This window comes from Lampris incognitus, chromosome 3 (assembly GCF_029633865.1).
Source record: "Lampris incognitus isolate fLamInc1 chromosome 3, fLamInc1.hap2, whole genome shotgun sequence".
Taxonomy (NCBI): domain Eukaryota; kingdom Metazoa; phylum Chordata; class Actinopteri; order Lampriformes; family Lampridae; genus Lampris; species Lampris incognitus.
In genome coordinates this window covers 26,241,304-26,646,303 of record NC_079213.1, presented here as the reverse complement: position 1 = coordinate 26,646,303, position 405,000 = coordinate 26,241,304, and the positions used below count along the sequence as shown (strand labels likewise).

General features: G+C 47.2%; 17 protein-coding genes and 2 long non-coding RNA genes across 23 annotated transcripts in view; 11 read left to right on the top strand and 8 right to left on the bottom strand.

The window, feature by feature from the left end:
* Nucleotides 1-48,393, top strand: part of magi2a (membrane associated guanylate kinase, WW and PDZ domain containing 2a) — a 333,028-nt gene extending 284,635 nt beyond the window's left edge. Inside the window, exons 9-22 of the mRNA XM_056275592.1 lie at nt 1-161; nt 7,375-8,055; nt 21,415-21,446; nt 26,458-26,665; nt 30,532-30,573; nt 31,061-31,176; nt 31,890-32,082; nt 34,642-34,899; nt 35,429-35,614; nt 35,971-36,232; nt 38,356-38,557; nt 39,315-39,467; nt 42,708-42,846; nt 47,211-48,393. The exon at nt 1-161 is cut by the window's left edge and continues 22 nt beyond it. Of these exons, the coding sequence (XP_056131567.1) occupies nt 1-161; nt 7,375-8,055; nt 21,415-21,446; nt 26,458-26,665; nt 30,532-30,573; nt 31,061-31,176; nt 31,890-32,082; nt 34,642-34,899; nt 35,429-35,614; nt 35,971-36,232; nt 38,356-38,557; nt 39,315-39,467; nt 42,708-42,846; nt 47,211-47,962 (3,385 nt within the window). The 3' untranslated portion in view covers nt 47,963-48,393. The remainder of the gene's footprint in view (nt 162-7,374; nt 8,056-21,414; nt 21,447-26,457; nt 26,666-30,531; nt 30,574-31,060; nt 31,177-31,889; nt 32,083-34,641; nt 34,900-35,428; nt 35,615-35,970; nt 36,233-38,355; nt 38,558-39,314; nt 39,468-42,707; nt 42,847-47,210) is intronic.
* Nucleotides 48,394-68,359: 19,966 nt separating this feature from the next.
* On the top strand, nt 68,360-132,850 carry si:dkey-97m3.1 (fatty acyl-CoA reductase 1). The gene is made up of 12 exons (XM_056276952.1): nt 68,360-68,914; nt 94,755-95,039; nt 115,746-115,921; nt 120,542-120,721; nt 121,086-121,263; nt 123,969-124,013; nt 124,108-124,226; nt 126,353-126,420; nt 128,544-128,715; nt 128,843-128,972; nt 129,797-129,924; nt 131,003-132,850. Exons 2-12 carry the CDS (start codon nt 94,851-94,853, stop codon nt 131,163-131,165), a joined length of 1,548 nt encoding a protein of 515 aa, XP_056132927.1. The 5' UTR covers nt 68,360-68,914; nt 94,755-94,850; the 3' UTR covers nt 131,166-132,850.
* A 1,307-nt stretch (nt 132,851-134,157) lies between these two features.
* Nucleotides 134,158-142,317, bottom strand: LOC130110303 (endoplasmic reticulum-Golgi intermediate compartment protein 2-like). 3 transcript variants are annotated; one of them, XM_056277364.1, is made up of 15 exons: nt 142,019-142,317; nt 140,906-141,040; nt 140,708-140,816; nt 140,525-140,571; nt 140,298-140,365; nt 140,010-140,050; nt 139,661-139,762; nt 138,129-138,224; nt 137,876-137,931; nt 136,934-137,002; nt 136,590-136,688; nt 136,007-136,104; nt 135,737-135,899; nt 135,470-135,552; nt 134,158-134,761 (listed from the first exon to the last, which is right to left on the bottom strand). In XM_056277364.1, exons 2-15 carry the CDS (start codon nt 141,015-141,017, stop codon nt 134,690-134,692), a joined length of 1,215 nt encoding a protein of 404 aa, XP_056133339.1. In that variant the 5' UTR covers nt 141,018-141,040; nt 142,019-142,317; the 3' UTR covers nt 134,158-134,689. The 3 variants fall into 3 exon arrangements, with proteins under 3 accessions (XP_056133339.1, XP_056133340.1, XP_056133341.1); XM_056277365.1 differs by lacking the exon at nt 136,934-137,002; XM_056277366.1 differs by lacking the exons at nt 140,010-140,050; nt 140,298-140,365; nt 140,525-140,571.
* An 8,482-nt stretch (nt 142,318-150,799) lies between these two features.
* On the top strand, nt 150,800-177,786 carry kdm7aa (lysine (K)-specific demethylase 7Aa). Its single transcript, XM_056275710.1, has 18 exons — nt 150,800-150,928; nt 162,020-162,105; nt 162,672-162,789; nt 163,529-163,689; nt 165,834-165,975; nt 166,997-167,183; nt 167,699-167,861; nt 169,930-170,017; nt 170,125-170,231; nt 170,635-170,726; nt 170,938-171,024; nt 171,646-171,897; nt 172,121-172,245; nt 173,223-173,380; nt 174,509-174,603; nt 174,750-174,916; nt 175,245-175,642; nt 175,797-177,786. Exons 1-18 carry the CDS (start codon nt 150,831-150,833, stop codon nt 175,883-175,885), a joined length of 2,613 nt encoding a protein of 870 aa, XP_056131685.1. The 5' UTR covers nt 150,800-150,830; the 3' UTR covers nt 175,886-177,786.
* A 1,546-nt stretch (nt 177,787-179,332) lies between these two features.
* ndufb2 (NADH:ubiquinone oxidoreductase subunit B2) lies at nt 179,333-190,783 on the bottom strand. Its single transcript, XM_056277103.1, has 4 exons — nt 190,606-190,783; nt 190,266-190,410; nt 182,344-182,419; nt 179,333-179,451 (listed from the first exon to the last, which is right to left on the bottom strand). The coding sequence occupies exons 1-3, from the start codon at nt 190,689-190,691 to the stop codon at nt 182,345-182,347; spliced, it is 306 nt and encodes a 101-aa protein (XP_056133078.1). The 5' UTR covers nt 190,692-190,783; the 3' UTR covers nt 179,333-179,451; nt 182,344.
* A 3,170-nt stretch (nt 190,784-193,953) lies between these two features.
* Nucleotides 193,954-225,053, top strand: kmt2e (lysine (K)-specific methyltransferase 2E). 2 transcript variants are annotated; one of them, XM_056276477.1, is made up of 24 exons: nt 193,954-194,235; nt 204,304-204,488; nt 208,495-208,606; nt 209,106-209,335; nt 209,784-209,923; nt 210,659-210,840; nt 210,960-210,998; nt 211,111-211,311; nt 211,536-211,666; nt 211,788-211,905; nt 212,039-212,148; nt 212,289-212,541; nt 213,850-213,948; nt 216,524-216,709; nt 217,031-217,357; nt 217,494-217,796; nt 218,011-218,161; nt 218,451-218,671; nt 218,773-218,829; nt 219,229-219,792; nt 220,095-220,357; nt 220,836-220,915; nt 221,019-221,098; nt 221,207-225,053. In XM_056276477.1, exons 2-24 carry the CDS (start codon nt 204,418-204,420, stop codon nt 222,269-222,271), a joined length of 4,983 nt encoding a protein of 1,660 aa, XP_056132452.1. In that variant the 5' UTR covers nt 193,954-194,235; nt 204,304-204,417; the 3' UTR covers nt 222,272-225,053. The 2 variants fall into 2 exon arrangements, 1 of the variants encoding a protein (XP_056132452.1); XR_008810011.1 differs by lacking the exon at nt 220,836-220,915 and having other exon boundaries at nt 221,207-221,258.
* Nucleotides 225,054-229,548: 4,495 nt separating this feature from the next.
* Nucleotides 229,549-273,148, bottom strand: lhfpl3 (LHFPL tetraspan subfamily member 3). Its single transcript, XM_056276702.1, has 3 exons — nt 272,722-273,148; nt 229,724-229,954; nt 229,549-229,559 (listed from the first exon to the last, which is right to left on the bottom strand). Exons 1-3 carry the CDS (start codon nt 273,146-273,148, stop codon nt 229,549-229,551), a joined length of 669 nt encoding a protein of 222 aa, XP_056132677.1.
* A 2,162-nt stretch (nt 273,149-275,310) lies between these two features.
* Nucleotides 275,311-286,415, top strand: orc5 (origin recognition complex, subunit 5). The gene is made up of 14 exons (XM_056277767.1): nt 275,311-275,577; nt 275,821-275,913; nt 276,411-276,596; nt 277,019-277,093; nt 277,663-277,774; nt 278,184-278,314; nt 278,444-278,492; nt 278,730-278,820; nt 279,048-279,103; nt 280,037-280,149; nt 280,269-280,316; nt 280,438-280,548; nt 285,518-285,630; nt 285,870-286,415. Exons 1-14 carry the CDS (start codon nt 275,464-275,466, stop codon nt 285,913-285,915), a joined length of 1,338 nt encoding a protein of 445 aa, XP_056133742.1. The 5' UTR covers nt 275,311-275,463; the 3' UTR covers nt 285,916-286,415.
* Nucleotides 286,416-289,017: 2,602 nt separating this feature from the next.
* Nucleotides 289,018-292,188, bottom strand: guca1a (guanylate cyclase activator 1A). Its single transcript, XM_056277170.1, has 4 exons — nt 291,991-292,188; nt 290,157-290,306; nt 289,958-290,051; nt 289,018-289,145 (listed from the first exon to the last, which is right to left on the bottom strand). The coding sequence occupies exons 1-4, from the start codon at nt 292,186-292,188 to the stop codon at nt 289,018-289,020; spliced, it is 570 nt and encodes a 189-aa protein (XP_056133145.1).
* A 605-nt stretch (nt 292,189-292,793) lies between these two features.
* On the bottom strand, nt 292,794-294,226 carry LOC130110743 (uncharacterized). Its single transcript, XR_008810058.1, has 2 exons — nt 293,515-294,226; nt 292,794-293,377 (listed from the first exon to the last, which is right to left on the bottom strand). It is a non-coding gene; the product is annotated as an uncharacterized LOC130110743 (long non-coding RNA).
* A 45-nt stretch (nt 294,227-294,271) lies between these two features.
* Nucleotides 294,272-312,322, top strand: golgb1 (golgin B1). The gene is made up of 20 exons (XM_056276299.1): nt 294,272-295,657; nt 296,943-297,021; nt 297,289-297,480; nt 297,633-297,746; nt 297,979-298,143; nt 298,261-298,383; nt 298,599-298,712; nt 298,991-299,714; nt 299,866-299,942; nt 300,819-300,876; nt 301,735-306,799; nt 306,932-307,343; nt 307,455-307,688; nt 307,801-308,643; nt 308,789-308,982; nt 309,083-309,242; nt 309,458-309,558; nt 309,650-309,721; nt 310,211-310,301; nt 310,845-312,322. The coding sequence occupies exons 2-20, from the start codon at nt 296,953-296,955 to the stop codon at nt 310,980-310,982; spliced, it is 8,946 nt and encodes a 2,981-aa protein (XP_056132274.1). The 5' UTR covers nt 294,272-295,657; nt 296,943-296,952; the 3' UTR covers nt 310,983-312,322.
* A 2,351-nt stretch (nt 312,323-314,673) lies between these two features.
* Nucleotides 314,674-323,487, top strand: hcls1 (hematopoietic cell-specific Lyn substrate 1). Its single transcript, XM_056276192.1, has 15 exons — nt 314,674-314,796; nt 315,605-315,688; nt 315,821-315,894; nt 316,710-316,839; nt 320,275-320,385; nt 320,490-320,544; nt 320,649-320,759; nt 320,851-320,961; nt 321,273-321,328; nt 321,427-321,496; nt 321,664-321,809; nt 321,896-322,024; nt 322,201-322,378; nt 322,455-322,514; nt 322,640-323,487. Exons 2-15 carry the CDS (start codon nt 315,605-315,607, stop codon nt 322,774-322,776), a joined length of 1,452 nt encoding a protein of 483 aa, XP_056132167.1. The 5' UTR covers nt 314,674-314,796; the 3' UTR covers nt 322,777-323,487.
* Nucleotides 323,488-323,527: 40 nt separating this feature from the next.
* On the bottom strand, nt 323,528-326,192 carry llph (LLP homolog, long-term synaptic facilitation factor). Its single transcript, XM_056276193.1, has 3 exons — nt 326,117-326,192; nt 325,535-325,766; nt 323,528-323,831 (listed from the first exon to the last, which is right to left on the bottom strand). Exons 2-3 carry the CDS (start codon nt 325,752-325,754, stop codon nt 323,671-323,673), a joined length of 381 nt encoding a protein of 126 aa, XP_056132168.1. The 5' UTR covers nt 325,755-325,766; nt 326,117-326,192; the 3' UTR covers nt 323,528-323,670.
* A 125-nt stretch (nt 326,193-326,317) lies between these two features.
* pex26 (peroxisomal biogenesis factor 26) lies at nt 326,318-328,751 on the top strand. Its single transcript, XM_056277450.1, has 5 exons — nt 326,318-326,688; nt 326,991-327,131; nt 327,269-327,594; nt 327,711-327,851; nt 328,048-328,751. Exons 1-5 carry the CDS (start codon nt 326,477-326,479, stop codon nt 328,098-328,100), a joined length of 873 nt encoding a protein of 290 aa, XP_056133425.1. The 5' UTR covers nt 326,318-326,476; the 3' UTR covers nt 328,101-328,751.
* A 31-nt stretch (nt 328,752-328,782) lies between these two features.
* Nucleotides 328,783-337,250, bottom strand: LOC130110368 (uncharacterized). Of its 2 annotated transcripts, none has more exons than XR_008810040.1 (4): nt 337,088-337,250; nt 336,931-337,005; nt 329,322-329,381; nt 328,783-329,231 (listed from the first exon to the last, which is right to left on the bottom strand). It is a non-coding gene; the product is annotated as an uncharacterized LOC130110368 (long non-coding RNA). The 2 variants fall into 2 exon arrangements; XR_008810041.1 differs by having other exon boundaries at nt 337,098-337,250.
* Nucleotides 337,251-337,650: 400 nt separating this feature from the next.
* On the top strand, nt 337,651-369,485 carry usp18 (ubiquitin specific peptidase 18). The gene is made up of 11 exons (XM_056277760.1): nt 337,651-337,772; nt 337,881-337,977; nt 338,124-338,266; nt 338,371-338,450; nt 341,008-341,142; nt 341,242-341,337; nt 341,429-341,593; nt 341,716-341,841; nt 348,507-348,550; nt 348,634-348,748; nt 369,405-369,485. Exons 1-10 carry the CDS (start codon nt 337,718-337,720, stop codon nt 348,701-348,703), a joined length of 1,011 nt encoding a protein of 336 aa, XP_056133735.1. The 5' UTR covers nt 337,651-337,717; the 3' UTR covers nt 348,704-348,748; nt 369,405-369,485.
* A 7,665-nt stretch (nt 369,486-377,150) lies between these two features.
* Nucleotides 377,151-390,204, top strand: ccnd2b (cyclin D2, b). Its single transcript, XM_056276301.1, has 5 exons — nt 377,151-377,700; nt 378,788-379,003; nt 384,078-384,237; nt 387,052-387,200; nt 388,826-390,204. Exons 1-5 carry the CDS (start codon nt 377,506-377,508, stop codon nt 388,988-388,990), a joined length of 885 nt encoding a protein of 294 aa, XP_056132276.1. The 5' UTR covers nt 377,151-377,505; the 3' UTR covers nt 388,991-390,204.
* Nucleotides 390,205-393,999: 3,795 nt separating this feature from the next.
* Nucleotides 394,000-397,838, top strand: tigarb (TP53 induced glycolysis regulatory phosphatase b). Its single transcript, XM_056276302.1, has 6 exons — nt 394,000-394,031; nt 394,313-394,350; nt 394,701-394,822; nt 396,385-396,462; nt 396,567-396,677; nt 396,914-397,838. Exons 1-6 carry the CDS (start codon nt 394,000-394,002, stop codon nt 397,334-397,336), a joined length of 804 nt encoding a protein of 267 aa, XP_056132277.1. The 3' UTR covers nt 397,337-397,838.
* A 3,880-nt stretch (nt 397,839-401,718) lies between these two features.
* fgf23 (fibroblast growth factor 23) lies at nt 401,719-404,943 on the bottom strand. Its single transcript, XM_056277746.1, has 3 exons — nt 404,333-404,943; nt 404,055-404,158; nt 401,719-403,702 (listed from the first exon to the last, which is right to left on the bottom strand). The coding sequence occupies exons 1-3, from the start codon at nt 404,691-404,693 to the stop codon at nt 403,265-403,267; spliced, it is 903 nt and encodes a 300-aa protein (XP_056133721.1). The 5' UTR covers nt 404,694-404,943; the 3' UTR covers nt 401,719-403,264.
* Nucleotides 404,944-405,000: the final 57 nt, after the last annotated feature.

Below are 405,000 nucleotides of genomic sequence, written 5' to 3'. Positions count from 1 at the left end.
CCCCACCCAGCTCAAGGGCAGCTTCCTGTCTACTGCCCTGCAGAAGAGTAACATGGGCTTTGGCTTCACTATCATCGGAGGGGACGAGCCTGATGAATTTCTGCAGGTCAAGAGCGTCATCCCAGATGGGCCTGCTGCAGCAGATGGGAAGATGGCCACAGGTGAGCCTCGTACACGGCACGCACACGTCCCGACTCCAAGACGAACTACCCAGGCATTCAACACACATTTGTGCACAGAGTGAACTTCAGATGAGGCGTACATCTGCTTCAGGCACTGAAACCAACACAGGGATGTAGACTTTTACAGTTCATACCCCGTATCAATTTTAAAATGTGCAATCATGCTGTCAAATACAGTAACACATTTTATGCGTACCTGCACTAGGCATGCACAGATCTGTTTAGATGTGTGCATGCATCTGCAGGTGCAACTTGCCAAGGTTACAATGAGCAGAGTGATATGTGTGTTTGTGATTGTGTGTGAGTGTCTGTCTGTGTGTGTGTGTGTGTGTGTGTGTGTGTGTGTGTGTGTGTGTGTGTGTGTGTGTGTGTGTGTGTGTGTGTGTGTGCATCCCCATCTGCAGGACTTTGTTCTTCCATTAATCATGATGGGGAATTTATGAGCACCATAACTCCTGGCTGGAGCCACAAGGGAGGGGCACTGCGGCGCATCTTGCACACAGACAAACACTCACACAAACACACTCACACTCACACACACACACAGGTGCTGATAGTATGCACACAAATCCAGACCAGCTGTAGTAAAGGTCAGCACTGGGGAGTAGGACTAGCAGGTGTGTCAGTGCTCTCAGCGTGCACTGACATATCTATCTACTTCTGTATACTGGAACAAATACACAGCCTACACAGCCCATTCATCATACATACAGATGCTACTGAGAGGCTAGTCCTTTAATTTAGTCCAGCCCTCTCCCTGAGCACAGTACACATGTTTAAGACTGTGTTGCCAGTTCATGCAAGAAGTTGTAATCACTGACTTTCTTTGGTATTGTGTGGAGGCTGCAGTGCTCGTATGTCCAACACAAAGTTCCTATAACTCTGTGTTACCTCCGGCTTGGTCGGGCGTCCCTACAGACACAATTGGCCGTGTCTACGGGTGGGAAGCCGAATGTGGATGTATGTCCTGGTCGCTGCACTAGCGCCTCCTCTGGTCAGTTGGGGCACCTGTTCAGGGGGGAGGGGGAACTGGGGAAAATAGCGTGATCCTCCCATGCACTATGTCCCCCTGGTGAAACTCCTCACTGTCAGGTGAAAAGAAGTGGCTGGCAACTCCACATGTATCGGAGGAGGCATGTGGTAGTCTGCAGCCCTCTTGAATTGGCAGAGGGGGGGAGCAGCAACCAGGACAGCTCGAAAGGGTGGGGTAATTGGCCAGGTACAACTGGGGATAAGAAAGGGGGAAAAAAATGTTAAAAAAATCGCTATAACTGACCAGAAAAGTAATAAAGCTTATATTGTGTCAGCCATACAGTATAGGTTTTATTTGCTTTACCCTCATCCCCTCCTCTTACTCTCTCCATTCTATCGTTTTCCCTCTGTCGTCTCCCCCAAACAACCAGGAGATCCCTCCCACCTCTCTTATTTCTACCCCTCCCATTTGCCTCTCCTCTCCTCCTCCCTCATCCCATTTACCAACTCGTCAACTCTCTCTCTCTTGCTCTCTCTGCTCACCCCCCCCCCCTCCTCTTCGTCTGTCAGTGTCCTACTTCTTCGGGGCTGGAGTTAGCTCCATCAGACCTCAGAAATCGTAGGCCATGCAGACCCGCAGAGGTGTGAAATTCTCAATCCCGGGGCAGATGAATTGCGGCACTTTCTGGTCCCTCTATGACACGAATACCAAAGACAGGGCGGACATGTTCAGACAGGGGACATGAATCTGTCCGCTCAACAGCCGCTCGATATTGCAGCATTCACTTATTTCCGAGACAGAGATGTCAGCGGTGAGATGTTTCCAGAGCAAAGCAAAAACATGTTGCCGTTCAGTTTATTTTTGCTGATGTAAATTAGACTATAAATTTGAGAATTGAGCAGCTGCGGAGATTTTCCGGGGAGGGGGGGGTGTGCTATGAAATAAGGTAGGTGTCGGAGAAGCGGCTTATTTTGGATGCCGATTTTAGTCAGAATGCTGTTTAATGCAAAACCTAGGGGGATGTTGTTGTGTTATAAAAATGGAGAGGCTAATCGCTGCGCCACACATTCATCACTGAGGGGAGTTCTTCAGGGCTGTGTCAATATACGATATAGTCCATTTACATAAATTCATACTCAGTTAGCCGTAGAATAGAAACCAAGTTTAGCATTTCAGCACAGATCTGAGACTGCATTTCTCAAGATACGGCTGTCTTAGAGTCACCACACAAAAAGATAGCAGCTTGTCTTCTCAGTATCTTCATGATTAAGATTTTGGTTTAATGGAGAGCAACAGAGAGTTGTTCTCCATTAAGAGGGTATAGAGGGTTTTTTCCCCCCACTTTTTCTCCCCAATGGTACCTGGCCAATCACCCCGCTCACTGAGTTGTCCTGGTCGCTGCTCCACCCTCTCTGCCGATCCGGGGAGGGCTCCTCCGATACATGTGGAGTCGCCAGCCGCTTCCTTTCACCTGACAGTGAGGAGTTTCGCCAGGGGGACGTAGCACGTGGGAGGATCATGATGTTCCCCCCAGTCCCCCCCCCCCGAACAGGTGCCCCGACTGACCAGAGGAGGCGCTAGTGCAGCGACCAGGACACATAGCCACATCCGGCTTCCCACCCGCAGACACGGCCGATCGTGTCTGTAGGGACACCCAACCAAGTCGGAGGTAACATGGGGATTGGAACCGCCGATCCCTGTGTTGGTAGGCAACGGAATAGACCGCCGCGCCCCCGGAATATTGATTTTTACAGGACAGAGTTATTTTATTAACATCAGTATTCAGCTTGGTAAGAAACTACTTCTTCGATCTGCTGAGTGACCTAAATTCATGTAACGTAATTATTAGCTTGCTAGCTATCCTGCTAACACTAGCTAGCTCACAGGCACTAACATGCATGCGCGGCCAGACCGGCTTCCAAAAAAAGGAAACAGAGAAACTCGGATTACAACACACACACACAGGGAGTATGACGTCGTTCTGTGTTCAGGACGCCATGACGCCACCATTTTTTTACATAGCAAACAGTTGTCTGCTGCTTTATTAATGTTCTAAACCTCATAGATATCACATCTAAGGACAGGAGACACTGACTGACTAATGTAGGGAAGGCCTTTTATTCATTTCAGGGTCAAAGCTACTTGTTCTGTCGTGAGAAATGGTGTGTGTGTTTGTGTGTAAGTGAACGTGCGTGCCGCTGTGTCTGCATGTCCATCTGTAACTTTGTAGGAATGATTTAACGTCGTATTTCCGCCTGAACTTCCTCCCTGGTCATAAAGAATGAGATCACTGGGCACGGTGAGGTCATGGCTCCGTCATTTGTTTTCTGCCAGTGTGCAAAATGATCGATTCTGACACACGGGCTCAAGGCAAATGTCATTTGCGTTTACCCAGGTTAATTAGAAAGTCCCTCACATCAAACCACCCCGAGGTGTGCACTAGCTCGGTCAATACTGGCAGTGGAGCACCAGAAAGCGTTCTTTGGAGCGGAGGAAAAAAAAAAGGAAAAACAGTTTACAAGGAGAGAGAGAGAGAGAGAAAATTGCTTTGATATCTTAACTTAGTTCAAAAAACTTCCATCCATCCACCATTATTTAGACCAGTCAGTCATGTGGTCACTAGCTGGACTGCGGGTTCGATCTCACTCGGAATGGTCAATCCAGGCAAATCAATATGAATTGCCAAGTTGACTCAGTAGGAGTGACATTGAGCCAAGCATTAGTGCTCCTGCTTGTATTAACAGCAATAAGAGAATTGGACAGGATTGAGCTCACAGTTAGCAAGGTGAGGGGCAATCACTTAACACCTGACTCACTTTGAAATCATGATTCTCTCTCTCTCTCTCTCTCTCTCTCTCTCTCTCTCTCTCTCTCTCTCTCTCTCTCTCTCTCTCTCTCTCTCTGTCTGACTGTCTGTCTCGCTCTCTGTCTGTCTGACTGTCTCTCTGTCTGTCTCTCGCTCTCTCTCTCTCTCTGTCTGTTTGTCTGTTTCTCGCTCTGTCTGTCTGATTGTCTCTCTGTCTGTGTGTGTGTGTGTGTGTCTCTTTCTCTGTCTGACTGTCTCTGTCTGTCTGTCTCTCGCTCTCTCTCTCTCTGTCTGTCTGTTTCTCTCTCTCGGTCTGTCTGTCGCTCGCTCACTCTGTCTGTCTGTCTGACTGACTATCTCTCTGTCTCTCTCTTGCTCACTGTCTGTCTGTCTGTCTATCTAAGTCTGTCTGTCTGAGTGACTGCCTGTCTCTCTCTCGCTCTGTCTGTCTATCTATTGCTCTCTCTGTCTGTCTGTCTGTCTGTCTGTCTGTCTGTCTGTCTGTCTGTCTGTCTGTCTGTCTGTCTGTCTGTCTGTCTGTCTGTCTATCTCTCTGTCTGTCTGTCTCTGTCTGTCTATCTGTTTGTCTCTCTCTCTAGGTTGGTCTGTGTCTATCTGTCTCTCTATCTGTCTCTCTAGGCCAGTCTGTCTGTCTGTCTATCTTTGTCTGTTTGTCTCTCTAGGTCGGTCTGTCTCTCTGTCTGTCTCTGTCTGTCTGTCTGTCTGTCTAGGTCTGTCTGTCTCTCTCTCTCTCTCTCTCTCTCTCTCTCTATAAGTCTGTGTCTGTCTCTCTCAAATTTCAAATTTTAAAGTGCTTTATTGGCATGACAAATAGGCACTCGTATTGCCAATTACTCTGTCTGTCTGTCTGTCTGTCTGTCTGTCTGTCTGTCTGTCTGTCTGTCTGTCTGTCTGTCTGTCTGTCTGTCTCTCCTCTCTCTCTCTCTCTCTCTCTCTCTCTCTCTCTCTCTCTCTCTCTCTCTCTCTCTCTCTCTCTCTCTCTCTCTCTCTCTGTGTTTCACATATACCCTCCACCAGCCAACCCCGACCCCCATCTCAGCCCAGCCTTCTTTGTATAATTGGCATAACAATTGTGGAAGAATTTTCCTACAGCAACATAAATTTTCAAAGTCGGCGCTCGTAGAGCGAAAAGTTCACTTCACTTTAATCTTGCAGTTGCAGGCGAGGGAGACCAGCGGCGTACAGTAGTTCTGATGGAGTGGCTCCTTGAATGTTAAAGAGCTTTTTTTTTCTTTTTTTTTAATACAGTGAATAGCAATATACACAGGATGTGGTTTAAATTCACAGAGTTGTATCAGTTTCATTCACAATAGCATGATGGACTTACTGGCTCCAACAGCAAGGTTAAAACAATGTAAGTGAATTACCACTGAACACCACTGGGTTTGGCCTGGGATGTGGACGAGTGTTCTTTACATAAACGCGAGTAATTAGGATGTAGAAAGGGCGATCGTCTCACAGGGTGAGGGGTGGGCAGTGTTATCTAGAAAGGCCCAGTGTGGGTGTAGGCCTTTGCATCAACCAAGCACTTATACACCGGAGTTTACTAACCAGCCAGTAGAGTCACAGAAGGTTGAATCAGTTCATCTGGGCACAACGTTTATTGACAGATATGTTTCATCACTCATCTAAGTGACCTCTTCAGTCTAAACTGACTGCAGGTATCCCCACCCTTATAAACAATACAGTGACCTAATGACCGAAACCAACGATCAGTTTCATATGCAAATTGCTGTGAACATTAACTACAGTTACAATGGTCATGTGTACTATTCAGAGAGAATTTGGGAATAGTTGCAATCACAGCAATGTAAGATGGATACAGATGTACTCTTAGACATCCCCCCCCCCCCCGTTTCAGAGATGGTCGTTCCCTCTTCACATAGGTGGCCTCTTTGACTCCCCATTCAACCCAACGTTAGGAGGAACCAGTAGAGTCATACTAGGGACTTTGATGAGTAGAATCAGGTGCGTAACTGCTTGGTTGGAGGAAAAAACCTGCACCCATACTGGGCCTTTCTGGATAAGACCCCCCCACATACACACACACACACACTCAAGTGTCGGTTAACTCAATAAAGGCTCAAATTAAGTAAGCATCTATGTAAAGAGGTACTCAGAACTTGGTTGCTTCCTGTCTGAAGGAAAGTCCTTGATTATAACAAAGGTGAAAAAAATTTACTTCCACACAATCTTTTATAGACAATCCTCTTTAAGAATAGGTACGTTTCAGCCCATATATATGAAGAATATTCTTTTATGGGCACCCGGGTAGCATAGCGGTCTATTCCGTAGCCTATCAGCACAGGCATTGTCAGTTCGAATCCCCATGTTACCTCCGGCTTGGTCAGGCATCCCTACAGACACAACTGCCCGTGTCTGCAGGTGGGTAGCTGGATGTGGGTATGTATCCTGGTCGGTCTGGGTGCCTGTTCGGGGGGGAGGGGGAACTGGGGAGAATGGTCTGATCCTCCCACACGCTACACCCCCCTGTCGAAACTCCTCTGTCAGGTGAAAAGAAGCGGCTGGCAACTCCACATGTATCAGAGGAGGCATGTGGTAGTCTGCAGCCCTCCCTGGATCGACAGAGGGGGTGGAGCAGCGACCAGGACAGCTCGGAAGAGTGGGGTAATTGGCCGGATACAATTGAGAAGAAAAAGGAGGAAAAATTCCAAAACATTTTTTTCTCTTATAACTTGTTAAATTTTATTAGCTGTCTGTATTGTTTTATATTTTTATTGCGTTTGTCCTCACTGTGGGATCGCAGGAAACCTGCTGGAAATCAGGTTTTAAACTGAGTCGGGCCCATGGCTGGTAATGGTTCTACATTGCTCCGCTGTTTTTTTCCTACTAAAAATAAAATGAAAATGAAATTAATCCGGGCATTAATTCACAATAATTGTTGACATTATCAAACTGGATACTGCTGCTTTTACACATCCTGTTTTGCCACTCGGCCCATTTTATTTATTTTTTCTAAACCAGAGCACGATATCTTACCTGGCGGTACACAATAAAAACTGTTCAGTCTTCTGGTAGAGGAAGATAAGACACAAACCATGCAGCCTTTGTGTCCCAGTGCACCTTTGTTTTTATCAGTGCAGCAGGGAGCCAATAATGGCCTCCACCTTGATAAGTGACGATCAGCTGCAATATTTTACACCAAAAAACCAGCTAATGACATTGTATCTTGATGTTATCTGTAGTGTGGGAAATGTTCTGTGGCTCGGTAGGAGCTCCGGGAGAGACCGGTGCTGATGCACGGTAAAGTTGAATCAGTGCAGGAAAAACTATCGCCCATTGTAAGACATCATTTTTACCTTCACTCTTGCCATTTCACCTCATCATGCATCCTTCTTGTGATTTCATCTTGTGAACCCTTTCCCCTCCAGGTGATGTCATCGTCTACATCAATGACGTTTGCGTCTTGGGCACCACCCACGCTGACGTAGTCAAACTTTTCCAATCGGTGCCCATTGGCCAGAGTGTGACCCTGGTGTTGTGTCGCGGTTACCCTCTGCCCTACGACCCAGAGGACCCTGCCAGCGCCAACAACACTGCCACTACCATCATCTCCCCGCTGGGCATCATGGAGCAGCGGCCCATCATGGTCAACGGCAGGACCGGCTACGATAATTACCTGGACTACATCTCGCGCACGGCGCGCTACGTCACCGACCACAGCCAGGACCAGGCCGGCGGCCAGCAGCAGCTGCTCACCCCTCACCCGGGCGACACCCATCTAGATGGCTCGCTCCCACCCACTACAGGCACGACACCCCCCGACAGCGTATCCATGGCGTCATCAGGGGCAACGCAGGGGGAGTTACTGAACCTGACCATGGTAAAGGGCATGGATGGCTTCGGCTTTACTATCGCCGACAGCACCACGGGCCAGAGGGTCAAGCAGGTGCTGGAGCCCCAAGGCTGCCCAGGCCTGTGTGAGGGGGACCTGATCGTGGAGATCAACCAGCAGCCTGTCCAGGGCTTCACACACACCCAGGTGGTAGAGCTGCTGAAGGAATGTGCCGTGGGAGCTGAGACCAACCTGGTGGTCCAGAGGGGCGGCACAGGTGAGAGCGATACATGGCTGCACAGCTATCTGTATAGATAGCCATCTATTTAAACTTTCGTTTTGCCAGGTGTGTGTGTGTGTGTGTGTGTGTGTGTGTGTGTGTGTGTGTGTGTGTGTGTGTGTGTGTGTGTGTGTGTGTGTGTGTGCATTTCTAGTCCAAAGAAACCCACCATACAACGCTACAGTCATCAAAGTTTCAACGGAGCTAAAAATACAATCAGCTGATAAAGTCTCACTCACATGCCTTCCTCAGGCCTGGTTCGTGATGTCTGTGATGTGTTATGACTCAGTTTCCTTGTACTTTCACACCCACTAGTAGTGACCATCTGTGCCAGTTATGGTCAATGACAGAACAAAGAGGCCTTGCTTACTAAGCTGCAGTCCTCAGATAAGCAGGAGTGTCCGCTTTGTGACATTGCAAGGAGCTTATATGACTTCACAATGAGCCATATAATCAACACACACAATCACCAACGTCAGGGCATCCCTTTCAGCCAACGCAATCGCAGATCTTACATTTTGTCCATCTCCACTCTTTTAGGTGGTGTGCAGCACCCTAAAGTGCAGCCTGTGCAGCCAGTCGTTTTCACTGTGAGCCCTACACCCTGTCTGTTTCCACGAGGAGCACGTGCTCGTCTCTGTTCACCTTCAGACGAGGAGCAATGCTCTCTATACACACACTTCTTGTAGCAGTAGAAAAACAAGCTCGACTTCACATGCCACGTCTCAGCAATGCTGTCGCTCTTCTCAACAGTTAACCACCGATTGAATTCCTGCTTTGTGTGGTGCTGTCAAGGCTTTTTTTTTGTCAATTTTATTTTATATTTGGGATAACATGATGTCACACTCAATGTGTTTTTTGGGAAAAAAAGAAATGGTAGGAGATTGCAAATGCTCTCAAGCTTCTTTACGTGTGCCCCTATGACAACTGTGGTTGTGCACGCCGCTATGACTCATATGCCAAGATATTTCTGGAAATAACAGATTGTGGGATATTTCGCGGTGTGTATGTCTGTAGATAAGGCAGAGGGGTTTCAGGAGCTTTGTGTTCTCTACCTCAAAGGGGGGGGGGTCCAGAAAACAAAGCCCCTTCAGTCACTTTAGCACTGGCAATATTAAGAACAGAAGGAAAACTCAGGTCTTACTCCTCCCCGAGTGTGTTGTAAAGCTGCGAGAAACAGAACATAAGTCATGTTTAAGCCTGCTGTGATCTGGCCTTAAGACTAAGCTTGCCTCCTTATTGAATTGTAAAGCTAGTACATCACTGCCAGCGATCACTCAGCCGGTAGATCAAACTGGCAGATTTTTTAATTAAACCTCAAAACAGGCAATACTTCTTCATTGACTCAGAGTTCACAATCCATGGTTCGATGCTTGCGGACCATTAATTAAATAATTTTTCACTTGCAGTTATAGCGCCCTGCATTATTCGGACGCGTTGTGTAAGCGATGGCGTGTCAGCATCATTACTTCATGTGTAATAGCTGGGCTGTTTGTGTTGGAAGCTGGACCAGCGAGAGTGGAGGAGCAGTCCTCTCTCCGCCCTTGTGTGGAACCAATTTATGATTCTGAATACGGCCTTTTGGTGTAGTGGAATGTCAGACCCATCGTATCGCTAGCTGCCCGGTGGCTCGCACACACACACACACACACACACACACACACACACACACACACTGTAAAGAATCACTTACAAAGGTCAGGGGCGTCCTCTGAATTGGTTTATTGCAATTTATTTCTTTATCAATCTGCCCATCCAGCTGGGAACTCACACACACAGGAAAAGAAAAGGAAAAAAGAGAGAGGGATGGAAGGCAGAGAGGAAAAAATACCTCCCACTAGTTCAAAAAAAGGATATCTTGCTTTCCAAATTCAAGCACACACACAGACAGACTCACACACGCACACACTCACAAAAGGGGTGCCAGTGTGGGCATACAGGCACTCACATATGCACACACACACACACACACACACACACACACACACACACACACACACACACACACACACACACACACACTGTATCCCATCTGTGCAGCAAGCTAACTGTGAAGCGGCCCTGCCATCTGTCTGGGTTCTTCACTTGTAGCGGAACATTAGAAGGTCGAAACGAGTGCTGCCGTCGAAAAGTTGTCTGTTGGCCCGCAATAAAAGAGCCAAACTTACTTAAACGCCATATTTCATCTCACAACCTGAACGCCGCTCAGCTCTTCTGTGCAGAAATATGCAACGGTGCAATGTCACATCTGTTTTTACTGATGTCTGGTGACATGACAAGCTGCAAGAGCTACAGCAGCTATTAGCAGCTGGTGTGTGTGTGTGTGTTTGTGTGAGTGTGTGTGTGTGTGAGAGTTGTTACCTGGACATTTTTTAGGGGGCCTTACACTCATTCATCTGCAACAGTTTACTGTTCATCTGTTGTACTGTTAGCCATATGAAGTTAAACCTTTGTGCGTAGTCTGCTGTCTGCACATTCTAGCATGGTGAAAACTAGAAACTTTGTGAACATTAACAGCAACACAAAGAGAATGGTAGCGTTGCTAAGCAAGATCTGAGCACCGTTCAAATGCCCTAATGCTCCTTGGGGACTTGTGCACATTATGGTGACACCTCTTGGACTTCATCAGCTCGGATCCCCGCACCAACCGTCACGCAGCTGAAAAGACCCTACCCTCCTTCACAGCAACATAGAGACGAGCTCCTGCCATGAAGCTAACCTACTACCCATTAGACGAGCTCCCACCATGAATTTAAGCTACTACCCATTAGACTAGCTCCCGCCATGAAGCTATCCTACTACCCATTAGACTAGCTCCCGCCATGAAGCTATCCTACTACCCATTAGACTAGCTCCTGCCATGAAACTGTCCTACTACCCATTAGACTAGCTCCTGCCATGAAGCTAACCTACTATCCATTAGACTAGCTCCCGCCATTAAGCTAACCTACTACCTATTAGACGAGCTCCCACCATGAAGCTAACCTACTACCCATTAGACTAGCTCCTGCCATGAAGCTATCCTACTACCCATTAGATTAGCTCCTGCCATGAAACTGTCCTACTACCCATTAGACTAGCTCCTGCCATGAAGCTAACCTACTATCCATTAGACTAGCTCCCGCCATGAAGCTAACCTACTACCCATTAGACTAGCTCCCGCCATGAAGCTAACCTACTACCCATTAGACTGACTCCTGCCATGAAGCTAACCTACTACCCATTAGACTAGCTCCTGCCATGAAGCTAACCTACTACCCATTAGACTAGCTCCTGCCATGAAGCTAACCTACTACCCATTAGACAAGCTCCCACCATGAAGGTAACCTACTACCCATTAGACTAGCTCCTGCCATGAAGCTAACCTACCACCCATTAGACTAGCTCCCACCATGAAGCTAACCTACTACCCGTTGTGAAAATACGGTCTTCGTTTCATCGACATGATGTTTCAGCTCTCAATTTGGCCGGTTGTTTCAGATCACTGGCTGCTAGCTGCACATGCTAATTGAGCCTGGCTAGCTCTCTCGTTCTAAGGCTGTGCGCCAGTAGCGAGTGCAGTGAAGATCGAGGCAACCACTGTCATCTGTCGCCACACAACTGTGGTGCTTGTTCACATATTTGCCTATTCCACACATGCACACAAGTCATTGCTTTTCTGGACACTCTTGGCAGAGGATCGAATGAGCGATGGGGGTTGACCGAGTTTATAACCCGTACGTGTGTGTGTGCGTGCATGCCTTTTAATAAGCATCCAAGCCTTCCAGACATGTCTACTATTTCTTAGGATCTCTTCTCAGAGGGAGAAAACCGTCTGGCCACGTAGATCGTAGACGCTCACTTGCTTGCTTGCTGGTTGTCCATCGTGCCCGATGATGACCATCTTCTTCTATTTGTGGGTCCTTTGAGGACTCAGATAGCAGAAGATACCTGCGCAGAGATGGTTTTTAAAGTGGCATGGGGGGTGCGCTTCTCCCAACGCCACATGACTTGATTGTAGAGGAGATGGTTCCGATGGCAAGGGGGATCCCTAGACGACCGGCACCTCCACACAACTGCAGGGGGCTGCCGGAAATCCAGTTTTTCGGAAACCGCCTCGAAGCGTGCCGCCACAGCTTGCTTTTCTGTTGGGGTAAGCTCCCTTAGCCTTATGTCTTCCAGACTCACCCACAAGGCAGCGGGGCAGTGGTTGATAGGTGCCAGGGCGTGTCCACCAGGGTGGGCCTGCACACCATATCTCTGGGGCCCACTGCTGCTCCGAGATCCCCTGCCAAGTTAGCCTGGGGCCGCAAGACCCCAGTTACCATGTGTGGCCACGGGGAGGCCTGGCAGGAGTCTTGGTGAAGGAGAGGCTATGTACTGGCAAGGGAAGGCTTACACGCTAGGATGCTTCCCTATTCGCCACAAAGGCTAGCCAGCGGCAGCAAGCTAAGGGCAGGAAGGACACAAGCGGGTTGGAAGAACACATGCACCTTCCCTCCAACTACACACTGCTGCACTAGACGCATCACAACACCCTGTGTGTATGTACACACACACTCACACACACACATGCTGAGAAAGTTTGAAAGCTCCTTTAAACCATGTTTACTGCAAAGCTCCACCACATTCTCGACCCACCATACCATACTCCCCCCCCCACACACACACATGCACACACGCACACACACACACCACCTACACATACCCTGACCCTGTGGCACAGCTGTGGTTGTGTCATGGCAGCGGTGCTATGACAACACACCTCTAATCGTCCTGCATCAGAGATCATAAATGACATTAATGGCAAAGAGCGTCCACAGACATAAACCTTCCCCAGCAGCGAAGGACACAATTGAAGTCTCCCTCTCTCTCAGTCTGTCTAGCTCACATCCACCCAAACACACGCTCCTTATCTCCACCTCTGCTGCTGAGCTGATACACAGAGAGCAAGGGCCAAGGAGGAACGGACAAACTACGTAGAGAATGAAATGTTGAGTGAGGTCGAAACGGAGGGGGTGGCGGGGTGGCGAGTGATGGAGCCGAAATGTAAAAGGCGGCAAGGTCTGCCGCCCTGAGGAATTCCAGTTTAAAGCGCCACACACTGTTTGCTGGAGCGCCGTTTGGCGTTGTCAAGGACACCGATCCTCAAACACAGAACCGTGCAGTGATGTGCTGCAGAGAGGACTACCTCAACTTTAAGGACGGCGTGTATGATTCTGTCTAAATGAAGGTTACCCGCGCTTCCTGGATAGTGCCAAGTCCATTATGTTTTCAAACTCATTGTGCATTGTATTCATTTGTGTGTGTGTGTGTGTGTTGGAGAAGAAGAGAAAGCGTTTGCCTGTGTTTACATGTGCTCAGGCATATCTGTGAGCGTGTGCTTGTATTACACCGTGTAATGTGCCGACACTCCTTTTCCACATGCCATCAGGAGCGGGACAGCTGTAGTCACCATGCAGTAATGGAGCCACTTATGATCAAAACATCCAGCCAATTAAGCTCCATCACCTCCAAACAGCCCAGACCCATCATACAGTTATGATATTTAGCCATTCCTTAAATGGGAGTTTGACTGCTGAGTCGTTTTGCCAGACAAATGGGCACACTCCGTCTCATCAGTAGTAATTATGGTGACGTTGTGCGTGCATGTGTGTGGCAGACAGCCTTATTAGCGGCTATCCAGACCATTAACATTCTGCGTCCTCCTCGCTGCACCAGCAGACATGCGGGGCTTTAATTAGTCGTGGAGAATCTCAGCACATTCACCTATACATGTGGCCATTTAACATTCCCTAACATGCTGCACCCTCCCAAACTGCTGCACAGGTCTCACACACACACACACACACACACACACACACACACACACATCCATATACACACCCACACACACACACACACACACACACACACATCCATATATACACACACACACCCATATATATATATATACACACACACATACACACCCATATACACACACAACACACACACACATACACACACACACAACACCACACATACACACACACACACAACAACACACACACAACAACACACACACCAGCACAAACACACACACACATACACACCCAAATATACACACACACAACACGCTCACCCATATACACAGACACACAACACACACATACATACACACATATATACACACACATATACACATACACATATATATGCACACACAACACCACACATACACACAACACCACACACAGACACACACACACATACGGCCTCCAATTCTCTCCTGTCATTCAATTTTTTTTTTGTGCAAATTTTTAGTTTTCACACATTTTAGATATTTAGATAGCTGCTTTTTTCAGTGAAGTGTGGACTGTGTGTGTGTGTGTGTCTGTGTGTGTGTGTGTGTGTGTGTGTGTGTTGGCCCTGTGATGGCCTGGCAGCCTGTCCAGGGTGTCTCCTCGCCTGCCCCCCAATGACTGCTAGGATAGGCTCCAGCATCCCCGCGACCCTGAAAACAGGATAAGCGGTTAAGATAATGGATGGATGGATGGATGGACTCTATCATCAAGTGTGCCGTCTCATCCGGCTTTGGTTGTCTAAACCGGCAAGGCCAGAAGAACGCTACGAGAAGACTGAAGATCTGATCCAACAAGCGGACGAGCACATTGTCTCGCCACACGGTGACTCACCCCCCCCCCTTACGTGAAAGCACATGTGCACGTTTGGCTGTGCACACAGGACAGACGACAGGGATAGTGGGAAGAAAGAGAGCGAAGAGTGAAGAATGAGGAAGATGAGTCACTCACGTGCTCGCTCACAGCTCTGTTACCGCCGCACACCTTTCCCGGTCCGGCTGAGCTATCTGCCAGGGACCAGTGCCCAAAGCAACAAGATTCGATAACTGCACAGAGCCGGTCAGATCATGCAAGGAACACAGGAGATGAAAGAAGGCTGCAGCTGCTTGGACTGTAAGAATTACACCACAACAGCCAAAGTGCAGGGCTCCACATCACTGAATATTATGTTAAGTTGCCAGCTCCCCCACCGCCACCCCTGGGACCGGGATACATATTCATAAAGAGCTGATTGATTTACACACCGTGCTGTTAAACCCACAGTTATCAGAATCCCATTTGAATAATTGAAAGGACAGCTGTTAGCCCTTCCCTGGGTTATCATAGAGCTCTTAGTGTGCGAGTTTGGTTGTGCATGTCCGTTTGCATATGTACAAGACCCTTATAGGCCACATAAATTAGTGTGTGTTTGTGCGTGTTGTCTACCACACCAGCATATTTGCTGTGTTTGTTGTCTTCTGCGTGAAAGGCTGCACATACAATATGACAACGAAACCTGTCCAGGAGTCCATTTCTTTAGATATACTGGATTATTTTGTGAAACATCCCACCCCGTGTGATGTGTGTGTGTGTGTGTGTGTGCGTGCGTGCATGCGTGCGTGCGTGCATGTACGCGTGCATGAATCTGTCTCACTGTTTTTTTTCTGTGTGATTTTGTTTGTTTTGTTTTTTTATTGCATTTCCTGTGTTTTCTATTTTCTTGCTCCCGCACAATGGATGGTCTCAATCAAATCAACAAAATCATGGTGGCTGTAGAAAGTATTTTCCAGTGCTCCTGTAATCATTTTGATGATGATTGTGGACATTTTCTTTTTCGACTAATCAGAGCCTTGCACGGAAATTTGAAAGTCTAACTCTGATGGCAGGTTGTACGCACTCGGCATCCAAATGTACCCTCTTCAACTTTCAAACACACACGTTTGTCCTCTGCGGAGTAGCATATGTCCCTTTTCAGACGTGCTTGCATGATTAATGCCTTCCATTTGTGTGTAGTGTGTCGTATTGGCTAGCTCTGATGCACTGCAGTAGTGCGGTCGAGACCTACACTGGGCTCCCTTCGTGTTCCGTACATTAGATGGAGATCTTGCACCAACTTTGCGGCTTTCACTTCCGGGCTTAAACTGTCCCACATGCCTCTGATCCAATTCGAACCACTTATTAGTTCTCACTTTGCTATGGTTTAGTGGATTGTTGGCAGTGGGTCTGGATGGTGTGTCTGTTGCCAGGAGGACCGGGCACAGCCCAGCACCCTTTAGAGCAGGGAGGTTCACAGAACAGCACTCCCCGGTTCACAACTCCTCTGATAGGTCGTGCAGGAGTACTGGCAGCACGGCTCCACTCCATCCGCATGTGCCATTACCTAGAGCTGTCTCTGGGCTTACACAAGAGCAATCACACACGCACACTCACACACACACACACACGCACATATATAGATATATAGATATATAGATATATAGATATATATAGATATATATGAGCGAGAGAGAGAGAGAGACACTCGCATGCGCACTTAAACAAAAGACTTCTCGTCAGTGTGGAACTTGGTCAGAGGTGAGATATAGTCTTCCCTTGTTAATGGTGTTATACTGTTCTGATGTTGGGAAGGGCAAAATGACACCTAAGATGGAGTAGCACAAAGGCCAGACACTGCATTATAAGGCGTAGTGCAAGCCAGGCACAGAAGTGTGCCTGTAGCTTCAGTGTTGCAGAGCCGGCCGGTCTGATTAGCATGCAATTTGAGCGCTTTCAGCACCGTGGACAGTTCCTTTCACCTATCCCTGCATGAACGATAAGTGCTGCTCTGTTTTCTCTCTCTGTCTCGCTCGCTCGCTTTCTCTCTCTCTCTCTGTCTAGCCCATCTCGTCTTTTTCTGAGCATTTGGCCACTGGGCACTAGTGACACTCATATTCAACTAAATCTCTGGCACGTCTGAGCTGACAAACGCTCTACCCTGAGGAGCTTGATCAGTAATGCTAAGTAGTGCCCTCTCTTGGTCGGTCATGGTTTTCTCACCGACTCAAACTACTCCTGCATGTGTCTTTGTCTGGTCCCTATATGTCCTTGAGACCAGGATAGATGAAGGTATTCTGGAGAGGGCGAGATAGAGAGACTCTTGCTATTGATTGTACTTTCTTTGGGGAGAAAAGTGTGCCGTCACTGGAAAATGAATTTTCTGTCTATCCCTGGGCATTGGTTATATACTTGGCAATAAATATGTTTTTGTCTTTGAATGATGGAACAGACTATATGCAGTGAAAATGAAATTGATATTGAATTCAAGATAACCAATTATAATCACCTTTCCTTTGCGATGCTTCATGCCATTGAATGATCTTTCTGCCATAGCTCGGTGTAAATGGTGCTGTAAAAACATCTTCTGCTCGGCAGTTTCATATTGGTTTGCTGTATTTATTTGTTTTCTGTGTTGTCACCGGTGGCTCGACGAGAGGGAGGTTTTTACAGTGTAACTGGAACTTCGCCACGGCAAGGCCGACGAGGCTGGCACATAATTCGAGCAGTCACCCCTTAATTCAATCCTTTCTATTTGCATATGCTTTCATGTTCCCAGAGAGCAATCTGTGGCAGCACTTGAGAGACAGGAGGGAGGGAGAAATTGAATCAGGATGATGTAGCATGCCTCTTTTTTTTTATGATCCTCTGAATTTCACTGTGGAGGTAGTTGTGGGGCACATGTTTGGTTTCTCTGTGCGTGCATGTGCGTGTTTGCATGTGTGTTTGTGTGCACATGTGTGCGCACGTACGTGCTTTCAGCCATGTGCACGTGTGCAGGTTTGATACCAGCCTTCGTTACGCTCTTCGCTGTGCCTGGAGAGATACTGTTGCATTCCACCACTTTATATGGATTTCTGTCTGCTGTGCTTGAAGAATGTTGTTGTAAACATGCAAAATATGGTGGTGGTTGGGGCGTCCGGGTAGCATAGCGGTCTGTTCCGTTGCCTGCCAGCATGGGGATCGCCGGTTCAAATCCCTGTGTTACCTCCAGCTTGGTCGGGTGTCCCTACAGACACAATTGGCCGTGTCTGCTGGTGGGAAGCCGGGTGTGGGTATGTGTCCTGGTCACTGCATGAATGCCTCCTCTGGTCGGTCGGGACGCATGTTCAGGGGGGAGGGGGAACTGGGGGAGAATAGCGTGATCCTCCCACATGCTACATCCCTCTGGCGAAACTCCTCACTGTCAGGTGAAAAGAAGCGGCTGGCAACTCCACATGTATCGGAGGAGGCATGTGGTAGTCTGCAGCCCTCCCCGGATCGGCAGAGGGGGTGGAGCAGCAACCAGTATGGCTCGGAAGAGTGGGGTAATTGGACGGGTACAACTGGAGAGAAAGGGGGGGGGGTTGAAAAATGGTGGTGGTCTACCATGTTAAAGGTCAACTCTGGATGAGGGGTTGGGTCGAAAGCAAAACCTACGGTTCTTGGTTTACTGAATCTGTCCATTTGCAGCTAGCGTTCCTCTGTAGGGAATCACAGCGTTCTTTGAATACGACTGCCTAGTCATTACCCCTGCTGCGCACAACGGATTCACAAATCACCTCCAGTAATGCGGGGTCATTAAAATCAGTCACGATGGGTGTTGGCATTTGAAAATTGGAAAGCCAACCGAATGAAATGTTCACTGAAGACAGATGTTATTCTCTTAAGGTGCGTGTCTGTGGTTAGAGATTGTAATAACCAGCGGTAGCTCGTAAGTAAGAGACAAGATAAAAAAAAGTTAGAGAATAATTGAGAACCAAATAGTCATTTCACTGTCAATAAACAGGGAAAGATAAACCGTTACAGATCTATAAATAGATAGAAGAGCCAGGAGATAACGTATCAGAAATAAAGATTCACCATCTTCAAATTTATGAGAGAAGTTTCCAGAGATGTGAAGATACGCTTGTAGTTTCTCTTTGCAAGAGTGTGGTCATGAATACAAGTACAGATATTTCTGGCATATAGTATAGTATATATAGCATAGTATCTATCTATATATAGATATATGTGTGTGTGTGTTTTGTTTTTTTTTAGCTGTTGCCACTAGAATAGTAGCTATTTGCCTATGTCTGATAATGGGAGGACAAATGTGCAGTCAGTTTTCCTCTGGAAATGTGCATTGCAGCTATTCCCATTGCTAGGTTTAAGCACATATGCACTCTGATGTACCAATGAATCCATCTCATATGAAACGTGGGGTAGGAAGACGGCAGTATAAGGAAGAGCAGGTCATCAGCATTTTTCTTGTCAGCTTGGTGAGCCACTGTGTGAAGCTGTACGGCTGTTGGCAGACTGGTAATGAGCCTCGGGTTGGAAAAATCTCTGTTGCTGCGTTAGCTGAGTGTGGAGAGGTTGAGCGAAATTGTCTATGATGGAGTTTAATTTGGACTGGGGCGCCTCCGTGGCCGAATGGTTAGCGTGTATATCACATGGCCACATTTTCGCAGCTGTCACCGGTTCGAATCCACCGGTGACCTTTGTTTTTGTTGCATGTCTTACTGCTCACTCTCTCCCCATTTCCTGTCTGCCTCCACTAGAACTATCTAATAAAGGTATAAAAATACCAAAAAAAGAGCATCTGGGTAGCGTAGCGGTCTGTTCTGTTGCCTACCAACATGGGAATCCCGGTTTGAATCACCATTTTGATTCCTGCTTGGTCGGGCGTTCCTACAGACAAAATTGGCCATGTCTGTGGGTGGGAAGCTGGATGTGGGTATGTGTCCTGGTCGTTGCACTAGCGCCTCCTCTGGTCGATCAGGGCGCCTGTTTGGGGGGAGGGGGAACTAGGGGAATAGCGTGATCCTCCCACGTGCTACGACCCCCTGGTGAAACTCCTCACTGTCAGGTGAAAAGAAGCAGCTGGTGACTCCACCTGTATCGGAGGAGGCATGTGGTAGTCTGCAGCCCTCCCTGGATCGGCAGAGAGGGTGGAGCAACGACCGGGGAGGCTGGGAAGGGTGGGGTAATCGGCTGGATACAATTGAGGGGGGGGAAAGGGGGAAACACCCCCCCCCCAAAAAAATTTTTTTTTTATTGATTTAGGCCTCTTCCTCTGTTGCCTGTCTCCTGATCAACAACCAGTTGTCCCAGTTTGTCCATCCACCTCCCCGCCATGCAACAGCAAACAGGGTTGCTGCGGCCATTACCGACTGGTAGAAGCCGTAAAGTTGTCTGTTGTGTCCTCTGAATGAGTTTCCTCAGAAGGAGCTGTCTATGCAGTCCTCTCCATTAGAGCGACGGTATTTGCTGTTTGTCGATATGTGCCCTCACCTGCTCTCCATAGGTGGAGAATGTCGCCATACTTTGCTCCGTCTTAAGTATACCTCCAACTTCTTCACCACGCCGCTATGGCTCCTCCACTTTCCTCTTTCTGCACAAGTGAGTAATTCATCCATGAACTCTTTGGAGGTGGCCTGTCGCGGAGCTGAATGTGAACTCAGAGGTATACAAGGTTGACGGGAACGGTGATATCGAAGTTCCCTTCAGTTCCCTTGTGTAACTCTCTGCTATGTCAGATGCGCATCATCCAGGAGGTTGGCATACTGCGACCTTGCTGGTGAGGGAATCAGTAACCCATTCCAGTACACGATGGTGTGATGTATACCTCCACACCAACCAGAGCTTTGCCCTGAGCGTGAAGGGCTGGAACGGGTTGGAAGCGTTGCAGGATATTTTTGCTTCGCCTCGTGGCCCCTTCAGTTTAGCATTAAGCGCTGCTAAGTGGATATATGACGGCGTGATCGATGCCGGTGTTGGCTTGGTAAGCTAACTGAAGGGGGTCCGTCTGTTGTTTTATGATATCCTCTGTCTAACCTATCCTGTCTAACCTAGCTAGCTGCTGGTTGGTAGCTTTTTTTTTTCAGAAATCAATTACTTTTATCCGCTATCTACGTTTATCTGTTAAATCAGTGGATAAAGACTGTAGGTTGAGGGCGTCAAGGTAGCGTAGCGGTCTATTGCATTGCCTACCAACACGGGGACCGCCGGTTTGAATCCCCGTGTCCAACACAAAGTTCCTATAACCCCATGTTACCTCCGGCTTGGTCGGGCGTCCCTACAGACACAATTGGCTGTGTCTGCGAGTGGCAAGCCGGATGTGGGTATATGTCCTGGTTGCTGCACTAGCGCCTCCTCTGGTTGGTCGGGGCGCCTGTTCGGGGGGGGGACTCGGGGTAATAGCATGATCCTCCCACGCGCTATATGTCCCCCTGGTGAAACTCCTCACTGTCAGGTGAAAAGAAGCAGCTGGCGACTCCACATGTATCGGGGGGAAGCATACGGTAGTCTGCAGCCCTCCCCGGATCAGCAGAGGAGGTGGAGCAGCGACCGGGACGGCTCGGAAGAGTGGGGTAATCGGACGGGTACCATTGGGGGGGGGGGATTCCAAAAAATATATATATATTGTAGGTTGATCATTCTTCCTGATTTTCATGTCATAGAAATGCTTTTCATTGCAAAAAAAAAATTAAACAGAAACAGCAGAAAAACTGAACCGCCTTTTCGGCTAAATCGTCTTTTTGTTCTCTTAACGTTGCAGGTCACTATTCACCCTGGAAGACCTCTAAGCAGGTAACATGCACCGGCTCCCAAAACCTAGACTGACCCCATTTCTGCTTTCTAATCTCTAATCTAAATTTTCATTCACATACCAATGGCTGCTGCGTGCTTATGTGTTTATCCGAATGACCAAAAAAAACAAAAAACAAAAAACCTGCTTTTAATCCAGCGCTCCTGTTGGAATTCTGCAATGGCTACTTTACATCCCAACCCCCCTCGCCCTTCCTTGCACTAACTCAACCGGCCGGTTTAACATCTGTTCCCCTCAGTCGCTTTTACAATAACCGCACTGTGAGATTTCCCCTCTCGTCATCGTCATGCGATGGCGGAGAGGTTGGGCGGTCCGCTCGCGGATATAGCATCACTAGACTGTTTACCGCCGTCGGTCTGACCTGACACATAGCCGGGCGGGTGCGGCCTGAGTCATCGCCATCAGGGCTGCCCACACTCCTGGCTGGCGTCTTTTCTAAATTGCACCGCTGCTCTGGTGATACTATGTCTGTGATCCAGCCGGGCTTTCGGCGCGGTACAGATGCATTTCCGTCCTGCAGACTTTTCACACAACTGGTTTTCCATAAACAAACATCTGCACTGATTGGTGTGGTGTTACATTACTCGCTGAAGTGCCCGTTGTGTTAAAAAGTAGCCCCCATTCATCCCTTCTTTGATCTTCTCTCAAGGCTTTTTGTGATCTTGTGCTAACACACATGCCGGCTGATTATTCTCTTTTATCTTCCTTCTTCTTTTTTCACTTTCTAGTCAAATATCTTGGCCCCTCAGATTAGGTCTCTCTACATGCAGAGCTTCAGAGCAGATCCTCGGCGTGTTCGCCGTGCCCCCCCCCCCCCGCCACGAAAAGAGTCGAAAACGCCGCAGTTGTGTCCCAAAAACCATATCCGCCCCCGACGTCATCCGCCAAACCTTAAGGAAGTACAGTTCCGCTTTTTAGAGTGGAGAGAAAATTATTCGGTCAATTTCTGTAGACATCCCAATCACGTGCTGGCACACGTTTGACACCTGTGCTTTTGTGAGTCATGTCTTGGTGTGTGCGTGCGTGTGTGTGACACATCCCACATCATAACATCCTCTCGGTCCTGCTCCGACCAGCTCCTAAGCCTGGCTCATTCGCGCAGCAGATGCCTCCAAGCCAGATCACGCCAACAATACGCACAACAATAACTAGTGACTCAGAGGGAGCCTCCGTTGTGGTTCGTTTACATAACGGCCACTTGCAAGTCCCTCCTCCCCTGCAAGCCACCCATTGTTCATCATCTCTAGTCCCTTTCAGTGCAAGAGTCTCTTTAGTCTGCCCCAGATTAATTGTAATTCCCAGAAAAATGCTTTGAAAGTGACGGAGTGACAGTCGGCACGCAGAACCTCTCTCGCTCTCTCTCTCTCTGTCTCACTCTCTCATTCTCTGTCTCATGCTCTCTCTCTGTCTCACTCTCTCGCTCTGTGTCTTGCTCTGTCTCTGTCTCTCTCTCTTTCTGTCTCATTCTCTGTCACTCTCTCTCTCGCTGTGTCTGTCTCACTCTCACTCTGTCTTTCTCTGTCTCTCTCTGTCTCGCTCTCTCTCTCTGTCTCTCTCGCTCTCTGTCTCTCTGTCTGTCTGTCTCTCTCGCTCTCTATCTGCCTCTCTCTCTGTCTCACTCTCTCTGTCTCTGTCTCACTCTCTCTGTCTCTGTCTCACTCTCTCTGTCTCTCTGTCTTGCTCTCTCACTCTCATTCACTCTCGTTCTCTCCCTCAATTCAAGCATGAATTGAGGGAGAGAACTAGTATGACGTAAATGTGCACATATTTCCAAAGCATAGCTTTGTACAAAAGGTGAAGGTGAAATAAAATAAATTGCATTGACAAGAGATTAACTGTCAGCTGTCATGAACTGTGATCAACAGATTAACTGTTGTACCAGAAAAGTCTGATACATGTACGGTTAGGTTATTATGGAAACAGAGGTTACAGATTATGGCATGATGTTACACATTGTGTGCAGAGTTCTTGTGTTTTAGGATTTTCTGCAGGAAGATATGAGTTTTCAGAGTGAAGTATGTGTTTCTGATGAGTTAGTATTTATTACACAGTGTACAAATACTCTCTACCTCCCCCTAGAGTCAGCCTATGTACCATCGCTCTCTCTCGCTCTCTTTTTACCTCCTAGTGCTCATTTGTTCATGGCGCTTCCTCCTCCTCCCCACCGCCAACAGCTGCCAGACCCCCTGAACACCAGAGTTCGGTCTAGGTTTAATTAGATATAATTTGTTAGAGGAGGATTTCTGCAGCCAAGACAATGAAATATGCAGAAATATGACTAATAAGGGAAGGGAAACGGGGACTAGCCTAATTGTCAGGTTGACCTGAAGTCTAATGATGCCTCAGCATAAAGTTCCTGAGAATTTAGTCTGTGATTGAGTAAACAGAGAGCAGGCTGTCACAATCCAGCCAGTAATAAAGGTAACGGCTACATAATGTGTGTTCCCTCAAAAAAAATGTTTGCATTCTTCACCGCTCATCTGCTCATTTAGCCCATAGCCTTAACGTGTTTGCTTGAGCGGTCTTAATCATAGCTGACAGAGCAAAAGAGAACGAGAGAGAGAGAAATAACGGAGCAATAATCTAGTCCTGTCCTTAAAAAGGTCCCACTGTGCTGATGTGACTCAGAGGAATAGCAGACTTGACTGACATTTTGGCCTCGTGGCTGAAATGACGAATAAAGGAAGCACTTTGATAGTGGCCCCGATGCTCTTATGAAGCTAACATTTCTTTTCAGCACAGTTTGACCCAGGTGCCCCAGGGATTCTCAATCCAAAAGCGAGCCGTAATGCAGCCGGTCCCATGGCACCTCTCCAAAGCATATCGTTCCATCTGGATCTCGTCTCTCACTCTTTCCCCATACAGCTTAGCTATCTGCTTGGCATCACGCCGTGACTCGAGCACCACAGATATCTCACACATCAAGGTTGATGTTCTGGCTGGCTGGTGTTGTCAAAACTGCCTGTGTCACCCCAAACAAATGACAGCAGACTTAACGACTCTGTAAGCATCTTTAATACATCAACGTATGCAAACTTAGCATCCAATACAATATGCTCCCTCTGCAAGGAATGTCGCCCATGTGCAGGCCACGTCACAAGTTACATATGTGATCAAATTTTACTTTGAATACTTTTTTAATACACTAATTTAATATGCAAAAGTAGGGCGATTGTCTATACAATGGAGGACCTTGTGTTGGAGACAACCAGGTTCAGCATTGATCAAATATGACAACGTCCAAAGAGCGCTAAGAGAGTTAAACACACAAGTCAGTACATGAAGTTAGTGTCGTTCTCTAGCCTTCAAGTCAAGACCACCCAGTCCAATTTTTTATGAGTTAAGTCCAAGACATGTATTTCATCAGTCCAACTCAAGACCAGTGGGGTCAAAACTTCTGTAAAGACTGCCACCAGAACAGTGCAAGTCCATTTAAACACCATGATGGTAGTAGTCTACCACTGTGGTGAAAGTCAAAAATGTCCCTACACAGTAATACATTAGATACAGTACGGCTTCTTTCTCCTCTTCCAAGAAAGGAATGTTCCAGATTCCAATATCCAATGTGTCAGAGACATGAATTAAGCGTAATAAATAAGGAAATAAATGAGATAACATGCATGTTATTGATAGCCTCAGGGGAAATTTGATATTCATTTCAGAAATTAAGAATGTAATGTCCTATGCTTGACCGGTCGTGGAAATTATCACAAATCCACACTGTTGTTATGTTGTGCAGTCCGACATGAGACTGAGACCTTCAAAACGTGGACTCGTGGGTGTCCGGGTGGCGTAGCGGTCTATTCCGTTGCCTACCAACACAGGGATCTCTGGTTTGAATCCCCGTGTTATCTCTGGCTTGGTGAGGCATCCCTACATAAACAATTGGCCGTGTCTGTGGATGAGAAGTCAGATGTGGGTATGTGTCCTGGTTGCTGCACTAGCGCCTCCTCTGGTTGGTCGGTGCACCTGTTCAGGTGGGGGTGGGGAGCTGTTCAGGTGGGGGTGGGGAGCTGTTCAGGTGCACCTGTTCAGGTGGGGGAGATCCTCCCACACGCTACATCCCCCTGGCGAAACTCCTCTCTGTCAGGTGAAAAGAAGCAGCTGGTGACTCCACATGTATCGGAGGAGGCGTGTGGTAGTCTGCAGCCCTCCCTGGATCGGCAGAGGGGGTGGAGCAGCGACCGGGATGGCTCGGAAGAGTGGATAATTGGCTGGATACGACTGGGGAGAAAAAGCGGGGGGAAATTAAAATTTTAAAAATGTAATGTTGTGTACTTGACCGGTCGTGGAAATGATCACAAATCCACACTGTTATGATGTTGTGGAGTCCGAGATGAGACTGAGACCTTCAAAACGTGGACTCGAGACAGAGTCCATACTCCGAGCGCTACAACCCTAGCAATCACATTTAGAGCATGATCACCGAGCGTCCTTCACCGATTAAGTCCGCATGTGGTCCCCATCCCCAGCGTTTTCCCAGTTCCTCCACCGTGGATGATGTTATGGTCGTATAGTAGGGTGGGGATTCAGTGACACCCGTAGCCCACTCCCAGTGTTATTTTTTTCCTTGTTTTACTAGCAGCACTAGGGTGTTGATTCTGTGTGTATCTTTAATAATTAACATCCATGCTTTTGCATTCACTGGTCTCCTTCATCTGTGCTCTGAGTTAACCCCCTCCAGCGCTCAGAAACAGCCCTTCACAATATGATGTCATTACACAAAGACTGATTTTTTTGTTTGTTTGTTTCTTTGGCTTTTTGTTTTTTCGCCTTCCGCTTGTGTTTACTGCTAACTATACTGCTAATTCCCTAATCGCCCACCCGCATGCTGAGCTCTCATTCACATGAATCTTCCAGACGTCAAAACAAACCCCCAGCTCCTGCCTGCATGGGTTCCCATCTCGGCTAGTGGGCTGGGTGTTAAGGTCGGTGTGCGGGCTAGGTGGGTGGGAGGGGGAGTACTGACCCCGATGCCGCTGTGCTTTACAGGTGCTGGAGCAGTGGGAGTCCCAGCAGGGTCAGGGCAGCCCCGCTCAGACCAGCCTATCAGCCCCCATTGTCCCCCACAGCGCCCCCTTCCCTAGCCACCACCTTCACAGGGCCTCGGTTCCAGAGTCGGCCACCGAAGCCCTGGCCCTGGCCAAGCCCGACCCCATTGACCTGTATGAAAAGTCCAGGGCGATCTATGAGAATAGGCGTAAGTACACTGCAGGAGCAGCACCATGCAAACACTCCTCTCGCCTTCTGCATTTCTGTGTAGCTACGCATACAAAGGACGACTGTGCTTCTCTTCACAAGCAGAGATTTGGGGATTCAGATACCGCCACATACACAAACAGTCACAGATTCACGCTCACAGATCACCCTCTATTCTTGTTTGCACTACATGAAATTAACAAAGCTCACTATTAAACCAACAGAGCAAGAATTCAAGAATGATCACCTCCGTGTTAAAACAATTCTCGTACTCCCACACACATAGTGAGCAATCACATGTGAATTTGTAGCTCCTTAGCCTGCTGTTATCTTGTCGGATAATAGTGCCTCCCCCACCTCAAGTGCCAAGAGATGAATCCAAGTCAATACATGTGTACTTGGCCCTGACTCCCGCGCCCGTCATCCGACAGTCTTTTGAGGGCCCGGGGGATCTTTGCATCCCGACAGTTGAGTTTGTCAGCTCATGTTGTGAGATCAGATTTGTTGATGAATAAACACTCCAAATAGCAGTCAGCCATCTTACTCCTGTCACAATGCTTTGGCACCAGTAATATCACAGGCCACTGTAAGTCGTCAATGTCGGAATCTCCTCTTTTTATTTTTTTCATTTTCATTTGTCAGTAAGTTCCTTCACTGATTTACCCAAAATAAGCTTCAGACAAGTAAATACTTGAACTGCATGCACACACACAATATACACACATGTATGTATGTGTGTGTGTGTGTGTGTGTGTGTGTGTTTGTGTGTGTGTGTATGTATATATATATATATATATATATATATATATATATATATATATATATATATATATATATATACGGGACGACGGCAGAGTGGTTAGCGCGGTCGCCTCACAGCAAGAAGGTCCTGGGTTCGAGCCCCAGGTTAGTCCAACCTTGGGGGTCGTCCCAGGTCGTCCTCTGTGTGGAGTTTGCACGTTCTCCTCGTGTCTGCGTGGGTTTCTTCCGGGTGCTCCAGTGTCCTCCCACAGTCCAAAGACTTGCAGGTCAGCTGAATCAGCCATGCTAAATTGTCCCTAGGTGTGAATATGTGTGTGTGTGTGTGGGGGCGTGGGCCCTGTGGTGGCCTGGCAGCCTGTCCAGGGTGTCTCCCCGCCTGCCGCCCAGTGACTGCTGGGATAGGCTCCACCATCCCGCGACCCTCATTGGGATAAGCGGCTTGGATAATGGATGGATGTATGGATTTCCCGGACTACAAGTCGCACCAGAGTACAAGTCCCTCTCAGCAAAAAATGTGTTGTTGCAAGTTAAAAAAAACCATAGCTTCAGTGTACAACTCGTATTCATATGGTGGTACAGTAGTGATGCACAGGTCATGGTTTTTCAGTACCCGCACCCACCCAACCCGTTATGAGAGTCAATCCGCACCACCCGACCCACTAAAGTATGTGTTAATTAACCACGCAAACCTGACCTGCAAACCTCCAGATGTAGCCCAGGCTACAGCAAAGTGAGCACTGTTTCGTGTTTGGGCTGTTTGCCCAGCATAACACACTGTCTGCAAAGCACAGCCTGTTGTGTATTAGCCCAACAGCGTCTTGGTCTAGGCTGCTAAATAAACAGACGAATGGTTCTGAATGCTGTTCTTTATTGTTGAACAGCAGCAAAACAAGTAACCCTTCATTAAACACATGAACTCTGTCTCTCTGTCTCTCTTGCTCACACACACACACACAAGCCTCTTCTTTCTGAGCAAAAAAAAAAGAGTTTTGGTGGTGTAAACAAAACCCACGGATGCCACTTAGGGAAAAAACTCGTAGATGAAGCCTCAACACTCTGAAACATGTGCACTGACCAAAACCACGATTGTAAAGTGATGATGAAGCTGCTCGCATGCATGCGTGTGTGTTTGAGAGAGAGAGGGGAAGAGAAGGCGGACTAGTAACGCACAGCCCAGCCTATTGCACGCAATGTTTCTGTCAGTTATTTATAACTGACTCGGAGTGCTGCTTTGTCAATTTTTGACCCGTCCTCCCGAACCCGTGATATTTTCTAGTGTGCTTACCCGAACCTGCCCGACCCACTAATCACTATGGTACAGTATTTTCAATTGAGTCACAACATTAAACACTGCCATCTAGTGGCCGTAGTCGAAATGCAGCGTATTCGTCCTACAAAATTACATTGTATAAGTTGCTTTGTAATATAAGTCGCAGGACCGGCCAGACGAGTACAAAAACAGCGACTTATAGTCCGAGAAATACGGTATACACAAATGTGTGTGTGTATGTCTGATGCTGTGCAAGTCAAAGGTGCTTCACTCACTCTGCACCAGTAGCTTAGCAGCTGGCATCCATACAGTGATAGAAAACGATGTAGCCGTGTTATTCATGTGGGGGTGCAGGTCTCTGCTGGGTTGTCTCAGGCCTCCTAGCTGTGTCTGATGAGGTGGTCATGATAGGGGAGTAAAGTTTGTGCAGACCTCCGCTGAAGCAGAGAGGAGTGCTGTACGAGGAGGCATCCTGTATTCAAGAGGACGTGGGTGCCACAACGGTTCCTTATCAAACCTTCCAACGTCTCTTTCTTGTTATCTCTCCATCTCCCTCTCCGCCTTTCTCTCCCTTCCTCCTTCCCTCTTCCTACCATCTTCGGCATTGGATATCAAGATCATTGTAGCATTCAGCCTCTCCGTCCCCTCGTGAAAGGTCAGGAGTTGGGTTGGGCGAGATTCGGCGCGGGCAACTTTTCTAAACGCTCCATTTGCCTGCCTCGGTGTCATGGGTGAATTAGACCATGAAGCTTTTTTGCAGAATAACAACCCCAGGCCACATGCAATGGGACCACGGAGAGAGACTGTGAGCAGACACCTCAAATTTTGGTTCATGTTAAATTCTCGTTGACCCTTAGATCCTTTTTCTTTTTCTTTTTGAGTCAGCGTTGATGTAAATAATAAGTGTCAGCCCTGGTTGAAGTAAAGGCATGTGAGAGAGATTCCCGTATCAATAATTCACTTTATTCTCAGAGTACCCGACTTGCATAGTCATTCAAATGATAATGTTGCTTACGCCTCTCTGGAGTCCACATTGGCTTTTTATTTTTTTCCATAGAGTTCCCTTTTCCTCTCCCGCTCCACCCAAAAAAAACAACAAAAAAATCGTCGAACTGATCAAAATGACTTCTTATGCTACATGACCATATGATAGTCTATTATAAATATTATTATAATGATCTAAAATATACGATAATATGTTAATACTCTTGTGGAATGGATGAATTATTCAAGGCTGTGTGGGGTTTCTTTGGTTCTGTGGGAAGAGCTGAGTCAGTCGTTTTGCATACAGACACGTATAGTTGTCGTTGTCAACCATTTAAACCAACGGGGCCCACCTATGTGCGATTAAAATGCTCGCAGAGGGTATCTATTCTTCATCCCCGGTCACTTCTCCCGCCAGCGAGTTCATTTTTGCCAGAGGATTGGTGAAACCTCTTGTCGCAGATCAGTGGGTGCACGCCACGCTTCACTGTAAATGAAGGGATGGGCGTATTACATGCTGTAAGCACTTCCTGACCATTATGGATGGCGCTGGGGTTCTGCAGCAGTTTTAATGCTGAGGCAGGGGCTTTTATCTTGCCCCGCTCTGTGTGTGCGCCTGCGTGCGGGCGCTGGTAATACTCGGCTGTGTATGCAAGTACATTCATAAACGCTTTACAGGTATTTGTGTGCGCCTGAGCGTGCAGATGCACATTTATTTCTGTTTGTGGGTGGATGTGGGTGGGTGGGTGATTGTGTTGGGGGGGGGGGTTTCAGGGGGAGGTGGCCTGTATACATGTGTTTTTAATGTGTATTATTGTTCATGGCTGCTTCCTACATCTACCTCCATCTAGAGCCCGGCCAGCCACGAACAGCGTTTCCTGCAGAGCCCTCAGGTAAATATGGAGTCTCCGAAGGGGCACTATCAGAGCACACCAACAGTTACCAACTGAATTTCATTATGTTGAGCAAAGTCAAACCGCAGGACAGAACTGACGGATTCCTCAAGATGCAGCCCGATGGCAGTTATCATATTCAGTGTCAGTGTATTTTTTGACGCGTTTGTTCGTGTAAAATTACCCCAAAATGTTAGAACTGCTGTTACTGTCAAAATGTGACTAAAGCCCCCTTGGGAAACTGTCCTCCTGGTTGTCAACATAATTTAACAAGTTTCAGAAAACCAATCAGCTTCTGGTAATTTATTACATCATTTCCAACCTGATTTAATTGGACAGTCAATTAATTATCTTCATCAGCATCGTTTGTCAGTTGGTCTGCCGCAGTAAAACTTGGCTGACTGGATTGAAATTGGACTGGATCTTTAAAACAAAGTCCATTATCTTGTCGTGATGTTCACTTTGAGGCGTGCCCGTGTTGTCTCAGGAGCAGAGTACCAGGACATCGAGGTCCACCTCCGCCGACAGAAGTCCGGCTTCGGGTTCCGGATCCTCGGCGGGGACGAAGCGGGGCAGCCCGTGAGTCTGGAGACGCGTGAGAAGGCTCGTATGGTGATGGGCGTGAAACCCCGTCATTTTTCTCCTCTCTAACACAATACATACGCACACACACACACCTTTGACCCCCCTGAGAAAGTAACTGTTTGTTAAAGTAACAATAAATGCAGTAACATTTACATCATATAATCTTGTCGTTGGGGTTAACAATCGCTTAAAGACCCCATCCAGGGTGTCCAGGTGGCGTAGCAGTCTATTCTGTTGCCTACCAACATGGGGATCGTCAGTTCGAATCCCCGTGTTACCTCCAGCTTGGTCGGGCATCAGACACAATTTGCTGTGTCTGCGGGCAGGAAGTCGGATGTGAGTATGTGTCCTGGTCGCTCCATTAGCGCCTCCTCTGGTCGGTCGGGGCGCCTGTTCGGGGGGACGGGGAGCTGGGGGGGAATCATGTGATCCTCCCACTCGCTATGTCTCCTTGGCGAAACTTCTCACTGTCAGGTGAAAAGAAGCGGCTGGCAACTGCACATGTATCGGAGGAGGCATGTGGTAGTCTGCAGCCCTCCCCGGATCAGCAGAGGGGGTGGAGTAGTGACCGGGATGGCTCAGAAGAGTGGGGTAATTGGCTGGGTACAATTGGCGAGAAAAGGGGGGGGTCAAAAAAAAGGTTCTGCTCACTTCAAGTCACTGTCTCCCAGACAAAACATCCAGTACATCCACTTTCCCAACACGTAATGACAGCGATTGTCCAACCACAGATCTTGATCGGGGCCATCATCGAGAAGAGTCCAGCAGACAGAGACGGGCGCCTGCGGCCGGGCGATGAGCTGCTGTTCGTGGATGGCATCCCGGTGATGGGGAAGCCTCATCGATACGTCATCGACTTGATGCACGGGGCAGCGCGTAACGGCCAAGTCAACCTGGTCATCAGGAGGAGGTCACCGGCTGCAGGTGAGAAAACACGGACCGACTTTAGCCATGGTCTGTTCCTCATTGTGCCTCCATCCTGCCAAGTCTGGCTCCACCCAGCTCTGTTCTGCTCTGCTCACAAAACCATTGTTTTCCTCAAAATGGCTGTACAGTTTTAGGTCCAAACCCTGTCAAATGGGAAGGGACACATCCCGTTGAGACTTGTGGGTCAGCGGACTGACCGTCTGTTACTGATGATGAATCAAGGTTTGGTGGACTCTAATTACAGCAGGTTATAATAAGGGCTCTGTTAACCCGGGAACAAATGGGTTTCAGATTCTTGATTATGACGCGCATTAATCTCCAAATCCTACCTCTCCTCGTGTCTTTGTCCTCTAATTTGTGTCATATTTCAGTCGTGCTTGTCAACCTCCGTCTCCCTCCACATCTGCCTCCTCTCCACTTCAGTCTTTTAATGAATCAGGCAACAGGATTTAGTCAAGCCAGGAAACTGAAGCGCTAATCTCCTTGAGAAAATTGTTGAAGCCTCAATTTCAAACACAAGTGCACACACCACACACACACACACACACACACACTTGTACACATTGCTTTCTTAGCCCCGACTCCCCTCTGCACGCATGACCCTTGCCTTTTTACCTTTGAGCCAATATAATAGGGCACAGCCTCAGGTGGACTGAAGACTCCACAGTTCTCATTATCACCCCCAAAGTACAGAGACACACACACACACACACGCACTAATCATGTGCTTCCCACTCACTTCTTCCCCTCTGTCAAGCCCCTCTTACCAAAGGCTAGTTAGTGTGTGACTCATGCCTGGCCTCATCTGCAGCCCTTACTTACATCCTAATTGTCTGACTCCCACCAGCACTTTCCACAGTCTCGGACTCTGTGCACAGAGCTCTCAGTTCCTTCTGAACCGTCTGCTCCACTTCAGGATTCTCACAACCTGGTCTTTTTCGCTACAGGTACATACATGTATAATAATAATCATCATCATCATTACATTTATATAGCGCTTTTTTACACGCCCAAAGCACTTCACATTGAAGGGGGTAACTCACTTCAACAACCACCAATGTGTAGCACCCACATGGGTGATCCACGGCAGCCATTTTGCTCCAGAACGCTCACCACACATCAGCTTGAGGTGGAGAGGGAGGAACCATTGAGCCAGTTACACGGGGGGGGGGGGTTAGGTGGCCAGATGGAGAGAGCCAGTTTGGGAACTTTGCCAAGACATGGGGGGACCACCTACTCGTTGTGATAAGTGCCATGAGATCTTTCATGACCACAGTGAGTCAGGACCTCGGTTTAATGTCTCATCTGAAGGACAGCATCTCCTACAGCAGTGTCCCCGTCACTGCACTGAGGCACTGGGATTTGATATTTTTGTTGTTTTTATTTTATTAGGACCAGAGGGAAGACTGCCCTCTACTGGCCCACCAACACTACTTCCGGCAGCAACTCAGTTTTTCCGGGCGGTCTCCCATCCAAGTATTAGTCAAGCCCACACCTGCTGAGCTTTTGTCATTTGGCAGAGCCAGATATGTCTGTTGTGTGTAAGTTTAGTCATAAATTCGCGTGCCAGCAAAGTGTGTAGCGTTGTGTTAATGCATAGTTGGTGTAGAGATGCATTCTCACCCAATATGGAAAGAACGTGCCATAAGGTTAAACCACTGAAGGGCTGACAAACAGTAGTGTTGAATTTTAATGTGGTGTGTTCCCACGTTGGGGTGATTGTTTCTCATTTCTCTCTTCACTTGCTCTTTTTGTTGTTAATTATTAATCCTTCAAATGAATGTGTGTGATTGGGTTTTTGCAAATTTATTTTGGTAATGTTGATGCGCCGCCCGTATAATTTTTTTTCACAGTGTCATTTTTGGATTCTTCAAAGGAATAATGTATTTCATGGTTATTTTTGAATGCAAAAAAAAAACAAAAACCAGTGATTTGACTTTGACTTTCAGCAGTAAATTTATCCTGCACTTTAAAGAACCAAACAGCTCTGTGTCGTGATCAGACTGCTTGGCTGTTCTCTGAAACACAGCACCGACATTTGTCCATCAATCAGCGTTGTATGGCACATGGGCGTCCGGGTGGCATGGCGGTCTATTCCGTTGCCTACCAACACAGGGATCGCCGGTTCGAATCCCCGTGTTATCTCCGGCTTGGTTGGGCGTCCCTACAGACACAATTGGCCGTGTCTGCGGGTGGGAAGCCGGATGTGGGTATGTGTCCCAGTCGATGCACTAGCGCCTCCTCTGGTCAGTCGGGGAGCCTGTTTGGGAGGGAACTCGGAGGAATAGTGTGACCCTCCCACGCGCTACGTCCCCCTGGTGAAACTCCTCACTGTGAGGTGAAAAGAAGCGGCTGGCGACCCCACATGTATCTGAGGAGGCATGTGGTAGTCTGCAGCCCTCCCCGGCTCAGCAGACGAGGTGGAGTAGGGACCGGGGCGTCTTGGAAGAGTGGGGTAATTGGCTGAGTGCAATTGGGGAGAAAAGGGGGGGGTAAAAAAGCGTTGTATGGCACATGACTGCAGCAGCCGGCTCAGCTCTCTACCTTCCTATGCAGGTGAGGCCTGTCCGGAGAACGGCCGCAGCCCGGGGTCAGTGTCCACCCAGCACAGCTCCCCGCGCAGCGACTTCACCTATGCCAACAACACCGACGCCACCCCGCCACCCGGCGCTGCCAGCGGGAGCAACAATGCCACTTCTGATGGGACCCCAAGCGTGCCGCCCAGCGATGTCGTTATCAACCGAAAGGAGAGCGAGGGCTTCGGCTTCGTCATCATCAGCTCGCTTAACCGGCCCGAGACAGCCACCGCCATCCGTGAGTCTCGTTCAGTGGTCCCCAAGAGAGCCATTTATATTCTAAAGCATTAAGGGGTCGTATTTCATTTCTGTAGAACAGCCACTTGAAAAGAAAAAAACCAGCCCTGTGTGAATGCTGTGAGATCGTTGTAAAGCCTAACGGATAGTCTTTATATAGCGCCGTGATGAGGGTAATGCTTCAAACTAAAGTTAGCTGGTTGAAGAGGTAAGGGCTCAATGAAAAATGAAAAAGCTCTTCTTTGAACTTGTAGCCCTCCAGCTCAATTATATATGTCCTCCTGCGCTAACTCTGCAACACATACTCTGGTGGGCCGAGGTGTGCTCGGGCGCTGCGCCCACACACATGCAAAAACTCGGCCGGCTTACATAAGACCGGAGTGAGGAGGAGAGTGAGAGAGGGAGAGTCAGTCAGTCAGTGTTGTCAGTGCACAGAAAAGCACAATCCTTCAGCTGCCCCGTGTACTTGTGTGTGCGCGCGTGCATGTTTTTTGACGTACACGGTGTTTCCGTTTTAAATCCTTTGCCAGCCGTGCCCCATAAAATCGGGCGCATCATCGAGGGCAGCCCAGCGGACCGCTGCGGGAAGCTGAAGGTGGGAGACAGGATACTGGCGGTCAACAGTCAGTCCATCGTCAGCATGCCGCACGCAGACATCGTCAAGCTCATCAAGGATGCGGGCCTCAGTGTCACCCTGAGAGTCATACCGCAAGAAGGTGAGAGAGCAGCGTGTAACACACACACACACACACACACACACACACACACACACACACACACACAGATACAGATAAGGCTTATGAAAGCAGTACTTAAGCAGTCTTAGAGCAGTAATTGAATTGTGTCAGAGAAGTAAAAGCTTAATGTAATCTTGTAAAATGTTTTTGTGTTTGGATAGCATCCCACTTGTATGAGCTGCTGCTCACCACCCCTCTCTAATGTACAACACTGTGCAGTCATAATGAAATTCAACAGTAATTGTCTACTTTGTATAATTTGCATGTTCTGGCAGCTCTTTCAGCTTCTTGTGACTGCAGCTCTCTGATGCTCTCCTGTTCTCCTCGTAACCCAGAGCTGAGCAACCCCCCGTCTGCGCCCAGCTCTGAGAAACAGAGCCCGATGGCCCACCAGCACAGCCCCAAGACCCAGCCAGGCCCGGCGCCCTCCCAGCCCAGCCCCGGAGCCTCTCAGCCCAGCCTGGCAGCGACAGAGCCCAGCCTCCCCATTAGCCATGCCAGCCCCGTTGTGGCCCAGCCGGGCCCCGTGCCTCACCAGAGCCCTGTGGCCCAGCCACCGGCCCCACCGCCCACCCAGAATTACGCCCATGAAAGCAGGTAAACCAAACATATCGTGACCCTCTCCCTCCCCTTCCTCTCTAATGCGTGCCCGTAACACACTGGGTCTGTTGTTGTAAACTGGAATATCAAAATTAGATTCGAATTTGCATGTCGACGCATTTCAGAGATGAATGGAAGAATGTGATATTTTAAATACATCAGAAATAAACATGGGGCACCCTGGTGGCTCACCTGTTAGAGCATGTACCACATCAGGCTTAGTCCTTACCACAGCGGCCTGGGTTCGAATCAGGCCCGGGCCCTTAGCTGCATGTCATCCCCTCTCTCTCCCCTGCCTTTCCTGTCTTTCTCTACTGTCACTATTAAAAAAATAAAGCCAAAAATGCCCAAAAAAATCTTTAAAAAAAGAAAAGAAATAAACACACACATAAAAAAATTAGTGAATTTCGTCAAGAAACGGAAATAGAGTTTGAAACATTTTCATTCTCTGTTAAAAAGAGCAAAGGGGGGGGGGCATCTGGGTAGCGTAGCAGTCTCTTCCTTTGCCTACCAACATGGGACTCGCCGGTTGGAATCCCCGTGTTACCTCCAGCTTGGTCGGGCGTCCCTACAGACACAATTGGCCATGTCTGCAGGTGGGAAGCCAGATGTGGGTATGTGTCCTGGTCACTGTACTAGCGCCTCCTCTGGTCGGTCAGGGTGCCTGTTCGGGGGTGGGGACTGGGGGGAATAGCATGATCCTTCCATGTGCTACGTCCCCCTGGTGAAACTCCTCACTGTCAGGAGAAAAGAAGCGGCTGGCGACTCCACATGTATCGGAGGAGGTATGTGGTAGTCTGCAGCCCTCCCTGGATCGGCAGAGGGGGTGGAGCAGTGGCCGGGACAGCTCGGGAGAGTGGGGCAATTGGCCGAGTACAACTGGGGAGAAAAGGCGGGGAATCTGGAGAAAAAAAAGAGTGAGAAGGGGATACTTAGAAATGGAGCCCAGCAACAACAAACCCCATTGTCCAGAGAGAGAGAGCATCTTAGGAGTGAGATGTGTTAATATCAACAGCCTTTTCAGTTGCCACCTCTCCACTAAGTTTTTTTTGTAAATGTTGCATGATTTTTTATTTATATTTTGCACCTTTCGCTAACAAATACGTCTGAAAGATTGTCATTCGGTTCCCAAACGGTTCCTCAAACAGGTGGTTTTCTTCTTGTCAAAGTGACAGCCATATCTAACACACTCGGCCTTTATAGTGCGACTTGTCAGCACGTAGTGGGATGATGGCGTGCCATTTGAGAGCCGTGTGCCTTTCCCTCCACAGCTTTAGCGGAGGTGATAAACGGGGCACATTTTAGTTTGAATACAGGGGCTTTCATTGTTACACTGCTTTATGGGCTCAGATCTGCGGTTGTGTTGAGTCTGTGATGCACCTTAGCGTTTTTTTATAGACTGGCTGGCCCCTCTATCAGTCTGTCTGTGAGATGCCCGACCGTCCCCCCAAGCACAGGAACAGGTGGGAGTGAATCACACTCCCCCCCCCACTCCTCTTCTTCTCCTTCCTTTGACCTTTGGTTATGGCTTCCTCTGCTCCCCCTCTTTTCGCTCTCCTTCTGTCTCTCACATTGTAGTTTTCCGCCTTCTCTCGCTCCGCTGTCCATTCACTCCTCTCGATACTCCTCTCGCCCCTCTCGAGCTTCTCCCCCGGTTTGTTGTATAACATCACTTAACTCTTATGGACCGTTAATTATTAACGCAGATTGCGTTTTTATGGAGGTCTGTTGAATTTTTCAACACAGTCTGGGGGGGGGGGTCGTCTGCGGTGTCATTTCCTTTTCCCCTCTGCTCCACAAAATTTCCAAATCTCTCTCTTCATATTTGAATATGTTGTCACTCTCTGCAAACGCTTGTTTTTATGGTAAACATTTAATGTAATGGATGGGGGGGGGGTTTCATTTCCCACTCGAGTCTTGTTTAGAGGTTGTCAGAACAATACACAACAAGCCGTCGCTGCTACTGCAGTGACCTAACACTTTGTCAGAGGACATCTCTGTCACGACGCGCTAAGTGCTCTCCAACATAAATGCGATGTTCCCTATCCGTGTGCAGCGGCGACGCCAATCGAATTCAGTCGCCTCTTTGACGTGTCCCTTCGATCTGATTGGTCGGTTAGTTACAGGTCAGAGGTGAAGGCGCGGCAGGACGTCAAGCCAGACATCCGACAGCCACCGTTCACAGACTACCGGCAGCCCCCGGTAGACTACCGCCAGCCACCCACGTTGGACTACAGACATCCACCTCTGCTGGACTACAGACAGCTAGCTACCGACGCCAGGCAGTTCGCCATCCCAGATTACCGAATGCCGCCAGTCCAAGTAAGGATGTTCTCTATAGCTAAAGATAACTTTTGAGTGCTTGCACCATTTGTTCCCATCAAAAACACAAGGCAGTGGGGGGCATCTGGGTAGCATCGCAGTCTGTTCTGTTGCTTAGCAACATGAGGATCACCGGTTCGAATCCCTGTGTTACCTCCGGCTTGGTCGGGCATCCCTACAGACAAAATTGGCCGTGTCTGCGGGTGGGAAGCCGGATGTGGGTATGTGTCCTGGTCACTGCACTTGTGCCTCCTCTGGTTGGTTGGGGCGCCTGTTCAGGGTGGAGGGGGAACTGGGGGGAATAGCGTGATCCTCCCACGCACTACGCCCCCCTGGTGAAACTCCTCACTGTCAGGTGAAAAGAAGCGGCTGGCGACTCCACATGTATCGGAGGAGGCATGTGGTAGTCTGTAGCCCTCCCCGGCTCAGCAGAGGGGGGTAGAGCAGCGACCGGGATGGCTCAGAAGAGTGGGGTAATTGGTCAAATTCAATTGGGGAGAAAAGGGGGGGGGGCATCGGCAGTGGAAGTTTGGTGTCCTCATCAATCAGGATTTCTGGTGGTTAAACTAGAGATTGTGATGTTCATTACTTCTCGTAGGACATTTGAATTCTAAACCAGAAGAAGTGTCAGTTTTCAGATCTGATGCCAAATGCCGTCATGTTATGAGTTTACATTCTGTGAGCTATTTTGGTGAAATATTTGATTTTTAATAACATTTGAATATTTGATTTTTGTGTGCCCCCCGACTTGGCTCAGCTTACCCAGGACTTCGACTTCTTCACAGTGGAGCTGGAGAAAAGCGTGAAAGGTTTCGGCTTCAGCATCCGCGGAGGACGGGAGTACAAGATGGACCTATTTGTCCTGCGCTTGGCAGAGGACGGACCAGCGATCCGCAATGGGAGGATGAGGGTGGGTTTCATGATGTCACTTCCTGTACAGAGACTTTTCCATTTCCCCAAGAGCTAAGCTTCTGTTGGTTGTCAGGTGTTACGGGGAGAACGCTCCCTGTACAGTAACCACCTGCTGTTTACCAAATCAGCGACTATCACTTGAGACCCAACTCTGAAATAATCTGTCAAAATAACTCCAAAAATGTTGAGTTGCCGAGAATTTTTGAAGAAATTTTACTCTCCCCCAAAGAGTTGTTCTCTCCAAATTATTTCTGCTCTTTATTTGGTAATATGGTTCAGTTGAATACGATATAGATAGGAGAGATTAAATATTTTGGTGTACCAATCTAGATTGTTATTTTGAATTTTATTTTAGACTCTGTTACTCTTCGCATCACTTCCTCTGTTGCCTTCAAAAAAGTAAGGAGGCGATTATCTTCTCATCAACAGTCGATTTCAACCATCATGGCAGCTTTTCCGTACTTGCTGACGTGGACTATCTTTCGTCCCACACCCAGTTTTCTCTCCATCTCTCCCTCTTTCTCTTTTCCTCCATGTCGTCCCCTCCCTGGCATATTCTCCAGTGTCTGCGTCTGAGGCTGAAAGCTGCCGCTGCTCCATATTACTTATCTGTAATGAACCTGTCAAAGGAAATGTGCACAAAATGCCCCCCCCCTTTCTGTGTGTGTGTGTGGGGGGGGTGTATTACTCTCCCTTCTCAGTGGGGAGGTCGATGCAGTCTGATGGGCTTGGACCTGGAGGACAGATGGTCACAAAGCGGTCTCTCCGCTGTACCCTGACACCCTGATTTACAGCACTGTCCATCATGCGTTCCAAGCCCAGCTCTGAGTTAGGACGCACAGGCTGGTTTGAACCCTGCTCATACCCACGTCATGGCCTGACGGCAACCATGCAACAGATGATCAGATTCCTCAGCAAAGCAATCTGGACAGTGGAACTTAAGCAAGAAAGACGCAATTGTAGGGGCATCCAGGTGGTGTGGTGGTCTATTCCATTGCCTACCAACATGGGGATCGCCGGTTCGAATCTCCGTGTTACGTCCGGCATGGTCGGGCATCCCTACAGACACGATTGGCCGCGTCTGCGGGTAGGAAGCTGGATGTGGGTATGTGTCCTGGTTGCTGCACTAGCGCCTCCTCTGGTCGGTCAGGGGCGCCTGTTCGGGGGAGGGGGAACTGGGGGCAGGGGGATAACATGATCTTCCCATGCACCATGACCCCTGGCGAAGCTCCTCACTGTCAGGTGGGGTGGGGTGGGGTGGGGGTGGGGAGGCTGGCAACTCCACATATGTCAGAGGAGACGTGGTGGTCTGCGGCCCTCCCCGGCTTGGTGGAGGGGGTGGTGCGGCGACCGGGGCAGCTCAGAGGAGTGGGGTAGTTGGCCAAGTGCAATTTGGAGAAAGGGGGGGTCAAAAAAAAAAAGAGACTCAGTTGTAGATGAATAAGGAAACCATGTCATAGATCCAAAGCACAACTGCAGTGGGACTTGTTTGGTAACACAACAGCACGGGACAATCCTTGTCCAAGTTTGTGGACACCTCAGACATGCCAGGACGCAGAAGGCCCGAGCTGCAGTTTTACTCTCTGCAACTTCCAAAGAGTAAATGGATATTCAGTTTGACATGCGTTGAGTTTTTAGACTAACATCTTGCTCTTTCGCCAGGTACTTGTCATTATAAAAGAAGGGAAGTCGACGCATGAATCTTCTACCTCCCTCAGAAGGTAAAAGTGGTGTGATCCTTCTCATTCCTGTCACTGTGGACAGCCAGCCTCAGACCACCACACAATGAGCTTTGGACAAGGACTGGAAATTGCTGTTTTTTTTTTTTATTGAACTCGAGAGCCAACATGCAAGCTTTGCCCTTGCCCAGTACCCTGGGCCAGGGCCAGCCTGGAATTTACCGCCACACCCGACTGCACACGAGCGTTCAAACCCGCCAAAGCATCTCTATAATATTTAAGATCTCTATAAAGATCTGAGTTGTTCTCGGCATCGGTGGCAAGAGTCGTGTCAAGGCCAAACCCATTTCCTCCATAGACTCCACCAGCACGGTATTCACATGCCCTTCGTTCCACTCCCCTTCCCTCTCTCTCTCTCTCTCTCTCTCTCTCTCTCTCTCTCTCTCTCTCTCTCTCTCTCTCTCTCTCTCTCTCTCTCTCTCTCTCTCTCCTCTCTCCCTCCTTTATGAAAGATGAAGACTGAGATTGCTCTCCTCTGCTGTCGGGAAGTGACGATTAATGAGCACACCATCCAGCCCTCCACCTCTCTCCAGACCGGTGTAATGACACCTAATGACTCCCCAATCTCTTGGTCTGCAGTCCACTCCTGACTTTCAAATTACCCCGGCCATTACCGCGGGACTTCTCCATTTGTTAGTGTAATTGGTCAGTGACGTTCGGCGCTGCTCTCGGTGAAACCGGGTCCGCCGTTTGAAGGGGCCGAGAGTGTTGTGGGAGGCCGATTAACCCTTGACCTCTCCTTCTCCCCTGTGTGCAGCCTCAACGTGGTGCCTTAAATAGGAGAGGTCGTCCTGTTCGCCTGTACTTAAGCTATGTAAATGGAGTTGCAGTGGCCATGTTCGGGGCCAGACTGAGTGTAGGCCGGCGGGACGTTGGTATTCAGCCAGCTACTGTACAAATCCACACCCCGCCCCTCCAACAGTAAAGCATCATAATGCCCTTGGAGCGACACGGCGAAATAACTCCTGAAATTAATTACGACTGACACCCGTTCATGTCTGGCAATGCTTATTAACGCTTACCCAAGCTTATGGGAAGGCCGGAGAATTATAGGTCCACATTGATTCTTACGAATCACCGTCGTCCACAATTAATGAAGCTTGTAAATTTCCTATTTAATATGCGCCGCGCATGTCTCCAAACCAGCCGAGAGATAATTGCCTCGGTTTTCAGGTGTGGAAACGCCGTCCGTAATTTGCTCATCTATTTCCACATTTGTGAACTTGTCCTGCAGGTTTATGTAACACGGCCACATCCAATGTATTTTTAATTTAGTGGCTCTGGCTTTCATCTGGTGTTCATTGTTATCTACATAATGCACTTAGCAGCACAATGCCCCCCGGGATGGGCAAACGCATATAAACACCCCGCTGCATATTCTCACAGATATGTCTGTCCTTTTTTTTTTTCCTTGCTTCCTTTTCGTTTTTCTCCTCTTTCTCCATATCTCCCGCTCACCCCGTGAACGAACGCTCGCTTCACCCGCACCGGCGTCACAGGTCGGAGATCAAATCATCGAGATCAACGGAGAGACTACCAGGGACATGACCCACGCCAGGGCCATCGAACTGATCAAGTCTGGGGGCAGGCGAGTTCGACTCCTCCTGAAAAGGGGCACGGGGCAGGTCCCAGAGTATGGTAAGTGTCCACCCGCTTCGCCCCCGCCTCCTTTCTCTTCTCTGATAGAGCCGTTCCTGGTTTAACTCTGACAGCGTAGCCCGCTCACTGTCCAACCTAATATCACTACAGCTGTCAATAGCGGTTTGAGTTATTAATACTCCAGCATGCATTTTAATTCATGGATATCAGTTCACCTCCTCTGTCTTGATACTGTGACTGTATTTTTCTCTTACAACCATACTGTGAGAAACTAATGTTTTTTCTCTTCTCTGTCTTGACTAACAGTAGTGTCACTTCTGTCCATTTCAACGGTCTAACCCTAATGATTGGTCTAGGTTGTTACTTCCCCTTCTATAGGAATGGTATCTTCCAGTCTCTCCATGTGCATGAAAAGTGACAAGTATGGCTCCCCCTATTTCTTCCTTATGGGCCAACCTAAAGACACGGTTTGTGACCATCAGAGTGTTGTTTTTGTTTTTGTTTTTTTTGGGGTTTTTTTGGTTTACCATTTAACCCTTGGTTGTGTTGTGGTGTGCTGTGGTGTGTGTTGAAGTGTAGTGTGGTCATTTACAGTAACTACCAGGTCCCCGTGTTATCTCCAGCTTGGTCGGGCGTCCCTACAGACACAATTGGCCATGTCTGTGGATGGGAAGCCGGATGTGGGTATGTTTCCTGGTCTCTGCACTAGCGCCTCCTCTGGTCGGTCGGGGCGCCTGTTTGGGGGGGGGGCTGGGGGGAATAGCGTGAACCTTCCACGCGCTACGTCCCCCTGGTGAAACTCCTCACTGTCAGGTGAAAAGAAGCGGCTGGTGACTCCACATGTATCGGAGGAGGCATGTGGTAGTCTGCAGCCCTCCCCGGATCGGCAGAGGGGGTGGAGCAGTGACTTGGACGGTTTGGAAAATAGGGTAATTGGCCAGGTACAATTGGGGAGTAAAAAAAAAGGGGGGGGACTACCAGGTCCTGTCAAGATAGACAGCATTCATATGAATAAATTAAAAAGAACTTGTTTCCTGACTTCAGCTAGTGCTACTGAGGGGAGCTCTGACCCTTTTGATTTATGGAGTAAATTTTGGGGCGTAGGGTTCCCCTTTTTCCTCCTCAATCATCCATCCATTATCCAAACCGCTTATGCTGCTCTCAGAGTCGTGGGGATGTTGGAGCCTATCCCAGCAGTCATTGGGCGGCAGGCGGGGAGACACCCTGGACAGGCCGCCAGTCCATCACAGCTCCCCAATCATACCCGACCAATTACCCCACTCTTCCGAGCCGTCCCGGTCACTGCTCAACCCCCTCTGCTGATCCGGGGAGCGCTGCAGACTACCACACGCCTCCTCCGACACATGTGGAGTCGCTCTGCTTCTTTTCACCTGAAAGTGAGGGGACGTAGCACGTGGGAGGATCACGCTATTCCCCCAAGTTCCCCCTCCCCCCGAACAGGTGCCCCGACCGACCAGACGAGGCGCTAGTGCAGTGACCAGGACACATACCCACATCCGGCTTGCCTGCAGACACGGCCAGTTGTGTCTGTGCTGACGCTCGACCAAGCCGTAGATAACATGAGGATTTGAACTGGCGATCCCCGTGTTGGTAGGTAACAGAATAGACCGCTGCACCACCTGAGCGCCCTTTAAATCTTCAGTACTAACAAGCTGCATGAGGTTATAATAGAAGTGAGTCTGCATTTCCAGATTTGTTTCTGCACCGATGAGGGCAGATGAGATAAGTGGGCAACTTGTGGCCATGCCAAAGTTTTAAGAAAGAAGAAAACCCGATATGAACATGTGCCCTGAGTGAGCCTGAGAAGATGGATCTGAAATATCGCTGCAGATTATTTACTGAGTGTAGTCCCAGCGCAGCACATTGTGCTGTGGTAGAGGCGGGGGGCAGGGGGGACATTTATTCGTGTGACACCTCGGGTTGTAAAACTCCAGTGAGTCACTCTCCCAATGCCCCTTGCACCAGCGCCGACGCTAGCCATGACATGTGTTTTTATTTTTCTCAAAGGGGGATTCACATGACAGAATGGCATCTTTTAAAAAAAAACCTCCACCCTCCCACCCCCATCGAGGCCTGTAACGCAGGAAATAGCGTTCGATGAAGGTTCCTGTGTCTGTCCCCCAGCCCTCCTCTGTCTTCACCGGCCCCTTTATGACAGGAGTGTGAGCTCTCTGCGTCAAAGGGAATCCGTATTACCTGCCTCGGGGGGGACATAAACATTTGAAATATGCACTCCGGACTATTACAGTGGTCAGTCAGTGGCTGTGCTCCGTCACCGGAGTCAGTGCTGCTGTGTTGTATGTGCTAGGCAGCACACTGGCATCCAGACTGACTAAGTGGCTTAACAATTGTGTTTTGCATGGCTCTCGAGGCGACGTTTTACAGCCATGGGTTTGTAAGACTGCTTATTTACCAGCCGGGAGCCATGGTGACCGTCTTGGCTGTGCCCTACATGAGCACGCTAACAATCACAGAGGCAAGATGTTTTATTTGTTTTAAGTCGTGTGTGCGTGTGTGTCAGTATTTTTTATTGTGTGCCTCGGGGTGTATGGTGATGCATGCACTATTACAATCGATAATGTTTTTTTGTTATGTTTGTACCCCAACAGTTAGAACTGTTGATCATGGGCGTCTGGGTGGCATGGCGGTCTATTCCATTGCCTACCAACACGAGGATCGCCGCTTCGAATCCCCGTGTTACCTCCGGCTCTGTCGGGCGTCCCTACAGACACAATTGGCTGTGTCTGTGGGTGGGAAGCTAGGTGTGGCTATGTGTCCTGGTCGCTGCACTAGCGCCTCCTCTGGTCGGTCGGGGTGCCTTTTCAAGGGGGTGGGGGAACTGGGGGGAATAGTGTGATCCTCCCACGTGCTACGTCCCCCTGGTGAAACTCCTCACTGTCAGGTGAAAAGAAGTGGCTGGTGACTCCACATGTATCGGAGGAGACGCGGTAGTTTCTGCAGCCCTCCCCGGATTGGCAGAGGGGGTGGCGCAGCGACCAGGGCGGATTAGAGAGCGATGTGATTGGCCAGCCAGGTACAACTGGGGAGAAAAGGGGGGGGGGGACTGTTGATCATACATGTGCAGTTTGGACTATGTTAGGGTCAGTCAGCAGAAATCTGCAGACCAGAGGCCTCATGTATCAATCGTTACTATGGGCAAATTTGTTCTTACACACCCATGGGATTTTTTAGCCCTGAAGTTTGTCTCAGAGACCAGTGTAGAACCTGGGTAACCCCTGAATTTAGACACCAGTGGGCTAACACTGATGTCTTTGCAGGCCTGGGTGATTGCTCGTTGCAAGAGGTAGACAACAGATGTTAGGAGGAAGGAATTACAAATAACCATCATGCTTTGCGACTGTCTGTCAGACGATCTAAAGGGCTAAAAAATTCCATGGGTGTGTAAGAACAAATACGCCCATAGTAACAATTGATCCATGAGGCCCCAGAGCCGTATGTGAGCTGACATTAGTGCAGCGTGTGACCATCACAGGTTTCCAGTCCCACACATACACACACACTCGCACAGACATTGCACACTTTCAAGATCGCATCAGGCCACACAGGGGTCACGCAAAAAAATGGGTGTCACTTAGCGTGTGCCAGGCAGCAGGAGAAAGTGGACCAGAATGAGCTAATGTGAAATTCCAGGGTACCTGAAAACCGTCAGCAACTTTTCCCCAGCCGAGATCCAAAAACACCTCAGACCTGGCGTGAGAGTCTTTCTCTTAATTGGGCCTCATGGCGCTAGTGTGACTAGCCCAGCCTCTGCCCCCTTGCCCCCACCCATTGAAAATGACTGATGGCCCAGGGACCGAGGCTCATCGGCGCAGAAACAGAAACTAACAGTCCGTGAGAGTAGAGGGGTCCCAGGGAAACAGCCCTAGATTCACTGCAGGGGCTGCTGAGCTCTCAGAGCTTGACAGAGAAGTACTCGGCGCCCCGTAGGTTTTCCTTCTCACTCAAGCACCACCCTATTGGGCACATCATCCATTTCATTAAATCCGATTTCGATTTTCCGCCAAGGTTTCAGATTGGCCCGGGCTTTAAAAGCAGCTAGAGGAGGCAGATTGGTGTTGTCTAAAAGCGGAGTTGCCCCTCTGACACGTTAGGAAGTCTGTCGTAACACTTTGATTTTTTACTTCCCTGCTTTTAACTTGTAGTGTAACAGCAATGGCAGTGTTCTTTTTTTTAATTTTTATTTTTTTACTGGGTTTTAATTCTTCGTTTCTGAGTTGTGTGAGATGACGGGAACATGCTTGCATGTTTATGTGGCTGTGTTGTTTTTTGTCATTAATTCTGTGTGGTGTGTGTATGTGTGTGTGTGTGTGTGTGTGCATGGGTTCACACTCACGTGTACTTGTATCTGTCTATTCCTCCAGACAATGCTGCCCCATGGGATGCTCGCCCTTCAGCCTCCCCAAGTCTGTCGGAAGTAGCCCCTCCCGTCGACAGCCTGTCCATATCATCGCCTTCATCTCACCTGGCCCCGACCCCAGACCTGGCTCACCTGCTGCCCCTGGATGTCCCGCGAGACCCGGCGGTGCGAGAGAGCTGGGTAGAGCACTCCCAGAATCCCCAGCAAGCTGATCCAATAAGCATTGATCAGGTCGGCCAGGGGAGGAGGGCAACCACGCCTGGTGGCAGCAGCAGACAGAAGAAAGAGGGTGGCAGGTCCACCCGCAAGGGCAGCGGGCACCAGGGGCAGCCCACCACTACTGAGGGGGAAGGGGGCAAGGAGGAGCTGATCGGGGACCCCAAACTTCCACATAGCTCCAGGGGGAGGTCCAAGGAGAGAAAATCCGCCGAGAGCGGCCAGCCCAGCAGGAAAAGAGAGCCCGGCCAGTCCCCGAGAGGCCCCGGGCCCTCACAGACAAACTCAAATGGGAACAGCGGGGACGGCGAGGCCCGGTGCAGCGGGGGAAAACAGCTGGAGCCAGAGCAGAGCAGGACCCGGCCCCGGGAGCTGGAAAGGGGCCAGGCAGAGATCGGCGCCGGCCACCCCAACAAGAACACCAGCAGCGGCAGCACAGCAGGGAGGAAGGCCACGGTCTCTCCCGGGCCCTGGAAGATCCCCGGCTCAGACAAGCTGCCCAGCACGCTGCGCTCCAGCACGTCCACCCTGAGCAGATAACACCCCGGCCCCCCACCCCCACCGTGGCGGTCCGGGCCAGGGCCAGCCCGGAATACACCACCACACCCATATGGACTACAGTGCACCCCCCCATCCCATCTGAACCCGCAGCCAGCGCCCCCACCTGGCCCCTTTTCCCCCCTCTTCCCTCTCCCACTGCCCTCAGAAGCAAGACCGGGGGCGGTTTGAATCTGGATCGTGTTGTTTTTAGAGGACCTTTCTTCGTTTTTATTTATAAAGCTGTACTCTAAATTATTTTGAGAAATATTTTACACCCACCACCTTAAAAACTGGAGGATCATCCACTTCTGAAAATCAAAAAGAAAGAAGGAACCAAGCAATGTGTGTGTGTGTATGTGTGTGAGTGAGTGAGTGTGCACGTGCGCATGTGTGTGTGTGTGTGTTTATGTTTGTGTGATGAGTGGCGGGGGAATTCTCTGGGGTGCAAACTTTAAAGAACTCCTTTTGGAGGTATGTTTGAAACAATCCCTAATCCCCACTTGCCCCCCGGGCACTTGAACCTTGGGACGTACATGCAAATTAAAACCACTGACAGGAAGCCACAGACGGCTGCCATTGACGTTTTGTTTTTCTGTTTTTTTTTTTTGTTTTTTTTTTTTTTGTGATTTTTTGTCTTCTTTTTTTCATATGGAAAGGATGGGGGTCTATTTTCTGAGATGGGACGTTAATGGAGGTTTGGCTTGTGTCGAGAACAAGGCGGCAAGAGACGGCGGGCAGAGACTGAACCTACTCATCCTTTGAACTTTGCCTTAACAGAGACGGTATGGGCCTGAGTCTATTTTGAATAACCCATCAGGTGATGATAGACATAGCTATATTATGGTGAAAATGAATATGTGGGATCATTCTGTAAATAAGATCATCTCTATAAGCGTTACCTTGTTAAGCCCACGGGAGAAGAAGAAAAAAACAAACCCCTGCTCCTACGACGCGGCGAAGGCTGGACGAGCGAACAAACAGTGACTTTGTTGAACGCCCCCCTCCCCCCCCCCCATCTCTCGCAACCCCCTCCTGCGATCAGTTTCCGGGGTCGTGGCGGACTGCGCGGTCTGGTTTGTGCTCAAATCGTCCCCGGAAATCAGCACGTATGTCAGAGTTGCAGTCCACCTTCCTCACTAACGGTAAAAACGAAGCAATGTGTGGAGCTGCTGTCCACCGGATGTCTCGTGTGTGTGTGTGTGTGTGTGTGTGTGTGTGTGTGTGTGTGTGTGTGTGTGTGTGTGTGTGTGCGCGAGGGGCTCACGTGGTACCAGGGCAGAGTGCCTTAGACTGACAGGTCGGCTTTAAGTCAGAGTATCATCATAGGCTGCTATAAAACAGATTTCACCAACACCTTCTTTTTTCCTCATCACTATATAAATTGTTCGTACTGACAGCGTGGAGCGGGTGGCGTGGAAATATGAGTCTGATGATGGCAGCGTGGAGCGGGTGGCGTGGAATATGAGTCTGATGGGCGTCATTGTGTCTCGGTGAGGTGTAATGGCCTTCATCAGACTATGTATGAGAAGTTTAGCCCTCTTAACGGAGACGACGCCGGTCATTATCTGAGCGAGTAGTTCATCTTTGGCCGGAATAATTATCATTACCCAGTTTTGATGCAGTCCTGTAACAGCGGTTTCCATGATGACGCCTTTTTTTCTCTCTAAATGAGTTGGCTTAATCTAATTTTGGTACAGATTAGAGCTTTTCACCCAAACGAAGCTAAATTAATGACTCGGATGTTGAGTCTTAAGTGAACCGTAATCATTTGTCAAAACGCTCGGTCTCCAGTTGCCAAACAACACAGACAGTCTTTGCACGTGTAATTTGAAAATGAAACACTTCCTGACAAGAGATTACTCTGGGGACATGTTGAGAGCTTGGCGCCATCCCGGGCGGTTTTCCTGAAGATACCTGCCCATTACAGCTGGGAAACCTCCAGCGGAGCCGGAGCCCCTTTACGCTGTTTGCTCTGCTCATCCTGCAGTGCTGACAGCAAGGCCAAAGTATCGTCTGCCTTTACGCTCTCCTGCGTGACTCCACGGCACCGTGTTGTGGGCACGGGGAGGTCTGCCAACGGCTTCACCGCGGAGAAACCCCGCACGCCGCCGCCGTCTTCTGCTCTCCCAGTGTCAGCTGTGTGGGGTCATTCTCCTCAAGTTGAGCCGACATGAACAGGAGCAAGCGACAATAGCAGAACAAAGGCTCTTTCTCTCTCTCTCTCTCCCACACACACACACTCTTTCTCTCTCTCTCTCCCACACACACTCTCTCTCTCACACACACACACTCTCTCCTCTCTCCCACACACACACGCTCTCTCTCTCCTCTCCCACACACACACACACACACACTCTCCTCTCTCACACACACACTCTCTCCTCTCTCCCACACACACACACACACACACACTCTCTCTCTCTCACACACACACACACTCTCTCTTCTCTCCGACATACGCACTCTCTCTCTCCTCTCCCACACACTATCTCGTCTCTCTCTCTCCCACTCTCTCTCTCTCCTCTCTCCCACACACTCTCTCCTCTTCCACACATGCTCTCTCTCCTCTCTCTTCCACACACACACTCTGTCTCCTCTCTTCCACACACACACTCTCTCTGTCTCTCTCGCTCTCCTCCCACAGGCAAGAGGAGTGTGCAAACAGTGTTTAGAGGAAAGTAAGGCGGTGGAGTCTTGATTTTACCCACTGTATCCATAATCATAAGATGAATAAGATGAACGACGTCAAAGCACAAGCTCCGTATTGAGGTTTCCGAATGCAGATCCCAGTGACTGGGGGGAGACGTGAGCAGCAATAGACACGTTGGCCCGGGCCTGCAGACATGCACTGTGCAGGATGGTTGGCAGGGCTGATATCATGAACGTCTCGAACCTTCACCTTCCCCTGCCGGTTGCTAGTGCCGCCTACACATTTCCAAGTACACTAAACTGGACTGCTATTTTTTTTTCCGTAACCTGTGTTTGAAGAAGAGGCAACAACGGAAGAAAAAAACGTGCACTCTCGCTCAGTCTTTGCACAGTTCGCCGCTTCTCACATCTGAGGTGTCTCGGTGGAGCCTAAATGTAAGTAGTTTTCTATGGAAAGTTTAAAAAAAAAGAGAAATAGATGAATAAATAAAAGAAGATTCAAGATCTATACTGTATCTGAATTGTGGGTGTGTTGAAGGGATGGCGACCCACCCCAGATAACGCACCCCGGGCTCAGTTATCACTGTGTAGTGTCATAGCAGCGTGTAGACCCCCCCCCTCCCAACAGATATCTCTATTAATACGACTCAATGTACGGTTGATGGTCACAAAGACTGTAAGCGAGCAACTATTTTTATGAAATGCAACACTACGGATATATTAACTTTTGCAAAAAATCTTGTTTACTTGTATGATATTCTGAAACGCTGTCAAAATAAAAAGGAAACCTTGACACGACATGAAACAATCATCCGGCGTATTCTGCTTTGTGTTTATTTATGGGTGAATGTTTTTTTCTATGGTGATGTCCCACAGCAACTTGGGCGGGGGAGAGGCTGGGGGGGTTGTATTTGTAAAATCAGTGCATGAAAAGCAAACTGGGAATGAATGGATGTTATGTTAGTTTGTGTGTATTACGAGCCGAGGCTGAATACATGTGCCACAGACTATAACGCATTTACATAATACTAAATGCCGCTGGGTGCAGGCAACAACAAAAAAAAGATAACCGTTCCTTTCAGGGAGACCAACTGCTGTAATGGTATGATGTAGCTTCATTAAGGAGGTTTCACTGCAAGACCTGGAAGTGACAGCCGAGGCAGCATTGTGCTTCTCAAAGCACTTTGATTGAGCAGCTCGATAACTGCTAGAAGGAAGCACCCACACTGTTCACTTGCATTTCTTTTCTGCTGAGACTCTTCAAACAGCATACTGCTCTTTCTGCTTGTGTGTGTGTGTGTGCATGTGTGTGTGTGTGTGTGTGTGCGTGCATGTGTGTGTGTGCGTGTGTGTGGGTGAGTGCGTGCGTGCGTGTGTGTGTGTGTCCAGCTATAGTTGTAAGGATCAATTTGTGTTTTAAACCATCAGAGTGAGGACATGTTGGCCAGTCCTCGTGTCTTCAAGGGTCTATTTTAGGGTTAAGGTGTGGGTTTAGGGTTAAAATTGGGATTATGTTAAAGTTAGGGTAGGGGTTAAGGTTAGGGCTAGGAGCTAGGGAGTGTTCAGGAACAACGAGGGTCCCCACAAGTATAGAAAAAACAAACAAACGTGTGTGTGTGTGTATGATGCACTAGATTTTGTTTTTTGTTTTTTATCCTGATGGGGACATCAGAGGACATGTCCCCATCCCCATCAGGGGACATGTCCCCATCAGGATAAAAGACCCTGAAACCACCTACCTTGTGGGGGGACATTTTATGGGTCCCCCATGAGGAAAAGGGTCTATTTTAGGGTTAGGACTTGGGTTTGTTAAAGCTTTAATAAAACGTTTTAAGACGAGATTTAAAAGAAGCAAGAGACTTGGTTTGTCTTACTTCAACAGGAAGAGAGGTCCATAGTGCGGGGACTCTTAACAGCAAAAGCCCCATCACCCTCTGTAACACACCGAGACCTGGGAGGGCATATACCAGGTCAATAAATCACAAATGTATGTAGGAGCAAGACCGTTTAAAGCCTTAAAAGTGAGCAATGAAATTTTAAAATCAATTGGAAATATAGCGGAGCCAGTGCACAGGGGTGATACGGTCATGCCTCTTTGTACCGGCGATGAGCCGAGCAGCGGCGTGTTGTACCAACTGCAGACGGTGGAGGGCGCCCTTGCCGATACCAGAATAAAGCGCATTACAATAGTCAGGCCGAGAATAGATAAAGGCATGTACAACTTTTTGCAGATCGTCAATATATATATATATATATATATATATATATATATATATATATATATATATATATTATAATATAAGCCTCAAGGGCTTTCAGGCAAGGTGACAACGGCACCGCTGCGCTCTGAAACCCATTATTTCCAATGGCTCGCCCCGCCCCTTTTCTCATTGACCTTTCGCAAAGTCCCGCCCCCCTTAGTTACTGTTGCTATGCCCATCAAGCGTTTCAGAACTATCCAGGAAGTAGCCGGAAAACACCAAAACAAGAAGGAAGAAATCGGCGCATTGTGTGGGTAAAAGTAACAGTAATAATACGTTAGCTGTATTAGCTATCAATAATAGCTAGTAGCAAGCTTAGCTTGGAGCAGACAGGTATTTTTGTTGATTTTGGATGGATTAAGCTGGCCATGTGGTCTGCTATACTGCTAAATCTATTGCCGACATTGCGCTTCTTGCGTTCTGGGTTTCGGGAAGGGAAAGAAAATTACACCCCCTTCCAAACTTTCCAGATATCTCGTATCCGATTTGCAGATCCCATAGGCACGCCGTTTCAGCATTTTGTTGTGTGTTTGAAAGCTTGACGGACCGTTGCTAATGTAGGATTGGACAAGCACCGTTCTGGGGCGGTACTTTGCGAAAGGTCAAATGTACTTGGCCAATTACCCTACTCTTCACGTCCGGCTTCACATCCGCAGACACGGCCACGTATGTCTGTAGAGACGCCCGACCAAGCCGGAGGTAACACGAAGATTCGAACCACCGGCCCCCGTGTTGGTAGGCAATGGAATAGCCCGCCATGCTATCCGGGCGCCCCCGCCGCAACACTACAGCCAGGCACGGAAGGCAAAATGGAGAAAGAGTTAATATTGTGTGTCAGAATTTCCTGAGTTGTACAGCACAAGTTTATGATTGTATAGAGACCTCGTAAAGAAAGTCCTCGCTTGGCAACACGTTTCCAACCAAGCAGGCATATCGGGTGTGTTTTAATAGTCGAGTAGTTTGTAGGTAGGCAATATGTGTAGCCTAAACATAGTTTAGCTTTGTTATATAGTTTAGTGTTCCCCCCTCAATAGCGCTACAGACCTATTAAAGTTTTTTAAAGAGGTATTAAACACTTATAAACATGTTTGTTGAGCTATAAACTGAATGATATGACACCACGGTGATAAAACACGTTAACGCTGGTGATAATACAGTGTAACGTGCATCGATAACAAGACACGCTGGTCGCAGGCTGGCGGGTCTGACTCTTTAGCCGAGCGGTTAGCGATGTCTCCTGTGGTACGGGCGATACGGGTTCGCTTCCCGGCCGCGGCAGTTCCTGTGGTTGTGTTGTCCCCCAAATTCGTTACAACACATTTCTTACCATTTTGCTTCCGCTTCCGGTGTGGGAAGGTGGCGGCGCGAATTCGTTTGCGGTGGCCTCACCCAGTACCATCCGTGCAGTGCCTTTGTCCACGTCTACGTTTAAGTGCTGCCTTCGTTTGGTGGCTGGGAGAGCTGGCGTTGGATCGGCTGGGAGGACTTGGTCTTCTGACTCTGCAGGGACCACGGCCCTGCCTGGAGCTGCGACGGAGGAGATAACACCGAGGGCGGGCTGACAGGACGCGGAAGAGGGGCAGGCTAAGCTAACTGCTAGACCGACAATTCCGACAGTCATCCTGGCTGGGGTTCGTTCCCTTGGACAGTTTATTTACTTGTTTGTTTGTTTGTTTGTTTGGATGTTTGGATGTGTTGGTGTTAGTATGTGTGTTCTTGATGTACGTGTAGTTTTTGGATATGTGTTTGTTTTTGTTTTGGTCTTTGTGTTGCACTGCTGGGGGAAAGCTATTTCGTTTCATGTCATGTGACAAGTGTTCCTGATTCCTGAAAAAGGCTCAACACGCCACCTACTGTTCTAAATCAGCCCTGAACCTTGCAAAGCCAGTGCTGACGTAGAGTCGACCGCCTGGGATTTATCCACGCAATGAAATTTAGGGGAAAAAATTATGTCAACACCCTCTAATCAGAGGGGGGGTGACCCACCTCCCCCAGCCCTCGCCTTTGAGTGTTAGTTTGTGAAACATCGCTCATTTTCAAATAAATCAAGACTCGTCATTCACAGGAGTTTACTCACTACCCTTGCGCCTTTATTACATTCTCTACCAACCTTTTGAAATTCTCTCAGTCCACGGTTATATTATTTAATCGTTTTCAATTTTGGCTCAGTGGTTCAGCCGGTGGAGAGGACTGGGTAAGACGGCGGCGAGTCGACGACTTGCGCCGAGCCCTTCTCGTGGTTCCCCCCAGCTACTGCCCATGATCCTCCATCCATCCATCCATCCATTATCTGAACCACTTATCCTGCTCTCAGGGTTGCGGGGATGCTGGAGCCTATTCCAGCAGTCACTGGGTGGCAGGCGGGGAGACACCCTGGACAGGCCGCCAGGCCATAACAGGGCCCACACACACACACACACACACACATATTCATACCTAGGGACAATTTAGTATGGCCAGTTCACCTGACCTACATGTCTTTGGACTGTGGGAGGAAATCGAAGCCCCCGGAGGAAACCCACGCAGACACGGGGAGAACATGCCAAACTCCACACAGAGGACCACCCAGGACGGACCACCAAGGTTAGACTACCCCGGGGCACGAACCCAGGACCCTCTTGCTGCCCATGATCCTGCATCACATATTCACGCCCCCCCCCCCCATGGGTAAGAATTGATGGAGCTGCTGAAAATGAGTTCATTTGCAGGAAGACTACAATGCATTGCCTTTTATGATGGCAACACACTGACTACACCCACGCCCAGTGATTGATGACACATTTTTCTCCAGTAATGTCCCAGATGGCAAGCCTGCCAAGTTAACTGTTTTTTAACAATTTCAGAATAAATAAGGTTTTGTCTTTTCTTAATACAGCCGGGTAACTAGTAACTGACACTATTCATAAACGATTAGTGTTGTAGATGTTGATGGCACAAGCACAGTGAAGTCCAAGAACTCATATAGGTTTGTTATTTTCCCCTTTTTGAAAGTTTTCCATCCCCACATTGGTAAGAAATAATATAGAGGGATGCAATGAAAGGAGTAAATAAACTTTTTTTCAGTTCTATTTTGTTAGTATAATCAGCACTGCCACAAGAATGAATCTGTGTGATTTAAAATATGCCAGGTTTTTTTTAATAACATATTTCTACTCTACAGTGCATACACAGAACTGTGCTCCAGTCGTGATTGACGATGACGATGACAATGACGAGATTGAAGATTTCGATGTCGCTGATATACGTGATGAATCAGCAAAGGATGCAAACAAGGTGACGTATTGACTGGTTGTACTTTGTTCACAGGTTTAGCTCATTTGATTACACTGGTATCGAATTAACACTGATTTGTGGCTGTCATAACAGACATACTGGCATATCTGCAGCAGAGAACGTTTTAAGAGCTGGGAGCTCGCGCAGATCACAAAAGTGTCAGCAGATTCAACATAGCACACTCAAATATATGAGATGGAGCCATGAGAGGATTCAAACATGCAGGTTCTTCTGAAAACTCTGGTTTGCAGGTGAAACTGACTGATAATGCTGGCACAGCTGGAGAACTGGATGCAGGCGGACCAAAGAGAGAATTCCTCGCCCTTCTGAGGAGCGGTCTGCAACGTCGCCCCATATTTGGCGGACCCCCAGACAGCCTATACGTGGTGTTTAACTTTACAGGTCAGTGTGGAGGTACGGCCTCTGGAAATCGAACAAAACAATATTGTGTTTTGTTGTTGTTGTGACGTTTCTGTCTCTGAGGTCATAATTTATTTGTTTGCACAAGTCGATGTTCCACTCCTTGCTTTCAGAGTCCGTCTTACTCAAAAACTGAAATGAAATAATGCATTCAGTGATTGCATCCGTTAAGAGGAACTAAACCAATAATTTAGTTTATCTGGAATCTTAACGTTGGAAGTACAAAAAAAAAGAAAGAAAAAAGACGCGTTGTCTTTCTAGGAACCTGGTGAATCACATAGTGGGACAGCAGGATTTCTGTGCAACAGTGAAGGGTGTTACAGATGAAGAACTAGGGAGAGCTCTCTTTGAGGTATGGAAGACAGTTTGCTGGTAGATGCAAGAAACAGATTTTCTCGAGAAAACGTTTCAGCCTGAAGAAGCATTGTTAAGCTGCATTTATAGTCACCTCACATGCCCGGTATGGTAGCTAACGAGCCCTTCAAATGTTCACTATGTCATCTTCCGGTCCTACTTGGCAATTGCTTATTGTATGCATTTCTTTTTTTGGGGGGGAGGGGCTTTTTTCTCCCCAATTGTACTTGGCCAATTACCCCATTCATCCGAGCTGTCCCGGTCATTGCTCCACCCCCTCTACCGATCCGGGGAGGGCTGCAGACTACCACATGCCTCCTCCGATACATGTGGAGTCACCAGCCGCTTCTTTTCACCTGACAGTGAAGAGTTTCACCAAGGGGACATAGAACGTGGGAGGATCACGCTATTCCCCCTCCCCCCCCTGAACAGGTTCCCCGACCGACCAGAGGAGGCGCTAGTGAAGCGACCAGGACACATACCCACGTCCGACTTCCCACCCGCAAACAAGGGCCAATTATGTCTGTAGGGACGCCCAACCAAGCTGGAGGTAACACGGGGATTCGAACTGGCGATCCCCGTGTTGGTAGGCAACGGAATAGACTCCTATGCTACCCGGACACCCCTATCATATGTATTTCTATGACTAAAATGTCATGTTTACTTTCCTCCCTTCAGATTGAGGAGGCTCAGTCTGAAATCCCTGCAAGATGTGTTACTGAAACACAGCAGCATACCTCAGACTGCTGCTGCTCCAGGCATGTTATCTCTGAACAGAAACATGCTGTCGTGGCGGAATACCTGAAATGGTTCCTCACAGATAGAAATGGTAATACTAAAGCATGAAGATTGAAATAACAGGGGCATTGCTTGACATTACTCTCTTCTGGGATACTTGACTATGACCGATAAGAGCAATGATGTAGAGGAAATAACCCATACCATGAAGGGTGCAAAGATATTCCCTTCTTCAGCTCTGGGTAGGTCCAGTACTCTGTGTGTCAGAGCTTTTCATAGTCTTGCATTTAAGTTCCTGAGTCTTTGGGGTCTGTAGAGTACATAACAAATTAAACTAATTAAATTAAATTAAGTGTCCTTTATTAATCCGCTTGGGGAAATTCAGTTAGTGCAAATTAACCCAGCCTAGCTGTGATCTGTGTAGCTAGGAGCAGTGGGCTGCTGCCTTCATGCTGCACCCGGGGACCAACTCCAGTTCTTTTCCCATTGCCTTGGTCAGGGGCACCGACAGGAGTATAAACCCTAACATGCATGTTTCTTTTGATGGTGGGGGAAACCAGAGCACCCGGGGAAAACCCACTGCAGACACGGGGAGAACATGCAAACTCCACACAAAGGATGACCCCCCCCCAAGGTTGGACAACCCTGGGGTTCGAACCCAAGACCCTCTTGCTGTGAGGCAACAGCGCTAACCACTTGGCTACCGTGCATCCCAAATTGAATTTCACAACTGATTTTCCTAGACTGCAAAGCAATAAGTTTTTTGAATTCCAGAAATGGGAATGATAGTGAGGGCAATAAATGTATGGTCTATTTGAATTTTGGGGCATAGCCAAATGTGCCCCCATTAAGTCTAATAACCCAGTTGAAAATGATTGCAAATTCAAACCGCTTGGTCTTTGTGTAACACCACAATATTTAGTACAATCTCATATCGCCGTATTGGTGTTGTTTCCACAACATCATAATCAGTGTTGCTCCAGCACCATCACTGCAACCAACCGATCACGTTTGTGATGTCGTGCCTTTGCAATACAGGGAAAAAGACTGGAAAATACCAAAGCTAGCCTAGCCTAACCTGAACCTAACCCTTACCCTAACCGATGGCTGACCCACAACCTAATCCCACAGCTGTCTTTTTCCCCCGGAGTTGCAAAGGCCCAACATCAGAACATGACTGGTCAGTTGCGGTGATGGTTCTGGAGCAACATTAATTATGATGTCGTAGGAGCAACAACAACATGGCAATGTCAGATAGACACAGTATTTATCCTCATCAGGTTCAAAGATGGACTGGCCAGCTTGCAGTTTCGAAAAGCTCTTTGCCAACATCTTCATGTGCTCGGCCCAATCTTGTGGCATACAGAGAAGCTGACTAGCTGAGATGGAACAACGCTTCATACCTCAACTCAGCCCAACAGGCAATACCCAGAGGGCTACAGAAGGCCTGGCGCTAAGCTTCTGGGCAGACTACCTCATGGATTGTGAAGGTCTGTAGTAAGAGGCGCATACTGTACTCAGATGTGAAAAACAAACTTTGTCTATAATGTACACGTTTATTGTACATCTGTTGTGTTGCAGAGCACCATGCGGCTGTGTCAGTAGAGGAAGTGGTTGTGTTTGCCACAGGACTGCAGACCATCCCACCAGCAGGCGTGTCACCTTGGCCATCCATCAACTTCTCACATGACTCCTTGTATCCCATGGCAAACACGTGCAAACACCATTCACCTTCCACTCCTGCTCACATGAGATGTTTCCACATCCAACATGGATTCTGGAATTCAAAGCTCCCCAGGATTTGGAGGTCACTAAAACTACGGGTTTGCTACTAAAAGGAATTGAATAGAATACCAAAATTATTAGAATAATTAGACTAATTAGAGAAATTCTTAGGTATACAGCTGTTTCTGGAACATTAAAGAAATGAGTTGTTAGGCATGTGTGTGTTATTTGGATTTTTTTCATGTAATTCTTGCAGCATAACTTGTTATACTGGGGCAGAAACTGCATTTAGCAGTTCTCTGATTTGTATAAGGATACTGCGGCCCATTTCTTACAGCAGAATTTAAAAGTAATCTGGATAACTGAAAGCTTATACTTAATCTTGGTGATACTAATGAGTCCATGACACAAAGATAGAATAATTTCTATCAGGCATGGAGTGACAAGATATTTCGTAACTTTTTGAAGCCAACTTTCTAATCCTACTTTGAGAAATTTCTCAGTTGTGATGGTTTTCGAGAACTATGGAGACTGCAGTATTGTCGAGCTGAGGTTTTGGGGATGACTGAGCTGTGCACTCTGTTTAGCATTACTGTTTGATTTGCTGCAGCAGTTTTCATTCGTAAAGGCTCGTGCACTTATGGCTGTTTTTGGACCAATTCCACTCGGATTCAGGGACATCCATAAATCTGTGTGGAGCAGGGCTTTGCTGAAAAAGAATGTTTGTGCTCATGTCAACCCTGAGTAAATGAAGGTTTAACGAAGAAAAAAAATATATATAGTTACCCAACCTGTACCACTGGACTCATTACAGTGGTAATTTTTTTGCCGTTGTAGTGAGATAGCCATTATCTAATTTCTGGTTGACCAAAGATTAATATGTCTTTCCAATTATTTTCACCATCTCTATATACTCGTAGGTGTGGAGTGGATTGATATCACCTTTTAATGCTGCTTCATAGTATTTGTGGTACACATTAACAGTCTGCATTCACGTCCCACAATCACATCTTAATACCTAAAATCACAAGGTTTATGAAAATGGCCATACAACATCATATACTACAGTCCAAGTGTATTGCTACAGAGACATTGCTAGCCTCCAAACCCTCAGTAATGCCAGTTTTGAGACTCTAAACATGTGTCATAGCCCAGCTACTTCCTTGAGTGTCATGAAGAGCTCTAAAGCTGCCTCCCAGCTGTCTGGAGGTTGCAGTCGTTCTTGTTGCATCACATGCTGAGGATACTCATCCACATCTGCATCGCCATGTGAGATTTGTCAGGTGTGCCTGCGGAAGAATGTTCATGGATGCTTGATCCACTGCAAAACCAGTCTTGTGATCCAAACCTACAAAACATTTATTTCAGTCCACTCATCTATACAAAATAACTTCCAGGACAATCTGACCTCTTAAAGATATAGCCTACTTTTGTATTCAACAGTATACAGTGGCACGGTGGTGCAGTGGTTAGCACGGTCTCCTCACAGCAAGAAGGTCCTGGGTTCGAACCCCGGGGTAGTCCAACCTTGGGGTTCATCCTGGGGCGTCCTCTGTGCGGAGTTTGCATGTTGTCTACGTGGGTTTCCTCCGGGTATTCCAGTTTCCTCCCACAGTCCAAAGACATGTAGGTCAGGTAAATCAGCCATACTAAATTGTGCCTAGGTGTGAATGTGTGTGTGTGTGTGTGTGTGTGTGTGTGTGTGTGTGTGTGTGTGTGTGTGTGTGTGTGTGAGCACTGTGATGGACTGGCAGCCTGTCCAGGGTGTCTCCCTGCCTGCTGCCCAGTGACTGCTGAGATAGGCTCCAGCATCCCCGTGACCCTGATTGGGATAAGCGGTTTGGATAATGGATGGATGGATGTATTCAACAGTATAGCAAGAAAATATACCAATATAGTTTACCTGTGAGGCAGATGGCAGAGGTCATGTGGAATCTCTCCTGGACAAGTGGAGAGTCTAGATCCCGTTTACACATTCATCAAGGTCTGCCTGCAGCACACTCGTGAAGCAGAATCGTAGATGGCACTGAGAATAATGGCTGCCATTGAAGTGAGCATGGTGTCTGAGGTCAGCGGACAGATCCATCCAGAACTGACACCTTGAGATAAATAGAACATTTTGCGAGGGTTGAATAAATCAATCCCCTCATTCACAGCAAACGCAGGATCAGGTCACATCCTTTCACAATATAGTAAAGGATGTTGACTGTGCAGATAAGTAAGGTCACACCATCCTTATGGGAAATGGGTCAACAAGTACCCTCGATTAACTACTGACACCCACAGCACGCCTTTCCAGTGTTATTTTGCACTTTATCGGCCCACGAGACCCTGGTTCGCCTTGGGGTATTTGGCCCTCAAGATATGATCAGTTTACTGCAACTGAAAAGGTAAGAACAGAGTACAGAGTGCTTTCTTACTGTCCCTTCCTCATGATGGACCACCAGGATTCATGCTGGTTACATGTGGATGAGCCATCCATATGGCTTATGACACTGCCATGCTTGTCTGATGATGGCGACTGTGCACTGAACAGCTGCCATTGTACCATTCTCCCAACCACGAATCAGCACACAAGTGGTTCGCGATCACTCCGGGGGTTTTTGTTTGTAGGCCCACACCTAAACCACACGATTCTTCTCGAAAACCCGTCGATACACCCCGATACAGAAATGCCTAATGAGTTTTAATTTGTCCCACCCGTCAGCATGCCACAGGTAATTTGGACCCATGGAAAGGCGGGTGCGTCTCCCAAACCTTGGACGCGTCCGTGACGGGGTCCCCCGTGGGTTCAGTTCACCGAGTGAAGCGCGTGGTTTTGCTGTAATGCTTGCCACGTGGTCCACGTAGGGCCGCGCAGCTCCGTCAGAATAGCACGTCTACCGGTGTTCCGTCGATACGTGCCACCTGTCGATACGTGCTACCTGTCGAGATGTGCTACTTAGCCGTTCTGCGCAGGGTGGCGGGGTTCGGCCGCGGCGTCTTGTAGGTTCTGCTTCGTTCACGCGTGTGTTCGGGCTTCAAGGGGACATTTTAATGTCGTGGTAAGTTGAAAGCGTGTCGGCGATACCGTGTTATGAATGCCCTTGTTTAAATTAAACCTTAATCATGTCGATCTCTTCTGCCATGCCGGTTTTATCGCATCTCCTTCCAAAGTTCGCGCTGTTTGAGGCTTATAGCAGGAAATGACGTCATTATAAAATAAACTGACACACACTCACCAATAACAAATAAAAAAAGATTTACGTCCCTACCTTTTCCGTTTTCCGAAATGTCGGTGTGTTTTTGGTTTGGTACGTTTGTTTTCTGAAATGTCGGGTTTTTTTCTTCTTGTTAATTCGTTTTCGTAAATTTTTTTGCGGTTTTTTAATTTGTTTTCTGAAAGGTTGTGGTTTGCGCTTCAGAGCCACTGTAAAACTATGAACACCTTCGGACACTTGGGACGCTCCTCTACTACTACTACTACTTTCGGCTGCTCCCGTTACGGGTCGCCACAGCGGATCATCCGTTTCCATTTCTCAACTTGGGACGCTCCTCTAAATAATGATTTTGATGATGACGTTCCTCCGTTTGGCCACACGGAGGCATCGTTGTTCAGAGAAGAGGCTAATCCACAAACGATGGTCTTTTTAAAACGACTGAGTGAATGGGACCATAGAGCAAATTCCGATTTTTCTGAAATCATATTGCCATGACCTGTAAATGCATTACGTTTTTGACTGGTCTCCTGCCTTTGGTTGAGCCAAAATACTCGTATGAATAGAAAATAGAGGGTTTTGCATCCTGTGTGCGCAGTCTTCAAATGTCCACTAGAGGTCAGTGTAGACCAGAGAGCTGCCATCGTATGCTGCTTAGTTTCATAACAGTCAAACTTACACAAATAATTTGATTCGGTTATTGGATATGAAAGACCAGGGGTCACTGTTTAATAAACTACATTTTAATTTATAGTTCAATTTATAGTTGTATACAGTTAAATGGGACTAGCAATGTAAATATTTTCAGCCTCCTTACCTCAGTTTACCTTTATCCTCAACCTGTAAATGTAAAACCTGTCTGATGGACAAATAAAAATGCCATATAAGTGTTTGCTACAGTTGCTGCCATACCTGATTTCAACTTCAAGGTTACATTGGATTCTTTTTGCAAACCTGAAGCTGTTGCAGTCCTGCTTCGATTGCAGAAGGGAGAACAAGCCAATGTTGACTTTGCTTCTTCAGACACTGTTTTCCCCTCATGCATCAAAAATCTAACGGAATTTCACTGCAGATTCAATTTGTCACCATTTCAGAATTGGCATGGTTGTCCAACACGTAAGTGTGAATGGTGTCTTCGTCCATGGGTTCAAAGAATAAACAAGAGTTTAGCCTCACATCCTTACATTGACACGTGTTGTTTATCACCTAAACCATATTATACGGTAAATCTTGTTACTTTTTCATTGCCTGTACTCCTAACCATGAATCAGCACAGGTTCCTTATGCAATGCAGCCTGTTCGAGATCTTAATGAGGTATTTAGCTGCAGAGAAGCCTTTACATCATGCAGAGGAGCTAGCTCGCCTGCGGTGGCTGCACTGGGTGGGGCTACTTGGCTGCAGGCTGGTTCCTGTATTCCCTACAGGAGAATATCCATCTAAAGCTTTTGCTTGTGTCAATATGGGGAGGCTTACAAGCTTTGACAGGAGGAATGCACTTTCCAAAGAGTAATGATAAGGTCATTGTAAGTGAGCAGTGAGATTGCTGAAGTGCATTTTTCCCCCACTTTTCTTTTCTGTTTACGGTTTCAAATAACCACCATAAATGATTGTTTACCGGTAGTTTTACATCATCTGCTCTCGGCTCTGCTTGGTGATAATTTTCCGATGTAGTCTCGCGCAATTTCCAATGGCTGACAGTGCAATATCTCTGAAATTCATAGTTCCGAGTTCTAGTATGGGCCCAAAGAAAACAATTTTATTGCACAAATAAAGTCACAAGTAATTGCAAGATGTCATGAAAATTACATGGTAGATTTCCTTTCACAATAATTTTTGTGAGGTGGAGTATGTCTCCTTCCTTTTACACTTAAAAGCAGTATCTCAAAACGGGCTTCAGTGTCTTGGTCTGCTAGTGCATCAATGAAGTGCAGTAACTGAGGGTGTTATCTACCCTGTGGACATGTGTTTTTTGTGCTCCATAGTAGCTGGTGAGCATTGTCCAGTCTGGCCTGACATCCCTGTCACTTTGTTTGCTTTGACCCATATTGGAACTCAGAGCTGGTCCACTTGAGGATCGGCTCACCCGAGACGCGTGCCAGGTGTAAACGGCCTCAGAGACAAGGCACAAGCTTGCAAATTGGGGCCTCATCGGACAGCAGATTTCTGATTTCCACATCACATCTGCCCTACTTTTCACACAACAAGCAAGCCTAGCGTTGCCTGTTTGGAAGTATATATCAGTCTGTTGGTGACGAATTAATTAGTGCTGTTTTGGTTGCATAGAGCGATGGTGACAGCTCCAATAGTGGGTACATCCTAAATGATTTATGTCTAGACATTTATCACACGGCTGGATTACTTCACATGTGAAACCTGGCGTATGTATGTGTCCACTTCTTATGGATAAGCTTGTGTGTACCAATGATCCCAAGAGCTATGCCGTCCGGAGCTTGGCTCCTGGTAGGGTCACCCAAGGCGGAAAGGTCAAGGGGGAGGTTCCAGACAAAGCACCATTAACAAAGACATCAACAGCGAAACTGGCGGAAGATGTCTCCAGGTCACAACGGCAGTGAAGGCGGATGAAGGCTGCAACAGAGGGTGGTCCCCAATCGTCTTGGTTCTCCATGCCATTGGACTCTGGCCACCCCCCTGCCAAGGACCGTATGGTAGCTGCAGGCGCATCAGCCACTTCAGGTAAAAGCTGTCATGCACAGGCGTCCTCCCATTATGCGGCTCCAGGATCGGTCTCCACACCCACCTGAGGGCCCAGAGGGAGGAGGGTCATACTCGACCCCAAGTGACCGCCGATGACGTACATGTGTATACTATTTTAGCAGCAGCACTCTGGGTGGGTCCCTGGTACCAAACTATCAAATACACTTAATGTTTTTGCCGCCACCTACGTTTAACATTCTGGCAGGTAGGCGATATAATTACACTCTGCATGCTGGTGGTGTAGCTGAACTGTGCTGCACGAGGATTAGCTGCAGAAGAAATAGAGGAGATTAGAGGTGGAGGTATGTGGTTTGTTTTGAAAAAGATATGGCAGTCTGGCAGATGAGGAGACAGTGGCCTGACCCTTTCTTGTTTTCAGTAAGTAAACACACTGTGCTGGTCCTGGTATTTCTCAGTCGATAGTGATGGTGACAGTTACCACACAATATCTCGACAGTAGTGACTAAGGACACAACAACAGAAGACCCTATCAGTGTGACAAAATCATTTTGAGAAACAGGGGCATGAAGTTTGTAGAGTTCTCTCGTTTTCCTTCCTGTCGAACGAATTAGTCCAGTTTCGAAGCCGTGTTTCCTTGAATGGTGGATACAACTCGTTAGAAACGCGATGCTCACAAAGCCACTGGACTCCACCAGATATTCATCCACGTGCAAAGACAAAGACTCACATTCTCACACACATACCATTACCTTTTATACCTCCTACCCTTTGTTAAACCCGTCCTGCTGCATGCTCTATGAGCTACCTTTAGCTGCATGGAGATGAACCCCGAGCCTTTTGACGGATGATTTTGTGTCAGTTAGATCATACATAATTGCTGCATGGCAGCAAAGACTGTGGCCTTCGGGTAACCCCTTTGTTATTGTCAGTGTGGTTACGCACATAAAAGTTGACGTCATGCAGCCTGTGAGTCATACCGTCAAATTTGTTACACATGGAGATGACAGGTGTTTGAGATGCCGCTCCATGGAATATATTCCCATTTTTAAACCACTCATACTGTAACTCGGTCAGCAGGCAGGTAATTTAAATACGGTAACCCACGCAATAGGGTGTACTAATGCATTATGTCTAATACAAGTATGCACAGGTCAGTGTTTAGTAACCAGTGATGTAAACAAAGGTCTAGGAATCCAAAAGAGTTGAATCAAGTGCAACTGGACTTGGTATGAGAACATTCACAGACAAAGGTCTGGGAACCGGTCCAGTATGAATTGCTGAATATTGTATTTAGGAAGAATTGACAAGAATATTTTACAAACACGACGTATGAGAAATCTCATCGCTCCAGTTACATCCAAAACACTGACCCTGATGAGTCTATGGATAACAGGGTTGAGCCATGATGTGATATCGTTGTTTACTGTCTGTCGATGTTGGATGACATTTCACAGATCATGCGTCATACGGTGATACAGGTTTGTTGTCTGAATTCGTGACAATGAGAATCTTATCACATCGAAGTTCTCAAAGAAAGATGTCTGAAATATGTGCGGGGTATTATCTGAAAAATAGTTTTGGTTTGATAAGATTCGAAGTTTTATTCGTCGTATACTGAACGGACAAGTACACACGTGCTGGTTTGACTCGGCTTGTCAGCCTAGAGTGGCTGGGCTTTGCAGATCCATTACAACAGGACTACATGCTTTTTTCCCCAATAAGGACAATGAGCCCCCCCCCCCCCGTTTTTCTCCCCAGTTGTACTTGGCCAATTATCCCCCTCTTCCGAGCCGTCCCGGTCGCTGCTCCACCCCCTCTGCTGATCCGGGGAGGATTGCACACTACCACATGCCTCCTCCGATACACGTGGAGTCGCGAACCGATTCTTTTCACCTGACAGTGAGGAGTTTCACCAGGGGAACGTGGCGCGTGGGAGGATCACGCTAAACCCCCCCCCCCCCCCCGACCAGACGCCCTCGACCGACCAGAGGAGGTGCAAGTGCAGCAACAAGGACACGTACGTGCCCACATCCGGCTTCCCACCCGCAGATACAGCCAATTATGTGTCTGCCCGACCAAGTCGGAGGTAACACCGAACTGGCGATCCCTCTGTTGGTAGGCAACGGAATAGACCGCTACGCCACCCGGGCGCCCGAAAATTAGTTTTTGTTTTTTTTGTTTTCTAGACAAAAAAAGTTTCTTTTATAATGTGGTATTTGTAATCAGCCTTCGCCTTTGGCAAGGCTGGCTTTGCCAAAACCATGATGGTGTTGAAGAAACGTTGACTCTGAGATCCTATAAACTGTAATCCATTACTCCTCAAACCTATGAGAGAATATTGTTACCCTTATCTCCTTTCTCTCCTCTTCCTAGCATTTCTGCTCCTCCCAAACCTCGAACATAAACATCCAAGTCTTTCCAGGGTGTCTCCCCGCCTGCCGCCCAATGACCGCTGGGATAGGCTCCAGCATCCCCGCGCCCCTGAGAGCAGGATGGGCGGTTCGGATACTGGATGGATGGATGGATGGAGGCCTACACGCTTGAAGGCTTGTCTTTAACTGATGACGCACCTGTCTTGAGTCGATGACGTTCAAAAGCAGCGCCCTCTTTAGCGCTGTTTACTATTGCCCTGTGTGACGTAGTGGCTAGCCAGCTACTTGCCATCATGGAATTTCAGGCTGTTGGTACGATTTTGCTTGGCACCTGCCGCTTATTGCTTGAAAAACGGAGACGGAACGACACCTTGACAGGAGCCTGAACTCGTCGCTGAAAGGTGACGTCGACGTCACCGTAACCCGATTGGAGGCGGGGCTGGCGCGCTTTGGTCGCACATGCCAGAGGGGGTCTGTCTCGGGTGCGATTCGGCGTGTTTATTAAATTGGTGATGGAAACGAAAAACAACGAGGCATGGTTCGCCAGAAGTGCCGATGGAAAAACGCTACAAGGCGAACTTAGTGGGAGGGGGGACTGGGAGGCCGTGGTCAGATCAAATTCTGCCCTGCCCCCCCCCAAAAAAGGCTTGGGCCGGCCCTGACTGTGACAACGCGACTGAACGAAGATTCTGCTCAAATCCATTTGCATCCGAACCCGAATCAGTTTCAACTGATCCATGTTTTTTTAACGTCATCTCTTAAACACGAGCTTTGAACTCCGAGTCGCCGAACTGTGGAGGTGTTTTGTCGTTCCGTAAAGACAACTTTGCTTTGTAAGCACACATGGTGAAAGTAGCCTATGATGTAGATCTTGCGTATCAGATGGATCAGGGTGGGGAACCCCGCCAAATCTGTGACGTGAAACACGTTTTGTCTCTGAAAGCCTCCGGTTTTTAGAAACGAACGCAGACAAAGCGACGGCGGCGGGAGAGGAAAATAACGCGTGTATTAAACACACCCGTCCCCGGCGTGTGTGTGTGTGCGTGTTGGACAGCGTCGGCAGCTCGGTGCCTGGTCTCCGTGTCTGGTGGAGACGCGCCAGCCGCGGAGCGGCCGGTGGGAGGGGACAGACAGCCCGCTGCTGCTGCACAGCTTCCAACAACCAGACACGCTTCTTTTTTTCTTCTTTCTTTTTTAAGGGGGGGGGGGTTGTTCCGCCGCTCCCGACCGCCACAGTCCACGGAGCCAGGGACGAGGAGTTCATCCGACCTACCCATGAGACAAAGGTAAGGAGAAAGAGCCGTGGCTTGGAGAACCGTATTTGGGGAGAGGCGCTCGTATCCGCGGAACGGAGGAGCGGAGTCAGGCATGCGCCGCCGGAGCATCTTTGGTTTTTGTGCGGTCAGACGCAGCAGGAGTAAACGGGCGGGCGGTCGGACGAATGACTGCGGAGCTTCGAAGCCGAGTTGTTTGCGAGCAGTTTATTTAGATCACATCTGTCGGTTCGTCCGGTTGGTGGTAGTTACTGAAACGCGGTAGCCATGTCGAAACCGGAGCTAACGGGGAGCTAACCGACGTGAAGGGGCGCCCGACCGAGCGGGGCAGAACAAGCTGCAGTCGGTCAGTCCGCATGGTCCCTGCTGGACTCGGGTTTAAAAAAAACAAAACATCAACAACAACAACGTGTATTCCCACTACATTATAGGTGGGAATATGGTAAATTTTGGTAAATTATAACACACGGGGAGCACGGCGTGTTTGTGCAGGAGAAGGCGGCGGCGGGGAGAAACTCAGAAGCGCCGTCGCAGAGTGGGATCGCTCTCATGTTGGAAGCGTCTCGTGTCCCCGGGATCAGGTCGCGGTAAACGTGGTGAGTTAGACTCGGCGTGACGGAGCTCTCCGCTCTGCGCGTCCGCCATGTGAATGCGCATTCAGCGGCAGCATCAGTTTCAGGCCCCTGCCGTTATTTTTTTTTTTTTATTTTTTACCCGACTCTGTATCCGTCTGTATGAGTATCTACTTGTCTGAGTGATGGGTGTCTGAACTATCACTGACAATATTCTGAAACGCTGAAGATATCATTGAAAATGTTAATTTTTCCTCTTATAGAAAGAACTCCCCTTGTGCCAGAGCTCTCGCTTAATCCCCGATCTACACACATGTGATGAGCAACCTTACTCTGACGTAGCTACTGTGATGCTCTGGCGAGACAGGCTGTGTCCTAACTTCTGTAGTAGTACACGAGGTATGTCAAGTGGAAGTAGAGGAGTACGTCATCTTGAAAGCTGTGGCACACCGTAACCTCAGAAGTGTGTATATCTCTTCATCACCCGCTCGTCTACTTTTTTCTTTTTTTTTTTTTGTTTTGTGTGGACATGTCAGTATATCACATGATGATGCAGGCCGAGCTCTTTTTCTTCTCTGAAGGTGTTTTGATGTGACGTTGACTTACCACAATGGTGCCTATTATTATCGTTTTTTGATAAGCCTGAGTGGAAAAGTAGTTGATGTCTTGCAGGGATTTCAAAAGGACTGGAAAAAAACGGCCCTCCTTCATAATTACAAGGTGACCCATATTTTGTTTTTAGATAAGTGTTTGAATGTGTGCGCGAGATAACGAACTCACGCTCGTTTTACCCTGAGTATACGTCACTGGCTGCTCGAGCCCGCTCTACCTCCCTCTTCAAGACAAAATCACATTTATTGCCAGTGTTTGGGGATTTTTTTTATTATTATTTTCTAGCTCGAGTTTCATCGTAGGCCATCACAGATAAAACAATTCGCTTTTCTGTTCTTAACTAAGATTTGGTAAAGGCTAATTGGAGCCACCGTTTGCTGTTTTTGATTTCCCAGGGTGAGCACCTTTACCCAGGACGGTAAACCTAAATCTCATGAGCTCAGCTCAGTTTGCTACGAGATATTAGTCTGGAAAGGATCCATTGAGCATCGACTGGGCCTGGCAGCTGGATGCCGGACCAGTCCGTGAACTATGTGGAGCGGTTTAGATGAGGACCACATCAAGCAGTGCCGTATTTTGAAAATGGCAACAATGGCTCTGCGAACAGACGTTGGCGCCAGTGCTGCTGTAGAATTAGTTTTTATCAAAGACTGCAAGAATCGTGTACATGCATAACTAGAAACGCTGCCTGGCCTGCTAGCACTAGTGGTGTGTTCGCTGGGAGACCAGTGTGTTTGAAAATGTAGTGCTCTGGTCCTACATCTCACTGATTAAAGGCCGATCCATTCGCCTGAGTGGTAATTTTGGTCTACATCCAATGGCGACATACCTAACACAAACGCATGTCCATTGAGCCTTGTGCGAAGTGCAATTTGTGGGCTGGTTATGTGAGACTAGAGCACTTTGTCTTTCTTTTGTTGGGCAAAAATGTCTGAGCTCTCTGCTTCTCTTTGTAACTGGCTGTGTTGCCCATCAGTGTTTGTTGCCATGCGTCTCCTCCTCCCTCTCCTCTTTACACTGCAGTGGCTGAGCTTCTTTGGCTTTTGGCACTGTGAGCCCACCAGCCCCCCTCCCTCTTTCCCCCTCTTTTGCCTCTTAAGGCCAACCATTATCTTTGCCACAACTTTGGGTGAACGCTGTCTTTCCTCTCTGACTCTGTCTGGTTCTCTCTCTGTGTGTCTGCAGTACCGGGGCATCATAAATGTTTTAGTGCTTAGAAAATGTGTTCTTGTTCCTCCCTGTCTTCCTCTCCTCCACACACTTATATACTACTGACTGAGCGTGGCATAGGGAAGACGGAGGGATGGTCTACTCTGCACTGTGCATCAGTATGTAGTTCAGACAGCTCCCCCTATCTTTGACCTGTTCTTTCAACCATCCTTATCCTTTACACTAAAGGTATGCACTTGCTGTTGCAGGTGCTTGAGAAGCCTGTATTATAAGGAAAGGTTCTAAAGGAGAGGTGATGGCAGCACTTCCTAGAGCCCCTGCCAATGGGCCAGCCATTGCAAAATATGAAGCTTTCAAAAGACAGTGTTATTAATCACTTTGAGCATGGGGTGAGTGGGTAACTAAAAACAGTTCACAATGCATGTTTTGTGGCTTCTTTAGGTAAACAATAGCCTGCATTCATGGCATGTGAAGAAGCTATAACCCGTCCAATGGGTGTAATGTTAAATAGTCGGCAAACTGGTTGACGCACCTCAGTTCAGGGGTTTTAATGCATAAATGAGCGCTTTGATTTGCTGTGCCCCCTTGAGGAATCTCGTCTGGGGATTTGACACTGGTGACATAAGGAAGCTGGGTTGTCTAACCTGCTGGCAGTCCAAGAAGTGATGTTCCCTCTAAACAAAGCTGTCAGTTTCTGGGACAAAGAAGCCATAAAGGTCACCTCAGGGGAATACCTGCAAACCATTTATTTGTCTTGGTGAAAAGTAAAGTGATGGGCGGGAAATTGTATCAAGAGATGCATCTAGTAGAATAGATGTACCAACTCTCAGGCCGCAGGCTAAATTCAGCGCAGTATCAGGAACAGTGTATAGTTAAAATGTTAATTAAGAGGATGTATGCAAAGGTAAGGAAGGAGGAAATGATGGGGTTCTCATGTGTGCCGGGGGGTGAAATGTATGATGTAAATTCTTACATATGGTGAATTTTCTCTACTGGTGCTCTTTTCTAGCACCCATAGTTTTTATGGTCCATGGTTACAGCTTCAACTCCCTTCTTGATTGTTTATACTGGAGTCTTACCTTCGGAACCATTCTGCTATATGGGATTTTTAGGTTCCTTGTACTCATGCCAGCTTTGCCCGTAAATTAAGAGTCGGCGTGAGCTAAAGGCTTTCAAATACGAACCTGTTCCTGCTTAGCATAATGAGAAATTTGAAGATGAAAAACAGAGTAATGATGCAAATTAGGAACAAATCTCTGTTACATAGCGCTATGTACATGGTGAGCAGAGATAAATGTAAAAGGAATCATGCTCCTTTTTAAAAAGGGGGAATAGCTAATTGAGCTAAATAAGCTGAAGCTAGCATAAGCTGCAAGATGACAAAGTTGGCTGTTCCACTTTCTAGCACCAGTGAGAAGAGTAATGGTCTCCTTGCACCTGAAGCTGACCATTTCTCACGAGAGACCCCAAATATGTCTCGATCAACACTTAGTACTACAGCATTGGTAAGAATTAATGGAGGAGAAGGGAGGCAGAGTACTGTGAGGTAGGGGAACCTGTAGTTTCAAAGCTACCTGATTATCTCTCAACAAGTAAGAGGCATCATTTGTGAAGACTTTGCTAGATTTAACAAGATATCATTTATGCTGCCAGGTAGTTGATTAAATTCATCTGTTGTGCCAGATCTACAAACTCTGTAGCTGTGTCCGCATTGTTCATAGTACATGCTAATATTAGTAAAGTTTCGGATATGTCATGTTAATGTGCAAATTTAGTATGTGAAATGTTTGCGTATGCATACTACATCGACAGAATTTTTTTTATATAGCGCTATATTATTTATAATGTGGTCACTAGAGATCAACACTGTCCCGTATTCTTTGCACTTTTGTTTCATAGGAAAGGATCAGTCGGGGGAAATGTTCTATGCAGTGAATAATATGCAGTTTACTCAACATACTTTAGCTACGTAAGTAGAATGTATTGATACACTACTGATTAGATATAACCTGACAGAATGGAAAACCAACAGTTCTGGTCAACGCCGAGAACCAGAGCCACTGTCTCGCGACACTTCTCCATCTAGTTCCTAAAGGCCTCTTGGTTTAGTTTAGTAGGTTGTAATGTAGAATAGGGTGCGTCTGCTTTCGTTTCATTGCATGAACCTTGTAAGGACATGGCTAGTCAGTGAGAAGCATGTCATCTGAGGGTAGCTGGGAAGATTTAGATGTACTTCTGGTTGCTCCCCAGCATGGCTTGATGGAGCTAATGAGCGGCATACGCTGGCTGTCTACCAGCACATGCCAAGCTATGTTATACAGTGTACATATTATAGTCAATTGAATCCAACTTGAATCCACTGGCTTTCAAATCTTGATCCTTTTGTGTGGAGACAATGAAGGTTTCTTATTGACACTGACTTTGGGTCTAGAAAAGTCAATATTGGTTCACCGTTATCGATGCTAGATTACAGTACATTTCTCTATTTCTACCAACATACACACCAGCCTTTTTGACCTTGTTTTGCTGATTGCTTGGGCGGAAGGAGAAAGGGGCACCTTGTCTCTCTTTTCTCCATATTGATTAATGAGAATCAGACATGATGTTGACTGACAAGGATCGTTGTCTTGACAACAGTGACTTGATGTTGATGGTTTGGTTTTGCAAGGCGTCTTTAACATTCCTTCGATGGTTACTCCCCCCTTAGTTTTCTGAGCCTAAGTGAGTGACGTCTGTTCAGAACCAAGAAGTGTTTTTTAAAAAAGTAACCTGGTTGCTAATGTTATCCACTTCACTATTATGATTTCAGCTGTGTTTTTTTTTTCTTCTATCCTACGCATTTGAATACAGTTTGAGAACTATTTTAGCAGTGAAAGGCCTCTTTTCTCTCTTAGCCCTTAAACGGTAACGTGAAATCTGGTCGTTCTGTATTGAGTTCTCGGCTTGAGGTTTTCAAAGTTGGATTTGGACTGACTTTGTTTATTATTGATTCTGCTAGCCCGGCAAGTCTCTCCACATCTGTTTCTTCTCGCCATCACACTATATCCAGGACTAGCTTGACCTGCTGAACACTGTTGAATGACTGACTCCTCATGCCTGAAGCTATGTGCCTTGTAGTTCCTTGTCTATATGACTGAAAAGGAAGCACTTTATTGTCAACATTGTAGTCCATAACATTTTTTTTGGGGGGGGGGGTTTCTCCCCCTTTTTCTCCCCAATTGTACCCAGCCAACCACCCCACCTTCCAAGCCATCCCAATCGTTGCTCCACTCCCTCTGCCGACCAGAGGAGGCGCTAGTGCAGCGACCAGGACACATACCTACACCCAGCCCCCCACCCACAGGCACTGCCAACCGTGTCTGTAGGGATGCCCGACCAAGCTGGAGGCAACAGGGGGATTTGAACCGGCAGTCCCCATGTTGGCAGGCAACGGAATAGACGCCACACCACCCGGACGCCCACCTGTAGTTCATAACCTTGACAGTGTATGCTTTTCCACATAAGGATCTCCCAACTTTAGATAGTTATTGCTACTCAGTTACACTACCGTTCAAAAGTTTGGGATCACCCAAACAATTTTGTGTTTTCCATGAAAAGTCACACTTATTCACCACCATATGTTGTGAAATGAATAGAAAATAGAGTCAAGACATTGACAAGGTTAGAAATAATGATTTGTATTTGAAATAAGATTTTTTTTACATCAAACTTTGCTTTCGTCAAAGAATCCTCCATTTGCAGCAATTACAGCATTGCAGACCTTTGGCATTCTAGCTGTTAATTTGTTGAGGTAATCTGGAGAAATTGCACCCCACGCTTCCAGAAGCAGCTCCCACAAGTTGGATTGGTTGGATGGGCACTTCTTGCGTACCATACGGTCAAGCTGCTCCCACAACGGCTCAATGGGGTTCAGATCTGGTGACTGCGCTGGCCACTCCATTACCGATAGAATACCAGCTGCCTGCTTCTGCTCTAAATAGTTCTTGCACAATTTGGAGGTGTGTTTAGGGTCATTGTCCTGTTGTAGGATGAAATTGGCTCCAATCAAGCGCTGTCCACTGGGTATGGCATGGCGTTGCAAAATGGAGTGATAGCCTTCCTTATTCAGAATCCCTTTTACCCTGTACAAATCTCCCACCTTACCAGCACCAAAGCAACCCCAGACCATCACATTACCTCCACCATGCTTAACAGATGGCGTCAGGCATTCTTCCAGCATCTTTTCATTTGTTCTGCGTCTCACAAACGTTCTTCTTTGTGATCCAAACACCTCAAACTTGGATTCATCCGTCCACAACACTTTTTTCCAGTCTTCCTCTGTCCAATGTCTGTGTTCTTTTGCCCATCTTAATCTTTTTCTTTTATTGGTCAGTCTCAGATATGGCTTTTTCTTTGCCACTCTGCCCTGAAGCCCAGAATCCCGCAGCCGCCTCTTCACTGTAGATGTTGACACTGGTGTTTTGCGGCTACTATTTAATGAAGATGCCAGTTGGGGACCTGTGAGGCGTCTGTTTCTCAAACTAGAGACTCTAATGTACTTATCTTCTTGCTCAGTTGTGCAACGCGGCCTCCCACTTCTTTTTCTACTCTGGTTAGAGCCTGTTTGTGCTGTCCTCTGAAGGGAGTAGTACACACCGGTGTAGGAAATCTTCAATTTCTTAGCAATTTCTCGCATGGAATAGCCTTCATTTCTAAGAACAAGAATAGACTGTCGAGTTTCAGATGAAAGTTCTCTTTTTCTGGCCATTTTGAGCGTTTAATTGACCCCACAAATGTGATGCTCCAGAAACCCAATCTGCTCAAAGGAAGGTCCGTTTTGTAGCTTCTGTAACGAGCTAAACTGTTTTCGGATGTGTGAACATGATTGCACAAGGGTTTTCTAATCATCAATTAGCCTTCTGAGCCAATGAGCAAACACATTGTACCATTAGAATACTGGAGTGATAGTTGCTTGAAATGGGCCTCTATACACCTATGTAGATATTGCACCAAAAACCAGACATTTGCAGCTAGAATAGTCATTTACCACATTAGCAATGTATAGAGTGTATTTCTTTAAAGTTAAGACTAGTTTAAAGTTATCTTCATTGAACAGTACAGTGCTTTTCCTTCAAAAATATGGACATTTCAATGTGATCCCAAACTTTTGAACGGTAGTGTATGTCTTCCCAAGGGGAAGCAAATTGAATAAGCCACAAGGGCTAATTTCTTGCAATGCTTGTCCCATACCCTATCGGGGATGTCAGTGGCAGGGTGGCCAAACCTAGTTTGCTCTGTCTGGGTCTTTTGGATGACTGCCCAGGATCCTATGCATAGACATTATGGCTGGAGTCCAAGGCCATGCATAGCTTCCTCTTTTTCTCCCACACATTCTTTCGTTCCTTGAAACCTGACCACTGTCTACACAATGCACCGTTTCCTGTTTCTCTTTTGATTGGTCAAAGAGATAAACATAAAGGCAGAGCTTTGGTTAATATCTTCCATATAAGGGCTTCAGGGCTACAAAGTACTGTCTTTGCAAGATGGGTAAATGCAAGTTGCTATTGTTTGTCTGGAGGATGGGGTCTATGGCTGCATTGAATTCAATCCCTTGTGTGGGATGTTAACATTCATATCCATTCGGATCAAAGATTGGAAATAATCCCATTATCGTGCATTAAGTAAATCTGATTTACCAGTTTGTTTGTTTTTTTTAGCATTTTTTTTTTACATGCTATAGCAAGTACTTTTTTGTGGGGGGCTTAATTTATGGGCTCTGATAGGCGAAGATGGTTGGGGTAATTGGCTAAATTCACAAGTTTCAGATAGTGATGGAAATTGCTGTTTGTCACAGCTGTCTGTTAACCATCCAAATCTTCTCAGTAAATGCCCGATCTGTTCAGCCATCTGGCCTTACTTACAAACTGATTTTTGTATATCTTATAGCACCCAGAACCCAGACAGAACCAATGGAAAAACTGAAATACAACCAAGTACACCGTCGCCTCTGAGACTTTTTTATGTAGATTGCTTCCCAGGGAGAGAGTGGCATCTCCTCTAATCTCTCCGCCTAGCCTTGTATTCAGCAGACAGTCAAAGCCGGCTGCATCCTCTTTTTTTTCCAGGAAAAACAAGCCGCCAACCCCACCACAACCATGTAAAAAACTGAATCCCTTTTGCCTGGATTAATTTCTTTGATTCAGTCTTAAGCCAAGAGAGAGGACCACTCCTAAAGCCTACAAGTGTGTAAAGAGGAACACCGGTCCCCAGAGTTAGTGTGCTCCACCCCACTCTCATCTTTGAAAGATGCTCAGAAATAGGACTTTTTTTTTGGATGAGAGGTTGTTGGAGATGAGGAGGGATTGGTTGGGATCAGCTCGATTCTGTGGTCAGTGGGGGCAGTAACTTTTATTTTAACTGTACGTGATGCATCTGGCTGAAAGTACTTGGCCACACAGACATACAGCCATGAATGCCTAGCTCAACTAGCAGGGGGCGCAACAGCGTTGGCAGATTTATTACAAAAATTTGGGCATTATTTGCACAAAAATGTTGCATCTCATGGAAAAGAAACCACATATTCCTTTTTTTTCCCCCCACTCAAAAAGTCTTCAAGGCATCCGAGTAGCATAGCGGTCTATTCTGTTGCCTATCAACACGGGGATCGCCAGTTCAAATCCCCATGTTACCTCCGGCTTGGTCGGCCGTCCCTACGGACACAATTGACCGTGTCTGCGGGTGGGAAGCCGGATGTGGGTATGTGTCCTGGTTGCTGCACTTGCACCGCCTCTGGTCGGTTAGGGCACCTGTTCGGGGGGGAGGGGGAACCGGGGGGAATGGCATGATCCTCCAACACGCTAAGACTCCCTGGCGAAAAGCCTCACTGTTGAAAAGAAGTGGCTGGCGACTCCACATGTATTGGAGGTAGTCTGCAGTCCTCCCTGGATCGGCAGAGGGTCTGGAGCAGTGACCAAGAGTGGGGTGAGTGGCCAGGTACAATTGGGGAGAAAAGGGGGGGGGATTAAGTCTTCACCTACTCGACAATGGTCACTCTTTCTAGATTACGGAAAAGTAATGAGACTTTTATTGCCATCTTGATGGATTTTTGGAAGCTGTTGTAGAAGGGGATTTTAAATTTTCTATTAATTTTCTCTGTTATACGGAAAGATTGACAGCATTGTGCTGACATGCAGTCATTTAAAGCTTCATGTCCATATAGCTATTGGCAGTGTAAGGCTGAAGTAATCTGTCCATGCCCAACCCAACTGGTGTTAATGTTCTCCGCCAGAGGTCTAATCAACATATGGGTTGGCTAGATAGACGAGACCTAGGCAGCTCACCAGTGACACCATGCTCCCTACTGGCAGCAAAACAAGGCGCAAAGGGTGTGTGTGTGTGTGTGTGTCTCAGTCATTGTGAAGTAGTACATGACTCATGAGTTGTGCGCGTGTTGCCTCCTCCTCGATCTCATTCACTGATAGTTGATCCATTTAACGCCTTAAAGATGCAAAATTTCTCATCATTCAAAAGCATAATCAGGCTATTAAACACAGGCTTTAGCTCGTCATGTTATGGCCTGGGGGCTGCAATTCACTGTCATTCATGTGAATACAGTTCTCATGCAGATATGTCCTCCCACAGAAGTTGATAAGTCTCTGCCAGGTAGCAGCCTGGGGATTATGAGTTTGGTCTTGTGTGTGGGGGTGTGTGCATGTGCGTGTGTGTGCGTGTGTGTCCGCAGCTAATTTTGCAAACTAGTGGACCTGTCAGGCTAAAAATTTTTGTGCACATTTATGAAGAATCTCTTATGGTTGCGGTAGTTCAAAACCTTCGAAAAAGTTTGTTCTCGCTATCGCTGCTCCCTCTCCTCATTCACTCTCTAGCTCACTCTACCAGCGCTGCCAGCTCTGAGTCAACCATCTGCATGCAAGACTCGCATCGGCAGTTGAGTCAGATCGGGCGGTGACAGTGTCAAAACCAAAACATTATGGGCGTTCGGGTAGCATAGCAGTCTGTTCAGTTGCCTACCAACACGGGGGATCGCCTGTTCGAATCCCTATGTTACCTCTGGCTTGGTCAGGTGTCCCTACAGACACAATTGGCCGTGTCTGTGGGTGGGAAGCCGGATGTGGGTATGTGTCCTGGTTGCTGCACTAGCGCCTCCTCTTGTCGGTCGGGGCGCCTGTTCAGGGGAGAGGGAATAGCATGATCTTATCAGGCGCTTACATCCCTCTGGTGAAACTCCTCACTGTCAGGTGAAAAGAAACGGCTGGCGACTCCACATGTATCAGAGGAGGCATGTGGTAGTCTGCAGCCTTGGGGTGGAGCAGCGACCGGGACGGCTTGGAGAGAGGGGTGATTGGCCAGGTACAATTGGGGAGAAAAAGGGGGGGAGGGAATATTATGTTTTTGGGTATGAGTCTTGAAAATAAACGATAAGCTGATAGTATTTCACAAGCCAGCAAATCATTCATTGCTGATCTCAGCACAGGAGAACTGGAGGAACACTGAAGGAAGCAAAAATAATTCACCTTATTCACCACGCAGAAATGGCATGGTCTCCACTGTTAAAACGCCGCTATAAAAATAAAGTTTCTAGAGTAGGGTTATCAGTCACCGCTGGAAATCATCTCGGTAGCTACAACAAAATATTTTCCATGGCTGAGCTATGTTTTCTTACCGCAGTTTTAGGAATTAAGGTCAACCAGCAGAGCAGCCGTTCGCCTCGATTCATGTTCTATCATGATAACCACGGTGGTTAAACACGTTTGAAGTCTAACGAGGGCTTTCAAATTATGATAGCCTGATCTGTCATTTCATGGCAATCTTGGTCGCTTTCATGCAAGGGCAACTAGGAGGCTGCACATCCACAGACTGACAGGCAAAACGTTTTTATTAGGTACACTACCGTTCAAAAGTTTGGGATCACATTGAAATGTCCATATTTTTGAAGGAAAAGCACTGTACTTTTCAATGAAGACAACTTTAAACTAGTCTTAACTTTAAAGAAATACACTCTATACATTGCTAATGTGGTAAATGACTATTCTAGCTGCAAATGTCTGGTTTTTGGTGCAATATCTACATAGGTGTATAGAGGCCCATTTCAAGCAACTATCACTCCAGTGTTCTAATGGTACAATGTGTTTGCTCATTGGCTCAGAAGGCTAATTGATGATTAGAAAACCCTTGTGCAATCATGTTCACACATCTGAAAACAGTTTAGCTCGTTACAGAAGCTACAAAACTGACCTTCCTTTGAGCAGATTGAGTTTCTGGAGCATCACATTTGTGGGGTCAATTAAACGCTCAAAATGGCCAGAAAAAGAGAACTTTCATCTGAAACTCGACAGTCTATTCTTGTTCTTAGAAATGAAGGCTATTCCATGCGAGAAATTGCTAAGAAATTGAAGATTTCCTACACCGGTGTGTACTACTCCCTTCAGAGGACAGCACAAACAGGCTCTAACCAGAGTAGAAAAAGAAGTGGGAGGCCGCGTTGCACAACTGAGCAAGAAGATAAGTACATTAGAGTCTCTAGTTTGAGAAACAGACGCCTCACAGGTCCCCAACTGGCATCTTCATTAAATAGTAGCCGCAAAACACCAGTGTCAACATCTACAGTGAAGAGGCGGCTGCGGGATTCTGGGCTTCAGGGCAGAGTGGCAAAGAAAAAGCCATATCTGAGACTGACCAATAAAAGAAAAAGATTAAGATGGGCAAAAGAACACAGACATTGGACAGAGGAAGACTGGAAAAAAGTGTTGTGGACGGATGAATCCAAGTTTGAGGTGTTTGGATCACAAAGAAGAACGTTTGTGAGACGCAGAACAAATGAAAAGATGCTGGAAGAATGCCTGACGCCATCTGTTAAGCATGGTGGAGGTAATGTGATGGTCTGGGGTTGCTTTGGTGCTGGTAAGGTGGGAGATTTGTACAGGGTAAAAGGGATTCTGAATAAGGAAGGCTATCACTCCATTTTGCAACGCCATGCCATACCCAGTGGACAGCGCTTGATTGGAGCCAATTTCATCCTACAACAGGACAATGACCCTAAACACACCTCCAAATTGTGCAAGAACTATTTAGAGCAGAAGCAGGCAGCTGGTATTCTATCGGTAATGGAGTGGCCAGCGCAGTCACCAGATCTGAACCCCATTGAGCTGTTGTGGGAGCAGCTTGACTGTATGGTACGCAAGAAGTGCCCATCCAACCAATCCAACTTGTGGGAGCTGCTTCTGGAAGCGTGGGGTGCAATTTCTCCAGATTACCTCAACAAATTAACAGCTAGAATGCCAAAGGTCTGCAATGCTGTAATTGCTGCAAATGGAGGATTCTTTGACGAAAGCAAAGTTTGATGTAAAAAAAATCTTATTTCAAATACAAATCATTATTTCTAACCTTGTCAATGTCTTGACTCTATTTTCTATTCATTTCACAACATATGGTGGTGAATAAGTGTGACTTTTCATGGAAAACACAAAATTGTTTGGGTAATCCCAAACTTTTGAACGGTAGTGTAGATTTTTTTTTCTTTTTTAGCTCAAGCGCCACATATTATAAACTTTTTTTTGTCCGTATTTCCCGTTCAGTCGACTAGGGCACCGCTCATAAGTTTTATAATGGTGGGGAAAACACCGGTTTTTCACTTCTGTCCGTGTGTGTGTAATTCCCTTCTCTCGATGGGCGAAAAAAGGGGTGGTTTGTCGACCAGGTGCGAGCACTGGAGAAGGGGGGATACGCACGCCTGGCGTAGCTCTGCACTCTACTGAGTTCACTCCTCGAGCGGAGTAATTAATCTCCCCAGGTTGAACAGGGAGAATGTAATGCAGGCAGCATCTAAGAGTCAGTTGCTCAGCCCTGCAAGTGATATCCCTGTCCCATCCCTCTTTCCACATTAGGAAAATGAGCCTGCGGGGTAAATAACAGAGCTGCTGTGTCCCAGTGCCCCAACCTGTGTTTTTGTTTTTCGTGATAAGTGGGTTGCAATGGAACCATCAATTTAAGCCTGTTCCAGTGTGTGTGTGTGTGTGTCCACCAGCTGCTAAAAAGGGTGGTGTTGCCCATTCATTGTGATAATAACCATCTCAAAATGGTCATTAGCAAGTCCTGTGCTCTCCACAGCTGAAAGTGCCCCTTCTTGATTCAGTTTGATGGACACATGTCAGAAATAAATAAAACAGTGAAATTACTACTGATTTTAAACTTGTTGCCATTGTTAAAAAAAACCATGGTTAATTGTTTTGTTTCTATTTGGGCAACTTTTCATGTCATCTCCCTTTTTAAAATGCAATTTTTGTATTTACTTATTTAAAGCTAGTTGCAAAGCTCATGGTTTGACTTAGTGGTACAACTTAATGTGGTAATTGTATCTATGTACCCCCCCCTTTTCTCCCCAATTGTACTTGGTCAATTACTCCACTCTTCCGAGCTGTCCTGGTCACTGCTCCACCCCCTCTGCCGATCCGGGGAGGGCTGCAGACTACCAAATGCCTCCTCCGATACATGTGGAGTCGCCAGCTACTTCTTGTCACCTGACAGTGAGGAGTTTCACCAGGGGGATGTAGCACGTGGGAGGATCATACCACCCCCCCCCCCGAACAGGTGCCCCTGACTGACCAGAGGAGGCGCTAGTGCAGCGACCAGGACACATACCCACATCCGGCTTCTCCCCCACAGACATGGCCAAATGTATCTGTAGGGATACCCGACCAAGCCAGAGGTAACACAGTGACTCAAACCGGCGATCCCCATGGTGGTAGGCAACAGAATAGACAGCCACGCCACCCAGACACCCCTATCTGTGTACCATTTCAAATACCAGATATCCATTTAAAATGAAACGGTCGCCAGTACCGTCTATGAGCTTTTTCTGTCATATCTGCTCATTGGTCACAAAAAAAACCCTTCTTAAAACTCACTCGTGTCTTATTCGTCTGTATTTGACTGTTGTGGTAAAGACATAAAACACTGTGCGCAATATAATTTTTCACTGGGAGAGTTGTACCAGACAGTAACATTACAATGAGACTTAGATATTTGTGAATTAGCCGTTGTGTGAAGATACACCAATGATGAAAATAAATGATTCAGTTTTCAGGATTATGCCTTTAATATGTAGACCCAAGTTAGTGTTGCATTGTAAATTGGGTTACACTGCAGAAGATTTACAGTAGAGCAAAATATATCTCTGCATATCTGTTTTACACATGAGTTTCAAGTTTATTTCGTTTGTATAGCTCTTTTAAAACAAAAACAGGTTTTGCACCAAAGTGCTTCACAAACAGAATAAATAAACAGAATAAATATCCATCCATCCATCATCCAAACCGCCTATCCTGCTGTCAGGGTCGCAGGGATGCTGGAGCCTATCCCAGCAGTCATTGGGCAGCAGGTGGGGAGACAGAATAAATAAGGACAATAAAATGGGTGCCAATGGCACCTAATTCTAGTACACACAAGCAGTGGAAACAGAACAGAAACGCACCATTGCGTTATTTCTCCCTCGCTGTTTTGTATTGTGATGGTTTTTATAATCTTTGCAGTTTCATGTCACATGTCTTTATAAGAACAGAGGTGTATTACAGTTCACTGTGTTTATTAAGTGTATGTTAGGACATGTTGGAAAATGAGCCTCGGCTGTTTGAGATGTTGTGCGTCTTGTTAGAGTGTTACTATAGATTATTGTTTAAATTCTCTGCCTGCAACTTAATCATTACAATCAAAGTGAGAAGCCACTGAAATTTGTTACTTGGCAGAGGCGGCTGGTAGTCGGACCGGAACCATGGTGTTGGTTGCTGACCTACTGGCCCTGCCACAGAACTTTGAGCACAGCAGTGGTCTGAGGTGAGCCAGGTGTAAAGTGACACCACAGCAAGAGGCCCTGTCACTCGGTGGTAGCTGGTGTAATTACAGAATCCTTTCACTATCAGACGTGGTGCAGACCATGCACACCTGCAAACAAACGTGCACACAAACTCTCTCACGGTGCGAAATGCTCAAAATTCACCGAATCAGATATCCAGAGCTGACCAGCGACCATAGGCAACTTTCATTTTAAACCCCAGCTAATGCTAAAATGGAGCCAAACAAGACACTTTCCTTTGATGAAGATACAGAAATGAAAGCTTGGCAGCTCATTAGCTCATTTTAATTCTAATTGGGTTTGACAGTAGCCACTAGCCACTAATTTCGTGTACTGTGTCCAGCCTTGACCTACATATGTACTGTAGTGCAGTGTCTGGGTATGAAGGCTGTGTGATACAACTTGTAATGATGCTGCATCAATTTGTGTGTGTACCATCTGTTTTTAGTTCAAAACTCAATCAAAAGTGAGCTCTTTTCCGGGTGGCGTGGCAGTCTATTCCGTTGCCTACCAACGCGGGGATCGCCGGTTCGAATCCCCGTTGTTACCTCCGGCTTGGTCGGGCGTCCCTACAGACACAATTGGCCGTGTCTGCGGGTGGGAAGCCAGATGTGGGTATGTGTCCTGGTTGCTGCACTAGCACCTCCTCTGGTCGGTCAGGGCACCTGTTCGGGGGACTGGGGGGAGTAGCGTGATCCTCCCACGTGCTATGTCCCCCTGGTGAAACTCCACTGTCAGGTGAAAAGAAGCGGCTGGTGACTCAACGTGTATCGGAGGAGGCATGTGGTAGTCTGCAGCCCTCCCGGGATCGGCAGAGGGGGTGGAGCAGCGACCGGGATGACTCGGAAGAGTGGGGTAATTGGCTGGATACAGTTGGGGGGTGGTGGGGAAATCCGGAAAAAAAGAGCTCTTTTAACCAACTCCCCTATACAAACTCCCCCATCACGGGACACAGAATGAAATGACGGTCTGCTGTGATTTGGATGCACCAGTTTTGCTGACCCAGACACCATATATTCTTTAACTAGTCACCGGCCACTAAGTCACTGTTACTGATCCCAAATTAACAGGGACTTGACTCTGGTACTGTACATTCTGCGTTGTTGCTCTTGGCTCCAGTGTGTGCAGTATAAGTCAGGTACCAGTCTTTCCAGAGAGAATATATTACTGCAGGTGTGCTGCCGATGGGTTGGAGCCACTCCAAGGTCTCCACCCATGGTCGACGCACAAACCACACCCCACCGCCACACCTTACTTAACTACCTACTCTTTACGTTATGAAAAAATAAAAATTAAAAAGCCTCTCCAGGCTATGGATAGTTTTTCCAGGCGGAAAGCCAATAAAAATCATTTGACGGTAACGTTTACAGCAGTAAACGGTAGACACAACACCTCTCCCATACTCACAGCCTGTACTTGATATTTTCTACAGAAACATGGACCACGGCATTGCGTCGTGTTCAGCGTGACACATTATTTAGCTCATTCCGCCTTGGCAACTGAATCCTCTTAATTACGATGAACATTTGTCCTTCCTGATAAGCATCGTTCTCAGTGATGGAAATAAGAGGAGCATACTGGCTCCTGCTGCTGGACCTGTTCTTGGTTGCCAAAATAGATGGGACTCATTTGGTAGCTGGTAGCCACTGCCCCTCAATACTTGGTGGTTTTAAATTTTATTTATTTATATATGAGAGAGAGAGGAGTCTGGGTTGCCGTGGGCATGTTGGAATGACTAGCAGTAGTGGTAGCAGAGTCCCTGTGCCTTCCAGGTTTTCGTTTTCACTGCTGGCGCTGATGTCATTCGGTGAAAGGGACCGGCTTCTCTTTTGTGTTGCCTGGCGGTGACGTTCAAGTTGACTAATGTTTCCTTAATCATTGTTTGTCTCTGTCAAATCTTTCCCTCTGTCTCCACAATATACAATCCCCCACATTCTGTTGCTTCCCCGCGGCTCGGATGCCTTTTGTCTGTTTTTTATGTTAACCAGACTGCAGCCGTAGAGCTCGACTCTGCCCGCATCTCCGACAGAACTGACTCACTAATGGAGGGGTTGATAAGAGAAAAGGCCTAAAGCGGCAGAAGGGCTGCAGAGCTGCGGCTTAAAACCACCCGCCGCCAACAAACCGAACAGACCTCCCAGGGAGAAAAGCTGTAAGGGAAAAGCAATGGGAAAAAAAAAAAAAAACCTCGAAGGAAAGTGGGAGAAAGGCCTGGTTGCGTGAACAGTAGCTGAGCACAGCAGTAAACCTCTGCAGCTGAGGTGTGTTCTTATAACCTCAGCATCTCCCTGCTCAACTTTTGGAAAGACCCCCGGGTGACTTTGGACAGGACGCAGTACTTTGTCAAGATGTCGCCATAACCCAAATAACAAGTCCTACCCTTTACAAGTCATAATTCATGGTCCGAAGAGGGCGTTCCCTTACGTGTCAGTGACAGGACAACACATCGAGAGTAATGACAACACAGGATGAGCTTTATATTGGTTTTTTTTTTTTTTTTTTTTGCAATCTACAATGATTATCATTTGAGGAATTTATACAAGGCCTGATGTTTTCCACAAAATAAGAAAAAAAATATAAAAGAACTGATCTATATGAGCAAGCCAAATTGTTATTCTGTTATATAAGATGTAAGTGTACCAACAGTGAGAGTCCAGCAACTCGGGAGCCATTATTAAGCCCCCACAGGCCTTGAGTACATCCTCTCAGAACTTGCTGTCTTTTGTATCTCCCACCACTTTCTCCTCTCTAACTTTTCATGCAGTCTCAATAAATCAATAAAAATTCTAAAGTTGGGTGTCCGGGTCGCGTAGCGGTCTATTCCGTTGCCTGCCAACATGGGGATCGCCGGTTCGAATCCCCATGTTACCTAAGGCTTGGTCGGGCGTCCCGACAGACACAATTGGCCGTGTCTGTGGGTGGGAAGCCAGATGTAGGTATGTGTCCTGGTCGCTGCACCGCCGCCTCCTCTGGTCGGTCGGGGTGCCTGTTTGGGGGGGAGGGGGAACTGGGGGGGGGGGGGGGATAGCGTGATCCTCCCACACGCTACATCCCCCTGGCAAAACTCCTCACTGTCAGGTGAAAAGAAGCGGCTGGCGACTCCACATGTATTGGAGGAGGCGTGTGGTAGTCTGCAGCCCTCCCCAGATTGGCAGAGGGGGTGGAGCAACGACCCGGTAGCTCGGAAAATAGGGTAATTGGCCAAGTATAATGTGGGAGAAAAACGGGGGGGGGGCACACACACACACACACACAAAAAAAAAATCTAAAGTTGCGTGGCTGCCCCTCTCCTGAAGGGGGTGGGATGCAGAAATAATAATTCAACGCATTTGTAGCCTAAGGAAAGCAGGGCTGTTAGAGAAAACACAAATGGAAGCCTGGGCTTCTTGCTAATTGTTTTCTCCCACATCTCGAACATCTGACCTGGGTTTGAGTTCGACCAAGTTCAAGGTTCAGTTAGGTACACAGTCCTGAAATCCTTTTTCCCCTACCTGCAGCTGGTTTCCTCCGTTGTGATAGAAGGCAAGGCAGTCTCTCAGACATGACCAGCTCGTTCTTAGTGTCCACATTGGCTCACATCTGAACGTCGCTGGAACGTGCGGCGCTGTGACCTTGGAAGAATGGTCTGACTTGCATGTGTGTAATAAGGATCAAGAAGGAGGGTTTTTTTTTTCTTATCTGCTCTGACACTTTCCTAGTTACAGGAACATATCCAATGTCGGATGTTAATCCATTGTGACATTCAGACCCCCTGCCCTTGTCCTTGTGTCCCCAGAGAACCACTCCAATGTGCTCTGGAGCATGGCAGTGGAATGCCAGGGGGCCTCGGTAGAGGAACTCGGAACGTGACCTCCATTTTGGTATGCATACAGACCAGCAAATGTGTGGATGTTGTAGCCAATGTGGGTCATAGAGCTTGGAAAAAGATGCAAATGATGGGGAAATCAGTCCAACTTTTGTGTAATGTTCGGTAGATGAATTGTGCTATCACGAGTGGGTGACTGTGCAGAATTTATTGGTTCATCCCCGAGCTTTAGTTTCACCTGTGACACCAAATGGTCTAATGCAGAATGCCAGCCCGACCAGTGGAAGTCATCAGATGTTACTCAGTAATGGCCTCGGAAGTTCCAGCTGTCAGAATGCTTTACTCGAGACGGATGCATATGAGCGAGTGTGTATGCTTGTCTGTGCAGAGGGAGAAAGTGAAAATAAGTAAAACACAAAAAAGGGAGGGAGCATGATTTTGTTATCTGGGTCAGGTGTGGCTTTGGGGGGGGACTTGGTTGCGGTCTTCCGTCCTTTGACAGTCACTACTGGGAATATTTGGACTAGAAGAGGGGATGGGAAAGGCACAGCAGAAAATAATCGCGCGTGGTCTGACTCGTATCGATCTTAGTTCCACCTGACCAGTAAAAGCACCGATCAAAAGGCGATTGTGGCTTAATGTTATGCTATTGTTGCCAAGTGGCAACGCTCACAAGAATGCAATCCATTAACCCACCATTTCAGCAGGTTAGCGGACAAATGACCGACAACTCTGAAACAGGTTTGACACCCAGCTGGCTTCGCCCAACTGGCTACAAATGCAAATGATGCTAAACGGATGTAGGAAGCAGCCATCCACGGCTTAAGGGGCCTGCGATATAGTGGTGCATTGTTGTCCCAGTGACAAAGAAAGACACAGAAACATTGGCAGTGTGATTTTTGCACTTTAATGCCGTACATCTAACACAATACGTTGTTTAGAGAAAGTGAATACCACTGCCAGCCAAGCCCCGAGTCTCTGGTAGACCACTGCGAAGCTAATGCCTGTTGTAAATGAGGAGAAAGAGTAACACAATCAAAATTTGGCCATACAGTATACCTTGGCCTGAACAACAAAAAACAGTCAGTCCTATGTTAACAAGACTGGCTCTAGTTTGTCTCACTTCTTGTCTTTAAAGTGTGGTCCCAGTGTCTGTGAATGTTCTCATTCATCCAGGTCATGGTTATCCAAAGGAGTTGAATCAAGTGCAACTGGACTTGGTATATATCCGCGAAGACGTTTCGCCTCTCATCCAAGAGGCTTCCTCAGTTCGTGCTTTTCTGACTAGACCAAGCTAGTCTGACTGGCTGGTGATTAGACTCAGAATTTATCCTCTTGGAGTCGTTGTCAGAACTATTGATATGCGTGACTCTTTGTGATCCAATGTTTACCAACGCCCGTCGCTAACAGAGCCATAGATATGAGCGGCTCTTTTGTGTACCGATGTTATGGCCGCGCCCGTCGCCATCGGAGCTATTGATTTGCATTTGTTTAGCAGCGACGTCGTTGGGGGGGGTTAGTTTCGACTTCATTGTTCAGTGGTCATGAGAGTCGTTGGAGCCGTTAGTGACCGACTGTTGTTCTTGGAGGCTAGGCTTCTTGAGTCTCCTGGGTAGAGATGAAAGGACGGCAAGACGTAAAGAACAACAGTTTGCCCTTCTTGGACTGTGACGTCCACATTGGGGAAGACAGGAGCCTCCACATTGGGGTTTACAGGAAACCTACACACACAGACCAATATCTACTTTTCGACTCCCACCACCCGCTGGAACACAAACTGAGCGTCATCAGAACTTTGCAACACAGAGCTGACAATGTGCCCAGTAGCACTCAGGCCCAACGAGAAGAACACAAACACCCGAGGGGAGCATTAAAAACCTGCGGCTACCCCCGTTGGACCTTTGTGAAAACTGCAACACGTTCCAAAAAGACCAACCAGCTGAGCGACGAGGAGAAAAGGAACAGAAGGAATAGCACAGTCATCCCGTATGTTTCTGGGATCTCCGAGAAACTCAGGAGAATTTTCAACAAACACCGCATCCCGGTATACTTCAAACCCAACAACACACTCTGACAAAGACTGGTTCATCCCAAAGACCTTGTACCACACACCTGGAAAAGCAATCTGGTGTATGCCGTACAATGCAATGAGGATTGCACTGACCTACACATAGGAGAAACCGAACAACCACTACACAAACGGATGGCTCAACACAGAAGGTCAAACTCCTCAGGACAAGACTCAGCAGTCTTTCGACACCTAAAGGAGAAGACTCACTCCTTCGAGGACACCAACGTACACATTTTGGACAGAGAAGATAGATGGTTTGAAAGAGGGGTGAAGAAAGCCATCTATGCGAAACTGGAAAAACCATCCCTCAACAGAGGAGGAGGTCTACGACACCACCTATCTCCCACTTACAATGCCGTCCTTTCATCTCTACCCAGGAGACTCAAGAAGCCTAGCCTCCAAGAACAAGAGTCGGCCACTAACGGCTCCAACGACTCTCATGACCACTGAACAATGAAGTCGAAACTAGCCCCCCCCCCCCCCCCCAACGACCGTCGCTGCTAAACAAATGCAAATCAATAGCTCCGATGGCGACGGGCGCGGCTGGACATCGGAGCACAGGAGAGCCACGCATATCTATGGCTCTTAGCGACGGGCGTTGGTAAACATCGGATCACAAAGAGCCACGCATATCAATAGCTCTGACAACGACTCCTAGAGGATAAATTCTGAGTCTCATCACCAGCCAGTCAAATTAGCTTGGTCTAGTCAGAAAGGCACGAACTGAGGAAGCTTCTTGGATGAGAGGCGAAACGTCTTCACGGATATATACTAAGTCCAGCTGCACTTGATTCAACTCCTTTGGATGTGGTCCAAATCCGTTTAAGATGCATGTCCAGACAAAATTACTTTTGATTGAAAAGTACCAAGCCCACCTTAGAAGTACATCCAACTAAGTTCATAAACTTGTCACTTAGAAAAGGGTAACCTGTCCGGGCAGCGTAGCGGTCTATTCCGTTGCCTGCTAACACGAGGTTTGCTGGTTCAAATCCCCGTGTTACCTCCAGCTTGGTCGGGCGTCCCTAAAGACACAATTGGCCATTTCTGCGGGTGGGAACCCGGATGTGGGTATGTGTCCTGGTCGCTTCACTAGCGCCTCCTCTGGTCGGTCGGGACGCCTGTTTGGGGGCGAGGGGGAGCTGGCGGGAATAGCGTGATCCTCCCACGCGCTATGCCCCCCTGGCGAAACTCGTCACCGTCAGGTGAAAAGAAGCAGCTGGTGACTCCACGTGTATCGGAGGAGGCACGTGGTAGTCTGCAGCTCTCCCCGACTTGACGGGGTGGAGAAGCAACCGGGACGGCTCGTAAAATAGGGTAATTGGCCAAGTACAATTGGGGGGGAAAGGGGGGGGGGGGCAAAAGAAAAGAAAAAGGATAACCCTACCCCAGTCATGGGAGCTCCTGTGGAAAGATATTGTCACCAACCAAATGAAAATATAGGAAGTGCTATCATGGTGGATGAAACCTCTTGGAAAATGACTGAGGTGGAAAATGAGCTCAACACAAAATCACAGCAATGTCTTTTATAAGCAGCTCAGTGCTGGTGTTACGATTACGCCGGTGTGGCTGTGCGTGTTACACACACCCATGTCTAAATCCAGGGATTCATGAACTTCCCGTGCAGTTATTCATTCCCTTAAGTGCCAATAAAGACTGGCATTTGTCTGAGCGGGGTTTTGACGGGTTTCATTTTCACGATGCTCCACTCAGACACTGCAGTGCTCCGCTCCCCTCTAGCCGGCTGGTGACTCTTCTCTGGGATCGTGGCATCCTTCCCGTCAAGGCAACCGCTGTCCACCAAGACCTTGGGAAGTTATAATGAACGTGAGGAGATCGAAATGCCATTTACATTCAACGACATGGAACCAGCAACAAAAACTAGAGCGTCACACAGTGTGTACTTAAGCAAACAAGATTCAGGTGTGCACGCTGAATCTAAGTAGTCCCTAAGTGTCACTTAACCCACGTAAGACTCAAAAGCATTAAAGACAACGTGAAACTGCATTCGTAGTGTATTTTGTTTCCTTAATGGGACGAATTTCCAAGAAAAACAGAATATTAGATTGGGACGATAGGAATAGGTACATAATATGACTGGGGAAATTTTCATTTCTGTCTTTTTTTTCCCCCCCTCCCCAATTGTATCCGGCCAATTACCCCCTCTTCCGAGCCGTCCCGGTCGCTGCTCCACCCCCTCTGCCGATCCTGGGAGGGCTACAGACTACCACATGCTTCCTCCAACACATGTGGAGTTGCCAGCCGCTTCTTTTCCCCTGACAGTGAGGAGTTTCACTAGGGGAACGCAGCGCGTGGGAGGATCATGCTATTCCCCCCCGAACAGGTACCCTGACCGACCAGAGGAGGCGCTAGTGAAGCGACCAGGACACACACCCACTTCCGGCTTCCCACCCGCAGACACGGCCAATTGTGTCTGTAGGGGCGCCCGACCAAGCCGGAGGTAACAATGGGGATTCGAACCGTCGATCCCCGTGTTGGTAGGCAACGGAGTAGACCGCTACGCTACCTGGATGCCTCACATTGTCTTTAAGACCAAACTGGTCAAAGCTCCCATCGTAGAGATTTCCAAAATGTGACAGTTGATGGGTGAAATGAAATATTTGCGTAACATGTCTGAATTTCCAGCCCCCTCCCCAGACAGTCGGCCAGTAGTTCACGAACTGCAATAATGATAGTAGTACTAATATAAAATGAACTTTAGGGGCATACCAACACCTAAGCTTTGGATCAGCTGCTGACTAACTGGATGTTGGCATCCACCTCGGCTTCCACCTTGTGGCTTCGTAGCAGTCAACCCCACTCTCTAGCCCCCAAGAGGCCCTGGCTGCCTGCCACCACCAAACAGCAGACACAGGGTTTGATTTATTGTATTGAGTTGACCCAAATAAGGAGACACACTCCATTAGACCAGTACCATTAGAGTAGGAATAGATCCGATTACGTCCCTTGGAAAAGGTGGGGGGGGGGCTGGCTTTATATCTCATAGGAAGAATGAAGCAGTGGGCAACCTTCGGTCATCTTGGGTCATTATATCTTGAGTAAATTTCTGCATTTATCGGCTTAGCCCGGTGCGCCGGTCATTGTGTTGGAGTCGTCGTTCATTTTTTTCTGCGTTCTCAATGGATAAAGACTTTGTTGTGTAAATGCTTTGGCTTCCTAAGGCTGCTAGAGACGTCGGTTTGCGTTGGCCCCCATCCAAATTTCCTCCGATAAAAATAGTCCCCTAGTTGATGTGGCAAGCTATCTTCTTTTCTTGGGGGGTGGGGTGGGGGAGATTCCCCCCCCCCTTTTTTTTTCCTCCCCAGTTGTTTGCGGCCAATTACCCCACTCTTTTGAGCCGTCCCGGTCGCTGCTCCACATGCTTCCTCCGATACATGTGGAGTCGCCAGCCGCTTCTTTTCACCTGACCGTGAGGAGTTTCGCCAGGGGGATGTAGCGCGTGGGAGGATCACGCTATTCCCCCCAGTTCCCCCTCCCCCCGAACAGGCGCCTCGACCGACCAGAGGAGGCGCTACTACAGCGACCAGGACACATACCCACATTCGGCTCCCCACTGGTAAGCACGGCCAATTGTGTCTGTAGGGACGCCCGACCAAGCTGGAGGTAATATGAGGATTCGAACCAGCGATCCCCGTTTTGATAGGCAGTAGAATAGACCGCTATGCTACCGGGACACCGCGAGCCATCTTCTGAGCCTAAGCTATCCCCCTGAAACGACAACGCTGTGGCACATAACGGTAAGGATAACACAAAGCGGAACCCTATGCAACCATGGTCTGTGACAGCGGGCGGTGTCTCCAAAACAAGGATAAAGTTTTGATAATCCTCCTGTTTTATATTGAGAAAAAGCATCACGGAATAAAGGGAGAAGGGATCAGCTTGACATGCTGTGCTGCTGTGGTTTAAGATATATTATTGAGGGGTCAGGACGAGGAGCAGTGAGGTGAGAAAACGGGTAACGATGTCCCCCCCTTATCAGAAAAGACTGTGTCTTCGTGTCTGCGTGTTTGCCCTTGTGTTTTATGTTGACGGCGAGGGTTCAGCGATTAAAACTCCTGTTCTAACTCTTCCTCTCCCACACTTCTTATGTCACGCTCAACCACACACACTTAGTTTAGAGCCCGGGTCATGGTCATTGATCAATGTGAAAGCCTTAATGAGTGGTATGTGTTCTGTCATTGTCGCCTTCTTCCCCCACCTCTTACTAGGTGTGTCACACAACGCCTACAGGCAGCCTGTTCCTGTTTATGCTCGTTCAGATGGCCTTCGCTAAAGAAATATATACCACACACACACACACACACACACAGGGGCTGTGGTGCCCATATCTCAGTGCCCCTGAAAATTGGCCTGTTTTGTATATGAATAGTCATCTAATTCAGAGACACTTGTTTCTGTTTTCCTCCAACAGTTTACTGAAGATCAGAACATATAAACATCAGGAGTGTGTGTGTGGGGGGGTATTAACACGAGGTCTGTCAAGCTATATCATATCGAAGCAGTTAAAGACTGTGTCCTCCAATTACATTCCCTGTTCTCCCTTTCACACTTGTTATTCCTCCAGTGTGATTCACGGCCCAATATGGCTCCCGTCCACCCTGTCGTACCGTTAAGTCGCCATTGAGTCCCACAAGTTACATAAAGCTCAGAAGTACTTTGTCATATAGTCTTTGAAACAGCCTATGTGGCTGCAAGACCTCATATTTATTGTCCCCTTTGTTTTTGTGCCCTTCCCCCCACTTTTTTTTTTCTTTTTAAAGGATCTGTCTGGCGAGGGCTGAGAGCAGACGACATTGAGACAAGCTAACCCAGCAGACGACGAAGGCGGCGGTGGCACAGCGGGCAGCAGCAGCAGCATGGCGTCCATAGCAGACTTCTATGCCGGCAAGTGCGTGCTGATCACGGGAGCCACGGGGTTCATGGGCAAGGTGCTGGTGGAGAAGCTGCTCCGGTCCTGCCCCGAGGTCAAAGCGCTCTACATCCTGGTCAGACCCAAGGCCGGGCAGTCCATGCAGCAGAGAGTCAGTGAGATGATGAAGTGCAAGGTAAGAGCCGAATGTACGCTCCTGGCACGGTGGTTTACTTTTGTTTTGAACTTGACATGATTGCAGAGACATTCTTTTCAAGGCTGTGGTGCCTGCTTGTACGATGGGTTTGACATCACTGATGGCATTTTAACACGAGATGGGTTACTGTCACTAATCTAATCTCTACTTTGTGTATCTTTGTGTGACATTGGCTGTTACTTGTAAGCTGCTATTGACAGTAACGATATGATACGACAGTGGAGAACCAGTTTGTGAGATGGTACCAAACTAGCCTCTGGGAGACTGCCGATGCAAAATACAGCCCAACCAATATGGCATTTCTGAGACCGATACATGTTTTAGAGAGGGAAAATTCACCGATTACCAGTATGTTGGCCAATATGGTGAATTTTTGAGCTGAAATTAAAAAACCTTTTCTATGAGGAATGTGCACCGATTTTGCACCTATATGACTGACTATGCAAAGATACTCAAAAGGCTTCTTTCTTAAGCAAATGACTTTTTACACAATAACACAAAAACAATTTAAAATTGCTGCTGTCCAACGCCTGTAAATACTGCAACGCTGCGGTGGTAGTCATGGTGCATTGGAAACGGCATCTGTAACCAGACATGTTGGAAATAATCAGAAATCAGGTTTAGACTATTTCTTTGCGCTGGAGAACAGTGGTGTGTTTTTAGGACGGAGCGATGAACTTCAAGAAGGAAATGATGTGACCAACACCCATCATAAATAGTGACATGACGCGCACGATCATGCGCAAATTACGAGCAGTCTTTTTGACGGCTCCTGGTCGTTTTAGGTAGATCTTATCATAACTTCTCTTTTTTGCAATTGATCTAAAACTAATTTTAATGCAAATATATGCAGTTTTAGGAGCATTCACTGAGTCACAGGTCTGTGTCTTTTCTTCTTCTTTTTTTTCCCACAAAGTTATTAAACTTTGAAAATCCAAACCCGCCAAAATTATGGTCCAAAGTTCTAGCATTAATGGGTTGACTACCAAATAGTTCATTCGGATTGTTCCAAAAGGGAGTTGTGTACATGGTGTCCAAGTATATTTGGCAGAGCGATAGACATTTTCCTGTGAATTATAACTGCAGCTGTTCGACTTGGTGAAATGAACTTGCTGACCTCATAGAAATCAAGTGCAAATCCATTACCACCTGTCTGTCTCTTCATCACCGGGGAGGTGACAGTGAGCACTCAACGCAGGAAAATGAATGATGTAAGTTTTAATGTACCTGTTTTTCACATCTGGAAAAATTGCATCCCTAAGCAAGAGAACATTTGGCACGCTTGAGAAAGATGGGATAAGCAGAGAGAAATTGAGAAGTGGAGACAGAAGATGGCTAGATGGAGATGAGGGGTGGGAGATTTGGGAGGGCTGGGGAAGAATATAGATTGGGTAGAATTAGCAGAAAGAGATGAGGAAAAGAATCGGGGAAGAAGGAATGAGCTAGAGAAATGAGGCGGAGAGAATTGTGGTACGGAGGGAGAAGGATAAATCAATAGATGGGAGATCAGGCGTTTGGAAGGTGGAGTTGAAAGGAGCTTCACATTTGTGTTTTCATTTGTGTTGTCGGCTATATCGAGCCGAGCAGTAGCATGACTCAATAAAAAACCCCGAACCACATTGGGCTTAATGAGGACTGAAAAACTGATACAGGAAACATGCTCGGAAACAAACGGCACAGTCTTGTGGGTTGGTTGGTTGGTCGTCACTGGCCTCAACCCATCAGCACACATTTCTTTTTTCAAGTGTCTGTTTTTACTAACTACACTCAGTCATTTCACTGGGTTCATTATTTTACTTAACTCGCTTCTACAAAACCAGCAAACTATTTTTGTCAGCACTAGGGCTGTACCCGAATATTCAGCTATCCAGATATTCGTTCGTTGGGTAGGTATTCGACTTTCAATTTTGGGATTCGGATAGTCGTGTTCCCCCCCCTCAAATGTAGGCTATCAATAAAGGCAAACTGCAAAAATACATTTTGTGGGCATACACTGTTTTTTTTTTTTTAATGTTCATAACTTTTATTTAATGTATTTATTCATTCATTAAAATTACCAATTTGTGGGGTGTCCGGGTAACGTAGGGGTTTATTCCGTTGCCTACCAACACGGGGATCCCAGTTCGAATCCCTGTGTTGCCTCTCGCTTGGTCGGGCGTCCCTACAGACACAAATGGCCGTGTCTGCGGGGAGGGGGGAAGCCGGATGTGGGGCTGTGTCCTCATCGCTGCACTAGCGCCTCCTCTGGTCGGTCGGGGCGCCTGTTCGGGGGGGAGGGGGAACTGGGGGGATTAGTGTGATCCTCCCACACACTATGTCCCCCTGGCAAAACTCCTCACTGTCAGGTGAAAAGAAGCGTGATTTTGATAAGGGCAGTCTCCATGCTGTGGTGTGCTCTGAAGCCAGATTGGAGGGGTACATAGAGCTCCTGGTTGGACATGTGCTGATGGAGATGGGCAGCAATGCTCTTTCCAGGATTTTACTGAGAAGTAGAAGGTGGGAGATCAGTCGGTAGGTAGTGAGGTCATCTGGGTGCAGGCCTGGCTTTTTGAGGATGAGGGTGACTGCAGCCATTTTGAAGCTGGAGGGTACCATGCCAGATTCCAAAGAAGAATTGATGCGTTCTACAATTATGGGGCACAGGGTAGGTAAGCGTGCCTTGATCAGGACGTTGGGCATGGGGTTCAGGGAACAGGTGGGAGCCTTCCCTTTGTGGATCACCTCCAGGGGACCAACCAGTTCGAATTTTTTCCTTGTGTCTTGTTCTCTCTTTTCTTTCTCCTTCTTTTCGTTCTTCTCAGCCTTAAGTCATTTTTTTCCTCTTCCTTCTATTCGCTATCTCTCTGCTTAGTTGTTACCCGAACACCCCTCTTTTCGGCACATTCTTGTACGATATTTATACTTTTTAATTCCACTGTTAAAATGTGGAAATTATGTGGTGGCCAGTGATACAGAGAAATTGCAAAAAAAAAAGTCAATGAGACGAGGATCCTTCAAAATAAGACTTTTATTGACGTATCAACCAAGTCTGAGTCAGGTCTGCAGAGTGACTGAAATCAAGATGAAAGCCTCCCTGTCTTTATACCATTTACAAATCTAGTGAACAATCTACTTGTGTCAGTCAATATCCTGCTTTTAATCAGGGACCTTGTTGATCAGGACATGTTGGCGGAGCAAGAGCCTCTCTGTCGATGCAAGGATGACATTAGGATGTCTTCAGTCATCGCCCTTTGACAGTCTAATGGTTGTCTTGATATGCTATTACTACTGCTACTACTCTTTTCTGCATAATAATGGTTACACTTACATGATGGAATGTCACATCATACTTTTGGGCATAAGCAAGTTTATCCTCTACTAACGTTCTGTCCTGGTTATATGGCCTTGTGCTACTTGCCACAATTGCTTGTCACTCTAGTCACATGAAATGACAGATGCCCACATGTGCCCTTACTTACTACCATATACTATATACCGTCTCAGCTTGGGTGTGTGACATCCCTGTCAGTCACACCAGTGATGTCACGCTTCAGTTCACCTTGGCTGTTGAAGGGAAGACAAAATACCGGAAGAGCTCAGCTGTGCTGCTGTTATTATAAATGCGCTACCTTGTTCTATTTATTACAGTTCACACATTTATTTTTCGTTCTTTACGTTGTTGGTAAGTGATAAAAGTAATGTATTTCTGAGTCATTTCTTTGACAGAAAAATTGTGGAGTATTACACTGTTAAGTCTACTGTTACTGTTATCTCATGAAAAGTATTGTTATAACAGAAATATGAGCGTTTTGCATCTCTGTTTGACTCTTTTTGGGTTCAGGTTGTAAAACGTTGTAGACTTAGGCTAATAGTTGACGGAATTGGGGTTGGCCCTGCCCACTGCTCCTGGTGTATAGGAAGGGTTAAATGCAGAGGACAAAATTGGCGAGTACTGAGAAATGACAAAAAAATAAATTATAAAGAAATATCCATCCATCCATTATCCAAATGGCTTATCCTGCTCTCAGGGTCACGGGGGTGCTGGAGCCTATCCCAGCAGTCATTGGGCGGCAGGCGGGGAGACACTTTAAATTTGCTGGAGCTAGTATTCTGTTTCACAGCGCTTTGTCGGGCATTTTCTCTGATTCGGAGCCTATTATTATGAGCATTTATGTAGATCTATAATTTATCCATGATAAGAAAAAAATGTTTAAGTTTTTATTATGTCACAAGAAGTGCATAGATAGGACCTCGTTCAACCAAATCCCTCAGGATTACAAACATGCATCAAATGCACCAAACCTTTTGAATAATGTTTTTTTTATAAACAAATAACACAAACAACAGTACTGTAGAACAACAGAATCCTTAACAATTAATGCCTTTAATTAAATCGAAAGACACGTGTTGCACCGCTGTGCCGTCCATCTCAGCCAAGAATGGAGAAATGTCTGGCTGAGTACGTCCCGAGTCATGGCCCCCCGCCAAAGCTCTTGAGTATTCGCTGTTGATTATGACTGACACTCAAAAATGACATTCGAGACAGCCCTAGTCAGCACCCTGTATGGACGAAATTTGCCCGCTGATTTAGTCATTGTGCTCCTTTGTGTTTTCGCCTCTGTCTGTCAAAGTGAATCTGGTGGAAGAGCCTTCCCCATGTTCACCGAGTGAATCTCTCACCACTTAATTGGCTTGCCCTGACATGAAAATTGAGGTGCCAGTTAATGGCATACTGTAATTTCCACACGGTATAAATGGGGTGGGAGTGGGCGAGAGAGGAATGATCAGGAGCTTTTTTTTTTTTTTTTTCAAATGAAAGCACCGTCCTCTGCGGCTTGTAAAGAACAAAAGCTCTTCTTACAGAGGTAATATAATGCTTCTGTCTGCTCATTTTTGCATCCTACAGCATGACTGCATCTGGCTGGATGATGGTGAGCCCTAACAGGGCCAAAGCGGAGGAGAGAACAGAAGTGGACTAATTAAGTAGAAACAGGTGTTGTTGCAAGTTACTCTGCCAGCAGCACCTTCTCCACAGGGGCAAATGGTTGGAATGAGGGAAACATGGTAAAATCTGAATTGGACTCTCCTTTTGAGCCTCGGCTTTCCTTTTGCCCATCAGCTGGCTGCCTGTCAAGTAATGCACTTTAGCTACTGTACAAATAATTACAGCTCTTCAAAAAGCAACACCCCTGCTAATGTTCACTACAAATATTTTTCACAAAACCCCACTGGGTTGCTCGCACCCAACTGTCCATGATTAGGAAATGTAGTCGAATGCTGCTCCAAGCAAAGACTCGCTCAATGTTGATCTGCAATCAAAAGCAATGCAGTTCAATTTCAATGACCCAGCCTTGAGTGTTAATGGGTAATCATGTCTGTCCTCAGAGTCAGTATTTTACTTTCAGCACCAGGTGGATGTTGTATTCCGTCCTTCTGCCAGTTTCAGCCTTTTTTTCATGCAGCTTGCCCAAATGGCCTCGCCTCGTTTTTGTTGCCATGGTAGTGTCCTTCAGAGCACTTGTTGCTAGGTACTAACAGCCATCAACCTGTCCTTGTCGCATTCAAGAGGATGTTATCAGACAGGGGGGACAAGGACTGGCAGTAAAAGGACAGTCGGATAGGAAACCTTTATTGTTCTCATGAGTATCTTTTGCTCGGACTCTTGACGCCGTCTGTAGCACTGAGCACTCAAAGGCTCGCGGGTTACTTTGATTTTGCTGGAATGTGTAGATGTTGGCAGCTCCATCTGTGGGACCCGGCATGAAATGGCATCTCAGGCACTCTATTGACGGGGGTCTGTGGGTACACAGAGCCTCTCCCCTGCTCTCTAGTATGTTCTTTTTCCCCTCCTACTAGCAAATGATCTGGCCTCTAGCTGTCCTGACTTTGTGCACGTTTAGTGTCTTCCCATTCCGAAGCCGGCTATGTAACTGCCAGGGGAGCGGTGAGGAGAAGAACCCTTTCAGGATGAAGGGGAATATTCAGTTATTTCGCTGACAGCACAGAATCCCCAAGGGGCCGTGTAACTTGATGGCTATTTGAATTGCTGTATAATATTGATTTTTTTTTTCTTAAAGGGCTTTTCCTCCATATCTTGTTCGGTGAGAACCCGGGTGCCTTGTAGCGATCTTGAAGGGTGTGTATTTGCACAAATGGCCTCCTTCAGGATCATATGGGAGCTCACCAGGAAATGCGCCCCTGCCAGAAATTTACCTCAGCCAACAATCTGGCCCCCAACTCCCCACCCTCACCAGCTGCTCTCCCCCATATCCCACTTGATACCACGTCCCCGCCTCTGGTCAAACAACTCATACATGCCCTGCTCCGTTCTACAACCTACTGCCATCATTGCTCACCAATAAGGGTATGTGGCCAACTGTTTGCAGAAAGTATTTGTTCAAACATGTCACCTAATGGGTTGGAGGGGAGGCGGGCGGGCAGATGCTGAACAAGGCGTCCCTTGAACAGATGCTGTGTTGTTCTTGTTTTGGCAAACTTGAGTCATCTCTGCTTTGTTCTCCAGTTCATTCCATTCTTTCTCCCTCTCTTTTTTGTCCTGCACTCTTTTGATTCTTCCCCTGGATGAAAGAAAGGGCGGCTTTGTATCATAACGAAACAGTGGAAATACTGGTGTGGGGCTGGTCATTGTGTGTGTGTGATGAAAAAATGCAGCTCAACGGGATGTGTTGTATTCGGTACACCTGACAGTTGTGAGTCCTAAAGTTCTCGTTATCATTTCCTCTGGGACCCAAGTCTTGTCTCTTCTGACATTTTGGTCAGTAGACCTTTTGGTGACAGTCTGAATCTGTGTTTCTTCAACAGTGTCCATGTTGGGCGTCCAGGTAGCGTAGCGGTCTATTCCGTTGCCTACCAACACGGGGATCGCTGGTTCAAATCCCCGTGTTATCTCCGGCTTGGTCGGGCGTCCCTACAGACACGATTGGCCGTGTCTGCGGGTGGGAAGCCGGATGTGGGTATGTGTCCTGGTTGCTGCACTAGCGCCTCCTCTGGTCGGTCAGGGTGCCTGTTCAGGGGGGAGGGGGAATGGGTTAATAACGTGATCCTCCCATGTACTACGTCCCCCTGGCGAAAGTCCTCACTGTCAGGTGAAAAGAAGCAGCTGGCGACTCCACATGTATCGGAGGAGGCATGTGGTAGTCTGCAGCACCCCCCCCCCCCCTGGATCGGCAGAGGGGGTGGAGCAGTGACCAGGACGGCTCAGAAAATAGGGTAATTGGCTGAGTGCAATTGGGGAGAAAAGGGGGGGGGGTCCAAAAAGAAAGTGTCCATGTTGTACCGTATCCCCACAACGAGGCCATTCCTCAAGTCAGAACACCAGCAGGTGACTCACCATAGTTGAAGGGCCGAGCCATCGTCAACGTGAGAGAACAGAATTCATACTATGTAAAAAGACACGCCTGTTCTTTTAAGTGCAGCTAAACAATTTGTCAACAATTCAAGGTGTCACACCTAATGGCCTTTGAATACCTCAGATTCTAGCCCATATGTCGTCAGCCTTCTGGTGTGACGATGCTGAGATTGGTGTAAAGGAAACTTTTACCTGCGCCTGTTTTTCTCTTTGCTTTATGCTTTAGCACAGGGGATTATGAATGGAGCAAGGAGTATTATGAAGTGTGTTTATATTGTTGATGATGATGATGATTGAAATAGGCCATGAAAAATCCAACAAACTCAATGGCTTGATTTAGATTTATATTGAGATTTTTGTCTTTGGCTGCCGACACCCAACGCAATTTCAGAGAACTCCTAATAACAGTTACTATACTACACAATGACTGACTATGCTATAGCATAACTGATAAATTATATATATATATATATATATATATATGGTGGCACCGTGGTTAGCGCGGTCGCCTCACAGCAAGAAGGTCCTGGGTTCGAGCCCCGGGGTAGTCCAACCTTGGTGGGTCATCCCGGGTCGTCCTCTGTGTGGAGTTTGCATGTTCTCCCCATGTTTGCGTGGGTTTCCTCCGGGGGCTCCAGTTTCCTCCCACAGTTCAAAGACATGCAAGTCAGGTGAATTGGCCATACTAAAATGGTCCCTAGGTATGAATGGGTGTGTGTGTGTGTGTGTGTGTGTGTGTGTGGGCCCTGTGATGGCCTGGCAGCCTGTCCAGGGTGTCTCCCTGCTTGCCGCCCAATGACTGCTGGAATAGGCTCCAGTGACCCTGAGAGCAGGGTAAGTGGTTTAGATAATGGATGGATGGATGGATGGATATATAGTGTATGTTAGTCACGTGAATGGTGGAATGTCTTTTTTTTTTATTTTTATTTTTTACAAAATACATGTTTTTAGCTTCCTTTTCTGGGAGGCTTTATGTTGTGGGCTTAACTTATTAATGCTGATGGTGCATAGTAGAGCCTCCAGGATAAAAGGTAAAGTGAATTGAGTTTTGTGGTTTTGGGCTGTACTATATCTTATTTGCTCCCATACTCTCCATTATATGAGCAGTAAATCATAGCGTTAAAATGGCCCTCTCTGCACTGTTCAGTTGTGTGTTTTCAGAAATGATTTTTTTGTTTTGTTTTTTATGTGAGACGGACATAAATGATGTGTGTGGGGGAGAGGATAATGTATGCTCTGTGTGCAGTGCATTCCAGTGCCCCCAGCTCTTTGCTTTGTGGCTTGCCATCTGCCCATATAACACCTAGTCCTACATGACTTCATTGCTGTATTGATTTTCTCTTGTTTGAATCCAGAGAGAGGTGATCTCTCCGACGATATATTCCAGATTTATTGATTTCCGGCCCCAACAGGCAGCACTGTTTCCACTTGTGGAGCAAGTGATATCCCTGCATGAATTACTAATGTCAGTGCAGGCATACCTGAAGCATCTTCCTCTCCACGATGAGGCAAGAACTGACCATTTAAGACCTGCGCTGCTCCCAACTCACCCAGTTCTCATGATTCATGCCCAGTAACTGAACAGTAGGGTGCGCTTGTGTTTGTGTGCATGGCGGTTCATGTGAGGCTCTATCAAAACAGCAATTTAAACACCTTGGGGGAGAGGTGCCTGACCATTCATGCCAACTACTCACCCAGATATGTATGACACCTGAATTCTACCCAGAGAGGAGGAACTCTAATGGTAAGAGGTTGCGACTGCCAGCCTGGCATGTACCAGTCATTTGCGGATCATCTTCTGGGGCTGGTTGGGATGCAATACAGGGGGCAAGTGGGCACAGAGGCAACCAGTAGACATTTCACACCCACAAGTCCCCATAGAGAGCAGGGTAAGGGGGAAGCCATGGTTTTACGTATAATTGGGCTTCAAATTAACTCCAGTTTGTGGAACAAATTAGCACATTAAACGTCGCTGGGGGAATTATCAAGGCATGGCTGACAGTCTTGTGCATGCGCAGCAAAGAGCCTGTCCTTCAGAGGGCTTTTGTTGTCCTGCCCAAAGTCCCCACAGGGTATGGAGAAGCAGCCAACAACCTTTCTCTCTGTATCCAGATAATTGTTCAACCATCTGTGGGTAAAGCAGATCTAGTATGATGTAGAGTGGTTTCCATATTACCACTACTGTACCACTGTCAGCAGCTGTTGGGACTGACGTGTCATTAGCTGTGTGGACTGATGATTTCTCCATGTGAATCACCTTCACAGAAGCTAGTAAAACTGCTGGACCAGCTATTGACACTAGACAAACTGTCACTAGGTATTCTCATTTTAGTTGTTTGCATGACTTAACTTGAGGGGAGAAGGCAGTGTTGAAGGATCTTTTGTTTTGTTTCCTGGCACTCTTGTATTGACTTTGATAGAAGATAAATATTGCATAAATACCATGAGAGGAAAAGTAAAGCGAAGCAACAAATGTATCTTCGTGAAATATGGAAGCATGGACCCTCAGGGCTCTGGCATGGGGAACTGGATTAACTCATCCTTGTGTGGTGATTAAGTCGGTAGGTAGGTGTGTGTGGGTGTTAATTGATTTCGCCAGTATGATTGAGGCCCTGCTTCGTTTCCGAAACGGCTGCTGGAGGTAGGCAGAGGCCCAGAGATATTGTGACAGGACAGATGAGGAGAGGATGGTATTCATCAAGATTACAACAGCCTCATGTTTACTCTGCCTTCATATAAGCTTTCAGTCTAATCTGACCTACAGACGTGCACATTATGCACCATGCACCAAGCAGCATCAGCCTGGGGTGTTGCCCTTCAGACATGAGCAAGTAAGGATGGTTTTCCTGTTGAGACTTTGAGCATTCTGAAGTTGAGTATGCTTGCATATACATGCTAATTTCTGTCGTACTATACTTCTTCTACCACGCCTCAGGGCTTCGAATGGTGAGCACAGCTACCAAGGAAAACCCATTGTCTCGAATATTACTAAATAACCAAAGCACAGCACTGTTGACCAATTAATTTTTTGACATTTTACACATGGGCTAATCATAAACTCTGCTTTATTTGTTTTATTTTGTTTATTTGTTTTGTTTTTTGGGTGTGTCTGGTGGAGTTCTCTTTGGCTCAGCATGAGGTCAGTGTTGGGATGCGATGCTATTGGCATATGAAATGCAGAGCACAGAAATTCAAGAATCACTGTACTTGCAAACCCTGTTACCCTGTTGATATTGATCTTTTGAGCTGTTTACAGTAATGGCCTAGAGCCTGGCATGGGAGTATCCTCCATTTCCATTTGTTTGCTTTGATGAGCTGCACCCTTGAAGAATCCCCTAAACTCTGTGGAGTTGGAGGTTCAGTGGGTTGGACAATGTCCAAAAGAGTTGGTATCGCCTCTCTAAAGTGGATTATTTGTGGGATGTAACTGGATTCAAAATAAACCATAAGATAAAAACCATTTAAAGATGCTTGAAGCAGATCACTAAGTCCCACCTTCTCCAAATCCTTTTAGCCAAACATTTCAACATTTTACTTTGTCCAGATCAGAGCATTCTGTATCCTCTTGCCAAAGTTGCATTGGCATCCAGATGCATCAAGACAGACGTTTGAAGGTTGTTAAATCTCATTGAATTTAGCAGGTAAAGTGATGACTGTAAAGGTTTCTGGATTGGAGCCTGTAGCTAAAGGAAGGGATTTGGAAATATGCAGTGCCACGGGCTGACTAACGCTGCTGTGAAACAATGAGCAATGAAGGAGACAAAAACAAGGAGAAGTTGAAGACGGGCTGAAAAGAAGAGGCGGTAAATCCTTTTTTCACCTCCGCAAACTTACTGACAGCCCCAGGGGTTAGCCATGTCTGTCCTTCTCTAGAGTTACCCATGGGACTCGTCATATCTCTCTCGCTCTTTCTCTCTATCTCTGTCTCGCTCTGTCTCTGTGTGTGTCTCCCTATGAGCATGTCATCCCTAGCCTGAGCATTGCCTCCAACACCCCTCCCTGGAGCTCAGCCACTGCAGCAGAGGGAAAAATCATACCACCGCCTGGTCAGACTAGGAAAGAGGCAACGATCGTTACTGCTGTCTTGTGCCACGTAGGTTCTCAAGTGCTATTGCTCATTGTTCACAGCGCTGGAGGGGTGTTGGTCACTGCAGTATCCTTAGTAAAACTTTTTTTTTTTGTCTTTGGCAGTAATCCTACCCACATCTTATTGTGCATTAATTTAGATCGTGCACTTCAGGAGATGGAGGTCAGTGCTGAGGGTGCAGCCATTAATTGCTTCTCTCTGACACACTTTAGCAGAACTTGCCTAACTACTGTACATTTTCTGGCCCGCTCGTCCCTGATTGAAGGCGTCTGGCTGATTCAGCGGGGAGAAGACCAACCGTAGCGCAGACCAGGATACCAGTGAGACTTGCACAGATGTCACCCGCAGGAGCGGAGCAAGGCAAAAACATTTTTTAAATCAGTTATTCGCCCCCAAAGCTCCTTCTCCAAATCCCCCCCCCCCCAACACAGGTATCTGAACTAGCCTTGTGACTTGGCCAAATTAATGTGTATAGCTTAGTAAAACAGTATTTTATTTGTCTTTGGCAGTAATCCTACCCACATCTTATTGTTCATCTAATTTAGACCGCGTATGTCAGGAGATGAAGGTCAGTGCTGAGGGTGCAGCCGTTAATTGCTCCTGTCTGACACACTTAAGCAGAACTTGCCTAACTACTATACATTTTCTGGCCTGCTCGTCCCTGATTGGTGGCGTCTGGCTGATTCAGCGGGGAGAGGACCAACCGTAGTGCAGACCAAGATTACCAATCAGACTTGCACAGATGTCAACCGCAGGAGTAGAGCAAGGCAAACATTTTTTAAATCAGTTATTCACCCCTAAAGCTCCTTCTGCAAATACCCCCCCCCAACACAGGTATCTGAACTAGCCTCATGACTTAGCCAAATTAATGTAGCTAGGTACCCCCATGTTTGTGTATGCCCATGTATCCATGCCATGGTGTTCATTGTGCGTGTGGATCTCTGAGGTGCAGTAATGACCACCCTTTATCACGGTTCGTCTTTGTTAGCCAGGAAACTGAACTTGGGTTGTTTTCAGCCGAGCTGCTTGGGCGTGTAGAGCCCAGAGCTGTGGCCGCTCTCTGTGCGATACAATTCATTCACACCTCTGAGAGTGAGAAGACGGTGGTCTCCACTTAGCTTCATTTCACATCACCGTGTCCCACTGGGGCCACGGTATACGAGAACTGCTCCCGGAATACACTGCAATAGAGTGCACTGCATGGTACTTTAAACCTGAGGCTCACTAACAAAGGTAGAGAAAACAAACTTCCCCGTGGCCTTCTCAGGACCATTCCTTGTTGTAAATTTTTTCCTTGGATTTTTTTCCTCGTTTTTCTCCCCAATTGTACCTGGCCAATTACCCCACTCTTCCGAGCCGTTCTGGTCACTGCTCCACCCCCTCTGCTGATCCGTGGAGGGCTGCAGACTACCACATGCCTCCTCCGATACATGTGGAGTTGCCAGCCGCTTCTTTTCACCTGACAGTGAGGCGTTTCGCCAGGGGGACATAACGCGTGGGAGGATCACAACATTCCCCACAGTTCCCCCTCCCTTCTGTAGGGATGCCCAACCAAGCTGGAGGTAACACGGGATTCAAACTGGAGATCCCCATGTTGGAAGGCAACGGAATAGACCACTACGCTACCTGGACGCCCCTCTTGTTGTAATTTTACTACTCCTTCCACTTAGTTTTCCTTGCTCATTCTGTCGTCCCTCTGCTCTAGGGGACAGCACTACCCGAAAGACTAGAGCCCAGTTAAATACTAGTTAGCGAGAAGAGAAGCTGTTTAAATTGCATCTTAGATTGCCAAGCAAAAAGGAAAGTGCCATTAGTGTTGGGTTTCTGTGAAACGGCTGCTTCAAGCGCTTGGGACAGAAGATTTATTGGCCTAAGGGTCTGTACAATGGCCTCTCTCATACTGAGACACGACAAATGGCAACCACACGTACAGGCCAGCACCACCACCGAGACAATGGCATTCAGCAGCATTGATATTTTATGGATGGCCGCAACTGTGGCTTTGAATGGAAAGTCAAATTGCAGGGTGGACACCTGGGATCTGTGGCTAGGGTGGATGTGCTATTGCATTTGAGTGACTGTAAGATATACCAGTAGTGCCCTGTTGTGGTGTAAATATTTGGATTCAGGAATAGCTGTGGTACTTTTTTTCTCTGTCCCCAAGGGCTGAGAATATGTTGAACTGTTGGGTATTGTCCTCCTATACAAGACAGTTGGCTCATTTACACACGTGGGTTGTAGAAGAGCGCAGTGGTAATTGAGAGCAGTGGTAGGCTGGCACAAGACCTTAGGTCATCCCAAACAGCCTCTCATAAAAGAACAACACTATCGCACAATGACTTTCTTTCCTTGTGGCCATAACAAAGAGTGCTCTGAGGGCCCACAGTCTCTGGCATTACTCACCCCTTTGACTCTAATGCCTCCTCTCTTGCTCTCTCTCCCCCGTCTCTCCTCATCTTACTTTGTCTAAAATTGCTTCTAGACTATCAGCAGGGCTAGTAGGATGAATGTTGGTAACCATAGTAATGGCCGTAAACTACATGAAAAGGAGTGAGTATGCTCACAAGATGGTTTCATTTGGTCCTGTGAGTTTACATTACTTATTTGTACATGGTAAATGAGTTCATCCATACATTATCTGAACCGCTTATCCTGCTGTCAGGGTCGTGGGGATGCTGGAGCCTGTTCCAGCAGTCGTTGGGCGGCAGGCGGGGAGACACCCTGGACATGCTGCCAGGCCATCACAGGGCATGGTAAATGAGTTCCACGATTAAATGTATTTTCTGCATGTCAGCAGGAGTGGTTTTCCAGTGACTCATATCTGCTGATGAATGCAGTGAGCAGCCGGGAGAGAAACTGGTGTCTCTCTTTCTTTCTTTTTTTTTGTGGATTTTCCCCCCTTTTTTTTCTCCCCAATTGTATCCAAGCAATTACCCCCACTCTTCCGAGCCGTCCCGGTCATTGCTCCACCCCTTCTGCCGATCCGGGGAGGGCTGCAGACTACCACATGCCTCCTCCAATACATGTGGAGTCGCTAGCTGCTTCTTTTCACCTGACAGTGAGGAGTTTCACCAGGGGGGCGTAGCATGTGGGAGGATCATGCTATTCCACCCTGAACAGGCGCCCCGACCGACCAGAGGAGGCGCTAGTGCAGCGACCAGGGTACATACCCACATCCGGCTTCCCACCCACAGACACGGCCAATTGTGTCTGTAGGGACGCCCGACCAAGCCAAAGGCAACAGCGGGATTCGAACTGGGATCCCTGTGTTGGTAGGCAATGGAATAGACCGCTACGCCCCCAGACGCCCCTATCTGTCTCTTTTTCTCTCTCTATCCCCATTTCTTCTGATCCCTATGCTTCTCCTCCTCCGCTCTAGTATTGGGGAGTATAGCTCCAGCCAGACCTTTTGAGAGAATGACTTATACATTTGCTGACCCATCCCAGCAGCGTCACTCGGTTTTAAAACGGTTTGCACCACCTCTGTGACAACCCTTTTCCAAATCCTTTTCATTTTTCCCCAAGTTTCAAGTAGGACACCGCAAACTGCGGTTCAAGCTCATCTTCAGTCAACCCAAGTCTACATGTGTTCCCAGTGCTGACTTTGTTAACGCCGCTTGTTGTTAGTATAAATGTGCTCTGCCTCCCCACAAGTACTGCATAGGAAAGCAGCGAGGCAGACTATGAAGGTGACGGTTTAGCGGTGATGGTATTTCTGCTTGAAAAAACAGTTTTGGTTTTTCTGGGCAATTCCAAGTCGATGAGCCTTGTTGGCCTGTTTCACACACAAAAGCCTTGTTGCAGCTGTCCCCGATTAGAAATGTAATATCTCTCCTCCCTTTGTTTCCATTAACCTTTGTGTCCTTTTTAGATGTTTGTGTAATTGTTCTCTTGTTCCAGGCTTTAAATCTAACCTGTTAGTTGTACGTATGGAAGGAAAATACGACAGCAATACGTTGGTGGAAGAGGTGAGATTTGTCACCAGGGTAAGTTAACTCTTGAGACTTCCTGGGCAAATTTGAGTTTTGTGGCTAATGGGCCGCTGCCATGTACTGGGTGTGTTGTTGTTTAGTTGCCTTGGTTACACAACCTCAAGAGGAAGTCTCAAATGAGGTAACTGAAATGCCGTCAGAAGCTCTGGAAATGGAGTTGAGCATTTGGAAACCAAACTCACTGCAGTAAAATATAATTCAATCAGCCTTTGAGGAGTCCCCCCCACCCCACCCTTTTCTCCTCATTTGTATCCGGCCAATTACCCCATTCTTCCGAGCCGTCCCGGTCGCTGCTCCACCCCTCTGCCGATCCGGGGAGGGCTGCAGACTACCACATGCCTCCTCCGATACATGTGGCGTCGCCAGCTGCTTCTTTTCACCTGACAGTGAGGAGTTTCACCAGGGGGGATGTAGCGCGTGGGAGGATCACGCTTTTCCCCCGAGTTCCCCCGAACAGGTGTCCCGACTGACCAGAGGAGGCGCTAGTGCAGCGACCAGGACACATGCCCACATCCGGCTTCCCACCTGCAGACACGGCCAGTTGTGTCTGTGGGTGGTAACACGGGGACCAAGCCAGAGGTAACACGGGGATTCGAACCGGCGAGCCCCGTGTTGGTAGGCAACGGAATAGACCACCACGTTACCCGGACGCCCCCAGATCTTAATATCTTGAGCATGGCTCAGCGTCTAACAGGGCTTTGAAATAATTGAACCTTTAAGCTTCCCGGAAGTGATACAGTTAAATTTACGTGAATAAACATTTCCGAAAGAGTGTAAACATTTTATTTAAAATATTTAAACATTAAAAAGATATTTAATAACAACGTCCCCTCTATTCAAACAACAGCTCCCTTTTAAAAGTCTGTGTGTCTGTGCTTGGTGCGACAGTATCACAGCGTCATGCTCCATTTAACATTATTATCTCGAATATCACAATCCAAATCCCATCCATAACATTGACTACACTTCTGGAGCGCAGAGCAGCGTTTTGGCGAGCAGGCATATGGAGAACGGCGCTCGCGGGGGGTTGCCAGATCCACGGACGAGAGACGGCAAGCTGGTTTCGTAATTAAGGATTTGAAATTCACTCGTCACTCGTGCTGATGAACGGGGCTCAGCGGGCGGACGGGCTGCTCCGCCAGAAAACGCCTCTAGGTGCACAGCAGGGGGCAGATTCTCCAGGTTATTTTTACAGCATCTTAGTTCTGATAGTGAGTTAAAGTCGCCTTAATGTTGGCGTAGGTAAAGCCAACCGTCGTCGTCCCTTCAGTCATCGATATACGATCTGATCGCCAGTTGGTCAAAGCCGTGTGTGTGTGTGTGTGTGTGTGTGTGTGTGTGTGTGTGTGTGTGTGTGTGTGTGTGTGTGTGTGTGTGTGTGTTATCGCCTGCTCTGGTCTTAAAGCAGGCGGAGGGAAGCCATTAGAGTCCAGGTGTGCAGAGCTCTGCAGTTCATGCCTTACATAACGGCAGCCTGCAGACGTCGCCTCACTGCTGCAGAGGGGAGCCGCTGAGCTTCAGCAATACACAAGTTTCCTCTCTTTTGAACAGTCACACTATGAACCCTGCGATTTGGTTTTTTTCCTCTTTTTTTTTTTTTTTTTTTTGGCCCCATTTTAGATGTGTTTTGCAGCCATGGTGTGCAGCATCCATCAGAACTGTCCCGTTATATTCTGGACAGCGCTGGTGGGTTGCATATACGGAGAGGATTGGCATGACTGTAAAAAGCTGTTGGCTGCTTTTTAATTCAACATCTGTCCTCCTCAGCCAGCGTGTTCTGCTGACACACATAGGCACATATACATACCCGCACAAAGAAGGCCAATTTCATAACCCAGAGAGCTCGCTTCATGCCAGTCACATCACAATCCCCTCCCTTTATTCCTTTTTTTTCTCCCCCCCCCCCCCCCCCCTCATGCCATCATTCACTCACAATCTGTAAAACGTCTCTGTTGTAACGTGAGCTGCACTGACATAAAGGCAACACCTGAGCTGAGCTGAGCTGCGTGGGAGGGAAGACGTGACATTCCATGACATCTGGCTAACCCCAGCTATTGCCCCCGGTTAGTGTTTTTCCCGGTACTGCCGGAACGAGCCCGAACATTAAAGCCCGAACACAGAGTTTGTTTACAGTTCCCACTGGATGCACATCAGTTCCATTGGGTGGTGCATGGAGCCGGCCGACAGCGAGTAGTAGATCTAGACGAGAGTTCTCTTAATCAGGAATATTCAGGAATATTCATTTGTCATTTCATTCCATGCACCTGCGCACCTGAAATGAAGCGAAATACCGTTTCCCCCAACCTGCAGCAGTGCAACACTAAGACAACAACACATATCCAAACTACAAAACACATATATCCAACATATCCAACAAAACAAAAAAAATCACTGTCCGGGACAGCGAATGCCAGGATGACTGCCGGTCTGCATGGGCTAGCAGTTAGTGTAGCCTGACCTGCTAATTCTCCCCTCATGTAGGAATGCTGTCTGCAGCCCTCTCGGTGCACTCACAGTGGGTGAACAGGTGGAATAATATCACACAGGCTTTGTGCCGGTCATGTGCCGTGCATTGCACGGGCAATTTGGCACACAAGGCCCCCTCACTTGTCATTTTCAGTCACACTCGCTCATGAAGTGATTAGATTTGTGACACAAGGGGACAGGTGCAATCTGCTTGACACACTCGTGCGCACGCAGGGTTTTTCCTTCCCTCAAACTCGTGTGAGAGGAGTTTCGGGTTCATGTGTGTTTTGCCTCGTACATTTTTCAACAAGAAAGACAAATATTGAATCTCACACTGTGCAGTCTAGCCACTGTGTGTACAGTAGAGATCGCAACTGCAACTATGAGTCAGTTTCTACAATGAGCGTATTTGCTTTTTGGGCTGAACCATTTGGCCTGTGTGTCTTTTACAGGGCCGGGAGTCCAATAGAGGACATGCCTTCGTCTTGAGTCATGGGACAAAACGCGTTTTAAAAAAAAATGCTCACTTCATTCACAGCACCACCACATCACCAGTATAAGGCGGCGCCTCGGATAAATGAAAAATGAATGAAGTGAAAATGAATGAAAGCCACTTTATTCGACTTTGTATTCTTACAATGAATGTGTTCTCTGCATTTAAGCCATCCTATTGTATAGGAGCAGTGGGCAGCTGCAGCGCCCGGGGACCAACTCCAGTTCTTCTTTCCACTGCCTTGCTCAGGGGCACAGACATTAACCCTACAATGCATATCTTTTTGATGGTGGGAGGAAACCCACGCAGACATGGGGAGAACATGCAAACGCCACACAGAAAGGACCTGGGACGGCCTGGGGTTCGAACCCAGGACCTTCTTGCTGTGAGGCAACAGTGCTAGCCAATGTGCCGCCTTTTCATATAAATTTTTTTTTACAGCCCATTTTTTTAAGATAGCCCATGCCTTCACCCTCCCAACCACATTTGAAACTATTTTCAGATGATTGCTTCCTGTTACAGATGTCATTTGTCCCTGTTAAAATGTCTTTAAGCAGAACACTGAGTCAGCAGCATGGGCAGTGCTCCTAGTTGCTCTGAGTTGCTTTTCTGCTTCGACCCATCTGGTGGCCTTTATGGCCTTAATACTTTTATATATATATATATAAAAAAACACCTAACAAAATCAAGTCAGACACTTACTAAATCCAAATTTGACAGGTGTGCATTTGTGCCTTAGAGGAATATGCAAACCAACAAATGTATCATCACTGTGCCCTGTTAGGATAATGTTCCCATGCTGACTTTTAAAAAAATTGCGTAACACTTTCTATGAAGCTTGCATCTAAAGTGCCCCATAAGCATCTATTGCATATGTAACGCCCATACTTTCCTATAATGTGTATTACAATGACTAACGGCTATGGCTGAAGACTGAAATAGCACTGAAGTCTCATTATGCATCTATACAAAACTTCAATAAAACAAGTTGGCTATGATGCGTTATGACATTTGACAGATAAACAGGCTAATGATGACATATTTATAATGCATAAATCTGTTTTAAATTGACAATGTATCATAAAGGTGGTTATGAGGTGCTGTGAGGGCGTATACATGGTTATAATGAATCTTACAATGACTTATAGCTACACTTATATAGTAGTTATAGATGTTTATAGGATGTTATAGATGGACGCTTCATAAAAAGTGTTTCCAAAAATTGCATTTTTCAGTGGTGATGCTGTTTATGTATATTGTCTTAGCTTCTGTGTGTCATGTAGAAGAGCAGTCCTACATGGCCATTGCCATGTGGATGTAATTACATGTGACATTTAATGGGACACTGTATTCTGCCTGCCACTGTACGCTGACTTGAATGCTGCTTGATATGGTTGCTAAGCCGCTGGGATGGGCTGGGAGACTGACAATTGGCTTCCCTGATGTGGAAGAAATCCTATCCAGAGATCTTTTTCCATCCATCCATTATCCAAACCGCTTATCCTGCTCTCAGGGTCATGGGGGATGCTAGAGCCTATCCCAGCAGTCATTGGGCGGCAGGCGGGAAGACACCCTGGACGGGCCACCAGTCCATCACAGGGCCGACACACACATTCACACCTAGGAACAATTTAGTACAGCCGAGTCACCTGACCTGCATGTCTTTGGACTGTGGGAGGAAACCGGAGCACCCAGAGGAAACCCACACAGACACGAGGAGAACATGCAAACTCCACACAGAGGACGACCCCCAAGGTTGGACTACCCCAGTGCTCGAACCCAGGACCTTCTTGTTGTGAGGCGACCGCGCTAACCACTGCGTCACCGTGCCGCCCTAGATCTTTTTCTTTTATTTGAATATCCATAAATTTTGAAACTGGAACATTAATATGGGTGGTGATTTAAGGAGGCAGTGTTTCTGCTTCTCTGTTGTGTTGTGTGGCGTTTAGTGTGGCTAGTTGTGTGCAGCAACGAGAGGCTCGCTGATGCTGACTGATCTGCACATGGCTGTAGACTGGAGGCTGTCATGTAAACTGGAATATTGACACTCCAGTAAGTTTACACAGACAGGCTATTCTGTGATGTGTATGCACACACACACACACACACACACACACACACACACACACACACACACACACACACACACACACACACACACTAAGCCCCTTGGATTATGGTCACGCAAAGTTTACCCTAGTTGATGACTAAGTTGGCATGAAATCTACAAATCTAATGGTTCCATTTTTCTGTGTGTGTGTGTGTGTGTGCGCGCATGTTTTTGTGACGTGTCCGGCAGCTATTTGACCGTGTGCGGGAGGACAACCCGGATTTCCACGAGAAGATCATCCCCATCAGCAGCGAGCTGATGCAGCCCGGCCTGGCCATCAGCCCGGAGGACGCGGAGAAGCTCACTGCCTGCATCAACATAGTCTTCCATTGCGCAGCGACCATCCGCTTTGACGAGCCGCTCAAGTGAGGGTCACATTCATGGCTTAACGCAACACGTAGATGCATCCGCTCTTTCTTTTCATATGTAAACACAAATTGCTCTTTTTCTCTCTCCCTCAGCTATTGCCGCATCACTTCCCTGCAGTCTTCGTTTCAGTCTAATCTTTTCATGTTCCAGTGAACATTTTCTAAAGCATGTTTATTAAGAATTGAAGTAATCTCTTTGGTTGAATGAAGAAAGTACCGGAAGCCGGAGTGGCTCAACCAGCTTCATCCATCTTGTTATTGTTTGGTCAGTGTCCTATGAAGCAGGAAACGCCCATTGTGAGGTATTACTCAGCGGATATACTGCAGGCTTATGATGTTTGATTCAGAGCAAAGAGGCTGTTGATGATGTTGGGGGGGCAGGTGTTACAGTTGAATGAGGATGTTGAGAAAGAAACCATTCCACCATAGTGGCTTTTCTACCATTGTCTTTCATAATATCAATCGTTTGTTCTCCACTCTGAGGAAGACATTCTTCATAAATGGTTTTTGTGGTAAACTTGTAGGAAATTGGAGCAGAATAGTCCCACATGGAGGAGACTATAGAAAAAACAAATATGTATACTGGATATTTGGGCGGCGCAGTGGTTCGCACGGTGGCCTCACAGCAAGGAGGTCCTGGGTGAAGAGCCCCGGGGCAGTCCTACCTTGGGGGTCGTCCCGGGTCGTCCTCTGTGTGGAGGTTGCATGTTCTCCCCATGTCGCGTGGGTTTCCTCCGGGGGCTCCGGTTTCCTCCATTAGTCCAAAGACATGCAGGTCAGGTGAATCGTTCATTCATTCATTGGTGTAATTTCATTGAGTTTATTGGGAGTCGCTCTTAGTCTGGCCCCTCCCCTAGGACCAGTTGGGAGACCCTACCTGGGGCTATTGCCCCTAACAACACAGCTCCCAGGATCACCGGGACACACACACCCCTCCACCATGTTAAGGTGGCAATTCTCGGAGGGGTCAGGTGAATCGGCCATACTAAATTGTCCCTGTGTGTGTGTGTGTGTGTGTGTGTGTGTGTGTGTGTGTGTGTGTGTGTGTGTGTGTGTGTGTTGGCCCTGTGATGGCTTGGCGGCCTGTCCAGGGTTTCTCCCCGCCTGCCACCCAATGACTGCTGGGATAGGCTCCAGCATCCCCGCAACGCTGAGGGCACGATAAGCGGTTTGGATAGTGGCTGGATGGATAGATATGCTGCATATTATCACTGCTAGTTTGCGTGCATGTTGTGTAATGCCGCCTCTATGCAACCAGCATTATTTTGTCATGTTGCCAGTGAGGCCAAGCTCATTGATCAAGTCCAGCTCGTTATCAGAGGAAGACAGTAGACACTGGTGTCGTCCCTCTGCCACGGCCTCGGGCTGCTGCTCTGTAATTGAATCTTGCTGGGGATGGTGCCCTGTCGATATTTCATGGCAGCATATTTGATTTCTGCTGCAGATGACAGGCGTTCCCTGGCACGATGCCCGGAGCCTCGGGCTGTTTACAAGTCGCTGGGCTCAGACAAGTTTTGTACTCAGGCAGTGATTTGGATAATTACACCTGTAAGACTATCTGTGTACTTTACGTGAATAAACGGAAAATCTATGTGTCAATGTTTAATCCTGCGTGCACACAGAGCTCTGAAAAAAGAAAGGAAAAGCTCCATGACTTTGTGAATCTTGTTAGAGGTGTGTTTTTTAGAAGCCAGCGTATCCTGAGTCTGTGTGATCTTACTTTAGGTAAATGGTTTAGTAATGAATTAACACGACAAAACATGGATCCTTGAATTCTGTTGAAGAAGACATGGAGAAATTGGCCTGGGCACAAAAATTCACTTGTTTGAATTCCCACGATAACGTCCTCTGGGGGATAAGACTATTATTCCACTCTGAGCAGTGTGTGTGTGTGTGTGTGTGTGTGTGTGTGTGTGTGTGTGTCTGCAGCAGTGCTGAACCGCCATCACAGTTTGGCTCTTTTCAGATGGGTGGGGTGGGGGGTCAAGACACCTACAAGCTATTAGCTAAGTCCAACCTGCCAAAGCCAATGATGGTGCACTTTTACACTGCCATCGTTGAGTCCGTCCCTCGCCTCCTCCATCACTATGTGGTACGCTGCTACCACTGCCAAGTACAGACTGAAGCGTATCATTCGTTCCGCCGGGAGGGTGATTGGCTGCAACCTGCTGGCCCTCCAGGACCTGTATGCCTCCAGGACACTGAGGCGAGCAGGAAAGATCATGGCCAACCCTTCCCACCCAGGCCACGGTCTCTTCAAATCACTCCCTTCTGGCAAGAGGCTAAGGTCTGTAAAAAGAACCTCGCGCCACAGCTTCTTCCCTACAGCAGTAAGCCATTCTAACAAGCCCCCAGACACCCACAGATCCTGACACTGCCACCCTTCCACCCCCCACCCCACTTCTATCTCCCCTACTGTGCTCTCTATATATGGTCACCCTGCATAAAACCTGCACTTCCCTGTAAATAACTCTTATTCTGTACAGAACTTCTTGAAATTTTCCTTTAACGTTTTGTAAATACAGCTCCTGCCACCCAGTGCTGGGTTTCAGGGGCTGCCGTGTGGTCTCTCGTGTTTCAACTCTGAATGGGTGGTGAATGCACCTTATTGCACCTGACTCATATTTTTATTCATCTTGCATATATATTTTATTTCCATCCATTCATCCATCCATTATCCAAACTGCTTATCCTGCTCTCAGGGTCGCGGGGATGTTGGAGCCTATCCCAGCAGTCATTGGGTGGCAGGCGGGGGGACATCCTGGACAGGCCGCCAGGCCATCACAGGGTCCATACACACACCTAGGGACAATTTAGTATGGCCGATTCACCTGACCTGCATGTCTTTGGACTGTGGGAGGAAACCGAAGCACCTGGAAGAAACCCACGCAGACACGGGGAGAACATGCAAACTCCACACAGAGGGTGACCCGGGACGTCCCCCAAGGTTGTACTACCCCAGGGCTCGAACCCAGGACCTTCTTGCTGTGAGGCGACTGCGCTAACCACTGTGCCGCCGACTATATTTCATTTATTCTTTTTCATTTTTATCTTCACTAGTTATTGTTAATCTTTCCCTCTCTTACCAACATACCAAGACAAATTCCTTGTATGTTCTCGTACATGGCAATGATTATGATTCTGATTCTGGTATGAGTGACAGCTCTGTTAGGGTAAAACTGTTAGACTCCTCTCTAAAGTGCTTTAAATTGATCTGCTGCCAGTTTGGCCATCTCTCGCTCCTTCCATCTGTCTCTCCCATCGGCTTCCCTCTCTTCCTCACCCTCCCTTTACCTCTTTTTCCCTCCTCTCATGTCCTTCACAGTGGCCTAAACCTCTCCCCTTTTTATTTCTTCTCTCTCCCTCTTTTCCTCTGTCACCTCTATGAGCTATTACTTTGCACACCAGTCGATGACCTTGTAAAGCGGCACAGCCACATAAATCAGATGACAGTGTCGCTGTGTTCTGGGAGAGCCTTCCAGACTGACACCTCTGGGCAAGTCTCTATCTGCGCTTAAGGCCGCCAGCAAAGATCCCTTGTTGCGGCGCTCCTGGTCATGCTTGCCAGTCTTCACATCCAGATAAAGATATCAGGAAACAGTTGGACCGTGACTCGAGCGCCCGGTGGTTCATGGTGGTGCCTCTGTTGCTCCACGACCGTCTTGCTGCACTCATATCTGCTCCCAGATGGCAACAGGGAGGATGATACCACCCACACAAGTACACTCAAGCTCTCCCCTTGACCCCCCCACCCCCGCACCCCAACTGTCACGACTGCCGGGATTCATTCAAAGCCTGCCACCAATGGGCTGACACTGCCTGACCACATCTGATTTATGCCAGCGGACCCATCGACCACCATGCAACCACCAAGACACACACTGCCTTGCTCTCTCCCATGCTTTGTCTGCGTCTCTCATCCTTGCCATCTCTCTCTCTCTATCTTACACACACACACACACACACACACACACACACACACACACACACACACACACACACACACACAGTGCTGACAAGCACCACTCGCACATTGCTTAACGAGGGCTGCATCTCTGTCTGCTTGAGGTGATCCACAGTCAGTCATGTGGTCCCCGCGGGCAAAATAACCTCGGCGTTTTATTCTGTTCCAGCTGAAGGAGCCATCATAGGTCCTCTAAAGATTAATATTCATTGTGGTTTTGATCAAAAGGCAGATGTATTGGTGTGTGTGGGTGCAGTAGATTTGTCTAGCTAAGCTCCAGAATGTTCTCGTGTGTGCATGTGTGCGCTCGTGTGCTAAGAGGTAGTGAAAGCTGCAGATAGTGGGTGGACTAACGTATTTGTGACAAAATCACACACCTGCTCTTTTTGTCACCCACTCCACCTCCCACAGCAGATTGATGTATCACAATCTGACCACTCTGCTGGGACCATAATCTCGTATTCTCTGAGTAAACACTCAGCATTCACTGACAGTCTTACCAGCCCATGTCTCAGCAGAGATGCAGGCTCTGTTTCTCTATCTGGCACACCTTTTCCTTCCTCACACACAGATACACAACCACAACCACAAACTCTCTCTCTCACCCTTTCCTTTTCGACATAGTGACTGTGTTTCTGTCCTCTCCTCATCAGACACGCCCTGCAGCTCAATGTCATTGCCACCCAGCAGCTCCTCAGCCTGGCCCAGCAGATGCACCACCTCCAGGCCTTCATCCACATCTCCACCGCCTATGCAAACTGCAACCGCAGGCACATCGACGAGGTCATCTATCCGCCACCGGTGGAGCCCAAGAAGCTCATTGAATCCCTGGAGTGAGTACTTATCTATTTATTGATTTTGAAGTCATTAGGACATTGGATCAATATGATTTTTGCTCAATTTGTGCACGATGACACTGATGAATTTGATGTGTAACCCATCTGTTTCCAGTCATATGTTTTGCCCTCAACGTTAGAGACTATCAGACATGGCTGTGACATTTAACGGTCATCAAGACTGACATCATAAATGCTACAGCTATTTAGAGAAGCGATCTGTTGACAGCCATGGACAGAAGCTGTCAGTCTGAGCTATAACAGTCTAAATGGTATAACACTTATAACACTGTGTAGTATTCTGGAAAAAATCACAGTGCTGTCTCTGCGTGATGGACTTAATCTTATTTCCTGACTCCAGGTGGATGGATGATGGCATCATCCGCGACATCACACCACGGCTTATTGGCGACCGTCCCAACACCTACACTTACACCAAAGCCCTGGCTGAGTGCGTGGTTCAGCAGGAGCAAGGCAAGCTCAACATTGGCATCATCAGACCCTCCATAGTGGGAGCCAGCTGGCAGGAACCCTTCCCTGTGAGTCTCCCCTCATCTTACCTTGGCTCTATCCGTCCCTCCCTCCGTCACTCCCTCTCGGAAACACTTTATTCAAGGCCCGGCCCCTGTCACAGAGTGTCTTTCTGACTATTAGCTGTTACTGTGAAGACAATTGTCCTCTGATAGAGGTAAGCGACTTCTGTGCAGTGTGTTCAAATTAGTCATAAACAGCTTAAGTCCTGGTAAAACGCGCATTCATCATCTGTTAGCATTCCCGAAAAACAGTTTCACCGGGTGTCCAGGTAGCGTAGCGGTCTATTCCGTTGCCTACCAACATGGGGATCGTCAGTTCGAATCCCCATGTTACCTCCAGCTTGGTCGGGCGTCCCTACAGACACAAATCGCTGTGTCTGCGGGCGGGAAGCCGGATGTGGGTACATGTCCTGGTCGCTGCACTAGCGCCTCCTCTGATTGGTCGGGGCGCCTGTTCAGGGGAGAGGGGGACTGGGGGGAATAGCGTGATTCTCCCACGCGCTACGTCCCCCTGGCAAAACTCCTCACTGTCGGGTGAAAAAAAGCGGCTGGCAACGCCACATGTATCGGAGGAGGCATGTGGTAGTCTGCAGCTCTCCCCCCAGATCGGCAGAGAGGGTGGAGCAGCGACCAGGACGGCTCGGAAGAGTGGGGTAATTGGCCGGGTACAATTGGGGAGAAAAAGAAATTGAGCGCAGTGTGAATGATGATACTGTTTACGTCTTCCTGTTGCCTGACGTAAATGTTTGCTAACATGTTGGACCGTCATTACTGACAGACCCCACACTCATTATGCCCCTACTGTTATGGCAAAACAAATGGAAACAGGATATTGATTGGTGTAATCCAGCACTGGTCAATACCTCGCCGCTGTGGGCTTTATCTTAACTGGCGCAGGGTTAGAGCAGACTGGCTGGGCCGGCAGTTTCACACTTTGGTTCAGGACGTTCTTGATGTCCTGATTCAATTGGTGCCCTGATAAAACAGCCTTTGCCGAATAGGGGCTAAAACCCAGCAGCTGGGGTTGTCGGTGGGACAGGAGCTTGGTGGGGTAATGTTTATATATAGCGTAGGGTCCTGCTGGAAGTGTGGCTTAGAAGTAAGTTTTACACAAAGCCTGCGTTGAGTCTTCCCTTAATCAGTTCAGCATGTATATCACAGTTAGCATAACAGCCCAGGGGATGGTTTAATACTGAACACCAGCCATTATTCACACTTGAAGGTGGATGAGGGGTCGTATGGAGGCTATAAATGCTTCCATTTATCCCATGATTTGTGTAATTGGTGAGAGTTGTCTTGTCTACCACGTAATCGTTTTTGTTACGGCTTGCTATAACATTAATCTTGTTAACTGTGGAAGTAAGAGCACTGTTTCAGATAGGCTATCCCAAAACATAGCCCAAAACATAGCAAATGAATTTAAAAGAAAACTTGAGAGACGGCTGGGTAGCGTAGCGGTCTATTCCGTTGCCTACCAACACGGAGATTGCCAGTTTGAATCCCCGTGTTACCTCCGGCTTGCTCGGGCGTCCCTACAGACGCAATTGGCCGTGTCTGCGGGGAGGGAAGCCGGATGTGGGCATGTGTCCTGGTCGCTGCACTAGCGCCTCCTCTGGTCAGCCGGGGCGCCTGTTCGGGGGGGGGACTGGGGGGAATAGCGTGATCCTCCCATGCGCTACATCCCCCTGGCGAAACTCCTCACTGTCAGGTGAAAAGAAGCGGCTGGAGACTCCACATGTATCGGAGGAGGCATGTGGTAGTCTGCAGCAGGGGGTGGAGCAGAGACCGGGATGGCTCAGAGGGCAGGGTGATTGGCCAGGTACAATTGAGAAGAAAAAATGGGGGGGAAAATAAAAATTGAAACACTTTTTTTGGAGGGCAGGGGGGTACACAGAAATACACTATAATCATGATCTTTTACATAACTAAAAGCACAGGAACGGTAGGAAAGTCCTGGTGCTAGCTGATGTTAGGAGATGTAGGTCTGGGAATCCACTAGTTACTGGTCTGTGTACAGCCTTGAGCTGTAAGCATGGCCTGGCCCAGCAGCAACACCTCAGTCAGCCTCGCGCACGCTTGGCCGGTCAATTGTCTTGGCAGCTCACACCAGTAAAGCTGTGAAGCAAGGGGGGTATGGGTGTGCGCACACATGTGCGTGTGGGCGCACACAGTGTGTTTACAACCACACATAATGTATTTTATGTGCCATCCGCTACTGTATCCTCAGAGATTTACCATGTGACCAAAATATCAGTGGCAAAGTCTCAGTGGAGGGTCACAGATTTATCTCCCCCTTTGGTTTGGCTTGAAGCCATCAGCAGATTGCTGTGCTAAAAACACACCACTGGCCTGTTCATCATCTTCTCTGCTCATCTGTGTGCTTATCTACCCCAGAGCATATTATTAGACCCAGGATTAGACCCGGGCGCATGATGGGCTCCGGTCCCACACCCGGGGGTAAACTGCAGCAGTCTATAACCAGTGGTTTCATCCATTTTTAATGGGATCTAATTGAAGTTGACAACGACCGCATTACCCTCCCTCAATCTTGAGTGCACACATACATAACCACATCCAGGAGGTGCCATTTGGTTCTGTAACTTGATGACATTGCTGTGATGTTATAACTCTGTTTGACAGACCACTTGAGAAAAAAACTTTTATCGCCAAGAATGATGCCAACGTCTCCCCTCTTTCCTCCCATACCGTAGGGTTGGATTGACAACTTCAACGGGCCGAGTGGGGTCTTCATCGCCGTAAGTAAATTGTTTCCTAATCCTCCATTTTGGGGCTTGTGAAAAGAAGGAAGGCTTATTTTTGCAAACCTTACTTTGTGTCCTCCTGTGTCAGGCTGGCAAGGGCATCCTGCGCACCATGAGGGCCAACAACGATGCTGTGGCTGATCTGATCCCTGTGGACGTGGTCATCAACCTGACCCTGGCTGCTGGCTGGTACACCGCAGTGCACAGGTTAATGCAGGCCATATTTACTTCAATACATAACAGCTGAGACGGTCGCGCGCCAGCATGGACAGTCCAACACTTTTACTTTTCACTGGCTTTTTAGGATATAGTATTTGCTTTGAAGATGATGTGACACTGACTGTCAGAGAAATATGAATGTGAGTTGTGCACCAGGACAGCACGGTGGTGCAGTGGTTGGCGCAGTTGCCTCACAGCAAGGGGGTCCTGGGTTCGAGCCCCGGGGTAGTCCAGCCTTGGTGGGTCGTCCTGGGTCGTCCTCTGTGTGGAGTCTGCATGTGCTCCGGTTTCCTCCCACAGTCCAAAGACATGCAGGTCAGGTGAATCGGCCATGCTAAATTGTCCCTAGGTATGAGTGTGTGTGTGTGTGTGTGTGTGTGTGTGTGTGTGTGTGTGTGTGTGTGTGTGTGTGTGTGTGTGTGTGTGTGTGTGTGTGTGTGTGTGTCAGCCTGGCGGCCTGTCCAGGGTGTCTCCCCGCCTGCCGCCAAATGACCGCTGGAATAGGCTCTAGCATCCCCGTGACCCTGAGAGCAGGCTAAGTGGTTCAGATAATGGATGGATGGATGGAGTTGTGCACTATTTGTTAAATTGAGTTAGCTATGCTAATGTCTCATCAGCACTTTTCCTTTTTTTTTTTAAATACCACAAAGTGTCTCTTTATGCTTTCAGCACTGTTTGCTTACTCAAAAAAATTGAGCAACAGATTACTCAAAGCCTCTCTGGAAAATTTTGAAATCGTTCCATATCACTCACAGGGGCACATCCAGGCCACTCAACTGAACTTCAGTGTGAAAGATGACTCCAACCAAATAGTGTTGAAGCGAATAACAGTATTTTTGTAATTCGTTAACTCACAATCATAGGGGCAAGATAACGTATAACTAATAAAAGTGAAGTAGGGGCGTCCAGGTAGCGTAGCGGTCTATTCCGTTGCCTACCAACACGGGGATCACTGGTTCGAATCCCCGTGTTACCTCCAGCTTGGTCGAGCGTCCCTACAGACACAATTGGTTGTGTCTGCGAGTGCGAAGTCGGATGTAGGTATGTGTCCTGGTCGCTGCACTAGCGCCTCCTCTGGTCAGTCGGGGCACCTGTTTGGGGGGGACTGGGGGGAATAGCGTGATCCTCCCATGCACTGGGTCCTCCTGTCGAAACTCCTCACTGTCAGGTGAAAAGAAGTGGCTGGCGACTCCACGTGTATCGGAGGAGGTGTGTGGTAGTCTGCAGCCCTCCCCAGATTGGCAGAAGGGGGGTGGAGCAGCGACTGGGACGGCTCGGAAGAGTGGGGTAATTGGCTGAATACAATTGGGGAGAAAAGGGGGGGGAACCCCCCCCCAAAAAAAAATGTTGAAGTAATTGTCTGGCGTTTCATGTCGTGGCATTTCATTAATAAAGTTGCCTACCAATCATTTCTGCCCCAAGTTGGCTTAATGTGTGTTACATTTGTAGTGGGAGTCTTTTTGATTTATTATCGTAACTGCTGCACCTTACAGCAAAGCTTTCAAGGATTAACCTTTTGTAGAAGAGTGAAGCTATTTCAAACTGCTGTGCGTTTTCTCCATTTAAGTTGAGGTAATTTGTGCTCATCTCCTTCAAGTGAATGCAGACACTTGGAGACGGTATAATGTTTAGTTATGCATCAGGACAGATACTAATAAAGCTGTGGGGAGGGAGGGGGGTTAGACGTCTGCATCTGCACCAACCATCACAGTTACAATGATTTAATATGTAAACTACACTGGTGGAAACTAAGACACAGTATTTGTTTCATTGCAATACCACTATTACTGTCAGCCGATAAAGACCATGGAAATCTTTGGCTCTCGGATATCGGCAAAAGTCTGAATGTCATGCATCCTTCATACCTAACAATGAAATGGGAAAAGTAACTCATGAGCAGTTACTAAGCAAGAAATCGTATTAGTTTTAACACATTTCTGACTAGCATGCTGCCATTTAAGGCTGACTTAAGTTTCAATCCCTACAGCTTTAGTCATGGATAAAATATATTAACCTCTTTCAGTAGACTTGGTATAACTTCTCTTCATTGCATGCACAAATAGAAATTTATGTTAATATTGACCTTCGACCCTCCATTCCCACATACTTTGCAGGCCCAAGTCGGCACTGGTCTACAACTGCACAACCGGCGGCATCAACCCCTTCCACTGGGGAGAGATCGGTGAGTGCTCGTTTGTTTTGCTTGAGGGCAGTGGAAGCATTGTCCCTGTGCGGACACATTATGGAGCTGTTCTGTCCTCGCCCGCTGGCATCCCTCGATATGGTCATCACAGATTGCTGTAGTCTCACTTCGCTGCCGTCGTCACAAATCAATATTCCAGTGTGGTCACAGTGGTTACGTTGTGGCGTTTGGTCTGGTGAGAGTCTGCCCCCTGGTGGAAGATAGCAGAAGATTAGTCTTAAAAGGGAATTGGTGGGACTTTTTTTGTTAATTATTTGATAATATAGATTTATACTGTACATATAAATTGGTTTGCAAGTTTTAAGTCAAAAATATATTTGTGATGTGTACTAAATTGTTTTGGTACTGCGTTGATCGTAATGGAAGACTTCTTGATTTGTCATTGTAACTCGTTGTTCGAGCTTATGACTGATAGAAAGATGAGGAAGTTATTGGAAGAACGAAATCTGCTTTCCCAGTGGTCAATGGGGACATGGGGATTAGGATGTGCGGGTGTCAAGATGGCAGATTTAAACACAGCAGGGTGACAAGGGACCCTCTCACCTCTGCTCTCGCTCAGATTAGCAAATGTGCTCCCTTCACTGTGGAAATTGCTACCAGATGGCTCCTAGTCGGATTAAGCCCCATACCAGCAATTCACTGTTATGAAAGAGGGATAGCACCCGGTAATCTTAACGTGCGTAATGTACGCTATGGCTGAAGCTAATCAAAAACAAGGGATCAGCTGACACCAAAGTCAATAGATGTACTTGTGAAAATGAAACACTTGCACATTCAAGGTAGAATAACTTCCTATGCGTAATTACACTGGAAGAGATGCCAGCACCTTGTCGCTGGCATCCTCTGGTAAAGCATTGTGGGTACTCCGGCGTAGTGCGGTGCTAGTGGTCCATCGCCATAGCAACAGCCCTAGAGTTTAGAGGGCGCCTAAAGGTTAGCAGTGGATACACGCTGCCAGGCTGCACAGAGCCAGGGCACATCTGGCCGTCGCTTCGGATCGAGTCAACTGAGCCCTACAACCCGACAAATCAGTTTCCATGGAAACCCGCAGAGATTGCCGTGTGGGATATAATGTGTGGAGTCATGTGGCTTATTCCTGTAGCTTGTGGATGGCTACTGTTGAACACTGTGAGGAGGGGCTGTCTGTGATGCCTTGTGGGTAAAGCCATTCTGGCCGCTTGTGCCTGATAATCCATCGAGAACAGGAGCTGAGTGTCACGTTATGAAGTCTGGCCATGGCTCCTCGAGGTCCTATTCACCGCACGACACGAAGTAATCTGTTTGATTTCCCCCTACTTCACGATTAATGGAAACTCGTAAATTTCTGGAAGCTAATCCTAGTTATGAGGAACTGTTGGGCAGGTCATATTCTGCTTCTCATCGGTTGTTAATCTTCATATTTTTTCAATCTTTGTATTCCAGTGTCACATACTAAAGTCGCGGTTTGCAGTCCGATCTACGAGTACCACGGGTACTGCTGGTTTTCTGTCTTTCCAGTAGGGCTCAGCGATGAGGACAAAATCAAATATCACCATATTTTTGACTGAATACCTCTATCGATATTTTGACAATAACGTAGAGACGACTATTGGTACTCTCACAAAATATTTACGCAATGACATCTTTGATAAACACCCATTAGTAATGTGGATATGATGTCCGGACAGGTGGACAAATAATATAACGGCTAGAACAATCTAATAAATTGAGAAAATTGCACCTCTTCACTGTAATGCAGTCTTTAAAACCAAGAAAAAACCCAGAACAACAATGATTGTGATGAACTACCCGGTAGAATAGTCAAATCAGGGGGCGCTACTGTGGTCAAATTGTTAGAGGGCATATCACATGGCCACATGGTCGCAACCGTTGCCGGTTCGAATTGAGCCGGCGAGCCTTGTTGCATGTCTTACCCTCTCTCTCTCTTCCCATTTCCTGTCTGCCTCCACTATCACTATCTAATAAAGGCGTTAAAAAATACCAAAAAAAAGAATAGTAAACCAGCAGTACTGGTGGTACCTGAGGTCTGATTGAGAACCACTGATCCAAACCATGCCCCCCATGAATACAAGCTTCTCATGTGAATGCATCCTTGCACCCAGAGCACCACGTGATGTCGACCTTCAAGAGGAACCCCCTGGAGCAGGCCTTCCGCAGGCCCAATGCCAACATCACCTCCAACTACCTGATCAACCAATACTGGATCCTGGTCAGTCACAAGTTCCCAGCCCTCATCTATGACCTCTACCTGCGTCTCTCCGGACAGAAACCTCAGTAAGACTTAATTACGATCTGCTGTGCCCCAAAGCTGAAAAGTCTTACCTGGCAAGTCTTGCCGTGGACTAATCTCTGATCCTTCCTCTCTCGTCCTTCTCTTTATTCCATTCTCCTGTCTCTCTAGAATGATGCGTATCTTTAACCGTCTGCACAAGGCCATCGGCCTGCTGGAGTACTTCAGCAGTCAGGACTGGGAGTGGGACTCGGAGAATATGAGCATGCTGATGAGCCACCTCACTCCTGAGGACAAGAAGGTAGGCTCATATTTTTAAAGGCCTCTTTAAGTTTTGTTTTAACTTTATTTCCTGGATGGTAGTGGATTATCACATGACACATTTATGTGTACTCAAGAATTTTAAATATTTACAGGAAGAGAGTCAACTAAATGAACTTTGCTGTCTGGCTCTCAAAGCAAATTAAAAGTAACATGTAGAAATATTTGCAGCAACACATGTACCTGGGGCATGTTTGAGAGAGCTCCTGTCTTTAGAGACTCGTCTCGCTTGTTAGAAATGCATTGAACTACATTACTAGCAAGCCTACTTCCCCATTTACAGTTTAAAAGTCGAACCAGTGGCGTCCGGGTAGTGTAGTGGTCTATTCCGTTGCCTACCAACACGGGGATCGCCGGTTCGAATCCCCGGTTATCTCCGGCTTGGTTGGGTGTCCCTACAGACACAATTGGCCGTGTCTGCAAGTGGGAAGCTGGATGTGGGTATGTGTCCTGGTCGCTGCACTAGCGCCTCCTCTGGTCAGTCGGGGTGCCTGTTCGGGGGGGGGGGTAGCGTGATCCTCCCATGCGCTACGTCCCCTTGGCGAAACTCCTCACTGTCAGGTGAAAAGAAGCGGCTGGCAACTCCACATGTATCGGGGGAGGGCTGTGGTAGTCTGCAGCCCTCCCCGGATCGGCAGAGGGGGTGGAGCAGCGACCAGGACGGCTTGGGAGGGTAGGGTGGTTGTCCAGGTACAATTGGGGGGAAGAAGAGGGAAAAAAATCCCCCCCCAAAAAAAAGAAAAAAGTTGACTCATTGGACAAGACAAAACCTCCCCGACAATAACAACCTCCGTTGTCTTGCAGACGTTCAACTTTGATGTGCGCCAGCTGAACTGGCCAGAGTACATCGAGAACTACTGCATCGGCACCAAGAAGTACGTCCTGAATGAAGACATGTCCGACATACCTGCTGCCAGGCAGCATCTGAGGAAGTGAGTAGCAGCGGGAGAAGGGAAATTTCACTTGCACAGTAAAAACCAAGTTTACCTGTACGGGTGGAGGTGTTGGGGGCAAGTCATTTATACGGTGGATGTAAATTCTTTTGCGATGTGAAAAAAATGAAACCAAGATAAATCATATCAGCACCTTTTCCACCCTTAGTGTGAAATTGCAACCTATAAAAATGAAGTGGAAAAACAATCAGAAACATATTAGAGAAAAAAAAATACAAAACTTAACAATAATGTGGTTGCCTAAGTGTGTACACCCTCTTATAGTTGGGGATGTGGCTGTGAGTGACTGTGGACTTTGGAAAGGCCCAGCCAGAGCCTAGACCTGAATCCAATAGAAAGTCTGTGGGGTGACCCGGAGAGGGCTGTGCACAGGAGCTGCCCTCACAGTCTGATGGATCTAGAACATTTTTGCAGGAAGAGTGGGGAAAATATTGCTTAGTCAAGATGTGCCAAGCTGAGACTCTTACCCAAAAAGACTGAGTGCATATTAAATGGGAGTCAGGGCGTCCGGGTAGCATAGCGGTCTATTCCGTTGCCTACCAACACGGGGATCGCCAGTTCGGATCCCTGTGTTACCTCCGGCTTGGTCGGGCATCCCTACAGACACAATTGGCCGTGTCTGTGGGTGGGAAACCGGATTGTGGGCATGTCCTGATCGCTGCACTAGTGCCTCCTCTGGTTGGTTGGGGCGCCTGTTCGGGGGGAGGGGGAACTGGGGGGGGGGGGGGGGTAGCGTGATCCTCCCATGCGCTACATCCCCCTGGCGAAACTTCTCACTGTCAGGTGAAAAGAAATGGCTGTATCGGGAGGAGGCATGTGGTAGCCCGCAGCCCTCCCCGGATCGGCAGAGGGGGGTTGGAGCAGCGACTGGGACGGCTCGGAAGAATGGGGTAATTGGATGGGTACAATTGACATTTGGGGAGAAAAAGGGTGGAAAAATCCCCCCTAAAAAAGGAGGAGGGACTCATTTGAAGACACCGAGGTGTGTTTTATTAATAACCCCGTGTTTTCCAATTTCTCTCCAACCTCACAACATCCTCCACCCTCTCCTTTCCAGACTGAGAAACATCCGCTACACCTTCAACACACTGCTGCTGGTCTTCATCTGGAGAGTATTCATCGCCCGTTCCCAGATGGCCAGAAACATCTGGTACTTTGTGGTCAGCCTCTGTTTTAAGTTCCTCTCCTACTTCCGTGCGTCCAGTACTTTGACCAACTGATTCCGCAACACCTCAAAGCAAAGACGGCCAACCCCACCCCCACCATCACCACCACCACCCGGCCCCTCAGCTTTCAGCCGGACGTGACATCAAAGACGCTGACTGTCCAGGAAGGGGTAACGTCAGATCCTCGTTTACACTGGGCAGGTGGGGGCTCTCTACGAGGTGTGTCGGGGGGGCTGCGATGGGGCAAAACACTTGGAAGGAAGAATGAGGTCTACTAGCCATGAAACCTAATTTGTTCAGTCTTGGAAATGTCTTGTCTGTCTGTGTGTCAGCACTGTTCAGTCACCGACCTTACATGGCAAAATGTGTCCACGTTGAGTGTCATTGATTTTTCTACCTGCCGTGACGGATTATATATGCAACAATAAGCCTCTCGTGATCTCCCTATTCCCAGCTCGGAGTCCAAATCCTCTTGAATCTGGACACATTGCCTTTATTTTAATTTTTTTTTATAGCTATACTTGAAATATGTCAGTGCTTCAATAGAGGACAAATACTCTGTCTGTTTTTTTGTTTTTGGTAATGTCCTTTATAATCAAGTACCCTCTGTAATACGTGGATTGTCTGGACATCTGTGCATCGTCTCTGCGCTATACTGTACGGACCACATATCGAAGCCTACAAACTGTTGGTTCTGTTCTTCGAAAGCCGGTCCGGTGATGCTTGCGAGAAAACTCAAAATATTGTCGGCACTAAAATACTGACCACACAAAACAACCTTCATTACTAGAAATATCTGCCACCTCTCCTACTGTGGATTTCTGTTGAGCTACTGTCTCTCATGATGTACCAGTACGTCTTCAAACACAAACGCCGTTTCTTTTCATGCTCATCCACTTTTTGCCTGTTTGTACAGCAGTTTGTACTGAAACTAAGTTTACTACTTTTACATCTTTATAAATACTTGTGTCAAAGGCTAGTCTGGTGTACTACGTGGTAGACCTTGGCAGTGTATCATATATAAATAGGAATACAACAGAGTTTGGAAGATCTGTAAATAATTGAACTTATATAATATTCTTATAGACTACCAAAAAAAAAAGAATTGTATTTGACTGCTGATTTTGCTTGGTGAGCATCTTCAGGGTTTTACCACAGAGCTTCCCATAAAGTCCACCAAAAGTGTTGTGTTGACAGCAAGTCTGATTTTTACTAAACATGATGAGAAGTCCATGTAACGTGTGTGTTCCAAGACTAGACTCGTAACAGAATATAAATGCATATGATGTAAAGCCTTCATGGGAGAAAAAGGGACAAAACAGAATAAATGTTTATGCAAAGCCCACGTCTTTGGTGTTAACCCATAGTGAGCGTCCTCTGCAGGCGAGGACAGCGAACCGAGTCGCCTCCCACCTCGGTGCGGCCTGCGAGGCCCGAGTGATGAAGGGAAATCACGAGCGGTTTTAACAGAGTGAGATCTTCGTGTTTACAGTGTCCTTGTTACGGCCGTGTGTGGCAGCTTGGTGACCAAGTGCCGCCTCGGTCATAGGGTGCACAGTGAATGCAGTGCACTGTGGGTAAACGCCAGACTTGTGTCTGCAACAAACTGCAACACGTCGTCTGTATATATTTTCATCTCGTTCTACTTTCTAGAGTCATTTGCAAAAACATTTAACCCCCCTCCACGCCCACGCTCTAAAAGTGTTTTTGTTCAAGTCTGCTTGACAAAGTTGAAATAAACTACAAGAGAGCAAACATGTCAGTGTGTTCCTGTAACTTTGTATGTCGACTGACCCCCCCCCCCCCACAGACTGTTTACTCGCTACATGTCGGGTCGGACAGTTGCAGAAATGTCTTCTTCAGCGGCTGTGTAGAAAGGAGAGGCCAGTGACAAGCAGTGTACAAGATCCTACGAGGAAAATGATCAACAATGAGCCCACTGGACTTGGGTCTTTCATGGTCCGGAGGCTTGCACAGCTGAGTTTTTAAACACTTGTCTAGTTGTGATGACCTCTGTGGATGACTGAATATTTTGGGCACCAAATTCTTAATTTTCCAATGTTTTCTGGGGAGGATTTTGTTCCCGCTGCACCAGAGTTATGTGGCGAGTGGTCTTGGCTGTGTCTATGTGATGGCCTCGAGGAGGTAGTATAGCAATGATAATAATGGATTATATTTATGTAGTGCTTTAATCTAGACACCTAAAGCACTTCACATTGAAGAGGGTGACTCACTTCAACCACCACCAATGTGTGGCACCACCTGGGTAATGCACGGCAGCCATTTTGCCAGTTACACAGGGGGATGATTAGGTGGCCAGATGGAGACAGCCAAGTTGGGAATTTTGCCAGGACACCGGGGGACCCCCCTACTCTTTGTGATAAGTGCCATGGGATCTTTAATGACCACAGTGAGTCAGGACCTCGGTAATGTCTCATCCGAAGGACGTCATCTCCTACAGCACAGTGTCCCCGTCACTGCACTGGGGCATTGGGATTTGACATTTGTTTTTTTATTAGGACCAGAAGGAAGACTGCCTCCTACTGGCCCACGAACACCGCCTCCAGCAGCAACTCAGTTTTTCCCAGGAGGTCTCCCATGCAAGTACTAGCCAAACCCACACCTGCTTAGCTTCCGTCATTTGGCAGAGCCAGGGTACATTTATGTATGTATTTGTACATGTATTATGTCTGCAGGTGTATGGCCTCTAAGTTCTGCCAAAATCTCACACATAGCTCCTTTGTGTTGATTAATTTCAGTGTTGGCTTTAACTATAAAGGCTTGGGAAACTTTGAATTAAATATATAAACATTTTGGCTCAATGTGGGTGTGATTCAAACCTGCACTGGCAGGTTACTCATCCATCCTATTCAAAATTCGCTTTACCTGTCAGTTCTACTTGAGCATCATTTGGTGTTACACTGTAGAGATTCATACGTGTTCCTGCAGGAAATGGATATTGTTTTACCTGTTGAAGCCATATGTTTGTGACTTCATTGCCGTTCAAAAAAAGTATTTCACAAGTGTATGCTTTAAAACAGCACTGGCCATGTGGGTATTAAAACTTCATTCAAACTTGTTGCTATGGCAAATTACAATATATTCTGCAAAAACACAGAAATCAAATTATCTAAAGGAAACAAATCCAAAAATACATTGCAGTCACTGGGCACAGGATACATCAATATTTTCTAGAAGTCTTGATGAGATGTACAATAATGCATTCATATCTAAGGAACCAGAGATGGACAGATGTGAATCCCAACATTCGTCAACATCGTGCAAAGCCTCGAGTTTCCAGACTCCCGTTTTAAGCACAGCAGAATATTTTCTACGCTGCTTTACTTTGTGTGGTAGAGGGGAAAGGAAATATCTTGACATGACAGGAGATCATTTTGGCATGAAGGAAACCCGCTCACAATACCTTTGCACTTTTGAGGATCCATAAAATGTATACAGGGTAGTATCAAGGATCGCTTCCCAATTTTTGGGCTGGAATGAAAACCGGTTAACTTGGTCAAGTTGGCAGATCAAGTCTGTTGACGTGGGCGTATGGTAGAGGGCTGGTGGATAAAGGGTTACTCCTGAGGGCCGCTGTCCGTCAGTAGGCTGCTGTGGTGATTGTTCATCTGGTTGTATGGCTGTGCAACCTGAAGACACAGAGTGTAGGAGTACCAGTGGTGTCACTGGATATATTGACGTATTTATCTGGAAACTCGGCAGATTTAAAGTCAGCGGCATTGCTTTATTATTCCTGCTACCGGGCTAGCATGCTTTAACGCACCCTCAAGTTAAATAAGTGATCTGTGCAGGAATAATATCTATCGCTCAAAATAATGAAAGCTTGGTGTCTGGGTGGCGTAGCAGTCTATTCTGTTGCCTACCAACACGGAGATCGCAAGTTCGAATCGCCGGTTCGAATCCCCGTGTTACCTCCAGCTTTGTCCGGCGTCCCTACAGACACAATTGGCCGTGTATGTGGGTGGGAAGCCAGATGTGGGTATGGGTCCTGGTCGCTGCACTAGCGCCTCCTCTGATTAGTCGGGGCGCCTTTTCAGTGGGGAGGGGGAACTGGGGGGAATAGCGCGATCCTCCCGTGTGTTGTGTCCCCCTGGTGAAACTCCTCACTGTCAGGTGAAAAGAACTGGCTGGCGACTCCACATGTATCGGAGGAGGCGTGTGGTAGTCTGCAGCCCTCCCCGGATCAGCAGAGGGGGTGGAGCAGTGACCAGGACGCTCGGAAAATAGGGTAATTGGCCAGGTACAATTGGGGAGGAAAAGGGGGGGGAGGGGATAATGAAAGCTTGAGAAAAGGAACAATGGGGAAGCGATTGTTCTGGAAACAGTTCAGGACTCACCTGTCCGGGCCTGGAAGCTCCCAGTTTGAAGTGACAGCAGCAGACGATATCAAAACAGAAGCCAACAAACCCATGGAGCACGCCTGCGGAAAGAGAGGGCGAAGATGGTCCGAACTAAGTCCCACAGAACTGCCGAACTCTGACAAGTCCACATCGTTCGCTATAAATGTTTTATTTATTTATTTATTTATTTAGTATTTCAAATTCATCAGGGGGACCAACTTGAGTATGTGACAAGTCTGTTGTTAATAGGAAACAAGGACTTGCCTGTTGTGGAGAAAACGCCGCCGATGATGCCGCACAGTCGCACCAGGAACTGCCACAGTGGCATGTGCTGCTCTTTCACCGTCACCATCAGCGAGCTGGTGTCATATTTGACAAAGATGCCCGAGACGCCATGGCTGCCTGCTGCGTGGTTTATCACCCGCTCCTTTAGATCAGCAAAATCCACTGATGAGCATCAGTCTCTCGCTCTCTCTCTCTCATGTATATATGTGTAAGCATGTGTTCAGCCTTGGGCTTCCAGCGACCACTCACCCGCTCAGTCACAGCGAACTGGTGTGTGTCTGCAGTTATTTTGTATGTCTGCAGCCTGGTGGGCACCACTGTGATAAAGTACTGGAACATCTGGTTATCTGAAAGAGCAGCACACCGCAAGGAGTGCAATTGAGGGGGAAAAAAACTGTCAATTTTGCCGTTTTTTTTTTTCTTCCTCAAATCATTTTCAGAGAGGATCATATCCGTGTCAACTAAGACTGCAGTATTACTAAATATAAGTGTACTATAAACTAAATATAACACATGCCTTGAGAGAAACTGATTGGCTACATCCAGAATTTCGTGGTCCAGCTTATAGAAGGTGTTTGTTTATCTTAATATCTGATTTAAAAGCCTTCTATCCGTCAGAATAAAAAAAAGTCAGCAATGTTTAAGAGCAGCTCGGGGCAGTTTGTAAGGGCAGCTAACTGCCAAATCACGTCAAAAAAATACGCAAATGAAAGAATTGACTGAGTAACTCGATGGTCTCGTGGTGAACAAGGCCACAGTGTTCTCTGGTAGAAAACCATCCATCATGTAGGTGGAGTTTGTTTTTTGGTCTCTAGGAGGAGCAGTAACTTACTGTTGTTGGTGATTTTCTCAGTGCCGTCCAGAGGATTGATGATGCCCGGTATCTCGTCTCCGAAAGACAAATGGTCTATCCGATGGGAGAAGTTGTAAGCTGCAATGAAAGGGCAAGACCCAGCTCAGATTCAATCTAGGCAGCGGGGCTCACCGAGACCCGCCATGCCGGAATGGCCTATTAAAATATGACTGCATGAACTCCCCGAGCTTATTCAACATGCCATTTACACAAAACTTCACAACACATACCGATTACACACCTAACACTGGATGTGTGATTCAATCCCGCTGATTTTGACCATTGCTCAAAGTGTCTTTTATGGCTGCTAGCTTTTGACTTACTGCAATATTGAACGCCAAGGAGTAGAGCAGTTTGGCCTTGTGTGATCTCAACAAGATGACCCAGCCTGTCTGTTGGTACAACACAACAGATATGTGAGGTATGTCTGAACATGGCCACTAACTGCACACCTTGCTGTGTTACCCCTTCTGGTCTTGTGTGAGGGTTGATGCCATTCCATGCATTATCCAAGCCGCTTATCCCAGTTGGGGTCACGGGATGCTGGAGCCTATTCTAGCAGTCATTGGGTGGCAGGCGGGGAGACACCCTGGACAGGCCACCAGTCCATCACAGCGCCCACACATTCACACCTAGGGACAACTTAGTACGGCTGATTCACCTGACCTACATGTCTTTGGACTGTGGGAGGAAACCCACGCAGACACGGGAAGAACATGCAAACTCCACACAGAGGACGACCTGGGATGACCCCCAAGGTTGGACTACCCCGGGGCTCGAACCCAGGGCCTTATTGCTGTGAGGTGACCGCACTAACTACTGCACCAACGTGCTGCCCTGAGGGTTGATTCTTGCAGTGTTTTTTTTTTTTTGCTAGCCACAGAGAGGTCGAGGCACAGGGTAAGATACGTTACCCCAAAACTGTTTGGGGTTCAGCATCTCGCTCAAGGACACTTCAGCAGGACGGACACCCCCTTGTAAAGGGGGCTTGAACCCAAGTCCTCCAAATTATTTACCTTTTCTGCTCTAGACTCAAGGTTTACATAATTCAAAAAATATTATTTTGGCAGCTACAAACAGAAAAAAATATTATTTTGGCAGCTACAAACAGCACCGGCAGGTTTTTTTTATTATTATTATACTTTTTACTCCCTGTAGCAGGAGAGCCAAGTTAGATTCATAGGCTAGACTCAAAATGTGGTTTATATTGCATCTGTATCTTCAACAGGGACACATAGGATGTTGCACTTGGTAAATTCACATACTTTCATGGCTTACGAAGGCTGCAATGTGCGCATGGCCCCGGGGATGATGGATCGGCCTGGAAAACAGAAAATACAGGAGTTAGAGGACCGATGTTGACAGAAGCACAGTCTAGTTCTTAAGATTTTACCAACAAAAGTTCCCCGCGTTGGTGAGAGTAAATCATACATGACATCCCCTTGTAGAAAAGAAAAATCCTTTCTGAAGCTCTAGCTATTTCTGGAAGCACAGTGTTGACAATTTAAAGTGTCTTACTTTCCCACAGTGATGTGAAAATTCCCTGCCACCTTGTTGACGTAGACAGGCCCGTGTATCCTGCATGCTTTGAGGGGCTCCAAAGACACATCTTCCCTAAAGGTGAAATGGACACATACACACACTCAGGTCTTTATGCATGCTCAATAACCCAGGTAAGGAAACACCAGAAGGTTGAATCAGTTTATCTGGACACAACGTTAATTGACAGAAACGTTCCGACTATGGCCGGACTCGATGAAGCAGCGATCATTGGCAACGCTGTCTTCGGGGAGGGGGGCGGAGTCGGCTTGTGTTCGTCATATGAATGCGTCTCTGTGTGTGTCGGAAAAACAGTGGTTCGGCTTGGATTCGCCTTGTCACGAAAGTGGGGAGGCGTCTCCTTCGAGACTGCCGGCCGGAGAGATGCAGTTGGCAAACGCACGCAGTACGAGGGTGGGTGTTTGAATTAAAATAGGGATCAATTGGCCACTAAATTGGGAGAAAAAGGGAAAAATCAGAAATAAATTAAAAAAAAAAAAAATTGACAGAAACGTTTCATCACTCATCTAAGTGAGCCCTTCAGTCTAAACTGACTGCAGGTATCCCCACCTTTTCATACATGACATTATAACACAGTGGCATAGCAACCGAAACCAACGATCGGTTTTATATGCAAATGGGCGTGACCATTAACTGGAGTTAGTTACAATGTCCATGTGTACTATTAACAGAGGATTTGGGCGTCTCGGTAGCATCTATTTCATTGCCTACCAACATGGGGATCACTGGTTCGAATTCCTGTTACCTCCGGCTTGGTTGGGCGTCCCTACAGACACAGTTGGCCATATCTGCGGGTAGGAAGCTGGATGTGGGTATGTGTCGTGGTCGCTGCTCTAGCACCGCCTCTGGTCTGTTGAAGTGCCTGTTCAGGGGGGAGGAGGAACTGGAGGGAATAGCGTGATCCTCCCACACGCTACATCGCCCTGGGGAAACTCCTCACTGTCAGGTGAAAAGAAGCGGCTGGCGACTCCACGTGTATCGAAGGAGGCATGTGGTAGTCTGCAGCCCTCCCTGGATCGGCAAATGGGGTGGAGCAGTGACTGGGACGGCTCAGAAAATAGGTTTAACTGGAGAAGTACAATTGGGGCGAAAAAGGGGGAAAACTCCAAAAAAAAAGTGTAGCGGGAACAACCATCCATAACCGAGGGGGGCCTAAGAGTATATCTGTCACCATCCTACAATGCTGTGATTGCAACCATTCCCCAATCCTCTGTCAATAGTACACATGGCCATTGAAACTCTAGTTAATGGTCACACCCATATTTGCATATGAAACCGATCATTGGTTTTGGTCGTTATGCCACTGTATTGTTTATAAAGGTGGGGACACCTGCAGTCAGTGTAGACTGAAGAGGTCACTGAGATGAGTGATGATGAGTATCTGTCAATGAACAGTTCCAGATGAACTGATTCAACCTTCGTTGACAGACTCAACAGGCTACATGTAATCTATGGTAACACTGGTGAAAATGCCATTCTGGCACGCTAACCGTGGGGGCAGAGCGGTGGGAGCTCCCTTTAGGGCGGTTTTGTAGAGGACCTCTTGGAGGGCATGTTCCTCTCTTAGTCTGTTCTGTATGAGAAGCAATGTCCTGTAGAAGAAGCAAGTGCACATTCCCAACTCAGTAAAACAAAACAAAAAACCTGCTGGGTTTCTTCAAAGCTTCAGTTGTATACAGAAACTACGCCTGGAATGCAGTTACACAACGTTCCCCGTCTACTGCCAACACTTCACTGACGTACTGATTTCTCAGGCAACTGTGATGGACCACAAACTGCCTTTCCCACATTCCATTCATTTGGAAACACAAAGCCAAGCATAATGTCATAGAGGCCTACCTTTGCCACAGTTTCTGTTGTGGGGACAGTTCAAACATAACCTGACCAACGATGAAACGGAAAACCCATGTTAAAACAGGAAGCACCTGTGGACGTCTTTCATGTGGATGTTTCAACTATGTTATGGGCAGTGGTAAATAAAATGTCTCTTTTCCCAGTTCTCAGTTTTCTTGCATGCCAAATTCAAGCAAGTTTTAAAACATGGAACTTAGCCTGTTATGCTTCATCAGGATGAAGTGGTTCAGTTGCAAAAGAAGATTGCAGTTTTTCTGGACCAGTTTTACTTACAGGCTCATATTTCAGACCACTGGATGTGATCATCGTCTCTGCCAGATCCAGAATGTCTGCCCCAACATCTACAATGGCAGATATAATGTACCTGTGATTGGCATGTCATTGTACACTTGTGTAAGTGGATACATGCAGGCCCAACTACATGCATATAAACAGACAATGCATACATCGTATCTGCAGTAGGGGCCTTGAGGATTGGATTGAGAAAATTTCACACTTACGCTGGCATTTCATGGCTACGGTAATGTCAATGTTAATTTTCAATTTGCTGTAAGGTGAGAGGGAGGAGAGCAGTGTCATGTTCTGCAATTTTGGCAATAAGCACAATATGGCCAAAAAGGAAAGCACACAGCACACATTAAAAAACAATCTGTGCAATAATTCAACTAGGAATATGGATTTACCTGGAAAAATCTTTGTCCACTTCATATTCATACTTCATCCAAGTATCCCGGTAAACAAAGAACTCTAAGATGGCTAGAATGGCCATGACACTAAACGCCAGCAGTGACACTGTGGATGAAACGGAGGCAAAAAAATAAAGGTAATCAGTCCGGTTATAGCTATTGCTCCATGTGGTCGTCAAGCCGGAGGTAACTCACCTGTCCCTCCTGAGGCTGAGGTCTCCATGTAGCTCTCTGGGACCTTGGAGAAAGCATCCAGTTCTTTCACCAGGCTCAGGGCTTTCTTCTTGGACAGACGCCTCATCTTCATGTTATGAGACAGCTCTCCAGCTCCTGCATCACAAGTCCAACAGTATACTAGCCTTATATGCAACCCCATCTCTTCATAACCTGGTAATCAGATGGGGGTCACATAAGCTCACCATAGACAGACATGAGGAATAAATCAGATGGTCTCTCTGCTACCTGTTTTCAATCAGCTATTCAATCAATCAATCAAGTTGCATTGCATCTTTGAAGGTATACTCATGTTCTCAAAGGTTTCTGCAGTTCCGCCGGTGGGGTGAAGTGTTTGGCTGAAGTGAAACAAATCTTTAAATCACATACTTCAACGGCCTGTGCTGCTGATGGCTCCGTCTACTGCACGCCACCGTAACATCCAGTGAAGAAGTGCGTTTGCGTGATTTAAACATTTGTTTCACCCCGGCTATATATTTTACCTCATCGACGGGACTGCAGACATGTCTTGAATGCATGCTCAAAGACTGCAGAGATGCAAAGAGACCATCTGATTTATTCCTCACGTCTGTCTATGGTGAGCGTATGTGACCCCCCCACCCCACCTCAGAGTAACGGGTTACTAAGAGATGGGGGTCTATGGCAGGCCGTTTTATCATTTATTCATTTTAAAGTGCTGGTCACTAAAAATGAGACACACTAGTCACGACTGTAAATCCGCCAGCTGCTAAGAATTAGACTCTAGCTCTATTAGAATAAGGACTAGTTACTAATTCAATAAACACTAGTCCTTTATAGTTTCTAGTAGCTAATTTAAAGGCACTGTCATATTCTTACTAGGAAAATACCAAGCAGCTGATTAATAGAGCCTCATGAGGCGTCACATATTATATCTAACTTGGTTCAGCAGCGCCAGGCTTCATTCCCTTTACAATCTGCAGACCCCGTTAGACGAAATCCGCGCGTCTTTGTCACTGACGGCACCATTGATCGTGCGCCTGCGTGCGTAAATAAAGCCGCAAATAAAGCCGACGAGCTTTGTGTGTCTGGCGTGGTTTGTGTGCTCTTGTGTACCTGTTTAACTCTCCCTGCACCGACTGTGTGGACCGTGCCTGTATGTCAGCCGTGTGTCCGTTGTTTCACGGCACCGACGACACCGAGAACAGCTCCTCTGCACGCCCGAGCATCTTGTGTCTTACTCTCATCGCTAGCCGTGTGGCTAACGTTAGCGCACCGGGACCGCCGTCCACACACGGGGTGAGGACGGAGAGGTGGAGGATGACGGATGTTCACTTAGCCGGCCGGGCCGGGGGGGGGGGTCTTGCAGGGCCAGACGGATATCCGGTTGTCCCAGACTTGTTTGGGAGACAGGCGAGGCTCCTGGACCGGGCTTAAGGAAACGGGTGGTCCTCGGTGTGTCACAGCCGCAGAGCGGAGCCTGTCTGCGCCGGGTGGAGCGGATGTACTGTCGCTGAGAGTTAGGGACCGTCCAACAATTTACACCTTCAAAAAGTGTAAAACACAACACAATAATAATAATAATAATCATCGTCATCATCATCATCATCATTTTTATAACATCACAGGTTGTATTACCAAACGTAATGTTGTTGGACACCGTGTGTACAAATTGCAGCACCATTCATGTCTTTGATTTTAATGAGTTTAATGTTTTTTGAACCTTTTCATAATTTAATTTCAAGCATTATTTTCCAATAACCCCTGAACTGTAACACCAATAATAATAATCCTCATCATCATCATCATTTTTATAACATCCCAGGTTGTATTACCAAACGTAATGTTGTTGGACAGCGTGTGCACATATTGCAGCACCATTCATTTCTTTGATTTTAATGAGTTTAATGTTATTTAAACCTTTTCATAATTTAATGTCAAGCATTATTTTCCAATAACCCCTGAACTGTACCACCACCAATAATAATAATAATAATAATAAACCCACTTATAGTTTGGGACTGCTCTTAATAACTTATATGAATTTTTATTTGCATAATTTGGGTTCTTGTTTTCAGCTGAACCGTCCCACCTCAGAGAACGAAGCAAATATGCATCTTTTCAGGTATAATTTTTTAATCACTTAATTATAGATGCTGAATAACTCCTGAACATTGTTTTGCTCGATATTCATCTTTATTGTTGTTTAGTTTCTCTTAACCAAACCCTCATCTTGTGTTAGTTTCTTTCTTTAGCGTTAATTATGAGTGACAGGCAAACAAATTCATATCTAAATGACCCAGTCCGGGTTTCCTAGTCTGTGTCCTGGTTCATATTGAGTGGAATTGGCTACGAAAAGTTTTTTTCTCCACTTTTTGTGCATTATTTTACTGTAAAACAAAACAGAGACTGCAATCATTCATAATTATAGTAAAAAAGGTTACATAGGTAATAAGCATGAGAGTAACAGTCCTTTGCTTGACAGCAAGCAAACTAATTTGTGGAAGAAAAGTACACTCAATAAATCCTCTGTGTTTTTAAATCAGATAAACTTTATTTATTCAGCTGATTTGTGCAGCAGCAAACAGGTCAATGCAACAACGCACTTCGAATAATAGTAAAAAAAAAACTTCTAATAAGCATAGAGATAAATAATGTGAATTATGAATCTTACTTATGGCTATTTTAGATACAGATCGTTATGACGCCAACAACAATCATCATCATCAAACCTATGTCTGCATGTTTTATAGCACCAGGGTCCATGAGAGAGAGAATCAGCCAGAGAACCGGCTGTAAAGCTGAGTTTTACAACAGCTCGCCGAAATAAAAACACAACCAAATGCCGAGGGAGGTGTTTAACATCGAGTAGCTTCCCTTTTTACCAACATACAGGCGGAGGAAAAGCTCCCGCGGATGATGTCGTGCTGAGTGTTGGCCTGATGCTCTAATGGGCTTAGTGACTGCATGAAGATCCAGTGGTTACGGGGTCAGCTCCCAGCTGAAGTGTCAGATTCTGAAAGTATCAGGGGAAATAAGGATTAGTGAGACTCAGTGGATTCATTGCATTTTTTTTAAGGCCAACATCCAAAGAAAATACTGAAAACCCCACTAGTTGTGGAGCGTGAAAGAACATGTGGGCGCCGTGGTTGTTGTTTCCTTCGAGATATTGCAAAGGTTCTGGGTTCAAAGTCCGTAATATACTGTTGAGGTTTGAAAGTTAATATCCATAGGAAACATTGCAGTACTCCATGCTGTGAAGCAGGCAAGCAAGGAGACGTGGTTGTGCAGCGGTTGGCGCTCTGCTGAGACCTTGACAAGGTTGTGGCTTCTACACCAGCATCTGTCATTCTACCTGAGGTGGTGGGCAGCCCAGGAGGACGGAAGGGGGCTGAATGATGTCTCTCTTTTCCCACACAGACACCTAATTGCCGGTGTGGTGAAGCTCAGGTCTCCCGCCGCTGTGCTCCTCCGCCTCACCAACATCTGTCATGCCATTAGGTACAGGAGGGCTCCTTCCACTTTTCCTGTTTGGTTGGGATACCCGTCAATCCTCTGTCAGATGATGGCCATCGTGGTGATAATAACTGTTGTCAGTTACATCTCAGTTTCCTACTGACTGAAATAATTATTGCTGAGTTATTTCGTCTACATTCTGACCCACATCTTTATACTATATCAGTACTATATAGTACATACTATACTATATCAGTACAGTATATATCAGTACCATATACACTATATCATATCAGTACAGTATATATAATATACTATATCAGTACAATATATATCAGTACTACGTGTGTCTGTTTAAGGGTATATTACACTACAGAACTAACTAGCAGTATGATAATATGAAATATATAATATATAAACAGGGTTCTACATTCATATAGAAATGGAGACCATTACAACATCAGCATCATTTCCAGACATAAACGAGGTACATAGGGAAAAAAATGGCCAATTAGATATTCTGTCTTGAAAAATAGGTTTAGCCGTTATTTCTACATCTCTGTTGGTGAGTTATGAGCTAATCAATAAATGTAAAACAGCTGATCGAAACCTTTCAAGTGCAGTCTCCATGCAATACCTGACTGTTGGAATCAGTGCAGGCTCGTTGTAAAACCAATGCCACTTCATTTTCATCATGCAGTTCACATTTATAAAGTTCAAAATGAATCGACACATTTGCCTTTATGACTCGTTATTATTTATAGCTCTTTATTTTGTTGCATAGGATGCACTTTTGGATTTATGTGTGGTCTGCAGCATGATTCTTCAATTGGTCCATTGTGTTAAACTGGTAAATAAAACTCGGCGCGAGGGAGTAGCACAGAGGGAGACAAGCTGGATGGGAAATCCTAAAAGCAATGCATTTAACATTCATAGGAAACACATAACCTGCAACATGAATTTCATGGGCTGTTGTTTTAGTTAAGGTAGTATGAACTGATTTCTAGGGCCTATTCATTTCTAGAAATACACCAAAAAATATGATCATCGTCGCTTAAAATCTGCTAAGGCCCCGTTTTCGCTTCTTTTCTTCGGCTCACACCCTCCCCTTTCTTCGACTTCCATGCACCAAGGCAGGAGCCCGCCTGAGTTTGACAGGAGTACCTACACTACCGTTCAAAAGTTTGGGATCACCCAAACAATTTTGTGTTTTCCATGAAAAGTCACACTTATTCACCACCATATGTTGTGAAATGAATAGAAAATAGAGTCAAGACATTGACAAGGTTAGAAATAATGATTTGTATTTGAAATAAGATTTTTTTACATCAAACTTTGCTTTCGTCAAAGAATCCTCCATTTGCAGCAATTACAGCATTGCAGATCTTTGGCATTCTAGCTGTTAATTTGTTGAGGTAATCTGGAGAAATTGCACCCCACGCTTCCAGAAGCAGCTCCCACAAGTTGGATTGGTTGGATGGGCACTTCTTTGAGCAGATTGAGTTTCTGGAGCATCACATTTGTGGGGTCAATTAAACGCTCAAAATGGCCAGAAAAAGAGAACTTTCATCTGAAACTCGACAGTCTATTCTTGTTCATAGAAATGAAGGCTATTCCATGCGAGAAATTGCTAAGAAATTGAAGATTTCCTACCCCGGTGTGTACTACTCCCTTCAGAGGACAGCACAAACAGGCTCTAACCAGAGTAGAAAAAGAAGTGGGAGGCCGCGTTGCACAACTGAGCAAGAAGATAAGTACATTAGAGTCTCTAGTTTGAGAAACAGACGCCTCACAGGTCCCCAACTGGCATCTTCATTAAATAGTACCTGTTAGAGCCTGTTTGTGCTATCCTCTGAAGGGAGTAGTACACACCGGTGTAGGAAATCTTCAATTTCTTAGCAATTTCTCGCATGGAATAGACTTCATTTCTAAGAACAAGAATAGACTGTCGAGTTTCAGATGAAAGTTCTCTTTTTCTGGCCATTTTGAGCGTTTAATTGACCCCACAAATGTGATGCTCCAGAAACTCAATCTGCTCAAAGAAGTGCCCATCCAACCAATCCAACTTGTGGGAGCTGCTTCTGGAAGCGTGGGGTGCAATTTCTCCAGATTACCTCAACAAATTAACAGCTAGAATGCCAAAGGTCTGCAATGCTGTAATTGCTGCAAATGGAGGATTCTTTGACGAAAGCAAAGTTTGATGTAAAAAAAATCTTATTTCAAATACAAATCATTATTTCTAACCTTGTCAATGTCTTGACTCTATTTTCTATTCATTTCACAACATATGGTGGTGAATAAGTGTGACTTTTCATGGAAAACACGAAATTGTTTGGGTGATCCCAAACTTTTGAACGGTAGTGTACATGCTGTTTATGATAACACAGATCTGAAGTACGGAGCCGAGGACGTACCTGTGAACCTACCGAAGGGCCGAAGAAGTATGGAGGACAATCAAGAGGAAGACGCCTGTGGGGAATACTGTGTTTTCAGCCTCTACTTCAGATTGTTGGAGTGTTTCATATCTCAGTCAGGGACATGTGGTGATCTGTGGGACTTTGTGTGAAACTCGCCACTCTCTGAAGTACAGACAGCTTGCCACTGTTACTGCCATAATCTTCAGTGTTGGATAAACCCAGCTGGTGGCTACATTGATAGGTTTGTGCATGCATGTGTGTGTGTGTGTGTGTGTGTGTGTGTGTGTGTGTGTGTGTGTGTGTGTGTGTGTGTGTGTGTGTGTGTGTGTGTGTGTGTGCGTGCGTGCGTGTGTGCGTGCGTGCGTGTGTGTGTGTGTGTGTGTGTGTGTCCGTGTGTGTGTGTGTGTGTGTGTGTTCACATCATATATAAGTGGTACATAAGTGGTGGTGGGGGGGAAGCAGCTCTTCCTGGAAGAAGGATGGATGGAATTTAGATGCAGGACTGACGTGGAAATGAGGACCCGTGATCCAGATGGCACAGATTCTTGTGTGAGCGCTGAGTTCAGTCGCAGGGTTCACCTCCTTTTATGAGAAGGCAAGTTCTGACAAATCTTATTACACGGCGCTGACATTTGCTCCCCTTGACTAAATGTGCTATGAAAAAAACCATGACGGCCCTTTGTTTGGTTTTCTCTGTAAGTCTGCAACAGTAAAAAGTCAAGGGGGGGGGGTTGAAAGTGTCCTTTCACTTTACTTGAATAAAACACAGGTGTGGGTTCGCTTCTCTTCTATTGTGTTCTTTTGTACCTTGATAGTAATTTGTGTCCAACCCAGCAGTTCCCCCTGCTGGCCAAATTTGACCATCACATGTAGAACTTGTGAGTCGAGAAGAAGCGGCTGTGAAGACTTCAGGTAGAGACAGAGAAGGCGCGTGACTTATTTCTCAATCAATTTTACCCCCCCCCCCCCCATTCGATTGATATAAACTGTGAGGGACCACTGCCTCGCTTCTGTTGCTGACTTCGTGTTAGCTTCGCTGACCTGATTCTGAACTGTTTACTCCCCTTGACAGAGTGTTTGTTTACTGACGCACACTCGGACCCGGTTGTGTGAGTGTGTGAATACAATTCATTTATTAGTTGATTTTTGCCATTTTGCACCCGTGTCTCTCTGCGCATATGGGGGAGGAGGTAGGGTTTGTGTATGAGCTACAGGGAACTGTATTGGTTTATCGGAAACAGGAAGAGAGTAAACACGGGATTAGTTTAGTTGTGTTGTGAGTGAAACATAAGGTAGTGTCCCTGATTGGGGGGGGGGGGGCTGCGTGTCAATGGCAGCGGAACCGGCACATTTAAAATATTGCACGTTGAGCACCTGACGTATGCAGGATGAAAGTGGCCCCTTGCCGAATAACTTTGTTTGATTAGGGAAAAGATTTCACTCCGGTTACGTTCCTGCTTTGCACTGAGGGGATGGCGCATGAGACGCACGTCATCCAGACGCCCATCCACGCGCATGGGTTTCTTACGTGACGTTGCTCGGTACGTCTCTGCCAGTCAGTCCCGTTGATCCAGTTCAAAATTTCACACGCGTTTAGGCGAAGGTGGTGGGGTGACACTGGTCCGTGAGAGGGAATCGTAGCATCCTGACCAAAATCACATCTTCCACGTTTTCATCAATAGCGCCCGCCGCCCATTGGCGGAGTCGCTGAGAACCGTGTTGCTATACAGAATCTAGCCGCTAGATAGAGCTTTAACCCTAAAATGTTCCTTTGTCAAACCTCCTTGGCAGAGATCCTCAGTGTGAAATATCATTTGACCTTAAAGGAGATATTGCCTTGGGAGACAGATTTATTTATTTTTTTACGAAGTTGCAAGAATGGAAGAGGTTATGTTGAGGGGAAACAGCGGAGTGGCCCTGGATTTTGTGCAGATTCATGACAGATAGTTGCATCGATTCCATTTCACCTTTAAAAGGTTCAGACAGAGAACACGAATAATGCAGGGAAACAAGTTTTATTGCTTTCTCTATGCATGAATTGTGTAATAATGATAAGCTCTGTGGAAGTGCACAGAATCTATTTACTGCCAACACACCATCAACACATCCAATTCAGATGAAGTAAGAGTCGTCTCATCCTGCAAACTTTTTAACCTCACAGATAAAACACATCAATAGAAATTGGAAAGTGCTGGTTTTCTAAGTAATTTGTGAGTATGCTTGATACATTTAATTCAGCTCTTGTGGCTCATATGACTCTGTGAATCCTTAAGCGGTCTTCAAATTCTGTGAGACAGCGGTAAATCGTAATTTGGTATTACATTGTACATTGTGTAATACACAGCAATATAAATGATGAAATAGACCAGCCCAGCCCTCAAGTTATTGATCGTATACTTAGGACTATGGAATGCGGAGAATCCATTCCCACAGAGGCAGAGAATGTGTTTATCACTCCATCAAACAGCGACAGCAGTTCATCACAAGATGCATTGATGTCCACCTACATGAGGCACGTTACGTCAAAGAAAACTGTTTTTAGACATGCAGCGTTTATTTTGTGTGATAGAGTTCACCTGTTCTGCAAGCCATACATGTAGTTCTACTGCTCTAGGGCACTGGAAATAGGCCATCCTTACATGAACATGATAATGATCTCTTAAAAACCTCTTGCAGGAACCGTGTGGACCTGCTTTTGAGTTGTACAGGCAAAGACCCTTTTCATCATCCAAGGGGACAAAGAATAAATTTTCCGCTGCAGTGCGGTGTAGAGAACATGTGAACAACAACCAAAGAAAAGATCAGAGATCTGCAGATGAACCTATTGAACCACATGTGAATTATATGCAGCGAGTGTGAGTGAGCCCCTGCATGCACCAAGCCTGCTTGACAATGCAGAGCAGCACAGATGGGTGTGTTGGGGGATGGGTGCTGTCAGCATCAAGCTGTAGGTCGGTGTACCCTTTGCTATTCACCACCCAACCACGTAGGGCACGTCAGCTCTGTGGAGACATACCAGGGGTGTATTTTGCTGTGTTTTGGTTTCCATCTCAGTCTAGAGCCATGTGAAAGTTAACCAAAGAACACCCCTTTGACTGAGATGAGCAATAACATTTATGGAAATTGGAATAGTCCACGCAAGCGCTTTTATGATGAGAAAGTAGCTTTATTTAAATGTTTGGCACATTATGCTTCAGTCTGTATCCACTCAGATGTGTCTACAGGTTGGTGGTTAATGTTGAGTCTTCTTCTTTTTCTTTCGGCTGCCCCTGTTAAGGGTCGCCATAGCGGATCATTCATTTCCATCTCTTCCTGCTCTCTGCATCTTCCTCTGTCACGCCAGCCACCTGCATGTCCTCCGTCACCACATCCATAAACCTCTTTTGGCCTTCCTCTTTTCCTCTTGCCTGGTAGCTCCATCTTCAGCATCCTTCTCCCAATATACGCAGCAGCTCTCCTCCGCACATGTCCAAACCATCTCAGTCTTGCCTCTCTTGCTTTGTCTCCAAACTGTCCAATCTGGGCTGTCCCTGTAATACACTCGTTCCTAATCCTGTCCATCTTCGTCTCTCCCAACGACAATCATAATGTTGAGTCCGCATATAACAAAAGATAATCTGAACTCAGTTTACTAAGGATTTTGTTCATGATACATTATTACCAACGTCATTATAAATGTATGTATCCAAGTAATGTTAATCTTAATCAATAAAGGATTTCCTCTTGTTATAGTCCCAGCATGAAGTCAATATTCCAATTCAATTCAATTTATTGTCATCGAAAACAATGTGATAAAATCAATTTGAAGTGGCCTTGGTACCCAAAAGAAGACCACAGCGTCATTACTTTGTCGAGGGGGGAGTCCGGATCTTTTGTTAGTAACAAGTCTGCGTAACCAGATGGAAACATATAATTTGGAAATTGACGTCAGAGGCGGGATTGCCTTTGAATCGTCTGCGTTTCGGACGTGTTCGGGTGTTCCCTCGTCTGTTTCCGGACGGCGAGTTAAATCCCCGCCCCGCTTCATTCCTGCGTTGTTTGGGGATAGTAGGAAGATGGCGGCGGCCCCGCTGTACTGTGTCTGCCGGCAGCCCTACGATGTGAGCCGGTTTATGATCGAGTGCGACATCTGTAAAGACTGGTTTCACGGCAGGTACGTAGATCAAACTCCGCTTTACACAGCTGGCTCGCCCGAACTCACAAACAGCCCATTCTTTGTTTTATTTGAGAAGCGCGACGGCTCCCAGCCCGTGTTGACTGCTAGCTAAGTTAGCATGCTAACGATTTAGCGTCGGGTTTTTTTAAAGCGTCTATTGACTTGCCGGAGAAAGTGCGTCTCATTTTGTCACTTATTCTTAAATTGACTCCAGTGCGCCGTTAATCCGTGTGTCGTGTGAGATGAGCCCGGGCTTGGTGACCGTGTCCATTTGTGTTATTAATATTTGTGGATAAATTTTGAGCCCCGGCAAATCGTTTTTTTTTTAATCGAGAAATATGCGGATTTATCGAGGATTGGCGAGTTGTGTCAGTCGGTCTCGGCGATCAAAGCTCCTCTGAATCCGGTATATTTGGACACTTCCATTGTTGGACAGATGACGATATACACAAATGCCTAGATCGCATTTCAGTCTACTTTTAAATTTGGTTTGGCGGATTAATAGACGATTTAAGCAGCCACCGAACGCCAATTTGTATTCAAGCCTCATTCATTTCGCTTAGATGATGAGCGGTAAGGTCGAGAGGTGAGTCTTCTCAGACATGCAGTTAACTTGTTAAAGTTTACGCATCACGGGACATTTCATCTGTCTCGGCGCCGCTTACGAGGTGTTAAAGTTGAATAAATCCCGGTCATGCTGAGCGATACGTTTTGACGTCGTACCCATTACGCTCTTACGTTGGCAGAGTTGAGACATTTTTCGGTAGACATATGAATTATTCTATAGTGACTCAGTTGGAGGAAACAAGGCTCTTGTTATTGCAGCGCGTTTGATTGACAGCTTGAGAAATTTAAATCCCCTTTCAACCCAGGTCGACGCAAGGCATGGGACGCCTAGTGGAGAACGGGGGAATAGTTTAAAGGTATGAGGCACATGTCCCTGGAAAGCTCACGGGTTTTTGTCCCATTTGTTCTTGCTTTAGTGATTCTGTGTCCTCACAACCAGCTGTGGTTAAACTAGTGATGCAGAATCAATAGTAAGGAAAGTGTATATTTATTTATTTATTTGTGGGGGGGGGTTAGGGTGGGGGGTGTTGTCACTTTTTAAGCATCGCTCTTGTGCACGGGTTTCGTAGCGGTGTGGTGAAATCTGAATGAATGTGTGCGTCAGTGTAGACTGAAGTATCTGTCATCATGTCTGCTCGACACCTCTTATATCTACATAGCTGGCGACTCAGGCTAGGGTTCATGATCACTTTATCTGCTTCTAATTCAGATAACCAACAAGACTTGAAGACGTGGCTGAAATATGTCCAAGGCTGTGTATCATCTCACCCTTGTGTTCACAAGAGCCCAACCCCTGGTCCTCATAATCAGTTTGCACTGTTTTGCATTTCCATGGCAACTGTTTATGAAGACAATAAGCCACTTTTTTTGTTGTTGCTCGTGTTGAAATGATGGAAGCTATTGCATAACCACATATGCCAGAGTGCCAAAAACTCGGCGCCCAGAATTTGCGGAGTCTCTGGGCCAAGAAAGACTGGCTGTGTGTGTGTCATGTGCCAGAAAGAAAAGGAACAAATGTTGGAGCTTCCCCCATTGATGACTAATAAGCACAGTCATACACACACACACACACACACACACACACACACACACACACGCACACATGCACGCACACACTGTGGAGCTCCAAAAACATCCGTGTTTTCAGCCTGTTTCCCACAAGGCTGGCCAGAAGGAAGGGGATATTCTCTGATTGAGGATGATGGCACTCGGGCTAAGTGGAAAGCTGAGGATCTGAAAGACCCTGGTGCCTGCTTGTCAGCATTTCTCAGCTGCTTTGGCTGTTTCTGTTTGTATGAGGGAGAGGGACTTTGTCTTGCTGCCTCATTTTTTGTAAATACCCTTCAGTTTCATTGCCTTTCTCTTTCACCATATCATTACACAGCACAGCATGCCACTAAAAGTAAATGAGAAGCATTCTTCTCGTTCACTTTTAGTCATCTGAATGTCATAAGTTAGGACCCTGGGACCTGGAGCTTGGGGAGAGGAGTGGCTGGGCAGAGAATGTATTTGCTAGGATTGTCTTTATGCATGCTCAATAATCCAGGTAAGAAAATTAAAGAAAATTGAATTAGTTTATCTGGACACAACGTTTATTAACAGAAACGTTTCATCACTCATCTAAGTGACCTCTTCAGTCTACACTGACTGCAGGTATCCTCACCCTTATAAACAACACAGTTGCATAACGACCAAAACCAATGATCAGGTTCATATGTAAACAGGCGTGACCATTAAGTAGAATTTCATTGGCCATGTGTACTATTCAGAGGATTTGGGGAATGTTTGTGATCACAGTATGGTGACAGATGTACTCTTATCCCCCACCCATCCACCCACCCACCACCACCACCACCACCAACTCTCTTTCGAGGATGAGGATGTGCACATCCTTGATAGGGATGAACGCTGGTTTGAACGGGGAGTAGAAGAGGCCAACTATAGATGTGAAGAGGGACCGACCATCGCTGAACTTGGGGGGGGGGGGCTTAGAGTACACCTGTCGCCATCTTACAATGCTGTGATTGCAAACATTCCCAAATCCTCTGTGAATAGTACACATGGCTATTGAAACTCTATGTATGAAAGGTGCTATACAAATAAAGTTTATTATTATTATGCAACTGTATTGTTTATAAGGGTGAGGATACCTGCAGTCAGTTTAGACTGAAGAGGTCACTTAGATGAGTGATGAAAAGTTTCTGTCAATAAACGTTGTGTCCTGATGAACTGATTCAACTTTCTTTGGTATTTGCTATGATTGCGAAACTTTGTATGACCATTGGCCAGGGAGAGTGTTGGCTTCATAGAAGACATATTTAAGTCAAGAGACATATCATCTACGTATAAAGAGCCTTATTTATACCAAGTGGATGTCAGCAAACTAGGAGTCATCAGCGGGTCAGCTCTGATCAGTGTTACCTCAGTTAGGTGGAAGGCACTCACCCCAGCTTGTTGTATGGCTTTGGCAGCTGCGGTGGGGGTGTTGCTAGACCAGTGGCTAGGGGGCAAAAGGGGGGGGGTGATTGATGGGTGCTTCACCGTAGCCAAGTTCAATGCACCATCAGTCATTGTCGTACAGAGGGTAAGCATTCTAAAGAGAGATGGATAGCCTCCACAGAGTACCTCTTTGTGTTTACACCAACTAGGTGGACTTTTTGGCTTTTTTCATTCATGAATGAGACATTTCTGATCATCCTGTTTAGCTTACACATAGATTAATGAGCCCAATTAAAGTGCTTCTTCATAGCTCCTGTTAAGCAATCCATTCTTTAAGTGGCAAGTCTGTCTCTGGGCACCTTGCAAATCACATTAGATCTAGTTTGAACAATGTTGATTTGGCAGTCAACAGCATAGTATTGATTGCTGTCAGTTTGTATCACAATATTGCGGATATATGCCAATAAAAAGGCCCTAAAAATCCTTAACACTACTGTTTCAGGGACAAAGTTGGAACTCAATCAAGGATTGCAAAGAGGACTGGTTGCATTTTTTTTCTTTTGCAGAAGACTGCACCACTGGGATATATAGCACTGTGTTGCCATTCAAATATGGAAAAGTGACCAGAAGAAAATAAATGTCACCTTTTTGTAAGTCTTATTATAAAATGCTTCCTGAAAGGGCGAAAGAAAGAAGAAAAGCAAATGCAGCCGCACGTTTGTTTTGTTAGGGTGTTGTTCCTTATCTGATGCGAGGGTCTATGGACATGATGCTGTATTGCTTAGGCAAATTTGTAACTTGATATTAGGCTATTCAAATAAAATGGACTTAACTAGTATTTCTGTCATTTGTTGGTGGATTTGTTCAGTAACGTATTGGAGTGCACCAGCAAGAGAATGATGGTTTTTGTAAGTTTTTACGGGGGCCTTGAATGTAACGAGATGAACATGTTGAAGGCATGTGTGAAGGCAAAGCCTGATTCCAGGGCCGATGGCCTTGAGGCAGTGCTACCTGCACCGCAGACAATTAAGTAGTTAAAACTCCCTGGCGCTCTGCGACGCACCATAAACTACAAAGTGATCCTCTTTTGTTGTTTTTTCCAGATGACTACAAAGAGGTCCGCTCCTCCTTCACACTGTGGCCGCTGCAATGTTGTCGCTGCTTGTGTCTCATGTGCGGCGTTGTCAACATGATTGATCTTTATCCATCTGTCAGGTCTCAATGACTTGAACTGCTGTCCAGTCCGTTCAGCACTGTTTAAGTAAGCAGTGGCTGAGTGCACCGGGGAGAAGAGCTTGAGGGAGTCGGGTGGCCCCTCTAGGTTAGATGAAGATAGCCAGGTGTGTTTAACTGCCCTCATCTCCTCTCTATCCCCGCCGCCCATCCATTAGGGATCTGCCAGCTCGCTAATGTAGGCGTGTCCGTGCCCCATGCAGGGTGGTTATTTAGACCATAAAATAATGGCAGTACCCGCCTCCGGCTTTTGTGTTTCTTCAGTGATCATGGCAGACAATGAACCTCTCACAGAGCCTGGACTAATGAATAAGCTCTCTCAGTCACACAGGAAGGAGGCCCTTGATTAGAGGAAGTGGAGGCAGAGGGGCCGCGGATGGCGGGGGGTTAGTGAGCAGACAGATCACCGCTCTCATTCAGGAAGGGATGTTTGGCTTAGTGTTTGGCAGGGTTGCAGTCACAGTCTCTATGAAATGATTACGCTGAATTAGACATGGCTTTTTTTTTGTTTGTTTGTTTTTTTAATCTTTCAGGGACGTACTGCTCCTCCTCTCCACCATAATCTGTCATTATCTGCTGTCACTACAGAACAATAAAGCGCTGTTATTGTCTTCCAACTGATAGTGACATCTTACCCAATCGGTGAGATGACGACAGAGGTTGGTTTGTTGTGCGTTGGTAGTCTCCAGTACATAACCGCCCACTCACTTCTCACCAAGTCTACGACAGTCAAGAGGATATGAGAGCCTCATCACGCTTGCGCAAGAGGAAACACTTTACCCCCCCTCCTTTTTTTTTTCCCTTCTGTCTCGCTCAGCCCAGTTTCCTCTCTCCCCCGCATTCAGCATCTTGAGTCCTCACTCTTTTGACCGTCAAGCTAAGCAGTTAATCATTGGCACAGGTGATATGCGTGCTGAGTCAGGCCGGCGCATGTGGCACAGTGCCCTGGTTTCCCCCGCTGTGGCGTTACGTAAGGAAAGAGGGAAGGAAGAGGAGGACAAGAGAGGTCACCTCAAAAACTCCCTTGGCCCGGCCCGGCCCAGCACCCGCTCGCACGTCCCACCAAATGTAACGGCGGCTCGCTTGTGACTCATGCTGTCCCCCAGCCAAAAGCCCCACGTCCCCGGCCAAGATTCCATATACATGAGCTACACCCGATGTGCTGCACAGTACCGTGACTCACCATCCTTCTCACGTGGATGGACGGAGCTGCCGAGATTTTTATTGTTTTTTTTTTTTCACTGTTTTTGGCATTATGCACTGTTGTAGAAAAAGCTTATTCATAATACAAGAAAAATGAGGGACGATATGAGCGGGCCCTCTTCTACTTGTTAAGCGACTTTATTAAGAGCTCTTCTCCGCCCCACAGCGACAGTTTTAATTCTTGCCAGCTTTAGGAAAACCAATGTGGCCAACTATGAGAATGTTTGCTTTCTGTGTGGCTAATAATAGCATCTGGCTGAGTATGGTAAACTAGGTCGGATGAGCTGCTGTCGACTACATGTTAGTACACGAATGCTGATGGAGCTGACACTCACAGGAGCCCACCACTTCCGGAAGAGTTAATGGCTCTCGGCTTTGTTTCCTTTACAGTTTCCTGCAATTTCTCTTAGATCAAAGGCGATAGCGGGCCTCAGTTAGCTCCATCCCTCCTCCAGGCCGGGCTTTTTGTAAGAAGAAAAAAAAAAGACGGGTTGTATCAGTGACTAAATCTGTCGTTCGCAACCCCTGCAGTTACTCTCACTGTCACTTTTTTTTTAAAGATTTTTTTTCGGCATTTTTGCCTTTACCAGATTAGAGGATAGTGAAGTGACAGGAAACAAGGGGAGAGAGAGAGATGGGTGCGACATACAACAAGATCGCTGGCTGGAATCGAACCAGGGACATTTCAGTTATATGGCACGCGCCATAACCATCTGGCTACTGGGGTGCCTACATGCCGTCACCTTGACACTACTAACCTCTCCAGCCTAAGGGAAGGAGTTGTGGCTTGTCTGTCAGGAGCAAGGACCAAATGAGTGACAGCCAAAACAGGTTGTTTACAGGTTTCAGTATGGATATACAGCACAGCATAGCGACTTTTTTTTTTAAACAGCTCCTATTATGACTGATGGAATGATGACTGAATGATTGATGGAAGAAGACAGAAGTGTGATATTTTTAAAGAAAGCCAGGGATAACTTCTGACTTGTACTTTAGTACCCTTAAGTACTCATAACATTTCATGTCTCTTGCTTTAAAACGATTAGTCACAGATGAATGGAGGGCAACAAGAAATTGTCTTCCATTCAGTCAATCTCTTTTTAACTTCCAATCTATTCCTGTCCGATTCAGTTTGTTCCTCATTCGAATCGGGGATTCAAGGATGGAGTCGTCTACTGTTATCTACTGTATCTGCCTGATTTTCATGATGTGAATGTGAAGCCCTCTCGCACTGTAACTGTGATTTAGGGCTTTGCACCTAAATTTGACTTGGGGTGAAGGGATGAAAAATAGGAAGAAAAGGAGGGGAAGGGCTAATAAATGAGTATATAAAGGACAATTTGGGAAATGTTTATGGGTCTAAAGCTCTAGGTAGAGTAGCGCTGGCTAAGAAATGGAACAAGCAGAAGGAGGTACGCTAATAATAAAGAGTCAGATTTCAATTATAGTCTGAAACTTTAATTTTAGTCCACAAATTACATTTGGTGCAGCCACTTTGCTGAAGTGACCTAGATGCATTAAGTGCAATTCTAGACACAGTTATCAGCAATAGTAAAATGAATTTAAACAGAGATTTAGAAGATGGAGGGCTGGGAGGATGACATTAGAGCAAAGAATTAAAAAGAAAATAGATAAAACTGAAGACCCCAGAAGGCAAATATCATGCATTTTTAAAGTGATCACAAAGTCCATTCTCCATTTTAAGAATTGCTGCCATACTAGCACGCACACTTCATTAACACACATAAGCAAGCTGCAAAGTTTTTTTGTCTGGCTCTGAACATCCATTTGTAGCCATTCAGGCAGAATGGCTACCCTCAGTGGCTGCTCAGCCCATGCTGCTCTGAAATGGTGTTCTGGTATGCAACTGTGTGTGTGTGGTGTGTGTGTTCGTTGCTGCCTGTGGTTTGGCTCTTGGGAGGCGGTCGGGGGTAGAGGTTTGAGTGACGCTGACACTGTCGTGGAAGCGTGGGATAATAACACAAGGCTGTGACAACCTTAGCTCCGTGAAGAGCCGGCAGTGGATGTCCACTTCCACCCTAGCCATAAGAGAAACAGCTAGCCTAACTAGTCCCCCCTGCATTGTTGTGGTGCAAAGGCTATAAATTGGACTACGTGTCAAAACTGAAAAGTTCTCTTAGAAAACTTTCTTTCCATCGTCAGGCATACTAAGATTTTTTTGTTTATTTTTTTTTTCCCCCTTAGGGCATTTGTTGAGAAAAGGATTGAGGCCAAAGGTCATGAAAGGTCATCCTGCACACACTGTTACTGTGCAGTTTCTCACCCTCATTCATCTTGAGCCTATACCTCCTTCCTGACGTTTTGTTGGGATGTGACTTTAGGTTGGGTGTGATATACCAGCCTCACCTCGCAGGGGCCAGACAAAGACCCACTGAGAGAGAACTGGCTGACCTCCATTTCCTCAACTGTTTAAACTGGGACAGGGTTTTTTTTTTTTTTTTGGTTTATTTTTGTTGGTGTCTGTGTTGATTAATAGTTTTGACTCAAACTGCCCTGAACTTAACAGGAAGGTTCAACTTTGTTTATATTCTATTTTTAGGAGCCTAGCTTTTCCGTAAGTTCTAATAACAAAAGGTGATCCAAACAACATGTTCTTTTTAGAACTGTTTCACGTGCCTTTCCAATGACGGTCCCATGAAACGGCATTTACAGCACCGCAAACCGCCACGATTTGACGTAGATCTGAATGAAACAGAACAGGCTTGGTCGGCGTCCCTACAGACACAGCTGGCCGTGTCTGCGGGTGGGAAGCCGGATGTGGGTATGTGTCTTGGTCACTGCACTAGCGCCTCCTCTCGTTGGTCGGGGGGGGGGGACTGGGGGGAATAGCGTGATCCTCCCACGTGCTACGTCCCCCTGGCGAAACTCTTCACTGTCAGGTGAAAAGAAGCGGCTGGCGACTCCACATGTATCGGAGGAGGCATGTGGTAGTCTGCAGCCCTCCCCGGACCGGCAGAGGGGATGGAGAACGAACCGGGACAGCTTGGAAGAGTGGGGTAATTGGACGGGTACAATTGAGGAGAAAAAAGGGGAATAATCGAAGAAAAAAAAGAAACAGAACAGGCAGGTGGGATGTAGTGAGGGGTGGGCGTTTGATTTAACTAACAGACAACAATGGCCTGTCATTTTTAGAAGAATGTGGACATCTATGCTATTGACTAGGTCCAGTTTAGTGGTGGAAGATCAATCCAAGATCTTCTCTCAGTCTTGCTCCCATATTCATTGGACATTTTTATTAGTGCACACCAACATATGCCGGATGATGTTAGCTTAAAAAAAAAAATTGCCAAGAAAGAGAAAACGTTACTCTTACAAAAAAATTTAAAAAATTGTGAATTTCTAGAACAGTGTTGGATAGATGTAAATTAATGCGGATAAAGAGGTGACAGGAATGGTTATATAGTTTTAATTTCGTGGGAGCTTTAAAAAATGGCTCCAGACAGTTTTTCCTAAATTAAAGTAATTACGTGAAAAGCTTTTCAAGCCCCAATCTGTGATTTATGTGACCATATGAAATTGAGATATGTTTATATACATAATTAAAGCACTTGAATTATAGACGGAAAATAAGCCTTTTGTACTTTTCAACTGACTGAAACAAAACAGGCCCGTATTTTCTGTTACAAAGTTTACATGCATTGTCGATGTAAACGAATCTTTTACAGCATTCAAAAACATTAAAAACTCAGATTTAGTGTTAGTAGTGTTAGGAGTAGTGTTACTCCTTGTATTAGTAGACCTATCAATCAGTTTCAGACTGATGGCAGGTTCCAATCCTCAGTTTATATTTACAGTGCATCCGGAAAGTATTCAGACCTCTTCACTTTCCCCACATGTTGTTATGTTACAGCCTTATTCCAAAATGGATTAAATTCCTTTTTTTTCCTCATCAATCTACACACAATACCCCATAATGACAAAGCGAAAAAGGTTTTGTAGAAATGTTTGCAAATTTATTAAAAATAAAAAACTGAAATATTGCATGTACATAAGTATTCACACCTTTATTCAGTACTTGGTTGAGGCACCCTTGGCAGCGATTACAGCCTCAAGTCTTCTTGGGTATGAAGCTACAAGCTTGGCACACCTATATTTGGGGTATTTCTCCCATTCTTCTCTGCAGATCCTCTCGAGCTCTGTAAGGTTAGATGGGGAGCGTCGCTGCACAGCTATTTTCAGGTCTTTCCAGAGATGTTCAATAGGGTTCAAGTCTGGGCTCTGGCTGGGCCACTCAAGGACATTCACAGACTTGTCCCGCAGCCACTCCTTCATTGTCTTGGCTGTGTGCTTAGGGTCGTTGTCGTGTTGAAAGGTAAACCTTTGCCCCAGTCTGAGGTCCTGAGTGCTCTGGATCAGGTTTTCATCAAGGATCTCTCTGTACTTTGCTCCATTCATCTTTCCCTTGATCCTGACTAGTCTCACAGTTCCTGCCACTGAAAAACATCCCCACAGCATGATGCTGCCACCACCATGCTTCACTGTAGGGATGGTGTTAGCAAGGTGATGAGAGGTGCCTGGTTTCCTCCAGACGTGACATTTGGCATTCAGGCCAAAGAGTTCAATCTTGGTTTCATCAGACCAGAGAATCTTGTTTCTCATGGTCTCAGAGTCCTTTAGGTGCTTTCTGGCAAACTCCAAGCAGGCTGTCATGTGCCTTTTACTGAGCAGAGGCTTCTGTCTGGCCACTCTACCATAAAGGCCTGATTGGTAGAGTGCTGCAGAGATGGTTGTCCTTCTGGAAGGTTCTCCCATCTCCACAGAGGAACGCTGGAGCTCTGTCAGAGTGACCATTGGGTTCTTGGTCACCTCCCTGACCAAGGCCCTTCTCCTCCGATTGGATTAAACTGGCTGGGCAGCCAGCTCTAGGAAGAGTCCTGGTGGATCCAAACTTCTTCCATTTACGAATGATGGAGACCACTGTGCTCTTCAGGACCTTCAAAGCTGTAGAAATTTTGTTGTACCCTTCCCCAGATCTGTGCCTCGATACAATCCTGTCTTGGAGGTCCACCGACAATTCCTTTGACTTCATGGCTTGGTTTCTGCTCTGACATGCACTGTCAACAGTGGGGCCTTATATAGACAGGTGTGTGCCTTTCCAAATCATGTCCAATCAATTGAATTTACTAGAGGTGGACTCCAATCAAGATGTAGAAACATCTCAAGGATGATCAGTGGAAACAGGATGAACCTGAGCTCAATTTTGAGTGTCATAGCAAAGGGCGTGAATACTTATGTACATGCAATATTTCAGTTTTTTATTTTTAATAAATTTGCAAAAAAATTTTTACAAAACCCTTTTCACTTTGTCATTATGGGGTATTGTGTGTAGATTGATGAGGAAAAAAAAGGAATTTAATCCATTTTGGAGTAAGGCTGTAACATAACATAATGTGGGGAAAGTGAAGGGGTGTGAATACTTTCCGGATGCACTGTATAAATATCTAGGTAGCAGGATAACCCTTTTGTTTACATTCAAATTAAGGATTGTACCCTTGAATGTTTTACACAAGTTGATCAGTTTAGGCTTCAAAGGATGAAACACTGCTGAACCTGCCCTGTAAGTGCAGTCTGTGTTAGCCGAGCGTAAATGAAGCTCAGCTCTAAATCTCCCCGTCTTATCTCCAGCTGTGTCCAGGTGGAGGAGCACCATGCTGTGGACATTGACGTTTACCACTGCCCCAACTGTGATGTCTTACATGGACCCTCCCTGAGTGAGTAACTCTGTCAGTCCGTCGTGCTTCCTTTACCCCCCCCCCCGTCACTGTTTGAACAAGTGTTCCATCCATCCAGTTTTTTCCCTAGCCTCTCTTTACATACATATGATTCTTTCTTCGTTGATCTCTCCATTAATTAACCACACAAATACACCTCTCTTTTTCTCTCTGATGTCTCTGTGTCCTCTCCTCCTCCACCCTGATGTGGGCTGTTGTACTAGCCTCAGGGGAATTGGGGGGGCCATTCATAGCAGCAGCATTCCCATCTGATATAGAAGGCTTTTTTGGGAGGGGGGGGTTAACTAAGAGCCCAGAGGGCAGAGATTAATGTGGCTGATTGAAAATGTGTTGTAAACTCTTCATTCGAACTGGACAGGGTGCCCCTTTTTCATCCTCAGCACAAGTAATGAACAGCGAATTAATACTGCTATCAAGGCCAGCGGTGATATGCATAATTCACTGCTTCCTGGGGCCTCAACACAAGGAAATAAAACTGAACCAACACCATTAAACTTTGATATCATCTTGTGAAATGACCGGCGCTAATCAACTGTCTGTTGCAGTGAAAAAACGCAACAACTGGCACCGGCATGACTATACGGAGCCAGACGATGGAACCAAGCCAGTGCAAGCTGGCACCTCAGTGTTTATCAAGGAGCTGCAGAATAGGAACTTTGCCAGGTATTTGTGACAAGCAGCATGCACGCAAATAAACACACTCAGAGCCACACAGACAACCACCAAGGGTAACGCCGCTTCAGTGCCAGTCTAGGCACGGCTTGTTTTAAACCTGCTTGGCCGGAAAGAGGCTTATGCAGCTCACCCAATGAAACTGTTATCATTAGCCGTGTTTCCATAACGTATTTTTATGTGCATTTTGAAGTACTATATTAGAAAATTGCATTAGAATCATTGCATTTTTTGGCCTCCGGTCCGGACAGCATGAAACATGGCTGATACTAGCTGACGTGAAAAAACAATTGCATCTCGCCCAATTTAAACAAATTCCTGAAGCCGTCTCTCCATTTTCTCTCGTAGATGGCCAAGGCGACTAGTTTTGTTTCTGGTTCGCAACCTCTACTTCTTCTACTCTGTTAATTATCGCCATGTGTAACGTAGCCTATACCACCAGCTTCTGACAAAACTATGCTTTGCGTAGCCTAGTTTATTAGTTCCAAACCAGTTAATGGAAACGTGTCTTTCTCAGTTTTTTTTCTTTTTTTCTGACATTTCAAAGGTTCGCTTAAAATTCACATGACAATAGAAACATGGCTAGTGATACTCAAGAAGTGCACGACCTTCAAAATTTGGATAAAGTGAGACGTGTGAAGCATTGGGGTCTACACCCACCAACTGTGTTCATAACTTAACAACAGACCTTGTTGGTTGACCCTGCTGCGCCGTATGTATGTTTTTTCAGCGGGGACGAGGTTCTGATGCGGATGAGGGGTGAGCAGGTGACCACCAGGTACCTGGAAAGGCATGGTTTCAATTACCCCATAGCCGTCACAGAGATGGAAGGCCTGGGACTTAAACTGCCTCCGCAAACCTTCTCTGTCAGAGATGTGGAGCAGTATGTGGGTAAGGACTCCGAATAGATGACATGGAAAAAGGAAAGAAGGAAAAGCACCATCAGTGTTGTAGCATCAGAATTCACCATCAAGTGTCACAATTAGTTACAACTGACCCTTCTTCTGTACTTTTTTTTGACAGAGATTTGTCTGCTAGTATACAGTGGCTACATTTGGCTTATGAACTTAGACCAATAAAGAACTTACAAAGTCACCGGCAAGCAGGTGCCATCTGTGTGTCAATATAACAGGTTGTCAGGTTCATGGGGGTTTTAACCCATTATCAGGCATCAGGCAATGGCTGAATGAGCTCTAAATGAGGGTTGGCTATGCTTTCACTGCCCTCTCTATGACCGTTAGGCTTCCCCATTGAAACGGCCTGGTACTTCCAGGGTCCTATTACGAGCCCATTACTGAGCCCACTCGTGTTTTTATCATTGAGTTCAGATTACAGACTCCCTCTCACTTTATCTCTCTCCCATGCCCTACTGAGCATTAAGCCGTCTTTCTCCTGACAAGGGGCAGGTGGTGTGAGCAGGGGCCAGGTCTCAAGTTACATTTCTTACAGTTGGAAGACAATGGGACAGTAGGAGCGGACGCTGCCAGTGTCCAAGCCCAGCTCACTGGAAAACGGAGCCATGCTATGGCAATGCAGTGTTCATGCTATGCCAGCTCAAGGCCAAGCCACCCACATAGCAAAGTTGGGCAATCTAATTGACGCCCTAGTTAAATTTAGGCAGACTGCTAGCACATCAGTTAATTTTGTATTGCTACTTATCTAATGCACTTTCAACAAATCAAGGTTGTGTAGGACAGTTTGTGTGACATAGATATTGCGCGCATTGCACTACTCTAGAATGCAGTGAATTTTAAACAATGGCACAGTAGGGCTAAGGAGCAAAGGGAATGTTAAGACTTCTCTGGCTAATCCTCTCCACTATAGGGTTTGTGTTGCTGGTGCGTGGGCCTGTACGTGTGTGGTTTGCAGGTGGGTTTGTGTCGCTCTATGTGACTGACCGCCCTCACTCCAGCTGTTCCCTGTCATCAGACGCTGGCCAGCTGGGCCCATAGTTGTGTGTGTGTGTGTGTCTGTGTGTGTGTGTGTGTGTTTTTTTTTACTTGTGTGAGAGAGCAAAGGGGGTAATAAAAAAAAAAGTGTGTGGGAGGGGTGTGGGGTAAACACAACAGCCAGCTGTCTCTCTACACACTGGCGGCCCCGCTTCCGGGGGCCGTGTCAGCCATGCCTCAGCCCTGCCAAGACTAGTGTGATTTGCAGCCTCCCAACTGTTTTAGTTAGTGTCTCTCCTTGACACCCTCCTCCTTCTCCTCCTCCTCCCTTGTGCATCCGCCCTCTCTTTTTCTCCCATATAACCACAACACATATAATGTACAATTTTATCTTTCTTTCACAGCTATGAGCTCATCTATCTAGCTGTATATACACACACACACACACATTTTTTTTTTTTTTTTGATAGCCGACGATTGCTTATGGCATGAAACAGGCTTGTACTGTCAATTAAAGAATTTACTTGAATCACTGGATTATTTTGCTCCTTATTTTTTAGCACTTTCCCTACCATTGAGTGTTTCATTTAACGAAGTTATATATATATAACTTTGTTACTGTTGTTTGGCAGCTGATGATTGCTTATGGCATGAAACAGGCTTGTACTGTCTCATAAAGAACTTACTTTACTCACTGAGTTTATATATATATATATATATATATATATATATATATATATAAAATGTGTGTGAGTGTGTTTGTACTTTTTTGTTTCCTTTGCACATTCTCTAATACATGCATTCAAAATGGCTACCCTCTCACCTCCACCCACTCCCCCTCCTTCGAGTCTGGTGGTCTGGACAGACTAACAGATTGCTCAGCATACCTCTGTGAAGCCCTTCCCCACAGCGCCATATTAATGCTAGTTTTTCTTGTTCTAAAGACACAAGGAAATGCCAGCAGGCCTCAGACCCAGTAACCCCACCACTCACTCAATAGCTAATTAATACTGAAGATTTTTTCATTAAGTGACTATTCAGTGGTTTTGTTCATCGGCAGCCTGTTACTACTGGTAAATGTTAATGATATAAGGACTGAGTGGGAAAATGTCACAGTTGTCTTACCGCTGATTGTCTCCTATCCAGGTGGTGACAAGGTCATTGACGTGATTGACGTGGCACGGCAGGCAGACAGTAAGATGAAGCTCAGTGAATTTGTCAAGTATTTCTCCAAGCCCCACCGGCCCAAAGTCCTCAACCTCATCAGTCTGGAGTTCTCTGACACCAAGTGAGCTATGCTGTGGTCTCTTCACTGTCCATTTGCTCAGAGAAAGTATCAAGGAGGCCTTACTTGGATGCATAACTGCCACTAGCCGTAAGAGCTGGTGACTGTGCTGAAAATACTTAAGTTGGCATTGGCTTTTTGGTGGCCATAATCAGGGCTACATTCTATGGCATTTAGAGCTAAACCTTTGCATTTCATGCTCATCAGGAAGAATAAAAGATTGTGGGCACTGAAATGTAATGACAATTCAATTTGACAGCTTTCCTGAATCGTTTGTTACAGTCTTGATTTTTTTGACTAAATGCACAGGTTTAGTTAAATGCCAGTTTAGCTGTGTTCACTGAAATAGAATATTTTTATACGCCAAATTTCAGTCAGAATGAGTGACCAGAACAAAAATAAAATAAAATTTAGGGTCATTGGCACATGGTGGCGCAGTGGTTAGCACGGTCACCTTACAGCAAGAAGGTTCTGGGTTCGAGCCCCAGGATAGTCCAACCTTGGGGGTTGTCCGGGGTTGTACTCTGTGTGGCGTTGGCATGTTCTCCCCGTGTCTTCATGGGTGTCCTCCGGGTGCTCCAGTTTCATCCCACAGTCCAAAGACATGGAGGTCAGGTGAATTGGCCATACTAAATTGCTCCTAGGTGTGTGTGTGTGGGCCCTGTGTGATAGCCTGGCAGCCTTTCCAGGGTGTCTCCCCGCCTGCCGTCCAATGACTGCTGGGATGGGCTCCAGCATCCCCACGACCCTGAGAGCAGGAAAAGCGGGTCAGACAATGGATGGATGGATGGTCATACTCAAATGCAGTGTTGCCAGTGCTCACTTGTCCAGAATGACTTGCAATGAATGAGCAGATAGATGTTGACAAACTTGCTCTAGGAATATTTGGCCTAGGCACACATTTGAGACTTGAGGGTTATGGGACAGATTCTCTAACCACTGGGCTATACTGCTGCAAAGATTGTCATTATGAGTATTAAAAACTTTATTCTTCTATCTTGCCTCGTCTCTCCATCACCACCAGGATGTCAGAGTTGGTGGTGGTGCCTGACGTAGCTCAGAAGATGTCCTGGGTGGAGAACTACTGGCCGGATGACTCCTTTTTCCCCAAGCCCTTCGTCCAGAAGTACTGTCTGATGGGGGTCAAAGACAGCTACACAGACTTCCACATAGACTTTGGAGGCACCTCTGTTTGGTACCATGTTCTCTGGGTAAGTCTGTGCGGATGTGTGCACTGCAATGGGCCAAATGTGTTTTGGAAGCCACTGAATAAGGCTAGGTGTGTCACTAGCACAAGTTCCCTCTCATGGCTTGAAGCAGAGCACACTGAGCAGAGCTGTCAAACTGTTTGGTTCCCATGTTGACCAGCATTAATCAAAAATGCAGACAAGTTAAAACTGTATTGTTAGATGTTCAAGCCAAGCCCTGAGGGTCTCTCACCATTCGCCAAGCTCGCCAACTTGTAATTATGCATGCTTGTACACACCGTGCGTTTTTTAGGGCAATAGCAGCTGATCCATGCCTCCCGTTTCCTCATCAGACATCTCCTGTATCCCATATAACCCTATGACTGTTAATACAACCAATTAGACCATGTGGGTGTGTAAGGGTTAATACACAGGTATTTATGTACAGTTACTGCACCCTGGTTCCAATGCTCAGGTACTTAAAACGTGGAAGCTCCATGCAGCTGTTCACCTCTCAATCGCCTCCTTCCACCTTGCAGGGTGAGAAGGTCTTCTACTTGATCAAGCCCACTCTGGCCAACCTTGCACTATATGAGGCATGGAGTTCGTCACCCAATCAGAGCGAGGTGTTCTTCGGGGACAAAGTGGACAAGTGCTACAAGTGTGTCGTACCCCAAGGAACCACCCTGCTCATCCCCACAGGTCTGTCTTTGTTTGTTGAGAGAGAGAGAGAGCGAGAGCGAGAGAATGTATGTTTGTGCTTGTCCCCAAAAGACCTCTACCACTGGATTCTCAGTGTTGGGTGATTGCCCACTTTGTGGCTTCCAAGCACTTCAAATCACACACACTTATCTGTGTCATTAACATTATATGGTCATAGTTGATGCTTGACTGACTGTATTGGAGCAGCTCAGCTGACTTGATGCCCAGAAGCATGAAGCTTTTTTTGTCTTTTCATAGACACTTCATCCCACCAAGAAAACACACACTTACACACTTATAAATAATAATCAGGCTTCCCATGGCTCCTGCCAGGAAAATACAGACTTCTTGGAGAACCTCTCACATTGCAAAGGCAAAAATTGAGGAGAGGGAATTTTTTCACTTTGCAACAAGCTAAGTGTTTAATGATCATATTACATTGGAAAATACAGAGATGGGGAGGCTGTTTTTGTAATATGATGGAAGTAGCAATGCAAGTTTAGCTTACCACTTTCTCTCCTTGTTATATCTTCTACTCAAGTGTATGACCTCAACTTCTCCCATTCAATCCCCTCTGAAAGCATTTATGTTCCTTCTCAGATTTTTTTTGAAATCGCTTCTAGCAAACTCCAGGCATAAATTAACGTTGGCCTTTTCTCAGAGGTGGCTCATTTCAAACTACTCTCCCAGAGTTCGAATCAGTGAAGTGCTGAAGAGATTGTTGATCTCTAGATAGTTTCTCTCATTTCGTCCAATGAGCTCTGCAATTCTGAGCATTGTAGCTGGTCTGTTGGCCACTACTTTTTGTCCTGTGCGCCTACTAAGTTTCAAAGCTTTGCAAGTGTTTTCATTACCTTCTACAGCTTCTTACCTCCCAATAACTTCATCTCAAAGCTCCGTGGGCAGTTCTTTGGCCTTCATGGCAGCACTGATCTGATCTTTTGTTTCAGTTCTGAGACCTCACAAAGTCTGATTTTATTTTGCAGTAATACAAATGAACAAAGGTGGATCCAAAACAAACACAGGCAGACCTTGTGTTCAGTGTGATCTCTCAAGAAAATTGAAGACATCTGATCCAACTTCTGTTGTTAACATAAAAGGGGAGAATATTTATCAGTTAAGGAATGAATTAATTTGGGCTTATTTTCAGTTTGACATTGTAGAGAATTACTTCTTTAGGAGTTAAAAAGAAATTGCATTTAATATTTCATTTTGATTTACCAATATAACAAAACACAAAACAATCAATGAGGGAATGAATTTTCTCAATCCACTGCACCTTGGCAGACATTTGATCAGATGGATTAGTACTGTGAGCAAGTCAACGCAAATATTTGTTTTACATTCAAATGTGGTATCTTGCAGTTTGCAAAAACCATAAAAGTTGGATTTTATAAGATAGTTGGGTTAGCTTTGCTGAAAAGGTTAAGTTAAAACTCACCATTGTGTCAAGTCATTATCGGGATCCATCCGTCACGCTCACGGTGATCTTTTTAAAGCCTGTGGAATACCATCACAAAGCTTGGTTCAGTTTGTCAATGCGAGATGTCCTCCGCCAGCCTTCCAGCAGGGTTTCAGCTCTAGATAAAGAGGGTGATGAGAGGTGGGACTAGCCGGGGTCAGAGTGCACCAAAACGAGTCAGTCATCCACGGCGCCCTCTGTCTCTGGCAGTATTATCGAGCCTTTCTGTCGCAGCAGAATCTGTTTTCTCTCACTTTGGCCCAAATAAAAGTGCTGTTTATCAGAGAGGCCACACATCATTATAATGGCTCTTAATTCCAACAGCTTTATCTCTCATAGGGTCTCAACTCTAGGAAGATAAGATGGGAGTATGTGTTTGTTAATGGGCGCATGTGGGTGGGATGTGACTAGGTGTGTTTTCACATGCACATGGGTCAGCTATTTCAACAGTAAATTTTGTAATGGTAAACGTGCATCTCTCTCACACACTCACACACACACACACACACACACTAATTCACGACTACAGACCTTTTATTTAATTGTTCATGTGGATCATCCTGTGGCTCAACTGTCTAAACCTGTGTACTGTGGTGCCCCCTGCAGGATGGATCCACGCTGTTCTCACCTCTCAGGATTGCATGGCATTTGGAGGGAATTTCCTCCACAACCTCAATATTGGCATGCAGCTCAGGTAAACGGCTAACAGAAATAAAGCACGGTTTGGTTTTGCTTGTGTAGCTTTTACATTTTTTTTATTGTCGCTGAGCTTTTCACCACATTATGATTGCCCATTCACAGGTGTTATGAAATGGAGCGCCGCCTGAAAACCCCAGACCTCTTCAAATTCCCTTACTTTGAGGCCATCTGTTGGTACGTGGCCAAGAACCTCCTAGAAACTCTTAAAGGTTAGTAAATGTGAAGTTTTTTGCAATATCCATTTGTGTTTTTATTCTGGATTTATTTTTCCATATATAAATGCATAAACGGAAAACAATCAAGGTAATACTGCCCACAACCTACTAAATATAGTGCATTAAGAATACACAAAACTTACAGATTAGGTTGCTAATATCGGTCATTATGGCAAAAGAAATTTTTTTGACAAAGATGTTGTTTTCTTGTTAGTTCAACTGTATGGTATTTTTTTGGTGCTAGTAAGTGTAGGAAGTCAAAGTTCATTGTTCTAAGGTAGTAAACACAAAATGCATATGAAACGGAACGTTACGAATTTTTCAGAAATGGCCAGCACATCATTTTCTCTCCTTCTGTTTCCTCTTAACATCAATGGAACACTTTCTTCTCCCTCAGAGCTACGAGAGGACAACTCTCCACCCCCGACCTACCTAGTTGATGGAGTCAAGGCTTTAATCAGTGCACTGAAGACCTGGTTGAAAAGAGAGGTAAGGGGGTCAAAATCCCACGGTGTCCTGGGCACAGTTCCAGGTCACTGCTTTATGCCTGCACCCATCTTCAAGAGCATTTACACTCTATATGATCATTTCCATCGTTGAGCTCCAAGCAAGGACATATGTGGCTGCGTGCCACTGTTTTGATGACAGATCTTTCTGATCCTGAAACTTTGTGTTATTGTGGTCTGTTTTGGCTGTGCAGGTGACTGAGCCCACCAGTGAGGTACCTGACCACATCAGGCCCAACCATCTCATCAAAGAGCTGACCAAGGAAATCCGCTACCTGGAGGTAAGAAAGGAGGATAAGGAAGAATTTTAAAACGAAGAGGAATACTTCACGCAGGCGGTGGAGTGTCAGGGCTTCTTGAACTGAAACTCCTGTCCATTAGCCGATTTCATCTTGTCTCACTCCATTTTCTTGCACAAATGGCTCCCCCCCCCCCCCCATGCTCGGACATTTGCCTTGGAAACTAAATGACCAGTGAAAACTGCCGATTGACATTCACCTGTATTTACGTTCACCCTCAGGCAGGGTGTACCAACAACACATCTTGTAAATGTCGTGCAATGCATATGCAAAAGTCAATTTTTGCGCAGTAGCAGTGGCAATCGCCAACGGTTAAGGTTAGTGAGGCTGCCATACAATGGTTCGGCTGGCTTCATCTAATCATTTGGTCTCTGAGAGAGTGCCTATGGAGCCTCTCTGCTAAGCCTCGGATTGCATTTATGTTTGTATTTTATCATGCCTACAGCAGCAACTTGCCTTAGAATGTGTATTAACTACTTGATTTTCACTGGTTTGGGTCTTTAAAAAGTGATGGAGCATGTCTGGCTTAAGCTAGTTGGTTGGACCAGCGCTTTGTTGACCAGGTGATTGTATGTGCGTGTGTGTGCATGGACGTGTCTGTAGGAGGAACCAGGCAGTGCTGGCAAGCCAGTGAAATCTCAGGGAAGTGGGCCTGGAGTTGGGGCTGGATCAGGGGGCTGTCCAGCAACCCGCTCCACACTGGAAAAGCTGTGCCAAGCACGGCATGCCCGAAGAGCAGCCAGACGACTGCGGGAGCAGCAAAGACATGCTCCGAAGGTGCTCTCCAACCTGGATATCTTGGAGCAGCACACCAGAGAGGTGTTGAAGAGACTGGAGGTGGGGCCTCTGGAGGAGGTGAGCATAGCAAACCATACAAGGCCATCTCAAATAGACCACCATTCAGCAACATATGAAATACTCATAGAATTTTAATGTATGTTTGATACAACCCAGAATGTTGAAATGATGGTGATGTCATTAGGTTACAGTCAGAGAAAACCTAAACAAACTAGTCATAGTAGTTTCAGATGTAATTAATGAACAGATCTAACATGACTTACTGCTCTGTGCCATCTAGGACCCAGCGTTCTGTGCCAAGGTTCATGGGAAGCTCAACAAGGTGTCAACTGCATCGGCAGCTGCTGCTGAATGTCTAGATGACAACCACCTGCGGCTCATGCTTGTCAACGGCAGAATCATCCAGTGAGTGCTCAGCATGCACTTGTTACTTTCTTTATTGTGTTACATCAGTACAGATCCACCGTGGGAGGGGATTAACTAAAGGAGTAAATAAGCCTAACTGAGAGCTAAAGACATAGCTGGATCTGATAGCAGAAATCTAGCTGATGTACAAACAATGCAGTGCACAGTTGAACAACAAGATGCGTAAAATGAATTGGGAAAAGGTCAAGCCAAATTGAGAAAATGATCATAAAGGGGAAGTGGGTGTGTTAATGGTAGAGGGGGTAAAAAGTGTGTAGGCAGAGTTTGTATGACACATCATGAAACATGGCTCATCAGACTGGTCCTTAAAATTCTTAAAGGGAAATTTCACCGATTTTTTTTTTTCTTCCCCAACCTCACTACAACAGGGATAGGACATGAAAAACACCTGCAGATGTTCCCAGTCATTTCTGTATCTCTGGTCTGGCAATGAGTTTTTTTTTCTGGCTGTGAAGTCGTGATATCAGTTGGCGGCCAGAAAAACTACAGCTTTGCAGGGTTTCTAATACTCTACTCTAAACATGCTGCTCAACAAACACATCCTCGTTCTCTTGGCTAAGCTAAGTTTCCAGTGGTGGAAATTACATCCCACAACACTAGCACTGAGGATTTTAATGGACGATAATACAGAGGCTTACGCACAATGCATTCTGGTACATGAGGTGCTGTGAGCAGGAGAACACTGATTTCTCTGTTGATATAGTACGCAGTGAGGACTTTATAACTTCAATCCACTACAGTACTCATCAGTACTGATTGCATATACACAAACCATTGGTGAAATTTCACTGTGGTTACACCCATTGTGAATGAATCTACATCTCATTCTTCCATTGAGATCCTCTGTTTGAAGCAGAACTTCCGATGAGTATTCCAGAATACTAATTAAGATCATTTATTATCTTTCTCTTCACCCTCCCATCCCATGCCGGGTGTGTTCCTCTTTCCACGTGCAGAGATGTGAGGCGGCCAGGCACGGGGAGCAGTCCAGTGAAGGTGGAGGGTGAGAGGTCATCGGCATGTCAAGACCTGCCCAAGGTAGACGTGTTAGTGAACATAGAGCCCAGCCAGGAACGGCACAGCACAGTACAGCAGAGAAGCCCACACTCGTACAGTAAGTCAGCACTGGCTGTAAGAATGGACACCATACGGCAGCATGAAAAATGTGGTCACGCATGCACAAACCTGTGGACTAATGCACATTCATATTGTTTGATAAGTCATTAGGTCAATAATATGGCGTGTTTCAATTGGCAGTGTCTGCGGGTGGGAAGTCGGATGTGGGTATGTGTCCTGGTCGCTGCAGTAGCGCCTCCTCTGGTTGGTTGGGGCGCCTGTTCAGGGGGGAGGGGGAACTGGGTGGAATAGCCTGATCCTCCCATGCGCTATGTCCCCCTGGCGAAACTCCTCACTGTCAGGTGAAAAGAAGCGGCTGGGCGACTCCACATGTATCGGAGGAGCCATGTGGCAGTCTGCAGCCCTCCCCGGATTGGCAGAGGGGGTGGAGCAGCGACCGGGACGGCTCGGAAGAGTGGAGTAATTGGCTGGGCACAATTGGAGAGACCCAAAAAAACCCCAAAAACAAATATGGCATGTTTGGTCAGTATCAACATGCAGTTCCAGGTTCGATGGGCTTTCACAAGTTTAGGGCTGAGCCATGTGGCCTGAAATATACATCATGGTATAATTTTTTATCATGGACAATAATTATTACATATTAATTTTTCTTTTCAATAAAACTGCCTCTAAATGTAAGATGACTTACAAGGACAGCTGTTGGTGTAATGTACTACAGCCGTATTATGAGGATATTTCACATGGTATCATTCTCTTATTAGCATTTATTAACAGAAGAAAAATATGATGAAATATGAACTGAGATATAAAATTAGTTCTGAATTGGTAAATGGCTTGTATGCCAAGGATCTGGCTATAAATTCAAACCGTGTCAAAATAATCATGCTTGCCACCTGTCTTTAACCAATTCCTCCTCTCCTCTGGCAGTCGCCATTTTTGTTTCTAAACCACGCAATAACCAGTTTTACACCAAGCACTGGCCAGACACATTTGAATATCTGTATCTGAAGAGGTTCTACCCATATATGCTGTACAGTCAACCATATCATAAAGCAACATTTTACTTGTGTAGCATTCATACTGTGGTAATACTGACCACCCCTTCAGGGGTATGTGGATAACACTGTCACCATCTCTAGTTTATGGTCTTTCTTACTTTCCTCAGGAGGTCTGGAGAGGGTGAAGACTGAACTCAGGGAAGAAGCCTCAGGACACTTCAGTGTGTCAGACGTGGAGTCAGACAGTGACTCAGCCACAGAGGTAACTGAATTTCAGTGGATTTTCCATTGCGTAATATCAGGCAGTACCATCGGCCATACCAAGCCCTGTTGGATTACAAATATGTAGCTTTGTGCCAACGATTCATACTATGATTACTGATGTATCCACAATCTGTGTCAATGTAGCGGAAAGCATCGTCATCTTCATCTTCGGAGGAGGATTCAGGGAGCTCCCAGGATGAAGAGGAGGAGGAGGAAGACAGGGGCTGGTCTCAAAGGGAGGGCTCAGGGCACACCATAGAGCTGGACCAGACTGGCGAGAAACTCAGGCACAAACACAGACCACTCAAAAGGTAAGGAACACTTTAAAAAAAATTGAACGCAGTCCTATCAGGAGGTTTTCTCCTTGCAGCATGATGGTGTGGTAAAAAAACATTCTGAGCTCAGGAAAGCTTATTCCAATGACATGTTAGTGAAATGTCTGTTAAGTGTTGCAGATTCTTTTTTTTTTTGTCTCTGACATAAAACTATGCCTCAGCAACATCCAGGTCATGGAATTACACAAGTCAATCAGGACCAGAATGGCTCCATCCCCAGCTTTTTCTGTATTTTGTACAAATTTTGCATTGTTACGCATGGAGAGGCAGTAAATCTAAGTGTGATTTTCTGTGGTTCCTGCAGAGAACATCCTACCTCACCCTGCACAGAAGAGGCCATTCAGGGGATGCTGTGTATGGCTGGCCTGCTGTGCCCCTCCAAGCCAGAGAAGGGAGCCACCTCCCAGGAACCCTGGTGGTCCAGCCCCAGCCGGCACTCGCCACCTGAGCAGAGGGAGCAGGCACAGCACCAGAGGCGGCTCCATGGGGACAAGAGCCCAATGGACAGCCAGGGCAACAGCAGTAGTGAGGCCTGGGACAATCAGGGGCTCTGCCTTGGAGCCCCCAGCCCTCTTAGCCAATGCCAAACCACCAGCCCAGAGACGGACTACCAGTACTGTGACCCTTCAATGTCTCCCCCCCTGCACCCCTCAAAGAGACACGCCCCCAACCCCCCTCCTATCAGCAATCAGGCCACAAAAGGTTTGGAGACCACTTTTTTTCCCCCATTCCTGTTCAATTTTGCCTATATATATATCTTGTTCTGTTTGGTTTTCTGTTAATGTGCTCACCATTAACACTGTTTACAACGTGAACCTTGCCTCAGCTGTTGATACGGGTGCTCTGTGTTTTGCAGGTAAGCGGCCCAAGAAAGGGATGGCCACTGCCAAGCAGAGACTGGGAAAGATCCTGAAGCTCAACAGACACAGCCGGGTGTTTGTGTAGTGCTCCAGTTGATAACGGGCAAAGGCTGGGAAGGATCCTAATCCGTCCCACCCCACCCTCAAATCTTCAAACTGGGAAACATGCACGCAACTGGTTTCCAGACACTTCTGTGCTATAGAAATGGAAAAACACACACACGCACTCTCTTGACTGCCTGGGGACGACCCGAAACCGAAAGACTGACGTGTAAACACGCTCACTGTGCATGCTTAGGAGACAGGGTATTGGATTCACACCAAGTGAGTGCATGGCTCCACTACAAGCACACTAAAAGGATAAAAACACGACAAATAAACAAGAAGGGAGGTGGAGAGAAAAAAAACACAAACCTTTGAGGACAAGCATGTTACAGCCTCTACAGCTGCAGGGAAACTCTTATTAAGTGGGCATTGAAATGGGCCAAGGAAACCAGATAATATTTTCTCTGGCTTCCAACGCAGCAAGACATCCACTACTCTCGATGCCAAAACATCCGCATCACACATTCGCTAATATTTCCCCTCTGTGTGTGTGTGTGTCTGTGTGTGCGTGTGTGTATATAGCTTTTCCCTCTCACCACTCTCATCAGTGGCTCTCTGCAGCAAGCTGACATTGGAGGGGTGGAGCAGCAGGTCACACCGAGTAGTAGGCCGGCCTCCAGTTTGGTTGAGACACTGGGTTTTTTTGTTTTGTTTCTAAGAAGCAACTGGCTCTTTAGCCGGTGTCCATCTCTGTCAGACCCTGACAGGGAGGGAGGGGAAAACAGGTGCTAAGGAGGAAGATTTGAACTGAAATTTCAAAATGGTGCTCATTGTTTTGACTTTGTCCACTCATGCCCCCCTTCCCCTTCGACTCCCCTCCCCTGAACTCCCTTTATGTTAATCACACCAGCAATAATGAGGAGAGAACGAGTAGAGGCAGCACTTCGGTGTATTCTCCCCCATTCTTCATTGATATATATATACATATTATAGCCTGGCATTCATGTGGAGGTTACTTTAACATGTACTACCTACCCAAGCATTGTTGCAGACCAAGTACACCCCTTCATGGCAACAGTATTCCCTGATGGCAGTGGCCTCTTGCAGCAGGATAGTGCAACCCTGCCACACTGTAAAAATTGTTCAGGAATGGTTTGAGGAACATGACAACGTGCTCAAGATGTTGCCTTGGCCTCCAAATTCCCTAGACCTCAATCTGAGCAAACGTCTGTGGGATGTGCTGGACAAACAAGCCCAATCCATGGAGGCCCCACCTCACAACTTGCTAGACTTAAAGGATCTGCTGCTGACATCTTGGTGCCAGATACCAGAGGACACCTTCAGAGGTCTTGTGGAGTCCATGCCTCGACGGGTCAGAGCTGATTTGGTGGCCACGAGGGGGACCTACACAATATTAGGCAGGTGGTTTCAATGTTTTGGTTGATCAGTGTGTGTGCGTGTGTCTACATACATACATATATATATGTGTATAATTTATCAATTATTTTGTGCATGAACCAGGTCTAAAACAACTGCAATTTGATCCTCAGTGTTTTTCTAAGTATTACCAAGTTGCTCAGTTGACTGCATTAAAAGGTTCTGGACTTCCCAGTCTGATCAATATTGGTATGTGATCGGAGAAGGGACTCTATCCCTTCACTGACCCTGAGGGGGAAAAAAAAGGGGGGGGGGACTGACGCTGAAAGTGCTGCCTCTCGATGAGCTTATTTAGAATAGGAATTATTAAGAGTCGTTCACTTGGTTGATCACTTTGATGGTAAACGACTGGCAAGATGTCCTGCTTAATTTATTTCTTTTTATCTGTGATGGGGATTTTTTTTGGCGTTTGTTTTGTAATGTTATTTTTAATGGATTCTGAATGATGTATTTATTAACTGAAAGAGATGAATGATTTTATTATATTTTGACCCCTAAACATTGGCTGTTCTTGAGGACTCCTTTTTTTCTTTTCCTTTACTCATTGTAAATGTTTGTTTTAGATTTCACGTGATCATCTATTGTGTAGCAGTTTGCCTACAGATCTTTTCCTACCTTCTATTGTCATAACTCTTGACCCCTGACCCTAGTTGAGTAGATCTCGTTTTGCTTTGTACGTGTTGGGGTTTCCTCTTTAGCCAGGCGTTTCGGGCTGTGTGAATAGAGAATGGGTTACTTTGTACATTTTTGAATTCTGAGAAATATCAACTTCCATTTCCTCACCCGAGCTCGTTCAACTAGTGCCACTTCTGACCCAGCAAAAAAGAAAGAAACGTGTTCTGAGCCACTGTGGTCTATCCAAAGTAGTCGTTGAAATCAAAAAAGCGTTTTGATGAATTTCAATGGAGGGAGATTTTTTTTAAATGATTTTTAATGGATTTTTTCCAACGATGCGGCGCTGACGTGAGATGTGTTTTTGCTCGGGCTGCGTAGTTCTTCAGTCTCAGGGAATGATGCCACGGACATTACCTTGAAGAAAACACCAGCCACATCATGGACGCAGACAGTATGTTCTTCCCAGTAGGTCATTTCTGTTTGACTTTGAATTGGAAAAGAAATAATTTTGTAGTTGTGGTCTTCTGAGCTGACCCAAGACCACGGGATAAGCTGTGCTTGGCTTTTTGCCTGATTTGTATATTTTGGCTGACACTTTTACAACAAACTTTTGTTGACTTGATTTTGGCCTAGTCCCCCCAACCGCTGTTAATTTCTGTGGATGAAAATGAGCCCTTATTTTCCAGACGACCTTGTTGAGGTGAGTCGAAAAGAAAACGTTTCACCCAGGCAAAAGACACCCAAGCGTGCTGTTGTGTAGTAGCTTTAAGACAACTCTAAACAGTGTGGGACTTGTAAAGCTTTGCTCAGGTTGACTTGTAGTGTACATGACCTTCGACTGATCGTGTGATCCATTGCTCAGCCCCAATGAGGTACTTTGCATAATCCTTACACAAAGAACTGAGGTTCACGTTCCCGTTCACAGCAAATGAGACAAATGTTAATCACGTTGCAAGACCCACTCCCCCCCCCCTTGATTTACACTACACTTTCACCTTTAGACTCTTTTGCATGTCAAGTCATTGAAATCACAAGAGTTAGCCCGCAGGCAGGGTTTGTTTTAAGCCGTAGTGTTCATCGTACAGGATCTGTTCCCTGCTGCTTTTTTTTTTTTTTACGCAGGTTTCTTGACGTGTTATGTGCATTGAATCTTAATGTTTCGTTTTTCAGATTTAGGTGGCTTTTGATTTAAAGTATAAAAAACACTGGCTAACTGTGACACTGTTAATGCGTTGCATTTTCTGCATTTCAAATTTGCCTGTAAATAAAACTTAAGAAATAAGTTCCCATTTGTCCACTTCTGCTACTGTCAGGTCCAATCAAACCGCTGTGCTGACACTACCTTGGTACTTGTTCCAATTTCCCCCCTGAACAATAGCAGGTTTTCAGCAGGGTTCAGGTCTGATGTGTAGACAATGTCACACTGAAACAATCACAATTTGAACAATTTACAATTAGTCATTTTATTTTTCTATGTACAACAACACCTTAACGTTTCCTGATGACGAGCACGAAGACTCGCCCAGTGGCCAGGAGGACTGCCAGGTGGGTAATCTGAAAACATAAAAAGCCAATTGGAGCGGAACAATCTCACAGAAGACATAACATTAATATGTGTGATCACACAACCAAATGTTATGCTGTGTGAGCATGCTAATGAAGAAACCCAGCAGCAGTGTTTGAAGGCGGCATGGCACTGGGGACATTATTGTTCAGCTGTAGCTTGGTTCAGCATTAAAGGATAGATTCACTTTTTTATTTTTAAATCTAGACCTCATTGAAACTATCGGCTATCGGGCAACATTTAGAGGTGCACAGACAAAAACATCGCTGACTGCTTCAGCATTGAGAATCTTCTCACTTGGCCTCAACAGTCCGACAGGGCAATCATTTCAGCCCTAAGAAAACATAGCTAGGGAGCATCAGGGTAGTGTAGCGGTCTATTCCACTGCCTACCAACATGAGGATCGCCGGTTCAAATACCCGTGTTACCTCCGGCTTGGACGTGTCCCTACAGACACAACTGGCCGTGTCTACGGGTGGGAAGCTGGATTTGGGTATGTGTCCTGGTCGCTACACTGGTGCCCCCTCTGGCCAGTCAGGGTGCCTGTGCGAGGGGGAGGGGGAACTGGGGGTAATGGCGTGATCCTCCCACACGCTACGTCCCCCTGGTGAAACTCCTCACTGTCAGGTGAAAAGAAGCGGCTTGTGGCTCCACATGTATCGGAGGAGGCATGTGGTAGTCTGCAGCCCTCCCTGGATTGGCAGAGGGGGTGGAGCAACTGGGACAGCTCGGAAGAGTGGGGTAATTGGCCGGGTACAATTGGGGAGAAAAAGGGGGGGGAAAATCCCAAAAAAACCCAAAACATAGCTCTTTTCAAAAATGGAACACCGTACCATCATATTTCTTAATGTTTGACTAAACAAGCAAAGCCTGGTTTAAAACTAAGAATGGCTATTTTGCACAAACAGGTTTTCCTTGATAAATCGGTGCCAGTATCTGGAAGTACACCACAGTAACTTGCACTATCAAACATGCCATAAATGAAGATATGTGACTTACCAGTGAGCTTCCAGCTTTTGAAAAGGACACATATCATGGTTCTGAAGGCTTAACAACTGCCCTTTGGACTGTGTCAGAGCCCAGAAATAAACTTCAGCCAAGTTTCCTAATAGCGAGGCTATCAGTGAAGCTTTTATCTGTACAATCATAAATGATGCCAGAAAACACTTGTTAGCCAAGGATAAAATGATGCTACAGCAGTCCATCGTAGTGAAGCCAAGTGATCATTTTAAAAATCAACATCTGTTTTCATTGTTAAATTCCCTCAGTGTTGGCTTTGCTCTGCCGCGGTGGAGTGACTCCTGCTGGCAATCGCTTGTATGCTGTGTTGCAGGAATTACACGGTAGAAAATTACATAAATTGACCACAAAAAAATGACAGTAACGTTTTGAAATGACCTCATATTTGCTATGATCCAATGCTGTAGCATCATGTTAGCTTTGGTAAAGGAGCTGTGTGTCCTTTATGAAGAAAAGGATGGATGACTGACAATGAAACCTATGCACTACATGAGCAGTGAGTATGAAATAAGGAGAAATTGATCTATTCCTTTAAATGCTGCCCTGCTATAACCACCAGTTTACAGCCCCTGAAAACTTATTTCCGCCATCAGCTTCTTACTATGAGTTTCCCAACCCAGTCCTCAAGGACCCCATATCCTGCAGATTTTAATTGTAACCCTGCATAGGTAGCTCTGCTTGTACTTACTCAACCAATCATCTCATAGCACTTAAAGGTGTGCAACATCTGACATAATTCATTGCTGATTGGTTGAATAATTACAAACAGGTACCTATTCAGGGTTGCAAAGAAAATCTGCAGGATAGGGGGTCCTTGAGGACTGGGTTGGGAAACAATAAAGTGCCTGCATGAACATGGTACTGATGGCAAAAATAAAAAAAATAGTCATTCCAAAGGAGAGATTTCTGTGTATTTTTCTCTGCTCCCCTCTAACTGGTTTGCGTCATATGTGACTGTTTGACATTGCTGATGTCAGGCAATTAAGCTTTATCAATGTAACAGCCATAATTAGGGAGACACCTGCATCAGTACCACACTCCAGTGAGACAGCTAGTTAACAATTATTTTCCAATATACAAAGTAAATTGTGATGTCAATATTTCTTTGATAATCAAAGAAAGTCTGCAATGAACATGAAAACATTACACAAGACATTTTAAGGAATCAAAATTAGATATGGAAAGATGAAAGCTAACATGCAGCTCAGAGTTACCATTAAAGTCTTGAACAGGCGACCCACTTGACTTTTATGAGTGCGTAATTGTAGTTGAGTGTGTTTTTAAAAATGTTCTTTTTTTTAAAAATTTTAGCTTTGGTTCATGCTCACATACATTGTATAGACATTTTTAACATTTGAAACCAAGTCTTCAGGGGCTTTAACATGGATCAGAAATCGAGTCACTTCTACTACCAATTGTTTACATTTAATAATTTAAAGGGACAGTAATTTAAAACGTTTTCCAATAGACATTCATATCACATACATCAGCTAAAGTAAAACTCGAGCTGCATAAAAAAAATGAAAAAAAAATCACAGATGGAATCAAATTCAAGGATTAAGTCTCTGTTATTTAGAAATATCAGTGAGTCCACATAGTCTAGGTAAATTCTTGAATCTTTTTGTTGTTGGCGCCACTGCTTAGAAGACCCATTTGGTAACAATACTGGTTTAATTTGTTCAACTAGGTCGATTGATATGGGGGTACACTTCCATGCAACTACAGATGACAACTTGCCAAATTCCCGTCAAATCTAAGGAAATCTTTTGTGACTGTTAGAATTTGCAACATACCTATCACTATAATTATTAGAGGAGGGCTCTACCTTTTTTTAACTGAGTGAAGTGTTTTAACAGTGGTACCTCATTCCTCATCATCTGGTGGGATCCCAAGCTCCTCGTCTGTCCATGCTGAGGTATCAGGCCATGGGAAGTGACCCTGGTGAAGAGATCAAGATGTTAGGTCTTGCAATGGCTCCTTTTACACCAAGAACTGAAATTCCAGGACACCTTGAAAAGAATAACAAGACTGGGTCAAAACCCAATATGACTGGACCAAATATGGTCAATGTTTGAAATTGTGGCAAATTTGTTACAGGGATGTTTATTCAGCCTTGTCCTGTTGTATACTATGATTTCAGATCAATAGTAAAGCACTGAAGGGTCCTGTGGGTTCTTCATCAAGCCACAGTGGCAATAGACATAATATGGTAGGATTTTGTTATGGCAGCTTTCATTTTGCAAAGGGTATCTTTATCCAACTAAATTCTCAACTCACTGGCTTATGAACATGAACGACCACTAAGTTCACTAGTTAGCGAGCTGAACTGACCACTTGGCCGTGTTTCCGTTCAGTGAGTGGGACTACGCAGTCACCTCCAGCCAAGCACGAAATGATTCAGTGAATGAATCTTTTTAATGAAGTGATTTCAGTACACTGAAAAGAACCGTTTTGCCCATCACTAGAATGAGCTGGAACCACTGCGCTGATTCATTTTGAAAGAGGACCAGCTAACAGGGAAACTACCCCTTCCGTGTTTACCAGTGACGTCGTCGGTCGGCCAACCAATCGTGTAACTTCAGCGACCTCGGTCAGCTGATCGAGCGGCCCAATCATGTAACATGTAACTCAGTCACTTTAAACATGATCAGTCACTCTCTACACATTATCACTAAGGGACATTTGCGTTTGTAGGGAAGGCCCCCTGGTCTGGTCCAGCCTAAAAATTTGTCAGAAGTGGACAAGTCATTAAAAGAAAGTGAAAACACACCTCCAACAAGTGCTGGGTGGTCTACCGGTTCATCAGGTATACACACTTTAATTTCCCGTGCGATATGAATTTTTTGTACTCTGCCATACCGGTGTCGTACGAAATATGTAACGGCATGAAATTTGGAATGGGTCAAGTTGTATCTACAGTTACTATCACCAGTAAACTATCACATTCAGGGGCCACCAAACCCTTAGTTGCTAAGTCACTGCTATTGGGAGGCATTTCACATGCTAATAAAAAAACTAACTCCGATTTGCGGATTTAGAGACACAGGCATTGTAGTGCTCTAAAAAGTGACTTCATAGCCATCCAAATAAGGGGCTGTGCATGTTTGTTTATATCCTCTGAGCATGTTTTTTTGATCCCCCCCCCCTTTTCTCCCCCGTTGTACCCATGCATTACCCCGCTCTTCCGTGCCATCCTGGTCGCTGCTTCACCCCTCTGCTGATCCGGGGAGGGCTGCAGACTACCACATGCCTCCTCCGATACATGTGGAGTCACCAGGCACTTCTTTTCATCTGCCAGTGAGGAGTTTCGCCAGCGGGACGTAGCACATGGGAGGATCACGCTATTCCCCCTCCCCCTCGAACAGGCGCCCTGACCGACCTGAGAAGGCGACCAGGACAGATACCCACATCCAGCTTTCCACCCCCAGACACAGACACCAGTTGTGTCGGGACGACCGACCAAGCCGGAGGTAACACCGGGATTCGAACTGGCGATCCCCGTGTTAGTAGGCAACCGAATAGACCGCTACACTACCAGGATGCCCCTCCTCTGAGCATGTTAACGGTGTTGCAAACACACCGATGTTGGGAGGCATTTCGCATACTTATTCACAAACAAACTCATGGTATCATGTGTTGCTCTGCTCAGGGGTCAAATATTCATTCCAGAGGTCTTTTGTTTAACCTGCAGACTCGTATAATGATTTACCTACCTGAAAATGGGACACATGATGCACCCGTTCCAGATTTCATGCCGTAACTTATTTCATACAACCCCAGGATTCCCTCGCTACTGAGGGAATCCTGGTTAGTTTAATTTCCTCCCCTTAGAATTAAGCTCAAATTCAGCGGGTTGTCTCATGGTCATAGTCACATGGTGTTTCTGTTATAGTGTGATTCCCCGCCCCCCCCCCACTGCCCCGGCCGCCAAAGCGAGAAGGGGTCAGGGGTAGGACGGATGGACGGAAAAGTTAATGTCTGGCTACGGGCCAAAGAAAAAGGCCCAGCAGCTTCTGCTCCAACTGGGATGCCCGAGAAAGGAAACCGCAAGGCGCGGAGACACCGAAAGCCCGCCCTGCTCCCAAGAACCGAGGGAACTGTGACTGATCAACAGCCATTTTGCTTGAATGACGACATAATGCGAATTAATAAGGCTTATTTATTACTTGTGCAATAGAACGTTTGAGAAATATCTCTTTGAATACCAAAATACTTTTGAGTATTTTAGGTCAATTTATAGTGTTTATAAACTATCTTAAAATATTTTGTTCTGAAAAGGAAGCAACGTTAAAATTGTTCGCATATCTTACTTTCAAGTTCTGTTTTTACTACGTTGCAGTTCGCCCAGTAAAAACATGCTTATATTCTGCAACTGTTTCATGCATTCCGATTCCTTCATATTGTATCTTTTGTGGCGCCATGCAAACCCTACAGTAATCAAAGCCTTCAGTATATATACACGCAACGTTAAAATGTTTTTATTTTCTATGCACTCCTGACAGTAGAATCAGTCACTATAAATCTACATAAAAGGTTATGAAAAATATGAAATACTGTGATATACCATGAAACTACCAGAATCTTAAAAAAATACCATGATACAAATTTTTGGTCATACTGCCTAGTACTGCCTAGTCCAGGTCATACTGCCTAGTCCAGCTGTCAGTGTGATACATTTACTACTTATCACTACAGTAACCCACTTTATATGGCATTAAAATTCCACAGCATATAGATTACATTTTTGGGAAAGTAGGGTGAAAGCGAATAAGAATGTAGCTTTATGTACCCATGATTGATTGCAGTTTAGTTTATTTTTTCTGTACCCGGCCAATTACCCCCACTCTTCCCGGTTGCTGCTCCACCCCCTCTGCCAATCCGGGGAGGGCTGCAGACTACCACATATCTCCTCCGATACACGAGCCGCGAGCCGCTTCTTTTCACCTGACAGTGAGGAGTTTCACCAGGGGGACGTAGCATGTGGGAGGATCACGCTATTGCCCCCAGTTCCCCCTGCCCCTGAACAGGCGCTCCGGCCGACCAGAGGAGGCGCTAGTGAAGTGACCAGGACACATACCCACATCCGGCTTCCTTCCCGCAGACACGGCCAACTGTGTCTGTAGAGATGCCCAACCAAGCCAGAGGTAACACGGGGATTTGAACCGGAGATCCCTGTGTTGGTAGGCAACGGAAAAGACTGCTACACTACCCGGACACCCCAGTTTAGTTTCATTTCACAAAACAAAGTCGCATATAAATATCAGTTTAAGTCCCTTTCTGGTAATTAGCACACCTTCAACCATACAAACAAAGAATGATCACTGGAATCCGTTGGTGTAGTGTTGGAATGAAAACCTGCATACACATGAATCATGGCACACAGAGTATCAGTGGGTTAAGGCAGTAGTTCTCAAAGTGTAAGGCGCGTCACATAGGGAGGACCCAGGAAATAAACCGAGAGGAGAAAAAAAAAAGAGCGAAACAGATATTTAACAGGTGCTTATAGTGGAGTGTATCAGAGAAAAGTAAAAGTATGAGTTATATGTACTAAGAAGATGTAGAAGTTTTTGACAGGGCTGAAAAAAAAGCAGGTAAGCTTCACAGACTACCCAGTTAAGCGCCAGTTCACATTCAAAACCTAAGAAAAGTCAATGGGATGAAGCACATCTTGCTCTCGGGTTCATTGTCAATATTGTGGGAGATGAAGAGAGACCCATGTGTCTCTTGTGTCTAAAAACTCCGGCAGCTGACAGCATGAAACCCAACAAATTGAAGACACATTGAGACTTGCATCCCAATAAGTGAATAAGCCAACTGATTTTTTTTTTTTTTTGTGAAATCTTAAGGAACATCGCAGATAGCACACTGGCTTTTTAAAAGCCACATCGGTGACAACCAAAGCCCAAATGGCTTCATATAATGTTGCTTACTGTGTTGCGAAATGCAAAAAACCCACACATGATCGCAGAGGAGTTAATAATCCCCGTTGCATTAGATATGTCAATTATGCTTGATGAAAATAATAGGATGGATCCCGCTGTCCAATGACACAATATAAAGATGCATTGATGAAATTTCATGACTTGGAAGAACAATTCATTAACAAAATAAAAGACCAACGCTATGCTTTGCATGTGGATGAGGCCACAGACAGTGGTAAGGACTGCTTATGTATGGCTTAGGTTTCATATGTCAATTCAGGGTCACTGACTGAAGATTTGTTGCTTTGCCAATACGTCCTGCATAGAGCTACAGCTGATGAGATTTTTAAAATAACAGACTCTTACCTGACAAAGGCTGTGCTTAAATGGGAGGGACTGTGTGGGAATTTGCACTGAAGTGGTAAAAGCTATGGCAGGGAAACTGAGTGGGCTACAGGCACTCATCAAGAGAGTAGCACCGAATGCAGAATGGACACACTGCATTATACATCGAGAAGCCCTGGCATCACGGGTCGGCAGTTGAGTTTTGAACTAAACGAAGTTTTGTCTGATGTAATTACATTAAAACAAGACTGCTGAACACTCTTCACTGCACTGCACTCTGTGAGGAGATGGGTGCTGTTCACATGGCGGTTTTGTTTCACAACGAGGCCAGGTGACTCCTGCGGCAAGGGGCTGTCCAGAATGCTAGAGCATAGAGAAGAAATTCAAACTTTGTTTGGTGGAGGAAGACATAGATGGGCTTGTCAGCGAGTTCAGTGATCAAATGTTTCTAATGAAACTGGCCTCTCTCACTGACATTTTCGCCAAGTTGAATTAAAATTTGCACATGCAGGGTAAAGACAAGCGCCTACCACACTTGGCAGACAAGATCAACTCATTCACTAGGAAGCTGGAGATGTAGGACAGGGGACTTGGCCAAAGGAAAATAGATTCATATGAAAATCTCACTGAATTCACGGAAACCAATGAGCTCACAAAGATTACAGTGACTCCATGTCTCATGGAGCACATCTCTACCCTGAGAGAACATTTTGAAAACATGTCTGTGAATGTTCTCATTCATCCAGGTCATAGTTATCCAAAGGAATTGAATCAACTGGACTTGGTTATATAACCAAGTCCAGTTGATTCAATTCCTTTGGATTTTGAAAAACACTTCCTGAGCAACACCAGTCAATATGACTGGATCAGAGATCCCTTCAGTGCTGCAGCACCTGACGATTTCAGCTCCTCTGAGGAGGAACAGTTCATTGACATGACATCTGGCTCAAATCTTAGGCATAAGTTTGCATCTCAAGACACTAGAGTGGATTCTGGCTTGGTGTGGAGAGGGAGTTCCCTCTCATAGGCCAGAAGGCTGTGGGCATTCTGCTCCCCTTTGCTACATCCCATTTGTGTGAAATAGGGTTCTCTGCTGTTGCCTAACTGAAATTCTGAAATCGAAGTACAGCTCTAAGCTGAAGTTCAACTCAAAAGTGGCTCTATCACAGCTGGAGCCCTGCTTTGAAAAGCTGTGCACTGAAAAACAAGCTCACAGCAGCCACTGAGAACTGATGGTACAACATGCCCTTGCAGAGCAAAGTGATTTTTTTTTATATATCTCAAAAAGCATTTCATCAAGTTCATGTTCAGATCATAAAGTTGAAATGAATTCAAGTTCAGTTAATAAAGTTGAAAGCAGTTCACGTTTTAGCAATTTTTCAATAAAAACTTTATTCAACATCACTGATTACCAATATTTTCCAATATTAATGATTTGCATTGACTGAAAGGGTATCCATTTATGATGGGAGGGGCAACAGTTTTTCTTTATAAATTTATTTCTGATTTTCCCTTTTTTTCTCCCAATTTAGTGGCCAGTTGATCCCTATTTTAGTTCAAACACCCACCCTCGTACTGCACGCGTTCGCCAACTGCATCTCTGTGGCCGGCAGTCTCAAAGGAGACGCCTCCCCACTTTCGCGACAAGGCGAATCCAGGCCGAACCACTGCTTTTTCCGACACACACAGAGACGCATTCATGTGACGAATACAAGCCGACTCCGCCCCCCTCCCAAAGACAGTGTTGCCAATTATTGCTGCTTCATTGTGTCCGGCCATAATCGAATCTGACGAGACCGGTCTCCAGTGGGCAACTGCATTGACACAAAGCCGATGCTTAGACCGCTACACCACCGCAGCCCTAGAAGAAGAATTTTTTTCTGATGTTAAAGGGGGCCTGACATAAAAAGTTTGAGAACCGCTGGGTTAAGGCATTGTCTCACGACACAGATTAGCAGGTTTCCTGGTTGTCTAAATTGGCTACATTGTTCGTGGATGACATTGTGATCTGTAGCAAGAGTATAGGGTGCAGGTTGAGGAGAGCCTGGAGGTGGGGGTATGCACTGGAGAGAAGAGGAATTAAAGTCAGTAGGAGCAAGACAGAATACCTATGTGTGAATGAGAGGGAAGACAGTGGAATGGTCAGGATGCAAGGAGTGGAGGTGACGACGGCATATGAGTTTAAATACTTGGGGTCAACTGTCCAAAGTAACGGGGAGTGCAGGAGAGAGGTGAAGAAGAGAGTGCAGGCAGGGTGGAGTGGGTGGAGAAGAGTGTCAGGAGTGATTTGCAACAGAAGGGTACCAGCAAGAGTTAAAGGGAAGGTTTACAAGATGGATGCGAGACCAGCTATGTTATATGGTTTGGAGACAGTCGCACTGACGAAAAGACAGGAGGCAGAGCTGGAGGTGGCAGAGTTAAAGATGCTAAGATTTTCACTGAGAGTGACAAAGAAGGACAGGATTAGGAACGATTATATTAGAGGGACAGGTCAGGTTGGACAGTTTGGAGACAAAGCAAGAGAGGCAAGATTGAGATGGCTTGGACATGTGTGGAGGAGAGATGCTGGTTATATTGGGAGAAGGATGCTGAATATGGAGCTGCCAGGGAAGAGGAAAAGAGGAAGGCCAAAGAGAAGGTTTATGGATGTGGTGAGGGAAGACATGCAGGTGGCTGGTGTGACAGAGGAAGATGCAGAAGACAGGAAGAAATGGAAACGGATAATCCGTCTCTGGCGACCCCTAACGGGAGCAGCCGAAAGTAGTAGTAGTAGTAGTAGACTGGTTGTCTACATTGGGCTTCTGTGCGAGTCCTTACTCAGTGGTACAGAGATCATTACATCATATCTTGTGTAGCCATAAATCCGAGAGCTATTGTGAAAAAACGCTAACTTTTTTGGAAAGCCTGACATGTCACTACCTATCACGACTGTTACCATGAAATTAGATGTTTGTAAACTGCTTGGGGCGTTTTCACACCTAGTTCAATTACAGCAGTTATTTCAAACCCTGGTGCATTTCCACCCGTGATGCAGTTTGTTGATAAACACATGACCACAACAATTAGAACATGAACATTTAAGGAGGGTGATCCCTGTCCATTTTCAATCAAACTATGAAGCAGTTCCTTTGCAGTGAGAATGCAATGTGACCCAACTCATGAAACCATTATGTATTACATGCATGCATCAAATCACAGTGAAATGGTAGGGTTTGTCACTGTAGGCATTCATTAGAGCACGACGGTGACGCGCTCTGTATCTAATTAAATGCAGCTGCAAAACAAGGTTTTGGAGATGCTGCCTTAATTCACATTCACACTATACAAAACTCGTATGCGAACCAAAGGATCACACAAAAGGCAAAGTTGGTGCTTCATTTTCAGTCTTTCAAGCAGGAAGACTGCTGCTAACTATCGCAAATAACACTGTAGGAGGCGTCCCATTTGAGGCTACATATGACCCCGTGATACAATGCATGGGTTGAAATGATGGTATAACAGTTTACTGGGGCACTCACCAGCACTGCGTCGGGATCATGCCAGAAGTGCCAGAGTATCCAAAACCACATGGCAGCACTAAGGAACTCTGACTCAAACTTCTGTTTCTTCGTTAGTTGGGGATATTGCCTGTATTGTGGCTCTATATGGGGTCCACCGCTGGCCCTGATTAAAAAAAAAAAGACAACCCCCCCTCAAAATGACGTTCGAAACAAAGAAAATTATCAACAACAAAAAAATAACGCATTAAAGCTTAGATAACAGATTCAGAAGTCGTATTTTAAATTGGTAAGCTAGCGTTAGCAACGCAACTGCTGGCAAAATATACCAAGCTAGGCTGGCTAGCTTGAAAATACTCACTTTCTGAATGTAATCTTCTGTGGCCCACGTCGCAAAAGCTGTGCCCCGCCTCGTAAAACCCCCATAACACTCCTTAAAGAAGACATCGTTGTTATAAACGATGTCTTCTTCTCTCATTTGAGTGTGAAACGGTTGTTCTTGGCGTCGAAATGTCACCTTCCCGGATCAGCAATGGACCCTGCAACAACAACAGCTGTGATTGGCTAAACGGAATTCTTCAATCTGTGATTGGTCAACGTGGGCTTCAAGGCAAACTACGACCTCCTCTGGTCAACTAGGGCAAGTATTTGAACTGGACAAATCACCGCTGTTCTGCCAGGCGTTTACAAAGCTTTAGCTGGGATTTTTCTGCGACGTTGGGCTTGGATTAATTTTTTAACCGCTTTTCCAGTACTGGAACAACAAAATCTTGAGTCTAAGCCATTAATAGATTATGTTTCAGACTTGATTGGTAATAATATACATTATCGTATGGTTAGATTAACAGCTCATTTTAATAATGAGCATGTTGGGCTTGTTTACCTGCGGAATCAAAGGATGTAAAAGCACCATCTTCGGTGTTGGAAGAGTATACTCTTGTTGCCAATAGTAAATATTAATGAACACTGCAGATAGTGCTGGATCCACTTGTCATACCAGCTTTCGACCAGTGGATGGGGTAGAAAGGCAAACGATTGTATTGCAGGGGACCTTGGTGTGCATGAGTTACTCGTTTTAGATGCTTATCTATTTTAAGCCTCGTAACACGATGAAAAGCACCTAAGGGGAAATAAAGAGCTGCCGTCACTGGAACGAGCAACGCTTGAAGGCTTGTACTTCTTATTTCAAAGATTTGTGACACTGCGCATAGCTTTTATCGTTTTGTCAAATCTACTGAAGTTGTGGGCAGCTTTGAAATTCTCCTGGCAGAAAGAGCTGGCCAGGTAACGACGCTCAGATATGAACCTGTGTAGAAATTGAGACGCAAAGTCATATTGCGCACGAATTGACTCTCGGCTGGATGCGTAAATGACGCGTCGCCCCACGGGCGATCCAAACAGGAAGCGTATTGTGTAGGGCGTGCGCACGGTGCCGCCGCCCGCGGTGGCGCGCAAGAAAAAAAGTGCACGAAGAGCGAAGCTCGACGCCATCTTCTCTAGCGATTTAACGCTGGGGACTTTAACGGACCAAAAAATGTGTGACCTCCGCAGGATACGACCGAGTGCAAAAACATTTCTCACGGGCAAAAATACTCCTGCAGAACAACCCCGACTTACATCCCCCCCGGTTACTTCTTTTATATGAAATACGCGTTTATCCTCCACGGCGTTACCTAATGGCGTCCGAGCACCATAGCTCTCCGGTTGCGCCCCTCTCCCCTCGCAGCTCAGACCCGCCCACGCATTCTCTCTAAGTGATGTCATGAGAGGGTAACCATTTCCCCCCCCCCAAAAAAAATGACTTATACACGCATCAATAAGTCAAGGACAATGTAGACATCGACGAATAACATTTTCGTCGTGTACACCGTGGTCTCGCTTCTTAACCGCGACCTGAGAAATGAATTCGAACGATCCTACGAAGAAAAAAAAACACGCACTACGCAACAAAAGACGTAGCCATGACAAATGCGTCCTTTCCGGAGAGAAGAAAAAGTAATGACCCTTTGTAGAGGCTGCCTCGTTGCATCTTCTTACTTGCACAGGTTTGAATGATCACTACTGTAGATCAGTTTAACCTCCACCCGTATTACATCAAACAAACCTGCGAGCGGCGGCGTAGCGTAGTGTCGGCAGTGCGCATGTGCGTGGGGATGCGGTTGAGCCGGGTCGATGCTGGAGTGGGGGGAGGGTCGCCACTGACGAGGAAAGGGGAAGCCGTCCTCAGCCGCAGCCGCTCTTGATCTCCAGGCATGTTGAAGTGGTTTCCGATAAACGATGACAGCAGCCAGTTTATACACCGGAATGAATCTGCTTGACGAACGGTGCAAACATTTGGTGTAGATGGATAAAAACGCATTTGGCCAAATCGGTTTGCATGCTTATTTTTTAATGGACCTCTACATTGCGAATATACATATTATGAAGGCAAGCACGACGTTACAGTGTGCGCAAGTAATTCCCTGCGCTGAATACTACCCACTGCTTTCGACCATGTTAAGTTGTTTTGGTGACTTCCAGTTAATCCCAACCAAACGTCAACTCAATAAGGGAAGCGCTGGTCTCGTGTATGGGGGTTACATAAGAATTTAGTTACCTCCTAGCGCGATGGATAACGGATTTAGATGCTCATTTTCAGCCACGGCAGCTGGCTGTGGGTAATTTAAAGGAATATTAAACGTAAAATGCAGAGTATATTATATTCATTGGTGTAATATGCGTGATTATACCTGTGATTGGCCAAATGTATGCTCGATCCATTCACGTCTACTGACAACACCGAATAAAGTGAACGTTTCAATCACATCTTGCCTGTGATTCTACCTTGCTAGCTAGCGCGCGCTGCTAGCTGAGATTAGCTCTACAAGACTGAATAGGACCGACTTTACTGGGGCAACACAAGAGACGTCGCCACAAAGGACAACATGATATTGTATAGTTTGTGCACCTCGAGAGACGTATTTCTCAAATCTAGAATTACCACTTTCACATCTGGTAACCCGAAGACCCCCCGCATTGATTCTGTGATGGCTTTTGTCGACACTTCGCCAGTGAATGAAAAAAAAAACTGGTTTTCCGCCACCAGCGGAACGGAGGAAACACAGGAGGGAAAGGAGCAGCAATTAAACCAAACATCCTGGCGCTAACGTTCCCACAATGCACAACTACACAGTTGCAAAACAGTCTAAACAACATGGCTATATAAACATGACTTCGTATTTGCTAGTCTACTGCACCGTTAAAATGCCGTGAGGCAACTAAAAAGTGAAACTGGATAATTTTTTTGTCAATTACATCAATTTGCATTATGTGGTGAACTCACATGGCCGTTTACCCCAGGCCGGAAAATATCTACGCAACTTTGCTCTTCGAGTACCTAACAGGTGAAATCTACGTCAAACCTCTAATGATGTTTCACCACTACTGCCCTCATCAAACAAATATACATCTGAGGCATTTCGAGAGTCCTGGGCGATGCGGCGTATATCAACCCGTGTGGCGCTGACGGAATTAGCCAGTTTGTACGTGGACGCGCATTGCTGGCGGGCACGGTGCCCCTGTAAACCCGGGCCTGTAGCCCCGCAGGATGTGGAGGGTTGTGGAAGGGGATGGGAGGGGCGGGGGGGGCTAGAGGAGGAGGAGGAGGCGGAGTCTCGACGGTCCTGCCAAGGCCGCCATTTTTACACTGCGAAAAGAGACGGTGAGAGGATCTAATTTCTAACAGGCGGCGCTGGCAGAGTATAGTTTTAACGGTTCGGAGTTTTACCTTAGGTCAAAATTGGACCATCGTTAGCAGCAAAAAGCAAGAGAATTTCATTAGGAGAAGACTCGTTGAGGGACAACTCTGAACCCAAACGTTTTAAAGCGTTACTGGTCATCTGCAGTGTGTGGACATAGTATTGTTTTGGTTGTGGAGGCTGTGTGTAGAGCGACGGGGTCTCACCCGGCTCCCCTTATTCTTTGCTAAGGCTTTCTATAGTGGACATAAACGGTGAGTAAATCTACGTTTCACTTGGACTACACGGCAGAATCGCAATAAAACAGTTTGCTTTAGGTAGGCTACTTGGCCAGGCACATCATGCTGATGCTGGCTAGTTGAGGTACCAGCTAGCGTTAGCCTGGTAGCTAGTTAAGTTGAAGTCGTTGTCTGCGTCTGCACGTAGGTGCGTTTTTGAAATAAGAATGACGCTTAAGTGTATTCTTATCTAAACAACGTAACTCACCGATTTGTCAATTTCGTGTTTTCGAACAATAACAACCTAAGAATCTACTATGCTAGCTAGCGCACGCTGCTAGCTGAGATTAGCTCTACAAGACTGAATAGGACTGACTTTACTGGGGCAATACAAGAGACGTCACTATAAAGGACAACGGGATATTATATAGTTTGTGCAGCTCGACACCTCGATTTTTCAAATCTAGAGAAGCATTTGTCAGAGTTAAAACGTTAGCAGTGGACGAAACTATTGTTTACAGCGAATTTCTCCAAAAGCAGAGGTGTAACTCAAACGCTTCTTTTTAGTGTAGTCAGCCATCAATTAACACGTCTAACATGCCTCCAAAAACCTAGCAAACGTCATCCAAGATCTCGCTTTCCGAGTCAAACAGAACGGGCTTTTTGTCCAAGTGTAAAATTGACCCAACGAATTGACACAGTGGCACCACAGACGTTATGGCGCAGAGTTTTGTAGCGTTTGTTTGGTTTTGAATAGGAAACCTTGATTGTCTCGCATCTCCCAGCTGTTTGTTTGGTTTTGGAGAGGAAACCTTGATTGTCTCGCAGCTGTATTTCTGATAAATCCGATATAAACGTACGATCGTAGCATCTATTCGGCCCAGAAACAACTTGAGCAGCTAACTAAATAGCCCGTTTTTATTTGGTTCGCCTGCGTTACGTTAGTACCATGTTTGTAACACAGTGTCATACTGGCCTGTAAATATTAGATTTTAGTTATACATTTACATCTCCGTCGGCCATGCTGACCCCAAGCAGAGCCTCCTTTCCGTTCATAGGTTTTTCAAACAATGTCACTGTTCAAAGCCAGAAAGACAACAAGTGGCTCTTTATGCGTGGAAACATCAAGATATGTGTTGTATTGGGCATAACGTACAGTGAAGATCGATCTAAGCTGTTCCAATAAGTGGCTGCACTGACAAAGATCTTATGCCAAGACTTATGTCAAATCGTAGTACCGTCAAGACTACATTTGGCTCTGTCTCATGTTTGACGATGAACTGATGCTTTGTGTTACAAAACTCCGTCTATAATTCTATTATGGGATACATTGAGCGTTTCCTGGCCACCCGAGATTCAAGTTGTATGTTGTTGAAATGCAGCAAACGTGGGGGAGGGGATGCTCACTTTGGTCACCGTTACATTATTGCTACAAAGTAAATATATATGTCGGTAACGTTAGCCAACACAAACTATTCCTGTGCACGTTTACTGCCGTGCTTGACCCGATGTGGGTGAAATTAAAGAGGCTTTTGGGTTTTACTGCTCGCCTTGACCTCACTACACCGATGCTGCTCCTGTCTGTGACGAACCAAAGTAATCCACCTCGGTCGTGTCGGTTCTCCCTCGGCTAACGTTAACACACCACGCATTATGTTGTTAGCTGGCTGCTGTTAGCCTCGCAGTTGCACCCGTTAGTCATTACAGGCCAAAACCAACTGCATGCTTTATTTATTTATTTATTTTATCTTTTTCCCAAAACGTCGTAGTTTGACGTGTTTCGCGACTGGCATTGTTTTTTCATAACGAGTGGTGACAAGTTAACCCACAAATGTTAACAGTATGTAATAATTGGCTGGCTAATCTGACAAGACATGGTGTTTTATCCAGCATGCGGCGCATACCCGAAGAGTCATCGTTGCCCATAATTGCTAGCATTTAGCTTTACTGGCTTTGGTCTCGAAGACCTAACTCAAATCTTAATAAAGCAATCCGGAGAATGTACCGACATAATGATACTTAAGGAAGAATATGTTAAAAAAAGATAGGAAAAAAAGACGGCTGAGCATTCTTGGGGGATTTTCTTGCCATGGCGTGGTTCCCTTGGTTTACACGATTGTCTTCTGTCCTTAGAAAAGCGTTCTGAAAATGGCGACTGGACCAGGGTGTTGTGGTAACATAATATCCACACCCCTATCGGTAGATCAGACTGCAGCGCCGACACACTCACTGGAACGCAACTACACAACATTTACATTTTATTTTAGCTAATATCAAGGCATAAAGCCACCGTTATAACCCCTTTCTGACGACGGTTTTTGACTCGGTCGATTGCGATTGTCGCCGGCTATTAGGTCTTTTCTTATCAACGCCAAGAAATGGGGACCGTATAGCATGCGTCACGTCAATAAGATGATTCTCCCGTTTTTATTGTGATTTCAGTTGTTGTGGAGTGTTGTTTAACGTTACCAAAAGTTAAATGCTACTATGTGGTGTCGGGCAACAACAATCCCCTTGTTATTTTGAATCCAACAACTTGCCGCGGCGTCTCTAGTTATACAGGCTCGTTCAAATACTGTGAGAATGCAGTCTTAACGCGGGGTCAGCCCCACTATGTTCCCTCGGCCCCATGTTCCTCCATGAATTGATATAGTTGGGTTAGAGTGAGGGAACAGACACGCTGCCGTCTAACGCTTTAGCAGCTGAATTGTTGACGGGTCTAGTTTTGTAGAGTCCATGTCAGATTTCCCCAGGGGGACAATAAAGTCTATCTATCGATCGATTTATCTAAAATAACTTCACAACATTGTGACTATGTATCCCCAATGCCTTCCCACATCATTTGGTTTGAGTTTATGCCCTTTTTTTTAGCTTGCTTGTGTTCTGCATGGTGAATCAAAACATTGGGTCAGTTATGACAGTTATTTAGTGGCAGTTTTTAAGATCAATCCATCTGATTGGGAAGAGGGTAGATACTCGTCCGGAGTGGTAGAACAAGAATGATTCAGAATACACGAGTCACATCATTTGACTTAGCCCCCATAATGAATAACCACTGTGTTTTTATTGATATTCATCATTCAAAGGTTTTTCTTTTTCATTGAAAAGAGACTTCTCATACTGGCAAGCTGGTTTCTTACCTGGGCCCTGTAATGAATTTTTGGGGGTTGGGTGGACAGGGTCAGTTTTATGAAACAACAGCTGTGACTCTGTTACCCTCCATAGACACTGACAAAGGCCCCCTACTGTCTTTATGCCCCCCCCCCCCGTGTTTCTTACAAGCTCACAGCAAATGTCAATCATGAAAGCAGTCCTCAAACTTGGTGTGAAAATGAATGGTCAGGTTTTGTTTGATATGGTCTTATATCTCTAGGCCAAGGACCACATTTGAAGTGCTTTCACCTTTGACAACATTAACACTTCTGGACTATATTGCATATCTCAAATGAAATCATCCCCGGTTGTTTATGCCTTTTAATGGTTTCTGTGGCTTGGTTTTCTGGTTCTTTTGTTGCATTACCTTGGTTATCCTACAAGGTGACTGTAAGTCAGGACTCATCTGAAAAAGAATGCTAGAAGAATGAAAACATTTTAGGAACCAAATTAGGCTAGGTCCCAGTTCGTCCCTTGGGCTCTTACACTATGCTGCAACACAGTTCTGTCTCTTCATCCCAGTCGACTCAAGTGGCAAGATGGTGACAGACCCATGGTGCAAACTTTGGCACTCTGATGCTCAAATGCCTGTTCGTGACTGTTGCCAGGCATGCCCTTGTTGCGTCTTCCTTTCCTTCCTCACTAAGAAAGACAAGCAAATCAGTAGAGGTTGCTATTAGACATGTATTTGCCTCTTTTAATGTGAGCCGAAACTGCCAAAAGCAAAGAGTTGTGTCCCCCCCCCCACAAGTGACGCTGAAAGCAGAGTTATGCTTTTTCTTCCCCCACAAGTGAAGCTGAAAGCAGAGTTATGCTTTTTTTCCACAATTGAAGCTGTGCAGCTGTTCTGTGAGGAAGTTGTCTCACCAAGCTAACAGATGACTGGCACTCCCAAGATTGATGCCTTTGATTTGCTTTTGGGTCTGTCACACATATGTGACAGACCCAGAAGTCTCTGTCAATAGTGAGGGCATACTATATAGGGTCCATTCTGCTTCATGGCATAGGCCTCCAAGCCTTCTGTATTTTTATCCTCTGTGGAATTGGATAGTGTGAGGCATCTAATCCCAAAGGGCTATATGATTAATTTTTGATATTTTCTCACATCCTCTACATCACTCATCCAAATCAAGGTTACTCTGTGCTTGTGCTCCTTTTAAGAAAGGGGTACAGAATGGGTATAATTTGTTTTTCCATTGTCAGCAAGTACCAACAGGAATTCTGCAATTAGAAAGATTACCTACCTGTTAAGTATAGACCTCGCTCAGGTAGCAGTAGCAGAGTGGACTAGTTCAGCTTTTCTGAATATGGCAAAGGGTCTACATCTTGTGTGGACAGGGTATGAATACTAGATGAGCGAGGGCCCTACTGTGTCTAATCAGAGGCTGCTTCATAATACACAAAATCCCCTGCCACCTAGCCCTCCCTCTTAAAAGGCCAGTTCCTTAGTAGTAACTCACATTTTTAGCTTTTGTTATTAAAAAATAAAATATCGGTCGTTTGTTTTCGAATGAAAACTGGCCATCTTCTGATCACAATACTATGCTTGTATTATTGTGTAAGTGTTTCAATTCCCTAGGTCTATACTGCTCTTTCTTCAGGATCATACAGCTTACAGCTGTAAATACCTGGCTGACTGAGTGTGTGCCCTGTTGCATTGAACAACACTGTCTATTTGTTTGCTTTGTTGACAAAGAAAGGAAAGTGAGATTACCTATCACGTTCTCTCTCCTTCTGCAGATACAGAGCAGTGCAGCAGGTGGTGGACAGACATAAATATTTTTAATAGCACACCTATTCTTTCACCCCAACCTTAAGATATTCACTGGTGCCCACATATCAAGGAAGTCGCAAGGGATTAAAATAACATTTCCATGTATTCAGTAGACAGACAGCCACAATAAAGAAGTAAAGTGAGTGCACATGGCATCTTTTGCTGTACTGTTGAAATAGAAGGCCAGTCTATTGACTTTCTATGTCACTCTCCCCCCTCTTGCTTGGAGTAACACCCTGTTGTTTATACATTCTCCTCTTTCCCCTGACAAGAGTCCATCCTGAAATGGTGGAATCACTGTGCAGGTACACACCTTTCAGAGCAAAACTTTGTGGTTGTAGCTTGGTCTCCAGTGCTCTTGCCTATGTGGAACCCAGACCCTGAGAGACCCACAGGCAAAGCTGCCTGGCTCTGAGGCCCAATGCAGTCACGTGGCCTCCCATCTGGGAGAAGGAGAAATCAGGGCTCAGGTGATCTGTTTTTGTGCTGCTAGCTGGGCTGTAACAGATCCCTCTATAATGGCCCTTTTAGGTACCAAGCTACATCCGTGACAGGTGGCTCAAGGGCCAAGGTTGCTGCAGCTGTAGCCTTGTTGCTGCTCCTCAACCTGTTTCCTGTTACTGTGTTGCTGCTGCTGTGTTACACCAGCACCAAGTGGAGTGGTGCAGAGCAGGCTGGGAGTTTGGGCAGGGAGGGAGGTGGGTTGTGGTATGGATAGTGCTGACGTAACATCATTGTGAGCCAAGCGTGAAATTGATCATGGAACACTGCCGTAATGGGGCCTGAGTGGCTCTTGCTGTTCTGATGCCCTGTGGACTGTAATGGCTAGCCCCTCCCTTGCTTCCTTAGCCACACATATAGATATACAGACAGACGGATTGACATGGCTCACACATTACTTAGATGGACAGTGCATTCTGCAAATGCTGTAATCAGCACTCAAATGCATATGCGTCTGCTCAACCCTCCGATACCCATGGCAACTCTCCAGATCTGAGGGACAATGTCATATTTGACATCGCCATGGCCAATTGCACAGATTGGACAGATAAGCGCCTTGATGTGAATCGAGGAGTTTGTTGTTGTCAGCTAGCCCAGTCTAATTCAAAGTGTTAAGTAGTGCTCCTCCTTCACCACACATAGAATGGTTGTGATATTCCCTGAGTCTCCTAGTGAAATAAAACGGGGGTGGCACCCTCGGGGGAGGGGGGGGCTCTCCTGAACAGTTATTGCTCAGAATACTGGGGGGCTGCTCTAGCTCACTTGCCAGACCCTCTAGCTGACTTAAACTCCCTCACACCCTAAAAGTCTAAGAAAAGATGAGTTACTTTTCCAACCTTGTTTGTTTTATTGGGATTCTATGTCCTATAGCCTTTCACTCAAGCAATTTATTACCACCATCGTACTGCAGGCTGTTGAGCTTTATAAAGCAGGCTCTATATTTACAGTTAAGTAAAACGACTAAGCTTGGTGTCTGTGTCAAGCTACTTGTGAGATTGAAAGCTCTATGCCCCGTCTAAAACGAGCGTGTGTTGAATCTTTGAAGGCAGTATGTCTTCCCTCTTTCCATTTTGTGTCAGCTGGCTTTGTTGTTTTCCTTTGGCCGTTATTGTCTACTTTATATACCTGTTAGGGTATTTTGCAAAACAGGTCTGAGCAGGGCAACATCGCTGTCTCCTAGTCATCTGCTTTTACCTAGATTTCATTCCCTTGAGCTATTGGTCCTCTCCTCCCTCTTAATGACCGCTTGAGTTGCTTGTGCTTACATACACATCCATATCCACTGCGGTATTGATGTATGACTTCACCTTTCGGTGCTGGAGTGCAAGGGGGGGGGGCTGGCAGGTATGGGCACAAAGACTTATGAAAGCCAGAGCTGATACGATGTGTCCCACTGTGGGTACCCTGAAACAGAGGGCTGTGCCTGCATTCCATCTGGGGCACGCTTCCTGTGTACATGACTGCATTTGTGTGTGTGTTTTATGTGTGTGTTCATAGGCTGAGTCATTGCAGCCAGCCATGAGGATAGTATCATGTCACATCAGCTTGGCAGGGGGGCAGTGGGTTTCAGTTGGAATCCCTCTCCCTCGCTGTTCTTGCTGCCGGAAAAAAAAAACTAAACTGCAGATACTTGGCTGCGAAAATGAGAATGAAAACGCAGTTGAGAACGACCGAGGAGGTAGAGGGAGCTCTTGCGTGTGGCTGTATGGGGTGTGAGAGATGGTGTGGGTTTTCCCTCACCGACTTCAGTGCGTTTCTGTCTTAAAAGGAGAGAGTTATTCCCTACACAATGACGTGACTGTGTCTCCTCGCCGAGGAGGAAGGGGCGGGGGGGGGGGGGGAGCGGAGACTGGATTATGCTGTGCTCCACTCTGCCACCCAGAGTCCATCCAGGTCCAAGGCTGTGTAGCGTCACTGTCAGACAGACCCCATGAACACCTCCCCCACCCTGCCGCCTTCCGAACTGCAGAGGCGTTGGATGATTTCTAAAGCACTGGCAAATCTGTCCATAAAGAAGCTGTGAAAGGTGGAGAGAGGATAATGAGATTAAAAAAAAAAGACCACAGAGCAATAGTAAACCTCTACTTCCTCTCCGCGGCTTTGTTCTTTGCCATGGTCGTTTTTTTGCTGTGTGTCTCCCATTCTCTCTCCCTCTTCTCCCTGACCTCGCCTTATGCTGCTTGTCCCCACCTCTCTGTCCTCTTGTTTCTATAACGGCAGTGGATGTGGCTGAAGGTGGCTTTAAATGGTCTCTCCCGGTCTCCTTGTAATTAGGAGCCATGTCTGCGGCACTCCCCTTCCTCTGTGCTGTGCTCCCAGGTTAATTTAGGAAGTGTACAGAGGAGGGAGAGAAATCCGGACGGGTGGGGTGATTGGGAGGGGGGGGGGGAATGTTTTTTTTCTCTCTCTCGCTCCTTTTCTTTTCCTTTTTTTGGCAGCATTTCCCTGGTGTAACGGACAGCTCTGCTAAAGGAACTGGGAGGAGCCAACGGAGGCAGTCACAGCTCAGATTTAGTCAGGAATGCTGCTGTACTGTACTTGTTTTTTTTCCACCCCCCTCTTGTCAGTCTTGACTGTGTCTGGCCACAGTACAGGGTCTGTGTGTGTTTGTACTGTTTGCTTGCTGTTCCTCTGAGAGCCTCTTTAAAGAGGAATGCTTGTAAGGCCGGAGCAAGGGGGTTATCTGTGTGTGTGTGCGCGTGTGTGTCTGAGTTAGTGTGAATTCCTTAGCAGTGACAGCAGGGTTCCCTAGCTGAAGAAGAAACGGACCGATTGGATGGGAAGACAGACAGAGAATCTTATTTATCAGCTCTAAACATACGGAGAAGTCTTTCAGATAATACAATGGGAAAGGTCTCTTATTTCAGTGTTTGTGGAAGACTGCCCGAAGTGTTCTGGTAAAAATTGGTTTCCATCGAAAAGACCACCTTGTGATACAGCTCAAATGCCTAACAAGAACATTTCAAACACCTTTCAATGTGACGGGGTGGCTGGAGCCAGTGGTCCAAACAGTAACCCTGGATGATGCACACACTCATGGGTCTTAACCCTCCTATTTATTAGGCCTGGAGCTGACAGCTGTTTTCTCTTCTGACCAGTCCTGATGGTAATTGTGCTCTACCCTTCACAAAGCCGAACAAGTAGCATGATGTACATCACTGTCGTTTACAAGAATTTATAGTTCTTTCAGCGATTACATGCTCAGCTCGGTTATATTGCAGCGAGCTAATTAGTTGTGCTCCTTTTGAGTCAACGGATATTGCAATGTTAAACGTTTTACCATTTGAGAAATCAAAACCCAGCTTAAATGTTGCCATAGCCTTTCTTTTCTGGGAATTATGAGAGTTCTCTGGATAAAGGCAGTGCAGTGAAGGTTGACAGCTTGCCCCTTTAATGAAATATCTTTCCTAGAGGGAGATGTGTGTGTGTGTGTGTGTGTGGGGGGGGGGGTTCAGAAGACATGCTCAGGCCAAAGGGTTGACACCTCCATGGGCATGTACAGGCAAATCTTTGTCTGATGGTGTGTTATTGCTTGCTGAGGGTGTTGTGCCACTATATATATATAAGATGTATTCCTGCTCTAGAGCCCCTCTCCCATCCATATTCTGAGCTGTGATCTGAGCCTTTGTTTGGCCCCAGAGTGCATGGGCAGGCGGAGGTGTGACCTCCAGCCTATTTTGTCTCGGCATCTGTCCCTCCCACTAATCCTGCTTATCAACAGAGCTCTCTGTATCAGGGGCACCCACACCGCCACATATGCTCCTGTCTGGACGCACATCGGACACAAATGCAATGGTTAATATGCTTGTCACTGCCCTGCATAAGATGTTCTCCAGTTTTAATCTATAGGTTTTGTTTTTGCAAATAAACTTCAAACTACCTCCTACATAGAATGCTTCCATTGCCCTAAACCAAATTTGGTTAATTATTGACGACTTCCATCTTTCAGTTTGTGTTGTCCATCCACATTGCAGGAGAAGGAGACATATGATAGGCAATGCATTTAAATGAACAAACTGTTTGGGGCTCCAGTTGTAATGTAGAAGGATTTTATATGCGCATATCCCAATACCATGAGTGTGTATGTCTCTCAAGTGTCCTGGATAGAATAGTTCTCCTCGGTGGGGTGCGGGTGGCTTCTGTGTGTTTATTGCGTTCCTCTCCTTCCTTTCATGGTGGGCTGTTTTTCCTCTGTTCTCTTGCTCCCCCCTGTGGGAGGACTCTAACAGTTCGACTTCCTGCACCCTTACAGACTGTGCAGAGGTCGCACTTGCGCAGTTCACAACAGCAGTTAAGACTTGACCTTAGAATGTCACATCTCCCTTTGATCAATCAGTACCTGAGCTAGCTAAAGTTGACTGCTTTTGTCAGAGGGAATTTCCTGTCAAATGATAATGTTGCCTGTGTTATCTTGGTTTTGATTTCACTAGTATGAAAGTATGAATCATGAAACAACGTGCACTGGAAATGCCCTGTTTTCAGTATGATTAGTAATTGCAGGTTTGTTCCACTGCTGCCTGACAAGGGTTTTGTTCTTAGTAAAAAAAGAAAAAGAAGACTGAAGCCCTAAAATTTTGATCATATATTCATGCTATTACTTATGTTGGTGCTCAATATTAAATGATTCTTTTTCCTCTCCCTCTCTCTGTCATCTTTTTTCCCTCTTGTGTTTTCAGGCCTTGTGGATGCACTTAGATGTCTGCAATGAGTGCTGTGGCTGGCATGCCTCAGTGTGTTGGACTCCTATGTTCTGGACTCAGTAGGACAAGAACTTATCAGCAGAGAACGTCATGAGCATAGTCATCCCAGTAGGGGTGGACACAGCAGACACCTCATACTTGGACATGGCTGCAGGCTCAGAGTGAGTAATAGAAACACACACATGCTTAGTTAGACTAGTCAAACCAAGACTTCCTCATTCTCACCTTCTACTTCCCCCCTCGCTCCTCTCTTCATTCATTCTTATTTTTAACTTTCACCCCCACGTCTTTAGAGACTGGCATCCACTCTATTTCTCCCAAAGGATTTATTCCAACTTAAACTCATTTCTATGTTATCCTGTCTCATTTCCCCCAATGTGCTTTCCTTTCACATGGCCTCTACTGTCATTCTAAGTCCTTAGATTTGTACTTTTCCACAAGTAGTTATCTAGATCACACTCTCTTGCATTGTAACGTCACTCCTTTCTGCCTCAGCATCTGACCCAACATGCTCTCTATTCTTTCATTCTTCTTTGACTTACCTTAAATGGAAATGAGGAGTCATTTCCATTTCTTTGCATTGCATTGATCTTCCTGCACCTATAGATGAGTTCTGTTAATGGGAAGAGAATTTGTGGTCATTTCATTGAGGCCAGGCCCTATAACACTGATGTCTGCTCTAATGTTCAGTTCCACTTTGACAGCTATTATACACTCCCATTCACACTCTCTCCCCCATAACTCATTGTGTAGGTATTCACAATATATGGCTATTAACTACACTTATCCACACAAATCTGGCAGTGAGACAAACATATTGATTTATTTATAGTTCCTCAGTTCAGAACCATCCCTGTGTGTAGTAAAATAGGAAACTTGTTGTCCTAATCTAATTGTCTGGTAAAGCATGTGTAGTTAATGGCACACATGTTTACTGCATTCTGGTGAATGAAGCCATAGCAACAACCCCCCCACAATTGGTTTCCAAAGTCTTGTCAAGGACTTTGCTGTAGCTTTTTCAAGAGAAATAAATGAAGCGAGAGGTTCTCCTATCACTAAATAGTAACAGAAATACGTCATCGGCTAATAACTGGGCTCGTGTGTCTTTAAAAGGCAGAGAGAAGAGCTGTTGCCGCGATAGCTTGTGTTGCCATGGTAACATTCCCTCACTCCCCGCCTTCCACCCCACGCTGTGCACGGTCTGTTTCCATGGACACAGAGTTGAGTGACAGGTGGCCCTCACATGGTTAAGGCGTCTTAAATGGTCCTGGTGCGCCCCCCCCCCTTACCCCCTCTTCTCCAGTGAGCTCTTTCAGGGCTGTCTGTATCCTGGACCTTGCTGCCACCTTCACTTTTCTCCTGCACTCACCTCTGTTCTCTATTTCTGCCCATGGTCTGAAGTCTGATTCCCTGCTCCAAGTTCATTTAAAAGTATTTATTTACCAAGCTATAAAATGGCCTCCAGCTGCTGTGCAGGTGCCATCCAGACCAAAGCAGAGCTAGACACACCACATACACAGGCACACACTTAACAGACTAGTGTGGAGGTTAGTATTGTTGATGTGCAAGCCTAGTGTAGAGAAACAATGCAGGCTATTGACCAGAAGAACAGCGTCATATTCTTTCCACATCCCCCCTAAAGCCTGTGGCACCCTGACCAGCTGTTGGCTAATGCTATGTGTATGAGATAGTTGGGAGTTGTGCGTCCTGCTCAAGTGGCACGCAGAGCCCAGCGTGCACGCGCACGCTGCCAGAACATGGAGTGTTGCCATGGCAACGATTTAAAGCCCTTTTGGGGAGAAGGCGTTGCCTCTGGCTGTGCAGCACTGCTCTTTTCCTTTCATTCCGTTTCTCTCTCCATCCTCACCACTTGCCCTGTACGCCGCTTCACTAAGTGTGTGTCTGTCCTGAGTGTGTGCGTATCTGAACCCTTGCCTTTCAAATGACATCCGCTCCTTACTGATTGCTCTCTCGAGCTGTCTCGGCTATGATTAGCACGTCTAGCTAGGTGTCAATTAAATCGAAACTCCATACAATTGCTTTGTCTATTCATTCCTACTTCTTTCTTTTCCTCCCTCTCATGCACTCTCTTTGTCTTTACCGTTGCTGTTGCAGCCCTGTAGCTGTTTGGGTTGGGGTTTGGTTATGACTTGCTTGTACCATCTGTAGCCACCCCCCTGTGTAAGGTGTCATGTATAAACCCTGATTCTCTAGTTCTTCCTCTCCACTTCTCAGAAGGGAAGGCAAAATAATGAAATAAATTCCTTCCAGTGGCATACACATGTAGTCAAAGCACACATACTCACTTGCAAACTTGTCATTCAAAAGGTTCTCTTATTCACTCAGTGGGACCAAGGTACAAGAATACAGTTAAATACAGTGGAGACGTTGTCCTGACCCAATTAAGAAATCTTAATTATTAAGGAATTTATTTCCCCCTTAATAACACAATGCATGCCCATACCAGATCTTCCATCCTTTTTAATACGAAGTATAAATGTTATTGTGTTGAATCATTTATGGCTGAAAGTGAAAGAGCTTTCAACATGTGCTGCTGTACATTTGAAAGATTTCCCAATTTCGTTTGAGGGCGTTCTCCGGTCTTGAACGTTTACAGAAGTTTGTGTGGCGGTTAGACTGATGTTCCCACACACGTACACATGCCTTCCCTTGGGCACGCCTCCAAACCTCATGCATGCACCCCATGTGAGTTTTCACTTTGCCAGTGAATACTTGAGCAGGAAGTATTGCACATCACTCTTGGCGCAGGCTACAAGAGCACAAGGGCTGATAGGATAGAGGCTGCGGCAGGTACTGTATCACCACTTTACCTATGGACAACACTTTCAGAGGGGCGAGAGTTTGGGAAGGAGGGAATAGGCTTGTGCTTTGAAAAAGTGTGGTTGTGTTTGTATTTGACAGGCAGACATATTACACCCTCATTAGAACAACGGTTCCATGGGATTATCCTTTGTATTCTTGGGGCTTAGCAGTGCTAACTTTGCTTTTCCCTAAAGTAAACGCTCTTCAAAATATCTGTTATTTTGTCATTCAGTGCCACAGAGAAAGTAAAGGAGAACAGTGTAAGCTTAACTGAAATGCTCCAGAGCCTGTTCACAGTCCCTACAGTCTTTTTTGTTCTCATCGCAGTCAGTGTACCTGAAAGGCTGTCCTCCTGTGTGCTCAGTGAGCTTTTTCTGTTCAAGTAGTTGGCCTTATCCACTAAAGATTGCTGGCAGAGCCTTTCAGCCGCCATGGAGGTTTGAGTTGGTGAGTTAGTTGCTGAGGTATGAGTGAGAGGGGTGTGCAAGCAAGCAAGTCTAACAGTCAAATGCACCCTGAGGGGTTTTCTATCTCTGTGACCTTGAAGCAGTAGTCTGGGCAGGACTCACTGAGAATGGATGGATTTGGTGATATTTTCAAATTACTGAACCATGGACTTGTATGTGTGTACCTAACCAGCACATGGATAACCAACAAGGCTCATCTTGGTATTCGGTTATTTCCTCTGTTTCCCTGCCAAATGCTTCGGCTTGATTCGTGGCCCCCAATCTCTCCTCAGTTCCTCTCTCTCCTTGCTACTTTACTCTTTAATCCATTGATATCTTGTCTGCTGTCATCTCTTTTTGTAAGTCCCACTTCATCTTCCTTTAGAGCTAGCTGCCCCTGCCACTAAAGACTAGATTAATCATGTCACAATAAGGCTGACTTGTTCTCAAACAGCCAAACTGGCTCTCTGCCTTCTGAGGAAAGTGGATTTACCGGTTTGGTATGCTCTTAGTAATGAATGCATTTTTATGAGAGGGGGAGAGAGAGTTAGGCTTCTTCATTCTGCTTTTTGCCTGGCTTTAAGGCTTGTGCTTTCCAGCTAAAGTGATATGACAGCACACAGGGCATAGTTTTATGTGTGAAGGCCTTTGACTGCCTCTGGCCCCAAACAGTCTGACTGTCGTAGCCCTGGCACGCATACACAGTCATGCTCATGCCACTGTCACTCTGTGTCACCAACGCTGGCCTGCTCCCCTCCTAAGCAGTCTCACACAGCTGCTCTTCTCACACAATTGGAAGAGAATAATAGGTGTCCTCAGTTTTGCTGTGATGGGTTTTTAGTGTATGATTTTAGTTCTCTCTGTAACTCTGTTCCTCCATGTGTGTTGCTGCCCACAGACCAGAATCAGTGGAGGCTAGCCCCGTGGTGGTGGAAAAGTCAAACTACCCTCACCAGATCTACAGCAGTAGCTCCCACCATTCCCACAGCTACATCGGCCTGCCTTACGCTGTAAGTACACACAAAAACACACTCAGCCTCCACTCACATTCTTATATTTGACCTACATACATACCATGGGCGCATCCTCCCTTGCATATTATCAGATGAGCGAGCAAGTGGCTAGCTCTCATCCAGACTGAAATGGAACACTGGTCCTCTCAGTCCATGCAGAACATAGTCTCCTTCCTCTCTGCTGTGTTTAAATGCTACCTTTGTGTACAGTCAATTGTCCAGATTGCCTAAAGCACTAATTGATCACCTCATTAGCCATTGAGCTTAGCTAACTTTGAAAATTTTAAATTGTGTGTATGTGTGTCTATGGGGGTTCTCTTAACTATAATAGTTCATTTTGAGTCACTTGGTAGTGACAGTTCATAGAAGCACATGTTGAACTCAACATATATTACCAAACTGTTTAGACTGCTTTGTGATTCAACTGTGAGAGAACCTTGTTTATTTACAGTAGGGGATCCTTAACATCATCTATGTTCTCTCCTTTCTCCATCAGGACCATAACTATGGGGCACGGCCCCCACCTACTCCGCCAGCCTCCCCTCCCCCTTCTATGCTGATCCGGCAGGGTGAGGGGGGGCTGTTTGTGCCAGGGGCCCAGGACGAGGCATCCAGGGGCACCACGCTCAGCACCTCGGAGGACAGCAGCTACGGGGCTGACATCACCCGCTGTATCTGCGGATTCACCCATGACGATGGCTACATGATCTGCTGTGACAAGTGCAGGTAAGATTTCAGCACTGGTCATAAGCCACACCTTCTGCTGTATCAGGCTTTTGGGGAGGTTGGATGGGTTGAGTTTTGAAAAACCATGTGCAGGTATGTCTGTGAATGTTCTCATTCATCCAGGTCATGGTTATCCAAAGGAGTTGAATCAAGTGCAACTGGACTTGGTATATATCCGTGAAGATGTTTCGCCTCTCATCCAAGAGGCTTCCTCAGTTCGTGCCTTTCTGACTAGACCAAGCTAGTCTGACTGGCTGGAGATGAGACTCAGAATTTATCCTCTGTGGAGTCATTGTCAGAGCTAAAGGCGAAACGTCTTCACAGACATATACCAAGTCCACGTGCAGGTACTTTTGTGTTTGGGTTGGGCTATTTCTGAAGGAACCTATTATTTACAGAGAATGATTATTAAAAGCCCTTCTGCTTTGCTTTGTGTTCTGTTGTTCAGTGCATGGCAGCATATAGACTGCATGGGCATCGACAGGCAGAACATCCCTGAGACTTACCTGTGTGAGCGCTGCCAACCACGACACCTGGACAGGGAGAGGGCCATTTTGCTGCAGACCAGGAAACGAGAAAGTCTGTCTGGTAAGTGGAGCATGTAGATGGATGTCAAGGCTCTGGTGCCTTGAAACTCAGGGAGCATGACTTTGCATGTACTCCTGTTCTACTTTGAAAAAAATTACAACAAAAAAGCCGAGATTACGAAAAAGCAAAGATGAGGTTCCTATTGGCAAATATTCCCTTTCCTGAAGTGCCGCATGCTACCCACTTTTAAAATCAATGACCAAGTGAAAGTATCTAGGCGGTGTTTCTGTTACAGAGCATAGATTTCTCAGTTCTGCTTTCGTTGCCTTCCTTACTGCAGTAAATGGTATTCTTATTGGTGAGCAGTGCAGTCAATGGCTTTATCAGGGCCCAGCCTCTACATCCTGCAGGCCAAGTCAGGTCTTGTTCAGTTCCAACCTGAGACACAGTGACACCTGCAGGACCACTGACAAATTGCAGCTTCAAAAATATGAGCATTCGGAAGACTAAACGTAGGTGGGGAATATTGGATTTTTGTCCCTTACATCTGGATCACCCCTTTTATTTTGTACCAGTGCACCAACATGACCAACATTATTTTGATAGCAAAGCCGATAACTCAATAAGACATTGATTTCATCTCATCTTCACTTCTCACAACTTACTAAACTTTGACTTTGTTTAAAGATTTGTTATCAACCTGTCTCTTAAGTTGAATGGAAGACAGTTACCGTTTGAATTGTTAAGTGTCCCTTAATGACAACTGAATACATTATTTGTTTGTTATTTATCCAGATGGGGACACAAGTGCTACAGAGAGTGGAGATGAGGTGCCACTGGAGCTCTATTCAGCCTTTCAGCACACGCCCACCACCATCACCCTGACCACCGGGCGCCTTGGCAACAAGCAGACTGACAAAAAGCGCAAGAGGAGTGGAGAAAAGGAGCCTCCTGCAGCCTCTGCCCGAGCCAAAAAGGTCTATTTTGAGTCTTAATGGCCTTTGATTTAACCAAGCCAAGCAAATTATCCATTATATGCACTGTAATATTGAGTTGGGCACTGGCAAAAACCTAATTTCTTTTAATTTTCTGGTAGGCATTCCGTGAAGGGTCAAGGAAATCTTCCAGAGTCAAGGTAATGTCACTAATGACTAACATGAAATCCTCGTTTATTAAAGTTTCCCAACTGACTGCCATCAAAACTGTAGGCATACCTAACTAACCTGTCTTTTCAACTCCTTCCCCAGGGTGCTGCTCCAGAGCAGGAACCAACAGACCATCCATCTCTGTGGGAGAACAAGATCAAGACGTGGATGGAGCGTTATGAGGAGGCCAGCAGCAATCAGTATAGTGAGGACGTTCAGATCCTTCTGCGCGTCAAAGAGCAAGGCGATGGCAAGAGCCTAGCTTACAACACGCACCCAGCCTCTTTCAAACCACCGGTGGAGGTAAAACTCACACAGATACAGTTGATGGGTATAATTAAATGCACCCAGCCAAAAAATGACCAAGAAGCACACCCTGACACATGCGCTCAAGCACACCTTTCAACACAAACATTCACTTACTCAGACACTTAACGAGACTATAGCTTGTTTTCTTGTATGAGTTCACATCATTTGGTCATTGTCTCTCCAGTGTGTTCACTCATTTCCTGCTGTGTCACCTCCAGAGTCAGGTCCAGAAAAACAAAAGGATCCTGAAGGCAGTGCGGGATCTAGCCCCAGACTCGCTAATCATTGAGTACAGGGGCAAGTTCATGCTCCGACAGCAGTTTGAGGCGAACGGATACTTCTTCAAGAGGTCAGGAGTCATCAGCAGTATTTCCCTATGGATTTTTACTTCAATGATATAATTAGGGGGTTCAGGTGTTTATTCTTTTAACCATTTGCCATGTGTTTTCGCCTTTGTTTTTGTGTCTTAGGCCCTACCCATTTGTGTTGTTTTACTCTAAGTTTGATGGGCTGGAGATGTGTGTTGACGCTCGCAGCTTTGGCAATGAGGCCCGCTTCATCCGGCGCTCATGCACCCCGAATGCTGAGGTAAGGAGTTGGCTCAGGGAATTCAGTTCATTGATGTTGTCGACTGTTTCTGCCAATTAGAAATTCAAAGTTTATCATTCTGCCCACATCCTCTGTTTTCACAAACCATTATTGTTTTTCATGTTTCACTCAGGTGCGGCATGTCATTGAGGATGGTATGCTGCACTTGTACATCTACTCACTGAGGCCAATCACCAAAGGCACAGAGATTACCATTGGCTTTGATTTCGACTATGGCAGCTGGTAATTGGAAGGAGTGTACTTGCAGGCAACACAAAAAAAACATATTGTCACAACAATAAAAATATCACCAAAGATTATTTGGCACAATTTTCTCATTTCTGCCTTTGCTTCTGCTTTGTCCTTTTGTCCTCCTATTTTAGTAAATATAAGGTGGATTGTGCCTGTGTGAAGGGGAACCAAGAATGTCCTGTACTAAAACATAACCTGGAACCCATAGAGAACCTAGGCTCAGGAAGCCGGCGACGAGGGAGCCGCAAGGACAAGGACACGGCCCGAGATGACCAGGGCCAGAACCAAAACGTGGGCTTAGATGGTGAGGGAAAGGGCAAGGGAATGGGTGACAGCAAGCAGAGGAAACTCTCCCCGCTCCGCCTCTCTATCTCAAACAACCAGGTACAGCCACATCTTCCTCATGTATACAAATCACAATAAACAAACAGTTTCATCCCTATTTTCTGCTATACAACCCATGTACCTGAGCAGATTTTGTGTCTTGTACCATACCATATTTTTGCCTATATTTAGGTTTGCTGAAGGTATACAGTATCACGCATGTCTTTTTTTTTTTTTTCAATCTCAGTGTTGTCTTTTCTCTGCATGCATTTTTCCATTGTTAGACATCCTTTGTCACTGTTTTCTTTTCAGTTCCCACCTGTCCCTGGCCAATAGCCCTGTGTATCCACTATCAGTCACTTAACACTCACTACTTTGGTTATTGCTCCAAATTTACTGGCGTTTAGCTTTTCAGTGCAATACATTCGTATGGCATGCATATGGCGAAAGCAAGTTGCACTGTATTCGTATGCCACCGTTGAGTATATTTCAAGTGCACAGAGAAGGGCCTTTCTGTGGAGCGGGTGAGACTTCAGTATCCACTTCCATTCTCTAGCATACCGACTTGAATTCACCAGTGCCAGACCAAATCTTTTTACGTTAAACTTTTATTAATTTTTTTATATAGATATTTTGAGATCAAATGTGGGATTTAACTTTTTGAAACTCTAGCCCAGTTGAGCTATCCTCTGCTGACACCAAGAGGCTAGAATCAGAGAAATGTTGCTTCACTGAAACTTAAAATGACCAAACCTTTGCTGCTCCCGTTTGGCCTTGAAGAAACCATGCCAGTGTATCATAGATGGCGTTGGCCTATGGTAGAAGCTTAAGCAGAAGTATGAAGGAGGGCATGATTTAGTTAGACTGACAATTGTATTTTATGGAGACAGGGCAGATTGGTGGCTACGGTGACAAAATGTGTGGGACATCTTAACAGAGAGGATTAAGTGAATTCTGTTACTGTCACATGCACACTCACACTGCAGGGCATATCGCATGTCGGCTGTACACATGGTTAATAATGCTGTGAGAGGGAGCGGTCTTGGATAGCTCTGGACATCCTAAAATGGGAACAGTTACCTAAGAACTGTAGGAAAAGTCCCCTACACACTCTTGATATAGTGTGAGACCCTGATTTATCACATGTGATGAAAGACCAGCTCTAAGATGTGTTAATGTGCACTGACCGACCACAAGATCACCCACTAGTCCCCAGCAAAGTTACTCTCCCCTGTCCTTCAGACCCCCCCCCCCAACTCTCCCTCTCTCCCCCACCTCCTCCACTCTTACCTATTTCCTCTAGTCTGTAGCCAGACTGATTGAGCAGCCATGATAAAGCGCCACCCCCCCTCTCCCCTCCTCTTACAGGATCCTGAGTTATTTGAGGATCTAGAAGACAAAACGTCCGTTAGCAATGAAGTAGAGATGGAGTCAGAGGAGCAGATTGCAGAGAGGAGGAGGAAGATGGTAAGTTTGCCAAGCTAGGGGCTCCGGCTTTCTTTGCAATGCAGCCACCCAGCTGGAATACCCTAAATAAAACTGAAGCTCTGCCCCTGTCGCTCCTGGTGGGGACTTGCCAGTTGTCTGCTATGGGGCTGTGGTTTGGACAGGGGGCAACTGTCCTCTTTCTCTTTCTCTGTCACCCTCCTATAAAACTTCCCTCTGCTCCATCACTCACCTTTTGCTAGCGCTCCCTCTGCTGACAATGCCCCTGTTGTTTGGCTCAGTCTCACTAATGGGTTTTTTCTTTTCCCCCGCAGTCCCTTTCTCCCTCTCCCTCTCATGGAGGCAATTTATTCCTCTCTTCAGGCCCTCACAGTATTGAGGCCTTGTGTTTGTCTGTGGTCATTTGTTAGCTGTTTTTCTCCCAATTATTTGCCTTCTTTTCTCCCTCCCAAAGATCCTGTGCTACAGGCCCTGTTGCTAGCACCATCTCATCAGTGGGAACGCAATCATCAGTGGGAACACAATCAGTGCACTGGGCCATGTATAGTCAGGCCTGTCCCCAATGTGCATTTTATTCTGAATAAAGCTCTCACCTTCAATACAGCCGGGAGTTTGAAATGGCCAATTACTGGTCCATCCTCCCTTCATTCTACTCTCTGTCCCCTGCCAAAGAGCCCTGTGTCCCTGAGAAATGGGGTCATGCACACACACTCGCTGGTGGGGGACACATTCCCTCACGCACACACACACACACACATATACACACACACTCTCTCTGGAAATTACCCTGCAGTCAGCTCCATTTCACACGATTGAGCCAAGGTGTAAAGTGCTGACTCATCTTTGGCCAACATACAGTTCCGCTCATAAGATGGAATGGATGGAGGGACAGGGCGGGGGCGCTGCAGAGGCACAGCCATGTTGCCAGGGCCATAGTAACTTTGGGAGATCCAATAGGCTGCTTCCTATGAAATGAGAAAGAGAAGAGAGAAACTCTTGCGTTTGAAGCAAAATTTTAGCATTCACACATTGACAGTCACATATTAACATGTCTTGATGGTCCGAATCACACCCATGAAACAACAAGGACAAGGTGCAGGGGAGGCAATGTGGTGATGGTGTGTGTCGGGCATGATGTCTTACCTACTTATACAATAGGGATGCTGCTGTGGTGTGTATTGTCTCCCTAACAGAATGTATTCTTTGCACGTTCTCTGTCTTACACTTTCGTGGTTCACTTGTGGCACAGTGGGCTTTGCCAATTGCTCCTTGGTTAGTGATTTGTCTTAAATTTTAATCAGAGAACTATTAGCTTTAATGAATAAGTTTGACATGTGTAGAGATGGAGGGTTGACCATAGGGATGGTTGTGTTGAAACCCCTCAGAGTGATATTGCAGGGGCAAAAGGCAAAGTCCTTATGGCCATCATTTCCCCATCTGAGAAAATACCCCTTTCCCTTATATGGACAGAATTAGGAATATTTTCAGTATTTAATAATGAGAAAAGTCTTGATGTGTTAGATTTTTGAGTCCCATAGTGCATACCAAAGTTATCACCGTGGAAGCCGGGTTTGTCACACAGACATATTATGATCAAGCATTGCCCAACTCCCAAGGTACCTGACACAGGCATATCTTTCAATCCCAGAAGGCAACCCCAGTTCAGTCCAGTTCTTGTGTATACATGCTCTGGGGGGGACTTAAAGTCTTCTAAATTGGGCTGTCTCTTCGTTGAACCATTCAGGCCAGCCCAGTGGAGCAGTCCCATCTGCCTGTTGGGGGGACCTCCAGCTGGAAGGGATTGAGACACAAGGAGGTAAATTTGATCCACACGTAGCCAACAGCACTCCTTTTACCTACCTCCCTGCCTTTGTGCCTCCCCCCCACCTCCTAGGCCCCTCACTGACTCACAGACATGCTACTTACCACATCTTCAGCCCAACCAACACAGCAATTTGCGTGTTGTGATACAAATCTCATCTATTTCAAGGGAGATATTCTGATTCCTGATGGTGCTCTTATTTTGTGGAGGTAGCTATGGCCTGCTTGGAAGGAACTGAGGAATATGGTCTTTGTAGCACGCACACACACATAAAGACACACACAAACACAGGCAGGCCACACACTGCATCCTCTAGGTTTGCAGGGGTATGTATCCCATTAACTCAAAAAAAAAAAACAAAAAAACAAAAACAAAACTCCTAACAGCTATTTTTCCTTGTAATTTGGCCCACTGTCTTTTTTTTAAATTTTATGCTACTTCTGAAATTGCAGTTCTTTTTCCACTTGTCTTATGTTATTTTTTCTTTCTGTTTTTTTGTTTTGTTTTGTTTGTGGGTTTTTTTGTGTGTTTTTTTTGTTTTTTGTTGTTTTTGTTTTTTGTTGTTTTTGCTTTTTTTTTGTTTTTGTTTTTGTTTTGTTTTTTTTCATTCTGCAAGCTTGGACTGCTTTTTTGCCTTAATTGTATAACATATTTCCTTGTTGATTAGTTACGTCCTTGCCCCTTTGGCTTGTTTGGGATAGTATTGCTTTATGGGCTAATGCTTCTGCCCTCTCTTTCGCTCCACTCTCCTCTTCCTCCTCCCTAACCCTGCAGACACGAGAGGAGAGGAAAATGGAGGCCATCCTGCAAGCCTTTGCCCGTATGGAGAAGAGGGAAAAGCGCAGGGAGCAGGCCCTAGAGAGGATTGGCAGCAACAAATCGGAGGTCGGGGGCCGCAGTGATATCAAGGAGGAACCTCCGGCCACGCCTGAGACAGTCGATTCCCCTGCTGTCATGCAGGTGAGGTGTTGGGGGTTGACAAAAGCAATTTAGAAACAAACGATATCCTACCGTTTTGTGTGTTTTTGCAGAAATATCCAAAGGAGTTGAATCAAGTGCAACTGGACTTGGTATTTATCCGTGAAGACGTTTCGCCTTGCTTCAACTGCTTTGGAAACCATGACCTGGATGAATGAGAACATTCACAGACTTTTGCAGAAATAGTTTTGCAGGGCAACTACCAGTCCAACAATACTGTTTTGCAATCTGATTAATATGCACATAACATTTTGATACGTGCTTAACAAAAACCTTAGTATAACACTGTCTCTTCTCTTACAGCCACTGATAGAGGTAAAAGAGGAGCCAGGACTGAAGCCAGCCAAGGTCAAAGGTTCAAGGAACAGGAAGAGTTTCTCCAGGAACCGCACGCACATCGGCCAACAGCGGCGGCGAGCACGTACCATCAGCACCTGCTCTGACTTGCCCCCTGGCTCTCCAGCAGAGTCTGTGGAGCCTGTGGTCAATGAGGTCCCTGAAGGAGAAACACCAAGTGTTCCTGAGCCCGAGGCCGTCCCCACCGAAGTCCCTGAAGCCAGCCCTCCACACAGCAGCTCACCGGCCCCAGACAGAACTCGCACAGGCCATAAGAACTTCAAAACTAAAAAGGCACATGGCATTTTCTATTTTCATAACTACAGCTTATATGAATCTCACAACAGCTAGGCGTTTTAATGATTAAATGACATGTTGTTAGGTTCAAAACTTAACTAAAGTATCTCCCGTCATCTCTGTCTCACTGCAGCAGCACTTTGTGAGTGAGTGGGTGGGCGAAAAGCAGCAGGAGCGCGGGGTGGTGAGAACCCCAGAGCCGGCCCCTGAGAGGCCGCTCAGAATCAGCAGTGACCCGGAGGTCCTTGCGACCCAGCTCAACGCATTACCGGGCATGGCCTGCTCACCACAGGTCTACAGCACACCCAAACACTATGTCCGTTTCTCCTCACCGTTCCTTGCCAGCCGTAGTCCCACCACCCCTGGAGTGCCGACCGGCCGACGGCGCTCTCGAGAATTACCGGAGACACCGCCAACCACTGGCTCCTGCAAAAAGGTGTGCTGTCCTGCTACATTAAAATTCACTGTCACAGGGATCATTTGTTAATAGCTGGGATACATAAAAAGGGTTAAATTGCATTGAAAATATTGCTTGTTTACAAAGTGATAGGTGTACTGTGACCAAGTTGCTGTGAAGAATGGCTTTGGAATTTCTCAAGTGTTCAAATCATTCAGTGACTAACCCTTCCTGTCCTTTCTCCCTCCTCCAGCGTTGGTTAAAGCAGGCTCTAGAGGAGGAGGGCTCCACCAGCCCAGCCAGACGTCCCAGCCTGCTCATGCCCAGTGAAGGCCCTCTTAGCCCCTCCATCAATGGAGACTCAGACAGCCCTCTGCCCTACAACGGCAGCTGCTCACTGCCAGGTAAAAAAAAGTTAAAAAGCATGTCTTTGAGAGCCCAGTGAAGGCCTTCTTAGCCCTCCATCAATGGAGACTCAAGGCAGCTCTCTGCCCTACAACGGCAGCTGCTCTCTGCCAGGTTAAAAAAAGTGGAAAAAGTTTGTCTTTGAGAGAACGTGTCTTTTCTTTGCATGAACCCTTTGGACATGTGTTGACTTTTAGAGCTAAATATTCTGCCTCACTTTGAGAGGAAGTAACCTAGGAGAACTTGGAGCGGTACAAAATTGAAACGGACCGTTTTCCTTTTCTACAGAGTTGCCCACACCTCTTAAAAAGCGCCGACTAAGTCCATTGGATGCCTGTATGTCCGAAAGCTCAACGCCCTACGGCTCTCCTTGTGCTACGCCCACTAGGGCCGACCAGTTGGAGACACCCGCAACGCCCCTCTTACTTGCCACCCCACCACGTCCCCGTACTGAGGAACCCAGCACGGAGCCCAGTACACCAACACAGGCACTTAGTGTCCCACAGGAGGTAAGACTGCCCAGACTGAAAATAAAAAGAGCTCACAGCCTCACACTCGCGTACAGGAGGAAAAGAAAGATGTGAATTAATATGTATGCCTTTGTTCACAGAGTGAATCTTCAGTGGACAGCTCCCCAGAAGGGATTCGCAGACCCAGCACTCAAGACGTGAGTAGAGTAGACGATACTCACTATGCCTTTCGATTGCATTAACGAAATTCATTTCATTCCAGAAGTTGTGCGGTCAACTTAACTTTTATCCCTGGTAGTAGCTCAGGAGATAGAGCAGGTCATCTGGTAACTGAAGGCTTGCTGGTTTGATCGTTGGCTGCTCCTGGCAAAAATGTTGAGGTGTCCCCAAGCAAGACACCTAACCCCTATCTAGTCCTGATGAGCTGATTGTTAGCTTGCATGATTCACCCCGCTGTGTGTGTGTGGCTGGGTGTGCATGTGTGTGCATACATGGGTGAATTTGAGGCAATAATTGTAAAGTGCTTTTGAGTGGCTGTTGCAGCTAGAAAAGCGCTATATACATTTTTACTATCTCCTCCCTCTCTCCCATCTAAGGTTGAACGTCCCCCATCGCTACTCTCGTCCCCGTGTATAAGGGCTCCCAGCTCAGATGGACTATCAACAGAGGCCAAGGGATCAGTCCCCCTGAGTCCTCAGCCCCCCACTGCTGAGCCCATAGACTGTGGTGTAGAGGACAGGGCTGATGGTGGGATTGTGGAGGGCAACCATGAGGTCTCTTCCACAGAAGCAGCCTCTTCCGCTTCTCTAAAGGACTCTTTCCCCGGCTGGATAAAAAGCCCAGATAGAGGCCCTGCTGGAGCAGCTGGCCTGAACTTCTCACCAGTCAACTCCAACCTGAGGGACCTCACCCCCTCACACACCCTTGAGCCCTTGGCAGCTCCTTTCAGGCCAGAGGCAGCAGCCGGAACTCCTGCAGTGGCCTCAGCTGGGACTGGGTCTGTGGTTGGCGCTGGTTCAGCACCCTTCAGTGAGGGCCAGAACCAGTTATTCTACCCATGTTCTGAGGAGCAGACTTCCTTGGGCTTCTCTCGCTCACTGAGTGGAGACTGCAGTGTAGAGGGAGGGGGGTCGGCACAGAACCCCCCACAGAAGAAAAAGGTAAGCTGCTGTTGTGGTAATGCAACCCTACAACTAGATGACTGATTTTTTTTCTCTTCCACCCCTCCTCCTTGGAGGAATGTGAATATGAGAACTTAGCAGTGAGTTTTCATTTAGTTTGGTCAGAACTCGGCTCCCGCTAATGGGTCATGCCGATCATAGCTCCATGTCAGAAAGAAAGGAAATCATTGTATTCAAAATCATGTGCCTGTGCATCTTTAGTAGGCTGTACTAATGCTGCCCTCTAGTGGTTCTATAGGGAACTTGTCTGCCCTTGAATGACGTCATGGTATTCCTCCTAGGTGTCCCTGCTTGAGTACAGGAAGCGTCAGCGGGAGGCTCGCCGCAGCGGCTCCAAAACAGAGTGCAGCTCTCCCATCTCCACAGTGCCACCTTTGACCGTGGATGCTTTCCCTGTTGCCATAGAGACCACCAGTGAACCTCCCCTAGCCCTAGTTCCAGCAGCTCCCACCCCAAATGGTGGCGCTCCAAAGGATGCCCAAACCAACGAGGATTCGGACAACCCTGTGGAGAAAGGGGAGAAGGAGGGCGGTGAAGGACAGTGGTACGCACTCTTGTCAACTAATGTCCAAACCACACTGTCAATACCTCTGTCAGTTCAGGAATTTAAAGTGGCATCTTTAATTTGTCTCCTCCCCTCATCAATATCTCCACTTCATCACTGATTCGTAATTAGTAGTTTTAGAGCACACCTTCTACCTGTGTTGCGCTAATTATTCATTGTGTTGATATAGTAAGTGTTCCTAATGCTGTGTACACGCTATGCATAGGCAGGAATATTTGATATTTCCGGGCTTGGCAAAGGGTAAAACTGGCCTCTCAGAAAGAAAGGGAATATGGGTTGAAGGAGTTGGGTGACAGCTAGACCCAGTGGGAGTAGTATACAAAATCCTTAAGTCTTTGGCTGTAGGTGTAACTACAGCAACTACTGTAGGCAGCCAAAGAGTGTCTGCTCTTCATCTGATGTTGCCTTGCTAGCCTACTGAGAGTAAGCGTGTGGTCATACCAATGTTTTCCCTCAGGACATCATCAACCTCTGTTGAGCAGGCCAGGGAACGCAGCTACCACCGAGCACTGCTGCTCAGCAAGGATAAAGACACAGGTGAGAGTAATGACAAGCCTGAGCACACACCTCTCAGCATTAGGGTCCTCCCTGATATGGCGTATTTTCACCTCATCTCACCACTGTTGTATTTTTGTTTCAGATGGAGAGACAGAGGCAGGTGATGCCCCGAACATAAGAGATTGTCCATCTCCAAACGTTCAGAAAACTCCAACACATGCAGTAAGATGGCACATGCTATTGTCCTTTTTCCCTATGTGATTGACAATACTCTGCAGAATTATTTCAGAGAGGCCCCCCCGTGTTGACTGTTTCTGTTTCTCTTTCCAGCCTTGCTCTCCTGGTCCAGCTGCCACAGCCCAGCCTCCCTTTCGGCCAGCTAAAGAGGAAGAGAGCGACAGTCAGCCTCGAACACCCAACCAAGCCAGCCAGCCGACGAGCAAGCCGCCGGGCCCCAAGCCGGCTCCACTGACCCCCACAAAGCTGCATCCCTCAGCCCTCCCTTCCTCCCCCGTTCACTACCCCGGCTCCTCGCTTCTACACTCCCCCAAGCCCCAACCGCAGGGCTCACCCTTCCGTAGCCAGAGGGCTCTGTTCTCTGCTCAGCCTCAAGCCCAAACCCAACCCCAGACTGGTCCCGTTCCCTTCCCCCAGTATAATACCCAGAACGCCCTGCCCCCACCTCCCCCTCCCCCTCCCGCACCCCCAGCTTCAGCCACTTATTTCCCCAACCAGAGCACCACAGCAGCCGGGCCCTTCCCTGGGTTCAAGCCTGCTGTCACATCGCCCTATCCTCAGGGTTCCCAGCCCTTGATGCAGACTATCCCCCACAGCTTGCACTACCAGAGTTCTGCTGCCCCACCTCCGCCACCCCCTCCACCACCGCACCCCCAGTCATCTGGCCCCACCCTGCTCCACGTCAACCTGCAGCCTCCACCCATTCAGCAGCACCAGCTCATGCTAACCACCGCCCCTCCCCCACCCCCACCCCCACAGGGCCAAACCTCCCAACAACAACAACAGCAGCAGCCTCCCGCCGGCAGCACCCTGCTGTCCCTCACTCCTCCCCCTCCCCCTCCACCCCCTCCCCCTGCGCCCTCAACCAGCACCCCAATGCAGGCCACGTCCCATCACTTCCAGAACTTAGGGGGCTTCCAGCCAGCCCTGTTGCACCCTGGTGCAGCTGCCAATCCTTCAGTCCCCCCATCCACCTACCCTCCACCCCACCAGCAGACGGGACTGCCTCCCCCTCCGCCTCCGCCTCCCCAACAGACTCAGCCTGGCCAGGCCCCGGCCCAGCCCTCAGCCTCCCAAATGCCCAGTGGGACTCGTGGGGCCCCCAGCTCCTCCGCCCCCTTCCACAGTTCTGGGTACCTGGGTACAGGGTGGCACTGAGCACCCTCCTTGCCGGCAGGGGGCTCCAACAGCTCGTGTAACATAAGCTGTAGATATATTTTCTATGTATCTGAACACATGGCCAATGGAAAAACAGCTGAACGTGGGATTAAAGGGTACTTTTTAGAAAAGGACAGAAAATTGGGGAAAAAAAGGACCTTGAATGATCTTCAAACGAACTTGATGTAAAAATGAAGATGAACAATCCCCTGGTGCTCACAACCCCTCTCTCTGGCCTCCTTTTTGATTTTATATATCCTTCCCACAATGGAGAGGAACGCTCTCTGTCCTTTGTCTCGTTTGGACTCCTATTGTAAGTCCCTGCACTTTCTGTATCAATGGACATTCCAGCCTATATCCCCCCTCCTTCTCCTTCGTCAGTTAGTCCTTTCACCTCCTCTAACTCTCTTGTCTGTTGTCTACTCTATTCTCCACACCAATAATTTGTTTTATCTAGTGGTTCATTATAGCAAAGAAAGCTTTTGTATAGAGTAAAAAAACAAAAAACAAACAAACAAACAACAGAATTATTTTTTTTATTCCTCTGTCTAACAAATATCTGTGCACCGCTACAGAGATTCGGAAGAAAATCCTTCAGGGAGCCTGCTTCGCTGCCCTGGGAAGCTGCACTCGCGTGCGTGTGCGTGTGTGTGTGCGTTTGTGTGTGCGTGTTTGTGAGAGTTTGAGAAGAAAGTAGTGTCTGGATGCATAAACCTGTGTGCACTCACCGTCTTCAGTGTCTGCAGGCAGGGTTCGAAGGAGCGCGCCTGTTCATGTGTTGAGCGTGTCAGGAGGAGGAGGAGAGAGAGAAAGGCTAAAGAGTCGAGTCGTTACGAGTGCCCCAAGTCTTCTGAGGTAGCCAGAGTGGTCTCGCCCATAGGTAGGACGTTAGCGGTTTATTTTTGAATATCAATGGTTATTTGTAGAAAGTGTAATTTAATGTATAGGTGGTTACAGCAGCTTTCACCAGGAACAGATTGTAAATATTTGCTTCTTTTCTTTTCTATGCTTGTACAATTCGCTCCCATCCCATTTTGGAATATGGTTGTATATATGAACGCTCTCTTGGCAAAGCTGAATGTTTCTGTGACAGTAGCATTATTTTATTTTGTTTTTTTTTGGGGGGGGGGGTTTCCTCTCTGGACTCTTTGACTTTGTCTTTTTTATTATTTGTGTGTGTGAGTGTATGTTTGTGTGGAGGGGAGTGACTCACAGACACTGCACTGGTTGGCTATTTTCATGGTTCATTATAATAAATCACTGTAATGACAGTTTTATACCAGTCTTGCTGTCCTGTGTCTCTTTCAGGTGTTTCTGAACTCACTGATGTGTTCTTGCTGGGCTTTCCCTCACCAACATCAAACTCATGCCAAAAATATAAAACACAAACTCAAAATATGTCCTGCGAGTGTTACAGGCTGTTTCTCTCTGATCAGCTGCAAATATTATGGACAGCCAGTTTGACTTTTCAGGGTTCAGACTCTGGAAATAACTCCCTTCTCCCCTCTAGGTGTTGCCTGTATCTATATCACGTTTCCTATTGAGAGGAGGGTTGGGGGTGGGTGGAGATGTGTTACCAGGTGCCGCTTTGCATCTTCAGCGTGTCTCTCCTATCGGCCGTGTAGGTTACAGGGGTCGTCAGCGCTCCTGTGGAACAGATGGCCCCGCACACCCCACCCCCCTCGATGCAGGGAGATGCGTGCGTATCAAAGCTGATGCTCATGCGTCAGCCGGCATCACGGCTCCATGGGGCACTTGACAAGGGTGCTCCTGATTCCCGGTATGTTGCACTAAACGGAGCAAATGAGCGTCACAGCTGCCCCTCAGGATGCGGAGGAGCGCCCAGCTGGTTGGGCTTCAGCTGCTCCTCTCTCGCTTCTCTCCTGTACTCTGGAGCATCTCCTGAGCCTGTTTATCAAAACCGCCTCATGTGTCTGGTTCGAGAATGAGTCAACAGAAAATGTCCCAGTGTCTCCAAAAGTTGGAAAACTGAAGTGTACAGTTGAGATTTAGTGTTTCGGACGACAGCCTGTTTTGAGAAGGAATCTATTCTGCTGTGATGCTTGGAAGGATGAGGACGACATGTACTTCCTGCTCACTTCCATTAGAACCAAGGAGAACGGGAAACGGGGGGGATGCTTTCTGTGCTTGAGTATAGTCTGAGATGTGATGCCTTATTGACACTTGATATTGTTTGAATTTTAATCATTTATGTAGTGATACCCTCAACTTTCAAGTGATTGACTGTTCATAGTTTAAAGCTACAATCCTGAATTATTTATTTTTATACTGAGACTGATTGGAAGATACATCCTACGATGCACTGGGACACATCGTCAGTGATGGTTCCTGAGGTCCTCAGGTCTTTTGGGTCTTTCAACATCATACACCCTCACTCAGGCGACCCAGCCAGGGTTGAGCTTAATTCAAGGTTCTGTATACCAACACGGGGATCGGTGGTTCAAATCCCTGTGTAACCTGCAGACACAAGTGGCTGTGTCAGCGGGTGGGAAGCCGGATGTGGGCATGTGTCCTGGTCGCTGCACTAGCGCCTCCTCTGGTTGGTCAGTGCGCTTGTTCAGGGGGGGAGGTGGACTGGAGGGGATAGCGTGATCCTCGCTACGTCCCCCTGGCGAAACTCCTCACTGTTAGGTGAAAAGAAGCGGCTGGCGACACCACATGTATCGGAGGAGGTCTGCAGCCCTCCCCCCGGCTCAGCAAGAGGTGGGTGGAGGAGCGACCGGGACGGCTTGGAAAAATTGGGTAATTGGCCAAGTACAATTGGGAGAAAAGGGGGCGGGGGGGCGGGGTTGAAGATGGATAGAAAGACATTTGGCTTGCATGCAACACCTCCAGATTGTAGCTTTAACAGCAGATGTTGTTTAAAAAAACAGTCAGTTTTTTTAACTTTTGAACAGTCAAGTACACAAACACTGGGGAATTCAACCATTCTCTTTATTTGATATTTCATATAATGATTTATGATGTCATATTTACAGTATATACATTGGAAACTTTTTTTTTCTCCTCCGCTTGCTGTAGCTCCATGTCATCATTGGGGCAAAAAAGAGAAATCAATACGTCTGTGGTCAAACTGGTCCACTGGTCCATCGCAGGACAATAACGCCGGTGTCTCTTGTGGTCAGAAACAAAGTGTGTTGTAGGCCGGGCAGTGGATCACATCGTGTATCGTGTGTGTTTGTTGTGATTGGGGGACACTTGTGTACGCTCGATTCGACCGTTTTATCTTCCAGCTTCTCATGGCAGCAGCTCGTCAAACAGATGGAGGAGGGAAGATGGAGAGAGAGATGTAGAGGAGGCACCATTCACATCTTTTACAGTTTGGTGAGAATGTTTTTCAGATTAAAAAGCTTCTGCTGATGTAAATGTACTGTTGGCTATGTGCTGGAATGTCCGCCCTTAATTTAGGAACATGATTATATGTTGTATCTTTAAATGTCTTCCGTGTAACCAATTGTGTGTGTCCAAATGAAGCTCTAACAATTAATGCCAAAAAAAAAAAACAAATCAAACTTTATTGTATTTTCACAACCTGCATTTCCTCACCTTCCTTGAAAACAGATTTGTTTGTGGTGGTTGGGGTCATAGGTGGCGCAGTGGTTTGCGCGGTCACCTCACAGCCAGAAGGTCCTGGGTTCGATCTCCGGGATAGTCCAACCTTGGGGGTCGTCCCTGGGTCGTCCTCTGTGTGGAGTTTGCATGTTCTCCCCGTGTCTGCGTGGGTTTCCTCCGGTTGCTCCGGTTTCCTCCCACAGTCCAAAGACATGCAGGTCAGTTGAATCGGCCGTACTAAATTGTCCCTAGGTGTGTGTGTGGGCGCTGTGATGATCAGGGGAGTCCAGGGTGTCTCCCCGCCTGTCGCCCAGTGACTGCTGGAATAGGCTCCAGCATCCCTGTGACCCTGAGAGCAGGATAAGCAGTTTGGATAATGGCTGGATGGATGGGTGGATTATATCCCCATGTTAGCACACCCATAGTTAGGATGCCCCTAGATCAATATTGTATTTTATCACTCTGTGTTACTCTGTGTAGACTGCTGACCACAGCTGTGGGGGGGTGCTTTTTATGGATTGATGTGAACAAATCCACTGCCTATAAAATCTTAACATGAACCAATTTTCCATCCTATTGTGTCCCAGCTGCATCGTGCCGCCCTTTAAAATGTGCCGCAGCACCGTCCAATCACAGGCTCACGTTATGACTAGCCATCAGCTGAGAAACACTGTGTACGTTTCAACGTCGAGACAAAACACGTGGACATCATTTCAACATGTAGCTATACATACTAGATACACATTCAGTACAGGACAGGTTCTCCTAGTCTGGTTTTTTTTTTTTTTTGTTTTTTTTGCAGAGATCATCACAGCAAAAGCTCTAATGTCTATGCCTTTTGACTCTCAGCACATTATGCATGTTTGTTATTAATCACATATATATATATATATATTATATATATATATACTCTGTTCAGTGTAACGTTACTGTGGTTCATGCCCCATGCAGGGTTCACCGCCAGTCCGTTGAGGTCTTCACCATGTAGACCATATCTTCTGCATCTCTCTTCTGTCGGGACAACTGTTTGCTGAATGAGCCGAAGCCTCCATATGTCGAATCCAAACCCAAACAGAGTCCTGTACGTACGTAGATCAAGTGATTTGTTCAACGGCAAGATGTTGCACTACACTGCGACATGACAACTGGACAACAGGCGGATTTCACAGCCTTCCCCTTCGAGCTATTAAATCGTCATTTGTGCACGTCAAGGTTTGGCTTAATTCGCTCCGGTTTGGTTTGGTCTGACCGGTCATTCCTCTGTGGCGCCAGTCTGACCAAGAGTCCTTCTGTAAGAGTCTCTCCATAAGAGTTATGTGTTTCTCTCTCTCGCGCTCTCTCTCTCTCACACTCAGACATTGTGCACTGTGTTCACACTAGTGTGAATGGGAGAAGGCGGTGTCACCTAGTGTGACGGTGCACACTGGTCCCTCAAAATGAACAGGAAAAAAAAAAGAGATGTTTGTGTGAGATGATTACAAAAAGGTTATTTTACAGATTTTCCTTCTCTGAAAGAAACGGCCTCAAACCTTGTCCTCCTCCGGACCTTTTTCTTTTTCTTTTTTGTTGTTTGTTTTTTTTTTGTTTTTTTTTGCTTTTGTCTTTGAGCTATTCATTTACCGGCCAGCGGCCCTGCATCCCAGCTACTGGTCAGACTGGGAGTGTGAAGCTGGATGCTGAGGTAACATCACGTCTGGGGCAGCGGCGCCTGTGAAGAGATGGATCAAATAATGCAGTTGGAAGCGGAAAGATCAGGCGAAATTCCAAAATTTCAAGCCATATGTGAAGAATTGATCCCGGGTGATATTCAAACGTAGACAGTTCTGAGTGGACCTCGGGCATGACAGCTCATTTTCCCCAAAGCTGTTAACTTTAGGATTTAATGTTGCTGTTATCCACTAAAACCACATCCGTACCTGTGTATGTTGCTGCTTTTCCGCTGCCGAACATTATATGGCATTATTCCCGCTCTCTGTAGGAGGAAAGAGACCAGAGGTTGACGTTTTAACGATTAAGACGCACCGGCTACTGTCGACCAGTAGATGGCAGCATTGTAAATAAGTTTCCAAGTCACTGGCCTGTTGTTTGAGATGGCAGTCACTTCCAAAATATTGTCCTTATTCATCAACAGATTAGCTGCTGATACACATAATGAATCTCTCAGAACTACAGGAATAATACTGTACAGTCCTCTGATGGTGTGTGTGTGTGTGTACCAGATAAGACGGTATTAACCATAATACTGATGAGTGAGCGGCTCTGTAACTCGGACGGCAGAGCCCGCGTGAGGGGTGTCGCTATTTTCCTCATCCTCTTGTGCGACAAGATGCGAAAACATCCCCGAAACCCTTAAAACAAGATTCCGCTCCCTCTGACCTTTGACCAACCCCTCTATTTTTTTATTTTTTATTTTTTTACTTATTCTACCCAATTTTGATTGGCCAATTACCCTATTTTCCGAGCCGTCCCGATCTCTGCTCCACCCCCTCTGCCAGTCCAGGGAGGGCTGGAGACTACCACATGCCTCCTCCCATACATGTGGCGTCTCCAGCCGCTTCTTTTCACCTGACAGTGAGGAGTTTCACCAGGGGGGAGGATCACACTATTCCCCCCAGTTCCCCCTCCCCCCTGAACAGGCGCCCCGACCGACCAGAGGAGGCGCTAGTGCAGCAACCAGGACACATACCCACATCCGGCTCCCCACCCACAGACACGACCAATTGTGTCTGTAGAGACGCCTGACCAAGCAGGAGGTAACACGGGGATTCGAGCTGGCGATCCCCGTGTTGCAGAGGTTGAAAAACCCAGTCCAGAAAGTAAAAACCCTAACCGTGTTTTTACTCCATCTATGTATTTGGGAAACTAGTCAGCGCAATGTGATGGTTTATTTCTGGACCAGGTTTTTCCATCTCTGCCGTGTTGGTAGGCAATGGAATAGACCGCTATGCTGCCTGGACGCTCCAACCCCTCTATTTCCCCTCTGCTGTCATATGGGCGTGCATCTCTCTCTCTCTCTCTCTCTCAGCTCATTATGTCTCCAGACCCTCTCTCCCCGTCTGTTGTCCTTTCTCTCCGGCCCCTTGGTTGATGATGGCTCCTTCCTCCCAGTCAGTTAACTTATATGAGCTCATGTGCGACTGTGGGCCGGCTGATGGCGTAGCTGTGATTAATTTAGACAGGCTGGCAGCCAGATCTGTAAACAGCCATTAGTAACCCATCGCTGTCCAGCATCCCCAGGCCTCAATTAACCCTTGCTATCGCCCCATTCCCTCCATCACCGATTGTTCTGTCCCCCCCTCTCTCACTTTCTTTCTCTATTTCTTGCTCTACTTCTCCCCATTCCCAATTCATCTCTCTTTCCTCCTTCTCCAGCACACCCCCCCACTCTCTCTCTCTCTCTCTCTCTCTGCCAGTTGGTAGCAGAAGCAGGCCGAGCAGGTGCGCTGTAACACCCATCTAATGTATGCAAATTACACTTTTGGTTGTGTGAAATTATGCGCGGGAAACCTGCTCTGCTGGGTGGGGTTTGCGGCGGTATGGCGGCCGGATGCAGCCGCTGCCTTTCCGCTGGTGTGTGGGGACGGGTCCTCCTGATAGCCGTTGGCGTTTGCTATGCAGAGGTGAACCCCCGGCGACCGAGCGACGGAGGAGATGGCATAACAGGGCCTAACAGACTTAACAGCCACAGGCTTGTCAGAATTTGCTCACAACTCTTCTGTGAAAATGAGAACACATGGGATTTGTGTCGCCAACTGCCTTGCCCCCCCCTCCCCCCAAAAAAACCCCAAACACAATCTGAGCTACACTGCCAGCACTCCTCGCCCCTATCCGAGCCATGTCTGCCCCCCCCCCCCCCCCCCGGAGGGATTGGTGTCTTACTGTCTCCGAGGAGGTCCTCGGCCATCAGGCTGTCCTGGCGGTTGCCCAGGACGAAGGCCAGGAAGGAGAGGATGAGGGCGTCCATGATGCCCATGATGGCCAGGATGTAGGCCCAACGCACTGAGCACGCACCCAGCATGTACTTGTCCGTCTGCTCCCCGCACATCCTCTTCACCTCGTCGCTGTCCCAGCCGTCAGGGTAGATCATACAGCCCAGCACCAGACACGTACCTGCGGGGGGGGGGAGAGAGAGAGAGGCTCGGGGTGTCTCTGCTCCTTGTCATGGTCCACCAGCTCAGTTGTGAATGTCAGTTTTTAAAAAGTGCAACAAAATAACTTCTGCACATTGATTCTCACACACACACACACACACACACACACACACACACACACACACACACACACACACACACACACACACACACGTGTAATATGGTTGTGTTTTCAGAGGTGAAAAGTGGAGACGGTTCAGTTCAGAGGGGGGACGAGATGGGAGAGGAATGACAGACAGGAGAGCGAGAGGAGGATGCGGAAGATGACATGATGCCGAGCTGGGGTGGGGGTGGGGGGAGGGTGAGGTGAGGATGGAGGAAGGAGACGGTGAAAGAGAATATGTTAGCACATGTCACCGCACTCTCAGCCAACACTGACTGCCTCCGGTAGCAGCCCGGTGCTGCACGGCTGACAGTGACAGACTGGACTGGAAGAGAGCACAGTCATCTAACAACAGGCCTGCTGCCAGTGATGAGCCGTACACGCACACACACACACAAACACCTGGCCGATTACAGTCACTGAGGCAAGTCTTAGTGGTTTATACCAATTGTTACACAATGCTAGACTCTGTGTGTGTGTGTGTGTGTGTGTGTGTGTGTGTGTGTGTGTGTGTGTGTGTGTGTGTGTGTGTGTGTGTGTGTTGAGACGCACATCATTGTCGCATGTATCAGCGCAAGCACGCTGACCAAGGCGGCCAGCAGATTACACAGACGGCTATTCTCCGGAGATGACGGAGGCTGGCTAACCCCCCCAACCCCACCTCTGACCCTTATCCACCTCTAGGTTTACATCCATCTTAACCTCCCCCAACCCTTTCCTCTGTCATTATCTCCGTCCCCTTTCTCCCTCTCTCGTTCCCTCCTTCTCGCTCCTCAATATGTAGGGTTCACCTTCTTTGGTTGGGGGTGGGATGGGGTGGGGGGTTATGATCCAGGGCTCCCTGCTTGTGCGCCCTCTCTCTCTCTCTCTCCCTCTCTGCTCTCCGGTGTTTTTTGCTAGTCATGAGATAAAGCTGGGGGGGTGGGGGCGGTGGTACTCACGGCCCCAGTTGCGGTGACCAGTGTGGACGTTACCATGTTATAGTCGTCAAACCTCGTGCCAACACCTCCCAAAAAAAGACAACTAGGTCCATCGACCGCTGCAGCAACCTCCCCGAGTTTTGGGATTGGTGTGTATTGACTGAGAAGTCCGCGTTAAACAGTATTGGTGCAGGTAGATCTTAAGTAAACAGGTATCACATTTAAGTAAAATACACAATGCACGAAGAAGAAAAAACCCGCCTCAAAGTCACAGTTTGAAAGGAAGGAACAGAGTATCGAACCTGTGAGGAAACGTTCACTGGAAATGTCTTGACGCATGCTCAGTAATCCATGGAAGGAAATCCCAGAAAGTTGCATAGGTTTATCTGGACACAGCGTTTACTGGGGAAAATGATTCACGATTTCCGCAGTCTAGACTGACTCCACCCCCTCTGCTGATCCGGGGAGGTCTGCAGACTACCACGCCTCCTCCCATACATGTGGAGTCACCGGCTGCTTCTTTCACCTGACAGTGAGGCGTTTCGCCAGGGGGACGTAGCGCGTGGGAGGATCACGCAATTCACCCCAGTCCCCCCCCCCCCACGAACAGGCACCCGGACCGACCAGAGGAGGCGCTACTGCAGCGACCAGGACACATACCCACATCCGGCTTCCCACCCGCGAACACGGTGCTATACAATTAAAATTGACTTGACTTGACCAGTTGTGTCTGTAGGGACGCCCGACCAAGCCGGAGGTGACACGGGGATTCGAACCAGTGATTCCTGTATTGGCAGGCAACGGAATAGACCGCTATGCAACCCGGACGCCCCCCCAATGATCGGTTTCATATTGTAGCGTGCATGGATAAATAGACACGTTGGTCCTTGATTAACGGGTCGGACCCTTTAGTCGACTGGTTAACGTTGTCGCTTGCGGAGTGGGACACAGGGGTTCGCGTCCCGGCTGTGGCGACGGTCTCCCAGACTGCCCCCCGAATTCGCTACAATATGAAAATCTCCGTGACCATTACCCAGCGTTACAATGGCCATGTGTACTCTTCACAGAGGATTTGGGAAGAGCTGCGGTCACAGCACTGTAAGATGGCAACAGAACCACGGCATCGGCGATCCGCAACAACAGCATCGTGGACCCGGAAGCGGAGTAACTGTGGACTAATGTTGCGGCCTGCCTCAGCAATGCGAAGGCGCCCCCGTCCAACATCAGCAGAGCCAAGAGGAGAGCACTCACGACTCTTCAGTGAGGACAGTAACCTCATCATCCCTCTGGCAGACAAAGGCAGATGCGCTGCTGTATTAAAGCAGACAGACTGGAATGAGGACGTTATGACGCTACTTAGCGACGTGAATACTTGTGAGCCCCTGCAGCGTGACATCCAGGCAGTGGCTGTTGCAGGTGTAGGTGCATATAAATAACAGACAGAGTCGGGCTGTGTCGCTTAGTAACATGTATTCACTGGCTGTGCCCATAACGCAACTGAGGCATGTTACACAGGGCAAGTATACATCAATCAGTGCCCCCAGGGGGAGCTGTTGGCTGCATAACATTACCCTACAACATCTCCCTTCCTTTCGTAGAATACAATACTAAATAATATAATGGATAGTATTAGCCATTAGAACATTAGTGCTCATATCCCAATATTAAATAGTGCAATGGAAATAGTGCATCAAGAAGGAACAGCAAGTCAATATCAACCAAAACCTCTGCAGAACAATAACGACAAAATGGCAGCATCAGAACATCCACAAGACCACTGAATAAGAACATTAGAAGTGAACATCACAGTTTTTGTTTCGTTTTTTTTTCTTAATGTCCACAGTCCAGTGTGTGTGAGCGTGTGTGTGTCAATCTCAGTACAGTGTATGACCTAGAGGTCAAGTCTTTCTGGAGGCTTAATCTGCCTCCCGCTCCGGGAGAAGGGCCGGCCCTGTAACTCACGGCATGGTGTGGTCACAGCCTGTGGGGGAGATGGCGGCGACCTCGGGGCTGACGACCTTGGAGACATTACAGGGCTGCTGACGACTTCCTCCATGCTGCCCCCGCTCACATGGCCCCCTTCAGCTGCACACGCGCCCACAGGCTGCTCCGGTGGCCGTTCTGTGTGGGCTGACGGCTGTGGAGGGGCAACCTCTGCTGGTCGGAGATCAACCCTGTTGCGACGGTACGTGGTTCCCTCCACGTTGACGAGATAGGACCGCGGTCCCACCTGCTGCAGGCATACTCCTCTCCTCCATCGGCCTGTCCTGTCACCCGGGATTGGTTTCATCCTGACAGGCTGGCCGACGTTTAGCTCTGGCAGATCCCTCGCAGTTCTGTCATGTCAACTTCGCTGCCTGATGCTTCACCCTCAGCTTGTCTGTGACCCCAGTGATGATCTGAGGTGCTAGTAGCTGGTCGGCCACAGGGAGAAGAGTTCTCAGCCTCCGTGACATCAGCCATTGTGCTGGGCTGCAGCGCATGTCCTCAGTGGGCGTGTTTCTCCAGTGTAGAAAAGCCTTCCAGGGGTCTTCGTCGGCCCGGTCTGCTTTTCTGCATAGGCCTTTCACAATCTTCACTGCAGATTCTGCTTTGCCGTTAGCTTTTGGGTGTCTCGGGGAGGACATGACATGTTCGAAGCCCCACTCCCTCGCAAACGCCCGAAACTCTCCACAATCAAACTGACCTCCGCAGTCGGAAATGACCCGGTCAGGGATACCGTACCGTGCAAACTGCGGCTTGCACCTTCGGATGGTCGTTTCTGCCGACAGGTCTGGGAGTAGATCAATCTCCCAGAAGTCTGAATAGTGATCCAGCATGAGCAGGAAGTCCTGCCTTGCGTAGCTGAACAAGTCCATGCTCACCAGCTGCCAGGGACGTGTGGGGAGCGGGTGTGATATCATAGTCTCTTTTTGTTGCTCGTGTGCATACTCGTTACACACTGAGCACTGCTGCACATAGTCTTTGATTTCCCCCTGCATATTTGGCCAGTAGAGAGTATCCCGGGCCTGTCTATAACAAGCCTCACCCCCCACGTGGTTGTAGTGGATCCGTTTCAGCATCTCAGGACGCATAGCTTTTGGAATGATGACACGCTGGCTCCTAAAAAGCACACCATCCTGTGCGCTTATTTCATCTCTGATGGCCCAGTATTCTCTGATGGCTATGGGGCTCTCCTCTTTATGTTCTGGCCATTCCTCCAGCACGACCGACTTGAGTGTTTGAAGACACACATCCTCCTCTGTGTGTTTTCGAATCTGTGCGAGGCGTTGGCTGGTGACGTTTAGATAGTCTGCCTGCTGAATGGCTGCCGTGTCGTACTGCACCTGTTGCATGCTGCAGACCATTTCACGTCTGTACTGAGTGTCCGTTCTCTGTGGCGGGGTGGTGGCTCTGCTGAGCGTGTCACTGATGTACATTTCAGGGTCTGGCTTGTACATCACCGTGAGGCAGTAGTTCTGAAGTGTGAGGAGCATGCTTTGAAGGCGCTTTGGTGCACTGAGAAGGGGCTTAGTGAAGATTGACACCAGCAGGCGGTGGTCGGTCTCTGCAGTCACATCACCCCTCCCATATAGGTAGTAGTGGAAGCGTTGACAAGCGAATACGATGCTCAGGCACTCCTTCTCAATCTGTGCATAGTTTTGCTCCGTCTGGTTCAGCGCGTGGGAGGCGAACGCGACTGGCTGTCCCCCCTGAAGCAGGCAGCAGCCCAAACCGGTCTGACTGGAGTCGCTCTGTATGGTGACTGGCTTGCTGACATCATAGTAACGTAGTACTGGCACTGCCGTGACCAGCGTTTTGATTTCTTTCATAGCAGCATCATGTTTGGGCAACCAGTGCCACAGCACACCTTTGTCCAGCAACCTTCTCAGCGGTTCACACACCTCTGACAAGCGGGGCATGAACCTCGATAAATAGTTAACGAAGCCGACACACCGCTGAACGCCTTTTGCATCTGTGGGGTTTGGCATGTCCAGGACTGCCCTGACCTTCTCGGGATCAGCTTTGAGGCCCTCCACCGACAGTATGTGGCCGTGGAAGCGGACCTCCCTCACACGAAACTGTAGCTTTTTTTATACTCAGCCTCAGCTTCACTTCCCTGCATCTGTCCATCAGAGCAATGAGGTTTGCGTCGTGGTTGCCAACGGCCTCCTCCTCCGTGTCCCCACAGCCGACTATGAGGATGTCATCGGCTATGGGCTCAATTCCTTTCAAACCGGCCAGCAGCTCATGTTGTTTCCTCTGGTACAGCTCTGGTGCGACTGACACGCCAAAAGGGAGCTTCAGCCATCGCTTTCTACCCCACGGCGTCCAGAAAGTTGTCATCAGGCTGCTCTCCTCATTAAGGCGACACTGCAAGAATGCGTCGCGCGCATCCACCAGGGTGAAGATACGTGCCTTAGGCAGCTTGTACAGCACGTCATCTAAAGTGGGCATGAGGTAATGGGACCTTTTCAGGGCTCGGTTAAGTGGCTTGGGGTCGATGCAAAGCCTCAATTTGTCTGGCTTCTTCACTATGACCAGATTGCTAATCCAGTCTGTGGGCTGAGTGACTGTGGTTAAGTGTCCATCCTTTTCATATTGGTCCAGCTGCGCCTTAACAGCTGCCTTGAGGGCCACCGGGACATTTCTTGGTGCGCACTGGACAGGGGCCACAGTGCTATCCAACTCGAAGTGAACATCACCCGGCAGTGACTCGACTGGGCTGGTGAACACGTCATTGTAAGTGTTAATGAGACAGCCTTTGGTTAGCTCACCTGTCTTGCAGTGCTCCACTTTATTCAGCTCTTCGGGAATGGTGAAGCGTATCAAGCCAAGTCTCTCGCATGTCTCCCCTGAAAGCAAGGGCTTCTGGCTGGTGCGCACAACCTCAAAGTCCAGTCTGCGTCTTGCCCCTGATGACACACTGTGCTGTACACGCCCATTGAGCTCATCCACTCACTGTTGTAGAGTCTCAGCCTGGTGAGACTTTTCTGAAAAGGCACTCTAGGCGCCAGTCTCATCTTGTCTTTCAAGCTCATCACGTTGCAGGTGGCTCCAGAGTCAAGCTGGCACCTCTGGACCCCTCTGTGCAGTGGCAGGTTTACAAACCACTTTTTCCTTTGAGTGTTCACAGCCCCCACGCTCTCAGCCGTGTACACATCCCTCTCATCGCGGTCGCTGTCCTCCGGGTCCCCTAGCGCGGGTCATCCACAGCGTTCAACTGACGTGCTTGCTGGCCTCTTTTCATGCACACTTTGGCAAAGTGATTAGCAGTGCCACACAAGCGACATGACTTTCCAAATGCGGGGCACAGGTCTCGCCCCCGTCTGTGCGGTGTGCCACAGTACTTGCATTCACCTGTGCCTCTCTGTGGCTGTGCAGATGTGTTGGTGGGCTCGGATGGCCTGCTGGTAGGTCTCCGTCCTGGTCGCTGTCCATGTGCTACATTGATGCTCTCCGCAGTCACAGAGCTGCTAAGTGACATGGATTTTAACTTATTGTCCAACACCTCCGCTGCACAGCAAATGTCAATAGCTCCCTCCAACTTAAGCTCCTTTTCTCTTAGCATGCGTCGTCTGGCGCCCTCATCAGTTGTTCCAAGAACAAGCCTGTCCCTTATAAGCTCGTCTCTTATAGCTCCATATTCACATGTGGCAGCCTTTTCTCTCAGTCTCGTGACAAAAGCATCCACAGGTTCTCCTTCCTCTTGTTTAAGGTTGCCAAAAACATACCTCTCAAAGATGACATTTTTGGTAGGTGTGAAGTATTCCCCCAGTTTGTCGAGAACAGGCCCGTAGCCAGAAACACATTTTGGGGGGTCGGGGGGTCGGGCAACACTGCCGAAAGCTACCGGTAAATAAAATTCCCACACTATATACTATAGCCTAATACCCAACCGTATGGTAAATGTCAACGTATTAATGGCCCATAGATAATCATCAATGCATTAATAAATAAAAGTGGGTCTTACCTTATAAAAGCAGGTCCAATCGTCTTTTTTGTCTGCAAAAGATGTCCAGTACCTCTTCTGGCGTCACCACAATGTCTCTGTGCTCCGAGAGCAATGTCAGTCCATTAAGCCGTCTTTCCGTCATTGTACTGCGCATTTTGTCCTTGATCCTTCCCAGACGGGAAAAACTTCTCTCAACATGGGCACTGGTGACAGGAAGATGGCATTTTGTGGAACATAAGTTGCATCTTTCCATTTATCCCGCCAGGTGTCAATTTCTGACTTTACAACTTCCAGATGCGGTGACACTTCATCAGGATACAGGTTGGAGAGCGCTTGAGCTGAGCTGTCGTTCAGCATGCTGACCTTAGATGGCAGTAAGGAGCAGAGGTTGGAGATCACATTTCTGTGTTTGCTGAAGCGTTCCTTCGTCTGTGATTAATAAAAGTCAAGCATGACTATGAAAAGCTTTTGCCGGGAGTGATTTTCACAGGCCTTCAATGGATCCTCATTGCAGTCCATGCCTCTTCGTGGTCGAAATTCAACCCCATACTTGGCTGCTTGGGAAGAGGTCTTTTGGAAAATCTGCCTGAACTCCATCTCAGAGTTAGCCCTCATCTCATCTACCTGCTTAATAACAGCATCAGCAGCTGAAACGCAACTCACCAAGTCACAATTTTCCTTCTGAAGGAAGGTGGACAGGTGGTAGGTTTTTGCAAGCATCTTCTCACTCACATTCATGGACAGCATGAATTCTGCATTGTCAATTGAATTAAAGAGCTGAGTGGCTTTGACAGATGTGTCTCTTGTGAAGGTTTCACTGATTTTCTGCAGGCTGGATCGCACAGGGTCTAAAAGCTCGTTGATTGTAAATATTGCGTCGTGGCGTTCGACCCATCTCGTTTCACACAACTTCGTCAGTCGCGTTTTCTTGCAGTCGGGTAAAAGACGCTCCGTCTCGTGTCGCAGACTGGCAGACCGCAAAGCCGAATCATGGAAAAAAGTGCAGATTTCCGAGACAATTCCAAAGCAATCTCGCACCATTTGTACAGTGCAGCACTTGTTTAGGACCAAATTCAAACTGTGGCTGGCACAGTGCACATAAACTGCTTGCTTGTGCTTCTCTTTGATTTTAGCTTGGGCACCACGTAAACGGCCACTCAAGGCAAATGCGCCGTCGTATCCCTGGCCACGTAAAAACTGTAAATCAACGCCTGCATTTGTCAACTGACTTTCGATTGAATTGGCGATTGCCTCCCCGGTTAACTTCTCGATATCAACAAAGGACAAAAAATCCTCTCTGATGCTATATTGGCTGTCATTCTGGTTCACGTATCTGACACAGACAGAAAGCTGCTCCCGCCCTGAAACATCTTTCATTTTCATCTGCCAACACAGCGAAACACTGCGCGGAGTTTACTTTCTGCACCAGTTTGTTTGTTATCACATCTCCAATTATGCTGATTATTTCATTTTGTACATCAGGACTGCAGTAGCTAGAGTTTGCTGCACATTTACTCAAGTGTTGTAACAGTACTGTGTCGCCAGATGTAGCCCTAAACCTGAGTAAAGCCCTGAAATTTCTGTCATTGTGAGTTGGCTCATTCAATGTCACTGGTCCTGAATCAATATCACCTCTCAGGGCGAGTTCTTGGCGACCGCAAAAAATCAATGTTGCAATGATGCTTTTGAGTTTTTCTCTGTTTTCTTGGACTCGCTTTTTTCTCTCAGAATCTAGCCTCAGTGAAATTACATCCATTTTATTGTTGAGAACCATTTGGAAATTGTCCGCTTTCAAACTTGCATCCTTGTGATATGCCTTTTGTGCATGGTCTTTGAACGTCTCTAAAGCATGTTTCCAGTCTGAGAAGTGGACATTAATTAGCTTGCCAGCTTTTCTGTGCCCTCCCTTGCCCACATGCTCGACTGCAAACGCAACACAGTGCTTACAAAAACAACCGTCGGACCTTGTTGAGTATACTAGCCAGCTACACTGGTCAATCCAATGACGTTGGAAACGTAGTTTACCTCCTAGTTTTGTAGGGAATGTTTGTCCGATATTGGCCGTCCAGTCCAGTGAGTATATTTCTCTTCTCTGTTCGTCTGATATTTTCCCACCAATATAATCCACAAAGTCGTGTGAAAACGTTTCCGAGGTAGAGGACGGCGGGTCTGCTAACTCTGGCTCCGTTTCCGAGGAGGAGGGCAGTGGGTCTGCTGAGACTTGCTCCGGAAAATCGGTAACGTTAGTGACCAGATCGTCTGTAATGTTCTTTTTTTTCTTTTTTGAGTCGGGACACGTTGAAACAAAAAAATCACTGATTTTACGAATATTAACTTTACTGCGCTTGCCTGATTTACAGGTAGCTTTCGGCGGCTCCATTGCTTTTGAAAAGCAAACTATAGATCGACCATTTAGCTAGCATAACCAGTGGCAGGTTGCTTAGCTGACTCGTCAGACCCCTGAGCCAATCAAAAGCGTGTGATTTTATTTGTTTTATGAAACAGACCAATAAGATACATCATGTTTGGAAACAAATTAACTGACAGGTTTAACGCCTGTCAGTCACGATAGATGCAGCGTATGAGTAGGCTAGAGGGGCGGTGACAAATAATCAAAACGATAACTAAATAATTATTGGTGCCATTTCAGACGGGCCGTGGGGTTTCGGGGGGGGGGGTTCAGACACGAAAACCACCTGCTTGGCTACGTGCCTGGTCGAGTATCGCTCCGGCGTCTTTCTGCTCTTCCGCTGTGAGTCCCAGGTTGTGCACGTAAACATGGAGGCATTCCTTCCCCATTAGCCTCCGGAGCGTCGCTGCCTGCACCGGCTTCTCTGCCTTGTCGATCCCGGTCGCAAGCAAATAATCCTCAAACTCTGATGGAAAGCTAGCCCAGTTGCTGTGAAGATCCCCAGTCATCTTCATGGGCTCCGGCGGCGGAATATTGGAAGCCATCGTCATGGCTCGATGCTAATGCTAGCAGGCTAACTGAAACTTCTAGCTACGCTTAGTAAAAAAATAAACGCACACTGTTCAAGCAACAGGCAACGTAAGACTCACGTTGGGTTCCAATCCCGCTTCTGACACCATGTTGCAGGTGTAGGTGCATATAAATAACAGACAGAGTCGGGCTGTGTCGCTTAGTAACATGTATTCACCGGCTGTGCCCATAACGCAACTGAGGCATGTTACACAGGGCAAGTATACATCAATCAGTGCCCCCAGGGGGAGCTGTTGGCTGCATAACATTACCCTACAACAGTGGCTGCAAGGAAAAGGGGATCGATTGTCTGAAGCTGTTAGAGCAGGACAATGCCATGGACAGACTTTTATACTACAGATTATACCCAGGGGACGCTACACCTAGTCTGCATGGGTTACCTAAGATACAGAAACAGGATGTGCCGCTACAGCCCAGTTAGTGTGATTAACTCAGTGACCCATAACACCTCTAAGTGTTCTGCATGTATTCCCAACCACGTCACATTCAGAGCACTATGGATTTTGTGGATAAGGTGGGGGGCATCATTATGGAGGCGGATGAAGCAACGGTCTCTTATGGTACGTCTCTCTTCATGTGCGTTGCTGTCGATGAAGCAGCGGAGGTGGTCCGTATGACATTACAGGATGCCCCCACCCTTAGCGATAGGACCACCCTTAACACTGACCAAGTGTGTCTGCTCCTGGAGCTGTGTCTTCAGTCCACGTACTTCACATACAGGGGGCAGTACTATAGGCAGAGGCAGGGGTGTGCTATGGGTTCCCCAGTCTCACCTATAGGGGCCAACTTGTACATGGAGGAAGTGGATAAGAGGGCTCCGATGTCCTATCCAGGGGCACCACCTAGCCTAGTTCAGATTTGTGGACGACACCTGGGTTAACATTAAATCTAAAATTAACTCGGTGGGCAACCACATCAAGTTCACCCGGGAGGATGTGGAAAATGACAGGTTTGCCTTCTTACACTGTGAAATTGCAAGTGGTGGGCGTCCAGGTAGCGTAGCGATTTATCCCGTTGCCTACCAACACGGGGATCGCTGGTTCAAATCCCCGTGTTACCTCCGGCTTGGTCGGGCGTCCCTACAGACACAATTGGCCGTGTTTGTGGCTGGGAAGCCGGATGTGGGTATGTGTCCTGGTCGCTGCACTAGCGCCCCCTCTGGTCGGTCAAGGCACCTGTTCGGGGGGGAACTGTCCGGTGAAAAGAGTCGGCTGGTGACTCCACATGTATCGAAGGAGGCATGCGGTAGTCTGTAGCCCTCCCCGGCTCGGCAGAGGGGGTGGAGCAGCGACCGGGACGGCTCAGAAGAGTGGGGTACAACTGGGGAGAAATGAGGGGGGGGTTGCAGTTGGTTTTGATCATTGATGTTTACCGTAAACCAACACATACTGATCAGTACTTATGGTTTGTCTCTCATCATCCACTGAAACTAGCAGTCATCAGGACGCTGTACCACCGAGCTGACAACGTCCCTACCGACACAGCGGCCAGGGAAGGGGATAAATCCCACATTAAACAGGCCCTGGTTAAGTGTGGTTATCCTAACTGGGCGTTTGTCAAAGCCAGGAAGACGCCCAAACAGTGCACCAACCAATCGAAGAGAGGAGAAGGACAACAGCTGCCTAAGCATAAAACCGGGGTGATCCCGTATGTGGCAGGAGTGGCGGAACAGTTGAGACATGTATTTTACAAACACTGCGTCTCAGTTGCTTTCAAACCCCCAAACACACTGCGCCAGAAACTGGTCCACCCCAAGGACCGGGTCCCCTGGCACAAACAGAGCAATAGTGTACGCTGGTAAGTGCCGGGAGGATTGCTGTGACTTGTGCATCGGGGAAACCAAACAGACGCTGGCCAAGAGGACGGCACAAGACAGGAGAGCCAACACGTCAGGCCAGGACTCTACAGTCTACACCATCTACAGTCTACACCCATCTACAGTCTACACCATCTACAGTCTACACCCATCTACAGTCTACACCATCTATAGGCCAGTGGCCACTCCCTCAAGGATGAGGATGTGCACATCCTCGATAGGGAGGAACGCTGGTTTGAACGGAAAGTCAAAGAGGTCATCTATGTGAAGAGGGAACGACCATCCCTGAACCGAGAAAACATCGCCCCCCCCATCAGTGACGTTTCCCAATTTAAGTGTCGTTGAACAAATTACAGACACACACTGGTACATACATGGCACATTCACTGTGAATAAGAACGAATTTATCATGTTGCAAACTGAAATGTAGTTGTTTCCCCTCCCCTTCAGCGGTAGATGGAATTCAAGCACCCTCTCTGACCGCCCCCCCCCCAAAATCCAAGCCCCCCTTAGAAATGGAAGCAACAAAAGGAGTGTGCTCCCCACTTTAAAAACGTGTTGAAATCTATAGGGTAGACTCCAGAAGAGAGTGTGATTTTGCAGCATTATCATTCCCCTCCTGCTAATAAAATGCATTGAAGACAGGTTGCTCCGAACAGCAGGGAGGCCCGACCACCTCCTCACTGACTCCCCTCATTCTCACATCCGTCTAACTCTCTGCAGCACAGAGGGAAGGCAGCCAACGAAAACACTCTCCCTGTCGTGAATAATTAAACAGGTTTTAAAAAAAAAACCCAACCCTCCAGACCCAGAACCGCATCAGTCCGTTTTAAGGCTTCCTGGTGACTGATGCTTTCAAACCTTGGCAGCCGTAAGGAGGCCGGCTCTGGTGACGTTTTCTCCATCATGACCAAACAGCCCCCGCAGCGTGCAGCGAGTCTCAGCCGAACATGGCGTCTGAGCAGGGCTCCTCGAAACCAAAGGCTCTGCCGAACTGCTGGCGTTCAGCGTGCTGGGGGAGGGGGGGCAGTGAAATGAGCTGCGGCTCACACACACACACCGACCCCAACCCCCACCCCTGAGGTAGAGGGATATTTTAATGAGGCGCACCTCATCTGGGTCTCTCATCTCTCCTCATTTACCGCTGAGTGCTGAGGAGTACATCCCCCTCTCCAAGGAGTCAGCACAGAGCGGGAACCTGAACGGAAGTAAAAGTAGCACCGAGGAGCGAGTCTGGCTTCAGGATGCATACGTAGACTCTGACTTCGAGCATCGTCTGGACCCGAGAGCCAGATGCTGCTGATGCTGCTGCTGCTGGGATGACTGCTCATCCTGCTGCTGCAGATAACGTAGAACATGGGAACACGCAGTTCATCCTCAAACTCACGTCTGTCCATTTGTCTCCCCTGGCCTCTACCATGTCTCCGGCCTTTCACACATATGCTCCATCTGTTGTGTGTGTGTGTGTGTGTGTGTGTGTGTGTGTGTGTGTGTGTGTGTGTGTGTGTGTGTGTGTGTGTGTGTGTGTGTGTGTGTGTGTGTGTGTGTGTACACGTTTTCAGGGCATGTGTGCACATTGACTCCATATACTCCTTTCTTGGTGAGGAGGACCAATGTGAGTCTTTCACCATCAAATTAAGGAAATCTAGGCTAGTCCTCAATTCATTAACGGTCTTTTTGAGGGTTAGGACTTGGGTTTAGGGTTAAAATTAGGATGGGGATTAAGTTAAGGTTGGGGTAAGGGTTAAGGTTAGGCATGCAGTTCTGATGGTTAAGGACTAGGGAATGAATATAGTCAATGAGGAGTCTTCACAGGGCGGCACGGAGGCGCAGTGGTTAGCGCAGTCGCCTCACAGCAAGAAGGTCCTGGGTTCGAGCCCCCGGGGTAGTCCAACCTTGGGGGCTGTCCCGGGTCGTCCTCTGTGTGGAGTTTGCATGTTCTCCCCGTGTCTGTGTTGGTTTCCTCCGGGTGCTCCGGTTTCCTCCCACAGTCCAAAGACATGTAGGTCAGGTGAATCGGCCGTACTAAATTGTCCCTAGGTGTGTGTGTGTGTGTGTGTGTGTGTGTGTGTGTGTGTGTGTGTGTGTGTGTGTGTGTGTGTGTGTGTGTGTGTGTGTGTGTGTGTGTGTCCACCCTGTGATGGACTGGCGGCCTGTCCAGGGTGTCTCCCGTCCTGCCGCCCAATGACTGCTGAGACAGGCTCCAGGCATCCCGTGATCCTGAGAGCTGGAAAAGTGGTTTGGATAATGGATGGATGGATGGAGTCCTCACAAAAGATAAAATATGTGTGTGTGTGTGTGTGTGTGTGTGTGTGTGTGTGTGTGTGTGTGTGTGTGTGTAGGAAGGGGTTGGCATGTTTGTGTTAGTGTGTGAGTACACATGGGTGAATGTGTTTGTTAGTGCTGCCTGTGTGTGTGTGTGAGTGTGTGCGTGCGTGTGTGTGTGTACACGTGTATGCATTAGGAGGTATGTTGGGGGCTGTGTTCACAAGTAGGCTATCCCTGTCATGTGGTGTCAGTCTGATGGGTTGTGTGTGTGTGTGTGTGTGTGTGTGTGTGCGTGTGTGTGGGGGTGGGGTGGGGGGGTGTAGGCTACAAGAGGATCAAAGGAAACTCTGGCTCGCTTTCTCTCCCACAGATTCTCTCCCCGGGGACAGACAGACACACACACACACACACACACACACACACACACACACACACACACACACACACACACACACACACAAACAAACACACACACCCTCCGGAGAGCGCAGGAGCCGGACTCGGATTGTTGTGCGTGTTTTCGGCTGGGCTCAGGCGGTGCTGGCTGAGCGCTGCAGCAGCCGCAGCAGTGACGTCTACCTGAGGGCGCCAGAAGACGCCAGATGTTGGCAAACCTGCTGTGTGTCCTCGGTCTTCCTCCCTGAATCTGTCGCCTTGCAACGATGTATTGTTTTTACCGCCCCACCGAGTAAGAGATGCTGCCACTCGAGCAGAGTTACACATAACCCCTTTTACTTACGGCCACTTCTCAGAGGTCGGAGGTCAGCTACACAGCTGCAGCTTGTATCTGGTGCAGATTATTTTATCTTAGAAAGAAAGCCACTTTATTTTGCACAGTTGTTCAGTTACGATGAATTTGTCTTCTGCATTTCAGCCGTCCTATTGTATAGGGGCAGTGTGCCGCTGCAGCGCCCGGGGACCAGCTCCAGTTCTTCTTTCCACTGCCTTGCTCAGGGGCACAGTATTAACCCTAACATGCATGTCTTCTTTGTTGGGGGGGGATTTTTCCCTCCCCTTTTTCTCCCTAATTGTATCCAGCCATTTACCCCACTCTTCTGAGTCGTCCCGGTCACTGCTCCACCCCCTCCGCCGATCCAGGGAGGGCTGCAGACTACCACATGCCTCCTCCGATACATGTGGAGTCAACAGCCGCTTCTTTTCACCTGACAGTGAGGCGTTTCACCAAGGGGACGTAGCACGTGGGAGGATCACGCAATTCACCCCAGTCCCCCCCCCCACGAACAGGCACCCGGACTGACCAGAGGAGGCGCTACTGCAGCGACCAGGACACATACCCACATCCGGCTTCCCACCCGCGGACACAGCCAATTGTGTCTGTAGGGACGCCCGACCAAGCCGGAGGCAGCGAGGGGATTCGAACCGCCGATTCCGATCTGAACAAATGCCTAACACGCCTGTCAGCCTCTCCTCCCGGCTGACAACTGTCAGCGGTGGGGCAGGTTAGCATTGGCCCCGGAGGCAGAACCAGAGGAGGAGGCATCATAAGTAGGACTCTGAAGTCGCTTCTGTCAATTCTCTATCTTCACACACGCACACACACACGCACACACACACACACACACACACAAAACAATCAAACCATTCATTATGTCAAATTTCACAGCCCTGCTATCTGCTCCGCATAATCATGTTGTGTTAAATGTCATGCTTTCATTGTGTGTTTGTGCATGTGTGTGCGTGTGTGTTGGTGGTGGGGGGCGCTAGACGAGGTGGGGTGGTAGCAGGGTAATAAAAGGGAGACGCACGGAGGGAAAGAGAGAATCTGGGCGCGCGCCGTGCCTTGGTGTGGAGGTGGGCCGTGGAGAATGTTATCAGCGCGAGTTAATTGGGGCAGAAACAGACAGATGCAACGGAGACGCAAGGGCAAAATACCCTTTTCTCGCTTTCGATCCCCCCTCCCCCCACCCAGAGGGGGTGAGTGCGTGCGTGCACGTGTCGAGAGATTTTAATAAGTGGGAGCAGCGAGATGATATGTGAGATGAACCTCGTGCGGCCCCCTCCTCTTTCACAACCTCTGTGTTAGGTGCACTCACTCGTGCAGTTCCTCCCACCGTCCACAGTGACCGCGCGGCTGATTAATGGGCGCCCCCCCCGATGGCGGCGCCTCCTAGCGGGGCGGTTCGGAAGCTTTTAAGTGAGAGCAACACCCAATGTGTTAGCCTCTTCGAAACACTGGGTTTGGGGGGGGGTATAAGCAAAACCCGAACACAAACTAAAGCGACATTTTGATTTGGGTTTTTTTTGGGGGGGGTTCCCCATTTTCTCCCCAATTGTACTTTACCAATTACCCCACTCTTCCCAGGCGTGCCGGTCGTTACTCCGCCCCCTCTGCCGATCCGGGGAAGGCTGCAGACTACCACATGCCTCCTCCGATACATGTGGAGTCACCAGCCGCTTCTTTTCACCTGACAGTGAGGAGTTTCACCAGGGGGACGTCGCGCGTGGGAGGATCACGCTATTCCCCCCACTTCCCCCTCCCCCCTGAACAGACGCCCCGACCGACCAGAGGAGGCGCTAGTGCAGCGACCAGGACACATACCCACATCCGGCTTCCCAGCCGCAGACACGGCCAATTGTGTCTGTAGGGACGCCCGACCAAACCAGAGGTAACGCGGGGATTCGAACCGCCGATCCCCGTGTTGGTAGGCAACGGAATAGATCGCCACCGCCACCCGGATGCCCGACATTTTGATTAGTGTTATTTTGGGTGGCAAAATAAAAGGACACTGTGAATCCTGTTGTACCCACTTCCCGAAGGCCGCAGACCAACCTTCAGCTACAACGACAGGCCCGCTGGTCTCTGCTCATGTTTAGAAAGGGCGGCGAGCTTCACCTGTGTCGGTGTTGTTAATTCTGATACCCTCCAGCCGGGCTACGCCGGGGACGAACCGTAATCCAGTCATCTTATTCTGTACTTACAACCGATCAACGGTGCTCAGAGCCTCAGATACCGGCCCAGTCCCCGAGGCCTGCTCTGTATGCAGGGGGCGCCATCAGAAGCCATTTGCATGTTGAGTGGATTTATTCTTGTCACTGCTTCCACCAATACACCTTGTTACGGGTGTAATACTAACCTTGCTAGCTGATATGCACTTTATTTTTTTTCATTTTTGTTACACAGAGGAAGGCGGGGAAAGAGGGGGGGGTGAAAAGCCTGAGTTTGAAAGAAGCTGACGGAGGAGGGTGGGAGAGGCAGAAACAGATTGGAGAGAAAACTAGAGAGGGATGGGAAAGTAATTGGAAACGAGAGAGAAAGGTAAAGGGGAGAAGTGCTCCACCTGGGCGTCCGGGTAGCGTAGCGGTCTATTCCGCTGCCTACCAACACGGGGATCGGCGGTTCGAATCCCCGTGTTACCTCTGGTTTGGTCGGGCGTCCCTACAGACATAGTTGGCCGTGTCTGCGGGTTGGCCGTGTCCTGGTTGCTGCACTAGCGCCTCTTCTGTTCGGTCGGGGCGACTGTTCGGGGTTGGGGGGGAATAGCGTCATCCTCCCACGTGCTACGTCCCCCTGGCGAAACTCCTCACTGTCAGGTGAAAAGAACTGGCTGGCGACTCCACATATATCGGAGGAGGCATGTGGTAGTCTGCAGCCTTCCCCGGAACAGCAAAGGACGTGCAGCAGCGACCGGGACGGCTCGGAAGAGTGGGGTAATGGCCAGATTGGGGAGAAAAAAGTGCTCCTCCTGTGCAGTTTGGGCTTAAAATAAACGTGTAATTGCATGAGCTTTGTTGGCCTGGACAAACAGAAAAGACACAGACAGATCTGTAACATGGTGGGGGAATGAGTAGTAGTACTAGCAGTAGTAGACTAGTAGTAGTAGTAGAGATAGAGTAGGATAGTAGTAGTAGAGGTTGGAGTAGGAGTAGTAGTAGCAGTAGTAGGAGTAGAGGGAGTAGTGGCAGTGGTAGTGGGAGTAGGAGGAGTAGGAGGAGGAGGAGGAGTAGAGTACAGTAGGATAGTAGTAGTAGTAGTAGTAGTAGTAGTAGCAGTAGAGATAATAGAAGGAATAGGAGTAATAGTAGTAGAGGTAATAGAAGGAATAGGAGTAGTAGTAGCGGTAGTGGTAGTAGTAGGAGTAGTAGTAGCAGTAGTAGTAGTAGTAGAGTAGTAGTGGTAGTAGGAGTAGTAGTAGAGGTAGAGTAGTGGTAGTAATAGTAGAGTAGTAGTAGTGGTAGTAGTAGTCGGAGTAGTAGTAGTGGTAGTAGGAGTAGTAGAAGTAGAGGTAGAGTAGTAGTAGTAGTAGGAGTAGTAGTAGTTGTAACAGAGCAGTAGTAGTGGTAGTAGTAGTCGGAGTATTAGTAGTAGTAGCGTAGTAGTGGAAGTAGGAGGAGTAGTAGTAGGAGGAACGGTAGTAATGGTAGAGTAGTAGTAGTAGACGTGGTAATAGTAGGAGTAGTGGTATTAGTAGTAAGGAGCAGCAGTAGTTAGTAGAGTAGTAGACCTTTATTTGTCCCCGAGGGCGCAATTGGTTCTGCCGCAGTAGCAGTAAAAACAACACAGGGCAAGACACACAAGATAACCCCCACCACACACACACACACACACACACGAATAAAAACAACATATAACTACAGGAGTACAAGGTGAACACGTGATGTCAGGAATGAAAATAAGCTTATAAGAGCTATTATAAGTCCACATCTGAAAATGCGTGAGTGCGTGTGCGCCTGCGCGTGCGCATTCATGGGTCCTTTTTCAGGTGAGAAATGAAATGACGAGGAGATGAGAGGAGAGGAAAGGGGAGTGATGGCTGGAGCAATTCAGCAGGAACAAGGACTACAAGAGCTGAATCCCAATCCAGCTCATCTGAGGCGCGCGGGGGGGGGGCGGTACCGGTCCTGTTTAAAAATGCAGTGTGAGACAGGCACACTGCGAAACCGCACTTCAGAGACTCGGGAGAGGTACCAGCTAATCCACTCCTCATTTTCCTGACGGGGTCGACTTCGCCCCTCAACTGGCTGTCATCGTTTTAGCCTATTAAAAAAGAAAAAGACATATATTCCACCCCCCCTCCTCCCCACCCCCCGCCTCGCACTGTTTCAAAGACAATGTAGTTTGAGGAAGGTCCCTTGAGAATAGCGCGTCATAAAACTGATTGAGGATCAAATTTTACAGCCAATCATTCCCGCAGATGAAGCCGCCCGCGTTTCTATCGAGCGCGGGCCGGAATTAATAGGTACAAAAGCTACGGTGTTAAAAGCTCTTCATCGTGTCTCGGGTCAGAACAACAACAACAAAAACAACAACAAAAACAACAACAACTGACCTTGGTTAAAGGGCACACACAAACTCTAGTTCAACCAAATTTACGATGCTGCTGTTTTAGAGTTCCCCAGTCTCCTAAGAAGATGGCTAGAATAAGTGAGCTCATGTGAAGTACACATCAGTAAGCCGGACAAGCTAACAGCGCATGTCAGAACAATACAATGACCCTGCACAAACTCCACGCTTAGGACTACCTCTCTAGAGGCTCTCACGGCAATCTTCTTGGGCAGTTGCATGTTCTCATCTTCTGCACGGAGGACCCCCTGTTGACTGCGGCGGAACTGATTTAAGAGGGAGGAAAAAGTTGCATCCAAACTAAAATGCACCATCATATTCAGTTAGTCCTGGTCCTGGAGCGGACTGAAGTTGGTCAACACCATCGTGAGTTAGGTGTCTTTACAAGCAACCTCTCAGCAACATTTCCCAAGACTTTCTCCCGACCACGAGAGCCATTAAAGGATTCCAGCAATCTCTAGAGGTCGGTCGGGGGAGCAGCGCGCGCCTCAGCGGGGCCGATGAGGCGGATGCTGCATCGCCATGGCAACGCACCGCTTCGCCAATCCGATGCAACGATGCGTGGATTTGTGCGGGCTGACAGCAAATGGCAAGAGTATGCGCACTTGGGTCACGTCCCAGCGCTGAGGGAGGAACTGACATACTTCAGAGAAACAAGCAAACAAAACATTTCAGTCTCCACCTCTGTCATTCGCTCCTCATACCACGTGAGTCCCGCCATGCCTTCTGGTGCACTGAAAGAGCCATCTCGCTCTAGCACATCAGCAATCATGAGCGCTGCAAACCTCAATCCAAAGCGGATTTTGTGCTCTGCAGTACAAGAGGGACTCCCGTTCGTTGTGAACCTCTCAGTTTGGAGGAACGGAGGAGGTGATTCAGAACAGGTGTCCCTATTAATTACTGGCTCCCACCAGGAAAAGTGCCGAACGCACAGGCGTCTGCCAAGGAGAGCTCCACGTGGAGGAACCGTGCTGCCGCAGACAGAAGAAGAACATGTGCTAAGCTTTGTTACTGGCTGTCAGCAAATCTGACATCCCCCAACAGTACTAATGTTTTTGAAGCACTTCCACGAACTGGATAAGCCCAATATTGTCATAGCAAACCTATTTGGATTGGACCCAGCGAGACTGCGGGCATATGGGGTTGGTGGCGTGATAAGGGGGAAAGAGGGAGGTAGTTTATATTCTCTCGGTTGGAGAGTGAGCATGAGCCTGAGGGTGAGATGGCGGCGCGAACTTCACGTTTGCGGCGGCCTCACCCAGTGCCGCCCATGCATTGTCTTTGTCTGCGTTTGGGTTTGTGTCTTCGTCTGGTGGCTGCTGGGAGAGCTGGCGCTGGATCGGCTGGGGGAGCTTGGTCTGCTGCGTCCTGTGGGCCGGGGACCGCGGCCCTGCCCGAAGAGGAAACACCAATGTCTGACAGGATAAGGAAGCGGGCAGGCTAAGCTAACTGCTAGCCCATGCAGACCGGCATTTCCGATAACATCGAGGGCGGTCTGGCGGCGGCCTGGCCTGGCCTGTGTTTTTGGTATCATCGTGTGGAGTGCGAGGAGGTGTGTCGAAGGTGTCTGGCTGAGAGACCTAGCGTTGGATCGGCTGGGGGAGCCTGGTCTGCTGCCTCTGGTGAGCCCAAGGACCACGGCCCTTCCTGGAGCTACGCCCGAAGAAGAAACACCGAGGGCGGTCTGACAGGACACGGGAGCGGGGTAGGCTAAGCTAACTGCTAGCCCATGCTGACGGGCAGTTCTGACAGTCATCCTGGCTGGCGTTCGTTCTCTTGGACAGTGAATTTTTTTTGGGGGGGATATGTTGAATATATGGGTTTTAGTAGTTTTTTTTGTAGTTTGGATGTGTGTTCTTGTAGGTTTGGATGTCTTTGTGTTGCACTGCTGTGGGCTGAGGGAAACGGTATTTCGTTTCATTTCAAGTACACAATGAAATGACAAATACATGTTCCCGATTCCTGATTAATTGTGCCAATCAATCCAATGATTGATTGAATGAACGAACGAATGATGGTTTGTCCAATTAGCCCAAAGCACGCTCACCAGCCCAGACTGAGCCCAGGTACAGAAAGCGCTTCATTGCACATCAAATATCTCTTCATCTGAATGCGTCCTCGTCCTCCTCTGATCTCCCTCACCTTCCCCAGAAAGAGTGACAGTATTCTTGAAGTGGAATACAACTCAGGCAATTCATTTCAATGTTTTACAGTAGTCCTTATTTTCTCTCCAAGCCATCCGTGTTTGAAGTTGGGCTAGGCTGGGGGAGGTGGGTGGGGATTGCGCCACTCCAGTTCGGAGTGTTTCTGATCTGTGCGGATGGGTGGATACATTTGATCCTTTCTTTCTTTCCAGTCCCCCCAGTCTCTCTCTCTCTCTCTCTCTCTCTCTCTCTCTCTCTCTCTCTCTCTCTCTCTCTCTCTCTCTCTCTCTCTCTCTCTCTCTCTCTCTCTCCCTCTCCCTCTGCAAAGCTAGGCAGCACCAATTTATGATATGAAGAGGGATAGAGAAAATACAGAGCAGTCTCACTGAGGTAAATCCACCAGGGCATGAACAGACAAATGCAAGCTGGCAACAACGAAGACTCTGACAATAGAGGGACATGAAGAAACTTCGGTGGCCAGCCATTGCATGATGGGAATCCTTTCAAAGCGAGGGCTTGGCTCTCGAGCGTCGTCTTATCTCGCCTTGCATGTACGACAGTCGAGCAACATCTGCTGGCATGACATTAGGCTGCGGTGCCTGGGCGAGATGAGAGAAGTGTTCCAACCTGACCTGTGGGCGCTGACCCCACGGGAGGAGGTCACAAGGTAATGGCCCAAACCTGTCCCAGGTCCAAGTGGGTTGCCGTGGAGACAAGCTGAACTCACCGGCAGCATGTTGCGTCGATTAGTGCACCCCTCAGCGAAGGCGCACGCAATCCACAGCCTCCAAGATCTTGATGCCCCCTGACCGTCTCTCCTTCCCGGTTACACGCGGCGAGGACAGCGATGCGCCGCCGTCGGGCAGGATATTGTTGCTATGACGACCCTGGCCTGCTCCCTCACTAGCCTGCTCAATGGCAAACTCGGGAAAGGAAGAACATTAACCGGCCATGGTGGACGCAAACCTCACTGAAACAACACACTTCACCCCCCCCCTCTCTTTCTCTCTCTCTCTCTGTGTCAATCTCTCTCTACACACAAGCCCACCTGCATCGCCTGATCCATGACCTTCACTAAATGGCAACTGTGAACAACTGGGGCCTCGGAGAACAATGCACCGCAGACTAGGAGCTACTGTGAGCATCGATATTTGCACGCACTCGCAAACCCACGCAAACCCGAGCACCCACACTCACCTGCATTTCAACATCAGCACGCTCACCCTGGACCCAGAGGAATATCCTTTGAGAGTCCCATCACTGGCGACTCCCCGGTGTAATCATCTCAGTCCTGGCTTCACAGCTCTCGCAGTTCTCACCGTCCCGTTTTCGGTTTTCCAAATAACAAATCCTCGTTGTTGCGCCGCATGGGTGCTGCAGCCTTTTGATGTCCCTCCCGAGCTCAGACCTCATTTGTATTCTATTTTTGCCCATAGTCTTCGGCTGAGCTTTCTTTTGATACGACCCCCCCTCCCCTCCCCTCCCCTCCCCTCCCCTCCAACCCAAATCAACACTGTAAATCATGTTTTCGCACAGCATGGAGCCCGTTCTCATTTGCTGCTCAACACCACCTTTATAATCATAGATGGAAAATCAGTGTAAATAATGCCCCTTCCTCTGGGGGGGGGGGTACTTGCAGGATAACCCCCCCCCCTGTAGCTCGATGAAGCAGTTCTTGAACAGCCCGTCCAGGATTTAGCTTCAGTGCATCCCATTCATGTAAAACGTACATGCTCGGTTCACTTAATGATATAAAGGAAAATCTCCTTTTAAGAGACTGGACAGACGTCGGGGAAAAGGTGCACCGGGGGACTTTTATTAGGCCCGTTGACTGACACTTTGACTCGCTAACAATAGCTGTTATGTACCCCTTTCACTTGGGGGTCAGCTCAGTACTTAAATCTTCTTCTGAGGCACCTTTCCAGGCCAGCGACAACCCAGAGGGGTAATATATTCTGCAAGTCGTGTCTGTATGACTGCTAATAGCCGAGTCTAACATCTCCCATGTTCATGATGAAGATATTGATTGATGAAGGGATGGGATGATGGAGATGAGAGAACATCACTTTTATGGCCTGCTAAGGGAGCTGTTTGAGGGGGAAGTCGACCGTTGTCCTCTGTGGCAGCATCTAATGGACTTGGACTTGGTTTGACTCTTCCAGGATGAAAAGCAGTCATACCAAGAATTCGACCAATTGATTGATTTACAGTATATTTTAGAGAGCGAGAGAGAGAGAGAGAGAGAGAGAGAGAGAGAGAGAGAGAGAGAGAGAGAGAGAGAGAGAGAGAGAGAGAGAGAGAGAGAGAGAGTCATTACATGGGGCTGGATAGATAGCTAGCTAGCTAGCTAGCTAGATAGATAGATAGATAGATAGATAGATAGATAGATAGATAGATAGATAGATAGATAGATAGGTATAGGCTTTTATCGAAGGTTGAGCCCACTTGGGACCATCTGGTTAGCTATTGGACTAAATGGCCAGTAAAATGGGTGGCAAAGGAGAAGAAGACGAGGCGCGTGAAGCATCTTCCGCTACTGGAAAGAGGATTTTCAAAAGTTTTACAAAAAGGCCTCCCCACTGCCTTCAAAATGAAGAGTAACGGCGGAGGATCCTGACGAGTTTGGAGGGGAAACCGGGCCGCATGGAAAAGCCTTGGCTTAGATCCATTCACTATAAATCAACGGAGGCTGGAGCATTATTCACCCTGCAACAATGACAGCCAGGTGTCAACTGGCCTCTCGGAGAGGCTGATGTATGACAAAAGCTTGGGGCGACGCATCAGTCTCTTCCACGCAAGCCAACGACGGCCCTCATTAACTCGAACACGCAAACACAATGGCAAAAAAACAAAAACAAAATCACACACACACACACATACACACACACACACAAACACACACACACACACACACACACACACACACACACACACACACACACACACACACACACACACACACACACACACACACACACACACACACACACACACACACACACACAGGTTAATCCCAGGAGGCTTCTTTGCTCATTTTGAAATGGGTCAACGTGCCCTTGTCCCCTCCCGCCCGTTCAGGAAGCAGGGGGAATAAATCAACTGACTGTCTTCTCCACTCCGGCCGGATGATCAAGTAGATAAACCCAGATGGGAAATCCATAAACCTTACCCCTCCTCTGGGTTCTCAGATGCGCGCGAGGGCTTGCCCTCATGAGCACACCGTGGAGGACAAAACGACAACAACAACAACAACAACAACAAATGGATGGAGCGAGTGATAGATTCAGCAGCGGAAAAAAGAAAGCAGCGTCCACCGTCATGGTGGCTCCCTCTTATTCATTTTTATGGCACCCATACTCTACCAAACCGCCAAACAGGGCCGTCGTAGCCAGTCATCCAGTCCCATGTTTAGGCTTTAAATTTGATTATTTAATTATTTTTTACCCCAGGTCGTGTATGCTGAGGGCATCCTGGCGGCTCAGCCAGTTGGTATTAATGTAGGCGGTTGTGGACTTAACTCGCCTTCACCCTGTCATGTCCTTCGTCACTGTCCTTTCTGTCTAATACAAGACTGTCTATGAATTGGGCGTCCAGGTAGCGTAGCGGTCTATTCCGTTGCCTGCCAACATGGGGATCGCCGGTTCGAATCTCCGTGTTACCTCCGGCTTGGTCGGGCGTCCCTACTGACACAATTGGTCGTGTCTGCGGGTGGGAAGCCGGATGTGGGTCAAGTCAAGTCAATGTGTCCTGGTTGCTGCACTACCGCCTCCTCTGGTCAGTCGGGGCGCCTGTTCAGGGGGGAGGGGGAACTGGTGGGAATAGCGTGAGCCTCCCACGCGCTACGTCCCCCATGGCGAAACTCCTCACTGTCAGTTAAACAACTACAGTGTTTAACCACATTGGCAGCTGATGAGTGCATGATGCACAAAACAAGCTTGTTCCGCAATATATTAAAGTTTTTTTCCTACAGCTATATTATATATATATATAGATATATATAGATATATATATATAGATATATATATATAGATATATGTGTGTGTGTGTGTGTGTGTGTGTCTGCTATCCTAGGATAACAGATATACAGGACAGTTACCTGGGTATTCTGTAGGCAAAATGGAAAGCATGAGGAAGCAGCAATGAGGTCAGCTACAGCCAAATACCTCCAGACAGTAAGGCAGGCCCTAAGGAGCCAGCTCAACGTGAAGAATAAGATCCAAACCATCAACACATATGCCCTACCAGTCATCAGATACCCAGCTGGAACATTAAGCTGGCCAAAGGAGGAGGTAAAGGCCACAGATATCAGAACACGGAAATTCCTTGCAGTGCATTGGGGGGGGGGTGCTCCACCCGAAGTCCAGCAGCCTGGGACTGTACGCTAAGCAAAAAGATGGGGGCCAAGGGTTAGTGAGTGTCAGAGCCACTATCAAGGATGAAACAAGGAACATCCACGAGTACATCAGAAAAAGGGGCCCCCACGATGAACTGCTGAGTGAGTACCTCAGGCAGGAGAAGACAGAGTGGGGAGGAAGAAGAAGAGGAGGTATCATGGAATACTAAGCTCCTCCATGGGATGTACCATCGACAGATAGAAGACGTGGCTGATAAAGAGATCCTATCAGTGGCTAGAAAATGCTGGACTGAAGGACAGCACAGAGGCTCTGATCATAGCAGCACAATAACAGGCACTCAGCACCAGACCAGCTGAGGCAGGGGTCTACCACACCAGACAACACCCAAGATGCAGGCTGTGCAAAGATGCCTCTGAGACAGTCCAGCACTTAGTATCAGGGTGTAAAATGCTAGCTGAGAAAGCGTACACTGAAAGGCATAACCACATGGCTGGGTACAGGAATATCTGTACTGAATACAGACTGGAAGTCCCCAATTCCAAATGGGAGACACCACCAAAGGTGGTTGAGAATGGCAGACCTAAGATCCTGTGGGACTTCAAGTTCTAGACTGACAAGCAGGTGTTGGCTAACCAACCAGACATTGTGGTGGTCAACAAGGAACAGAAGACAGCATTAGTGATCAATGTAGCAATCCTGAGCAATAGCAACATCAAGAAGAAAACGCATGAGAAGCTAGAGAAATACCAAGGGCTGAAGGAAGAACTAGATCGGATGTGGAGGGTGAAATCCACAGTAGTCCGAATGATAACAGGGGCACTAGAGGCTGTGACCCCCATACTGGGAGAGTGGCTCCAGCAGATTGCAGGAACAACATCTGAGGTCTCTGTCTAGAAGAGTGCGGTCCTAGGAACAGCTAAGATACTGCACAGAACCCTCAAACTCCCTGGCCTCTGGTAGAGCACCTGGGCTTGAGGAAGACACACACCACCCGAAAAAGGGTGAGAGGGAGATTTTTCTCACCCTTTTTCGGGTGGTGTATAGCTTCCTGATGCTCATATATATAAATACAGACATATATAATAGATATCCACGTGTCCCCTTAGAGTAGGGTTGACAATCTTATCCAGAAAGGGCCAGTGCAGGTGAAGGTTTTTGTTCCAACCAAGCAGTTACACACCTGATCCCACTAATCAACCAGCAGAGTCTTTGCTGAGGAACTTGATTAGGAGACACAGGTGTGTAATTACTTAGTTGGAACAAAAACCTTCACCCACACTGGCCCTTTCTGGATAAGATTGCCCATGCACCCCTGCCTTAGAGGGAAGGGTCACTGCAAATTAATACAAAGTTATTCTGAGTGATCATCTTTATCCTATGATGAGACATTTCTGTCCTGATGGGAGTGGTCTCTTCCAGGATGACAATGCCCCCATCCACAGGACACGAGGGGTCACTGAATGGTTTGATGAGGATGAAAATGATGTAAATCATATGCTATGGCCTTCACAGTCACCAGATCTCGACCCAACTGAACACCGATGGGAGATTTTGGACTGACGTGTTAGACGGCGCTCTCCACCACCATCATCAAAACACCAAATGAGGGAATATCTTTTGGAAGAATGGAGTTCATCCCTCCAGTAGCGTTCAGAGACTTGTAGAGTCTGTGACAAGGGGCACCGAAGCTGTTCCGGAGGCTCCTGGTGGACCAACACCTTACTAAGACTCTTTATGTTGGTTTTTCCTTTAGTTTGTCACCTGTCTGTATGATTAATTGTTAACTTTTTAATTTTTTTGGATCCCCCCCCTTTTTCTCCTCAATTGTAGCTGGCCAATTACCCTATTCTCCAAGTCATCCCGGTCCCTGCTCCACCCCCTCTGCCGATCTGGGGAAGGCTGCAGACTACCACATGCCTCCTCCAATACATGTGAAGTCGCCGGCCGCTTCTTTTCACCAGAACCAGGGGGACGTAGCGCGTGGGAGGATCACGCCAGTTTCCTCTCCCCCTCGAACAGGCACCCCGACCGACCAGAGGAGGCGCTAGTGCAACGACCAGGACACATACCCACATCCGGCTTCCCACCCGCAGACACGGCCAATTGTGTCTGTAGGGACGCCCGATCAAGCCGGAGGAAACACGGGGATTCGAACCGGCGATCCCCGTGTTGGTAGGCAACGGAATAGACCGCTAACGCTACCCCGGGCGCCCCTGTTAAAATGTTTATGCCCCTTTTATTGTAAACCATTCCGCTCTCAGGGTCGGGATTCATTTTTGAAGCAACGCTCTCCTTTTGCTCTCTGGTGCCAATTAAGCAGAGTTCGACTCGTTTCAGTTCTTCATCACGGAGGCAGGGAGAGGAGTGCTTGTTCATGGCCAAGAAAGAAGATATACGGATCGAGGGGAAGGGGGGAGGGAGAGAGAGAGAGAGAGAGAGAGAGAGAGAGAGAGAGAGAGAGAGAGAGAGAGAGAGAGAGAGAGAGAGAGAGAGAGAGAGAGAGAGAGAGAGAGAGAGAGAGAGAGAGAGAGAGAGAGATGGTGTTCCTGTGTTTAATCTCTACCTCTCTTTGCAGGTACAGTACATGTTTACCACAGGGCGGCAGAGCTTCATTTGTATTCTCCTGCTGCTCCGCCAATAAATCCGTGGAGAATCAGACTGGTGATTGTTGTCATCCCATGATTACAATCAAAACGGGGATATGTTTGCTTTGTAAGCACGACACATCATTTGATTTCCTAAGAATAAATACTGCTCCCTAAGAGGGGCTCGGCTCTCAAAACACCCTCGAAGGCTTTTATTGAAGTCTAAGAAGAAGAAAAACAATGATGATTTAGTCACAAACCAGCACTTAGTATGATCAGTGCCACTCATGCTGAAGTTACCCCTAGTGGGGAGCACAAAAGAAACGAAAGAACAGCAGCTTTTATTCGGCAAGGTCGTTTTAATCGCCGACGGCATCCCAAACATCTTGGCCATTAACTCTTGTCTGTTTAGACCCGGAAAGCCTCGACGGACTGCGAAGCGACAAAGCCGGTCTGTTGGTCTGGGGGGTCGCGTTCCCGGTGGTTCTCCCTGTCACTTTCGATCAAGGCCAGAGCAAAGCCTGGAAACCCACCCTGGATTTAGCTCCGCCGGTGAACTGGCACGGTGTTGCAGGACGCATGGTGACGTGGCGTCATCGGTCAGTGGTGACAGGTGCTCGCTCTGCTGAGGCGGATTAAGGCGTTGGTACAGTATGTAGGTCTCTGCGCACACGTGCGTGTGCGTGTGCGCTCGCGCTCGTGTTTGCTACGGGCCAGGGCAGTAGGTTAGCACGGGAAATCAGGCTCTGCTTCTCTCCCTCCCCCTCCTCCTCCTCCATCCTAGCAACACTAATTACATTACTTCTGGGGAGATGGGATAATCAAATCTTAATGAGCCGTGGAAGACTTCAGTGCCGTGCCTGACATGCTTCCCCAACCAACAGAAGTCGGTGAACCACGCCCCCCCTCCTTTTTAATGAAGTTTTGTGGAGATACGCACACGTACGAATGTTACCCGGTGCGCCAACAGCATCTCAGAGTAACAACGAGACAGAGGACAGGTTCATATGCGTCCAAACCACTGCACATATACCCAGAAGCTGATGCATTGATAGGGCGGGGCAATCGATTCAGTGTTACTGCTCAACACCCAAATCGATCAGTGTTACTGATCGATTTGGGTGTTGTCCATGTCGTGATTTTGTTGTCTGACATTATCCATCCATTCATTATCCAAACCCCTTATCCTGCTCTCAGGGTCGCGGGGCTGTTGGACCCCGGGCTCGAACCCAGGACCTTCTTGCTGTGAGGCGACCGCGCTAACCACTGCGCCACGGTGCCGCGTGATATCTCGATATCGCGCAACATTCCCAGTGATTATAGTGATTTCATTATTTTCTATATGGTCCAGCACAACCTTTAAGGATAATCTCTGACGTCAACACTCTTAAACAAACATATACATTAACATGCGAGGCGGAGCGTCCACGAGACCAAGCCGGCACAGTGAAAGATAGATGCAGACGGTGTTTTGTTTTCTTCTGGACAAGCTTCATGCTCCTCGAGATTATCACTTTCTCCTGCTGAGAGGATTTGTCACTGATCCCATGTGCAGCGGGGAGCGGGCGAGCTATTTAGTGACACTCCCTCAGGAATGGATAATACAACAGCGTAACACAACGGCAGACCCACAATGTTTTCTTTTGCATCTTTTTTTGTTTGTTTTTTTGTGTAGTGTGCAAAATTATACAGCAGCAGCTGCAAGAGCATCAGTCCCCACTCCTACTCAGCTGGCCGAAACTCGTGCAAATAAACGCACACACACATACACACACACACACACACACACACACACACACACACACACACACACACACACACACACACACACACACACACACACAAGCACTATTATATGAACGAACCTGCGGGGTCTCTTTCCCTCCCCCCCCCTCCCCCTCTCTATCTAACACACACACTGTCACTCCAGACACGCTGTGAATATCAAACGAGGAGCTGCCAATCATTCCTGTAGGTGCCTTCATGTCTCTCGAGCTATGGCTTCCCTCCCCCATCCCTGCTGCCAGCTCTCCACAGCGCTGCTACTGGCGCCTAATTAGCGGCGTTACTAATCACTACAACATCAGGTGCGCCACAGCACCACACAGCCACACCCGGCAAGGACTCCTGGAAAGACCTTGTTATCGCCTCATCAGCAACACCCCGGGCCTTTCTGCCTGGCAGCTGGACACAATCCCGTCACAACCCCCCAGCAATTCAAACGGCACCGGCGGCGCTGGAGAATGCCAACCGAGTCCCAGAGAGGCGCAGACAACCCCCCTTTGACTCGCATCGACACGCGGCATGATTGAACCGGTCCACACGCGCCTCATGAAACATTCACGAGCCACCTGACAGGTGAAAAAAAACACGACGGGACTCGAGCCTACAGGCCAGACCCGGAGGAGGGACACTCCGCGCTCCGAGACCGGGGCTGCGGAGATTTGTCACCCGGCGAACTGGGGGTGCAGTTAGAGGTTGATGCTCGGGAACTGCCTCATAACAGCCTTTACAGGAGACTCCTTCCGCGAAGTTGGTGTTAATGACTAGTTAATGGAGCCCGGGGGTCTACAAACACTACCCTACACCCTGTAAAGGACCTGTCCTGAGCCGGTGTTTTAAAATCGATGATTTTTGGGGTTTTTTTCTGTGTGTGATTGCCCCCCTTTTTTTTCTCCCACAATTGTATTGGCCCAATTACCCCACTTTTCCGAGTCGTCTCGTTCCGAGTCGTCTCGGTTGCTGCTGCTCCACCCCCTCTGCCGAGCCAGGGAGGGCTGCAGACTACCACATGCCTCCTCCGATTCACGTGGAGTCGCCAGCCGCTTCTTTTCACCTGACAGTGAGGAGTTTCGCCAGGGGGGCGTAGCGCGTGGGAGGATCACGCTATTCCCCTCCAGTTCCCCCTCCCCCCTGAACAGGCGCCCCGATTAACCAGAGGAGGCGCTACTGCAGCGACCAGGACACATACCCACATCCGGCTCCCCACCTGCAGACACGGCCAATTGTGTCTGTAGGGACGCCCTACCAAGCCGGAGGTAACACGGGGATTCGAACTGGCGAGACCCGTGTTGGTAGGCAACGGAATTGATCGCTATACGCTACCCGGCCGTCCCCAAAATCGATGGTTGTAAAACTGCTGGTCAGTGTCACCGCTCGGGTTGCCACCACAATATCAACCCTCCAAGACACTCAGGTACCAGTTTCTCTTACCTCCTGCCCACTTTTGGTTTGCAGCTTCCTATTTTCCCCCGTGCCAATATGAACCAATCATTTGCAGTCTTTTCGGGAGCGATTTCCCCGATTCATCCGAGTATCTTTTCTGTGGAACCTAATTGGACTCCCGGAGCGTTTTAAACATGGCGTTCGAACGTCATTTTCATCTGTTTTGCAGGCTCTCCTTCTTCTCACAAAAGCTCAATCTTGCCTTTCATTCCACCTCCTTAACTACTCCGCAATCACAACCGTCAGTCACATTTAAGTCTCCAAATGCCCCGTGACTCTCCAATCAGAGATGCCACTCTTATTTTACTTCAAAACAGGCCACGGCCGGCCCTGCATCTCATCTGCCCATCACACCTCGGCTCGGTTTTAGGGCCACTTCAGCTCATGAGGCATTGACAAACTTATCATCACCTCGAGATGGCTGCCACCTCGCCGACACACACCGGTGAACAACTCAAAAGTACAACCTTGGCAACAGCCATTTACTAGGATCGTCCCATTTATCTGCTGTAAGGTCAAATGCAAATAATAGCGACACAAAACTGCACAAGACCACGGGCGTCCGGGTAGCACAGCGGTCTATTCCGTTGCCTACCAACACAGGGGTCGGCGGTTCGAATCCCCGTGTCACCTCCTGCTTGGTCGGGCGTCCCTACAGACACAATTGGCCGTGTCTGTGAGTGGGAAACCGGATGTGGGTATGTGTCCTGGTGCTGCACTAGCGCCTCCTCTGGTCGGTCGGGGGCGTCTGTTCGGGGGGGGGGTAGTGTGATCCTCCCACGTGCTACGTCCCCCTGGCGAAACGCCCCACCGTCAGGTGAAAAGCAGCGGCTGGCGACTCCACATGTATCGGAGGAGGCATGTGGTAGTCTGGAGAGGCAGAGGGGGTGCAGCAGCGACTGGGATGGTTCGGAAAAGTGGGGGTAATTAGCCGGATACAATTGGGGGAGGAAAAAAAGGGAAGAAAAAACTGCACAAGACCTAAGAGACATTTGTTATGCAGGACACAATACAGCGTGATGATGTCCAGCTATTGCTCAGTGTGCATTAGCAGCCAGCTAGCCCCCCCCCCTTGCAAGGTACAGATTTGTGTGTATTGGACAAGGTTATTAGCCTCGCAACGTTATTCCACGGGACCTGCCGCGCATAAAACACCTCCCCCCTTTGGTGACATCTTTACACCCCCTTTCCGCCCACGTTGTGTTTGGATTTATTCACACAGCTCTGTTGACTGGCATGCAGATTGGAAAAGGACACATTTCATGCCTTTTGGTTTAGCACACAGAGTGACCCCTGGAGAGAGCCGGACAGCAGCAGCAGCAGGCCGCTTCTTCCTCTGCGTTGTGTCTCCGTTGGTACCCAGGGAGAAATATTTTCAATTCAGTTTCTTTGTAGGATGCCGAAGCTCGCCTCGGTCGAGTAGGCTCACACACACACACACACACACACACACACACACACACACACACACACACACACACACACACACACACACACACACACACACACACTCAGATGGGGATTCTCTCTTGAGATTGGGCCCACACGGTTGGGTGCTGAGCTGGTTTGATTAACACACTGAGTTCCTTTGGCCTGAACTTCCAGAGCTTTCTAATCATTGGGAAACGAATGCCCGTCCGCCAGGACGTCATTTGGAAACAAAACTACTCCGTTCCCCCCGTCCCCCCCACCGCCTTCCTGTGGTAAGGTGGTCCTGACCTTTGATGGAGCACATTGCACATTAGCAGGAAAGTGGAGCGCAGCTGCCCAAAGTCACGGGTTATGCACTTTGCTGAGTGGAGAAACGGAGATAAGAGAATGAAGGGGACGTGCAAGGGGCGTTTTACCCTCTCTCGTACACCCCCCCCCCCCAGCGAGATTCACTGAGGTTTATCATGAACAGACGACGCAACGGGCTCTTAAAGAGTACTGGGATGCAGTCCTGCTCTTATCCAGCCCAATCAAAATACTTTCAGTTGCCCGACTCTTATCTCTAAACTGTGACTAATGGCCATCCCGGTACCTGCGTGTGCACGTGCACGTGCGTGTGTGCGTGCATGCATGTGTGCGTGCGTGCGTGTATGTGCTGGAGTCTGTGTTCTTAGGCTCCTGTGTGGTCGTGTTGCATCATCAGTGTAAGCCTCTCAGACTCTTTCTGCCGGTCATGGTACTTGTGAGAGGATAAAGGCGGATGTCATCGGCTACTGGCTTTAATTGAGGTCTGTCCATTTCTGGCCTACAGGCGTCTGACTCTGACCCACACAGGAAGAAGGCCTACTGCCCTGTGAGGCAACACATGGACAGCCAGGTTTACGCCAAGACCACATATAAATTAGGGATGCTTCACTTGAAGAGCTGCCAATTGACACCAGTAGATATTCACTGCCAATGGCCTACTCCTGCTTTGTTTAGTCCTACAGTAAAACATCACTCTGTCTTTAAACTGACTGATACTGCACAGAAAACTGAACTCAAGACATCCATCCATCCATCCACCCACCCATCTATCCATCCACCCATCCACCCATCCATCCACACACACACACACACACACACACACACCTAGGGACAATTTAGTACCTGACATGTCTTTGGACTGTGGGAGGAAACCGGAGCACCCGGAGGAAACCCACGCAGACAGGGGGAGAACATGTAAACTCCACACAGAGGACGACCCGGGATGACCCCCAAGGTTGGACTGCCCCGGGGGCTCGAACCCAGGACCTCCTTGCTGTGAGGCGATCGCGCTAACCACTGCGCCACCTTGCCGCATTGAATAAATATAGCTCAACAGAATAGCATGGAGCAGATTTCTCACCCCCCGATTAGAAAAGTGGGAGGTTTATTAAGACATTATTAACATGCCCGTTTGGAGAACTGAATGCACTGCATTCAGTTCCCTTATCAACCCCTCTCTTTTCCCAGACACATCGCAAGTGTCACCGCGCATCTTCCCTCTCCCAAGAGTCAATGTGATCACAATCAGCACATCCCCCACTCTGCCGGCCTCCTTTCTGAGGAGGTGCAAAATCGAATAGCACATGATGCGCCGCACACTCACACGAGGCAATCTTGCATTAGACAGTCAGTCAGACGCGGTATCAAATTGTGTTATCACGCATCAGCGGTAAGGACGAGAGGCACTGAAGAAATTACAGGAACCCTTCAAACGTCAAGACAGCTGACAGGGCCTGAGAATGTGTGCTCTTGCAGACAAGCGCATATGTTCCCTCTGCAAGCACACACATATGCATGCACGCACGCACACACGGATGCACCCACACACACACACGCCTCGTTCTCAAACACATGCACGAAGTACCAACACACACATTAACACAAACTAACGCCACGTTATGAAGCGGTGCCGTAAAGTGAGGCTGTGCAGGGACATCTGGCCAGCTCTTGTTGTGAATGTGCTCGGGGGGAGAGAGAGAGAGAGAGAGAGAGAGAGAGAGAGAGAGAGAGAGAGAGAGAGAGAGAGAGAGAGAGAGAGAGAGAGAGAGAGAGAGAGAGAGAGAGAGAGAGAGAGAGAGAGAGAGAGAGAGACGTATGGATCAATAGCAACCAAATGAACCTTTTATTGTTGCCTGCTAATGCCGGCTTCCCTCCCCAGAGGACCGTTTAGCCGACACAGAGTGCACGGCGAGGCGAGCTGCTGACCGCACTGGGAAGCTGCCGTCCAAACGAACAGGAAATGGACTTGTTTCAGGCTTCAGCAGCACTCCGGAGCGTTTCTACGGGGAGACATTTACAGTTTCAGAAATATTGGGCTTCTGCTGATTCCATGAATGGCGGCCTTGATGTGTGCACGGAGCATGCATGGAGGTGTTTTGTGTTGGGTTGTGTGTGTGTGTGTGTGTGTGTGTGTGTCATCCAGATGGCAGTGAGTGTGCTCCGGAGGCCACACGGGCTATCGAAAAGAAATGTGCAGCCTCACAAAGCGGTTGACCGCTGCTTCCACACTGCACCTGCTTACCTCCACCTAGACCGCTGACAGCTCTTCTAACTCAATTGCCCAGAAGTGTTGTTAGTGTTGCCCTTGCTTACTACTTGCAAAGATTGCAGCAATAGGGCAGACCGTCAGAGTCTATTTGGGAGGCAATTGGTTTTCTCAGCGAGGAGGAGGCTCAGGCGTGAATGTGGAGACGAGAAGTTGTATGGCGGCAGATATGTCTCCCCCAATTTTCCCGTTGGCACTGTCAACCAGCGATATATGACTGATAGCCCGACGGAGGTGGCATAATCTCTGCAAATATGTAGATTAGGAAAACATGTTTGCGCTTGCACTCTTTGTGCAATATAATAAAACGGACTGAAACTCAGCATGCGGATTTGGTTTTATGCGCATATTTGAAATTCCCCCGAGGACACGTTTGAGAGGGCGGATGGGTACAGCTTTGTTGAGGAGCTACATAAACGGAGTCGTTAACACAAATATTAGCTACTGTCTTGAGGTCTCGCACTAGTGTGCTGGATGGCTCTCATCAGACGCTCACAGCCCGCCCTGCTCCCACGCCGCCCCTCCTTAACCCTAACCCTAACCCTAACCCTCCTTAACCCTAACCCTAACCCCCTGGTGAAACTCCTCACTGTCAGGTGAAAAGAAGCAGCTGGCGACTCCACATGTATCGGAGGAGGCATGTGGTAGTCTGCAGCCCTCCCTGGCTCAGGGGGTTAATCACATTGGGATTTCAAACCATTCAGAGAGAGCGTGCTCCTCCACATAACTAATTAGTTCCTCCACATAACTAATTACGGTTCCCCCAGAATCACTTAGTAGCCGATTTCACAGTGGCCACAATCTTTTTTTTTGTCCAAATGAGAAGCAGGAGGGGTAGAGATATAGGGAAAGGCAGATGGGGGGGGGCACGGGGGGGGTTATGATGATCAATAGGAGACGAAGTGAAACAAGCAGCCATCATCACACTGTCATCACTGTTGTTGACTCCCGCTCACATCACCGCACCCTCCATGTGGCTGGCTCTGACAACAGCCCGTCCACAGGGCGCGCTCGTCTCCATGACGCCACGTGACAGATGAATACATCCGCCATGGCGTTTCAAAATAAGACGGTTCACCTGACTGTTTAGCATATTCTCACATCTGCTTCCTTTATGGGGTTGGGGGTTGGGTGTGTGTGTGTATGTTTGGGGGGGGTGTAATAGCGAACATGTGACTCGGAGGAATACAAAGTACAGCTTTGATCTGCAAAGGGGGGGGCATAAACAGCCAGGCTTTGCTGCTCATTAGGCGGGCTTATGATACAGCTATTAAACCAAACATGAAGCACCGCTCTGTGGTTTTACTGTGAGAGATTCCCTTCACTCTTGATAGGACGTGAGGTCTCGAGGACAAATTGGTGGTGATGGGGGGGGGGGGGGCTAGGGGTGCTTGCAATGATATCTGGTTAGCACCAACATTGGGGCCAGTGATGCTACGTACCAACAGGGCAGAGGTGTAAAAACCAGGTCCAGAAAGTAAAAGTCCAGACCATGTATTTGCTCCACTCATGCACCACACCAGCAGATTCTAGTCAACACCACCCCTCAACTAGGTAGGCCAAACTAGCTCATGAAATCAGCTGGTTTAGTAACATGGTTGGAGCAAATACACGGTTTGGACATTTACTTTCTGGACCTGGTTTTTACACCTCTGCAATGGAGTTTGGTACGATGTTGTGGTCGACTACCGGAAACTAATGGCAGCGTCAGTTCGTGGACTTTGCAGACAAATTGTGGTGGAGAATGAAACACCAGTTTTTCTAAAGGGAAGCCCACTTAAGAACACATTAATGCACTCGCTGTGGCTGGTGACAGATCACTGACTAATGGTCAACGTTAGTGAACGTGAACAGTCCTCTGGAAACAAGAGATTCACCCTTAAAATGAACAGGAGACTGCCTGCGGAAACACTCAGGTTTTTCTTTTTTTTTTACACATGCATTACATTTGTCTTATTGGTCTGAAATATATGCACCACCAGATCGTCCCCTCGCATGCCTCCTGTCTCCATGTCTCGTGGGCATCGTCTACAAGGATAAAGAGTGTCATCCGTGTGTGAAGGTAAAGCCTGCTGAACCGTGTTTAAGGGCTATACAAATTAACTTGGCTTAACTTCACTTCATGTGTCATTTCCCCCACCCCCCAGTTGTATCCGGCCAATTACCCCCCCTCTTCCAAGCCATCCTGGTCGCTGCCTCCGGCCCCTCAGCCGATCCGGGGCGGGCTGCAGACTACCACATGCCTCCTCCGATACATGTGGAGTCGCCAGCCGCTTCTCTTCACCTGACAGTGAGGGGTTTCACTAGGGGGACGTAGCACGTGGGAGGACCACGCTATCCTCCCTCCCTCCGAACAGGCATCCCGACTGACCAGAGGAGGCGCTAGTGCAGCGACCAGGACACATACCCACATCCGGCTTCCCACAGATTGTGTCTGTGGGGACGCCCGACCAAGCTGGAGGTAACACAGGGATTCGAACCAGTGATCCCCGTGTTGGTAGGCAACGGAATAGACCGCGACGCTACCCGGACGCCCCTCATATTTTTAATATAACTTTACACTGACGTGTTTTTACAGACATGGGCACGAAAACTCAACCAAAGCGTTGTGGGGCATAGAAAAACAACCCTTTAAATGGTAAAAAGCCTCCTTTGCATAACTGGCTGTAACTCACTATAATTTCACGAGGAAGTGACCTTATCCACACCTACTAGTAGGCCACAGAAAGGGTTTGCGTTTCCTCTCTCTTAACAGTGTTTATCACATGTGACTCTCCATGCAAAACACCCCAGGATCTCCCAGGCAAATCTTTGGGCCAATGACAGATTCAGAGTTGCAGGGAAAAGTTGAAGCAACAGGAGGAAAAGAAAATGATGAAATGCTGATGTGTGTGCAGGCACGTAGCCAGGTAGGTGGTTTTCGTGTCTGAACCCCCCCCCCCCCCCCGAAACCCCACGGCCCGTCTGAAATGGCACCAATAATTATGTAGTTATCGTTTTGATTATTTGTCACCGCCCCTCTAGCCTACTCATACACTGCATCTATCGTGACTGACAGGCGTTAAACCTGTCAGTTAATTTGTTTCCAAACATGATGTATCTTATTGGTCTGTTTCGTAAAACAAATAAAATCACACGCTTTTGATTGGCTCAGGGGTCTGACGAGTCAGCTAAGCAACCTGCCACTGGTTATGCTAGCTAAATGGTCGATCTATAGTTTGCTTTTCAAAAGCAATGGAGCCGCCGAAAGCTACCTGTAAATCAGGCAAGAGCACTAAAGTTAATATTCGTAAAATCAGTGATTTTTTTGTTTCAACGTGTCCCGACTCAAAAAAGAAAAACAAGAACATTACAGATGATCTGGTCACTAACGTTACCGATTTTCCGGAGCAAGTCTTAGCAGACCCACTGCCCTCCTCCTCGGAAACGGAGCCAGAGTTAGCAGACCCGCCGTCCTCTACCTCGGAAACGTTTTCACACGACTTTGTGGATTATATTGGTGGGAAAATATCAGACGAACAGAGAAGAGAAATATACTCACTGGACTGGACGGCCAATATCGGACAAACATTCCCTACAAAACTAGGAGGTAAACTACGTTTCCAACGTCATTGGATTGACCAGTGTAGCTGGCTAGTATACTCAACAAGGTCCGACGGTTGTTTTTGTAAGCACTGTGTTGCGTTTGCAGTCGAGCATGTGGGCAAGGGAGGGCACAGAAAAGCTGGCAAGCTAATTAATGTCCACTTCTCAGACTGGAAACATGCTTTAGAGACGTTCAAAGACCATGCACAAAAGGCATATCACAAGGATGCAAGTTTGAAAGCGGACAATTTCCAAATGGTTCTCAACAATAAAATGGATGCAATTTCACTGAGGCTAGTGTAACCAGGTTAAAATTAATGTTTTTATTTTATTTTGTTTGAGTATGAAATATCACCAAATCCTGTCTGTGTGCTGTGATTTGTGTTTACTACATTTTATTTTATGTCATTATTTACTTTTATGTATGTTTTCCAACGACCGTCATATACGTGTACTGTCGCTTTAAGAGAGAGGTCTTGTGGGTACACGGAAGAGGGAACGCGGGAGAGGCCATTTTTGTTTTGTGGGAGGAGTCTCAAGCAGCGATCGAGCCGAGCCACGCGTGTTTCTTACCGTAGGACAGTTTTGCTGGTTGAGGAGAACGTAACTTTGAGTATCCCTGTAAGAAGATACTGCAAGCTGTGGGATAAAATACTTGTTTATCCTTTCTTACATCGGAGTCCCGTGGACGGTTTCTCCTTCTAACGCACACAAGTGAAGTCCGGGCAGTGGTTGAACTTCGACCCCCACGTCCGTAAGAAACACCGCTCCCGCTGGAGGACTGGACGTTTGTCGAAGGGTTTGAAACTAAAATAAATGGCAAGGTGGGCCAAATAGAGTCCTGTGTGTCCCCCCTCCTTCCTTGATCATGATGATGATGATGATGAGAGACTGAGGGCCCCCACAACACCTGGGACCCCACCGAAAATAGAACACAACGCAGAGCTAACGATGAGAGTGACGGGCGTGCAGCAGGCTGATCAGCATAGAACAGCATAGGACTGCCCCCGTTACGCTAGATTCTGAGAGAAAAAAGCGAGTCCAAGAAAACAGAGAAAAACTCAAAAGCATCATTGCAACGTTGATTTTTTGCGGTCGCCAAGAACTCGCCCTGAGAGGTGATATTGATTCAGGACCAGTGACATTGAATGAGCCAACTCACAATGACGGAAATTTCAGGGCTTTACTCAGGTTTAGGGCTACATCTGGCGACACAGTACTGTTACAACACTTGAGTAAATGTGCAGCAAACTCTAGCTACTGCAGTCCTGATGTACAAAATGAAATAATCAGCATAATTGCAGATGTGATAACAAACAAACTGGTGCAGAAAGTAAACTCCGCGCAGTGTTTCGCTGTGTTGGCAGATGAAAATTAAAGATGTTTCAGGGCGGGAGCAGCTTTCTGTCTGTGTCAGATACGTGAACCAGCATGACAGCCAATATAGCATCAGAGAAGATTTTTTGTCCTTTGTTGATATCGAGAAGTTAACCGGGGAGGCAATTGCCAAGTCAATCGAAAGTCAGTTGACAAATGCGGGCGTTGATTTACAGTTTTTACGTGGCCAGGGATACGACGGCGCATCTGCCATGAGTGGCCGTTTAAATGGTGCCCAAGCTAAAATCAAAGAGAAGCACAAGCAAGCAGTTTATGTGCACTGTGCCAGCCACAGTTTGAATTTGGTCCTAAACAAGTGCTGCACTGTACAAATGGTGCGAAATTGCTTTGGAATTGTCTCGGAAATCTGCACTTTTTTCCATGATTCGGCTTTGCGGTCTGCCAGTCTGCGACACGAGACGGAGCGTCTTTTACCCGACTGCAAGAAAACGCGACTGACGAAGTTGTGTGAAACGAGATGGGTCGAACGCCACGACGCAATATTTACAATCAACGAGCTTTTAGACCCTGTGCGATCCAGCCTGCAGAAAATCAGTGAAACCTTCACAGGAGACACATCTGTCAAAGCCACTCAGCTCTTTAATTCAATTGACAATGCAGAATTCATGCTGTCCATGAATGTGAGTGAGAAGATGCTTGCAAAAACCTACCACCTGTCCACCTTCCTTCAGAAGGAAAATTGTGACTTGGTGAGTTGCGTTTCAGCTGCTGATGCTGTTATTAAGCAGGTAGATGAGATGAGGGCTAACTCTGAGATGGAGTTCAGGCAGATTTTCCAAAAGACCTCTTCCCAAGCAGCCAAGTATGGGGTTGAATTTCGACCACGAAGAGGCATGGACTGCAATGAGGATCCATTGAAGGCCTGTGAAAATCACTACCGGCAAAAGCTTTTCATAGTCATGCTTGACTCTTATTCATCACAGATGAAGGAACGCTTCAGCAAACACAGAAATGTGATCTCCAACCTCTGCTCCTTACTGCCATCTAAGGTCAGCATGCTGAACGACAGCTCAGCTCAGGCGCTCTCCAACCTGTATCCTGATGAAGTGTCACCGCATCTGGAAGTTGTAAAGTCAGAAATTGACACCTGGCGGGATAAATGGAAAGATGCAACTTATGTTCCACAAAATGCCATTGAGGCATTAAATGCCTGTAACAGTGAGTTGTTTCCAAGCTTCTTCAAGCTTCTCCGCGTTTTGACCACGCTTCCTGTCACCAGTGCCCATGTCGAGAGCAGTTTTTCCCGTCTGGGAAGGATCAAGGACAAAATGCGCAGTACAATGACGGAAAGACAGCCTAATGGACTGACATTGCTCTCGGAGCACAGAGACATTGTGGTGACGCCGGAAGAGGTACTGGACATCTTTTGCAGACAAAAAAGACGATTGGACCTACTTTTATAAGGTAAGACCCACTTTTATTTATTAATGCATTGATGATTATCTATGGGCCATTAATACGTTGACATTTACCGTATGGTTGGGTATTAGGCTATAGTATATAGTGTGGGAATTTTATTTACCGGTAGCTTTCGGCAGTGTTGCCCAACCCCCCCCCCCAAATATGTTTCTGGCTACGGGCCTGTGTGTGTGTGTGTAGTATATCCTGTGCGCTGTGCAGCTTTTGCAGAGTTGCATCAGATTCTTTGAGAATGTCGTTTTCTGACTGAGATCAAGACCGGTGCACATTTTTTTCTTTCTTCTCTCAGTTCTGTTATGGCTCCAACAAATTCAACTGAGAATCATCAAATAGGGGGGGAAAGCAACTGGTGACCTATATAAATCCATAAATACTGTTCTGATTTTTGATTTCCCTATTTGGCAGAGTGTGGCTATCCACTCCCTGATATATATGACAGGTAGATACAGACTTCATCTCTCTTTTTATCAAGCTTTGCATAAAGTAGGAGCTCGCCTGACTCAGATGAAAGGAAGAGTATTGCACAACCTCTCTCTCTCTCTCTCTCTCTCTCTCTCTCTCTCTCTCTCTCTCTCTCTCTCTCTCTCTCTCTCTCGTGCATGTAATTTCAAAATGTAACTTGTAGACTTCCACCTGTAGGCAACAGGTGCAGAGCGGAGGCGCTTACCTGCAGCCAGCTGCATCCAGCCGCAGATCTTGTACACCGTGCCGGTGCTGCAGAAGAAGAAGAGGGTGAAGCAGCCGATGCAGGTGAGCACCAGCACCATGGACGCCCCGATGAAGAAGAACGCGGCCTTGAAGGCTCCCGAGGGGATGGTGCTGAACTCGGTGAAGCTCCCCTGACACGTCAGATCCCGGGACAGCCCGTTCCCGATGCAGTAGTGGAAGAGACCGAAGTAGCCTGCCTGCGGCGTGTCCACGCCGTCTCCGATCCAGTAGGGCTGAATGAAGCACACCACGTTGACGATGGCGAAGAGGATGGTGAAGATTGCCCACAGCACGCCGATGGCACGGGAATTCCGGACATAGTTGGTTTGGTATATCTTGGCAGCCTCGGTGGCGGGGAGCATGGTGGTAGGAGCTCCGGGCACCATGCTTCACTCCTTATTTACGGGGCTTATTTTCGGAATAAATCGACCCGTCTTCACAAAACTGTCATCTGACACGTCGATTCCTGCCGGCTACGTTAAACACACAATCAGCAACTTTAACTCAAGTGTAGCAGCGAGAGCCTATCTGACTTTGAACATCTCTTGCCTTTGCCGGAGTCCAGTCTATGTGGTCCCGATCTCATCCAAAGCATCGCTGCACTTCACTCGGGCATCTTTGACAGGATGGATTGTGCCCCCCCTCGCGCGCTCTCTCTCTCTCTCTCTCTCTCTCTCTCTCTCTCTCTTTCTCTCTGCAGCCATTCATTTAGGGATACAATGGTGACACATGCTCAAGAAAACCAGCCCGAAGGTATGTGCGTTACATCCTCCATCCGTCCATCCATTCATCCATAAGCCGTTTATCCCGCAAAGCTTCCAGTCAAAGCGCCCCTACCTGTGCCGGAGTCAAAGCCGAGAATTATTTCGGCAAACAGGGCAGTTTATCCGAGGGATGGTTCCTCTCAGCCGGTCATCTCAACGAAAGAGCTCGTTTAAACAACCCCCCCCCCTCTCTCTCCCTCTCAGGCAGCGTATTTTAGATCCGTTTTACAGTTGGACTTGGTCGGAGGTTGGCATCGCCTGTGTTGCAGCGCGGAGAGCCAACCCACATCCTTTTAATCCACCGCCCGCTCCACCGTCTGCCGGGCGCGCACCAACTCACCGAAAACAGCCACAAGTCAGACCGGCGACAGGGGAGAAAGCCAAGCCAGCACCTTCTCATGGGGTCGTGTTCAAACGGAACCCCTTTGTTCGTCTGAGACGCACAGAAAGAAAAACAAGGCGCTACAAGTCGAATAATAATCAAAGGGGGACGTCAAACACAGGCATAATATAAAACAACCGGCATTCAAATTGCGCGTCGGCGGTCAAATGTCCTGTCCCGCCCACCGTAGACACGACTAGAGGTTGTGCCCTGAACGCCTACTGCCTTAATAAAAGAAGAAAAAAAATCCGGCACACCAGCATTTATATGGACGGTCTGCAAAGTAGCGTCCTATTTCAAATTTAGTTAACCCACTTGTCATCTTCACATTTGCAAACAGAAGGGCATGGAGCCCTCCTTCACCTGCCTAAATGATATCGTCAGACTGTAACTTGAAGAGATCGAAAAATAAATTTATAAAAATTAAAACATGTTCTCCGTGTGTTGTGGTGACATTTTTTCCTTGTTCTCTTCGTTTAAGTTAATTCTGTGCTTTATGCCAGGAATGTGATTGTGTCCCCCATCTTGTACTGTATAATTGCATAAAAAGTAGATAAAATGTATATTTAAAAAGTGTTCAACAAGAAAATGTGTAAAAATAGGAATGGTATTTAGACTGGGTTTCAATTTAGGCATTTTAGGATTTCATTTTTTTGGCTATTTATTTTCTTGTTTGTTTGTTTGCTAACCCGCTAACATGTGTTTCAGCATCTCTGATATAGTCTCTGCACCACTGCACTTTGTCACCTCTTATATCGCCCGTGTAAGTCAATCCTTGTGTATATATCTGAAGATTGTTGTGTTGTCGTGTTGTTATTCTATGTTAAGTACACCGAGACAGCCACGAAACCGGAGTCAAATTCCATGTAGCGCAAACGTACACGGCCAATAAACATGATTCTGATTGTTAGTCGTGTCGACTGTGAAGTAGGGAGGCCTACCTAGATTCTATGAATATGTCTTGTGTGTTTTATGTGGTTTGCTTTGGGTCTGTAGGCTTTTCATGCTCCCACTGAGATTTGGCAGGGGCCGCAAATGTGGAATTTGTTGTCGCAGCCCGTGTATCAAAATACAAGCTCACCTTCAATCACGGTGGATTTTATTTCATGCTTAAAATGAACGGGGCCATTCCGTATCTTAAAACTACATTACCCATACTCCTTAACATGGCGGTGATTGGCTAGTAACCAATGACAGTTTGTGACGTAATCTCACGACGCGGGAAGTTCTTGACAGTGTTCTCTGTCCTTAGCTTTGTGTTGTCTTATATTTAACTTTTAACTCGCCTCTCATTGCCTGGCCCGACTTTATTGTACATTTTACTCCTCAGGTATTTATGTCTAATAGAAACCTTCGTATTTTATTCACATTAATACACTCGATCGTATTACTATGTCTAGTTTTTCCTCGTTGTTTAACCGGTTGATCGGTCGGTCAGTGCTTGCTTACTCACTATGCATTTTGTGATGACGCCGGTTTGATCCTTTTTACCCGCACGACATTTCCTTCGGAAGACTAAAACATCTTTTTTTGGGGCGGGAGTGAAGATATCAGAATGACGGCACCTCTTCAGCATCCAGGTTACGATGAAGAGAAGTTGCTCCGTGTGGCAGAGAAGTTGCCCTGTAGAGAAGTCCAGGCCAGGACGCTTCTCTCGTTGATGGGAGAGGTTTGTCCAGCAGTTCATGATTCGTTTTTGTCTGCAATGCATCGGAGTTTCACACGAGTATTTCAACTGCATGGTTTGGGTTGGTTCACAGTAGTTTTAACATCACAACAGGAAGTGGGATGATTTGTTTGAATAGAGTTTTCAAGTTAAGAGGAAATTTAGGGTATATCACACGACAATGGCTGTATTTTATATAGTTTGGCAGAAAAATAGTTTTTCAGGTTGCTATTTTTGTCCCTACAGCCCCATCAGAATTGCTATCCCTCTATTTTCATCTATGGTCATCGTGCCACAGGGAAGAGCTATGTGGTACACACCATGTTAAAGGAATTGGAGGTGAGAGACACTGTTTGCATCTTCAATCTTATTTCATATTTAGTGTTCTTGAGTGTCTGTGTCAGTGGTAAAGAGAGTCTGTTGTAGCATAAAAGTCATCGATTGCCACAATATGTACTTTAAAAAAAAACAACTTCAAAAACATAAATCCAAAAGCATACATACATGTCATTAAATCCATTTATCACTTTTTGTGAGACATCATTAATACCTGTGCCAGCTCAATATTAGTGTAAATGTATATGTAAGTGTACCAGTGTTTTACTTTATTTTTCATAGTTTATGCTCACAAGCACCATTTGCATCCTTAATAATAATACTTTGAAGTGACACAAAATGGCAGCCAGAAGGGGGTAGCTGCCAATATCATGTAAAAGCTAAGGAGAGCTTATCAAAATCATTGCGCTTTACACAATGTGTAAGTCGATGCATTCGTGTGCCACAGTAATATCTATTTTGTCTGTTTTTTTCCCCCCTCATTGTTTCTCTGTCTCTAGCTGCCGCATGCCATAATCAGTTGTGTGGAATGTATCTCGGTGGCACTGCTATTTGAGCAAGTGCTGCTTTCCCTCTTTGGCACTGAGGCTGCAGGCCTACTTCCCCGCAGCCCCTCTCTGTCTGACTTTGTACGCATCTACAGGCAACTGTGTTCCCGGTCCCCTGCCAAGCAGACACGATACATTGTGAGTGCACTGCCCCGCACATGCACTCAGCCAGATTTTCATCCCTTTTCACTTGTGTCTCAGTATCTGCATTCTAGTAATGCAGAAGAGATTTATTTTTTCTCAGTAGTTTTCAGTGCTTTAAAAATCATGCAAACATAATAATCCTTTTGCACTTAAAATTATTGATTAATTGGATATGTCACTTAAAGCCATGTATGATCATATTGGCACTGGTAATGCATATAAATAGATATTAAGCATGGCCCCATATAAATCCCTCCGGAAGGATACGAATGATATTGAGCCAAATTGAAAGAAAGCTCATGCCAAGGCACACCATTATTGTGTGTTACTATGCCCATTGAGAAACACTGGCCTATTTGCTCATGTGTAGCACTACAGAGCAGTAACGTGAGGTCAGCTGAGTTGTTATTTTTCAGGTAATTGAAAAGGCTGAGCTTCTGAGAGAAATGGATTCCAACCTTCTCCCTGCCCTTCTGCGTCTTCAGGAATTGGTAAGTATGTGCAATTTGCTGCACCTATTTCATAACGCCCCCCCCCCCCATTGTTTTTACACTGGGTGGTGGAGGAAGGCCTTGAAGAGCTCCCTTCATGATAAATGACCTTGAGATGGGCGCATGGAGGATAAGGCTCCTTTGAGGATGGATAATAAATCACTCCCAACATTTTAATCAAAGACATTGGGACATATTTACTTATTTGCCCTCATGTGATGGTTAATTGTTTCCCGATGTGCTGCTATCTTGCTGGGGAAAGATTGCGAGATTTTATGCAGAGAGATTTGTCACTGGGATGTTATACACCTTCAGTGCTGCAACGCAGGGTTTCAAAGTGATAATTGGTATGGAAATCACTTGTGTTTGAGATCCACAATAAGATGATTAAAGATTGTTCTGTCACTTACATGTATGCTCGTGGCTAACCGGAAAAGTGGTGAGCAGGTTGGTGTTTGCTCTCTGTTGAGATGACAAATGGACTCCACCTGGAGGAATATATCATTTCCCACTGATGTGAGTTCTGTCTGGATATTGCTGTGACAGTGTAAACTTCGTCCGTTTTTTAGGCTGAGGACAATGTGTCGGTGATCTTACTGAGTGAAATCGTCTGGGACAAGTTCAGGCCCAACACTGGCTGTTTTGAGCCCCTTCTGATCCACTTCCCTGACTACAGTAAAGGTACCACTATTCACAGGCACACCACATCAGCGAGTCTCATGAATATCTCCCACTGCGCAGCATCGCCAGATGTAAAGCATGGGGTGTGAGGTGCATCTGTACCTGCGATTTTGCTCTGACACTTTAAGTGGTGACACAGGAGGCCTATCGCATTTTCCGAAAGCAGCATCGTGTAAATTTTAGCACTCTAATGTGAGTGATTAAATCGGTGTGCTTGATATGTGAAAAACAAACGGTTTTCCAAACTGACTTTAAAGAGGTTTCCTTTTTTAGATGGTTTCTTTCTGTGTTGTGTGTCACTGCTGAGCTGCTTCGATGTATGTTCTGTTTCTTACATACATGCCTTTCACAGATCAACTTTGTTTCTTTGCTTTTGTTTTATTTTGTTCTGTGTGTCACATCCATCCAGATGAGTTGCAGCAGATCTTGTCTGAGGATAGCCATCCATCGTACTCTGCAGATCTCTACTCTGACTACATCAACATCCTACTGGGGGTCTTCTACTCTGTCTGCCGAGACCTCCGGGAGCTTCGCCACCTGGTCAGACACCAGCACCATCAGTTAAAGTGGAGGTTATTCTCCATATTGTTTTTTTTTTGTGTGTTGTTGTTTTGACCTTCTTTATATCTGATACCAGATTTTTTGGGGTTATTTTTCTTCTTCAAATAGGCTGCCCTTAACTTCTCAAAGTTCTGTGAGCCCTTGGAGGAAGGAAAAGGTAAAAAAAAAATTCCGTTCTCAAGATGTTTACTAAATCCATTTCATCAAATGTGCTGTTTTATTTCCCTTGCTTTTCATAGTTTTAATTTTGAGATCTCTTTCTTCTTTTTGATGGGAGGGTTGATGTCTTTTTTTTCTTTCTTTATAACTTCCCTTACTGTTTAAGTGCAAGATAATAAAGGTATGTAAAAAACTGTCCATGTGGATTATTACTTTTTCTTTTTCTTCTCTTTAGCGAAGGAGAAGGATGTGCACAAGCTGTGGAGAAACATCGAGCCCCATTTGAAAAAAGCCATGCAGACAGTGTACCTTCGAGAGGTGTCCAGGTCTGTGAGTCTGATGTGAATCGAATTCAGGCAGGAGTAATGGAGTCCTGTCCGTTTTGATGAAGCAACTTGGCTGAGTAATTTGTCTGTTTTGATCAAAGCCCTTGGGAGATTAGCCAGCAGGCAGGACAGTGAGTAGTTCAGTGCTATTGGCTGTGGGGCAGGCTGTGAATCTTTCTCGTCCCAGTGTGTCTTGTCACCCCCACCCCCATCTTCCCTTCATTTAGCGTTCAATGGGAGCAGCTGCAGCAAATGGAGGAGAAGGAAGCTGGAGCCATCAGAGGTACCTAAGCGCATTGGTGCTTCGGCACGACAAACATTTAATTTCAAAGTCATTGCAAGGGCACGCTGACAGAATGGATTTGTGCAGAGATCTTCTCATTCTGTTTGACCCCCCCCCCTGCTTCCTAAGCATTAAAAAACTTGCAAAGCCGTCCGTATTGAGTGACAGAATCCTTTTACTGATAACAGATTCACAGTTCTGGTGATGTGCAACTGCTGTGCCTTGAGTGTATGACAGACGCGGTCATATTTAAATACATAAGCACAAACAGTGGTGACAGGACAAGGCTCATAAGCCCTGTCGGTTTTCTCGTGTCCAAACTTTTTTTAGTTCTCTTGGCAGTAGTAAAACGGTTTTCATTATCAGTTGACCCATAGAAATTTCGACACTACATTATTTCTTTTTTTTCTCCCCCAATTGTACCTGGCCAATCACCCTGCTCTCTGAGCCGTCCCGGTCATTGCTCCGACCCCTCTGCCGATCCGGGGAGGGCAGCAGACTACCACATGCCTCCTCCGATACATGTGGAGTCGCCAGCCGCTTCTTTTCACCTGACAGTGAAGAGTTTCGCCAGGGGGACATAGCGCGTGGGAGGATCATGCTATTCCCCACAGTTCTCCCTCCCTCCACGAACAGGCACCCTGACTGACCAGAGGAGGTGCTAGTGCAGCGACCAGGACACATACCCACATCCGGCTTCCCACCCGCAGACACGGCCAATTGTGTCTGTAGGGACACCCGACCAAGCCGGAGGTAACACGGGGATTTGAACAGGTGATCCCCGTGTTGGTAGGCAACTTAATAGACCGCTACGCTACCTGGACACCCCGACACTATGTTTTAAGGAGAGAAAAGTTGAAACAGTTGACTTAAGGTCTTAACTTACATAATCTTAAGTGTCCAAGTCATGACATTCTTTTCTCTCGATACCAGGGTTATCTGCATATTCTCATGTGGAGCTCCCGTATTACTCCAAATTCCTGTTGATCGCATCTTACCTGGCATCCTACAACCCTGCCCGCACAGACAGACGCTTCTTTCTCAAGGTAATGGACAAATTTCATTGCTGATTTTTACCACCAGCACCAGCAGTCAGGCTCTTCTTTGGCTTGGGCATCATTTCATTTAGTTTGTTTTGACATCCGTCTCTGTCTTTACTCAACAGCACCACGGTAAAATAAAGAAAACCAGCTTCTTGAAGAAACATGAAAAGGTGATTATATTAATGAGATGCAGATGCAAGTCTCCTTTAGGTACAGATGGAACTTCGCTCTGTCCATTTCTCAGTATGATGGACTGTAAAGTTTTCCCTGTATGATCTCTCGCCTCTCCAGACCAGTAACCACCTGCTGGGACCCAAACCCTTCCCCTTGGACCGTCTGCTGGCTATTTTCTACTGTGTGGTGGACAGTAGGGTGGCCCCCACTGCCAGCATCTTCTCCCAGGTGAGGCCCAGCTGACCTCCACCGTCACTATTAATTGTAGCTCATTTGATAACTTGTATGACTATTGTGGGGTATCACCAGACAGTCGAGTAGCTATACAGATACGGTTAGGATTGATCCAGTAGTATACCTTCATATAGAGATGTAAATAGTATTCAAGAAGCTTTCAATAAAGCCACTGAATTATTAATTTTATTACCTCAACTAAGGCAAGCTTGATTGAAATGGTGCCAAATTAGTCTTAGGTGTGGCAGGTTTCCTAAGAATGAAAAGATACACTGAGACAAATGGCATATTTGATGTTTCAGTGGTGCTGAAGTAAGGTGTTGAAACCAGCCAACTCAACAGAACATTGGCAGCATTACATAAAATTGTTCTCGTATCATACATACGAGATGGAAACAAGTTGTGGTCCTATACAAATGTTTGATAGAAAGATTTTGCTCTTCATTCAGTCAGAAAAGCTTGAATATTTCTTCACAAGAGTAGCTTTTAAAGTGGATTCCTGGGAATCTTCACGGGTTCCTGACATGGGCCGAGTAACGCAAGAAAATAATTTCACACACTTTATTTTCAAGATAAGCCAATGACAAAATGGGTGCACAGTGATCCGAGGAAAGTCGGTTGTATTTTTTTTAATGTTTTTTTAATTGCAATTTGCCTAATGCTAGATGTAAACTGAACACTGATGTAAAATCGAACCTAATGACCAACGTTTCTAAGATAAGGAGTTCCTGTCCATTTGTTTTCATATCTGGGGAACCATAGCCACATGGCTATTTATTATTGTCCGCTGGATCCAGATGCAGGCGGGGTGGGCACTGCCCACCCAAATTTTAGCTCTTCCCACCCAAAATTCCCTGGCCCAATTTACTGGACATCGGCGTCGCCAGGTCATTTTGCCGAGGCTTAAGCCCTGAATGTTTTCAGTGTATCCCCGAATATAATTTCAAATTTAAGCCTATGTGAATCCCGACAAAAAACGTGACGTGTGTTAATGTCCAATAGTCTTAATAATATAACAGCCTGTCAAAATAAATGCAGGTCTCTAAACTAAGTACGTGTGTGTGTGTGTGTGTGAGTGAAAGAAAATTTAATTTTCCAATAAACTAATGTTAACATATATACATTTAACTTTTTTTCGCTAGTCTGTTACTGTAGCATAACAATAAATGTTAAATGATAGCAGTTGTGAAGTATTCTGCTTCTACTCAATACTAATTACTAACAGCTACTAATATTTTTGACATCACAATTCATAATTAATCTGGAGAGTAAACAACAGTTTTTGAGTAAACACATTCAATTTTTCAATGATTAAGACATGTACTTTGAATGTAAATAAGGTGCCAGAGTGCATAAAAAAGCATCAAAATAGAGCTTATTAAAAAAAAATCCGGGGGAAGATCCCCAGACCCCCTACAGAAACCCCAAATGTCCTCAAATCCTGTAAATGCCCTGTTAGTGGGTTACATGCCCCGGTAATAAGCTACTGTACCCAAATAAAAAAGCAGCCGATCAGAGGCGTCCGGGTAGCACAGCGGCGTAATCTGTTGCCTACCAATACGGGAATTGCCAGTTCGAATCCCCATGTTACCTCCAGCTTGGTTGGGCGTCCCTACAGACACAATTGGCCATGTCCATGTCTTAGCAAAATGTAGACAAACTACAACCATAATTTACATATATTTATTTTAATAAATGGATTAATTATTGATGTTAACCCCTCCCCCTTAGTCATTATTATAAACTAAATGTAATTTGGTGATATACCTTGGTTGGTAAGAAAATGAACACAATTGATTAGAATGATTCTGCCATTTTTGCCAAGGGCGAGGCACGCCGGATCAACAGTTCCATGTGTTTGTACAGAAGTTTACAACATGGCACAAAAGTGCATTTCGGATTTCTTTAGAATTCCATCCCAAGCTAAAAAGTCTAATTGATCTGAAAATCCATGTACACGGAGACATCTTGGCCCAGTTGGATATTTATGTCTCCTTTCATCAGCGTCACCCTGAAGTGCAAAAACACATTTGGAGTTTTATGACTGCAGTACATGGTAAGAATGCTGGTTTATTATTATGTGTTGCCGCCGTGCAGTAAACGGACAAGATTTATCAACTGTTCAGTTCAACTAAAAGTTTATTCACAAATTATTGGCGATAATTGTGTTTCTTTACAGACTTGTGTACTTGCGTATTGGAAAACCAAAATGAGGTCACACCTTACAGTTTTAATTAAGAGATTCCAGATTCTTTATTTGTTACATCTCATCATACAAGTACAAGAGGGTAAAATTCTTGTGTTTTGGCTCCTCAACACTGCAGTAACAATAGTAATAAAAAATTTGCCTACCATCTATCATGTTATGCACTCATTAGCCCTGTTAGGCCTACACCTTAACGTGTGTTCAGAACTTTTGATAAATAACACTCAATATCCTTCTACCATTGCATAGTCTTCTTTCGGCTGTGCCCGTTGGGGGTCGCTACTGCAGATCATCTGTTTTTATCTCTTCCTGTGCTCTGCAGCTTCCTCACCACATCTGTAAACCTCCTCTTCAGCCTTCCTCTTTTCCTCTTGCCTGGCAGCTCCATCCTCAGCATACCCAGCATCTCTATTTCACACATGTCCAAATCATCTCAATCTTGTCTCTGCCGATCCGGGGAGGGCTGCAGACTACCACAGGCATCCTCTGATACATGTGGAGTCGCCAGCTGATTCTTTTCACCTGACAGTGCAGTGTTTCACCAGGGAGATGTAGCGCGTGGGAGGATCACGCTATTCCCCCCAGCCCCCCCCCCGAACAGTTGCCTCGACCGACCAGAGGAGGCGCTAGTGCAGTGACCAAGACACATACCCTCATCCGGCTTCCCACCCACAGACACAGCCAATTGTTTGCATCACTGTTGCAAAGACAATCTGCTATCGCAAATACAAATAATTTCAGTTTTCCTTAGAGCCTAGCAGCTCCCAACAACACAGGACATGTGTGCATTTGTTTACACATTTCCATGAAGAAGCATGTTCACTGAATAGGTAAAGTGAAATTGTTATAATTTTATATTGATTTTGGGAACTATTGGCAATTGTTATGGTGTGTATGCATACTAATAACATTAGAATTGTAAACACACGTTACAGTATACCTAACCTTACCTGGAGGCATTTTTTTTTTAATAACTTTTCTCGGATTTTTCCCCTTTTCTCCCAATTTAGTGGCCAATCGATCCCTATTTTAGTTCAAACACCCACCCTCGTACTGCATGCGTTCACCAACTGCATCTCTCCTGCCGGCAGTCTCGAAGGAGACGCCTCGCCACTTTCGTGACAAGGCGAATCCAGGCCGAATCACTGCTTTTTCCGACACACACAGAGACGCATTCATGTGACGAACACAAGCCGACTCCGCCCCCCTCCCAAAGACAGCGTTGCCAATTATTGCTGCTTCATTGAGTCCGGCCAACCTGGAGGCATCTCGAAATATTCAACCGTCTTTCTGCTTCTCAACACCTTGATCATAAGAGGATATAGTAACTTTCACTACTGATTTTAGAAAGGCCACCACAAGAAAACTGCAAGAAAACATGTTGCTTTTATCATCAAATGGGCAATGGATCATAGATGATCGTTTCTGGCTGTTAGCAACATGGCTGCCTTTATCATAGCATTGTAGGAACCAGGTGCCACAAGGAATCGAGGTCCTGGATTCCTTGTAGCTCCTGGTTCATTTTCTGGCTGTTAGCATTAGCTAGCGGTGTTGTTAGCAGCACGGCTAACCACTAGCAGCCTGGCTACTGTCCAAAGCAAGAAACAACCTTAAGAATCCCAATTTGAACATGAAACCCTGATGCCAGTGCTATGATAAAGGCAGAGTAAAACATCTGGTAGTATTACTAAGTAGGCGGGTTGTGTTTCTTACTGATCAAGTAGATATAATGCCAACTGAAAGTTGGTTTAGAACCCTCTCGAGGTTCACTATTGTTTTATCTCATCTTCTATCACTCTCCCTCTTTGCCTTCTTTGCCCCCTCCATCAACTGGGTTCTTTTTCTTTTGCCGGGTAGAGATTCCACAGTTACTTTGGTTGTTCCAATGTCTGTCATGCCCAGCCTGCTACTGGGTGGTTGGCACACTTCCTGTGCCGTAAATAGATTTGCCGGAAAAATCGTGCCCCATGGCAGACAGAATTGCATAGTGAAAGCGAGACTTATAGGGAGCCAATCCAAATGGTGTCATTATTCTATAGAAATTGCACTGTGCAATCAACATTTACTTCATAATGATAAGTTAAAGCAAAAAAAATAAATTGTCTACTTACACTTTAAATTGCAATAGTGTCATATCTTCTGGTTGATGTGGTGCTCAATTTTACAACGTTGAGTGTCCTGTAAAGGCAAACTGAAATTTGTGCAGTGTATTTGTATAATATGGTAATAATACTAATATAAATACAAATAATAATACTACTAATAATAGCAACAACAATACTGCCTTTTACCTTCTGTTGTAATTACCCTTCATTTTACAATCAGCGCTTTATATTAGATTGGAGTTGTTTAGTAGATCTGGTCCATGGGATGTTGTGTGTTTGTGGGATTGTTAGTTTATGTAGACAGTTAGCTTACTATACATGTTTATGAACTACTGTACATAGTAGTGAGTTCATAAACAGTTCATACATGTAGCCTGTAGTAGTCTAATATTAAAATGAGGAGAACAGCCTGTAGACTGTAGCACACTGACATGACTAAAAAGTTGCCCACCCCAAATCTCTGATGCCCCCCCAATTAAAGCAGCCTGGATCCGGGCCTGGCTCAGATTGAACTATTTTGAGTTTTTAAGCTTGACACTTATCTGTGCAGCTGGCACTCATTACGCTCCATCTCTGCATAGGAGAAAAAGTGGAGAAAGGAGTTGTTAAAACAAGGGAGTAATTTTTTTCCCCCTCCCATTTTCCCATCAAGATCTCCTCCCTGGTGACTCTCCAGTTCTTGACTCGAGTCGGTCATGATGACCAGCTGGATTCCCCCAAATACAAATGTACTGTCACTCTGGACTTCATCCAGGCCATATCCAGGTGGGTGAGGGGTGCTTTTACACCAAACATTTCTCTACGCTCAACTCTTCTTATTAATTTCTCTTAATTTCTTTACGTCCCTTGGATACACAGCATAGAGATGTTCTGCCTCAAAATGTTGTGTTATATTGTTTTTCATTCAAGCAACCTATCCGGTAAAATTTATTACTGGTTTATTGCAGAATGCTTTCTATTAATTTTTGGTTCTGATAATGTGCTCCTCTTGGTTTCCCTTTCAGAACTGTAAAATTTGACGTTGTGAAGTACCTGTATGACTTCCTATAAAGACTGCAGAGGACAAAGGAGAAATGACACAAAAAGAGCAAAGCCAGAAGCTCATCCTATGGACTGTTGTACAGCCGGCTGTAATGCTGATGGATTCCATTCGTGTTGCTCCCCCCTTGTGGCCGACCAGTGACACGGTTTTTCCTGAGATGACTCGTCACCTCAAAATGTAGGATTTTATATGGAAGGATCTTTTTCATGAAAAACTGAATAGCGTGCTGCAGAGGTCCATTTATATTAAAACTGTGATTACCATCCATGTTAAAGTTTAGCTCCTGTAACAATAAACTGCATATTGGCAGTATAAGATAACATGGTTTTAGGATTATTGTAAGGCTTTGCTATGGTTGCTTCATATCCATTGACAATGGTTAAACCCTAATGTATCTGGTGGGTCTCATTTCCAGTCTTAATATGTCTCCAGATATGAAGACAGTCAGGATACCGTTAATGTATTGGCTGCATTGGTCTGGTGTTGATGCATTTTACAATTGTCTCTGACACTTCTAAGACTGTAGTAAAAAAAATACAATATTTATATGAAAAGCTGTAGGAGTTTTAGTGCTTCTTGCCGTACAAGTGAATTGGTGTATGGGACAAAAGGGACAATTAATTGTTCCTGTGATGCCATTTTTAGCTTACTGTATGGATTTTCAAAAGTCACTGCTCTCTTTATGCGAGGGCTAACTTGAAAGCATCTAGCAAGAGTTGGTCTAAAGAAAGAGGCACAGCTCTCTTCTTTAGGCTCCAGTTTACTGAGCCTCCTCCGGCGTTTGGATAGCAAGACTAGACACGGGCTACCTCTTCGTAACCCCTCGGCGTCCTAGTGAGTGTGTTTTAGAGATGGTCAAATACAGCTTTAACGTTTTTCCTCCTATCAGAAGTCGATCAAACAGCTCAACATTATTTTTGGGGGTAAGGTGTGACCTTTATGTTGGTTTTTGTGTGATTTGAAATTTTCTTTATATATACATACATACATATATATATATATATACTAATTTTTTTGTGGCATTTTCTGCCTTTATTAGATAGCGATAATCGAGAGAGACAGGAAAGGCAGCGGAGAGAGAGGGGATGACATGCAGGAAAGGACTTGGGCCGAATTCGAACCCAGGCCACTGCGTTAAGGACTCAGCCTTATGTGGTATGTGTTCTAGCAAGTGAGCCACCGGGGTGCCCCTGATTTGAAGTTTTGTGGCTTGGGCTTGTGACTCGCTACTTCATGGTTTCATCTGGCATTGAAATCGATCACGTCAGTCGGCTATCACAAAACATTTGCTCTCGTGCAATGCAAACTGATACGGATTTAGATTTTCTTTTTCTACATTTAAACTTCTTTTGGAGTGTAGTAATTGTGGTTGGAGAAGCATGAATCAGTTAGTTGTTAAAGCAATATGAGTGTAGTGTGTGACCAATGTTGTGTATCTAGAAGCTGTAATAACTGCACAACGGTCAGTTGAATAGAAATATTGAAAATGGACCGGCAGCATTTCATTTTTATTGTGCAAAGTAAACAGGAGCATTTTTAATGTATAAAGTAAGCAAAAGCGTTAAAAAAATATTTTCTGTTGTCTTAAAAGAAGGCACCAGTTACTTGTAGCTGTGGACTGTAAAATAAAGGATTTCTACTTTGCCCATTAGGTTGGGAATCATTCAAGCAGAAGAATCTCCCACGCGTTGCACAGCGCTGCCAAACATGAATATCTGGTTTTCCATGTTTGAAATAGGGATGCACTATTATCAATACTGGTATTGGATATTGGGTCAATACCAGGCTAAAATTGACTATCAGCTTTTACCCAAGACTAAAATCCGATAACTAAAGCCATATCACACACAGAAGCAAAATGGTTTGATTAACTGTATTTTTGGTTTATGGAAATCTTTTGTTGTTTTTTTTTGTGGATTTTCCCCCCTTTTTCTCCCCGATTGTACTTGGCCAATTACTCCACTCTTCTGAGCTGTCCCGGTCGCTGCTCCACCACCTCTGCCGATCCGGGAAGGTTCTGCAGACTACCACATGCCTCATCCGATACATGTGGAGTCGCCAGCCGCTTCTTTTCACCTGACAGTAAGGAGTTTTGCCAGGGGGACGTAGTACATGGGGGGATCACACTATTCCCCCCAGTTCCCCCTCCCCCCTGAACAGGCGCCCCGACAGACCAGAGCAGGCGCTAGTGCAGCGACCAGGACACATATACACATCCAGCTTCCCACCTGCAGACACAGGCAATTATGTCTGTAGGGACGCCCGACCAAGCCAGAGGTAACACAGGGATTCGAACCGGCGATCCCTGTGTTGGTAGGCAACGGAATAGACCGCCACGCTATCCGGATGCCCCAAATCTGTATTTTTTTTTTTAATGGTGCATAAAACATGATTTGATCTCATTGATTTCACCCACTGAGCTGAAGTTAATGGCGTTAGAGTTTCACACTCTTCAGCAAAAGTAATGGATTGGATTGATTGACGCTCGGCATCAAATAATACTTAGAGGTTCATATTGGAATCGATAGTGAAAAAGTTATATTGGTCCGTCCCTAAGTTAAAATATTCTTTCAGGGGACCCATGAGTATATCCTCAACAAACTGTCTGAGGAAAGGATTCATCTGTCGACTTGGTCATGGCACAAAGGGGTATGGATCCTTCAAACATTGAGGCCATTCATTCATGTTAGTAGGATGGTTTAAATGGGAAGCTGTTGTTTCCTCCTGTAGACCCTCAGGGAAAAGGGAAGCAAGCGCAGATAAGAATTCGTAGGTGCCACTCCACTCCTATCCACCACCCAAGGCCTTGGTTATAGCTGGTAACTGTGTTTCAGGGCAAATGGACCGTGTTGAGTTGCCATCCCTCGAGCCAAGGTGGCCTTTGAGAACCAGGGATCAGTAAACAAGGAAAAGTAACAAACCTGAAAAGGTTTAGCTGAGCCTTAGACGTGCATTTAAAATGCACAGGGTTATCGACCTTTTAGATTCAGTTGTGTCAGTGTTTTAACGTGCGATCCATCGGGAATCTGTCTACGGGCGATTTTGTGGCCAGTTGAGATGAAGCTCAAAGTAAAGTCGTGCGTAGATTAGGTAGTCTGAATGGACAATCCCTAGATGCTTTGCCTCCGCTTGTGGATCATGGCCACTATGTGGGCAAGGTCCAGACTTTTCATCATCACCTCCATGAAATCTTCATCATTGCGAGCACCAGCCACAAACTCATCCAAGGACAGCTCCCCTGTGGGATGGAGAGGACATGCACATTTATTATATTTACGAAGAAGAAGACAGCCACTTTATTTTGTTATTGTACTGGTTACAATGAAATTTGTCTTCTGCGTTTAACCCGTCCTATTGTATAGGAGCAGCGGCTAGCTGCAGTGCCCGGGGACCAACTCCAGTTCTTCTTTCCATTGCCGTGCTCAGGGACACAGACAGGAGTATTAACCCTAACATGCATGTCTTTTTGCTGGTGGGAGGAAACCCACACAGACACGGAGCGAACATGCAAACTCCATACAGAAAGGACCTGGAATGGCCTCCCCCCCCCCCCCCCACACGTACTGTTTACTGCCCTGCTTGGCTGCATGACAGAGGTCCAAGGGTGGGCTTGTGTAGTTAAGAGGTAAAACATGATTGGTTGTTTTAACTGGCGACCATGAGTGATGTCCTCACTAGGATCAGTTTTGACTAGCCTATCAAGTCTGACTCTTTCCAAAACAAACCCTGGGGGAAATGGCAAGAAGTTCTAATACCAGGGTTCCCAGCATGTAAATAACATCTGCTACTGATCCATCCCTACCAGAGCTAGACATATTTCATTTCCCAGAGTAGAACTCATTAAAATGTAATTTGTCAAAGTTTTTGTTATTGTTCAGTTGTAAATCAACGACTTGTACTTTTTTGTTTTTTGGGTTTTGTTTTTTTTATAGATTGCAGTTTATTCCCTGACCTATTGCCAAAAAAGGCTAGTAATAAATGTCTCCCTAATCATCTGTTCAACAATGGATTCGTTCTTGAATGTGCGAGACTAGCCAGAACGACACTCACCATCTCCATTTATATCGATCTTGTCAAACACTCGGTTGGTAAAGTCCTCAGCAGATGTTTCCTGATTTTCATTGCCGTTGATTGCACGGATAGCCTAAAGGAACATACACAAGGAATTTAAAAAAAATAAATGAAAGCCCCTGTCATACTGTGACCAAGATCAACGTTCCACATGTGATGTTGCCGAAATCCAAAATACCTTAATGATGTTGAGGAGCTCATGTCGGTCAATGCAGCCATTTCCATCCACATCATAAAGCTTGAAGTACCAGCGCAGTTTATGTTCCATCTTCCCCCGCATCACAAGGCTCAGGGCAGCCACGTACTCCATGAAGTCTATGGTGCCGTCCTTCAAAACAAAGCAGATGACAGTTACTCGCTGATGAAACGGATCAGGTTTTGTGTCAAACTGCAGCATTTATTCAAGCGTGTCAGTTCAAATGGTCATTTTAATACCCACAGTACAAGAAGCGTTTCTTTTTTTGGGGGGGGGGATTTTTCCCCCTTTTTTTCTCCCCAATTGTACTTGGCCAATTACCCCATTCTTCCGAGCTGTCCTGGTTGCTTCTCCACCCCCTCTGCCGATCCGGGGAGGGCTGCGGACTACCACATGCCTCCTCTGATACATGTGGGGTTGCCAGCCACTTCTTTTCACCTGACAGTGAGGAGTTTCACCAGGGGGACATAGCGCGTGGGAGGATCACGCTATTCCCCCCAGTCCCCCCCCCGAACAGGCGCCCCGACTGACCAGAGGAGGCCCTACTGTAGCGACCAGGACACATACCCACATCCGGCTTCCCACCCGCAGACACGGCCAGTTGTGTCTATAGGGGTGCCTGACCAAGCTGGAGGTAACACGGGGATTCGAACTGGCGATCCCCATGTTGGTAGGCAATGGAATAGACTGCTACGCTACCTGGATGCCCCCCAAATTCCGCGTTTCTTGATGTGTCCTGCAATATCAAATATAATATCATTTTCAAATAGTTGATGAACTTCAATGGGATCATTTTCAATTACTAGTCTTGTGCCAGATTGTGCTCATCAAAAAACATAAACCTTTGTGAAATCCTGCTGTGGCAAATGCCCATTTAATATTCTGTCCCATGCATGGAAGAAAACCTGGTTATCTTAAAGTTGAAAGCAATTACGTGGCGAATGTGAGGACCTAGGATCATCGTCTAGAGACACTGTGTTTGTATGCATGAACACAGGCACAATCTAAGCATCAAGGCATTGTCTCGAAGAGATAATCCCCAAATTACAACTTGCATTAGGATTACCACTGCCTACTGTAATTGAAGCTGACAGGATGACTAAATATAGCGATGCAGATTCTCAGCCAGGCAGATCCTGTAATGACCCTTTTCCTTCCATAGGCCACTCTTTATTAAACTATGATTCAAGGCCCCAAATGGGCTGCAGGCCGTTACCGCCTGCTCACTACAGTGGATGAATACTAAGATATTTTGTTGAGCCAGAATCCCAGCATGCTGATGAATGTACTTAAATTGGGCCACAGGCTTAAAAAATGTTCTAGAGAAAGCCTCCAATTGCCTGGTTATTGAACATAATGTGTTTGTTTGCATGCAACATTTGGAGAATTGAGGGTACACAAAATAGATTAGAGCAGAGGTTTTCAATCTGATCATCGGAGACCCACAGCAGAAAAGGCAGAAAAGAAAACCAGAAGTTGTGGTCGTACCTGATTGCGAACCACTGTATTATTAGTGGATGGTGAAAAATTGTGGTGGTCAAGTATAATTTAACTACAATGTCTCCCTGAAACTCCTTTGAGGGACAATTTCAGAGTAACAGCGTCCCGTACCTCACTTTGTCCCTAATTTTGACTTCTTGTATTCACTTTGCTTTTCAGCATGGCAAACTAGTACAAACCAAACCGAGGCAATCATTCTGTCGAAATGCCCTTACAACATTCCACCTTCTGCAATATGTAAAACATCCATTTACACATTGTTCTATTTTGCATGTGAAGTCAAATCAAAATTTAAAAAAATGCATCATCATCTGACCTTGTTCATGTCAAAGGTTCGGAACATCTGCTCTATGTAGGCATTGGCCTCCGGGTCCAAACTTCGCAGCCCAAAGAACTGTTTGAACTCATGCAGGGTGAGCTGACCTGAGGGACACTCAGTCATGAACTTCTTGTACCAGAGGTGCATCTCCACCGCCTGCAGGTCGTCTACTGTGCTTCCTGTTGAATTGCCCATCTCTTCACTGCAACTGAGCGTACGCGTGTGTGTACGAGACAGCCGGTGCAGGTCCACAGACCTTAAAGCCCAATTGGTCTACTGTGAAGCGGATGGTATCCCTCTTCACAGTCACGCAACTATGGGACCTGGGATAACGGGTGCTTGTAGGGGTTTTTGTACCAGTCTCAGGTTTGGGTTGGGCTTTTGGATCACGCCTCACTGTGTCCTCCTTGGCTATAATCACCGGCTGTAATCCAGATGCAGATATAGTTGATCAGCTTAAGCAGCCCCATTTGGAGGGAGGGTTGACTGACCCATAACCATCGATGCCTATCTTGGGATGTGTTAGCCAACATCTTAGGAGTTGTTCCTCACATGGAGACACTTACACCTTAGTTATTCATTGCTGTGTGTGTACTAAAGTATGAGCAGTGCAGTTTGTAGGGAAACTTAAAATTTCTCCACTCAAATATTTATGTCGTGAACCCAGGCTTGGCTGAAAGGTGCAAGATTCATATTAAGTCAAGCTGTGAACCGCTTCTTAGTGATTCCTGTTCAACATCCTCTGGATAATGGGTTTAGGTTTGAAACTAAAAATCCCAGAAAAGAAACAGAAATAAGAATTAAAATGTACAGTTGTATTTATTTAAGTACCACAGTCATAAACCAAAAAGCCATGAGTTACTTGGTAGTTAGTAGCGTATAAAGACAGCTAGTGCAATATTCTTAGCTATGGGCAGATTTGAGTTCTTGCAACTTGCTGATATCAGTCATATCCAGATAACACAATTAATAACACCAATATACTTGTGAGGAAAAACAAAAAAGGAAACTTGAATGACTTTGTGTTAAACACTTGCAGAACAATTAAATTCAAAATAAATGTAAATGCAAAGAAAAAATTGCTGATCCTAGCTTTAGGCTATAGTCAGTATAAAGCAATGTTTATATGATCTATTATCTAGTGTTTTCATTTATACTCCTCTTACTGATCATCGCAAATAGGCAAAATTACCCATGTTCCACTTCAAGACAGAAAAGTACAAAGCTAATAACCTTCAATCTAGTTATTGAGGTAAAAAAAAGACATTTGGCACGGTGAGTTCTTCATGTGGCGGTGCCCAGGGCGTTCAAACCTTCCTCATCATAAGAAACCTGGGCAGGCTGAGCGACTGACTCACTGAAGACGGACACAGACAGCAACCTCCTGTTGGTAACCAAAGAACACCCGCAAGACGGGGACAACACAAAATACAGAGCATATAATGTTAACATAGCTCAGTGGTAATGTTTGTTTGTTGAAACCAATTTGGGTATATGTGACATTGTTAAAGTGCTCCATACGTATAAGAGAACGCCCATCCTAACCACTGCATGGGTCGTGCGATGCTGGGGCCTTCGCAGAATACAGAATTGGGGGTCGTCCGGGTGGCGTAGCGGTCTATTCAGTTGCCTACCAACACGGGGCTCGTCGGTTCGAATCCCAGTGATGCCTCCGGCTTGGTCGGCGTCCCTACAGACACTATTGGCGATGTCTGCGGGTGGGAAGCCAGGTGTGGGTATGTGTCCTGGTCGCTGCAGTAGCTCTTCCTGCTCGGTCGGGTCGCCTGTTCGGGGGGAGGAATAGCGTGATCCTCCCACGCGCTACGTCCCCCTGGCGAAACTCCTGACTGTCAGGTGAAAAGAAGCAGCTGACGACCCAACATGTAACGGAGGAGGCATGTGGTAGTCCGCGGTCCTCCCCGGATCGGCAGAGGGGGTGGAGCAGCGACCGGCGTGGGTTCCATTTCTGCTCGGGTACAATATCGACTCGGGGTCCTTCGACTACATATGACGTCACGGATTATGTTGCTAGCTAGCGTTAACTTTATGGTTATCTAGCTGTGTTTTTTTTTACAATCCATGTTGACATAGAGTTGGTTAGTAAGGGTACGAGGGCCGAAGGGCCGAGCTGCGTCTAAGGAGTGAGGCTGCAGGCTCAGGACCCCTTGGGGGGATCCTAGACGAGCGAACGCGCGCGGGGGCCGAAGGCCCGAGCTGCGTCTAACGTCAATCTACTGTTTCCCGCTGTTCCTAAACTGAATTAGCCCCTACCCAAGCCCCTACCCAGTCATAATGCGTGAAGTAGGGATGTCATCTGTAGTCGCAGGACCCCGAGCAGGGTGAGTAGACCAAGTACCGACACCGGAACGGCTCGGAAGAGTGGGGTAGTTGGCCAATTGTGGAGAAAAGGTGGGGAAAATTTTTGGGAATTGGACAAGTTAAACTGGAATGTACTTGCTGTAGTGCAATACAGTTGTGATGAAAAAGCCGCTCTAGTTTGCAGTAACACTATTCATTACGCCAACAATCAGATAGATGATTTGGTATCATTGACAAATAGCAATGCTATAGGGATTTCCTGATGTGTTAAGTAGGCAGTTAGACACTCATTTTTGGAACAACTTTGCTGATAGAGGTTACGTATTGATAATAATAACATACTGAGTACACAATTTAAGTATGTGATAGCAAGAAAAAAAATACATAAAAAGTCTACATAACAAGACTAAATGACAATATGTAATAGTTATCTATATTTCATATATATTGCTTTTCACCTTAAGAGGTAAAAAGCTAGAAATAGTGAGACTTCAGTAAGACTTCACTGCCATATTTCCGACATTCCTTAACATGGTTGTTCAGTGCTAGTTCCACAGTTCCAGTCAGCTTCTTCACTTTTGTCTCTTTTAGACAGTCTACACTCTGGGCTCACTTTGGCTGTTGAGATAAAGTTTTAGGTAAAATTATGATAAATGGCTCGAACCCAGGGCCTTCTTGCTGGAATAGGCTCCAGCATCCTCGCGACCCTGAGAGCAGGATAAGCGGTTCAGATAATGGATGGATGGTGGAATAAGCTGAAATCACTTTGTCTCTGTGTTAGGGGCTGGGCAGAGCTCCCTTGCATTTTCAGTGCCGCCTTTTCCTTTGCCCCGGTGCAGGTGCCTGTAGATGGAGTCAAACACTGAAACTGTGTAGTGTGCAAACAGCGTGGTCCACTTTACTGCTTCCACCATCCACTGCACGGTGCGACCCACGAAGGCCACAAACACCATGGTGTAATGGACGAGCAGCAGCAGATTCCTTCCCAACTGTCTGCTATGGTTGATAATCAAGTTGACTCTTTGGTCATGTCCAGCCATATCTGTAATGTTTTCTGTAGGAATCCAGCTGAATAGTTGTTAGATATTTTTTTAATGTTATTTTTTTTGTTCAAGTGCGCATTTTGCGTTTTACGCACGGGTATACCACGTAGATACTCCCTGGGAGAATTTCTCCCGTAAACAGTTTAGGAATTTGTAGACGGTCCCTTAGTTGAGCAGCTTCCAATCGTCCAATCACTGCGGAGCAGGTTTTGTTTCCGGAATATTTGGTGATGTGGCTATACACATAAATCCAACCGAGGGAATAAAAGGCACGTACATTTACCTGAGAAGCTCTCGTACAGGTTAGTTAATTGTCGTTTTCTGGAAAACCTCATCAGTCCCGGGCCCAGGTCAGAACGCTGCCATACAAGGAGAAAACACGGGGCACGGCGAGGCTTTTAAATAAGCCGTCCTTATTTGTCAGCTGCTGCGCTGTGCGTTCGGGAAATAACACGGGTTAGTTAGCTAACGCTAAATAACTAGCAGCTCTGTCCCTTGCCATACCAAAGCAATGGCTATCGACGAATGTCCACTAATATGCTTACTATATTCGTAGGCACCGGTGTCCCTTAGCTCAGAAAGTTAGCCGCGCAATTCTCTTAGCGTTAGCCATAATCTTTGGTGCTTACAAAGAAGTGACGCAGCCGCAGTTGGACTGGCAGAAGGACGGGTTCGGTAAAGTTCGGCATTGTCCGGCGTAACCCGAGATGGATATTCGAGGGTGACGGCCGGAATGTAGCGCTGCAAATTCTCTGAAAAGAGATGGGGGGGGGGGATAAGAACGAGGAAACGGAGCCTCGCTTTTGAGATCTCAGTTGATGCACTTGATTGATGCGGTTGTTCAACTATTAATTTTTGTTCCGTGATGTGAGAAGATACTCCACTGTCAGGTTCTGTACCGTGTATACAGGTTCCTAACTCTTACAATGACGACAGTCACCCATGCTCTTTGGGCAATAAAAAAAATAAATCTGATGGGATTCAGGAACACTGGTCCTAAAATAGCAAAGTCATTACATAAAGGCCAATTTGTAAAATGAATATTACATAAAAGCAAGTAGTTTAAAAGTGATCTGAGAGTCTGCTTGCGCAGTCACTCGCCAGAAGTTAAGAGCTCTGTGTGGTTGTGGCCTGACCTGATCCTGAATTAAGAGAGAACAGTAACACCCTATCCGATGAGAGGGTCTAAGGACAGGATGTTGTGTTGCCGTTAAGCCCACTGAGGCAAATTTGCAATTTGTGATATTGGGCTATACAAATAAAATTGATTTAATTTGATCTTGCAATAACCATAAATTACAGGTCTTGTTGAGATGGTGGGATTTGGGTGAACCGGTTTATGTGTATGTCACGGACATGACATATAGTTTGAACCCACAATTGCACTGAATAAATCACTCCTCAAACCTATAGCTGAAAAAATGCTGACGATAAACTTAATGTGGTGGCCATTATAAGAAAATAACTTGGTATTACTCTGAACCTCTCTATAAAAACACAATAAGACGTAATAAACTGCAGCAAATGAGAAAAAACAAAAACAATCCAAGTCCATCCTAAATGTTTTAATTGTGTTATTACCCGCAGTGGCTTCTTCATGCTTAGTCGTTTGGCCACAGTTCTCCAGGAGCTATCTGGAGAAGAGGCCCCAGATGGAGACCCAGAGGTGAGGGAACAAGAATGTATAGACACCCCATTTTTTTACAATACTCACAAACACTGAAATGGAATTATATCTAAAAAAATTTCTAACATCTGAATATTTAGATCTGAAGTCTGGTCCAGCTGCAAAATCAAATATGCTTATCATGTTAAATCTGGAACAGTCCTTGAACAACTGCAAGTGGTTCACTCAACACAAGCAGCTGGGATGTGATTCACATTTAAGTTATTATGTCAAACCTTGTGTGTCTGTGTGTGTGTCCTTGTGCAGCAAATGCTGGTGCTTCAGCTGCCTCCTGCAGAGGGCCAGGCTCAAGTGGAATTTGAGGTGCCTGAGGAGACCATAGAGAGGTTGGCCCACCTGGAACAACTGGTAGTCCACCTCAATGATCTCATCAGAGACAAAGACAGTCAACTGGCCCACAAGGACGATGAGCTGGCTAGCAAAGATGCACAGCTCAAGGTTAGTGATCCTTTTGTGTGTGTGTGTGTGTGTGTGTGTGTGTGTTTGCTTGTTTGAGTGTGATGTCAAGATTTCCTTACAGAAATCTGTTCATTATTTGTATTGACATTGTTTGATGGCTGAGAAGCAATTTTGTTTTTGTATAATCACAGAATGAAAGGGAAACGGCTGAGGCCCGGTTTACCAAACTCAAACTGCAGGCCAAGGCAAAGATGACGTCACTCAGTAAACAGATCACTGAACTGAAAGGGCAAGAGGCAACAACTGTAAGTCAAAGACAGTCAGAATTCTGTATGTGCGCCTATTGAAATCAGCAAAGTGTGTCTACAGTTGTCCGTATTCATTTTACTAGTAACACAAATCTCCCCCAATATTCTTTTACAACAGACAACTCTTATTGGCTAACCTATATGAAATGTGTTTACTACAAATTAACCACAAAACTCCTCAGGTGCTTCCTTGTTTTCTGATATGAACATCTGTTCTCGTCTACACCAGAGCCCAGATAGCTCCTTCACAGGGTCGGGTTCTGCAGTGGAGGAGGAGCTCGAAAAGTTGAAGAGCAAACTAAGTGAGGTGGAGGCCAATAGCAGGGCCTTCCAGGAGCAACTCCAGACTACTGAGCTGCTCCTCCAGGAGAAGGAGGCCACACATGCTGAACAGGTGACACAGTTGTTGCAATTAACCTGGTTAATCTCTTCCTGCTCTGTCAAGGAAAGTTATTTTTCAAAGCTCTGACATGTTCTCACTGAATTCCGGGTGTCCTCCTTGGGTCAACAGCTTCGAGTATTACAGGCTGTGGTCTTTGAGAAGGATGTGCGGTTCCAGGAGCAGATCCAGAAGCATGAGGAGGAGCTGCTCAAAGTCACAGCACAAACTCAGAACGACAGTGTGCTCCAGCAGGTACAACACACTAAATCTTCTTACAGCTAATTAACTCTTTAGTTAGTAGTTCATGTAATGTTTGTGTGTACTTTTGTTCAGGCTGGAATGCTTTATTGTTGTGCCAATGCTACAGACTGGAGTTTGCCTCAGGGGAATAGTAGACAATGCTTCATTATAACCTACATTCTCACACTCAGAGTCATATTTGCATGTCATTTGTTTGTCATTCAAAGGCCCTGCATGTATCCCAGAGGCGGGGTGAGGAGCTAGAAGAGGCCATGCGCTCACGCTCACAAGTCTTAGATATGCTACAACAGGAGCTCAACAGTGCTGATCAACAGAAACAGGTACAGATCCTGTCTTACTTGAAGTTGAGCTAGACACTCTTGTAAAGTTTTACAGATATTTTAAGACATTTGACCCTTGGAATGAATACCACTACAGACTGACTCAAAGGAATCCTGTTCAAAGAGACACAACCAACTGCTAAGATGGCACATTGTCATTATGCATTGTTTGGCACGGCTGACACCCACTCTATCCTTCCTTCACTCTCTCTGGCTCTCTCTGTCTGTCTCTGTCTCTCTCTCTGTCTGTCTCTCTCTCGTCCTTTCTCTCTGTTCAGATCCTCACTGCTCAGTTCCGGCAGATGGAGCAGGAGCTGGCTGAAGCTGTAAGGCAGAGGGAGGAGGAGAGGCAGCAGTGGGCCCAGGATGCCATCAGGGCAAATGCAGAGTTGGAAAGTCTCAAAGCCAGCCAGGAGGTCTTGGGAAGAGAGAGAACGGAGGTGGCAAGGCTGGAGAGTGAGCTGGCCTCCCTGAGAGAGGCAGAACATAGAGCGCGTGCTGCTAGCCAAGAGGTGCTGGAAAGAGAAAAGACAGAAGTTGCCAGGTTGGAAAGAGAACTGGCTTCAGTGAAAGAGGCTGAGCTTGCAGCCATTCAAGCAGGCCATGATGTCTCGGAGAGAGACAGAACAGATATTGCCCGGCGTGAAGCAGAAGTAACATCTGTGAGAGAGGCAGAGATTACAGCCATTCATACCAGCCAGGAGGCTTTGGAGAGGGAGAGGTCAGAAGTTGAAAGGCTCAAGAAAGAGCTGACTGCCCTTAAAGAGGAGCAGGGAGAGAGCCACTGGAAAGGTGAGACATTGGCAAAGGTGTGGCGAATTCTGCGTGCCTTGGCTTCAGGGGATGAGCATGCAGCAGAGGAAAGTTCTTCCCCCACTGACTTTTCCATGTTCCTGAGCACAATACAGTCCTTAGAAGCCCAGCTAACAAGGCTGAAAGAAGAGCAGAATGAAAGTGAGCAGCGCTGCATCGAGGTCACCCTCACCATGGACACCCTTAAAAGTAAGAGCACAATACAGTCTCCAAACTTTTAATGTGAACTGTTCCTCTTTGATGATTTTAATCATTTGTCATTAAAGTCAAAGCCCATCCCCAAAAGAGATACACCAGGGGCAATGTTGTCAAATTTTAATAAGCTTTTTTTGATTTTCAGAACAACTAGATAGAAGAACTTCAGAACAGGAGGAGGCTGATGCCAAGATACAACAGCTGGAGCAACAAATTGGAATGGTCAGTGGTGAGCAATTAAACAGGGAAACATTAAAGTTTTAAAGTAATCAATACACAGTATGTTAGCTGCTTGTTTTGCTTGACGTGTAAAGTTCAAAAGGCATACTAACGTTGCACTGTGACACAGTACAAGGTTTGTCTTTGTGAATTTTTTTTAGCCCTCTGTGTCCCTTTTAATAAGATTCTGTTAAGCTGTCCCCCTTTCAGTGTGATTAAGCTATGTTGAAGTTATTGGTAGTGATAAAGTGATTTCCAAAAGATATTTTCTGCCACCTTTGGCTCAGTGTAAAATAGAAAATATGGTCACACTAGTTTTTAGTAGTCACTGATTACAACATTACATTATCAGGCAACCCTTGCTCATGCCTGCACCCATGTGTTATGCATTGGTTTTATTCCCCATTGGTTTGAAAAAAATCCACAGTTTGCAGGGTCAACACTCAGTGTGAGCAGGGCAATCTACCCAGTCTCATCCTGAACACCTTGGTCATCGTCAGAACCTTTGTCTGTCAGACTGACCTCCTTGTTTGTCTCAGACGAGACAGCTAGAGGGTTATGAGCAATGTCTTGTCTCAGCACTGATACATTGTCTTTTCGCCAGTCAAGGAAAACCTCCTGTTAATCTCATCTACACTGATCCCCTGCTATGACTGTAGTCTCAGCTGACCTTCATAACACCTGCTGGCAGCTATGCACCGTGTTGACATAGAATTACGTTGTGAGAAAAACCAAAGAGGCTTTCACAGCTTTCTAAAGCTGTTATCTTCCTCCTTCTTACACAGTATTGAGTCAGTATGAAAAGTGATAAATAATAGATTAACAAAGTTCCCATCCTGCTTCTGTGCTCAAAAGAAACATTTTCTCTGTGCCTTCTAGAAGTCTAATGAATCACTGATCCAGCATGTGGCTGACCAATCAGTTCAAGATGAGAAAGGTACTGTAACATAATCATATATGTTACCCCTTTGTTTTTGGTTAGTTTACTAAGATATGTTCTCTACAAGAACTTGAACCATGAGGGACAAGACACTACAATGTAATACCATTAAGCCTCACTGTTTGGAAGTGTTTTGCTGACATTGACTTAGAACCTGACTCATTGAATATGTAAGCATTTAGCCACCAATGACCTATATTCAAATAGTTGTGTTAACATTTAAAAACTATGGCATGGAATAATTTCACAAGAATGTCATCCTGGTTCTTGTGAACATGTCCACAGTGTCATCCTCTTTCTTTGGCATGGCTCCAGAAAATGGTGCAAAATGGATTTCATTAAAATTAGTTCTTCCTGTCCTATTTCTGTCTATATCAGAAACGTCTTTACGGACTCAAATCTTTGATTAAACTATCCAAAATAATTATAGTGAATTCTGTTTTGGGTAGTTTTTTTGCCTAGTTAAATTGTAATTTAATGAATGAAAAGCACATGGACTTTGTACTGTGATGTATTCTGCCAACAGCACACACCCTCCATTGATGTGTTTGTTCTGGCCGATACACTTGGTGGTTTCAAGTCCTATCTGACAGACAAAAGGAATATAAATGTGAATATACAGAATAGAAGACAACATATGGATTTGGGAGATTTTTATCTCAGATAGGGATACAGCCAAGGATATTTAATCTATTTCGTATATATGCTATTACAAGGCCTTTAAAGACTATTTGATGCAGGGGTTTATGTGACTGGTTCAGTAAAGTCTTTGTTACAGCAACCAGTTACGCACTGATTGCAAGAAGAAAGGTATCAAGTCTGTTTTCTCATCATTTTCACTTTTTTGACTTCCAGATGTGCAAATTCTGGCTTTGGAGCAACAGCTTTTGGAGCGGGGTAATGAACTTGCTGCCTTAAGAGAAAGCCTCACGCTGTTTAAGGAGCAGGATACCAGAGATGCATCAGGAGAAAGCTGTGATCAGACTCCAGAACCGGCAAATGATGCCGTCAGGGCCTCCCATGACAGTCCTGCATATATACCTGACCTCCTAGAAGATACAAAAGAGGAGGAGTCCACCTTGGTGGCTGAGGACACCTCTGTCTTGTCTGTCTCTGCTGATAATGAGAGCAGTCCAGAACTCATTGGACCCCAGTCTGAGTCTCCAGGAGAATCTAAAGGAGCTTCTTCTGATGAGATGATCACCAGTAGTGATTCAGAGGTGGCCCACAGCAGTTGGACCCTCCTGGAAGCAGTCAACCATGATGGAGGCCAGGAGTGGCCCTCCATTCTGCAGGACTTTGGCCAGTTGCAGCTGCAGTCATGGGAAGAGACCAGTGTGGACCATGAAACCACCACAGTCCAAGAAGAGTCCTCCTCTGTTGTTATCCAAGAAAAAGTGCAGATTCAACTTACTCGGCAGGGTACCTCCTCAGATTACTCCGACCTGACCTCTGGTCAGGTCTTTGCTCAGACCCTTGCTGAGGAACTCCAAAAGAGATATAGTGAGCTTCTGGCTGAGCTACAGAGGCTCAGAGAGACCTCTACAGATTCACAGGAGAAAGTCCAGAGCCTTAAGAAAGAGAAGCAGTTGCTGGAAATTGCCAACGTGGAGGTAGAGTCCCAGGTCCAGAGCATTGCCAAGGAGCTCAAGTCAGCCAAGGAGGAATTGGATGAGCTCTCCCAACAACACATTTCTGTGGTTGAGAAGCACTGGGTTGAAATGAACCTTTTACAGGAAAAGATATGTATCTTGCAAACTGAAACTAAAACCAAGGAGGAAAAGATTCAGGCCCTCCAGTCAGATCTAGTGGAGGCCAAAGAAGCCCACTCTGAGCAGGAGGCCCAGGTCAGGATGCTGAATGTTCAGCTTGAGGATAGAGAGCTTTACACCTCTGAGCTGGAGCAGAAGCTCCAAGATATGGAGAACAGCCTGCTGGAATATTCTCAGACGACAGACCTGAACAATGCCTCCTTGTCAGAGAAAGACTCCAAGATCAATGACCTACAGCTTCAGCTCACTGAGAAAGAGCAAGAGATGATGGAGCTCAGTGATAGTGTGTCTGCCAAGCTTCTCCAGGCAGGAGAAGAGAAAGTCCTAATTAACAGTGAGGTCAAGAGGCTAAAGGAGCAGATAACTGAATTAGAGAAACAGAAAGTCAGTGATGAGCACTCAGATGTTGATGTAGATAATCCTGTGAGGCTGCGAAAGGAGAAGGAGGACCTGGAAATCCAACTGACAAACCTGAAGAAGAAACTTCAGGTGGCACTTGTGCAACGCAAAGAGCTTATAAAGAAAGTGGCTGATTTTGAAGAAGAAGCCATGAAATGGAAAGAGCAGAGCAGCCCAACAGCAGAGACTTCTACAAATATGCTTGGAATAATAAAGAACAGAGAACAAGAGATTGAGGAATTGAAGGCCAAGCTCAGTGAAGTCAAGGAAGCCTTAATATCAAAAGAGCAAATAGTTGAGACTCTAGAGCAGAAAATTAGGCAACATGATCAAGTTCTAGTGGAGACCCTTGCTCTAAATCAAAAGCCAAGTCAAGAGGTTGAGCACTCTCAGCAGATTGACAATTCTGCTAGCATGACTGAGTTGCAGTCCCAAATGACCTCTCTTGAGGCAGAGTGTGAGGCACTACAAAAGAAACTCCTGGAAGCCCAGGAATCTCGTAAGGAAACCATTCGCAAGGCCAAAGAGAAAGACCGTCACCACCGTGAACAGCTAAAGCAGCAAAAGGAAGAATACAGTGAACTTTTGGAACGTTTTCGGGTCCAAGGTAGTGAGCAGGAAGTTCTTCTCATTAAACTGAAGGAACAAGAGGAAGAAAACAGACAGAAAAAGATGAACACAGAAAAGGATGATTTGATTCATCAGGAGACTAAGGCTGTTCCCAAAAAACTAAAGAAACCAACAGAAAGTGGTTGGGTCCAGGAGGGCTGGGTAGATTTTCCTGCAACTGAGACTGACATAGGACAACCAGAGTTGGGTGGTGAGCCTGTTCAGCATCTTGAAGTACAAGTTGAGACGCTCTCATCAGAAACTGAGGCATGTCTTCAAACACGCAGGGAGGAAGTCCAGGCTGCACAGATGGCTCGCACAGAGCTAGAGGAGCAACTTCAAGAAACCAAGGCCAGTCTCTATCAAAAGGAGAATGAACTCCTGCACTTTGTTAGAGAGCTAGAGGGTCTGAGAGAAAAGGAAAGGCAGATTGATGTTCTTTCAGAGGATACCGCTTGTCTACGAGTAAAATACCTCCAAGCAGAATCTTACATTGAAACCCTGAAACGAGAAGTTGAGGCTGCATCCAAAGCAGCATCCGAGTCCTCTATTGGAATTCTGCAGGCTGAAGTGGAGGAAGTCAAGCAGTTCCTCGACAACAAGAACCAGGAGATCATGCAGCTAAGTCAGCAGCTTAGTGAGCAGAACTCACTCCTTTATTCAGTGCAGAACACGGTAGCTGAAAAGGACCAGTTGATAGCATCTTTACAAAAAGCACTCAGGGCTGAGCAAGAGAAGGCAGAAAGGCTAGAGGCTGAGCGTCCACAGAACCAAGAGGAAGAAAAAGACAGTGAGGCTAAGATTCAACAGCTTCAGCGGAAGTTCCAAGCTGCTCTGATATCACGGAAAGAGGTCCTCAAAGAAAACAAAATCCAGAAAGAGGAGCTAGCCTCGAATAAGAAGGTAATAGCCGAGTTGCAGCAGAATCTTGAGACTAAAGAGGATAAGCAGGAGAAGCTACGAGCAGAGAAAATTAAGCTGATAGAGGAGGTTGATCGGGCCTTACTGGAGAACCAAAGCCTAGGGTCATCCTGTGAGAGCCTTAAGCTGGCCATGGAAGGCATAATAACAGAGAAAGATTCTTATAAGAGAGAAGCAGAGATTGCCAAAGAAGAGGCAGCAAGAGCCTGCCAAGAATGGGAGGAAAAGATTCAAGGAATGAAGGATGAGTATGAGACACTGCTAAAATCCTATGAAAACGTGAGTGATGAGGCAGAGCGCGTGAGACGTGTACTTGAAGCTGCCAGGCAGGAGAGACAAGAGCTGGCAGCTAGAGTGAGAACTCATGAGGCTGCCAGGCAGCAGGCTGAGAGACAGGCAGAGGAAGCCCATAAAGAAGTGGATTCAGTTAAAGACAAGATGAGAAAGTTCGCCAAAACAAAGCAGCAAAAAATAATGGAATTAGAAGAGGAGAATGAGAAGTTCAGAGAGATGGAGGAAAAAAAAGAAATAAAGCGAGAGGACAAGGCACTGAAATTTGAGCTCGAAAGACTGAAAGAAGAGCTGATGACTCTGAAAACTGATCTGGATGCTACAGTTGCGGAAAGAGACTCTTTAGGACAGCAGGTTGAGGAACTGAAGGAATTTGCCCAAGAGAAAATGGACAGTCAAACTCAAGCTACATCATTAAGCTCTGAAGTAATTGTGGAAGAATCTGCTGTCACCCAGCAATTGCTAAATGTCATGACTGACTTAGCCCAAAAAGAGCCTTTTAAGAGTCAGTCAGAAGAAGCTCCAGCTGAGGAGGGGGTGATGTTAATTGCACCAGAAACACATCCACATCCTGCTGAGGAGAGGATAAAAATGGAAATTACTGTAAATGAAGGTACACAGGTTTTACTTGAAGATAAAATAAGGGAGGTGGAGGCAGCTCTTAGCACAGAGAGGGAACTAATCCAAGGACAAGAGGCTGATTTCAAGGCTGAAGTGGCCTCTCTGGAGCAACAGCTCCAGGAGGGCAAAGAAAGGGAGCATACTCTTATGACCTCTCTAGAGCAGTGCATCCAGGAAAGCAAAGAGAAAGAACAGCGACTAATGCAGGAGAGTTCTAGGTGGGAAGCCCAGGCCAAGGAAGTCCGCAGAAGCCTCGAAGCTGAGAAGGATGATCTTGAGGAGCGTCTGATGAACCAGTTAGCCCAGCTCAATGGCAGCATCGCAGGCTACCAGCAAGATGCAGCAGACACCCGGGAGCGCCTTGTTGAACTGCAACGGGAAGTGGAGAGGTTGGGGAGAGAGAAAGCTGAACTTGAGGCCCAGGCTCAGAGTGAGAGAGATCGGGGAGCCAGGCTGGAAGAGGACAAGAGGCAGGCCCAGAGAGAGCGGGATGAGGCAGAGGCAGAATCAGGCAAGCAGAGAGAGCTGGAACAACAGCTGAAGTCTGCCCAGAGAGTCAAAGAGGGAAGCCAGAGCAGAGCACGGCAGCTGGAGGAGCTTTTAAGAGAAAAGCAACTGGAGGTGCGTCAGTTACAGAAAGACAGTATCCAATATCAAGAGAGAATCAGTGAATTGGGCAGGGAGGTCAAAGCACTGCATCTTAGCCGTGATGAGATCCAGAAAAAACTGGAACAATCCCATCTGGAGACCTCCAAAGCCATTGAGGACATGAAGGTGACTGAAGCTGAGCTGGTTACCTGTAAAGGACAGCTGGATGAGGCCCAGAAAGAGGCCAGCAAGGTGTTGGCTGGAAAGATAGCCTGTGAACAGACAGCACTACAGAAGGAGGCTATGATGAAAGTTGAGGCAGAGCAGACCTTGGACTCTGTGAGGTTCAGGCTTGGAGCTGAGCTGAAGCAGATGGAGCTGAGGCTGGAAGAGGCTTACAGAGAGAGGGAGAAGGAAGAGGAGGCCACACTCGAGGCCAGGGATATCGCAGAGGGAGCTAAGAGACAGGCACAGGAAATGCAGTTCCGTCTGGATGAGTCTCTGGCCAGGCTGGCTGCCTTCTCACGCTGCATGTCCTCACTGCAAGATGACCGGGACAGAGTTTTGGAGGAGGCCCGGCAGTGGGAGACCCGCTTCAACAGTACTCTCCAAGGGAAAGAGTCAGAATTACGTGAAGCTGAAACACGGGCCAAAGAACTGGCTGACCAGCTTCAGAAAGAAACTGCACTCAATGAGGAACTACAGCTTGCTATCAACAGGTAAGAACTGGATTTGTGGCACTTCCATAAATTCTCTGTCCTGAATATCTACACAGGACTTTGAAAAAAAATGTGTACGCTTTCAGGAAATTACATGTTTGAAGATGTGATTGTTTTGAACCTTTCTTTCAGATTTGAGAAAACAGACAAGGATTGGCAAGTGAGATTAGAAGAAGAAGAAAAGAAAGTTCAAGAGATCCAAGCTGCCCTGGAACAAGAGAGTGTGAAGCTTGAGCGAATCAAAACTGAGATGGAGAGCAACAAAACTGAAACATGTGCTCTGGAAGATGAGATGGAGGGCCTATGTCACAGGACACAAGCTTTGGAGGAGGCTGTGGAGAGGTTGCAGGGTGAACTCAACCATGCCAGGGCAGAACTTAGTGAAAGGGAGGCTGGGGAAAGGAGGTTGTGTCTGAATGTGGAGCAGCTAGAGACAGATTTGCGCTCTTCCAAGGTCCTGACAGAGAGCCTGCAGACAGAGCTGAGTGAGAAGGAAAGACGAGAGGTGGAACTGCTTGGGGAGAAGGAGCAGGCTGTCACTCAGGTATTTACAATACCAAGGGTATTTACATTAATCTATGTGTGTATTTATTTATCTATCTTCTGTCTGTCTGCTATAATGTACCTCAAGATTTTATGTATGTAATCCTTTTAGGCCGCAGAAGAAGCTAGAAGGGAGGCTGACAGCAGAGCACAAGAAGCCGAGAAGGAGCTAGAGAAGAGGAGAGAAGAATTCCGGGATTTGGAAGATAAACTGGGGAAGGTCGAGGAGGAGAGCAACCACAGAAAAGCCAGACTAGATTCATTCATGAAGGCTATGGGCTCCCTGCAGGATGATAGAGACTGTGTTCTCAACATGTACAAGCAGCTAGAGGAAAAGCATTTGCAGGTAAACTACAAAATTCTGAAATTGGATATGGTATACAAAATGTTAATTTTGGCTATACACACCAAAGGCGAATTTGTCACCCAGTGGCCTGACTTTCACTTTTGTGTGCCAGGTAATGATGGAGAAGGATGGTCTGATCCAGGAGGCTGCAGCAGAGAACAACAGCCTGAAGGAGGAGCTACGCTCCCTGCTGGTCCAGAGAGATGACCTGTATGCTGAGAAGGGTAAGCTGTCTGCCCAGCTCCATGGCTACCGAGAAGAACTCAACCAAGTCCTCAGCATGAAGGAGTCTCAGCACAAACGGCTTCTGGCTTCCCAGCAAGAGCGCATCGCCTCTCTGGAGAAGCAGTGCCAGGATCTGGAAGCTCATATTAAGAGTTTTGGCAAAGATGGAGATACAGAGATGGAGGTCATGGTGAGCAGGGTGGAGAGGGAGACCCTTAGCCAGACTGCTGACAGTAGGGACATGCCTCAGGTGAAGGATGCTCCTGGGGCAGAGGTTGAAAAACTGAGGGAGCAGCTGCATGCTGCCAGGGACCAGGTGGAGACCCTAGAGCAGAGTCTACTCGAGGAAAGGCAAGAGAAGGTGGCCAGGGGCAAAGAACTAGCTGAGTTGCGTTGGGAGGGGGGTGTGATGCGAACCGAGTCAGAGAGTGCCCAGGAGAGAGTGGCAGAGCTGGCCCAGGACTTGATGGTCGTTGAACAAAGGCTGCTTGAGGAGCAGGAGCTGACAACCCAAATAAGGGCAGAAAACGAGTCATTTGGAAAGGCCATGGCCTCCCTTCAAGACAGCAGGGACCAGGCAGTAATGAAGGCCCAGGAACTGAGTTTTCAGCTGGAAGAGATGAGCAAGGCAGGGGACCATCCAGTGCACAGCACCCCTAAAGGCTCAACTGGAGAGGTGTGGGGTTTGAAGAATGCACTACAAGCTTTGCAGAATGACAGGGAGCGACTGGTTAGTAACATGTTTAAAAAGAAAATGTCTTTTGTAAATGCACCATAAACATTAAAATAATTCCTCGTGGTTTTTGACTTTATTATGTTGATTTTCTTAGACATAACCCAATGCCACACTTTTTTGTTCTCTTGTACTTGTGCAGCTGGAACAGCTGCAGAAACAGACCTCTGAGCTGCAGAGACAGAAGTTGGAGTTGGCTCGACTGGGAGCAGGAGAGCTGATCCAGGTCAGCCAGGAGCTGCGTGAGGAGAAAAGAATGGCTGAGGAGCAGCTAACTCTCATTAAGCAGCTGGAAGAAGCGATGGAAACAGGCAAGCAAGAAATCGAAACATTACGGTAAGTCACAATGACACACCTTAATGTTTACCAGTGTAAAATTGTGTTAAGGAGCCACTGAGTTAATGCCAGTGCACCTGTGTGTGTGTTTTCTGTCCAGGCTCGAGCGTATCGACTGGATGGCTCAAGCAGAGCAGCTTAAGCAGCAGACCCTCGCCACTCTCTCAGAACGCGACCAGCAACTTCGCCAGCTCACTGCCATGCTGGAGGAGGCCCATGCACCGAAGCGCAAACACCTGGAAGAGCACTATCAGAGAGAAGTAGGGGTGTCTAATATTTACCTCTAACCAAAAGTGGAAGCAGAAACTTTGTAAAAACACAATGTAAATATTAAATGCCGATTTACATTTAGTGGTGTTATATGATTTGTAAAGATTCTGCTCTTCATAATATACGTAAAGTTAATAATGAGATTAGGTTGGTTATTAGGTAAATAATGAGGTTAGTTCCCTTGACTCTTGTTATTTGCTCAAAGGGTACAGAGGAGGTAGACAGTGCACCCGGCGCACCACAGGAGCGAAGTAGCCCCCTAGAGAACCACACCTGCATGGCTGAGGTTAAAGAGCTACAGCGGAGGTAATGACATGATTAAAACCTTATCGGGAGAAGGGTATTAACTGTGGCATGGTGATGAGGAACTTGCCAATGTTAAACTTTTATCCATCAGGCTAGATGAGGAAATGGATCAGAGAATGGCAATTGAGGAGCTGCTAATGGCTGCGCAGGATCGACTCAAACGGTATGAACTGTATCTTAATTTCAGCTCCCAGTTCATTCACTTGCCATGGGAGGTACATGAATGTGTTGGTGTTTATACAGTCCATTGTTGTTAGTCACGTCTGACGTGGATGTAGCTCTATTTTGGACTAGCACAGATCGCTGTGTCGATGCAGTGGTAGTGTATAGCACCCATGCAGCGGTTTGTGCTAGTCCCAAATAGGGCTAGATTACTATATATAATATAGTTGATACAATGTATTCCAAATAAGAATTCATTTTCCCTGATTTTTTTTTTATTATCTGCTTTAAGACAGAATTTTATCTTCAGCATATGACACCAAGCACCTCATTGAACGCTGGAAGTGTCAGAGTATTTCTGCATGGTATCTTTTGGTTGACGTGCACCTCGTAGCCTAAAATTGCTTGAGCCTTCTAAATCAAATAAAAATGGGTCGACAATTTTTCTCAAATGATTTGTGACATTTGCACGCCTCTTTCATGTCAACAGTCATTCCCAAGGTGAATGGCACTCTGCGCATGAAGCGTCATACTCAGAAACTGCCGTCCTTATTGAGCCACCGGATGGGGCTGTCACACAGGTAAGCACCAATGACACCAACTAATCTCTTAATAACAATAATAGGGGCGTCTGGGTGGCGTGGCGGTCTATTCCGTTGCCTACCAACACAGGGATTGCTGGTTCGGATCCCTGTGTTACCTCTGGCTTGGTCGGGCGACCCTACAGACACAATTGGCCGTGTCTGTGGGTGGAAAGCCGGATGTGGGTATATGTCCTGGTCGCTGCACTAGCGCCTCCTCTGGTCGGTCGGGGCGCCTGTGGGGGGGGGGACTGGGGGGAATAGCGTGATCCTCCCACGTGCTACGTCCCCCTGGTGAAACTCCTCACTGTCAAGTGAAAAGAAACAGCTGGTGACTCCACATGTATCGGAGGAGGCATGTGGTAGTCTGCAGCCCTCCCCGAATCGGCAGAAGGGGTGGAGCAGAGATCAGGACAGCTCGGAAGAGTGGGGTAATTGGCCGGATATGATTGGGCAGAAAAAGGCAGAAAACAAAAAAACTGTAACAGTAGCAATGTCTTCACAATATCCTTAAAGCTCACACCTCCTTTTTTGTTATCCCAGACCAGGAGAGGTGGCCCAGGCCTGATGCGGATGCTACGTGTGGCCTTCTGCTCCCGCCAGCGCACCCCCCTCCTGTTCTCCCTCTATCTGCTCACTGTGCATGCCCTACTGCTGCTGTGCCTGGGGGGCTATCTCTGAGACCATCTCCATTTAGAGAGCGGGTGTGGGTTGGCTGGGGGAAGAAGAAATATGACACACACTAAACTGAAGCCATCACCATATTTTATACTGTTACGCATAAAAAGATGCTCAGCAGGGGATGAATAAAGTTCTATACCCACTAATAATGCACTTTTGGTACAATACAAAAAAAATGTATTGACCTGACAAAGATCCATGTGGGATTGAAACGCTGTCCTATTAAATTTTTGTGGCTTAGAATAAGTGTGCAGGGCATTATCCCCCCTTTTTCTCACTGATAATGTTCTTACAGCCTTGCACCTACGTGACGTGTGTATGATTACTTTCCCTCGACAATACAGAAAATGTGTCATACTTTTAGCCAAAGTATATAGATTTATATAGGACTCGTTGAAAGCAATCATTGAATTTTATCAGTGTTTTATGATACTGACTTTTGACTCCTAGTTATTGTAAACCCAGCACAATGCATTCGAACTAAGAGGAAAAGACACTGGCCGGACGCAGCCTCTAACTCTACATTTGTTGTATTCTGTGTTCGGATAAAGCTTTAGTTTTCCTTTTTAAGAATTCACTGATAATGTTAGGACTTACAGTAAAGTGTTTTGGGCAAGTAGTGTTGTTCATGTGCCTTTAGTCTTGGATATATAAGGGTCACTTTATGTTTGGATGGCTGGAGGCCAAGGATGTGTTCTTCTCCCCTCCTACTCTTGTGTCGTCCACAAAAAAATGAGCACAGTGCAATTTTTGTTCTAATACATTCCAACGATGACTTTTCCCCATTACTTTCCTGGTATAATTCACATGTGAAACAAAACAAGTGTTGGCAGACTGGCTCGTGTGTGAGTCTCTGTGCTCTCTTGGCAGATTGCAGTTTGTACACTGACTGGATGCGGGTCTTCCTTCTACATGTCTGGTCAGGTACTCCACGCTTCATCGTCGCACATGTTAAGTTCATACGTTTTGGTCTGTAGAGTTAAGTGTCAAGAGTAAGTCGGCGTTCAGATGTCGCCACAGAGTGGTTTCATTCCAGACTTAAAAAGATTGTTTTTTTTCCTAGTTACGTCCACACTGCTCTTATGTAGTTTTATTATTTTGTCCACGTGTTTGAAATGCTAACGTTACAGTCTATCTGACGTCATCCTGTCCACGTTGTGTCTTTAATACATTCATCACTGATGGTTAAAATGACTACTCTAAACCTATTTGTTTAATGACATTGTTCCATACATCTTACATAAACTACACTTTTACTGTAAATTACCTTGTACAAGGGCTGTAAAATGAAAATATAATGTCGGTTCTGGTGAATAAATGAGTTAACTACCATTTCAAAAGATGCTATTCGTACTATTTCAGCTTTCCACAAGCATAGGATTTGCTGAGTGGGACTGATGGAAACTTTATGAATATACAAACTCAGCATAATTGAATACGTCTGCAGCTTCATGAATATTTTAGCTTGTGTAAAACATCATCATATCAACTTAGCTAATCATCCATCCATCCATTCTCCAAGCCGCTTATCCGAATATGGGTTGCGGGATGCTGGAGCCTATCCTAGCAGTCATTGGGTGGCAGGTGGGGAGACACGCTGGACAGGCCGCCAGTCCATCATAGGGCCGGCACACACATTCATGCGGGAGAACATGCAAACTCCACACAGAGGATGACCTGGGATGACCCCCCAAGGTTGGAAATCCACCGGGGTTCGAACCCAGGACCTTCTTGCTGTGAGACAACCACACTAACCACTGCGCCACCATGCCACCTTAGGTAATCAGCCAAGCCAATAGTGGGACAGTTTTGGCGTAACAGCGGGTTCCAATTAACCGCTGCCCCTTGAAACAGACCTCGGCTGACTAGAATAGGACAGCTCAGCTCTTCAGGTGGAGGCTGTATAGACTCAGATGGATATGACGCAAGGAATTTGTTGCAGTTAAGATGCTCTGGCAGAACTTGCCTTATCAGTTGTATTAATCATAATAAAGTACTTTAAAAGGCACTTAGCTCAACTGTGCATTCAGTATCCACCGCTTTAAATATAATCTTTTTGGCGAAGCTGCCCCCTAGTGTTGAGACTATGCAATGGTTATATATTATTACTGTCAATAGTGGTAGTAATAGCAGTAGTAGTAGGAAGAAATGGAAACGGATGATCCGCTGTGGCGACCCCTAACGGGAGCAGCCGAAAGTAGTAGTAGTAGTAGTAGTAGTAGTAGTAGTAGAAGTGATAGAAATAGTATCGTCATCATTCAAAGTCAAGGTCATTCAAAGTGATTTACAGGCAAAAGATAAGAAAAAAACCATTATAAAACAAGCTTGTATATAATTATACAGCCTATACATAACTGAACTTACTTACTAAAAGGGTGTTCATGGGGATGACATGAGAGTGAATCTATTTGGTTTTTTTTTTTAAGTCAATCAATAGAATGTGTTGTGAATGATACGAGCCAAAAAATTATGACCACTCAGGTGAACCGAATAATGTTCATCATCTCCATACAAGGCACATATGTCAAGGTCTGGGTAGATCAGATGGTAAGCGAACAATCAGTTCTCATAGTCAACGTGTTGGATGCAGGAGAAATGGGCAGGAGTAAAGACCTGAGAGACTTTGACAAGGTTCATATTGTTATTGCCAGACGACTGGGTCAGAGCATCTCTGAAACGGCAAGGCTTGTGGGCTGCTCCTGGTCAGCAGTGGTGAGTACCTACCGACAGCGGTCCGAGGAAAGAGAAACCACAAACCGGCGGCAGGGTGTTGGATGCCTCAGGCTCATCGATGTGTGAGGGCAACGAAGGCTGTCCCGTCTGGTGCGGACCGACAGAAGGTCTACTGTAGCACAAGTCACAGAAGATTATAACGATGGTTACGGGAGGAATGTGTCCCAATACACAGTGCATCGCACCCTCTGTGTATGGGGCTGCGTAGCTGCAGACCGGCTAGAGTGCCCATGATGACCCCTGTCCACCGGTGGAAGCGCCTACAATGGCCACGCGAGCGTCGGAACTGAACCTGGGAACAGCGGAAGATCCCCTGGTCCGATGAGTCCCGTTTTCTTTTAGATCACGTGGATGGCCGTGTACGTGTGCGCCGTTCACCTGGGGAAGTGATGGCACCAGGATGCACTGTGGGAAGACGATAAGCTGGTGGAGGGAGTGTGATGTTCCGGGCAATGTTCTGCTGGGGAACCCTGAGTCCGGGCCATTCATGTCGACGTCAATTTGACACGTGCCATGGTGCGCCCCTTCATGGCAATGGTGATGGCAGCGGCCTCTTTCAGCAGGATAATGCGCCCTGCCACCCTGCACACATTGCTCGGGAATGGTTTGAGGAACATGGTGAAATGCTCCAAGGTGTTGCCTTGACCTCCAAATTCTACAGATATCAGTCCGACTGAGCATTCTGTGGGATGCGCCGAACCGACAAGTCCCGATCCCCAACTCGCAACCTACAGGACTTGAAGGATCTGCTGCTAACGTCTGGGAGCCAGATACCACAGGACACCTTCAGGGGTCTTGTAGAGTCCATGCCTGGGCAGGTCGGCGCTGTTTGGGCAGCATCTGGAGGACCATCGGCATATTAGGCAAGTGGTCATAATGTTTTGGTTCATCGGTGTAGCGATATTCGCTCATACTGCCGTGCACGCGCGCCGTATCCGCGCTTGCCCCCCCCCCCCCCCGTCATCTCAGAGCTTCTCATTAAAGGACATATCGTGCACATATCGTAGACATCTCATTAAATTCATTAAAGGGCGTTTCGGGGTCTTAAATCGTCGAAGCGCAGCGTTTTCACCTTAGGAAGGTAAGATTTATGTGGTTTCCTTTGAATTTCACTGCTCTCTCTATCATCTTGCTTTACGCAGCGGGGAACTTTATTTCAGGAAGTTGGTAAATCCAGAAGCTGTCTTGTTAAAGCAGCTGGGGGTGAATCTTGAATTTTTGGATTCAAATGCAATTTTGTTAAACAGCATGACACATATATAATCATTAAATTAGGCCAACATCATAAATAGTGTCACTGTAGTCAAAAATCTTTTTAAAAAAAAGGATACAGCATAAGTATAAGTTCGATACTATCACTACTACTACTACTACTAACAACAACAACAATAATAATGATAATAGTGATAATAATAATAGTAATAACAATTAATGAATGATGATAATGAATGATTTATATTTGCCTCAGAAGAGGAAAAGAAGACGGCTGGTGATATTGTCATTGTGTTACATAGGGTTGCATTGTTCATGCAATTCTGCTACATGAGCACAACATCGTTACATCTCCTCTGAATTTGATTTCAGATTCATCATTCCTTTAAGAGACACAGACGTAGAGTAATCCTTTATCATGAGCAAACGCTGCCTCAGTGCTGCGTGTAACTCCACTTCCTTTCTGTGACTTCTGCAAAGTGTGAGCTGGACTTGTGGCTCTGCGTCAGTTTTTCCGCTACCGAAACAAATGGTGGTCTTAAACAGTTAACAGGTCACACAAATGCACTGGAGCATGTGATTTCTGATGACAGCCGACCTGAGCACTAAGTATTCACAAGCTGGCTGATATACACACGGCTTTAATTTTTGTGCGGTGTATGGTTTTATTCTGCCAGATGTGGAAGTCAGCGGTGGGCCACAATGTCAACGTGAAGGTGGCTTCAGGGGGGGATGACTGGGAGACGGACCCTGACTTTGAGGTATGTCTGTAGGGGTGTAGAGGAGGTGGTGGCGGCTCTCCCTGGATTTCATTGTCGTGGTGACAACTTCTGTCGCTTATTTTGCCTCTGTAAAAGATGTGGTTTCAACACAGAGGTTGCGGTGTGTTTCAGAATAACGTATCGGAGCAGGAGCAAAGGTGGGGGTCCAAGACCATCGAGGGGTCGGGGCGAAAAGAGCACATCAGGTAAGTGGGCAGAAATGTTGAAATGTGCCTCGTCTCTCTGTATGACATGCAGATGTGCAGCGCAGGTTCACTGGTGGAGATGTGATAATAGCTGCTGCAAGTGCAGCATGTAGGAGGTCAAAGGACATCAAGAGGGTGCTGTGTAGCAACAGGAAAAGGAAGTGAGACTAGACGACAGGCTCCCAAACGAGCTGTCCTAATATGGATAATATGGGTTGATGACAATGAGCAACCGTCTCAGAACAATTTCAGAAACAATTCATAAACCCAGAGGGTCCACTTGATTTGCAGTCTGGTATAAAAACATACGACGCATCGCACAAAAAAGCAATGTGAAAAGTTGATAAAGACAAATTACACAGGGAAATACAATACAGTAAAAATGCAAGTCTGCTGCAGAGTATGGTGTGCAAAAAAAAAAAAAAGAAAAGAAAAGAAAAGAAAAAAAGCAGCCTGTTTGACTCGGAACATGTACCAGAATAGAGCTTACGTAAGGGTGCGTAGATTTTAATATATTTTTGTGTGTGTCCACTGCTGGTTTTTGTCTCCATCTTCTGCTGGCCAAATAAAAGTACTGATATTGAATATCAACACTAGTACTCCATTTAAAAAAGGTGATCTCAGCCTTGCCACATTATTCACGCCTATTGCCCGTCTCCGGCCTCCATCAGCTGCATTAAAGCTTTCAGCTATACTGAATCACTTTCAGTATCTGCACACCACCACAGTATGTGTGTGTATGTCTATGTAGATGTGTGTCTGTGAGTGCAGGTTTTGTAGATTATTTCATGCCTGACCCGTATATGACCGTCCAGTGTTACAGAGCTCCGGCAGAAGGTGTCTCAGGAACACGAGAAGGTGAAGGAGAAGGAACAAGCCCAGGCTCCCAAAGCCTCCTATGGCTATGGAGGCAAGTTTGGAGTGGAGAAGGACCGCATGGACAAGGTTAGACTGACAAAACATCAACACCAACAATGATAAAGACGTGATATCACTAGCATAAATCTGGTACCTGTTTACTGGAAATGACCTGCAGGAATGTAGCGATTTCCTCCCTCCTTAATTCTGTATCCATCATTCATACGGTACGGAGTTAGATTAGTCTAAAAAATAAACACATTAAAACAAAGAACAACGTTTTACACATCTACCGTTTCCTTTAAAAGACTCATAAACCACAATCAGATTTTCCTAGATACAAAAACTTTGCAATGGTTAACTAAAGAAAAAAAATTCCAGACATTTCTTTATTTGAATTATACAGTTCTATAGTGATTCTTTTTTTGAGAAAGAGGTCTGGATTGAGTTGGATGAAGTGGTGGAATGTACCCAAGGAGGAGAGAGTGGTGATTGGAGAGGGCTTAAATGGACATGTTGGTGAAGGGAACAGAAGTGATGAAGAGGTGATGGGCAGGTATGTTGTCAAGGAGAGGAATGTGGAAGGACAGAGGGGGATGGATTTTGCAAAAAGGATGGAAATGGCTGTGGTGATACGTATTTCAAGAAGTGTCGAAAAGTGCACACAGGTGAACTATATCTTATGCAGGAGGCGCGATCTGAAAGGGATTGGAGACTGCAAGGTGGTGACAGGGGAGAACGTAGCTAGGCAGCATCGGACGGTGGTCTGTAAGATGACTTTGGAGATCAAGAACAGGAAGAGAGTGAGGGTAGAGCCAAGGATCAAATGGTGGAAGTTGAAGAAGGAAGAGTGTTGTGTGGAGTTCAGGCAGGAGTTAAGACAGGCACTGGGTGGTAGTGGAGAGTTGCCGGATGGCTGGGCAACCGCTGCAGAAATAGTGAGGGAGACAGCTAGGAAGGTACTCGGTGTGTCATCTAGACAGAGGAAGGAAGACATGGAGACTTGGTGGTGGAATGAGGAAGTACAGGAAAGTATACGGAGGAAGAGGTTGGCGAAGAAGAAGTGGGATAGTCAGAGAGATGAAAAAAACTAAACAAGAGTACAAGGAGATGTGACGTAAAGCAAAGAGAGAGGTGGCGAAGGCAAAGGAAAAGGCATATGGGATTTGTACGAGAGGTTGGACACTAAGGAAAGAGAAAAGGACTTCTACCAACTGGTGAGACAGAGGGACCGAGTTGGGAAGGATGTGCAGCAGGTTAGGGCAATGAAGGATAGAGATGGAAATATGCTGACAAGCGAGGAGACTGTGTCGAGAAGGTGAAAGGAGTACTTTGAGTGGCTGATCAATAAAGAAAATGAGAGAAAGAGAAGGCTAGATGATGTGGGGATAGTGAATCAGAAAGTGTGGTGGATTAGCAAGGAGGAAGTGAGGGCAGCTATGAAGAGGATGATGAGTGGGAAGGCGGTTGGTCCTGATCACATATCTGTGGAGGCGTGGAGGTGTTGAGGAGAGATGGGGTTTTTAACTAGATTGTTTAACACAATCGTGGAAAGTGAGAGGATGCCTGAGGAGAGGAGAAGAAGTGTACTGGTACCGATTTTCAAGAATAAGGGTAATGTGCAGAGCTGTAGCAACTACAGAGGTATAAAATTGATGAACCACAGCATGAAGATATGGGAAAGAGTAATACAAGCTAGGTTAAGAGGAGAGGTGACGATTAGCAAGCAGGTGCTGCGATGTTTGCTTTGAGAATGTTGGTGGAGAAGTTATAGAGAAGGCCAGACGGAGTTGCACTGTGTCTTTGTGGATTTAGAGAAAGCATATGACAGGGTGCTGAGAGAGGAGGTGTGGTATGAGGAAGTCAGGAGTGGCAGAGAAGTATGTAGGAGTGGTGCAGGATATGTATGAGGGAAGTGTGACAATGGTGAGGTGTGCGGTTGGAATGACAGATGGGTTCAAGGTGGAGGTGGGATTACATCAGGGATCGGCTCTGAGGCCTTTCTTGTTTGTAATGGTGATAGACAGGTTGACGGACAAGATCAGGCAGGAGTCTCTGTGTACTATGATGTTCGCGGATGACATTGTGATCTATAGTGACAGTAAGGAGTAGGTTGAGGAGAGCCTGGAGAGGTGGAGGTATGCACTGGAAAGAAGAATGAAAGTCAGTCGGAGCAAGATGGAATATACATATGGAAACGAGAGGGAGGACAGCGGGAATGGTGAGGATGCAAGGAGTAGAAGTGACGAAGGCGTATGAGTTTAAATACTGGGTGTCAACTGTTCAAAGTACCAGGGAGTGAGGAAGAGAGGTGAAGAAGAGAGTGCAGGCAGGACGGAGTGGGTGGAGAAGAGTGTCAGGAGGGATTTGTGACAGAAGAGTTCCAACAAGAGTTAAAGGGAAGGTTTACAAGATGGTAGTGAGACCAGTTATGTTGTATGGTTTGGAGACAGTGGCACTGATGAAAAGACAGGAGGTGGAGCTGGAGGTGACAGAGTTGAAGATGTTAAGATTTTCATTGGGAGTGACGAAGAAGGACAGGATTAGGAATGAGTATTTTAGAGGGACAGCTCAGGTTTGACAGTTTTGAGACAAACCAAGAGAGGCAAGATTGAGATGGTTTGGACATGTGTGGAGGAGAGATGCTGGGTATATTGGGAGAAAGCTGCTGAAGATGGAGCTGCCAGGCAAAAGGAAAAGAGGAAGGCCAAAGAGGAGGTTTATGGATGTGGTGAGGGAGGACATGCAGGTGGCTGGCGTGACAGAGGAAGATGCAAAGAACAAGAAGAGATGGAAATGGACGAGCCACTGTGGCAACCCCAAACGGGAGCAGCCAGCCGAAAGTAGTAGTAGTAGTAGTAGTAGACGACAGTTCTATAGTGATTATTCTTATATGGTATTTGAAATATTGAGACCGCATTTGCTGAATGCAAGACATGATTTAGTTTGCAGCTATTTACTTTTGCATGTAACTTGTAAATGTTCATGAGAATGTTATATATAAGGGGTTTAATGTCCCCAAATATTTGTGGTGGGTGGCACGGTGGCGCAGTTGTTAGCACGGTAGCCTCACAGCAAGAAGGTCCTGGCTTCGAACCCCGGGGTTGGCCAACTTTGGGGGTCATCCCAGGTCGTCCTCTGTGTGGAGTTTGTATGTTCACCCCGTGTCTGCGTGGGTTTCCTCCAGGTGCTCCGGTTTTCTCCCACAGTCCAAAGACATGTAGGTCAAGTGATTCGGCTGTATTAAATTGTCCCTAGGTGTGAGTGTGTAAGTCGGCCCTGTGATGGACTGGAGGCCTGTCCGGGGTGTCTCCCTGCCTGCCTCCCAATGACTGTAGGGATAGGCTCCAGCATAAGTAGGATAAGAGGCGTGGATAATAGATGGATGGAAATATTTGTGGTTTTCTGTCAGAGTTGTCTTTGACAAATGGCCGGAATAACAATGAGTCTGTCCAGTTGATCTATATGGTGGTCTAATGCTTAATGTGCTATTGCTGTGTCTGTGTCTCTACTTCAACACAGGGGGCTTTGGGACATGACTATGTTTCCCAAGTCGAGAAGCATTCTTCCCAGAAAGACGCAGCGGTGGGGTTCGGTGGGAAATTCGGTGTTCAGAAAGACCGTGTCGACAAGGTGAGGAGATGGCTCTGCCATTTCTCTAAACCGACAATGCTCAAAACCATTCAGATGGAGTTGTTGCCCACCTCACACTAATGTGCAATGTGTTGTTTGTGCAGTCCGCCATGAGCTTCGCATACAAGGGGCAGGTGGAACAGCACACATCTCAGACAGGTAATAACCACTTTTTCCCCTCAACAGTACCGTCCCATCATAAAGTCATAAACCACCGAAGTAGCCATGTCCTCGTCTTTCTCACAAATGCTCAATGGTTTTAGATTACGCCAGGGGATTTGGGGGAAAATATGGGGTGGAGAAGGAAAAGGTGGACAAGGTTGCCCTCGGGTATGACTACAAAGGCGAGATGGAGAAGCACCAGTCACAGAGAGGTGAGCCAAGGTTACTTCATGGTGTTAAAAGTAGGCTCGTCTCGCGATATAACCGCCGATCACAATCTCCAACCACAATCTCCCTCACCAGATTATTCCAAGGGATTCGGGGGCAAGTTTGGTGTTGAGAAGGACAAAGTCGATAAAGCGGCCTTAGGCTACGACTATAAGGGAGAGACTGAGAAACACCAGTCACAGAAAGGTGAGGTTACAACCCCACATTTCATGTTCAGCTGTATTGTGATTTTTATTACACGTCTTTGTTGAATACTCGATTCTGATTGGTCAGTTACGGCATTCTACAGTCTGTTATTTCTGAATAGTAGACCATTACTCTGGACGCAGTTCTAACGGACTATTCTTTTAGCGGAAGCAAGTCATTTTTAAATCAATAAAATCAATATTTTGTGTCAAATTATTGATTACTTTAGTAAATAGCCGTGTAATAAGCGGGATGACCGGCTCACTGTACATTATCCCTTAAATAATAAAGTCACGGATCTCTGCGTTTAGATTATTCAAAAGGTTTCGGAGGTCGGTATGGAGTACAGGCAGACCACATGGATAAAGTGAGTATTGAATACCGGTGATAACTGATAATGATGGACACCCGGCTCTCAGGACCTTTCTGAATGAACTAATTTTCCCTCCTGTTGATGCCTGCTAGAGCGCAGCTGGCTTCTCGGACATGGAGTCCCCGACGTCTGCTTATGAAAAGACACAGCCACTGGAGGCTTGTGAGTTTCCCTTTTCTTTGCCTTATCTGTGCCATTCAGGCGGCTGCGATAAGCTTTCTGGAGGCCAATTCAAGCAAATGGAGCTGTTTGCCAAAGAGATATTTAAGTTAAAACAGAGTTGAATTGTTAGTTCCAATGGACTGCATCTTTTCTGTTCGTACATTAAGCTAGTGCAGGTGCGGGGAACCTTAAGGCCCGTTTTGAGAACATGGCGAAGGCATCAGATGAAGAGAACAGAAAGAAGGTAGAAGAGAGAGCCAGGAGACAGGCCAGAGAGAAGAGAGAGAAGGAACAGGCCGTACGCAAACAACAGGTAACCCCCCACCCAGTTTTCTAAATGTGTACTTGTAAATCTTCTGCCATACACATTGACCACACACATTATATTCTGATTAATAGGAACAGAGTAAAGAGGAAAAGTCGTGTCCGCCACCCATTCCAGACATGACTCCCGAGTCTTCGACCACACCAGCAGAATCCTTCAGGCCATTGCCTGAAATACCACCAGAAGAATACCAGCCGCCCGAGGTGCATCCCTCCATTGGACCTACGTATTAGCCTTTAAAAAAACCTTTATCCTCCTATCAATGGAGGAATTATTTTCCGAGCTGAGGGCTTACAATGAAACAATCTCAAATAATCTTTTAAATAGTCTCAGAGGTCAATGAGATATCTAACCAGTGACTTTTATGCAACGCCCTCAGGAGGAACCAGTCTATGAAGAGCCCCCATCTTTGCCCCCACGCTTAGACCATTTACTGGATGAAGTCCCGGAACAGCCGTTACCTGAGCCACAGGAGGAGGGAGTGGTGGAAGCAGAGGAAGATGACGGAGAGTATGAAGACATCGCTGCACCGCCCCCTGACCCCAATCAGTTGACAGGTAGTTTGACTTCAGCAAGATTTTTCACTATGGGATATGAAATACACATTAAGGTAATGTTTTCCTCTAATTACAGAATATGAAGACCTTCTACAGTATGGCCAGACTGCAGTGGCGATCTATGACTACCAGGGAGGTATGCATGACGCTTAAGGTTTTACCAACTGGAGCCTCTGTGCTCCTTCTTACATTACAGCAACAGATGTAGTACGGTCATTTCTCAACACCCGTGATGACACACTTTCCCTGGTCTTCATGCAGAGGCGGATGACGAGATCTCCTTCAACCCAGATGATGTCATCACACACATAGAGATGGTGGATGAGGGCTGGTGGAGGGGACAGTGCCACGGACAAGTTGGTCTTTTCCCTGCGGCCTTTGTGAGGCTGACACAGTGAGCGTCACAAAAACATCCCGTTGCTCATTAGCTCAAAAAGTTAAGGTGTCTCCTTTAGCTTGGGAAATTTTTTGCACAACACACAAGCAAGTCACCTGTGGAGGGTTTTAAAGGTTGCAATGTATAGCATAGAATGGGAGAATAAATCCTATCTTGCGCTAAATGTTTTGTAATCAGCGGATGAGGGTCCTTTTTGTCACTGAGTGATAAAACTGTTTTAGGAAGAGATTTGCTGTAATCAATGTATGAAGGTAAATACATTATTTACATAGTAATATCTAGAGTTAAAAATGCAGAGAGCTTTGTTGGCAGTTTTATTTTACACTTCCGTGCAATCTCCATTTCCAAAGTGAAATTATAACTGCTTTGCTTTGTCTGGAAAACAATGTGACTCAATAAAATATTTTGCCAAAAAACATGTTTTTCACTAGATATTATATATCACCGAGGACATTTGGTCATTGAAGTGGCAAACATACCTACACAATCGGAGGAAACACACTGGACCAAAGCAATTGAAGGAATCAGTTTTTCTGAATCTTTGACTGATTTGATTGACTCACTTAGCAGAGAACACTATAGATGAACTGCCTCCATTGCCATAGAACAATAAGCTACTCTGGGGCCATTCGCATAATGTTGACCTTGACTTGATGCTCCTTGTGCTAAAAATCGTAATCAAAAGGAATTTCTATTGAATTATAGCAGTGAACTGCTGAAAAGTTACTGTGGCACAACCAAAAATGCATCTGACCATCCACTGACCAGTAATGCTTTCAAAAGCATTAAGTCCACATTTATCACTTTTACACTCAGGGGTACATGGCATGAGCTGAGGTTCCCCGAGCCACAACTTTTTAACAGCAAAGCAACAGTCCTTTGATTTTCCTCAGTTCTACCAGGCAATGCCCTTCTTTTTTTTGCTTTGTCCTTTTTTTTTCTGCCGTTTGGCTTTCAGTTTCTTGGCCTGCCGTTGGTTCATCCATGCAGGGTACTGTCCATGTCCATCCAACTGTGTTTTCTTGTTGCGCTTGTTGTCCATGTCCATTTTCCCATCTGTAACACAAGAATCAGAATAGTCTGTATCGGCCAAGTATGTTTGCACATCCAAGAAATTTGACTGCGGTTTAAAGCAGAAGTTGTCTAAATCACAAGGACATTATGAGCAAAACCATTTTGTCCCAAATAGAAAAGGGGGGCACCCGTAACTTGTCTGTTTACTTAAAAGCCCTTACATATCATATGCCCTAAGAAGCTGTTAGTTTTACCTGTAGCAGTCTATACTACATTCTACACTAACCTCTTAACAAATAGCCTAATCTCCTGACAAATCCATGGATGGCTGTGTTGTCAAAGTATTTACAGACGTGTTTCCTTATTTACGTGAGCAAACAAGTGTGCGCAGATTGTGAGGCAAAAAGGGGCCACGAGTCTTGGGTTTGTAAACATTACTATATCCATTTCGAAGAGATCATCACGGAGAAATTGATTTAAAACGAAACAGCGCCTCACAGTTGTTGCGCTGTCGGTTGTACAAATTGCAAAGATGGTAAAAACAAGCGTGTACATTTTTAATCGCATGCCGAAAGGGAAAACTCCAATCAAAAAACGAAGAAGACAGGCGTGGATTCATGCAATCCGTCGGGAGGACTGGACGACATGGTCAGAAGAGCAAATATCAAACGCGAAGATTTGCAGAGAACATTTCATATCCGGTATGTATCCATTTCTTACACAAGTAAGTATTGGGATTGAACATACGTAAGTAACAGCTCCAAATGTGATACTGTCCTAGTAGAGCCACTGCCTAGCCTTCCTCAAGTTCGACAACGATTCCATCAGCTTTCTTGTGTCATGATGTTTCAGGTCATAATTTGACTCCAGCCTCGATCTTGTATAAATTAAATTCAACTTTATACTGGAGACATAAGACAAAGGTAGAAATAAACAACATCTTTGTTCAACTTGATTTAAAAGTTTTCTTCATTTTTTCAGTGGAGAGATCAGATGATCCAGACCACCCAGACTGGATTCCAAGTGTGTTTTTCTATCCTTTGTGTAAACTTACGCATGTGGTCTAAAAGGACCGGTTAAACTATGAGGGGCTTACCTTTGACTTGATGAAGCAAAACTTGTTTTCCTTCGATCCCAGATGGTAAAAGCAGTCTTGGACATGTCCACCAACAAAGTAATTGCATGGTTCTAAAGACTTGTATAGCTTCAGCAAGCATAAATGGATCAGGAAGTTTTTCTCCAGTGCTTGGTGTAAGTTTTGACTCACAATGCTTTCTGTCGTCCTTGCTTAGGCTTTCAACATATTCTGAGATTTCCATTTTCTCAAATTTGTAACTCTTCTCCATTTAACTTTAATTTTTATACGCTTTCATCTGGGAGTTTCATAGGTATGCACATTGTTTCTCAGCCATGTTTTGCCACACGTTCTGCGTGCGCATCTTGTTTACAACGCAGTTTTTACGTCACATGATAAGGGGTCTATTATTCCTCAGCAGGAAAGAAAAACTCTTAAATTATCACCTCACTAAAGTCTGAACTCGGCCCTGAGACAACCTGTTACCATGTCTTCCCTAATATCACAAATTCAGTTGGAGCTCCAGTATGACATCAACGAGAGGTGGCATATTTCCCTAAGTCATCAAAACTAAAACAACTTTTTTCAACAGAGCCTTTCATCTGAATCTTTAGACCCATGAAAACTTCAGATTTCTTTCAGCCATTGTTTCTAAGAGGTTCTCACTCACCGTCACCCTCTACCTCCTCCATTTTGACATCCATTTGTTTTTCCTTAATCTTCTTGGCTGGGACCACTGTGGCAATCTCTCCTATGTCATTCATGATGGCATCTCCTTTCCCATCCTGGCCTAAGGCTTGTTTCAGACGAGCCAGCTCTTTTGGGGCATTCTTCTTCCTCTTTTCTGCACGCATCTTTCTCTTCCATTTGCTTCTGAGACTTTTTGCCATGTTGGGGATGAGCTGAAGAACACACAGCATACGACGTTAAAACACTGTTGAGAAATACTACATGGGTTACATAAGAAGGAACAATATGGCTTCGCGTTACTGCTTATACGGACCGGCAAAAATACATTGCCTGGAAAACTGTGTTAAGATGTTTCACTGAATTACACCCACTGACTTGGTTACTGCTGAAACAGCGCCATGTCTACCGCACTAGCCTGTAGCTAGCTCGGTAGCAACCCAAAAGGCTAAATATTCAACTGCTAGGACAACGAACCACTACCATCAAAGCAAATACATATGAGCTAAAGTATGCTACTAATATTGTTATGAAAACGACAATAAAACAACGGAATCTCACTTACAGTCAACTACAGTTGTTAAAATAACTCCGCGGACACACACGGGCGCAGACTACACACGTGTTTACGACAGACCATTTGATGACGTTATTCTAACAAACTGAAACATGATTGGCTTCCGCAGTCAAGCCCGAGGATCGAAACGTCTGATTGGATAAGCACTCCGAAACCCCGGAAAGGTGAAGAATTGTCAACAAACCACAGACGTAATGTACGTCTGCGAGTTTCCTGTCCTGAAGTTTGAATCAGCGTGGATTGAGCACTCATTATTGTAGAGGAGCCCACTTTACAGCGAAGCAATGAGAAGCGTAACGGCTTGTTTGAACCCCTCTTTTGGTTAGTTTTAAACAAAGATATAAAGCGATGACGAGCAGCTCTTCAACCTCTCTGGCTCACACCTGCAGTTTTGGCTCTGTGCGTCAGAGCCCCTCACTCAGTTCAGATCTGGCACAGACGCTCTGCTCGCTGGACACCGCTGCGGATCAACTAATGATCCACAAAGACTTCCAAGCAGCTTTCGACACGTGTGACAAAGCACTGGCTCATCTCGCCACCGTCGAGAATGAGGACAGCAGGTGAGTGACACCACACTGAATGTTATGGGGAGCGGTAACGGGTCTCTCACACTTACCTGACTGCATTTTGCATCACTTGGAATGTGACTTGGAATGTGATGGCCTGGCGGCCTGTCCAGGGTGTCTCCTCTTCCTGCCGCCCAGTGACTGCTGGGATAGGCTCCAGCATCCCCCGCGACCCTGAGAGCAGGATAAGCGGTTTGTATAAATGGAATGGGCGTATGGAATGTGACTGCAGGCTGAGTATTTGTTTTGCAGTCAGGAAATCATCTCATGTAATAACTTGTGTCTTCTGACTCAAGGTATGGGGAGTTTAAGGCAGGTCTCTGCCTTTTAGGGATTCAGGCATTGGCTGAACTCAATCAGTGGCGCGGAGTGCTCGTTTGGATCCTTCAGCATTATGAGTGTCAAGACAAAATACCTGCCAAGATAATGCAGATGTGGTAAGGAACTTATTTCTTACTGTTATATCTTGCACACAATGGATTAGTAATGACAGGCACTAATGACGGTATCCCTTGTAAATATTAACAAAAAATATTTCTCTTTTCTCTGTATCCATTGATTCTTGTATTGGTAGCATTCTTCTCTACACCAAGGTGAGTGAGCAAGCCTTGATGCATGAGACAGCCAGATGTTGGCTCCACTGCCCATCCAACAGCAGAGTGGTTGGGTTTGGGACGGTTGCAGAGCTGTACCTGTTGCATGTACTCTTGCCACTTGGACACGTGGAAGAGGCACATGAGTTAATTCTTGGTGAGGTGGGAAGCTGTGCTTTCACAGAAGACCAGAGGCATACAGCAGTGGCGATTGTGGAAGAGAAAGCAAGTCAAAGTCAAGACCCACCACCAAATCCTAGTGAAGACCCTAGCCCAGATACAACGGGACGCGCTGTCTCACCCCAAGGTCAAGAATCTCAGCTTACTTCCCATGATATGGGTTTTGCAGAGATACCATCTAATTTCATAATAATTTATGGCAAGGATGAAGCCACTGTTGCTGACTGTATTTGTTCCCTGCAGGTACTGTAATCCAGAAACTTAAAGCCATTGTGAGTTTTTTATACAGAAGACTGTCAATGGCCAGTGTTGGGTCATTTACTCTCAGAAGAGTTTTCCTGGCTGTTGTCCTTCTCTTCGTGCTTTTTGTTCGAATGGATCCAGGTAGGTAAAAATTTTTGCATGCATGGTGGTTTGATTACCAGGTCTGTTTGGTCCATTTAGATAAACAGGTAAATACTTTTTTGATCCTGAGGGAAATAAAACGAGTTGTAATGATGCTTTAATTTCAATAAAGTATATATCTGTCTATCTAGTAAAACAAAAAAGACTAATAGGTTTCTATTTTCTTTGCCCATAGCTCTTCCTTCTTCATTCCTCTGGATTTCCAAACTTCTGCGACTACTGCAATAGATGTGGGGTGCCATGTTTGCACCACAATATCAGGCCATTCCAAAGAGCAAAAGACATTAAAATACTGATAGATGTAGTGTTTTGTCCTTCTTGTTGTTGGATTTGGTGTGTATTTATGTTGAATAAGAAATACTGTTTGTACTATTAAGTTACATGCGAACAAATCTCTTTACATTTTTTATTTAACCTTTGCAAAATGACATTTATTATAGGAACACAGTATTCCAGGTTATCAAAAACGTAATATTTGGTATATGTCATAGAACAAAATTATATTTATTAAGCTACAGCAAAGCTAATCATTTTCAATCATTTATCATTATGAAGCCATCTTATTTTTTGGAGCATTATCTTGCCTACTCATTGGTAGTTTCGATTATACTGAGGAAAACGTATAGTATGAATAGAAATTGAAAGTATCTAAAAAGTCAGGAGTTGTTGCACAGGCCTGCATCAGTGTTAAACCGCGCACTTTACAAGGCCAAATACTGTATTTTCCCCAATTTTAACTTTACAGATAAGCCCCACATTGATGTCATTGGCAGACTGATGAAACTATGGTTCATTGAGTACATCTACAGTGGATAGAAAAAGTCTACACACCCCTGTTAAAATGGCAGGTTTTTGTGATGTAAAAAAAATAAAATCACAACTCACACCAGAACTTTTTCCATGTTTTTGTTTTTTTTAATTGCAACCTGTTATACTTTGAGGATGGTCAGTAGTGTGAATGGGAAGGATGGACCAGCAGGCAGGAGTTGATGTTCAGAATAAAACTTTTTTTTTTTTATTCAGATCAGCCACAAAGAAAAAAATTTCAACCACTTTATCTTCTGCAGAAAAAAAAATCATGGAAAATTCCTCTCAATCTACAAAAGACCAAACCTCTCCATTTTCCTGGAGAGAGAGAAAAACACAGAACTGTTTGCTGTCTTCGCACACCGTTTATACCCTGTCACCTGCTGTCTGTGGCCAATCAGGGAGGGCCTCTGTAATGAATACCAATTGGACACAGGTGGCATCAATATTCCCTCAGTTGGTGCTCCTTCGTACTGAAGCCATTTCAGAGGGGCAGTACACGTCTTAAAGGTCAGGCAGGTCAGAGAATTTAAGTCCCCCTATAGAAGAAACCTGGACGAGTGAAGACAGAGCAAGTGAGCAAGCACGTCACAAACTACCAGATACATGAATGTTGAGCAGATGAGCGAGAGGAGTGTGCACCTTCCTCTCAGCATACATAACATATACTGGAACTGGAGGGTGGAGGCTCCATGACACAACCTATAAAAAAAGGGAAAAACAATATAACATTTTAGGGGGGAAAAAAACAAAACTTACATTAAGCCGGTGGCATCAGTGTGCACACCCCTCAACAAATACTTTGTTGAAGCACCGTTTGATTTTGTTTGAGCTTTTTGGATAAGCGTCTATCAGTTTTGCACATCTTCACTTGGCAATATTTTCTCACTCTTCCTTGCAAAACCATTCTAGATCCGTCAAATTGTGAGGGCGCCTCCTGTGCACAGCCCTCTTCGGGTCACCCCACAGATTTCCAATTGGATTCAGGTCTGGGCTCTGACTGGGCCGTTCCAGAATGTTGATTTTGTTTTGGTGAAGCTGTGCCTTTATTGATTTGGATGAATGCTTTGGGTCGTTGTCGTGCTGAAAGGTGAAATTCCTCTTCAGCTTTCTAGCAGACACCTGAAGGTTTTGTGCCAAAATCGGCTGATATTTGGAGCTTTTCATGATTCCCTCCACCTTGACTAAAACCCTGGTTCTGGCTGAAGAGAAGCGGTCCCAAAGCCTGATGCTACTACCACCATGCTTCACCGTGGGTATGGTGTCCTTTTGGTGATGTGTTGTGTTGGTTTTGTACCCAACATACCTTTTGGAATTATGTCCAAAAGTTTCAGCCTTGAACTCATCAGACCACAACACATTTTTCCACCTGGTTTTGGGAGATTGGATGCATCTTTCTGTAAAATTTAGTCAGGCTTGGATGTGTTTTTTTTTTTCATGTGAAAGGGCTTCTGTCTTGCCACCCTACCCCATAGCCCACACTTATGAAGAATACGGGAGATTGTTGTCACATGTAGGGAGCAACCAGTACTTGCCAGAAATTCCTGCAGCTCCTTTAATGTTGCCAGAGGCCTCTTGGCAGCCTCCCTAACAAGTTTTTGTACTATTATTCGTGTGCATAAGTGAATGACAGAGACGTTGTGTGCACGTTACTTCCCTGTCTACTTGCTTGTCTACGTTCTGTATACATTTCAGTAATCCCTTCCAGGACACCTCCCCCTATTTTGGATGAAAAATCCAACAATTTATCTGAAATAAGTCAAATTTTTTAATCTTTTAAATTTAGGTTCTGGAGACATGTAATTTCTCCATTTTCTACAGTATTAACTCATGAACTTGTAAACTATCTTCTGCTGTACCACTAACTGTTTCAGCCTCTTCCATTGAGAGATCTAACTGCTGAGGTGAACGTGAGTCACGCCCTGATCTGTTGGTGGTCAAGGTTTGTGATGTTGCAAGTGGGGGATCAGGATCATATGGACTCTCTTGCTCTTTTTTAGGGTTTTTTTTTGGGGGGGGGCATTTTCCAGCTTTATTGGATAGTGATAGTAAAGAGAGACACAGGAAGGCCAGGGAGAGAGAGGGGATGACATGCAGCAAAGGGCCTGGGCCAGATTCAAACCCAGGCTGCTGCAGTAAAGACTCAGCCTTATGTGGTATGCGCTCTACCAGATGAGCCACCAGGGCGCCCCGACTGTCTTGCTCTTTGTCAGGAGGTTGATTCAATGGGCGCAGATAGATTCTGCTGCACCCAAGCAGCCCCTTGTTCATATCCACAAGGTATGATCTGGGTGGTCCTGCTCCGCTGGTGATTGATCCATAGCGAGCCAAACCTTCTGTCCTGGTAGTTCTGGCAGTGGGCGAGTGCGATGGTGGTGATTGTAGTGCCTTGCTTGACACAAAGGTCCTACTTTGTCTATATTCCTGAATCTTTTCAGATTTGGCCGCTTAGGACAAAGTGTGGCTGGTAGCTGCAGAACACTTTTACGCAACTGTCTTCCCATCAGCAACTAAGCAGGTGAGTATCCAAGTTCCAGTGGAGTAGCTCAGTATGCCAGTAATGCTTGACTTCTGTACCCTCCTTTTGTCCACAGGCTTTGGACAGTCACAAAGCCTGCTCAGCTTCACCATTGGCCTGTGGGAAATTAGGTCTACTGGTCACATGCTCAAACTGAAGGCGGTTGCAAAATGCTTAAAAACCTCAGAAGCAAATTGAGGACCATTGTTTGACTCTACAGCATCTGGAACTCCATGTCTAGTCTAGCAAAGACTGTCTTCAGTGCTGCAATCTCTGATGTGGTGGATGCATAAGCATGCCACCTCTATGTAATGGGAGAAGTAGTCCAAAATCAGTAAGCAAGTTTGTTGTTGCCAGTCAAACAAGTCAGTCCCGACTCTTTCCGATGGCCTGACTGGAGTGGGTGTGGAGAGAAGGGGCTCACAGTGAGGTCATTGGTTGATTTGGCATGCTTCACAGGCGCTCACTAGCTGTCTTATTTGGTTAGACAGCCCTGGCCACCAAATGGTTTGCTGAGCGTGTGCCCTACATTTTGTGATACCCTGGTGCCCTTGACGAATCTGCTGTAAGACTTTCCCCGCAAACACTGTCGTATTACAAGTCATTGGCCTTTCTGAAGAAGGTGGTCCACAAGGTGAAGGTCCTTCTTTTTTCTTGCCTCATGTTGAAAACCTCATGTTTCTCAGGCCAACCATGAAGGAAGTATTTGATAACATAGTGGCATGTCTCGTCTGCATGCTGTTCATCACAGACTTGCTGGAGGTGCATCTTTGAGGTCAGTAATGTAGCCTGTATGGTTTCCACAAAGACTGCAATGTCCCCTTGTAGCTGAATTTCTTTTTCAGTGGGAAGATCTTTGATCGGTGCATGTGACGGGGTGTCTGCAGCAACCAAGGACTTTCCCGGTACATGCTCAGTGGTGTATGTGAACCTCAGCGGACGTAGTCGGAATCTCATTATCCGTGGTGGCAGCTCATCGAGCCCCCTGGAGCCCAACAGTGAAAGAAGAGGCTTGTGGTCTGTTCTGAGTGTAACCAAGCAGGTAAAAGGAGAAGCATTCACATGCCCATGTAGCAGCTAATGTTTCTTTTTCTGTCTGCGTATAACATTTCTCCATTTCATCAGTACGGCTCCGGGAGATATATATGTAATGGGCTTCCATGTATTGTCTACTTGTATTTGCATGAGGACAGCCCTGAGGCTGTATGAAGATCTGTTGGCAGCTACTCGTGTCAGCGGTGGGAGAGTACTGAGCCAAAACTTGGTGAAAGCTCAGTTCCTCTTTAAGACGCTGAAAAGCTTGTACTTGTGGGGGTCCCCAGGTCCAGCCATTCTTCTCACAGAGGAGCTCTTTCAAAGATGTAGTGATAGAAGCAAGATGGGAAATGAACTTTGCTAAGTAATTGGCCGTGCCAAATACTCTGTACACATCTGAGACATTTTCTGGTTCTGGCATTTTGTTATGGCCTTAACCTTATTTGGGTCTGGCTTAATGCCCGTGGCTACCATTTTATGTCCCACAAATAGCATGCTATCCTTTGCAATTTCACACTTGTGAGTAAGACCATCTTGCTGTAGCTTTTTCAGGACTTGATGCAGGCGCTCGTCATGCTGTACTCTGTCTGTGCCAAAGACTGGGATGTTATCTGCAGGTCAGAGCACTCACTCAAAGCGGTCCAGAATTTGAGACAAATAGTGTTCAGGTGCTGATGAGATGCTGAATAGGAGTCTGTTAAAAACAGTATCGTCCATAGGGTATATTGAACATGGTTAGCAAGGACGACTCAACCGCCAAGGGAATTTGCCAGAACCCAGACTTTGCATCTAGTTTAGAGAACAAATTTGCTTCTGAGAGCAGACCTAGGGCTTGGTCAACAGATAGCAGTATGTGTCGCTCCCTTTTCACCTACTTTTTGGGTGCATCAGGTCCATACATATGTGGATTTTTCCATTTTGCTTAGGCACCACAACCATTCCCGCGCACTATTCGGTCGGTCTGGTGACTTTAGAGATGCCCCCATGGCTTCAATTCGCTCCAATTCATCCTTGACCTTGCTCCGCAAAGGTATTGGGATGCAACGAGGTGTGCATAGGGCATATGGTTTGGCATCATTCTCCAGTTCAATAGTATAGGGCTCTTTCAAAAAACAACAACCAAAAAACCCAGGCCTGTGAACACTTTTAGATATGCAGTGATGAAATCACTACTGGCCTCTTTCTTCCTGGATCCTGTGAATCAGATCTAGAGCCTCTATCGCTGGAAGGCCCAACAGGTGTTCTGAGAGGCCTTTAATGAGGTACGTATTCTGTGTGGTGCTGTGGTCCTTTGCCTTCATCATGCCCTGGATACAGCCAAGAACTTGTGGCACATTGCTCCCTGGCCGACTTTGTCTGGCTTACACTGCCCATCATGCACGGGGTTGAACATCTCAACAACTATGGCTGTAACTGCAGCTCCTGTGTCAATCTTGAACGCAACATTCCCCCCATTGAAATGTATTTTCTCAATTCAGTCTTTTTTTTTACTACTTTTATTAATCCGTGTAGGAAAATTCTTTCTCTGCATTTAACCCACCCTAGCTGTGTAGCTAGGAGCAGTGGGCAGCCGCCCAGCGACCAACTCCAGTTCTTCTTTCCATTGCTTTGCTCAGGGGCACAGACAGGAGTATCAACCCTAACATGCATGTCTTTTATATGGTTGGGGAAACCGGAGCACCTGGAGAAAACCCACCGCAGACACGAGGAGAACATGCAAACTCCACACAGAGGACGACCTGGGATGACCCCAAGGTTGGACAACCCTGGGGTTCGAACCCAGGACCTTCTTGCTGTGAGGTGACAGGACTAACCACTGGGCCACCGTGCCGTGTCTTTGGCTCTGTTTTCAGTTGTCCAAGACACATGAAATCATCACCAGATGGACCAGACCCTTGCTGGTTGTGAACGGCCGATGCACCGTGGAAGCAGCCACGAGTCTTCGAAGTCACAATCCCACCTCTAACACAATGCAAATATTACTTCTGTGATTTCAGAAGTCCTGTTTTTGGTAAAGTCACTGTTGCGCCATATTTTCTCCACTTGTTGATGATTGTCTTCACTGTGTTCCATGGTATGTCTAATGCCTTGGAAATTCTTTTGTACCCCTTTCCTGATCAGTACCTTTCAGCCATCAGATCCCCTTCATGCTTTGTAAGCTCTTTGTGGACCATGGCTTCTGCAGCTGAATGCAACCAAGAACATAACAATAAGAATAAGAATTAATAATAATAATAATGATCATAATAATAACTTTTATTAATATAGCGCTTTTCTAAAATAATGTTACAATGTCAGGGAAATCCTGCAGGAACAGCTGAACTTTATTTGGAGTTAATCACAGTTACTTTAATCGATGGCCGGTGTGTACTAACTACTAGTTAACATGAGCTTGAATGTGACTGATTAATTCTGAACACAACCACACCCCCAATTATAAAAGACAGTGAGCACTTATGCAACAGGGTTATTGTAAGTTTTGTATGTTTCCCTTTTCCCCCTAAAGTGTTTCTTATTGTTTTCACTTTATTTCTATAGGTTGCAATTTCAAAAAAGAAAGTGGAAAAAGTTATGATTTATGTTGCTTTCATTGTTGTTGTTTTTTTACATCACAAAACCTGACTTTTTAACAGGGTTATGTGGACTTTATATCCACTGTATATGCATAACGGGAGCAGCCGAAAGTAGTAGTAGTAGCCACAGTAGTAGTAGTAGTAGCAGCAGTATTAGAAGTAGTAGTAGTAGTAGCCACAGTAGTAGTAGTAGTAGCAGCAGTAGTAGAAGTAGTAGTAGTAGCAGCAGTAGTAGTAGTAGCAGTAGTAGCAGTAGCAGCAGCAGCAGTAGCAGCAGCAGCAGCAGTAGTAGTAGTAGTAGCAGCAGTAGCAGCAGTAGTAGTAGTAGTAGCAGCAGCAGTAGTAGCAGCAGTAGCAGTAGTAGTAGCAGCAGTAGTAGTAGTAGTAGTATTAGTAGCAGTAGTAGCAGTCGTAGTAGCAGTAGTAGTAGGAGAAGTAGTAGCAGTAGTAGTAGTGGCAGTAGCAGTAGCAGCAGTAGCAGTAGTAGCAGCAGTAGCAGTAGTTGTGGTAGTAGTAGTAGTAGCAGTAGTAGTAGTAGAAGATGCATAGATAGATAGGGTATTGCACTTTTGACATTTTTATTCCGTTTTTTTAATCTACATATAAAGATATTTTATTTTCATGGCTTGTTTTTAGGACACTGTATTATTAGGCCATCCTAAGGGGCAAAAGACATTAATGTACTGAGACGTGTCCTTCTTGTTGTTTGAATTGGTGTCCATTTATGTAAAAGAATGAAAACTTGCACCGTTGACACCTTTTACTTCACCTGTACAAAATAACTGTTATTTTCAATCACCAGACCGTGTCAGCCACCAGACCTGTGTACATGGCATAAAAGGATATTGTGTGTGTATATATATATATATATATATAAGTGTGTGTGTGTGTGTATATATATATATATATACACACACACACACACTTAGCACAAAAAGTAAGGAAATGTGTGTTTGGTAGATTATTTCTTTGTTGTAACAATGCTTCTTGGCAATAAATCTCATACCGTCGGAAAGCCTGTTTACTTCCCTTTTAAATAGGGCCACATTTGTAAGGAACATGCGTTTGTGGGATGAGCAGCAGAGCTAAGTATGTGGGTTGGGCCCATGAAAAATGTGCCACATCTTCTCTGCCAATGCCAAACAGCTTATTTTGCTTCTGCTGTTGACTCTTGTTTTGAGCTTCTGGTGCCCCAGGTGCTGACCATCAGCTGCCTGATATAAGATTTACTGCCAAGAAGCATTGTTACAACAAAGAAATAATCTACCAAACACACATTTCCTTACTTTTTGTGCTAAGTTTATATATTGTAACGTGCATGGATAAGAAGACACGCTGGCCGCTGGCTGGCGGGTCTGACCCTTTATATATATATTCATTCAGTTTTACTCAAGAAACATACGTACAAAACATCACGTTACAGGACTCGTCCATAAAAGAATAAATAAATAAATAAATAAATAAATAAATAAATAAACGAGACACAGTACTTACATAGGAGAGACAACATCGTGAAATTAAATGATAATTATTGTATACATCGATCCGAATCATGCCCACCCTCCCCAGTTCAATCATTTGTTGTTCCCCACTTAAAGTCCAAATTATATTTAACTCCCAGAGATTCTAACGGTTTCTTCCATTTCTGCAGAAAAGGGCGAGTCCTTCCACCCCTATAGCGCCCTGTTCCGGGGAAATTATATTTATTAAACCGTAATGTAGCCCGTGGAATTAGATACCACACAGGACACAATTACTTCCGGGGTTCTTGTAGCTTTAATTTTATTGTTTGAACCTTCGAATGTAGATCGTTTTACTGAGTGCATAAATTCCTGTGTCTTTCGAGCAAACAGCTCATAAATGTTCACAGATGTGGCAAGTTTAACAGAAAAGATTTTAAAAGGAAAATAATAAATACAAAATACAACATACGGTGCAAAATACGGCAGTGGACTATGTATGTTAAACAGGGTTTAACAAAGACATGTGGAACTTCCTGAAGATCGCGCAACTTCTCACTCTGTCAGTTACCTTTACACAGAATTAAATTGCATATAAAACCTTTACATTTCCCTTACTACCCAAATACAACGGCATGGTGTGGCTTTATGCACGCCAACATTACCTTGTCATGCCTGCAATGGCGAACAGTGGTCGACGGCTCGCGCCCAAAATCACCGAACATCAACTCCAGTAGCGTCTAAATCAAACCATCTTGTCAAATTACCGACATACAATATTGTTTGGAATAATGTTACAGGTATATTTCACAAGATATTTACCCCTACTTACTACGGAGTCAGAGCACCGTCACACCGCAATCTTCAGGCGCTTCACACAAGAAAAAAAGAAAGAATACCCAAGATGCACTTGGATAACTTGCAGAAAGAGTACCCAAGATGCACTTGGATGACTTGCACGGAGTTACAATAAAAGTCCGCAACACTGACCCTTACTGGTCAAAACATGCAATGACAACCAAAACTATAAAAATACACTCACAATCTGCTTCACAATTTAAATACATCAAATGACATTTTACATGGCTTGACAGTGTAACAATTGCATATATTAACAGTTAAACTATACTAAATTTAAGTGGAAAATCATTTAACATATTTAACAGATTTACCACCCGGCTACAGTAACAAAGATAATCATGGTTAAACGTTCGTCATCGGTGCAGCCCAAGTCCAGGGGCGTTAGCCTGCTGGTCCGTAAGTTTCGGTTACGGTGTGAGGAATAACCGTGGAAATAGAAACCGAAAGTAACCCTCCTGCCTGCCTGCCTGCCTGCCTGCCTGCGGTCCATATATGCGCCCTGGGATGTGCCGGTCCGGGCTGTCTCGTCTGTGCTGCTGTGTAAACTGCTTTAAACGACTCATCACACCGGCGAGCCGATCTGAGGGCAGGATGGCAGGACGGGAGTCCAGGTTCTACGCGTTACTCTATCGCTCCAACGTTTCAGGTAATTTTTGTTTTTTGGGGGTTTGTTTTGGGTCTTGGGTACCCAGCACTGCTTAAATCAACCGGATTACTCCGTGCTGACTGTCAGGTCGATGTGGTCTGTTCGCAGGAATAAGAGGTCTCTACAACTACGGGTTGTCCTGTTGTGTGAACGCGCTGCTCCAGTCGTTTTCTGCCACCTGGGAACTCGTGCGCGTACTGGACAGGTGAGTCCCGGTGAGAAGTAAAACCCATAATCCCGGTGGCATCCCAGCATCGATTTAAAGGCAGTAACAGGCGATGGATTCGTGTGACGTCCAGCCGGTGACTTGGGGAAGTTAACAGATCTCCATGACTGTCGTATTTCTTCCAGGTGGGAGCCCCCTGCACGTGAGGGGGACTTCCTTAATGTCCCCCTGCAGCTGAAGAGAGCCGTTAAAGCCATGCAGAGCGACCATTCCCAGCCCGCTCCTCACCAGCACCTCCTGCGCTGTCTGGACAAAAACCACATCTCTCGTACGTGTACCCCAATGCCCTACATGCCCGCTAAATTCACATGATGTAACGTGTGGTGGAGGGTCAACTTGGTTTACGCCACAACCTATGATGTTGTTTTGCAGTTTACAAACAGCACGACGCTGATGAGGTGTTCCTCTCCATGTTGAACTACATGGAAAAGCATATGGATGACAAGGCTCTGGTTGGTTGGTTTGTACTGAGGAAATACATGTGTGCTTGCACCAGGGCCGGTCTAAGCGTTTTGGGTGTGGGGGGGGTCTTAATTAGAATTTGGTGGCATCCCAGCACCAATTTGCTCACGTAACTGCACGCGGCTTTAAGATTGGGAAAGTTTACAACTGTGGACGTCTCAAATGTTATTGTATGCATGGCGGGAAGAAAGCCAGATCTTGATAGATCCTCCTTGTCAGTCTGCGCATGTTGAAATGGAAAATCTGTCGCATCGTGTGTTTCTTCGAATGGCGAGGCTATGACCTATAGGACAGCTGATAGCAAACCGACCACACCTTATACGATGTTGAATAAAGACACTGAAAATGGATTTGTGAAAAACAACATGCAGGTGCATGAAGGATAGTAAGTGTTTGCAGTAAGAAATTTAAAAAAAGAAAAGGTGGATTTGGATCCTTCGACATGTTTATGTTCTGTACACAGCTGGCGCGCTAGTGTCATTGTTTGTGCTCCTATTGGTCATGGACCAGGATGGTGACATAGCAAAAGTTTTTATCCCCTGCCATATCACACGATCAGGGCCCAAACCTCCCCCCCTTTTTTCTCCCCAATTGTGTCCGGCCAATTACCCCACTCTTCCGAGCCGTCCCGGTCGCTGCTCCGCCCCCTCTGCCGATCCGCGGAGGGCTGCAGACTACCACATGCCTCCTCCGATACATGTGGAGTCACCAGCCACTTCTTTTCACCTGACAGTGAGGAGTTTCACCAGGGGGACGTAGCGGGTGGGAGGATCACGCTATTCCTCCCCTCCCTCCCCAACAGGCGACCGACCGACCGACCAGAGGAGGCGCTAGTGCAGCGACCAGGACACATACTCACATCCGGCTTCCCACCCGCAGACAACGGCCAATTGTGTCTGTAGGGACGCCCGACCAAGCCGGAGGTAACACAGGGATTCGAACCGGCGATCCCCAATGTTGGTGGGCAACAAAATAGACCGCTACGCTACCCGGACCCCTCCGGCCCAATTTTTTTTTTGAATCAGCAGGAACATTGTCCAAGCCTGCAACTCCATGGATTAGCTCTCTATCAGCTGTCAGTAACCCTGTCACACTGAACACCCCTAGACGGCCAACCGTTGTTCATGATGAACGATTTTGTCCACAACTTGAAAAATTTGTCCGGGACGGTGCGAAGACTGCCAAAATCGCACAGTGTGGGGGGACTTTAAGCAGACAGTTCACATATGCCACAGGCCGGCCCTGACTTACAGAAATATACACTGATGAGCCAAAATATTATGACCTCTCACAGGTGAACCAATCATCATCCGATCATTTCCAAACAAGGGCACACGCCAAGGTCTGGGTAGATTAGATGGTAAGCGAACAATCAGTTCCTTCAGTAAGCGTGTTGGAGGCAGGAGTAAAGACCCGAGCGACTTTGACAAGGGCCGAATTGTTACGACCAGGCGACTGGGTCGGAGAATCTGAAACAGCAAGGCTTGTGGGCTGCTCCTGGTCAGCAGAGGTGAGTACCTACCGACAGTGGTCCAAGGAGGGACAAACCACAAACCGGTGACAGGGTGTTGGGCATCAAAGGCTCATCGATGTGCGAGGGCAACTATCCCGTCTGAGCCGAACCAACAGAAGGTCTACTGTGGCACAAGTCAAACATTTTAATGATGGTTACGGGAGGAATGTGTTACAACACACAGTGCATCGCACCCTGCTGCGTATGGGGCTGCTAAGCCGTAGACCTGTCAGAGTGCCCATGATGACCCCTGTCATCCCTTCGAAAGAGCCTACAATGGGCACGCGAGCGTCGGAACTGGACCTTGGAGCAGGGGAAGTAGGTCGCCTGATCCAACGAGTCCCGTTTTCTTTTAGATCACGTGGCTGGCCGTGTACGTGTGTGCCGTTCACCCGCGGAAGTGATGGCAGGAGGATGCACTGTGAGAAGATGACAAGCCGGCGGAGGCAGTGTGATGCTCTGAGTAATGATCTTCTGGGAAACCCTGGGTCTGGCCATTGATGTGTACATCATTTTGACACGTGCCACCTACCTAAACATCATTGTAGACCAGGTACACCCCTTCATGGCAATGGTATTCCCTGATGGCAGTGGCCTGTGTCAGCAGGATAATGCGCCCTGCCACACTGCACACATTGTTCGGGAATGGTTTGAGGAACATGATGAAGAGTTCAAGGTGTTAGCCTCCAAATTCTCCAGATCTCAATCCGATTTAGCAACTGTGGGATGTGCTGGACCGACAAGTCCGATCCACGGCGGCTCCACCTCGCAACTTACAGGACTTGGAGGATCTGCCGCTCATGATTTGGTGCCCGATACCACAGGACACCTTCAGGGGTCTTGTAGAGTCCATGCCTCGACGGGTCGGCGCTGTTTTGGCAGCACACGGAGGACCAACAGCATGTTAGGCAGGTGGTCATAATGTTTCGGCTCATCAGTGTATAGTGTTTCCTTTAATATTCAGTAATAAAACTCATCACTCTTTTGTCTTTACTGATATTATCTTACGTTTACCTGTGTTTGATCGATTGTAGGCTCTTGAAATTCACAACCTCTACCGGATTTCAGTGGAAACGTACCTTGAGTGTTTAGATTGTGCACACATCCTGTCTGGGAGCAGCTACCTCCTCAGCTTGCCCCTACACATTAGAGCGGAGCAAAACTCTCTGGTGAGATTGATTGGTCAGATTTATTGATCAATTATGAAAAAAACTTTATAATTTTACTGCTGCAGTAGACTACTATTTACAAAAATCTTATTTGTACAGGAAGACCGCATCAAGTCCTTTTTTGAGCTTCAGGAGCTGAATGGCAGAAACAAGTGTCGGTGTGCGCAATGTGGATCCAAGACTCAATGCAGACAGGTCAGGGTCTTTATTTATTTGTCTTTTGTTTTTGTTTTTACTCACAGAAAAAAAAGAAATACTGACATCCCTGATTGTCTCCCATTTTTAGGGTCTCAAACTGCTCTCCCTCCCCCCTGTTCTGCCTGTGCACCTAAAGAGATTTCACAATTATCATGGCTACATTCGGAAACTTGACTGCAAGGTGACGTTTCCAGAGACCTTCGACTTCCGGGACATCCTGAAAGAGGAGGCATTCTCAAAGAATTATGTCCAGGTATCTAACGCACTGAACACACCAGAGCATCAGGAGATGTCTGAAATGAGGCGAACTGTCTGAAATGAGGCGAACTTTCAAATTTCGTAGGTGGCTCACTCCATTATTCTCTGTTCTTTCAGAAGGAATCCAAGTACATGTTGTACGCAGTAATAGTACACTTAGGTACTGTGATGTCAGGACATTACACTGCATATGTTCGTCACCATGGAGGCTGGTATTACGCAAACGACAGTCGTGTGAATCAGGTGGGTCAGACCGATGATGTTATAGTAGTGAAGTTATATATGTGTGGTTTGTTCTGCCATAGCTATACTACCTGGCCACAACAACTTTGCCTCCTTGTTAAATTCACTGTGACCTGTCTTATTCTTCAGGATCACAATGAAGTAAAATGCTATGGGCTAGATAATTTTTCCTAGTATAGTCCTACCCAACAGTAAAATTTAAATGAGCAACCACGAGGGGCGTCCGGGTGGCGTGGCGGTCTATTCCGTTGCCTGCCAACACGGGGATCGCCGGTTCGAATCCCCGTGTTACCCTCGGCTTTGTTGGGCGTCCCTACAGGCACAATTGGTTGGGTCTGCGGGTGGGAAGCCGGATGTGGGTATGTGTCCTGGTCGCTGCACTAGCGCCTTCTGTGGTCGGTCGGGGCGCCTGTTTGGAGCGGAGCGGAGCGGAGCGGAGCGGGGAGGGGGAATAGCTTGATCCTCCCACGCGCTACGTCCCCCTGGTGAAACTCCTCACTGTCAGGTGAAAAGAAGCGGCGACTCCACATGTATCGGAGTGGTAGTCTGCAGCCCTCCCCCGATCGGCAGAGGGGGTACAGCAGCGACAGTGACGGCTCGGAAGAGCGGGGTATTTGGCCAATTGGGGAGAAAAAAAGCCACCCCCCTCCAAAAAAAAAGGAGCAACCACAGAAGAGTTCATAATTTGGGTATTTATGAATTAGCTATTATCGTCAGTATGCCGCCTGCAAACGATCAAAAAAGGATGTCTGCTTGCATGTAAATCTTGAGGATTGTTGCCCTAAATATCGAAAAGCCGTTTTATAATCTTGTAGTTGGTATTTCACGGTCTTCGTGAAATATCTAGCTAGCTGTTTAGCTAGCAAGTGAGCATGCAAGGGGGTCTGCTGTCCCCACTGCAGTTCTGCAGCTCCCCTTAGCTCAAGTGTTGGTAACAAACAGGAAAAATACGATGTCAAAAAATAAAAGTCTGCAGGATTAGAACGTCATCGAATATTAACTGCAGGGTCAACTTTGTCATATGTATTTGTGTCAGCAATATGATTTTGGACAAATACTTGGAAGACAAACCTTAGCGATTAGTGTTGTGTTTTGGTCCCAAAAGTCTCCATTATTGGTTATCCTTCACGAACTCCTGCAGAGGATAGTTTTCTAAAAATGGTTTACCACAGTCAAGTATTAACTTAAGGGTCCTAGTGTTATGGCTCGCTCACCCCGCACCGTGGCCCGCCCACCCCGCGCCGGCAGCCAATCGGCTCGTCAGGGCCGGGCTTAGTCGTCAGGGCTGGGCTTAAGTTTGGTGGCCTCCCACGTGCCCGTTGTCAGTTCGTGTTGTAACCTCCCCGCCCCCGCAGTAGCGGCTACTCTCCTCCCACGGTCCTTATCTCTACGAACTCATCCCAGCCCTTGGTTCATGTTTTTCCCTTGCAAAGTTTCCCCGTGGAAGTATCCTGCCGTGTTCTCGTTAGGATTACCCGCGAGTTTTTTTCCCCCCTTGGACTTTCCGTTTTTTCCTTGTCGCTCATTGCCTTCCGATGTTTAACTATTTGTACGCGTAAGGAATAAAGTACGCCAGTTTTCGGCTAACCCCATCTCTGTCTGGTGTCGTGCGCTTGGGGTCTTCCACAAACCCTAACAGTACGAACTGACCATGACGACCCCAGCCGACACAGAGAGCGTACCGGCCAGCCCGCTTCGAGCGGCTCTCATCGATCAGATCCAACTGACTCACTCCCACACCCAGCAGCTAGAGGCGGCCTCCGCCGCGGTGAGAGATCTTCAGACTCGGGTCCCGCCCCTCCAGGCCTGTGTGGGTAACCTAACGAGGCAGCAGGCGGCGTTGGAGAGCCAACAAGCAGAGATCCTGCGGCAGTTGCAAACTATCACGGCGGCTCTCACCATCCAGCCGCCGGGCCAGCCTGCCCCTGGAGTCGTGGGTAACCCGCCCCCCGGTTAACCCTGTGGAGCTCAACCCAGTTCCCCGGGAGCCCTGCCTCTCCAGCCCACGACCGTTTGATGGCGACTTTGAGACCTGTGCCACGTTCATCATGCAGTGTGAGCTGGTCTTCCTGCACCAACCCAGCATGTTCACGTCTGATGCTGCCCGGGTCGCTTACGTGACCAACCTGCTCACAGGCCGAGCAGCTCAGTGGGCCACTGCTTCCTGGTCCATGAAGGCCAGTTTCTGCCTCACCTACGAGGCCTTTGAGGCGGAACTACGGAAAGTTTTCCACCATCCAGTCGGTGGCCAGGACCCTGGTGCTCGGCTGAGCAGTATCCAGCAGGGCAGTGGCAGTGTCACAGACTACTCGGTGGAGTTCAGGCTGGCCGCAGCTGAGAGCGGCTTGAACGACCGGTCACTTTGGGTCACCTTCCGGAGAGGTCTCAGCGAGGCTGTCAAGGACCAGCTAGCCACCCGGGAGGAGCCCACCTCCCTCGAGGACCTGATCAAGCTCGCCATCCACATCGACGGATGCCTCTGGGAGAGGAGGCACGAGCGAGCCCTGTGTGGATCCCCGTCCATTCCCCAGTCGTCCAGCACTCCTAACAGGATCCCTACTCCTGTTCGCCCCACTTTCCCTGTGGCCGTTTCTCCCCCCGCGCCCCAGACCACGACGGGGGAGGAACCTATGCAGCTGGGGCGCACGCGCCTTAGCTCGGCCGAACGGGAGGCCTGGTTCAAGGCGGGTCAGTGCCTCTACTGTGGCCAGAAGGGACATCTGATCAGCGGCTGCCCCACTCGGCCAAAAGACTAGGCTCACTGGGGCCCCGGGAGATCCTAGTGAGCCGACTTTCCTGTTCCCGCCGTCCTGGCCCACAGAACCATCTAGTTAGCGTTACCCTGGCCTGGGCTGACCAGCGGCTCACGGTGGGTGCACTCCTCGACTCGGGGGCTGATGAGTGTTTCCTGGACTCCGAGTTTGCTACCCAGGCTAACATCCCGCTGGAGACGCTGGAGAAGCCCATGGAGGCCTTCGCGCTGGACGAGTGCTGCCTGGCCAGCGTCACCCAACGCACCCACCCTGTCTCTCTCACCATAGCAGGTAACCATGTGGAGAGACTTCGGTTCTACATCATCCAGTCCCCGTTAGTCCCTGTGATCCTAGGGCGCCCCTGGTTCATGCAGCATGAGCCACAAATCGCCTGGGCCCCCGGTACCATCATGGAGTGGAGCTCCTCCTGTCATGCCCAATGTCTCCAGGCTGCTCCCGCCCCATCCCCCCGACGTGCCCCTAGTACCCCGCCTCCCGACCTCTCCTCTGTTCCCCCTGAGTACCATGAGTTAGGTGAGGTTTTCAGCAAGACCCGGGCCCAATCTCTTCCTCCTCATCGGCCTTATGACTGTGCTATCGACCTCCACTCTGGGGCACCCCTTCCCAGCAGTCATCTGTACAGTCTGACCATCCCTGAGAAAGCTGCGATGGACGAGTACATCTCCGAGTCCTTGGCAGCGGGGCTCATTCGGCCCTCGTCCTCCCAGGTGGCAGCTGGATTCGTTTTCGTGAAGAAGCAGGACGGGGGCCTCCGACCCTGCATTGACTATCGCCAACTCAATGAGATAACCGTCAAGAACAAGTACCCCATTCCTCTCATGAGTTCCACCCTTGAGCCCCTCACCCAGGCTACAGTCTTCACTAAGCTGGACCTCCGGTGTGCCTATCATCTGGTCCGGATCCGGAAGGGGGACGAGTTGAAGACAGCCTTTAAGACGCCCCGGGGTCATTATGAGTACCTGGTCATGCCGTTCGGCCTCACCAACACCCGGCGGTATTCCAGGCTCTCATGAATGACATTCTCCGCGACATGCTCGACGAGTTTGTGGTGGTGTACCTCGATGACATCCTCATCTTCTCCAGGACCCTCGAGGAACATGTCCAGCATGTCCGCCGGGTACTCGAACGTCTCCTCCGGAACCGGCTCTTCGTCAAGGCAGAGAAGTGCCGGTTCCATTCCCCTTCCGTTGACTACCTGGCCTTCGTAGTTGAGAGGGGACAGACCCGGGCCGACCCCCGCAAGATCCAGGCTGTGGTTGACTGGCCCGATCCCACATCACGGAAGGAATTACAGAGCTTCCTCGGGTTTGCGAACTTCTATCGGAGGTTCATCCGGAACTACAGCTGCGTGGCAGAACCTCTCACCAGGCTGACCTCCTCCTCCCAGCCGTTCATCTGGTCCCCGGCTGCCCGCTCTGCGTTCCAGTCCCTTAAGGAGAGGTTCACCAGCGCCCCGGTCCTGCTCCACCCCGACCCCAAGAGGCAGTTCATCGTAGAGGTGGACGCTTCGGACACCGGGTTGGGGGCTGTCCTCTCCCAGCGGTCAGCGTCTGACCAGAAGGTCCACCCATGCGCCTTCTTCTCTCGCCGGTTCCTCCCCGCCGAGGAGAACTACGATGTCGGGATCCGGAAGCTGCTGGCAGTGGTGGCTGCTCTGGAGGAGTGGCGCCATTGGCTGGAGGGGGCGGAACAGCCGTTCACCATCTGAACGGATCATAAGAACTTGACGTTCATCCGGGCAACCAAGCGCCTAAATGGTGGGCCAGCTTCCTCAGTCGGTTTGACTTCACGCTGACTTATCGCCCCGGGTCCCGCAACACGAAGGCAGACTCCCTGTCCCGACAACACCCGAGGAGGGAGCCAGCTACAGAGGAGCCGACTCCCATTCTTCCTGAGGCCAGGGTGGTTGGCGTGGTTAGCTGGGGCATCGAGACCGTGGTCAGGCAGGCGTTGCGCTCCCATCCCGCCCCGAGCCACGTCCCTCCACGCCGCCTATTCGTCCCGGACGCAGTCCGGCCCCGAGTTCTCCAGTGGGGCCATGCCAGTCAGTTTGCTTGCCACCCGGGTGTCCACCGTACCTTCACCTTTCTGACTCGGTGTTTCTGGTGGCCCACCATGAGGAACGACGTCAGGGAATTCGTAGGGGCCTGCTCCGTCTGTGCTCGCAGCAAGGCCTCTCACCAGGCACCCGTGGGTCTGCTGCAGCCCCTCCCAACTCCAAGCCGGCCCTGGTCCCATGTGGCGTTGGATTTTGTCTCCGGACTGCCTCCCTCCCAAGGTAACACTGTGATCCTGACAGTGGTGGACCACTTCAGTAAGGGAGTGCACCTGGTGGCCCTCCCCAGACTCCCATCGGCTTCTGAGACGGCGGACCTCCTGACAAGCCACGTGTTCCGTCTCCACGGCCTTCCCCTGGACGTCGTCTCGGACCGAGGGCCCCAGTTCGTCTCCCAGGTATGGCGGGCCTTTTGTAAGGGGTTGGGTGCCTCTGTTAGTCTCTCCTCTGGCTATCACCCACAGACTAACAGACAGACAGAGAGGATGAACCAGAGCATGGAGTCTGCCCTCCGGTGCGTGGCCGCCAAGAAGCCCAGCTCCTGGAGCCGGTTCCTCCCCTGGGTCGAGTATGCCATCAACTCCCTGGTCAGCTCTGCCACCGGCCTCTCACCTTTTGAGGTGTCCCTGGGTTACCAGCCGCCTCTCTTTGCTGCGCAGGAGTCGGAAGTGGCGGTTCCCTCCGTGCAGGCCCATCTGAACCAGTGTCGTCGCGTCTGGGAGGTGACCAGAGCCGCTCTGCTCCGGGCAGCTGAGCGCGCCAGTCGGGGAGCCAACCGACGCCGGTCCCCAGCACCTACGTACCAACCAAAGGGTGTGGCTGTCCTCGAAGGATCTCCCGCTTCAGTCCACCGCGAAGAAGCTGAAACCCCGGTTTGTCGGGCCCTTTGAGATCAGGAAGGTTCTCAGCCCCGCGGCAGTGAGTCTTAAGCTTCCGGCTTCCTTGAAGACCCATCCCGTGTTCCATGTGTCTCGGGTTAAGCCTGTCTCCCACAGTCCTCTGATGCCTCCGGCCCCGGCTCCGCCTCCCCCTGCGATCGTGGATGGGCACCCCCAGTGGAAGGTCCGCCGGCTGCTGGACGTCCGGCGCCAAGGACAGGGGTTCCAGTATTTGGTGGACTGGGAGGGCTACGGTCCAGAGGAACGTAGCTGGGTCTCCCGCCAGCTCATCCTGGACCCTGGGCTGCTCACTGAGTTCCATCATTCCCATCCCGACAAGCCGGGCAAGTCGCCTGGTGGCTCCCGCGGAGGGGGGGGGGTACTGTTATGGCTCGCTCACCCCGCGCCGTGGCCCGCCCACCCCGCGCCGGCAGCCAATCGGCTCGTCATGGCAAGGCTTAGTCATCAGGGCTGGGCTTAAGTTTGGTGGCCTCCCACGTGCCCGTTGTCAGTTCGTGTTGTAACCTCCCCGCACCCGCAGTAGCGGCTACTCTCCTCCCACGGTCCTTTTCTCTACGAACTCATCCCAACCCTTGGTTCATGTTTTTCCCTTGCAAAGTTTCCCCGTGGAAGTATCCTGCCGTGTTCCCGTTAGGATTACCCGCGAGTTTTTTTTCCCCCTTGGACTTTCCGTTTTTTCCTTGTCGCTCATTGCCTTCCGATGTTTAACTATTTGTACGTGTAAGGAATAAAGTACGCCAGTTTTCGGCTAACCCCATCTCTGTCTGGTGTCGTGCGCTTGGGGTCTTCCACAAACCCTAACACCTAGTACAGCAACAAAAAGAGTATTTAAAAAAAATGTGTTAAACAGGTCATTTCAAATGACATGCTCTTTATTCTGTTATTGCTTGACACATTGTCTTTTTTGTTGTTTTTTTTTTGCATGCCATCAACCAGGCCACTTGGGAAGATGTTCAAGATACATATGGAGGACTTGTCAGGTAAAGTGTTCAGCATGGAATATTTGAAAAGCCGTTATCGTTAATAACCCAAGTTTTAAAATGCCAACTATTGCCATCAGCAGCGGTACGGCGTACATGCTGCTGTACAGAAGAACAAAAGACGAGGCGGAGGAACCGAAATGTTCAGGCTGACAGGATGGATCGAGACCTAGGGGTCAACTTTGAGGCGTCAACATGGTGTGCGCAATAATGAATCATAATAGCAATACTGATGTACTTTAATTTGTGTATTCACTTTATTCTGTCTTAGTGGCTTACAGCGGCAGTGTTTTAGCACTGTTGTCTACGGTATGAGGGTCCTGGGTTCAATTCTAGTGTCGCGAGGAGAGCAGGAGCAGGACCCAAATGCAGACAGTGGAGACAGGCTGGGCTAAAGCAAGGCTTTAATGACAACAGGTTACAGAGCTGACGAAACAGGTAGCTAACAAAGGCCTCGTTTATCTTATGACGCCACAATGAGCAGGGGCAACCAGGGGATACGGCTGGGGAGCCAATCAGGGAAATGGGGAACAGGTGAGCGAGGCAGAGCAGGAACAGAAATGGCAAGCCAAATAAGGGAATGGGGGGACAGGTGAGCCTTGGAAACAAACACAGCCATGACATCTAGCCCATCTGCTTGGGGTTTGTATGCCCCCCCTCACCCCCACACTCCAAAGCCATTTTATATTAGGTGAATTGGAGTCTCTAAATTACCCATAGGTATAAATGGTTGTGAATAACGGTGTGCGCGCGTGCGTGCGCGTGCGTGGGTATGCCCCGTGACGGACTATTGACCTATCAAGGGTGTCTTCCTGCCTTCTGCCCCAATGCCTGCTGGGATAGACTCCTCCAAGATGTATGATTTTTAAGACGCGTGCCTGTATGTAAGATGAGGATTTTAGCGTGTGGGGTAAGATGTATTAGAGATGGTGAGATGCTATGTGAGTATTTTTTGTTCAATTTCTTTGATTTGGTGGTGTTGGGGGGGGTCTGTAGGCTGGAACCCGCATCAAAGCCTATAGACTGCCTCACTATTCTCTGTCTTCTGTGTTTTCAACTTTAAATTCTTGTCCTTTCTGATGCTGTAGAGTTCGCTGTGTTGGAGAAACGCAATATTGAAGCACAGTTAAGAGATGTAAACAGGTTTGATGCTGTGATTTCAACATCTCTGAGTGCCTGAATTTGAATTGTTTGGCTGTTTTCTCAAGGAACCGTACTCATATTTTATGGTTTGCAGCTTCAAATAGAGGCAATTTGATTGCCCCCCCTAAAAAAATAAATAAATAAAAAAGTGGGGATAGACTCCAGTCCCCAATGACCCTGAGTTGGATTAAGTGGGTAGGTATAGGTGATTTCTATCCATCCATCCATTATCCAAACCGCTTATCCTGCTCTCAGGGTGGCGGGGGTGCTGGGTCCTATCCCAGCAGTCATTGGGCGGCAGGCGGGGAGACACCTTGGATTTCTGGATAGAAATCCAGTTAGACTCCAGCTGCTTTCCCCCGATGGCCTGGCAGCCTGTCCAGGGTGTTTCCCCGCCTGCCGCCCAATGACTGCTGGGATAGGCCCCAGCATCCCCGCCACCCTGAGAGCAGGATAAGCTGTTGGGATAATGGATGGATGGATGGATGGATGGTAGAGGTGATGGGTGGATAGACTTTGTTTTGAATATACAGGGTGGTTTGACTTGGGATTTCATATTTTCAAGGGTTCCTGTTTTTACCAGTGGCAGTGATTTTTGGTGAAACCCCACTAGATGGGAGTAAAGGCTCAAAACGTCATAAGTAGTTCTCTCAAAGACCACACACATGGCGAGAGAGGGTTGTTTGAGGAGGAAGCTAAATAGTTACAGTTTTGGGGGAAGTACCTGCAAGACCCAGCATTAATCTCCCCCATGCTAAACTGTAACGTGTATCTGATTACTTTCAAATGATCTTTGTTTTTGTGTGACTGGGCTGCCAACTCAATTAAATCACCTTGTCTGCATCTGACAGTTTCTGTTGAGTGTATTTTCCTCATCTCAACTGTTCTCAGAGAGTTGCTTTAATAATGACTCCACGACGATTTCATCTCTCGTGTCGTTCTTCCGGTGGTTTCTACCCACCCCCGCCGCCCCCCCCCCGTCTGTCACACCAGCTGCTGCAGCAGCGCGGCACCGGAGTGAGAATGGGGTGAGAGAGCCACCTTGACATACCTAGCAAGCGTAAGGAACAGATAAAATATAATAATAATAATAATAATAATAATAATAATAATAATAATGATAATAATAATATGGTGTCTGCCTCCTGTCCTCGGCGCACAGGCACCGCCACCGTGGACGCATGCTTCTTTTTTTTGCGTTTTGCAAAACCTCAGAAATAGCTCTCACCGAGTGTTCCTACCCTTGCAGCCAAGAGTCAGGGGACCATGTGAAACGGTGTCTGCGCGCTGCCGGGACTCTGACAGAATGGAACAAGTCTGCACGGTGCCACAGGCAGCGGGGCCTCGTGCATAGTCATCCCGGTGCCATGAAGCTTACTGTATTTGGGGAGGGTGGGGGTAATCTCCCTCCCACGGCGCATGGACAGAGCGACACAGCTGGGTATTTACAGTGTGCACCGCAGCGCCGATGACGCTGCCGGGATTTGAACCTATAGCCCCCCCTCCCTAGACTTGGCCATCTACGTGTCTGAGTCAGTATCTCGGTTTGACACGGGTTTTAAGGCTGCGTCTCACGTTTAGCCTGCAACGATGAGAGCTCTCCAGCTGCTGCTGCTGCTGCTGCTGCTGCTGCTGCTGCTGCTGCTGCTGCTGCTGCTGCTGCTGCTGCTGCTGCTGCTGCTGCTGCTGCTGCTGCTGCTGCTGCTGCTGCTGCTGCTGCGGGGTGGCTTTGAAAACGCCGCGCCGCGCCGCGCCGCTGACGCAAACAAAGAGGATGTTTGTGCAGATGCCAGCGAATGTTCAGATGAATGGGAACTTGGGTAAATCCGTAGGCGATATAATGTGTGTGTGTGTGTGTGTGTGTGTGTGTGTGTGTGTGTGTGTGTGTGAGGGGGGGGGGTTATCTGTCAACAGTACCCCGTATCTGTTTTAAGAACACATATTATATCCAGGGGTTAAAGTGGGATTTGGTAAGTGGGGATCTCTGTATTAGAGAGGTGGGCAAAAGTGCGGGAGTGATAGTCGGCCTCAATACTGCGTCTCAAATCAGGAAATTAACCCTACGAGCACATGCACACACACACACTACATGCTCAAAAAAATCACTGGCTACATGTTCAATTTAAAAATTGAAATGCATTTTAATCAGTCTTTTGTATTAGTTGAAAGTGCCACAACTAGCCAGCAACGTCAGCAACTAGCTAGCAACGTTACCGGGTGGAAGATAGCTAGTTAGCTAGCTAGCTAACGTTACGTTCGCTAACGTTAGTTGCTTGAATGAAAACCACAGCAGAGCTAGACAAAACTATTGGAAATTCTATTGGAAATACACTGAAGATACTCACTCTTTATGCCCCCCAATCCAAGATAATAGTGCAGGTAGCAGGTTGACGCTCTCTCGAGTCTGCCTGGTGCGGTGAACTGACCCTGACCCGTGAGTGTGAAGCCAGTCTCTTTTTATGTCAAGTCTGGTGAAGCCACACAGCAGGCAGGTGCGGGCCACGTGAGGACGCGATATCATTCAAACTTTTAGAAAAAGTAAAGTAGTATAAAAATAGAAGAACGACTTTATTTGCGATTTATTTTGTAATGCTTGTGAATTGGCTGCATCATGTTTTTTGTTTTAAATTTTACTGTGACAAAAAGGTTGAAATTACTCCTGTCTACAGAGTGCCGGATCTCAGCTCCGGTTGACTTGGGGGAGGAGGGGAAGTGCCGGTGTCGGGATCCGGGTAGCTCCGGCCCACTTTAATCACTAATTATATCCACAAGCGCTGGGCAGATTGTGCCGGTGGTGCAATGGCAGATGCGCAGTTGACATTTCAGACGATTCTTTGAACACAAAGCACATCTCGGAGACACCGAGTAAGCACATCAAGGAGGAGGAATGGAGTATGTGGATGGAATATGGTAACACCGTAATAAAGTCTTAATTAATTATGCATGTTCTAGGACAGTGTGTACACCAGTATCCAGATGCTGTGTTGTATTTGGTTTTGTTGGGTGTGTGTGTGTGTGTGTGTGTGTGTGTGTGTGTGTGTGTGTGTGTGTGTGTGTGTGTGTGTGTGTGTGTGCAACGACTTGGACGAGCACCTGCCCAACCCTCTCTGCAGCTTTCAGCCACCTCACAGATGCGCACAGCAATAACGATGTGATGCAGCCAGCACACCTTGAGGCTGCGCTCCAAGTCTCTTTTAAAGGGATATCTTGAGTTTCTATTTTGGCTCGTCTGCGTTTCTATTGTTGGAGCTCCAGGTCTGGCCCCTTGAGGTTACTGCGGCCACTGACGCCGCTAGATTGAAGCCTACACGTCTCATAAGCACCGTGTGTGCGCGCGCGCCAGTGATTGAAGATATAATTTTTTCAATTCCGTTGAATAATTTTAGTTAAATAAATAAACGGTGCACTTGCCTGTGGAAAAAGATGTTTGCTCACCGCCTAATGCCCTGCATTGCCTTCCATCTCCCGCCTACATCGTCTGTCTCAGTGCTGTAAATGATGTCTCTGCAATGTAATCCATCCATTCATCCGTCCGTCCGTCCATCCATCCGCCAAACCGCTTATCCTGCTCTCGGGGTCGTGGGGGATGCTGGAGCTTATCCCAGCAGTCACTGGGCGGTAGGCGGGGAGACACCCTGGACAGGACACCAGTCTATCACAGCCCCCCCATTCACACCTAGGGACAATTTAGTACGTCCGATTCACCTCACCTGCATGTCTTTGGATTGTGGGAGGAAACCGGAGCACCCGGAGGAACGCAGACACGGGGAGAACATGCAAACTCCACACACAGGACGACCCGGGACGACCCACCAAGGTTGAACTACCCCGGGGGCTCGAACCCAGGAACATTCTTGCTGTGAGGCGACCGCTCTAACCACTTCGCCACCGTGCCGCCCTGGAATGCAATCACTTTGCATAAAAACAGCAAACCAGACGTGTCGGGGTGGGGAACGTGGCCGCCATCTCCACCAGCTCTGCAAACAACTCAGCAAAGTTTTGATTGTCAAAATGGACCCGTGTAGTTCCGAAGAGCGGGAGGATTGTGCCGAGCCAATTTCGTTCTTAGGGTTAATTTGCTTGATAGATCATTTAACCCGCGGCATTAACATTGCCAGATTATGAGACGATGCCCCCCCCCCCCCGGGCATGGACTTCCCCCTCCCTAGGAAGGGCACGCTCAATTAGAGGAAACGGCACCGTACCTAGGAATTCACCTACACCTCAGCTGCACAGGTACACTCACTTAGAGCAAACAGCACGTTAACAAAATAAACATCTCTCAACCACAAGTATGAGATCAGTTAAAGCTAGCAGAACCCAACGCGATAACAATCTCAGAACGCGGTGACAACAACAACAACAACAACAAGAAGCTGTTACTGACACCAGTGACTTGATACTTCAGCTCTGCGGTGATAAATGAAAAGCTGGATAACAGTGACTTCATGCAGAGGCTCTGGTTAAGCCCCCGCCCCCCTGCCAGCCCCCAAGTTACTGTGGTTCTTACCGTTGCATTGCTTGGCTGCGTCGTTGTGTGTGCATACCAGTGTAAGATACCACTGCGGGTCCCACCGACCCTTACACCTCACATGCACCAGATAACATCTACACTTTAGTCTTCTGTCTGTCTGTCTGAGCCGTCTGCTCTTCATCTGTATAAGCAACCCTATGCGGCCTGATGCTGGAACGGGTCTCCTCCAGGGACACCGGCCGAGACAGCTACATAGCTGATGGGTATCATGTGGTGTCCCCCCCCCCCCCCTGTGTGATCGTGGCAGTAGGAGGCATACAGACCCTGTTAGCCAGGCTGAAATTCCCCAGATTTAGCAGTGTGGCAGCCCGGCTGTTTTCCTTGGAGAAAGCGAGGAGGTTCATTAATGCCCTAAAGCCTTTGTTATTGTGTGTTTTCCAGTTACTAGGTGAGCGTACGGCCATGATGTGTCTCGGAGAAAATTTAAGCACATTTAAAATTTCCCACCTCTGTTCTGTGGATTTCACAGGCTTAGGATCAAAGCCCGTGCTTAGCTTTGCGAGACTTGGAGCTTGCGGATGTGAGTGACGTACCCAACCGAGCAGCCGGTGCTGTCCCGGAGAGACAGTCCCGTGTCTCATGATGACCACTCACCAGACACGGAGTGTAACTGTAACGATCACGGGTGGATAGACTCGCTGGCCCTTGGCTAACGGGTCGAACCCTTTAGTCGACTGGTTAACGTAGCCGTCCGGGGATGCGGGAGACCCAGGTTCGCGCTGCGGCGGTTCCCGGCTGCCCCCCCTGAATTCGCTACATTGGTGTCAGAAGTGGGATGGTGAGATCGTGAGGCCATCGGAAGCGCGTGCGCCCAGAGGCGTGAGGGAGCTGATATGATGAAGCTGGACGCGCTTCCCAAAAGGGGGGGGGGGTGTAACGATCGCGGATGAATAGACTCGCTGGCCCTTGACTAACGGGTCGGACCCTTTAGTCGACTGGTTAACGTAGCCGTCCGTGGTGCGGGACACCCGGGTTCGCGTCCCGGCGGCGGCGGTTCCCGGCTGCCCCCCCCCCCGAGTTCACTCCATAGCCTCATGTTATTTGCGTCCGCAGGGACGGAGCACGGAGGTCTTACATTATTACAGATAGTGTTTCATTGAGAAACGACCGGACGTATGTTCTCGCTGTGTCTACAGCAGTGGAGCAGGAATAAGGAACTGAACGTGTGCAGCACAGCGCACACATTTACTTCCTGATTCCTGCTCAGCGGTTGTGAACGGCGGTTGGAGCCGCCTGTTTGCGGTTGCATTGTTTGACAAGTGCTTTACCATCATTGCTGAGGAAAGGGGAACATGCCCCTCCCCCCAGCGGCCCCCCTCCCCATGTTTAAATCATCTCACCTCAGACATCCACCGACAAGCCCCGTCACGACTGCCCCCCTAATCTCGCTTTAACTCCTATCTCACCTATCTTAAGAGCAGATCTCTGGAGGCTTCAGGGGTGACAGGCCGGCCCATACGACCGTCCTGTGGTTACGTAATGGGGTTTTGAAATAGGAAATGATTCTCTTTCAGTCTCCGTGTGTTAAGTGTGCAGACCCGGTGACCATGGTGAAGTCTGCTGGTAAATAGCAAAACAAGAACTGAACACAAATGTCTGCTGCATGACTTACATTTTTCCTATCTCGCTAACAAAAAAAAATTTGGTAAATCAAATAATGGCATGCAGGGTTGAAAACTATCTGGGTCTTTCCTCATGAAACAAGAATCTGACATAATCCAAATGACTTCAAACTATGAGGTCTATCGGTAAACCTAGTCCAGTTATGCATTTTTCCTGTCTTAAATATCGTCACCCCCCCCCCCATTCAGATATGGGGGTCAGGTGTTGTTGATATCTGGTGATACAGGGACCTGTTGCTATTTATCTTCGCTTTCAAGATGGACGGACTTATCTTGTTTTGTTTTTTAAATCCTCTTCCCCCTTTTTCCCCCCTCCCCAATTGTATCCGGTCAATTACCCCACTCTTCTGGGCGTTCCCGGTCGCTCCTCCACCTCCGATCCGGGGAGGGCTGCAGACTACCACATGCCTCCTCCGATACATGTGGAGTCGCCGGCCGCTTCTTTTCACCTGACAGTGCAGAGTTTCGCCAGGGGGACGTAGCGCGTAGGAGGATCACGCTATTGCCCTCCCCCAACAGGCGCCCCGACTGACCAGAGGAGGCGCTAGTGCAGCGACCAGGACACATACCCACATCCGGCTCCCCAGCCACAAACACGGCCAATTGTGTCTGTAGGGACGCCTGACCAAGCCAGAGGCAACACGGGGATTCGAACCGGGATCCCCATGTTGGTAGGCAACGGAATAGACCGCTACGCTACCCGGGCGCCCGCTTAGCTTGTATTTTGGTGAGAACAGGCCTTGGATACTGGCTAGGTTTCTGCAGTAGTCCAGTGTAGGTTGGTTTCCGAGTCTCAGGCACCAGTGTGAACTGGTCTGGAGATGAACCTGACTGCTGGTGGATCCAGCGGGATGTGTGGTGATGGACTGCCCTCCCGAAATACATACTGCATCCCTCACCGTGCAGTTCAGTACATTTCCCCCTCTCCAAAAACAGAGAGGGGGGGGGAGCTGGTGGACAACAGAAAGCTGGCCCTCTCCTCTCTTGTTCAGTTCTCCTCCCTGAGAAGCTTTGGCAGCTCGGGGGTAATAAATAGCACATCTGCTACCGCGTTTTGCAGAAACCGGAATGCTGTGCGGTCAGGATGACGAAACTACAAACTCAAGAAATAGTTCGATTTAGATTCGGTTCGGTTAAGTGTAACAGAAACTATTTTTGGATCAAGTCAATCAGTTCAAAAAAACAAAAACAAAAAAAAACATTTTTTTCGAACTCACACGTGAGTTGTGTCCAATATCCGGTCCGTGCGGTTGGCAACAGGTAAGCCGACTGCAACGTGACGGTTTTTCTCGGGGAAGTGAATCAAGGCGTCTTGGTATTTGTTGGCATGACGCGCGCGTGTGTGTGTGTGTGTGTGTGTGGGGGGGGGGGATATATGATCTGATGCCCCACCGTTGTCTCTCTGCCTCTGTCGTTACCCTTCGGTTAGCATGCTATCTGAGGTCCTCATCGTCAGAATGTGGATCCAGGAACAGATCGGCCATGGTCTGGGAGATAGGGCTGCTCGGGTTACAGCTGAAACGTCGTTACTGACAGGCCCGGTTAACCTTCCGTCTCCCTGCCTGCCTGCCTGCCTACCTGCCTGCATGTCTTTCTGTCTTTCTGTCTTTCTGTCTTTCAGTCTGACTGTGCACAAAGCACAGGCTCCTGCTGCGACATGCACAGGGCCTGGTTTTGTGTGTGTGTGTGTGTGTGTTCCCACGCCTTCTGCAGAGCTGTTGTGTGTGTGTGTGTGTGTGTGTGTGTGTGTGTGTGTGTTTGTTTGTTTGTTCCCACGCCTTCTGCAGAGCCGTTGTGTGTGTGTGTGTGTGTGTGTGTGTGTGTGTGTGTGTGTGTGTGTGTGTGTGTGTGTGTGTGTGTGTGTGTGTGTGTGTGTGTGTGTGTGTGTGTGGTGTTTCGCTGATAGATTATTGGGTGGAATGTTTTTTTCGTTCAGTCAGTTGATTTTGCAACGCGATACTTACTGATAATTTGACACAGTCGCATCAAGTTTGTCGTGTAATGCCTCGCATCACGTTACTCTGCTCGGGAGTTCATCAGGAATTATGGCCCCCTCCAAAAACACACCAAAAAAACAACAAAACTCGGTCCTCTTCTATACACTCCACATGAGATAGCCGGTCCCCTAAATCTGCTGAGCGCAGCCTTGAACACTGCGATGAGACAACCCACATTTTGGGGCTTCCGGGTTGCATAGCGGTCTATTCCATTGCCAACCAACACGGGGATCGCCGGTTCGAATCCCCCCCGTGTTACCTCCGGCTGGGTCGGGCGTCCCCTACAGATACAATTGGTCGTGTCTGCGGGGTGGGAAGCCGGCTGTGGGTATGTGTCCTAGTCGCTGCACTAGCGCCTCCTCTGGTCGGTCGAGGCGCCTGTTCGGGGGAAACTGGGGGGGGGGAATAGCGTGATCCTCCCACGTGCTACGTCCCCCTGGTGAAACTCCTCACTGTCAGGGGAAAAGTAGCGGCTGGCGACTCCACATGTATCGAAGGAGGCATGTGGTAGTCTGCAGCCCTCCCCGGATCTGCAGAGGGGGTGGAGCAGCGACCGGTACAGCTCGGAAGAGTGGGGTAATTGGCCAAGTACAATTGGGGAGCAAAAGGGGGAAAAAAACCTCATATTTTGCACACGGTAACCTTTAATTGAAGTGAGCGGGCCTCCCGTGCAAGTCCGTCAGCGTACAGGAGGAAATGGAGTTGCACCTTGAGACTTAGCGCTGCTTTCCCTGCTCCAGCTCTCTGCTAGTGATAAGCTCAAAACAACCTGTTAACTGCCGCAGACACACATTTCTACTGTGCTTGCGTATGCATGCCAATGAGTTGCTACATCAGCGTGCCAGTTAATGATTTGTACAGTGAGAGAAAGTCTTGTGACATGCAAGTACTCACAGTGAAACTGGCCTAGTTGCAAACAATGTTTTTTCTTTTCTTTTTTTTGAGTCTCCTCATGCACCTTGCCGTATCTCGGAGACTTGACCCGGGCTATACTGTTCATTTGCTCAGCAATGTGGGCTGGGCACCTTGAGAGCGAGCTATCCATTGTCGAGCCTCTTTGACCTGTTCTCTCCTTCAGCCTCTCCTATTTCCGGACAAAGACTCTCTAATGCCAGGTAGCTGGTGCTGGCATTCCTGTTGCATTCCACCATGGGGAAGTTGCTGGGATCAGGATGAAAAATGCCTGAAACAAAGACCCACTCTCATTCACAGGGTTTAGGGTTCTGTGGGAAAGTCCAGACAGGACAGAGGTTGGATGGTGGAGGAATGTGAGCTCACACAGTCTCTATGACACGGCCCCAAAGATACATTGACAAGCTGGAGGTCCTCCTACAGACAGGAGTTAAACCCCCCCACACGCCCCCCTCCGTTAAAGAATACGATCAGAGTGTAGATATGGATGTAGAGTGGATTAAGATGGACATATTCTTCTTCTATGGTGTTCAACACCAAGCGCTTGAACCCTGCAGAGTATAGGGACGATCGTGACGACTGGACAGAAGCTGGCATCAATTACCTTTTGAGCACTTGACCCGCCCCTTAATCTCTGCACTCTGTTAACTTCGAGTTCGCTCACATGGTCGTCATCATCATCATCATCATCATCATCATATACCATTCATGGTCCCATTTCGCCGCTCTTCGTTATGCCACTGCAGCGGCGCTCATTCCAACGCCGCCACATGCCGAGGTGAGGTGGCTGACCCTGCTTCACCCAGGCTCCTGTGGGCCAAAGCTGAACCGTGCTTTATGGGGATTTAGAGAGGAATACACCGTCTAAGCTCTTCACTCCCCCACCAGCAGAGACCATCACACACGCTCAATAATGTGCTGTCAGCCAGCAGGAGCGAAATGACAGAGAAGCCCGCAGATCAGTCGTCTGAATAACCCCACTCAAAGATGAAATGTATTGTAACGTGCATGGATAAGTAGACACGTTGGCCGCTGGCCGACGGGTCTGACCCTTTAGGCGAGCGGTTAGCGCTGTTTCCCGCGGTGCGGGCGATACGGGTTCGCGTCTCGGCCGCGGCAGTTCCTGTGGTTGCCCTCCGAATTAGAAAATCGACATTCGGGCGTCCGGGTGGTGCGGCGATCTAACCCGTTACCTACCAACACGGGGATCGCCGGTTCGAATCGGCTTGGTCGGGCGTTCGTACAGACACAATTGGCCGTGTCTGCGGGTGGGAAGCCGGATGTGGGTATGTGTCCTGGTCGCTGCACTAGCGCCTCCTCTGGTCGGTCGGGATGGCTGTTCAGGGCTGGGGGGAATACCGTGATCCTTCCACGCGCTATGTTCCCCTGGCGAAACTCCTCGTTGTCGTCAGGTGAAAAGAAGCGGCTGGGGACTCCGCATATATCGGAGGAGGCATGGGGTAGTCTGCAGCGCCCCCCCCGGATCGGCAGAGGAGGGGAAACCGGGACACGGCTCGGAAGAGTGGGGTAATTGGCCAAGTGCAATTGACGAGAAAAAGAGGGGAACAACCCCCCCCCAAAAAAACGACATTATTTTACCTTTATTAGATAGGGACAGTGACGATGCAGACAGGAAATTGGAGCGAGAGAGAAAGAGGTGTGACGCGCAACAACAAAAAAACAGGTCGCTGGCTGGAATCGAACCGGCGACGGTTGCGACCACGTGGCCATGTGGCATGCGTTAAAACCATTCGGCTACGGAGGTGGCCCGAAAGCAGATGTTCCTACTCACTCAAGTTGACCGATCGCAAAATAAATAGATACATAAACAAACAAATAAGTAAGTAAATAAATGGGGACACTTTCAGAGCACAGTAGTCAACCGAGCATCTGAGTTGAAATAAAATACCAGCGGCTCCGCAGACTTGAGAGTTTTTTTCTTTTCTTTTCTTTTTTTTTGTTGAGATACTGAATGAGGAACAACTGTTTTTGCTGAAACGGATGGTTTGTCTCTTGGAATGTGGCAGTCGGTAGAAACCATGAGAATCGAACACGGGACACAATAGAAGCGACTCGCGGAGCGGCCGAGCTGACAAACCCGGGGACCATCACTTTAGTTTCGAATATGAATACTGTCGGCGAGCAAACCTGCAATTTCCAGATGTCTGACATAGTTTTGCGTTTGTCTTATCTTCTTTCCCATGCGTTACCTGTAAACAATCGTTAAATCTATGGCGGAACCAATGCTGGTAGTTCTGTGATCCACTTTCGCGATTAGCGCGGACGCCAGGATTTCCTGAAGGCTTCGGGCTGAGCCGCATCACCGTGTGACCGAAGCAGAGCCGTGGTGCACCTTGACCGTTAGCGACGCCATTTGTCAGTCCTCTGAGCCGTGGGGACGATGCAGGGGAAGACGTCCTCTCCAGAGGTCTATTCTATGGGAAGTGTGTGGTGGTTGTGGGGCATTTGAGATAGATTACGCGGGGAAATGAGAGGAGATCTGTTGCAGCCCACAGGCCCCTCCAGCGAGGAGAAGGTTCTCTGATGTGGCTTCAGCACACAGTACCCTGATTAAAAAAAGCCAAGGCCTTCTCTGGGATGGTACTTAACCAGTCTTAAAAAGTGGGAACGATTGTGCAAGTTTGCATGTGCGCGCGCGTGCGTGTACGTGCACACATGCTTGGGTTGTGAGGATTTGTGTGCATGCGTCTGTGCCATAGTGTTTGTGTCCGTCATTGGGACGCACTTCCCTTTGATACCTGAGGACACGGTTGGCCAACAATAAAAGAGTGTCACTTGTGGCCAGTGTAGCGGGCCAGAAGGACACGGTACATCACACAGGTGCGCTCTTTTCTTTTCGGGGCACTGCCCATTGACACAATAGGTCCTGCCAAATATAGCTTTCATCTGACATCACTAGTTATAGGGGCGAGTCACTGATGATACCCCTACATTTCTTTTCTTCTTTCTTGAGCTGCTTTCAAACTCTAAGGGGGTAGTCGACCTTTTATTTTGTTTTCTGAGCTGGAAGCATGGGTGTAGGATGGCGGAACCGATTACCACAAATTCAACAGACAACGACGCATCAGATTGGTGAGAAAATCTAATCTTCTTTTAGATCCAAGGAGGATTATGCACATTATGATCAACCCGATCCAAATCGGCTGTTTGATACGGGGGGGGGGGGCATCTCATGCTGTGTTCCAGATAACTGGGAAGGGGGGAACCACCCTTCAGGGAAAAGTGCAATAGAAAGCCACACGATGTTAAATGTCCAACTAGCGAACTCAACGACCACCGCTTCACCGGAACGCCGTTATGTGACGCCACACAAAATGGCGGCACGCTGGGCAGCGTACACTGCGATTAGTAAATAATCACTTTAAGACAATTTTAAGCCATTAAAATGTACAGTTGAGTCAAATTTCCTATGCGGCATGATAACAAAACCTGTTATGCTTGACAGATGTGTTACTACTCGGGTTAATCATGAAACGTTAGCGCTATTTTAGTTAGTAACCGGATATCAGTTAGCAGTATCATATAGCTTGTATGCGGCGTAGCCATTTTCGTAGTCCCCCCCCAACATCCGGCTTCCCACCCCCCACATCGGGCTTCCCACCCGCAGACACGGCCAACTGTGTCTGTAGAGACGCCCGACCAGATTTTCGTGGTTTATCCGTCAATTTATCGCACTCTGGACTGTAACACTTCGTGATCGGAAGTCGGAAATATCAAGTAGGAACTTCCCACATCCGACTTGTTGTCTGGACCGCAGCAAAAGGTGCGGCCCCCCCATGTGACGTAGGCGACACGTGGCGTCCAGCGCGGTCGACCAATGGAATATGAGGGGAGAACAAAGGCGACAAGCTTTCTGGGTAGACTTTTGAGAAGCTGGGACGAGATGTTCTACTGCAACACCATCAGTCTAGCCCACACCACCATCACTGTACTCTACATCCACGCCCCGTCATATCCTTTATACAAGGACAACACCATCACTGTCCTCTACATCTACATCTGTTTATATCCCTTTTATAAGGTGAGTAGGCAGATCTAGACTAAAAACAAGTGCTTACTCTTTAACCAAAGAAGGTGTTTTGTCTTTCCCGGGACAAAAAGTCGGATTTTATCTGTGCTGACTAGAGAAGAGCTAAATGAGTTGGTATCACACTCTTACCATGCGTTAGGGAAAATGTTTGTGGAGAAAAAAACTTAAGAGTAGATTTAGGAAAATGTTCACTGATATTTAATGCCATTTTATTGTTGTTGTTGTTTTTTTTCTTTAATTCATTTCCTGCTTTTAGTTAAGTTCATAGCTGGTTAGACTCGACCCCCTCATCTGCAGCCTGTTATGGTGGAGCCAGGAGGATGACATCATGTTCGTCTCAGAGCCGCGGCGGGTAATTGGCCCACTCTCCTCCTCCAGCGGCACGGGCCAAACAGAACACACAAGTGGAGCCAGGCAATGCAAGTCAGATGCATTGGGTTTTTCCAGAGTGGCTGGTGGGGCCTCAGCGTGCAGCGAGAGCCAAGAGGCCTCGGAGAGGGGCGCGCTGATCCAACCCTAAACGTCAGAAATGAATGAAGGGCCTCAACCCAAAATGAAATCTGATATAATGTGCCCCAGGCCAGTCTGTTTGATCTACTGCACAATACACTGCTATAGTCGATGGGATAGAGCGGCTATTCTCTATGTTATGACATTGCAGAAAGTGTTTTCGTGTGTTCCTGGAAGTTTTCTGAGGTCTGTCATCAGCGAGCTCTCAGCCCACGTGATGTTCCATTACAACTGAATTGAACCGCAGCACCTCTGTACCGTTGACGCGCCATAGACAGTGAACTGTGTGATATTGAAATCAATGTTTCCCATGCTTTGCAACCTGCATGCATTTGTTAAGTGAGATGATGTAAAACTGCACACGAGGCCCTTCTCATACTCCGAAATTCCGAGCACATGTGAATAATGGCCAGAGGATGAAACATCTGGAAAGAAGATTAAACCTCTACAGATTCAGTTGTGTGTCTTATAGACACAAATCGCATCAGCAGGACAATAATATGCAAAAACAACTAATCCCATTAGTGTTGAAAGTGACCACATGATGAGGCGACGTCAACAAGGCCTAATGGGCTGCAGTGAAATGTGTGAATGAAGCATGGGTGTCCTGGTGGCCAGCATGTGGGCCTGAACCAGAGTCTTTGGATACCATACCTCCCATAAAAGAGTGGCCTTTAACTTTTGCAGACAGGCTGCTCAGTCATGCCACCATGTTTCACTGCTATGTGGTCGCTGCACACAACCCAAGCGGTGCAGTGATTTTCTGATATATTCCTTCTTGCTGAGAAGAACGATGCATAAATCTCCAGATCAGTTTTCATCTACAGTACATTGTGGGGATGCATTTGGTGTCTGAAGTGAAGTTCTAGCTAAGGCTAAACCCACCTAAATTGCTTCCTTCCCTTGTATTTGCAGAATGGTTTAGCCATTTATTTCACCTGACATAAAAAGATTTATGGCATATGATGCACCGTTATAGTATCAAAGTGGTCTGGAATATTTTTTGGTAAAATAGTGGATTTGCATGTCCATATTAGTGGTTGTGTCAGGAAGGGCATCCGACGTAAAATTTTGCCAAATCAGTATGCGGATTGACAAAACCGCGCTGGGTCGGTCGAGGCCTGGGTTAACAACGGCCGCCATTGGTGCTGTGCCCTCACATGGTAGCGATGGAAACTATAAAATCCGCTGTGGCGACCCCTGAAAAACGGGGAACAAGCCGAAAGAAGAAGGGTAGATTTGCATGTCTTTTGGAGCTTTATGTCACGGGATGTTTGCCTTACGATGATGAGAACCGCCAACATGAGGTTAAAGCTTCTCCATGGTGTGAATTATAGCTACGTCACTGCTCTCCCACCTGCATGGGAAATGTGTTTGCTCTGCTGAGAGGGGCCAACATGCCTGTGACCTGTCTGTCCGTCTGTCTGGGAGCATTGTTTTCCCTCTCCATTAGAGAGAGAGCGGTGGCTCCCCGTGGTAAATGGATTTCAAAACGGAGGTCGTAAGGTCAATGGGGAGAACATCGTAGGAGCTCCCACTGGAAGTGAAATGCAATTCAGGGTGTTTGAGCGAGAAGTTGAGTGTGCACAACTCTTACAGGAGCGTGTGCTGTTGTTGACCGAGCTATGTCTCTCTCTCTTTTTTTAATGATTTTTTTGGGCATTTTCACCTTTATTAGACAGTGATAGTGAAGAGGCAGACAGGAAATGGAGAGGGGGGGGGGTAAGACATGCAACAAAAGTCGCCGGCTGTGGGCGTCCGGCTGGTGTAGCGGTCTATTCCATTGCCTACCAACACGGGGCTCACCGGTTCGAGTCCCTGTGTTACCTGCGCTTGGTCGGGCGTCCCTACAGACAAAATTGGCCGTGTCTGCGGGTGGGAAGACGTATGTGGGTATGTGTCCTGGTCGCTGCACTAGCGGCTCCTCTGGTCGGTTGGGGCGTCTGCTGGGGGGAATAGCGTGATCCTCCTACGTGCTACGTCCCCCTGGTGGAACTCCTCACTGTCAGGTGAAAAGAAGCGGCAGGCGACTCCACATGTATCGGAGGAGCCATGGGGTAGTCTGTAACCCTCCCCGGATCGGCAGAGGGGGTGGAGCAGTGACCGGAAGAGTGGCGTAATTGGCCAAGTACAATTGGAGAGAAAAATGGGGAAAAAATCCAAAAAAGAAAGTTGCCGGCTGGAATCGAACCGGTGACGGTTGCAACCATGCGACCATGTACCATGCGGTTACGGAAGCGCCTGTGGGCTCTGTCCCTTTTCAAATGGTCGCACCATTGACGTCTGCATCCTGTGAAGACATCCCGTGAAGACATCCCATGAAGACATCATGACATAGTCGCGGCAGTGCACTGAGGTGTGAACTTACGTAGCGGGTAGGAAGTCACAGGTAAGTCTCAAGTCCCAAGTCAGGTCTCAAGTCAAGTCCAACAGCCTAAACTTTGAGTTTCTAGTCCCAAGTAAGTCATTATGTGCCCAAATTTAATGCAATTTAAACATTTTAACACCAGAGTACGAGTTAATATACTAAATTTACACAAATCAGCAATGTTTTTTTTAGAATCTGTATTTATTACACACTGATTCAAAGTGGATCTGTAATGCAACTATAAGCGTCATCCCCCTCCCCCCTTTTTTCTCCCCAATTGGATCCGGCCAATTACCCCACTCTTCTGAGCCGTCCTGGTCACAGCTATTACCCCCCAGTTCCCCCTCCCCCCGAACAGGCGCCCCGACCGACCAGAGGAGGCGCTAGTGCAGCAACCAGGACACATACCCAAATCCGGTGTGGGTTCCATTTCTGCTCGTGTACAATATCGACTCGGGGTCCTTTGACTACATATGACGTCACGGATTATGTTGCTAGCTAGCGTTGTTTAACGTTAGCTTTATAGTTATTTAGCTGTGTGCTTTTTACAATCCACGTTGACATAAGAGTTGGTTAGTAAAGGTGCAGGGGCCGAAGGCCCAAGCTGCGTCTCACGTCAATCTACTGTTTCCTGCTGTTCCTAAACTGAACTAGCCCCTACCCAAGCCCCTACCCAATCATAATGTGTGAAGTAGTGATGTCATCTGTAGTCGCAGGACCCCGAGCACATCCAGTAGAGCGAGTAGATCAAGTACCGACACCGGCTTCCCACCCGCAGACACGGCCAATTGTGTCTGTAGGGACGTCCAACCAAGCCGGAGGTAACACGGGGATTCGAACCGGTGATCCCCGTGTTGGTAGGCAACAGAATAGACCGCTATGCTACCCGGACGCCCCATAAGCATCATTTTTAAGTGCTAAACCTATGTGTCATTCTTTCTATTGTTTTAATTTGATTTGGATGAACCCCCTCCCCTGTTAGTGTAGGTTTTCTCTTTGTGCAGCCTTTTGTTTCTCCCACGGCACAAAGACATGCATGTCAGGTGAACTGGAGACGCTACATTGCCCACAGGTATAAGAGACTGACTGCCTTTGTGTCTTTGTTGGGCCTGTTACAGTCTGGTGAACTGTCTGTCTGCCTGCTTTCTGCACAAAGTATGCAATCGCACAAAATGAAAATGAATAAGAATAAGTTTTTTTTTTAGAGGTCAGTTAGCAACTTAAGCCCTTACTGACCTAATTTCAACTGTTACAGTATGAAAAAAATCTGCGCACGAGAAAACGATTTACTTTTCATACATTTTCTCAGAGCGGAAATGCCATAAACATCTTTGACGGATGGATTAACTGGGGTGACAGATTGTGTGGCATGCGACAGGAGTTGTCAACCAGGCTTACAACAGCAGGAGCACACAAGAAAGCCCTCGGGAGGCCTCGGTTTGCATTCATTCTTTAACTCCAGGTGAAGTGAGTCATGCGGGTCATGTTTGCTGGCATGTCATTCTGGAGGTCTTCCTGTCAAGCCTCTGCAGAGACGTGCTATGTGAAGGGTTTGCACAGAAGCTGAAGCTTTGTTGGTGTGACAATAATGACTGTTTAACTTCCTGTCGTAGGTCATATAGAAACAGCAAGTTCAGTTTGAGTGTGGAGGTGACTTCAGATCTGTTATGATGGTTTCAATTGTGACCCATTCCCCCCCCCCTTTTTTTTTTGTCACTGCACATTTTCGAATGCATCCTCTCTCTCGCTCTCGCTCTCTCAGCTGGTGAGCTAGCTGTCGAGGCAGAAACTGCGCTGGAGGGAGGAAATGATTATAGCATGAGGGAATGTGTTATCACTTTCTGTCTCGAAGATACGCTCCCCCACCACTGCATGTCATACATTTGTGTTTCTTATCGACGAGATGAGTTGGACCACATTTCACAATTAGGGCCAGAAAGACACCCATCCCTTGCCCGTGTCTAGGTTCGGATGCTTCCTTCCGTCGTGTCAGCATGACGGGTCCGGAGCGGGTCAACTGCGCTGACATATTAAGTGTCATGTAGTCTGTTGTGTGGCTGTGCAGGCTGGAAAGGGGGGGCTGTATCATGTTCTCCATGCATCAACCACCACTCTCTTGAGGAAGCAGACCCAGCTGTTGTTGGCCATTGATAGCTTTGTTGTTGCCCTCGGGGGAACCACAATAGAGAATGAATGCATTTGCGGCCCAAGCTACCAACTCTTTACCAGCTTGTTAGTTTACTTCACGTTTGTCACATTTGAATAAGCCTCCATCTTGTCTTCCTTTATCTATTTGTGTCTTTTTTTCTTCTTTCTGTCCAACATCCTGTGTGTGTGTGCGTGCATGTGTGTTCTTGTTAAGTTAAATTTGTGAGGACCAATTTGAGCTTTTAACCACAACAGTGGGGACTTTTTTGCAAAGTGAGAATATTTTGGCCAGTACTTGCTGTTTTAAGGGTCTATTTTAGGGTTAGAACTTGGGTTTAGGTTTAAATTTAGGCATATAGTGCTGATGGCCAAGGTCAGAGTTAGGGGCTATAGAATGAATGGAGTCAGTAACTCACAAGTATACATCCATCCATCCATTATCCAAACCACTTATCCTTACTCGGGGTTGCGGGGATTCTAGAGCCTATCCCAGCAGTCATTGGGCGGCAGGCAGGGAGACACCCTGGACAGGCCGCCAGGCCATCACAGGGCCCACACAGACACACACATTCACACCTAGGGACAATTTAGTACGGGTGATTCACCTGACCTACATATCTTTGGACTGTGGGAGGAAACCGGAGCACCTGGAGGAAACCCACGCAGACACGGGGGGAACATGCAAACTCCACACAGAGGACACCCCCAAGGTTGGAGTACCCCGGGGCTCGAACCCAGGACCTTCTTGCTGTGAGGTGACCGCGCTAACCACTGCACCACCCCCAGGTGTTTACTTTTGCAAGCAAATTCTATCTAAAGGACAGAACTGTTAAGTGCTCATGACTTATGAGCATATTTTGAATACTACAGGGAAACAAGCAGGCTACTTTAACTAAGCTGGTGATCAGCTAACAGCATATACATACATACATACATGCATGCATATATACATGCATATATACATGCATATGTATGTATGTATATTATATATATAAAGTCTGTGTGTGTGGTTAAAAGAGAGACAGGGAGAGAGACAGGGCATATGTGTGAGCTTGCATGCTCGAGCGCTTAGCAAAGTCACGTTTAGGCCTGCCTGGCTGATTCACGAAGAAAGATGGACATTTTGTTTTGTCTTTAGTATATGAGTATATGATGGAAGTGTAAAAACTGTAACGAGTAACATCATGCCAGTCACCAGATACATGTTGTTGAGGGTACTGACAGTCTGTGGGAACCAGGAAGTGCCCCTGGCCCCTCACCGTCAACCATATCTACATGCCCCAGGGGCACGGGCTGACTTTGGGAAAGCCTACATAATACAAACAGACCCAGTTTCGTCACATCTGAGGGCTCATATCAGAATGACAGCCAGGACTGCAGCGGGTTGAGAGCGAAGCCACACCTTGAAAGCTCTGGCTGCTTTTCATGTCGAGCAAACAACCACATGTGTCAAACCCTTTCGCCCACGCTACACATTTCACAGATTCCTCAAGAATGTTTGCCTTTTTACCAGGTCATGAGCTGACTTGGAGGAGAATGAACCCAATGCTGCCTTCTTCTATCTTTCAGGCCGGGTGTATTTTGGAACGAGACTCTACCAACCTATTTCATCTTGTCAACTTGTGCAATTTGTTCTTTGCCCCGTCATCAGTTTTCAGCTCCTATTGAAATCCTGTTTCTTCCAGTGAGTATTTATGTCTTCATGGGCTAACCATAAAGAGAGCCTCCCTGTGCTTTCATTTCCTCAGTGACGGTGGGAACCCTGACCAAGTGCTCGAGCCCCAGCTTTGGCTCCAACCATAACATGTGCCTCGCTCCTTCCTGTTATCAATGATTACATAAGATTCAGAAATAAAGACATCCAAACTATGTCAATGAATCAGCCGGGGCCCTCGACTTTCACGAAAGTGGCATCACTGAGAGGGTTTTCAAGTTTCTGCTCGGTGCCACAACGTGCTTCCAGTAGTCACCGAAGGATCGAAGCGTTTATAAAATGCAAACTCATACGCATTAAAACCATTTAAAAGGTCGCAAGAAGTAGGTTAACACTCCATTTTCTGTGCCTTTTGCACCCGATTATAGAATAAAGCTAATTCATTAACTTTATTTAAAAGTATTTTAGATACAATTATGCATAATTTAGGTAATGCATAATAGCATTAGCCTGCTGGGTCTGGTCTGGATGTCCACAGACCACAGGGAACTGAGAATCCACTTAACATGAATGCAGTGAAGAAATTAACAAGTTTGATGTCTGAAGTGTGCATCCTCTGGGTCGATGCTGTATGTAGGTCATGCTACAAGGGATGTATTCCCTGCTGCAAAGGATTTTGGGTATTACGGCCGGAACTGCAGTGAGCATTCCCCAGGGACGAGACCCCGGGCCTGGGAAGCTGTGGCCTGGGATCATTCGGAGCATCGAAAGCTCCAGGCCACGAACGCCACTGCGAGCCCTCCTCTCTCCCATCTCACAGAAAGTGGACCGGTGTGGGCCGGCCCAGGGCTGACATTTGTATAACAACCATCATAGGGACAGAGTAGGACGAGCCCTGTTTCTCCCAGAGTTTCAGTGGGAAGAATTGATGACTTCCTCCTCTGTGACCCCCAGGCAAGAGGGAAAAAAGCTTCTTCTGGGAGGTAGCTGTTATTAATAGGCCCGATAGATCGCTGAACTAGGCAGTCCTTGTGGGAACATTTATTTGGTTTGTATGTCATGTTTCCAGGGGTGCAAAAATGGTTCGGTGACTAGGTGTGCGTGTGTTCCACATAACATGTTGTGTCATGATCGCACTTGATCCACATCTCATAGCTTAGGGGTCTCTTAACAAAGCACAGGTATCTGGTCCTTCGAGGTTGTTATTTGATTGAGGCTGATCCGAGGGCTTTGATTGCAACATGCATTGAGGGTGGAAGCACTTTTTGGTCTCTCTCCCTCTGTCTAAACTAAGCCTGTTCAACTGGAATTTAAGCTCTCTGGTGCAAGAAAAGGCTGCACCCAAAGTAATTAATCTGGCGGGGGGAGGGGGTGTGGGGGGCGGGGGAGAGACATGGGAAAATGTTTACCATATTGTTTTTACGGGGCAAGGAAGTACGGGAGACAATTGAAGCCTACTTCTAGTTTCTTTAACTGTATAATTTGTAGCTGGTGGATATGGGATGAACCCAGAGAACATGGGTCTTTGTATCAGAGGATTGGACAATTACGGTCTAGCGCTGGCTCCATACCAAGCATATTTTGTTGCATATCCCTCTACTTAAGTCGGAAATGAGATGATTTCAGTAATGGTGGCCAGTATGTGAGATCGCTTGGCTGGGCCAGAATGTGGAACACCTTGGCGGATAAAGGAAAGTACTGACATGCCAGGCTGATGGCGCCAGCTCCCCACGGAGACTGCCGATCTCCTGTACCAGGAGATCGTTTGCTTAATTAGACCACTGCAGTGACCTCCAGACATGAGGGAATCGAAAACCGGAGGGAGCGGAGGAGAGTGACGTGGTCACCTACCACACACACAAACACACACACACACACATGCACGCACACTGCCATCACTCCAATTCATATCACACCATTTCCTGTAGATAGGCCTGGCATGTCCCTGTTTGTCTCGGCTTTCTTCTGGGACTCCTTGGAATGCCATCTTACACAATACGCGAGGGGGGGGGGATGTTTGATTTCACCAGGTGTATTTGTTTGCCTTGTCCAGCTGTGTTTGGCGAGTACAGCGGCAGCTCACGGATGTTGCCAGAGCTTTGGTTTGTGATTTGTGGTTAAGCTGAAATGGTCAGCGCAGGGCCATATCACGCCGAATAGGTCACGATGCCTACAGCGCCGGCGCTCCCCCTTTGAGTCCTTGTGAGCGCTTGACTGGGTAATCGCAGTCGGCTCTGAAAACACTTAGGACTCCTAGAATGGCTTCAATTTTAAGACGGTGCCGTCGGGGGAAGATTTTTAACCTCACAGAAACCATATTTCTCCCCCTCACTCAGATTTACGAGACTGACATCGCGTATCGGGGTGCATGTGAGTGTTTAATCTGGCTACAGGTCCTTCTCCCTTTCTGTAATTTTGGCAAAAAAAGGCAAGAATGTCAACGGGATACCCTCTCAAACTGCTGACAAGATTATTTCAGTCCTTCTGTGTGAATGCGTGAGGCTATTTGGGAGTGTGTGGTAGGTGGGTGGGGGTGGGGGTGGGGGTGTAGTTGGAGTTGTGGGCAATCAGTCTCACTGATTCTCCCCTCTGAACCCAATCAGGCAGCGAGATCTATGAGCGGAACGGAGGTCGGAGCGGTGTCGGGCTCACAGAGGCCTCTTTATGCCGCCGTGCAAGTCGAGGAGGGACCAGGCTGAGCATGCATCACACACAGGAAAGCACCAGGCAGCTCCCAGACAAACCAGGCCCCAACAGTCTGCCGCCTGGACCCCCCCAACCCCCCAAACTCCCGCCCTCTGTTTATAAGGGGAATATCACCTCACTGGAATGCCTTTCAAAGCACTTTCATTCACATGGCGAGAGCCCCCCATTTCCTCCCCTCTCTCAGGAGGGAAATGTAAGTGTGCTGGAGAGGAAGTGCTGCAGAGACTGAGGGAAGTCAGGAGACGAAGAAAGCAGTGTTATTTTGAGGAACGGTGAGGCCCGATACCTTAAAATAAAGTGAAAACACAGGAAAGGACTCACTGGAAACTGCTCCGCTCGCTGCTGTCTATTAACCCTTCGTTTTTCTTATGAGAGTGCGTACGAGGGAGAGAAAGAGGGGAGAGAGAGCCTGGAGAGAAAGACTAACTTTTTATGACACAAGGTCACTTTATGGCCAGCTGCAAGGTCCTCTATCTACCCCTGGGATCTTTCTTCCTCTAAGACATCCTGCCCCTGATGAATTGTCACTCTTCACATTTAAGACTTCATAAAGGAAGCTGGCCATCGCAAGGACACGCCCACCGGGCTTCACCAGCCAATCGGTGTGCTCCAGCTGGCCGGCATCCTCCCTACAAAGTAAACCGTGACTGCAGCTGCCACAGGAGCTCCTTCACCGGAATTTTTGTTGGTGTCCTTCCGTCCTTAATCTGTGACCACACACACTTGTTCATTTGTGACAGGAGGCCGCTGGCTCTTGGCGCAGGCCCAGTCCCCTGTCTCCCGCTCGACTTTTGGAGACATCTGTGTAGTGAGAGGCAAATGGAGACAAAGGCGAGGGGAACTTCAGGGCTGACTGCTGGAGCAGCGCGCACACGCGTGTGCGTGCGTGTGTGTATGGGGGGGGGCGCTCAGCATTGGTTATATAACAAGAAATGTAGCCGTGTGTGAGCTCCCACATGAAGAATATCGGTCTCTCTCGACAAACACGCACGCACCGCGCTCAAATATGGTGACACCCCAGGCTTGCTTTTGCACGCGTGCGCGGCAGGGGAGGCGACGCGCGAAGCCCGTCTTCCTCGCTCGCCGGAGAGAGGAAGACGGCGAGTTCGGCCACGCTTCAATGGAGAGGATGTGATCTCACCCATTTAAAATCCGACTATGTCGCTTGCCGCTCGTGACTTAATCCAGGCTCCCCCATTGTGCTTGGTGTCCCACCCCACCCCCCCCCGTAGCCTTTTCCTCGCCCCTCCTCTCTCTGGGTCTCTCTCTCTCTCTCTGGGTCTCTCTCTCTCTCTCTCTGGGTCTCTCTCTCTCTCTCTGGGTCTCTCTCTCTCTCTCTCTCTCTCTCTCTCTCTCTCTCTCTCTCTCTCTCTCTCTCTCTCTCTCTCTCTCTCTCTCTCTCTCGGCTCTCTCTCCTTCTTACCCTCCTGAGTGAGCCGTGGAGAACAGGGCAATGTTCTCTCCAGACTTGGTCAGGAGTGAGGGACACAAGCTGCTGGATGTCGGAGTTGTATACAGACGAGGGGTGGGGGGGGCGCGGACTGACCCAGGCCCACGGTGTTAGAAAATAAACCCTACTGTGTTCAGGACCCAGACTTGGAAGACCAGGCCCGGATGTTGCTATCTGTCCCGTCATTGTCTCTTCAAAATGTTGGCATTTGCGTTTGAATGATGGCTTTCAGTTTAGCCAAAACATTCCGAGGGCGCAGTGTGGGGAACACCCTCTTTTCCCTGCCCTGATTTGATGACTCTCTCTCTCTCTCCCATTTGCTTTCCGATTTAGCCCAGCAGTTGGCTGCAAATTGGGCCGCTCGCACCACGGGACTTCCAATCGCATTCCGAAGACTGGCGGCGGGGGTTACATAGCCATAAAGCCAGTAATGTGTTGACATCCGAAAAGAACAATCACCATTTGCTTTAAGAGAGAAAGGCGACAGCTGCGGGGGGGGGGGGACAACCCTATAATCTGCACGCTCTTTTTGCTGCGTCCAGTATAGAGAATTTATTTCACATCGGTGTGTACGTAGAGCAAATGTCACTCACGCACTTCGGCGCCACGCTCGTCGGTAATACAATTATTCATTATCCGGCCATCGTTATAATAGATAATCAGGAATTCGACGGGAGCACGTGGGAAGCATTTTCCCAGTCCTGACCTTGCAGACGAGGGGCCTGACTTCCTCTGGGAAGACACCGTCTTTGCTGCTTTCCTATGGCCACTCGGCGGTGAGTGGCCATGACAGGACGGCTTTGATGTGTGACAAACCCCCCCTCCCTCCTCCCCCCCTCGATAGAGCCGCGCTCCACAGCTCTGATAGCATGACAGGAATAGCATGTGAAGGAGCGAGAGCTCAACCCAACCATCCGCGAACATCCCCCCCTCCATCTGAGCCTGCTTTTAGTCACGTTAGGGCACCGGGCGAGCTGCGCCCAACTCCAGCAGGGGTGCGAATCGGTTGACGCGAAAGCGCCTAGTGTGCGACCATGTGACCCACCGAGGCGACTTTTTATCTGCTTCCTCGCCGAGGCACGGCAGCTATCACTCAGCGCCGGGGAGTGTTCACCGCCGTTCACGCCACAGCATTCCAGCCATAGCATCCTCCGCTCCGCCGTCAGTAAACCCAAACAGGCAGCTTGACTCATTGCACATGGGCAACCTGTAATCAAGCTTTCCCTAAAAACTGGCATGTCAAAGCAAATCCTGTGTTTATAGGCTAAGGGAGCCCCCCCTTCATGGAATGATTTATGACTTACTCGCTTAAGCACAGGAAATACATAAAATGATGCTAAACTTCAGACCAACCTCTGCGATTATAGATCTTGACTATCAGTGCCCACGCTGCCACCCACCCCTGCTTATTTGTTTTATTCTCTCTGTCTCTCTCGCCCTCGCCCTCCTGATCTGAGGCCCTGCGCTTGTGGAGCCGGCCTATCTCAGGGACCCTGTGCTCTGGTGGGTTCAGTGGACTGGTATGCGGCAGGAATCTTTGGATCAAGGTGATTTCACGCTCCTCCACGTTTTCCCAGGGCTTCGGGCCCTCTCTGTTACCTCTGTGCGACTCGGAGTGAGTGATAGCAGCTGACATGTGTTATCATTGGACAAATGCACAAACAGCAGCAACCGGGGCAAGGAAGCTTTATCTGTCTGACACCTCTGTTTCCCTCAAGTGTCGGGACTTTGCCCTGTCTGGCACGGCGAGGTCCTTTTGGTCCCTGTGGTGGAGAGACACCCACCTACCCCCCCCTACCTCCCTCCTCTTGGGCGCTAGCTGATCGACCCAGGGATTCGTTAACTTCTCCCCTCCATGTGGGGGCAAAATGAGAATCCTCGGGCATGAAAAAGCAGCTCGGAAGATGAATGCTCTCCAAACATCCCCCTTTGAAGTAGAACTAATCTGGCTAACCTTGACATTCCCTCGGAGACAGTTCCCACTCTCGCTTTGCATTCTGCTCTCATAACAGCTCAACAGTGGCCCTTTTTTTCCCCCTCAATGAAACTCCATATCCCATTCAGCTCTTTGGTGGTGACTGCGAAAAGGGGAAGTTTGTGAAGTAGTTCCAGTGAGAAGCGAGTCAGATTTGGCCCTGTCACCTAACTCTGGTTTACTCTACAAGCTAGCACGTACTGCACATATGACCGGTAAAGCCTAGTTTTGATGTTTGATACAAATCTGTTTTGTTTTGTTTGGGTTTTTGGGGGGGTGGGTGGGGGGTCTTCAACATCTTTTGGGGGTGGTTATGCAAAAAGGTCATTTTGAATTGAATCCCGGTCTAAACAAGTCCCGTGTGATTGGACGTTGACAACCTTGATGCTCCCCATGCCACGACAGTCCCATTGTTTGCGCAGATTAACTCGTCTCCGCGTGACGACGCATGGCATCCTGGGTCAGAGCGCAGACCCCCAGAGCACCCACCCAATGAGACCTGCGGATGAGACCTGCGGGTCTCGTTTATAAAACAATGCGTAGGATCCTTACTAAAAGTGTACGTGCGCACAAAAAAATGGCGGAAAATGGCGTGGGCCGTGGAGTGTACGTACGGATGCGCACATTCTCCCGCCGAGTTCGTTTTCACAGATCACGCATTTCGCGTGAGAAGCGGCGTACGCCCCTCTCAAGGCTCCGTTTTGTGCGCAACGGTTATGAACGAGGTGTGCGCGTCCGCTCACGTGGCGGGATGCCGCAAAAGGACATCCTCTGTGGAAAAGTTTAATGTCGAAAAGGAGAAACGGCCTCGCCGCAGCTGCCGCCGTAAGGCGTGTGTCGCAAACACCACAGCGTCGTGTCCCACGGCCACGACAGCTCATCCGGTCTGATGAGAAGAGCCGGCGGTTCACAAGACAGTCAACGCAACCTCAACCAAGGGTCGCCGCACAGGAACCAACCAACGCCAGCTCCGGTGCAGAGGAGATCACGTGACACCCCCACCCTCCCACCGCCCCCGCACACTTTTCAAGGCGTGAGGAAATACGCTACTCTTGACTTGGTTAAATTTGATGACTAAAAAAAGATATTAAAATTTTTTTCCCAGCAGCTTATTTAGAGCAAGAAGACGCGGGCGCGCACGGCCGCTCGTTGATCGATTACGTCTCCGTCGCCGGTGGTCGTACGGTGAATAGGCTCGAACGTTACAACACCTTTATAATACGCAACGCACGTGCGGGGCTTTAGCGGCGCGGGGATGTTCATTTGCGTCGAATGCAAAACGGCTTAACTGCCGACCTGACGGCCATGTCTGCCTCTCGGCAAAGGTAACCGATCAGAGGGGCTGCTAGGTGTGTGTGTGTTTCTTCTTCTTTTTTTCCACACTGTCATCTTCTGTTTCCTTGCGTCGTCGGCGCATGTGTGGGCCTCGCCGGGGTGGAGATAGAGTACAAAGGGTTGAGCTGGCATTCATGCGTCTTTAACTCTGCACACACACACACACATCACACACACACACACACACACACACACACACACAGAAAGAAGAGCGGCGCACATGGCCGCGTCCGTCGCCCGGCGTCCAAATCTAACACTTTCTTAGCAGAAAATATGCCTGCGTCACATTGGCCGTCTTGTGTGAGCGAGCCTCCGGAGTGCGTCCTAATGAGAGGAAAGTAGCAGGGCAGCAGAGAGGAAGAGGCGAACCGAGAGGCAGGACTTCGCTGGAACCAAACCCTGCCTGCAGAGAGCTCCCCCATGCTTCGTCCCGGCCACTTTTCCTCCTGTTGCACATTGTCCCCATTCCTGACGACATTATTATCGTGACAATATTTATTTTCTGTTTGCAAAGAAAAGAGAGGAAAGAGGGGGAAAACGGCCGAAAACCATGGAACTTCTTTGCCTCGAGTCGGACAAAGTCGTGAGAGCCCAACCTGACCCAAACATCCTCTACGATGAGAGAGTGTTGCAAAGTTTATTAACTATTGAGGACAGGTTTTTACCGCAGGGCTCCTATTTCCAGTGTGTCCAGAAGGATATTCTGCCTTATATGAGACGAATGGTTGCAGGTTGGATGCACGAGGTTTGTGGGTGATCGTACATTGTTATGGGAGGTTTATAGCTGCATAGGGATGTGTTGTTTCTTTAACGCTGTGTTTTGGATGTTTTGCATGTTAAAGCATATCCATAACTTAGACGTTTAATTGGTTTTTTTCTTCCTTAAGCGAAATGTCACTGCGTGTTATTTCACAATTGAAGGAGAATGACTCACCAAAGGCGTGGGAGCGTGCGGAAATTCCTTCAGCTTCAAAGCGAAAGCTCGATATTTACATTGCATACCGGCTAAAATACGGGGGCTTCTGCTCCTGCAGGCGCCCCGCAGGACAAAGGGGGGCTTTGGCTTAATTTACATGTGCCCTGCGTTCGTGTCCTCCATTCCTAGTAATTATTAGACATTTTTGAAAAGGCTGTTCTCGGGCGACTCGCGTGCAAACACGTTTTGGGTTTTTTCCCCCCCCCCCTCCTCCTTCTTCTTCCCCTTTTCTGAAATTAAAAGCATTTATCGGTACAAAAGCGGCGTTTCAATTTTCGGAAAGCGTCCGGGGATAGCGCGAGGACATTTTCCCGAGAACGCGCAGCCTCGAGATCATTTCTTTCTATTTTTCTGTCATTTTTTTGTATATGTGTGTGTGTGTGCGCGCGCGCGTGTGTGAGAAGATGACGGATAAGGAGGAAGACGACATGAATGGCGTGTGGGTGTTGTAGCACCACTTCCTATTAGACCGGCCGAGTCTAATGGATTTGTGCCTTTTGCAGGATTTTCAGGCCTTTTTTTTCTTCTTCTACTGACCGAAGAGATGCGAATCTTATTTATTTAACCATGAACCCCACAATGGCAATAACATAGACAACAATAGAAAACACTGTCCTCAGTCCTCAGCCTGTTGTCTCAATGTATCTATGTATGTATATATATATATATGTGTGTGTGTGTGTATATATATATATGTGTGTGTATATATATATGTGTGTGTATATGTATGTATATACCTGCTATGCGTATGTCGATGCCTATAGTCTCATTTATGACAGGTTGACAGGGTACAGAGTGAAATTAGCCTATTTAAGTGACAGAAAAAAACCCAACAACACATTTCTTCTCTTTCTAGGTGAGTGAAGAGGAGAAGAGCAACGAGGATGTCTTTCCCTTAGCCATTAATTATTTGGACAGATTTCTAGCAGTGGCGCCCACCAGAAAGTGCCATTTGCAGCTTCTGGGGGCCGTGTGCATGTTCCTCGCCTCCAAATTAAAGGACAGTCGGCCACTATCTGCAGAAAAGCTATGCATGTACACAGACAACTCCATCTCGCCGAGGGAACTGCTGGTAAGAACCGGGGGGTGGGGAGGGGGGGCGGCGGGGGGGGCTTTACGTTTCACTGCACCCTGATTCGTCGGGGTGCAGACTCGTTTGTAGGCTTTTCTCGAGATTTTAGGTGTAATGAGTAAATTGACTCGACGGGAAGGGTCCCATTTTCCCTAAACGCAGAGGGGCTCCGTCGCTTCCTCACGGTCATCCGAAGGCGTCTAAAGTGGCGTGTGATGCCCTCTAGTGCCAATTATGCTGTATAGGAAGTGGATTTGTGCTATGCAGCACGTGGGCCCTCTCGGCGTCAGAGCTAAGTCAACTGAAATAACGTGGGCAGGTAAAAGTGTCGCGGTCGTAGCCGGCCCCTCGACCCGCCACCCAAACGCGGCGGTATCGGCCAAAAAAAACCCCCGGACCGAAACGTGTCCCGACACCTCCAGGTGGAAGTCACTAGAACGACACGTGAAGCTAATCACAGCACAGATAATTCAGCCGGCAGACCTTAATGGCTGCCCTGCAGAGGTCTCGGAGATCGGGGCTGCTGCCGAGCCACATCACTGGTTGGTTGGTGCACGACTGCACGTAGTGCGTATCCTCAAACGATCACGGTGGCATTGGGGGTTTACTTAGATCTGCAAATCTTATTTAGGCCAAACGGCTCCTCGAGGCACTTTTACACCCCCTCCCCCCACCGCGGTTGAGGAAGGACACCATTGAGGCTGTTTGATGCTATATTGTTGTAAGACTACAGGTTCCTGGATATCCTCACAGGATGCGCGGATAAGTCGGTGGGAGCGGGCGGACGGTGTTGCGTAGCTCTGCCTTGATGAGGCACCGCTGTTGGTGCCTCAGCTGGAAAGAGGAGAGGTTTGGGGGGGGTGGGTGGGTGGGGTGAATGTATCATGTCCGGGGGCAGCTGGCCGGGAAGTGAGCGCAGCTCCAAGTGAACCTCCTCCCAGCGCATCCACAGTCGACAGTATCCGCAGAGGCTAACTTGGGTTAAACGTTAGCATGTGTGTGTGTGTGTGTGTGTGTGTGTGTGTGTGTGTGTGTGTGGTAGGTTAGACAAGTGGGAAGCCCCTGACATTTCAAGGCCGCCTCATACTATGAGGCATGCAAAAGGGGTGCTGTCCCTGCAGGTATCTGTGGGGGGGGGGGGGGGCTGACTATGTTGGTTCTGCAGCTGAGTACGCGTCTCTGCGAAATAAACGAATGCGGAGTTGAATTAGTAATTTTCCTTGGGAAAAAAAAAACATTGATCAATTACATCTGACGTCGTGCAGTCCAGCAATTTAGCCGCTTGAACTTACTGTCCCTAGCTGTGATCAGATAGTTGGGCAGATTTGGTAGCAGAAACAATGCCGCTCGTGGTCCACTTTATTTTTGGAGTTGAATGTAATAAACCCTGCTTGAAGCAACCTGACATTTTGCATTTTGTTCTGGCTGCATGTCCATTTATCCTACATATCCATTTATCCTACATGTAAATTTATCCTACATGTCCATTTATCCTTGACGTGAGCAGAGGAAGTCGGGGCACAGGCCTCCAGTCGCAGGCTGACTTCAGCCCATCTGCTGGAGAGCCTTTTCTTATGCACACGCTGCCCAGCGAGATTGTACTTTGGATTAAACCGTCATTAACGACATCTCTTCCTTCTGATAACATCGGCGGGAGGAAACTTGCTGCACATGTCGTATATATAGGGTGTTGTCAAAGAAAGGCAGGAAATAAAAGCAGGAAATCGGTGAAGGGGAAATTAATGTCATGACTCCTCGGCCCGTGCTGTCTGTGCGAGTTGCTTAAGAGCTCTCTCCTGTCTCTCATGGTCCAGATCTCTCTCCCCTGTCTCTCATGGCTCAGATCTCTCCCCTGTCCCTCATGGCCCAGGGCTCTCCCCTGTCTCTCATGGCCCAGATCTCTCTCCCATCTCTCATGGTCCAGATCTCTTCCCCGTCTCTCATGGCCCAGATCTCTCTCCTCGTCTCTCATGGCCCAGATCTCTCTCTCCTGTCTTTCATGGCCCAGATCTCTCTCCCGTCTCTCATGGCCCAGATCTCTCCCCTGTCTCTCATGGCCCAGATCTCTCTCCCGTCTCTCATGGCCCAGATCTCTCCCCCTGTCTCTCATAGCCCAGATCTCTCTCTCTCCCGTCTCTCATGGCCCAGATCTCTCCCCCGTCTCTCATGGCCCAGATCGCTCTCCCGTCTCTCATGGCCCAGATCTCTCTCCTGTCTCTCATGGCCCAGATCTCTCTCTCTCCCGTCTCTCATGGACCATATCTCTCTCTCACCCGTCTCTCATGGCCCAGATCTCTCTCCTGTCTCTCATGGCCCAGATCTCTCTCTCTCCTGTCTCTCATGGCCCAGATCTCTCTCTCTCCCGTCTCTCATGGCCCAGATCTCTTTCCCATCTCTCATGGCCCAGATCTCTCTCTCTCCTGTCTCTCATGGCCCAGATCTCTCTCTCTCCCGTCTCTCATGGCCCAGATCTCTCTCCCGTCTCTCATGGCCCAGATCTCTTTCCCGTCTCTCATGGCCCAGATCTCTCTCTCTCTCACCCGTCTCTCATGGCCCAGATCTCTCTCCCGTCTCTCATGGCCCAGATCTCTCTCTCTCCCGTCTCTCATGGCCCAGATCTCTTTCTCGTCTCTCATGGCCCAGATCTCTCTCCCGTCTCTCATGGCCCAGATCTCTTTCCCGTCTCTCATGGCCCAGATCTCTCTCTCTCCCGTCTCTCATGGACCATATCTCTCTCTCACCCGTCTCTCATGGCCCAGATCTCTCTCCCGTCTCTCATGGCCCAGATCTCTCTCTCTCCTGTCTCTCATGGCCCAGATCTCTCTCTATCCCGTCTCTCATGGACCAGATCTCTCTCTCTCCCGTCTCTCATGGCCCAGATCTCTCTCTCTCTCCCGTCTCTCATGGCCCAGATCTCTTTCCCGTCTCTCATGGCCCAGATCTCTTTCCCGTCTCTCATGGCCCAGATCTCTCCCACCGTCTCTCATAGCCCAGATCTCTCCCACCGTCTCTCGTGGCCCAGATCTCTCTCCCGTCTCTCATGGCCCAGATCTCTCCCCCCGTCTCTCATGGCCCAGATCTCTCCCTCTCCCGTCTCTCATGGCCCAGATCTCTCTCTCTCCCGTCTCTCATGGCCCGGATCTCTCCTCCGTCTCTCATGGCCCAGATCTCCCTCCCGTCTTTCATGGCCTAGATCTCTCTCCCATCCCAGATCTCTCTCCCGTCTCTCATGGCCCAGATCTCTCTCCCACCTCTCATGGCCCAGATCTCGTTTTCTCAGAAGGTGGGATCAATGCTAACCACGGCGGACTCGAGCCTTCTGGGGCCGTCTGTCTTAATATTAGTTGATGTGATATCTCGCACCACATTTCAGACTTGCCCACATGTCAATTGAGTTAGTCTGGTGATGGAGAATTCCCTAGCAAAAATAAAGAATAAGGGCTTGTCATGCTCTTCATATCATTAGATGACAATTGGTGCCTTGTTTTTAAACTATTCCCGTCAAGAAGGGGGGAGGGGGGTGTCATCACTGAAAACTGCTGCGTCTGTAGTGATAATGACTTGCTGTTTTTGAGGGTGACTGGGCTGATTTCTGTGTCAGAGAAACGCCAGAGCAGTTTTGACTGTTTGCAGGAAGCCATAATGTCATGGGTGCTGACTTTGGCCCTTTTCTAGCCCGTGCCTTGTGTCTCCATCAGGTTTGGTAAGGTCTGGTCTGGTCTCTGAAGGAATGGCGGAGACACCGCAGCCCTGAGTGACGCAACTTTATGCGGCCACGTGAAGCTCGTATCCAAAGCTGATTGACCGACCGTTACGTCCACTGAGAACGTAGCCCGCTAGTCACGTGACGCACCGAGCCTTCGAGCTTGCGTACAAAGCAACACAAGACACCCCGGCGAGCTACCCGCCACGCTTTGAATTGCGGTTGTTAACGTGAGTCTGGCCGAGATTCGAGACCGTTGTCACGTTAACATGTCGAAAGAAACAAGTGGAAGTTAAACTGGGAACAACGAAGTGTTGATCTGAGACGCCGGTAAATGGGTAGAAAGTTGAGACTTGTGGGGGAGGGGGGGCATCCGGTTAGTGTAGCCGTCTATTCCGTTGCCTACCAACACGGGGATCATCGGTTCGAATCCCCGTGTTACCGCTGGCTTGATCGGGCATCCCTACAGACGTAACTGGCCGTGTCTGCGGCTGGGAAGCCGGATGTGGGTATGTGTCGCTGCACTAGCGCCTCCTCTGGTCGGTCGGGCCGCCTGTTCAGGTTACTTTGAGGGGGGGGGGGTAGCGTGATCCTCCCGCGCGCTACGTCCCCCTGGCGAAACTCCTCACTGTCCGGTGAAAAGAAGCGGCTGGTGACTCCACATGTATGGGAGGAGGCATGTGGTAGTCTGCATCCCTCCCCGACTCGGCAGAGGGGGTGGAGCAGCGACCGGGATGGCTTGGAAGAGTGGGGTAATTGGCCAGGCACAATTGGGAAGGAAAAGGGGGGGAGGATCCAAAAGAAAACAGACTGATTTAACAAAGCCGGATTACCTCTGATTATGAGAGGAGACACTTTCTGCTGCACGGTTGTTGTCCCCCCCCCCCCCTCTTCTTCTTCTTCTTCTTCTTTTGGGCCGGGGAATGAATGCAGAGGAAACTAGCAAAGTAGTGCAAACCCATTTCTAGCTATGTGAGGCTTGTGACAGGAAGGAAGTGGCGAGCTGTTTCACTGGCAGAGCCTTCTAAACAGGGCAAAGCATGTCACATGCCGGTGGTGTAAGACAAAGGATAAAAGAAATGAGAAAGGCATGCAGATAATAAGATCCAGCGAGGAGAGATAAAGAGGAGAAATTTTACTCTTATTACAGAGCCATTTCCTCTGGGAATAAGGATGGGGCTGTGATTTTTCACGGTCCATGGAAGCTGGGTATTGTGCCGTTTGTCTCTCTGACTGTCAAACAGAACTGGGGCGGGGGCACCAAAACTGCTCCGTGTCCCCTTCTCCATACATAGCTTGTCTTTTATCGATACTGAGCTACGTTTCTGTACATTGTCCCATTACTCTTCCTTTCTCCGCCCTTTCTTCTAGGAGTGGGAGCTGGTGGTGCTGGGGAAGTTGAAGTGGAACATGGCCTCGGTCATTCCCAATGATTTCATCGAGCACATTGTTCGCAGACTGCCCCTGCCCAAAAACAAGCTGGCTGTGGTGCGCAAGCACACGCAGATATTCATCGCTCTCTGTGCCACAGGTAAGGCGGCTGCTTATCGCCCGGCGTGCTTTGCGTCGCCCGGCGCTTATTTTCTCCATTTGCACGCTCAATCTTTTGCTCAGTTGCTGCAATTCCCACATCCACCGCAATATTCCCACACACATGCAAACATTCTCCCATTATGAGTCATCTGTGATGACGCCTCTGACCTCTCTCTTCTCCCAACATGGTCTGCTGGCTCAGTTTCCCCCGTGTGCACTCTCTAGTCTCCACACTGGAGTGCTGCTTGTCATGGGGATTGGCTCAACGCTGGACCAGCTGCTAAAAGCTGTGTTTGAGAGCTTAGAGTGCACAAGACAGGAGTTATCTCCTGAGAGCCTGGGACAATCCTATTCAGTGCTGTGTTTAAATTTGCCAACCACACAGATTATGACTGAGATTGAAATCATATGATGTTCTACTGGATATATACGCGCATGTGTCTTACACACACACACACAAACATGCATGCACATGTGCACACTTTGCAGAATGACTCAGGTGCAGCTGAGCTCTCTGTATTGTTTGTTGACAGAGCTGCTTCTAGGTTTAAAAAGTCGGGGCACTGGGCCAGTGATCTTCCTTCCTCCTCCAATCTCTGCCTCTGTGCATCTCATAAATAAACTCTGGTCGCTCTGCAGCGGTGCAGACTGCACAGACATACCCCCCTGCCCCCTCTCTCGTTTTTGCTCTCTCTCTCACTCACGCTCTCTTGCTCTCTCTCTCTCTGTCTCTCTCTCAGCCCCCTCTCTCTCAGGCTCCTCTCTCGTTCTCTCTCACTCACTCTCTTGCTCTCTCTCTCAAGCCCCTCTCTCTCTTTCTCACTCATTCACTCACTCTCTCTTGCTCTCTGTCTCTCTGTCTCTCTCAGGCTCCTCTCTTGTTCTCTCTCTCTCTCACTCGCTCTCTCTTGCTCTCTCTCTCTCAGCCCCCCCCCCCCTCTGTGTAGGTGAACTTCATGGCATTTGGTTATCCTTAATTGAAATTCTGTGTAATGTGTTCATATCCTAGAAAAATGATGCATTGCAGCATCAGTTGATTGTACCTAATATAGTCCTGCGCTATCACAAAGCCTCCTTTCATCTGGCTCCCCTCCCGGCCAGTCAAATGAAGGAAATCAAACAAAGGGAAAACAGGCCGTTTTGGTGTAATGAGATCCCTTAAATACGCCATTGTGGTCAGAGTCGTGCTTTTTTTTCCCGAGCCAGTTATTAAGACCATAGGCCCCTTTCAATGAGTTTCATACTCCGTTTAGCACAGTTTTAGTTTCACACTCTTTTTGATTTGGGTGTGTTGCAGTGGTTGTCTCCACTTTTTCATGTGCAGCTGTTTATATCCAATCACAAAACAGCTGCAGTGAAGAAAAGAGGCCTGCTGTGGTTATGTGGTAATGTAAATGTTTGGAGTTTTATATGGAGCTGAAATGTTATTCTTCTGATGGAGGAGCTCCTCATATGGACAGCTGGGCCCTAGAGGAGAAGATGGGCGTAGGGAAGCAGGCTTCTTTCCAGGGGTTAGCCCCGAGCTAGCAGACACATCCCCACTGGAGAAAGAAGCAAGACACCCTGAACTGATCCATGAAGTTCAAGTTGCACAGAGTTGGACTTGTGCAATGACACCATATCTAACAAATGTAAACACTGGCAAGTGGAAGTAGTGTTAGTCTCATACATGTGCTGGGTTTGTGTGTGTCAGAATGAACCTCGGGACCACCTCACCTGCCCTCCCCCCCATGAAATAGACTGACCAGGTAAGCGCAACAACCCCTACGTGAAGACCCCTGAGTCCACTTTAGTCATTGAAGGGGGTGGAGGTGATCAAGAAGGATTTTTTTGGGGGGGGGGGGTGTCCGGGTAGCGTAGCAGTCTATTCCATTGCCTACCAACACGAAGATCCTGGTTCGAATCCCCGTATTGCCTCCAGCTTGGTCTGGCGTCCCTACAGACACAATTGGCCGTGTCTGCGGGCAGGAAGCCAGATGTGGGGATGTGTCCTGGCCGCTGCACTAGCGCCTCCTCTGGTCGGTCGGGCACCAGTTCAGGGGAGAGGGGGAACTAGGGGGACTAGTGTGATCCTCCCACATGCTACGTCCCCCCTGGTGATGCTATGTCCCCCTGGTCCCACATGTATCGGAGGAGGCATGTGGTAGTCTGCAGGTGGAGCAGCGACCGGGATGGCTCGGAAGAGTGGGGTAATTGGCCAAGTGCAGTTGGGGAGAAAAAGGGGAACCCCCCCCCCCAAAAAGGAGGATTTTTAGGCCTTAGTGTATTTCAAACATGGGGTTGTACAAAAGGGGTGGAACTCAATATTAGCAAGTTATTCGTAATGTTTTGTGCAGTTTGTATCGACACTGGATTTGGCCTCTCTCTACCACTGCTTCCTCCTCTACCTCCTCCATCCAGACCTGTTGTCGCTTAAGCCTCCAGGCTGGAATGGAGGGCTGGAGGGAGTAGTTCCTGGAACCCAGCGCTCTCCGAGTGGGAGGATTCCTGCTCTGTTTTTGTAATCACAGCCGAGGGTCCTGTGAGGGAAACCACACAGGTTACACACCACAACTGAAATGAAACTCAAAGTCTGTGAGAAAGTCAGGTTCAGCTGAGAAGGACATATCCTGGAGATGATTCAGATGTTTGCACCTCTTATGTTTCTTTCTTACTTCCTTTGGGCTTGCTTTAAGGACAGCAAAGTATTGCGGTGCTTTGCATCATGGTTAAAATTGCTTATTGGCTTCCCTGAATATTGTCCTCAGATACTGCCCGGTAGATGGACAGGATGTGCACTTATACAACCCTCTTGCTTCCTGTCCCCCACCAGAGTTCAGCCTCGCTATGAACCCTCCTTCCATGATCGCCACTGGCAGCCTGGGAGCGGCCATCTGTGGCCTGCAGTTGGACCACACTGACCAGAATCTGAGTCGAGACAACCTCACAGACCTGCTGGCGAAGATCACCAGCACAGAGGTGGTGAGTAGCACAGCGGAGAGACGCTGCATGGAAATTTGCTCATTGCCAAACTAATTGCCAGCTACTGATGTTGGTTATTACATAACAGAATATCGTTAATAATACTCGTTAGAAAATCTACAGGACAGGAGAAAGTGATGACTGCAGTAGTGGCAGACTGGAGCCATTTACTTTTAGAGAGAGAGCAAGAGCAAGAGAGAGAGAGAGAGAGAGAGAGAGAGAGAGAGAGAGTCTGTGACTCTTGGCTGGGAAGCCAGACTATGCTATAAAGAGCGACGGCAGAGGGAATATCTTCTTAGAAACCAAGGCCCACATTCTTGCGGTAGGACACAGGCAGTTCCTTCACAGGGCTGCTTTAGCTGTGTGCCCCTCCTGGTAGAGGAATATGTTTTCTAATGCCTTAAAGTCAAGCACCGTCTTTTCAGGGGAAAGGTAAGGGGGGGGGGGGAGAAAAACCCCAAGATCACCAAGCCACCGCCATACCTGCAGACTACCCACTCCTTCAGAATGGACCGCGTGAGCCTAAAACGTCATCGTCACCTCGTTTTTGTGCAACACGTGCAATTTATCCAGCAGCAGCACACTTTCGAGACCGTGCGATTTCATTGTTTCTACACCTCGGGAAACAAAGGACGGGAGGTGAGTTCAGGAGCTCAGAGGCTCGAAAAGGCCACAACCAGTGGGCGAGAGCAACATCACGGTCCCCTCTTGGCTTGCGGTTTCGTTGCCATGGCGACCGGGGCCCCCCAACCCAGCCGTCACAACAGGCACCCTGACTGCGGCCCATCAGGTTCCAATTATCCGTACATTTCAAAGGAATGCTGGCCCTGTTTGCGAGCCCCGGTGCATTCTTTACGCTCCCCGCTACCGGCTCTCTCGCTCTCTCTCTCCCTCTCTGAGGCGGACCTCCCACATCTCCCGCAGACCTGATGAAAGAAGAAGAGAGGGAGACAGAGAGGGGAGGATCCCCTTTCACAAGGGTCGCAGGGTAACGACACGGAGAAGTCCTCCCAAAAAACATCCGGCCCGCACTTTCCTATATTCTGTTTTACAACCCAAACAATGAGGGTCAGGGTGCAGTAGGTCAAAACCGTTTCCTCCAGGCCTGTACATGCAGGACCCATTACATCGTAAGAGCGGAGGAGATGGAGAATGGGAAAACAGAGTTTCACATTATGCCTTTTTCCTTATAAATCTCAGAGGGAAAGCTGTGACCTCCGCTTTGGCTTTGTCAGGAATGTCCTCCACACACAAACGGACACAAACTTGACGTATCAGAGGCCATTCCAATGCCCACTTTCTGTTGAGCTTTACGGTGTCATTGGTATCTCACTGTGCTGGGACCCATTGTTCTGGTCATGGTGCAGACAGACCACCTACCTTAATACCCATAATTCCCCGCCGGCATTTCATGCATGTGACCCAAGGGGTTGAGTGGCTCACTTCAAATGGGCTTGGATCGTCTGTGTAACTTTGTCCGACAGCGTCACAAGTTCCAGGTTGCGCGTGTGAGCAAGTCCGGCCTACTGTATGGCCACTCGTAAGTGTTGGTGAATGAGTGTATGAAGCGTGCATGCGTCTGTGTGGTGCATGTGTGTTTTGACGTTTTGACCCTTTTGTTCCAGGATTGTCTGAGGGAGTGCCAGGAGCAGATCGAGCGCGTGCTGGCCAGCAGCCTGCGACAGGTTCAACAGCAGAGGCAGGAGACCGCGATCAGAGCTGGCAGCAAGGTGATGGAGCAGCAAGACCAGTCCAGCACCCCCACAGACATGCATGATGTCAACCTATGAAAAGCCACCCAAATATGCCTGTCAAGCCAAACAAGTTAATGCAAGAGTTAATACAGGTGAATGGCATGAAGATGAACCAATGAGCTGCCAGTATATGTGCCAAGTCACCCAATGCGCTCCAGCGATATGTTAATGTTAGCGCCCGCAACGGACGGTGTTACAATCTATGAGCAGGGTTGCCAACTTTGGGTACCTGGCTGGAGTGAGATTTTGATGCCATGGGCTTAAATCACGCGCACTTAATCACATGCAGACATTTGGACTCAATTCAGCATCAGGCCTTAAAAAAAAAAATAGTAGTATGCGGCTCACACACGTGGCGGCAGCTTAGGTTTAAGATTTAAGGATATAGCCTGACTACGCCACCCCGGCCCCTCCTCCCAGGGAAATACCCACAATTCTCACAGTATTAGACATACACTAACCCAATGAAGGGCACAAAGGTCCGTTCACTAACGGAAAGTGTGGCTGGCTTGCTTGGACGCCTTCTGGGCTCCCGGCTGTGAACGCGAGCAGCCGTCCAATCAACCCGGAGATGAGCATGGCGCCACCAATCGGAGAGCGAGTTAAGACGCAGCCATGTGTGTTTCCATGGAAACACCCTGTTATCGAATACTCGTCTTGTCGAGTCAAAGTCGTTCGCTTGGTTTTTAACCATTACTGTACCAGAGAGACTTTGACCATAAATGCGTTCGCCTGTTCGTCCCTACTGCTGTCGCAGTGTTTTGGCGTGAGATTTGCTTTGGGCAGCTTGAGGCTGAATGGGGAAAAGCGTGTGAGTCGCGTGAGAGTTGGCAACCCTGCTATGAGCTGCCGCCGCCATTTTGCTGAGACGTCACCCTACACAAACTTTTTTAGGAATGACTCTGAGATGATAGTTTTTAGTTAGTTTTTGGTTTCCCCCACCCCCCCTCGTATCTGCCCCTTTCATACCCAAGGCTGCCCCATGGTGACCTATTGTATGGGCCACATATAATACGCAAAGCTATTTAAAATGGTAAGCTCTTGAAAACTTGATAGTGCCTTAGGTTTCCGGACTGGAAATCTGAATATATTTTCATACTTGAAAAAATTAAAAAAAAGTAATAAGAAATATACATATTTCTTTTTATAAAATCTAGCAAAAAGAAATGCATTATGATCAATATTGTCTGTTTGGTTATAATTATTATTTAGCTAGTATTTAGATGCATTACTATTCTTACCACCTTTAGCGAGACAGTTATCACCTTCAGTTATTGGGAGTTCCTTTATATTTGAGTTATTAATTTCCAATGTGCAGGAAGCCCATGTAGTAGTGTGTGACTGACTGACGTGCTGATCATACGTGGCTTTTAAACCAAGCTGATAGGCGGAAGTGGGAGTACTCGCTACCCACTCCTGCCATCTATTAGACTGTGCAACCGTAGCACTGCTAACTATTTATGCTCATATGTGCTGGTCAGGAGTGGGCTGGGCCCACGGTGAAAGAAAGAGGGTGAGGGAGGGAGGAAGAGGAGGAGGAGGCGAGATAAGAAGGGGTCTCAGGCCTGGAGTTGGGAGGCTACTGTCCTGGGCTTCAATACAGGAGGCGGCATCAGTTATGAGTGTGTCGATTCCACCGCCAAGTCCGCAGGTCAGTAGGTCTGTAGGGCGAGATGTGCCTTTGACGGGATTCAGCGGAACTGTGTTGAGAGTGGTTTCCTGTTCCTTTGGGCGGCTCCTGCGTGTTATAAATAGGAAGGACTCAGGGGCGCTCCAAAGACATTTTGCAGAGGCGGGGGCTACTTCAAGTCTGTGTGTGTACACTGTAAATTCTACAAGTTTAGTTTATGTAAAACAGATGGGGAAGCCTGTATGGACAGTGGGGGAAGTAAGTAAATGGACTGAATTGTGTCAAGTTATGTGAACTTGAGTAAAGTAAGTAAACTTTTTAAGTAAGTAATTTTTTTTTTAAATGGGATTTTCAGTAGCCCAAATGACTGCGGGGATAGGCTCCAGCATCCCCGCGGCCCTGGCAGCAGGATAGGTGGGTCGGATAGCGGGTGGTAGGATGGACTTTAAGTACAGTTTCTTTGAGTAACTTTTAGAATTTACAGTGTGGTGGTTATGCAGCGCTATGTCAGGTTATGTGCTGTAGAGAGAGGACAGCGGGCATGTTGGAGGTGTGGCGATGGTCTGGAAGGCGGAAAGGAATAATGATAAAAATGGATGCGGGTTCGAGTCGATGGGAGGTGGCAGATTTTGGAGGAAGGAATGCGCGTGGAAAGTGGAAGGCAGGGGGCAGACGTCTCGTGCTGAGGGATGCATGGCGGCCGGTGGAGCGGAGGGGAAGGTTTAACTTAAGCTACAGTAGAAGTTATATAAGAATATGCGAGAGTCGCGTGACACTCGCGAGGGGGCGCACCGAAAAAACAAAGCCTCCTTGGCTTCTGCCCAATGATGATCGGTGATGAGGGAACCGCGTGGGTGTTTTTTGTTTTTTTTGTTGTTTTTTTTGTAGTTTCATGTGCCGTTTTCTCCTGTAATCAAGTGCACCATTGAGTTTGGATTTTTTAACCAGAGCATTTTGTTGGAGGGAGGGAAGGGAGGGGGGCGGGGCTTAGATCAACCTAAATGCACTTTCAAAACACACTCCTTAGGAATGGAAAGGGGATGGTGGTTAAGACAGAATTAGGATTTTTTTAAGTTATTTGATCTTCTCTGGGCTGGATTCCCACTTGGGGTGATGCATGTGTGCTCGCCCGACAGGTGAGTAGGCAGATGATCTACCATTTTATAGTTGTGTTGAAATATGGAACCAAATCAGTTGCAATGCAAAACTTAGAATAGGCAAGTCACGCCTAGACTTAGATTTATTTTTTTCTTCTTCCTCTTTTGATTAAATGCCTTCATTTAACCTTACTTGAATTTATGTATCATTATTTTTTTAAATTTTATTTTATTTTAATTTTATTTTTTTTGTGCCTAATTCATAGCCAAATTTTCCTTTGGTTGTTTGAAAAAAAAAAAAGAAGAAAAAAAAAGTTGCATACGTACCGTGTCCTAAATGTATTCTTATTCATGTTTTTTTTTGTTGCTCTTTTATGTACAATTCTTTCTGAACCGTTTAACCTTAAAAAAAAAAGAAAAGAAAAGAAAAACAAAATTCTGTGAGATTCCACCGTCTTTGTAGACATGAGTGAGGTTTCTATGGCGTGCTAGTAGTGTTACATATAACCCTCCCCCCCGTTTTTCCAAGAGGAGAAACTTCAGCAATACTCATTTTAGTCTCAGAAATTTCGAGAACTTTCGTTTCTGAACTCCATTGATAAATGTTCAGCCACGCGCGCGCAAAAACCCCCCCAAAAAAGCCAAAAATTTTATTCCCCCCCCATTAAAAATGCTTCAAAGCGAACAACTGTCGATGCTTGTAAAAGTTTGTGTGAATAATTCGAAAGAGATATAAATCCAAAGTGAATTTAAAAAAAAAGAAAGAAAGAAAAGATTGTGTTTATATCATAGACATCTTTCTTTTTGCTGCTATAAAGCTTTTCTTTTCTAGTCTTACACAAAGATGACATTGCCTTATCGTTATTGTGTGTCACTCGAGTGTGCTGCTATGTTATGAAACTCTGAACATATACTGGTTTCTTGGCTTTTTATTTTTGTCTGTATGTATACTGGTGGGTGGGGGAGGGGGGAGGGGGGCTAGCCTGGGTGTGGTGGGAGTACTGGAAGAACTTCTGTTCGCGAAATCTTTTTGAAATAGCATGTTTATTCTTCTCCGGTGTTTTTTTTATTTTATTATTTTGTTATCTTATTTCCCATCATATCCTTGCTGCTTCCTGTTATGTTTGTGTACCTCAGGTTTATTGGACAGAGAGAGCGTGACTCCATTTCGCATTACCTCATCACAACTTTTCAAATTCACATCTCTTTTTTTGTTTTTTGTTCCCTCTGAGTTTGTCGGCTTGGGTAACACCTGTCCTCTGGACAGAGGCTGGATGGCGTGTCTCTCTTCTTTTTTTTCTTTCTTTAAATCCACCAAATTCTTCTAGTCAACAGGTTCCACTGATCGTTTGCCAGTAACCATAACTGCAAAGCATTCATTTCATATCTGAAGTTTTAGTCTGTTTCTGAATCAGAAACACGCTATGCAATGTATGTGTATTTGAAAGACGTGTTTTTTGTTTTTTTGTTTTTTTTTCTTCTCCCATCGGAACTGAATTGTCACGTTTAGTAACAGTATATTGGATTAAGTGGAAAGTTAATTTAGTGAGGTACCGATTAGGTCTGTGTTTCGGTCATGGCAAAGTTCGGTAATCGTTGTTAACTGTGTTGGGGAAAAAAATGATTTGGGACTACCAGTTTGTAAACCCATACCTAGCACCCATTTCCACTATGTACAATCACACAATGTACCTCAAAAGTAAGTGTCTGACCCACAATCTGTTCTCAATAAATTTGCAATAACCCCAAACAAGTGCATTCAGAGTCTTTACTTCAGTGATCACTTCATGCCTCTCTCCTGCCACAAGTAGTCGATTACTTCTTTTGAAAATAGCACCAGGAAAATAAAACGTAGTTTCTAGCTCTTCTACAGTGTTTTTGTTTGTTTGTTAGATCTTTGCAGCTAAAGATAAACTTGCACTGAGCTCCACCACAAGTAGAATTTGATTTTGTATTTGCCAAATGCTTAGATTTATTTGAAGAACCAAGCTATTTATACCAAGAGACTAAAACAAGGCCTACAAACAATTTCATTGCAACTAACGTAAAAAAAAATAAGAGCTAAAATTATGCAGGAAGTTCTAGAAAACAATATCTATGCTCCCTGAGAGACAACTTACTAAAATAAATAAATAAATGTTCCCCCCCCCCCCCACGTGGTTGGTGGAGGACCATAGAGGTCCTCCATAGAACAGCTGCTAAATAAACGGGAAAAAAGCCGGCCTCTAAAAATCTCATTGGCTGATGCCGTGACGCAGCACGTTACGTCATCACGTCCTAGCCCAACAACCAGGAAGTAACTCGCAACGTCGCCGAACATGTTAACATTCAGCTTGACACTCATCCGTCAGTAAGTAACCGGCAACTTAATTATCTTCTCATTGTTACAACGACCACTAAATTAAGTATGTTGGCTTTTGACGTTAAGCAGCGACTGAATAAACGTTGAACTCGGAAACGATGCACAATGCCTGGGTTGAAGTAATGTAGTTGATACTTCAGCAAGCTATGCTTGTGGCTCGCCATTCAAACCTTGTGACGCTTACCTGTCTTTGAAATAACAGAATTCCTGCATTGCGATCGAGAGTGTATTAGATGTGCATGGCTCAAACTGTTTACATTTTTATGCAGTGGGGAAACACAATACAACAGGGACAAGTTGCTGCAAGGTATGTTGTGTGAAGTATGAAGGCTGCATCCTACCGAGGATCCTCATGATTTTTGTACCAGCATGCCTTCATCTGCCAAGCACAGTGTAAAAATGTGGGTGTGACAATACTGCAGATATTCTTACGTTTTACAGTTAACCAATATTGGACCAATAATACACCCTTACATGTCGCTAATTGTAAATGACTATGTAGACTACCCAAACAGTCACAAGCTATTTTTCATGTTGAGACTGAAGGGGTTCTATATGCACATATACTCTGCTCATTGTTTTAGTTAACAAGGAACATTTTATTACAAATATTGCAAAAGCAGGAAATAGTCATTGTAACTTCTGTTACCTTATCAGGTCAGGGTGTGGACGCTCCCTTGTCAGATACGGGGTTGCACCAGGCAGAAGCTGTAGGACAGTACTTTGGAGACCTCAGATTCAACAATGTGTTTGTCAGTAACCTGCAGCGGGCTTGCAAGGTGAGTTGTGTTTGCTACTGACCATTTTGGTCTGTTCAGTGTATTTGTGAGTAAAATGTGCCTGACTACTCACTGTATTTATACACTAAAGCTGCTGTTTTGATGAGCTTGATCAAACAGTCACATTTTTAATCACAGCTTCTCAGTCGATTCGGTTACAATATTGGCCAAAACAACACACAACTTTATAGTAGATTACACACAAATTCCCATACGATAGTTGACATGAAGGTAGTCCTATATGACTTGCCTTATACCACCCTACCACTAATAAACACAAAATAATGAGATTAAGTTGTAATTCACTGAATACATTTTGATCATAGCAACACACATCAGGCTACATAGAATTTCATTACTTGTTGATGCTGCACCCCAGATATGGATATGTGATTGCATTACAGCACTGAGAACCATGTGTGCAGAAGCTGTGTGGGTTTTTCTGTACAGGCAGTGTTGCTAGTTTGTGTTGTTTCTGTGTCATGTCAATCATCACATCCATCCATACATTATCCAAACCAGTTATCCTGCTGTCAGGGTCACGGGGATGCTGGAGCCTATCCCAGCAGTTATTGGATGGCAGGCGGGGAGACACCCTGGACAGGCCGCCGGGCCAACACAGGGCATCAGTCATCACATGTAACAGTGAATTTGTTTGCATGCAGCAAAACTTGGTGAATGATCCAGTACTCAATTAGTGATTGAGATGTAATCTAAAGGCTTTGCATTTGTGGAGTAACCGTGTGGCAACTATGACCATGAGTGTTAATCATGTTTTACTAGAGAGCCATTTTAGGCAGGGGTCCAGATGGTTTGGAGATTTTTGTAGAAACGTCAGTTTTTTTCTTATCATGGCAGCTCCACAACAAACTAATCTAAGCTGCCTGTGAAAATCCCTCCCCACATTGTTTTTTTTTGTTAGATACTGCTATCAATCAGGGACCTGTTTGGTGGACTATCAGTACTACACAGCTGTGTGTAATATGTAAATTCTGTATTGACTAATATATCCTTGAAAGCTATCTACTTTTGGATCAGTTTTAACTATTAAAAGAACCCTTTTATCCCTTCATAGCAACCGAACCTTGGTTCAAAGCAGCATTTAGGGTCACGGCACATAAGAGGCCTGTTTTAACTGCTTATCTGATAGCAGTGAACCAGCACATTTTCGTAATTTGGGCCTCTGGATGTCATGTACAGCCCACAGCCTTGCAGTTGAGGACTATCAGCCTGTCTGCCAGTCATCACATATGTAAATCTGATGAGCTTTCCATGTCACATTATAACTTTTCTGGTAAATATGATCTCATGCTAAGCTTTGCCATCGTGGACAAAACCTCAGACATTTCTTATAAATGTCATCATTGTAAGGAAGAACAGACAACAGGATATCACCTGCAGTTGCTGAGATGTGGAATAGCTTAGCATTCATCATTCAGTGGTCCTCAGTTCATTGGTGTTGAGAACACATTAATGACTCGGTGTTCTGCCTGTGAGAATTTCTCCTGGGGAAGCAGGAGGGCCCTGAGTCAGCTGTTCCCAGTTGTTATTTCCTTTTTCAGACCGCTGAAATAATTCTGAGGAACAACACTCACTGCTCTGGCATGGAGATGGTTTTGGACCCGTTACTCAGAGAGAGGGTGAGTTGTTGACTTTGAAATTGTAGTCCCAAACGTTTTAAACTTTAGATGTTTTGCTAACCCTGAAGTCGTTGTGGACTTAATCATGGTTGTTTGTTGTGCAGGGCTTTGGCATCGCTGAAGGGCGCCCCAAAGAGGATCTCAAGAACATGGCCAACGCCGCCGGCCAGGCCTGTCGGGACTACACCCCTCCAGGAGGAGAGACCTTAGACCAGGTGAGTCTCCTGTGACCCTCGGTGTTTGAGAGCTTGGTCAAACTGTACTGTGAAAAAAGTTGAGAAACATCTTTGGGAAACTCAAGGTTATGACAGTATTTTCGGAACAATGGCGCCCTGTAGAGGCTGTATTGGCACATTGCTTTTTTAAAACCTGCCAGGCGTTTGCAAATTGATTTATGTGGGGGGGGGGGGGTTTGTTGGGGTCCTGTCTGTGTCTCACCTTGCTTCTAAAGGTGAGGCTGCGATTCAAGAAATTCCTCAAAGTCCTTTTCCAGCGCATGGTGGATGACCACGGCTGGCCAGGGCAGGGCGCCACAGAGGGGGCGACGGCGTCAGGAGCAGTGTGCGGCGGGTCCTCGGCTTCCGTGTCAGGCGGCTCCCCTGACGACGGTCTCCAGGGAGTGTCAGTCCATGCCCTGGTGGTGAGCCACGGCGCCTACATCCGGGAGGCCATCAGGCACTTGGTGGAAGACTGGGAGTGCTCTCTGCCCCAGGGGGTCAAGACGTCGCAGTTGTTCTCGCCTTGCCCCAACACCGGTGTCAGCCGCTTCATCCTCACCTTGAGCCAGTCCAGGAACGGCCCTGTGCTCTCCACCGTTGGTTGTGTTTTTACCAACCGAAAGCACCACCTGGCAAGCCTTAAAGGTGCCGAGTAGCGTAGGGGGAATGGAAAGGGGGAGGGGTAAATTTGTGGTTAATTAACATTTCATTGGAAAACTTGGGAGTTATTTATGAACATTAAAGGGAAATGCAAAGGCCTCACAGTTAGACCTCTCTTTGCAAAGTAACTTTTAACATGAGCAATGTAGAACAGTGTTTTAGACGGTATAAATGGTATCTTCTCTGTTTTCAGCAGTACGTCATTACTCGTTTCAGCCAGCTGGCCAGTAAGGATGTATATGTCACACTACAGTCATGAGTTGTAATGCAATTCCCTGCACCTTTTTATTTTGTGTGGAATGTGTCACGTCTGTATTTTGTCCAACACTTAATATTTTACAGTTATTGTGTAGGTTCCTTTGTCAAGCATACCAAAGTTAGCAACAAAAAAAGGAGGTACTACTGCACGTCATCATCAACTCCATGTGGCACTTGTGTAGCGGTTGCGGTGTTGTTCATGTTTTCACTCATTACAAACGATGTAGCATGACAACAAAACTGAATGGCTTGGAGTTTATTTATTCAGTCGGTTGTTTCTTTGCCCTCTTTTTTTTCTTTCTTCCTCAAAGATATTTTTATTGGATTTTAAACAACAAGCAATACTTACAAAGATTTTAAAACGAGTGCATGATATGTCAGATTTACATGATATAAAAATGATAAAGGAACATGACAATCTTATCCCCAATCACCCCCCCCACCCCACTAGCCCCATCTACAGGCCGGGATGCGCTATGTAAGAGGGGATATCTCGTCCCTGGCGTGAAACAGGAAGGTGCTGGAAGTCAGGTTTAGGATTTAGAAAAGAAAGAAAATAGGTTGAGGTCCGCGGTGGTGTAGCGGTCTAAGCATCGGCTTTGTGTCAATGCAGTTGCCCACTGGGGACTGGGGTTCGCGCCCCGGTCTCGTCAGATCCGACTATGGCCGGGCTCGATGAACCAGCAATATTGGCAGCGCTGTCTTCGGGAGGGGGGCGGAGTCGGCTTGCGTTCGTCACAAGAATGCGTCTCTGGGTGTGTCGGAAAATCAGTGGTTCGGCCTGGATTCACCTTGTCACGAAAGTGGCGAGGCGTCTCCTTCGAGACTGCCGGCCGGAGAGATGCAGTTGGCGAACGCACGCAGTACGAGGGTGGGTGTTTGAATTAAAATAGGGATCGATTGGCCACTAAATTGGGAGAAAATGGGAAAAATCAGAAATAAATTTGTAAAAAAAAGAAAGAAAAATAGGCAAGTCAGTAAATGGAAGATGGGAGGGGGGTTAGAAGCTGGTAGACCTTCACAGGTTATATTACTGACATAAATCCACAAAAACAAAAAGCAGAAGAGAATGGGGCAAGGATTCTTTAGTTTGGCTGGAGATTCTTGAAGTGTTCCAGGAAGGGTCCCCACACCTTTTGGAACTGGTCCTTGGAGTTACAGACCGAGTAGCGGATCTTCTCGAGGGTTAAACAGGACATGACGTCGTTCAGCCACCCAGCGTGGGTGGGCGGGGCAGCATCCTTCCATCTTAGCAGTATTGCACCCCTGGCCAATAGAGAAGCAAAGGACAGTATGCGGCGTTTGGATGGGGTCAGGTGTACGTCATCCTTGCCAGTGGTGCCAAACAGGGCGACCAGAGGGTTAGGTTCCAGTTTGAAGCTGAGGGTTAGGGATAAGGTTTGGAAGACATCTTCCCAGTGTTTTTCAGGCCCAGAACATGTGGATAAAGGAAGCCTCACCCCCCCCCCGCCCACTACATTTGTCACAGATGGGACTCACATCCGGGTACATATGGGATAGCTTGATTTTGGACACATGGGCTCTCTGCACCACCTTAAATTGTAACAGACAATGACGGGCACAAAGGGATGTTGAATTAACCAGGCTGAAGATCCAATTCCATATGTCATCCGACAGTGAGAGGCTGAAGTCCTGCTCCCAGGCAGTTCTGATTAGTCAAGAGGGGCGTGTCTTACACCTGCGAGCTTGTCATCCATTGCGGATATTAAACCTCTGCGTGACGGGTGTAGACTAAGGAATGCATCAGCGGTGGCCGTATCAGGTGCCTCATGGGAAATTTGGTCTCTGAGAGGGGACAAAGTATCTTAATTTGTAGATATCTGAAGAAAATCCTTATTTGGTAAATTGAACTTTCCAGAGAGTTGTTCAAATGACGCAAAGTTTCTTTGCCCTCTTGATTGTCTTGCAGGGTCATGGGAGGGGGGGGGCACGAGTCTATCCTTATAAGGTCACTGGGCAATGAATGACGTAGGAAATCCTGGACAGGCCCAACATGCAGACACGCCATCAATCGAACTCTCATTCATTCATTTATTTATTTGTTTGTTTGTTTGTTATTATCCCCCCCTTTTCTCCCCCAATTGTACTTGGCCAATTACCCCACTCTTCCGAGCCGTCCCGGTCGCTGCTCCGCCCCCTCTGCCGATCCGGGGAGGGCTGCAGACTACCACATGCCTCCTCCCATACATGTGGAGTCGCCAGCCGCTTCTTTTCACCTGACAGTGAGGAGTTTCACCAGGGGGACGTAGCGCGTGGGAGGATCACGCTATTCCCCCCAGCCCCCCCCGAACAGGTGCCCCGACCGACCAGAGGAGGCGCTAGTGCAGCGACCAGGACACATACCCACGTCCGGCTTCCCACCCGCAGACACGGCCAATCGTGTCTGTAGGGACGTCCGCCCAAGACGGAGGTAACGCGAGGATTCGAACCGGCGATCCCCGTGTTGGTAGGCAACGGAATAGACCGCCGGGCGCCCCCCCCCCACACTCTCGTTTATCATTCGCGGCACACACCATGACATGCAGTCCAACCACGTGTCTGATGCTAAACACAAGTCCGTGCAACGCTGTTAACGTATGAGCGGCTGCGAGATGCTCGCGGTGGTCCCGCGCTGCTTACTGTTCAACCCCGCATTGTTTGTGATGCTATTTTTAGAAAGTAACTTTTTAATCTCCGCCGCACGTCTAAGAAGAGGCGACTTTTTCTGGACAACCAGCGTCCAGTGACACATTACCCAGTTATGCGTCACGCCGGATGGGGGGGGTGCGTTGGTACTTTTGCCCAACTGCACTTTACAAATCACGTTTTATTAGGTGAAGTGGAAAATGTGTGTTTTCATTCAGGAGACTCACTTCTCTCCCCACATCATCGTGATTGCTTTTCATTCCACCTACATCTGACAGAAAGCTACCTTCTCTCCACTCCACCCATCCCACATCTGCTGTCGCCAATTACCCGAACTGGAAAAAAGGGGCCATGCGTGCAAATCGAGATCAGGATGTGAAATGTGGTGCCCTTAAACTGTGACCTCGTCCATCTCGAGAGGAAGCAATCACTTCCGTGAGTGATTCAACCATCAACCGGCTTAACCTACAGAGGCTGACGGATTAAAGGTTTACATATATTGTGTTTAATGAGTTTATCCTCAGACTTTCACTGGAAACGCGAACGGCTTCTGCAAGGAAACTCGTGGCCGCTGGGTGTGGAAGGAAGCCTGGGGTGGTTCTTACCTGAGGAAAGGGTGGAATAACCCTCCTACGACTCCACAGAGGTGGAGATGACCTGCGCCACAGCTGGTGGTTCATAGATGACTTGAAACCAATACCATCTCGGTATGGGGGTGTGACTTTTCGGATGCTGAGGTCGCGGTAAGTTCAGCAAGCGTTTCGCAGGTTCGAGGTTGGTTGGGGGAGAAGCCGTGTAGTGTTCCGGTAAAGGTGAATCTGCACGTGTTTTCTGAACTAGAGCAGATGTGCGACATCGACCCCAGCAGACCAGATGAAATCCCCGGTCTGAGGGTGTCATCTGGGCAAAGATGCGGAGGAAACGGAAAATGAGTCATGAAGATCAGGAGCGAAACAGGGTGTCATTAAAAGAAGAGGTGCGCATCGGTTTCTGCGCGAGTGTGAATGGGACGCGTGAGCGCCCCTACTGGCGGGTTGTGTGTACTACAACCGCAGCGGTCCACTCGTGTTGCTTCCATGCACCCCTCCTGTTAAAGCTCATGATTGAACACATGAAGGTTGCATGATGCTGCTGTTGCTTAACAGTAAACTACTCCAAATAGCTCCGCTGTTCATTAGCGAGGGTGAAAGAAGAAGAGAGATGCTTTAGACTGAGATGCATGTACCTGCTGTGAGCTTTTTAGTGGGGAGGGAAGTGGGAAGGGGTGGGACTTGCAGCTGATGAGGGGGATCTGCCTTGTGGCCCAGTCAATGTTAAACCTGCTTACGCACTGAATGTGAAACAGATGACTTCCTGTCAAATAGTACAGGCTGTCTTCGCCCACTGACGCATGCAGCATTGCGGAACACCGAAACAACCATCGACCATACAATTACACACGTTTGGGTGAAATAACACCGAGCCACGTGTTCTTCATACCTTTATTTCTTCCCCCAAGCTCTGGCAACATTACATTTCCATCAACCATTACAAGCATACACATTTAAAGACAAATCTTTCTTATATGTACATTTAACTATAAAGGATCCGTATAAATACTATAAATATCATCAAGGAATGGACTTAAATAAATAAATACTCTTTGGGAATGGCTTAGTTTGTTGGCTGGTGGTGCCCAGCACCTGTTAATAGAGCAAGAGTTCAGATTGTTATTATTATTAATATAATTTTATATCAGAATCACTGCACCATAGAAAGATGCAGTTCTTTTACCTTGTAGTTGTCTGGCATTTCTTCAAGTCATGAATTAATTTACTGCCACAACTTAGTTTGTGCAGAGTTCTCATGGCAAAACTCGATAGCATTCAATTGCAAAAAAAGAAGGCATTTAAAAAAGTACATCATGCACTACTATTTGTCAAAACAGACGCATAGCCAATAAGTCACTTGCAGCGAGTTATCAACTTAATCATGTAGGCTTTGGCTTGTGGATTACTGTTATGTGTGCGTGGCAATAGAGGATCGCTCGGTTTCTTGAAGGCAGTGGGCAAAGATGAGCCCAGTTTCGGCGGTGTTCTACGAGTCTCCTCTTACTCAACTGGGTAAACAGTGTGCGTCCTCTCATAACGACCTGCGTCCAAAAACAAACGCTTTCTTGAACACTTGGTAACGCTTCTCCTATCTCTCCATTTTAAACTCGGCTTCCTCGCTCCAGCTCTTCGGACTGCACGGCACTCAGGTCTTCCAGAGGTAGGCTATATAGGAAGGCATCTTCCTCGACAAAAATATAATAAGGATCATAAAATGTCCTCTTTCGGATCACATCAGTATATCTGCTAAGTAGGTTCTCAGACCAGCTGTAAAACCTTGATGAGAACGTTGCGCGACCAAACAAAAAAACAGACCAAAAAAACAAAAAACAAAAAAAAGCCAATAGGCAAATAAAGTGTAGCTATCCGTTGTCATGCAGAATACTGGTTAGAGATTGGCTGGAAAGTGCGTATTAAATCCGTCTGATGCGCACGTAGTTCGGCTCCAGTTTAATCACCGCTCTAAATTAATCCGCCGGCCTTAAAGCTGCTACGTAACTATAGCAACACGCTGAACTAGCGAGTGGCTGATTTAGCAAGTCGCGAAAACCAGTAAACATTCAAAGCTTTAGCCTAACGCGCAACTTTTCCGTCGTCATATTTCTTTTGTTTTCTTTCAAATTCTGAGTCCAAAACGTCCATCCAAAAGTAGGTGAATGCTTTTAATTTTTTTTTTTTTTCGGAAAGTGATCACGGCATAAGAGGGAAGATCCGCGACAAAGGCGCGCGTTGAAGGATTTTGACGCACGACGCGGAGGAAAAGCATCTTCCGGTGGCTCTTCGCCTCCACGCCGTGCGTCAAAATCCTGGCGAGATTCGTTCCGCATCGCGCCTCCAAAAATCCCCTTTAAAGAATCGCGCTTTAAAATCCCTTTTACGCGGCACCTTAGTCGCGGTTCATCCCTTTTTGACACGGATCCTGGCCCACCATCACCCCATGGCTCCGGTGACGCGGGGGCTGCCGGGATGGGAAACGTGGACGTTCCACGGGTCGTGGGTGGACGGGGCCAGCGGGGTCTCTCTGGACACGTTGCGTCCCTCTCCGGGCTCCGTCTCCGGATCGGCGTCGTCCTCCGGCACGGCCTGGGAATCCGAGCCCTCCTCCGTCTGGCCCGGGTAGAACACGTTGTGCGGATCGGACGGGTCCACCACCCGGTTCCGCTTCTCCCGGTGCAGGAAACGCTCCAGCGGCACCGTGCTCTTCTCGGACAGGAACAGAGACGTCTGGGGGAGGTTCTGGCCCGCGGTGTACACCTGCTTGGAGCCCTCCAGATTCATCAGGATCCCGGTTCTGCTGGAGTAGTACACGTCCCGGTGGTTCTCCAACAGCCGGTGGTTGAACAGACAGTCATCCTTAAGGCAGATGGGCTGCAAAGGAAGAGAAAGAATGGGTTGATGTGATTTAAAACGCATAGAAAAAAAAGATAACTGAATGGAAACCTCCCCATCGATCCCCAGGTTCTCCCCGCTAACTGCCGCGGGCAAAAGCTTAATGGAGTCTGAGCTCAAACGAGTTGGAAATTGGTGCGTAAAGGTGATTCTTTTGCGAGGCGTTTGTGAAACCGTTGCGCAGATGCCAAGTGCGCGCAGGTGTGGACCGCCAAAAGAAAAGCTCAACATTTGGGATTCCAGGTTGTCACATAAATTAAATCACAAACATGACAAAAGAAAGAAAACAACGAAAGACAGTTACAAAGAAAGAAATGAGACGATCACTCACAGAGGTGAAGGGGTTGCCCTCTGCATCCATACACAGGTACCGGTTACTTTTGACTCCAAAGATGGCAACGCGCTCCCTTGATTCAGCTTTGAGTAAAACAACACCTGTGGGGGAAAAGAGAGAGATGATGGCATATTATTCAACACATTGTATATATATATATATATATATATATATATATATATATATATATATATATATATATATATATATATATATATATATACGCACGGGCAACATGCGACAAAACGTAAAATAAGAAAAAAGGGGACACTCACTGTACGAGCTCCTCACTGTAGTTTTGCGCACATGGCCACTGAAGCTGATCTCCAGGTAGAAGTTGTTAAGCTCTGTGGATGTCTGCAGGTGGATGTACCTCCTCGGGTTCCCCCAGTTGGACCCAACCAGCGGCGAGGGGTTGGGGACAGATGCCGCGAATCGGAATCCCTGGAGGACGGCGAGCAAGAGCGCCAGCACGGCGTCCCTCATCCCCGATCTCTTGTTTACCTCCATCCGTGCGTAAATCAGTGATTTGCCGTACGTCGTTGCGCGCCGCTGGGAGACTGGAGATGATCTGTCCCAAACTTTGCAGACAACCCTATTTAAAGGCGCTCGGCCGCCACTCCTGCCACCGTCCATTGCGCAGCGGCTCGCCCCCAAAGCAGATGTGCGGCTTTCTCGCGAACGGAAGGGGGGCACCCCACCTCTGGCTGTTTAGCCCGGACCCGGGGTCAACAAGCACCACCTATACTCTGAACGCGCATCCTGTTTTGGTGACACACGTGTCGACTCGTCCAGTTTGAGAAGGATTCAGGGACTGTGTAGGCTATACTGACTATACCCTTCTTCCGGGGTGGGGGGGCACAATTTGTTCAGACTTTGTTTGGATTGGAAGATGGCGTATTTGGATGCAAAATAGATGACAGATTACAGTGGGTAAAAATAA

Excerpts from the sequence above, each read along its gene's own strand:
- si:dkey-97m3.1 (XM_056276952.1), top strand. The coding sequence starts at position 94,851 with ATGGCGTCCATAGCAGACTTCTATGCCGGCAAGTGCGTGCTGATCACG. Across the intron at positions 124,227-126,352 it reads TGGTACACCGCAGTGCACAG|GCCCAAGTCGGCACTGGTCT; the intron begins GTTAATGCAGGC and ends CATACTTTGCAG. Across the intron at positions 128,973-129,796 it reads TCACTCCTGAGGACAAGAAG|ACGTTCAACTTTGATGTGCG; the intron begins GTAGGCTCATAT and ends GTTGTCTTGCAG.
- LOC130110303 (XM_056277364.1), bottom strand. The coding sequence starts at position 141,017 with ATGAAGATGAGGCGTCTGTCCAAGAAGAAAGCCCTGAGCCTGGTGAAA. Across the intron at positions 140,817-140,905 it reads CTCAGCCTCAGGAGGGACAG|TGTCACTGCTGGCGTTTAGT; the intron begins GTGAGTTACCTC and ends TTTCATCCACAG. Across the intron at positions 140,051-140,297 it reads GTGGTCTGAAATATGAGCCT|GTTATGTTTGAACTGTCCCC; the intron begins GTAAGTAAAACT and ends ATCGTTGGTCAG.
- kdm7aa (XM_056275710.1), top strand. The coding sequence starts at position 150,831 with ATGGCGGCGGCCCCGCTGTACTGTGTCTGCCGGCAGCCCTACGATGTG. Across the intron at positions 167,184-167,698 it reads TTTGGTACCATGTTCTCTGG|GGTGAGAAGGTCTTCTACTT; the intron begins GTAAGTCTGTGC and ends TCCACCTTGCAG. Across the intron at positions 170,727-170,937 it reads AGACCTGGTTGAAAAGAGAG|GTGACTGAGCCCACCAGTGA; the intron begins GTAAGGGGGTCA and ends TTGGCTGTGCAG.
- ndufb2 (XM_056277103.1), bottom strand. The coding sequence starts at position 190,691 with ATGTCTTCTTTAAGGAGTGTTATGGGGGTTTTACGAGGCGGGGCACAG. Across the intron at positions 190,411-190,605 it reads CAGAAGATTACATTCAGAAA|GGCCAGCGGTGGACCCCATA; the intron begins GTGAGTATTTTC and ends TTTTTTAATCAG. Across the intron at positions 182,420-190,265 it reads ATGATCCCGACGCAGTGCTG|GGTCACTTCCCATGGCCTGA; the intron begins GTGAGTGCCCCA and ends TCTCTTCACCAG.
- kmt2e (XM_056276477.1), top strand. The coding sequence starts at position 204,418 with ATGAGCATAGTCATCCCAGTAGGGGTGGACACAGCAGACACCTCATAC. Across the intron at positions 212,149-212,288 it reads GATTTCGACTATGGCAGCTG|TAAATATAAGGTGGATTGTG; the intron begins GTAATTGGAAGG and ends CTCCTATTTTAG. Across the intron at positions 212,542-213,849 it reads TCTCTATCTCAAACAACCAG|GATCCTGAGTTATTTGAGGA; the intron begins GTACAGCCACAT and ends CTCCTCTTACAG.
- lhfpl3 (XM_056276702.1), bottom strand. The coding sequence starts at position 273,148 with ATGGTGCCCGGAGCTCCTACCACCATGCTCCCCGCCACCGAGGCTGCC. Across the intron at positions 229,955-272,721 it reads CTGGATGCAGCTGGCTGCAG|GTACGTGTCTGGTGCTGGGC; the intron begins GTAAGCGCCTCC and ends CCCCCCCCGCAG.
- orc5 (XM_056277767.1), top strand. The coding sequence starts at position 275,464 with ATGACGGCACCTCTTCAGCATCCAGGTTACGATGAAGAGAAGTTGCTC. Across the intron at positions 279,104-280,036 it reads GGAAGCTGGAGCCATCAGAG|GGTTATCTGCATATTCTCAT; the intron begins GTACCTAAGCGC and ends TCTCGATACCAG. Across the intron at positions 280,549-285,517 it reads CTGCCAGCATCTTCTCCCAG|ATCTCCTCCCTGGTGACTCT; the intron begins GTGAGGCCCAGC and ends TTTCCCATCAAG.
- guca1a (XM_056277170.1), bottom strand. The coding sequence starts at position 292,188 with ATGGGCAATTCAACAGGAAGCACAGTAGACGACCTGCAGGCGGTGGAG. Across the intron at positions 290,307-291,990 it reads GAACCTTTGACATGAACAAG|GACGGCACCATAGACTTCAT; the intron begins GTCAGATGATGA and ends TTTGTTTTGAAG. Across the intron at positions 289,146-289,957 it reads GATCGATATAAATGGAGATG|GGGAGCTGTCCTTGGATGAG; the intron begins GTGAGTGTCGTT and ends TCCATCCCACAG.
- golgb1 (XM_056276299.1), top strand. The coding sequence starts at position 296,953 with ATGCTTAGTCGTTTGGCCACAGTTCTCCAGGAGCTATCTGGAGAAGAG. Across the intron at positions 300,877-301,734 it reads ATCAGTTCAAGATGAGAAAG|ATGTGCAAATTCTGGCTTTG; the intron begins GTACTGTAACAT and ends TTTGACTTCCAG. Across the intron at positions 310,302-310,844 it reads CGGATGGGGCTGTCACACAG|ACCAGGAGAGGTGGCCCAGG; the intron begins GTAAGCACCAAT and ends TTGTTATCCCAG.
- hcls1 (XM_056276192.1), top strand. The coding sequence starts at position 315,605 with ATGTGGAAGTCAGCGGTGGGCCACAATGTCAACGTGAAGGTGGCTTCA. Across the intron at positions 315,895-316,709 it reads GGGCGAAAAGAGCACATCAG|TGTTACAGAGCTCCGGCAGA; the intron begins GTAAGTGGGCAG and ends ATGACCGTCCAG. Across the intron at positions 320,386-320,489 it reads AGAAAGACCGTGTCGACAAG|TCCGCCATGAGCTTCGCATA; the intron begins GTGAGGAGATGG and ends TTGTTTGTGCAG.
- llph (XM_056276193.1), bottom strand. The coding sequence starts at position 325,754 with ATGGCAAAAAGTCTCAGAAGCAAATGGAAGAGAAAGATGCGTGCAGAA. Across the intron at positions 323,832-325,534 it reads GGAGGAGGTAGAGGGTGACG|ATGGGAAAATGGACATGGAC; the intron begins GTGAGTGAGAAC and ends CTTGTGTTACAG.
- pex26 (XM_056277450.1), top strand. The coding sequence starts at position 326,477 with ATGACGAGCAGCTCTTCAACCTCTCTGGCTCACACCTGCAGTTTTGGC. Across the intron at positions 326,689-326,990 it reads GTCGAGAATGAGGACAGCAG|GTATGGGGAGTTTAAGGCAG; the intron begins GTGAGTGACACC and ends TTCTGACTCAAG. Across the intron at positions 327,132-327,268 it reads GCCAAGATAATGCAGATGTG|CATTCTTCTCTACACCAAGG; the intron begins GTAAGGAACTTA and ends TTGTATTGGTAG.
- usp18 (XM_056277760.1), top strand. The coding sequence starts at position 337,718 with ATGGCAGGACGGGAGTCCAGGTTCTACGCGTTACTCTATCGCTCCAAC. Across the intron at positions 338,451-341,007 it reads ATATGGATGACAAGGCTCTG|GCTCTTGAAATTCACAACCT; the intron begins GTTGGTTGGTTT and ends GATCGATTGTAG. Across the intron at positions 341,842-348,506 it reads ACGACAGTCGTGTGAATCAG|GCCACTTGGGAAGATGTTCA; the intron begins GTGGGTCAGACC and ends GCCATCAACCAG.
- ccnd2b (XM_056276301.1), top strand. The coding sequence starts at position 377,506 with ATGGAACTTCTTTGCCTCGAGTCGGACAAAGTCGTGAGAGCCCAACCT. Across the intron at positions 384,238-387,051 it reads CATCGCTCTCTGTGCCACAG|AGTTCAGCCTCGCTATGAAC; the intron begins GTAAGGCGGCTG and ends GTCCCCCACCAG. Across the intron at positions 387,201-388,825 it reads AGATCACCAGCACAGAGGTG|GATTGTCTGAGGGAGTGCCA; the intron begins GTGAGTAGCACA and ends CTTTTGTTCCAG.
- tigarb (XM_056276302.1), top strand. The coding sequence starts at position 394,000 with ATGTTAACATTCAGCTTGACACTCATCCGTCA. Across the intron at positions 394,032-394,312 it reads AGCTTGACACTCATCCGTCA|TGGGGAAACACAATACAACA; the intron begins GTAAGTAACCGG and ends ATTTTTATGCAG. Across the intron at positions 396,678-396,913 it reads GAGGAGAGACCTTAGACCAG|GTGAGGCTGCGATTCAAGAA; the intron begins GTGAGTCTCCTG and ends TTGCTTCTAAAG.
- fgf23 (XM_056277746.1), bottom strand. The coding sequence starts at position 404,693 with ATGGACGGTGGCAGGAGTGGCGGCCGAGCGCCTTTAAATAGGGTTGTC. Across the intron at positions 404,159-404,332 it reads TACAGTGAGGAGCTCGTACA|GTGTTGTTTTACTCAAAGCT; the intron begins GTGAGTGTCCCC and ends TTTCCCCCACAG. Across the intron at positions 403,703-404,054 it reads AGGGCAACCCCTTCACCTCT|CCCATCTGCCTTAAGGATGA; the intron begins GTGAGTGATCGT and ends CTTCCTTTGCAG.